This window comes from Apodemus sylvaticus, chromosome 12, assembly GCF_947179515.1.
Source record: "Apodemus sylvaticus chromosome 12, mApoSyl1.1, whole genome shotgun sequence".
In the NCBI taxonomy this organism is placed as follows: domain Eukaryota; kingdom Metazoa; phylum Chordata; class Mammalia; order Rodentia; family Muridae; genus Apodemus; species Apodemus sylvaticus.
Genome location: NC_067483.1, coordinates 60,239,634 through 60,784,555, shown reverse-complemented (window position 1 = coordinate 60,784,555; position 544,922 = coordinate 60,239,634). Strand labels below are relative to the sequence as shown.

General features: G+C 44.8%; 6 protein-coding genes, 1 long non-coding RNA gene and 2 pseudogenes across 8 annotated transcripts; 7 read left to right on the top strand and 2 right to left on the bottom strand.

Annotated features, from left to right (window-relative positions):
* The first annotated feature begins 19,064 nt into the window (after positions 1-19,064).
* Dhx9 (DExH-box helicase 9) lies at positions 19,065-51,432 on the top strand. Its single transcript, XM_052200121.1, has 28 exons — positions 19,065-19,219; positions 22,418-22,550; positions 23,404-23,544; positions 26,928-27,042; positions 29,068-29,183; positions 29,668-29,816; positions 32,163-32,209; positions 33,735-33,871; positions 34,227-34,316; positions 34,418-34,579; positions 34,675-34,752; positions 35,000-35,191; positions 36,927-37,068; positions 37,497-37,579; positions 39,363-39,519; positions 40,796-40,896; positions 42,271-42,484; positions 42,592-42,686; positions 43,100-43,173; positions 44,306-44,458; positions 46,190-46,350; positions 46,943-47,054; positions 47,285-47,446; positions 47,560-47,687; positions 48,571-48,800; positions 48,902-49,017; positions 49,331-49,531; positions 50,453-51,432. Exons 2-28 carry the CDS (start codon positions 22,440-22,442, stop codon positions 51,129-51,131), a joined length of 4,146 nt encoding a protein of 1,381 aa, XP_052056081.1. The 5' UTR covers positions 19,065-19,219; positions 22,418-22,439; the 3' UTR covers positions 51,132-51,432.
* Positions 51,433-54,334: 2,902 nt separating this feature from the next.
* On the bottom strand, positions 54,335-81,178 carry Shcbp1l (SHC binding and spindle associated 1 like). Its single transcript, XM_052200997.1, has 10 exons — positions 80,748-81,178; positions 77,556-77,705; positions 74,226-74,440; positions 71,395-71,481; positions 71,107-71,325; positions 69,771-69,876; positions 60,939-61,092; positions 58,631-58,881; positions 57,122-57,244; positions 54,335-54,650 (listed from the first exon to the last, which is right to left on the bottom strand). The coding sequence occupies exons 1-10, from the start codon at positions 81,108-81,110 to the stop codon at positions 54,399-54,401; spliced, it is 1,920 nt and encodes a 639-aa protein (XP_052056957.1). The 5' UTR covers positions 81,111-81,178; the 3' UTR covers positions 54,335-54,398.
* Positions 81,179-137,869: 56,691 nt separating this feature from the next.
* Lamc1 (laminin subunit gamma 1) lies at positions 137,870-256,521 on the top strand. The gene is made up of 28 exons (XM_052199952.1): positions 137,870-138,281; positions 213,616-213,920; positions 218,086-218,216; positions 220,707-220,873; positions 223,975-224,163; positions 224,923-225,040; positions 225,443-225,541; positions 225,634-225,770; positions 226,356-226,478; positions 226,569-226,758; positions 227,202-227,314; positions 228,892-229,113; positions 229,227-229,415; positions 232,814-233,059; positions 233,505-233,658; positions 234,122-234,264; positions 235,696-235,874; positions 236,734-236,890; positions 241,045-241,250; positions 241,932-242,011; positions 243,898-244,035; positions 245,093-245,237; positions 246,843-246,992; positions 247,187-247,301; positions 248,244-248,443; positions 249,472-249,630; positions 252,132-252,231; positions 253,676-256,521. Exons 1-28 carry the CDS (start codon positions 137,870-137,872, stop codon positions 253,930-253,932), a joined length of 4,824 nt encoding a protein of 1,607 aa, XP_052055912.1. The 3' UTR covers positions 253,933-256,521.
* A 15,360-nt stretch (positions 256,522-271,881) lies between these two features.
* On the top strand, positions 271,882-352,184 carry Lamc2 (laminin subunit gamma 2). 2 transcript variants are annotated; one of them, XM_052200731.1, is made up of 25 exons: positions 271,882-271,980; positions 287,932-288,041; positions 288,332-288,524; positions 305,716-305,904; positions 313,522-313,657; positions 318,663-318,761; positions 321,536-321,672; positions 323,229-323,351; positions 325,131-325,320; positions 328,677-328,789; positions 329,668-329,886; positions 330,493-330,675; positions 332,141-332,386; positions 334,471-334,616; positions 336,999-337,155; positions 337,437-337,642; positions 339,896-339,975; positions 341,009-341,158; positions 342,849-342,993; positions 344,018-344,167; positions 344,656-344,770; positions 345,655-345,854; positions 347,791-347,949; positions 348,040-348,139; positions 350,668-352,184. In XM_052200731.1, exons 3-25 carry the CDS (start codon positions 288,446-288,448, stop codon positions 350,919-350,921), a joined length of 3,576 nt encoding a protein of 1,191 aa, XP_052056691.1. In that variant the 5' UTR covers positions 271,882-271,980; positions 287,932-288,041; positions 288,332-288,445; the 3' UTR covers positions 350,922-352,184. The 2 variants fall into 2 exon arrangements, with proteins under 2 accessions (XP_052056691.1, XP_052056690.1); XM_052200730.1 differs by lacking the exon at positions 271,882-271,980 and adding an exon at positions 280,530-280,687.
* Positions 352,185-359,076: 6,892 nt separating this feature from the next.
* Positions 359,077-524,190, bottom strand: Nmnat2 (nicotinamide nucleotide adenylyltransferase 2). The gene is made up of 11 exons (XM_052201071.1): positions 524,009-524,190; positions 398,143-398,231; positions 397,215-397,282; positions 394,527-394,605; positions 390,286-390,412; positions 387,124-387,204; positions 385,645-385,689; positions 380,446-380,522; positions 361,107-361,208; positions 360,902-360,969; positions 359,077-359,401 (listed from the first exon to the last, which is right to left on the bottom strand). The coding sequence occupies exons 1-11, from the start codon at positions 524,091-524,093 to the stop codon at positions 359,299-359,301; spliced, it is 924 nt and encodes a 307-aa protein (XP_052057031.1). The 5' UTR covers positions 524,094-524,190; the 3' UTR covers positions 359,077-359,298.
* LOC127697803 (uncharacterized) lies at positions 384,254-392,510 on the top strand. Its single transcript, XR_007980532.1, has 3 exons — positions 384,254-384,512; positions 386,104-386,266; positions 391,977-392,510. It is a non-coding gene; the product is annotated as an uncharacterized LOC127697803 (long non-coding RNA).
* Positions 406,382-408,951, top strand: LOC127697719 (eukaryotic translation initiation factor 1-like). Its single transcript, XM_052201026.1, has 3 exons — positions 406,382-406,506; positions 407,051-407,270; positions 408,838-408,951. The coding sequence occupies exons 1-3, from the start codon at positions 406,382-406,384 to the stop codon at positions 408,949-408,951; spliced, it is 459 nt and encodes a 152-aa protein (XP_052056986.1).
* Positions 524,191-528,888: 4,698 nt separating the features above from the next.
* LOC127697423 (40S ribosomal protein S2-like) lies at positions 528,889-529,752 on the top strand (annotated as a pseudogene).
* Positions 529,753-538,797: 9,045 nt separating this feature from the next.
* On the top strand, positions 538,798-539,307 carry LOC127697273 (40S ribosomal protein S23-like; annotated as a pseudogene).
* Positions 539,308-544,922: the final 5,615 nt, after the last annotated feature.

Sequence of the window (544,922 nt, the reverse complement as noted above, 5' to 3'; positions counted from 1 at the left end):
TGTAGAAGTTGCTCGGGTAATGGTAGGTATTTTGTCACAGCAAAGTAATTAAGACAGTATTGGACTAGTGTCCTTCTAAGTCCTCTAAGATAGGACTCAGCCAGATTGAGAGGGACCCATTGATGGTGGAGTCCTGGACACTGTCTTTAAGCCTGGTGCTGAGTCAGATGTCTTCCTTTTAGAAACTTCCCTCTTTGCACACCGGGAGCCTCTTCTGGCCACACTAAGCCTTGCAGTCTGTGGGCTGAGCAGGTTTCCTCACACTCTAGAGACTCCCTAGTCTATACACCCTGGGATGGCTAATGTCTAGCCGGGGCGTGTGGTTGGGGGTGTCTTCTGGGAGTTAAGCACAGCTCTGAGATCTGTGCAGGAGGAACAGCCTCTGCTTGCAGACCCAGCTCAGCATTAACCCTGTGGAGGGGGGGAGGGGGGAGGGAAGACAGACATTCAAGAGTTATTTCGCCAGACAATGGCACACCTTTAATCCCAGCACATGGGAGGCAGAGGCAGGCAGATTTCTGAGTTCGAGGCCAGCCTGGTCTACAGAGTGAGTTCCAGGACAGCCAGGGCTACACAGAGAAACCCTGTCTCAAGAAAACCAAAAAAAAAAAAAAAAAAAAAAAAAAAGTTCTCATTTCGACATCAGTGATCTTTGCCCTGTCAAGGATTGGCGTCTCAGCTGGCTGACCTCAGGCTCTTACTGCAAAGCTGTTCTGCGTCACTGGCTCAGCTGCTGGCCACAAAGAGTGGACCTTGTAGTTAGCCTCCACTGCCAGAGCCAAGCGGTCCCCTGAGCTTCATGTGCCCACATCTGGTCTTTCCGTTCTGCCTCCTGCAGCTGCCTTCCACTGCAGGCCTGGCAGCTGGACCAGAGGCTCCTGTGCGTGTGCCTCGAGTCAGGCCCTAGGGCTGCTCAGTCCTCGCTCCTTCTCAAGATGCAATCTTGCCATGGCCCTCTGAATCCTGGTCTTTACCCCAAAATGAATTTCTCTGCTACAGCAGAGGCAAAGTCCCAATTAAACTTAATTTAAAAAAAGAAAAAAAAACTTACACTGCCAAAATAGAACTCTTCAACAGGGTAACTTTTCTTACTTTTTTTTTTTAAAGGTTTATTTATTGTTATATGTAAGTACACTGTAGCTATCTTCAGACACACCAGAAGAGGGTGTCAGATCTCATTGTGGATGGTTGTGAGCCACCATGTGGTTGCTGGGATTTGAACTCAGGACCTTCAGAAGAGCAGTCAAGTCAGTACTCTTAACCACTGAGCCATCTCTCCAGCAGCCCTCAATTTATTTATTTATTTATTTATTTATTTATTTATTTATTTACGTTTTTCAAGACAAGGTTTCTCTGTGTAGCCCTGGCTGTCCTGGAACTCACTCTGTAGACCAGGCTGGCCTCAAACTCAGAAATCCGCCTGCCTCTGCCTCCCAAGCGCTGGGATTAAAGGTGTGTGCCACCACTGCCCACTTGTCTTACTTTTTGTTTTAATTTTTAAATTCCATTTATTTGTTTGCTTAGTGTATGTGGGAATTGGAGAACAGCTTGGAGTAGTTGGTTCTGTCCTGCCATACAGGTTCTGGAAATCCAGCTTGGGTTGTCAGACTTTGTGGCAATCACTTCAAACCATGGGTCTTAGTTACTTTTATATGGTTGTGATAAGACACCATGGCCAAGGCAACTTATCAAAGTAATATTTTAATTCAGGGCTCATGGGTCTGGCGGGTCAGAATCCATGAACATCAAGGGAGGGAGCAGAACATGGTTGCAGGCAGGCAGACAAGTATGGCACAGGAACAGAGAGCTTACATCTGTTCCATAAACGTGAGACAGGCTTTGGACACTTCAAACTCACTCCTAGTGACATACTTCTTCCAGTATGGCCACTTCAAATACTTCCATCTTAGGGTTTTTTTCTATTACTGTGAAGAGACACCATAACCATGGCAACTTTTTAAAAAAGATTTTATTTATTTATTTTTGGTTTTTTGGATTTGGTTTTTTCTCTGTATAGCCCTGGCTGTCCTAGAACTCACTCTGTAGACCAGGCTGGCCATGAACTCAGAAATCTGCCTGCCTCTGCCTCCCAGAGTGCTGGGATTACAGGCGTGCGCCCCCACTGTCCGGCTTAAAGATTTATTTATTTATGTATATGATTACAGTATCGCTCTCTTCAGACACACCAGAAGAAGGCATCAGACCCCATTACAGATGGTTGTGAGCCACCATGTGGTTGCTGGGAATTGAACTCAGGACCTCTGGAAGAGCAGCCAGTGCTCTTAACCCCTGAGCCAGCTCTCCAGTCCACCACGACCACGCCTATCAAGGAAAGGATTTAATTGGGACTGGCTTAGCTTTAGTCCCTTATCATCATGGTGGGAAGCATGGCGGCATGCTGGCAGACATGGAGCTGGAGGAGAAGCTGAGAGTTGTACGCCTTGATCCATGGGCAGCAGAAGGGGACTGTGTACCACACCCAGTTCCACCAACAAGGCCACCCGGCCTAATAGCCCCACTATCTATAGGCCAAGCATTCAAAGACACAAGTCTATGGGGGCCAAATGTATTCAAACCACCTCAGCTTCCCAAACAGTTGCATCAACTGGGACCAAGCATTCAAATCTGGGCTTATGGGGCATTCTCATTCAAACCACCACAGGCTCCATACCTTGCCTTTTGTTGTTGTTATTGTTGTTGTTGTTGTTTTGGGGGGGGGGGGTTTGTTTGGTTGGTTGTTTGTTTGTTTGGTTGGTTGGTTTTTTGGATTTGGTTTTTCTGAGACAGGGTTTCTCTGTGTAGCTCTAGCTGTCCTGGAACTCATTCTGTAGACCAGGTTGGCTTCGAACTCAGAAATCTGCCTGCCTCTGCCTCCCAGGGTGCTGGGATTACAGGCATGCACCACCACCACCCAGCTCATGCCTTACCTTTCAGGTGAGGTTTTGCCTTTCCCTCAGCAGCTAGAACCTAGTGCTTGAACTGTGTGCTGCTTGCTTCTTTTGCGGTGTTGCTTCTCTGTGTCCCTGCGCACATCAGCTGGCCTTGTGGTTTCTGATCATCTTTCAATCTTTCTCTCATGATACAGTGTGCCTCTGCCTCCTGAGTGGTGGGATTAAAGGCACGTGCCACGATGTCCAGTCTTTTAACTAAAAAATATTCTGGGGCTGGTGAGATGGCTCAGCAATTAAGAGCACTGACTGCTCTTCTGAAGGTCCTGAGTTCAAATCCCAGCAACCACATGGTGGCTCACTACTCTAGTAGTAGTAGAGTGTTAGTTACTACTATCCGTAACACTCTCTGACGCCCTCTTCTGGAGTGTCTGAAGACAGCTACAGTGTACTTACATGTAATAATTAAATAAATCTTTTAAAACATTTTCTGTTTTATCTTGTTTTATGTATTTAGATGTTTTGCCTGAATGTGTGTCTATGTACTACTTGCTTGCCTGGTATCTGTAGAGGCCAGAAGAGGGTATGAGATCCTCTGGAGTTGAAATTATAGATAATTGTGAGTTGCCTGCCAGGCAGTGGTGGTGCACACCTTTAATCCCAGCACTTGGAAGGCAGAGGCAGGCAGATTTCTGAGTTGGAGGCCAGCCTGGTCTACAGAGTGAGTTCCATGACAGCCAGGGCTACACAGAGAAACCCTGTGGGGGGCAGGGGGAAGGTCCAGTTTTTAACCTCTCTCTCCCTTTCCACTCTATGTTCTTTGCTGGCCTCTTTTCCTCTTCCTCTTTTTCTCTCCTCTCTCTTTCTGTCCCCCTCCTTTCTTTGCCTCTACCTGCTTCTCCAGGTCCCTTCCCTTCCCTTCCTACCAATAAACTTTTTAATATTGGCTTGATCATTGAGGGGGACACATTGGCCTGGCCCGCTGAGGTGCACCCTCCCCACTACATCACACCACCTCCATTTTATAAACCACAACAGTCATTCTAGAAAGTTCCCTAAGAACAGGGAAACCCTATGCTTTTCGGATAATAATAATAAAAGGGGAATTTCTCTCAAATTGTGAGCTTTTCTAGAAAAGTGCATGCACTACTTCCAGCGCCTGGTTCCAGGATTTGCTCACAGCACTTTCCTATGTCTTTAACCCTTTAGTGCCACAAGAAGGCACTATCTATCAGTCTCTGAAACTGCTTCATACGGACAACTGTCCCAAGGAGCTTAATTTCAGACTTTTATCTTGAAACAGAGGTTACAGTACACATACATACAACGTTAATTTGTAAGCATTTGGAGGGTTAAAAAGATAAACCTTGCCCTGATAGTTTCAACTATCATATTTCTTTTTTTAAAGATTTATTTATTTTATGCATATGAGCACACTCTTGCTGTCTTCAGACACACACCAGAAGAGAGCATCAGATCCCATTACAGACAGTTGTGAGCCACCATGTGGTTGCTGGAATTTGAACTCAGGACCTCTGGAAATGCAGCTGGTGCTCTTAACCACTCATACACATAATATAACACATTTTTTAAAAAGAGGAAGAAGGAAAGGAAGGAAGAAAGGAAGGAAGGAAGGAAGGAAGGAAGGAAGGAAGGAAGAACAAAAAGAAAACAAAGCAGGGGCTGAGAAGTGGCCCAGCCAGCTAAGAGCATTGGCTGCCTGTTGTTGGGTGTTTATTGTAAGCCGCACCCTTGATCCCAGAAATAACGATTCTGAGGTTTTATTATATTTACGACCACCTTGGCTATAAGCTTTGGCTCATTCTCCAGCTAGCTATAACGTAATATCCCATTTATTCTAACCTAAGATTGATATGTGCCTGATATCTTCTGCACAGCTTTCATGTATCTGTCTTCCTTCATGTCCCAGGGCAAATCCTCTGGTACTCGGCGCTATCCCAGAATCCTTTCTGTCCACTGATGTCCCACCTTCTATTCTACCTTTCTTATAGGCCATAGGTTTTCAATTGATATATGTGAATTAGCCATACAGTACACAAGAGATTCTCTTCCAGCTGGTCTTCCTGAAAATCCTATTTTAATTCCCTACATCCACATGGCAACTCACAGTCAGCCTGGCTGACTTTTTTTTTTTTTTAAAGATTTATTCATTATATATACAGCATCCTGCCTGCATGTATGCCTGCAGGCCAGAAGAGGGCACCAGATCTCATTATAGATCTCATTGTGTGGAAGTTTTTCCATGTAGGAAGTTTTTTTGGTTTTTGTTTTTTGGTTTTTTTGGGGTTTTGTTCGTTTGTTTTTGATTTTTGGATTTGGTTTTTCGAGACAGGGTTTCTCTGTGTAGCCCCGGCTGTACTGGAACTCACTTTGTAGACCAGGCTGGCCTCGAACTCAGAGATCCGCCTGCCTCTGCCTCCCAAGTGCTGGGATTAAAGGTGTGCACCACCACCACCTGGCCAGGAATTTTTTTTAAAGATTTATTTATTTATTTATTTATTTATTTATTTATTTATTTACTGTATATGAGTACACTGTACTGATGGTTGTAAGCCATCATGTGGTTTCTGGGAACTTTTCCTTTTAAGATTAATTTATTATTATATGTGAGTACACTGTAGCTGTCTTTAGACACTCCAGAAGAGGGCATCAGATCTCTTTACAGATGATTGTGAGCCACCATGTGGTTGCTGGGAATTGAACTCAGAACCTCGGGAAGAGGTCTTAACCTCTGAGCCATCTCTCCAGCCCAGGACTGGTCTTTTTATGTGCCTGACTCTTGGCTTGTACCTGTGGGCAGACACAAGCTGTCAATATGTAACCATTGGGCAGAGCCTAGAGGAACTGCTCACAATGACTTCAGCCCAAACCTCCATGTCTACCTACCTCATACAGACCTCCTTCACATGGTGTGTGTGTGTGTGTGTGTGTGTGTGTGTGTACACATCACACTCATTGAGTCATCTCCCAACTTATTCAACCCCGAGTTTTCTTTTTCTTCAATGAAACTGAAAAGACTTCTGAACCAAGATTCGGCAAACGGCAGCTCCCAGGCCCAGCTAAAGGTGGAGCACCACTCCCTGTCACTACTCAAATGACTAGTGATATCTGCTACATTGTGGTTTCTCTGTCAATACGTTGGTGACATGAACCTATTTGAAACACGGGACACTTTTGCATTTTAAGTTAGACAACCAAGAAAAAGTTCGAAGGATTATCTGAAATCGTAAACGCACAACTAGTAAGCATAATGCCTGCTGAACCCCAGGATCCCAACAGGACTCGGTTTCTTTGACCATGAGAGTGCTCAGATCTGAGTAATGAACCACTAGGGAAAACATGGCTAATGTGCTTTTAGTGCAACAGCTGGACTATACCTCCTAAATTTCAGTGTCCTAAGCTGGAGCCAGACGTTGGGTATAAAAGTACAGAGGACCCTGTAAGACTTCTCAACCATCAGCAAGCACATTGTCTAAAGAAAAATACATCAGCATCTTAGGGGTTAAAGTCAAGTCTCCCATCTGCCCCATGCAAGGTTACCCTGAGTATTACTTTTCCTGTAGCTTTGATAAAGGCTCCAATGGGAAGCAAACAGAGGGGAAAGACTTATCCGAGGGCCCAGTCCACACCACACCAGGAAGTGGAAGATGCCTGAGGTAATGGGTCACATTGTGCCTATGGTCATGATCCTGAGAAAGAGTAATGCCTAAGTTCAGCTCACTTTCAGGGTTGTCTTATTTTGAGACAAGGTCTCACTATGCATCTCTAATTGGTCTGAAACTCCCTTTGTAGACCAGGTCTGTCTCCCTTTGCCTCTTGAGTGTTGAAATCAAAGGCATTCACCCCTCACACTTGGCTAGACCGACTTTCTTTGTGTTTTGTTTGTTTGTTTGTTTGTTTTTGTTTTGTCTTTTGAGGCATAGTTTTTCTGTGCATCCCTGGCTATCCTGGAACTCAATCTGTAGACCAGGCTGTCCTTGACTCAGAGATTGCCCTTGTCTCTGTCTCCTTAGTGCTGGGATTATAGGCGTGTGCCACCCTGACCCAGTTTAGACTCACTTTCTTAAACAGTCCAGGATCTCATTTCCAGGAAATAGTGCCACCCACAAAGGTTGGGCCTTACTGTCTCAATTAATATTAATTGGTTAATTAACTGGATCAACTTAAACAAGGCAAGCCAGTAAGATACAGAAGAGTAACAGAAGATACACCCCAGGATGAAGGATCTATAGATTTGAGAGTTATTGGCTTAAGACTCTGGAAGTCAAAGAAATGAATAGAAGCCAATAGACCAAAGCGCAGTCACCAGGGAAAGAGTTGAAAGAGACGGGCTCCGAGGGGCAGAGGGTTAGAGAGATAGCTCAGCAATAAAGAATAGCAGCACACTGAGGAGGTAAGGGAGAGATGATCTCTGAGAGGCCAGCTTAGTCCACATAGTGAGTTCCAGGAGAGCTAAAGCAACATAGCGGGACCCTATTTCAAAAGAAAAAAAAAAGAGGAGGAGGAGGAGGAGGAGGAGGAGGAGGAAGAGGAGGATCATACAACAGGGTGGAAGGGTGAGAGAGGGAAAAAAGAGAAACAGAAAGTGTAAATGAACCAGAACTCAGCTATGTTCTCTAAAATGTTATTTAATTAAAAATTGTTATTCTTTTGCTATGGGACTTGCTGTGTAGCCTAAGCTAGCCATGACCTGCAGTAGTCCCACCTTTTGCCTCTCAAGTCACCAGTATCCCACCACACCCAGTTTTATGCAGTCTGAGGATTAAACCTACTCTACCAGCTGCTTTGTGATTGAGACAATATCCTGTATCTCTTCTAGCCTCAAGATGTGCGTGCATGTGTTCGTGTGTGTGTGTGTGTGTGTGTGTGTGTGTGTGTGTGTGTGTGTGTGTGTGTGTGTGTTGGGGGTGGGGCAGGGTCCCATGGGAACGAGAAGCGGCTGGAGGAAGGGAAGGGAAGGCCCTGGGCTGCAGAAGCTTAGGGTAGGGTTGTGGTGAGAAGAGCTGAGAGATGCCTCAGGTACCGAGTCAGCGCGGAGGTCCGACTGTGTGCGCTTTGGTATCCTAAGAACACCACAGGTTTGTCCCAGTTTTCTTTGGGACCAAACACAAAGGAACTCCAATGATCCAAATCCCAAAAGATTACCAGAAAGAGCTCAACCTAGACTACAGGAGGATTTCTGGCAGCTAGATAAAATCGAGCACTGTTCGGGAATCTGTGAAGCCAGTTCCGCCCACCAAAAGAAGTTATTTCCCTTCCTTCTGGGAGACAGACACCTGGACACCTGTGGTGCCTGTGAGCCTATCAGACCTCATGCTGGCCTCCGGGTTCAGTATCACAAGTCCAAGTTCCACATTTCAGAGCCCATGCCTAGATCTCCTCCCCTCCTCCCTCCCTTCCCCTCCCTCCAGCAAGTAGGCTCCTTCCCGCCAGCTACCTCCTTAAAAGCCTGTTATTCTGACCAGGTCCAGTCTGCCAGCCACGTTCAGTCTGCTTCTTTCTCTGCTCTAGACTCTTGCAGATATCTCTGGCTGTTCTCTCTGTCTCATACCTATGATTAAAAACCTTCCCCTGGGTTATAGCTTTAGACCCTGTTTCAAAAAATGCATATCTATCTATCTATATATATATATGGATGGTGGTGGCATATGCCTTTAATCCCAGCATTAAGGAGTCAGAGGCAGGTGGATACCAGTGAGTTTAAGGCCAGCCTGGATTACAGAGAGAGTTACAGGACAGGCAGGGTTACATGGAGAAACCCTGTCTTGAAAAAACAAAACAAAACAAAGTCAATCTTCTGGTGAGAGATGGCTCTGTGGTTAAGAGCACTGGCTGCTCTTCCAGAGGACCAAGGTTATTGAACCTTGTAGCTCATCTCATGGTTGCCTGTAACTCCAAGATCAGACACACTCATAGAGACATACATATACATGACTAAATGCACATAAAGTAAAAATAATAAATTTATTTTTTTTTAATTTTTTTAAAATTTATTTTATTTCTATGAGTACAGTGTAACTGTCTTCAGACACACCAGAAGAGAGCATCAGATCTAATTACAGATGCTTATAAGCCTCCATGTGATTGCTGGGAATTGAACTCATGACCTTTGGAAGAACAGTCAGTGCGCTTAACTGCTGAGCCATCTCTCCAGACCCAAGACAAAACAAATTTTAAAACTTAACTAACTAAATAAAAATGTTCACAAAGAGCCGGGCAGTGGTGGCGCACGCCTTTAATCCAAGCACTTGGGAAGCAGAGGCAGGAGCATTTCTGAGTTTGAGGCCAGCCTGGTCTACAGAGAGAGTTCCAGAACAGCCAAGGGCTACAGAGAAACCCTGTGTGTGTGTGTGTGTGGGGGGGGGGGCGGGATGTTCACAAAGGTGTTTTTAGTAGAAAAGTTTTCAGGAATGGTATTATGGAGGGATACACATGTTTACAATATAAATCAGAAAATCAGATAGTTATAATATTGTAAGCATTTACTAGCATGATTCTGATTTCTGGGGTTTGATGTTTGTTTGTTTATTTATTTATTTTGGTTTTTCAAGATAGGGTTTCTCTGTGTAGCCCTGGCTGTCCTGGAACTCACTCTGTAGACTAGGCTGGCCTTGAAGAACTCAGAAATCCTCCTGCTTCTGCCTCCCAAATGCTGGGATTAAAGGCGCACCACCACTGCCCAGCTGAAGCCCAGCTTCTTTTTTTGTTCTTTTTGTTTGTTTGCTTGTTTTGAAACAGTGTCTCACTTAGCAGCTCCAGCTCACCTGGAACTCACAATAACCCTCTGATCCAGAGTCTACCTGCCATGATTGTTCTGTTTATTGCTTGTTTTCGTTTGGTTGGTTGGTTTGGTTGTTATGTTGGTTTTTTTTTTTTTTTTTTTTTTTTTTCAGTTTTGTGTTTGAGGCAAGCTCTCCTCTGACCAGGCTGGCCCCTGATCAACCGCCTCTGCTTCCGAGCACTGAGGTCAGATTACACACTAGCACAACAACCATTTTCTACTGCTTTGTAGTCTACAAAAAATAAAGGCCACGTGTGACAGCCAGTCCCAGTGCTTGTCAACCTGACTATATCTGGAATAAACTATAATCCAGAAATGGAGGGTATTCCTGTGACCGATCTTGAGGCTGGAAGATACACCTTTAATCCAGATCTTGAGGCACACCTTTGATCTGGGTGGTGGTACCTTCTGCTGGAGGCCTATATAAGGACAGTGGAAGAAGGAAGGCTCACTAGTCTTCACCTGCTTGCACTTACTCGCCAGCACACCTGCCGGAACCGACTTCTTCAGGATCCCAGCTTAGACAGAAGACCTGCTGAGACACCTAGCCTAGAGGGACTGAGCAACTCCATTTTTCGTCTTCCCATTCAGAGCTGTCCATTGCTGGGCTAGCTGGACTGCAGACTGTAAGTCATTCCAACATATTTCCTTCATATATATAGATTCATTCCATAAGTTCTGTGATGCTAGAAACTCTGATTAACGTACAACTTAAATGTCAAAATTATAATTAAATAAAAATAAGATTAAGTAACTGTGGTGCATGGTGTGGTGGCACATGCCCTTAATTCCAGCCCTTCAGAGATAGATAGCTCTCTGTGAGTTCTAGACCAGCCTGGTCTATATATTGAGTTTCAGTTTCAGATTAGCCATGGTTACACAATGAGGCCCTGTCTTTAAAAAGAAAGAAAGAAAGAAAGAAAGAAAGAAAGAAAGAAAGAAAGAAAGAAAGAAAGAAAGAAAGAAAGAAAGAAAGAAAGAAAAAAAAGAAAGAAAGAAAAAAGAAAGAACATAAGAAAAGAAAGAACAAACTGTGGTAAAGGGTGTTTAAGTATCTCAACCAAGATCACATGATTATGTACAGAGCCATAACGGGGTGTCATACCACTTGGTAGGAACATTGATCAAGGTGAACTTCTCCCAGCCTTTGGGGAGCAGGGATTCCTGTGCTATTCAGGATCCTGCTCCACCTAGGGTGGAGCGCTCAGACTGCAGGTGAAGTTCTTTGTTCCTCCTGGTCTACCAATTCCGGAATTAAGCAGGTGACCTGCCCAGCTGCCTGAGCAGTGGTGCCAAGAACCGCCAGACGATTTCCCCCCGGAACTCAGTCTGGGAGGAGGAACTCCGCCCAAACTGTTAAATGGTCTGACCTCCATTAAAGTGTGGGCCTCCATCGGTAAACTATTGTCCTGGCCCTCGTTTCTCTTTGCCACTTCCCCATCTATTCCTCAGCTTCAGTTCCAGGAACCTAGTTCGCAGCAGCTGCAGGCAGCAACAGAATGCAACATGATTATATGATTTGTGCCAGAGCCAGAGCCATATTCAAAATATGAATTTTAAGAGATTTTTTTTGTTTGTTCTTTATTATTTTTGCTTTTTAGAGATCATGTGATATAGTCCAGGCTAGCCTCAAACTGGAGCTAGTAACTTAGTAACCTTGAATTTCTAACTCTTTCCTTTACCTCCTGAGTGTTGGGATTATAGGCATACGCCACTGCCTTATGTGATACTGGAGATAGAACTCAGGGGTTCATAATGCTAGGGGGAAAAAAGAGTCTACCAAATGAACTACATCCCTAATCAGAAAGTGGATCTATTTGTTATTGACCTTTTAAAACAAGATCTTACTCTGTAGACCAGGCCGGCCTTGGACTCACAGAGATCTACCTCCTTCTGCTTCTCCAATGCACTACCACACATGATATATAACTTTAGTTTTAGTTTATGTGTATGGGTGTTTTGTCTGTTTGTATATCTGTGTGTTGCAAGCATACACTACCTGGGGGAACAGGAAGATGCCTGGAACTGGAGTCACAGCTGTTAGTTACCATGCAGTAGCTGGGAACTGAGTCTGTGTCCTCTGTAAAAACACCAGGTTCTCTTAACTGCGGGAGCATCTCTCCAAGCCCAGACAAGCGAAGCGTAAGTGAATGATACTACAGTGTACTGCTCACCAGCAGACTTAAAAGCCAACCGTCCACTTACAACCCTGTCTCTCAGCTAGTGTTGTTCCTAAGATTGGAGCACAGAGACCTCCTGAAATAGTGGAAAGTTGCATTCTGTGTGGTGTGGTATGGTGTGGTGTGGTGTGGTGTGGTGTGGTTGCTGTACCACGATCATGGCTTTACATGTGAGCTCTGTGGGTGCTGTGAACTGAAGTCTCCAGGGAAAAGCTACGCCTAGGTTAAACAGTCTCCAGAACTGATCGCCTATTTAGAACTTCAAAAGTTGTAGAGAGCAGGGAGCAAGTTATTTGGAGCTAACAGCGTCCCCGCTATACCTTGGCTATTTATTTCTTCTGTCTCTGATTGGCTTCATGTGGATTCCTCTTTGAGATGTACCAACCCTGGCTCCCACCGACCCGAAGGCTAAGAATGATCAGATTGTATCTGAGGCCTTGAAGAGATATTCCTTTGCTTTATTGTAACCCACCAAGATACTTGAAAACCTGTCTCGATTTATGATTTCCTTTATTTTATTACTATATAAGCTTCATGAGGTACTGTTATATTGAAACACAATGCTTGGGGTAACCTGAGTGAGGTCACGGTCACTTCTATTTGCCTCCATAACACTTATCCCCTTTAAAGTGAAAGCTGTCCTTTCTGCATCAGCCCCACCGCTTAGAGTGTGACCTACCGTAACCAGAATTTTAGGCAAAAACCTCAGCTCCAGTAGCTCCAACAAGCTTTGCCATGCATTCCAATACACCAATAAAAACAAGAGAGGTGGTAAAAAGAAAGGATGATTAACCATTGGGAAGAATGACAGAACAAGGGGCTCCAGTCACCCCTGTAAAGTTCATGTATAAGGAACTGACATCAGCTCTAGGTTGAAGTTGAGGAAGAATGGGGGAGGGACTGAGCAAAAGGTGTGGCAAAAGGTGTGGCAAAAGGTGTGCACAGTCCTGGTAAAGGAGTGGTTGGTTGTTGTCTCAGGTCTGGTTGTGCAAGGGCCTTGTTACTTGGGAGGACAAGTTGGTTCTCGGGAGATAATAACTGCTTTGTCAGAGGGCCGCCCCGCCGTTGTTGGAGGTAATTGCCCTCATCCGGGGGCTCGTTTGTTCCTAGAGGCTCTGCTTTTCCTGTAATTCAGCATCATTTCAGCTTCACAAAAGTTATCAGCTGCCGGGCAGTGATGGCTCACGCCTTTGATTCCCGCACTTGGGAGGCAGAGGCAGGTGCATCTTTGAGAGTTTGAGGCTAGCCTGGTCTAGAGAGGAAGTGTGGTCAACAGACAGGTCTGTTAAAACAAAAACTACCCTGTCTTTTTATTTTATTTTAATTTTTATTTAATTTTTTTTTTTTTGCTTTTTTTGGATTTTGTTTTTGTTTTTTTTTTTTAAAGATTTTTTTTTATTATTATATCTAAGTACACTGTAACTGTCTACATAAACACCAGAAGAGGGCATCAGATCCACCATGTGGTTGCTGGGATTTGAACTCAGGACCTTCGGAAGAGTAATCAGTGTTCTTACCCGCTGAGCCATCTCTCCAGCCCAGATTTTGTTTTTTTTTTTAGAGACAGGGTTTCTCTGTATAGCCCTGGCTGTCCTGGAACTCACTCTGTAGACCAGGCTGGCCTCGAACTCAGAAATCCTGCCTCTCCCTCCCAGAGTGCTGGGATTACAGGTGTGCGCCACCACTGACCGGCAAAACTACCCTGTCTTAAAATACAAAACAAAAAAACAAAAAAGAAGAGGAGGGTTTTGTTTTTGGTTTTTTGTTTGTTTGTTTTTTGAGACAGGGTTTCTCTGTGTAGCCCTGGATGTCCTGGAACTCACTCTGTAGACCAGGCTGGCCTCGAACTCATAAAGCTGCCTGCCTCTGCCTCCCAAGCGCTGGGATCAAAGGTGTGCACCACCACTGCCCAGCACTTATTTTATTATTATTATTATTTATTTATTTATTTGTTATACGCAAGTACACTGTAGCTGTCTTCAGACACACCAGAAGAGGGCATCAGATCTCATTACGGATGGTTGTGAGCCACCAGGTGGTTGCTGGGATTTGAACTCAGGAGGAGCAGTCAGTGCTCTTAACCAATGAACCATCTCTCCAGCCCCATCTCACTTACTTTTGAGACAGAATCTCAGGTCGTCTAGGTTGACCTTGAATTCCTGCTTCAGCATCTTCCTAAAGATCACAATGGCGGCGTTTACCTCCATGCCAATGCTCTTTTGAGACATAATCTCGTGACGTCCAGGCTGGCCTTGAGCACCCTATCTATCTGAGGATAATCTCAAACTTCTGATCTTCTGCTTCCTGAGGGCTGGGATTACAGGCATGTGTCAGCCACTATGCTAGGCTCACACTGTCAATCGAGCTACATCTCCTTTAGAAATTACTACAGGTTCATAGAAAGACATGAAATTCCCTTTCAGGCCAGGGGTGGAAGCACAGGCCTTTAATCCCAGCACTGAGGAGGCAGAGACCGGAGGAGCTCTCTGAACCTGAGTCTACAGAGTGAGTGAGTTCCAGGGTAACTATCACTACATGATCAACCCCTGGCTCAAAATTATATATATATAATATTATAAATATAATATTAAAGAATATATATATATTCTTTTGGGGGGGGGATTTTTTGGGTTTTTCCCGAGACAGGGTTTCTCTGCGTAGCCCTGGCTGTCCTGGAACTCACTCTATAGACCAGGCTGGCCTCGAACTCAGAAATCTGCCTGCCTCTGCCTCCCAGAGTGCTGGGATTACAGGCGTGCACCACCACTGCCCGGCTCAAAATTATATTTTACAACACACACACACACACACACACACACACACACACACACACACACGATCTTTGTGCTCACTCCACATTCTCTGTTTTCAGCATTGGCAGTCTGAGGCTTGTAGCAGAACTAAGCAGCCCTGAAGTGGGAGAGCTTTAGGAGAGAGCCTGAAAACTGCAGGCTACAATAGAGGGCCGGGCAAGGAGGGAGAATCTTCAAACCCTCTTCAAACCCGGAGGACAAAGGGTTCTCAGAGGTCTTCTGAAGGGGTGGGGTGGGGGAGAAAAAGTTCCTTGTGACCTAGCCTACATTCACCTGAAAGGGAGAAGGAAGGCCCTAGAGAGAAGAAAATTACATTCAGAGTTGTCCTCGGCCTTGCTATCAGCGGGAGGGCTGAGCTTGTTTGCAGCTGGCTGCAAGGGGGAGTGAGAAAATTCTCTGAGAGCCTCAAGGTTGCAGCACAAGGGGATAAGGGAAGAGACGGAGAAAATAAAAGAATTTACGGGTGTGTGGGTGTGTGTGGGGGGGAGCAGCCAGACTATCTATAACCTAACAGTACTCAATCTTGGCTCTCTCTCTCTCTCTCTCTCTCTCTCTCTCTCTCTCACACACACACACACACACACACACACACACACATCCATCTTTTAGACATGGAGGATTGAACACAGGGCTTCATACATACATGTTAACCAACTGCTCTCCCCCCTGGGCTGTATTCTCAACCTCCCCATCCCCCATCCCCCATTTTATTTTGAGATGGAGTCCCAGAACAAGTTGCCCTGGTTGGCTTTGAGCGCATTCCTTCTGTAGCCCAAGCAGGCCTTAACTTGTGGTGCTCCTGCCTTTGTCTCCCAAATAGCTGGGATTATAGGCTTGCAGTACTGGGCTTTGCTCTTTGGACAGTATGGATGTGCTGGAGGTTAAAGTCAGGGCCGTAGGCATGCTAAGCCCAATCCTTACCAGTGAGCTACAACTCTAGTCTCATGCTGTATCTACTTTCATATTTTATAGCTTGCATTTAGTTATATATTTACATGTAATGCATGTGTGTGTGTGTGTGATGTGTGTGTGTATGTGTATGCTCATAAACACAACCGCGGCATGTGTGGAAGTCAGAGGACAACTTGAGGGACTAGATTCTTTTATTTCACTGCGTGGCTCCCAAGGATCAAACTCAGGTCCCCAGGCTCGTTAGCGAAGACCATTTACTCACTTTTCTTAATTTTTTGGGTTTGTTTTGTGGAAGGGTCTTAAGTGTCTTAGGGGTTGTTGAAGGGTTCAGCAGAGAAGACTTCTCTGACATGGGTTTAAGCCAATAGAAAGTCTCTTTATTAGCCAGGTGGCGACTACTCTGGTGCTTGGGATCCCAGTGTAGCCCTTTTGCCTTTCTCAGGTGAGCTTTTTTGTTTTGTTTTTTGGATTTATTTATCATTATATGAGTACACTGTAGCTGTCTTCAGACACACCATAAGAGGACACCAGATCCCATTACAGATGGTTGTGAGCCACCATGTGGTTGCTGGGATTTGAACTCAGGACCTTCGGTGCTCTTAACCACTAAGCCATCTCCCCAGCCCCTCAGGTGAGCTTTTAAACACAAAAATCAAGTCCTGGGTTGAATACTTGAGTTAAAAGAGCAGTTCTCCAGAAGCACAGCCACAGAAGTTAGAACATTTAGTAACTTTTCCATAACTGTGGACTTTGATGAGTGGAGACTTTTAGTTTGGGCAGGCAGTGCTGTCGACATGCTGAGTTTTACAGCCTGAGTGGTACAAGGAGGGGTACTTCTATCATGGAGTCAATTGTGCTGCAAAGGTTTGGCACCCTGTTACGAGGATGGCCTCAAACATGTGTATTGAAGATGACGACCTTGAACTCTGTCCCTTTGGTTCTGTATCCTGAATGCAGAGATTGCAGTCCTGAGGCGCCATGCACAGTGTCTTGCAACATTACAGTTGGAGCTCAGGGTGTCAGGGGGCTCCAAGCAAGCGCTCTCTCCACTGAGCACGACCCCCAGCTATTTATTTATTTATTTATTTATTTATTTATTTATTTATCTATTTATTTATTTAGACAGGTTTTCTCTGTATAGCCCTGGCTGTCCTGAAACTCACTCTGTAGACCAGGCTGGCCTCGAACTCAGAAATCTGCCTGCCTCTGCCTCCCAAGTGCTGGGATTAAAGGCGTGTGCCACCACCGCCCGGGCCCCCCCCAGTTCTCAGGAATCAGGGGTTCCATACTGCTCTCCTTTCTACCAAATATCCCAAGAGACAGGAATTAGAGAGAGAAAATAGATTTATTTGAGACTGTCCCTGGGGATTTTTTTTTCCTCTTAATTCTCTTTCTTGGGGTAAATTCAAAAGCGGAAAGGGTTAGGGAAAGGTCACAGTGAGACAATAGGTAGGAAATCCTCTCAACGGGCCAAGTCTTTTTTCTGTGTGGGTTTTGTAAAGTTTGTAAGCTGCACCCAGGGTCAAGATCTGCATTTTTATCTTCTGACACAGTCACTTGAGCTGAGAGGAAGAAGCCACCTCCCCACCCCCACCCCCATTCTCCCCACCACCACCCCGGGAGGCCCTCACAGGATTTTGACCATCACAGGAAGGAGACAGGTCCTTAAATAGAAGAAGGGTGAGAGTGAGCAGAAGTGAAATTTCCACTTCTGTCTCTGTTCTGTGTTGAATCCCTCATTTCTGCACACCAGGCAAGCATACCAGCAGAGATCTGCACTCACCCTCTGGCCTGGAAAGTTTTAAACACATTTTTTCTTTGGAAGTTTTGATAGTTCTGTTTACTTGGGTAGAGATCAAATCAGGGCTTGGGGCATGCTAGTTTAGCACAAAATAATAAACAGACAAACATCCAGGCGGTGGTGGTGCACGCCTGTAATCCCAGCACTCTGGAAGGCAGAGGCAGGCAGATTTCTGAGTTTGAGGACAGCCTGGTCTACAGAGTGAGTTCCAGGACAGCCAGGGCTATACAGAGAAACCCTGTCTGGGGGGGGGGGGGGGGAAACAAAAAACAAAACCCAAATCCAATAAACAGACAAACAGGTTGGGGATGTTGGGTTTAAGGTGTGTAGCTTTTGTAGTAGGCTAACCTTGGACTACTCCTCAGCACCTCAAAAATAGAACACACCTCAAAACAAGTATTAAACACAAAAGAGCTTCCTTACTTGAAGCTAAAAAGGACAAGATTTTGAGATAATTGGGTGCAGGCCTTTAACCCCAGCCCCGGGGGTTGGGGATGGGGCAGAGGTAGACAGACCTCTGTTCCAGGACAGCCTGGTTTACATATCCAGAACAGTGAGGGCTACACAAAGAAACCCTGTCATAGAAAAGAGAAAAAGGCCAAAGAACCCCCTTCCCTCCAAGAGATAATTGGGAAGTGGAATGGAGGAGATGCATCTTGAGCAAGGGGTTTCTTTTTTGTGGGGTATCAGGGAGACTGGGTTTCACTACAATGGGATTAATGGTATATATCACCACCCCTGGAAATAAGCCAGGGTTCTCTTTCTTCTTTTAGATTCATTTTACTTTATGAATGTTTGTTGCCTGTATGTAAGTGCACTCTGTTTGTGCCCGTTGGATCCCCTGGATTTGAGGTTACGGTTGTGAGCCATTATGTAGGTGATTGAGAATTGAATCCGAGTCCATGCCCGGCAGTGGTGGCGCGCGCCTTTAATCCCAGCACTTGGGAGGCAGAGGCAGGTGGATTTCTGAGTTCGAGGCCAGCCTGGTCTACAGAGTGAGTTCCAGGACAGCCAGGGCTACACAGAGAAACCCACACCCTATTTCAAAAAACAAAAGAATCCAAGGCCTCGACCAGCGCAACAAGTGCTTCTAACCTCTAAGGTTTTTGTTTGTTGTTTAGAGTGGGTCTTACTATGTAGCCCTGGCTGTCCTGAAACTCGCCACATAGACCAGGCTGTTCTGAACTTAGGGGGGGAGGGGGTCTGCCAGTCTCTGCTTCCTGGGTGCTGTGATTGAAGCCAACTTCCACCACGCTGCACATGGCATGCAGCATTTTGGTGAAGCAGAAATATTTCAGACCTTGTATTTTAACTTACTCAAGGCACCCGGAAATACATTTCTTTGGCATACTTTAAAATGGCTATTCTGATAAACCTCTGAATAGATTAATCCTGCACCACTGCACCACTGTAAAACAAAACAAAAACTATCCGAATTTTGCCTTCTCAGGCTGAGGCAAGGGGACTGAGTTATGTTGTGGGATAGCCTTCTCTCCACAAAGACAAAGGCAAGGAATCAACTTCCTGAAATCAAGCGGTTTAGCGACTGAATTGTTCGCCTAGGCCAGCGGATCTCGCGCGACCTCAGGTTTGGCGCCCGGAAGTGGTTGTAGCCCCGCCCCCTCCGGGCGTGCGGACTTGGGCGTTCGCCTACTGCGCAGGCGTGAGTCTCTGACCCCGCCCCCCTCGGTCCTGCGGTCGGAGCCATTTCGCCGCTGCTTCCATGCGGGGTGAGGTGTGTTCTCTCGCCGTTTTCGTGGAAGGTTGACGCTGCGAACTTGTCTAAGAAGGTTGTGCTCTCGGGCACGGAAAAGCGGAGGAGGGTAAGGAAGCAGCATTGCGGTTCCCAACGCGGGCTCCTTGCCGCGGGCCGACGCCGGCCTCCGCGGCTCCGCCGTGGCTTTGTTGTGAGGCGCGGGCGAGCGGGTGGGGGAGGGGCGGCGCGGCGGGTACCCGGATTACGGGCCGTGGGCGCGCCGGCCGTGGCGTCCTCGCGTGGCGGGGCTGCGGATAGCCCTAGGCTGTGGGTTTCCTCACCCGGGCTAACCGCCCTGGGAGGCCTTTTCCTCCCTCGGCCTGTCAGGCGGCGGGTGTCTTTAACCAGTCTCCTGTAGCAGTGGCGGCTCGACGCCGCACGGCGCGTGGGGTCCTCGGTTCTCTCATCCGGGACACCTCGGCCCCGTGGGGGTGCCCGCTTTGGGGTGCGAGGCTTGGCCGCTGTTCCTCCTACACCGCACTGGTTACAGGGGATGGATGGATGGATGGGTGGGGCGGAGTGAGGAGCAGGTGGTAGGAAAATGTATGCATGATTTAGCAAGTGATGGCGGAATTACACCACGCAACGGGATCGCCCTGCTCTAGATAACGGTCGCCAGAGGCGGCGCCTCAGAGTCTGAGGGGTACTCGAGTCTGAGTCTGGCTTTTTGAGGTGCACAATGTGTCCTCTAAAGATGCCGCGAGAGATCAGTTTACCCCCGAAGGCCATACTGGCTTGGGGGAAAAGAGGGCTGGCCATGGGACCTCAGGGTGAGGAAAGAGTTTGTTGCAGGGTGGCCAGAAGGAAAACCCAAATTCGGAGCCGGGAGCCGTGGCTCATGCCTTTCATCCCAGCACTGGGGGCTTGGTGGTAGAAGGTAGTCGGATCTCTTGAGTTCCAGGGCTGCTACGCAGAGAAACCGTGTCTCGAGAAAAACAAGCAAAAAATGCCGAATTATTTCCATGTATGTACCACTTAGTGGTGGCAAGTGATAGAGGAAGTGAAGAAAACCGAGTAATATTGGAGACATTCTGGAGCCAAAACAGCAGGGCAGATGTGAGATGAAGTTACCATGACGGGAAATTTGTTTTATGTGTATAAGTACACTGTAAACACACCGGAAGAGGGTATCATCTCATTACAGACGATTGTGAGACACCATGTGGTTGCTGGGATTTGAATTCAGGACCTCTAGAAGAGTAGTGCTCTTAACCGCTGAGCCATCATCTCTCGGCCCCGAAATCGTGGGTATTTCTAGGGGGTTATTCACACAGTTCAAAGTATTCAAAGTAATAAAAGTAACAAGTTTTACAGTTGCAATTTAAGGATTAAATAGTTCCTAAGCCACTAAGGACGATATGAGCATGCATTTAAGGATACAAAAGATAGCTTTTTGGGGATCAGAGTATTGTGAAATTGGGTTGCATGGTGCCATTGTTGGGGATCTGAAATTATGGATAGGGGTTAGAATATACTTCTGGTTTGAGATGCCTAGTTTATAGATGGGAATGTTAGTATTTTCCTTGGATAAAATTTGGAGCTTCGTTCCAGGACAACCAGGGCTACACAGAGAAACCGTGTTTCGAAAAAACAAAAAAATGGAGCCTGAAGGGCTCTATGTATCTGTTTGGACCATCTAAATATTTATTAGCATGAATATTTAGAAATAAATGGTTTTTTTTTAGAGATAAAGGGATTTGATAGAACCTATTATTTTTACTTTGTGTACATTTACTTTTTGGGGGTTTTTGTTTTCAAGATAGGGTTTCTCTGTAGACCAGTTAGCCTCCAACTCAGAGATCTACCTGCCTCTGCTCTCCAAGTGCTGGGATTAAATGCCTCTGCCACAACACTCAGACTTGTGAAGGGACTCTTTATTGTCTTTAGCTTCTGAGTTTGTATTATCTGGCTTTGTCATTTGCTTTATCAAATGACTGGTCAAAGTTGACTGGCCACAAGATAAGGACTAATAAGTTTATATTTGGTGGGAGTAGATTTAAGTTTTGTATAAATGTCTTCTTACAGTCTACCGTAGTAATATAATCTCTTCCCCTGTTCTAAATGTGGTCTTAATTTTTTTAAGCATGAGTATTTTGTTGGCATGTATATGCACCATTTGTCAGAAGAGGGTGTTGGATCCCTTGGGACTAGAGTTATGAATGGTTGGGTCCTCTGTAAGAAATGCTCTAAAACCAACGAGCAATCTCCAGCCCCAGGAGGTGTTTGTTTTGAGATTGTCTTACTATGTGACCATAGGTGGCCTAGAACTGGTTATGTAAGTCAGAGTGGCCTTAAAGAACCGATGGCCTCTCTCTGGTTTTTGGTCTGTTTATGAAAGCTGAAGTCAGTATAGGTCAAAATAAAGGCTTTATTTAGATTTTAGATTGATTATATGGAGATTGATGGCCATTTCTGTAGCCCCAGGTACCCTTTTGTTCATAGCCATCTTCCAACTGAAGCTTACTGGGTGCTAAGGTTAAAGACACAAGCCCCACCCTACCTGGCTGCTTTGTGTTTGTGATGGTATTTCTTGATATAGTGAATTTGAGTTTGATTCCATCATGAGTCAGTCACATGGGACTTTTACCTAAATTTTCTTTTTTGTTTTGTTTTGTTTTTTCGAGACAGGGTTTCTCTGTGTACCCCTAGCTGCACTCACTCTGTAGACCAGGCTGGCCTCGAACTCAGAAATCCGCCTGCCGCTGCTTCCCAGAGTGCTGAGATTACAGGCGTGCGCCACCACCGCCCCTCTTAAATTTTCTTTTTAAAAATGCCTTTTATTTTTGTGTGTATGAGTGTTCTGCATGTTTATACCACTTGGATGCCAGGTGCTTTCAGGTCAGTACTGGAGCCATTGATTGCCAGTTGTAAGTGGCTGGATCTGTGTCAACTTCAAGATCAGCAAGTGATCCTAACTACTGAGCAATCTAATCATTTCTATTCCATTTTTTACTTAAAATTTCTCTGAAAAAGAAATTAATAGATTGTGACATGATTTTCATTGCTGGGAGGAATAACTTTGAAGAGTGTAAGATAGAATCATTGTAGAATGTAGGATACTGCATAAAATATTTGAAGTTCAAAATAGTCCACAGCAATAACCATTGCAGTAAGATGTGTATAATTCAAATTATACATCTTGTACCTTTTTTTACTACATGCCATAGGTGTCAGTCATATTTATTTCTAAATAGGTAAGTTCAATAGTGGTGTAATAGAATGTATGAGGTTTTGCTTTCATAATGTTTTTAACTTGTTTTCTTAGGTGTGAAGAAGACACCTGAATCATGGGTGACATTAAGAATTTTCTGTATGCCTGGTGTGGCAAAAGGAAGATGACACCAGCCTATGAAATTAGAGCAGTAGGAAACAAAAACAGACAGAAATTCATGTGTGAGGTACTAAAGAATACAGTTTATATACTTTGTGAAAGTTCATCTGGGGTTAAAGGAAAGGCTGAACTGTTGCAGATTGTAGAAGAATTTATTTTGACTTGGCTGCTTTTATTTTCAAAGGAGCATTATTTTAAAATACTCGGCTAGGAAAATAATTCTAATGTTTCCAAAACTTTCTTGGTGCTACTAAGTAAGTCAGAAGATAAATGCTTGTAATTTTACAATTTTGGTGGTAGGGGTGATTAGAGTCTCACTTAAGGCATGCATCATCACCCCTGGTTTCTCTAACTCTAATACTCTAATAATGTTTAGAGAAGCAAAGTATTTAAAAGAAAGGTAGAGTTTTCCCTTAATTTATGATAAAGTTATTAAATTGCATGGTTGTGTGTACACAGAAGCACGTGAAAGTCAGGACAGTTTGTGGGAATTAATTTCTCTTGCTGTACGAGTCCTAGGGGATTCAACTCCAATTTATCAGGTTGGAGGCAAAGTGCCCTTGATGAGTCCTCTTCTGTCCTGTCTCCCCTAAACCCCACGATTCAATGGTGGTGGGAATTGAACTTAGGGCTTGCCATTTGATAGGCAAGTACTGTCCAGAGAGAGCTTAGATAGCCAGTCCTAAAAAATTTGAAGTGTGGAAACCTGAGCCACTTAAATTGATATTGTTGAACCAGCATATTAATGAACAATTCAATTTTATGTTTTTAGTGTTTTTACATGTGTTAAAAGTGTATTTAGTTAAAATATAGTGTGTCTAATACAGTTGTTTTATCTTTAACTGGCCATTAATGATTTTTTTTTTAAATCCTAAAATTACCCAGCTTTAATTCAACTTTTTTTCCCTTGAATCTTAAAGGTTCGAGTAGAAGGGTTTAATTATGCTGGTATGGGCAATTCCACCAATAAAAAAGATGCACAGAGCAATGCTGCCAGAGACTTTGTTAACTATTTGGTTCGAATAAATGAAGTAAAGAGTGAAGAAGTTCCAGCTGTTGGAGTAAGTATTCATGACCAAGAACTTGATATTTTTGTTTGCTTTCAGCTTTCTTCCCTTGGCTTCAAGTTAACAGACAGATTTACAGGGTGTGTACACAAATATGTTGTGTGTAGGGGCATTATATAAAAGAATATAGTGACTATAGAAAAGTGCAGTGAGTTTTAGAAACACGATTGAGATTTTTTTCCTACCTGAAATGGTGAAGAACTGATTCTCCTAGAAACCGTACCTTGAGTTGTGAATTTGTCTTTCCTCAGGCTACCAATTTAAGCACTGAAAACACAGCCATTCAGACATGCCCCAAAAGAGTACGGGCAGCCAGCATTTATATTGTGTTGCTAAGCCATGATGCTCAGAAGGGATAAGTACAAGAAAGTAATTTTTGTCTCAAGTATTTTCAGATTATGTGTCTCTTTGGGAAGTAGCACCATTGTAAGTTCACCTTTTGTTTCTCGTGAGTGTTCATAACAATAGGTAATAGTGTCCTGGTGTTAACCTCAGCTTTTTCCCTCCCTCCCTCTCTTGACTGGATTTCACTCTTTAGCTCTGGCTGTCCTTGGACTATGTAGAATAGGTTAGCCTTGAACTCAGATCCACTTGCTGTCTTCCGAGCCTGGGATTAAAGGCAGGTGCTACTACACCCTGCCAACCTCCCATTTCTTATCATAGTGTCAACCTTTCATTTGTTATTCTAGGGTTTGCTATCTAGGGTATTGCTATCTGGTGGTAAGGTGGGGGGAGGGGCAAGTTTGTTTGGAAGAGGTAAGGGAAGGCTTCAAACCTTGTTTTGTCTGTTCCCTAAAACACCCTAGCCATGAACCACTATTTAGGTTGCAGTTACTGAAATTTAATTTTAAGACTGGGTATTCTCCTTCTCCCTTACAAAATACATGTTATGTATTCTAGGCTGCCTAAAATTTTTCATGAAGACTGAAGGGGTTTGTTTGTTTGTTTTTGATTTTTTTCTTTTTCCTCTAGACAGGACCTCCTTAGCTCTGGCTGTACTGGAAGTAGTTCATTGTAGAGAACTAAAGAGATCACCTGCTTCTGTTTACTGAGTACTGGAATTAAAGGCCTCTGCCACCACTGCCAGTGGCTAAGACCAAGACTGGGTCTCTGGATAGCTTAGGCTGGCTTTGATCTTGATCCCTTTGCTTGGATCTTCAATAGAGTGGCTGGGATAATTGGTTGGGCTACATTTTTTTTAAAAATGGTTTTTGGAGACAGGGTCTAGCCCTGGCTGTCCTGAAACTCACTCTGTAGATTAGGCTGGCCTCAAACTCAGAAATCCACCTGCCTTCTGCCTCCCAAGCCCTGGGATTAAAGGCATGGAACACCACTGCCCGGCTTACATTTATTTATTTATGTATTTATTTATTTACTTATTTATTTATATGAGTACACCATTGCTCTCTTCAGATGCACCAGAAGAGGGCATCAGATTCTATTACAGATGGTTGTGAGCCACCATGTGGTTGCTGGGAATTGAACTCAGGACCTCTGGAAGAACAGTTGGGTGCTCTTAACCGCTGAGCCATCTCCCAGCCGCCACCCCCCCATACATTTTTTTTTATTCGATATAATTTATTTACATTTCAAATGATTTCCCTTTTCTAGCCCCCCCACTCCCCGAAAGTCCCGTAAGCCCCCTTCTCTTCCCCTGTCCTCCCACCCACCCCTTCCCACTTCCCCGTTCTGGTTTTGCCGAATACTGTTTCACTGAGTCTTCCCCATACATTTTTTATTTAAAGATTTGTTTTACAACTTAAGTTAGAAACATTTGAAAACTCAACAGGTCTCAGACACCCAAATGCTTTAAATACAGTTGTGTGGCATGGTATCTAGTTTCCCCCCAAAAAATGCTTTAATGAAATATATAAATGAGTTATACTAAAGTAGAATTTGTATATCATTCTAGGTTTCAAAAATTCTGAGCCAGAGAAACTCCAAAAAACCAAATCCAAAAAACCAAAAATAAAAAAATAAAAAAGAAAAGAAAAAGAAACAAGGTCTCACTATATAGACCATAGCTCTGACTATCCTGGACCAGCCTGCCTCTGCTTTCTGTAGTGTTGACTGAAAGTGTATGTCACTATGCCCAGCACTTTTGCTTTTGAGCTAGTTTAACTAGACATTGATGTCATTTACCTTCTAAATTGGAATGGATTTAAATTTACAGCTATCCTGCTGACCATGTCTTCTAGTTGCTGGAATTAAAGAGATGCTTTACCATGCTTGGATCAAGATTTAATTTTTTTTAAAAAAAGACAAGAGTCTTGATACATAACCTGCAAGAACTTGTCTTTTTGTTATTACTGGAGTTAAACACATGCACTACTACTGTTCCCGGCTGCTTTCTTACTCTTTTAAGATGGTTCTTGCAACTTTAAGAAAGTTGACTTATAGTCTAGACTGATCTTGAATTCTTTGGTTATTGTCTTGCGTCCCAGGTATGTTAAAAGCTACTGTGCCGTGCAAAGAAAGCTTTCCAAGTGCACAGGTACCCTTGCAGCTCAAAACTGAAAAGGAATGAGGCAAGAAAAAATGAAGATAAAACCAGAAATTGTAGAATTAGCATAATTGAAGAGATGTCTCTGAGGTTGAGGACACTAAATGCTCTTCCAGAGGTTCTGAGTTCGATTTCCAGCAACCACATGGTGGCTCATAACCATCTAAGTTTTTATAAAGTTAAACTTATAAACCATGATTATTTGAGTTTCAGAATTTCAAGATTTCATTGGATCTAATAACCACTAGAGATAATGAGCACAGTGGTAGTGTTTGTCTAGTGTGCAAGACTAAGAAGTAATAAAAACAGCATGAAGATTTCTGTAAATTTGAGACATGTTGCCATACACACTCTTGAAGATAATAATATCTCCTGATTAGGATCTGTGTATGATAATTTGGATATCCTTTAAAAGATGTTTAGATATTAAGGAAACAAACCAATGTGAAAGCCAGGCTGTAGCATGCACTTAGGATGCCAGCAAGTGGGGGTGGGTTACAATATCATTCTTTTTTTTCTTTTTTTTCTTTTTTTTTCTTTTTTTTTCTTTTTTTTTTTTTAGCATTTTCTTTTCTTTTTTTTTTTAAGGTTTATTTATTATTATATCATTATAGATGGTTGTGAGCCACCATGTGGTTGCTGGGATTTGAACTCAGGACCTTCAGAAGAGCAGTCAGTGCTCTTAACCTCTGAGCTTTCTCTCCAGCCCCTACAATATCATTCTTAAGTTACTTGAAACTTTGTATTCAAACAAAGCTAGAAATGGGAAAAATACTGTGGGGGAAGATGTTTAATATGTGGGTATTTTTGAGTAGTCTTGAAAAAGTCTTCTAGTTTCTACATAAGAAAACTGACACCTTTTATTCTCTTGTAGATCGTACCACCCCCGCCCATACTTACTGACACCTCTGATAGCACAGCAAGTACTGGAGAAGGCGGACCAGCACCCATGGGAGGACCACTTCCTCCTCATCTGGCTCTCAAAGCAGGTAAGGGACTTGAATATGTGTACTTAACTGAGGATAATCATGCTTGGTCATCTCACCTTGTCATTTGTATAGAAAAATCAGTCAACATGGTTATTAGGTGATTCCATTCAAACAGCCACTGTTTTAGGGTTTGTTTTGTTTAATAGATTTAAATTTATAGGTTTTTGTTTTGTTTTTTACCTGCAATACTTAATGGGCCACCAAGTGGGTTAAATACTTATGAGTTGCCTTTTCCGTGTTTTATATGGCTCTGTGTATCAGGCTTAGGGCTTTGCACATATTAGATGACCCTGGGGCTGAATTTTATATTATGTCTACCTTTTGTTCTACCTGTAATAGGATTTGTGGATTCTAGCCCTGCTGAAGTTTTTATTTGGGTTATTAAGGGCAGAGTAAGATTTTTGACCAGGTATTCTAATGAATACTAAACACAATTTTCAGCATCTATCCTATTATCTAGTAAAAATTGAACAAGTAACTATCACTTTAGAGTTCATGCCTAGTGGTGTTTGCCTGCAGTACCCATGGAGGCCACCATTCCCCATAATTAACCTGAGCCTCCATGGGTACTGCCTATCAAACAAGTCTCTTGTTTGTTTGCTTGTAGATACAGGGTTTCTCTATATAGCCCTGGCTGTCCTGGAACTCACTCTGTAGACCAGGTAGGCCTCTAACTCAGATCAGCCTGTCTCTCTGCCTTCCAAGTGCTGGGATTAAAGGCGTGCGCTATCACTGCCTGGCCTCAAACATAAGTCTTTTGTAAGAGAAACAGGTGCTCTTAACTGCTGAACCATCTCTTTAGCATTCCACTCTGGTTCTAGGGATTTCCAGCATCTCTATAATGAATGTTTTACTTAAAAGATGTATTGCTTTTGGACCAAACATGGTGGCACAAGCATCTTTAATTCCAGTACTTGGGAGGCAGAGGCTAATAGATCCTCTTGAATTCAGAGGTGTTGTGGTCTACATAACAAGTTTTGGTACAGCCAGAGCTACATAATATAGAGACAGGCTGACTTCCCCTGTGTGTTTATATATTCTTGTGTTTGAGGGCGCCTTTTATAGTACAAATGTATAGAAGACAGAACAGAACACATTCAGCATCTAATATAAACTCAGATTATTAGGTTCATACCTTTACCAGCTAGACATTTCCTTTGCTACTTTGTATATAAAAACTGCAAAAATAAGTCTGCTTTAAAAGTACAGGTTAGAGGGCTGGAGAGATGGCTCAGAGGTTAAGAGCCCTGACTGCTTTTCCACATGTCCTGAGTTCAATTCCCAGCAATCACATGGTGGCTCATAACCACCTATAATAGGATCTGATGCACTCTTGTGTGTCTTAAGACAACTATAGTGTACTCATATAATAAATAAAGTAAAAAAAGAAAGTACAGGTTAGTTCAGAGGAGAAGGAGAAAGACAACCAAGTATGAGGACTTGTGTACTATACACATCAGCATCCACAGTGTTCAGACAGATGGGTCTGTGGGAAAGTTGGCCGGCTAAGTACCTTAATGTTCTTACTATTTCTGTGAAGAAAAGAAAACGTAGCCCAGTGAAAGCCAGTCAAATGAAAAAGGGTTTATTTAATCTGGTTCATAGTCCATGACAAGATTGAAAGTGGCAGAAGCTTGAAGCAGCTGATCACCTTATTAAAAGTTATTGTGCTGTGTTAATTTGTTTTCTGTTTTCACTATTCAAGCAATGTAACACTTAGAAGACAATCTCTAACAGATCATACTACCATGGGATTAGAGATGCCATTTAGCATTAACTATAAGACCTACTTGACTGTTTCCTGGAGGTTATATTATGGCCTCCACATGCATAGGCATAGAAAGAAATATGCGTTGGCATACCCATAAATATAATAGGCTGATCAATATAGTCCTGATTATTTTAAATGTCCTTCCAGATTATTGAAAACCTGTATCCAAACATGGAGTGTCAAATTGTCATTTGGGACATTTCCCCCCAACTTGGTTAATTAAAAGAGCAATTTTTGTTTGGTTGGTTTTTCAGAAAATAATTCTGGAGTTGAGTCTTCATCTGGCTATGGATCTCCTGGACCTACCTGGGACCGAGGAGCCAACTTAAAGGATTACTACTCAAGAAAGGAAGAACAAGAAGTGCAAGCGGTAAGGAATCTTACATAGTGTTAATTTACATTCTTGAAAATGGGGTTTGGGATTTATTTCACAGCAGAGTTCAGTACCTATACAAGCACAGTGAGTTGTTGATTTGTTTGTTTTGTTTTGAGAGAGTCTTGGATCTCAGGCTTGCCTTCATTCCAGTGGCCATAGCTTGAAAGCAAGCCTATTTTATTGTTGTTAGCGCTAGCCTGGTATACATGCTTGTGTAGTCTCAGCATTAGGGAGGGTCAGGAGAATGACTAGTTAGTTAAAGGCCAGCCTGGATTACAGGGTTCTAGGAACATAGTGATATCCTATCTCTAAAACAGACTCAGTTATAAAGTGGTTGGCTAGTCATGTTCAAACCCCTGGATCTCTGCATGACAAAAAATAAAATCTGGCTTTATGTTGAAAAAAAACTATACATTATTATTGTACCTTAAGTACGTATAAGTAGTGCAGCCAAATTTAATCATCATTGGTTCTACAGACTCTAGAGTCAGAAGAAGTGGATTTAAATGCTGGGCTTCATGGAAACTGGACATTGGAAAATGCTAAGGCTCGTCTGAACCAGTATTTCCAAAAAGAAAAGATCCAAGGAGAATATAAGTACACCCAAGTGGGTCCCGACCACAACAGGTTTGCTTGTTTCACTATTTTCCTTGTAAAAAGTTAAGGTGGTTTGACTTTATGCTTATTAATTAAATGTTACTCAGTTAATTGTGTGTATCAGTGTGAATTATAAAGTTAAATAAGAATTACTGACTTGTAGTTATAGTTCTATAATATTTGTTTAAGAATGTAATGCTATTCTATAAGAAGTCCTGCAATACCTGTTGCTGGACTTTTGACTGATGCCAGTTAATACCTATGTGGTGATTTGCTACTAGTTAGTTGACTTAATTGGCCAGAGGCTGTTTTGTTTGTTTTTCCCTCCCAGTGTAGTTATTGGCTATAGCTTTAAATACTTAAATGGTTCTGGTATGTTGTCTTAGAAGTAGACTGTATGTATTACCTATATATCCAAATTTGATTTCAGTTTAATGTTGGCGCTCTTTTAAGAATCCTGACACTTTGAGTACCATGAAGTTAAAGGATCGTGAAGTTCTTAAATATGGATTAAACTAGAATGCCTTTTTTTTTTTCTGTTAAGCTTTTAAAACAATGTAAGGGAAGATATGTGACCGTATGTTTCTCAGCCTGCTTGATGTTCTTCCTAAGAGCATTCCAGGGTGTAGTACTTATTACTCCCAGGAAGGCTCATACAGATTAGATTCTTCAGGGAGGCACTGGATTTTTATTGGAAGAGAAAAGGAAGTGGTTCTGGAAAATATCTTTCTTGATTCGATTTGCTGTCTTTAATTATACAAAATAAATTATCCAAAATAAATTTAAAACATTTTTCTGAAATTAAAGTGTTCTCCCTTGGGTGCAAGTAGCAACCCTAAAATTATTACCTAAAACAAAACAAATTGACCACATACTCAAAATGATGAGAGCATGGCTCCTCCTGCTTCCTACTGCTTTGTTCAGTCCTGAATTCTTAAATACTCTATATTTAGCGTTATATCTTTAAGAGTATTTATTCTCCGTTTTGGTGTCAAAATTTAAAAAACAAAACTCCCAGGCTATAAAAAGACATTTTCTTTAATACTTTGTCTACAAGTTATTGCCCTTGGCAGCTCCTGGTGGTTTTTCTTTTTTTAAAGAATAATTAGAAGGGCTGGTGATAGAGCTAAGGGTTGGAAGATTTGCATAGCATGCCTGAGGCCCTGAGCTCAAATTCCCAGCATCAATGTTATTTCTACTACTATTACTATTTACCTAAGTATTCCTAAAGCTCATTGAATTGCTACTCTCCCCATCCCCCAAAAAACCACCAACATTTGATGTCAGTATCTTACTGATTTCTCATGTAAAACAAAGAATTCAGGACAAGACAATGTAAGAGGCAGACAGTTGGAGCTGGGACACATTGCTCCTGTATGTCCTTTATTGAAAGGCATAACAGACAGCAACACCAGAGGTCTGTGTTCATATACACATGTGCTGATGCTTAGGCTGAACTAAGCAATCACATGGGAAACTATTGTAAACTGATTTCTGGTGTTGCTGTTCCCCCCTAGGTGGAGGAGAATGAGATTGAGTGCTGACTTTAAGCCTGGCTGAGAAACATACTGTCATCGGTGTCATTAATGAAAGGGTGGATGTTGTTCCCCTGAAAGCCAGTGGCCTTTGACCCCCTTGAAGCCCTTGTGCCTGAAGGTCAGTTGACAAAGAAGTTGAGGAAGGAAACTAACTTTTCCCCCCCTTAAGTTTCACCTAACCTTTTATTCACAGCACAAAGTCAAGTTTGAATGTGCCTGAGCAGTAAAGGACCTGCATAAAAATCTAAAACCTGTATTTACTTCTAGAGCCTGCTACCAGTTGTAGCTATTTATAATGTGGAAAATGACTTTTGTTCTCTAGGCCCTGGTTTTGTGTCTTAAAAAAGTAGGCTAAATTTTTTTGTAACCAAGGACTTCTTTCAGCTTGAGATAAATTGGAACTCTGCTGTAGGTGCTACTGGTATATAGTGGTTGCATGTATAAATTACCCTAACAGGTTGCAATTGTAAATTAGTGTGTATATATATATGTTTGTGAAGAATTTGATGTTTTTCTTAGCTCTCCAAGATAAACAATTTTCTTTCATTGAAAGCATTCTCTTATTCAGACTCTAACCTTGGAATAAAAATAAGTAAATCTATAATTTAAAACCATAACATTTTCTTTTCATGAAAGAAAGCTCATCAGCTGTTTTATAACTAATATTATATATTTGCAGTTTACATACTTTCTGTTCTAGGATTGGACAAAAATAAGTGGTCAAAATATTTTTGCTATGATTTTTGTCTAATGCAGTTGGAAAACCTCCCTGACTAGGGAGATAATGGAGTATTTTACAATGGTAAATTCCTAACCTTGTTTGTATATGTTGTTACAGGAGCTTTATTGCAGAAATGACCATTTATATCAAGCAGCTGGGCAGAAGTAAGTGTAATTGCTTTTTAAAAGTACTCTTAAACACTTGACAGAAATATTTCTACATTGAAGGCTTGGGCTACTATGATAAAACATGTATGTAACAATGTAAAGTTACAAAATTTTCCATGAAGACATTTTAGGCTGTTACATAAATTGAAAAAAATTACTAATGTGAAGGAACAATAGATTGAGTACACATAGGGTCCTAGGAGTTAGTAATACATAAATGAAGGAGGTGTTAGCAGGCTAAGAAAAGTTGAGCCAAGGAGGTGCACAGCTTTATCACCATACCACCTGTGGTACCTAACCGGTTTATGTCTTGAAATATGCCAAAGAAGTCTACTGATAGCAAGTTTTAGGTTTCAGTAGTACCCGCCCCAATATTAATTAGAATATTATTGATCTTTAACACAGGCTTTAGCTCTCCATCTGCATATGCAAAAGATGCTAATGTAATATTTTAGTGGTCAAATCATGAAGGATTTTTAAAAGTTCAGGGTTAAAATAGGGAAATGGAATTTAACAAGGGTTGGATTGGATAGTGGAATTAAATGCTGAAAGGTATTATTTGACTATATGAGAACCCAGTCAAAGCTAGGCATGGTGATAACTGCCAGTATGCCCTGTACTGATTGCTAAGGTATGAAGAGATAGCCATAAATTCCAGTCCAGTCTGGGTTTCAGAGTGAAAACTTGTTTTAAGAATGTGGCACATGCCTTTAATCCCAGCACTTGGGAGATAGAGGCAGACTGATTTCCAAGTTGAGGCCAGCCTGATCTACAGAGTGAGTTCTAAGATAGCCAGGGCTATCCTAGAACTTTACAGAGAAACCCAGTCTGGGGGGGGGGGACGACAAGCAAACATAAAAAGATGGTGGGTGTAGTGGTGGCACAAGCTTTTAATCCCAGTAGTTAGGAGGCAGAAGGTGCGTCCATCGCTAGAGGCCATAAGGCATACTGACATAGTTATGATAGGCTAATGGAGTTAGTTGTAAGGCGGTTTTTAATAAACATTGCTCTCATTGAGTTTTGGAATTCTGAGCTCACATAGTCTCAAACTTATTAAGTGGAAATATCTTAAGCCAGATCTAAGCAATGACTGGACTCTGTACTCAATTTTGTCTTATTCAATTTTTTAAATCTGATTTAATGACATGCAAGTAATGACAGTTTAGGGGCTGGAGAAGATGGCTCAGAGGTTAAGAGTACTGTATGTTCTTCAAGAGATCTGAAGTTAATTCCCAGCAACTACATGGTGGATCATAACCATTGTGATCTGGTGCCCTCTTCTTGGTCTTCATGCACACATGCAGGAAGAACACTGTATAGACAATGTTTTTTAAAAACTGACAATTTTGTGCCAATCTTTATCAAAATGATTATTAGGTTGTAGGATTGTATTTGGCTAGTGAATAGTAGAATGAGAAGGAAGGTCTATGCTATAATTTATCAATCGTTCTATCACATAAATACCTACTTGTTTCTGATGGTTCTTTACACAGCTCATTTCTGTTTTTGGTAATCTTTATAGGGATTTTTGCACGTGAACATGGCTCAAATAAGAAATTAGCAGCACAGTCATGTGCCCTCTCACTTGTCCGACAGCTCTATCATCTCGGAGTGATTGAAGCTTACTCTGGGCTTACAAAGAAGAAAGAAGGGGAGAGAGTAAGTTCTTAGGCATAAACATAGTGTTTGGCTAAAGGATTTGAATTTATATGAGGAATGAGTTGGAAGAGGGGGGCATTAGAATGGGGTGGAAATACGGGCTTTTAAATGCCAGACAAATAATGTTTTACTTCTGAGCTCACCACTTAGTAATGAAGAAATTAAAATGTTGTACTAGTCAGTATTCTGAAGAACTTGTGTTTATAGTGGCCTTTGAGTGAGTCATTGATGAATGTTACACTTAGAGTTGCTGGTTTCTAGCACTCAATAGCACTAATGTCAGCTATATATTAATTTAGGTGAAATCATAGTTTTAAATTATATTCATGGAATTTTTTTTTTAACTCCTTTGTAGGTGGAGCCTTACAAAGTTTTCCTTTCTCCAGATTTGGAGCTTCAGCTGCAAAATGTGGTTCAAGAGCTAGATCTTGAAATTGTGCCCCCAGTAAGCATATATACAGCTTTGTAGTTTACCTTGTTTTAAAGTCTTTCCATAGGAGCATATCTCCTTTTTTGTTCATTTGCTGTTTTTTTTTTTTTTAATAGCCTGTTGATCCTTCAATGCCAGTTATACTTAACATTGGGAAATTGGCTCATTTTGAACCATCTCAGAGGCAAAATGCAGTGGGAGTGGTTCCTTGGTCACCCCCACAGTCCAACTGGAATCCTTGGACAAGTAGCAACATTGATGAGGGGCCCCTAGCTTATGTAAGTATAATATGGGTTCTAAGATCAGTTGTATATTTTTCTTTGTATCTTTATGTCACAGTTAAGTAAATTGTTTCAATGTTTTCTTTTTACAGGCTTCTACAGAACAAATAAGCATGGACCTTAAGAATGAATTAACGTACCAGATGGAACAAGATCATAATTTACAAAGTGTGAGTTTTGAAGATCTTATACATAAATTGTACAACGTAGTTAGAAATTGCTAATTATAGTTAATTATGATAGTGGCTATTCAGGATGTATGAATGAAAAGTGTTTTGAATGCTTTTACAGCAAATGTAAAGTGATATTTTATTAGATAATGTTTTCCTTCTTTGAAATAATTCAAGTATTAAACCAGTCAGAAAGCAGCACTTTTTTATGGAAATGATTTAGATGACTTAATTTTTGCTGAACCAGGTATTACAAGAGAGAGAGTTGCTTCCTGTGAAGAAATTTGAAGCTGAAATTCTGGAAGCCATTAGTCAAAATTCAGTTGTGATTATCCGAGGGGCTACTGGTTGTGGTAAAACTACACAAGTTCCACAGTACATTTTGGATGACTTTATCCAGAATGACAGAGCAGCCGAGTGCAATATTGTGGTGACTCAGGTAAGTCATTGTATGAGTTTGTCTTGGGGTTTACAGATTTCTGAAAACTATGTGAGATGTGGTCAAGAAAGAGTATTACATGCAAGCACATACTCTCCTCCCAACCATCCCATGGGGATTGACTTAAAGCCTTAAACATGCTAGACATACATACCCTTAACCACTGAGCTGTAGAGTTCATTTTTAATTTTTTTAAAGTTTATGTATGTGAGTATACTTTCGCTGTCTTAGACACAGCCAAAGAGGGCATCAGATCCCTTGCTTGTGCTGCCACCATGTGGTTGCTGGGATTTGAACTCAGGGCCTCCAGAAGAGCCATCTCCAGCCTATTTTTTTTTTTAATTCCAAAGGAAGATTTCATAAAGTTGGCTATAGTGGCGTTGCATTTATTCAATAGCCCAGGCAGCCTTTGAACTTGAATCCCATGTATTTGGATTTATAGGCATTCGCCTACTTTAGGTTCCCTAAAATTGAAGCTCCTTAAGAACTTGTTAAGCTACTCAGAAATTGGGAGGGGAGCAATAGTTATTAGGGGTATTGATTATCAAGTTAAACTGTTGGTCGTAACCCTGGACAAACCCCATTTATGAATTAGGGCAATGAACCTTGTTTTGTGTGCACTTAAAATGGGTATTTCTGCGTTAGTATATATCATGTCCTAGTTGCTTTATTTTTAAAGTGCACAAATTTGGATTTATCAGGAAACTTTTAAGGCAGTGTTATTCTGCACTTTAAGTATAAAAATAGCTTTTACTTAAAGAGTATTTGATAGCTGCTTAAAGTGGTACCAAAATGGAAGGTGGGAATTATTTAGCAACATTCTGTTCATCCTAGGCTTAGAATATGAAATATAATTGTGGTCTTTCAGAAAGAAAATTAGCTAGACATGTTTTGCCAAAGACAAGTCTAAGGATGTAAAAGAACAATTTCTTTACAGTAAGATCACTGAATATTACTCCCACCATATTTATGCATGAACACTGGAAGCATGGGGCATTAGGAAACTTACTAGACATGTCTGGATGTGCAAGGTTGACATTCTTGACCATGCTCATTTATATTATTTAAATATACATTAAAAAATGTTGGGCTGGAACATCTTAGGGGAAAGAATTGACATACAATGATCAGAATTTTAAGTTGATAGAAGGAGCCGATCAAAACTATATAGTTATGTTTTCTATAGGGGGAAGCTATATGAAACAAAGAATTTTGCAGCGTAATTTAAAGTTTCTTAACATTCTCAAGGTGCATGTGGTTAAACCTATCGTTTTGTTCACAGCTAACTTTTTAAACAATTTATACATGTGAGTTCTTGAGGACAGTAAAATGAACCATCTTTTGGCTCACATTCAAGTATAGCATTTTAAAGAAACAGTTCCTTGTAGGTTGGCGCCTTTCTTCCTAATAATTTTTAAAGCTGTGAACTCGAAGTTAGAGGCAATTACTCTTTACTAAAAATAAAATGGCTATGTGTATAATGGAAGTAGTTATACCTTAGTTTATTAAAATTAAAATTTCAAACTTGATGAAGGTCATTTCTATTATTTTGCTGTTAACTTATAAGCTGCATGATACTTGAATATATAATGAGGCCCTTTTAAAAAAAACGACTGTGTATTAATTTGACGATAGCCTAGAATGTTATGTAGGTGTTATCCATATCGCATAGACACTATTAAATAGGTAAGTTATTATATAATTTTATAATTTCATATTGTATCTTGTGTTTTAGCCCAGAAGGATCAGTGCAGTTGCAGTGGCTGAGCGAGTTGCTTATGAGAGAGGAGAAGAGCCTGGAAAAAGCTGTGGCTACAGTGTCCGATTTGAGTCTATACTTCCACGCCCTCATGCCAGTATAATGTTTTGTACTGTAGGTCAGTGATGTATTTTCATTTGCAGTTTATTGTCAACATTTTTTTTAAAAGATAACTACAGAAAGCTGCTGTTTTGGTATATATTTCAATTCCAGGGCTTTGGAGGTAGAGGCAGGCCAACCTGGTATACAGACTGACTGCCTTCTAGCAGAGTTATAGCTGTGCAGAGAAGCTCCTCTCAAAAAATAAAAACCAAGATGTTTCTACTTGCATATTATTCAAGCAAGACCTTTTCTATACAATGCAAGGATTGTGCTAAAGCAGAGGCAGTTATGTAGGAGTTTGCTTCATTGGTTGAAGCTCAGTGTCTGATTTGAAGCCACTAACCCTCAGCTAAATGTTTGGTTTGTGGCTTCTTTGACTCTGTAGCAAAACAATCTATCTTAATTGTTTTTTCTTATTTTTGTTTTTGTTTTCTTTGTCTCAAGGTGTGCTTCTAAGAAAACTAGAAGCTGGCATTCGAGGAATCAGTCATGTTATTGTGGATGAAATTCATGAAAGAGATATTAATGTAAGTAACCTATGCATGATTTTCCCCCCCACTAACTGGAGAAATCAAATCCTTGCTTTCTTCCTTTCTCTCAAAGGTAAATGCTAACTTTTAGAGAACCATGGGTTAATAAGATTTTTTCAGATGAGAAAGAGCTTTCATAACTTAGTAGCTTATGGATTTATAATTTTGAATAGCTGGTGGGTGACGGACCCCCACACCACTGAGGCAGGGTTTCTCTGTATAACCCTGGCTGTCCTGGAACTCACTCTGTAGACCAGGCCAACCTCAAATTCAGAAATCTGCATGCCTCTGCCTCTTAAGTGCTGGGATTAAAAGGCAGGTACCCCCATTGCACAGCACTGGTGAGATTTTATTAGTTTTCCTTTGTGGTAAAATTTGCTTTTATCAAAAATTGTGATGGTTATTTCAGCTCATTTCAGATGCTTGTGATAGTCACGGAAAACGAAAGTAAAAATTATTTCCCATTCTTTATTACTTTATTACTGTCTTTTGCATTTACCCTTTTTTTAAAATAGATTTATTTTATTTATAAGAAATAACCATTTTTATTAGAACATATTAGATATACTTTGTTTCATTGTGGCATTTTTCTCTTTTAAGATTTAGTTTATGCATATGAATACACTGTAGCCACTTCAGACACACCATAAGAGGCCACCAAATCCAATGGTGCCACCACCATTTGGTTGCCTGGAATTGAACTCAGGACCTCCAGAAGAGCAATCAGTGTTCTTAACCCCTGAGCCATCTCTCCAGCCCTGCATTTGCTTTTTCTAGACTTAGGTTTTTCTATGTAGACCAGGCTGGCTTTAACTCAGATCCAACTGCCTCTGCCTCCTGGAGTGCTGTTATTAAACAAGCTTTGTGTATGTCCCTAGTTACAGATTAAAATCAGTTGAAAGATGAAGAATACAGTAAATAGTTTGGTCATCAAATCTGTCCCTAGGTTGCTATTACAATAATTATTTTGACAAATGCTTCTGTGTTTGTAGCACATACACATTGGTAGCACATTTTGCCTGACAAATAGGATTCACATGGTCGTAAGTAGTGCCATTGAATGTATGTGGCTTAATGCTGCAAGGTATCAAATCCTGGCCTTGAAATTAAGCAGATGCCCCACCATTTAGCTAAATAATCAATCTTAGCACTGGAATTTTCATTTAATAACTTCATTGTTTTGGAGAAGAGCTTCATTCATACCCTATCTCTAGGTAGTTGTGTTCAAATTCTTTACAAGTGTGACGATACCTTAAGTTTTTTCCCCCTCTTTTTTAAGACTTATTATATGTGAGTACACTGTAGCTGTCTTCAGGCACAATGGAAGAGGCATCCGATCTCATTACCATGTGGTTGCTGAGATTTGAATTCAGGACCTCTGGAAGAGCAGTCAGTGCCCTTAACCACTGAGTCATCTCTCCAACCCTGTTTTTTTTTTTTTCTCTCTTAAGAGTGCACATATACCGAGAAATTGATAGAGTGCTTATCATGGATACACAGAAGCCCTGAGTTTGATATCCCAGCAGCACATAAAACTAGAAATGGCAGTACATGCTTGTAATCCCAGCCCTTGGAATATATTGGAGATTCACAAGTTTAAGGTCAAGTGTGGCTGTAGTGATGAGGTCAAGAATATCCCGACTCAAAATGAAAATGCATTGTAATCTCTGTTGCACTTTTTATTGATCTTTGAAACAAGTTAAGTAGCACAAATCTAACTGATGTACTTTATAATCCCTCCTGTTAAATTTGTGTTTTTATTTGTGTTTTATTTCAATAGACTGACTTCCTTTTGGTAGTACTGCGTGATGTGGTTCTGGCTTATCCTGAAGTCCGCATTGTTCTTATGTCTGCAACTATTGATACCACCATGTTCTGTGAATATTTCTTCAATTGCCCCATCATTGAAGTTTATGGAAGGACTTTCCCAGTTCAAGGTAAATTTTGTGTGGGTGTGATAGGAAGGAAGCAGATTTGTGCAGGAGGAAGTTTCAATTGAAAAATACCTCATTCGGTGTATGCTCTCTAAGCTCAAGGTTCTGATTTTAAATTCCCAATCTAGCAATTGTGTATTATATGACATATGGCTTGTTGTCCTGGGACTGGAGTGCTGAGGTGAGGATTCTAGGGTTTGCTGCTTATGAATGAGCTCAGCTTGGTGAAAAGTAATTGGTGAAAAGCTTGGTGAAAAGTAAGACAAACATGAACATACAATACACAAAAAAATTAAATGTACCTCTGAAGTAGAAGGAAATGTATTTTTTTTTATGTATGGATTTTAAAATTCTAGTATTTGCTGTGCTTTTCTGCAGAAATTTATAAAGAGATTAATGGATGGTGGAGGTTCTTACAGATTAGTTGCAGATAGTATTACAGTTAACTTTTGTCTTGGCTATGAAGAGACACCATGATCAAGACATCACATCAAAAGTGTTTAATTGAAGGATTGCTTACAGTTTTGGGTTCATGATTATGGTGTGAGGAGCATGCAAGCAAGCCGACTTAGTAGCTGAGAACTCAGATCCCAATCTGCAGGCAGAAGACAGATGGGTGCAATTTGAATGGAAAGTTAATGATGGTACTAGATTAAAATAAAGTTTAAAATAATATATATTGAAAAGGAAGTTAGATAAGTGATAGAGATTTCTTGTGGAAGCATTTTAAGTAATATGTGTAGGTGTTTTTTCTTGTAGATGAAATTTGATTCCCCAAAATTTGAGTAAATTTGGTAGTAATTGGTCCAGAAGTATGTAGCTCCAATTGGCAAGGGAGCACAGCTTAACACTAAACAGAATTGGTGAACATTAATTTTGGTGGAGGTATATGTGTCTTTGGTTTTCAATCTTGGGAGGTCACTTTGTGGTGACGATATTGAAGATATAATGAGCTTATTAGAATCTCAGATATATTGATTGGTAACAGCCTTCCAGTCTATGCATTGAGATCCAGGTGGAGAGTATGACAGTGTATAGAGAAAATCCAAACTGGTTTTGTAAGAATATATTCATAAGTCACCTTAGTTTTATCCAGGACCCAAGGAAGAAATACTTTTTCTATTGTTGAAATTTAATTATGAAATTTCACTGCTGTAATTTCTTTGTGATGACTCAAGTTGGTAGGGATTAAAGGAGTTTGAATTGTATTAGCAAGTGAATTTACAGCTGTATCATTTGTAAATTATTGTGTATTAACTAACTCAATTGTTTCTGATAGAGTATTTTCTGGAAGACTGCATTCAGATGACCCAATTCATTCCTCCTCCAAAGGATAAGAAAAAGAAGGATAAAGAGGATGATGGTGGTGAAGATGATGATGTAAGTAGATTTCTCTTTACACCTACAGGACTGAAGAATTTTAACTATGAGGATATCTCATGGAGAACAGTGGTTTAAGTTGAAGCACAGCATGAATAATTCACATTGCAGGGTTCTTTAATATTATTTGTGATATCTTAGATTAGTGACTATTAGTTCAAATAATTCCAGGTCCAGTGATGATGTCGAGGTTATGTATTCTCTAGTATAAAACTTCATTGTGTTGTGTTTCTGTGTGTCAAATTATTAGTCTAATTTGAGTTTTATTCATCACGTTGACATGGGATCCTTGGATTCAGGACTCTTAATGTTGGGTATTTCATTTGAACTCTGGACTTGGTAAACATATTACTAACTTTTTAAACTGTTAACTTTTAAAATTTGTTCATTTAAAGGAAAGTTTCATATTCATATTTATTTGGGATATTTACAAGGGGGAGACATAAGACAGTTTGAAGGGAGTATGTTCTCTCCTTTGCCTCTGTTCTGGAGAACAAACAAAGTCAAGTTGTCAGGCTTGTGTGGCAAGTGCTTTTACCTGTCTACCGTTTACCCTCCTTGCTGTTTACTTCTTAGTTGAGAAAGGGTTTCAGTTCCAGGCTCTTTGAATTTTTGCTCCTCTTGCTTCCTACATAGCTGTTGGTACAAGGACTCTGTACCACCAGGGCTCCCATATCCACATCATGACAGCCAGATGGAGATTTGATTTTTTTTTTTTTTAAATGTGAAACTTCTTGATTGTTGGTGGTAGTTAAGTGGTTCTAGGTCATCCTCTCCTAACAACTGTTTGAAGACAACCAAATTTAATTTAATTTAATCCTTTCCAAAGGATTAAATACTTGAAGATCACCAAAGAGTTTTACATGTTCAAAGCCAGACTGGGTTATAAAAAGGGCAAAATCAGTAGATAGTTATGACTAGAAGGTCATAGTTTATTGTAATGAAAATTTCCAAAAAATATTTTGAATTTAATTTGTAGTAGCTTTACAGAATCAAATAAAAGTTTGAGGTTGAATTTTAGCTACATCCTCAGGAAAACAGGATATTTTTATCATAGGTTCTATCTATATATATTCATAGGTACCAATCTCTGTCTATAGACTTTCTTAGATATGTTCAGGTGCTTCCTTGGGCACAGAAACAGGTGTCAGTTCCTGTTTCTGATGTTACAGGCAGTTGTGAACCACCTGAAGTGGATGGAAGTTACTGAATGTGGGTTTTTCTGTGCTGACCTCTCTAGTTCAGAACTGAAGTGTTTATGACTATCTGCCGTAAAGTTAAACAGTAATGTTAGATGTCATTTGTGTAGAAAAAGTAAGAAATTTAAGAGCTGTAGTAAATACAGCAAATAAATCATGTTCCTTTATCTTGCAGGCAAATTGCAATCTAATATGTGGTGATGAATATGGGCCAGAAACAAAGTTGAGCATGTCTCAGTTGAATGAAAAGGAAACTCCTTTTGAACTCATTGAAGCACTCCTTAAATACATTGAAACCCTTAATGTTCCTGGAGCTGTGTTGGTATTTTTACCTGGCTGGAACTTGATTTATACTATGCAAAAACATTTAGAAAATAATTCGCATTTCGGTATGAGTATTTTTTGCTTTTGTCCTGGCTGATAATGTCTGTAATGTATTTGTAATGGAGAACATTTGTTTTAAACTTGCTTAGATTTTGTCCTTTGTATATCGTAGGAAGTCACCGGTATCAGATTTTACCTCTCCATTCTCAGATTCCTCGGGAGGAACAGCGCAAAGTGTTTGATCCAGTACCAGATGGAGTAACCAAGGTAAATACAACATCACAAGGAAATCAGATGGCGGGGGCTGGAGAGATGGCTTAGCAGTTAAGAGCACTGACTGCTTTTCTGGAGGTCCTGAGTTCAGATCCCAGCATCCACATGGTGGCTCACAACCATCTGTAATGAGATCTGACTTCCTCTTCTGGAGTGTCTGAAGAAAGCTACAGTGTATTTTAAAGAAATGAGATGTGATATAGGTGTTAACTATTAATAAATGTTCCAAGAGCTACTAGGAAAATGCTAAAGTATAAAAGATTAAATAGAAAAAAGTCTTCCATTCTGTATTTGATCATTTTTTTCTTTTATTCCTTTTGCTGTATTAAGTGGGTTGAATGATTATCTGGTGATTGTTCATGAGCAGAAAGTTTTTAGTGTAATTTTAAACTGATTTTTTTTTTCAGGTTATTTTATCCACAAACATAGCTGAAACAAGCATTACCATAAATGATGTTGTTTACGTCATTGACTCCTGCAAGTAAGTTCCCAACACTTTTGTTCCTTTATTTTTAGTAAGGTTATGTGTATCAGTGTTTTGCCTGCATGTATGTCTGTGCACTAATTTTGCTCATGGTGCTCATGTGGGTGCTGGGAACTGAACCTAGTTTGTATGTAAGACAGCAAGTACTTTTAACCACTAAGCTATCTTTTCAGCCCCTGATTGTATTTCTCTAAACTTCATTATCAAATTTTGCTTTTTACCCATAATCAAGTTTAGTAGACAACCAAAGTTATTTCTAGCTTCTGACTTCTCATTATTATAGGATCTTTTATTTGTTCATTTGTTTATTTTCATTGGTTGTTTGCTCACTGAACTTTTCATCCTGTTTTGTGTATAAATGTAATCATTATTTAGTATGAGACCGTTGACTTGAGGGCACTACTATCAGAAGATAAAAACCCTACAACTTAGTGTGAGATCTTCCAGCTTTGATTATGTAGTGCATGCAGCTCAGCCTCAGGAATTAATAAGCCTATGTGAGCTGAGCCTTGGCTTTGTCTATAGGTAAAATGAGTATACAGACATTTTGTAGAGGGGACAATAGTCTGATTATAGCTGTGTGTTGTACACATTTTCTGAATATTAGTAAGTTGTCTTGATGAAAATTGATTCACTAAAAACTTTGTCCAACAGTGAATAGTTCTGTTTTAATCTCAGTCACATTATAGTTTTTTAAGGTTATTTATGAATTATAAATGGCCATGGGGTTGATCACTTTTGATATCTGATTTGACCTGGGCTCCCTCTACCCCTAAAACCAGTCTACACATGCCAGTAAGGTTCTTAATTTTTGAAGTATAATCCCAACAGTGCTAAAGGAAAGATTTTGGCTTGGATATGTTTTGTTTTTAAGCTTACAGTTCTAAGTGGGACAGTACTTTCTGTAAATAACTTTTTTTTTGAGACAGTGTCAAGGTTTTACAGGCAGTTGTAGCTTGTGATCCTGCTGCCTCAGCCTACTCACTAATTAGCTTGGTCTATAAGCTTGCACCACTAGACTGGTCTTTTAAATTAGTTGTGAATGCACATAATATAGTGGCAGCTAAAAGAATATGAATTCATTACTGATTTATTACTTATACTGTTTTCAATAACTACTTTTTCTTAGACAAAAAGTGAAACTGTTTACTGCTCACAACAATATGACCAACTACGCTACTGTGTGGGCCTCAAAAACAAACCTTGAGCAGAGGAAAGGGCGAGCTGGCCGTGTACGACCTGGGTTCTGTTTCCACCTTTGTAGTCGAGCTCGTTTCGACAGGTAAAATTCTAAATAAATAAATTACATTGGTTTATTGAGATTGGTCATATATAGAGGTCAGTGAAAACTTAGGGAAAGCTGTCATTTGGGTTCTTCCCAGTAAGCCATCTTGATGGTTCAGTGAGGGCACAGGTTGGTTTTTAAGTAAGGATGGGATTTTTCTTCATCTCTCTTACATATCTTGCATGCATTTCCCACTCAACTCTTTCCCATGTACTACATACATATTTAAGCCCTTAGTTACTAAGGTCTATTTAATCGTGAATAATGAGATTCTTATCTGTCAAAATAAGAAATCAGAAATTGCCATTGTTAACTTAAGTAATAAAAGGATTTGTGGACATTAATTCTATTTTATCAGGATGGAATTATTGATGATACTGGACAGTAAACCTTTTGAGAGCTACAACTTTAAAATTTCCTATTCCTTTGCATTTATGAGTTTTGGTTGTGGGTTTTACTGGCTCTCACCATGAACCTCTGGCTGGCCTTAAATGTGGGCCTGCTTTTCCTTTTTAGTGCTGCGATTAAAGACCTGTTGCACATATCTAGCCAAGTATAGTTCCTAAACCACAGGGTTTCTTCCTAAGTCCAACAGCTCTCTGGCTGTCCTGGATCTCATTCTGTTGACTAGGTTGGCCTTGAACTTGAGATATCATCTGCCTCTAGTGTTGGAATTAAAGGCATGAGGATCTCTTGTTTTTATTTTTACTATGGAGACAGGCAGATCTCTTGTTTTTATCACCAGCCAGGACTACTGCACAGAAAAACTCCACCTCCAAAAAGAAAAAAGAACAAAACATTTGATTGTCCTTGGAATTGAAGCTGCCAGTTGTTAAGTTGCTTTTTACAGTAAAATCATCCACTTATTCTTGATGTTTTTAGTTGACCTTCAATGATGAGTGGTTTGTCCCTGGTATGGGAAGAAGTGTGTGTATATTGGTAAATTATTTTTGTAAACTTTAAGGTATTACTGTTAGAATCTCATCTGCCGACAGTTCTAATGAGTCCTCCTCATGATATTTTTATTAGAAACACTTCTGATTAGAGATGTCATTTTTTTAAGGTTTCTGTTTGTCCTATTGAGGTAATGTGAGACTTGTCAGATTGGTCTGAAAATTAAGTTAACATAAAATGCTCATAACAGCCCTTGTTCATAATAACTTTTCCAGTAAATCATATAACTTGTACAATTTTGTTGTTGTTCCATAAATGGTTGGCACTGGGACCTGTTTGGAATGGTGCCTTGCTTATTCTTGCCTTTTTCTGAACTTGGCAGCATCTTTTTTAGTCCATGCTTGTTAATAGGATAGGTAGTAGCCATAATTAGAAGTGATATAACAGCTGGGCAGTGGTGGCGCTCGCCTGTAATCCCAGAACTTGGGAGGCAGAGGCAGGCTGATTTCTGAGTTCACGGCCAGCCTGCTCTACAGAGTGCGTTCCAGGACAACCAGGGCTACACAGAGAAACCTCGGAAAAACCAAATCCAAAAAACCAAAACCAAAAAAAGTAATATAACATTAAATTTTTCCAACCTTCTTTACTTACCAGTTAAAAGGACATTCTGACTGTGAAAGTAATGTCAGGAGCCAGTTTTTAGTCAACTAGTCTAGTTTTATAGTAAGTAGGAAAAGTTGTGTGGTACAGACCAGGAAAGGGCTACTATATACCCAATTTCTCTATGCAAAGATTTGTGTTGTCATGTTTGACTTTTCTACTTCTAAATTTTAGACTGGAGACCCACATGACACCAGAGATGTTTAGAACACCATTGCATGAAATTGCTCTGAGTATAAAACTTCTGCGTCTAGGAGGAATTGGCCAATTCCTTGCAAAGGCAATTGAACCTCCACCTTTAGATGCTGTAATTGAAGCAGAGCATACTCTAAGAGGTAAGTGATAATTTCTTAGTCTTTACCTGTCAAATCCTATTTAACGAGTAAGTCTGATATAGACTTGGGGAAGACTGTGTTAGTGAGGCTTTATCACTGTTTCCATGATGAACTTGATGGACGAAGGGGCACAAATGGGTCTCATTTAGTAAACATTTAGGAAATAATAATAACCAGAACATGGAATACTCCTTGCCTGTGTTTTATATTTTAGATGTATGTGTCTTAGAGGTTTTTGGGTTTTTTGCTTGTTTGTTTTTTAAATCTCAAATTTGTTATACAAGTGATATAGTGTAGTGAATAAGAGCAGTTGAGTTCAGCTGGCTCTGCATTGAACTTGGAATCTGGTACTCCCCCACTTCTTTCTTACAGGATATGTGGGTATTCAATGCTAATGCTACTGCTGTATCAATGGCTATAGTCCCAATTTGCAGAGAACATACTTTTATAGCATGTTTTATGTTAGGTATTCCAGGGTTTGTTTTTGGTTTTTGACTGAATTGTTTGCTCCAGGCATCATATTTGACTTGACACAAAATTAAACACTAATACTTTTATTGACATCACTCACAAGTAAAGCATTTTCCCACAGAACTTGATGCTTTAGATGCCAATGATGAATTGACTCCTCTTGGACGAATCCTGGCTAAACTTCCCATTGAGCCTCGTTTTGGAAAAATGATGATTATGGGATGTATTTTCTAGTAAGTTCTCTTATTATCAGTTAAGATTTAGAATGGATTTAATAAAGGCAAGATGGGTTGGTGGTGAAAAAAATCTTAACTGTAAAGTCCTTTATAGTAAATATTGCTATTAGAGTTCTTCCCCGATGAGTTTGGGGATAGAAGCAGTATCCTAGTCAACAGAAGATTCAGTGCACATTTGAAGGTCTTCTATCAAAAAAGACTTAACTGTTGTTGTACTGTTGTTTCAGTGTGGGAGATGCTGTCTGTACCATCTCTGCTGCTACCTGCTTTCCAGAGCCCTTTATCAGTGAAGGAAAACGCCTGGGATACATACACCGGAATTTTGCTGGAAACAGATTTTCTGATCATGTGGCTCTTTTATCAGTATTCCAAGCCTGGGATGATGCTAGGTAGGGGCTTAAAGGCAATTCTGTGAAAATTTTAGTGAGCTGTTTGAGTTAGGGTTAGATGAATTCAGCTTGCTTAGCCTTTGAGAATGAATGCTTTTTCTCTTTTGTTTTAGGATGAGTGGAGAAGAAGCAGAAATACGTTTTTGTGAGCAGAAGAGACTTAATATGGCTACACTAAGAATGACTTGGGAGGCCAAAGTACAGCTTAAAGAGATTCTGATTAACTCTGGTTTCCCAGAAGGTATTTATAAATTGGTCATTGTGTCTCATGTTGATAATTTTAGATGTAGGAGAATAAATAAAGGCAGAATAAAATCAGTGAGAATTCAAGGAGAGCCTGAATTAGTTTGAAACATCCTTTCTCAATCATACAGAAAAAACCTTCTTCCCTAAAAAGATAATTTTGTGAACCCTGGTGATAAACTATATGTACACTGGCTGAAGCATATTTATTTATAATTCTCACCTATTTGAAAAGTATATTTTTATATGATGGATGAGACATTTATTCAACTTTGTATTTCTTAATAGTAAGTTGAGTTCTTTTCCAAATGAATTAAACTTTATGAACTGGCATGGACTTAACCAGAAACAGAATATATGTTAGTACCAGAAAGTAGGATTTTAAAAGGTTAAAAAGTGAAGTAGTTTGGTGTTTTGGGTTTTTTTGGTTGTTGTTCTTTTGTTTTTTTTTTTTTTTTTGTAAACTGACAAATTACTTTTAAAAAAATCTAAGGAAAGGGATAAAGAATTTTGTATATTCAGATGATTCTAATAATCTTAAGATGAAGCTATTACTCTGCTTTATTGCTTAAATTACTTAGATTCATTCACACAAACCTAGTGTCAAAGGCTGTCAAGTACATTGCTGTCATGTTTTCCATTTGGAAATGAAAATATCACTAAGTGTATCCTGACTGAAAACAGTCATCATTGCAGTGACTTCTTGGATTGTCATTTCATCTGCTCTGCTATTAATAAGAACAGATGATACCTTATATTGTAAAGTCTAATCAAAAGACTTTCTCAAACTTGATCTGTGCTGGGAAGGTTCTAAGAAAGTTGTCAGAGGGCTATTTTTCTTACCTAATTTTTACAAACCATTTTCCCAATTTTTTTAACAGATTGTTTATTGACACAAGTGTTTACTAACACTGGACCAGATAATAATTTAGATGTTGTTATTTCTCTGCTGGCCTTTGGTGTGTACCCCAATGTATGCTATCATAAGGAAAAGAGAAAGATTCTTACCACTGAAGGGCGTAATGCACTTATCCACAAGTCATCTGTGAACTGTCCTTTTAGCAGTCAAGACATGAAGTACCCATCTCCTTTCTTTGTTTTTGGTGAAAAGGTAAGAGGATTAAGGGACTGAAAGATTAAGGGTCTGAAAGATCAGAGTTGTGATATGACTAATTACTTATCAGTTTGTGACATTTTACATTTTCTCTACAGATTCGAACCCGAGCCATCTCTGCTAAAGGCATGACCTTAGTGACCCCCTTACAACTACTTCTCTTTGCCTCCAAGAAAGTCCAGTCTGATGGGCAGATCGTGTTTATAGATGACTGGTAGGGTCTTTCAGTTGTAATCTTCTGAATTTTTGAATAAAGATTTCTTAGAATAATGTGTTTAATAATAGTCCTTGGAGATGTTAGTCTAGTGTATCATAAACAGTTTCATACTAAGGACTGCTCATTTTTGAGATGTTTTTATGTTAATGCTGAATGTTACTATTACTTACATTCACTTAGGATTGAGCAAGTCTAATTCTAATAAAACAGTTATGCCATGACTGACACATGGGAGGGCAGTTTGACAAGTACTCATCCATCCCTTTCTGTATGTGTTCCCAGTTTTATGTCTTGTTTTCCTTCATTTTAGGATTAGACTGCAAATATCACATGAAGCTGCAGCATGCATCACAGCTCTCCGGGCAGCCATGGAAGCTCTGGTTGTTGAAGTATCCAAACAACCAAATATTATCAGCCAGTTGGACCCTGTAAATGAGCACATGCTGAACACCATCCGACAAATTTCCAGACCCTCAGCTGCTGGTATCAACCTTATGATTGGGAGTGTAAGGTTAGTACCTAATTTGTGTGTCTAGCCTTTTCAGTCCTAGAGTTATTAAAGCTAGTTGGTAGAGTCCTTGCTACTTAGGATTAAAAGTATTTAATATTAAATGTGGGAGTTTAATTTGACTCAGAACAAAAGATTTCCATTTTTTCCTGTTAATTGATGTAAAACACCGCCATATTAGAAATAAAGCCCTAAAAAAGTGGAACATTAAAGGTCTGAAAATGATGTGACCTAGATGAGGCCTTTTTTTCCCCACACTGGATTCTCAGATAACAGTGTTAATTATTCCTTCCTGAAATAGAAAGGTCAGTGTTTATTTTACTGTCTTTAAGAAATAAGTAATTTCTCTTCAAGTTCACCCACATGCATTCATAAGAAAGGAATGTTACAGTCTATACTTATGTTTCTTATTTATGCTTATTAGTTTTGAATATTTTAATCACTCCTGAAATTATAACCACACTGATTATGAAATCAGTTGCTTAGCATTCTTCTAAGAAGAGATCATCAGAGCCCTTAGAACTGAAGTTACAGATGGTTGTGAGCCACCTTGTGGTTGCTGGGAATTGAACTTGGGACCTCTGGAAGAGTAGTCAGTGCTCTTAACTGCTGAGCCATCTCTCCAGCCCATTCTTTGGATCTTTATCAAGTTACTTGCCTTGAATTTTAGTATAACTGAACTGTTGATAAACTTTTCTGACTTAACACGAATAAGCAAAGACAGGGAGCACAGTAGGGAGTCATGAGTGGGTATAGTTTCTGACAAGTTTCCAACAACATTTTTCAAATTTGCACAGGAAAATACTTGATTAAAAACACTGAATTAGAGGAACCCTGAGGTCTGTGCTGTTTATACCAAATTCATTCACTTTGATTATTTAGTTTGTGCAGAGTACAACTAAAGTGATTTGTTGTTTTTCCTAGGTATGGCGATGGTCCACGACCTCCCAAGATGGCCCGATACGATAATGGAAGTGGATATAGAAGGGGATATGGTGGAGGAGGATATGGTGGTGGAGGATATGGTGGTGGATACGGTAGTGGAGGCTTTGGAGGAGGCTTTGGAAGTGGTGGAGGCGGCTTTGGAGGAGGCTTTAACAGTGGTGGGGGGGGAGGCTTTGGTAGTGGGGGGGGAGGTTTTGGCAGTGGGGGAGGTGGCTTTGGTGGTGGAGGTGGCTTCAGTGGTGGAGGTGGTGGGTTTGGTGGCAGAGGTGGTGGTGGCTTTGGGGGTAGTGGAGGCTTTGGAAGTGGTGGAGGGGGATATGGTGTTGGAGGTGGGGGCTATGGAGGTGGTAGTGGTGGGGGCTATGGAGGAGGTAGTGGAGGATATGGAGGAGGAGGAGGGGGTTATGGTGGTGGGGAAGGTTATAGTATGAGCCCCAATTCTTACCGTGGAAATTATGGAGGTGGTGGGGGAGGGTATAGAGGAGGTTCCCAAGGAGGCTACAGAAACAACTTTGGTGGAGACTACAGAGGATCCAGTGGAGACTACCGGGGATCTGGTGGGGGCTATAGAGGATCTGGAGGATTCCAGAGAAGGGGTTATGGAGGTGGTTATTTTGGACAAGGAAGAGGAGGAGGGGGTGGTGGCGGTGGCTATTAAGGCTGGATTAAATCAAAACCTGTGCATACAGTTTAAAAATGCATGCTGTATGTTTTTCCAAGATGTTTATTTGCACCAAAAAAGTAAACCCATTTCCACTTAATCTGTAGTTCATGTGTAGTTTCAAGCAATGTAGACTAGTGATTTTGTTTATATTGTGTAATGTAAAATATGATCTGTTATACAAGTATCACACATACAGTTTGTATTTTTTTTCTTGAAGGGGTAAAGGTTTGCATTTTAACTTAACTTGACATTTTCTTGGTTTCATTTAATAGAAAATAAAGTATTATACTGAAAATTGGTTGTGTAATTGATGGTCTTTTTTACAGAATGAGTTGAGCCCATATTTCCAATGTTAGGGTCTCAGTATATCCAGGAACTAGCTGATTTGCCTCACCCTCAGAGACTCACCTGCCTGTCTCCCAAGTGGTGGGTTTAAGGTGTGTTACAACCATTTTATTAACTCTGGTGAAACATATGACCTTATCTGAAACATTTGCCTTTGATTAAAGGCCAGCATTTTCTATTAGTTTCCAGGGTTTGGGTGAGTGGGTCAGGGAAAGTAAGGCCACATAAGCTATAGAGGTCTTGAGGTAGGGTGAGCTCAGTATTTAGGTGTAGAGAAGAACTTGGCCAGTTCTTCCCATCAATGAGTATCACAAAGTATGTAAACTTACAGGTACTTTTGATATTTTTTGAAATCTTCTAGTAAATTACTGGAGTTCTTTTGGGAACAAGGAATCCTGGAAATCTAACCCAGGACCTGATGCATAATGCATGCTAGGCAAGCACTACTAGTAAGCAGTATTCCCATGTCTCCATTGTTTGAGATCACAAATCAATGAAGGCCATACTTAATGACACACTCTGCTACCTTTATATACTTAAGTTTTAACATTAGACATTTCCATGTTCATCATAGGGTTATTATTTGTTACATCTAGACTGATCTTCCGATGTTCTCTTCAAACTAATTCCCTATATATATTCTGGTTGGCCTTAGCTTGCTTATAAAACAATTGATCCTGTACCCAATGCATTCCCCATAATATAATGCCCCCATTTGCTTAGAGGATAATTTCTTTGTAACCACTCTTAAAGCTGTACTAATATTATCTGTGGGTTGTGGTGCTTTTGATCTTTACACAGTATGAAAACTAAATTAGAAAATCCCGCAATGAGCTGGGTCATGTTGGTGCACGCCTGTAATCCCAGCACTCTTGGGAGGCAAAGGCAGGCAGATTTCTGAGTTCGAGGCCAGCCTGAACTACAGGGCTACACAGAGAAACCCTGTCTCCAAAAAACCAATAAAAATTAAAAAAAAAAAAATCTTGCAATACACTATTTGGGGTCAAATTTTCTATAACTTTGAGAAATGAGAAGCTGAATTATCTGACCCTCCACACCCATAGGGTGTGTAGTTAGAGAACCATAGAGCCTAGTCTTGATTTTCAGTATTGTACTTGAAACCCAAGAGACCTCCATGGATCTGGAACTAGAACTTGCACTCCAGCTCTAGTTTCCCAGATTTGGATGTTAGTTGATGGCATTGCCACAGCAATGATCTCTCTTCACATGAGATGGAGGTCTAAGTACTAGTTAGATGGATGAGCTCTCTGCACTTAACATACTTTTCTTAATATGAGCTTTGTGTTGTAGCCACTACCCTACTGGGGGTGGAAATGGAAAGGGGATTGTCAAAAAAAAAAGTACCTCAGAAAACTGAAACACCAGTTTCTGAAAGCCATGTTCAGATTAGAATCTGGACCTCTGTGTCATGGGGACAGATCAAGAGACTGAATAGGGTTGTCTTCAGATCTGTCAAGACAGCAGGTATCCAAGCACAATTGTCACACAAATTGGGTTGGTGCTAATAAAGTTTTTGACTTCTGAAACAGTTACTGAAATTGAAGGCTTTAAGTTTAAATTACTGTTTGGAAGTGCAAGGATGGATTTATGCCTTTTAATTGTGGCTGGGACAAATGGAAACTTTTTCGTGATCCTTAAGGGTTTAGCTGTGTGAATGACAGGGAATCTTGGTAACTATCTCTTAGTGGCAAAGTCCTTTGTCCAGAACATCAAAAGTTTGTGGAGTTGCTAGAGTGGGTGGGAGTTTCAAACAACATGCTGGAGAAAAATAAGTCATCCTCTTCTGGTTAAATTAGAATCTTAAGTATATACAAAGAGGCTTGGCCGGTGCCTTGGTTTCTATTGCTATAGAAACTGGTCAAAATCATCTTGGGGTGGAATGGGTTTTTAAGGAAGTCAGGGCAGAAACTGAGGCAGAGGCCATGAATGCAAGCTTAGGAAACCTGTAAGAAAAGGATTGCCTTGCTCCATCCTTCCCTACATCCAGAAACACCTATCTGGGAGTGGCATCACCCACCTACATCAATCAAATTTTTTTCAGCTGGGTGTGGTGGAGCACACCATTGCATCACTCAAGGCAAAGAGGCTGGCTGATCTCGGAGTTCAAGGTCAATCTGGTCTACTGTGTTCTAGGATAGTCAGGGCTCTTACCTTTCTTGAAAAAACTCAATTGAGGTCCTCTCTTGGATGTTTATCAAGTTGACAAAAATGTTAGCCAGCAGAGGAAGTAGTAATATGACAAATGGGAGAGTGAGTGCTTAATACATGTAAGGCTCAGGGTTCTGTCCCTGGTTGGTATGCACACAAAGATACAAGTTGTTGTGTATTGGTCCTTATCAAGGAAACATCCCAATGAATGTAGATTCCCTTGGCTGAGGAAATATAGGTTGTAGGCAAAATAGTTGTCAAAGATGTTACTGGTCCTAGTTCTCAGGAACTGTCCGTACATTATTATGGCAAGGTTCAGTTTGCTTTTCGGTTAAGGTCCTGGAGATGTAGAGATATTTTGGATTATCCAGGTGAACCTAATTAGTAAAAATGCCTCAGGCTGGCCACTAACTGCATCTCCCTGGTACTGGGATTATAGGCTCTCCTTTTGGGTGGTGGATTTCTGTGGTGCTGGTGCTGGTGCTGAAACCCAGGGCAGGGCTTTGTTTTCATATGCCAGGCCAGTACTTTACCTAATGAGCCCAGCTACATTTTATTTAAAGAGTAAGTTCTATGGCATATGACTCATCTTAATAAAGCTAGAATGATATACAACACATAAAAACGAGTAATTGAAAGAAAACATTTAAACATTTTAATCTTTGAATTTAAAACTACAATTTCTGAGATACAAGAATCATTTATCACATTCCTGAACTATAAAATATGAACACCTAACCAGATGCTTTATCCGGTGACTATCCTAATATCCCCCTTTAAGTTTGCTTCTATCCTGTTGTTGTTCATTTCCACATTCAGAGTTTGCATGACTTTGGAGAGCATTTTGTCATCTTTCTTATCTCCTGAAGCAGCCCCTTTGTTGAGCGCTGCTTCTGCTACAATAAAAAACTGTTCCGATGGCTGAAGAATGCTCACTCCATAGCCATTGTTGTTGTAGATATGATTGTTAGTCATCTTCAGTTTGGGTGCTGGAAGAACCTGTTAAATTGTTTGAGGAAATCAGCTGTTCAGTGATTTGATAGAAAGACAACAAACTTAACAAAAGATGGCACTGAGACGTACTCTGGAGTCAACAGGGTTCAAAGCTACAACAGTCAGCTTCAACAAGTATGTGTTCCTCACACTCATCAACCTTATTACAAATGTGAATAAAAAAAGTAGGGTTTTTTCATGTTTTATCCTAAACTGATATAATTGTAGGTGGGAGATGCAGCCTGTTAACATCTGTAACATGATCAAACATGAAAAGTATTTCAGATAATATGGAAAAATACAATAGGCCAATGAAACAGCATGATTTGATAAGAATGTTGAACTAGAATGTTCATTACAGTAAGTAACTTTGAACAGTGGTGGGAGTACTCATTACTGACAGAGAAGTGTGTTTCAGGTGAAAAGTTGACATAAACATACTACACGGGGTCTTGGCAGGGATCTAGTTTAAATCATACTGTGGAGTAAGGCTCAAGGATTGGCAGGAGGTTTGTTGTTAGATTGTGCTTGCTATTTGCCTTGCCATCCTCCTGCCTCTGTTGGCTCTGTTCACGCTGGCCATCAGGATGCTGCAGTTCCACTCCCCCACCGGGTGGTGTCAGTGTTGTGCTGTTCTATGGTCATGGTGGTCAGTAGGTTTATGTTTTAGTGACATCACTTTGGAACCTGACAAGAACACATTCTCAGGCTTTACTCCAGACCTACTGAATTGTTAACTAGGTTGTACCTCTGCAAGAATGGTTAAAAGTGGTCCTGATGCAAGCTAACCCTTTTGAACAACTGAAAAATACTTAAGAACAGATAGAAAAGATAAATTGGGTATTTCAAAACCGACCTTTTAAGTGACAGTGCTCCCATGTACATTTCCCCCTTATCAACCAGATACCTGACTTTAGTGAAAACTCTGCAGGGTCACTGGTGGCATGGGTGGTCTACTGGTGCTGATTAAATATCCTTATAATCTGCAAATCCAAAATCTGATACTTTTGAGACCAAGTCTCACTATATGGCCATGGCTGATCTGGAACGCACCGGGATCAGGATGGCCCCCAACTACTAGAGACCCAGCTGCCTTTGCCTCCGGAGTAACTAATTGGATTAAAGGTGTGTGCCGCCAAGGCACCCAAGAATGGCTTTTATTCTTTTCCTTCCTCCCTTTGCTTTCCCTCCTATGCAAGCCCTATGCCCCCTTTTCTCTCTTTCTCTCTTCTTTATTTCCAAGACAGTCTTATAAACCTCTGGCTAGCCTGCTATTTGTTATATTACTTGGTAAGGCCTGGAATTCACACCAGCTTTCCCACCTCAGCCTTTTGAGTGTTAGGATTATAGGCATGTATACTACATTTTACCTCAAGTGTTTTAACATTCTCTTATTTGCTGCTTTGTGTCGGGGTATCGGACGTAGAATCTCTCATATAACCTAGGTTGGCCTCACTGTGTAGCTAAAGATCTTGAACTCCTGACTTCCTGACTCCTAAATGCTAGGAATGCCTACAATATCTATTTGGCTTTATTTACCTAAAAGTATTACACATCTAGTCAATGAAAAATCTATTACATAGGAGCAAAGCCCACCTATTTTCTCATTCAGAATTACTTTATGCTGGGCCTGGTAGCCTGTGACCCCAGTTACTCAGAAGGCTAATGCAGGAGGACTATAATTTGAGGACTGACTAGGCTATAGAATCCCAGGACAGCTCTGTCTCAGAAGATAGTGGGGACACTCAGTGGGAGGGCTGACTTGTGTGCATAACAGCCTCAGTTTAGTCTCCACCTTGGAGGGGTGGGAGTATGCAGGAATAGGCTTGTTCCCCATCAGCTATCACTTACTATGTTTTATGTGTAGGAATCCTTTTTAAATATAAATAGCATTTGAATAAGATTATTACTATTTTAGTATTTGTATAGTATTATTTTTCAACTGGACAGAATTACCAAGTCTCCAGGCACATCTATGAGGGATTATTTAGCCTCTGGCTCTGCTGGTGAGATTATACTGATTAGGTTAGTTGAGGTGGGAATACCCATCCTGAAGGAAGCACCATTCCCTGGGGCTAGGTCCTAGGCTTTTGTAAAAGGAGACATCATGCTAAACAATAAGCATTCACTTCTTCTTATGACAATGGGTACAATGTGACCAGCCACCTCAGGATCCTGTTGCTTTGACCCTGCTATGATGAACTTTATCCCTCAACTGTGAGCTAAATAAACCCTTTCTCTCATGTGGCTTTGGTCATAGTATTTTATTACAGCAACAGGAAAAAAACTAAGACCTGCCCTACCTAAAACTCGTAGAACATCTCTCCACTAGGAACTAAGACAAGCCATTCATGGTACACACCTTTAACCCCAGCACTTGGGAAGGAGAGGCAGGTAGATCTTAGTGGGTTTGAAGCCAGTCTGGTCTACACAGAGTTTCAGGCCAGGCAGGGTACAGTGAGATACTAAGACAATACCTTCATGTTAACACCACCTAAGGTGCTTTTTGAACTGTCACTGGTTCTGAGGTTATTACAGTGATGAATCTCGTTCCCTTCCAAAATGGCTATGCTCCCAGGATATAGTTCAACACCAGCACCCTGAAATTCAAAACAGACAACACAAGTTACAAAAAGTTTACACCTGTTGGGAGCAAGAATTATAAGTGTATGCCACCATGCCTGTCATAGCTCCCATTTTTTAAAAAGGGTTATCTTTAATTATGCATGTTTATGTGTGTCCAGAAATGTGTTTATGCTAACAGGTGCCTACAGAATACAGAAGAAGGTGTCAGGTCTCTTGGAGTGGTGTTACACTTGGGTATAAACTGCCTGAAGTGGGTTCTGCAGAGAAACTAAATTCAGATCCTCTGAGACCAGTGCATTCTCAACCATGAGGCATCTCTGTAGCCCTTTGTCTCTCTCTTTCTAAGCTGTGTTAGTCTAGTTTGTAGAATTCTAAGAAAACAGTCTTTTGGAGTTTTGGAAAAGCACTTGTAAGCGTGGGAACCTGAATCCACACCCTACGAACTGACGGCAAAGCCAAGCATGAAATCATGCTATCTGCAGCCCTGGTGCTTCTGTGGTGATAGGGAAGGCAGGGATAACAAACTGTAGACTAGTGTCTCTCTAATGCAGCAACCCTTTCACACAGTTACTCAGGGGATGGTGATCTCCAACCACAAAATTATTTTGTTGCTACTTCATAACTGTAACTAAGCTACTGTTATGAATCATAAACATAAGCTCTAGACAATTACAGGTCACCTCACCTGGTGAGTGTAACAGCAGTGAACAGTACTGCCTAGAGCCTATGGTGTCAAGGGAAATCAACTACTGAAAATTGATCTGTGCTTGTACTTGCACACAGAGCTCACAAATGTGTGCACATGTGCATGTACACACACACACACACACACAAATGAACACGCTCAGTAACAACAACAGAATAATTTTAGGCTTGGTGATTCACACCTTTAGTCCTAGCATTTGGGAGGCAGATCTTTGTGATTTTGAAGCCAGCCTGTTCTACAGAGCTAGCTCCAGGCTAGCAAGGGAAACCTTGTTTCAAAAAAACCAAATAAATAAACAGACATTTTAATTACAGATGTCCTGTTTCAAACAAGGGAGAAAGTAAGAACTCATCCCCAAGGTTGTCCCTGACTTCCACATATCATGTGTTCCACGAGATGTGCATACTTGCACTCCCATAACCAAACATGCACACAGTTATTTCTTTGGGGGATTTTTGTTGTTGTTGTTGTTGTTGTATTTTTTGTTTCTCAAGACAGGGTTTCTGTGGGTAGCCCTGGCTGTTGTGGAACTCACTCTGTAGACCAGGCTGGCTTCCAACTCAGAGATCTATCTCCCAAGTGCTGGGATTTAAGGCATGCACCACCACGGCCTAGCCCTAACCTTTTCAAGTTAGGATGACTCCAAATTGTTACTTACAGTCATATAAAGCTACACTGTTATAGAAGGAAGTACCTGGGCACCAGTTATTTCACTGTTTGTGATTGTCAGTGAAGCCCCTGTCAGAACGCACACTCCTGTCCCTTCACACTTTAGCAAGCAGTTTTCAAGAGTCAGGTGACCAGACTCTACCACCACAATGCCATCAACTGTCCCTTGTTGTATCAAAGAAAGCTGCATTAGTTTCACATTATCAGCTTTGGATACCACAAAACTGTCATGCGAAGGTTCAGAAGTAATCATAATTTCTTCTCTCTTTCCAACACCTGATGCATAGAGAAAAACAAATTAGTAGTCTAAAATTTCCAAGTTCTTTAAATTCAATATATTTCTGTTTATTTTCATGAAGGCATATATACATATAGATAGATAGATAGGTAGGTAGATAGATAGATAGATAGATAGATATTCACTTTCAACTAATTGGTTATTTATATCTAATGCAATCATGTATACTCACATATGCATGTAGGTGTGAAGTTGTGCTCACTTGTGTGTATAGAGTCCAGAGGTAAAGATCAGGTATCTTCTTCCACTACTTTCTATGCCATCTTTAGAGAAGGCTTCTTGTTATATGTGGAGTTCACTGTTTCAACTAGACTAACTGGCCAGTAAGTCCCAGGACCTGTCACCACCTGCCTAGCTCTGGGTTACAGATGTGCCCACTGCCACCCCTAGTCATATGGCACAGGGGAACCTCAGGAGCCTCATGTTGGACAGTAAACCCTTTATCCTCTGAGCCACCTCTCCACCCACGCCTATAAAATTATCTTTGGAATAAGTTGATGACTTGATGTTGGAACCTATGTTTATAATCAACCTACCTACACTTACAGTATTTATTCAACATACACATTCTACTAGTTATTACCAGTAATAATAATAACTAAAATTAACATAATTACAGTTACAAAATCTTACTCTTTTTTTTTTTTTGAGACAGAGTTTCTCTGTGTAGCCCTGGCTGTCCTGGAACTCACTCTGTAGACCAGGCTGGCCTCCAGCTCAGAAATCTGCCTGCCTCTGCCTCCCAGAGTGCTGGGATTACAGGCGTGTGCCACCTCCACCCAGCTACAACATCTTACTCTTAATTCAGGCTATTCTAACACTATGTAGCCTAGGCTGACTTTAAAGTCATGGCTCAACCTCCTACTGTTGGAATTATAGGCATGAGGCACCACACCCATCCAGCTTCTAAATCTCAGTTATTTTCATATAATCAACAGTTGTGGGGCTGGGGAGATGGCTCAGCGGTTAAGAGCACCCGACTGTTCTTCCAGAGGTCCTGAGTTCAATTCCCAGCAACCACATGGTGGCTCACAACCATCTGTAATGGAATCTGATGCCCTCTTCTGGTGTGTCTGAAGAAAGCAATGGTGTACTCATATAAATAAATAAATAAATAAATAAATAAATAAATAAATAAATAAATCTTAAAAAAAAAACAGTTGTGTATAAATGTCTAAGACAAAAACTGCAAGACGTCTTAACGTGCTTTCCAATCCACAATCAGTTACCATAGCAATGACTCAGTGAGTAAAGGTACTTGCTATACCACGCCTGAAGACCTTCATTCTATCCCTAGGAGTTACATGGTGGAGCGAGAGAATGCACTCCTTAGAGTTGTCTTCTGATCTCTGACTTCATGCGTGCACGCACACGCACGCGTGCACACACACACACACAGAATCTTACAATAATCATGCCAATAAATAATTTGCTCTAACTAAAGCAATTGTCCAAAATTTAACATCAAGAAGGCCACATCTGTTTTAAAGTATTTATACAATCATTATTACCCAGATTGTTTGATAAGATACAGTTATAGTAAAGATTTGCTTGAATTTTCAAAACTCATAGGTAGAATGCAAGTTCACTCTTCTTCCCCCTCCCCCCCCCACACTGGCCAATAGTAGGACTCTTCTTTCAAAGTTAACAACACAAGAATTTTTGGTAGAAATAAACATAAAAGTATAAAAAATTGTGAATATTGGTTGGGCTGTAGCACAGTGGTAGAGTGCTTATCTAAGCAGGTGCAAGGCCCTTTGTTCAACCCCAAGCACTACAAAAAAAGAAAAACAAGAAAGAAAATATGAGGAATCACTGGGCACAGTGTAGTTCCTACCACTCGCCAAGCCTATTTGGGGAAAGGTTAAAAGTTTGAGACCAGCATAAGCAACATGGCCTTTAGTATAGAAGGCACGTAGGGATTTTAAGATAGATAAAGCTGTCCTTGTTTCTGATTGCTCAATTAAATATGAACAATATGCTTCTAAGCACACAGGTTGGCTGTAGGAAATGCTGCACAGGTCTGCCTGCTCACCCTTTATCGTGATGTCATCAGTCAGCAAAGCAAGATTGGACGCTTGGTACTCTCCTGGGAAAATGACTACTATATCTCCACTGTAGCAGCTGTCCAAGGCCAGGTTCAGATCATCGTGCTGCTGGAGCAGTGTGTCTGAAGACAAGTTCTTTACCTGAAAAGAAAAAGCAAGCCATGCGCCTTCAACAGCGTGCCGCCTGAGCGCGCTTCTTGGACTTGCCCTTCTCTCCAGAAGGCGACCTAAAGAGTAAGCTATCATCTTGCCAACCATTAATCCTCCACCACATGCTGGGTATGATTACAGGCCAGAAGCCACTCTGAATATTACATATTACCTTAAGCAGTGAAATTAAACCAACAGCTCAAGGTTGTAGAGGAGTGCCAGGGTCTAGCCTTAAATATGAGGCAAGTGATGCTGGACACTGGACTCCTCTTTCTTGGAGGAGGTCACTGCCACCTCTTCCTCCTCCCTCCAATAGTCCCCTCCTTCCTGTTCTTCATCTTCATCATCAGTTTCTTCCTCTTCTCCTTCCCCTTCTTCTTCTTTCTCCTTAAATCAAAGTTCCCTTAAGTAGTACAGGTGATCCTGGAACTCACTATATAGTTCTAGCTGACCTGAAACTTGCTAGGTAGACTAAGATGGCCTTGAACTCACAGAGAAACTCCTGCTTTTGTTTCTTGAGTGCTGGGATTAAAGGTGTCCACCACACTTGGTACACAGCCCAAAAGTGCAGTCATGTGGATTCTGAATGCTTATAAGAAAACTCCCAGAAAACAGGTCAAGAGCCTTGTGATGTTTCTTAAACCCATGGTGTTGGTTCAGGAATGGCTTTTGTGCTCTCCTCAGGCATGGAGGATAGGAGGGAGTTTACTTCCGGTCACTCGCTCCAGCTGCCTAGGGTTTGGTCCTACGCCTCTCTGGGAAGCCATGCTTCGGCCATGTGCAGCTTGTCTGCCTGGTCCTCGGGATTACACACTTTACTCATGGGGCCTTTCTCAACTCTCAGGGTGTAAACTGTCCGAGGCTACTGCTTAAGACTTTAACCCACCCCATTTCTTGGTTCCATCCTCCTAGGTCACGCTACTAACTAGAGCAGTAAACACACCACCATGCCTAACTAAGACAGGGAGTGAGAAGGGTCTCTTACTGCGCTGGAATCTGTCAAATAAGCCAGGCTAGGCTAGCTGGCCAGCACACCTCAGGTGCCTGTCTTTACCTCCCCAGCACTGAGGGTGTCTGCACATGCCACCATGTTCACCTTAGGTTTATTTTGTTTTGTTTGTTTTCCTTGGAACTCACTTGAGACCAGGGCTGGTCTCAAACTCACAAAGATCTACCTGCCTCTGCCTCCGGAAGTGTGGGGATCAAAGGTATGCTCTACCACTGCCCAGGAGTAATGATGTTTGTTTTTTAATTAATTATTTTACTTATTTACATTCCAAATGTTGCCCCTCCCATCAGTCCCCACCTCCCAGAATTCTTCACGCCATCCAAGACAGTCCTCTGCTACATATGTGCTGGGGGCCTTGGACCAGCCTTTGGTTGCTCTTTGGTTGGTGACCCAGATGTCCCTCAACCGAAGAATGGATGCAGAAAATGTAGTTCATTTACACAATGGAATAATATTCAGCTATTCTAAAATGACATCATGAATTTTGCAGGCAAATGGATGGAACTAGAAAATATCATCCTGAGTGAGCTAACCCAGACACAAAAGAACATGCATGGTATATGCTCCCTGATAAGTGGATATTAGTCAAAAAGTACAGAATACCCATGACAAACCCACAACCCTAAGAGGTTTAACAAGAAGGAAGACCTAAGTGAGGATGCTTTGATCCCACTTACAAGGGGAAACAAAATAATCACGGGAGGCAGAGGTACAGAGAACCTGGGTGGGAGAAGGGAGGGAGAGGAGTAAAGGGGGGGCAGGATCAGGTATGGAGGGAGACAGGAGAAACACCTAGAGGGCCACAAGAATTAATAGAAATATGCAGCTACTGGAGGTAGAGGGTGGGGGAACCTCTGGAAAGTCCCAGAGACCTGGGAATTTGAGAGGCTCCCAGGACTCAGTGGGAGTGATCTTAGCCAAAATGCCCAACAGTGGGGAGATGGAACCTGAAGAGACCACCTCCAAGAGATAGACAGGGTCCCAGTGGAGGGATGGGGTCACCAACACACCTTCAATTTTTTTTTTGTTTTTTGTTTTTTGTTTTTTGGTTTTTGGGTTTTGGGTTTTGGGTTTTGGGTTTTTTTTTTTTTTTTCTGAGATAGGGTTTCTCTGTGTAGCCCTGACTGTCCTGGAACTCACTCTGTAGACCAGGCTGGCCTTGAACTCAGAAATTTGCCTGCCTCTGCCACCCAAGTGCTGGAATTAAAGGCGTGTGCCACCCAGCTTTTGTTTTCTCTTTCTTTCTCTCTCTCTCTCTCTGCTCCATTTTGTTCCAGCATTTCCTGTAGACAGGAACAATCCTGGGTCAAAAATTTTGAAGGTGGCGGGCGTTGGTGGAGCACGCCTTTAATCCCAGCACTTGGGAGGCAGAAGCAGGCAAATTTCTGAGTTTGAGGCCAGCCTGGTCTACAGAGTGAGTTCCAGGACAGCCAGGGCTACACAGAGATATCCTGTCTCGAAAAACCAAAAAAACAAAAACAAAAAAAACCAAAACAAACAAACAAACAAACAAACAAACAAAAGGAGCAGAGACTGAAGGAAAGGCAGTCCAGTGACCAGCCCAACTTGGGATCCATACCATCAGTGGGTACCAAACCTCGAAACTGTTACTGCTGATGCTATATTGAGTGTACAGAGAAAGCCTAACATGGCTGTCCTCTGAGAGGCTCTACCAGCATCTGACTGAGACAGATGCAGATGCTCACAGCCAAGCACTGGACTGAGGTCAGTGACCCCCTATGGAAGAGTTAGGGGGAGGACTGAAGAAGCTGAAGGGGAGGGCAGCCGCATAGGAAAAACAGTGTCAAGTAACCCGGACCCCTGGGAGCTCGCAAGACTGAGTCACCAACAAAAGAGCAAACAGGGGTAATGACAGTTTTAAAATCAAAATCTGTTCCTGTCTCTAAGATAAGCAAATGGTATGACACACACACACACACACACACACACACACACTCACACACACACCACATGCCCACTATGGTGGCCTCATCTATACTCCAGTACACAGATTTTTATTTTTTAACATAGGTTCTGTGGATAGAAACTCAGGGCCTCATGCTTGCCAGGAAAGTATTTTACTGACTAAGCCATTTCTTCGGCCCTTCTACTGGACTCTGCAGAAATGCAAGAAGTTATCTTCACCAACCAACCAACCAACCAACCAACCAACAAACAAACCTACAGAAAAAACATTTCTGATCTCAAAATATACTATGAAGCCATACTGACCAAACAGTGTGCTGTTGGGATAAGGAAGACATTAGTGGAATACACACAACAGGCTAGAAAAAGAACACCCTGTTAACAGTCAACAGGATGTCAAGACAATTCAAGTTGGAAAGAGAGGTCTCTTCAACAAATTGACGTTAGGACCCCCACACTAAATACAGAAGGAACTCAGCACGGATTGTGGCTTGCAGCAGAGCTATAGGCCGGGAAATGGCTCAGCCAGGAAATGCTTCCACACATGAGAGCCCGAGTGCCGCTCTCCAGTCACCATGCTAAAAAACGCCAAGTGTAGTGGTGCGCATCTGTGACATGTGGCATTATGTTGAAACTACTATTATGAAACTATCTCTTCCTTTCTTAGAGAATGGTTACTTAAGACCAGAATCCCACTGTAAACTCAGCTTATCTTTAATCTGTTTTAAAAAAAAAACATTGTAACAACCAAACTTACTTGTCTTGGATTTCAACTTTTACAACCTATACTAATGCAAAGCTGTAATCTTAAATTATGTACTCTTCTATGCTCCTGACTGAAGATAATGCATGTATGTGTGTATATGTGTTGTGGTCATTACTTGCTAAAACCAGCAAATATAGGTTGAGAGCAATTTTATAAAATAAATATCCACCACAAATGTGGAAGACAGCATCTGGATATGGCTTGACTGTGTGTGTAATTCGGGCCAGCTGGGGCCAGTGGGACTCGGTGGCTTCTACCTATGAATCCTGTGAATACATCTGCAGCAGCGCCCTGTTCTTCCCCCAGGTGATGCTTTCTATGCTGCCTAGTAAAAGAGAGAGCAATGCCTTTTGCCAGTGAAACACAGAGGACAGAAAAAAATGAAAGAGAGCAGGCAGGCGAGTGGGCAGGCAGGCGGGCGGGTGGGCAGGCGGGTGGGCAGGCAGGCAGGCAGGCAGGCAGGCATAGATTCAGACTCCTATAACAGACACACAGAAAAAACAGAAGACGCAGGGAGTCAGAAGTAGAGAACTCAAATCGGGTTTCACTCTAGTTTACACCATGGGGAAGTGCTTCCTAATTTATTTTCCAAAATGCAACACTGACACATTATTGGCGATGCTAAGTTTGGCACTAATGTGTTCAAACCAAAGCAGAAACCCCCACACTGCAGAGACAAAGAGGTCCTGGAGTCCTCTGGCCAGTCGGCCTTGCCAGTCAGAGAACTCCAAGTTCAGAGAGACACCCTATCTCAAAAACTAAGTGAAGGACTGTGTGCGCACCTCAGATGGCACAGTAGGTTCTTAGCATGCATTAAGCTATCCTTGATCCCCAATATCAATATACAGGCACTGTGATATATGCCTGTGATCCTAGCACTTCAGAGAGAGACAAAAGGACCAGAAGTTTAAGGTCATCTTGTACAACTTGATGAGTTTGACACCAGCCTGGTCTCAAACTACAAAAGACTATCTGAAGAAGAAGAAAAAAAATGAAGATTACTGAGGAAGACATGTTACTGACTTCTGGCCTCCTCACACGTGCATAGCACCTCATATACACATGCTTATACACGTGTACAAATGTGTGTACACACAAAAGAGAAAACCCACCAGTCTCTTAGAATAAAACAAGAAAAATAAATATCCATGGCCTTGACGTTGAGAATGGATTTTAGATATACCACCAAAAACCAAGTAACTAAAGAAAAATAGGTAAGTTCTACTTGATTCAAATTAAAACTTGCAGCCAAGCAGTGGTGGTGCACACCTGTAATCCCAGCACTCTGGGAGGCAGAGGCAAGCGGATTTCTGAGTTCGAGGCCAGCCTGGTCTACAGAGTGAGTTCCAGGACAGCCAGAGCTATACAGAGAAACTGTCTCAAAAAAGCCAAATCCAAAAAATCGAATTAAAACTTGCAGGCTGGAGAGATGGCTCAGTGGTTAAGAGCACTGACTGCTCTCCTGAAGGTCCTGAGTTCAAATCCCAGCAACCACATAGTAGCTCACAAACATCTGTAATGAGATCTGATGCCATCTTCTGAGGTGTCTGAAGACAGCTACAGTGTACTTAAATATAATAAATAAATCTTTAAAGAAAATTAAAACTTGTGGTGGAACTCTGGGAGGCAGAGGTAGGAAGATCTCTGAGTTCGAAGTTAACCTGGTCTACAAAGTGAGTTCCAGGACAGCCAGGGTTACACAGAGAAACCCTGTCCCCCCCAAAAAAATAATAATAATAAAAATTAAAATCTTAAGTATACTAGTAAACAATATCACAGTGGTGATGAACAGCCTATGGAATGAGAGAAAGTATTTGTAAGGCATAAAGGATATATAAACAACTCTCCTAATCAACGAGAAACATGCACTCACGTTTAAAAGCCATTTCTCCAAAGAAGACAGACGAATGGCCAACAAATAATGCATACAAACATGCTCAGCATCGCTGTTCATCTTGGAGATGAAAATGAAAACCACAGTGAGATACTTCATCCCTCCTGGGGTGACTGTGATAGAGAAGATGCTCATAGAGAAGATGCTGATAGCCACTGCAAACCTAGCTATGCGAGCCAGCCAACACTGTCCATTCAAACATCACATGTCCTCCCACAGGTCAGGCAAAACACCATGGGAGTCTGTCTTAATGAGTCTATATCAGCTGACACATCCAGAAACTTCCACTTCACTCTGCCAATCAGCCCAAGTCCGCAGAAGTAGCAAGAAGCTGCCAGAACACCATTCATTTATTTGCAGACTGGCGAGGTTGTTGAGAGTCAGACTGGCCCAAGGCTTTCCCAGAGGCTTGCTGGGATCTGAAGAAAGGACAAAAAGGAGGAGACTGAGCAAGGCCAGTTTGGGGCTGAGGCTAAGGCCTAAAGGGAGGTTCCTGCTTTTCCTCCCAAGAATGCAGTTTATCAGCTCCAAGGCCTCTGTGCTCAATCCATAATGCTCCTGAGATACCTGTGTTCTCTTTGTGCAACACTGCTTGATTAACCTCCTTCTGACTGTATCCTATTGTGGCAGTTTCTGCTGACTTTGTCCCATTTCTCCCTTGGAAAGAGTATATAAAATGCTGGACTTCTTAATAAGCTTACTTGGAATAATAAGGCATAGCTTGTGTAAGACCTCCTGGTCCCAAACTTATCTGTCCCCTTATCTTCTGATCCTCTGGTCTTCTGTCTCAAGACCTGTCACTGAAGAACAACCACCTGGTCCATCTTACAAGATAATTGATTTAATAAGAGTTGGAGCTGGTAACCTATGTATGGTGACCAGAGGTACTAGCGTGGGGAGAAGTGGTGGTCATATGTAGCTCATGTGAAAAATGCCAATGGCAATAGCTCTACCACATCTTTCCAACATTTTTTGCTACCAGCATAGGCAAAACACTAGAATTTTCTTCCCGGGGGGAAAAGGACACAGCTAAAGAGTGACAGAGGGCAGGGATCAAGAAGTGCGTGAAATGGATGCGTTGGAAGGACCACATCTTTGATAATATAGTACATTCAATTGCCAGAAAATGAAAAAAAAAAAAAACACCAAACCACTTTGTTACAAATAATAGAAGCAGGAGCTGTGAGATGGCTCAGGCTGGGGAAGCTCTTTATTGCTAAGCCATGGCAACCTGAGTTCAACATCCAGGACCCACTGGTGGAAGGAGAGAACTGACTCTCACAAGATATCCTCTGATCTCCACATGCACACTGTGACACACATGTCCCCTCCTCCACAAAGAAAATAAAGTTTAAAATGCAATAAAGCAGAGAGAACACTAGAAACAGATTCAATCGCAGGCAGCCCGAGCCTTCAGCTCGCCATGGTCCCCACACTCCCCTTAGGTGGTGCATCCCAGCTGGGCAGACTGCTCTGACTTTCCCATCTTACCTTATTTCCTGTCATACGCTAACTTATCAATTTCAACAAAAACTGCTGCTTGGGCTGGAGAGATGGCTCAGCGGGTAAGAGCACTGAATGCTCTTCCAGAGGTCCTGAGTTCAAAATCCCAGCAACCACATGGTGGCTCACAACCATCTGTAATGAGATCTGATGCCCTCTTCTAGTGTGTCTGAAGATGGCTACAGTGTACTTACATATAATAATAAGTTAAAAAAAAAAGCCAAAGTGTTGGCAATGGAGTAACTGCTCTTCCAGAAGCCTAGTTTCAATTCCCAGTACTCACTGGTAGCTTTTTAAAAAAAACAAAACAAAACAAAACAAACAAACAGGCACAGGAAGTACCATTACACTTATGAGAAAGGTGTAGGCGCTGTCACTGAATTTAGCAATGCAATGCAGTCTCCAAAGCGAAGAAGGTTCTCTCCTCTGCACAACCCCTGTAACAGGGTCACAGGATGAGGCCCAGGATACCCTTGAATTCACCATCTTCCTCTCCAGTCCCCCAGTACTGGATTTCAGGTAGAACCACAACATTCAATCCCAGATTTATTTATTTATTATATGTAAGTACACTGTAGCTGTCTTCAGATACTCCAGAAAAGGGCATCAGATCTTGTTACAGATAGTTGTGAGCCACTATGTGGTTGCTGGGATTTGAACTCAGGACCTTTGGAAGAGCAGCCAGTGCTCTTTAACCGCTGAGCCATCTCTCCAGTCCCACCAGAAGGACTTTTTCAGTGGAAATGTTACTGAACAATGGAGAGTTACTCATTACAAGGAAGAAGCAAGTCTGCAGGTCACTAGAAGCAATGCTACAGCGTGTGTGAAGGTATCGCGACTACTCACGGAACTCCTGGAAAATGATAATTAGCAACTAAATCCATGCTGGAACATGAGCAGGCCAGTGTATATGATCTTGAACTTAACTGCAGACAGGAGCAAATGTATATGTGCTTTGGATCATAAACACGTACAAGTGAAGTTACAAGAGACTGATAAATAGGGATAAGATTCTGCAGGGAAAAGGCAAACCCTGAGCACGGGGAGGGCAAAGGCACTTGGAGACAATGAAACCCAGGCTAGAACTGAGACCAGGGGAGGCAGAACAGTTCACAAAGAAATGCTATTAAGCATCAAGTTGGGGGCAGATATTATCATTTAGTCTCAGAATAACTTATATTTCTTCAGAGGCTAGCTAAATATATCCACCCAGGGCTTATTCATTTGATACAGAACCCAGGTTTCTGTTGGGTTAGTTTTCCCAGCCAGCATTGTCACAATGCTTTGACCTGTGGCTTGTCTACCCATACCCTGTACATAACCCTGTCACAGGATTCATTAGTCTACGCTGCAGGTGTGGCTGTCCCTTTACTTGGCTGTATTGCCATCTTGAAATCTATGCAATGTATGGAGAGCCAACACAACACGTCTGTCTCCCCTGACCACATCCTCTCTTGTGGGTACGTCTCTGGCTCACTGGCAACAAGGCCACAGTGCTGTGAAGAGCTGTCAGTGCTTATCTAGGTGGCACACACTGAGTGGACACTCAGGGGAGAGTGAGTCTTACTTACCATGTCAGTGGTCATCACTTTGGCTACAATGTGGGTTATAGTCTTCCCAAAGTCTCTCTTCCCTTTTCTACGTCTGAGAATCCTCGGAAAGAAAGGTCCGTGAACTCTATAGTAAAAAATATTCATGCATAAACTAACACGGAGAAACCTCAGCCTGTCTTCACTGTGTAAGCTACCATGGTTTATTAGCTATAAGCATGCTAGAGCAGTGAGCACCTTGACAGCAACCTAACAAGAGCTGTCTTAGTTATTTAAGCTCTTTTTGGTTTTTTTGGATTTGGTTGTTTTTGAGACAGGGTTTCTCTGTGTAGCCCTGGCTGTCCTGGAACTCACTCCGTAGACCAGGCTAGCCTCGAACTCAGAGATCCACCTGCCTCTGCCTCCCAGAGTGCTGGGATTACAGGCGTGCGCTACCACGACCCGGCCCATATTTCATTTTTTAAAGGTTTATTTTGTCTTTATGTGTGTCTGTGTGTCAGTACGTAGATTGTGTCTTTATATATGGATGTGTGCCTGTGTGTAGATGAGTCTTTATGTGTGGATGTGTGTCTGTGGAAGAGGGTGTGTGCCTCAGAGTGCAATGCCACAGAGACCAGAAGTGGGGGTCACTTTCCCCTTCACCCACTTCCTGAGCTGTAGTTACGGGCGGTTCTGAGCCACTTGACATGGGTGCTGGGAACTAAATCCCAGCCCTCTGCCAATGCAGTAAGCGTTCTCAACTGCTCAGCTGCCTCTTTAGCCCCGTGGTTTTAGAAATCATTAGTGAACAGGCAGTTTTGCTTCTATGGATGTAACCACAGCCTGCTTCCCTCTGGACAGAGTGATCTATCATCAGCTGCCACTTCTACTACATCTGGCCTCGCTCTTTTGACTTTTTTTTCTGTGTCCTCTTTCCCAGCAGGGGAGAGCTTCAATATAAGTACTGACTTTTATCATTCCTGTCAGCTGAAAGTGATACCTCCTTTCCTACAGATACACACCTACCCGTCACATCCTCAGATTCAGTCTTTTGGGGTTCACTGAATCAATTAATCAAGAGAAATAATAGCTAATATTTCAATAATTTTTCAATGTACTTAATTTATTAACATGGCGTTGTTATCACTGTCCTGATCACTGTTTTTTGTTGTTGGTGGTGGTGAAACAGCCTCTCCTGTAGCCCAGGCTTGCTTAGCTCCCGATCCTCCTGCCGTCATCATGGGCAGGGCTTATAGTGCCCCGTCTCACCCAGTATTCCTCAACTGTTATAATCAAGCTCAGCTATGGGCTGTCGCTGCCACCAGAGAGGACCCGTGCCCTGCTCCTCTGCGACTCTTTCGATAGACTCGTCCCTTACCTCAGCCGCAGGTCCTCCCACATCTTCAACAGCCCGCAGAGCATCACGATCTCATAGTACTTCTTCCAGCACTCGACGGCCTCGGCCGCAGACGGGTCTTCTTTAATGTTGCTCTGGTACTCGATGAGCTCAACACGCTTGTTTTTGTATTTCTCGAGTGTTTTCTTGAAGCGCTGCGCGATGGGGCCGGGGATTGTCCCATCCTGTATGTCACACCACCTGGAAAGTGACAATGACGTTTACACGCTCCCCCTCCCAAGCAGCTCAGCCTTTCTCCATTCTACTTACAGATTAATTCTTTCTTCAATAAGGGCAGTATAATTCTCACAATTTTCTTCATCATCCCAGTCTCGCCAAAGAAAATCATAAAAAAACCTACAATAAACCAAATTAGAATGACCGTGACTAACAACACGTAGACCATGCTCAGAAGCTTCTAAAAAAGTTCATGTCAAAACTTAGTAATTCTTAATTTTAAAGAGTTACATTTATTTACCTGGTGCACTCTCTGGTATTCACCACAATGTGCACCTGTAACTCAGGGAACAGCTTGTGGGCGTCTGGACCCTCCTTCCACAATAAGAGTCCTAGGCTACTGCCAGACTTAGACCCTGAGCCATCTCCATGACCTGCACTTTAATTGTTGTCTCCCCACACCTTAATTGTTGTCGGAGTAGGAGTTGAACCTAGGGCCTCACACACACCAGGCAAGCACTCTATCCGTGAGCTAGATTCCCAGCCCAAATCTTCGTCTTCTTAAAGAAAATATTTTTAAATAGTCTATGAATGAACAAATAATAAGAGATCAAACTTTAAATATTAAACAGCCTGGACTATATTTTAGGTCACCTAAAGGTAAGAAAATTGCTGGTTGGTGGAGGCCACACCTTTAGTCACAGCACAGGAGGCAGAGGCAGGAGAACCTCTGAGTTTGAGGCCAGCCTGGTCTACAAAGCAAATTCCAGGACAGCCAGGAATATACAGGAAAAATTCTGTCTCAAAACAAACAAACAAACAAACAAACCAGGGAGTGAGAGAGAGAGAGAGAGAGAGAGAGAGAGAGAGAGAGAGGAGGAGGAGGAGGAGGAGAAGGGAGGGAGGGGAGGGGAAGGGAGGGGAGAGAAGAGAAAAGAAGAGAAGAGAAGAGAAGAGAAGAGAAGAGAAGAGAAGAGAAGAGAAGAGAAGAGAAGAGAAGTGATGGTGATAGCACACACCCTTAGTTCCAGTACTCAGGAAGCCCAGGAAGGGAGGTCTCTGAGTTTGAGGACAGCCTGATCTACAAAGTGAGTTCCAAGATATCCAGGGGCTACACTGAGAAACCCTGTCTCTAAAAACAAACCAACAAAACAAAAAGAACAAAGAAAAGGAAGAAAATTATGTTTCTGAGGTAAGATTATAAATTTCAGGTTTTAAAATTTCATAGATTTGAGCTATGACTTTGTTCAACAAAAAAATAATTTGCAAGATTTAATGCAACTTGTATGAGAAAATAACATTAGAAAAACAAACATGTCATACTGTTTTGTTCACATATAGCTCTGCTCAAATGTTGTCATTTTATAACAACCAGTCACACCATGTACAATGTACAAACATCTAGTGTTTGTAATGTCCTCATATGCTAAAAAACCAAAATCAAACATACTTCAGATGCTTTCTTGGTCTTAATATTAACGTGACACAGCCTAGAGTCACTTGAGGAAGGAATATCAGGAGTGATGGCTCAGATCAGCCCGGCCTGTGGGCATGTGTGTGGGGAAGCGGCTCAAGTGGTAAGTACTGAGGGCCCAGCTCACCATGGGCTTCATAAGAACCCTAGTTAAGCCGAGCCTTCTGGAGCCACTGGCAGCGGTGTCTGCCTGCAACAAGCCTCGCTCCTGCATGGTGTCTGCCTGCAGCAAGCCTCGCTCCTGCATGGTATCTGCCTGCAGCAAGCCTCGCTCCTGCATGGTGTCTGCCTGCAGCAAGCCTCTCTCCTGCATGGTATCTGCTTGCAGCAAGCCTCGCTCCTGCATGGTGTCTGCCTGCAGCAAGCCTCGCTCCTGCATGGTGTCTGCCTGCAGCAAACCTTGCTCTTGCCTGGTGTCTGCCTGCAGCAAGCCTCGCTCCTGCCTGGTGTCTGCCTGCAGCAAGCCTCGATCCTGCATGGTGTCTGCCTGCAGCAAGCCTTGCTCCTGCCTGGTATCTGCCTGCAGCAAGCCTTGCTCCTGCCTGGTGTCTGCCTGCAGCAAGCCTCGCTTCTGCATGGTGTCTACCTGCAGCAAGCCTTGCTCCTGCCTGGTGTCTGCCTGCAGCAAGCCTTGCTCCTGCCTGGTGTCTGCCTGCAGCAAGCCTCGCTCCTGCATGGTGTCTGCCTGCAGCAAGCCTTGCTCCTGCCTGGTGTCTGCCTGCAGCAAGCCTTGCTCCTGCATGGTGTCTGCCTGCAGCAAGCCTTGCTCCTGCATGGTGTCCAGCCTTGCTCCTGCCTGGTGTCTGCCTGCAGGTTTCTGTCCAGTCCTCGCTTCCATGACAGGATGTCTCGGTCAAATAAACCCTTTCCTCCTCTAAGCTGCTTCTGCTTCTGTGTTTCATCACCACAATGGAAAGGACACCAAGACATATGGCCAACCAGAGACAGAATATCATTAGATGAGGCTGGCCTTGAGCCTCCTGCACAGCGGGTGAACCTTAAGACTCTGGATCCGCCTGCCTCAACCTCTCCAATGTTCCGACCACAGATGTCTATCACTGTACCTAGCTTCTAGAATTTGGGGGTTTGTTTTTTTGTTTTTGTTTTAATTTTTAGATTTTAGACATGGTCTCACTATGTAGCCCTGGATGGCCTGGAACACACTATATAGACCAAGCTGGTCTCACACTGATAGAAACCCACCTGTGTTTGCCTCCTGTTAGGATTAAAGGAATTCACCACCACATCTGGCTTTATAAAGTACAAAATAAAAACAGGGCAAAGCTTTTCTAATAGCTAATACTTGTGCAATTTGTAACCAGTCATGTATTGTGTTAATTTAATCCACCAGTCTCAAGTAAACCGATCAATATAAAGTGTTTATATGAGCACAGCTTAGGCATGGAATGAGCTACAAAGATAAGTTCCAGAAGCAAGAAAGCCTTGTTACCTTACAACTTCCAAGGCCAGAGCAATGTCCCGGACACCTGCATCTTGCCCTTCGACAGGGTACACTTCCAGGAGAGGCGCGCTGTGCCCCAGCTCCCCGAGGACCTCATCCACCAGGTCCCGCGGGATGTTTGCAATGTTAGAAGAAAAGGGCTCAGCCACAGACACTGTCACTTTGAAGCAAGACGACAAGTTCTGGCGTGTTTTACACGTTACCTAAGGAAAATGTCATACAGTAGGTAACTGCAAATTTGCAAAAGCCACCACGATCTTTCATGTATGAACTAGTCACAATGTGGATTCTTCTAAATTCTTAAGACTTTTCTTGCAACCAACATACTGACTAATTCTGGATAGACATGAAATACCAATAGTTTTTCAAGTACCTCCTTTTTAATATATATTTATTTGTTTATTATTATTTTTGAGTTTTTCTGGACAAGGTTTCTCTGTGTAGCCATGGCTGTTCTAGAACTCACTCTGTAGACCAGACTGGCCTTGGACTCAGGATTCCATCTATCTCTGCATCCAGAATGCTGGGACTAAAGTACGTGTCACAAGTACCTGGCTCCAAGCATCGCCTTAAAGGCATCAGGGTGAACTCTTCACAGAGTATGCTGTGATGGGTAGTGTCATGTCAATGTGACAGGAGCTGGAGTCACGGAGGGGAGGGAGCCTCAACTGAGAAAAGCCTCCCTAAGATCAGGCTGAGGCAAGCCCACGGGGCGTTTTCTCAATTAGGATTGGGGGGGGGGCCAAGTTTGTTGTGCGTAGGTCCATCCCTGGGCTGATGGTCACGGGTTCTATAAGAAAGCAGGCTGAGCAAATGATGGGGAGCAAGCCAGGAAGCAGAGCCCTCCAAGGCCTCTCTTCAGCTCCGCCTCCAGGTTCCTGCCCTGTGTGAGCTCCTACCCTGACTTTCTTCCAACTAAGATGTAGAAATGCAAACCAAATAAACCCTCTCCTCTCCAGTTGCCTTTGGTCAAGGTATGTTTAAAGAAATATTGTTTACATTATATCATTTGTAAATGAAAGACCATTCCAAGAGGACATTAAAAAGTCCATGGGCTGAAAAGATTTAGCTTCACAACTTTGTGGAATTGGTTCTCTCCTTCCAACTTTACTTGGGTTCCCAAGATTGAACAGTCTGTCAGGCTTGTTCACAACTGCCTTGTACTGCTGAGCCAGCTTGTACAGTTAGCTACCTCCTGAGCCAGCTTGCCAGCCACTCAATTTTTTGTTTGTTTATTTGTTTGTTTTTTGTTTTGTTTGTTGTTGTTGTTGTTGTTGTTGTTTTGGTTTTTTGGATTTGGTTTTTTTCGAGACAGGGTTTCTCTGTATAGCCCTGGCTGTCCTGAAACTTACTCGAAAGACCACGCTGGCCTTAAACTCAGAAATCCACCTGCCTCTGCCTCCCAGAGTGCTGGGATTACAGGCATGCGCCACCACCGCCCAGCTTGCCACTCAATTTTTTAAATTTCATAAATGTCACTGTGAACACCTGTATTAACTACATCTTGTTGCTGTGATAAAATTCCACGACCAAGACACCTTACAGGAGGAGGAGTTTATCTGAACTTAGAGTGCTTAGACTGTGCGAGAGGCGTGGCAGGGGGCTGGATGAGGACACTAAGGAGTCACATCTCCAACCGCATGTAGGAAGCTGGGGGACCTGGAACTCTAAACCCTCAAAGCCAATCTCCAGGCGTGTACTTCTGCCAGCAAGGCTCCCCCTGCTGGACAGTCCAGAACCTTCCAAACTGTGCCACCAACTGAGTCCAAGGGTCAAACATAGGAGCCCATGGGGCCAGTCTCCTTCAAAGCACCGCCACCTTGAAAAAAGACATTTTGTACTTTGAATTATGAGCATGGGTGTGTGCGTGTGAGTTTAGGTGCCCTCGGGGGTGCCCTAGGGTGGGGGGTGGATCCCCCCCTAAAGTTGGAGTTAGAGGTCGTTGTGAGCTGCCTGACATGGGTGCTGGGAATCAAACCTGAGTCCTCTGGAAGAAACACAAGTACTTTGTTTCCAAATTCTTTTCTTCAATGTCTGACTGGGGTGGATAAAATGATGGCCCCACAGGTGCTTGGGACCTAATCTTTGGAACCTGTGACTATGTTGCCATTAGAGCAAAACAGGCCTTGCAGATAGATTACACTGGAGGACAGACATGAAAGGTTCTAGATGACCCAGCAAGGTCCACGCCTGTCTATAAGTCCCTTAGGAGGGGACAACCCTTCCGTCCTGAAGAACTCCATGGTGCTGCAGTGTCAGCTTGAGGATGAGAAGAAGTGCCACAGGCCAGAGAATGCAGGGAGCTCCTAATGACTGGAAAAGGCACAGGAACAGAGCCCCATCCCTGCTTCTAGAAAAATCTGCAGTTCTGCCTGCACCTCACTATCAGCTCCGTCGGGTACACAGCACATTTCAGATCTATAGAGTTAGGAGATCTATAGCCTTGCTCTCTAAATACGCCAACCTTGTGGTCATTTGCTATAGCAGAAACACAAAAATAATGAGGATTGGGGTATAACTCAGTAGTAGAGAGCTTGCCTAAAATGTATGAAGCTCTGAAGTCAAGAGCTAGAGCTAGTCTGTCTGTCCTTCTGTCTATCTCCCTCCCTTCCTCTCTCTATCTCTCTCTCTCTCTCTCTCTCACACACACACACACACACACACACCCCACATGCATCTAGGGAAAGACAGATTGGGGTCCATGGGAATACATTCTTGTGACTTTAGAACAGAATGCACCACACAGCACCGTTGAGACTTGGCTACAGTAAGACTTAAGCAGCAGAAGGAGACAACAAACAGGTCTGAGCTCACTTTTCCACACAGCACACATGTTTAATTGCTTTCAAGTAGTGTGTGATATAAGTTTCAAGGTTTTTCTTGTGACCAAAACAACATACCTGAAACATCTAGGTCGTGGAGATGGCCCAGGGGCTGAGGGGCTTGCCAGTGACTAACTCTCTGACTTTGAGCCCAGAACCCACACAGTGGAAGGAGAGAAGCACTGAGAAGTTGTCTTTGGACCTCCACATGCACACTGCAGTGTACATGCATGTGTGAGTATGCCCATACAATTTTTTTTAATGTAAAAAAAATTTGAAAAACTCTCTTGGAGGAGAGAAGCACCAGTTATGAGTGTAATATTGATATTAATTTCTACACAAGGATAATTATCTGTTAAGGGATTGGAACTTAGGACACCAAGGTGCCACAGTCTCCAGCCTATGGACTAACGCATCTGAAGCTTCGGTGTGGCGGGTAGGGCAGTCATAACAGGGGCTGCCAATTCATTCAACAAACAAAGCGAGGGAAACGCACCTCGACCAGGATCCCAACAAAAGGGATGGAGGCCTCTTCATATTTCTCGAAGAAGAGCTCGGGGTTACTCTTCCAGACGCCCAGCCATCTGTCCTTCACTCTCAGCTTCTCCGACAGGTATCTGCTCATAGCTTCGTCTGCATCTTCTGCCTATGAGAGGAGACACAGCTGTGTAGGTGACCACGCCAGGCAGGAGTCCAGAGAGGCGGCTCCGAGGGCGAAGACTGCAGGGCAAGCCTGAGATCCGAGTTCAATTCCCAGAACGCCCATAAAGGTGCACGGAGACAAACACGTGACCCCTCTCAGCTTTCCAAGCCTTCACACGTGTGCTGTGACTCTCCTCCCTCCCTCCCTCCCTCCCCCCCTCTCTCTCTTATACACAGAGATTTTTTTTAGTTGGATGTCTTTTAAATAAATATATAGAAGTTTATATAACAAATATTTTTACCTGAAAATATAACCAATATTGCCTTAAACAGTGAAAAATCTGAAAAATTCATATATTTTACACTAAAACTGTGTTTAACAGTAACTCATAAACATGAAAAAAATAAAATGAAGAGATTTACGCTTGTACACGATGTCACCAGGTAGCTTATTAATCCACTGGGCTGAGGGAGTGTAATCTTGGAAATCACAACAGCAGTTTTAAAACCCATAGGACTGTTCGATGAACTTAAAAAATGGCATTGGCTCCGTAAAACATTTAGATCACACCTTCGATCCCAGCACGGAGGACGTCAGCGCGGAGGCCTGCGTGCGAGGCCAGCATCCATCATAAAGTGAATTCAAGGGCAGCCTGGACTGAAGGAGACTGGCTCAAAAACCAATGAAACAAAAAAGTCAGCGTATAAAAATTTTAAACTAGGGGGCTGGAGAGATGGCTCAGCGGTTAAGAGCACTGACTGCTCTTCTGAAGGTTCTGAGTTCAAATCCCAGCAACCACATGGTGGCTCACAACCATCCGTAGTGAGATCTGACGCCCTCGTCTGGTGTGTCTGAAGATAGCTGCAGTGTACTTACATATAACAATAAATAAATCTTTAAAAAATTTTTTAAACTGCATTCCATTTTGTAAAACAAGAAGTGTATTAAACATTCAGTAAATATTTACCCATTTGACTTTTAAATTTAAAGTCACTTAAAGGGTAAGTAATCTAAACTATTATGAAATTCATTAGACCATAATCAATGATGAAATAATACAAATATTTCTACTTATTTTTAGCAGACCTGGCCTCCGATCTTTAATATCTGACTAAAAATAGGTCACTTACACTGTCTGAGATAATATTTTTTAAATTAAAAATGTCTCAAAAAAAAGTGTCCTGTCATTAAGATAAGCAAACCTTATGAGAAACACAAGAAATACATGATTGTTATGGTGGGGAAGCCTTTTCATATTCCTCAAAGAAGAGCTCCGGGTTGCCTTTCCAGGGACAGAGGGTTCCCACTAGTTGAAGGCTAGACTGGACTATTAATGGGCTTAAGGCAGCCAGGACTTCATAGTGAGGGACTCTCAAAAATCAAGAGGGAAAAAGGAGGAGGAGAAGGAAGAAGAGGAGGAAGAAGAGGAGGAGGAGAAGGAGAAGGAGGAGGAGGGGGAGGAGGGGAACAACAAGAAGAAGAACAAGAGAGGGTGCGATGGTGCACACCTGTAATACCAGCACTTGGGAGGCAGAGGCAGGTGGATTTCTGAGTTTGAGGCCAGCCTGGTCTACAGAGTGAGTTCCAGGACAGCCAGGGCTACACAGAGAAACCCTGTCTCAAAAAACAAAAAACAAAAAACAAAACAAAACAAAAAAGAACAAGAAGAACAAAAAGGAGGAGAAGAAATAATAATAATAATAATAATAATATAGAAATTGCAAAAGCAACAATTTAAACTCCGCGCTCCTCTGGCCAGATGAGTACTGCTGACCTCACGCCATTTCCTTTCAGTAAGTTTTCTGTGTCTAGTCACCCACCTACCCATCATGTCCGCCTCCAGGCCTCTTGCTTTTTAACCTAATTATAAGCCTGAATGTACAACTGCATAGTTTCCCACTGTGTGAAGCCATGGAAGTTCTTTGTGGGTTAATTTTGTTTGAGATAGGATGTTGCTGGGTAGCCCACACTAGCCTCAAACTCAGGGCGATGCTCCTGCCTCAGCTTCCTAAGTGCTGGGATTGAAGGGGTGTGCCATGATGCCTTCCTCATTGCAGTTCCTTACAGCTCTGTCCTTCCTTCCTTCCTCCAGGAGTGCAGGAACTGTGTCAGTAAAAGCAAGGCGTGCGTCTGGTATTGGTAATCACACAGTACTTTAAGCACTCTGCCACTTGATCTAAAACTCCAGCTATTTCTTTACTGTTAAGACAAAAAACTCACTATTGAGATTTACCTAAGTTGACCTTAAATTCACAATTCTCAGGCTCCAGCCTTCTCCCAAGTACTGGGATGGGCAGGTAGATATTTGTGAGTTCTGGCCCACCCTGGTCTACATAGCAAATTCCAGGACAACACTGTCTTTAAAAAAAAAAAAAAAAGACAAACAAGGCATGAGTCACCACACTCCGCCAATTTTATAACCATCGCTGCAATGAATATACTTGTACACAAATTCTTCCGCTATTCTTTTAAAAAAGTAGTATTAAGATGTATGCTATTCGTTCTGTTTGGTGTTACCAGGTGTTTTCCATGCAAAACATCTGTTTACACTGTGACTTGCTGACTGGGAACCATTCACATTTGCTGTGCAAGCCTGGATTCACACCACCCTTGCACCTGATACCTGGGAAGGCTCAGGAGAGGATCTGGGATCCATCTTAGCTTTATGTTTGGGCCCAAATGGCTACTGCTACCTAATACCACATGAACTTTAAGATGTATTAAAAACCGGGGTGCGTTAACAAGTGAGACATGAAAGTGTGTGGACACGGAGCTATGTGTATTGAAGTGTGTGAGTGGACAGTAGGATGTATGCCCAGACTGTAATGGGCCCTCCATGGTCTCATCTTTTAGGAGGTGACATTTTAACTGACAATTTTGTATAACAGGCTAGTTAACTTCTCTAGGGCAGGGCAACGAATAAGGTGACCAAGGTGGCATTCTGTATCCCTTGAATGCGAGAGACTGTTTTGAAGAGACAGAGTTGCTTTCCCTGCTGTGGGAAGGACCCAAGCCTCCCGAGCTGTCCCCTTTGCGGCTTCGCACCTTCGAGCCCTGCAGCACCTGGTCGCAGTACAGTGCCACCTTCTCGCTGCGCCACATGCCCCTCATGGGGGATGCGCAGATCGGCGGCAGGGGCTGCGCCTCCTCCTGGTCCTCAAGCACCGCGGGCACGGGCTCCTCGTCACCTGTTTCGGCTTGAGTGACCGGCGGGAGCTGGAGCCGTCGCCGTGCCGCCTTGCCCTTCACCGGGCGCGGGGAGGCCACGACAGAGCGCACGGGGGACATGAGGCCCTTGGCGGGCGCGGCCGCCGAGTCCCGGAGGGTGGCTAGGACGGTCTGCTCCGCTGGCGAGCTGTCACTCCCGACCGCGGCCTCGGGCTCGGAGGTCGTGGGATCCGACTCCATGTCCGCGCCGCAGCCGTTGGCCACCTTCCCCTCGCGGGACCGCGCAGCCGGTGCGCGCTCTGCGGGAGGGCACGTGCGCAGGCGGGAAATGAACGCAGGTGCAGGGTTGGCCGGAGCATGCTGCGCGGGGCGGGGCTAGGGGCGGGGCCCTGACCCTGACCCCGCCCACTGCTCCTTGGAATCGCCTAAGGCCAGAAAGTTGGAGCTTGTCTTTTTTTCCTAAGGTCCTGAAACACTTTAGGGCCAGGCAAGCTTCAAAGTCCCTAGGTAGCCAAAGATGATCCTCCTGCCTCCCTCCACCTCTCAAGTGCTGGGTTCACAGGCCTGCCGCACTTAGTGGGGCGGTCATTGCGTGTTAGGCAAGCACTCTACCACTGAACCATATCCCCAGCTAATGGAAACGCATTTTTTTTCTAGGAAGCATTTGTAACTGGGACCAGCTGGTTATTACCAGAGAAAACTTCGGATAAATGTAGGCACCTGGGGTCACCTTTCCACATGGATCTCAGTTTAGGCGTTCCATCATATCTTAAACAAATTGCTCTTTTTTTTCTTTTTATTTTCTTTATTTCTTTTCTTTTCCTTTCTTTTCTTTTCCTTTCTTTTCCTTTCTTTCCTTTCCTTTCGTTTCCTTTCCTTTCCTTTCTTTTCCTTTTCTCTTTTTTCTTTTGTGAAAATGTGGTTAAGCCAACCGGACAAATTAGTCTGTGGAGCTGCTCAGAATTCTCAGCTGCTTCCCTTAACAACAACCCTTAACAACAGGGATTTCAGCGGAGGCAATGTGAGCTGCATTTTCCTAAAGGCTGCTCAAGAGCTTTGAAGAACACCAGGGCTCCAGTTTCTGGTGTCTGAGACTGGATGTGCATTGAGTCAGTTGGAATATCGTCTGTTTACTCCAGCTGATCTCTGTGCTGGGGCCCACAGCTCCTCAGCTGAGATGCCTTGGGAAAACACCTGCCTTCCCTCTCCTCACTTGGAAGGACACTGCGTTAAGTTGTGAGTTTATTTTGAAGAAAACATTCCCGTATTGTGTTACTGTAGTGCAGAGAATAATTATGACTTGAATTATTCTGTATTTATGTTTCAGTTCACTGTATTTGTCCAGAGTCTGTGACCTTCTTTAAAGTGATGCCATTATAACCGCCCAAGTTTACCCATTCAAAAAAAAATCTATTCTGGGCAGTCTTTTCTTGTCTTTTTAATTCATTATCTCGTGTGTGTGTGTGTGTGTGTGTGTGTGTGTGTGAGAGAGAGAGAGAGAGAGAGAGAGAGAGAGAGAGAGAGAGAGCGCTCACGCAGTCCAGCTTGCCTGGTATGCTGTGTAGGCTTGGCCTCAAGCTGGCAGGGCCCTGCATCAGCCTCCTAGGCACCCTGATTATTGGTACCCACTGCCACTCCCTGCTTACTCTTCCTGTTTTGTTTTAAATACTTTGTTCTTTCTTTCTTTAAAAATAATAATTATTATTTTAGCCCTTACATTTAGAGTAATAAACATCACATGAGCTAGTTCAAAGTGTTTAAAATTCAAACTCGGCACCAGTTTTTGTTTCTTCCAGAAACAAACAGATGTTTGTTAGGAGGAACATAGGAACTACTAAGTGCTAGGCAGGCACTGTGTAGATGTCAAAGGCACAGGGATAAAAAGACACAAGGCCTCCTAACCCTAGCAAAGTGTACGGATGGGCCAGTAGACAACACCATGTGTAAGGACTATCATTATTACATGCATATTTTAAAGCTATACTATGGCCTGGCGGTGGTGGCGCATGCCTGTAATCCCAGCACTCTGGGAGGCAGAGGCATGCGGATTTCCGAGTTTGAGGCCAGCCTGGTCTACAGAGTGAGTTCCAGGATAGCCAGGGCTACACAGAGAAACTCTGTCTTGAAAAACCAAAAAACCAAACCAAAAAAAAAAAAGAAAAAAATCCAAACTGTGGAAGAAAATAATCTCCTTCTTCCCAGAATAATCTACCTTTAACCCAGGTCTTTTTAAAAATAACTTTTAGATCTGGGCTGGATTAATTACAGCTCTTGAGAGGCAGAGGTAAGAGGATCTCTGAGTTCAAGGCCAGTCAGGGCCACAAAATGGGACCCTCTCTAAAAAATTTTTTTTAATTTAATTTATGAAAAGGACTACATTGGCAACTTCAGACTGTCAGATTGTTTATTTCCCCAGAAGTATTGATTTATATTTCCGTGACTAGATAAAATTCCCAGTGGAGCTGAATTTTGGAAGAGAAGTCGTAGGCAGCAAGGCAGGGGTGAAATAAAGGGGAGAACCGTGAAGAAAAGAATACGGAGACACTGTGAGGTAGAGGCAGGCAGATCTCGGAGTTCCAGGACAGCCTGGTCTACAGAGTGAGTTTCAGGACAGCTGGAATTACAAAACAAGACCCTAAGTCATCAGTTGCTCTTACAAAGGATTAAAAAACGGTCCTGGCTTATAAAGGACCATTGCAGAAGAGGGACAGAAAGGATGTAAAACCCGGAGGATGAGGAGGCGTGCTATGAAATCTGTCTCCAGGACATCACATGGTACCAGCTATGCATTCCCTGCTGTGTTGAAGCATTAAATATAACAGAAAAGCAGTTGGTTGCACCCAAAATAGTAGTGACACTATTAAACCCGTGGGAACTTCTGGCCTGATGTGTTGGTACTGTAGCACGCAGGGTTGATAGCCCAGCAAAATTGTTGGTAACAATTCTCTACCATCTGACATTAGGGAGGGAGTCAGGAGGGAGGGAGGATTCTAATTCAGTACAGGCTTGATTTCTTCATGTCCTTCAGACAAAACATCTGGTGTCTTCAGCCGAAGGGACTTACTCTAGTTGTGGCATAAGTGGCAGAAGCAGGAGCCTTGATGGTTCATGGTGCTTCAGAGACCCTTTGGCTGTCTTAGTGAGGGTTTCTATTTCTGTGATGAAACACATAACCGAAAGCAATTTGGGTTTATGATTCGGCCTGTGTCCTGAATCACAGTCCACTGAGGAAAGCCAAAGCAGGAGCTCAAACCAGGCAGGAACCTGGAGGCAGGAGCTGATGCAGAGGCCATGGAGGGTGCTGCCTACCGGCTTGCTTCTCATGCTTACTCAGCCTGCTTTCTCATAGAACCCTAAACCATCAGCCCAGGTGTGGTTCCACGCCCAATGGGCTGAGTCCTCCCCTATCCATCACTAATTAAGAAAATGCCCTATTGGCTTGCCTTATAGCCAGATCTTATGGAGACATTTTCTTAACTAAGGTTTCCTCCTCTCAGATGATATCCACTTGGGTTAAGTTGACATAAAAAACTAGCCAGGACACTAGCTCACAGATGAAAGGGGGGTAACCTACCTCATGACTCTAAGATTTTAGTTCAACAACCTTATAGCCTCTGGGAATGCCTCTTTCTACCCACACAGTATGTGACTTTAACTTTTTCAAACCTTATTTTAAAGATGGTTCTTAAATGTGTTAACCTCCCTTTTAGCCCATCACCCACCAGAGGTAGTGGAAAAGAAAGGATACGGGGAAATGAAACTGTTTTGAAAGGTTCTTTGGAGCTGTCTGTGTTGTTTGGAAATAGACAGTTCTGTTCACAGGTTAGCAGGCAGGGGCAGCTCTATCCACTCACAAGCACCTCACAGATACATCAGCAGCCCAGTTCAGTAGAGTCAGGTTAGCAATAGTGGTGGCATGACCTAGCAGAGACAGCCAGGCCACGGCTCGAGTCTGCAGGAGGGACCAACAGGATCACCAGGAGAAGTTCTCGACTGCACCTCTTTCAGGGAAGCAAAGATCAGCAAAGATCTAAGACCCACAAGCGTTTCACGGCTAGCTGTACCCGCAAGCCAACCTCTGTCCCTGTCACCCTGTGGAGTCCTATTTATACTCTCCAAACATCGCATGTCCTTCAGGTGCCTCGCCTCAGCAGGAGTGTTGCTTGAGCACATGTATCTAATTATCCCGAGTCCTCATACACAGCAAGAAACTGCAGCACACCACCAGAAGGTTTTTGGTGCATCTCTCTCTGTGGAGTCCTGACAAATGCAGCTCAATTATGCAACGTAAGGCAGATCAATACATGTGTGCTGTTAGCAAAGAATCCGTCATCACGTGTCCTTTCATGTGCTTGCTTTAGCAGAACATCCTCTCTCCTGTGTCTGCTTCAGCAAAACATTCCTTCCTGAGCCGGTCTTAGCCTTTCACACCTGTATCCACTTTAACAAAATGTTCCTTTACCTGTTTGCCCCAGCAAAACACCATCCAACACAACTGACTTTCCAAAGAACCTTTAGGAACACTTCAACAATGTCCCATTTTTAAACTCCTTAGCTACTGTTTTTACTATCCTGTGGGCATTCTTAGAGTCTGTACCATGCTCAAGGGTCAATATTGCAGAAATAAACATTATTAGCGAGGCTGGACAGAATCTCTGAAGGCTTGGCATCATGGATTTCAAGTAAGTGTCATTTGGTAGCTAACAGAAAAGAAACACTAGCAAAGCCCAATATACTAAGAAAAGATCCAATCACTTCTATCAATTGCTTCGTCAAAAGGGAAATATTAGGTTAGCGGTGTATGGGGGACATTCGCATCTGCTATGAAACGTTCAGCCTCCACATCCTAGGGTGCCACTGTTCCCTAAGCCACTGGGATCCCCTCACCCTGATGGGCTTGTTTCGCTCTGTTAGGCTCAAGTCTAGATCCAAGCACCAGGCTCTAGCCTACTATGCTAGCCTCTAAAGCCTGAGCTCCAATTCTCAAGGCTTCTGGTAAGCACCGTGGGCCTTGTCATTTTATTGGCCACATCCAGTTGAAGGGCTGGGTCAGTAATTTTGACCCTTAATATACCACCCCCCCAAGGAAGAAGTGTATACGGAATACTCTGGGGGTAGTAACTGCTCCACTACTAAGTCCAGCTTAATCTGTTTTTCTTTTAACCTGTACTGCTTTAGCATTCGTGTCTCTTAGGGCTGGCATAACCCAGTCCATCAAGGACCAACTTCCCTACATTCCCAATTTATGTGTTTTTGTCTTAAGGAGGAATAGGTAGTTATATTTCCCAGTTTCTCTGCCACCACAGCACTTAGACAGAGCCTACCCACTCCCACGTTCCACAGCTTCACGAGCTGGGCTCCTCCTTTCTTTGTTCAAAAGTGAATTCAAGAATACAGGTCCTGGCTCTTTCCTGAGTTAGTTTTCTGTACTGCGTCACCGTCAGGTCCCAGTCTGCTCCCTCGTGGGTTTTTCTTCTTCCAGTTGAAGCTTGAGCTTCAGGACAATAGTCTGTCACTTCTCCCTGGCTTTCTTTTTCCTCACCATCCAGTGATATTTTGTGTCTAACTGGTGAGAGTTGTAAGAATCCCGCAGCTGCAATGGGTATTTGTCCTTAGGACCAGGCCGTTCCTTTCTGACACTGCTCACTGAATGTTCGAGTAGGCCTTCCTCAGCTCAGGGCTGTCACGCTATGGACTTTCAGTCAAGGAGCGGTCTGTAGCTCAGTGAGTCTATTTTGTGCTATTGTTGTTTGGGGGTGTTAGAGCTTCTGCAGGGAGGGGGCCTCTGCATTGAATCTACAAGTTGTCTCATGATGAACAAATTTCTAAGATTTTATGTAACAGTTACGCTCCATTTTCTATCAGAAAAAGACTTCCGGTCAAAACTTCTTTCTGGCTCACCGTGAAGCCAAACCTAGGCTTGTAACCTTTCACACCTGAGGTCGCTGAGCACACGGCCCTTCTGGATCTTTTTTTTCCTTTAAAAGGACAAAACAGATGCTGACACCAAGCGACAGCTGGCTCAAGGTAAAACAGAAAATAGGTTATTGGTTCATGGGTCAGAGGTCAGGGATCCACTCAGAATGAGTGTCCTTAACACTTCCTTTTTATCTTCAGAGGAACTAGGGTTCAGGAACAAAGCAGAGTCACTTGACAAACACACCAAGGTACAGGACTGGCTCCTGGGTGACAGAACCAGGTCTGCAGTTAGAGGAAGGCCCCTGGGAGGATGCATAGACCTGGACGATTTGCTATGCTGTTATCCTAGTAGCGAATCCTGGGCTCCACATAGGGTCTCCCTACGTAGTGCAGCCGGCCAGGGGCATGATGTGCTCTGTACATCAGGCCTGCCTCTTGTCCTCCGTGTGCTGGGACCAAAAGTGAGCACTACCATGCAAGCCCTAGCTATGACTTTTAGCATGGCTTTAGGTAAAGCAGTGGGGCCAGAGTGAATGGGAACTAAAAGATCCCAGCCTGAGCAGGCTTGCTCTACAGAGAAGAGAAGCAGTTAGGGTGTTTACAGGTAAAGGTAAACACCTTACCTGCTCCGTTGACGAGCCACCGCTGGTAAGTTATCAAGGCGCACAAGAGTCTCTGAGCTGAGTTCTTGTTGCAGAGGCAGACACTAAACATACTATTTAAAAAAAAAAAAAAAGAGTTATCAAGCGAATGGGAATAGATATAGCCCATAGGCCTATACACGGCAGCTAGAGCTGTGGCCCAGTGGGTAAAGGCGCTTGTTAAGCAAATCTGAAAATCTGAGTTCTGTCCCTGTATTCCACATAAAAGGCACTCTGTTATATGCACACCACACACATACCAATAATAATTAATAAAAAGAAAAAATACAAATATGTCATGGCAACCTTATTAATATCTTAGGATTTTATATTGGTGTGATAAAACACCCTGACCAAAAGCAACTATGGAGAAAAGGATTTATTTTAGCTTATAACTCTCAAGTCACCGAGTGAAATCAGAGCAGGAACTCAAGGCAGGAACCTGGAGGCAGGAACCAAAGCCGAGGCCGAGAAGGAGTTTAATTAGGGGTACTTACAGGAGTAGGGTGAAAGTTTGTTGCCAGTGTCTGTACCATTGAACAAAACATCTCTTCCTCTGCCACCAAACATTGGGGCTCACGGAGGGAGGGCTAGGTCCCCTTCATGACAGGGTGGTGATGGTCCTCTCTGTCCTCTACACTCAAGACTGCAACAGCCCTGTGAGGCAGGGAGGCCTCTCCCAGGATTCCTGTGGCTCTTACATTCATCCTTCCCTTCCTTCAGGATGTTTCCTGCACCTCCGGAAGTTGACGTGTGTGTCCCACCTGTGACTGGGCCTTCAGCGGTCATTCTTCTTCTTCTTACCCCTCCGCATCCCCACCCCAGCCCCTCCCCAGACAATGTTTCCCCACGTAGTCCTCACTGTCCTGGAGCTCTCCTGAGTAATTGGGATTCAAAGGTGTGCATGTGCCACTCACTGCCCCTGGGCCAGACATTTATTCTTATACCAAGTCTTTGCAGTCACCACAGACTGCAAGTCAGAAGGTTCTCTGACCAAAGCTATGAACACAAATGTGGTTATTTAGAAGGTAATTTGACAGGCTATATAACGTATTGTTTCGATTCGTTTTTCGAGACAGGGTCTCTCTGTGTATCAGAGCCCTGGCTGTCCTGAACTCGCTTTGTAGACCAGGCTGGCCTCAAACTCACAGAGATCTGCCTCCCTCTGCCTCCCGAGTGCTAGGATTCAAGGAGTGCCCCACCATGCCCAGCTGCATAACTTTTTTATCAGCAAAATTTATAGTGTGAAGCATGGTAAGCACTCTGGAGACTGCACATCCTGGAGGGTGGTGGGGAACGCTGGATGGCAGATATCTGAGGGGAAGGCTCATCTGTAAGAAGACATTTGCATAAGGATTTGGAAAATGACAACAGGGAAGTCTTGGGATTTGGCTACTGTATATATATATAAGGAGATCATTTTTCCATCAGCAAATCATCCATCCATAGGCACAAAAACCATGAGGACATAAGGAACAACTCTGGCTTAGGGGCTTTAACATTAATATGTTATTTTAATCTCCACTATATGATAAAGATTTTTTTTTTTTTTGCAACAGGGTCTCTCATGTTACCCAGGCTAGCCCCAACCTACTATGTACCTGAGAATGACTTGGTATTTCTGAGCCTCCACCTCCAGAGTGCTGAGATTACAGACATGTGACATTCCCCCCCCCCCAAGCCATTTTATTTGATGCTGGCACTGAACCCAGGGCCTCCTGAATGCTAGACAACGTCCCCACCCCCCACGACTGAGCTAAACCCCAAGCCCCCTAAAGGCTTATATTTTCCAGAGAAGACATACCAAGTGCATCTGTCGGCACTTCAGTTTCTTTCTTGCTCTTAACTGTGCCCAAACTATAAACAGTTGGAGCAAGAAAGAAACTGAAGTGCCGACAGACTATATATATTTTTTTTTGAGACAGGGTTTCTCTGTGTAGCCCTGGCTGTCCTGGAACTCACTCTGTAGACCAGGCTGGCCTCGAACTCAGAAATCCACCTGCCTCTGCCTCCCAAGTGCTGGGATTAAAAGCGTGCGCCACCACCGCCCAGCCAACAAACTATTTAGAAATCCGTTGCTAATAAATCTTTAAAAAGAAAGAAAGAAAGAAAGAAAGAAAGAAAGGAAGAAAGGAAGGAAGGAAGGAAGGAAGGAAGAAAAGGAAGAAAGAAAGAAAGAAAGAAAGAAAGAAAGAAAGAAAGAAAGAAAGAAAGAAAGAAAGAAAAATCTGTTGATAACGTTGATAATTGGAAAGGTTTTTTGAAAGTTTTTTTTATCTGTTCAACTGAGAAAACCAAAAAATAAATCCAGTCACGTTTCCCAACCTTCTCTTGTGTACATCTCCAAAACAATGAAAAACAAGTTTCCACCAAACAAAACTTCAAAATTCCTTATTCTCCAGATGTGGGATGCTTCAGAACGGCTCTATGGTACGTGTAGCTCCTTCATCTGACCACAGGGAGGCACTGGAGAGCTGTGGGTAACTGACGCAAGCCCCAATCCCAAAGGGCTGGGCGCAGCCCGAAGCGTGCCTGCTCCAACTCTGACTCAGAAGTCTGCAGTGCAAGCTCAGACTTCTAAGCAACACCTCTTTAACCTCCGGCTTGCGGTTCTGCTGAGGCTGCGGCCTTCGGCGCCGTGTGCTGACCCCTCCATACTTGTATAGCTCCCTCTTTGAGTTCTTTCCGAGACAAACACAGGTTTTAAATCTCATTCTACATAAACTACATAAAGGGCTCGGCGTACTGTTTAAGGGTGCATGGCACTAGGGAGAGGCAAGAAAGGACACAAACTAAATCTCTGACATAAGCAGCGCCAGAGAAAAGCTAGCGGCCCACGCGGGTCTTCATAGTCGACAGGGTGCTTGCATTTCTGCTTGATGGAAAGGGTCACTAAGCACACCGGGTAATTAGTCTAGCATGGAAAAGAGCAGACATTCCTAATAACAAGGAAAACACTCAGATGAAGTGGAGAAGTCATGGAGGGAGCAATTCACACACACACACACACACACACACACACTCAAGCACGTGCGCTAAATATTTGGACACATTGGCAAACGTAAGGAAAGGACAGGAAAACATACGACGTTATTCAGCTGTAGCCTTTGCAGAGGAGCAGTTGTATCATAGACAACACCGTTGGGAAAAGGAACTTCCTATTTCACACTACACAATTCTATATTGTGGGAGGTGCTCCAGAGTAAAACTTCTATTCAGCTTGTTTTTGTTTTGTTTTTTCATTTTGAAGCAAGAACTTGCTAGATTACTCGGTTTTCCCTCAAAACCCAAATCCTCCTGCTTCAGTCCTCCGAGGGCTGGGATCTGGGGTGTGTGCCTCCATGCCTGCCCTCCCGGGAGTTTTCTCTTGTCTCATCTTCTTCTTAACTTGGTTAAAAATATCAGAAAACGAGTATTCATTACTCGATGGTGTGTATTTATGACATTTAAAGACATTTTGGACCAGCAGGAGACAGGCTTAGTGACCAAGAGCATCTTCTGATCATAGAGGATCCCAGTTCAATACCCAGCACCCACGAGGGGCAGCTAGCACCCGACTGTCTGCAACTCCAGACCCAGAGGATCTGCCCTCTTCTTGTCTCTGCATCAGTATTAACATGGACATACCTACACTCAGACACACACATACACACACACACACACACACACACCACAGACATAAACACACACAGAGACAGACAGACAGACAGATAGACACATACACACACATACAACACACACAGACATATACACATAGAGAGAGACAGACAGACAGATAGACACACACACACATACAACACACACAGACATATACACACACAGAGAGACAGACAGACAGACACACACATACAACATACAGACATATACACACACACAGAGACAGACAGACAGATACACACACACACACATATAAATTTATTCTTTTAAAAAATTCTAAAGAAACAAAAAAGCATTGGAAGGCTGGTACACTGGAATCCACTTGTAACCCTGACAATCCCTGGTAGAGGCAGGGCCATCAGGACAAGTTTGGCTTGGGCCACAGGCATACATGCAAGCAGAATGCTGTATACCCAATAAATAGATAATTCTATAAAAAAAAATGAAAGAAACAAAAAAGAGCTGGGATGTAAATCAGGATACAGACCTGCCTACCATGTTGAAATCCCCAGGTTCACTGCCATAGCACAGGGAAGGGCAGGGTATCAAATAGTAGCTCTTTGTCTCCGTTTTGAAGCCCACGGAATTGTATGGAAAAGGAAGAGGGTCATTACACTGGAGGCAGTGAAGTGTCTCCTGGAGGGAAAGGCTTAGGTAAGTCGGCTCTGTTCCTGAAGCAGAACCCTAAGCCTGGAATTCCCAGGAAAGAGGCTGCCCAGAGGCCAGTGATGGAGACAGATGTCTTTTGACGTGGAACCAGAGAACATCAGGGAACACCAGGATGCTTGTCAGTACAGACTCAAGGCTGACTGTGTGAACACAGCCCACTGCTAGCTATGTAACCTTGAGAAATGTATTTGTCTTTCTGAAGTCAATTGTTCCATCTGTCATGGGAAGTAATGGTAGAACCCACCTCATTGGCTGGCTGTGATAATAATTAAGTGACATAAAATGGTCAAGACCTTACTACTGGGATTGGTCCATAGGTGTGTTCAGACAATGCAGCCTGCTCGCCAGGTCAGCAGCAAAATGGAAATTCTTCACTGGCCTCTCCTCAGTTACATACATGGACCCACCAAACACCCAGGCTATGCCACAGAGAGAATGCCTCCATGCCACTTCAGGCCATAATGCAAATTAACTTATTAGACCAGAATAGAAAGAGTCTGCATTAAAATACAAGAATTTGAAAATGATGCATTAGAAACTGGAGAGATAGCTCAGCGGTTAAGAGGACTGCTCTCCCAGAGGTCCTGAGTTCAATTCCCACCAGTCATGTAGTAGCTCACAACCATCTGCAATGGGATTTGATGCCCTTCTCTGGTATGTCTGAAGACAGCGACAGTGTACTCATACATAAAATAAATAAATCTAGAAAGAAAGAAAGAAAGAAAGAAAGAAAGAAAGAAAGAAAGAAAGAAAGAAAGAAAGAAAGAAAGAAAGGAAGGAAGGAAGGAAGGAAGAAAGAAAGAAAGAAAGAAAATGATACATTAGAAATGCCCTTTTCAAGCTAGGTATATTAGCTACTTCTCTTTCCTTTGTGTGTGTGTATATAGTATATGTGAGTTAGTGTTTATGCGTGTGCACACATGCATGTGTGCTGCCTGTGCACACGGATGAGCCTGGTGTGGAAGTCAAAGTTTTCAGTATCAGGTGTCTTCCTCTGCCTTACTCCACCTTACATTTGAAGGCTCTGCTCTCTAAGCCTGGAGCTTGCTAACTTGCTAGACTCGTTAGCCAGCGCCCTCCAGGGATCAGCCGGGGGAGTATAAATTTGGTGGGCACATATTGTGGGGAGAGAGAGGAAGAGGATCTTCTGAGCAGGTGTAGGGCAGCTTGATCAAAAGCTCAGAGGTCAAAGGGTATGAGGCACGCCACAGGTGCATGTATGGGATACAGTTCATCAGGCACAATCTGTGCCAAGCTTTAAATGCTGGTGTGGGGAGATGCAGCCAACACTGCAAGCGGTGAAGGCTTCAATTTTCCGTGCCAGGGAAGGCCAGGCACCACCCCAAACCTGTCCATTCCAACCAGCCAATCATTAGTTAATGTTCAGATTTTAAGCTTCTCTCAAAACCTTAATGTTTCAAGGATGTGAGACAGAATGAAGGACATTTATAAGATAAATTGAAACCTGCCTTGAACTGGCCTTGACTGGAGTTTTCTAGTTCCCCATTACTACATTCTTGCCGGAGTTAACTAAAGGTGGCTGTCATGTTTTGCAGGCAAAAGCCCAGTGAAACTATCCAGAGGCAAGGTTTTCAACACAGTACTCACAAGGTAAAGACATGACCGCTCTTTCTTTCTGTTTTCCTCTCTACTTAGAATGTTCCTTTCCACTTACCCTCTGAGATCAAAGAGGCAGTGAGGAGAGATTATATTTATGTCAGACGGCTTCATATCTAAGACATAACTCATGTCCTGTTTCCTCACTGTTAGGTGCGTTCCCGCCAGAAGCAAGGCCTCAGGAGAAAAGGATGACTCCCCCGGAACAGCACTTGTTCAACCCCCCCCCCCCCACACACACACACACACACACACCCGGGCCTTTAGTCCTTTGGCCTGCCCAGAAGTTTCGGGAGTCCCAGTCAGGCCTGGGCTACCAGCCTCTCACCTGAAAAAAATTCCTTCTCTGGGTGAGCTTTCCAAATCTGCAGCTGGCAGGGTGATATATGTGTCCTTCTTTAAAATGCATGGCTTATTCCTCTGAGCATCTACAAAGGGTCTGCATCAAAGCATCCTGTAGCTGGGTGTGGTGGCCTGCATCTGTCATCCCAGCCCTGGGGAAGCAGAGACTGAAAGATCACACGTTGGAGGCTGACGGTGGCTACCCAGCGAGACTGTCTCAAACAAAGCAAAAGAGAACCATTGTTCTCTTATTGATTGATGTACATTCTGAGGAAGATAGAATTTCAAGGGAGAGAAAGCATACCTACTAATACTAAAACTTTGGCATTCCTCTAAATAGTTCTCCTTCCATGAAGTTGGTCCTATGACCCAAAATCAACACTAACCTCACTCACTTACCAGATACCTGGTTGCCTTACAGTATATGTGATAGAAATTGTGAGTGTGTGTGTGTGTTGTGATGAATGTTTATATACATGTGTTTGAACCTTTGTGAGTGCAAGGCTGTGGTTTTGCATGCACAGGTGTGCTCATGCACGCAGCAGCCAGGACTTATATCTGGGTGTCTGTCTAGCTCCCTCCCCCCCTTACATACTAAGACAGGATCTCTCACCTGAACCCAGAGCTGGCTGATTCAGCTAGTCTAGCTAGCTTGCTCCAGGGACTCTGTCCCTGCTTCTCAGATGCTAGGATTTCAGGTGGGCTGCCACACCCACCTGGAATGTATGTAATGATGTGGACCAAAGACAGCTGCTCACCTTTGTGTGGTGATGCATTTACTCTATGGACTCTCTCTCTCTCTCTCTCTCTCTCTCTATATATATATATATATATATATATATATATATACACACACACACACATATATATACACACACATATATATTTCACTTAAATATATATATTTAACATATATATTTCACTTAAAAAAGATTTATGAATTTGAGTACAATGTCGATATTTTCAGATATACCAGAAGAGGGCACTGGCTTCAGACATTCCAGAAGAGGGCATCAGATCTCATTATAGATGGTTGTGAGCCACCATGTGGTTGCTGGGAATTGAACTCAGGACCTTTGGAAGAGCAGTCAGGGCTCTTAACCACTGAGCCATCTCTCCAGCCCTCATCCCACACTTTTTAAGTACAGAAACTTACCAGCCTATGAGTCTTTGGGGAGGAGCTGTAGAGCTTAAGGCACACCTGGATATGGGTCCTGGCTTCTTGTCTGTGTACCTTTAGTCACGGTGGGTTTGCCTGAGCTGCCTTCCCAATCTATCGGTTGTCAGCCGACATTCAGCAGTAGAGCTCTAATTGAAAATTCAGTTTTCTGATTCCACTGTAGATTTAATGGATTGTTTCACTTTCTTCCAAATTCTTGTACTCAGAGCTCTGAAGCTTAAAGTTCAAGAATACTGGTACTGGTCAGAGAGAGAGGCAATACATCATCACGGAGCCCTGCTGGTCACATGACTGGGGAGCACTCACTCGCATTTAGGCCTTGCTGCTTCTTGAGATTAAGGATCAGGGCAATCTTCTCAATTTGCTACACAGAAAATTTCCTTCAGAAATTGGTAGATTATTTAAAGAGCTGTAAGCAAGGTGTGGTGGTAATTCCTGCAGTTGGGAGGTGGAGGCAGGAGGATTAGAAATTTGAGGCCAGTCTCAGCTACAGACCAAACAGTTGGAATGTTACAGGTGTGAGACAATTACTGTGTTAGTCAGCTGTCTTTGTATAGAGATCTCTAGTCTACAAAGATGGGTTTATTTTAGCTGCTTGTAAGTCATCAGTCAGCATGCTGTATATACTTAATTTGCAGGCTGCTGTAGTCCGATGGCTGCCACAGACCACCTGTGCTATTTCTGGGAAACCTCTGGTCTTAAGAGGTCTGCAGCTCCAACGTAAACAGGCCTCAGGTCCCTGAGGTCCTTTGCAGCCAAGGACATGTGAGGCCTTATTTCAGGAGGTGTGTTAGGAAATCTTCTCTGTTGAAGACATCCGTGTTGCAAACCTGGACAGAAACGAGAAGACAGATGTAATCCGAAGACGAGTCCTTATCTCTCTGGGAATCAGCTCTGAGGCTAGCAGGCAGCACGGACACAGTTTAGTCACCTCGCTGCTAGGCCGACATAGCTGAGGTTCCTCATCAGGCCAGCACTGGTTTTCAGTGTTGTCCCGAGTGTGACCTAAGGCCAGTCCTTACCGCAACTGTGTGACACTTCCTGCGCTCTGTGCTGTCTTTTATGGCTTATTGAGCTATACTTTATTGAGCTATAAGTTCATCTGTTCTCACCCAGTATCCTTCTAACAATTTGAATAAACTGCTTAAATTATGGTCAGTTCTATGGAGAGGTTTACAACCACAGAGAAAAATGGCATTTTTTCTTTGAGAAGTTTCACTGCACCTTTTATTATTGTCACTGTGAGACATTTGTCAGCTTCTCTTACTTTGTTTGAGGAGGACTTGGGTACCCTCTTTATATTTTTTTATTACTATTATTTTATTTTTAGAGCATGTTATTAGGTAGCCGAGGCTGGTCCATATTGTTGAGGTAGCCCAGGCTAGTCTTGAATTTTCTATATAGTTGAGGACAATCTTGAGCTCCTGTTCCTGCCTCCTGAGTTCTGAGGTTATAGGCACGTGTCACCACTGCTAGTTTTTTTTTTTTTTAAATTCGGTAATAGGGTTGTCAAGCCTAGGGCTCTGCATGTGCCTACCAACTAATTTATATCTCCAGGCCACTTAGTGTGTGTGTGTGTGTGTGTGTGTGTGTGTGTGTGTGTGTGTTATCATGCTGGCTATTAGGGGTACACACTTGTAAACTCAAAACTTGGGAGGTTGAGGCAGGAGGGATCACTGCAGTTTTAAGGCTAGCCTGGTCTACTCCAGAGAGTGGACACTAGCTCAAAAAAAAAAAAGTATCATAAAAATGGTTAAGGGCTGGAGAGATGGCTCAGCAGTTAAGAGCATTGACTGCTCTTCCAAAGGTCCTGAGTTCAAATCCCAGCAACCACATGAAGGCTCACAACCATTCACACAGCAACAGTGACCATATACATAAAATACAATAAATAAATCTTTAAAAAAATGCTTAAACTCAGCTGGGCAGTGGTAATGGACACCTTTAATTCCAGCACTTGGGAGGCAGAGGCAGGCGGATTTCTGAGTTGGAGGCCAGCCTGGTCTACAGAGTGAGTTCCAGGACAGCCAGGGCTACACAGAGAAACCCTGTCTTGAAAAAACCAAAAAAATAAATAAAATAAAATAAAATAAAAATAGAAAGGTTAAACTCAGCACTGAAGTGAATTTGCCTTTAAGGAGTCCCCACCCACACCTCAGTCCTCGGAGACCATTCCAGCCCTTGTCACTGTGATGTAACCTCTGAAGAGTGCTGGGGTAAAGGCCGTCTCTCTACCAGTGTTAGAATCCCAGGCGGTCAACAGATGTGTTCTGCTTATCACTAAGAGAGAAACTGAGGATCTACAGATGCTCAGAGCAATTCAGGCCTTTTATTAAAAATTGACCGACCAAACAAAGTGGCAGGAACCCTCCTCCAGTATCTAAGAGACAGCAAACTGAAGGAGAAAGGACACACCCAGGACTGCCAAGTTTTATGGTCTCTGTTTAATTTGCATCACAAGGGGTTTTAACTGGTGAGTAGGTTTGCCTAAGAATCTTCCTTAGGAATGGACTAGTTTGATTCAGTACCCAATAAGATAGGATAGGATTATTTTAGATAAATTTAATCAGGCTTTTACAAATTCAAAACCCACCCACATTCCCCGCTCCTTGTGATACCTCTCTGAACACAAGCCCAGGAAGCAGTGAACGCTTTTTGGAGATTCCTTCTAACCTTACTCTGAGAGTAAACACAGCGGGACAATGAGGGAGGGCAGGGGTTTACTGCACGGGCTAGCCTCTGCTGGAGCTCCGTATCTGCACGTTTACCTCAACCACTTGAATTTAAAGCGTGGGGGCGGGGAGGGGCAGAGCCTCCGTTTACCTTCTTTTGGAGGAAGAAAGAAATGTTACTTTTCTCACTTTAGAGTTTCTTTTGGATTTTAAGGACGCCCTGGCTTCTGAGGACACTAATGTCAGACACTGTTTTCACCATGCAGTTACAGTCACTAATTGGGTGGGGATGGGGTGGGGTTGAAAGATAGAATAGGAATCACTGCCCGGCCAGCTGTGAAAATACACTATCAGTTAAATCCTGCTCCACTGCTCTAGTGAACTGCTTCCTCCCCTCCCTTTCCATTCCCTCCCCTCCCCTCCCCTCCTCTCTCCTTCCTTTCTTCCTTTCTTAAACAAGTAGCTCAGGTTAGACTGTAATTTGTTTAGCTTCTGGAAGTCAGCATTTACAGACTATGGGAAGAGTCAATCAGTGCTTTTAACTGCTGAGCCATCTCACCAGCCCCCTTCATTTTCAAAAGCTTAAAGTGAAATCAACTTATGAATGTTCGTGATTTTCAAACTGTAAATTCATAATAATTTCATTGCTTACATTTTCCAAAACATGACCATGTCTTTTTTTTATTTTTAAATGAAAACATTCCCAAGGAAAACTGTGAGGGTTTGTTGTTTTGTTTTGTTTTTAAGAGCTTGGGAAATATTTTATTTAAGTCTGTTGTTAAAATTTTGCCCAACAGGGCTGGAGAGATGGCTCATCGATTAGAGCACCGACTGCTCTCTTGAAGGTCCTGAGTTCAAATCCCAGCAACCACATGGTGGCTCACAACCATCTGTAATGAGACCTGACGTCCTCTTCTGGGGTGTCTGAAGACACCTACAGTGTACTTACATATAATAATAAGTAAAGCTTTAAAAAAAATTGCCCAACAGTAGGAACTGAAACCTTCTGTTACTGTAGTTGACTGGCAGTAACTCCCCCAAGAAAGTCGTACCTCCCGATTTATTAATGACTGGCTCTACACTATTGTTTGCTGGCAAAGGAGTCATTCATTCACAGAACTGGACCCACCCAACCACACAGAGACCCTTGGTGGATGCTCAGTTAGATTCTAAACCAAGAAAAATAATTGCCTCATTTCCTCACTGAACTTTGATCAGTACTGTGTGCTGTGTGGCCAAGTTAGAGAGTAGATGGAATTTCAAACAAGGCTTTAATGACTTCTTGGGAGCTGCCACCAAATGTCCTTCAACCAAGGAGAAGCATACCAAGACGGGTTGCGTCAGACAGGGATTTATTAAAGGAAACCTACCCCATTACCACAGTGGTCATCTACTGACGACAGGTTGACCCATATTTTAACTGATGGTGAGTTATTCAAGGCATTGACATATCTGGGATATGATGTGGCTCAAATTCTTTTCTACCAGGCTTGTTTGTTTTATGAGAGAGGGGCTCCCTCTGCAGCCCAGGCTGGCCTCAATTCACAGCCTCAGCCTCAATTCACAGCCTCAGCCTCCCTATTGCTGGGATTACAGGAGTGAGCCACGGAGACCAAACTCTAGTAACTTCTTGAGTTTGCCAGGTGCTGGGATACAAAGATTAGCAAGAGCCTGCTCCCATGGGAGAGGAGGCAGACAGTGAATCCACGATTAAGGGCTGGTAAGATGGCTCAGAAGGTAAAGGCACTGACTGCCAAGCCTGAATGCCTGAGTTCGACCCACAGGATATAAATAGTACAAAGAGAGAACTGACTCCCACGGGGCCATTCACTGACCTCCATGTATGCATGCATGTGTGCATACACATACACACAATGAATAAATTAATTAAAATGAAATAAAGTATAATGAATACATTTTACTTAGAACCTAACCCTAGCAATTTATAATCTGAGACCAGAGGATCAATGAAGCTTGTGAGTTCAAGACCCGCCTGAGCAAGAGAGTAAGACCCTGTCTCAAAAAAATGGAGTAAAATATAATGTTTAAGATGTGGTTCTTAGCCTAAGGAGATAGAAAATAACAGAGGGGGAACTAATAAGACAGGAGAAAAATGCTTTGTGGATTAGAAACTTTTAACTTGAGATCTATTCCAAACCTGATCAGAGGACCATGGTGGCCAACACATATCCTACAAGGTGGTGTCTAAGAACAGGCAGAGGCCAGTGCGACTGAGTTTCTGGGCCAAAGGAGGCTAGAACTGTGAGAGTGTACAAACCATCTATCTAGGAAGTGGTTCTAAACCTGTGGTCATGACCGAGTGTGCTGGGGGTATTGATAGACCACTTTACAGGGGTTGCCCAAGACCGTCCTGCTTGTCAGATATTTACATTACAATTCCTAACAGCAGGAGACTATAGTTGTTAAGTAGTATTAAAATAATTCTATATTTGGAGATCACCCCAAAGTGCGGAACCACTGATTTAGGCATCTCTTCCCAGCAGTGTTTGACCATGGCCCCCAGTAGCAATGTATTTTATTTCTTAATTAGGTTCTCCAGACAACAAAATGCAGTTCAAGGCCATCTTCAGCCACCGAGCGGGCTTGAAGCCAGCCCACGTTACAGGAGACCCCCGTACATGGTCTTAAACAAGTATGTTACCCTAACGTTAACTTGCGTAACTTCTCCCTTTGGTCACACCAAGCTCTGACTTGTTACAAACCTGCTCCTGTTTTTCCTCCTCTGCTTCACCCTCCACTGGACTCTACTTCTGCTTTATATTTCATAATTTGAATTACTATGGCATCAAAGGGGGTCTTGATAGTTAGCTGGGCAAATAGAGAAGAAGGCTTTGTTTTTTTTACTGTGAAGTCAGAACACATCATTAGAAAAGAAAGGAATTAAGTAGAGGGGGGTGGGGGAAAGGCCACACAGTGAGGTAGCATAGGCCATCTTTAATAGCCACTGTCACTTCAGGTCTGCAGGAGAGAATTAGCAAGGCAGTTTTCATGAGCTACAATTTGCCCTTGAACAGACGGAGCATTTGTGTTGCAACTTGAAGTGGGCAGAGAATCTGTGCCAGGCGAGACACGCACTTGCCTTGTTGTGCCTGACGTGTCTATACAAGGGTTTAGCTTCCACTCACAAGCTCACCAGACACTGGAGAAGCTTGTGGGGGGAGTGAAAACACCTCTTGTGAATCACTCAAGTAAGCTAACTTTTTCTTTTTCTGTTTGCCTTTTGGACAGGATCTCACTATACAGCCCTGGTCAGCTTCAGAGTCACCATGGGAGTCTTTCTAAATCCGAAGTGCCTGGATGACTTGTCCTAATGAAGCATCTCCCAAACTTACAGTTACACCATTTAGAAAGATTTCTCAGCCAGCCCGTAACCAGGCTAGCCTAGAACTCACAACATAGCCCACGCTGGCTTCTTTTCTTAGCTGAGATTACAGACCAGCGTGCTACCATGTCGAGCTGGGACCATTTTTAAGTACAGTTCACTGACATTAGGTATAATACATACACATACCTTTAGGGTTTTTTTGTTTGTTTGTTTGTTTATCTTTTCTTTCTTTTTTGAAACAGGTCTCACAATGTACCCCAGGATAGCCCAGAATATGAAACTTTGGATTCTTCTGCCCCATCCTCCTGAATTCTGGGATAGTAGGATATACCACCACACATTCACATACTTTTGAAGGTAATTGTCACTGGATACAGTAGTGGACTGTGGTTTCCAGCGTTTGGAGGATCTCATTCTGCTATCTTATGGCTTCCGTTGTTTTTGTTATGTATCTGTTGTCAGTCTCGTCAAGGCTCCCCTGGGGCTGTGTGGGATTGTTTGATTTCCTCTCTTCCGCCTCCTACCTCTTTATTGAGAGAGTCTCTCTATTGAAGCCCGAACTGCCCCAGACCATACTGTGTAGACCAGCTTGGCTTTGAACTCTCAGAAATCTGCCTGCATCAACCTCTAGTGAGCTGGAATTAAAGGCATTTGCTACCATGCTTGGCTTGATTTTAGGGTGTTTTCTTTGTATCTGTTCCACCAATGGTTGACAGTACTTCTTGAATCAGTGTCTGAATTTTTTTTCCGACAGTTTTGAAAAATCCTTATACTTCCCATCTCTCTCTATATATATTTCTCTGTTTATAAATACAGTTTCACATGGTAGCCCTGACTGGTCTTGAGCTCACCGTGACTCTTCTGGTGATGCCTCAATGGTACTGGTATTATAGCTGTAAACTACACCCACCTTTCTATCTGGTTATGATACACTGTACTTCACTGCTAAGTGCTTAGGTGAATGGGAGTCACTGGTAAATGACAAGATGGCAGGAAAAAGGCAGAAGGGAAGAGATTTCTCACTTTTCAGGATCAGCTTGAGATGACACCTCCAGCCATCACTGCCTTGTCTGAAGCTGTGTCTTCTACAGGCTGTCTCTCTCCTGTGGGGTGCAACCCAGCTGAAGTACCAGGTGCCTACCTGTACTCTAGAAACTCCATCATCCTGGCCAGGCCAGTGCCTGTGTTGTCATGATATCCCCAGGGATGGTGAGGTTGCTCAGTCTCCCTGTCATTCAGAGAACCACTTGGTTGTTGTAAGTCTTAGCATCTTTCTATTTCTGAACTGGGCCTGTTGTTATGCACTTACCATGGAATTGTACTTCCTCACCAGGATAGGATTACAATGTTGCCTAATATTGAGAGGGGCTCTTAAGTTTGTATGCTCGCCCATGTCTCCCTCCTTTTCAACACAGGGTCTCATGTAGCTCAGGCTGGCCCCCTAACTTACTACATAGCCAAGGATGACCTTGAACTTCTGATCCACCTGCCTACACCCTCTGATTTCTGGGTTTACAGCGTGGGCCTATGTACCACTGAGCATGTTTGACAAGTATTCTCCCAACTGAGCTAACATCCCCAGCCCCATGAGTTCATTTCGATTCCTGGGTTTGGTGTGGATTGATTTAATTCCTACTGTAAGCCTTGGAAGTCTCAAGTCAGCGCTTGCCAAGGAAATAAGTACATTGGTGGGTAGGGGAAGGAAATGTCATTGTTGAAACTCTACGCTACATATTTAACACAATGGAATGCTTAAAAAAGAAAGCCTTAAGAATATATAAAAATAAGCTCATTTCCTCTGAAATTCTTCAAATCATTACTTCCTCTATAAAAAATTCAGCCAATGTATATTTAGAAAATAGGATTACTCAACCGTGCTTTAAAAAGAAACAAATTTAGGGAAAAACAAATATGACCAAAAGACAAAGTATGAAGACTCAGAGAATTAAATTAATATATTGTTATATTAAAGTTTTAATTTAACTTTTAAAATTAAATTTTTTTATTTTTTTATTTTTTTATTTTTTTGGTTTTTTGAGACAGGGTTTCTCTGTGTAGCTCTGGCTGTCCTGGAACCCATTCTGTAGACCAGGCTGGCCTTGAACTCAGAAATCCGCCTGCCTCTGCCTCCCAAGTGCTAGGATTAAAGGTGTGTGCCACCATTGCCCAGCTAAAATTAAAAATTTTAATTAAAACTGTGAAGTACCGGGGGCTGGAGAGATGGCTCAGGGGTTAAGAGTACTGACTGCTCTTCTGAAGGTCCTGAGTTCAAATCCCAGCAACCACATGGTGGCTCACAACCATCTGATGGAATCTGATGTCTTCTTCTGGGGTTTCTGATGAGAGCGACAGTGTATGCACATACATAAAATAAATCAATAAATCTTGAAAAAAATAGTTCTTTAAAAAAAAACTGTGAAGTACCTGCTATGTGTTATGATGCATATAAAATGATAAAGAGAGATGCGTGTAAGGGCACCTGTAATCCCAGCACTTGGGAAGTTCAGGCAGCCAGAAGACACAGTGGCAGCAGCAGCTTGGTAGCATGCTCTCTTAGACCCAGCAGCACTGGGAAGGATTCTTGAGGTTTGCTGAACAAATGAACCTGCTTGGAGAATTCTAGGCCAGTCTCTGGGCTTGTCTTAAATAAAAAGATGGACAGTGCCTGAAGATTATCTGAGATTGTCCTTTGGACTCCACATGAAGCACACACACACACACACACACACACACACACATTTACTGTACCTCCATCCCCCAAACAAAAACAAAACCCACATACATACATGGACACACAACAGAGAGATAAAACACTAGAATCTGGTGCATATCTAGAGAGAAGAAAGTCTAGAGATAAAGCCATCCATCATGTAAGTTAAATTTCACTGTTCTGTATATGATACCTATTGCATGCTAGGGTCAGAACAGAGGTTTACATTTCGGTTACTAGTGTATAATGCTGGGTTTGTTCTCTACCACGTCACTGTGGTGCCCCCAGCCTGTGCTGGCCTGGATTTATTGCTGTTTCTGGAATAAGCTAAACATGGAGCAAAAGCAATGGGAAGATGGCTAAACAACAACATCAAATAATTAAAAACCACTAATAATGATGGATGCCTCACAATCAAGGAAAGGAAGAAAATGGACCTAAGTGAACACTTTATTCTTAGAATGGAATTAGAAGTGTTGATGTGAGCCGGACATGGTGGTGCATGCCTGTAATTCCAGCACTTGGGAGGCAGAGGCAGGCAGATTTCTAAGTTCAAGACCAGCCTGGTCTATAGAGTGAGTTCCAGGACAGCCAGGACTACACAGAGAAACCCTGTCTTGGAAAAAAAAAAAAGAAGTGTTGATGTGAGCTTGTGAGCTCGTAGGTTTGATATATAGATAATATATACATAGATGATAGATAGATGGATAGATAGATAGATAGATGATACATGGATGAATGAATAGATGGATGGGTGGATGGGTAGATGAGTGGATAGGTAGATACATGGATGGATGGATAGATGGATGGATGGGTAGATGGGTAGATGGCTGGTTAAATAGATACATGGATGGACAGATGGATGGATGGATAAATGGATGGGTGGATGGGTGGATGGGTGGACAGGTAGATGGGTGGATAGATGGATGGATGGGTGGGTGGATGGGTGGATGGGTGGATGGATGGATGGATGGATGGATGGATGGGTGGATGGGTGGATGGGTGGACAGGTAGATGGGTGGATAGATGGATGGATGGGTGGGTGGATGGGTGGATGGGTGGATGGGTGGATGGATGGATGGATGGATGGATGGATGGATGGATGGGTGGGTGGGTGGATGGGTGGATGGGTGGATGGAGGTATAATTACATTTCCTAAGTCTGGGGCAGAACAGCATCTTCCCCAAACATTCAGTACACATCCAGACAATAGCTTCTAAACGTCACCTTCCACTAAGAGGAATTAGGACTTCTTATAAAACTGCCTGACTCCAGGCTTGCGGCTGGGAGGGAGCAAGATAAGCCTGGAATGTTTTATTGTGCTTAAAAGGAAGGAACTCCTCAAAGATGAGGTGGGCCGGAGTGGGAAGAAGGCTCTGTAGATAAAGAGTTTAACAAGCAGTTGGAAGAATGGAAGCCCAGCTCCCATACTGCAGCCTGTCTGTAATCCCAGTGCTGAGAAGCAGAGACAGGATCCCTAGAGCACGATGGCGAGCTCTGGATTCCGTGAGGGATTCTGTCTCAGTGGATAAAGTGGCGAAGGATGGAGCATGGTACCTAAAGCCACACTCTGGCCTCTACACACAAATTCACTCCCCATACACACGCAAACACAAGACCCCTCACAAACTTAAGAATAAATAAAGATGGAGACGTGTCAAAGAAACAACAGCAACAGCAACAACAACAACAACAACAAAAACAACAAACCCGTAGGTGTTGGTAAAGCTTTATACAGTGCTGAGCATCTTTTTACACAATACTTAATGACAGAGGGAGAAATCATGGCTGTCTAGTGGAGAAGGTTGCATAATATCTCCTAAGTCAATGATCAGAGTCACACCGATTAGATGAAAATTCTCTGCTGCTAAGGATGGATTGAGAGCAGAACACAACAGACACACACAAAAAAGAAGGAAAGGAAGGGAGGAAGGATAAAAGAAAGAAGGAAAAGAAAAAAGAGGGGAAAGGAAAGAAATAAATTATGTGGAAAAAAACAACAAAAAACTAGGTGCAGTGTCATGTGATTTTAATCTTGGGAGGCAAGGCAGACAGATCTTTGAGTTCAAGGCTAGCCTGGTCTACATAATGATTTCCAGAATAGCCAGGACTATGTATACATAGAGAGCTCTTGTCTCAGAAAACCAAAAACCAAACTAGTGTCTGCAAAGGAAAGATGCAAAGAGGGGGGCAAATAACTGCTTTTAATTTGGTCTCAAAAATCCAGGCTTAGCAGGCTTAGAAGGAAGTATTGGCAGCCAGCTGCCAAGAATGGATTTACATCCTTGTCCCTTTGAGAAGGGGTCAGCTAGTTCCCTTCTTTTCTTAAGTCTTCAGGGTTCTTCCACTTTCTGGCTTCAGGCTGGTTTTCTTTTGGTTGTAAAAAAGAATATTTTTTTCCTTATCAGGAACTCCTGGTGTGGGTAGAGGAAGCACCTGCTGTCTACATCAAAATTGTATTATCAACCACCCAAAAAGCCATTTGTTAGAGGGGACTATCAGCTATGCTATTTGTGCCAGAGAATGTCACCACATTGGTATTTATGTCTTAGGAGGTGGGCACCAGGCTGCCCACATCAGAGGATGTTTTTGACTTGGAGCATGCCACTTTACCAGACAAAGCTGACACAGACATGCATATGTCTCAAACGGTACACAGAATAGCCAGCTGCAAGAGTCCTTTCATACTTTCTATTCTTGCCTACCGTGTCCTTTAAAAAAATAATGTTTATTTTACTCCTTTTATAAGGCCCCCTGGATTGGAGTTACAAATGATTGCGAGTCACCGTGTAGGTGCTGGGAATCAAACCAGGTCCTCTGCAAGAGTAACGTGTTATAAATCACTAAGCCATCTCTCTAGACCCATAGCATCCTCAATATGACTTCTAGGGTGGCTGAAACAAGAGACTGGCTGCAAATGCAAAGCATGCTTTGACTACACAGTGAATTCCAGGCTAGCCTGGGCTGCGGAGTAAAACTCTTTCCCCAGAGTAAAACAAAACAACAACCACCACAAAGCAAGCACAGAGAAATCATAGGCTGGCAAGATGGGTCATTGGGTAGGGGCACTTTCAGATCAGATGGCCTGAATTTCATCCCTGGGACCCACATGGTAGAAGTTAAAACTGACTCCTGGAGCCATCCTCTGATCTTATGTGTGCTGTGTGCTGTGGCTGGCTTTGTCTGACATATATCAAATGATCGAATTGTCTGTCCTGGGAGATACCTATCTTGTCTCCATATCTCAGGACTCAAAGATCGTCAAGAAGCTAACATGAGGAAAAGAGAGGCATGCCAAGGTATCAGCAGTGTCTCCAGGGAACACTCTCCAGGGAACGCTGAGGAGGATAGCGTTGGCTTGCTCTCTTTGCCTGCTGTGAGAACAGACTGCTCCACACAGCCTCCGGGTTTGCATCCGGCCTGGGAGGAAGCTCCTTCACTGTCTGCCCCCAGGTAAGGACATTCCTAGGCCAGCTCTCAAAACCTTTCAACAAAGAGAGTCACAGAAGAAGCTTGGTCTGTGTAGCCAAAATACTTTTTAAAATGCTTTAGCAAAGCAAGTCCAATGGCCCCAAGCTACTCAGGAGGTTGAGGCAGGAGGATGGCAACTTTGAGGCCACCTTGAGCAATGTAGCAAGACCCTGGTCCAAGAACAAAGGACAAATGAACAATCAACAACTAACTCACAGGGGAGGTAGATGGTGACTGAATGAGCACCAAGTTATGAAAATTTAAATATGTGAATTAGCTCTTACGAATGTGAATGCTAGGGGCTGGTAGAAGTTGATAGATAAAAGGGTAAAGCTTGGAATACAGATACAAGTAATTTAATTTTTTTAAAGAAGTTGTTGGGCCGGCAAAGTGGGTCAGTGGGTAAAGGTGCTTGCTGCACGCACCTAAGCAACCTAAGTTCAACTCTCAGAACGCTTGTAAAAATGGAAGGGCAAAACCAAGTTCACAAAGTTGTCATCTACCTTCTATACTGTGTAAGCACAAGAGAGCGTGCCACATGTGCGAGAGCACACACACAAACACACACACAGATAATAGTAAGATAAAATAAAAAGAACAAATTGCTACTGCAGCTATGGTGACATGTATCTATAATACCAACATCTAAGAAGTTGGAAACAGGATTTGGGGTTCATAGCTGGTCTGAGCTATTTAATAACAGCATCCTGTGTCAAAAAACAAGCCCAAACTACCCCCGCTTCCAAAAATTCAGAAAAATAGCTGCTTATTGAGGATAAAAAGCTGCAGAGACAGAAGTCAAACTAGCAAAACATTTATAAAGAGGACCGTGGAAGTAGCTCCGGTGGTAGTCGTTGCTTGCCTGACGTGACTGAAGTCCTGGGTGTGATTCTCAGCATCCCCTAAACCAGGCATGATGGCTCAAGCCTGTGACATCAGTACTTAGAAAAGATGAAAGGAAGAGAATGCAAAACTCATCCTTAGCTATCTAGTAAGTTTAAGGCAAACCTGGGCTGAATGAGACCCCTGTCTCAAAATAACAACAGACTATAAACAGATATTGTAAGGTAATCAAGGAAAAGAAGGATTTATATATGGCTGTATTCTGACAAGATGATAAATTACAAAGATAATTTTATATGCCTCAGGGGTGATTTACAAAAGGAAGATTTTCATAGTAGCACTGGATCCTGTCAGTTATTTACAAAGATACACGGATGAACAAAATGGAATATCAGAAACAAATTATCTTTTGATGGTGTCAGCAGGATCTAGCTCCCACCTCCCCTTGGGGTCCAGTAAATCTGTACAAGACCCAAAGTATAGTGTAGAAGACAGAATTTATTATAGAATAATGAATTACTCTCACTGGCAAGAGTGGACAAAAATTACTGGGCCATGGAATCAGAGAATGCTTCCTGAATGCATGTGAGTAACGGCCAGAGGCCCACTGTGGAGGACAACACTCACTGAGTGAGAGTGGACAACGGCCAGAGGAACTGACTCTTTCCTGTTTCTAATGATGTTTAATGATTTCTATTCATTCTTTCCTTGGTCATTCTTGTCAAGGGTCTTTTTTATTTCATTGTTGTTTTCAATGAGACAGTTTTGTTTTTCAAAATTAACTTTTTAAAGTTAAGTACGGTGGCACATATTTCTTGGGACCAGTTTGATGTAGAGGAGCTTATGTGTTGCCCTGATGATCTGGATTAAATACTAGGATCTCACAGAGTGTCAGGAGAGAAACAAATTCATAGAGCTGTCCCCTGACTTTGACATTTGCATCTTGACACATGTGTCAGCATTTGTAAGCACCCAAACATACAGACATAGACACACACACACACACACACACACACACAGACACACACACACACTTTTTATAAAAAAAGAACCTAGGGATAGTGTGTGTATGTGTGTGTGTATGTGTGTGTATATGTTTGTGCATGTGTTTTAAAGAGTCATTCCTGAAGAACACTGAGGTTGCGGAGACTGATGCCTCCCACTTTCCCCTCCCCAACACAGCACCACATGGAACCCATGGAACCTACTAGAACCAGAGGACCTGATACTTTCACCTTCAATTCAGCACAGCTGTGTAATCAATGCATCCTTCCCACTCCTAATGTGATTAACTAAAGCCTTAGTATACATCACACCATCCATGGTTGTTTATTATTACCCATTGTTACTGGAGTCACAAGGATCACCGTTGTTGATCAGCTAGGATGACAATTGTACATTGGTAATATCAAACCCCTGTTGTTGTTCTCCCAGTTAATATCTCACTCAGAGTATAGCATGGAGCTTACACCTGGCACCATGAACTCCTGTTTGAGAAATTTTCTGAACTCTGTGGTCAATACTACCACCCCCAAGTTCTATTTAAAAATTACAAACACTTGAGTTGAAGGGCTATAACAAAAAAAGACACAAAACAAACCCAAAACTAAGCAAAGAGACATAATCAAAGGTATGTCTCAACTCAGTCCCATAACAAACACCAAACACCAAGGCAACATAACTTCTCTGACAGTTATTAACCCTACAGCAATGGTATCTTGTGAGAGTGAGTCAGATAAAAACTCCAGACAGAAAACTCAAAATAATGAGTATTCATAGGTTCAAAGACACAAAGGGCTGAATAAAATAATGAAGGTAATGAATACTAAGAAAGAGAATTCAGTAAAGAGGAGATACTGAAGGGAAGCCAACCTGAAATGCTGGAAAGAAAACATGGTAAGTTAAATAATAAACAGAGAAAAATCTCAGCATTGGAATGAATCAGGAGAGGCCAGAAGATCAGAGCTTAAAGACAGATTAGAGAGTCGAAATCATCCAATGAGGCCAGAGATAAAATAAAGCGTTGGTGAGAATTCCAAGACACATGCAGCACTATGAAAACAGGCACAGAAGAAAGCGAAGAATCCTGTTCTAAAGCACCCAAAATCATTTTTAAAAGGACCATCACAGAAAGTTTCCCAGAGCTGGGAAGAGAGATGCCAATACAGATAAAGGAGGCTTTAGGGTACCAAATAGACAAGATCAGAGGACCGTCCTTATCACTAAAACACTGACTATCTGAAATAGAGAGAGAAACACCAAGTCACATGTGCATGTGGGACCATCATTATTTGCCTCAAACTTTAAAAGCCAGAAGGGCTTGGAATGATATACTTCTGAAAGATAGCATCTGCCAACCCAGACTGCTATACCCCGGCAAGCTATCTGTCAGAGCTGAAGAACAAAACAGAAACTTCCCACGACAAAAATAGACAAAGGAATTTATAGCCACTAAGTCAGCTCTACATGATACTTGAAGGAATCCTTAATCTAAAGAGAAAGAAAAAATAAAACACATCAGAAGAGAATAAACCACACTAGAACTATAGTTATACAAAAGAGGTCCAAAACAACAAACAACCAAAAAACTCACTATAAAATCAACAAGATACACAACATTCAAGAATAACCCTGAATATTAATGATCTCAATTTCCCAATTAAAAGGCATAAACTAGTAGATTGGATCAAAAAGCAGGAACCATCTGTTTGCTGCCTCTAAGAAATGTACCTCACCACAAAAGACACCTCACCTCAGGGAACAACTATATAAGGCCCGGATAGACATATTGTCACACTGCCTTCTAAATATTTATGTTCAAACATGTACATAGATACTGCCTTCAACTCTATCCAGAGAAACATTTCCATGCAGTACTCACCTGTCAGTGCAGAGACTTAAAACTGGTCAATGTCCTGAGAGAAAGTGAGTGTTGAGTGCCCAGCCCTAAGTGGGTCCACTATGGCTCCACTCCCCAGCACCCGAACCCCGCACACCAGAGCTTTGGAAACATTCCTGAAGAAGAGGGTGGAAAGAGTGTAAGAACTGCAGATGGGAGGGGTGCTGTGGTCGTTGCACCTGTGAACCCATTGTTGCTATGGTTACAGGCAAGCCCCCCGCCCCCCCAGCAAGACTGAGCCAACAAGCTGTGTCAACATCTCAGCAGGCAACGCTAACTAGACTCAGTGGGTTGAAGACTGAGATACAGAACAAAAGGCTGGGAAGGGGATGTGTTGGAGACTGGGGAGTAATGGCAGAGGGGTGTGGGGATGAATATGATCCTAATATATTATTTAATGTATGAAAGTGTCGCCAAATAAATAAAGATAGTTTATTTAAAATTTTTGAAGATTAATTAAAACAAAGATTATTTGTTTTGTTTTTGGCTCCTGACACAGGGTTTGCTGTCCTAGAACTCACTCTGTAGAGTGGGCTGGCCTTGAACTCACAGAGACCCACTTCCTTCTGCCACCCAAGGCATTAAAGGCATGCCCCACCATTGCCCAGCAAGATTTTTTTTTTTAAGGCACGTGTCTGCACATGGATATGTGTACTTGAGTGCAGGTGCCTGCAGAGGCCAGAAGCATCAGATCCCCAGAGCTGGAAATACGTATGGCTGTGAGCATCTGCCTGGCCTGGGTGCTAGACACCAAACTCAGCTTCTCTGGAAGAACAGCAAGGAAGGACTCTTAAACGCCAAAGCATCTCCTCAGGCCCTAAAATAAAAATTGTAAAGGAACCAGGTGATCATAGTACATACCTTTAATCCCAGCACTTGATAGATAGAGACAGGCAGATAGCTACAAGCTGGAGGCCAGCCTAGTCTACAGAGAAAGTTCCAGGACAGCCAAAGGCACACAGAGAAACCCTGTCTTGAAAAGTCAAAAATCAAACAAACGACAATGTAAAGCTTATTCAATTTGTAAAAAAATGTATCTTATGTATATGGGTGTTTTGCATGTGTGCATGTCTGTGCAATAGTACCCAGGGAGGCTGGGGAAAGGTGTAGCATCCTCTGGAATTGGATGTACATAGATGGTTATAAGCCACCATGTGAGTGCTGGAAACGGATCGCAGATCCTCTGCAAGAGCAACAAGTGTTCTTGAGCCGTCTCTGCAGTCCACACTTTTTTTAAACTTTTTTTTTTTTTTAATGAGTGAGTACACTGTAACTGTCTTCAGACACACCAGAGGAAGGCATTGGACCCCATTACAGATGGTTGTGAGCCACCATGCGGTTGCTGGGAATTGAACTCAGGACTGCTGGAAGAACAGTCAGTGCTCTTAAGCACTGAGCCATCCCCCCAGCCCAAGTCTCCACTTTTTAACTTTTGAGAGCACTTTTGGTTGTTATCAGCTTGCTTTATTCTCCTTACACTTTTTTTCCCCACTTATTTGGAGGTTTCGTTACATCTCCCAATAATTAAAAAGAAATATTTCAAAAAAGTGTATCTCTTTTTGTGCGAGCCTGTATGTGGATATGCACATGCCTTGTGGAGATCAGAGGAGAGGTTCAGGAGTCAGTCCTCTCGTTCCATCAAGTGGGTCCTGGGATTTGAACTTTAGCCACAAATATTGGTGACAGCAACCTTTATCTGGTGATGGTAACTGCACTGGATCCATCCACCTGGGCTCAGCCCCGGCTGGTCAGGATGTGAGTTCTTGAGAGCATCTTTAGCATTTAACTAACTGTTGGTTGAAGGTACTAGGACCGTTTCCCCACACGTGAACCAGTGAGCCACCCTGACGGTCCCGTTTTCCCCTAATTTTTTGAACAAAATTCCTTGACTTTTTTCCCCTCAAAATACTAAATTTTAACTTTTTATTTATATAAAATCTATATGTACAACATTATAATAAAATAGCAGACAGTACTCACTAGGGATCAATCAACAGTGTGTCCTCTCTACATCAAATGTAGCTCTAGGAGTAGATACCATTTCCACTGATTTTAGCTGTAAGTTTTCCTATTCAGATACATCTCTTTTGATTGTTTGATAAAAAGTCTCACTCTGCAGCCTGGTCTGGTCTGGTAACTTTGTAGCCAAAATTGGGCTCGAACTGATGGTGATTATCCTGCCTCAGCCTCCTAAGTGCTGGTATTTTAAGTGTGAGTTACCATACCCAGGTCAGTTCCATATCTCTGAAATTATATATATATATAAAGGAAAACCACCAGTTTATAAGGCTCTTCCTTAAATTCAGATGGACAATTAGAACTCCTTCCAGTTCCACATAAGTATGGAATCCAGATCTGAAAAGTCACAGGCTCACTTTTCCATGCTGAGTTCAGTGGCTGATGAAGATCACACCCATGAGGCCATCCCCACCTTGAGGAAACCCAGGAGCTATTCAGACAGTATGTGTCTGCTAAGTGAGTCTCCCAACCGGCTTTCACTCCCAAGAGGCTCCGCCCCCCTTGACATAGGTAGTGCCTAGGTCTGTGATCCCAGACCTCAAGGAGGCTGAGGTAAGAGAGCTTGCAAATTCATCCCCACATATGAACTGATCCTTGGTGATGGAGAAGTTTTCCTCACAGGGGAAGAGGTAGAAATAGGTCTCCAAGTCCTCGTCATTTTGTCTAGCTGTGCCCAGACAGGGTAGGCCTAGCTTGGTGGCCCACCCCGGAGCAGGAGCAATCCTAAAATTGTAATTTTTTTTTTTAACTGCTGTTTCTTGATTTACCATTTTAAGATCTGTTCGTTATGCAGTATTGTTACTGGTGCTCAGAATATGGACCAGGTATATCCAGGCTTTTGGCATCTAATTAAAAGAACTGAAAAGAAAGGTTCGCACAGATTTGCACAAGAAGCAAGACAGGGGTCAGAGAAATGGCTCAGCAGTTAAGGGAGCACACTGCACTTACAGAGGACTTGAGTTCAGTTCCCAGCATCCGGGATGCGAGGCTCACAACCATCTAACTGCGCTCTCACCTAAGTGAGGGCAGAGAGCAGAGCTCCATTGTCATGTGAGGTCAGAAGGAGGCCTGGTTCCTAGGGATGTTGTCTGGGTGGTTGTCTGTTAGACTGATCATAGATTAGACCATGCCTTCATTTTTCCTACTTCTCGTGCCCCTTCCCATAATGCATCTGGTTTTAATCATCTGCATACGCAAAAGCTGGTAAGTAGAGGAATTCTTCCTAGAAGATTACTAGATAGAAGATACCATTTTTCAGGGGCAAGGAAACTTAGATTCTTGTTTAGAGATGAGAGTATGTTTAGCCTAATGCAGGTTGGGAGGGAGATCAAGGGGTTCGTGAGTTTTCTGGGTCATTGTTTGGAGGGAGGTGTGAGGAGCAGGTGAAGAACTAAGCTCTCAAGTGCATTAGTATAAGAGATGAATGCACATAGCGGAAACCAAATGGGGGCCCAAAGCAAAACTATCTCCCACACTCGCCTGCCCCGGCATAGGTTGAGAATTGACTTTCTTCCATTCCCAAATAATTATAAATAATAACCAGTGTAAGGCTGGGGGTGTAACACAGCAGAATGTTTGACTGGCATTCACCAGGCACCAGGTTCATCCCAAGCAGTATATAAACTGGGTATGCTTGTGGTGAATATTTACCCTTAGCATAGCAATTCAAACAGCTTGGACTGTATGAGATCTTGTCTCAATTTAAAAAAAAAAAATATATATATATAATCTATATATTTATCTATCTATCTATCTATCTATCTATCTATCTATCTATCTATCTATCTATAAATGTTCATGTAAATATTTGTTTGTTGTTGATCCAGAAAGTATATAATATGGATTGTGCATTCTTTCTTAAGTGTTTTCCTAATTAATTAATAATTGGATTCTCACTGTTTTTCATTTGTTTAAGTTTTCACTGTATTTGTTCTTTTCATCTTCAAGGTACTCCAACAGATCATTAAACACCTAAGCAATAACCTTTCCAAAGACTGGCTCATAATCAATGTGTTTGTGACTGGCTGACTCCCAGCATCCTCCTGATCGAGCAATGATTTCCATTTTTATCTTTCTGTAAATCTTTGTTCCCAAACCACACTTTCTGCAGCAGCCTTCAATACTGTAACAAAATACCTCAGGTAGGTAACGTACAAACAACAGGAACGTGCCGCTCACAGCACTGAAGGCTGAGACATCCTACCTGTAGTTGGAACATTAATGGAAGCTTGATTTTTCTCTTCTAGGCAACATCTCCTGACAACATCTTCTCACAGTCTTCTCTAAGAACCCTGATGATCTTATCATCTCTTGAAGACCAACTCTACTCTTAATATTATTGCATTGAGGATTAAGTTTCAGTGTATGAATTTTAAGAGGATATGAAAATTTAAAGCACTCACTATTTTTCTACCCCAAGTTGAGCTGCTTGCACCCTATATCTGGTAATAGCTGTTAAGACAGAGCATTACTTTTTGTTCACTTATCAAAGATCCTCATGTTCTGGATCCCCTATGTTGTGTGTGTGTGTGTGTGTGTGTGTGTGTGTGTTCTCAAAAGTATAGAGAACATATTCCAGCTACTTCAAATCCAAAGGAAGTTTTAAATCTACACACTATTGCAAGCATGTGTCATCTTTAGACTGAACCTCTAGCACCTCTCACTGTTACTGGACTGTCAGGGTAGCTACTGTCTCTGCCTGCCAGAGCAAAAGGCAGCGAGTCAGGAAGCTACTTCTACAATGGCTATCACCAGAACTAGCCATTTTGCTCTAACAGAAGTTGCTAAGCTGAACCGTTTCCTGCTCAGTCAGGAGGATGCTGGGGAATCAGTCTCCTACAGCCACAGCTGCTGTTGTAGAACTCATTGCTTCCAGGGGTAGCATGCCTCAAACCTTAGTGAATCCAATCCCAAGTCAGATGCTTTCAAATGTATCTTCATGGGTGTATAAAAATAAACTGATGGGCTGGAGAGATGGCTCAATGGTTAAAATCACTGGCTGCTCTTCCAAAGGTCCCAAGTTCAATTCCCTGCTAGTACATGGTGGCTCCCAACCATCTATAATGGGATCCAGCGTCCTCTTCTAGTGTGCAGGCACACATGTTGGCAGAACACTGTATACATAGGAAATAAATAATCTTAAGGAAAAAAACCCAGCTGATTCTGGAAGCACTGGCCCAAGAGATTCAGGCATGATTGACTTCTAGCTGGCTTTTATGTTACAGAGACAGTCTGGGGCAAGTTGAACTGGGTATGTGCAAGGCCCTGTTTTTACCCCATATTTACACACACACCCCACCTCGCTTCCTTTTCTTCATACTTAATCTTCCACCTCCAGGAAACATGACACACCTGATGTGATGGTTTGTACAAATAGAAATATCTTCATCATCTTCCCATAGGAAGAGACTCAAAATCTTGGGCTACGACATCCATTTGAGTGGTGTTCTTTCTTCCTCCCTCCTCCCTTCCTTCCAGGTTCAGTCATAACCCTTCTCCTTACTATCCTATGACCTGTGGATTAAATCAAATCACTCCCACGAATACACGCTGTATTAAAACTATATTACACAATAGGGGAAGAAATTTTTAAAAGACCGTTATTATATAATTTTGTTTGTTTGTTTGTTTATGGTTTTTGAGACAAGGGCTCACATATTCCAGGCTAGCTTCAAGCTCATTATGTAACTGAGATTGACACACACCACACACACACACACACACACACACACACACACACACACACGCATAGCTAGCACAGTCTAATTTCTACAACCCCGTCACGCTGCTCATGAAGAATCATTAGTCCTCATTAGCACTTTCTCCATTTCACATACTGTGCCCTGTAACCTTGTTGGTTCCACAGCTGCTGAGAGGTTTTTCCTAGAGTTGAAAGCAAACCTCCACTTTTAAAGTGTCTTGGTTTTTTTGTTTTGTTGTTTTGTTTCTCCTTTGCAGTCTGGTCTGCATTGAGGTGCATCCCATCAAGTTTTTGCACCAAGGGGAATAGCAGAAGACCCAGCAAAGAATGTCTTCCATTCTGGATACTCTCTCTCCTGACCCAGTGTGTGATGTTCAAAGCAATCTTGTCCATGAATACACTAGTCTCTTACTTGTGTAGGATTCTCTAGCAGGAAAAGGTAGAGGGAGCCAGGTGTGAGTCTCACATACCCACCCCTTTCTATAAACTTTTTAATGTGCTCTTCAATGGAATTACTTTCCTATTGGGCACTTCAAACCCAGGTGAGTCCAGAGCTACAGGGGTAAAAAGCAAAGGTTTTGCGAGTCGCTGAGTGTAGACATAAATGCCATTCTCACTCCCTTGGTCCCTAAGGTCAGGTTTACTGGCAATGGGAGAAATCACGTCAACTCTCAGCTTAGAGATCACTCTACTTCATTGTCTACCCCACTATCCTATAAGGCCAGCCTACACCGAGGGGCATTTACAGGAGGTGAGATAAAGAGATCTCAATATCAGCTCATTGTTCTTTTGAATAGAACAAATTATCTGCACAAAGTGGTGTGTGTGGCTATCTGGGCAAGGGGTAAGACATCCAGTAAACCCTGAGATAGTATTGTTGACAGGAATGTGCTAAGTGCTAACAAGAAATCTAGTTATTCTAACTATGACTTACCTCCATCCTTACCACAGTAGACAATGTTCCTGGTCACCCCATGAGCAGGAGCCCTTTCAGACCTAGTACTGGGGGTCATTCAGCACAGACCAAGCATTGATGGCCAGAGCTATTTTCAATCTATTCTTTATTGACTATACAATAATCACGAAATAGAAACAAAATTTCTCAGCTGCCCTTCCTTACATTTTGACGGCACAGCTAAGTTGCAGCAAATGGGCTATAGGCAGTAAACATTTTCCAGTTTATGCCATCAAAGGAAAGTTTCTGGCTTCCCCTTCCCCTTCCCCTTTCGGATGTCAGCTGGTGGACAAAGCACTCTGAGGGTGAGAGCCAGAGCAATCGCCTTGAACAACAAGATGAAATCCAGAAACATAAGCGACACAATGGCATCTTGAAAATGGCAAATGATGAGAAGCAGGCCTGGCTTCTTGATATTTGAAGCACTATATCACCCAGCGTTTCCTACCCGAGGAGTCACTCTCTCAGTGATTCATGTTTTAAAACAAGGTCTGATGCTGCCTAGACTAGTCTCAAACTTGCAATATAACTGAGGCTGACAGTAAACTCCAGCTGCCATGCCCTAGAGCTGGGATGACAGACACGTGCCACACCTCTTGCCTGCTGGTATTTCAATAGGCGAGAGATACTCTTTATCCCTGGGTTTGTGTGTGTGTGTGTGTGTGTGTGTGTGTTGCTCAAGTCACCATATTTTCAGCCTAAGCTACGAGTTAACTGGGATAGGCACCTAGCAACAGCAAACATACAGATCTCTGAGAAGGAAATGTCCGTTGTTGTGCTCATATAGGACCTCCACTATTATTATTGTAGCCAGGAAGCATTCATTAGCTTACCGAGGAAGGGGTTTGACTGACATTGGCAAACAGACCCATGCTCAATTGATTTTACAAGCGCTCTGCTGGGTGGGGTAGAGAACTGGACGAACTGTTTTCCACCCACTCCTAAGCTACATTCATGTATTCATTTGTTTGTTTACCTTGTGTGACATAGCACTTGTCAGAGGACAAAATTTGAGAGCTCCGTGATCAAACTCAGGTCACCAGACTTGTGGCAAGTGCTTTTACCTGCTGAACTCTCTTACCAGCGTTTGGTGGGAATACAAATATACTCATATTCTGAAGAAGTTTGTCTATCAGCAGCTTGCCCAAACCTTCTGGTATCTAAAGTTCCATGTTCGTGTTTCCCCAAGTTCCTGACCATTCAGCCAAACTGTTGGGTCATACCCACAAGTCTCTGATGGCTGTCAGGGGATCCCAAGGAAGTAGGCGACTATGCTTCTGAATAAAGTTCTCCCCAGCAGGAAGGGGAGTGTTTTCCAGGGCCACTTTGGGTGCATCTAATGCCTCAGCAGTGCCAGTATCTAGTCCAACATGATCTGTAACTTGGGTAGAGATTCCCCTGACAGCCATCAGAGACTTGTGGGTGTGACCCAACGGTTTGGCTGAATGGTCAGGAACTTGGGGAAACACGAACATGGAACTTTAGATACCAAAAGGTTTGGGCAAGCTGCCGATATGCGAACTTCTTCAGAATATATTTGTATTCCCACCAAACGCTGGTAAGAGAGTTCAGCAGGTAAAAGCACTTGCCACAAGTCTGATGACCTGAGTTTGATCACGGAACTCTCAAATTTTGTCCTCTGATTTGCTTTATCGTGCCTGTGGGTTTCATGGTGTATGTGGGATAAGAGAGGAGAACCAGTTTGTGGCTAATGAGAGGACCTCTGGTCTAAGGACCTACATCAGACCAAATTCTCAGTTGCTGCATCCCTCCGTGATGGAATGCTGCTGGCCGCTCCCCACTCCAGAACACTATCTTAGATTAGAGAGAAAAAGGAAAATCCCACCCAGGTGGTTATGAGCAACCTGATTAGCTAATCTCTGCCTGTCTACAGCAAATAGTCGTTATCAGGGTCTGATATCAAATTAAGAGCTATTTATCAAAAAGAGAATAGGTTTTTGTTGAAGAGAGAATGTCTTCAAGATAAAATTGGGTCCTTGATAGGATTTGCTGGTCTAGGCCTGCCGCAGGCTCTAGAGAATTCTAAATTAGCCACGGAGACACTAGAGACTGTCAAGGCAGTGGGGGCCACTGGCAGCCACCTTTCACCGTGGGCTTTAACACCTGAGGCTTTATAGGTTGCTTGAGACACATTTTAACCACCAAGCATGTTTTGTCTTTTCAAGGCAGTTTCTAGGCACAGCGAGATATCTTTTTATAGGAAATGTCTTGATATATCTCTGTCACTGGAGTCCAGAACTGGTGAGAGCAAAGTACGGTGCTTCTGCGTGGGCAAGCTTCTGCGTGGGCACGCTTCTGCTCACCAAGATAGGAATGGCACACTCACGTCTTGCTCAGGGAGAATACACTAGTTCTGGTATTCTCAGCTTGTTGCCATAGGAAACATGTATCCATCAAATACACAGGAGCTTGTGAGAAGCCTCCATCTTATTGATTTGACCTCTTAAAGAAACGACGGCTGGCAGGGCATGGTGTCGCATGACTGTAATCCCAGCACGTGGAAGGCAGAGGCAGGCGGATTTCTGAATTCCAGGTCAGCCTGGTCTATAGAGTGAGTTCCAGGACAGCCAGGGCTACACAGAGAAACCTGTCTCGAAAACAAACAAACAAACAAACAAATAAACAATAATAACAAAAAAATTAACAGCTGTGCATTATACCTGGAATCCCAGTTGAGACAGGAGAATCTTGAGTTTTGAGATCAGTCCGGATAGCAAGAACCTCTGTCTCAAACAAAAGAGGATCTCTCTCTCTCTCTCTCTCACACACACACACACACACACACTCACACACACACATGCACACAGAGACAGACAGACAGACAGACAGACAGACAGAGACAAAGAGAGAGATGATGATGAACAGATATAATGCCAAGACCTATTTATCTTCAGCCCAAGTCAACCTCAAGCTCAGTAAAGATGTGACAGAAATTTTTCCTTTTTTGACTCATGTTCCTCAGTAAGCTGCCAGTACCAACCATTTTCAATTTTTTTTATTTTAAATATTCTCTCTCTCATTCTCTCTCTCTCTCTCTCTCTCTCTCTCTCTCTCTCTCTCTCTCTCTCTCTCTGTGTGTGTGTGTGTGTGTGAATACAAGTACCCACAGAGGTCAGAGTGTTGGATCTTCCTCCCTGTAGCTGGCCTCACTGGCAGTTGCGAGTTGTCTGAAGTGGGTGCTGGGATTCCAACTCCAGTCTTCTAGAAGAACAGTAGCTGAGCTCCACTGCTGAGTCACGTCTCCAGCCCCCAAGGCACTTTTCTTATTTTAAATGAAGCACAGTTGGAGTTTATAGTGAAGAGATTTTAGCATAGACTTGAGTGTGGAAGTTAAGACAGAAAGAGAAGTTGAGAGAAAGACACAGCCTTGTGCGAGTATGACACAGCCTTGTGCAAGTGTGACACAGCCTTGTGTGAGTGTGCATTTGTCCTGGGCACATCAGCAGCGGCCACTTAGAAGTTTAGTTTTACATTTAGAAGTACGTTTAGAGCTTGTAGTTTTCAATCCTTCCGTAGAATGTTAGTACCGCTCCCATTTTACAGATGAAGAAGTCACATCAAGTGACTAAGGAGCTTGCCCAAGTCACATGTCAGTCATTAAATGTAAGTGGTTTAGAGCAGACCAGCTCTCTCAAACATCACTTCCCTGTGATAAATAAAATATTCAACAGGAAAACCATGTCTTTCCTAGCACAGCTTGCATGGAGGGAAAGCTGTCGAAATTATTCATTGAGAAAAGAGTCAGTGGAACCCCTGGATGTTTTGTAAAGCAGTTAATTCAGGTAACTGTGCTTCAGGCAGAGCCTAGACCCCAGGAAATGCTAGGCCCGTGGCTCCTCCAGCCATCAGGACAACTGAGATTTTTTTTTTCCCCTTTTTTTCCCCTTCTAGTATTTCCCTGGACATTTATGAAATTGCACTCCTTTATGTTCATTGTCTGTCTTCCTCCTAAGAGAGGGGATTCCTTGAAGGGAGCGATCATATTTCTTTTCCTTTTATCTTCTGCAATAATGTACAAAGGAGGATTGCTCACATAAAGACAGCAAATTATTCTATTCAAAAGAAATGGCACTAATTATTCAAACTCAGTGTTTGTGAATACCTTCTCCCCAAGGGCACAGGCTTATTTCAGAGCCTTTGATTGAACAAGTCCTGATACTATTCTTCTAAGAGTTAAACATTCTTTTCCTTGTTTCACAATCAAGGACCTCGCTGTCAAAAGGTCAAGTGACTTACCAAAAGTTATAAAGCCAGTTGCTGTTGGGGGAAAAAAAATCCCCAACCATCTAGGAATTGTCTTTTCTTATGACAGAACAACTCTCTACAAGCTGAATTAATTCACGAATATTTTAAAAAGTGTATTTGAGGATAATAAAGTCAATCTTGGATACAAAACAGTCACTTATGTTAAGTTTTTTTCCTTATGAATTATTTTGAAAATCGATCCCGAAGGGCCTCCAGAACCTTCTTTCTGTGCTATCTTTGTTTTCTGCACATTTTTTCAGTAAATAAGGGCTGCATCCTCCCAGGAGAGTTGCAGGGCGGAGGTGAGATAAAGTTGCACACCACTTAACTTGTTTTGGCCTCAGTAAGGAAACGTGGCCACTCCAGATGTTTCCATGGTCTGAGCGCATCGGATCCAGTGGGTAGGCGAGGCTGGGCTGAGTCTCAAAGAAGGGGACTTTCTTTTAGCCGAGAACAAAGTCCTGCTTCCGCTCACAAGGGCTTCTTTTTTAATAAAGGAATATTGCTGCTACTCAGTTATAGATTAGTTCTTCCTAATGACAACCCGGGAACTTGAACTTCTAAGTGTGGAAATAGTTATTTTTCTCCCTTATGTCTGCCCCAGAGACTGTCCTGTCCCTCAGACCTTGTTAATAGCATCAACATCCACGGAACCTCAAGCTCATTCCGGAAGCTCGTCTCCCTCACCTTCCTGCGTCTGTCGGTTCACTGTACCTCCTCCTCTCCTGTGTAATGGACCTGCTGTCAGGCGCTGCCTCTCTGCATCTCATTCTGGATGATGAAACTCTCCTAGGTGCCTTTCCTGCCTCCACTCTATGTCTGACCCTTTTCCTCATCAGTTTAACACAGTTATTTGTATACCTAAAAACAACCTATCTTTTCCTTTTTTTTAATTTTTTGAGCCAGCCTTGGCTGGCCTGGAACTCAATATGCAGATCAGCCTGGCCTTGAACACACAGAGATCTTCCTGCCTCTGCCTTCCTAATGCTGGGACTAAAGGCACGTGACACTACTCCTGATGTTTTATATTTTTATTAGTAAATATTAATTATACCTAATAGTGGATTTCATTATGACATTTTCAGACATGTCCATAATATGTTTCAACCATATTCACCCCATTACCCTCTCCTGTCCCTCCCTGTCATCCCACTAATCTCTTTTTCTTTATTCCTAGACCCCTCCCACATTGGAGTCTTTTTTTTTTCTCCCATTAGAGTTGCTCACAGGAGTATGGGTGAGAGGTTATTTACAGGAGCTTAGGTATTTTGCCATTAGTAACACTATTGAAGACAGTGTCTCCCTTCCCTAGCAACCACTGATGGTCTACACATCCTCATGGATGTGGGGGAGGGAGACTCAGGAATCTCCTCTGGCTACCACTAAATGTCTGTGTATCCTCAGAGAAGGGAGGCTTTTGTTGTTTTCCACACTCAATCTTAAGTATTTATTTCAAGTTTTCCCCCCACCCCCATTTGAAATAGAGTCTTACATAAAGCTGGCCTTGAACTTGCTGTATAGTAAAGGATAGATAGCCCTGAACTCCCTCTCCTCTTGCCTTTATCTTCTCAGTGCTGGGATTACCAGGGTGCCGCCACACCCAGTTTGTGGGGTACTGCTGACTGAGGCTCTGTGTTTGCCTGGCACTCTATCATGGCTTTAAAGGCAGGGTCAGACTCAGGAAGTGCTCAGCTGCCTTGAGGCTTTGAGATTGGGAACTGTTTTTTTAAACATGTCTCCCTATATAGCCCTGGTATGTAGACTGGGCTGTCTTCAGACTCACAGAGACCCACCTGCCTCTGCTTCCTGAGTACTGGAACAAAAGGCTGGCCACCACAGCCAGCTCAGGAACTGTTTTTGGAGCAGGGTCTTGCTAATAGATCAGGCTGACCTGAAACTTACTATGTAGCACAGGCTAGCCTCAAACTTGGATCTCAGCCTTCCAGGTAGATGCCCAATTGATAATATCCTTATTTTATTCCACTTCCTGGAAAACTGTCTCCTGTTCCTGTTAATTTCTTTTTTCTTTTCTTTTCTTTTCTTTTCTTTTTTTTCTTTTTTTTTTTTTTTTTTTTTTTTGCCATTCTCAGACATCTGCAGTCTCTCCAGGTTTTTATTTTCCAGTGTTTCTTCCCGTGACATTTCTCTAGAGGCTCTTGCAGTCTCACATCTGCCTTCTCCAATGGATAACTTCTAAGATACTTTCAAACTCCAGCACAAATATGGCTGCTTAGTGAAAGAAGTGCCCATATAATTAATTAATTACACCAATGGTGTCAAGGAACTCCCTGTGGTGGTTTGAATGAAGAAGATTCCCTGGTCTTGGCTAATTTTATGTCAACTTGATATAAGCTAGAGTTATCTGAAAGGAGGAAGCCTCAAGTGAGGAAAAGCTTCCATATGATTGGGCTGTAAGGCATTTTCGTAATTAGTGATCAATGTAGGGGAGCCCAGTCCATTGTGGGTAAGACTCTCTCTGGACTGGTGGCCCTGGGTTCTATAAAAACCAGACTGAGCAAGCCATGGGGAGCAAGCCAGTAAGCAGCACCCCTCCATGACTTCTGCATCAGCCCCTGCCTCCAAGTTCCTGCCCTGTCTGAACTCCTGTCCTGACTTCCTCTGATGATGAACTGTGACGTGGAATCAGAAGCTGAATAAACCCTTTCCTCCCCAAGCTGCTTTGGTCATGGTGTTTCATCACAGCGCTGGTAACCCTAACCAAGCTGTCCTCGTAGGATCAGGTATTTGAAGGCCAGTTTCAGGTTGACAGAGATGTTAGGGAGGTTTATGTGGCTCAGCCTTGCTGGGGGAAGTACATCACCTGGGGTGAGCTTTGAGATTCCTCGGCCTTTCCCCACTTCCTGTTCACTCTCTGTAGTAGATGAAGAGACGGGCTCTCAGCTTCCTAATCCTGAGAGCCTCTTGCTGGAATCTTCCCTTCCAGGAGGGGCTCTTTCTTCTCCCTCTGCAGCTGTAAGCCCAAGTAAACTCTCTGCTATAAGTTATCTCGGTCACGATCAGGGTAACAGAAAAGTAATTAATTCTTCTCTTCCCACACCTCTGGCCCAAGTTGTCCACAAACTCAAGATCCTCCTGCCTCAGTCTCTTGAACACTGCGATTTATAGGTTGAGTTGTTTCTTGGTGCACTATCTTTCCCAATCAGATAGAACCATGTGACTTCTGGTCAAAGAGCTAAGTCCAAACTCCTTGAGTCAGTGTATGACCCAACTCAGTCTTCTGCTGGCAACCAGGACTGACTTGTGATGAAATGGCCTGAACACACCACATTTCTGGAATGGCTTTGAAGAGTTCTCTGCACCTGCACTAGATGAACTTTTGTTGCTTCACTTTAGAGTTTTTCTGCTATAGGGGAATGCCCTTAATGCGTCCAACTCCATTCATTACATAGCTGTATTTAGCTTCTTGTTACACTGAATTCTAACGGATTATTTGTCTCCCACAAAATAAGAAGAAATTTCAAGTTTAGGCTCTATGTATTATTTTGCATCGAACACAATGTTATGATCAAGCTGGACTTGTGAAAAATCTAACTTAGATTTAGTTGCCAGCTGTTGTCCTTTCAGTGTTCCCTACTTCAGTGACTGTCACCCCCTAACTAGCCATTCCCATCAGAAGCTAGAAATACTTTTCTTATTGTTCTCTTACTTAATCCAAGAAGCACCTAGGAGGTACTTGTACCTCCCTATATCTTATATCTTGAGTTGTCATGGTTCTTATATTTGGATTCTCTCCCCTCAAAATCAATTTTTTTTAGAGGCTGGAGAGATGACTCAATGGCTATAAGCACTGGTTGCTCTTGCAGAGGACCCAGGTTCAAGTCCTAGCACCCACATGGCAGCTCAGAACTCTCTGTAACTTTAGCTCCAGGGGCATCTGGCACCCTCTTCTGGTCTCTGGAAATCAGGCATGTACGTGTTACTCAGATATACATGAAGGCAAAACACCCATACACATACAATAAAAATAAATGAATCTTTAAAACCACTTTTGTTTAGTAACGGGTATGAACACAGGACCTTGTGCATACTGGCAGGCACTGAGCTCCATCCCAGCCCTCTCGTTTTCAATAATTAAAAAAATTACACGTATTTATTTTGTATGTATGTAAGGGTACACAAGTGTTGTGGTGCTTGTGTGGAGGCATAAGACAGCTCTAAGGATCAGGTCTCCCCTTGTGGGCTCTGGAGACTGAACTTAGGTTGTCAGGCTTGACAGCATGTGCCTTTACCTACCCAGCACTTTCAAAAGTTATATAAGTCTGTGTGTGTGTATATGAATGTGTGTGTGTATGTATATATATGTATATACATACATATATACATATATATATGAATATGTGTATGAATGTGTTTGTGTATGTCTATCTGTATATGTATGAATGTATTGTGTGTGTATGAATGTATGTGTGTGTGTCTGGGTGTCTGTATAGTGTATGTATGAATATGTGTGTGCATGCATGAATGTTTGTGTGTGCTCATATGTGTGCATGTGTGTGTAAGTACCTGTGTAGTGGCTCGATGAATGTGCGTGTATGTGTGTGTGTGTGTGTGTGTGTGTGTGTGTGTATCTGGTATCTTTCACTACTGCTCTCTACCTTATTCTCTAAGTCCAGAATTCAGTGACTGAGTAGACAAGATGTCCCCTTGTCTCCACGTGCACTAGGGGTACAGATGATCACCATGCCTGCCTTTTGACATGGACACTAAGGATCTGGACTCAGGGTCTTATGTTGTGTGACAAATATTCTTGGGCAGAGATGCAGTGCACACGTCTATTTGCCCCAGATAGGGAGCCCACAAGAGGCCAAAGCACAGATACCACCGAAGTCCAACTTGGGGAACCAATGAGCTTTCCTGGGGTAACTTACAGGAATGCAGGTGAGGGTTTACTTACAGAGGCAGAAATGACTCAAAGACAACTGCATCACAAGGTTCATCCCAGCATGGGTGACAGACAGCTCACAGAGCTGGGAACCTGGAGCACGCTGCACAGCCTGAAGGCAGCTCAGCAGGCTGGAGAGTCTCCTTTCCAGGTGACTCAGTTGGTCTAAACCTCTGACAGACAGCTCTGCTGGTTCCTGCCTCTTCCAGACAGCTGGTCTGTCTCAGAGTCGCAGCTCAGCTCTCTCTTCTGTCTGAGAGGGACTCTCAGCTTTTATGATGTACTCTGGCAGTGAGGACCTAATGAATTTGGCCATTTTTCAGGGACTTTTTGAAGCTATATTGATTTGTTTAACCATTCTGTTTAAGGAGCTTCCTGCAGGATGCAGTGTTTCAGTCTCTGAGGAGACTGTTAATACCTCATCAATAGAGCAAGGCCTTATCACTGAGCCATCTCCCTAGACCAGACTTTTTTTTTTTAATAATTCTAAATTTTAATGGAACTTGCTGTCTTCCTGCTTCAGTTTCTTGGGTAGGTGGTATTACAGGCAGGTGCCACCATTTCCAGTTAGATATTCCATTTTCTTGATTGAATTGTACATTAAATTGAATTCCATAGGATGGAAAGCACGAGTTTTATTTTTGAAATCTTGCATCTTCTCAAATTTTTAACTTCCAGATGCCTAGCCTTATGTTCTTCAGAGAGCATTAGCAATGATGGGGGAAAGGCCCATGATGGCTGTTTGTTTGTTTTCTTGGTATGGTCTAACTTTGTAGCCCAGGCTAGTCAGGAAATCACTATGTAGCCCATGCCAGTCTTGAATTTGCAAGTTCTCTTACCTCAGCCTCCTTGAGGTCTGGGATCACAGACCTAGGCACTACCTATGTCAAGGGGGCAGAGCCTCTTGGGAGTGAAAGACAGTTGGGAGACTCACTTAGCAGACAGATACTGTCTGAATAGCTCCTGGGTTTCCTTAAGGTGGGGATGAACTTGCTCTTTAATTTTAGGCAATCTGGACTCCGAGGCATTCCCTAGGAGTGGACTTTGGGAAGTCCTAGACTTTACATTTTGTCTGTCACTGGCCGTTGACCTGCTGAGCATACACTAAGAGGAAGTCTCGCTTGGGCAGTCCTCCCATCCTCCCAGGACAGTGGGAAACTGCATTGTGTCTTTGGAACCTTGCAGCTGCAGTGTGATTTGTCCCCTAGGTGAGGCTGATAGGGACGCTTTATAACCAATGTCTTCAGAGGGAAGTTTCAGAATAAGAAACAATCTAATATAACCAAAATAGAATGGTCCTGTTGCTTTGTGACTTCATATTCAGGATACAGAAGTACTCTTTAAAGATTTATTTATTTATTATATGTAATTAAACTGTAGCTGTCTTCAGAGATTCCAGAAAAGAGCATCAGATCTTGTTACATATGGTTGTGAGGCACCATGTGGCTGCTGGGATTTGAACTTAGGACCTGCAGAAGAGCAGTCAATGCTCTTAATCGCTGAGCCATCTCTCCAGCTCCCAGAAGTACTTTTTTTAGTACTTCTTATGCTTAAACATCTTACCTCCACAAATATGTCCAAATGCTATTCGTGCTGAGCAAAGACAGCTGTTCTTAAACTTACTAATATTACTAGTTTTCCCCAGATTTCAGAGCTGAGACATAGCTTCAAGTTACAAGCACAGAGGAGCTGGCATTTTGAGATTTACTGAGTTAGTTACTAAAGAGCTATGTTGAGGTTTAGCCTGTTGCTATGTATTGTAATGCTAAATTCTGTACTCTCTAGGCCTAGGAGTGAACTCTTACCTTTACTAGCTTTTGCTGTGTAAAACTTGTACCTTAGTTTAAAAACATTTGTTGAATAAAGATGCCTACAGCCTATAGTTGGGCAGAAGAGAGGTTGGTGAAGTGTCAGCTCCCAGGCTTGACATCTGAGGTAGGATCTTGAGAGGGAGGAGAGAGGTGATGGGAAAGAAGACACCAATGGGTAGGTGAATCATGAAAACACGGCATGGGGGCTGGCCAATTGGAGTAATAGCCGTCCAGGCAGAATATGGCAAGTTATAACTTGCGGCTACTGATAGGGAAGGAGGCAAATGGCTCCGAAGGTTGATATCTCACCAGCTCCAGTGCTGTTAAGGTTTATTTTAAATGTAAAGACTTCATGTTTTTTTTTTTTTTTTAATCTGGGAACTGAAAGATCAAAGGCAGGGTAGATGCTCCCAATGAATATTAATTTTAAACCACAACAGAACATTTTTATTAGTGTGTGTATTTGATTATTTACTGAGTTATTAAAGAGCTACTTATATATACACACTAATAAAAGTACCTGTACACACACACACACACACACACACACACATATTTCTCTTTTGGGACAGAGTCTCCTTCTGCAGCCAAGGCTGACCTCAGCCTCCCAGTTGAGCCACCACACTGGTGTACTGGTGTATATTTGAGGACTGTGACTATTAGGTTGTGAAACACTTTAGCATATTGAGATGAATTACTCATATTTTTATGTTTGACAACTGATTAAGAAGCAAAACCAAGCTAATCTTTAACACACACAGTCACAGTTTCTGAGATGTAGCAGGATGATTTTGTGTCTCTGTAAAGATGGACAGTAGTGGGTTTTTGGTTTTGTTGTTTTTTTGTTTTTGCTTTTTAAATTTAAACACATATCACATATTGGTCTCTTTAGGCCGCTTTAACAAAACCATAGTGTAGGTAACTTAAACTACAACCCAAACGACCCAGCCAAAACAAAAACAAAAATCTACCCCACCACACAGTTCCATGGGTTAGAAGCTAAAACTTAGATGCTGGGCCATTTGACCCTGATGAAGATTCTCCTTCTTTCCCACATGGTTGGCACAGGGGAAACGAGATCTCTGGCGTCTCTTCTTAAAGAAGCATTAACCTCACCAGCCTAGAACCTACTCCCATGTTCTGACTTAATTATGACTCCTCAAAACCTTGTCTCTAAAAACCACCCGAGGGTGGGGCCACAAAAAATCTAGTCAGTCACCAGCAATAATTTAAAGAGGTGTTCATTTTGTCTTATTGAAGCACTTCTGGCCTTTACATTTACTGTTGTTGTTGCTGTTGTCGTCGTCAGGGGAGGGCACGGCACACACAAGCATGGTTACTGCAGAAGTTAGAGGATAACTCTGACAAGTGGCCCGGGTGAGTGGCTCTCTCTCACCTTAGAGCGGGCTCCAGGGATGAACTCTTTTAATAACATCAGACTTGCGTTTTTTACCTGCTGAGCCATCTTGTCAGCTCCGACTTCTGGCTTAAATATTTAAAAACAGTCTTTGACGATTTTATACACGTATATAATGTCTTTGGTCGTCTTCACACACATCCCCATTCCCCCCTTTCACCCCATTCCCCCTCGAACATCTTTCTCCCAGCATGTCGCGCTTGTACACTTCTTATTGTGTCTTTTTGTTTTCTGGGGTTTTTTTTTTTTGTTGTTGTTGCTTTTCTTGTTGCTTTTTTGCCTGTGACCCGCTGTGCGTGGGTAGGGGGTTATTTACTGGAGCATGAGCAATTTACCAGTGGCTGCACTCTGGAAAATATGACTTCCTCTCCCCCAGTAACCATTAACTGCCAGTGGCGCCGCAGGGAGAGGTGGACCCTTATGAATCCCTTCCCCATCCATACATGCGGCTTTTGGGAGTTACCAGGGTGCCAGTTCCCAGAGAGTAAGATGTATACATTCTCCTCTCAACAGACATTGCGGTGTCTTCTTCTTCGTGTTCTACTTGGGGAGTTGGGGTGGGGGGTTCAAACTCTACAAAAGTCCTTCTGTCTACCGGCGTCATGTAGCGATCATTGTATTCCTGCTTTACATGCCGCACGATCAGCTGTTGTAAACTTAGAGATGTCACAGAAGTTCTTTCTACTGGGCTGTCCTCTCTTACAGTGTAGTCCTGATCTAAGCAAGTGTTCTGGGTGAAAGGGAGCCTTTCCTGTTTGTGTGGAGGCAACACTGTATACTCCTCTTCTGTACAGCACACATGAAGTCCTTAAGTGTACAACATTAGAGTTTAACTCAACTTTAATAATCTAGGATGTCGCCACAAGAGAAATAATATATGTACACAATTTAAAGTAAATTTAAAAAATTAAGATAAATTGAATTTTTCTTTCCCTCAGCTGATCGTATCTGTATGGTCATTTCCTTTTTTCCAGAATACAAACTAAGTCAAAACATGTATTTTTAGGTGATGATATTTATCAATGTTACTGTATACAGATAAATTCTATTATGCCTAAAAGTATGTTTTAGAGTTTTTAAAAATTGAAAGAAAACTTGTGATCTTATTGATACACAAAATATTTATTCAGAGTCAACATGTCATCATCTTTGTCAGAGTTATCAAACCTTTGTAAAGATTCATGTACAGAATATATAGCATGGAACCGGGAAAGGGGAAATCATTTGGAATGTAAACAAAGAATATAGAAAAAAATAGCATGACTGACCATGCGTGGAACTGATGTGTGTGACCTTACTATTTGTTGAGGGTGAGGAAGGGATGCCTTCTGATGGAGACTAAGGCTCGGCAGGCCAGCTGTCCAGGTCAGTTTCCGCTCTGCCACTTCCTGGCTTCGTGATCTCCCTATGCCCCTGTCTTCTTCCCATCTGTAAAATGAGGTAATACTAAAAGGGCCCACACCCTAGGGTTGCTAGAGAGATGAAATGAAATCATTTATACTGAGCATTAAACCACTGCTAGGTAGAAAATTCACATAACCATTTGTTCCTGCTGTGTTGTGAGTAGAAGTCTGGGGGGTGGAGGGTGGGGGGGTGTCACCTTGGACAGTTTCCTTAGTATCATATGGCTTTAACTTCTTCATCTGGAAGTAGGACTAGTAACAAGATAAGAACCCACAGAGACAGTAGAGCAAAATGCTTAGAGGGGCCCTAGTCTGTAATAAAAAGACTTGAGAGGGCACCAGCTAAGGGCATATTCAGGCCTCCTGAGCACGGAATGGAGTGGGAAAGGACAGATATGGTATCAAGCGACCAGTGCTGTATCATGTTTCCCAGCTTGGAGGATAACTTAGGGTCATGTATATTTAGTAGTAATGCGACTCCCGGCGTCTATCTTGCTTATTATGAAAATGGTTTTCTTTTTTTGGGTCTCTATGTCAACCTAAGCCCAGAAACCCATGGGGTTATCATTCTGCCTCAAGAGGTCAGTTCTGGTGACTGGCCTCTGCTGTTGGAGCTCATTGTTGTTCCAGTGGTGGACACTTGTGTGGTGGTTGAGGCTGGGCCATCCCTTCCTTTGTACAAACCAGAGTCACCTGCCACCCCTCCACGATCCAAGTCAGAAGATCAAGGTGTTACTTACCCACTTTTCAATAGCAATGCAATGACTAACGGTGTAGTAAAGGGAACTGGAAAAAAAAATCTCCAAATATATATATATATATATATATATATATATATTCATAATGGAATTTTTCAGCCATAAGAAACAAAATTATAAATTTGGAGGAAAATATATGCAACTGGAGGTAATCATATTAAGCATATTAATCAAGTCTCAGGAAGTCAAATATGTACACTTCCCCCAGATTCCTAGATTTTCTTTTGATACATAACATCATATATGTACATATGACATAAAGTAGATGTGAACTGTCTAGGGCAAGAAAGTGGACAAATGGGAGGGTGAGAAAGGGGAGGACAAGCACATGGGGTTGGTCGTGTTCAACATACAAAACATGCTTGTATGAAAATGTCCTTACGGCACAGTACCATACGTGATAAATAGACACGCCAATTTTTTAACAGACTGAAAAAAATGAAATCTCGTTCAAAAAGGAAAATAATGCTTTGGAATTTTTTTTGAAGGCCAGTATTATGAATGGTGTTATTAAATCCTGGCCTGTATTGTCTGCTTTTTGTGTGTGTGTATGCCAGAGAACAACATTCAGGAGTCGGTTCTCTCTTTTGTCACGGGATCAAACTCAGGTCGCCAGGCTTTCTCTGCAAGCGGTTTTACCCAGTGATCCATCCTGCTAATTCTTTCTTTGAGTTTTTTTTATTTTTATTTATTTATTTATTTTTGCTTGTATATATGTTTGTTTCATATAGCTCAGGCTGGCCTTGAATTCCTTATGTAGCCAAAGATGATTTTGGATTCCTAATCCTTCTGATTCTCTCTTCCAAGTTTGGAGATTATAGGCGTACATCCCCACATCTTATAGTTATCTTTTTGTAAGATTTATTTATTTATTAATTATATGCAAGTACACTGTGGCTGTCTTCAGACATACCAGAAGAGGGAGTCAGATCTCCTTACAGATGGTTGTGAGCCATCATGTGGGTGCTGGGATTTGGACTCAGGACCTTCGGAAGAGCAGTTGGTGCTCTTTCCGGCAGAGCCATCTCTCCAGGCCCCTTATATTTCTTTGAAGCAGAGTCTCACTTTGGGTCAGATAGAGCTGGAATGCACTCAATAACCCAGGCTGGTTTAACTCAGAATACTCTTTCTGTCTTGGCTTCCCAAGTGCCGGGACTACAAGTGTATGTTACCACACCTGGCTTAGCGTGTTAGTAATCATAAAGCATCAAAGCTAACCGCATGTTTGAGATATTCCATATTTCCACTATGAAACCATGTTATCTGCAAAAAAAAAGATTATAAATTATGGGATGCAGTTCACATCAGATTAATATACTAATAAACTCCAGAGAGGTAAAATTATTATTATTATTTTGGGTGGTAAGTTTTTTGGGTTCGGGATGAGAATGTGTTTTGCTATTACGTTCTGCAATTTCTTCCTTTTCATTGCATTTATATATTGTAATAAAGGTTGTTTTGACTCTTGTGTTGATGTGTTTGCTTTTCTCCTTTGTAAAACTAGAATCCCAACTTAAGATAGCCAGAATTTGGTTGTACATAGGGCTGGATGGGATTGAAAAACTCTGCCTCACGGAAGAGGAACCTTGCTTTTCTTTACCTGAGACGCACAAGATTTCATCATGCTCCAATTTGTACTAAGGACGCAGGCAGACTCTCTAAGCCTAACTGTCCCCCTTCATGTGTAGTTACTGTAACTTTGAAGAGGGAAATTCTAATTATTTTTCAGTATCTCTTTGATTCTTCCCTAATTTTAAACCCCTATTTGATAACTTGAAAAACCTTAGCTGTGTGAAACAGCGCTTTGTTTACCCTTGTTCCTCTCAAGACCTTTACCCAACGGGAGGAGACCTTTGTGCACAGAGAGCCAGAAGGCGGCCTTTTGTCTTTGTTTGGCTTCCTACATGGGATCAGAGGCTACTTAATCTTATGGCTTAGTTCTTCCATGCTAAAGAGGCAACAGCATCCTGTGTTTCAGAGAAATATTTTAAAAAGAAAATAATATATAATACAGGCTAACATTGTCATATTATTAATTAATAATAGTTGTTATTTATGGATAACACTTCTAAATATGAGGAACAACACAGATAGTGTAATGTCTTTACACCTGGAGATAAATAGACTTGGAAATGAGATAAAAAAGACAAAAATAGAAAAATAAACACATTGGTAATTATGGAGGGGTAGCAACCTAACAAAGGTGCAACTTTGAAAGGCCAACACAAACTTTAAATTTCTTTCCAATTATATAACATGCTGTCTAGATCCTTAGGTAATGGACATCTGTTGATGACCAGGTTTACTTTGGTAGGGGTAGGCATGCCTACAGATTCACGGGTAGTGGCCAAGGCAGTGAACATCCTTCCTTGAAAGTTATTCAGATATATCCTGAAAGGACAAGTCTCTTAAGCTTTGGAAGGTTAACAGGGGATAAAGGGTCTTTGGGGAGGGGCATCATGCTCATATAGACAATTGACCTGATCTCTCCTGCCTTGCTACATGGAGGCACTGGTGACACTAAGAGAATCTTTTCAGGAAGCTGACCTCACATTTCCTTTCATGTCTGTTTAGTAGTTAATGGAGTTTCAAAGTAGTTAAGAATGTTTGAATAAAAGAATAGGGCTCTGGAATTTTTTTGACCAAAAACAAAGCAAAAGAGAAGAAGGAGGAGGAAAAGGAGAAGGTGGAGATGAGGAAGAAGGTGATGAGGAAGAGAAGGAAGGAAGGAAGGAAGAAGAAAGAAGAAAACTGTATAATGTACAGTAAATTTTTTATACTTTTTTGAGGGGACAGGTGCAAAAGATAGGGTCTCACTGACCTGGAACAGAAGGTCCTCTTGCCTTGAGTATAGACATTGGGATAACACCCCGGTGAGGCGTCACCACACTGATTTATTTTCTTTTTGTTAAATAGCAGGTTTATTTGGAACTGTGGTGCCTCCAGGAACTTCAAATACTTTGTTACCATCTAACAGCCAGTATTCAGATCTCCCCAACTGTTTTCGAAATTGTGTTACAACGTCTTTGGTGTGTTTAAATCAACACTGAGAAAATGATGACTAGTGTAGTGACTCCGGCCTACCATCTCAGCACTGCGAATGCTGAGGCAGGACCACTGGTGTGGCATCCAGGCCAGTCTGGACTACGGAGTGACACTGCTTCATCTCCTCTCTCTCCATTCCTCATTCATACTATGAAACAAGTTTTCATCATCAAACATATTGGCTGGATACAATTTATTGCTTAAAAAAAAAAACCTCTTACTTTGTTATTTTAACATATTCCAGGGAGTAAAAGGATTTAGTGGCTGATTCAAGGTTCCTTTCTGTGCTTTACAAAAGACACATGAAGGTCTTGTGATGAGATTACAGAGTAAATTACCATAAATAACAGCCTGGAGTCAACTTTGGACATCAGAAGCCAAAATAAAGCAATAAAAAGGACACACACTGGTTTGTTTAGCATGTTTGAACTGAGACATCATCCCCTTCTGGGTTATGTGAAAAGACTGATTTTGCTTCAACCACCTAAAAAAATGGTTCTCAGACTTCCTAACACTGACCCTTTAATACAGTTCTTCGTGTTGTGGAGACCCCCAGCAATGAAATCATCTTCAATGCTACTTCATAACTGTAATTTTGTTACTGATATGAATAGTATGTAAATATCTCTTTTCCAATGGTCTTGGGCAATACCTGTGAAAGCATCATTAGATCCCCTCTAAAAGAGTCACCACCTGCAGGTTGAGAAACACTGATTTAAAATGCTTTTATAGATCCCATGTTTCTTTCTCCAAAGAGTTACAGGAATAAAGAGTTAGAGACCCTTAGCATACCTAATCACCATCTCATGCAATAAGTCATGTGGATGTATTCCCAAGTAAGTCCAGTATTAAAAGCTCTCTGGACAGTAGCCTTCACCCATCACAAATAGTCCATTATCCTTAATTAAGCCCTCTTATTTAGGACTTGCTGCCCTAACTCTGACCCTAACTATCATCACCTACGTTTCATTGTTTTATATGTCCATTACTCCATCTTAAAAAATTACATTTATTTATGTGATCTCTCTCTCTCTCTCTCTCTCACACACACACACACACACACACACACGCCTACAAGTGTCATGGTGTGGGTGTGGAAATCACTATGTGGTTCTAGGGGACTGAACTCAGGACACCAGGCTTGGTGGCAGGTGCTTTTACCCAATGAGCCATCTTGTAGATATTAGTATCATTACCTTAAAAAAGACTACTGAACCCCAAATTTGGAGCTTCTACTTTGTGGGTCTGCTTTGCATCTTGGGTTGGGATTAGCGCAGTGTACGACCACGCCTGGCTCTCAGCTAGTTCATTTTTACAGCACCCTTCCTTCCCCTGTCTGCGGGTCCTATCAGCACTGCAGGTAGTTCTATCTGGGACTAAAACTCATGATCTTTTGGCTCGGGCTCTGGTAACTGAGTCATTCTGGCACTGACAATATTCTATGACTCAGCAGGTCCGAAGAGGAGGATGTCAGAATCCAGATAATTTCGAGTCTTTTAAAGGCAAGCTGGGAAACACAAACAACAGGGTGGAAGAATTTCAAAGCGGGTCTGCGTATCCAGGGGAAAATGTCATTCCATTCCCAGCCATCTCACTTCCTTCCGTGCCCGGTTAAATGACAGTCACACTTTAATTTAGAGCAAGGAAATCACAAAATTGACTTTGAAGCTGAGATCGAGCCCTGTGCTCTGCAGGGATCCAGTCCCTTGGACACCTCGGATCTCTCCCTCAGCGTGGGTAGGGCTTGGCGGGTGCGATACAGGAGGCTTGCCCGGGACAGCTGGGGAAGGAGGTCACGCAGGCCACCGCACCGTTTTGCAGTCGTTAGGTAGTGGCTGAGCTATACCGTAAGGACTGACATCTGGTTGGGCCAGGGTCCAAGTCCTCATGAAGTCAAAAAGACAGATTCGAGCCACCTCATCCACCTGCGTCGCCCTTTCAGAACCTCCTCTTAGTCTCACACCCTCCAGGACAAGATCCTCTAAGGAACACGTCCTGGATGAGGGTTCCCAACAGGGTGCTGGATTCCACCGAAGCCCCTGTCCTCCCAGCATGCACCGCCCCGCACCCCACGCCCCACGCCCCGCCCTTCTTCCTTCACTCACGCTCCCTCTCCGCCCACCTTGGGCCCCTCCCTCTTACCCCCTCGCCCAGCCCACCTCTAGTCACGCCCATCCAGAAGTCCTACTTGACCCCTTGCCTCTTCCATTTCGCGCCCCCCTCCCTTTTGCTGCGGGTCCCGTTCACCTCGCGCCCCGCCCTCCTACTCCACCGCCCCGCCCACCTCGCGCCCCGCCCTCGCGCTCCTGCCCCTCCCATCTCGCGTCTCTGGCCCACCGCCCTCCGGGCGGGAGAGCCAGTGGTTGTCCCTGCCGCCGCCGGGAGTCGGCGTAGGGCGGGGAGCAGCTCCTGGCCCGCGTGAGCTGCCGAGGAGGCCGGTCTTGGGTTTTCTCCACCGCCAGATCCCACCCAACCGGGCAGACCCCACCCCCTGCTCCTTCCTCCTGGGGCGCGCTCTCGAGTGCGCGCTCGGAAGTCCGGGGGTCGGCGCTGAGTGCAGGCTGCGCACCGGGAGGCAGCGGAGGCAGCGCGATCTTCACTTGTACGCCCACCCATCGGTTCTGCGTCCGGCTCTCGGCCTCCAGCCCGGTCCACAGCCCGGCCTCGGCCGGCAGCGGAGGATCGGCCTCGGGGCACGCCTCTAGGCGAGTGCAGCGCGGCACCCCTGCCTTTGCGGAGGGCCCGCGCGCAGCGGGATGACGGGCGGCGAGCGGGCCGCGTTGGCCCTGCAGCCCCGGGGGCGGCTGTGGCCGCTGCTGGCTGTGCTGGCGGCTGTGGCGGGCTGTGTCCGGGCGGCCATGGATGAGTGCGCGGATGAGGGCGGCCGACCGCAGCGCTGCATGCCGGAGTTTGTTAATGCCGCCTTCAATGTGACCGTGGTGGCTACCAACACGTGTGGGACTCCGCCCGAGGAGTACTGCGTGCAGACTGGGGTGACCGGAGTCACCAAGTCCTGTCACCTGTGCGACGCCGGCCAGCAACACCTGCAACACGGGGCAGCCTTCCTGACCGACTACAACAACCAGGCCGACACCACCTGGTGGCAAAGCCAGACTATGCTGGCCGGGGTGCAGTACCCCAACTCCATCAACCTCACGCTGCACCTGGGTAAGCGATGACAGCCCTGTCCCCACCACTCATTCGGTCACGGCCCAGCTCCGGTGCTTCCTCCATGGAGCCGCTGGCCCGGCCTGAGGGGCCTGTCCAGCCGCGTGCTGACGGTCTGTTCTCCAAGCGTGGGCCACACACAGAAATTCCTTTCTCCAACTTCTAAAATTCATCTCGCTTTGAACATCCGGTGAGGGCCACCATGTCCCACGCCAACATCTCTCTCTTTTCCTACTCTTTTCTAGCCCAACCGGATTCTCGTTCTGTTGATTCCTGGTTCTGTTCAGCAGTTAGGATTTTGGACCAACACCCCCACCCCCTTTTCCACCCTGAGGCGCTAATGAAACACTCAACCCGGCTGGCCGGGACTATCACATAGCATGCTTATGTTAGAGTCTTGAAGGTCCACCTTCAAACACTTGTCTTTAAAATGTTTAATTGTCTGTTTTCCAGAGTTGAGAGTGATTGCTCTTAGTTCTGACAAGGGAATTTGAGGGAAGCAAATGCCCTTACTGCCGGTATTTCTATGTGTAATTAAAGTAGAAGCTCACCTTTAAAGTTACTGTTCAGCCTTAATTAAGAGCTGTTTCACTGCTAATCCTGGTAGGGAGAAAACAAAAAGGTAATGAAGACACTCACTGTAATTGCGGGCAGTTTTGTTCCGGTGTAAAAAGCTCAAAGGCTCTCCTGGATAGTCTTCCCATTTGCTTTGATCCGAAGCAAGTGTGGAAACATGCGTGTTTAGAATTCGGGAGAGGGCTATGTCCTAGGAGACTTCACAGCAGAACCTTGGATGAGCAAGGCTATGATTATCTGAACGGATCAAAATTCCTGCTTTACCTAGGGATGTTTTCTTTGCTTTTGAGACAGATGAGAGAGCAGAAAATCTCATTGCTGTATTCAGTTGTGCAACATTAAGTGTGAAAAACTGATTGTCGTCATGTATAACCTCCCGTTCCATTCCATTGGAGCCCTGGATTTCATCAGTTCCTGGTACTCAAGAACTTCTGAAGAGAGCAAGCTGCCCCAGGCCTGTCCAAGGCAGCAGGGCAGTTCTAGATCGCTAATAACATCTGGGATGTTTGAGAGGGCCGTTCCGTAGGCAGATATCCCTCTGACCGTGATCTCTGTTTTCTTCCCATTGCTCCTCAGTACACCAAACATTATATTATCAGAGGAATTCTTTTCAGAGAAAAAATATGGCTTAGAGAAAGTGCCTTGAAAGTATAAATTATGTTGTGTGGAGTAAGTTTTAGGAAAGCAGTATTTACTGCTTTTGTAGTACTTTGTAGTATATACTGCCTTTTTATTTGTAGATGAGTCACCAGGCAGATGGAACTTTTTGAAGACAAGTTCATAAATGAAAGTGTGAGGCATCCGATTTTCAGTAATGAAAGAAACGAATGAGTTCGGTTTTGAAAAGGCATTGGAACTACATAGAAGTGGAAAAGTGATGTCTTGGCCAGATGCCTTCCTCAAGACTGTGGAGATACTCGGGGCTTCCCAAGATCTCTGGGAGTTCTTTTAAGTATCTTCAGAATTTTTAAGTTCTATAACTTATGTCCAGTTATTTTTAACTTTTTTTTTTTCCGTATTCAATTCTGAATCCCCTTGAAGTCTTGCTTAATCCGTTTTCAGATTTAAAAAAAGAAACAAAATTCAAAGGCAAGGCCTTGTTGTCTCTCCCAAGTGCCTGAGATGCAGTTGAAAAGTTCTGAACAATAGGCTGCCAATCTCTGCTTTCCTCCTTCTGTAGGCATAAGGAGCTGAGGTTTATTTCAGGTGATTGCAGAGGGAGATAGACTGTCCTCTGGTAAAGTCTCTGCTGCAGAGTCCTGCTAGGGTAAGAGAGCCGCCAGCTTGCTACTGTTGGGAGCCCAACACACTAGCTTTGGGCCTCAAGACCAAAGACTCTTCCACCTCCTTAGTATGGCAGCAGGACATTTTCTATGTGCTTGGACTTGATTTTGCTGAAAAATTCTACAGTTGGTTGCTAAATGACATTTATAGAACAGGGTCTCACTCTGGCTGTCCCGGAACTCACTGGAGGGAGACCAGGCTGGCTTTGGACTCTCATAGAGACCTGCCTGCTTCTGCTTCCTGAGAACTGGGATTCCAGGTGTGAGCAGCCACGCCCAGAGGGTTTACTATTAAGAAAAGGTTTAAAATAGTTTCACGGAAGCATAGTCATTGTAAACAAAACAAAACAAAACAAAAAAACCATGCTTTACACTTTTTAGACAATTTATGAAAACTAGACTGGACATACTGTGTGCTCGTTTTGGGTTGGAAGTGAAGTCCTGGAGGAAATGTGTGGTGGAGTAGGTGGGGGCAAGGGGGGGAGGGGAGTGGCCTCCGTCCTACCTCTTTTTTTTTTTTTTAATGACCCGGTATATATGCATGAGTGCTATGCTCAACAATTTAGGTCAGGTAGGCAAGGATTGAATGTTTTGATATTCAGCGTATTCACCCCTTGACTCCGGTTACTCTGTGGGCTGTAGCTAACTAATTATTTCCCATGGAGTCAAGTACCATGACTGTTTTGTGTATCCATTAAATCTCCCGTCCAGTTCACATTTCACATACCCTTAAACAAGTGATGCATATTGTGCCTTGCCCCTCCAGAGCATGTGAAACTGCGTGGAGCAGTGGGAGGGAGCGGCCCAGCCTCCGCTCCGCCAGCCTGCCTTTTGCTGTTGAACTTTACTCACTGCAAACCTTGAAAAGAAATCAAGTCCAGGGCTGGGTGTGTTGGAGCATTCTGGGAGGCTGACAAGGGTGGATTCTAGGAGTTCAGGGCCAACTTTGACTACATGGCAAGTTCCAAACTAGCCAGAGCTATATAGTGAGACCCTGTCTCAAAATTCAGAGAGAAAAAAAAATCAAATCAGATCATACTTAAGTAGTTAAAAAATTTATATACACACATACACACACATGCATGCATACATACATATATACATGAATGCATGCACGCACATACATGTTTTGTCAATTGTCACGAGTTGCTAAGCTCCACACCTAGAAGATCACAATGACGGGGTTTTATATAATCCTTCAGAAATGTTCATATATTGCATTGCATGATCATTTTAATTGGTACCTTTTGGGGAAGGTATTTTAATATTTGACAGGTATAAATTAGGTCTTTGTATACATCACCTGAGGTTAAAAAAGAATCCAGGGGGGCTGGAGAGATGGCTCAGTGGGTAAGAGCACCTACTGCTCTTCTGAAGGTCATGAGTTCAAATCCCAGTACCCACATGGTGGCTCACAACCATTCATAAAAGAGATCTGATGCCCTCTTCTGGTATCTGAAGACAGCTGCAGTGTACTTACATATAATAAATAAATCTAAAAAAAAAAAAATCCAGGGAAACAAGCTTGGATTCTGACAACTGTCATTCTTAAACTTTAATATGTAGTAATATAGTAGGGTTCAGGGCATGGCGCATCTTTGGGATATGAAGAGTTAATGTTGCTTTGGGATTGACAACTATATTGTGGAGAGACATCTCAGTCAGGCACTCCTTCCCTAAAAGTAAGTCTACCTTTGCTTTTAGCTTTCAATTCTCTCCTGAATAATCGGTATTGGTTACTTGGTTGCTATTTAAAAGTGTAGCATTTACATTTAATAGTAACACTATAAGTAAGTAACAATATCCTGGGACTCGTTGAAAGTACTCTAGCTGAGGATTTGATTTTTTTTAAAACAGTCCCTTTAATTAATTTAGTAATCACTGTGGATAGAAACTTGGCAGGTAGGATTTTGATCTTACACAAAGGTAACCTTTTCTCATTCTTAAAACAATTAGGTTAAGAAACTGTTTATAGAAGCAACTCAAAGTTTATGGAATTTCCAAAGTTAGCATTGCAACCCAGTTCCCAAGCACTTCATCAGCTTCAGGGATGGATGGTGTAATCCACATGAAGTGGTGTGTGTGTGTTGTGTGTGTGTGTGTGTGTCTGTCTGTCTGTGAATCAGAATTAACACAGAAAGTGATTTGGTACTCCTGTGAGTGTGTATTAATATTTAACATGAAACAAACAGCAAAGTTTCCTTTTCTCCTGGAAAAATCTTTGTAATATGGGCTCTGACTACGGTCAGGGAGTAGCTCTGCTGGGTGACTTCACTGTGGTATTTGTGCACCCTGAGGGGACACTATTTTCGTTTGTCTCTCAAAGGCCTGATTTACATTTTACAGGTTTCAACTTGAGAAGTCAGGGAGCAGTTCTTTAATGGCCAGTAGTTGCTGAATGGTTTTTATAAAAGTTGCTGTTGGCTATGTCCCTCTTCTACAGTTCATTGCTTTCTCTGCAGATTCCTTCTTCCCCTTTTCTAAGATACCCAGAAGACAGCCAGACACATTGGAGGAAAAGCTAGAGCTCTGAGACTCCCGCTCCATCAGTTTATCCTTGGTCACATTGGTGTCGGAGGCGTAACATTGGGTTATTTTAGTCCTAAATCCTTTTAGGAAGCTGGGTATGTTTTTTTTCATGTACCCCCCCCCCCCCACTGTGTGCATACATTCTCATATTACTGCCAGATATTCTGTAAACATTTTTAAAATACCTAAGAAATGCATACCACAGAGCTTGATAGGAAGGTGTGGAAGATTGAACGCCCTTTTCTAAGAACTTACGTGTTTCTGAGTGGAATTTAAAGTTGTAATGCTTTTGCCATATGATAGCAAGAGGATCTTTATAATAATACTTTACATTGTTTTAAAGTCTCCAGATTGTCAGTGGTTAGATGTCTTGTAACCCCATGAAGAAGACCCTGGAGATCCTGTAGTTGGTGGTCTTAGGAGGCCTGGACTCCGTAGTAGATTGTTCTCTGCAGCTAATAGTTTCGCTATCAAATCTTTTAAAAGATTGTCTGGTTTATTCCTTTAAAATAAAAGCTCATAGGGGCCAGAGAGCTGGCTCAGAGGTTAAAAGCATTGACTACTCTTCCAGCGGTTCTGAGTTCAATTCCCAGCAACCACAGGGTAGCCCACAACCATCTGTAATGGGATCTGATGCCCTCTTCTGGTGAGTATGAAGAGTGACAGTGTATGCACATCCATAAAATAAAATAAAATAAATAAAATAAAATAAAATAAAATGAAATGAAAAAGCTTACATGCAGATTGATTCAGAGATACTGACTGCTTTGGTTGTTTCCCTTGATTTCCCATAGGCTGTTGTTCCTTTTTTACTTACATCCCCAAATTCTTCTTCACACACTGTCCCTGAGGGAACAACTCCTAGCCTTCATTTACCATATGCAAATGTTTTTGTTTTGTTTTGTTTTTTTCTGTGACAGGGTTTCTCTGTATAGCCCTGGCTATCCTGGAACTCACTCTGTAGACCAGAAATCTGTCTGCCTCTGCCTCCCAAGTGCTGGGATTAAAGGTATGCGCCACCACTGCCCAGCACCATATGCAAATGTAAAGTGGTGTTTCAGGTTAGCTCTTCCTTTGATTCCGGTCCAGAGACCTGGATCGCTATGGGGTGGCTGGGAGGAGCCATGTTTAAAATTAATTTACCCCTGTTTTTCTTTTTAAAGGAATTATTTATTTTATTTATATGATTACACTGTAGCTATCTTCAGACACACCAGAAGAGGGTATCAGATTCCATTACAGATGGTTATGAGCCACCATGTGTATGCTGGGAATTGAACTCATGACCTCTGGAAGAGCAGTCAGTGCTCTTGACGGCTGAGCCATCTCTCCAGCTCCTCATCTACTTACCGATTTGTCCAACCCAAACCCAGTGTGGACTCCTTTGACTTTCGCCTGATCATTTCCACGTCTTGACAAACTAGTGATCTTTCAGCTTCACATATTGGTTCTTATGCAGCAGTTCTCTCTCAGTTTTCAAAGGGGTAAAGGGGTTGTGCCCTTCACAAAGCCAGGGCAGCCTGAAAGTATAACTTGAAAGTGCTGGTAGTGCACCCAGCTTACTGGACATCATGCAGTGCCCTCCAGAGTAGTTGGTAATGCTTGTATTAGGAGCTAATGTGGAGCTGCCGCTCTTTGTTCCCTCCCACTGCATTCGATGTAGCCCAGGAAATCAGAATCCAGGCTGGCGTCTCCCAAGTGCTCAGTGTTTATTCTTCACTGTAAACTCCAGAATCCAACCAAGCCAACCCATCAAAGGTTGGGGACTACCAGTTGTTGAGTGGCCATATTTCATATTTCAGAATGACCAGTGGACCTAAAATGCCTCTCTTTTCTATAATTTCAGAGTGTAAAGTTCCTAGGTGGCTCCTCAGGTTTTCTGGCAAGATGTGCAAAACCTTTATCCTGTTGGGTAGGTGCTGGAGACTCGGAATATTTTCTTTTTTTTTTTTTTTTTCTTTCTTTTTTTTTTTTTTCGAGACAGGGTTTCTCTGTGTAGCCCTGGCTGTGTCCTAGAACTCACTTTGTAGACCAGGCTGGCCTTGAACTCAGAAATCCGCCTGCCTCTGCCTCCCAGATTGCTGGGATTACAGGCGTGTGCCACCACCACCCTGTAATTTTTAACAACTAGGTGTCTTTTTTTTACCACTTCTGTGCAGTCAGGGCTGTCCTTTGGTGTGGAACACTTCTCCTGGGTGTCAGCAACTGAGGCAGGCAGGATTCCTTCCAAGTTTCTTTCTCCCTCCTTCTGTCCCCACTTCCTGGCCTGGGTTATGCCTTCTGTTAAACCTCCCTGTCAGTATCTGTCATCATATACTGTTAACTCTGTCCTGACTTGCCTGTTTTTGCCTAGAAGTCATATTGAAAGTCTTAGTGATTTCGTTTTGATGTAGTTTACGGCAGCGTCTGGCTACACTGCTCAGGCCATCCTGAAGTGCCTGGCCTTCGGCTGTCTTCCTGCCTCAGCCTCCGAAGGTGAGCTCACAAGCATGTACCACTTTTCCCAGACAGTCATAGGTAGATCTGGTACTGTACCACCATTTAGTTAAATACAAGCAACCCTTGCTAATTGCTTGCTGTGCCTGAGTACCTCTGATGGATGTGATGGATGTGATTGCATTCCTAGGACCTGCTTCCTGCCAATCTGAGCTCTAGATGAAGGAATCTGTGTTCCTAGATTTGGGGGTAAGAAAACCACACCCCCATTACTCAAATCTATCTCAGCCTGGCTATATAGTTTTGTCTGAACAGCTAGCTATGAGGAGCTTATGCCTTTTAAATTGGTTCCCTGCCCCCCCCCCAAAAAAAACTTAAGGAATAATAATATTTTGTACTTGAAAATTACATGAAATTCAAATTGTAGCATACATAGATAAACTAATAAAGTTTTATTGGAACAAAATTAAGCTCATCCAATGACACTGTTAATGGCTGAACTGGGACAGACTATGTTCCTACTTATAGAAGTTGAAGTATTCGTTGTCTGGCCCTCACTGCACAGTTCTGGTGACCTGTTATGTTACAATAAATCTTAATTGAGAAATGTAGTTCAGAAAGGGGCGCTTCACCATTTGGACGGAAGCGGGAGCTTTCTCGCCTTTGGTCTTTAGCAGTGTGCCGGCAGAATGTCGATAGGTGTTGGGGGCGGCTGAGTAAAAGATGGGCTGACTTACACGTGCCTGAGAGGATTACCCATGATTCCCCTCTTCAGAGTGGTGCTGTGGGTGCAGCTCCTCTGTGTCATCGGTGCCATCTCTGTTTTTCTAAGGCATGTGCCAGTGTCGTAACTAATCTGAAATGTGGGACATAGGAATTCTATTTCCGTAACTTTAGAAACACTAATGCAGAGTTTTGAAAGAACTATGTCATTTTATTTTGTCTTGTGTTTTGAGGCAGGATTTCACTATGTAGCCCAGGCTGACCTGAACTCACTGTGTAGCCTAGGTTAGTCTGAAACTATATAGATGTGAACTGCCCCCCCCCATCTGTCTTTTTTTTTTTTTAATTATTTGTTTTATGTTTACAAGTGCACTGTATCTATCTTGAAGATCAGAAGGCACACCAGGAGAGGGCATCAGATCCCATTACAGATAGTTGTGAGCCAACATGTGGTTGGTGGGAATTGAACTTGGGACTTCTGGGAAAGCAGTTAGTGCTTTTAACTGCTGAGCCATCTCTCCAGCCCTCATGTATATCTGCCTCTCTTTTTTTTTTTCTTTTTAAGTAAAAACTAAGACTAATGTGACTAGAAGTCAGCCTATGTGAAAATTCTTATGTATTTTTTATTTTATGTTAAGAGTATTTTGCTTGCACGTATGTACCTTATACACATATGCAGGAACCCAGGAAGGTCAGAAGATGACAGTGGATCCCCTAGACCTGGAGTTACAAACAATTTGGGGCTATCAGGTGGGTGCTGGGAATCATACCTGACTCTAGAAGAACAGCAACGGCTCTTAACTGCTCAGCCATCTCTGAGACTTGCTGGAGAGCTCCCTGCAGTGGACCATGAGATCATCGGAGGGAAAGTGTGCTTCTCACGGATGGCTGCGTTGGTAGTTTGTTGAGTTGTGGATGGACACAGGAGCTTGGTGGAAGAGGAAGATGCAAAGCGACTGGGCCATTGCTGCGGTAGTGAGCAGCTGTAGATCGGAGCGGACCGCAGTTCTGTGTTGAGGTGATCAGGCAGCCGGATGGCCATCTATAGAAGCCCGAGAGCTAACAGGAAGTGCAACAGAACCCGGCTTTGCTGGGGGCTCATCTCCAGCCCGACTTGATTGGCAGCCCTGCTGCTGTTCTCTGGGTTTTAGGGAGACATGTCAAAGTTTAGAGCAGAGCTGTTTGTTTATTTTCACTACTCCAAATTCCCGAAACTTCAAGATAAGGGATGTGCCTCTCTTACCTTAAATGGTTAATATCAGCGTAAGGTTTCAAGATGGCAGTGCACCAGGGTTCTGTTGCGCTGTCTTAGATTTGTAAGCAGGCCCTTCTGGGATTTGCAAGCTCCTTTCTTGTAAGATGATAAAGTTAGATGCTTGTTCATTTGGGCTTAAAATTGACAGCTTGCTTAATAGAAGCCTCCAGAAAGCTTATTGAAGTCCCATCGGCATCTCTTCCCGTGCAGTCTTCCAGGGGCCAGCCTAAAATAACTGGACCCAGTCAGTCTGGTGCCCTCTGCAGCTACATATTCATGAAATAAAATAGAGCCACTATCTCTTTCTTGGACAATGCTCGCTCAGATCTCTCGTGGGAGGAGCACCTCTCTGGAGGCCGGGAGGTGAACCAGGGAGGTGCTTTGTTTTCTTCTCAGACTTGAGGGTTTCTGTCCCCCAGCTCCCATCCTTTCTTCTTTGTTGTCCAGCTGTGGAGGGCCTTCCTGTTGTACTGGAGGCAACAGTGGGGTATTGTTTTATTTCTCTCATTTTTATCTCATCTTTTTGTTTTGAAAAATTGGTGGAAAACTTGATTCAGAATAGGTCTTCATGTTTTTCATTCCTTCTCTCTCCCTTCCTCCCTCCCTCCTTCCCTCCTTCACTTCCTCCTTTCCTCCCCCCTCCTTGCATCCCTCTTCTCCTCCTTTCCTCCCTTTCTCTGTTCCTGTTTGCTTTTTTGAGATAGGATCTTGCTATATGTAGTCCAGGCTAGCCTCAAAATCATTATGTAGCTATGTAGCACATCCTGGCCTTGACCTTGAAGCAGTCTTCCTGCCCCAAGTTTCCAACCGCTGAGATTACAGATTCGCTTTTAACTAATTATAGTGCATAATATATAGGTGATTTATTTATGGAATTAGTTTTGGCTTAAAATAGGCAAGCACAGGATTTGGTAGAGCAAAAGAGCTATTTCTTAATTTTCGTTTTCTTTGTCTGGAAGCTGTTGGCTTTAATTACCAACCAATATCTGTTGAGAACAAGTGAGCTAGCCCATTCCAGTTGACTACCAGCCTGTGTGAGTTCTGGATTGGTGGGGTGTGGGGAAGGAGCTGTTCTGAAGGCCAGCCTCAGACGCAGAGCACAGGAGACTGGAGTGTGCAGGGTGAGCGTCCTCTGAAGCAGGCTGTGGTTTGGGTTGATGGTCCAGGGAGATGTAACATTGTAAGCTCGTGGTTGCTGTCCCAGGTTTACAGACTGACGATGTGTGTGTTTGGTGGTTAGGTCAAGGATTTATTCTATTTAATTATTTTTTTCTAAATAATGTGCTTTCTGATCCCCAGGGTAAAAAGGAATTGTTCTGCAAGCGTTCTTTGCCATGACGACCCACTACTCAAAATGCCTTGAACTTGTTGCATTAGGATTCTATTTGTTGAACAAAGACATTATTTAAATGGCAGCCTGGGAGAAAAAATTTCCTTTAAGGGTTTTGTGATACATAATGGATACTGAAGACACTTGCTGTACCCTGAGGGAATGTAATGTGTTTGAGGGTTAAGACAGGAACATTCATCCTATGGCAAAAGGATTCGGTGGAGATTTTCAAAGTGCTAGGAGTGCCTGCAGAGCACCTTAGGAGGCAAGAGAAGTTAGCCAGGAAAAGCTTCTTGGGTTTTGAAAAAGGCTAATGGACATGAAGGCAGAACCTTCCAGAAAGGCTGGGTTGTTTGAGCGTAAATATTCGAAAGACAAATTAGAACAAAAAATTCTAAAGATAACCAGGCCATTGTGAAGGCAGGGCTTGACTTTGGGGGAGTGATGCAGATCTCTTCAACTCAGTCAGCCCAAGTGAGGATTGCTTCTTAGTCATTCTAGCTAAGAGCAAATGAAGAAGGCAGATTAGTGAACCCCTTGCTGGGTGCCTCTGAGTTCTTAGGTCTCAAGAGCTGATACCTCCATGAAGAATGAGGTGAGATGATTTGTGATTTTCCTGTGGTCACACAGGTGGGTGTTGGTGGAATCACGCCCCTGCCACTCTGCCACCTGAGAGCAGACTTGGCACATGAGGGAGCGAACTGTAGAGACCTTAAAGTGGGCAAAGGACCCGGTAACCCTGTCAGAGAGCTAAGCCTCATGTCTCTGACTTTGCTTAAACAATCTGGATTTGGAATTTTCAGGTTTATTTATTTATTTATTTATTTATTTAATTTTTTAAAAGAGGGCATTTTACTGATTTGTAAATGAAACTCTCTTAGAAGGACAACTTTTAGGTTCAGAGTCCTCTAACTAGTTGTGTAATATTTAGTCTTATGCCTCTTGGAATGTTGAAGGAATTTATTGAATTTCAGAATGAGGCCCTGGGTTTTGTCAGTGTCTCCTAATAGGAGGGGGGCAAGTATACCATCTACTGTTGTGAAGGGTGCTCAGTAAACTTAGATCATGTGGGGGCATGCCACCTTATCGCATTTCCTACCTTGGCCTCCATTCCTTTGTGGCTGCTGAATTGCTGAGCTTGGTTCAACTGTTCCTTTTTCTGACATCGCTAGAGATAAGGCCTAAAGGCGGCCTGGTTGATCTCCAGTTCTAGTCTGTTTCTCCTCTGCTCCCAGTAAATTCTGACCCTTCCGTGGTGGCTCTTTGTGTGTGTGTGTGTGTGTGTTCCTCTAGTTTGCTTTGCAGGTCTAATGCAAATTTTTATTGACTGATTAGAAAGATAGCCGCTGCACCCCCCAGGAACTTTCCTTTGTCACCGTTTCCATCTTTCAGGCTCCAGAGCCTGGCCATTCACCTTGATTTCTGTTAATGCAAATTTGCCAAGCTATCAACCTCACTTGCTAATCTTTGGAGAGCATCACAGAGCTAAGGTTCATTTGGAGGTCACCGTTTTTTTTTTTTTTTTTTTTTGGCTTTATTTCTGAGAACTGGGTCATAATTGCCCTTGGAAGACTTGTGTTTGTGGTGGGGTTTGTGCCTCTCACAAACAAACAAACAAACAAACAAACTCTACCCAGACCCAAATGCTTCCAACCAGAGCATCTGGGCTTGATCTGCCTAATGAATTTCTGTGTTTCTGTCCACCCTTTCTGTTTTCCTTACAGACAGACCTACTCAGCTCCTAACTTCTTTCTGTCATTTTGTGGAGAATGTGGTTACACCACCACAGAAGAAGCGCTGAGGACTTTTAAATGCTTTGATGAGTTTCCTTTCTTGTGAGATGGGGTGACACTCCTTGCTGCACTGTGGTGGGCTGAGATGGGGGAGTTAACGTTGGTTCTGAAAGCATCCACCCCTGCTTCTCTCCCTCCCGTAAAATACAGAGACATTAAATATGTTCTTAGGCATGTTCCATTAATTTATTTCTTTTCTTTTTTTTTTTTTTAAGATTTATTTTTATTTTATGTCAGTATAGAGTACAGTGTCACTGTCTTCAGACACACCAGAAGAGGGCATCATATCCTATTACAGATGGTTGTAAGCTACCATGTGGTTGCTGGGATTTGAACTCAGGACCTGTGGGAGAGCAGTCAGTGCTCTTAACCACTGAGCCATCTCTCCAGCCCCCCATTACTTTGTTTCAAAGAGAGTGAAAATGTCCTGCCTTTTCCAAGAGACGAGCGTAAGGGCGTAGGGAGAATGAGTTGGCAGGAACTAGGAAGTAATAGTTTCCCGCCTTCAGCTCACACTATGATTGAAGACAGGAATAGTGTGCAGATTGTCAAAATGTATGACCATCTTAGGAATAAGAGATAGTACCTTAGCAATGTAAAATTATTGATTGATATGGAATTAAAGTTTTGTGGCCTTAACCTACAACATTGAGATCCTTGGCTTCTGAGAGGTGAACACATTTAGAGTAGGTAGCTGTTGTGGTTTAAATGTGTCTACCAAGTACATGAGTTGGGCACTGATCCAGTCTTCTCGTGTTGACAAGACAGGTGGTTAGTTATGAAGATCTGCTCTAAGTGCCTTTGGCATGGTAGTGGGTTTATTGTGAACGTGAGTTCGGATCTTTCTGGTTTATTTATGCTCTTGCAGTGGGATGCTTCCATTGTGTTACAATCCTCAAGGTCCCCTTAGCAGGGAGGTGCCAGCAGGCTTTGGGATGTCTCAGCCTCCAGAAGCCTGAGCCAAGTCAATTTCTGTTTATTATAAATTACTCAGTCTGAGGTATCCCTCCCCCCTGTCAGACAGGGTTTCTCTGTATAGCCTGGAACTCACTCTGTAGACCAGGCTGGCCTTGAACTCAGAAATCTGCCTGCCTCTGCCTCCCAAGTGCTGGGATTAAAGGCATGCGCCACCACTGCCTGCCTTTTTTTTTTTTTTAAATAAATACACTAGCTGTCTTTAGACACACCAGAAGAAGGCGTCAGATCTCATTACAGATGGTTGTGAGCTACCATGTGGTTGCTGGGAATTGAACTCAGGACCTCTGGAAGAGTAGTCAGTGCTCTTAACCGCTGAGCCATCTCTCCAGCCCTGAGGTATTCTTATAGCAGCAGAAAATGGATCAAGTAGCTAACTAGAATAGTAATAATGAAATTATGGAGTTCGTAGAGGATATAGGTAAATCCTAAATATAGTAGTACATGCCTGTGATCCGTGGAATGCCTGGGAGATGGAACGGAGCTCAGAAGCTCAGAGTTACCTTTGGCAGCCTTGGGAGCCCAAGACCCAAACTGCAGTCCTCTGGGAAGTTTAAGCTGTTAGAAATGTTTAGACAAAAGGATTCTAGTTTAATTTATTTTAATCTCGTACCAAGGACTTTGGGGCTGGTGAGATGGCTCAGCGGATAAAGGGACTTTATCGAGTCTAGAGACCTGAGCCTGATTCTTGGAATCTGTATAAGAGTAGGAAAAGAGCACTGACGCCAAAGCTGTTCTCTGACCTACGGACATGCACATGTGTACATACACACATCATGGAGGCATACACAGTAACAAATAAAAATGAAGGCAGTTAATGGTGGCGTGTTTGCCTCAGGCTTGTAGGTAACCTGTGGAGTTGTGTCCCTCAAGCGTTCCTGCTTGTCACATCTATAGTCTGAGAGGTCTAGGGACTTCACCTGTGGCTTGTGTGCCTGCTGCTTTTAGGGGTTAGGTCAGAAGACAGTGTTAAATCCCCTGGGACTGGGGTCACAGACAGTAAGTAATAAGATGCCTGATGTGGGTGCTAGGAACTGGACCCGAGTCCACGGGCTCCTAACTGCGCAACTGTCTCTTCGGCCCCGAGGTTCTGTGTTTGTTTTTAAAGACAGGGATACACCATGTAACTGGCTGGCCTGGAACTCACTGGGAAGACCAGGCTGGCCTTGAACCTCTGCCTCCCAAGTGCTGGGATTAAAGGTGTGCATCGCCATGCTCAGCTAATTTTTTTGGCTTTCTTTTTACTGTGAGATGATAATTTGATACAAGTGAACATCCTGAAATTGACCTTGCAATTGTTCACTTTACATGTGAGGAGAAGCTGGGGCTGAGGGTTATGGGGTGCGCACTGATTCTGTCTGATAGTTGCTTTGAGGCCTCTTTATGGGAAAAGTGTCACGTTCGAGAGACCGCATATCCCAGATTGACTTTGTAGATCAGTTCTATACAGAGTTTGAATTTATAGTGAGTATTTTAGATAAATGCACGTGATAGAAAATTCTCAAGAGACCAGAATTTTACAGATTATGAAAGTTTGTGGGAACATCTGTAATGCAGCTGTGATAAAATTTGTTTACTTTATCAGCTTTAGAAGTTTAAGTGTGGTCACTGCTGTTGTCAGGGTTTTTACCCCAAGCCAAGAAATAAGATAGCGCTGACCTGTGGCGGACATGGGAACCACTCGGTTTGGTAGTCATCTCCAGAAGGCTTTGGTTTTAGATGGCATCCCCAGTAAAGCTGGGACGTTCTGGCCCAGACCGCAGCAGTGGGTATAGACTGTGACTCGGGGAGACTGGAAACCGACAAACCTTCCAGATGTCTAGAGAATGTGGACTCGCTGCTGCCTCTGCTTTTGTTTTTGCGTCTGTATCTGTCTTGCTTTTACTTTCATGGCTGCTTTAGGGAAGGGCCTGAGAACCTGTTTTTTAGATTGGGAAATAAAATGGAAGTTAAGTTTCTGGAAGCCTTTTAGTTGGCATTGGCTCTTCTGTGAGAGAAAGAGACAAGAGAGGCGGTTTCGGTCCCTCGAGGCCGACCGTGGGTGGGGGTGGTGTTGAGGATGTGGCTGGAAGTAACTGAAAGCAGATTCATTCATGGCGCTGGTGATCTTCGGTTATGAAATGGGCCTCCATTGCCCCAGTCAGCAGCCTGTGAACTATGCCTGACTAAAGAGGTCTTGTTTTTGAAATTCACAGATTCGCTGGCTCCCCACTGCCTTCTGGCCTTCTGCTCAGATGCAGCTGTTTTTGTTCATACATCGTTTTGTGTTTTAACTGGATGGTTGCTTCCCCAGTCCCTTTTATGGTGAATAATGGATACATGGAGTTTGAACCCCCAAGTGTGTGGTTAATCAAACAGGAAGTCTCAGGGAAGCACAGAGAAACAAAAGACACGACAGGAAAGGTCAATCTTGGGCCTAGGCCTTAGACATCTGCAGGGAAACAGCCGACAGCTCCGGGACGGATGGGCACTCGGAAACCCAACACGTGGAATGTTTTATGTGGGACTTGTTTGCTCCATTTTTCTTACGTTTGGAAACATTAAGCCTAGTAAATTAGAATGAAATGAAGGTGAAGGGGGGAAAGGATGTGGCATTCTTGCCTTTCAAACAGGAAGGCAGCTCTGGCCACTGGGAGACTTGGATCCAAGTCCGATTTATCCTGCCTGAAGCAGCAGCGAGGCTCGTGTGGGATGGATGAGTGACTGGAGGTGACGGCTGGGTTAAAAGATGGCTTTGGGCAGTGCCTTGAATATCGAGTCCTTGAGGAATAGGAGGTGGAAAAAAATTAGGCGGAAATTGAGGAGTCTCTAACAGTGGGGCATGGCTGTCATCCTAGCGGGAGGGGAGGGTGTAGACTTCCGGGGCAGCCTGGGCTGCTTAGCTAGTCAATAGCTCAAAGAACCAAAGAGAAGAAGAAAGAAAAATGTGGTCTGGTGGGAGAACATACATCAACAGATCCTGATCCTAATCCTGGGACACTCCGTGACAGGAACAGCAGAAACCGCAGTTACCCACAGACACGTCGTCCACAGGCCACATAAACACTACAAAGACAGTCCATGCGACCTTCACGATTCCTACCGGTATTGAGATTCTTGCATCTTCTGATCAGAGACTTGTCAGGAGCAGCCATTTAAAAGCTAGTCTTCTTCATAACAATGGAATTAAGTCGGTTGCCCTCTGTGGTTCCCTTTAAGCACTGAGCGTGATGCAGATGTGAAGGGAAGGAGCTTTGGGTCTCAGCCTGGCACTGCTCTGCATATGGGGCATGCGCACACTACAGAGATGCTCTGTCTTCCCTGACTCTTCCCTGACTCCTTTACACTTTGCTCCTCTGCCCCCTGAATGCAGCCGCTAAAGGTCTAGTGAAGTTTAAGCTCTCCGTGGAAGACCGCTGATTTCAAATTCTCCATCATATTTGTTTTTTCTTTTTATAAGTATGCTTTTTTTTTTTTAAAGATTTATTTATTTATATGAGTACATTGTAGCAGTCTTCAGATACACCAGAAGAGGGCATCAGATCCCATTACAGATGGTTGTGAGTCACCATGTGGTTGCTGGGATGTGAACTCAGGACCTCTAGGAGAGCAGTCAGTGCTCTTAACTGCTGAGCCATCTCTCCAGCCCCTTTCATCATCTTTGTATTTATCTTTATGCTGTGCCGGGTCCATGGTTCATCTGATTCTGAAGTTCACTGGAAAGGCTACAGGCCTGTGAGGTGAGGGGTGTGGTACTGTTGCCGGGATTTACCCCATTAGATGAATTCTCCAAAGCTAACCTAAACTCAGTGATTTCTTAGCCCTTCTAACAAATATTTAGAACGTCTATTATGCAGGAGATGCTTTAAAATGCTGGGGACTAGGGAGAGAAAATCTGAGCCTAAAATCTGAGTGAAAAGATGTGGCACGGAGGGGCTGTTAACTGTCTCCTCCACTGAGATACATCTCTGGTGTGTACACAGCATGGTGTCCTCTGTCTGGCAGTCTGTACTCAGAAAAGCTTGTTGGATGAATGAATTCAGTGGATTCTTCTGGGACACCGTGGCCACAGCATACAGATGACTGTAAGAAGCAGCAGTTTGTTTACGTTTTCCCAAGATGGAGTTTCCCTTTAGATAGGGTTGACTTGGATGTCTGGATAGGGTGGAGTATGTGGTGTAGCTTCTACAATAGCCTAGCACTGCTGGTTATACACTAAGCCCCTGTACCAAAGAACCCCAACAATAACGTCCTTTTCCAAACATTGATAGGTCTGGTGGTAGGTCTGTGGTGAGTGGTTCAGGGTGATCTGGGAGGTGTGGATTCTGGTCATGATCTGCCATTCTTTGGAGTGCCTTCCTGTGTATGGCTGATTTTGAGGGATAAGCACTTCTGTCTTCCTGATACATTCACGCTGTTGAGAACTGTGTTAAGACTAAGACCTGGATGTGGCACGCGTCCTTTGCACTGTTAGGACAAGGACAATGAGAACAGATTTTGACGGACAGCAGTGCATGCCAACCTTTCTCCTGGAATTGTGCCTGCCAACCTCCATGTGGCAGCACCTCCTTTCCCCACGTGGTTGTCTTTTTGTGGAGTCTTCCTCAGAGATCTCTTCTCATTTGAGGACAGTAGCCAGCATATCATCAGGGAGCCCCAACGATCCTAGATCTTCCGAGAACCTCCTAAGGAAGGCCTGCCTCCTTCTCCTCAGCGTGACCACCACTCCCTGCCTTAACTTTATTATTATTATTATTTAATTTAAAACTTATTATTAACCCAGATGTGGTGGCGCACTCCTTTAATCCTAGCACTCTGGGAGGCAGAGGCAGGTGGATTTCTGAGTTGGAGGTCAGCCTGCTCTACAGAGTGAGTTCCAGAACAGCGAGGGCTACACAGAGAAACCCTTTCTCGAAAAATCAAAAAACCAACCAACTAAACAAACAACAAAACAAAACAACCACGAACAAACAGAAAAGCCATCAACAACAACAAGGAAGGAAGGAAGGAAGCCTGTTAACCCCCCCTCTAATTTCTTTATTTTTGAGAATTTCATATATGAGTTTTTCTTCATTCCGATCCCTCTCAAATTTATGGTTTCTTGTTTTTAAAGTATCTTATATATACACATTTATAAATACAAGCTGCTGAGCTTTTTCAGTGTACCCACATGTCTGTGTTTAGCACTGACCACTTTGAATTGAGTGACCCATTAGGAGGCTTGTCTTTGAAGAAGGCTGGGCCTGCTCTCAGCACCCGGTATTTGCCTTTAGTTCTTCGTCTGGATCTGGGGTCTTGGGAGTTCCTCCATCCATGTTGACCTATTAGCTGCTACTGCTTTCTTTGCATGTCTTCTTTAGATAACCCCATCATCGGGATTTTGTGGGTAGAAGATGAGATCTCCCAGGAGGCCCTGCGTCTCCTACAGTCTGGCAGCCTCAGAATCTACCTTTTACTGTGATGGTTTCACACTTTGTTCTCAGCCCCTGCCTTGACCCTGAGATCTTTCTTACTGGGTTAGTGCACACCTAAATCGCCAGGCTCTCCCTCCATGTCAGATCCATCTTGGGGGAGCACATCTGTCCACATGTTGACAGGATACATCTGCACAGGATGAGTCCTGGTGTAGCCAACAGTTCTGATTCTGTTTACCTTCAGCAATGGTAGATGAATCACACCTGTTTAAAAATCCAGATGTGTTTTAGAAACACCACTCATTATGTCATCCACTGGTCACATGATCACACAGTCTCCCTTCTGGTATCTTAGCGTTAGGAACATATGAAATCACAGAGTTAGGAAAGTGGTTGTATATATATTGTATATGCAATACTAATGTTTTGGCTGCAACGTATGGTCATGTGAAACAGGGCGATTAAAGACCAAGATAGCCTCACACAAGGACATATTCTGTTAAACAAAACATCTCTGTTGGGCTGGAGAGGTGGCTCAGCGGTTAAGAGCACTGACTGCTCTTCCAGAGGTCCTGAGTTCAATTCCCAGCAACCACATGGTGGCTCACAACCATCTGTAATGGGATCTGATGCCCTCATCTGGTGTGTCTGAAAACAGCTACAGTGAACTCATATACATAAAATAAATAAATCATTCAAAGAAAATCTCTGTTTTAAAACTTTAAAATTTAGAGTCATAGATAAAAGATCGTGGCTGCATTCCACATTGATTACACTTGTAAGTTGTTCCACTTCTACAGTTAGTGGTGTGTAAACGTTTGACATAAAACCAATGTCAATGAATTGGTTTATTTGTTAAATAATTTGATGAATTTGTTATTATCCAAGCAAATGGATAAAGCTCTGTAATACACAATCTGCAGGGCTGGGGAAGTGGCTCAGCAGTTAAGAGCACTTGCTGCTCTTGGAGAGGACCTGGGTTCAGTTCTCAGCACCCATGTGGTGACTAGCAACCATCTAAACTAGTTCCAGGGGATTCCAATGCCCTCTCCTGACCTCTAAGGCACCAGGTATGCATACAAACATGCAGGCAAAACATTTATACACAAAATAAGTGAGAGCCAAACTTCTGTTATATTGAAAGGATGAATTTCTGTCTTTCTCTGTCTCTGTCTGTCTGTCTGTCTGTCTCTCTCTCTCTCTCTCTGTCTTTCTCTGTCTGTCTCTGTCTTTCTGTCTCTGTCTCTCTCAAGACAGAGTATCAGTATCCAGCCCTGGCTAGAACTGTTTGTACTAAGTAGACTAAGATGGCTTTTAATTCAGCGAAATGCCTGCCTTTGCCTCCAAGGACTGGGATTAAAGATGCGTCCAGCTGAAAGGATGGATTTTAATAGATTTATTCTTCATTTGGGTGGATGGGTTACTAAATATAAAAGTTATACTTTAGAGGAAATATATTTTTATTTCTATCAGTCTTTTTTTTTTTTAAGTTGTATTGACTTTTGAAAACTAGTTTACTTGTATTTTTTTGAGCTAGAGTCTCATGTAACTCAGTCTGGCTTCAAACTGGAGCTCAGTACATATCTGAGGATGGCTTTGAACTCCTGATCCTCCTGCCTCAGCTCCCCAGGTGTGTGATTAGAGGCTTTATGTGCTCCTGGGGAATCAAACTCCAGGCTTTCTGCTCGGTAGGCAAGCACCCTTGGCACGTGCACACAGACCTGCATTCAGGTTTGTGTGGAGGGCCAGTTTCACCTCTAAAGTTCCCTGTAGTTTAGCTGGGAGCCTGGCGTGTTGAAGCTGCTTCATTCGAGCTACCTTCTGAGTTGGAAGTAAGCTCTGTCTGTCTGCAGAAGCTGATGTGGGTGGCGCCTGTGCTCGCTGCTTTTTCTTTTCTTTAGAAAGTGAGTATTTCTAGGAACTCTTAAGTTACCATCCAAGGAGTGGCCCTAAATGCTCACCAAGAGGTTTCTTTCATCTTCTCTTTCCTCTCTAAAGGATTGTGATCTCTTTGAATTGACTTCTTTTAATTCTGTTTCTTGGGGCTTTCTTGGTCTGATTTTCTTCATTTGCTCAGAAACCTAACCCCTTTGCTCGGACGGACTGTGTCATCTTCTGGGCTTTGCTGTCCCAGCTTCTTTGGGAATGATATCTCTTCCTCGGTAAACCCTTCTCCACTTGCTGCCAGTGTAATAAACACTGTTTATCGTGCCTCTCATCCGCCCTCTCATCGGTTCCTTAGCATCCTCTTTGGGAGTCTCCTCAGTGAGTCTAGAGTTTATTGGTCTTATTTCCAGTGTTTCTAATACTGACCATGTTGGGGACTGGAGCTGGCTTCGACTCAACTGTTGGGTCAGTGGTTCAGAGCTTAGGTAAGACTTGTGAAATGGGAGGTATCTGCTGTCCTTCCATTGTCATGATGAATCACAAGTTTTTATTCTAAACGTGATGGGGAAGCCCCTGGCTTTCCCTGGAGGGAAAGAGCTGCATTGGTTCAGTGTTGGAGACAGGCCACAGAATTATTTTCTCACACTCTGTGGCATCTCTGTGCACAACGGGGAGACCTGCCTAGGCGCTTGTCCTGTTGAACTTCCGCTCGGACCAAGAAAAGAGCTGGAACCAACTGGAGACTTGTTTCCTTTAAGAAGTCTCTCTCTCTCTCTCTCTCTCTCTCTCTCTCTCTCTCTCTCTCTTTTCCTTTTCCCCAGGACCCATAATATCAAGTTTCTTTTTTTAGGATAGCAAAATTTCTCAGGCAAAGGCTTTCTGTTTCTGTTTCATTAACTATAAAGTCCTAGACACTGGGAATGTTACTAACTTAGTGGTAGAGTTTGTGTTTAGCGTGTATCATCAGTTCCCAGCACTGCTGTATCTCCCATGAGTTCACACAGACTAGCAAGCATGTACACACATCCATATATTCTAAATTCTGTGTGTGTGTGTGTGTGTGTTTTGAGACAAAGTCTTACTTAAGGCTCCGCCAGGGTTTTGAACTTGATCAAGCTTGGAACTTGATATGTAGATCAGATTGGCCTCTGCCTTCTCAGTGCTGTGTGTGTGTGTGTGTGTGTGTGTGTGTGTGTGTGTGTGTGTGTGTGTATTTTATTGAGACAGGGTTTGTCTGTGCAATCCTGGCTGTCCCAGAACTCACTCTGTAGAGCAAGCAGGCTGGCCCAGAACTCACAGAGACCCATCTGCTTCTGCCTCCTGAGTGCTAGGATCCAGGGTGTGAGCCACCACCAATGGCATCTGTTTATTTTTGAAGTAAGAATCACTAAAGCTTTTCCCTATCCTTTAAAGGTTATCGCACTATAGTATTCATTCTTAATCCTGATCACTAGTGACCCTGGGGATTATTCTTCACAGTGGAAATTCTAGTTACCCACAATGCTTCTCTAATATTTACCACCAACAAATCAACTCAGCTCTGAGTTTCCTTGTCTTTAAATATGTGATTTACAGTTGATCAGTATGATATTTCTGTTTGTACTTAGAAATAAATACAAGGTAAAATAACCATTTGCTTGTTCAGCAATACAATTTCAGTACAGAGGAATGTTTAATAGTTTGTGGAATAAAAAACTTCCCTAGAAAGATGGCAGGAAAAAAAAAAAAAAGAAAGAAAGATGGCAGGAGCTTCAGGAGTGGCCCTAATCTCCACTGGAATTTTATGTTTCTTTCTTGCTTTTGAAAGAAGTTGGTTTTGTCATCTCTTCCTAAAGAGCGATGTTACTGCTTGGCTTTGAGCCTTACAAAAATGCTGGTATGTACCTAGTCATGGGTAATTTGAAGCCTTTACAGTTTCCACTTTCTACAGCTTTCCTAAAGGCCTTCTAATCTTTCTCCTGCCTGTGCAGTAAAGGTTACAGTGTAGCTAGATCATCCTGCTGACCGAGTTTGTTGAATGAGTGATGGCCCTGTGGATGCCTCTTGGTACTCTGTGACTTTGTGGTGCAGTCACAACAATGTATGTCTTCAATTTTATGAGATAATACTGATTTTTTTTCTCTTGGGATGGTACCAGTTAGGATGCCCACCAGCAGTGCTGGCAAACCAGCTGGTCTACCTCTGACACTGAAAATTCTTAACTGTACCCACTTTTTAGTATAAATTGTGTTAAAGTGTTTTGCATCTTTTCTTTCCATGTGTTTCTGAATCTTCCCTATTCTTTTCCTATAGAATGTCATGGTTTTTACCTTTATTGACTTGTAGTATTTTTCAGGTATGCTGCTACTGATCCATCATTAGTTTTGCACTGTGTCTGAATGTGGTTTGCCTTTTTATTTTTTCTACATTTGTTTTTGATAGTTTCATTTTAAACATGTTTTTTTTGTTTTTGTTTTTTTGTTTTTTTTTTTTACTATATGTATGAGTGTATTGCTGGATTCACATCTCTGTACCACCTGTGCATCTGGCGCTCTTGGAGGTCAGAAGAGGACATCAGATTCCTTGAAATTAGAATTAAAATTGGTTATGAATCACCGTGTGGGTGCTGAAAATCGAACGCAGGTCTTTTACAAGAGCAGCAAGTGCTCTTAACCACCAAGCCATCTGTCCAGCTCAGTTGGGCCATGTTTCATAATTTCAATATGACCATATTCATTAGTACATTCTTTGGCAGTCAGCCCTTCTGTGTCTTATGTAAGATTTCTTTTTAAGATCTAAGGTTTGGATTTTCATTGTGTGCATTTTACTTATTGGCGAGTGCAAGTCCTTTTCAGATGTATTCTATTTTAGAAAGAGCTTAGCTATATTTAGGACTCTTTCTTCCCTGTAAATTCTAGAATGAGGTTCCTCAGAAACCTCTTTGCATCTTGATTTAATCCATACTGACTTTATGCCCATTTGGCTTGTGTTAACATTCAGATATTATTGAGTTTGTCAATAAACTTGTCATAATTTGCATGTTCTCGAGTAATTCCAATAATGTTTTATAATTTCATCCTCAAGAGTCTTATTTTTCTGTTGGATTTATTCCTAGGCATTTTTTTTTTTTTTTTTTTTTTTTTTGGCTTTTTGAGACAGGGTTTCTCTGTATAGCCCTGGCTATCTTGGAACTCACTCTGTAGACCAGGCTGACCTCAGAAATCCACCTGCCTCTGCCTTGCAAATGCTAGGATTAAAAGTGTGCGCCACCACTGCCCAGCCCTAGGTACTTTTTAATTGCTGACTTAATTTCAAAGTAAATCATAGTCCTTTGTAGCAGCAAAGTGTAACTTTTAAATATGGATCTTCAAGTAATTTGTTTAATTCTCTTATTTTGATATTTATCTTTAGATTCTTTCAGGTTTTATATGTAGGCAGCCATCCATAAAAATAATAGTTTTATGTCTTCTTGCTAATCATATTCAGAACTCTGAATTCTGAAGCCTTATTTACAATCTGAGAAGCAATCGAATGTTAATGGCTTTGGTACAAATGGTGATGAGTCTTGCTGGGTGTTAATAATGGTAGACTCTGATCAGGCAGGAGCATCAAGACTTCAAGGTCACCCTCAGCTATATTTAAAGATGGAGGACTGTCTGCAGACAGGAACAATAGAAAAAGAAAAAGTGACAGGGCGGGACGGTGATGGCACACGCCTGAAATCCCAGCACTCTGGGAAGCAGAGGCAGGCGGATTTCTGAGTTCGAGGCCAGCCTGGTCTACAGAGTGAGCTCCAGGACAGCCAGGGCTATACAGAGAAACCCTGTCTCGGGAAAAAAAGAAAAAAGAAAAAGAAAGAAAGAAAGAAAGAAAGAAAGAAAGAAAGAAAGAAAGAAAGAAAGAAAGAAAGAAAGAAAGAAAGAAAGAAAGAAAGAGTGATAGAATTGTTGGGGCTGGGTACAGGCTTTCAGTTGGCATAGCATATGGTGTCTTTGAGTCGGATTTTAAGTTTTGGGCATAGGAGGGCCCGTGAGTCATTCACCTGTAGGTCCTGAGATGTGCCAGAGGGTATGCTACTGTCCTCTTCGGAATTGTTAGGGGATAGGAGGTGGGTATGGAAGGAGAGAAAGCAGTCCCATATAGCAAAGATTGCCCAAATTCCATTCAACTTCAAGTTCTCACAAGATATTGTGCCATTAAAAACCAGATTATAACTACCTGAGTCTAGGACATAACTTAGATTTTTATTATACATAATTTCCCATAAATTCACTACTCTGTGTGAGTGTGTGTGTGTGTGTGTGTGTGAACTGAGGACTGAGTTACCAATGGGAACAGCTTCCTCTTCCTGCAGTGCTGCTGTTGTTGCTACAGCTGCACTCAGCATGTGCCAATCCATCTGTTTTTCTGGGATTCCCATGGAGACTGAATCTGTATAATTTGCATGTTCTTTTTTTTTTTTAAATTTGCATGTTCTTATTCTCTCTTTTTCCTGTTTTTTTTTTTTTACTGGCATTTTTAAGGCGAGGTATGTGTCTTCCAGAATGGTGTTGGGGAACTCATTACATTTCACAGAGTGGCCTCGAACTTGAGGCAATCCTCCTGCCTGTGCTATGAGAGCATCTGCTGCTCTGAAAATTCTCGTTCATTTTCTTTTCAATGTGTGGTAGTCAAATGAGCGTTTCTTCATCCATGCTTATACGTTCCAGTATTTGGTAGCTAGCAGGTCACATTCTCCAGGACTGCATCTCTGAGGTAGCCTGTTAGGATGGCTGCAATGTTTGTCATCATCATGCAGTCCCTTTTGTGCATGTATTGGTCCAAAGCTGCCTTCACAGTCCAGAGGTAGCACATGCAGTTGCTATCGGCTGACCCACAGAGAGGATTGTCAGCCTGCACCTTGATCCCCCAGGGCCTGAGCTGCTGCAGACCAAACGAAAGTGTGGCTTCCGTGTGCCTGCCAAGCTTCGGAGGCCATGGCTGTGCGCTCTGAGCGTCCCTAACTGTGCCCTAGCCTTCCTCTGTCCTCACGAAAGCTTCAGGGATGCACAGCCCAGCTGCCAGCTGCTAGGCGGATTCAGTCAGTGCCACAGGAAGCAGAATCAGCTAGCTAATCCCTTTCTGACTTCCTGACTCTAGATGTTGTAAGGTGCAGAAATGGCGGTTACTGGGAGTCTGTGCACGTTAACTTGTGGTGCTGTGAGAGGTAGAAACAGTAAGTCTCTGGAGTCCCTGGACTGGAGAATCTGCCTTCATGCCTTTCAGGAAGGGTTCCTTTCTGAACTTGTGCATTCCCTGGAGAAGTTGTGCTTCTCTTTGGCTTCAGCTGGAGCGCTCCGGGAGAGGAGCCAGAGATGTCCCGAGGCTATGCATTTTTTTTTGTGTGAGAACTGTAGCTTGGCAGACATTTTAAAATGAGTTACCAGCCCAGGAATCTTGTGCCTGGGAGCTCAGGCTCTTTGCAGCTGGTCTCCTCTACTGGCTACTGAGTGGTAGACAGGTGCAGTGGGAGTTTTAGAAGGGCTGTCTCTGGGGACTGTAAGAGAACAAACTGTCCTCCTGTTCCTGGTATCTGTAGGTTCCTAGTGAAAACCCCTGCTGTCAGAGCGGACCCTGGCTTCCTGGTTGCTGCCCAGTAATTCTGCATTGAGACCGCGCCATCTTTCAGCACGCTTGTGTCCTTTGGCCTCTTCCTCGCCCTCTTCTCCTTCACAGGCATGCCAGGGCTAGCCTCTGCCACACAGCACTCTTACCCAGGGCTAGCCTCTGCCACACAGCACTCTTACCCAGGGCTAGCCTCTGCGACACAGCACTCTTACTTGTACTAAAAGTGCTAATTTCAGTTGCCTTACCTCCTCATACGGGGTGCACACCACCTGGCTCCTTTGGTGGGTGTCTTGGATTAATCCTTGAGCTGATGATAAGCAGCCTGTGAGCCGAGAAGGCCTATGCATTTGGAATACACAGTGGTGTTCATTAACTTATTTAGATTTCATGGCCTTTGCTGTGTTTACATTTTCTCCTCCAGACAGAGCCTGTGTGTTTGGAGGGGTGATGCGCACAGAGGCTGGAACTCAAGGAATGATTGTCTGGGTCGTGTGGGTTCGCTAATACAAACACAGGTGAAGTCTCGGAGGCCCACGCAGTGATCGCTCTGTGGTTCCAGGGCTTGGCTCGAGTTGTCGGGGATTCTGCTTCCTGGCCGGAAGCGTGAACACCAGCCCTTTCCAGATTTGTGCGTTTGTATTTGTAGGATGAGAATGCTGAAATCCAGTTTCTCATCAGGGCTTCTCAGCACATTAAGTGAAAAAGCTTGGGAAACTTAGTTGTTATTTTGTTTGTTTGTTTTATGTAGCCCAGGCAAGTCTGGATATGTCTCCTCTTGCGAAGAGTTTTCATACATACTCAAGAGCTTACAAACGTCATATCCGGTCCATACTCAACACATGTCATTTCCATTATGTACACAACAGCTTTCACAAAATGATTATGTGTTGTTTTTTAAGAATTATTCTTTAACTTTAATTGTATGTGCGTCTCTGTACACTTGAGGGTAGGTGCCTTTGGAGGCCAAAAGAGGTCATCAGATCCCCTGGAGCCAGAGCTACAGAGAGTTATGAGAGATGGGTGTTGAGAACAAAACTTGGGTCCCCTGCAAGAACAATACTTAGAAGAACCTTACAGTGATTTAATCTAAAACGCAATCTCCTGGAGCTGGTGGGATGGCTCAGTGGTTGGGGTGCTAACAGCTTTTGCACAAGAGCCAGGATTGCTTCTCAGCTGTCCCTTCCCCCCACAGCATTTAGCCGCTGGCGGCAACACTCAGCGTCCACATGACAGCTCACAGCCACACGTGACTCTATGTCCAGGGGTCTGAAGTCTGCTTCTGATGTCTGCACACATGGTATACATACATACTCACGTACGAACACGCATACATAAAAATGTTTAAAAACAAATGAACAAACATAATCTACTACTTATTCTTCAAGTTTTCTGGATAAGTATGAATAAAATATTGCCCCAGATATTCAAAATGCCAGGGACTGGGGAAATAGATCAGCGGTTGTACTGGCTGGTTTTGTGTGTCAACTCGACACAGGCTGGAGTTATCACAGAGAAAGGAGCTTCAGTTGGGGAAGTGCCTCCATGAGATCCAGCTGAGGGCCATTTTCTCAATTAGTGATCAAGGGAGGAGGGCCCCTTGTGGGTGGTTCCACCTTTGGGCTGGTGCTCTTGGGTGCTATAAGAGAGCAGGCTGAGCAAGCCAGGGGAAGCAAGCCAGTAAATAACATCACTCCATGGCCTCTGCATCTGCTCCTGCTTCCTGACCTGCTTGAGTTCCAGTCCTGACTTCCTTTGGTAATGAACAGCAGTGTGGAAGTGTAAGCTGAATAAACCCTTTCCTCCCCAACTTGCTTCTTGGTCATCATGTTTGTGCAGGAATAAAAACCCTGACTAAGACAGTGGTTAAAGAATCTGCTGTGTAGACTTGAGTGCCAGCATTCAGATCCCCAGAGCCCATGGGAATGCCAGGTGGGTATGGTGGCACATCTATAATCCCAGCACTGGGAAGGAGGAGGCAGAGGAGCCTGGGAACGAGTTGGTTATCCAGGGTAGCAATCATGGTGAGCTCAGGTTCAGGGGAGAAGTCAGATCTCAAAGAATGCTGGAGAGAGCGATGGAGGAGGAGCCCTGACATCAGCCCCAGGCCTCAGGACACTCCCACTCCACACAGGTCAGTGCACACGCATGCACGCATGTGCCCCACGTACAGAAACGAGGTGAGAGATACCTGACTTCAGATCCCCTGTCTAACTTTTTATGCATATTCTGACAACAAATGTTGATGGGAAATGAAAACTATTAGAGTTTTTATAGTCATGTAATGTCAACTTTCTAGTTTGCAAATAATGCACACAATTTCAAGATGAAACAAACTAAAGATTGAAACAGAGCTCCGGGTCTGAATTTCAGTGCACAGGTATTGACATGAACACTGTCTGCATGTAGTATGTCTCCCTGCATGCCTGCTGCATGTGCTGAAGGATCTTCTTGACAGTGAGAACTGCTGTATACAATGTATACAGTGAACACTGTTCACAGATGGGTGGTTGAGGGACCCATCAGAACAGAGACCCAGCTTTCCTTTCCTGTGTGTTCCCAGTGAGGCACAGCAAGAATTAATTTCCCGAAGCCTTAATTTCCCCACTAGAGTAGCTATTACTATTTACCAGGTGCTATGTCTATGCAGTACAAATGTCAGTATGTCAGGAAGAGCAGCTCATTCAGTACAAAATACGTCAGGGAGAACAGCCACCCACACCTTCCCCTTCCCTTCTCGGAGGCCTGTATTTACCACAACAAGAGGACAACAGAGACTGCATTTACTATAGTTTATTTTTATTTTTTTAAAGATTTATTTATTTTATATATGTGAGTACACTGTTGCTGTTGCTGTTGCTGTCTTCAGACACACCAGAAGATGTTACCGTATCCTGTTACAGACGGTTGTGGGCCACCATGTCACTGTTGGGGATTAAGCTCAGGACCTCTGGAAGAGCAGTCAGTGCTCTTAACCGCTGAGCCATCTCTCCAGGCCCCAAAATAATTTATTTTTATTTTACTCACATTGGTATGTTTTACCTGCACATATGTCTTTTAAGAGGTTGTCAGATCTTAGAGTTACAGACAGTTGTGAGCCACCATGTGGGTGCTGGGAATTGAATCAGCATCCTCTGGAAGAGCAGCCAGTGCTCTTAACCACTGAGCCATCTCTCCAGCCCCCATCACTTATGTTTCAATGTGGAAACTCACACAGAAAGGGGTAATTTCTGAAGAGTGCAACTTGAGACATTTTTCGTAGGTAGGCCAAGGAAATGAGACCGTCAGGAATATCTCAGACAAAACTGAAGAGACACGGCCACTAAAAGATAAATTTCATTTTCTTTAATCTGTGGAAATTAGAAACTTTCCATTATATTGGTTTCTAGTTTTATTACGTTGTGGTTTGCACAAGTTCAGACTGACGACTTGCTGAACTGTTTTGTAGACGCAGTATAACTTGTCATGGCACATATTTCTTTTGATCAAGAAGTGACTCTTCTACATTGTATTAAGTTGTATAGAATATTTTGAATAGTAATTGGATAGTTGATAATAATTTGAAAATTGTATTCTTTCAGGTTTTTTTTTTGAGCACTTATTGATTGTTGAAAGATAAGTTGGCATGTCACCTTTGTTAATGGAGTTCTTGTTTTCTTTCAGATGTACCATTTTTAATCATGTATTAACAACACAGTCTTAGGTGCATACACAGATAGGATTGTTTTGTTTGTTATTGTTTGTTGATCATTAAAGTCACTTCATTATTAAATAATAAGAAAAAAGATAAAATTTAAAAAGGAAAGAAGGAAAAAGCCATAAGTACTCTTTTCCAATAATCACTGTAAACCACAGTGAAATGCATGGAATTGCTGTAAGCACACTATGTAGCCACATCCTTTTTGTTTGTTTGTTTCTCATTATGGATGGTTGTGAGCCACCATGTCGTTGCTGGGATTTGAATTCATGAAACGAGCCCATCAGGAGTATCTCAGACAAAACTGAAGAGATATAGTCATCAAAAGATAAATTTTAAAAAGAAAAGAAGAAAAAAACCCATAAGTACCCTTCCCCAATAATCATTGTAAACCACAGCAAAATGCCGGGAAGCTGTACTATAAGGACACTATATAGGAACAACATCTTGTAAATGTTCCTCACAGAGGCACTCACAAATTCTTTTTTGACTTGCCTTCTGGGCTCGGGTCCAGTAGGAATGTATGTCCTCTTGCCAAGTTTTGTCCTGGATTGTGTCTGCTCTTGCCGAGTGTTGTGGTGGCTGTCCGGAGTGTGTCTCCTCTTGCCTCTCTAAGTCCAAGTCCCAGCCCTCATGAGTCCACTTCTGCTTTTATAACACTCGACTGAGTATCCTGTAGCCAGATCAGTCACGTGATAGCAGTGATAGTTATGTTTTTGTTCGTACAACACTTTTCACACCCTTACACCCTCATACCGTTTTCTTTTGTAACATGTCATTTCCAGTAAGTACATACTGAAACCTTATAAGGGTAAGACCACTGTGATGACTAAGGCTTAGTCCTGTTCCCAGGACGCGTCATTTCCGGTGTACTCAAAAACCTAGCACATTTCTGTGATTGACAACAGGTCTAATACTCAGACCACTATGATGACTTAGTCCTGTTCCCAGGACGCGTCATTTCCGGTATACTCAAAAACCTAGCTTTTCATTTCTATTACTTAACACTCTCATTATTCATCAGAGTCTGTCCATGCTTTTACAGCCTCCTAGCAAACCTCCCTGGAGATAAGGAAGGTTCTGGAGCAGGGATGAGTTCTTGAGAGAGATTTTTTTGTTTTTTAGGTTTTTTTTTTTTTTGGATTTGGTTTTTTTGAGACAGGGTTTCTCTGCATAGCCCTGGTTGTCCTGGAACTCACTCTGTAGACCAGGCTGGCCTCAAACTCAGAAATCTGCCTGCCTCTGCCTCCCAGAGTGCTAGGATTACAGGTGTGCGCCACCACCGCCGGGCTTGAGAGACATATTTTAAAAAACAAAAAAAATTTATTTATTTATTTTGACACAGGGTCTGTTTACATAGCCCTGGCTGTTTTGGAACTTACTATGTAGTCCAGGCTGTCCTTGAATTCAGAGATCTGCCTGTTTCTGCCTCCAAAGTGATAGGATTAAAGGTGTGTCCCACTATGCCTGGCCTAAAATAATTCCATTCATTTGGACCTTACAGGTGTCATTTCCAGTATATATTCAAGAACCTAACACATTTCTGTGATTGACATCGGTCTAATACTCAGACCACTATGATGATTAAGGCTTCGTCGAGTTCCCAGGAAATGTAATAACTGAGTCAGTGAGTGTAAACAGTTTCTTAGGTTACTGCTTAGCCAGTGCTGTGATGCAAGGTCCAGGGTGCTATAAGAACACAATAGGAATTGTGATTGACCATCAGGGAATTAAGAGATAGGGAAACCCCAGTCCAAAGAATTTATAGAAAAAGCATGAAAACAGAACTGCTGTCTAATCCTCTATTCAGTGCCAGTCACCCACCACACGATCCCATCCCATTCTTACACACCCCTCAGGTAAAGCCCCTTACAGTCTTGCTCCAATGTACGCTGTCTGAATGTGTGGTCCCCATTCAGACCTGACCGCAGATTCAGTTATCTCCTAGGATACTGACACATCCTGAGAGAAGCAAGCTCCACAAGTTATCCTGTGACCTTTATCCACAATCCATGACACAGGAAAGCACAGAGGTACATAGAAATAAATGTTTTTATTTTTAAAAGGGCCAAGGAGAGGTAGGGAAATGGTTGTAATGTCACAGCCTGTTCTACAGAGTGGAGTTCCAGGACATCCAGGGCTACACAGAGAAACTACAATAGATAGGTAGGTAGGTAGATAGATAGATAGACAGACAGACAGACAGACAGACGTGTAGCTAAGAGGCTTTGAGAAACATAAATGTAAACATGATGATACTCTTGTTGGTGGCTTTTCATGGGCTTCTTTCTTCCCTTACCCAATCACCTACTCTCACCCTCCAGGGAAACCAAGTAGGTGGGCAAAAATTCCTGGATGCTTTCTGGAAGGTTACTTATACCACCCACACCCTCAGACACAAGAAACACGTCAAGTCTATGTAAACAGTCTTCAGAAACAATTTGGTTAACAAGATGACTTGGAATGAATTAAGATTTAAGAAAAAGAAAAGCATCCCCAGACATAAGAAATGCCATGAAAAGAGGAAAAAATACAGCAACTAGAGAAACCTCATCCTGAATCCGCACATCTTTCTAGACTCTAAAGTCACCAAGTTCTTGACTTCAGTGACTGTCTTGGAGGTAGAAAACAATATGGATCTCTGATGAAGCTGCAAGAACAATCCAGAGCAGACTTAAGGGGGTAGGGGGGTTGTGCAATGGCTCAATGGTTAAAAGCAGTGGCTGTTCTTCTAAAGGATCTGGGTTCGATTCCCACCACCTATGTGGTGGCTCACACCTGTCTATAACTGCAGTCCTAGGGGATCAGGCATCTCCTCCTGGCTTCCTCAGGTTCCAGGCATACATGGTGCACAGACACTCATACAGGCAAAACACCATACACATACACACACTCATACAGGCAAAACATCATACACATACACACACTCATACAGGCAAAACACCATACACATACACAGACACTCATACAGGCAAAACACCATACACAGACACTCATACAGGCAAAACACCATACACATACACAGACACTCATACAGGCAAAACACCATACACATACACAGACACTCATACAGGCAAAACACCATACACATACACAGACAATCATACAGGCAAAACACCATACACATACACAGACACTCATACAGGCAAAAATCACCATACACATATACAGACACTCATACAGGCAAAACACAATACACATAAGATAGAAAAGTACAAAGTAAAAGACCATACTTAAATGTACATCTGCCAAGAAAAAAAAGAAAAACATTGGAGTCTTTATCACAAAAAGCAGTGTAGGAGCAAGCTATGTAAAGACTTAGAAAAATCATAAAGCTCTGTAAAACTCTGAGTCACCCTCCCCCTAACTACCACACCTCAAGCCCAGGCACAAATGAGCTAAACTCTCACCCACCAACATCACACACAAGTAAGCTTGAGGTAGAATTCTTAAAACTTCCTCTTTGCCGGGCAGTGGTGGCACACGCCTGTAATCCCAGCACTCTGGGAGGCAGAGGCAGGCAGATTTCTGAGTTTGAGGCCAGCCTGGTCTACAGAGTGAGTTCCAGGACAGCCAGGGCTATGCAGAGAAACCCTGTCTCCACAAAACCAAATCCAAAAAATCAAAAAAAAAAAAAAAAAAAAAAACAAAACCTGCCTCTTTAAAGGGCCGCTTCCCAGAACTCCCTGCATTGGGAAATAAAACAGCTAAGAGCTAAACTTCTGGAAAACAACTTCACAGACCAAAAAATAAAATAAAAAAATTAAAAGTCTTCCCATGTTAAGAGCAAAATTTATCAGTGACAGAAACGGAGTTATTTTTAGACAGTAATGTGGTCAGGTATTATTTCCAAACAAGCATGAATCTTTCTAAAGGTGACTTTAGCTTACTACTTGGTAACTTAGGTATTGATTTGCATGTGAAAATACATGGGGTGCTTGGCACATATTTATAAAACAAGAGAAAGATGTCAATGGAGAGGAAAACTGTCTGTATCATGGGGGGAGGGGGGAGGTAGGACCATTGAGATAGCCCAGGTGGTAAAGGCACTTGCCACACCCAGCAAGAGGTCCTGCTTGTGATCTTTGATTGTCAGGTAGTAAAAAGGGAACTGAAAATAATCCTCTGACAGACACTTGTGTGCCATGGCCAGCCTATGCACACATACACAAAATGAATGGAATTATTTTAGGCCAGGCATAGTGGACACCACGCCTTTAATCCTATCACTTTGGAAGAAGAAGCAGGCAGATCTCTGAATTCAAGGCCAGCCTGGACTACATAGTAAGTTCCAGAACAGCCAGGGCTATGTAAACAGACCCTGTGTCAAAATAAATAAATAAATGTTTTTTTGTTTTTTAAAATATGTCTCTCAAGCCGGGCGATGGTGGCGCACACCTGTAATCCCAGCACTCTGGGAGGCAGAGGCAGGCAGATTTCTGAGTTTGAGGCCAGCCTGGTCTACAGAGTGAGTTTCAGGACAGCCAGGGCTATACAGAGAAACCCCGTCTCCAAAAAGCCAAATCCAAAAAACCAAACCAAACCAAAACAAAACAAAACAAAAAAAACAAACCAAAAACCAAAAAAAAATCTCTCTTTCTCAAGAACTCAACCCTGCTCTAGAACCTTCCCTATCTCTAGGGAGGTTTACTAGGAGGCTGTAAAAGCATGGACAGACTCTGATGAATAATGAGAGTGTTGAATAATGGAAATGAAATGTTAGGTTTTTGAGTACACCGGAAATGACGCGTCCTGGGAACAGGACTAAGTCATCATGGTGGTCTGAGTATTAGACCTGTTGTCAATCACAGAAATGTGCTAGGTTTTTGAGTACACCGGAAATGACGCGTCCTGGGAACAGGACTAAGCCTTAGTCATCACAGTGGTCTTACCCTTATAAGGTTTCAGTATGTACTTACTGGAAATGACATGTTACAAAAGAAAACGGTATGAGGGTGTAAGGGTGTGAAAAGTGTTGTACGAGCAAAAACATAACTTTCACTGCTGTCACGTGACTGATCTGGCTACAGGATACTCAGTCGAGTGTTATAAAAGCAGAAGTGGACTCATGAGGGCTGGGACTTGGACTTAGAGAGGCAAGAGGAGACACACTCCGGACAGCCACCACAACACTCGGCAAGAGCAGACACAATCCAGGACAAAACTTGGCAAGAGGACATACATTCCTACTGGACCCGAGCCCAGAAGGCAAGTCAGAAAAGAATTTGTGAGTGCCTCTGTGAGGAACATTTACAAGATGTTGTTCCTATATAGTGTCCTTATAGTACAGCTTCCCGGCATTTTGCTGTGGTTTACAATGATTATTGGGGAAGGGTACTTATGGGTTTTTTCTTCTTTTCTTTTTAAAATTTATCTTTTAATGACTGTATCTCTTGAGTTTTGTCTGAGATACTCCTGATGGGCTCGTTTCATGAATTCAAATCCCAGCAACGACATGGTGGCTCACAACCATCCATAATGAGAAACAAACAAACAAAAAGGATGTGGCTACATAGTGTCCTTACAGCAGTTCCATGCATTTCACTGTGGTTTACAGTGATTATTGGAAAAGAGTACTTATGGCTTTTTCCTTCTTTCCTTTTTAAATTTATCTTTTTTCTTATTATTTAATAATGAAGTGACTTTAATGATCAACAAACAATAACAAACAAAACAATCCTATCTGTGTACGCACCTAAGACTGTGTTGTTAATACATGATTAAAAATGGTACATCTGAAAGAAAACAAGAACTCCATTAACAAAGGTGACATGCCAACTTATCTTTCAACAATCAATAAGTGCACAAAAAAAACCTGAAAGAATACAATTTTCAAATTATTATCAACTATCCAATTACTATTCAAAATATTCTATACAACTTAATACAATATAGAAGAGTCACTTCTTGATCAAAAGAAGAATGTGCCATGACAAGTTATACTGCGTCTACAAAACAGTTCAGCAAGTCGTCAGTCTGAACTTGTGCAAACCACAACGTAATAAAACTAGAAACCAATATAATGGAAAGTTTCTAATTTCCACAGATTAAAGAAAATGAAATTTATCTTTTAGTGGCCGTGTCTCTTCAGTTTTGTCTGAGATATTCCTGACGGTCTCATTTCCTTGGCCTACCTACGAAAAATGTCTCAAGTTGCACTCTTCAGAAATTACCCCTTTCTGTGTGAGTTTCCACATTGAAACATAAGTGATGGGGGCTGGAGAGATGGCTCAGTGGTTAAGAGCACTGGCTGCTCTTCCAGAGGATGCTGATTCAATTCCCAGCACCCACATGGTGGCTCACAACTGTCTGTAACTCTAAGATCTGACAACCTCTTAAAAGACATATGTGCAGGTAAAACATACCAATGTGAGTAAAATAAAAATAAATTATTTTGGGGCCTGGAGAGATGGCTCAGCGGTTAAGAGCACTGACTGCTCTTCCAGAGGTCCTGAGCTTAATTCCCAACAGTGACATGGTGGCCCACAACCGTCTGTAACAGGATACGGTAACATCTTCTGGTGTGTCTGAAGACAGCAACAGCAACAGTGTACTCACATATATAAAATAAATAAATCTTTAAAAAAATAAAAATAAACTATAGTAAATGCAGTCTCTGTTGTCCTCTTGTTGTGGTAAATACAGGCCTCCGAGAAGGGAAGGGGAAGGTGTGGGTGGCTGTTCTCCCTGACGTATTTTGTACTGACTGAGCTGCTCTTCCTGACATACTGACATTTGTACTGCATAGCCATAGCACCTGGTAAATAGTAATAGCTACTCTAGTGGGGAAATTAAGGCTTCAGGAAATTAATTCTTGCTGTGCCTCATTGGGAACACACAGGAAAGGAAAGCTGGGTCTCTGTTCTGATGGGTCCCTCAACCACCCATCTGTGAACAGTACTCACTGTATACATTGTATACAGCAGTTCTCACTGTCAAGAAGATTCTTCAGCACATACAGCAGGCATGCAGGGAGACATACTACATGCAGACAGTGTTCATGTCAATACATGTGCACTGAAATTCAGATCTGGAGCTCTGTTTCAATCTTTAGTTTGTTTCATCTTGAAATGTGTGCATTATTTGCAAACTTGAAAGTTGAAATTACATGACTATAAAAACTCTAATACTTTTCATTTCCCATCAACATTTGTTGTCAGAATATGCTTAAAAAGTTAGACAGGGGATCTGAAGTCAGGTATCTCTCACCTCGTTTCTGTACATGGTGTACACACGCGTGCATGCGTGTGCACTGGCCTGTGTGGAGTGGGAGTGTCCTGAGTCCTGGGGCTGATGTCAGGGCTCCTCCTCCATCGCTCTCTCCAGCATTCTTTGAGATCTGACTTCTCCCCTGAACCTGAGCTCACCATGATGGCTACCCTGGATAAGCAACTGGTTCCCAGGCTCCTCTGCCTCCTCCTTCCCAGTGCTGGGATTATAGATGTGCCACCATACCCACCTGGCATTCCCATGGGCTCTGGGGATCTGAATGCTGGCACTCAAGTCTACACAGCAGATTCTTTAACTGCCGATCTGTTTCCCCAGCCCCTTTGATTTTGAATATCTGCTAACAATATTTTATTCATATTACCCAGAAAACTTGAAGAAGTAGTAGGTTTTGTTTGTTCATTTGTTTTTAAACATTTCTTTTTCTTTAGATGATGAAAGTTATTTTTTATAATTTTTATTTTTAATTGTATTCAATACAATATATATATATTCATACTAATCATAAAAATAATGGACATGTTATGAAATGAACATAAAAAAATAAAGTCTTTTTGTTTGTATTGTTTTTAGTAGACCTTAAAGTCTTGTCTCTTACTGTGGTACAACCACAAAATAAGCACAATTTTTAGACATTGGAGTCCATTGTAATTGTACTTCAATACCCCTCACATCACCAAAGGATTTTATCTCCATAGTAGCTAAGCTAAGAGTTGACAGTTCTGCTGCACCGAGGAATGAATTGTAGGCAGAATTCTATGGATACAGATTTCCTTCTATGGTCAAAGCTATTTGACTTGAGTGACTGTCATCATTCTCAGCCCACAGGGAACATGTTACATTCATTTCAGAAATGGTGTGTGTATTAAGATGGTCTATTCATGAAGTCATTCATCAGCTGTTTCAATGAACAATGGTTCTGCTTGGAGGGTGGCACAGACATTAGGTGAGGGTAAGATTCTGGTTCACTGGCTGTGATGATTTTGAAAAGCATTCATCATAGTAAAAGAGTAACTTATAAGATCATCTTCTTCAAAATTGATACAATAATTATAAATATCAAGTAAAACATTCAGTCTGACTCTTTGTTGTTCTCTTATAAGCCACCTCCCAAATTAATTGTATAAGTTTCTTTTTGTTGTTGTTGTTTTGGTTTTTTTGGAATTTTTTTTTTTCTCGAGACAGGGTTTCTCTGTGTTTAGCCCTGGCTGTCCTGGATCTCACTCTGTAGACCTCGAACTCAGAACGCCTGCCTCTGCCTCCCAAGTGCTGGGATTAAAGGCCTGTGCCACCACCTCTCGGCTTGTATATGTTTCTTTTGTCTATATGAATAATTTTCAAATATGTAAACTGTTCTGAAAACCATAGTATAGTGTTAAAAACTTCAAATAAACAATCCTACTTATAGAGAGGCTGGGATAGGAGAAGCATGATTTCAAGACCATCATGTGGTACACAGCAAGACACTGTCACATACAAACAAGCAGAAAGTCATATGGATTGTATAATATTAGACATATTTCTCCAGTTACCAAATTAGAGAGACCACTGAGTGACAGACAACAAATTTCTAATTCCTCATATTTTTGAATTTCAATCAATTAGGATATGTTGGTAATATTAATTTTTATATTAAGAGATAGTAAGGAAAAGTGATTACTTCCTGTTATTTTTGTTAGAGGTCAAATTATGTGTGGGTTTTCTGAAAGATTACTTTCTTGCTTTTTCTAGGCTGTAGTTTCCCTCCTTGTGTTGTTGTTTTCCATTTGTTATCCTTTGTAGGGCTGGATTTGCGGAAAGATATTGTATAAATTTGGTTTTGTCATGGAATATCTTGTTTCTTCATCTATGGTAAATGAAAGTTTTGCTGGGTATAGTAGCCTGGGCTGGCTTTTTTTTTTTTTTCCACTTAGAGTCTGTATGATATCTGCCCAGGATCTTTTAGCTTTCATAGTATCCGGTGAAAAGTTTGGTATAATTCTGATAGGTTTGCCTTTATAAGTTACTTGATCTTTTTCCCTTTCTGCTTCTAATACTTTTTCTTTGTTTAGTGCATTTGGTGTTTTGATTATTATGTGATAGGAGGACCTTCTGTTTTGGTCCAGTCTATTTGGAGTTCTGTAGGCTTCTTGTATGTTCATGGGCATCTCTTTTTTTTTTTTTTTTTTTAGGTTAGGGAAGTTTTCTTCTATAATTTTGTTGAAGATATTTACTGGCCCTTTAAGTTGGGAGTCTTCACTCTCCTCTATACCAATTATCCATAGGTTTGGTCTTCTAGTTGTGTCCTGTATATCCTGGATGGTTTGTGTTAGGAGCTTTTTGATTTTGCATTTTCTTTGTTGTGTCAATGTTTTCTATGGTATCTTCTGCCCCTGAGATTCTCTCTTCTATCTCTTGTCTTCTGTTGCTGATGCTTGAGTGTGTGACTCCTGACCTCTGCCCTAGGTTTTCTAGCTCCAGTCTTGTCTCACTTTATGATTTATTGTTTCTAGTTCTATTTTTAGATCCTGGATGGTTTTGCTCATTTCCTTCTCCTGTTTGATTGTGTTTTCCTGTAATTCTTTAAGGGATTTTTGTGTTTCCTCTTTAAGGGCTTCTAGCTGTTTACCTGTGTTCTCCTGTATTTCTTTAAGGGAGTTATTTATGTCCTTCATAAAGTCCCCTGTCATCCTCATGAGAAGTGATTTCAGATCTGAATCTTGCTTTTCTGGAGTGATGGTGTATCCAGGACTTGCTATGGTGGGAGAATTGGGTTCTGTTGATGCCAAACAACCTTGGTTTCTGTTGCTTGTGTTCTTTCCCTTGCCTCCCGCCATCTGGTTATCTCTAGTGCTACCTGCCCTTGCTATATCTGACTGGAGCCTGTCCTTCCTGTGATCCTGGTCGTGTCAGAACTCCTCAGAATCAAGCTCTGTGATCTTTTGATTCTGTGATCCTGTGATCCTGAGATCCTGGGTGTGTCTGAGCTCCTGGGAGTCAAGCTGCCTCTGGGACCCTGAGATCTTGCTGTGACCAAGCTCCTGGGATCCTGGGATCCTGGGTGTGTTAAAGTGCTTGCGAGTGGAGCTTCCTTTGGGTGTTGTGGGACTGACTGTGGAGTTTGTGCCCAAGGTCTGCTCAGGGCACCGGTCCAGAGAGATCAGAAGGAACCTGTGCCACTGGTCTGGCGGAGTTCCTGCCTGTCTGGGTCCTGCTGGTCCCACTTACTCCTGGTTTTGGGACAGATGTGTCCTCCTCACCTCTGATCCTATGATCCTGAGAGGTTAGAGTACCTGGCAGTGGAGCTTCCTCTGGACTGACTCTGGAGTTTGCACCCAAGGTCTGCTCAGGGAACTGGCCCAGACAGACCGGAAGGAACCCATGCCACTGGTCTGGTGAAGTTCTGTTTTTAAACATTTTAAAAGATGTATTTTATGTGTGTGTGTACATACATGAGTGAGTATGTATGTATGCCATGTGTGCAGACATCAGAATTGGAGTTCAGACCCCTGGACATAGAGTCACGTGTGGCTGTGAGCTGTCATGTGGATGCTGAGAAGCAAACCCGCCTCTTGTGCAAGAGCCGTAAGCACCCCAACCACTGAGCCATCCCACCAGCTCCAGGAGATTGCCTTTTAGATTAAGTCACCGTAGGGCTCTTGTCTTCACATTTGGTAATATAGGCAAAGAATTAGTTAGTGTCTTTCTCCCACTCCAATATTTGTTGTATGGCAAATAGTGTTTTAGTGCGCCTAGCTGTTTAAAAAAATGGTTTTGGTCATTAAAAAAGAAAACAAGCTACCAAACTTTCACTGAGTTTCAGAAGTGTCGACTCAGGTTTTGCTCAAAGACTTTTCTCCAGTCCTTAGCACCGTAAGACTGGGGCTTGTTTGGCAAGTAGGCAAGTTCCTGCGTATATTTCATTTCAGAGACAGCTAATTCATAGACTTTAGCAACCAAAGTGGCTTAAAAACCCAATCCTCATCCGAAACATCCACATCAGCACATTTCCACAGAGCAAATAACAAACTCTTAAGCATGAGGGACAGCAGGAGGTCTTTTGTCTTAGTAGAGACTCCCAGGAAGGCGAGCACTTTGAAGAGGGCTTTGAGGTTCAGGGTCTATGTGGAATTGTGAAATTCTGCTCAAAAGATGCTGATATCTGGTGTTTATCAGCGTTCGGCCCCGTGTCAGCAGTTGTTTTTAGTAGGGGCTGTGCCATTCCACGGCTTTCCTCGCATTGCTTTAGACAGTACATCGCAGTATCTTGGAAATCTTCTGTATATTGTTTCTGCAGAAGCACATTATAAAAACAAGCAAGGTAGAAACTGGCACGTCTGTTTCATCAAGGCGACTGAATCACTATAAAGAGTTTGGTCAATTTTCGACATCAAATGAATTCATCAAAGCATACTGCTCCTGCTTGGACTCTTCCCTGGGTGGTGATGTGAGATAATGCTATTAATTTTATTTCCATAATAGCTTTGCTTACTTGTTATGCTTGATGCAGGTTCTCCCTCCTACCCCACCCCCACTACACCGTGGGTCTTCCTTTCCACAATATAGAAATCTATTTTGAATGACGAGTACTTAAAATTTTATTGTCAGGTTTCAAGTATGAAGACATGGCCTGAAAATTAAAATTAGTGTTAAGGTATCATAAAACTAAGTGGACAGTCTTTGTTCTTATAGAGTTGAGCCTTTAACGTGTGGGTTTTAGGCAAGCAGGTGTGTCTTGGCTTTCCCTGGCAGTTGACTGTGGCACACTCGGCAGTTAATAGTCTCTGTGCTTACAGATTTTTACACATCTGGACATATCTCAAACTTAATTCTGATGAAGACAAAGCAGAAAATAGCCTCCCCAATTAAATGCACAAGTTCAAATACACCACAGCCGTGAAACAGGTTTTTTCAAGGTCTACAAAAAACAGATCAGCTTGTCTGTGCAAGTTAGTGCATTGATGCTAAGTTTTATATGTAATGCATTAAGTATAGGTATTAGAGTCTCCAGGGCAACAGGAGCAAGGGAGGAAAGAAGAGAGGGAGAGAGGGAGGAGCAATTTTCAAGAATAGAATTGGTGGCTTGCAAGCCTGTAATTGTAGGGCAGGCCAGGCAGATAGAAAATTACCTGAAGAGCTGATTTTGTAATCTCCAGTCTAAAGACTAGAAAGCTGGTCAGAATTTCTGGGTTGCATCTGGAGGCATTAATCAGTTTTCCATTATCTTAACAAGTAGCTCAGGTAAAGGACTTAGGAAGAGAGACATTTTGCTTTGGCTCACGCTCCACTGAGTTAGGCCTGAAGCAGAGCATCATGGTAGAGTTCATGCTGACCTTTTGCTAGGGAAGTAAAAGAAAGGAAAAGACCAGGATCCCACAGTCTCCTTCAACAACGGTCCCTACCCTCATGACACCATGATGGCCTCTACAGAAATACCCATCCACTTTCTATAGCACAAAGCAAGTGACTAAACATTCCACGTGCTTCAAGGAATACTCAAAATCCAGGCTACATCAGGGAGCCAGAACTACCAGAAGGTAAAATGCCTTCTGGAGCTTCCAAGACCTTGTGTGATTATGTGAGGCTCACCTGTACCTGTTACAGAGGTTAATCTGCCTTATTCAGTCAACTGAGGTCAGGAACTGTATCAGAAAATACATCACATCAATATGGAGACTGGTGTTTTACTTAAAGATCTGGACATCATAACCTAGCCAGGATGACGTGGGAATAACCACTCATCCCACAGATATTGATAGGTTTCAGTTACAGGTTTGAGGCTTTGCAATATGCTGAAAATTAAATTTGGTTCAATGTCTATGGGAGCTCAGAGCTCCAGGGAGAGTGCAGCGTGCAGTTTATTCTGAAACATCAGATGGTCTTGAAAGGCTGAGGACTTGAAGCTAGGGCGATTTGTGTTCAAATGTCATCTCTGCAACTTGGCAGCATTATGTTCTGAGTCTGTTTCCGCATTCATGAGCTGTTATCAGACTACTTTGGTAATTAAATGAGAGAATGCTTTTACAACTCTGGAATACAGTGGCAGTCACCATAGTGATTGTAATCTCATTTTTATATCATGTTTCAATTTTTAACTTCCTTTTTTCTGTCTTTCATGTTGTGAGTGCTATTGAAGACTCTTGGTATTGTTTATGGGGAAAATGGAACAAAAACCCAGTATTTAATTTAACATTTTTGTTTAAAGAATACTTGGAAAATGAAAGTCATACATGGCTTTACATGTTTTATAGAACATTATTACCTGGAGGGTTCAGTGAAGGTTAGTGTAGACCATCGGCCACACAGGTTAGGACAGGGAGGTTGGATTATTGTGTTTTAGTTGTTGATATGTAAGTTTCTGAAGTTGGGGATCATGGTTACATACATTTAAGGGCATAAGCTTTCTTTCTTGTTTTGTTATTTGTGTTTGCATTTTGAGTGTTTAATGGTGACTGGCTCTAATAGTTTACTTAGAAATAGAAAAAATAATCATTGATTAGTAAGAGTTTAAAATTCTGTTGGATTTTTGTTTTTTTTTGTTGTTGGTTTTTTTTTTTTTTTTTTTTTTGGATAGTGTGTTTTATTTCTTTGATGAGATAAATCATCTTGGCAGAGGCGCTGGTGGAGAGATGCTTCAGCAGTTAAGAGCACTGGTATTTCTTCCAGAGGAACCTGGTTCTATTCCCAGTACCCATGGCATCTCTCTGGCCTTGACAGACACTGCATATAGGAGGTACATGCAGGCAAAACACTCATACATGTTCAAAATAATTAAAGAATGTTTTTTGAGATCCGGTCTCCTCAGAGTGCCGTGCAGCTGTGGCTGCTGTTGAGTGCTGAACCTCCCGCTTCTATCTTCTAGGTAGACCGTGTGCTTGTGCCGCCATGCCTGGTTGCTGGTACACATTGAAGCATTCATGTAATGAAGAATACGTCTCCTGCGGTTGGCCCCACTGCCGCAGCATGCATGTCATGCACTTGTTACTATAGTTTTCTGAGAAGCTGCTGCATGTTAGTATTAGGCCTGAGTCTTGGGAGCATCATCATAAGGAGGACCTTGGAAAACCCATTATGAGAAAGTCATATGGGCATTGCTGTGATCGACTGCTTCATGGCTGTTGCCATAGGGAGAGATAAATCTCCCTGCAAGTGGGGTCATTGCTTCCGTGTGTCCGAGCCTCCCCTCCATGGTGGGCTTAGGGTTTACTTAGGAATCGCTGATACAAAATATTGGATAATACTCAGTATCACACTGAAAAGGAATCTTCTTTTAGAAAGAGCTTTGCTGCAACCTTGTTGCCCAAGGTGATGCTACATTTATGTGCATGCCTCTGTGTGTGTGTGTATGTGTGTGTGTGTTTACTGTAAGGACAAAAGCGACATTTAATACCATTGTCCCAGTCTCAGCATTTTAAATGGGTTTAAGTACCAGCGTATTATTTTATTATTTTCAAGGCAGTGGAAGCAGTGCCTGGGATATTACAGTCACAACTGGAAATGGTGCTCATGTATAATGTACAAAGAAAAGTAGATACGTACATTGAGGAGGACACGGAGAAAATGGACCAGAAAGGTGGAAAAGGCAGAACTCACCAGCGTTTCTGGGAGGGTTGATGGCAGCTACTCACTTCTGAGAAGATCTAACTGTCCCTTGTCCTCACGGCCAGTCTGAAGTAGAAATTATTAAGTTATGGCATGTCTACAGATCAGTAACCCACATTCTTGACACTGACTGTGCTTCAGAGTCATGATTTTAAAAAGGCGTTGCACGGGTTTCTCCTTCCTCCTCCTGCGCAGCGCTGGGACCGGCGCCCCATAATTGAGCGCATGACTAATTCTGCCGTGAGGTGCAGAAAATCCCATACTTTTGTGGGATGACTATAAATAGCCTTGTGTCAACTCAGGTCAGGTTTTGCTGCAGATGAGCTTTCTCCTGCCCAAGGCCTTCGCTCCTAACTTAAAACTGTAAGACAGAAAAACCTCACCTGACATACAGGGCTCTTAACTTCAGATTTGGGGATAAGAAGTTACAGACTAGCCTTCTATTTTTACAGATAAAGTACCTGCATAGAACAGTAATTTCTCCAGTTTTCTGAGTCTTATGAACTCTTTTTAATTTTATTTTTTCTGACATGTATGTGATAGGTCTATGCACTTGAGTGTTGGTGTGCTGGAGTCCACTTGTGTCACTGTGGATTGGAACTCCAGGCAGCCGTGAGTCCCCCAACCCCGGTGCTGGAAACTCAGCTCTTGGCCAGGGGCAGCATGTGCTCTTAACCACTAAGCTAGCCCTCCCTCCGCCCTCCCGCTTTCTAGTTTTACCTGGGCCTGTAGAAGTGAACTGTGTGTCACCTGCTGCTCTTCTGTGAGGGGGGATCTGGTGTTTCTGGGATAAGAAGAGATACCTATGAATGGCCGTTCAAATCTCCCTTACCTTCTGTGCTTACCTTCAGGTCTGATTTATTAATCCTCCTCCTGCCCCCGCCCCCACCCCCTCCCCCACCCAGGTGTTTTGAATTAAATGTACGGCCTCCAGTGTCCCCAGCCTTCACCTTCTAGTCTCCCACCTGAATCCATTGACATTTTCAATTAGTATTAGTGTCATGCGAAATGTCAGCATTGTGAATGAAATTAGATCTGTACTTACTGTTTTTACAACACTTCCCGTGTATTGTCCACATACACTCCCAGATGTTCTCTGTCATTTACATACAGTTTCAGCCTACAAGAGTATTTCATTAGTTTTATTATATATATATAAATTTATAATATATATATATACTTCTTTCTTTTCTTTTTTGGCTTTTTTCAAGGCAGAGTTCCTGGCTGTCCTCGAACTCACTCTGTAGACCAGACTGGCCTCAAACTCAGAAATCTGCCTGCCTCTGCCTCCTAAGTGTATTATATTATTTTTAATACAGTACACTAATTTATATTTTTAGTACTTTTAATACTAATTAGCATAATGAATATATACTAATAATACTAATAAATATTAGTATTATTTTTTCCCTGCTAATGATTTCTTAATTTTTTTCTCTGTCATAAAAGGCAAAAATAGTTTGACAGTATACCAGAACCAGATTTACTGGTTTATAATATATAAACAACACTGTGCATTTTATCCCTGTTTTCAGGGTTCAGAACATAGCTGTTACCATTTTTTTCTTGGGTAGTAACTGGAATATAGTTAACTATGACTAGTGTTTAAAGGGGCAAATTGAGAAAACTCAGGAAAGGCTCTTGGTGCCAGTCTAGAGATGCTGAGAGCCTTACAGCCCAGCTGCCTGTCACATTCCTCTGTTCACTATGTACCAGAGGGTGATCTTGAATATCTGATTGCCAGTCTCTACCTGGGCTTATAGGTATGGGGCATCATACCTGGTTTATGGTGTGCTGAGGATTGAACCCAGGATCTTGTGCCTGCTGGGCATGCGCTCTGCCTCCTGAACTATAATATCCTCGTGAAGCCTTGGCTGCCCTTTAACTCACAATATACCCACGGTCGGTTTTGAACTACCGATCCTCTACTTCTGCTCTGCATAATAGGCATGTGTCACCACTCTTGGCTTGGAATGATATTTTTAAGCATGTGTCAATTTGTAGCATAAATTCTAAATGGGCAATTCTATAATTGGCGATGTGAGATGGCTTTAACTTTAGCAGTGGAGAGAAGAGTCCCCTACAGGATGTTGAACAAGGACACTTAATAAGCCCACGTTTGAAAGACTGAGTATAGGGAATGACCGGGAGGTTAAGCAGGCAGTGGTGGTGCATGCCTGCCTTTAATCCCAGTACTCAGAGCTCTATGAGTTTGAGGCCAGCCTGGTCTACAGAGAAAGTTTCAGGACAGAGAAACTCCATCCCAAAAACCAAAGACCAAACCAAATCAACCCAAAATTCAGCTGGTTGTAGGGACTCATGAGTTTAATCAGAGTAGAGACAGGTAGCCTTCTGGGAGTTTAAGGCTAACCTTGTTTATACACTGAATTCCAGGATAGCCTGGGCTATATAGAGAGAACTTACACCAACCCCTCCCTTCTAAATTTAAATCAAAGCTGAACATTGTGTGGTCCATATATAGTTTAAAATTTAATAACAGAGTTTCACATTACAAACTGTACTGTTACAAGATTTCATGTTGTGTCAGCTTCTGAAGAACTCTGGTTTTAAGCTTACTGCCATGATTTATTTATTTATTATTTTATTTATTTATTTATTTATTTTTGAGACTGAGTTTCTCTGTCCGGCTGGTCTTGAATTCATGGAGAGTTCCACCTGCCCAGGAAGTGCTAGGATTACAGGCATGTGCCACTACCATCCAACTAGGACTCTATTTGTTTTGTCTCTAAACTGTCCATCTAAGCATTTTAACTTGTATTTTTTGCTGCCTTCACAGGAAAGCCTAGTCACAAACGATACATTCTGGGATGTAGCTTGGTTGGGAGCTTGTTTCTCATGCACCAAGTCCTGGGATTCAATCCCTAGAACCGCATAAACTAGTGTCCTAGTTACTTTTCTGTGTGTGATAAAATGCTATGACAAAGACAACTTACCAAAGAAAGCAGACTAGTTGTGAGTTTCAGAGGAGAACCGAGAGGCCCTGGCTGTACCGTGGTCCAGGGAAGGTCTCTTTTGCCAATCTTGGTCTCATTCCTGGAGATCCTGATTTTGCTTTCAGAAGAATTTTCTAGGTGCCATAATCAGTGGTCATAGAAGAAGTTGGAGTAAAATGAGGTAGGGAAGTTGTTCAGTTAGACAGCACAGACCTGGTACTGATCCCAGAAGAGAATGGCTCGTTTGAGTAAGCCCAAGCAGTTTGGGATGGCCCATGCCACCAGCACGTGGTAGAAGCTTCTGTTGAGTTCATATTGAAGAGTGATTGAGTGAGCGGGTGGGAGAATGAATAGTCTGGATTACAGAGTTAGGGACGAGACTTGGTCAAGTGTTTATGCCATGTGTTAGGGAGTCTGTCTCCCCTTCCATGAATCCTTTGGAAAACCGAAGGATTCTGAATAAGGGAATGGAATGAGCAGACTTTTGTTTCTAATTGCTGTAGGTAGGTAGAGTATTAATTAGGAATAAAAATTTACTCACCTGACGTGTGAGGAGAAAGGAGCTGTTTTTTGTTTTGTTTTGTTTTTTGAAATAGTAATTTGACATTGTTTATAATGTAGCATTTTATAAACAACAAAGGTTGAAGGATTTTTTTTTTCCTCCTTGAATTCTGTGGGGTCTTTTTCAAAATCCTCAGTGGGAGTTTTCAGTGCCCCCTGGCTTGGCATCTGTGGCAGATTCCATTAGTATGTAAAGAATTGTAGGACAGGTGTGAGAGTTACTGAGCAGGGGGCGGGGTAAACTGAAAGGAAAGAAACCCTACAGATGCTGGCCTGCTGGAAGGTGAGTGTGGGATCTGCTGTATTGCCTGAGGTGGTCTGTGAGCGTGTGGGAGACACTTGTTCTCACTTCCTCTTTCACCCCAGCCTATCTCCTGCTGTGGTGCTATACAAAGTAATAGCAGGTTAAAGACAGTCTAGTTAGGCTATCTGTTTTGTAGGTCAGGAAGCTGGTACTGTTGGTTTTGTTTTTTGTTTTTGTTTTCTTTTGATTTGTCACAAGAGGCTGCTCCCAAGCCTTTTTGAAAATTGGTGTGTGTGTGTGTGTGTGTGTGTGTGTGTGTTTATGTGTTTGTGTCTGTGAATATGGGCATATGTGTGGAGGTCAGAGGGCATCCTCCAGGTTGGTCCCCCCCACCACCTTCTACCTTGTGTGAGACATAGTCTCCTAGTTTGTAGCAGTGTATACCAGGAGAGCTGGCCCACACGCTCTTGGGGATGCTCCTGTCTCTCCATCTTCTTGCAAGAGTGCTGAGACTACAGACTGCAGCTCTCATGCCTGCTTTATGTGGGCCCTGGGGAACCAGACTCCAGTCCTCCCTCTACTCACTGAACCATCCCGCCAGGTCCCTATGCTCGGCACTTTGAACAATGACATTCCTACTCTTCCACTAGTCTGATGAGTGTTGCATCAACATTGACTTCTAGGCTGCTTCTTTCAAAGGGTGACACTCATAAGTGGACCACCTTTCCCTGGTGAACATTCATTGCACATTTGTACTTTTTGCTATTGAGTTGGTACCTTAGGTGTCCCCTCCCCAGTGTATTATGAAATCGTTAACTAGGCTCCTAAGGACAGGAGGGATGTGATCCCTCAGAAGGGAATGCACTTGGTAAGGAAGCTTTGTCAGATGTGAGTTTTAGTGTGAGTGATGAATTCACGTATTCAATATGGCATCCCTAACTGGAAACACACATAAAACAAGGGTGCACATTGACCAGTTGCCGACAGTGGTGTGACCGAAGGCTTACAGGCACCTACCTACTTGTGTGTTGTTCCTAGGAACAATGGTGCTGAATTCTTCAACTCATTGTTGTGCTGTAGAAAATAAATAAATGAGTGGGAGGCCTATTGGTCTTAGTTGGGATGGTTGGGATGCCAGTGATTGTGGGGAAAAGTTTTTTTTTTTTCTTTTCTTTTTTGTGAGGCTGGGTCTCACTGGAGCCTAGACTGGCCTTGAGTTCCTGGCAATTCTGCGACTCCAACTTCCAAGATTCAGGGATATAGACATTAGCTCTTAGATCAAGTTGATGTTTAAGAAAACCAAAAAGGATTTCTTTTTAAGCTCTGTGCAGTATGTCTGTGAAGATGCTCTTCTCAGAGGCCAGCGGAGGCCAATGGTCCTCCTGGAGTGGGGGTTCTGGGAGGTTCTTAGATGCTCAGCATGGGTGCTGGGACTGACTGTGTTCTCTCCGAGAGCAGTGTGCACTCCTAACCACTGAGCCATCTCTCCAGCCCCCAGGTTATGCTTTTTAAAAATGCAGAAAAATATTTTGAAAACAGACACGTTTATCTTGTAATAAGAATAAATCGCAATGCACAAGCAGTTTAACTTTCTGAACTCCTTGTGTATGAGTGCGGTGTGTGCACACATATGTACAAGAATGCATGTGCATATGTGCATATGTGGGGGTTAGAGAAGGATGTCAGAGACTGCACCATTACTCTCTCCTAAGACAGGCTTTCCCACTGAAGCTGGAACTAGTAGGCTAGAGGCCGGCAAGCTCCTGTCTGTGTCCTCCCGCCCCGCCCCCGACAGTACTTTTGTTACAGGCACCAGTGTGACCACGCCTGGATTTTGACTATGTGCTGGGGTCAGGACTCACGTCCTCATCTTTGTGGAGCAAGAGCTCTTCTTACCCGATGAGCCAAGAGTTTAGCCCCTGAACTCTTGTAGCTCTGCCGTTGATTGGTGATGTCTGTGATGGTGTGACCACGTGAGCTGCTGAGTGTAGATGAAATCTTGTTGCAGCTTGTTGCATAGACTGAGGTGAGGTATGAGACATTTAATCCCAGCGGTCCTTTCAGAGTCTGGAAAGAGTGCTTTGAGGGAGTCTACTTTCTTAGAAGCCCTGAGTTTCCGGTGAGGAGTCCCTCCTTGCAGAGGCTTTCAACATGATGTTCCTTTTGCAAAGACACTAGAAGGATGGGTGTCTCCAGAGGGAAGCCTCACATGGAGCTGGGAGATGTGGAATGTTTCCATAGGACTTCTAAACTGAGGGCTGTGTAAGAGCATCTTTGGGTAAATGAATATCTTCTGAGTGGCGCAGATTAGAAGGCATCCTTTTCAACACCATCACCTAGGGGTTTCTTATAATAGAGTCAAAATAGAAGTTTTCCTTTTTAAATTCACTTTTACCCTTGACATTCCTGTATCTCCTTTATATGAGGACACATTTCCATTCAAGTCTCTAAGAATCAAATATATTTGAGAACTTAATGCCGGATCAAAAGGACTAGTTGTGTAGTTTAATCCAGAAGATGTCCGTTGTTAGGAAGACACAGAGGATATGCACCTGTTTCATTTGTGTCTAGCTCTTGGGGTTTTCCACGAACTGGGTGTGACATGGGTCTAACTGTGACTTTGTCCAACTGTGACTTGCTTTGTGGGCCTTTCTTCCGCAGGCATTACTGAATGTAAATCATCTTCCAAAGTCATTTTAATCTGTGCCGTATACAAACTGTAGTGCTGAGGGTGACCTCAATACTGCATGTACTGAGAAATAGTTATCTCACCTTAATCTTCAGTTACTGCCACAGAGTTTCAAGTCCTAGGGAATTTTCTGGTAGGAGTACATTTATTACCTAAGAGAACAGACTCATTATGGGATCCTGCATAGCTTTAGTGTGGGGCCTGTGCACCAGAGAGGCTCCACTGTGTGACTGAGGTGGTCTTGGGCTAGCTTGACCTTGGAGGACCATTTAGTCAAGGGTACTTAATGAAACCCTGATAAAAACCAGCAATTGAGGCCAGATTACAATTCCCAGTTGCTAGGAGACATTGATATCATGGGAGGGAGATACCTCTGGTTTCATGAAAAGATGGCACAGAGTTGCATAACTTTAACTCTGTCACACTTCGTTCTGCGTCTCTTCATTTGGCTGTTGTGGTCTGTGCGTGTCCTGTATGACAACACCATAATCAAAAATTGGAACCATCCGAGTTATTCTAGGGAGAAGTCAGAAGTGTGGGTGGCCTGGGGACACCTGAAGAAAAGCCAGCCTTGTGCAAGACTAGGACTAAGGCTGTGGAGCCTCGTGCTCACCGTGGGATGCCCAGCTGCGACCTCCCAAGGGCTGCGGATCATGGGCACCAGCCACCACCCTCAGCTCAACTCCTATTTCCTTACTTTGTTTTTCTGCACTGGCTGGATCTTCAGTGTAACAACAAAATGTTAGCTGTCAGCCCCCATCATAACACACACCTTATATCCCAGCATTCAGGAGGCTGAGATAAACAGTTCTCTGCGAAAGACCGGTCTAGGAACTACATAATGTGCTCTAGGATAGCCTGTGCTACATGGATCCTATCTCAAAAAACAAACAAACAAAAAATTAGGTGTCCAAAACATTTTTTCATTTTAAAGGGAATTTCACCTTGCTATTATATATGTATGATCTAATTAAAGATTTGTTTTTATTGTTACTGCTTTTGATAAATACATTTTGTTAAATTTAGACTGTTTTCTTTGAAATCTTTGCTTTAATAAAGTAGGATTTTTATTATTAAGTAATACTGAATTTGATTAAAAATTGTTTTTTCTTTCGAGACAGGTTTCTCTGTATAGCTCTGGCTGTCCTGGAACTCACTCTGTAGACCAGGCTGGCCTCGAACTCAGAAATCCGTCTGCCTCTGCCTCCCAGAGTGCTGGGATTACAGGCGTGCGCCACCACTGCCTGGCTATAAATTAAGGTTTTAAAAAAAAGGAAGAAAAATTATGAAAATTGCTTGTGGAATGGAAAGCAACCAAAGAATTACATAGATTAGAATAAACAAGCACGCAGTTCCAGAACTGAAAATAAACTACTGTGGTGTTTAATTTGCAAGGGTTTTATTTTTTCTATTCACAAGCTACGTTGGCCTGTAATTTTCTTATACTTCTCTCCTTATCTGATTTGGGTCAAAGTTGTGCTGGTGTTACTTAGAGCATTGGAAAGGACTCTTTGTTTTCCTGTTTTAATGAGAAATTTAATTAAAATTAGTTGTGTAGTTATTAAAAGCAGACACACGTAGTATGAGTCATATGCACTGCTGACTCTTCCTGAGTGTGCACACAGTTCTGCTCAGAAGGCACTGTTACTGTGGCTCTGAAGGCAGAGAGCTAGTCCAACACTTCCAAGGCTCTGAACTTCCATGATCCTGCGGCTCAGGAAAGGCTGGGGTCTTCCGAGTCTGGAACGACCTTTGTGTAGGGGAAGCAAGCAGTTTTGTGGTTTCCAGAGAGCATCGTTGAAGTTTATCGTGCAGCCTGTGCTCCATGCTGGGCTCGTTGATAGACAACAGGATGAGGAGAGAGAGCCACGAGGCGTGTGTTTTGCTCAAGCTTTCGCAGTCTTGAGTGGAGCTGTTGAGGCAAGAAGACTGTGGTCCTGGACCTGGAAGGGAGAAGGGATGCTTTCTGTATGAATGCAGTTGAACAGAAACCCTGAGCCTGAGGCATGGCCTTCCTCAAGGAGAGAGGGCCAGCCCTCCCTATACAGCCCCCTTTGTTCCGAAGTTGTCGATCTTTAAGAGGAGACACTATGTCCAGTCCTTGTTTCTTCAAACCCTGCTTCAAAACAGTCAGTCACTTATTTGTCTTCTATTGTCCTCGGCCATCTCCCAGGGTTTATCATGCAAATGTGTTTTCCGGTGTTGTGGGCTCAGTCATTAGTATAGTATGGAGGCTTTGTTAAAATTGTACAGAAAATAACTCGACATTTGTAAAAATCACTTGTGTAAATGCCAAAACAAAAAACAAAACAAAACAAATTTCCCTTCTCTCTCACACCTGTTAGCTTATTTGTCCTACAGTAGAATTCCTGACAGAAGAAAGTTCAGGGGTGAAGGACATTTTCTGGCTCGTGGTTCAGAGGGTCTTTGTGCAGTGTCGTGGAAGGCAAGGGGTCAGGGGTAAGAGTCAGTGGCGGCGGCAGCAGAATCGGGGACTGGAACTGGCAGCTCTGTGTAATCTTCAAAGGCTCACCCAGTGATCTACTTCTGCAAGCTGGGCCCCATAGCCTCCTAAAATATCACCACCCACTGGGGAACAAGTATTCAGAACATGAGACTGTGGGGGGCATTACAGGTTCCAGCTATGACAGTATCCCAGCATGTCCGCGTTGCCGTTAATACCTCACCTGAAATATTTAAACAGAAAACTAGTTTTCTTCTTTGTCCAGCAAGTTAAGGAAGGGTATGGTGATTTTAGTTGTTACCAGGTAACTAATCTTTTCCTTTAAAGTCAAGGCAGTGCTTTGAGAGAAAGCACCAACTGTAATTAAGAATGTCTGTACTTAATGTAATTCAGACTAGGGGAACAGGGTGGCTTGCCGTTGTCTAGAGTAGAAGAAAGGACTTTAACAATGAAAACAATCTCCAACCTAATTAGCCCTGCCTGTCTCTCATTACTGACGTCTCGGGGAGCTGGGATGCTTTTGAAGTAGTTGGCAGAATCATTATGTAGTATTTTCCTTTTACAGGGTGTTTGGGGGTAGTCGGGTAGTCAGAGTCCTTTTGGCCAGAGGAGGCTTGAGTAGGTGTTGTTTGGCTTCGCTAGAAGCCGCCTTTGTGTTCCCCACCTAAGTGCCCAGTTCCTTCAGTGATGCCTGCTCTCGGCAACTCTGTCTCTGGAACTGTCTAGTTCAGGGCAGTCAAGTTCTCAAGAATGTCTAATTGTAGTATTGTTTTTTTTTTTAAACTTTAAAAGCTGTGCTATGCTTTTTTTCCTTGTGTGAGCTTGCATCCTTTTTTGATGGATTATAAATTATAAATATGGTTACAAATTACGAGATGTTCAGTAAGAATACTCATACCAAGGAGTGTGTTGTGTTTTTTGTTCTTGACTACTTACAGAACCTATGAATTTCAGTCTTGTGGTGACGTGCTAATTAAAGAAAAGCTGGTTCTTTTTAACCTTTAAAGGTTGATTTATTTATATTTTATGTGTATGAGTGTTTTGTGTGCATGTATGTCTGAGCACCACGTGTGTGCCTGGTCCCTGCAGAGGCCAGAAAGAGGTTGTTGGATCTCCTGGAACTTTTTGGTGCTAGGAATCAAACCCCAGTCCTTTGAAAGATCAGCAAATACTCTTAACCACTAGGCCATTTCTCTAGTTTCTTAAAATACACTGAAGCCTAAAAGCTAAATTAATACGACAGAGTCCTCAGATTCCCAAATCTGGAGCCAAGGTAAGAAACTTAAACCTCTAATGGATGAAGTAATTGCAACTTACTTTTTTTTTCATCATGGTTTAAATGCAACATGAGATGGAGGGGATTGGTATAGCACACATATGTAGGAATAATCATACGCTTGCTTTCATAGCGTAGACTGACTGCTGACCGAGGAGCAGTGGGGAGCAGAACGCTAATCTCTGGCTCACTCTGGGAGAGAGGGTGCTCTAATTTTAGACTAGTATTCTGATTATTTTTAGAGGACCATTGCTGGGAGGGCACTTTGCCACTGTCTGGAAGCACTGTGGCTTAAGAATGCCCACCTTCCCTTGCCTGCTTTTCTCTGCAGATGAACCAGCTCTTTGGTCGCTGAGTTGGTTTTCTGTGAGGACTTGCACTGTGCACATCCCTGCTGCTGTCTTCTTGACAAAAATAAACTCCATCAAAAATTACCTGTCTCCCGTCCTCTGCAAATATGCTATGACTTCCAGTTGAGTGTTTTTATGAAACGTGGGTTTGTGAATGAGCGGGTCTCTGCTTCTTGCGCCTTTTCCTGGGCTTTTCTCCTTCTGTTTGTTTTAGCCAGGCCCCGTGTGTTGGTTTTTGTTTTATCTTTTTATTTTTTATTATTATCCCTTAGCAGCCTGTTTGTTTTCTAATGGGAGACAGAAAGGGAGTGGATGCGGATGGGGGGGGGGCGGAATTGGGAGGAGTGGAGGGAGGGGAAACTGTCATCAGGTAGAGCGTGTGAGGAAAAAAAAATATTTTCAATTAAAAAAAAATTATATAGAAGAAAAAGGTCACCTGTCCCTGTTTCATGGCCTCTGAGTCTGTTTGGTTGACTTTGGTTTGTACACTGAGTTCTCTAGACTCTAATCAGCTCCTGGCAGTCTGATAACAAGCCAGTCTCTAAATTTGAAAAGCTGTGCAACAGGTGATTTCATTTAAAATGACTGACCAGCACCACTGGTCTTTACAGGAGATTAGGCGAAATTCTGCAAATAGAGAACTGTTATTTTTGAACTAAGATGTTTGTGGCAGGCTTTCTCACGTGGATATCTCAGTGAGAAATGTAGTCCCCTGAAAATGTGGGCATTTTTAAGGTTGTTTGTTTGCTTTTTTTTTTTTAAGATTTATTTTCTGTATACGAGTACGTTGTAGCTGTCTTCAGACACACCAGCATAGGGCATCAGATGGTTGTGAGTCACCATGGGGTTGCTGGGAGTTGAACTCAGGACCTCTTGAAGAGCAACCAGTGCTCTTAAACACTTAGCCATCTCTCCCCTCCATTGGTTTTTGTTTTTTTTTGTTCTCCCTATTATTCCCCACCAGGGACATGTAAGATACTAAGGTCCATCTTGTAGACCCATCATCAGTTGGAACTGCAGTTGCGATACACACACATGAGAAATGGAGGCACAGATGTTTGTTTGGTTTGTAACGAGTGAGGCAAGATGGCTCCGGGTGGAGTGGGTTAGGGTAAGGTAGTTCACCTGGGCTTATGGAGGTAGATTGATGTCTGCATTCACTCCACTGCCTGGCCCTATGGAAACAAAACTTTCTCTGTCCATCCTCTTCTCCCATGACTAAGGCTTTGGGGCACTTGGGGCGTAGGGCCCACTGAACTCATCAGGTAGTGGGTTTAGTGAAATCTTCTGAGATTAGAAATGTTGCTCTGTTCTAGATTCGATAGTTAGTTACAGCAGACCTGTTACAGTTTGTTGGTAATGGTTTGGCATTTTGAAGCTGGAGATGGAAGTCAGGGCTTGTGCTTGCTAAACCTCTGTCCCTGTCCTACCTACACCCTGGCCTGGGTGCTATACTGTTTTCTCTATCTATCTATCTATCTATCTATCTATCTTTGGTTTTTTGGATTTGTTTTTTTTTTTTTTTTTTTTCCCGAGACAGGGTTTCTCTGTATAGCCCTGGCTGTCCTGGAACTCACTCTGTAGACCAGGCTGGCCTCAAACTCAGAAATCCACCTGCCTCTGCCTCCAAGAGTTCTGGGATCACAGGCGTGCGTCTTGTACTGTTTTAAATAGAGGAACTTCCATTGCTTGGTAGACTTAATGGTAAGGTTTGGTTTTGTTTTGTTTTTTGTTTCTCCCCGAGACGGTTTCTCTGTGTAGCCCTGGCTGTCCTGGAACTCACTTTGTAGACCAGGCTGACCTTGAACTCAGAAATCTGCCTGCCTCTGCCTCCCAAGTGCTGGGATTAAAGGCATGTGCCACTACTGCCCGGCTTGGTTATGTTTCAATACAGTTGTTTGTCTTACATTTATTTATCTTTAGGAGGTTTTAAATAAAGATTTTTGGCTAACTTGAATAAATAAAATTTTAGGGATATAGATGAAATAATCATGTCTGTTTAAAATATTAGTCTTATATGTTTTAAATCACATATGAAAATTAGAATTTTTTACATTCTTAGGTTTTATGGAAATTTCTGTGTATTTCAGTTCTTTATATATCTCAATATATAAAGTAATCAGTATAGATAAGCCAGATCATAGCACACATATTTCTATGAATACACTTTATCATGATACCTCTTAAATATTTGCATTAAATTTTTATTAATAAAAACCTGTCTCCGGATGCATAGCTGATTCATAGAACAGAACAGGGAAGTTTTTTTGTGTTTTTGAGAGAGTCTCACTGTGTAGCCTTGGCTAGCCTGGAACTTGCTCTAAAGACCAGGCTAAGATCATAGGTGTGGAGGTCACCACATCTGGCCCCAGAGCAATGCTTCCATTTTCCCCTTGTCTTCATTCAGTCTGTTCTTCCCCGCCGCCCGGTTTCCTTTCTCACGCGCTTCTGTCCTGCATAATCCTGTTTTCCTCTTTAACTTCTCACTGAATACTTAAGAACTTGGGAGTGTTTGACTCTTAACACATTCTTAGAAAGGTCGAGTAAGGCACTAAATTTAAGTGGGCCAGGAAAACATGGCATGCCTGTATGTAAGCTTAAAACTCTGTTTCTGTGGGAAGGAATCAGGGATGTCAGGGAGGGAGGGAGGCTGGCCGCTCCTGAGAAGGCTGCCTTGACTTATCTGGGTGGAATCACTGTGCAGCAATGCCTGCATGGCAGTCCTGCAATTCTAATCCTCCTACATGCTCAAGTCAATAGGGGCTTTGTTCCTCACTCAGGGAAGAATGCGTGAGCCAAGTAGTAGTGGGAGTTCAGTTCAACTCCACTGTTTGGTAGATGGGTGAATTTCAAAACGATCCAGACATTTACTTTTTCAAGCGAGAGACATGAGAGCAGAAAACACATTCTTTTGTCTTTCTGCTCTGTGTGTGTGTGTGTGTGTGTGTGTGTGTGTGTGTGTGTGTGTGTGTGGCTGACCAGAGTGTTAACTTTGAATATTGTTCCTCAGGAGGTATCTACCTCGTTTGTTTTTTTTTTTTTTTTCGTGTGTGTGTGTGTGTGTGTGTGTGTGTGTGTGTGTGTGTGTGGTCCATACATGTGTGCATGTGTGTGCAGGCACATGCAGAGGCCCGAGGTGATACCTTCCTCAGTCACTTCACCCCTTTAGCTTTTGAGACAAGGACTCTCGGCAAACCTGTTGTTCACTGTTTCTGCTAGTCTAGACGGCCAATAGGCCCTTGGATCTACCTGCCTCGACCTCCCAGTGCTGGGGTTGCAGGCGCAGTATAATCACTCCTGACTCAGTTTTATACGGGCTCTAGGGATCTGAGCCCAGGTCCTCCTGCTTGCTAGCAAGCACTTTCCCCACGAAGCCATCTCTCTACCTTGTTTTGTGGGACCTGAGGCTGCTGACTGCTCTAGGCTGGCTGGACTGCAGGCGAGCATCACCACGATGGTTTGTGTGGGCGCCGGAGCTCTAGCTCAGATCTCCATGCAGAGCTATTCCCCAGCCCATAAGAACTTGTTCTAGAACACGGCCTGTGACTTGTCCCTCGTGGCCATATGAAGATGGAGATAGTGCTCTGTTTTGGAGGCTGTGGGTATAGAAACCAAAGATTATATTTTCCTTATGCAGACACCTAGAAGCTTCTGTTTGAAGACCTTGTGATTAGTTATTGGGCAAATTATAGCCTTTAAAGTGGAATTTCTGTTGTCTTTTGCAAATCACTCACTACAAGATTATCTGTAGTTGGGTTCACAGAGCTTGGCTGAACAGAAAATATAGGTGAGACTGTTGTAGAGGTTTAGTTAAATCTACAGAATGGAGATTCATTTAAGAATTTTACTTGTTATTTTATGTTGCAGATATCATTAACTTTCATTTCCTCTCTCTCTCTCTCTCTCTCTCTCACACACACACACACACACACACACACACACACGCAGCAGGCCCCCATTGAACCCGGAACTCACCATTTTGTCTAGATTGGCTAGCTAGTAAGCTCCAAGGATCGTCTTGTCCCCACCTTGAGATAGTGGGCATGCACCACCACACTTGGCTTTTTATACAAGAGCACTGGAGAATGAACTTGGGTCTTCAGAGCTGTGTACCAAGCATTTTACAATGTGACTGAACTACCTCCCTGGCCCCAAGCTTTTTAGAATTGATATAGCTTCATCAAAATTCATCCTCCTTCTTCCCTCCCTCCCTCTCTCCCTCCCTCCTTCCCTTCTTCCCTCCCTCCCTTCCTTCCTTTTTTTCTTTTTTTTCTCTTTTTCTTCTTTTGTCCTGTAATCGGTATCAAACACGAGTCCTTTCACACGCTAGGCAAGTACTCCGTGACTGAACAGCATCCGCAGCCATTCCAGACCATTCCAAAGCTCAAGAGCGTGTGGCACGGATGTGCTGCCCGGGGCACGGAGGCCCCTAGGTGAGAAAGGGCGTGGGCTTAAAGTAGCTCCTTGCCAATGTGGGGAGCTTTCTTTCTCCTCACTCTGTGGTTTACTTCCCTGTATTTTCTCTCACCAGGTAGGACATCTTAGTGCAGAGACGCATGTTTTTACTTCATTTTAATGTCATCTTTAGTATCACAACCAATTGCCTGGTACATGTTAAGTTTCAAACTATATTTATAAAATGAATCTGTCATTGAATTAACCAGGCACAAAATGCGTTCATCAAAATTTATTGTTTTCTTCCTATTAAAAAACAACAGATATGTGACTCAAAGGAGTGGCAGGCAGGGGCAAGACAAAATTCCTGATCCCATATCCTTTCATACCCCATATCCTTCAGTGTCCATGTGTCAAAGCTTAAAAAATGCAACATGTAAATACATCTCAGGTCTTTAAAAATTTCCAGGAAAGAGTCCCATGCTCACGATCCGTGTAAAATGGACCGCTGTAGTAAAATCATCCAGTCTTTACTGTAGCAGGAATCTAACCCCAAGTACTGGGCGTCAGTCCTCCATGACAGTAGAGAAGCTACTGTCCCGTGCTACCCACCCTGAAGGCTTGTCACGGTCATTGCTGAGGGGATCTGGAACCAGAGTCACAGGATGTAAACGATTGATTTATGTGGGGCTAGAATACAGGGTGTCATGCTCATGAATGGAATCTTTGCAGTCTAGCTTTGGGAGAGAGAATATTTTCTTTGATACTGTTTTAAAGACTGTCATACACAGAGGATTTAGGAGCTTTTGTTTTGTTTTTTGTTTGTTTAATGTGGTCTTGTTTTTTTAAATCTTTTAAAGAGGAGCTTTGGAAAGATGGTACTAAGCCTTATGTCTATATACAGGCAATATTTCACTGTAGAGTTCTGCCCTGACCAATGTGAAAGATCAGTCAACTCAGCAAGAGCACCTGGTCTGTGCCAAGGACAGTTCCCTAGGGATTGCCAAGTAACGTTTTTAAGTCATGGGTTTCAGTTCATTAATGTGACCTGTAGGCCAGCATTTCCTAACAAATGGTGCAGGAATAGAATAATAGTAGATTGTATCATAAGACAGCATTTTTTAGAGCTAAGCTTGAGTTCTCTCTCTCTCTCTCTCTCTCTCTCTCTCTCTCTCTCTCTGTGTGTGTGTGTGTGTGTGTGTAAAGGTTAAGGCTGTAATATGAAGTGTCTTTTCTAATATGCATTATGGTCAGAGAAATTTTTTAAAAATGTTATGATAAAAACTACCAAAGAGCTTCAATTTCTTGCTTTTTAATTAACTTTTCTGGAGCAAGAAAACTTGCACAGAGGGGTAAGTACTCAAGTAGCCACTTCCACGATTTGGCCAGTAAGGGACAGTTCAGACGGAAAGTGGCTTTACGTGACCTGAACCTAGCAGGACAGGGAGTATTTGAAGAGAGTGCTTTATGGGTAATAATGAAGGGAGACTGCAGAAGGAGTCAGTGTACCTTGGAGAGTCGTAGGATATGGTTTGGGGGCAGACAATGAAACACAATTAATCAGACTTTGGGATGTTCGCAGTGCCTTGCCTGGAGAGTCTGCGCGGTGCGTCTGCGCGGTGAGTCTGCGGGGACCTGCGTGGATGGATATGTGGGCTCTGGAATGCTTTCCATCCCCACCTCCAGCTCTAGACAGCTTGGAGCTCCTAGGAGAATTTTTCTAGGTGGCTTTTGGATACCAAGTCTCTGGCGTCAGATCAAAGAGAGCCGGCAAAGGGCGTTGGCAGTTCTCCAGGATGTAAATAGAAAAGGTAGAAAAGGTCCCATTGTGGGTGCGTGTGAATCACCCTGTGCGGGAGACCCGAGGTGCTGTCTGCTTGAAGTATGTCAGGGGGTGGATTGGAAGCATTTCTTATCATGCTGAATGTTTGCTCTCACTAGAGAGGGGAAAGCAGATAAAAGGGCTCAACCACCTAAAATATGCTGTGTGCCTTATCTGTCAAGTGGCCTCTTTCCCCACATCACTGAAGCTGGTGTACATGTAATTTATAAATCTGGGGATTTATTAGGGAACATTTCTTATCTCTGGGAAGGGACATTTATTATTTAACCTCCAAGTCTTTTCTACTTTTTAATCGAAGAGAATTTTCATATGATACTATTCATTAAGGAAAAGATAAGATGATTGCTGTAATTAGAAAAAAACTCATCTCTAAATTACTGTAGCAGTAGATAGACACACTGGTCATTTTGATGAACTTCCACTTAGAAGTCTTTTTTTAAAATCAATTTACTTTTTCATTAATTCATTTATTTATTTATTTTTATTTCACATGCACTGATATCTTGCTTGCATGTGCATTTGCTTGAAGGTGTCTGATTCTCTGAAACTGGAGTTACAGACAGTTGTGAGCCACCATGTGCTTGCTGGGAATCGAACCCTGATCCTCTGGAAGAGCAGCCAGTGCTCTTAATTGCTGAGCCATCGTTCCATCGTTCCAGCTGCCTACTCAGAAGTCTTGATTCTTTGTTGTAGCAGATTCTCAAGAGTTGTAGATTGAGTCTATCCTAGGAATTACTGCTTTCACTCACAGTCACTGGAAAAATCAAACACGCCGGTGTCCGTGTCCGGGTGTGCGAGGTTACTTAATCTGGTTTAGGGAGACCAAACACAGTTAGCTATGTGCTGGGAGCTCGAAGTTTAAACACAAATAGGACAACAAGTCTAAATGCAGGCTGGGAGGGATGGAGGGATGAGAGACCACGGGGAACTTGTAATGGCTTCCGTGGAGAGCCACGCCCCTGCAGGGAGGGCACATAGATGAGAAGTGGGGACTGTTATGCTTGTCTTCTAAGGCATCTGCTCACAATCACTCACTTGTAGAGGGGATGCCAGCTGGCTGGATATGCTCATGATGTAAATTGTCCATCCGCTCAGAAGAACAGAAGGACAAGGAAGCCTTGTCAAAGGCTGAATTCCTACCCAAAAGCCAAGGGCGAGAGGTTCTCATGGAGATCTAAATGAGATCTGTTCGCCTTTTCCATTTGCAGTTTTCAACACGTCGTCTCTCCCGTCCTCCCACCCGTGATTCCCGTTTGACGTAATGAATTCGTTTCTCTGCTTTCACTGTTGGAGCACAGAGGACCGCATTGGAAAATGGCGCCTCTTTTCCAGAAGTCTTGTGTCTCTTGTCTGTCTGCTTGTCTGCTTCATTTTCATGAGTTGTATGAGTAAAAGAATATCATTCAGATTTGAGTTTTAAAATGAAAAGTTCTGTTTACTGCTTTTGTGCATGCTTATTTGCAGGAAATAAAGTGATTTTCCCTCTGTAAAATAGTATGTACTTCTAGGTATCAAACTCGTTTAAGTTGTCACTAATTTTGGAAAATTGTAGATAAACGTCTGTCTTTTGTTATTTTGGTGGTACTACAAGAAAAGATCAGATGTAGTGAATCAGATTTCAGAACCGTGCGCCCTGTAGAAAGAATGGTAGAAGGCTTCGTAGAAACTTTTTTCTTCAAACTTTCATGTATTAAAAAGTTATTATTTTATTTTTAACATTTTCACATATTTTGATCATATTTTTTGCCTTTCTCTAACTCCTCCCGATTCCCCCCACCCACCTAACTTCATTTTCTTTTTCTTAAAACCAAAACCAAAATGGCAAAAATGTATGTGCATGATTTTCCCTCTCCCTACAGCAGCTATCAACCACTTACAGCTTCTTGGCTGGGGGTGGGGGTGGGGCGGTGCAGACTCTGCTTCCCTCTCGCTGCTGGGCCTGTACAGTTTTTGTCTCCCCTGTCACAGGCTATCTGTGTTCATACATGTAGCAGCCTTGTATCTGGAAAATGTTTCCTTGGAGTCATCCACCACCCCTGGCTCTTAGCAGGCTTTCTGCCTCTTTGGTATAGATCCCTGGGCATCGAGAGGGGCAGGAGATCCCATCCAGGACTGAGGGCTCCAAAGTCCTTCACTTTCTGCTCGTTCTTGAGGGGCTCTGTGTTAAGTACCATCTACTGCAATAAGAGGCTTCTCCAATGAGGATTAAGCAATGCATTGATCTATAGGTATAGATAGATCATTAGGACTCACTTTATCACCATGTTCATTTAGCAGAGTGATAGTGGTAGGTTTCCCCCTGGGGCCCATGACATCTTTGTTTTTATATTTTTGGATTTCTTAGACTGTCTGACAGTCACGTAGTAGATATCTTGTTGTTGTTGTTGGCCATGCAATGCTGTCCATACATCTCTGCTCTGGGAGCCAGTAAGCAGCCAGGGAGGGTTTATGTGTGAGTAGGCATGGCTCCATTCTAAGGAAATTTTACAGAAATAGACAAACTCCAGAGAGTCCCCAGGATATATAGAATATGAGCCCTGACTTAGACGGTGCGTCCTCATGCAGAGCTGGACAGGAGGTGAGGTTAGTGATGCACCCCCACCCCCAAAAAAGATCCTGCATCCGGTGTGTGAGGCTGGGGGATACCTGGAAACTGGAGCATGAGGTCTGGAATCCAGCATGCTATAATTCTTCTGTGTCCTTTCCCCTCCCACCGCCTCTTCTTCCCTCTCTTCCCCTCCCCCTCCCTGTTCCATGTCTCTTCCCCCTCCTCTCCTTCCTTCTCAGCTATCTAAGCATCACGCACTTTGTTCTCAAACTTCTCTGGTATCCATTTTTTTTTCTTCTTAAAAATAAACATCTGAAATTTCTTCTCTGAAAAGTCAATATTTCCACACTGATCTAAACCAGCGGAGTGTAACAAACACTCTGCCTGAAAATACCAGCACTGCAGCAGAGACCTGGCTTGAACAAGCCTAGGCGTTCAAACAAAGGAACAAACTGCTTTCTTACCTGTTCTGGAGCGCACTGAAACAGCAGTTCACTCCGCTTCTGTGTCTGTTCCTCCCGATGAGAATTGCTGGTGGTCTTAGTGTCGTAGCAGTTTGTGGGAAGACAAAGAGCCTGAAGGGATGAGGAATTTGACCCATGTTTGCATGTAAAGGATAACATCATGACATTTTAGACATGTAGTTTTTACACATCAAATGTGTGTTTTCATTGGCCTAAGAAGTACAGTCCTGAGGAAACTGACTTGGGAAAGAGATGTGATGGAGGTGGGACTCAGTTGGTCTAGTCACTCTAAGCCTGTAGATACTGATTAGCCAGTCTCCATTGCATTTAAGGTGGTCAGTATTTGTCTGCAGTAGATGCTTGGTACACGTTTTGCCTTGAAATCTATCACCTGTGAAAGTGAAGCGACCTGCTTGGGTTTGCCCCGTTCATTCTACAGTGTAACACCCACAATTTAGGTGTTTTCTCCCTGACTCATTTAAAGCCGGAGACCTGAGATGAAAGTGCTTATAGCACATGTGTTAGCCATGTTTCTGTTAAAAGATAAAATGTCCTGCAAGCAACTTAAGAGGGTTCGGTTAACAGTCGCAGGCTGTAGTCACTGCATCATCACCAGGAAGTCAAGTGGCAAGACCTGAAGCCTTTAGCTCTATCTGCAGTCTAGAGCAGAGGCTGGTTGGTTAGTGAGCGCATGCGCGCACATGCTCAGCCCGCTCTCTCCCTTGCCTTCAGCTCATGAGATGGCGCTGCCCATATTCGGGATGGGTCTTCCAACTTCAGTTAACTAAGTTAGGAAAATCCCTCACAGCCACACTGTTAGCCTGTGTAATATAGACAGTTCCTCACGGGGACTTCCTTCAAAGATGATTCTACACTGTGTCTGCTTGACAGTTAAAACTAGCCATCACAGCAGGGACGTGGTTCTTCAACGTAATTACATAAAAAAAAGTTACTGGTTTTGGATTTAAAGTGACCTTTTAGAACTGAGACTTAAGATTTCTTTGCCATTTTCAAAAGTTTTCTAGGTGATGCTTACAGCCAGTTTGGTGCCTAACTCGGGGCCAGGATCTGGAGAGCGCTATAGCCCGAAAGCCTAGGTACAGGCTGTGTAGACTGGGAGAGGGCTCTCTGGAACTCCTGTCGGGTAGGAACTGTTTGGCTCAGCATTAATAAGTACCTTCTGAGCCCCGCGGTGGTGGCGCACGCCTGTAATCCCAGCACTCTGGGAGGCAGAGGCTGGCGGATTTCTGAGTTCGAGGCCAGCCTGGTCTACAGAGTGAATTCCAGGACAGCCAGGGCTACACAGAGAAACCCTGTCTCGAAAAAAAAACCCAAAAAGAAAAAGAAAAAAAAAGTACCTTCTTCTCTTGCAGAGAACCCAGATTTTTCCCAGCGCTTGAATATTGGTTCACAACTATCTTCTGACACCTGAGGGCTTCTGCATATACCTGGTGCACATACATATGCAAAAAATTAAATATTTTTCAAGTGACAGTGACCCTGAAATGTCTGTTATTCCTTCTTTCTCTCTTGGGAATCCTTAGTAATGCTGTCCCTCTGGGTTTCACGCTAGCCAAGGTGAGCATGCTGAAATCACTCTGGTCCATGTGTGCCATCAGGGAAACAGTTCTCTCAAACTCCAGGCATATTGAGTCATTCCGCCAGCACAAGATATGTTATCTTCTAGCTTTACTAAAGATGGTTTTGGGACCAAGGAGATGGCTCAGATGGTAAAAGGTGCTCCACACATAGTGGAAGGTCCGAAAGACAGACAGTATAACAAAATTGCTTGGAAATGATCTTTATTAGCTGGCTCCAGTACACACCTCACCCTGCTCTGCCCTACCCAACCCAGCCCAACATTCTTCCTTGTTTTTAACTAGCATTCTACCAAGCTACTTGTCAAGATAGTAGAGACTTCCAGGTTGTGAAATGTAGTGGCCAGAGCACAATCTCCATCTTTCTTGTTCTTTAAGAAATAATTGACTCAGCTGGTTTCTCTTACTGAAAAACAGACCAATTGGTTATCCAGATGGTCAGCCCTGAAACCATTTATATACAAGTAACATTATAGAGACTGAACAGGGTGTATTTATAAATTTATATGTATTTAGGAACGAACACACACATACCCCGATACAATAACAATTAATGGAAAAAGAGCCCATAAATTTGAAAGAGAGCAGGGAGGGCTTGGAAGGAGGAAAGGGAAGAGGGGAAATGAAATAATATAATCTCAAAAAATAAAAGTCTTTCTCTTTAGTAGCTGTTTCTCATGAGTCCCAGTGTCTATCTGTCCTCGCGCCTGAATCTAGCTAAGGGACATTTTTGTCTAACTCCATGGCTTTGAACACTGATTCTTGAGGACTTCCAGATTTTTCTCTCCTACCTATATATACCTCCTCACCTTCAGAGTCTGTCTGCCTGTTTCTGTGGTAGCGGAGTTTGAACCTAGGGCCTCATTCCTGTCAGGGAAGTGGAGCCACATCTCCAGCTCCAGACTCGTGTTAGTTGCTCACTTGACCCTCTCACGTGGTGTCTCCTAGGCACACCCAACACATACCCATTGCAAGTTCCGGCTTCCTCAGTCTACCCCTGCAGCTGTTTCAGTAACTGCCAGCTTTGCCTTTCTCATGGCTGAAGCCAAAGCTTTTGCCTCATAGCCAGTCAGTCACTAAAACGCATCTACTAACCTCTCATAATACATCTCCAGTTGTCTCCAGTCTGACCACTGCTTATTAACTGCCACCTCAGACCAAACCATTGTCATCTCTTGCCTGGGTTATTGCAGCCACTTCCCCACCAGCTTTGTTTATTTTCTGTCCCGGCTAGAGAGTGTTTTGCCAGTACAGTAGCCCAAGTGAGTCTTACGGGGGCTTGGTGAGGTGGCTCGGTGGCTGGATTCACTTGCACACAAGCCCATCAACTTAAATGTGAGCCCAGGCCTCACGAGGTGTCCTCTGACCTCTACGTGTACATGGTCTGCGTAAAGCTGCATTCTCACACACAAGCACAAAATAGAAAAGTAGCAGAGCATGGGCCTTTGCCTGCAGAATTCTCCAGTAGGTTTTCATCTAGTAAGAACCAGGTCTTGTCAATGGCCTGCGGAGTCCTGTGCTCTTGGCCCCATCCCCTAATGGTTTCCACCTTATTCATGCTGACCTCCTGACCACTCCCTAAAGCTGCTGGCAGGCTCGGGGTATTTGCATTTGTCCTGAGAAGGCTTCTCTCTCACCCACGTGTTCTAGTGTTCCACTGTGCTCAGATACCACCATATCCACGTTCATGAGGTCACCTCTGATAATGCAGTGTTAGGTAGCGTTCCTCCCTTCTATACTTTCCATCATCTGACATGTATAACGTGTGTGTGTGTGTGTGTGTGTGTATTCATGCTTATGATGAGTAATCATGTTTGTGCAAGTGTGTACGTGTGGAGGCTGGAATTCACCATCAGATACCATTCCATGAGGAGCTATACACTTTGTTTTGTTTTAAAGATTTATTTATTTTATGCATGTGAGTACACAGTTGCTGTCTTTAGACACACCAGAAGAGTGCATCGGATCTTATTGCAGATGGTTGTGAGCCACCATGTGGTTGCTGGGAATTGAACTCAGGACCTCTGGAAAAGCAGATGGTGCTCTTAACCACTGAGCCATCTCTCCAGCCCCACACTTTGTTTTCTGAGACACGGTCTTTATTGTGATCTGGGACTCGCTGATTATGCTTGGCTGGCTAGCCAGTAAGTCCCAGGGATCAGTCCGTCTCTGTCTTGACAGCATTGGGTCTTTGTATGCACATGCTTATTTGGCCTTTTGTGTGTGTTCTGTAGATCAAACTCAAGTCCTTGAAGTTCCCGAGGCAAGCAGTGACTGAGCCTCTCCCCAAGTTCACATCATTAATGTTTGTCCAACCCTAGCCCCCCTCTGACACCTACTAGACTGCGAATTCCGCCTTCTTGGCACCATATGTCTCTTCTTCCCTGCTGTGGCCTCATGCTTAGGATATTGACTAGCTGACACATATTAACGTTGGGTAAATATTTGTTGAGTGAACGGAAGAATTTGGATCTATACGATTCTCAGGACCAATGAGGACTGTTAACTCTGACCTAGTGGGTAGCTGTGGTAAGAAATGGGTGTGCAACCATGAAAACCGAGAAGGCCATTTTGTACTTAGCCATAAATGGTTTTATAGGAATTATCGTACGGACGAAAGATTCAAGCAGGATGTGGTTGTGGGGGCGTGGAAAGGGGACGCGTTCATTGGAAGCTACAGAAACAACCAGTAAAAAGTATTCTTACAAAATGAAGTTTGTCATAGTGAGCTTTGGGGTAATTCACTGACTAAATAGTTAATGAAGAGACGAAGTTGCACTCTAGCTTTCCGTGGCTCTGTGGATTGGGGGTGGGGGTGGGGTCATTGGAGTTGGTCTTGGTTTGTACTACACTGCTATCCTTAGATGCTGGAAGGTTTTTACAATCAGACTATCTTCTCGAGACTCCTTTACTGATGCTCACCCTTCTGTGCAGATAAGAGCACAGAGCAATACACACCTTCCCGGAAAATTCTGATGTCTTCTTTCCCACACTTCCCCGTGATTGAAGGTTCGCTACTGCTGCCTCTGTATCACTGCCTTTTTGCTTACCTTATTCGCTCAATAAATTCAATATCTGCCTTCTCTGTCTGCCTCCCTCTTGTCGGTCGGTTCCCACAGCGAGAGCTTGGCTTAGCAGAGTGAGCAGATTTTTTTTCCCTGACTGTGGATGAGTGGGAGGAAAGTCCGGCCTCATTCCTTTAGCTCGGCTCGAGGATCTCAGGCATGTTGTGACCCACTAGCCTGAATCAGGGCTTGAATTAAGTCTTGTAAGCGTGGGGCTTGGGTTAATCAGCTGTGTTCCCAGCCAGCGCTTGGCTTGGGCTTTCTCTTGGTAATCTAATCTCTTTTGCTGAAGCTATAACATGAAGTGGCAGAGGAGATACCCAGATTAGGGTAAATATATCTGATGTTTTGTAATGGAAAATGTCAGTCTCTAATGGTCATTTGCACCTATTTTAAATGACCTTCCAGGCATGCTTGACATTTTAGTATTGGTTAAGTCTCTCTGTCTGTGCAGTGGCTGCCTGACGAAATGGCTATGTTTAATAGCCAGGTTGAATCACAATAGCTTGGCCTTTCAGTTTACTGAAGGATATGTAGCCCTTGGAGAGTCTGTTCTTGACAGTACAGGTGGATAGTACCAAGTGTTTTGGGGGAGGGGGGATAGTAGGGAGAGGGCAGAATTGTGTCCTTCACCATAACTTCAGGTTTGGTATTTTATGGAAAAAAAATCTGATTTTCTTAGAAATTGGGATGCTTTCATCTCCAAAACTGCATCGTCTACTTCAAAAGTGTTCTTAGCTCCGTACTGACCCATACCTTGTTCTTATAAAGAGCCTTTGATGTGTAGACTAACTTTTACAAAAGAAATCTAAATACTTTGTCTCTTCGCATTCTGTCTTCTGATTTAGCAGGTCTGTGTTATAACATGGCACACATATGAAGGACCGTGCTCATTACACACACTTGGGACATCAGACTGTTGAAGGCCTGGGTCATGCATTTGAGATGAGACTTTCTTGAATTGAAAGCTCCGTTGTATTTGTTATAATACGTTTAGTGGAAAATTACCATTTGCTAGAAAAGTGTCAAGGTTGTCCCGTTTATAAATTGTAGTAATTCAAATGCGCCTTCTGTGGGTCTGTGCTCTTCTTCTGATAGTATTTGGCTACTTGACAAAGGGCCAGACCGTGAACGGTAGCTGAAATGTAAGGGAAAGAAATGAGTTGTTTCCCATTTTTCCTCTTCCCCTCCTCCCTCTGTTCCAACATTCTATTTGAAAGGTGATGCTTAAGGCAACAGACAACCCAGCTCCTCACTCGGGCCCTCAGGACTGAGCTCTCGGTGGTAGGAATGACTCTGCCTAACTCGCTGGGGTCACCTCAGCACACTCTGGATGTGCTTAACTGTTCTAGTGCTTTCTATTGGTTTGCCCTGAAGATCCCAGACCCAGCCCAGGCTTGGCTCTGGACTGCGTGGATTGGCGGGGCTGTGTTTGTCTGCAGTCCTCTCTGAGGTGCAGCAGTGACAGCTGGTCTGCAGCTGGACAGGCTGTCCTGGGAACTCCGCTCACAACCCTGAGAACGGTTTCAAACAGTTGCTGTCTGCGTCTGCTGTTTGTGTTAACTGTTTGGAGAGTCCTAGTTAGTAGTCTAAACATGCACCATCTCTAATCAACTGTTCTACAGCTATCTTAGTGTTCCACTCCCAAGTCTTGACTTCAGAGAGACTGATGAGTTAGCCTGTAGGTTCAGCAGTGAACCCCGCAGCACCTAATTTGGCTCTTTAGAAGGAACTTCTTTTGTTCTGATTCAGCCCTTGGAAGGCATGTTGGAATCCTGGAAAGTTCTGTATGGCCGTTATCATTCATCAGTAAACTGTAAAGGCAGTTGTTTCACAAGGTCCTCCTGGAATTCCTCTGAACTGCACATAACAGAGAGACGTTTATGTTCCCCGGCAGTCAGTGTTTGCATCCAACTCTGAGACAGGAAGAGCTTCTCCCCACTCCGGGAGATTAGAAATACTTTACCACGTAGGAGGCTGGAGCAGAATTCCTTGGCTTGGCCCTACTGGAAGCATGGCTGCATTCCCTGATTCAGGCCCCCCTCCCCCCTCCATCTCTGTCAGCCAGCATGGACTGTAGCATTCAGAGCAGAAAATAGGAATTAATTTTGAGTGTTCCATTCTAACATCTGCACTTGAGGTTTTTGTTTGTTTGTTTAAAGGGAAAATGGTGGTGGTGGCAGGGGAGAGGGGACAGCAGAACTCTCAGAAGCTAAGTATTTTTCTGTAGGGTGTGTGTACCCGTGGCTTGTCTTCTGATGCCTGAACAGGAGGTGATGCATCCAGAATTGAGGATTTCCTCAGTCATTTGATCTGGCTTCTGTTCCTTAAAGCCATAGGGTCTAGTTTTGCTTGATCCCGTGATGAAATGGTCGTGTGGCAGACTCACTGGATTGGAAATCAGAACCTGGACTTATTTTCTATCTGCCTACCAATGACTTAGTTTTCACTTTGCCAATGTGGAATTATAAGACGGGCCAATAAGAGGTAGGGAATCTGGTAAGATAGAAGGAGGGCAGGCATGGGAGCTCTCAAGTGTAGCACGAAAGCTTTTGTTTTCCAGGTCTCAATCATTCACGGTCATCATAATCTCAGTAACACAGACGATCCCATGCCCCAGCCTCCATTCCATTTCTTGATCTTGTTTGCTCTGTGTGTGTGTGTGTTGCGTGTTGCTGGGGTTTGGACCCAGAGCCTGTGCACAATAAGTGGGTGTTACACCACAGAGCTTCACTCTTTAGTTTGGGCACTGGGTCTTCCTGTGTAGCTCAGGCTGATTCCAAAGTCAGGATCTTCGTGCCTTATCCTGAGTTGGGATTATAGGGTCACAGCACCACACTGGGTCCGTTTCTTTGCTGTTAGAAAGTAGATCCAAATTCCTTGAAGCAACTTCCACGTCTCTCTGTCCTTCAGTAAAGAGGATGCTCTAGGCTGCTGGAGGAAATGATGCTTCTACAGAAATATCTGTGCAGAGCTGTGATTGTCGCCCTCAGTGGCCAGTCTTTGCCCAATAAGGCTACCGTGTGTGTGTGTGTGTGTGTGTGTGTGTGTGTGTGTGTGTGTGGTGGGGGGGACTGTTTTGCAAGTGCCTGTTAGAGCATGTGGGCCAGCAAAATGGTTCCGTGTGCAAAAAGTTCTCTCTTCACAAGCCGGATAACCTGAGTTCAATCCCTGGAACCCAGGATGGGAGGAGGGAACTGACTCCCAGAAGGGAGTCCTCTGACCTTCACGGGCATTCCCGCACACACTGTCTCATGCACAACTATGATAAATTCAATAAACTCTAAAAAGTAAAGCTCTATTCCTCACTCAGCTTCCCCAACTGTCTGCCTCTTAGCCCAAGAGCGGGGACGCATTATCAGAACTCTCTCAGTTTCATGCCTGAAGAAGCCAGAAGAAAGCTTTGAGTCTCTTGATACAGGTTCAGGGAACCAAAGTCTCGGTCCTTGGGAAGAACAGGAAATGCTATGATTAGCTGGGCTATTTCTCCAGCCTCTCCACCTTCTATGTTGAGACTGTGTCTTTTCACTGAACCTGGAGCTTGCTGATAGGCCAGACTGAGTGGGCAGCACCCTTAGGTGTCCTCCTGTTCCCACTTCTCCTGGGAGTACAGGGGCACTAGTCACACCCAGTCTTTTGTGTGGGTCCTGGGGCTCTGAACTCGGCTCCTCATGTTTGAGCTGCAGGCCCTTGCACTGACTTAGCCATCACCCCAGCCCAGCTCTTAGCCATGGTAACACTATTGATGGTCCCTTCTCAGCGTTTTTTGCCTGGCTCCTCCTCTCCCTGCTTACGCCTGCGTTTCGTGCTCTGTCATCTCTTCCGGCTGTGCTTTAAGCCTTGTTCCTCAGAGTGATCATGGATATTGGTTCTTAGTGTAACACACTTACTTTTTGGACTCTACCAGTGCCTTAAAGCTTTGATATCTACATCCTAAGGGCTCCTGTCTTTATGTCTAACCTACAGTCTTCTGGTCCATCAGACCACTCGCCTCCTGTCCCCTTAGAGAGCTTTCCTCTTATTTAGATGGCTCGCAGGTACTTCAGGTCTACTGTATCTGGGATGAACTTATCAGCCACGTTTATAACACTGGTTTTCTTCTGTAGTTCCAGTGAGTGGCATCACTTTCCGTTTGGTGGCTTTTAATCCAGAAATTTAAGGGTTGTTCCTAATCTTCTGCTTAACGGGACGGGCTGTTCTGATGAGGATGTGGAGCAGGGTTTTTAAGCAGCGCCTGATCCAGTCTGTCTACCGCTGTGCCTCTCGATGTCGCCTCCCTGCACGCCACTCCAGGTCCATTCATCTCTCTGTCGTTAACTGGCCCTGGCTCATGGTTAGCATGCCATTGCTCCTGGAATGTTGCCACATCTTAAGGTGTTCTTCAGTCAGGGCGTGGTGGTGCATGCCTTTCATCTCCTCCCTCCCCACAGTCACACATGTCATTTCTTTAGCGCAGCCGCTCGCTAGTTCTAAGCATTTCTTGGTCTTGGAAGTAGACATCGCTTTCCTCAGGAAACACTCCACAAACCTGGGCTTAGGTGGCTTTCCTCCATGCTGCACCCTTGTGATAGGATCCCACAAGGAAACTGCATTCTTGTACGCTCAGAGCTTAGACTGTGATTCCAGCGGCAGTGTGTGGCTGTCTGAGAAAGTTGCCACAGAGCTCTTTCCCTCTTCTTCGTGAACAGAGGTGAGAGAGAAAATCTGCTCTTAAGTGAGCCCGAGAGCTCAGCCGGGAAGCCAGCAAGCCTCAGAGCTCACTGACAGCCGTGTGCCTCTCTGGGTGTTTTGCTGCTGTGGGCACCTGAGGGGCCTTGTATGCAGACTTCTTTCAGAAGGGGTCCGCCATAGGTCAGGGTGCTATAAAGCACTGAGATAGATGTCAGGAAGGTAGGGAAAGAAGAAAAGCAAGGTAATATGGAAGCCCATGGCAATCCTAAGCCACCTACTCCTGTGTAGAATCAACTGTTTGTCTTGTTGGAATGCCTTAGATAGTAAGTTTCTGGAATACCATGCATACTCTACAATAGTCTCATCCTTGATTTAGCGGAGACAATGGTTCTTTCAACAAAGCTGTAGAAATGTTGTGTGTGACCTGTTTGGAAAAGTGCTGTGTGGGTACCTGAGGGAGATCTGTATTTGTGGAATGTTCTTCAGTGAATGTAATTACTAAGTAGCCCCTGGGTCAGTGAGGTCCTTGTCTGAATAGGCCCAAACCCTTGGTTCAAGAGCTGTCTTCATAAACTAAGCACTTCCTAGAACTTTATAATAGTCCAGGATGTGTAAGAGTGGATGGGCAGGATTGTCCTTATTGTTATAAAAGAGACACTGCTACAGAGAATCAGACAGCTTCTAAATACAGGAGGCAGGCCTGCGCACAGGCTCCTCAGGCCCTGTCCTGTGTTCTTCTTATATGCCTGAGCTTTGAGTTTTAGTTCAGCCATGTGTGTGTGTGTGTGTGTGTGTGTCTACCTGTCCTATCTGTCCTGTCTGTCTGTCCGTCCATCCTGTCTGGTTGGCCTGTCTGTCTGTTGGGGGCAGTTATTAAATCTCTTCTATGATCTGGACCAGTTGAGAAAATCAGTCTTACCTTAGATAGAGCTGGGTAGGAGGATCTGGCCTGGGTGCACACTCGAGGACATCTCAGAGGGCAGGAGTCTGTGTTCTGCACAGGAGAAGGTCAGGGTGTCTTTTTTCTAAGAGATGATTCACTTGGGGGGAGTACCAAGCACCATCTTCTTGAGAGCAGGGCTGGTCTCTCCTCATTCGTGCCCTGTGTACCTTACAGGACTGAATGGAGCTGCACTAAACAAATACTTGTTGAGCCAGCTGTGGTCGCCGTGTGTCTCTGGTATAGCAGAGATGTAGCAGAGCAAATGCCTTGTAAGACCTCACAAGAACTTGGGTGGGGATTAAATAGCTGCATATTGTCTGGGGTCTTGCCACCCTAGCCTTTGGCCTTGCCGTGGCTGTGCAGGGACTCCTGACCCACTGGCTCTTCTAGAGGGCTGGCAGCCATGACTCCTCCTCCTGCCCTTGGTCATCCAGAGCTTGCGTCTCACGTGCTCTCTTGTGAACATCTTCAGATACAGCCTTTCTCTTTCTTTTGTCTCTTTGTTGAGCTTTTGAATGAGGAATTTTCTGTTCATGTCCCAAACATTCTCCTTCTCACTAGGGTAGATAGCACTTCTGAGGACAGTGCACCAAGAGAAACACTCTAGCTAATAAAGGGTAAGGCTTCGAATGTATTGAAAGCCCCCAGAGGACCCATTCTAAAAGTTTTCAGATATTTTAAGAAAATATATTTTAAGTATACAACGAAGCCCCAGCAGTAAGAATAGGGGAGCTCATTATTTAGTTTTATTTTAAAATCTAGTGGTACTGCACTTATGCCACAAGTTTTCATGGCCTATGTCAGGAAGCATGGTACTTTGTATTTTGTGGGGAAATGTACAGTTCCCAGGTTTAGAGGAGCCTACTGGGCTGATAGTGTGTCCGGTGTCCTGAGGTTTTCCCAGGGCTGGGCCTTCATCAAGCCTCAAACCTAGTTAGGAATGGGGGCCTTTCTTGTCTTCATCCACGCGACTTAAGGACTTTGATGTGTTTGTTCCATAGGGAAGGCTTTTGACATCACATACGTGCGTCTCAAGTTCCACACCAGCCGCCCAGAGAGTTTCGCCATTTATAAGCGCACTCGGGAAGACGGGCCCTGGATTCCTTACCAGTACTACAGCGGGTCCTGTGAGAACACGTACTCAAAGGCTAACCGTGGCTTCATCAGGACAGGAGGGGACGAGCAGCAGGCCTTGTGTACAGATGAATTCAGTGACATTTCCCCCCTCACCGGCGGTAACGTGGCCTTTTCAACTCTGGAAGGAAGACCGAGTGCCTACAACTTCGACAACAGCCCCGTGCTACAGGTAGGCGCTCACAGGGTGGTGTGGGAGCCAGCTATAACCTTGACCATAATCGAATGAAAATTACCCAAGTGAGTACTTACCAAGTCACGTGGGCAGCTAGATTTTATGCCATTTGTCTGTGTGTTATTTGTAAGTGGGAAAAAAAAGGCATTTTCTTCCCATTGCCTAGGGAACATATGTTCTTATATATATATTTTTTCCTCTTAAAAAATATATTCCAGGGTGTAACCTTTACACAACACGTTAATTTAAGGGGATATTTTTTTTTGGAGACAAAGTCTGAAGGTATGCAGTTGAGGATGGCCTTGAACCCCTGACCCTCCAGTCTCCACCTCCCCAGTGTTAAGATTATAGGTGTACACCACCATACTCTTGCAAATCTTATTAAAGCTGAACAGTTCTCACTTTAATCTGTGCTCTTGAAGAGGGAACATTTCGCTTTAGACTTTTTCCAAGAAGATACTTGGCGTAGGGCTGGGATGTATAGCCCGTTGGTAGACTGCTCGGTCACCAGCGCCTCTAGGTAGCTGGTTCAAGGCCAACCTGAAATACATGAGATCCTGTCTCAAAAAGATTCTAATTCTTTTAATTTTGAAACTTATTTGGTGTCTATGTGTGTATAAACACAATAGCATGTGTGTAGATCAGAAGGACAATGTGTGAGTTGGTTCTCTCTTACCTGGTGGGTACTAGAGATGGATCTGAGGTCATAGACTTGACGGAGGTGCCTCTGCCTGTTGAAACTTCTCACTGTCTGCCCATCCCCCAAGTAAATAAAATAAGGTATTTGAAATAACCTCTCATTTTTCTTGCATCCTTTCATAACTGTTCCTTGATTTGACAAACTAAAAGGCACATTTTTAAAACAGAGAACAGCTGACGCAAGATATTTAAGTATTTGAGATCCCCTTCTTCCTCCCTTATGACACACTGACACTTGTCTGTGCTGTTGATAGCCACTGTGATTTCTTCATCACCTGAGAAGCTGAGTTCTAGAGACAGGAAAACCGTCAGGGCGCCTTGGCACTGTGCATACACATCACGCTAAAAACCTTTCCCCATCTAACGGTAGGACGGATCAAGGATTCCTTTCATGTGTTCCGTGTGCACATCCCTGTACTCTCATGCAGAGTCTGTGTATGTCTCAGGTTCTATAAACCTCTCACACATCCTAGCTATGTGCTCATGGAAGAGTAAGGATTCCATGTCCTTCTTAGTATGTTGATACAGACACGGATGTCACTTTGCAAACATCTGTTTGCATGGTGATGTTAGTATCTAAATGGGGGCAATAAATAGTCTATATTTGCTGACCAAGGCAAGAAGGAAGGACTAACTGTGACTTTGCAAACTGCTCCCGTTTTGTGAAAACGAATTCTTCCTGGCTTTCTACTTCTGGATTCTCAGTCTGTCTCTGGAGTTTATTATAATTACTGTTGTCTTCCATGTATTTATTTTGTATGTGTATGTGAGAGCACAGGTGTACACTGTACCACCCACATGTAGATCAGAGGACAACATGCAAGACCTTCTACCATGTTGGTCCCGGGGATTGAACTCAGGTCATTAGCCTTGGCTGGAGACATCCTTACCCACTGAGACATCTCACCAGCCCTGTAATTTACTAGTACATTCAAAGACACCTTCTGATGTGGTTGTATAGTTGTAGGTAGAGTCAAAAGACGAGAATACAGTTTTCTGTGTGTCCAGTTCCCCACCTCTTGTACTCTTTTAGGCTGTTGAAGATGGTAAATGTGAAAGTAAATCCATTAGCCAACACCTTTCTGAAAAGGATTCTTGTGATGCAGATGAGATAACAGCTGATTTAAATAGATGGAATAGCAGAAGACAAAAAGAAAGACCCGGGAGAGGCGATAGGCACTTCTGCCACACACATTTCTTTGTCTGGTTGGTTGTGTTTCCTGACCTGTAGAGTCTACAGTGGGACCAGTGTTTGAGGTTGTAGCTGGTTTTCTGGTTCCTTGACTGCCTGCATGCCCACTAGCCTGTCCAGAGCAGCTCCTTGGTAGGGATTCTACAGTCTGCTGCTCTTAGAAACTAGCGAGACTCTGTGTTAAGAACGCTTTGAGTATTTGTTTCATTGTGTGGTAGCTTTAATTATGTGTGTGTAGATATGAGAGCCCTGCCTCTCAGAGTCCGGGGCCAAATCGGGTGAGCAGATTTGACATCGAGCTGATCAGAGTAAACTGCCTTCTCTCTGATGGAGGAGACAGAGGAGACGGAGGAGAAGGAAGGTCTCTGGTTTCACTGACTATCGGTGTGTATTGGTTTGTGCACTTGTGTGTTAGCACTTAGCTGTGCTGTAGTGCAGTGTGTTCTCAGCCATAGAGGCTCTAGCAGCATTGTGATGGCTAGGTGTATTAGGTATTTTTTTAAAAGATTTATTTATTTATCTTATGTATATGACCACACTGTCCTTGACACACCAGAAGAGGGCATTAGACCCAATTACAGATAGTTGTGAGCCACCATGTGGCTGCAGGGATTTGAACTCAGGATCTTTGGGAGAGCAGTCAGTGCTCTTAACCACTGAGCCATCTAGCCCATATTAAGTCTTTTAACCCTCGTAACTCTGTAAGTTGGGTGTTTTTTCTTATTACCTTCATTTTTACAGGTGAGACATTGGAGCTCAGAAAGTCATAAATTGCCCCAGCTTACAGTTTTTAGCGGCAGAGCTGACACTGAGACTCTGTTCAGTCGAGCCCCAGATTCTCTGTTAAGATATTCATATTGGGGCGGTTGACTCAGTGGCACTCTGAGCTTTCCCTCTCCTTGGTAAAGGGGAGCTGCGATAGAGATGAAGCTGGGGGTATTATTAGCATTAAGCAGAGGTGTGCTTAGCTATTTACGTTATGGACAACTAACAGATTCCTGCCATTATGGCCCCGAGTGGGAGTTGTTATTGAGTTCCACGATTGGATACAGTGAAATCATCTTTTCCATTCTAATTATACTTGAAGCTTCCCGAAGATTAGTTTTTATGAGCTCTTCTTATTGCCAGGTGGTTGGCTTAGCCTGAGGCAGTGGTTCTTTATCAGGAGTGCGCTTGCTGGTCTCATAGAACCTTCTGGAATGCCTAAGTTAGTACCCTTGCTTGTACATATGTGAGAGCGAGTCTGACACACAGTGGCCAAGGGTTTCCTGGACTTGAGTTGAAGTGCCATCTTTGGGTCTGGGCTCACTCACCAGGCAGGTCAGCTGATGACTGAGCCTTTCTCTTCCCCTGTGATCTTCCATGTTCAGGAGACCAGAGCAGGCTTTTCCATAGTGAGGACAAGTTCCTTGGCATCACGAATAGTCCCCATTGAGCCTCTGCTTGTGTCATATCGACTGATGTTCCCCTCTGCCAAAACCAGCTGTACATCCAGGCCTAGAGCTGGCACGGAAGGAGACTGCCCAGGATGTAGCTCTGGCAGACTGAGTCATTAGGATCGTTTTTATAGCAGTGTGCCACTCATGTGAGTGTCTGATAAAGTTAGCTCAATGAAAACACGGTTATTATAAGGGTTTAGATATCATAAAAACCAGGGGAATAGCACGGCTTTTATCCTTGTCTGCTGCTGTTCCAGTACACCTTTCAACTTGATCAGACATAGATTCATTGACTTTGTACCAAGCATGAGGGACCCTACACTGAATAAAATGGACACATATTCCTTCCCTCTAATACATTTGATTGGGTGGTGTAGGCACTGTGGAAATGGGTGACATCAGCAAAGTAATGAAGCGGTGATAATTTTATGATAGAATGGCCATGGAAGACCTAATGGATGTGACATCATGACAAACACAGACTGCATTCAGTCCGCGGGTCAGGATGCTCACACATCACCTTGTGCTTAGGAATCTGTCTGCCTAAGTGCTTTGCTCAGCTCTCTGTTACCTCAGGAAGAAACAGCAGTGTCCTCTCCCTTTGGAAACTCAAAGTTGTGAAGTGTTGGTGTTGACTGCAGAGGAGTCAAGGAGGAAAAGATCAGGGCATTAAAGATGGTAGTTCAGTAGTTCACTGATCTCGCAGAAGACGATCTTGAATGACATGGGAACTGTTTAGAAGAGTTTGTTAAGTGTGTTTCTCGTCTTCAGCGCCTCTGCCTCCTTCTCTTCACCTGTCTGCTTACCTTTTTTTTTTTTTTCTTCCTGGCAGGAATGGGTGACTGCCACTGACATCAGAGTGACGCTCAATCGCCTGAACACCTTTGGAGATGAAGTGTTTAATGACCCCAAAGTTCTCAAGTCCTATTATTATGCAATCTCAGACTTTGCTGTGGGCGGCAGGTGAGTGGACTGTTAAATCTGCCTTGAAGGTGGGGCTACTTTGATGAAGAGCTTGTTTATAACTTTATTAGAACTTAAGACCACGTGGATTATCTGGAAAGACAAGCCATTACCTAGAAGACTTTTCTTATCAGATCAGTTTTCTTATCAGGAACTCAAGCAACTGGGTTTTCTGAAACCTTGTTAAATCCACACTGCCATTTAAGTGCAGAATCCAGTAATAGGTTCTGCAGAGCTCTTGCCCAAGGGAGAAGCCTTGACCTTCTAGGATTTTAGGAGGGAGTTAAGGATAATTCTTAAATAGCTAAAAATTGAAATATAGGTTGGGTATCCCTAATCCACTGCCTCAAGGGGTTCTGGTTTGCTTTCTGTTGTTGTGATAAACACCCTGATCCAAAGCTACTTAGGGAAGGAAAAGATTTGTCTTAAAACTCCCAGATCACAGTCCATCACTGAGGCAAGTCAGGGCAGAAGCTGAGCCGTAGGCCGTGGAAGGATGCTTGCTTACTGGCTTGTTCTCCATGGCTTGCTCAGCCCGCTTTCTTGTACAATCATTCATCAAGAAAATGCCCACAGACTTACCTAGAGGTCAGTCTGATAGAGGCATCGCTATCAGGTGAGGGTCCTCCCAGATTCCCCACATTTATGCCAAGTTGCTAGAAAAACTATCACACAATAGAAAAACCAGCACACAATACTTGAAATGTTACAAAATAAAATATTTTCTGGTGTTCATATGATGTCACAAGTGGACAGTCAACATGCTGGTCCCTGAGTGTTGTGTAAAATTACCTTCAGGTCATGAAATTCATGCTATGACTTGGTCCCACTCCCAAGATACAGCAGTCTGCTTTTGAAGAAGTTCGAGAATCCAGAAACTCCCGTTCTCAAGCACTTGGGGAGGTTGTTGGGCACTCAGCTGGCACTAATGCACCAGTATATTCAAAACAAAACATGTCATGAATCAAGATACAGCTGCAAAACTAGAGGGGCAGGTGGGATCTGGGTGGGTCTTAAAGGGCAGCTAGGATTTGGGTCGAGGATATCTGGATTGAGTGCAGGAGGATGGTTGTGTTTTAGCAGAAGTTCAGGGTGTAATTTGCTTGATGGAAAGAAGTCATCTTTGCACAACTGTAAACCAGAAAGATTGCTTTATGAACAAGAGACAACAGTCTAAGAATCATAGACTTTCTTTTCTTGTGTTAGCCCATGAGGTCTCAAGAGCGGGGAACAAATGCTTTTGTATATGGTTTTCCTTGCATGCTCAGTGAGGCGGGTTTGAAATGTAACCACTGAGAAATTGGACAGTGTTTGGAGTAAGGCTGTAATATGAAAACTGGGTTAGGAAGATGAGTATTCATTGAGAGTAGAGTGGACCATAGATAGCTAGGAAGATGCTGCGAAGCCCATTACTTTATATCCTAACCTGCAGAACCAGTTCAAAAGAAGACATTAAGTTTATATAATCACCAAAGACAGGAGCCTTAGAGAAGGATTGGAATAGAATTATTGCGGCGGAGAGATGGCTCAGCAGTTAAGAGCACTGACTGTTCTTCTAAAGGTCCTGAGTTCAAGTCCTAGCAACCACATGGTGGCTCACAACCATCTGTAATGAGATCTGATGCCCTCTTCTGGTGTGTCTGAAGACAGCTGCAGTGTACTCACATATAATAAATTAATAATTCTTTAAAAAAAGGAATAGAATTATTAAGGCAGGATTCATCTCTGCACAATGAAGATGCTTCTAGTGTACACACATATTTTTAGGTGGTAGGTAAAGCTGTAGAACTGCTGTGTTTAAGGAAGCAAGCAAGAGAAATGTCTGTTCCAGCCACATTCATGTCTCCAAGTTCCCTCCGGCCCTCAGTTCATCGCTATACTTGCATCTAGGGGATCCTCCAGCCATCATGCTCACAGAGTGCCCGAGGGCACCATCTCACCACTGGGCATCTGTGGGGAATGAGGCATCAAAATCAGTGGCCCTCCTCCTACAGTCGGAAGCACACTCATTAGGGTGAATTACTGATCTGCGTATTAACTTGTATTCTGTGCAGCCCTGTGTGCAGAAGTAGAGTAATTCCCAGTGACTCTGAAAGAGGCTTTGTCATTGTCTCTGGTTTACAGGTGAGGTTCAGGCACACTGTCAGTGACAGGGACACCCAGGCTTTATGCTATTCTAAGCCATTGCTTCCTGACAGCCTGGACGTCAGGGAATATCTTGCTGGTGTTCTTAGAGACTGTTAGGGACTTTCTCCTGTCTAGTTAATGTCCCATCTTGGGAGTGTGTGTGTGTGTGTGTGTGTGTGTGTGTGGTGTGTGTGTGTGTGTTTCAGCTTGTCCTTGCCAAGTTCCTGAGTTTATACTTTTGAATGGTAAAATTCAACGAATTCGCCCGTTGCTTTTGGTTTGCTATATACACATTTCTTCTGCGTCATTTGTAGGATCTCACAGCAGTCCATTCTTAGCTATTCCTGTCTCTCTTCTTTCCAGGTGTAAATGTAACGGACATGCCAGCGAGTGTGTAAAGAACGAGTTTGACAAACTCGTGTGCAACTGCAAACATAACACATATGGAGTTGATTGTGAAAAGTGCCTGCCTTTCTTCAATGACCGGCCGTGGAGGAGGGCAACTGCCGAGAGCGCCAGCGAGTGCCTTCGTGAGTGCTGCGGTGCAGGCTGCCCATTGTCTTAAGGACTATAGCTGGAAGGAGGAAGGGTGACCTCCTCATCGAGGGAAAACTGTGACAGGCACTGCTCCTGTAGAGTAGGGTACTGAGCTAAGTGCCTGTCAGAGGGAAAGGATTGATAAGGAAGTTGGTTGTGTATAAGCCCCGCTGGTTTTGTTCTCTTCATGAACGCCAGCTAGGTGGCCGAATCTCCAAGGTTCAGGAGTTTAATTAGACTCAAATCTGGGCCAATGTAGTGCCTCTAAAATGTGACCTCTGAAGTCACTGTGGCCCTTTAAAATCAACCATTCCTCAGTATCTGTATGCGAGGGATTCCAGAACCTTCCTCGCATACCACATTCAAGCTCTCTGTGTAAAATGGCGAAGTATTGTCATGTGACTGTGCACTCTTCCACGCTTGTCATCTGTTGATTACAGTGCAGGCGCCCTGTAAATAGTTGTCCTACATTGTTTGGGGAATAAGGACAATAGAGAAAAGTCTGTACATCCATACAGACATAAGTCCAGACATTATTCGCCCCCCTACATAGTTTCTCTTGATGGTTGATGGGATCTGTGGGCGTGCCTAGGTACGATTGTTCTGACTCCTTCACTCAAGCAGGCAGCTGGGTTAACATGTGCCAGCTACACTGACTTGACTCATCTTTCCTTTGACCAATGGGAATAGACGGGAGAGCTTGCCCTGCCATTGCCCAGCAAGTCTGGGTGGCTTTGGGAGAAGGGGTAAGTCCTGTGCCCTAGGGAAAGGTCAAGATGAATCTAGAACATGTTAACACATGTTTATCTTTCAGAATGTCTTGGCTGATTCTGCATAGCCTCCGAGTTCTGAGAGGGGAACTCCGGAGAGGAAACATAGAGTCATGATTTGTGAAAGGCTTAGTAGGAACAAACTTTAAAGCACCCACAATGTTCTTGAGTCCTTCGTCAGTGTGGGAAACAGGAACACTGAGAAAAAAAAGGACACTTGGAATGTAGAGCAATCACCACAGCACCTTGAGAAGGAACTACCTCCTGACTTATGACTGTTTTCATTGAGCGGTCTTGAGCAGATTGTATTATACATCTTACATCTTTAGTTTCTCTCAGCAAACCTCAGAGTTGCTGATAAACTTTCTAGCCTCCTCTAGCGCTTCTAAGCAATCCAGGGAGCTCCTTTAATCCCATTACCACACTAATATAATTGGATGTTGTAAGGTGAGGTCCAGTGAGAGAGATACACATACAAGAAGCACTCCTAAAACATGTCACCAAAGCACATGTGCGTTTGAAAAGTATTGTGCATGCGTTTGCCGTGTTTCTAGTCTATCAAGGAAATAGGAACAAACAAAATACTGTTAGCTCGCTGCTAACGGGCTTTGATAAGGAGCTCACTGGGTTCGCCTTCCTCCATAGTCTCTTTAGGTCCAACCCTTCAGAGTAAAGTTTCTAGATGACGTGACTGTAACAGGACAGTCAGGATACTGGGGCTAGGCAAGACAAGAACACAGCTGTCTTCTCTCATCCTAGCCGTTAATGAGAGAGGCGCAGCATGGCTGTAGCTTTGGGGCGGAGCAGAGTGGACATGGGAACTGATCTGCCTCATGATCCCAGCACCAGACCACTACTCCGGAAGGCTGGGTTGGCTGCAGGGTGACATAGAGCAGCTTGGGGTAGCAAGCGAAGGGGAAAGCACAGCACACAGCTACTGAAAAGGAGGGAGCGCCAGCCTAGCAAACTCGGTGCCAGCAACTCAAGTTTCTAAAAATGCTTTTAGTTGTAATTCTGTAATAGAATATATTGTACAGAGAAATAAAATACGTATTCAAATATCTTTTAAAATAGTTTGAAAAGTATTTGTCGTAAATCAAGCAAAATTTTGTGTTTATGTGATGGCCAAGAGCTTATATGTGCTTTGGACAGATTAAGTCTGGGAAAATGATCTGACGAAAAGCAGCACTAAAGACTCAAATATTTATTTGTTTGTTTATTTTAGAGACTAGATCTCAGTATGTAGCCCTGGTCTGGAACTCACTGTAGAGACCAGGCTAGCCCCAGACACATAGAAAATTGCCCCCTGAGTGTTCACTGCCAAGGCCAGCCAGTTTCTTAGTTTTAAAGTACAGCTGTGTTTAACAGATGACCTAGTTAGAACTGTGGTTCCCTGGTAGACAGATCTGAAGTGTCTAGATTTCCCTGTAATTCTGCTTGCGTCATCAGACATGCTAATTTAAACCTACAAGTCTCAAGTTCCCTGGTCTGGAGAGAGTAATCTGGCCCCTTGGAAGCTGGTGTCTTAATGTGTTTGAATTGTTGAGGCTGAATGCTTAAAGAAAACATTCATGACTGATACCTTGTTTTTGCTGTTAGTGCTAGTAGGAGAGGATGAAGAGTTAGGAAAATGTGTGTGGTGATGCATGCTGTTACCCCTGGGGTGCACTGGGAGGCAGAGGCAGGCAGGTGTATGATTCAAGGCCAGGTCTACAGAGTGAGATCTAGGCCAGCCAACGGTGCACAGTGAAATCCTGGCTCAAAGCACAGTTAGAAAACAATCACCTGACTGGCCCTTCTGCATGAACAGCCACTGGGAGACAGATTCTTTTTTCAGTATAGGAGTCTTATTGCATCATTTTTCTATAAAGATGGATACTTCTTAGGAAAGTGATGGATGATCAGGCTTTCAGACTACTGGGTTGTTGACATACTAGGTTTTTAAATAAACAATGTACTCATCAGTCATTTTTATTCTATACCACCTGTTACAGAGATGTAGGAAATTGTGGTTTGGTTTTCTTGGGAGTCCTTTAAAATGCTTTCTTAAATGTATTTAGGTCTTGGATGCTACAGTGATGACTCAGAGGTTAAGAATTCTTACTCCTCTTCCTTAGTTTACTTCCCAATAAAGCACCTATGCTGGGCGGCTCTCCACTGCCCCTAACTCCAGCTCCAGGGCATCTGACACCCTCAGCAGGCATCCCCCCCCCCCCCCCCCCCCCCCCCCCCCCGCCAACACACACATGGCATTCACTCACACAGATACACACATACATTTCCTTTTTAAAGGTATACTTATCTGGCATAACTTCTATATTTAGCTTGTGACTGCAATGGCCGATCCCAAGAATGCTACTTTGACCCTGAACTATACCGTTCCACTGGACATGGTGGCCACTGTACCAACTGCCGGGATAACACAGATGGTGCCAAGTGCGAGAGGTGCCGGGAGAACTTCTTCCGCCTGGGGACCACTGAAGCCTGCTCTCCGTGCCACTGCAGCCCCGTCGGTGAGTACGTGCATCCCACTGGGAGGAGAAAGATGTAACAGGAGTCTCCTGAAGTCCCAGGAAAGAAAGCTTTGCCTTCTGAGCATGTGCACAGTTAAGTGGGGCAATCCGTGTGCTGTTCTAGATTATAAATGCCTCATTCTGCCTCCTTTACGCTAACCAAGTTGAACTTTCAGATAACTTTCTAGTGTGTATAGAAGAAGTAGCGGCTCTGTAAATAATTGGCAGCTGGGTCATAGGCCATTTGAACTTGGACTGTGAAAGGCTTTTCCTCGTTAATGATTTTGTTTAGTCTGATGTCCGTAGAGTGCTGAATTGTGTACAGCATGTTAGTGTGTGTCTAGAGATACGTAGCATTTAGTCTCTTTTAGTCTTTTTTTTTTTTTTGAGAGTTGGGCTAATAGTTCGTTGTTTGTGTCCTTGTATACTAAAATTCTAGGAAGGAGCCTTAAGGAACATTTGATTGCCAGAGAGGTGACTGGTCTGTGTGTACTGTATCACTGGGTACAGTTTTATTCAAGAGTGGTGGGTAGGTTTACTTCGGGGTGTGCCTGGAACACTAAACTGTTATGACTTATAAAGCCATGATTTACAAAGAGTTGTCATTTGGAATTAGGTCCGTATTTTCTCTGATCATCCAGTGATGACATACTGGTCATCGGGCATTGCTTTCCGCTCCCGCTGTGTTGGCTTTGACGTTGGTTTTTACTCACTTGTCTGTCCAGGTTTGGGATTGAACGTAAACTCATTGCATTTTAGGTTCTCTGAGCACACAGTGTGACAGTTACGGCAGATGCAGCTGTAAGCCCGGAGTGATGGGTGACAAGTGTGACCGTTGCCAACCTGGGTTCCATTCCCTCACTGAGGCAGGATGCAGGTAAATGTTTTTGAAACCAGAGACTGGGCCTGGATCTGCGCTGGGAAGCAGTAACTATAGTGGGAACGCTCTCCCAGCAGTAATGGCCAGCAAGCTCCCAGACTAGACGCCGTGCTGCCCCTGGGGTTTTGGAGAACACAGAAAATGGCTTTTTGTTTTTGTTTTTGTTTTGTTTTGTTTTTTTACTAGTTTTAAGTTATTGTGCACAGTATTGGGTTTCATCCTGGGTGATGAGTATTCTTGACTGAACCCAAAACCAAATATAAAAATAACATGAGTTCACCCTGTCCTTTAGAGATGCTTCATGTGTAGAATCTGCTGTGCTGTAAAACAGGCCGGCTTTAAGAGTGGGGCTTCTTCTTTCCTGTCTGTTCTTTTTATTTAATTCCATCCCTCAAACAGGCCGTGCTCCTGCGACCCTTCTGGCAGCACAGACGAATGTAATGTTGAAACAGGAAGATGCGTTTGCAAAGACAACGTTGAAGGCTTCAACTGTGAGAGGTAGAAAACCCCAGCTTTCTCCAGCTCTGTGTCTTCCTCTGCGTCAGATTTCCCGAGAAAGCCATGGCTGATTGCGCCTCCATCTCTTTCAGATGCAAACCTGGATTTTTTAACCTGGAGTCATCTAATCCTAAGGGTTGCACACCCTGCTTCTGCTTTGGGCATTCATCTGTGTGCACGAATGCTGTTGGCTACAGTGTTTATGACATCTCCTCAACCTTTCAGATTGGTAATTCAGCCCTCGTTCACCACCTCATAGGCCTCCAGAACTCCCGAAACCATTGCTATATGGGTAGTTTTTCAATCAGTAACTTGGAAGGGTTTTTGATACCAGGAACATTTTCTTTCCTTTTTTTTTTTTTTTTTTTTTTTTTGAGACAGGGTTTCTCTGTGTAGCCCTGGCTGTCCTGGAACTCATTCTGTAGACCAGGCTGGCTTTGAACTCAGAAATCCGCCTGCCTCTGCCTCCCAAGTGCTAGGAATAAAGGCATGCGCTACCTCTGCCTGACCGGTACCAGGAACATTTGATGTTACTTAATACACATGGTTTTTCTCTTGTGTGGCCCTTTAATGAGAACATGTGTATGGTTTTAAGGAATGTACTGTAGGAAGAAGTGGCTATAAATGTTTTATTAAAAAAAATACACCATAATGCATCTTTCAGGGGACAGTATATATAGGTTCTGTTGTAGGGTCAAATTTTTTGTTGGTGATTCTCTCTAATGAAGGTGCAGTTTCATACATGTTGTGGGGCCTGGATGGATATAGGATGATTGTCATCTGAATGTGCTTGTGTCTTCCTCCCTGCCCGCAGATGAGGATGGGTGGCATGTGGAACAGAGAGATGGCTCGGAGGCGTCCCTCGAGTGGTCCTCAGACAGGCAGGATATTGCCGTGATCTCAGACAGTTACTTTCCTAGATACTTCATCGCCCCTGGTAAGTGAGGCTGCGAAGCCACACAGCTTGCTGGATGCTTCACTTGGTCACATCCTCACACTCTGACCCAGCCTAATGTCTGCCTTCCAGCAAAGTTCCTGGGCAACCAGGTCCTGAGTTACGGGCAGAACCTTTCCTTCTCCTTCCGAGTGGACAGACGGGACACTCGCCTCTCTGCAGAAGACCTTGTGCTTGAAGGAGCTGGTTTAAGAGTATCTGTGCCCTTGATCGCCCAGGGCAACTCCTATCCTAGCGAGACCACTGTGAAGTACATCTTCAGGTGAGACTAGTCTCTCTGTCAACTTAGGCCTGACCAGCCTGAGAAAGAGAAAGTGGTTTTCTGTTGTTTTGTTTTATCTGAGTTGATCTGACCTCAAGATGTGTGTTAAAGAGAAACTTCTGGGCTAGATATGGTGGCTCATGCTTATTGTCCTAGACCAGTGGAGGCCGAGGCAGGAGGATTGCCAGGAGTTCAAGGCCAGCTTGGATTATACAGCGAAATTCTCTATAAAAAACAAAAAACTAAAACAAAACAACAACCAAAAAAACCCTTATAGATTATTGAGAATAAACCCTTTTCCATCTTTCTTTTTCTAATTGTACTGAGAAACTGGCAGTGCTCTCTTCTATTTGGTTAGCTTGTCAGTATTGCCTGTGGTGGCAAGAAAGAGCCTCCTTGTAGACTATCCTTACAGAGGTTCTGTGCCCTTTCTTTGTCTCCAGGCTCCATGAAGCGACAGATTACCCTTGGAGGCCCGCTCTCTCCCCGTTTGAATTCCAGAAGCTCCTAAACAACCTGACCTCTATCAAGATCCGCGGTACATACAGTGAGAGGAGTAAGTTGTGACGTCATGTAGGAGTTGATTAAGCACGTGACTGGGTAGAAAGGTCATGATAAAGAAAAGGTCCTGGTCTGATGTGTTCACACCGATCCAAAATATTATCAATTATATATTAAAATGTTCTTTGAAACTCTCTTCAAGGATCTGGAGAACATTCAGATGGCAGTTTTATTTTATAATTAATAAACCAATTGAAATGCTATTTGATATAGCTTTTTCTTAGTCTTATGATTAACTACTGGTTCAACTTGCTTGACCTTCAACCTTCATTTCTTCTCGTTTACTGTCATATAATTATCAAGTGATTTGAACTATTAGCTAAATTATCACAAACCATGTATTATGCTGTGAACATTGGCTTTAATTTTGTATAAACAAGGGTTTAAAAATATGCCTTCAAGAACTTAGTAATGAGGGCCTTTTTTCCCCTCCAGAAAGGTAAAATCTGTAACTTGGATGTGTTGGGGAGTTTGTTTGCTTATTTTTGAAGTCCTTGCATGAGTATCCAGATGGAAATGTTTTATAAGTAATGATTAATATGGATCTGGGCCCTTGGAAGAGGTTTGGATTACAAATGTAGGTTAGAAGTTTTAGTCATTTACTTTTAAACTTGGGAAAATGGCAGAAAACAGAACAAGGGGATAGGATCTTAGAAACAGAGTTTAGGTCTGTGCCCTGAGGCCCACGGAGGGGAATTTGGAGAAGAAAGAGCAGTTGTAGGTTTGGGACAGGAACAGCACTGGGTTTCAGATGGGCACCGGGAGGTGACTGGGAACGAGCTTAACTTTGGCTTAGTGTGGAAACTGAGCAAGGTCCCAGGACTCTCTGAACAGTGATTTTGAATGTGAGAAAGTAAAATAAAGAATATTCTCTTCATGAAGTTTGAAAGAGAGGACAAGAGATGAATTATCATTGGGGAGTAGGAGCAAGATTAAAGGGAGAATATTTTTAGGCCAGGGAGACAGAAGAATGTTTAGGGATTAGAAGTACATCATAACTCATGGTCTGACTGGAAAAAAGCCGTGCACCTATTAAAGTTAAGTTTAAGCCAGCAGTAGAAGCTCCTTCGGCCTAGGTGGTCAGTTTCCACGTGAATTATATAAACAGCAAGTCATGTTCCACAGCCTGGGAGGATTGTACATTACCCACTTTACAGCCTTAACACATAGCAGTTGGTCCTCTTAGATTGGATGGACCATTGGTCTAACTCAGCATAGATTTCTTTTTCCTCATGGAACTGCAGGAGCATGACCTGTTACATAATGGCTTTGGGCGGACTCACACTTGACAGAGATATACTACAGTCGTGTGTGTGTGTGTGTGTGTGTGTGTGTGTGTGTGTGTGTGTGATGTTTCTATAACTTTGCCATACCTCGACTCCACAAGTACTCTCTGCACCACGTGGTTGTCTTGGATGCTATTTTCTGGTTGCTGTTCCCAATGAATAACTTAAGCTGGTGGTTAGTTTTGTCTGCACGCTTGGGTCTGGCTTCTTGCGAGCTGCTCGGTCTTGATGAGCTTCTGAGAACTGGAAGGCACCTCAGTGCTTCTCTCTTCCATACCACAAACAGGCGCTGGATACTTGGATGATGTCACCTTGCAAAGTGCTCGTCCTGGGCCCGGAGTCCCTGCAACGTGGGTGGAGTCCTGCACCTGCCCGGTGGGATACGGAGGGCAGTTCTGTGAGACGTGCCTCCCAGGCTACAGAAGAGAAACTCCAAGTCTTGGACCTTACAGCCCATGCGTGCTCTGTACCTGTAATGGGCACAGTGAGACCTGTGACCCTGAGACAGGTAAGACGGCCTGAGGCTGCCGCTGGGCCCGTGCGTGGGTCCTTTGGCCATTAGCGGTGGCATCATTGTCTTCTCGTTACTGACCTGATGGTATATCTCTGCTCTCGCAATAGGTGTCTGTGACTGCAGAGACAATACAGCCGGCCCCCACTGTGAGAAATGTAGCGATGGGTACTATGGAGATTCAACCCTGGGCACCTCCTCCGACTGCCAGCCTTGTCCCTGCCCTGGTGGCTCAAGTTGTGCCATTGTCCCAAAGACAAAGGAAGTAGTGTGCACACACTGTCCGACTGGCACTGCCGGTGAGTCCGCCTTGCTCCCATCCTCTCAGAGTTCTCTGTGGTTGTCAGCATTTACACAGCCTTCCTCGGGCGGCCTCACAACCCCAAGACAGAACCGCTGCTGCTGTTTTACTGTGACTAAGTAAGAGAGGTGCAGAAACAATTGAATGTCGTGTCCAGGGCTGTGTGACAAGGCACTGGTGAGCCGGGGCTGCAACACTGCTAGGTGACTCCAAATAGAACTGTCACTATGATGTAATCTCTTGTAAAGTGAGAACCCACACTGGCTTGTCTGGAATTGTTCATGTGAATTAGCAATTTTAAAATTATTTCTCTGAATCACCCTTCCAACATCTCAGATTTGGTCACATGTCGGGAACATACGCCTTATTTATTTATTTATTTATTTATTTATTTATTTATTTATCTTAAAATATTTATTTATTTATTTATTTATTTATTTATTTATTTATTTATTTAATATATATGACAAGTACACTGTAGCTGTCCTCAGACACAGCAGAAGAGGGCATCAGATCCCATTACAGATGGTTGTGAGCCACCATGTGGTTGCTGGGAATTGAACTCAAGACCTCTAGAAGAGCAGTCAGTGCTCTTAACCGCTGAACCATCTCTCCAGCCCTATTTATTTATTTTTTAAGAGCTTTGGGTAGACCTCTGTCCCCATTGTAGCCACTCCATTCATTTTCCAAAGAACATTAAGCTTATGCCTGTCTTAAGTGTTCATAGTTATTCTGGCCACGGAGGGGTCGGGTTTACTAGCAGACTTGTTGGCTTACTTCGCCATCACTGTGAAGGGTAGGAAGACAGAACCAGGGCTAAACAGCATGCTACTTGTTCAATGCATGTGAGGAGTGTGGGCTTTGAACCTTGACCTGAGATTTTAAAAGCAAATTGCATTTTGGAATGAGTTTGATACGGGCTACCTGGTATCTCCGTTTGAAGCTTTTGAAGTGTAGATTGCATGTGGACTAGCTCCACTATCAGAGGAGACATCCTAGCTGGAATGCCACCTCTGTACCCTGTGACGATGGCTGTGCGGGAGCTGGTGGCTGCCCATAGCCCGGTCAGGAGGGTCCCCCATTCCCCTTTGGTCCCCTGCGTTCTCATTTCTTCTCTCTGCCCCACCTCCAGCCATACTTCGTGCTCAGCTTCTTGACCTGTGTGCTTGCTTGTCAGGTCTAGTGATCAGTACAGTGGCCATGCTGGACAGTGGCTGACTGTCCCCTCATCTGTAGTCCAACCCTCTACTCTCCTTGGTTTTCTCCTCTTTCCTCTTGGGTACCTGGCGATCACATCTTTATTTCAGCTGGAGGTTTTCATATGAATTTGATGACCCAATCTCTTCAGGCTACCAAGTCTGCTCTCCCTTTTCCTACCTCATGAGATATATGCACTGCATCAGATCCAGTCTCCTTCAGAGTTAGGGTAGCCAGGAGCATATGCCCTAGATCAAAGAGGGCAGAGTATTTATTCCAAGGCCTGTTTTGATGAGATCCTCAGGCTTGGTGACTTAGAGTTAAAAGTTCTAAGCTTCTGGTCCCTGCTCTGTCCATGCAGGCCCTAGAGCACACGTAGAGCACGTAGGCCCTACAGGGTCCATCCTGGTCTCCACCTTTGTCCTTGATTCGGAGAGGCTCCTCGGGCCATGCTAATTGAATGTGCTGATCACTCTACTGCATTCTACATTCCCAGAGCTACAATCTCAAACTTAAATAAATCTCTTCTTTACTTCTTCTCTCCTTTTCCTCTAATTCTAACTCTCTCCCTTCCCAGCAGTCTATAGACTACCACAACCTGCCTGTTCAAGCTAGAATCCTTGGGTTTGCACTTGATTCGTCTTCCTTTCCTTTCTTAGAGACGGCCCCTCCTGTCTCACTTACTGCTGCCGCCATCTCCAGCCTCCTCTGCCTCTCAGCTGAAGTCCCCCCCACCTCTCTCTGGTCTCCCTGTTTCACTTGCTTCCCTAAGAGCTGTTCTTCACATGGGAACCAGAATAATACATTTAAAATGTCATTGGATTATGTCACTATATTAGTTTTTTTTTTCCTTTTGAGCTATTTTACCATGTAGTCCAGGCTGGCCTAAAACTCCAGTGTATCCCAGGCTGACCTCATATTTATGATCTTCCTGGCCCAGCCTCTGAAGTGCCGAGATTGTGTGTGTTTCCACCCTCTGTGATCATACTGCTTAAAAACTCTGCAGGGGCTGAGGTGGTTCAGCAGGTAAAGCACTTGCTGTCAAGCATCAAGACCTGAGTTTAGACCCTGGATGACGTAGTTGAGAGAGAGAACCAGCTCTCATAAATTGAACTCTGACGTCAACAGGCGTACTGTGGTATGGTGCACACAAACAAACAAACGAAAATGAAAACTAAGGGCTCTCTAGTAGTTTGTCACTGTACTGGAGTCTAAGTGTTCCTGTCACCATGGTCCGGCCTGGGTTAGTTGGTTCTGTTTCTGTGTGCAGCCTTGTTCAGAGGTGTTCCCACAGGTCTTTTCCTGACAGACTTCTTTGAATTCTAATCCTAATGCCTCTTCTCCCAACGTGACGTGGCCTTCACCCTCACTGTCATTTTAGCCACTGGGTTGGGTTTAATGCTCTTGTGCATGTCTGCATCTGAGGTCTCGTGCGCAGGTCTGTGCTGGGCCCCCTAACTGCTGTAGCAGTTTCAGGGGAGGCCACTCCACCTGCTCACACCCCGGAAGAGTGCGGTGTGGATGGGAGATGCTCACGAGCAGTTGTTTAGTGAGTTAGCAAACAAACCTAATTCATGAGAAACCTCAGGCTCTCTTAGGCCCTGTTGGCCACACGGATGAAGGAGCCCATCTCGAGCCGAGGGTGGCAGGGGTGTGGGGAAGGATGGATCAGAGCGGTGAGCATGGCGGAGAGAGAGCCTGAAGCTGAGTTTCTAACTCCAAAGCAGACGAGGGTGGTACCTGGTTCTCTCAGAGTTCAGCACGAGCTGACGGTGCTCGAGTAGGGAGTGAAGGTCTTTTATAAATTAAGAGACCTGGCTTGCCCTGTTATTTGGAAAACTTAGCACATCAGAAGTAGTGCTTCGTCTTTTTTTAAGTTCAGCTAGAGGCTGTGTGGATGTGCTATTCCTTGGGGATGCAGAGGCTGGTAAACCTTGGGCCTGTCTCACTTACCATGAATGTTATTAGCATATCATCTTGGTTAATTGTTGGGGAATTTGAAACAAGGTAAGCACAGCACAGACTGTCCTACTGAGGAAATCCGTCCAGGCCACTCCACTGCTTTGGCCCAGTCCTGCTCACGCCATACCACAAGACCGAGTATATGCTGGTCGGACTGGACAGTTTGCACCCGTTGGTAATCTACAACAGGAGTGCCTCAGGTCTTTCCTCTTTAACCCAGGATCCTCTCATCCCCAGGCAAGAGATGTGAGCTCTGTGATGACGGCTACTTTGGAGACCCTCTGGGCAGCAATGGGCCCGTGAGACTGTGCCGCCCGTGTCAGTGTAACGACAACATAGACCCCAACGCCGTTGGCAACTGCAACCGCCTGACAGGCGAATGCCTGAAGTGCATCTACAACACTGCTGGCTTCTACTGTGACCGGTGCAAGGAAGGGTTTTTCGGGAATCCCCTGGCTCCCAATCCAGCAGACAAATGCAAAGGTTAGCCTCTGGGCAGACTCAGTCACACACACACCGAGATGTGCAGACCATTCGTGGGGTCTCTTTCAGTACTTTCAGAAGTTTGCAGAAATGCAGTGTGAGCCACTTGCATAACTTAAAATTGCTACACTCAAAAAAGTAAAACAGGAGAATTAATTCATTATATTTAACAATATAGCCGACATTTTATTGCTTATTATTATGAAGGTAATAATCTATTAAAAACTGTTAATAAGATGTTTCTTTTTTTTCACCCTACGTTTACAGAGTCAGTGTGTTTTAATTGATAGCACATCTCTGTTTAGATTGCCAAGGCAAGACTCGCTGTGCCTGGGCAGCTTCTGCATGAGACAACACAGGCCTAAAGAACCCATTCAAGTGTCTTATGCTTTAGCCCCCACCCTGGTGATTTACATCTGTAGCTTTCTCTGTCTTCGCACTCTAGCCTGCGCCTGCAATCCCTATGGGACAGTACAGCAGCAGAGCAGCTGTAACCCGGTGACCGGACAGTGCCAGTGCCTGCCTCATGTGTCTGGCCGGGACTGTGGCGCTTGTGACCCTGGCTTCTACAACCTGCAGAGTGGGCAAGGCTGTGAGAGGTGAGACTTGAGTCTGTGTAAAGTGATCCTTGCTGTCTGTGTCATAAGAAGTCCATCTTTCCAAGTTACTCTAAACAGCTGGCTTGATGTTGCTTTGGAATGTTTTCAGTGTCTTATGCAGGAAAGGCACCATGTTAGAGGATTTAAGTAGGGGACAGGAGGGATAGCACAATGGTAGTCCTGGTGTCTCAGACACTTCAAAATGCAGATTGCAAAGTTTCTTCTGAGACAGACTCATCAAGGCCACAGCCTGGGGATCTGTCTAGTTCTCGGTCAGTAGGGTTTAGTGAGGAAGTTGCTGGTATTGTCAACGAGCCCCGACTAGCACTCACAGAAAGTGCCTGGATGTCAGGGAACAACCCTTAACATTCCGATGAGGAATCCTGAACATGCTGCCTTTCGGTAGAGAATGTCGCTTGCACTCTGCTCCTCTTACCCGTAAACGCCTCGTGTTTCTTGTCAGGTGTGACTGCCATGCTTTGGGATCCACCAATGGGCAGTGTGACATCCGCACGGGGCAGTGTGAGTGCCAGCCTGGCATCACCGGTCAGCACTGTGAGCGCTGTGAGACCAATCACTTCGGGTTTGGCCCTGAAGGCTGCAAACGTAAGACATGGGGACTTGCAGTGCTGTGTCTCCCAACTCCAGTTAGTGTGTTACAGGCCTGACAACCTCTGTGGCCATGGAAGAGACCTCCTGTGACTATTATAAAACTCTGGAAATCAAGGGCCTTTTGGTTCCTCTGTAACCACCTTGCTGGTGTCTCCTTTTCTAGTTTTTTATACTTATTCCTCCTTGTAATCTTGCTTTCTAAAGAAAAAAAATCTCCCCTTAAGTACTGAGCTTGTCTGCTCTGCTTACGAAGGCTTGTTTATTGGTTACATCGTCTCTGCAGATAGGAAGCAGCCCTGGGTTCTGCTCTTGGCTTACTCTGGCTACTTTACCCCCTTGGAGCCTATTTGGTTTGGTTGCGTATAAACATCTGCTTCTCCTTGGGATAAACACTTGCCTGGAAATCAGAACAGTTTGGATTTTTTTTTCTTTCTGAATTCCTTCATTTCTCCCATGGAACGTAGAATAAGTCATTGACTCAGTTCAGAGAGCAGAGTGAGAAAAACAAACTAAAGAAATGCAAGAAGCATTGGGGTTTTATTTCTTAGAGAAATTTAAAGATGAAAGAAAGTAGAGAAGAATTCCTGAAGCATATGAAAAAGAGTACTACATCATTTAATGTGCTGTGTGTGTGTGTGTGTGAGTGTGTGAGTGTGTGTGTGTGAGAGAGTGTGTGTGAGTGTCTGTGTGTGTGTGTGTGTGTGTGTGTGTGTGTGTGTGTGTGTGTGTTCTTCTTCTCTGTGTAGCTCAGGATGACCTCACTTCCCCTTCCTCTACCTCCCAGAGACATATTCTGCACCATGCCTGACATTCATGTAATAATTATACATGAAATGTGCCCCAAGGGGATGGAGAGGTGACTCAGTTGATAAAGTGCTTGCCATTCAACCAAGAGACCCTGAGTTCAGGTCCCCAGTGCCCACTTAAAAAGGCAGGTGTGTACCTGTAACTCCGGTGCCAAAGCAGGCAGATCTCTGCAGTTCATTGGCCAGCAGGTTGTGGTGAGATACAAATCTCAAAACACAAGGGAGATCTGGGCACCGTGGCACACACCTTTAATGCTGGTGCAGCGTCTCTACCTTAAGTCAAGCTGCGTAATGGGTCCCTGTCTCAAAAACACACACAAAAATAAACAGCAGAAATTAGGTAAAAAGTAGTGGAGGAGGATAGATACCCAGTGTTGCCCTCTGACCTTTGTAGACATATGCATGCACATCTGTGCACATGTGTGTGCACACATGCCACACACAAAATGTGCCCCAATGGATGCTCAGTTTACTTCACAACTTCCCTTGTGAAAGGTCTGTCTTGTCTGCTGCATGGACTTAGCCATTTAAAAATCTCATAAGTGAATTTTTCGTAAGTACTCAGAATGATGGTCCAGTCAGTCTGAGTTCAAATGAGAATTTTCTCCTCATTCCATAGCTTGTGACTGTCACCATGAAGGGTCCCTCTCCCTCCAATGTAAAGATGATGGCCGTTGCGAATGCAGGGAAGGCTTTGTGGGCAATCGCTGTGACCAGTGTGAAGAGAACTATTTCTACAATCGGTCTTGGCCTGGCTGCCAGGAGTGTCCAGCTTGTTACCGGCTGGTGAAGGATAAGGTAAGCTGTCAGTGGGGCATTCATTCATTCATTCATTCAGCAAATATGAAGTAGAAATTTATCCTACTCTAAGCTCCAGAGAAAAAAATGGTGGACACGTTGAACTTGGTCTCTTAGAGGCTTATGTTCTAGTGAGCGAGAAGGACCAGAACTACACACATAGGAGAACTACTGAGAAAAGTGCCTGAAGGAAAGGAATAGGTAATAACCATGGAAACCGTGCAAGGCCTCTGCCAGGAAACTCTTGTGATGTGAGACCCCAAGGCTAGAGAGGTGGGAGCCCCGTGAAGGAGGAATGTGGTGGGCAAGGGCCTGGGACCTGGGAGCTGCCTGGATCCTGCCCTGGGAGGAACTTTGTCGGTGGCAAGTTAGATAGGACTGCATTGTCTGTAAGCAAGGAGTTTGGCGAATGATTTCCAAATCCAGTGGGGGTGTACAGAAGTCCAGTACAAGGAGTGTCATGACTGCTGTGTGAATAATGATTATTAGGGTGGGATGAAGGGGAAGCCCTGGCATGGACAAGATAAATACGTGTGTTGAGAGACCAGGGCAGGGAAAAAGAAGAATCCAGAATGAGCCTTGCTTGGGGCTGTTGCTTAATGTTGCTGGAGATGGTTTTAAGTACCCAGGAAGAACGCATTCTAGAGTTCAGTTTGAGATGTCTAACAGAGATCTAAATGATGCTCCAGGGAGAGGTCAGAACTGGAGAACTGTCAGGGGACTGTGGGTACAGGAAGAATGGTACCAAAGCTTGCTGTGGAAGCCGGAGAAATCTCCTCTGCTGTCTGTAAGTGGAACAGACCCCCACTTCACAGAGCAGTGTGCACAGCCAACCTCTCCTTCCCTCCCCCCCCCCTAGGTTGCTGAGCATCGAGTGAAACTTCAGGAGTTAGAGAGCCTCATAGCCAGCCTGGGGACTGGGGATGAGATGGTGACAGATCAAGCCTTTGAGGACCGACTGAAGGAAGCAGAGAGGGAGGTGACGGACCTCCTCCGTGAAGCTCAGGAAGTCAAAGGTATTGTGATCAAACTGCGTGTCCTGGTGATCTCATCTCTAATCTGTACAGTTTTATAAACTTCTCAGGGCTTTGGTTGGTTTGTTGTTTTTTTTTTTCCTAGTCAGGGTTTCTCTGTGTAGCCCTGGCTGTCCTAGAACTCACTCTGTAGACGAGGCTGGCCACAAACTCAGATTCTCCTGCCTCTGCCTCCCGAGTGCTGTCCTTACTCTAAACAAGGCTTTTTTTTCTGACCCTTAGGCAAACTCCTTTGTACAGTTATTAAGTGCCTGTAGTAAGCCTGGTCCTGAGCTCAGTGCCAGTGATGAGAAGGTGGATGAAGTCTCCTCCTGTTCGCAGGGCACTCATCAAAGCTCGGCCACTTGGTGTGGGGCTGTGCATCCATCACGGGACAAGTGTGCTCCCAGATGCACATAATAGATATAAATGTTTATTAATTTAGCAAGCATGGGACAGCAGTAACCAACTTCTCTTTGAGTGTATATATATATATATATATATATATATATATATATATATATATATATATACACACACACACATACATATACACACACGCATACATACATACAAATATAATAATATCCATTTGGAGTTACATGGAGAAGTCAGCTTGTCCAAGAATATAGGTCAGAAACTAAGTATGTTGCCTTTTCTATCCATATAAATATCACTAATGTATAGAATTTTGATTTTTTTATGATTATTGAAATAGGAAAGGAAGTAACTGGACATATCTGGTTATGGCAAGTTAATTTGGTTTATTATTTTTTTAAATGAGAGTCCACGTGAGACCTTTTTAGATATTGAGAAGCATAAGATGTCAGTGACTTATTTTAATGTTAGATGCTTCTCTGTGTTTATTTGGGGTTGCTTGTGTGTATCACTTTAAATGGTAAACACTGCAAGGGTCACACTGCCCATTTACGAGGTCCGTTTCGTCAGCCGCTGTGGTGTGTGGTTTTCCATTAACGTGCTTTATTAAAACAACAAATCCGCATGCTGTTTGCTGTATACACAATGCCATGAGGTTGGTTATATTCTGACGTGCCAGTTGGGGTAACCAGGATGTGGTAGAAAGCCCTGGCCAATACCACCCGTGCACAGGAGTAAGCCTGGGGCTAGAGGAGGGCAGCACGTCTGGGCACCATCCTCCCACGCGACTTGGTATAGCGAGCTACTGGCCGCTCCTCTGGCCGCAGAACCCACCTGTTTCCTGTGCCACACAGATGGGTCTGCTGGCTGTGGCTCCACACACTTCTTGCACTGCCTGCAGGCTGGAAGCATGGTGGGTTGTTGCTTCTCCTAGAGCTGGGAGCCTCTCAGAGGCTGGGGTTAAAGTTCCTTCCCCAGGTTCCTCATTCACGCGAGTTCCCAGCAGACCTTTCCTGCTTGGGTTCCAAGCAGCCGAGAATGAAATGCCTTCCTAAGGCTTTTGAGGCTGTAAAACTCACATGTAGGTGAGATGTGCTTATACTGCAGAGTGGGGAGAAGATTCTATGGCGTGGGTTAGGGCGGACAGGCAGACGTTGGAGTTGAAGGGCAGTTGACCTGAGCCTCCCAGCGGGTGTCTCTGTTGCCTCTTCTCTGCCACCCTGGAGAGCCGTAGGTCGTAGCAGTCAGGGTCTAAAGCAAATACGCTGCTTTAACAACATTGATTGATTTTTTTTTTCCTGTTCTAAACTTGTTTTCATTTTCATAGTTTCTTTTAAAAAATCTCTATATTTTCAAAGAATTGTGCCAGGCATCCTCTAAGCAGGACCCAGTGTTCAGTTAGGCACGGGTTTGTTCGTGAGGTCGCTTTGCCACGTGTTTTAGAACCTTACTGTCAAGTTACTGTTTTCCACATTTCATTTTTTCATATTCCTTACAAAATTTAGATGTCAACACAGCATCATACTGAAATTAAAAATGCTCAATTTTAAAAATTAAGTTCATTTTAAGTACTATATTGAACATAAAATTATTACATATATATTCATAGAATGATAACATCTTCATAGTGTGCATATATGCATTGCACAAATTTTAAGTCAGGGTAAACGTTTAGCTCCTCAAACATTTCTTATTTTTTTTATGGTGAAAACTGTCAAAACCCTTTCTCCTGACTTTCTAAAATGCAGAGTGTTTATTATTACAGTTGCCCCAGTCATGATTCAGTAGCATGTCAGAACTTCGTAGACTTTCCTAACTTACTGTCTGCTGTCCATCTCCCACATTCCCCCCACCATTCCCCCACTATTCTCCCACCAACTCCCACCATCCCCCACCATCACCCCCACCATTCCCTACCATCCCCCACCTTCCTCCACCATTCCTGCCTTCATCTGCCATAATCACACTGTAACATTGATAGCAGCTTTATCACTGTATTGTTGATCTCAGTTCCCACATGTGGGTGAGGTCACAAGGCACTTTTTGACCCGTGTGACTTATTTCACCTGCTCCATCTGTGTAGTTGCAAACGACAGGATTTCGTTCCCTTTTGTGGTTGAAGTATCTCTTTGTGTTTCTGCGCTGCTTCTTTAATCACTGAGTGGTGGGCCCGTTCATTGCTTTTACTGCTTGGCTATTGAGAATAGCGTCTCCATAATGGGACTGCAGGTGTCCCTTTGACGTTTCCCTGGAATATGTCTGTAGCATTGGGATTACCGGACCATGCTCTACTTTGGGGAATCCCCATCGTGTTCTCGGTCGTGACAGCAAGCAGTGTGCAGGATTTGCTGTTCTCCACCCTCACTAGAGCTTGTTCTAGTCCGTCTCTTTGACAGTAGCCATGCTGACTGAGGTCAGGGCGTCTCTCATTGAGCTTTTTGACTTGAATTTTCTGGTGATGGATGCTGTTAAGACATTTTTCATGTACCTGTTTTCTGTTGTGTGTTTTCTTTTGAGGAATGTCTGCTTCTGTGTGTTGCCCGTTGACTTTGCCCCTTTGGATAGTGGGCGATAAGGTTCTTGGTGTTGCCGGCCGCCGGGTTTGCCTCTCTCCCATCTGTGGTCAGCTCTGCACGCTCTGGATGCTACCTTGGCTGTACCGCCCTCCAGTTTGTCTAGTTTCGTTTTTATTTCCTGTGTTTTTGGGGTTTTGTCCAAAAGAATCCTTGCCAATTCCAGTGTCCTAAAGCATTTTTGTTTTCTTTCAGTGATTTCATTATTTCAGGCCTTCTGTTCTAGTGTTTAGCTCATTTGAGTTGAGTTTTTTCTCACTGATGGAGGTAAAGGCACAGCCTCATCTTCGCGTGGTCTGTTTCCATTCCTGTTTCCCGGCTGTCCTTTTACTGGTGTGTGTTTTTAGCAACTCTTGAAAGCTGGCTGGCTGCAGATGTGTGGATTTATTTCTAGGCTCTTTTTCTCTTCCCAGAACTAGTCATTTTGAATAGAACTTGAATCTTTCTATATTAATAAAACCTCATGACATGTGAGAATTTAAAACTGGCAGGCTTTATATTTGCACAGGTTTATATTTATCGTTTGATTTATTAGGACCCAAGCATGAGGCTTAAGAAGAATGGAATAGTAAAGTCTGCCGTGAGGGTCTGTGTAGAAGCAGAGATCCGATTGAAAACTGCATACACGTGCTGGGGTGGCGGGGGGGGGGGGGGGGCGCAAAAAGGATCCTTAGTACAGAGATGTTGAGTTTGCCACAATGCCTGAGCTTGTTGGTGGGCTGTTTTGTTTGTTTGCTTGTCTGTTTTGTTTCATTTTCAGCACACACACACACAAACACACACACACACACAGAGAGAGAGACCTGCCTCAGCCTCCTGAGTGCTGGGATTAAAGGCGTGCACCATTCTTGGTGTCTGCTTCAAATGTCCTTTTTAATAGTTATGTGTTAGGTTTTTAGTTGTGGTTAAATATGGCAGGTGTCATAGTATAATCATCAATTTTACTTTTCTTCATCAAACATCTGGTTGTCTGTGCTGACTGTTGTCTAAGATTGCGGAACCAGCGATGGGTAGGAAAGGGACTCAGAGTCCCCCAAGACAGTCAGGGCAGTGAATCTGGCAGCAGAGAAAGCATGATGTGGTACAATAGAGGCTAGGGAAAATGTGTCTATTGGGGATATTAAAGGAACAGTGCCACAGCTTGCTTCACACAGATGGCGACTCCTTCCAGATCATTTACGGACTGTCTCTGCAATGCTCTTTCAGATGTAGATCAAAATCTGATGGATCGCCTCCAGAGAGTGAACAGCAGCCTGCACAGCCAAATTAGTCGACTGCAGAATATCCGGAATAACATCGAAGAGACCGGGATCCTGGCCGATCGAGCACGGTCCCGAGTAGAGAGTACAGAGCGGCTGATCGAGATCGCCTCCCGAGAGCTCGAGAAAGCAAAAATGGCTGCTGCCAATGTGGTGAGTGGGGCTGAAGTTCTGGTGGGCGGGGTGGGTCCTTGGGTAATTTGTAGCTGTCGGTGGATTAGAGTGTGCGCATTTCCATCCTCTGACCTGGCACTCTGGAGCAGGGAAGCCATGCTGCTCATGGTCATTGGGGCTGCTGCTTTTCTCCTCGCTGTGGTAAAGTAAACAGAAACAGGGTAAGACAGGAGAGGTTCGTTTGGTTCCTCAGTGGGCAAAGCACTGAGGTGGCTGTTGGTAGGGGCAGAAGTATGGTGGCTTCTCATATAGCAGGCAGCTCTAGAAGCCAAGAATGAGACAGAAGTGGAACAGACTATACTCCTAAAGACCTGACCCAGTGACCCACATTCCAAGGTTCCCTAGATCTCCTAAATGAGCACCAGGTGTTCAAAGACTGAGGGGGTCCCCTCAGGATCAAACTTCAGCAGTTGTCCCAAAACAGAAGGAACTGGATAAAAATGGAGAGATGTCTAGGTTCTTTCTCTCACTCGCCTCTTCTGCAGCATTCAAAATAAAAATAATTTCCAACCTAAGGTGTCAATCAGAGGTAAAGATCTCTGAAAATAAGAAAAAGCATTGTTTTGCCTAAAAGTTTAATAAAAATTTAGTGTTAATACTTGTCTCGTGGAACTTAAATAATCTAGTCTTTTGAAAATAAGTGTTTTATTTCCTCTTCAGTCAATCACTCAGCCAGAGTCGACAGGGGAGCCGAACAACATGACCCTCTTGGCAGAAGAAGCCCGAAGGCTTGCAGAGCGGTAAGCTGCAGCGTGCTCCGTGGTTCAGGCACCGTGGGTCAGTCCCCGTGGGTCAGGCTCCATGGTTCAGGCTCCGTGGTTCAGGCACCGTGGGTCAGTCCCCGTGGGTCAGGCATAGCACCCCAGCTGACATGTGCATGTTGCCCTGTCCCCCCCACGGATACTTTCCATTGAGGAAATGTTACCCCCTCTGAAATGTTACCAGATATGCATACTCTTTGACTTTCACTTCAAAATTAGGATATCTACCATAAGTATTAGAATATAATAGTTTAGAACAAAATTATATTTATATATTTCACAGATCGTATTTTTATATTTTTAACTTTAAAGCCTTAAAAATTTATATATTTCTAAGAAACTCAATAGAAGTTATTAATTTAAAATTTTCCATTAGTTTTTCAACAGATATTCAGCTTTGAAAACACTAACTCATTACACATTTGAATGTAAGCCAAAGGACACCAACCATTTCATTCCCGATTTGTTTGGATTTTACACTTTTAAATTAATTATAAGATAACTTCTTTGGAAGAAGAAGGAAGGCTTTAAAATTGCAGGAGGAATCAAATTTTTATAAATATTTTCTAAAATGGTGCTGATGTAGGCATTGTTGAGAGTGAGCATCTGCGTATGACGTTCCAGTGAGGACGCTCAGTCGACATCAGTAGTATGGAGAACAGAAAGAAGGAAGCCGTATGCAGATGTGAGAACTGTAGACCCTGCCCAGAGCTGTAACGTCTTACAGCTTCTCCGTTACGTTGATCTTAGCAGGGTCTTTTCTATTGTGATGAGGGTGAATGTGAGAGCCATGTGATTGGCTTTGCAGAACATTCATGGTTTTCCTAGCTGGATTTTCTTACTAAAGGAAATTAGCTGAAAACATGGAGTCTCCCAAGAAAGCTAGGTCTTGAAGTTTTACTGATCTGGTGGGTGTAATACAAGGCCTTAGGATGAAAGTTTCATATGCCAAGGAGAATGGCTGCATACTGGGTGTGCACAATTCAACTTGAAATGTTAGAAGCGGAAAATCCATTAGCATTGCTACCCAGCTAAGATGCATTGCATGGCTGGAGTCCCGTTGATGTGTTCATTGCTATTTGGTGTTGCTTTTTCTGCCAGTAATTAGGGAGCCTAACAAAAGTCCAAACAGAGGCTGTGTAGAGATTATGTAGTAACTGTGAAGAGACTGTGCAATAACTGTAGAGACCCTGTAGGAAGTGTAGAGACTGTAGTAACTGGAGAGAGAGACTCTGTAATAAGACTATATAGTAACCATGTAGAGACTGTGTAGTAACAGAAGAGACTGTGCAGTAATAGTGGAGACTCTGTAGGAAGTTAGAGTAACTGTGTAGTATAGTAACTGTGTAGACCTGTAGACCAGAAGACTTTATGATAAAGATCAGGCCCAGGGTTTAGTTGCTGACTAGATACATGGTTTCCGGTTAGCACTGGCAAATGTAAATTACTTATTCCAAAGTTAGTTGACTGCTTCCTTCTCTCTCCTCCCTGTGCTCTGAGACATTTTCACTTCACAACTCATCTGGCCTGGAACTCCAATCCTCCTGCCTCAGTGCTAGGGTTACGGGCAGAAGCTACCACAGCACACCCAACAAAAAAGCAGTTTTTCTAAGAGAATACAAATTTGTCCCTGTAGAGTTTTGTGCCACTGATTTTCTTAGCAAATACTCTTTTCTCAGCTTTTTGTAAATGTAGCTGCCCGAAATGACAGTGAAGCCCCAGATGGGGCTTTGCAGTATTCCTAGGTCTCTGTCCTTATTAGCATATGTAAATATTACAGAGTACGTGTTGCTTAAATGTTACTTCTTTCCCTATTGAACAGTCTGCTTCATGTCCATTTTTTATTTTTCTTCCTACACGTATAGTCATAAACAGGAAGCCGATGACATTGTACGAGTGGCAAAGACAGCCAATGAGACTTCAGCTGAGGCATATAATCTGCTTTTGAAGACCCTGGCAGGAGAAAATCAAACTGCATTGGAGATTGAAGAGCTGAACCGGAAGTGAGTATAATTGGAAAGTGGCTCCCAGTCCTGTTCTGCAAAGTGTGGAGAGCTGTGGCTTTGGGGGTTATCCTCATGTGTGTGAGGGTCATCGAGTGCTGTGAATTTGGGGTTGCACTTGTGTGCATGAGGTTCATCATGCTTTCAGAGTGGTAGTGTGGTTGGGGGAGGAGTTGTGCAGCCACACCAAGCTCTGTAACTGCACAAGAAGGTAACTAGACTAGCCATTGTACTGAAGAATCTTCATATGGAAACTGGAGAGGGGAAATTCCAGAGTAAGTGGAGAAAGTGCACTGAGCTGCCAACCTTTACTCGAACCTGAAGGGAGACTGTGCAGATTGAATAACCCTAAGCTGAAAGGTTAGGGACCGGAAGTGCTTGAGACTTAAGAGATATATATTTTGAACATTTGAATACATAATGAGATTATGAATTGATTCTAGTCTAAGCACAAAGTTCATTTATGTTCCCTAACACATAACCTAAAATATTACATAGTATTTGTAGTGTATCTTCAGTTTGAAAGCAGCTGTCACATGGGATCAGGTGTGAAATTCTCTTCCTGTGGTATTACATTAATGCTAAAAACATTACAGGATCGGTATTTGGGGTTAGGGTTGGCCAATCTATATACAGAAAGCTAAATAGAAATGAAAAAATGAAATGTAACTTTTAGCTAAGTGTTGCTATCAGAATAAGAGCTTTGGTACATTTCCTTTGAGGTGTTTGAAGATGTTGTCTCAGTCATAGTAATTAGATTGTTTCTGGTTAATATTAAGATGTTTAAAAAAAAAAACAACAACAAACAAACCACCGGGCGGTGGTGGCACACGCGTATAATCCCAGCACTTGGGAGGCAGAGGCAGGCGGATTTCTGAGTTTGAAGCCAGCCTGGTCTACAGAGTGAGTTCCAGGACAGCCAGGGCTATACAGAGAAACCCTGTCTCAAAAAAACCAAAACAAAACAAAAAAATAAAATAAACCAAACCAAACCAAACCAAAAAGCCAGCTTCTTTTTTTTTTTTTTCTAAATTGAATTCCATCATCTGTTTCTTAGGTATGAACAGGCAAAGAACATCTCTCAGGACCTGGAGAAGCAGGCTGCCAGAGTCCATGAGGAAGCCAAGCGAGCAGGTGACAAGGCCGTAGAGATCTATGCCAGTGTGGCCCAGCTGACCCCTGTGGACTCTGAAGCTCTGGAGGTATGCACAGAGGCTCTGGTCACTGGAACCCATCACACCCTGTTCCTCTAGTCTGAGTCAGAGCCATTTGACAGTGCCTGCCTCTCCCTTGTACACCTACACCTGACACACTGGTAAAGGTGAGCTCTACTTTTAATTATGCAAATAGGACTTGATGAGATGAAGAAGTATAGATGTGAAGGAGCAAAGATTACTTGGCGATACAAATACTTGTCTGGATGTCCCATGTAAATCCAAACTGTGATATAGTTGAGTTACTTGAAGCACAATATGGCTAGAGCCTTCCTCCTAGGCATTGTGTAGCAGATACCTAGAGAGCAAGAAGAACCACACCAGCCTGCAAGAACTATACCAGCATTCTCAGGAGCAGGTAGAATATTTGTGAATTGGTAATGTGTTATTTCATTCTGTAGGCATAAATGTTTGCAACCTACTGTTTATTTATTTATTTATTATTTTATTTTATTTTTTATTTTTTGGTTTTTCAAGACAGGGTTTCTCCGTGTAGCCTGGCTTTCCTGGAACTCACTCTGTAGACCAGGCTGGCCTCGAACTCAGAAATCTGCCTGCCTCTGCCTCCCAAGTACTGGAATTAAAGGCATGTGCCACCACTGCCCTGTATAGCCTTTTAATAAGGGTTCACCCTCTCCTCTAGTCCCCCACCCACCAGAGGCAGTGGTAGAGAACAGTTAGTAGGATGTGGGGGAAGTGGACCTGTTTAGCAATAGTTCCTTGAGGGTGAGCTCCATCTTCTTTCTCAGCATTGCAGTCCCATAGCAAACACTAAATACAATTCAGCAGCTCCAGTCCAGTCCTCTCAGTGGGCAGACACCAAGCAGCTGTAGTTCAAATCCTGAAGAAACTACCAGGCTCACCAACCGGCCTAAGGCAAGGCCACAGAAGCAGCTCGCTGCTGCAGGGACCGCATGAGCAGTTCCTGAGCAAGTTTCTCTCCAGAGTGGTGTTCTCACAAGTTGAGCTCGGCAACACCATGTGAGGCGAACCAATACATGCTTGTCATTAGCAAAGAGTAGGGATGCAGAGCAAACCAAGCCAGTCTCCCAGTGTGTGGGGCCATATTACACCCTTTCATCTCGCGTCCTCTCACGTGTCTGCTTCAGGAAAACAACATCCTGTCACCTGTGTGCCCCAGCAAACCGTCTTTTGACATAACTACCTTCCCAAAGAAACTAGAAGTTTCCGCTTCATCGTTCTAACCATGGTCCCTCAAACAAAGCCTCCATAGCAATATTTTTAATACTAAACTTGAAATGTACTGTCTTATTTCCTGTATCTGAGATGTCAGCTAGTATCAGAAGGGGGCAGCTGCAGGAGGGAGAGGGTCTCCTGACCCAAAGGAGATAGAGTATTCTGCATCTTGACTGGGGTATGGACTGGCCAAAGCTGTGTATTCATCAAAGTACAGGAAACACTGGAAAACCACTAAAGTATACTTGGTTAAAAAAAAAAGTCCACAGATTTTTTTTGCTCCCTGCTATCTTTTAAAACTGTGAGTGGCGCCTTAAATCTTAGAGTTCCTACGCTACCCTGGCATTCACTGTCCTCAGTTTGTTTAAAACTAATGGCCTTCCACATTCATCACAGAATGAAGCAAATAAAATCAAGAAAGAAGCCGCAGATCTGGACCGTCTGATTGACCAGAAGCTAAAGGACTATGAAGACCTCAGGGAGGACATGCGAGGAAAGGAACATGAAGTGAAGAACCTTCTAGAGAAGGGAAAGGCCGAACAGCAGGTCAGTTTGATTGGCTGCTGGCTGCCGTTCTTGAGGCGACCATTTGAACTGCTCAGGTGCCCAGCGTGCCCAGCGCGTGGCTTGGTGGTGTCACTGTGCGCTTCAGTCTCTGGGCTGGGGTTGTGAGGGCCTTGTCTGTTGGTGGGAAAGGCTGACGGGGAAGGTTTGTCCTCTGACCTGCCGTGCATTTGCAGACTGCAGACCAACTCCTAGCTCGAGCTGATGCCGCCAAGGCTCTTGCTGAAGAAGCTGCTAAAAAGGGACGTGATACCTTACAGGAAGCCAATGACATTCTCAACAACCTGAAAGGTATGCAGCTTCTGCACGCCCCCAGAGGTGCTCACGCGTTCACTTTTCCCGTTTGTTTTAGCACGATTATCTCAGAACAAAATAGTGTGGTAATTCCTGCAGTCTATTTAGATGCAGTAGTTAGCCATATGCATATGTACATATGTTTGTATGTGTGGGTATGTGCACGTGTGTGTAAACCTGAAATCAGACTTCAGGTATTTTCTTTGCTGGCTCTCCGTTTATTTATGGAGGCAGGGTCTCTCACCAACCCGGGAGCTGATGTATTTGAAAGAACAATCAGGGTGCCTCTGTCTTCTCCATCCATGGCTCATCACTGAAGACCAGAAGCCACGTGTGGAGGGGGGTGGCCTGCCATTAGACTAACATGTCACCATAGTCTGCCTGCTTAGCGTGGAGATTATCTTTGGTTTTTCTCTGACTCTGATACCTAATTCTTTGTTTTAAAGAAGTATGCCTGGTCCACTGAGGGGCTGGTTCATGTCTGATAAAAATAATCACAGGCTCTATAAATGCGGAGGATTGGCCGGCCCACGAGCTACGCGTGGGAGCTTTGGTGTCAGCGGGTCTGTTTGTATTCCCACTCCAGAGTTAGCCTCTTCAGTAGCTGATTTTCTCATTTATAAGAAGAATGCCTGACACACATTTGACACTAAAGACACCGGCTACAGGGCTCTGTGTGGCAGTGGCTTCTCAAATAGGACCCTTCTCAGAAACAGATGTGCATTCGTGTGACATGAGACCTGGAAAACCTTCTGCGAGGGGCTGTTTTCCTCCTCTTCTGAGATTTCACTCCTATGGTCATTCTTTTTCTTTTTTTAAACACTGGTTTTTTATCTATTATAAAACAAAATCCAATTGCAGTTTTGTGGAAGGTTTTTTTTTCTTTTGTTTTTTTTCTCAGCAGTTTAATTCAAATGCATTATTTTGCACTCCTTTTAGATTTTGATCGACGCGTGAACGATAACAAGACAGCTGCGGAGGAAGCTCTAAGGAGAATTCCCGCCATCAACCGGACCATAGCTGAAGCCAATGAGAAGACAAGGGAGGCACAGCTGGCGCTGGGCAATGCGGCAGCTGATGCCACCGAGGCCAAGAACAAAGCCCATGAGGCGGAAAGGATCGCCAGCGCCGTGCAGAAGGTGAGCGCTTCCGGCTTCTCCAGCCCCTGCGCGCATCGCACACAGAACTCTCTGGAACCATCCTTGTCTGTTTCTTTTCTTTCCAATACTAATGAGAATATGTAAGTACACTGAATGAAGAAAGAGAATCAGGAAGAGGGCTTTCTACTGTCTTGGTGTCAGATTGCCGTGTGAAGGGGGTGGTCTTTACGTCACAGTCCCCGCCCACCAAGGTTCCTGCCTTCTCCTAAACCAGCCTCTCCAGCCCCTCTGAAGAGCTGCTGTGGCCTGCACTGCAGAGGCTCTCTCTTCACTCTCTGTAAAGAGGCATTTCTTCAAGCCGGCTCTTTTTTGTTTTGTTTTGTTTGAGACAGGGTTTCTCTGTATAGTCCTGGCTGTCCTGAAACTCACTCTGTAGACAGGCTGGCCTCTGCCTCCGCCTCCGCCTCCGCCTCTGCCCCCCGCCCCCGCCTCCCAAGTGCTGGGATTAAAGGCGTGTGCCACCACTACCCAGCTGGCCTGCTCTTTTTATTTAAAGATTCATCTTATTTTAAGGAAAGATTGGAACTTGTTTTAAAATTAAGTGTCTTGAGAATCACAGAAAAGTTGAATTCCTTTAAAAGGGTTGGTTTTTAAATAGATTCTGTTTCATGAGATGCTCATGTTTCAGGATACAGTCTTTGTACACGATGCTAAACTCACATGAACGCTCCCGCGTAATCACTACAGTGCGGTGGGAAGTGTCCACAGTTGTATCTGTTCAGTGTGTGACCTCAGCTAGACACGGTTATAATAGGACAGGAAATTCTAAAGATTAAAGAAGAGAACACAACGAAAAAGCTGCTTAAAATGCTGTTGTGTTTGACAATGATTTTTTTTTAATGAGATCCTAATAAATGATGAGAGTTGAGTCATGTGACGCTCTTGCCAGCCGGCACCCTGAGCTACATTGCAGATGACAGCAGGGAGGAGGAGTGCGCTCTGGAAAGGGGAGGTGGCTCCGGGAGCTTGGCCTTGCCTCTGTCAACAGCTGCTTCTCCTGTACCTAGAATGCCACCAGTACCAAGGCGGACGCGGAAAGAACCTTCGCGGAAGTTACAGACCTAGACAATGAGGTGAATGGCATGCTGAGGCAGCTGGAGGAAGCCGAGAATGAGCTAAAGAGGAAGCAAGACGACGCCGACCAGGACATGATGATGGCGGGGATGGTAAGAGGCGGGGCGGAGGGGCTCTCACTGGGAAAGACACCCCCCCCCCCAAGACACCTTTTTCAAGTGAGCTTCAGTTTGTATTGCGTTTTCTTGTCAAGAATTGGGTCAGTAGCTTGCGTAGAAGACAAAAAATTTGGCTCCTCTGCCAGGTACTGATGTTGCACAATTGCCCCGTCCCAAGGCCTCTCGCACAGCTGCAGTTCCAGAACACTTAAAACAAAAACAAAACACGATTGTGGGTGTGGGTGTGTTGTTGTTTTTTAGTGTAGTTTGAATGGATAATTCATACATGGGATAAAATTAAAAGAAAGACATTGCAACGAAAAGCCATCTTCGTCCTTAGTTTTCCCAGCTGCTTGCTCATTAGCAGTAGAGGCCGGTTTCTTCTGTGAGGACTGCACGGAAGCGCACTGCCTTATGCCTGCCTCCATTGTGCACCGTCTGTGGTAGCATACATGTGTCATGCCACATGGAAGAGAGCTGGAGTCTATGGTACAGGGGAGACTGAGGCCAGCTCTGTCCCTGTGGTGCTGTAGTTTGCATTCAGAAGAACCTGGAGTGGTAGTGTGACTATCCCTGTCCCGTTCAGTGTTGCAGTCACAGGGACAGTATATATCAGCTTGTTTATTCATACCCTTGCAATGTCAGGAAGAAGCCCAAGTTTCCAAGGCCCCCAAACAGGGCCTGTGAGTTGTGTTTACTTTGGGACAGAAAAGAGAAATGCAAGGTCTATGGAAGTGATACCAATTTTTTACACCTCTGTACAAACAGGTTTGTTTTTGTTTGTTTGAGACAGGGTGGTTTTACTTTGTAGTTTTGACTGACCTGGAGCTCTCTCTATGTACACTATGATGGCCTTGAACTCATAGAAATCCTCCTGTCTCAGCTCAAATATTGGGATTAAAGGTGTGCACCATCACACCTGGTTAAAAAGCTGAGATCTTAAACTTTGTGTTGGATTGTTCTGTGATTTTTTTTTTTAATGCAAAGCAAGACTCACATGAAAATTACCAGAACCAAAATCAGTCTTTAATATGCATAGTCTCTGAACTTCATTTTTTAAATTACATTTATTTATAGCATGTGTTTTGGATGCACGCGTGCCATAAGGAGGTCTCGGGAGCTGGCGGGAGTTGGCTCTTTCCTTCTACCATGTGGATGTTAGCTCTAGAACTCGGGTCCCCTTGCCTGTTCAGCCATCTTGCCAGCCCTGTGGATGTCACTCTGACAGAAGCATTGTATGTAAAGCACTGAAAACAGTGAAGGAGACATATTTATGAGTTCCAAAAAGGGATACGGGGTTAATTCAGTGAATTAAAACCAAGTTTCTCTTTTGTTATTTTTGGTCCATAACTCTTTAGGAGCAGGAAGCCACCCCTCTCTATATTCTCTCTTTTGTAACTATTATCAGTTTTGAAAGTTCGCCACCAGCTAGTATTGCCTGAATCTAACATTTTCTTTGACCAGAAGGGTTGTGGTTCTTTCTGGAAGATGCCAAACTCAGGTTAAACACAGCCCAGTCCTATATCCCAATCCCAGAAGCTCCCCGGAAGCCTGTATGGGTTCTGAGAACAGCTGCAGTTTGAGCTGGGTTAATTTTTTTTTTCTGTTTTTAAAATTTCTACAATGTTTTGATCCCCAAATGTCTGCTTTGTCCAGATCCCAAAACTAGGAAAAATAATTAGTGGTCCAGAGTACAAAGCTCCTCCTTTCTCTCCTGGTTGGGGTTTGTCGGGAGAACATCTGCTTTCTGATGTGTGGATGCCTCCTCTTCCTCCGCTGCTCCCTGTGACTCACGCTCTGGGTGTTTGTTCAGGTTTCATGGAATGTTCCCAAACACGGTGGACTTTGGTTGACTTTGAAAATATCCATTGTGGTGTGTGTGTGTGTGTGTGTGTGTGTGTGTTTATAGGATGGCAGAGAATTTTCAGAAAAGCCTCACTTTCTGGAGAAAACTCTCCAAGAATAGGACATCTCTGATAATCAGGGCCCTGAGAATATCCACATGTTAGAATAGTACTTCAACTCGTACTTAAAACAAAATAACCTGTTTCTACTTAATGCATTTTATCACGTGTTTTTGGCCCCAGGTATTCTCTAGTGAGGGAAGGGAAAAAATGGGATAGTATTGGTTTTCTGACTGCATACGTCATTAAGGGTACCCAGGCACAGTAGTATAGTCCCAGCACTTGGAAGGCTGAGACAGGAGGATCTTATGTTTGAGACCAGCTTAGGTTTCATAGTAAGTCTGTCTCAAAAAACAAACACACACAAAAAAGCCCAAAACACCAAGAAAACCATATACTGTTCTATGCAGTAGAAATAACATCCTCCACCTGAAGATACCTAAAACCCCTGCAGTGAGAGAGACTGATTCATCTCTTCAAAACGGGGAACACATCTGAAAATAGCCCTGCTGGCTCGCTGGAGGGAAATATTTAGAGAAGAAGAAAACACGGAGTCAGACGTATTCATGCTGTTTATCTCTCCCTCCGCAGGCTTCGCAGGCTGCCCAGGAGGCTGAGCTCAACGCCAGAAAAGCCAAGAACTCTGTCAGCAGCCTCCTCAGCCAGCTGACCGACCTCTTGGGGCAGCTGGGTAAGTAACAGAAGAGTTGGGGCTCGCAGGGCGGAGTCCACTGCTTCAGAGGCACACTGGTGCGAAGTCTCTGAAAGCGTTCGTTAACACATCCATATTAATGTTTCGTTTAGCTCTTGGCTTATTTTAAAGATGCCTTGTACACCGCGTCTTGTTAGGCAGAACCTTGTAAGGGCAGCTTGCATCATCGCTACACTGGTAGGCTGTAGATTCTAGAGTGAAAGTCAGTGAGACTCTATTAAGTTCAAGGACTTGAGGTGCCTTCCCTGGACTCAGCCCCGAGAAGGGCACCATGGTCTTCTCCTTTGCAGAGGAGCTGCTAGCTAGGGGTGCCGCCATGGCCAAGGGCCAGCGTCCAATCGAACAGCCATTTAAAGGGGAGAGGAATAATATTTTATATGTTTCAGAGACGAGTAATAATAATTTATGTGCCTGCAGACAAGCCTAGAAGAAAGGCGAGCTGAGGCGAGGGCCTCACACCTTACTTTCTCCATTAGGTCGTATAAATGTGTGCAAATAACTCTTGACCATGTGAGAATCAGTAAGGCAGACTAGGCTCAAGAAACCGTTCCTCTTTCTGTCTGATTTTATTTTCTGTAGAGCATCTTCTTCCAAAAGAAACTTTTATTTTTTTTTTTCTTGCTGCATTTAGAACAAAACCTTGCTTACAAATCACGGCATTTCAACCTTAGCCATTTTTCCATCAGAAGGTTCCCAGTGGTGTCTAACTCTTACAAGCAGGAAGTGACCCCCAAACTGTCCCATCTGAATCCTAGGAGTTGAGGATGTATGCTTCTATCTTAGAGACTTTTACATTTTTTGACGATACTGAAATGGTCCACAGATTACACCTAGATTACATATAGAAACCCGCACAGGATTGAGTGTTACCAAATCACCTTCTTCAGCATAAATGAGGTCTAAGACATGGCACCTGTGCATTTAGAAACACATCCTCCGAGGGCTGGCGAGATGACTCAGTGGTTAAAAGCACTAGCTGCCGAGCTGGGCAACCTGAGTTCAATCCCTGGAACCCTCATAGTGGAAAGAGAGGATAAGTCCTGCAAGTTGTCCTCCAACATCCACATACATGCTATGGCATTCGTGCAGACACACATGCACACATACACAGACATGCATGTACATACATGTGCACAGTAATAAATAATAAATATGAAATTAAAATATTCTGTGAAAAAACACTTTCTCAAAAACAGAAATCTGTTCTAGCATTAATGATGCACTCAGCCCACCTCTGCTAGGTAGATCAGTACTGCTCAGGCCCTTGAACAGGGCAGCACCTGCGTGTCCCATCTGTGTGCCGGGCCACCTTTGCGTCAGGGAGCTGCTGGCCTTAGTCTGTGACGAAGCACAGGAACTTAGGAGCCAAACTCTGGTTCTCACGGAATGAACTCATTTTCTTTCGTGCACTTCCTGTCTACAGGACATCTGGAGACAGTGGACCTGAACAAGCTCAATGAGATCGAAGGCTCCCTGAACAAAGCCAAAGACGAAATGAGAGTCAGCGACCTGGACCGGAAGGTGTCTGACCTGGAGAATGAGGCTCGGAAGCAGGAGGCGGCCATCATGGACTATAACCGAGACATAGAAGAGATCATAAAGGACATTCACAACCTAGAGGACATCAAGAAGACCCTACCGACTGGCTGCTTCAATACCCCGTCCATCGAGAAGCCTTAGTGGCCGGAGGGCTGTAAGGCAGTGTCCCTGACAGGGGGCCCTGTGAGGCCTCGGTGCCTTTGACACAAAAATTACACTTTTCAGACCCCCACTTCTCTGCTGCTCTCCGTCACTGTCCTTTTGACCCAAGAAAAGTCAGAGTTTAAAGAGAAGCAAGTTACATCCTTAACCAAGAGCAAAGGGTTTTGCCTAATAAAGTCTCTCCTCCACTCCTGTGAGTACCCTACCGGAACTGTCCCTTGTTTGCCTGAAGTCACAGCATCTTCCAGTGGCATGCCCACATCATGTGAACCTTTTTATGCCAGAGCAGACCCCACCCCCTCCCCTCTCTCAACACCAGCAGGACCTATCTCAGTATTTCTATGAAGGAAATGTTTGGCTCCTCATCAGAGCATTGAGATGGCCAGTATGTCCGGTCTGCATCTTCTGCCTCCTTTTTGAAGCAAAAGGAAATAAACATCCTGTGCCAAAGGTATTGGTCATTTAGATGGTCATCCCTCAGACGTGCTGGCTGTTTCAGCTTAGGACACTGAGCCATTGTGGGTAACAGTGTAGTTACGTGTGGGTCTCCAAGAGAACGTGGCTCAAAGATGCTTAGGATTGTCTCCTTTAATTGACTAGGAAGATAAACATTTTCCAAATCCTCAGGCAGCTGATAAAAAGTGTGGCTGGCAGCTTGCACACCACTACACCAGGTAGTTTTTGATATTTTTATAAGCAGAACTTAATGCAGAAGAAACAGAGATGTGATAACCACTCCTTTTTTTTTTGTTTTTGTTTTTTTTTCTCCCACTTCTTACTAATTCTTGGAGCTTTGGTAGTGTGTTAGTCTTGGAACTATTGTTAAGATATCTATCAAAACAGTTGTCCTCTAAGGTCTTGACCAATGAAAGAAAAGCAAATCTCCTTTTCCCCATATTTTCTGGGAAGTGGCTGAAATTGGGATATAACGGTATCCTTGGGATCCCATCCGTGCATTTCTTTTTCTCTGTTGGAGGGAGGGAGATGTGACATTTGGTCCTTACCTCCAGTTCTCTTCTGATGTTTCCGGTCTTTCTAGAACTCTTCAAAACACGTCATTGTTTGCCAGATCCTGGTGGCTGGCGAACGCTGCTCTCCCTCAGTTTCTCAAGGCTGCCAACCCCATCTAGTTCCTGCACCTTGTGGCTCCGCCCACTCTACGCCTTTCCTCTGTGTGGAGAGGGAAGATCCTTGCATGGCATTTCCTAGTGGGCTTCTCAACCTCTGATCCTCAGCTCTGTGGTTTCTTTGCGACCACACTGTGACAGTTCCCTGCCACACGACGTCCCTTCCTCCTAGCTACCTGCCTCTGAGATTCATATTTAGCTTTTAACACTATGCAATTTTGTACTTTGCGTAGCGGGGGAAAGAAACTATTATCTGACACACTGGTGCTATTAATTATTTGAAATTTATATTTTTTGTGTGAATGGATTTTGTTTATCATGATTATAGAGTAAGGAATTTATGTAAATACTCCCGGCCCTCCTAGAATGGCACTGTCTGCTCGTGTCTGCTCAGTACAGGAGCCTGCACACCTCCCTCCATCCCTCTCCATGCCTGGAGTCATGCTCGGTCCCCAGTGTTTTGCTCCGCCTCTGCCTTGTGTGTGCGGCAACTTCATCGTCTGACCTGATGGGAAGCCTGCTGACCTCCACAGCCTGACCGAAGAGGGCCCTCTTCCCCGGAGCTCTGACCATCTGAGCTGCCGCTCCTTGTGGTTCTTATGCCTGCCCGGAGCAGTAGCCAAGCTGACAGGGTAAAGGGATTAGGAAAGTTTGCTGATGGAACCTTCCCACACGGGTCAGTTTTGTAAGGGAGCTTGTGATGACTGAACACTCGAGGGCATCAGCACAGTGCTACTGATGACAGAGAGGAGGCTCTGCCCAGCCTGTCTCCGGTTCTGTTGGGCATACGGAGATTACCACAGATCCTTGGCTTGGCATCCCTGAGGTTCTGCTCTGAGACCTTTCCTGCTATTGCAGTCTCACCAAGTTCAGTGCTGATTGGCTAGTTTCTCTATTCAGAGCTTACCACCTTAACATTTTGGTTCCAGTTGCAAGAAAATGGCTGAAACAGACCACCAGCATCCTTTGGGTCAACTTCAGTCCAGCAGCTCCTTCTTAGGCGCTGGTGGGAGGGTGTTTTGGTTTGTCTTTTCCATCTTTGTGGTATATTTTTTAACAGAATTTTATTTTTAAAAATGAAAGTTATTTACAAGATGATACCTTATTACACTCCTGCGACACAGCCATTGGTTTATTGTATAGTTCCAATAATCTGTATTTTGTGTAATAAAATGGACAGAATGGCTGCTGTAGAATGCCGAGTGGGTGTCACACGGAACAGGTTCTATCCCCGCCCCCACCCCGCCCCCATGGAATTTCCCTTTGATTCCAACTGTGGCCCTTTTAAATGTGCCTTCACTTTAGCTGTTTGCCTTAATCTCTACAGTCTTCCCCCCCCCCCCCCAGGGAGGTTAATAAAGCGCAACACTTGGCATTTTTTATGTTTAAAAAGAAAACAGTATTTTATTTATAATAAAATCTGAATATTTGTAACCCTTTATATCTTGTGTGGCCTAAATGTGGTGCTAGGACATAAAATGTTTTAAAGATTTAATGAACAGACGTCTATAGTACCTTTGTCTGACTTGTTTCCTTGAGAACCACCCAATGCTGTGTGTCACTTGTACTGGGGCTTGAATTTAGGTCCTCTTCCGGCATGCTAGGCAGATACTCTTCCAACTGATCTACATCCCTGGGTATTATTATTAATTATTATTATTATTATTATTATTATTTGCTATTTTACATTATTCAAATTGTGGTCTTCATTGTCATCCAGAAGTTGGCAAACTTTCTCTTAACAGAACTAGATTGTAAGTGCTGACTCAGCTCTTAGCACGAAAGTGGCCCAGGAGCAAAGAGAATCAAATGAGGAGCCCCGACGTATAAAACTGCTTATGAGAATCTAGGTATGGTGGTCCATGCCTGCAGTCCCAGCACTTGAGCCGAGCACCTGCTGTATAGACATGAGTTGAATCTCCAGAACCTTCATAAAGCGGGACTTGGTGACATACATGTGGCTCTTTGAGCTCCTATGTAAAGAGGAGAAACAGGAGCATCTGCAGAAGCTTGTGGCCTGGTAGCCTGCCCTGTGAGTTGTGCACAGGGGACCCTGTATCAAAGTAGGAGGCAGGGAACACACCCCGGGTCATCCTCTGATCTCCACATGTGCACGCATACACTTGCACTTGCACACCGGAATGCAGGCACACAGCATACACACAAAAATAAGGCAAATAAAATAATAAAATACACCAGGAGCCCACCAGCTGGAGCTTACAGACCCCCCCCCCTCAAATGTGGTCGCAGTATCTTAACCATTACAACAGAGCTGTGTTTAAATGATTGGGCGCCCTGAGTGGCAGTGCGTGTGAAAAGCTGCCTTTCAGTGTGTAAATGCTGTTAGCTACTGATGAAAATCTCAGACATAAAATAGGCCAAAAGGCAGACATAAGCAAGCTGTGTTTGTTGTGTTTGATTGGCGGCTCGTACAGACTGATTGCACCAGACCAGCTCAGTTCCGTGGGAGAGAGGTTTATTAGGAGGGAAAGACAAAGGGGGGCAACGAAAGAGGTCAGGAGGGGTCTACCTTTTATTTGCACTGTGACGTAACCACGTGCACCACTGGCGCAGGTAAAGGTGGGCAGGTGGACACTGGGAATGTGTGGCTATTGCCATGGCAACAGATACATGGGTCCTTTCGCGGTCGCCGTCATCGCTGGATTTGGAGGTGACCTGCAACTGTAAAGCGGGTTCCTGATGCCAACAACGTTAACAGGGCAGATGTGATGCTCCATCCAGTGCAGAGGGTGGGATGGCTGGAGACTTCCAGGCGAGACATTTTGGAGCTAAAAGTGGCAGGAAGGTTTGGAGCCTGCAAATACCTCCCTGGTTCCCTGCTTATCTCCCAAGTCCCGTGAATCCCGTGCCTCCTTTCCTAATGTCATAAATTGTTAGACCGGTGGGACCTGTGAAGAGCTTCTAGCCAAACCTCAGAGAAAGCTTTGAAGCCGCTGGTTAACTTTTACTGGGAGTTGCAACCCTCCTCCCCCCCCCCCCCCCATCTTGCAGGGTCTGATTAAGAAAAGGAGGGTAATCCTTTAGCTACCTTGTAGGAGTGGTAGGTCAAGTGGTTAAAAGTTGTTGCCATCATTTCCCCTGAGTTTACACCTTAAATAAACACACAAGCCTCTTGGCACCAGCTTCACTTCTAGGAAGTCCCAAATGGGACACCTGGCAGCCAAGAGGATTCTGAGGTAGGAAGCAAGGACGCCTGCCTGAGACACAGAGGAACCCAGCCTGCAGGAAGAGCCACTCTCCCAGTTTGTGAAGATAGAAACTGGGCCATTTTAAATGTTATGGGAATATGTCTATTCGCCCTAAGCAGGTTTAAATGAAGTGAGTATTAACAAGTTCGGGGTGGGGGATGGGGACAGAGAGATGGCTCCAAAGTCTTCCTGAGGACCAGGCTGCAGGAGGAGTCGTGAACACCTTCATTGGGCAGCTCTCAAATGCCTATAACTCCAGCTCCGAAGGGTCCAACACCGTCTTCTGACAACGAGCAATTGCACTGACAGGCACAGTTGCACAGGCACATACACTCGCATATAAACACGATATTTTAAAATCTGTAAGGGTCAAAGGCCGGGCGTGGTGGCGCATGCCTGTAATCCCAGCACTTGGGAGGCAGAGGCAGGTGGATTTCTGAATTCAAGGCCAGCCTGGTCTACAGAGTGAGTTCCAGGACAGCCAGGACTACACAGAGAAACCCTGTATCGAAAAACCAAAAAACAAAAAAAAAAAAAAACAAAAAACTGTAATCTTTTTAATCAACAAGAAGGGTTGGGGGGGTGCAGTTCTGCTAAGTATCTCTGTAGTACAATCAATTTAAACTTATCCCCGACTATCTTACACATAAATGAGACTCAAGCTATGGTTATTTTATTTGGCTTTGACAGTTACTTGGAGGGTGGAGGTGGTAACCCTTAATCTCTCCTAACTGCTGGCCTGGCCACCACCCCAACGGTTTACCCCAGGTACTTGGGCCACATGCTCATGGTCCATCTCCCTCACTCCCACCCCCCACCCTGTGGCAGCTTCCTCTCCTCTCATTTTTCCTCTTCCTGGTCTCACTTATCCAACTGGTAGCTCCAAACCCACCTGCCTTAATCCCTCCAGGAACTGGGGCTGTAGCTAGTTTGATTTAACCTGTAGTTTTAAATCAAAGAACAAGGTTTGCACAACAAAGGCTTGTAAAGAATTCACTGGCAGGCCTAGACCTTCTGGTACAGAATTTAGCATTACAATACATAGCAACAGACCAAACCTCAACTTATCTCAGAGGCGGCCCTGGCTCTGGACAAGGAAGCGTCCACATTGAGGCTTGATGTCACCGAAGCAGAAGTGAAATGCATTCTTCCCTAAGGAAAGTCAATGGTAAGAGTGCTGCTGCCAGCCAAAAGATAGAGGACCGGAAGTTCAAACCCGAGAAACTTGACCCTTGCTCTGTCTTTACTTCCTCCCTGTCAGAAGTTCCTTCTTCCCTGATGTCAAGGAGTCACCTACTCTGTTGGAACTGTCTGGTCCATCGAGTCTAACATCATGGGCCTGCCAGACTGTTAGCATGGTCCTCAGCATGCGTTCCTCCTTCAAGCATCCCTTGATTGTCCTTCAGGTCATTTCTACCTGCAGTGACACCCTTAGGCTGGAAGGCAGAGGCAGTAGCTACTGAGGTTTTCTGAGTCCCAGGGAAGGAACTTTGCCTCCTCCTACACCTGCTAGCTTTCCTCTCCTCCTTCCACCCACGTTCTGTACCCTCAGCTCCTACCTGAGTGAGCATAGACTGGCTCTTATTTGAAAGGAGATAGACAAGATCACAGGTGTCAAATGGCGTAGCCGCAGACTGCAATTAGCTCGTGAGATCTGGTTGGTAAGGCCTGGCTTCCCGGCTTCCGACTTCATACCACCCCCTCCCATCCGTCCCTTTGCACCCGTGGATTGTAGCCAGAGCCCCTCCTGCAGCCTGGTCCAACCTCCTAACTCTTGGGAATGATTTTCAGTACAACTTTAACTGATTAGTTGTGTTCTCCTAAGCCTTAGAATGAATACAGGCCATAAAGCTGTGAGTCAGGGTCGTTTGTATCAGTTAAAAGTTTAGCAGCAGGCCCATGATTATGGCTGTAACCTTGCCAGGTACATGCCTTTAACCCTAGAATTTGGAAGGCAGGCAAGCAGATCACTGTGAGTCCTAAGTCACTCTAGTCTATCTATATAGGGAGTTCTAGACTGGCCAGGGATACACAGTGAGACCCTGTATCAAAGAAGAAAAATTAAATAAAAAGGAAAGTTAGTTGGGGCTGGTGTGAGGCTTAGCAGGTAAAGGCACTTGCTGTTGAGCCTGGCATCCTGAGGACCCGGGACCCACATGGTATCAGGAGAGAACGGACTCTTGAAAATTGTTTTCTACCTCTGTACACATGCTGTGCATGTCATAAATATGCCCCCACACACGCAGACACATACATAAATAAATGTAATTTTAATTTTAAAAAATGTAACCTATTGTATCCCTTCCCATAAATGTAAAGGGTGATCGTGAAGATGCCTGGTTCTACCTTTGATGACCACCTTTCTGTCTTCCCACAAATGCAAGCAACAAAAAACAGTTTTGTACTTGAATTTCAGATGGTGCTACTGGGACCCAGCCTATGCTGTCTACCACCACACCGAGATCCTCAACCATGTCAGTAACTCAACGCAACTATCCGATTTATTTTGTTATTTCTGGTAGTGTTAAAGCTTTCCAGAGCAATCCGGAGGACTCAGTCTCTTCTAAGATGGCTGTCTAGCTCTCCTTAACCTCTTCTCTGCCATTGCCCTCAGACTCTGTCCATGGATGCCTCTCTCCCTCTGACAATGGTCTCTGTGTGAGGTTAGTGCTGAGTAAGCCCAGGCTGAGCTTGAACAGGACTGTCTGGGAGATGTGCTCTCCGATGGTGGATTACAAGCTTCTGAGGTGCTGAGCCAGCACTGAAGACAGAAGCTAAGAGGCTGTGATTTCCATGATTACATGTTCAGTGCGGTCAGAGTGTGTACGAAGACCTGATGCCCTCCTTGCTACAGTCTGTACAGTGCTGTCTCAGCGGGCTGTGCTAGACCATCAGGCCTGACCCAAAGGATGAACCATTGTCACCAGGTATCAGATGGGAGCTCTAAGCACCTGCAGGAGGACCCTGGGAGGGGTGGCACTGCCAGGATAGCTTGATATTTTAGAAAGGGCCTTCATGGGGCTGGAGGGACAGTGCCCTGTGGTTAAGAGCATGTGTTGCACTTGCAGAGAACTTTCCAGCACCCACATGGTAGGTAGCTCACAGTCCACTATAATTCCCATCCCAAAGGATCTGACTCCTTCTGACCTCTGCTGCCACCAGGCATGCACATGGTACACATACACAAACATACGTGCAGGCAAAACATTCTAAGCATGAAGTAAAAATAAATAAGTAAGTAAAAATCCTGTCTGGGAGGTCATTTTCTCGATGCCTCTCACGCACAAGGTGAGCTGGAGAAGGGAGTGTGGAGAGCGCCCACCGTTCTGCACGGCTTCTGACTGATAATCCCTGTCCAAGCTCCTGTCACATCCATGTGAACGATCCTAAGTCACATGGATTCCTCTTGTGGAGGTAGCAAGGCGAGATTATTACTCGGAACCCGCGCACCCTCCAGCCCGTGCTGCCTCCACCCCTCTCCCGGGGTTGTCTCTCGGCCCCCTCTCTTTCCTCGTCTCAGACCAGTTCCACCCGGTTTAATCCTCCCTAGAGGACTTCGTCTGCGGTGTATCTCACATCAGAAGGTCTCACCCTTTTCCAGTGATAGTCAGTCTGTTTGGAGCAAGTTCCACTCACTGTTTTATGAGGGCGGCAATGCTTCGCACTTGACTCTTTTTCCTGCTCTCTAAACCTTTTTATTTTGAGATATTTAAGGTGTGCAGAGCCTACTTCTTTGTGGGTCTTGGGGTGTTTGTTTGTTTGTTTGAAATAGGGTCTCGTTGTGTAGTTCTGACTGTACTGGAACTTGCTTTGTAGACCCGGCTGGCTGGAAACTCAAAGAGATCTATCTGCCTGCCTCTGCCTCCTGGGATTAAAGATAAGTGCCACCACACCTGGCTCTGTTTTTAAATCTGTTTTTTAATACTAATTTTTCTCTTCAAGGCCCATTTTTAAAGAACAGAGTTTGAAACAGAAAGCAAGAATATATAACCTTAATATTTCAATTTATAGGCCAATAAGTATATACAGTTTCAAGATAACTGATTTTCTTTTTACTTCCCAATGTATAGTTTGTTGTTTAATCACAAATAATATCCATTTTATGATTTGTTGAAATACCCTTAAACTTCCAAATGAGATTTTAAAACTATTTGCCCAAATAGACATGTCAGTCACAATATGCATGGATTTGTTGAGTATTCATTAGATATAGAAAGTTTACTTAGGAAGGATACATTTTTAAAGTTTTCTATTATGGATTCAGACATGGAGGAAAATGATAAATGAGGTTATCAGCCCAAAATTCTTTCTTTCTTTCTTTCTTTCTTTCTTTCTTTCTTTCTTTCTTTCTTTCTTTCTTTCTTTCTTTAATTTTTTTATTTATTATTATTATTTTTTTTTTTTTTTGGTTTTTTCGAGACAGGGTTTCTCTGTGTAGCCCTGGCTGTCCTAGAACTCACTCTGTAGAACAGGCTGGCCTCTAACTCAGAAATCCACCTGCCTCTGCCTCCCAAGTGCTGGGATTAAAGGCATGCACCACCACTGCTGGGTTCAGCCCAAAATTCTCATCTTTTTTTCCCAGAATCCCCAGTGTCAAGGCGGTTTAACTTTGATTTAACTTTCCCTCACTCTTGCTTTCAATTTCTCAGCCATTCTTTGAGAAAGAAAAAGCAGAGAGAACCATTTTAAGTGCACGAGATCCAACACTTCCCTGAGTGGCCCCAATGACAAAACTTCTCACATAAATCCAGTCAAATTGCTAAATTGGGGAGACTGGATACCAGAACACTTAATCCACACCCATCCTTGCGATGCTACCAGCTTTAATAGGCACAAAGATGCCCCCCAAAATGCCCTCATCTTAATCCCTAGGATCTGTGAGTGTCTGGGGTTACATGGCAGAAAGGAGTCGAAATTACTAAAGTATTGAATTGTTCACCAGCTCATCCTTAAACTAGGAGGAGATTACATTGGATTATTCGGGTCGGCTCTGCAGTCACACCAGTTCCTATTGTGGAGGAAGGAGAGGGAGCTCTGAGGCAGTATGAGAGGGACTCTGCCCAGCACTGCAGCCTGGATGGTGGGGGTGGGGAAGGTGAGCCTCAGCAGGGAGCCTGGAAATCCCAGGGGCAGCCAGAGGCAATCAACAGGAAGACTGATGAATCATGGGAAAACCAACTTGTGTTTCTAGAAACTACTACAGAGTCACCGTGGTCATCTCCATGTAGGCAAGAGCCTGTGAGTCCTCTGTCTGGAGAGGTTTCTGGCTTGTCTGTATCTCACAGACATTCCAGAAGAGTGCAGCAGTTATGGTGAGGAACCCTCCTGGTTTGCTTTGTCTGTCTTCCCTGGACTGGATTCGGGTTACAGACTTTTAGCAGGGATCACAGGAGCAAGAAGACCCTGTCCTTTTCAGTCATATGTCATTGGGAACCACAGGGGTGACAACAGCCATTGCAGCCACCTGTCACCTTCTGTAATTAGTGTCTTGTGAGGAACGTTTTGGTGTGTGTGTGTGTGTGTGTGTGTGTGTGTGTGTGTGTGTGTGTGAGCATATGCATGCCGTTACTCCTCATACCATGTCCTACCAACTTTGGTACCATCGATGATTGCCAAATGAAGACTTTTCTAACTCATCACTTTTTCTACACTTACTAACTTGTAGTTTATTGTAACATAAAGACTTTCCTTTTTCCTCATTTATTTACATTATTTTAGCTCTGTGGAGTCCAATTTAGTCAGACTACTAACTGCTGTGCTTGATATTTATTTTGATTCTTTTTTTAAAAAAATATTTATTTTATGTATATGAGTACACTGTAAGCTGTCTACAAACACACCAGAAGAGAGCATCGGAACCCATTACAGATGGTTGTGGTTGCTGGGAATTAAACTCAGAACCTCTAGAAGAGCAGTCCGTGCTCTTAACCACTGAGCCATCTCTCTAGCCCTTAGTTTGATTCTTAATTGGCCTGATTTGACTACAGGATTACCCTATAGCTAGCTACTGTAAATTCTCTATAAGCACTCAACATTCTGTGGATATTCTTACTTTTGGGGAAAATAGAGATATCACAGATAAATCTTGTATTTTCCCTCACCTAGTCATGGTCTTGGTTATTTCTATAGTGAGAAACACTTGTTTGGGGGTTATTTATTTATTTATTTACTTACTCATTTATTTAAAAGAGCCAATGGGAATTGAATTAACAAAAGGTATTTTTCTCAAATGAATGCAAAAACTCAGCAATGAGAGGTCTGGATGAGATGAGATGGCCCCGTGGTTAAGAGCCCTGGCTGCTCCTGCAGAGAGCCCCAGTTCTCCCCGGCCTCCACACTGGGCGGCTCATAGCCCCCAGGGGCTCTCATGCCCTCTTCTGTACTGAGGGTTTCTGCGCTCACATGCACACACCTACACACAGGCACACATATAAACGCAGCTTTTAAAAGCTCACCAATGATCCTACATTTCAAAACAAATTGTTCAGTAGATGTGTTGCCTTTCGGAAACATAGCTCAGTCTCTCCCCATTGATGATTCTGTTTTATGATTTATTGACAAATATTTTGCTCTTAGAGATGAGTGGATTTTTACACTCTTACAGAGGCGACTGGAAATTTTCCTTACGTAAGAATGACAGTTAAAAAGAGAACATAAAAAGAAACAGTATAAACAAAAATAAAGATGCATTCCCCATAAAACAGAAGGACACGCACATGCTGGTAAGCAGATGCTTGGGGTGTGTGTGTGTGTGTATGTATATATGTATGTATGTGTGTGTGTATGTATGCATGTATGTATGTATGTGTGTACATATCCATAAAGATGTTTATAAAGCAAATGCTCAGATACTAATTATATGTTGAGTGCAGCTGAGAAAGACCGCCAAGGTTTCCTCCAACTCCTTCCTTTCTGCGTACTGAAGGTTCACGGGAGCCCTAGCTCACAGCGTCCACTCCTAGCAGTGCCTGTGCCTTGTTCAGTTCAGGCTGTGGCGTCTACTCCCAGCAGACTCCACTCCCTCTGCTCTCTTTCCATCTTCCAGGTTTTGATCATCTGTTGCTCCCCTCACGGTATTGTGCTGCCATCTCATGAGACCGATGGTAACAGGGCAGGCTGGGAGATTGGCAGTTTTCACAACTCATGTGAGGCTCTAAGGAAGTGCTCACAGAAGCGTCAACTACCTAGAGCACAACTTGCAATGTTGGGAAAGACAAAGAGTAGTCAGCACACTATGGGTGACCTACTGGTGCAGCCACAGCTGTGGCTGTCCTTTGCCAGAACAAGTCTGTGCTTCCTATGCACTAGGTAGGAAGTACCTGTTTATCACTAAAATTAGTGAATTTGCCTGAGACTTCCCTAATCTCTCTCTTCCTTCTTTAAGACTGGTATCCACACATTGAATCCTAGCTACTGTCTTAAGATGGGGTTTCGTCTAGCCCAGGCTGGCCTCAGACTCCGTATGTATAGACAGTGAGAGCCGTGAACTAATTCCTGAACCTCCTGCCTCTTCTAGAGAGCTAGGATTAGAAGCAGATACAACTGTGTCCAGTTCTGTACTAGAGACTGAACCCAAGGCTTTGGCATGCTAGGCGAACACTCTAGCAACTGAGCTAGCCCAGATATCAGGATTGCCTAGCCTTTAATCTCAGCACTCTGGAGGCAGAGGCAGATAAATATTTGAGTTCAAGGACAGCCTGGTGTACAGAGTGAATTCTAGGACAGCCAGGGATACACAGTGACAATCTGCTGAAGAAGGAGGAGGAGGAGGAAAAAGAAGAGGAAGGAGAGAGAGAGAGAGAGAGAGAGAGAGAGATTATTTTCTCCTGAAGAGTTGATCAAAATCTGTGTCAAGTAAAAATGGCCCCAGGACATATTAGAATTTTGCGCTTCATCCTCACCTTATGAGACCAAGGCTTGGCCAATTGGTCCTGGTTAGTTCTCAGAGCATAAGAGAAAAGGGAGCACACACTTGAAACAGGGGAAACTGATAAGTACACTAAGCACACCCAAAGAAGTTCTGCTGTCTGCGTCTCCCCTAGCTAAGCGGGCACAGCCTTAGAGAGCAGTTCATCTGCCGGGTAAGAATGCGTATTCGATACAGCTAGGAGGGCACAGGCTCAGAGGAGCTCACCTGATGGGCAGGCATGGGAAACAGCACACAGAACATCACCGGTAAGACACACTGGCTTGTGGGGCCTAAGGTTTGTAGAGTATTGGGTCTGGCACACAATCTGACAACCTGAGTTCAGATCCCCGGAGCCCACGTAGAAAGCTGCCCAGGGAAATGCATGCCTGTGTGTCCCAGCACTTGTTTGGGAGATGGGCAACAGATCATCCAGAAGCTCTAACTATCTAGCCTTCAGGGTGGCCGGAAACAGCGACAGAACTAGCCAGCCTGACAGACTGCAGGGAGCACGGAAGAGCAAGAGAGGCCACGTTACGAAGAAAGAAGTCAAAAACTGATGCCCAAAAGTTGTTCTCTAACCTCCACATGCACATGGGGTGAACCCATGGGCTTCTCTCCTCTCTCTACACACACACACACACACACACACACACACACACACACACACACACACTATGGACTTACAGAAGCTCAAGTGCAGGACTGGAAAGGGGCCCATGCACTGTGTTTTACCCTCACAAGGAAACAGCTCTTGACAAAGCTACCTTGGGTATTCTAAGCCACAGGGAAGCTGGGTCCTTGTTTCCTTCATGTTCCAGCATCTGGCGGGCTTCCGTTACTGGGTGTGTACATGACTGGACTTCCCTTCCACTGCAGACACCTCAGCCACTGTCTAGCCAGGCTAACCTGTTTGGTGTGCTCATAGGATGACACCGAGGGTGTGGCTTGGAGTTGAAGGTGGCCGGAGGCTATAGAATCAGCCGATTGCCAGGGAAGAGCAGGCGCCCGGAGGTGCGCTCACTAGTACTGTGGTGCACTGGGTAATCTTCAGTGGTTTCATGAAACTAGTCCATGTCAAGAATGCAAGAGGCAACACTGCGGTTCTGAGAAAGAGTACTTCCTCCACAGGAAATCACCTCATCGCAGACCAGAACCAGTACTTTGGGTTGTGTATTGGTACAAGCCCCAGCCAGCTTTGAAGAGTCCCTGCACAGCAGAACTGGACAAGAGTCACACCTGAACTGGACGTGGTGCTGGGTACATTTTTTTTAAATTATTATTAAAACAAAACAACCACAACTACAAAACAAAGCTATTCCAAACAATTGTGAGGTCTGAACTCTTATCTGAACTGTTCTGGGCTCTTTTGTTTTGTTTGTTTGTTTCTAGAGCTGGTAGGGCATTCAGAATGAATTCAGAATGATTCTCAAGTTTATAAACCCCATTTCACCAGAGGTTCTGAGTTACCCATAGGATATTTATTCTTCCTAGTAATGGTGGAGAGAATATTTTAGTCAGAAATCACTAAGAGAGAACACTATATATATGTATATATAGGTATTTTTTTTTCATTGACAGAGAGAAGATGTTATACAGTAGTCAGTAGAAGTGAGAGCAATCTGTCATATTCTCCTGAGTGACGGATTTACCATCGTGGGCCACCATGCTCAGATGAAAACACTGCTTTAAGACTAGGGAACTTGCTGGGCAGTGGTGATACACGCCTTTACTCCCAGCACTTAGGAGGCAGAGGTAGGCAGATTTCTGAGTTCAAGGCCAGTCTGGTCTACAGAGTGAGTTCCAGGACAGCTAGGGCTATACAGAGAAACCCTGTCTTGAAAAAAACAAAAAGACAAATTAAATAATTAATTAATTAATTAGTTAGTTAGTTAATAAAAAGACTAGGGAACTTGATTTTCTTTTCTCAAAGAAAATGTATTTTATAGTTGTTGATCTAGCATTATAATAGGATAAAGCATGCTTACCCAGCATGCCAAGAGTCTTTCTATGACTTTCTGAAATCAAACAGGAGAGCCTGGCTGTCTGTGAGCAATAAACGTGATTTTATCTAGGCCCCCACCAATGCCTGAGCTTGGGGAACTCTAGCGAGTCCATGTGCTAAGTGAGTCCAGCATCGAGCTTTCCTTACTGGCTCCTCAGGACAGCCCTCTCTGAAAAGGCACAGTGGGAGACACCGGCTCACATGAGGGGTTTGTTGCAGGGTACAGAACAGACCAGAATCCCACCCCCGTGGACCTGACATTCCAGTGAATAGTACATATGAGATGAAGTGTTTCAGGAAATATTAAAATCGAACCAGCATGTTCCCGTACTTGTGCAGGCAACGCTCTGCCTCGTCAACCTGGCCAACGAAGCACTGGCGGGCAATGACCGACCTGTTTTTATCTCACAGAGACTCTCTGGGCTGGAGCTCCCAAAATATCTCCATCCAGCTCACTAAGTTCCCACTGGCAGGTCACTGGGACCTTGGTGGTGCACATCAGGCAATCCCACGCTTTGCCACCATACCTTTCTCTCTTGAACCCAGTCGAGCCACCACGTGAAGGAAAACACAATACAAACTTAGTTCAGAAACAATGATAATTCAGTCGCTGGCACAACAACTAAAATCCTAATCTTGTAAGCCTTATTAAATCTAACTCCTCTGGTGGCAAATCCTGATGGATCTGCCATTGAAACTGGGAGACACTAATAATTACATCTTGTCCTCATGCTAGCCCCGTCCAAAAATAGGGCCCAACTCTCTCCTGCCTCCTCTCTTCCTTTGTCCAACCCGGAAGTCCCACCTACTCACCCCGTGATTGGCTCCTTTGTTCATTAGGGGATTGGTTCACAAGAACAGCAGGCCCATCTACAACAATGAAGGATAGATAAAACAGTAGAAAATGTTGTTTCCCCAGAAAGATACACATCGCATGAAACAGTGAAAAACCACTGTTCTATACAATACAGAGTCAATTAGGATAGGGCACAGCCTGATGTCAATATAGGGGCTACTATTATTCCCATGATGTTTATGAGAAAAGTAAAGACAGAGAGGCACCACTGTGTGCCAATTCTTAAAGAGGAAGTTCTGTCAATGTGGCTGGGACCTGCGGGTGGGGCTCAGTCAGGTAAATGGAGCAGGGCACAAGGTGTAGGATCCTGGGTCTATCATAAGAACCTTGGCTTACCTTCAAAGTGAGATGAATGGCATGGGAAGCCGGTGACAAGTGAAGACATGACCTGAGTTATATCTAATAAGAGTAGGCTTGCAGCTGTGTTAGCAGAAACCAGAGGCGGAGGCAGACAGAGGTGGGGAGGTGAGATCAAAGCTACTCAAGGTGGCTACAATGGGGACGGAGGAAGCGGGCCCTTATCATTCGTGTGAAGGACCAAGAATGATTTTTCAGGGCTGGGGTATAGCTTAATGTGTGTGTGTGTGTGTGTGTGTGTATACACATACATAACATATATGCATACATACTAATGACTTTCTTTTGGGGGGGTTGGTTTTTTTCGAGACAGGGTTTCTCTGTGTAGACCTGGCTGTCCTGGAGCTCACTCTGTAGACCAGGCTGGCCTCGAACTCAGAAATCTGCCTGCCTCTGCCTCCCAGAGTGCTGGGATTACAGGCGTGCACCACCACCGCCCGGCACTAATGACTTTCAGAAGATTAGATTGAACAGCCAATAGGATGAAGAAAATGAGGCAGGCTTCTAGGAGCAGAGAAAGGAGGAGCTCAGCCTGGCATGTTAAAGTAAGATGTTGGTTACCCATCCAGGTGGAAACGGCAAGCAGGTGGCTGGATAGAAGAGCCCAGAGACCATGAGAGCGATCGAGGGCGATGCAATGGATTTCACACACAGTCCTGGAAAATCTTCAGGTGACACGTTGAAAGTCACGAAACTAGTAGAGAAAACCAACGGTGTGTTGTTGACAGACAGAAAAAGAGTGAAGGCCTAAGGCCCGAGCCTTGGGCAACTTCTTCATTCTACACTCAGAAGTCAGAAACAAAGAGGGGAAGGGTTGAAAGGAGTGACCTGTGACTGGGGAGGAAGGGCCCTATGAGCTGGAAACCAAGAAGGCATTTTAAGGAGAACAAATGACCAGTGACATCAATTGGTGCTGATCAATGGGAGGTGAGAGGCTTTGAAGTGGCTCTCAGGTTTGCACAGAGGTCCTCCATACTTCAGCAAATGCAGTTTGGGTGTTGGAAAGACGAGGCTTTAACTGCAGTGGCCGGGAGGATTTGGTTTTGTTGTTTGTTTGTTTTTGAGATAGAGTCTCACTGTGTAGCTCCGGCTGGCCTGAAACTCTACCTCTAGAATGCTGGGATTAAATATGGAAGCCATTAGAAGAGAATTCTTGAAGTCTATTTGGTTTCAAGAATGGTAAGATGTCAGATGTAGTGGCATCTGCATATGATCCCAGCACTTGGGAGGGCAAGGCAGGGAGACTTGTTCAAGGTCAGCCTGAGCATCACAGTGTGATGCTATCAAGGGGTTGGTGAGCAGAAAGAAGAAAGAAATTGGTTCCCCTGGTGGAGGAACAGAGATGAAGGGATTGCATGGATTGTAGGCCTCAGTAGCTTGAGGTATCATTAAAGTCTGGTGCCCAGAATAGGTTTCAAACATTGGAGGTGGTGATTGAAGCTGAGGCTTTGAAGAGATATAGGTACTTGGAACGGTACCATCTGGGTATGAACATAGAAAGGAGTGGCCCAGGGAGGGTGTGCCTGCAACTCTAGGGAATTTACTCTCTTAAACAGGCACACTTTTCTTTCTCTTAGTTTTGGAGGTACTTTAGTAACTCAGCGTGAAGCTTTGCCTCTCAAATGAAGCCTAATGAAATCTTTGCCTCCTGGAAGCCCATAAGTCATGGATGACACACCGTGACGCATGGTGGCTCTTAGCATCCTGTTCACAGAGACAGTGGGAATGCTTGGTGGAGCTGATGTAGAAAGGATGGAATTGAGCCTCAAAGGAACACCAGTGTACATTCTTGGGGTTGGTGAAGTTACTTGAGTAACTTCTGCAAAGCCAGTGGTCTGGAGAGGGTAGTTAATTACCAGATTACCAGATTACCAGATTTCCTTTTGTGATTGCCCCATGAACTTGACTGTACCTCTTGAGAGAGTTGAAAACCATGTGCCTATGAAATCTCAATTTGACTGGCTTTTTCTTAATAGTTAAGCCAATCAAGAAGGAGAATATCTCAGGAATAAAGTCTTATTGATAATCTTTTTTTTTTTTTTTTTTTTTAGAAAAAAAGAGCTAGCGTGAATTTCCAAGAGAGGCCCAAGAATAAGCAGAAATGCAGTCAACACTGTGTTAACTATGCTGTTGAAAAGCAAACTTAAAAGTTAAGAAGGAACCAGATCTAAAATCCCCTGAAAGATTCTAGGCAGCAGGCATTCGTTACGTGTAGTGAGAACTTTGTTTCTTTAAGAAACACAGAGATATTCTAAGAGTATGTTTTTGTTATGTCCCAGGTGTGGGATATGGGGCTGCTGCGTATTGTTCACAGCGGCTGACTATGATTTATCTTGTGCTCTAACAGGGGTGTGACTATGCCAGTGGCAGATAGTTTGGAATTCTGGGGACTTTTCCGAGGGTATATAAATTTTAAAGCTCCTGAGAGACAAACGTGGGTTGTTGGTTGTTGGTTGTTTGCTGTTGGTTGCTGCCAGTCTCCGCGTGCAAAGAAACAGCAGAAGAGATTAGAAAGCCTGATGGTGAAGATCAAACTTACCTCAAGGAACTGGGCGCCCCTAGTCAGGGTGAGGTGGTCTAATAATGATCTTGTCCCTTTCCCCCTCTATCCTTCTCTCTCTCTCTTATCTAGTGTTGGGGGGTTGAAAGAGTAAAAAGGGGTGGAGAAGTGTGGAAGACAGAAGACCCACAAGGTAGCAACGACAAGCTACAGTTAGGTGTTACAGGGACACAGAGAAAGCATCCTATCTGTTTGTGAAAGTGAAGAGACACGCTTTAGAAAAACTATTCACGGGGGTTCAGTTTACCTGACGCAGTGTCTTTCTCCTTGAACCTTTCTTCTGTTGAATCAAGCTAGATGCTGCTCACCGCACCCCAGGCAGTTAGAATCCGATGCAGCTCTGAACCCGGCATGAGCGTTCTAAGAGTCATTCAGCTACCTTTGGGATTGTCTCAAGAGTTCTTTGTTTTGTTTTGTTTTTCCTTTTCTTCCCACCTCCTTCTTTCCCCCACTTCTGTTCATTTTATTTTTATTTGTTTTTATGTGCATTGGCATTTCATCTGCATTTATGCCCCAGTGAGGGTGTCAAATCCCCCGGTGTTACAGACAATTGTGTGCTACCACACGAGTGATGGGAATTGAACCCAGTTATTCAGAGGAGCAGCCAGAGCTCTTACCAGCTGAGCCGTCTCTCCGGCCCCACTCCTTACATTTTAATGGTGTGAGCTCATAGGTCAAAATGAAGGCCTGTCTCCCTCCAGTGAGTGTGAAAGCCGGGTAGAACAGGACAGGACAGGAGCCATGGCTGGCAAAGCTGGGGGATGTACTTGCTATAGACAAAGAATGGGTGGGTTTCCGAGAGATGTGTCACAGTTCCTGGAATGCTGTTCCCAGGCAGTGCAGGACTGGAGGGACTCTAGGCACAGCACATGCCACTCTGCTTTGGAGAAGTCTGCAAACACCAGTCTACTTCCATAAGCCTAAGCTTTGCAAGAGGTTTCTGTTTTTTAGTTTTTTTTTTTTTTTTTTTTTAAGGTTGGTGGGTGTTTTGGATGCATGAATCTCTGTGCCACAATCACACCTGGAAGAGGGCACTGAATTTCCTGGGACTGAAGTTATAGACAGTTGGGAGATAGCATTTGGATGCTAGCAATAAAACCCAGGTCCTCTGGAAGAGCAGATGTGCTCTTAATTGTTGAGTCATCTCTCCAGCCCCTTTTGGGAGGAAAATTTGAATCACTTTCACAGACAAAAAGAAAGAAAGAAAGAAAGAAAGAAAGAAAGAAAGAAAGAAAGAAAGAAAGAAAGAAAGAAAGAAAGAAAGAAAGAAAGAAAGAGAGAAAGAGAGAGAGAAAGGAAAAAAGAAAGAGGGGAGGGAGGGAGGGAGGAAGGAAGGAAGGAAGGAAGGAAGGAAGGAAGGAAGGAAGGAAGGAAGGAAGGAAGGAAGGAAGGAAGGAAGAATCCTGGTAGAGATGGTGGTACCTGCAGTTTGATCTGGCCAGACAAATGTAGAAAGAGAGTTTACAGGCAGATGCCCACCCATCCGGGCTTTTACCCTTCCTCCCCCTGTTTACTTTTTATGTATTTTCCATCCCACCGCACGCACAGCCCAGCAAGGCCGGGACTTCCCTTCTGACTTCAGCGTCCCGAGTGCTGGGATTGCAGGAAGCGTGTGCTGTCATGCTCGGCCCCGCATTTTCTTATAAATGAACAAACACAAACAGATTCTTTCTAATTTTAAGCAGATTCTAAGGAAAAGTTCAAGCAGATTTTTAGCTATTTGGCAAATTACAGTGATGCCGAGTGTGTGCTCAGGCGTGCGATTTTACAGGGCTAATGCTAGGCCCGTGTGTGTTTTAAGAGCAGCGTGAAGATAGTCTCGGCCCTGAGTCGACACAGCATTCCTGCCAAAAAGGGTGCCTGACGATGGCCGGAAACACTGAAAGCACACTTTCAGACAGGCAGCAGCACCAGTTCAAACTCGCCAGAGATGCTTTTCCACCTGGCTCATAGCTATTCATTCGTATTGGTTTTGACCATCCTACCCGTTCAGTTGTTTTAAATCCTTATTCATTTTTCAGGCCCTTCCATATAAGGTTAGCAAAGGAATCACAGACTCTGAAGCTGTCATTTGGGACATTCAACTAAAGGATTAATTCAGGTTTTAGAAATCTCATTTTTTTTTATTAGTTTCCCCTCCCCCCTTTTCCCACACCCGCCCAGCTTAAGGGTACAGCAAATGCTAATGCTTAATTATGGAAAATTCCATCAATTTAGAAGGTGTTGGCTTTGGATCCGTTTCCAGTGGTGTTCAGTAAAACTAAAATCAAATTTTCTACTGGAAGATGAGAACAGAAAGGTGACCCGAGAGGAAAAACAGATATGTGTCTACTGCAAAAGAATCACAAACGATTTTGTGTTGATATTCTGCCCTCAAGGAGGTGGGGGGATGGGTCCCACTCTCAGGTGTAGGATCTCAGCAGAGAGCATCTTGGGACGGATGGGAGAGGAAAGGTCCCATGACTCAGAGGAGCCCATAGGAAGCCACACTGCCTGCCTGCTCTTACCGGTGAGGTGACAGACAGGTGAGGCCCTTAACCTCTAAGGCAGTAAGGACAGACTTGGAGCTGCCCTAACTGAGAGAGCTCTGAGATGTGACAGCTGAATGTGTTGTAGTTCCCTGTATGGGGTCCAGGAGCAGAGAAAGAACTGAGGAGGTCTGAGGGGTGTAGCTCACTGGTGGACATACGCCTTGAGTGGTGGAGCCCCTAGGTCCACACTCCAGCAAACGAGCACGAGATACATGGGGTTTTTAAAAATTGAGAAAATTTGAACATAGTGTGAATTTTAGTTCTGCAATAGTGGTTTTGTTAACTGTAATATAAGGCATTTTAATGCAAAATGGAACAGGGGACTGAGTATGGGTTATATGATAACTTTGCCTTATATCCTTGGGTTTTGTTTTTTTGTGTGTGTGTGGTTTTGTTGTTGTTATTGTTGTTTTGTTTTGTTTTGCTTTTTTTTTTAAGTCTACAGCTGCTCTATAAGTAATAATAATAAAGTCTACACTGGACTTGTTGTTGGCAAAGCCCTTTAATTCCAGCTGCTCCAGAGACTGAGGGAGGAATAAAAATTCAAGATGTAGGCTGCTGTAAAGCAAATTAATGCCAGTCTGGAAAACATAGCCAATCCATAACACAAAATTTAAAGCAGTTTTTAAAAAGGTCATGGGAAGCACCTGGGACTATAGCTCAGTGATAGAGCATTTTCCTGATATTCAAGGAGGCCCGGGTTTGATTCCCAGTGTGATAACTAAATCAATACATTTTTGAATTTTTGAATTCTATTTAAGGGAAACACTACTCAGGTCAATGACAAAGCCCACGGCTCTCACTAAGTGACTCAGAAAGTCTGATCATAGATGGGACAGTTCTGGGTAGTTGAAATCCTTTTACTGTAGATCAGTGACCCACATTGTGGTGACCCCAACCATAAAATTATGTCATTGCTACTTCACCTCTGTAATCTTGCTACTGTTACGAATCGTACTGTATCTGACATGTGACCTCCAAGGAGTCTCGACCCACAGGTTGAGAACAGATGCTGTAGAGCCGGGCAGTGGTGGAGCACGCCTGTAATCCCAGCACTCTGGGAGGCAGAGGCAGGCGGATTTCTGAGTTCGAGGCCAGCCTGGTCTACAGAGTGAGCTCCAGGACAGTCAGGTCTATATAGGGAAACCCTGTCTTGAAAAAAACAAATCCAAAAGAGAGAGAGAGAGAGAGAGAGAGAGAGAGAGAGAGAGAGAGAGAGAGAGAGAGAGAACAGATGCCGTAGACTGTGTAAACTAGCTGTACTGTGAAAAGTTTGAATTTAAGCTCCCACTTGCCAGCGCTGTGCGGCTTCTCCTCATGCAGACCCCAGCTAACACTTCACGTGTTGTACTGTAGTTGTGGACCGTGTATTTCCTTTCACCGTCATGATAGCCAACACTATGAAGTAGGCAATGGTTTTATCAGTGCCATTTTATCCACCGAGAAAATGAAAACTAGAGAGGTGGAGGACTGAGCTCAGGCTCACCTTTTAGAATGGGACTGGAACTATTCTTCCTAGGACTGGACCCACAACCCTCCGCATCTCTTATGCAAATCCCTTCCCCACCTCTGCTCTTCTCACAGTCTGGGTAAGGGAGGGCAGGTCTTCCTTTCCCTAACAGGAATTGCCCTCAGGATATGAATAACAGTGTTCCTCTGACCCTTGCTGTTAACTCTGCTGCATAGACGCCACTTTGGAACAATGGAGGTGGGCGGAGACAGCAAAACTTAATTAGAGCGGTGGGACTCAATGCCAGTCCATAGTCAGTTTTAACCTGAAACCTAACTGCCTCTGAGGGCAGTGTCAGTAAGAACAAAAGTAATCCCACAGGTGTGTGTAAATGAGGCTTCCAGTAGCTGAGAAGATGTCCCCAGTCCTGTATTTCAGGAAGGTTGGCCCCCTTTTATTTACAAAATAAAGCAGAATTTTGTTTCAGTCCCCTTTCATGTCAGCAAGAGTAGAGACTTCCACATACTGAACTATTTAGGACAGCAACTTCACGCTCTGCCTTCCTCACAGGTTTCCTTAGGTAGAAAGTTCACAGTTTAATAAAGAGTTTTAGAAAGGATAGCTCAAGGAAAAGGCCCACTCGATAACGCCACAAGTATATGGGCTAAAAAAATCCATTATGACCTCCTGCTGGAAAAGCCAAGGTGAGTTTACACAAACTTGCGGGGAGGGTACTCCTTACTGAGCATGGTGGCTGGAAGATTCCAGGGTATGGCGTGTGACAGACAGGGTCAGGCTGTATTCTCTTCCACCCACCTCCCTCTCCATCTCCTTTTCCCTCTCTCCCCTTCTCTCTCTCTCCCTCCCTCCTCCTCCTCTTCCTCCTCCTCCTCCTTCTTCTTCTCTCTGTCTCTGTCTCTCTGTCTCTCTCTGTCTCTCCCCCCCCACCTTGTGTGTGTGTGGGGTTCTTGCTTTCTCCATAGCATCTCCCTGTACAACTCAGGTTGTCTTTAAGATCACAGCACGCCTCCTGCTTCTGCCACCTGAACTCTGGGATTATCACCATATGCCATACCCAGCTCTTTTTCCTCTCTTAGATTGTCTCTATTTCTAATGGTTCCACGATGAGAACATATTGCATATTGCTTTTCTTGTAATGAAAATAAGCAAGAAAGGCCAGGACAACAAACAGCACTGGCTACTATTTGGGCCGGGAATTTATCTTCTGGAAAATCATTGTGGGAACATGTGGGGAGTGGGGTGCGGGTACGGGGGTGGGGGTGGGGGGACAGCATGATGCCTGGACAGAATGGGCATTGCCCCGCCCTGATTCTAGAGACCACTCCCCCAGAGACAGACCTGATGCTGCCAAGCAGTAGAGCTGTGGTATTAGGTTCATTTCTTCTGTGACTGCTGTAGGATTCTGAGACATGCCACCTAACACCTGACAATCCAGCAGCCAGTTTCAGTAGTTTGGTTGCAGGGAACAATAAAACCAGACTACACCAAACAACAACAACCAAAGACAAATCTACAGAGAATGAAGGGCCACAGCTGGAATGGAGGACAATACAGGAGCTGAGTCCTCTTGAGCTTCAAAATCAAGAGCCATTGTTCCAAAGCATTTATTGTTTCTTTTTAGATTCTGCTTAGAAAAGGACAAGAGAAAGAACTGTCTTAGAGGCTTCTGTCAGTCCCACACTACATCCTTCCCTTGTTGAATAGCAACTTTAATATCTCGGGAATTAAGCAGTTCAGTGAGGGTCCAGGTTAACCAAGGCAAGGGTTAGGCAGTCTTCAATGGCAACAGGCCTGGGCCTTATGGTCTCTGCTGGAAGTTCTGAGTTCTTGAATACATTTCGAATGTAGCCAAACCCCCACATGAACTGGACAAAGATTGCTATGTTCTGACACAAGTTTCCCAGAACATCTGGCAGGCAGGATGTGGCCATGGGCAGAGGGTTTCTGGCCTCAGCTAATCATAACTGTTCCATCCTCCTAGCCCAGTGATCTGGCGAGCCAAGTTGGCATTCTCTAATGGGATTACTGGTCCTGAACTGCGCATAGATTGTTGACCCATTGAGAAAGAGGAAACATGTTTGCTTGATGTTTGTAGACAATGCTTGGTGTTTCCCACCTACATGAATAAGGAAGTAGGGGGTTTTGATGGCTATTGGCAAGCAGTCCACAGCTAAGAGTGTAAACAGCTTTTCTTTAAGATTCCTGTTAGTTAAATACATGTATTGCATCTGATGTAAGACTTTAAAATGAGTTTATGACTCTCAAAATTTGCAAATACTAAGATGAATATGTATATACCACATACTACTATTAAATTCTCTCTTTGTCCTGAAAAATAATAAATAATAATCAACATGACTCAGCAGGGTATGAAGGTTCATACTGTAATCCCAGCAGGATGATCACAAGTTCAGGCCCAGCCTGGGGTACATAGGGAGACCTTGTCTTAAAACAAACGCAGTATAACTGACTGACTAACTAAATTTATGCTAACCAGCTGTGACAATGGCCATTCTTGTGGTCAGTTTGCCTGCCCCACCCACCTCACCTCCACCCCTCACCCCTGAGTCAACTACAATACAAGCTGCTGGCCGCTCTGGTGAGGGGGTTTCTTGATCAAATGATTTGAAGCAGGAAGAGAACCACTTTAAATGTGGGTAGCACCGTCTGCGACAGGCCAGGTAAAGGGCCGTGGAAGAAACAAACTGCTTTTGCCTGATCGCCCCCCTCACCCTCTCTGGCAAGTTCACCTCTTGCTTTGTTGCACCATTTGCTCACCAAGATTAGAACGAGCTTCTCTGAGCTCGCCAGGAATTCTCTAGGCATTTGGTGCAATTGGGACTGCAGAGCTGCCCAGCCTCATGAACTGAACAACTACCAGCTTCTAGGACTCTCTGGTGTAAGACAGCCAATGTTGGGCTACCCAGATACATCCCATTAATGGTTTAATAACACACACACACACACACACACACACACACACGTTTTATCAGCTCTGTACCTTTAGAGGACTCATCTAACGCACCCCACTAACTAACTATACTAGTGTATTTCTTTTACTAACCTGCAGTAACGGGTGTGAGTTTTCCGGGGGATGGAGACACTTTCATAAATGACCTTCAGGAAACCAGGGGAAGAAGCACTGGGTACTTACACTTCCTTTGTCCCCTCTCCTTGTCTCTTCTCCCCTCTCCCTGTCCCCTCTCTCTGAGTCTTCAGGGAAGGTCTCAGGTCTCATCCCTTGCAGTTGTATTTATTTATTTGTCTATCTTTGTAGCATAGGCTGTCCTTGAACTCACTACACATCAGGGGTTGGCTTTGACCCGATCCCTGCTCCCATCTCCCGAAGGCTGGCTTCCCTTGCTAATCTTTATTTTACACTCTAAGACAGTATTTTCTCTAAGCATCATCTCATTTTGAAGAATACTTTTTTCCACACCATTCTTATTTTAGTTCCACACCATCCTTTCATATTTATTTATATCTCCCTTCACTATAAAAACACATGTGTTCATTTTATTTTTTTAGTTCAATTTTTTACTTACATTTTAGTTTACTTAAAGTAGGAAAACTATTAGTTTTTCCTCGAATAAGGTCAAGTCTGTATAGTATTAACTCAGTTCTGTTCCTAACATTCTTAAAGAGTAATTTAGATAAAATATAATTCCCCTCACCCCATTAATGTTTAACCTGACCTAAAGAAACGAGAGTGATTTCAGCTTTGTAAAATAAACACTAAACTATTTATAGTCCATTCATTCCAACAGATGATCCTGAAGGCTTGCTTGGAAGAAGGCTTTGTGGTAGAGGCGCAGGGCTTACATGTATGCAAACAAAACACTCACATACACATAAAATAATAAAATAAAACTAAAAAAAATCAATTAAGTAACTTCTTGTTTTTGTTTGTTTTTTTGTTTTTTCGAGACAGGGTTTCTCTGTATAGCCTTGGCTGTCCTGGAACTCACTCTATAGACCAGGCTGGCCTTGAACTCAGAAATCTGCCTGCCTCTGCCTCCCAAGTGCTGGGGTCAAAGGCGTGTGCCACCATGCCCGGCTAGAGTAACTTCTAGGGTTCTGTTAACAGAGGGTTCTAAGCAGAGATATCCGGAGCTTTGATAAAGCAAGGGCAAACCGTGTTTACTGTCTTCATTCAGCAAACATCAAACCATTAAACAGTTGTCCAATCATTCAAGTCTACAATGTATTTACCTAAAATCACCAAGTCCTCCAGGCAAATGTATCCCTTTGGTTTAAGTCATTGGAATCCCTGAATTAGTTACATTTCTTAAGAATTCATCTAGACACATTGAAGCTGGGAGAAAATTTTAAAGTAGAAAAGTGTCTCTAGATTGTCTGATTGTAGCTCTCTGCAGTGCAGTTGAACCCAAATCCAATCCAATCTTCTGTCAGGCTTCCTGGAAAAGATCCACCCGGGAATGTTTGGGGATTTCTGTGCAGCCTAGCCCCAGAAAAATTGTACCCCATGGTGTAGCTACCAAATCCTTGGGCTCTTTCAGTCTGCTCGGCTCTTTCCAGCTATGCTAAAAATAGCTTCCCGTTATCCTAAGGAGTTAAACGGAGTTATCTAAATACAGGGCTCTTACATCTAGATTAAGATATCAGACTTGGAGAGAACCATTCGAGACCTGACTGGATGAACTAAAAGGGCCTTGTGTAAGATCTGACATCGTTGTACATAGTGACCAGAGGTAATATGGGAAAGAAAATGTTCCCTCAATTGATAAATCTTGCTTATTTTTGATTTTTGGGAGAAGAGTCGCTGTAGAATATCATGTATGTAATAAAGATTAGGCATTTCTTGTTTTACTTGCTACGTAATTTAATTTTTGTTGTTATGGAAAGATAGGTTTACCCAGTGAAAGACTGAATTGCTTTAATAATGTAACATAATAATAACTCTAGAACAGTCCTCCTCGACCTTCCTAACGCTGCAGCCCTTTAGAACAGTTCCTCACATTGTGGTGACCCCACAATCATACAATTATTTTCATTTCTACTTCATAACTATTATTTTGTTACTTTTATGGATCGTAATGTAAATATGTGTGTTTTCCAATAGTCTCAGGCAACCCCTGTGCAAGGGTTGTTCTACCTCCAAAGTGGTTGCGACCCACAGGCTGAGAGGCGATGCTTCTGAGTGTGCTGTTGTGTGGATTTGTGAGGGAGGCTAACAACCTGCCCTGAGAATATTAATGGCACATGCTTTGTGGGAATGGTGACAAGGAGCCCACTCCTTCCCTCGTGGGCAGGTGCTGGGCACATCAGCGTCCAGTCCAGTCTGTCTGTCCTAATCACGTCTGCCAGCATCACTGCTGTGAATTTAAAATGTATGCAGTATTTTCTATTTAAGACAGAAGATTGGGGTCTAACGGTGACAGAGTGTTTCAGGCTTAGCCGTTCAAGCTAGGGAAGGGGAAGTGCTGTCTGTTTACATTTACAAGGATGTTTAGAAACATCCTTTCCACCTTCCTTGAGCAAGAGTAGGGGCTCTGATAAGGGGGTGACCTAGCTTGCTGGGGATCCATCCTGACCCCCCTCCACACACACCCCATAGCAGCACAGGAAGAGTGTTACCCAAATGGGGTCTTTGCCTCTCATTCAAATCTGTGTCTGAGGCACAGATAGAAAGATATTAGAGGAAGTATATCAACTTCTGCTGGGTGATGTCTACTCTCGTCTCTCCAGGACTTTGTTCACCTTCTGGTTTGGTTTTCTTTGTTTTGTCTTTTCCTAGGTGAGTCTTTCCATGTCTCCTCATTAGGTGTACCAAAAATGAATGTGTGTGTGTGTGTGAATGTGTGTGCAGTATGGTGTGTAAGTGTGTGTGGTATATGTATGGTGTGTTTGAGTGTGTGTGTGGTGCATATGTTTGGTGTGTGTGTATTGTGTATGTGTATGGTTATGTGTGGTGCGTATGTATGTATTGTGTATATGTGTATGGTGTATGTGTGGTGTGTATGTGTGTGATGTGTGTGTGGTGTGTGTGTGGTGTATGGTGTGTGTATGTATATAGTGTATTGTGGCATGAGTGTATGTGGTGTGTGATATATATGTGTATATGATGTGTGTGTTGTATATGTGAGGTGTATGCATGCTATGTGTTGTGTGTGTATATGTATATGTGTGTGGGGTGTATGTGTGTGTGTGTATGTGTGGTGTGGTGTGTGCAGTATGGTCTGTGAGTGTGTGTGCTATATGTGTGTGTCGTGTGTGGTATATATGTGTGGTGAGTGTATGGTATATGTAATGTGTGGTGTGTGTGATATGTGTATGTATGTGGTGTGTGTGTGTGTGTGTATGTGTGTGTGTATGTGTGTTGTGTGTGTGTATATGTGTGTGTATGTGTGTTGTATGTGTGTATGTGTGTGTGTATATGTGTGTGTATGTGTGTTGTGTGTGTGTGTATGTGTGTGTGTATGTGTGTTGTGTGTGTGTGTATGTGTGTGTGTGTATGTATGTGTGGTGTGTGTGTGTGTGTGTGTGTGTGTGTGTGTGTGTTGATTTCCCACCACTTCCCCTGACTAAATGTACCACTAGCCACCAGGCTCTGCTCTGGCTTCTCAGGAGCTCTGAAAGCCTGCTGAGGGCACTTTGTAAGTGTTGTCACACAAAGTGGAATTGTGCGGCTTCAGCTCGGGTTCTGCTTGAGGGAATATGGTTTCCTGGAGTGCAGCCAACCTGGGAGGATTTATGCAGCCAATCCAGGAAACCCTGAACCATCTCCATGTAAGGGCACTTTCTTTACCCATTAAGAACAAAGCCAGAATTAGTTTGGTTTTCTTTTTTTTTTTTTCTCCTAACCTTTGTGTTTTTACATTTGAAATTTTAATTTGAATGGCGACATAATTAGAACTTCCTAGGGGGGGATGGTTTTTGGAGGGCAGGGAATTGGGGTCCACAAGTCTGTCTCTTATAGTTGGCATGCTAATAGCCAGTGCTTCAGTGTTTTATCATAAGTGAGTCTAAAAGCCGGGGACATGCCAGGCATTCCTCCGGAAAGTGAACTAAGGTAATAATGAAACCGGAGGCAAAAATCAACATGTCACTTGTAAGTCTATTTGGGGCTCTGGTGAGAGGTGACAGTTCTGTAAAAAGAACATTTTACAGCATTGTAAAAAGAAAATTTCCTTGGGTGATGGCTGAGTTGAAAAAACGCAAAAATAACAGACAAAGGGGACTTCCAGGGCTCAGCTGTACAGGCCACGCCCAACGGGAATGCCCCAGAACCTTCCGGTATTGGGGCTGGACAGACCCAAGTGAAGGTGGCAGCTTTGGGAACACGAAAATCGAAAAGGCAACTTCCAGAGCGGAGAGTCCAAGCTGGATTTGAAACATGTTAAGCAAATATTCTCGTGAGGCACGGCTACCTTTTGAGGTCACCAAAATGAACCGGAAGAGGGGTCCTCCTGAAATTCCCAGATGTCGGTTCTGCAAGGACTAAGGTGGCTCCTTCGAGCCCCTCAGAGCAGCGGAGCTGGCTTCACCACGTCTCATGAATTTGCTGATCTGTTTCCTACGATGGCTTTGCTCTTGCACATTTGACAGCAATCTCATCTTAACTTGGGTCCTCTGCAGAATCAGGGCGTTATCTCTCTAGCTCCACCCCCTTAATATCACTTTACTGACACATAATTCACACACTATCAAGTTTACCAGTTTTTGAAGCACAGGCTATATAGTTACTGGGGAGAACATTTGCCTAACATGTTCCACACTCAGTACATCGATAATTAATTAATTAATTAATTAATAATTAAGCAAGCCAATCTTACTGACATTAGGTATGCAGTTAAATTACCGGTATGTATGTGCTTAAATGTTTATGTGTGCTTGGATCCTTGTGTGGTGTGTGTCAGTGTGTTCAAATGTAGAGGCCAGGGGATAAGCTTGGACATCAGCTCTCAGGGGCCAATTATTTTGGTTTTTGAGATAGGATCTCTAATTTACCTAGAGCTCGCCCATTTACTCTGGCTGGCAGGACACAGAGTCCCAGGGATCTGCCTGCTCCCACCTTCCATCCCTGGGATTGCAAGTGTGTGTCACCAGGCCCAGTTGTAAGGTCTGGAGGCCTTAAATTACCTTGGACTATAATTGTCTTTCAAAATATTTCTCTCACCCCCCAAACAACACTCAAGAAAGCTATAATCTGCTTTCTTGTCTTGCAAAATTTACATTTCTACAATTTCCTATAAATAGAATGGCATAGGCTCCTTCCTTTTGTCTGCTTTCGCTTGGCACAGTGCATTTGGAGTCATCTGTGATATACTGTGGATTGAAAGTTTATTCTTTTCAATAGCAGAGGGGAATTAGCAGTTTGACTTTTTTTCTAGATTTGACAAAAATAATACAGATTTGTGCCAAACAGAAAATCAAGTACATTTTGCTACCTTTTTGAAAAGTTACATATTGGGGGGCTGGAGAGATGGCTCAGCGGTTAAGAGCTCTGACTGCTCTTCCAAAGGTCCTGAGTTCAAATCCCAGCAACCACATGGTGTCTTGCAGCCATCCGTAATGAGATCTGATACCCTCTTCTGGTGTGTTTGAAGACAGCAACAGTGTATTTACATATAATAATAAATATATCTTTTAAAAAAAGAAAAAAAAGGAAGTCACATATTAGGCTTAATCATAAAAATACAGTGTAATCTATCATCTCTTTATATTTTGTTTGAAATCTAAGATCTCAGGCTACCTCAAATGAAGCTCTAAATGGAAACACCAAACCTTATGCAAGCAAATCTTTGTATGGAATTTCCAACTTCAGGAGTGGTGGACCACACCTATAATCCTAGGAGAAGGTGGAGGCAGGACATAGGAATTGAAGGGTATCCTTCCTTATACAGTGAGTTTGAGGCCAGCCAGGGCTAGGGGGGAGGGCAGAGAGCTGCCTATATGGGAAAAATGCAAGTTACTTAATAACTATGAATGTGGGTGATTTAGACATGAGGCTCCCTGGAGTTCAAAACTAAAATTAAAATCAGCAAAAATGTTGAAGCAAGGCCATTTACTCCTAAGTGTTTGTTAGTGGCAAAAATAGTCTGGTGCTAGGACAGCAACAGTAGCTTCGCGCCGCCACTACTAAGGTGCAACAGTGTATATGTATATATATATATATTTTTTTTTTTTTTTCTTTCTGAGACAGGGTTTCTCTGTGTATCTCTGACTGTCCTGGAACTCACTCTGTAGACCAGGCTGGCCTAGACCTGCCTGCCTCTGCCTCCCAAGTGCTGGGATCAAAGGCATGTGACACCACTGTCCAGCTTTGAATATATTATTATAGTGCACAGAATATAGTGTGTGCCTGGGGCTGCTCCTAGCTCTGTCCTTAACTTAGCTACATTTCTCAACAACCCTACTAGATGCGTGTTTTTGGTTTTGTTTTGTTTTGTTTTGTTTTGCTAAACAAACACAATGCGTGTATATTTTAATCACTTATAAATTTCTCTCTCTTTTTTTGGGGGGGGGTTTCAAGACAGGGTCTCTCTGCATAGCCCTAGCTGTCCTGGAACTCACTCTGTAGACTAGGCTGGCACTTATAAATCTCTTAATTCCAAAAGAATGTTAGGAAATAAAATGATTGGTTACAAGCTAGTTATCTGAAAACAGAAATGTATCCATAATGTGCATAACCAAGTATTTTTAAAAAGTCATGATTACAAACTTTTAATGGCAGAGTAACAGCATCCTGAGATGGTGTGTGTGTGTGTGTGTGTGTGTGTGTGTATGCGGATGGTGTGCAGATATCAATCTTGGCTGTCATTCCTCAGGAGCCGTCATTATTCTTATTTTATAGTAGAAGAAACCTAAGCTCAGAGAAAACCAAATAACTTGCCTTGATAACGACAAGGGTAGGATTTGGAATGGGGACCCAGGGCCTGGACTTTGACCACTGGAGTCCTTTCAGATCCAGTGATGCACTGGGAAGACTTCTGAATAAAAGGCATGAGGCTGAGCAGAGGACCCAAGCCCGAGATGAGGGGTCATTTACATGGGTGACGAGTGAGAAATGGAGTTGACAGGAGGGTGCCTGCTGATGGTGTAGAATCCTGTGCTGTCCACAGAAATGAGGTGTTGGCTGATCTGGGCCTGAGATGCCTGCTGCCCTTTGGCTCCCTCTGTCTAACTGACTGGAGGGTCTTTTCCAAGCTATCATCTTAGGGGAAAAAATCACAAGTCCTTTTCAGCTCGGCTTCCTGGATGAATGCCAAGAGTCCACAATTTTGGCCATGCCATGATGGCTGGTGGTAACTAACCTCAGATTGCACTCCGCTCATTCAGTACTGAGAACTTATCTTTCTCTACGGTACTTTTTAATCTGACTTTCAAAGCTCTCTGAACTGTGGAGCCAGATTGCCTGGCTTTGCATCTTGGCTTTGCCATTCTTAGCGTGTGGCCTAACCTTTCCTGGCCTGTGGCATGGGGACACTGGTAGTAGAGCTCATTCACAGGGTTCTGTGGAATGTTAAAAAGGGGCTACTGTGTATACCAGACTCACGGCAGCAAATGACAGATAGATCTCTCTGTTTCTGTTATTATCACTATAACGATGGTAGGGGACGAAAATGAAAGCATTTGAGATGACAGACAATGGAGATCTATGCTAAGAAGCAAATTTGTCTTTGAGGTTTTACTTTGCAGGGCCCTGCACCCCGCTCCTCCAACACTGTGGACTTGGACTTTTCTGAAACAAGAAGTCTTAATATTTCCAGTTAGTGGGAGGTAGACATGCAAGGATCACAGCACTCAGAAACAAGCTCTCTCTCTGTCTCTCTTCCTCTCCCTCTCTCCCACATAGCAGCTACAGGAAGAAAAAAAAATATAGATGCTTGACTTCAAGGAACTCAAGTGTTAGTGGCTGGCCACTGATATTGAGTGAGAAGACTCTTCATGTTATTTGGACAGAGTAGAGAGTCTAGGTTAAGAAAATTAGAATGTCCATTCTGTTGCTCATTTTGCACTGGATTTTAGAGATGTCAGCTTGTCTGCTGTACCCTGTCTTGCCTTTCATTGTTCTTCAATGTTTTTCTACTTCCTGGTTAGAACTAGGCATCTAGTTCTGATTTCGTGTTCTATACAAGGCCAGCCACATCTCTTCCGCCTACACTGAGAAATAGGAATTCTCACATCCTTTGACAATATCTATGGATTGTTAGTTATCTTAGAGTGTTAGCTATAGAACTATCTATAGTACAGTCATTCATTTAGTCAGTGACTGGGTATTTATTGAGGGCCTTTGCTGTCCTTACCATGGAAAAGGGAGTGGTTGTTGGTTGTAATGGATACATTGTGTCTATATAAATACTAGTAAATCTTAAATCTCTAGCAGGATTTAAAAGCCTTCTCTGACAGTCACTTCTGCAGTATCCACCTTAGGAGAAGTTCCCAGGACAGTGTAGGATGTGTCAAGATTTGCATGTCCTCCCCTACTTGGTGTCACTCACTTCAACTAGCAGGTGGACTTGGCTGGCACTATCTCTCTTAAAAATTTTTTTTTCCAAGTGGGGCCAGAGAGAATGGTGTGAAAAATAGGCTGTAAGGTGTTAAAAGACTAAGAAATCATGTCCTTTTTTTCTTATGAACAGAAGGCTTGTGGACTATCAACTGTGAACTAGTTCGTGAGACGCTGACCTGCCAAGTTAGTGGCTTAATGAGTTTGCTAGCTCAAGGTTAAGGGGGTAGATAGACCCAGGAGAGGAATCTTTGGGTCACCCTGGTTGTTGTTGTTGTTGTTGTTGGTGGTGGTGGTGGTGGTGGTGGTGTGTGTGTGTGTGTGTGAGAGAGAGAGAGAGAGAGAGAGAGAGAGTGTGTGTTTAGGAGTGAATAAAATAGTAGGTATGTACACCTGCTGTATCTCAGAATAAAAGTTGCCCTGAGAGTGAAGAAGATCCGGTTAGGCCCCTCAGTCTGGTTAATTTGCCTCTCTGTATCTTAGACTAGACCCGAAGGGGCTCCTGACTGTGACCCGGATGGATCCGCATCTATGCCCTTGAGACTCCCTCGCCCCACCCGGATTTGAGAGAGGGGTGACTGATATCTATCACCGTGAGTTCTGCCCAGGACCACCCCGGGAGAGAAAGGCTGTATGTAGCGGGGTGTGGGGAGAAGAAGGGGATGTGGCACATTCCAGAAGGCTCTCTGGACCGCTGCCTCTGCACCACGCCCTTGGCGGGGCCAGGTGTGCGCCCCAGTTGGGGGGGGGGAAGGGGGGGGACCCGGGCCGCAGCGAGGGTTTACTGTTCGGCGTGCGCTGAGTGTTTGTCTGCCTCGGAGGGTTGGGTCCTCCTTGTTCACAGGTGAGTCACGCCCCGAAACACCGGCTCTCTTCCTGTCAGGACTGAGTCAGGTAGAAGAGTCGATAAAACACCTGATCGAGGGAAAAGGAAGGCACAGCGGGGCGAAGACTCGGCGCCCAGCAGGCACCCGCAGCGGGGGAGCGCGGCCCGGCCATGCCTGCGCTCTGGCTCAGCTGCTGCCTCGGTGTCGCGCTCCTGCTGCCCGCAGCCCAGGCCACCTCCAGGAGGGAAGGTGAGTGCTCCCACCGCGCCGCCGACTTACCCTTCCCTGCAGATGGCGATGGCTGGCTGAATTCAAGGATCACTGCAGAGAGCCCATCTCCCCACCTGGGGCTCCTGCAGAGTTGGGCTCTAAAGTGTCAGAAGTTTTCCCATAAAGCCCTTGGAGTTAAAAACACGAAGCTGATGGGTTGTGCCAGCCGAGGGTTTCCTTGCCCTAAAGCCAGTCCTCTTTCAGTTCCCTCCCTTTCTTTTCTTTGGCACCAGGGACCCCTCCACACCCGTTCAATCAGTAGCATGCTAGTCTTTAAACTGTCCTGTCCCTGTAATTTACCAGTGGGGGTTAGGTGGGATTTTTCAGTGCCCAGCAGCACTACACAGACTTTTAAAAACAGAACTTCCATAACTTCCTTGTTATCCGAGTTGTACTTTTGAGATGGAGCGTGAACTATAGTTTTAGTAATACCCAAAACTGCAAGTGTTACTACTTCTACGAACAGTTTCATCGACCAGGTATTTTTTGGCCTCAACCGTCAAGTATCATTTACTCTTGCGGAGAGCACACGGTGGCTGTCGTGTTCTGAGGAGTTAAATCCGTGTAAACAAAACTCTGTGAGAACCTAGGGACTGTTTTTCCGCGTGCGTGTGCCCTGTCAACTATGAAGGCACATAGTGCGGGGGTTTCCCTGTCACCTAGCAGAGGCGCTGTCCTCTGATCACCGACCTTTCACATTCATGTTTACTGTTGCTTCCTGCCCTCCGTGGCATCCCAGTCACCACTGCTATGGATCCGAGGCCACAGTGCCGATCATGTATAATTGTCACCAATAAGGGGGTAACTGTGAGATGATATACAAGTTCATTTTCTTGACGATGGTAACCATTTCACTAGTCCTATCAAAACCTGTTGTGTGCCTTAGATGTGTAAAAGGAACTTTTTAAAAAATGTATGAAAGTGGTCGTGTAGAGTAGGCTCCCTCTGAGTCAGGATAAACTAGTCGAAACCGAGTTGAAAACATTCTGAGAGTGAAAACAGTCTCTGAATATTAGAATTAAAAGTAACTGCGTATGGATCAGCAACTAAGAATCCTTTGATTGTAAAGATGAGCAGTTGGCAGTGTATTTGCACAAGGCCACCCAGGCAGGCAGCAATTGGCAGTGGCAGAACCTTTGATCCAGGTGTTCTTAGCTTTTTTTGACCTCATTATAAAAGTGTGTGTGTGTATATCTATATCTATAGATATATATAAATCAGTACAGCAGTTTCCCTCTTGGCTATAATTAAATACATATGTGTGTGTTGGTATTAGATAACAGAAACGATTCTATAGGATGCCACCAATTGTTTAGTGAAGTCAGATTCAACAGCAGACTTTGTATCCAAACAGTCCATCCAGACACAAAGTCAGAAGTGCTGTAGAGGCTCATTTTTTCACTTTCCCCTTCCTTAGAGACAGAGGGCTTGAGATGCCAGGTTCTCTCCTCAAATGGCTTTATTTGGGAGTCAAGTGAGACTATGTCATTATGGTAGATAATATTTTTCCATTCATGCCACACTGGGATATATAAGGAGTTGGGCTAATGCTACCTGTCCTAATCCAAAGTGACCTGTATCCAGGGAGCCTGTGGACTGCACCTGTGGGCTTTGAAAGTCTGAAGTTGTGATGTTGCTTCCTGGTTGTTTCTTACAGATGAAATTATGGTTAAGATATAATTACCGAGACTTACAGGGTTGGTCTCAGCTAAAACACTGGCTTTAGAGTCAGCCTGACCTGGCAAAAATTTTTGGTTTATTCACTTGTTAATGCCTGTCTTAGTCACTGTTCTATTGCTGTAACGAGACCCCATGGCCAAGGCAGCTTATAAAAGAAAACATTTAATTGAGGCTTGCGTATAGTTTCAGAGGGTGAGTCCATTATCATCAGGGCAGGGTGCAGTAGTTGAGAGCTGACATCCTGATCAGTAGGCAACATGCAGAGAAAGAGAGTGGGCCTGGCTGGCGGTTTTTGAAACCTCAAAGTCACCCCCAGTGACACACCTCCTCCAACAAGGCCACACCCCCTGTTCCTTCCCAAATGGTCCACCATCCCAGAACCAAACATTCAAATACATGAACCTATGGAGGTCATCCTTGTTCAAACCATCACAGTAATGTTCTGGGCTCTTTAACTGCTCGGAGTCTAATTCTTCATCTGCTGAATGAAAACAAGCTTGTAGACTGTTATCGTGAGCTGCCTTGCACAGCTGTCTCCATCCACACATCTTCAGAGAGTCTGGAGTACAGGTGCCGTGAATTCAGATGCACAGTAATGAGTAGGGGACACATGCCACAGTCTCTCTCCACGGTATGGTATGTGTTTATACCTTGGCGAGAGACTGTGGCATGTGTCCCCAGTCACATCTCTGGGGGAGGTATGGCTAGAGATGATCAAGATACAGAGAGGAGTGTGGTAGAAAAGTAGCTGTGAATCTGGCTATGACGAGCTGTCTGCTGTAGGCTTGTAAGCCAAGAAATGTTGCAGAGAGTTAGTGGGCAGGAATGGTTGAGTGTGCTCACATTTTAGAGGGGCCCCTGCGGAGCTCAGAGGATGGAGTCAAGTAAAGAGAGCCAAATAAAAGGCCACTGCAACAATTCAAGGGCGAGATGATGATAAGAAAACACCCAAGGGGAGAGAGACTACGGAAACTCACAAGGTACAATGTAACTAACTTGGTGACCCACCAAGTACCTGATAAACCTGTGAGGCCCTGTTACATTGTATCTCTAGGGCCTTCTAGAGCTTCTCTTTCATCTCTTCTCAACAGCCTAGGAAATGTGCTAAGCATCCGTCCGGTCAGGCCATCCTGCTCCACGATTTACCCAACAACAAAGGTAAAACATTAGACAAAAACCGGAACCAGATTAGAATTTCAATCCTGGCTCTCATGTCGGCCCTCCTTGCTTATGTTCACCAGAACATATCACATAGAGACTTATCAAACCTGTTGTTCCCTAGAACATGCACGAAACATGTAAGGTGGCCTTGAACTTTCGAATGAAAGTTGAATCTCTCCTCTCTTACCCCCACCCCAAATGTTCTGGCCAGCTTGATTTTGAGAACATTTAGTGGTGAATATGTAGTAAACATCTGTCTCTTTGTGTTTAACTTAGTGAGTCATACAAATATATTTAACATCATATAATATACAAAGTGACATACTTAGGACTTGTTTGTCTTTCATAAAACAATTGCATTCATGAGGTAACTCCCACTCAGACTCAGAATCCAGATGCTTGCCTTCTTAAAGCCACTTCTATACAGTTTCTTACTTCAAATACCTTGAGATGTGATTCTGTTGAACCTTTCTGTGAGGAGGCGGGGCTAGGGTTTCCCTGTGTGGTCCAGGGAGCTCATGACTTGTTGCTTCTATCTTCTGAGCGCTGAGGATCTAGGTCTGAGCTACTGAATCTGGAGCCTGGCTTTGAATCTCTTTCTATTGTCAGTTGAAAGTACTGGGTTTTTAATACAGTTAAAGGGTTTAAGAATTTCTGGAGCACGTTGTGATCTTCAGAGTACAGTCACCTTGAACTTATCTGTGACAGCTTCCAACACTCATGATTGTAAGATAAGAGACAAGGTGTTAGACGACTTGGCATTTTTCTTAGTGGTAAGTATCCAGTATATTGAGTGAGGATATTTTAGCTTAATGTCTTCCCCCAAATAACACTTAAGTCATTGAAAAAATAGCATGTAATATTTTTTTTAAAGGACTTAAATGTGACATTGTCCCTAGGAATCATTTTTGGTAAATTGAAAAGTCCATAAATATACAGTAAACAGGGGTAGAAACTTGGTATGCAGTGTGAGCTGGTGAGTCCCCTGGGGACATTCATTTTGACATCCTAAACTAGGGCAGTTGATTTAGCTCTAGCGGTAGATGAAACTGTTGACCTGTGATTGTATTTATGGGAAAGTCAGGGTATGAAATTACCCCACTGAGACAATTCCGGGAATATGTTTCCCATTTAAGTCCTCAGTAGTTCAACCATACTGACATTTGTTCTTTTCCTGGGGAAATCTGCAAGGTAAGGGGCCAGACTGGAATCACCCCTCTCGGAGCAGTCCAGGAGCCTCAGGATTCTGGAATTCTCTAATTTAGTCACAAATGGAGCTTAGCAGATTACTGAGGCATTCCTGGGGCTATGTTGTAACATAAGCCCCAGATAGATGATGTAATGTTTGAATCACCTCCAAAGCCAAAAGCTGTCTTTTTCGGTGCCTGTGGGTGACTATGCGTCTGCAGACACCCCTCCCTACTGAGCAAACATGTGCTTCTTCACAGCACATCTGTAAAAGAAGAGTGTGGTGGCTGTTCCTCCAGCAGCCGATACATGGCTGGAGTCTTCCCCTTCTGCTGTAGGTGTTCATTTAAGTTGATTTCCGTGGCTAAAGAGATGGTGCAGAGGTTAAGAGCAGAAGTTGTTTGTTCTTCCAGAAGACCTGAGTTCAGTTCTGAGCACCTATGTCAGATGCTTACTACTGCCCATGATTCTAGCTCCAAGGGATCTGATGCCCAGTTCTGGTCTTTGAGGATACCTGCACACACATGTGCACATAAATACATACATAACACTTTTATTTTATGAGTGTGGGTGCTTCATCTGCATGTATGTCTGTGCACTATGTGAGTACCTGGTGTCCTGTGTTCACCACCGACTTTGGTTTTGGTAAAAGTGGATTCCCAACGTTCGAAGACCCTTTCTCGTCTTGGTTTCATCTTCTCTCCCATAACAATGGATCCGTGTTGATCCTATCCTGTGCTCCTGCCTCATCCAGGACGTGGTAGGAATCTTTGCCTTCTGAGCTCTGTGGAGACCTAAGGCAAGGCTACAGCTCGTGTGACTAAGAAGCAGAAGTGGAGAAGCAGTGTGCTCACCCCACTGACAAATAGGACTTGTCGCTTCTACTGCCTGGTGGAGTATCTATGGTCCATTCTCTTTGGCTATTTGTTACTTCCCTTGATGGCTGTACACATGTAGCTGAGCCTCCAAGACCCTATTAATTGATTCTTCTGACTTCAAGCAATACAAGTTTAGATTTTTCAAGTAGGATTCTTACAAGTGCACTTTATGCACATTTTCCAGACCTCATAAAGGTACAATAATTACAACTGTTCTTTTGATAAAACTGAGACGTATCACAGTTCATAGTAGACACATACTTACTTAAGCATATATGTATAGGGATGTAGTGATAGCCAGAAACTGATATTTATCTATGAAAACTTACTGCTCATAAAAATAAATCAGTAAGGGATTTAGGGGAAAATTTTGTCTGCTGGGGCTCTGGTGTCCTTATGAGGTGTTATGGGAGGCACCCCAGGTGAGAACTCCAGGTCACCAGGCTGAGTCACCTGCAAGCTACACACGATTCCAAGCCTAAGTTGTGACAATATGTGTAATGCACTGATAGTGAAGGTGGGGACCTTCCTTAGTGCATAATTATTCAAAAGCAGAGTGTGGCGACGGTCATCTCCTCGTCTCTTGGTCACTGTGGACTGTTTACAGTTGAAGAGACTTACTCATGTTCTATCATTCAGGAGTGCTGGAGTGAGAAGACGTCAAGCCATGTATATCCTCTGTGTCCTACTGTGGCCTTAACCACACCGTACGGACAGCACATGGCTCAAGCAAGGGACATCTCAGAAGTCCAGGTTATGCTGGCCTAAAATGCAAGTGGAAAAAAAAGTGGAGGAGAGAGAGAAAAATGGAATTCCGTTAAAGATCTCTTGGTGAGGGAAATACCCATATTCTAATTATAAACTAAATTGTATCATTCTTTAAAGGGATTAAATTGGAAGCAGACATTCGAACACTAAGCCATAAAGTTCAAGACAAGTTTGAAGGATGATCTAGTCATACTTTGTTTTATTTACTTAGATTGAATATTTATTCAGATTTCAGAAAGAGATTTCTCATAGAGGAGATTTTAAAACTAGGAAATCTTTATGAACATCTCATTATCACACATAAGCATGGCAGAAGGTCATGTTTTCATCTTAAGTAGCTCTGATCTGAAGTCTGAGTTCAGACAGGATCAAAGAGTCTGATGCAGTTGATACCAAATGACAACTGACAGGTGTATTTTGTTTCAGAATTTCCTAAGGATTGTGTGATTTGAATATTTGTAAAAATGCATTTAAGAGCACATTAGGACAGGGCCCCACTGAAAGGATGCCTCTGATCTTTGCTCTTGCACTTCGCCAGCCTGTGGCAGGTGTTTTAAAAAGAAGTAAGTGTTCCCAGCCTAATCCCTATTTTCCAATTCAGCCCAAGTAAGTTTCTTCCACTGATAGAATTCTTGGAAATGGGGATGACAGTCGATACATCCATCCATCTGTCCATCCATCCACCTATCCTATCCATCCATCCATCCATATGTATATACATGCATGCATGCAGACATACATTTAACTGAATTCTATTCTTTCTCTCCCTCCCTCTCTCTGTCCCTGTCTCCCTCCCTTTTCTTTCAGTTGCATTTTACACCAGCATAGTCAGAACTATTGGGAGAGGACCCTTGCTTGACAGTATTATAAAAGGGTTGCAAAAAAGTGGGGGAGGGTTTGCTATAGGGGACCAGTCCTTTGATTCTGAAGTAGGGGAGGTGTCCAAGAGGATAAATTAACATCAAATGTTTAGTGTAATTTCTTTGAACAAAAGAAAGAGCTATTTGAGATTTTCTTGCCTTAACTCAGTGCTCTTCCCCATGATGGTTTTCCTTTACAAAGCAAGAGTTGTGAGAAGCATAGGAAAGAAGGATATCAACTAAACAGGATAAGTCAGACTGCTAGAAGTCCTTCAAACCCAGCTCCTTGGGAAAGTGAGGCAGAAGGACTACAATTTCAAGGCCTGTTTGGGCTCTTAGAGCAAATACAAAACAAACGGGTAATGCGCACGAAGCTGTCAAAATAAAAAAAAAAAAAATGAATGGAAGGACTGAGATTAGCTCTGTGGTAGACCAGTAGGCTGAGTCTTCGCTGTAATAGATAGATAGATAGATAGATAGATAGATAGATAGATAGATAGATAGATGGATAAATGCGCACCTACATATATAAATAGAAGATATATGATAGAAAGATATATACATACACATATACACAGAAGATAGATGGTAAGTAGATAGAAAGACAGACAGACAGATAGATAGATAGATAGATAGATAGATAGATAGATAGATAGATAGATAGATATAGATAGTCACTTCTCAGATGAGAATTTTGCAAAACTAGGCTGAAAAAAAAAATAGGACCAGATCATGTTTTCCCTTGTAGGCAATGTGAAGGAATTCTAATTTATAATCTTAGAGAAAAATGTTGGCATTAGAGAGCTTTAAATAGAGGAGTCAAGAAAATTTATATTTTGGCAGGACGTTCTGGCTGCCAAGTTAGTGGAAGGAAGCAAGAAGGGCTTCTTGAAGTCATTAAAATCGGTCAGCCTTGACTTGCTCAGGGTTGGATTGAGAATGTTCATAGCGGAGACAGACTTGGGTGCACTTGAGCTCTCTGGTGGGTTAAACACTGGTGTGGGACAGATTAGTGGCAGCTAAGAAGGTTGTCTCTGGGGTTCTAAGGTTGGCTTCAAGCCACCTAACTTGAAGCAAAGGGGTTTTATTGTTGACATTTGTTTGCCTATCTGCTGTTTTGAGATGGGGTGTCTCTGTGTAGCTCAGGTTGGCTCCTCAGACTCTTATTCTACCTGCTTCAGCCTCCCTGGTATGGGGCTTCTAAGTGTCTGCCACCATGGTTAGCTTCTGACTTTAGCTTTTAAATGGGTTTTGTCCAACGATATAACCAGCTCAGAAGTGGAGTGGATGGCTAAAGTTGGGGATGAGGTTTGGCCTGGGGAACTGTGCTGGGAAGGTGACACCTACAGTGGTTGTGGAAACCTTGTCTTGACTGCGATCAGGAAAGTGTTATGGAGGGAGCAGTCAGGAAAGCTCAGGACTGAGTCTTGAGAACCCAGCAGCTGGAGTTGGGGAAAGGTAAGCTCCAACAAGACTTGGTTGTGGAGATCAAGGGCCAGGAGGACACCTGATAGCGTGATAGGACACATGCTGCCTAAGAGAAGAGGGTTTGAGAAAAGCAGAGGAAGGATTTGATGTCTCAGAAAGGGAACCCAGGAGGCAGGAAAGGAGGTAGAAGGCAGACACCTTTCCCAAAATCAAGAAGACAACTCAGTGTCAACCTTAAATGTTCCTACTTGGATTCAGTCACAGGAGATCACTGTAAGTTATTGTGCAGACCTGTACCCAGCAGCTGAACCGGCAGCAGGAGCGAGGCTCTCGGGAACATTGGCCAGCACAGGCTGTCAGGTTCAAACTTGCCGCTCGCTCAGATGCCTAGCTTCTGAGGTAGTACGGCTTACAGGGCCGGCTGCCCCATCAGGGCCTGCTGAGCTCATGCCATCCGTCAGCCTGCTGCACACCCCTGCCTGCCCCCTCCTTCACAAAGCCCTTGGCTTGCTGCCCATCTGTGGCTGCTGCCTCACAGGCCATGGAGAGATGGTAAGCCTGGGACAGAGATAGTTCCTCTGGTGTTGGAGGCAACCCGTCTGAAAATTCCAGACCTCCCTTTAATTGAAAATACCTTCCTATCTAGATTCTTTTCTCGTCTCACTGTGGATGTTTTTTGGGTTGAAATATTAGCCATTTTCACAGTGAATGTCAAACAGAAACAACAACAAATGTGTATTCTATTGGGGGAATGTCTGTGAAGTTCCTGGGGTGAAACCTAGGAGTCTTCATGACCTATCCCTGAGTGACACCCCCAGCCCTACACTTCGGGAAATGTCAAAGCGCATTCCTGGACTTGTGATTTCTCTGTAGGTCTCTGTAGGTTCAGGTTTTTTATTTGACTTTTCTGTTTTTATATAACTTGCCTATTCTTTTTATTAGTGTGTGTGCCTTATGTGTACATGTGTATCTGTGCTGTGTACACTCTACATGTGAGCATGTAGAGAGGTCAGAGGGCAACTTGTAGGAGGTATTTTTCTCTTTCCACCATGTGGGTTCTGTGAATGGAACTCACGTCTTCAGACTTGGCAGCAGTCTTCGCTACCCAGTGAGCCATCCCGCCAGCTCCTGAATGGTGTTCTTACAGTCAGCCTGCCTGTATCACACCCACACTCCCCTTCCTTCCGCTTCCTGTTCTGCCCTCTCTCTTGCTTCTCTCTGTCCATCTATCCCATCTATCAACGATAGTGCCAAGCCCTGGAGCAGGAAGAGACAAGAGAGAAACTCTAGACGCGAACTGGATAATGCCCACAGATGTGCTATATATGGAAGTGGCGGGCTCTGTGGTCATGTGGTGAGGATTGCTTCCAGCAGGGAGAGAGAAGCCACTGCAGGTCGTGAGCAGTGTATAGTCTGATTTATGTTTCTTAGGGCACCCAGCCAGTTCTGTGGAAATGGCAAATCTGAAGGCCAGAGGCAGCGAAGAGCTCAGGGTTCCGGAATTTGTGCAAGGATCTAGGTGTTGAGACCCAGGGAACAAGAGAAAGGGAGTCACAGGAAGAGCTGACATGAGCCAAATATACAGGTTTTTCTTTTTTCTTTTTTACAGGAGTGTGTATATTTTCATTTTGGTATTCCCTTTAAGCCACTAACAAGCACAGTGACTTCACACACTGTACCCTGGTGAAAAGCTGAGTGTATATATTATTCATTTTTGTGCGGTTTTGTTGTGTCTTGTGTGTCTGGGGCAGATTCTATTATGTAGCCCAGGCTCACCTCTAACTCACAACAGTCCTCCTGCTTCAGTGTCCTGATTATTGGAATTATAGGCCTAAGCCCCACACCTGACTCAGAGCTGGCTTTTAAGTTTTGCACAATAGAGAGGCTCTTTTTGGCACTGCCAATCAGATGTTTGCCAAATTGGTACACTCTCTGGTAGCTGCTTGCTCCAAACGGTGATATTTTCTCATGGGGAGTTTAAAATGAGTACTGGATGAACCTGAGCCCACCAGTGGTGATTATTCCTTGCCCCAAGTACAGCCTTAGGAAACATTTTCTGTTTCCTTTCATTCTCCTAAGTCTAAGGCTTGGAAACAGCCTTTGCCCCTTAGCTTCCTGTCCTGACTTGTCAGAGGCCTTGTTTAGTGAGGGGTGGGAGTGCTAGGAAGAGCCCAGAGGGATTCCAGGCTTCAGGCTCCAATGTTAAGGAGGGGTTCGAGCTCCTTTGATCTGCTCTCCTGAAGAGCGTGGGTGGTAGTGAGCAGACTACCCTGCTGTCTGGCTGCCTGGCGGTCTCTCCTAAGGAGCACTTTGAGGGTCAGTGACCAAGCTATTACAGTTATCACTATAATACGCACGTAAGCAGCTGAGAAGCAGCGTGCAGCACACAGACCCAGGTACCACCCACGCTTTACCAGACCTACAGAAATACGTGAAAATCTTTGTAAACCGATTCCAGTTCAGAAGTGTTTGTTTAGGGCTGGAGGTGAACTTGATGAATTGCATTCCTTTATCTGTGGGGGGAACCTGGCTGGCTGAGGGGACAGAGACGCTAATGAAACCTGAAGAGATGTTTGCGGCTTGGAAAGGGTGTGGTGTGAATGAATAGGCGAAGAAATAATGACTGGGATGTAGCGTAGTGACAGTTTGGTTTTGAATCCTATGTCCCAGGGTCACGTGTGCTTTTCATTTTGTGAGGGTTTTTTCCTCCTCATTGAGTTCTCTAACTCTCTCTCTGTCTCTCTGTCTCTGTCTTTCTATCTCTCTCACTTTGTGTGTGGCAGGGGGTGCTGCACATGCCACAGCCCATATGTGCAAGTCAGAGGACAATTTATGGAAGTCACTTCTCTCCTCCCACAATGTAAGGTCCAAGGACTGTGCTCGAGTTGTCATGTCTGGTGGCAAAGTGTCTTTACTTGCTGAGCCAGTTTTCTAACTCTGATTTTGTGTTTTCTCATGCAGTGTTTCACATCTATATCTATCTATCACCTATCTATCTATCTATCTATCTATCTATCTATCTATCTATCTATCTATCTATCATATATATATCCATTCAACTATCATCTATTAATCTATCATCTATCAATCCATCTATCATCTATTAATCTATCTATCATCTATCAATCTATCATCTATTAATCTATTATTTATCTACCCACCTATCTGTATGTATGCATATATATATATATATTATATATTTAAGTTGGGTGTATGTGTTTGTATGCATGTGTACTTGCATGCATGTAGAGATCAGAGGATAATATTGTTCCTCAGGAGATGGTTTGGTTTTTTTATGTTGTTTTTGTTGTTTGTTTGGTTTTTTTTTTTTTTTTTTGAGACAATCTCTCATTAACCAAAGACTCGCTGATTAGGCTAGTCTACCTGGCTAGCAAGCCCCAGGAACCCAGCTCTGCCTCCACAGTGCTGGGATTCCAACTGTGTGCCAGCACACCCATATTTTTAATGTGGGTTCTGGGGATAAAACTCAAGTCTTCATGCTTGCATAACAAGCACTTTTCTGATGGAACGACGGTTCCATCCCCTTAATGATATCTTAACGCTGACTCCTGACCCAGGCCCGCTCATGGGGAAATTGGAAAACATGGGTGATGTGATAGGGTTTAGTGAGTATATACAATATTATATATATCCATGCCCGCTGGCTTTTATATGCCTCCTTAATAAATGTCACTATCCTAATATGCTTTGTGTGTTACTCCTTTATCTTGGTGACCTGCCATGCAGACTCCTTGAGAGCTAGACATATGTAGTGTTGTTGGCTGCTACTGCATCTCGGAGCCTGGAATAGCCTGGCGCATGTTAGATGCTCCGTGTGTATTTGTCCAGAGTGGACTAAACGGGACTGAAAGGACTGTGGGTAGGCCTGCTGGGTGTCCGAGATGTGTCTCACTTGCACTGCCACTGTTTGTGTGTGTGTGTGTGTGTGTGTGTGTGTGTGTCGGGGACTCCCAGAGAAAGATGGAAGGTATATGGGCAATGTTTGAAGCTGGGTCGGAGTTGGGAGAACAGCAACAAGTTTGAAAACTAAAAGTGAAAAAAAAATTCCAGGCATAAAATTTAAACACGCCTAATCATAAGGGAAGGAACGTATAATAATAAAAAAGACATTTTTAGAATTTCCTCTTATTTCCGACTGTATTGTAGGCTTCCATTTAGGTCTATTTCTCTAAGACTGAGCTAAGTTGGATGCCCATGGAGAAGAATAGGAAATAATGATGATAGCTTGTGTTCTCAATGTGTGTGCAGATCCGTGGGGATGGAGAGAGCTCTTTAAATGGTAGAAACGCAGGCTTCTGTCTGCAGGAGCGGTGTTGGGGTCAGGCGCTTATTGTTCAGAATTGATTTGGAGTTTCCTTTTGGAGTTCAAGAGAAGAGGGACATTGGAGATTTAGCATAGGCAGTTTTCTATTTAGATTGATACAGTCATATAACCACTTTTCTATTGTGTATGTCCCTTCCTATAATGCTTCTGAGTTTAGTCATATGTATGCACAGTATGCTGGCATAATATGGTAAGTATAGGAATTTTTCCCTGAAAATTCACTTACAGACAAAGTTTGCCTTTCTGTGCATGCACCAAAACACAGCTCCGGCTGGAGCAGTCTTTCCGTTCCTCACACCTAGATGCATTGAGAACAGATAATATATTTGACTAGAAGCTGACTTAGCTTGATGGCTGTGTAGGGAAAGAGAAGCATCTTACTGTTCGGAGAAGGGTGTGCATGTAGTCTGATGCAGGGGTAGGGCAGGGTATCTGGTACATTGTTTGGAGAGGGTTGTGGCTATACAGTGTGCACAGGTAAAGGAGCTAGGCTGCCACGTACATCACTGGGGAGAGGATGTCCATATCCGATCCAACCAGAGTCCTAGGTTACTAAGCTTTTATATATATCTACTTTACATCTACTTCTAGCTTGCCTGCCTTCCTTCCTTCCTTCCTTCCTTCCTTCCTTCCTTCCTTCCTTCCTTCCTTCCTTCCTCCCTTCCTTCCTTCCTTAAAACAGAACCTTATTCTGTAGCTCAGGCTGCCCTGGAACTATATAGCGCAGGTTGGCCAAGAACTCCCATTGATCCTCCTTCAGCTCCTCAATTACAGGTGTGAACCTCCGCACGCTGCAGTAGGATTCCTAAAATTCAAAAGAGCATCCACTTCTTAGTTCTGTTCCAAATACTAAACAGCTGCTGTGGACCAGCTTCTAGCCCTACATGATTACCCCAGGGCTTTAATTTTCCTATTTCCTGTCTGTTCATAGTAAGACACACACACAGTACAGCCCTTTACCCTTAATGTAGCTTTGTTTAAAAAAAAAATTAAATTTGGGCAAACATTTAAAATGCAATAGATTTCCTACACAAATCCAGATTTCTATTTTATTTGAAATGCCTAAGTGGAAACCCTGACTACAGTAGCCCTTCGCCCTGGCTGGCTGCTTGCCACTGTCCCTGGAAGGTGAATGCCACTTTGCCTTTGGTCCTCAGTCAGCCTGGTGGGTGCCCTGTGGCCACCGTGAGCTCATGGTGCTATTCAGTAGGAAATGGTCTCCGAGCTGCATCATGTTCATTTTATTAATCCCAGTTGTAAGAATATTCTAGAACTTAAAATATGATTTCATTTCCCTCCTGGTTGAGAGAGTGAGTAGTTATTAGTTTTAGGGACACAGTCTAAATTTGAAGGAAGCCATGGTTTTAGCAAAGACCAGAGCAGAAAGAAGAAGCTGTAAGCAGAAGACGCAACAGGATGACTTTCCCTCTCATTGTCTGGCTTAAAGCCTCAATGTAGCGCAGGTTGTGTAACCGCAACCCAGCCTGGCAACTGAAGAGTCCTGCAGGCAAGGCTCCTGGGACTATTGTCACCAGGTTCTCAGGCCACGCAGACCCTCAAAGCCAATGTGACCCTTGGGTGAAGTGTGTCCTTGGGATGTGGTGGCAAATACCTATTGTCCTAACAATTGGAAGACAAGAGCAGAAGGCTCAGAGGTGCGCAGTCATTTTCCGCTCATATTGAGTTCCAGGCCAGCCTGGGCTATCTGGGACCCCGTCTCAAAAACAAAATGACAGTATGCTCTGAATTAGAGAAGCAGAGTGGCGTGTGTAGTTGCTTAGAGACAGCTCCTGGGAGCATGGGGCGGGAAGGATGCTGGCTCATAGGATGGCACAGCGGAAGAGCCTTGCAGGGACAGCTGCCTGGTGTGCAGAACACATATGATGGGCGTACCCGTTCCTCGGTAGAAATTTCACGGCACGTGACAGCTGTGTGGCACATCTGTTGGAGATTTAAAAAATCAGTTTCACCAGTAGTAGTTGGGAAAGACTCAACTTGGCAGTGGTTCTGTGGGAAAAAACAAAAAGCAAACACCTCAGGCAGTTTGAATTGGGAACAAATTCAGTACACTGTAAACTCAATGAAAATGTTGGTTTTTGTCCTTGGAATAAAGGTGTCCCGTCTCAGAGCAGGACTCTGTTACAAGCTGAGCTGTTCAGTCCCTGAAGTACTATAGGCAATTTTTTGCCTTTTTTTTTTTTGTTTTGTTTTGGGTTTTTTTTGTTTGTTTGTTTAAAATTTTTTTATTCGATATATTTTTTATTTACATTTCAAATGATTTCCCCTTTTCTAGCCCCCCCACTCCCTGAAAATCCCGTAAGCCCCCTTCTCTCCCCCTGTCCTCCCACCCACCCCTTCCCACTTCCCCGTTCTGGTTTTGCCGAATACTGCTTCACTGAGTCTTTCCAGAACAAGGGGCCACTCTTCCTTTCTTCTTGTACCTCATTTGATGTGTAGATTATGTTTTTGCCTTTTAAATAGAGATTGAAAAGTGGGTTTTGGGATAGTTGTGGTGGTGCACACCTTTAATCCCAGCACTCAGGAGGCAGAGGCAATGGATCTCTGAGTCTGAGGCATATAGGGTAGCTGGCTACACTGCTTTGGCTCCCGGTGGGTTGCACATGCACACCTGCCCAGGAGCTCTTTGGATTCATGCATGCAAGACACACACGCACACGCACACATATACACACACACAGAAAGTTCATTTTTGACATGCTGTGATTTGCTCAAAGGCTGGGAACTCCTAAACCTTCCCCTGCTGGCAAATGCTCCCCTCCAGTGCTCCTGAGACTCCTAAACCTTCTCTTGCTACCCCAGGCCCAATAGGAGAAGTGGCCAGTGGCCCCTTATCTGAACCCTTACATGGCTGGTTGGGTTTCTCTCGGGCAGCTCTTTCGTCCATCCTTCTCACCTGAGTCATGGTGATTCTCTTTCGTCCTTTCTCCCAGTTCCTAACCTGCACACATCTTAAGGTCCCAGCTCAGTCTACCTGCCCAGTCATTGGCAGTTGTCTCTTTATTGATCAATCAAAAACCAACTGGGGGCCGGGAGGTGGTGGTGCACACCTGTAATCCCAGCACTCTGGGAGGCAGAGGCAGGCAGATTTCTGAGTTTGAGGCCAGCCTGGTCTACAGAGTGAGTTCTAGGACAGCCAGGGCTACACAGAGAAACCCTGTCTCAAAAAAACCAAATCCAAAAAACAAAACAAACAAACAAACAAAAAACCAACCAATTGGGGACAAGGACCTTTAGCATTGGGATACAGAGCTTCCCGATTTTGGGGGCCGGAATAATTCAAAGCATTGAAACCAATCCCCAACAAAGGCAAGATGCACACCTGCTCTGAGCATTCACTTTTCCATGCCCTAAACAGAAGGGTTAAAACTGGGAAGATCAGTGGAGCTCATGGGTGTAAAGTCCCAGAAACCCTTGATCATGGATCAAGGTACCAGTAGGTAAAGGCACTTGGTGCCAAGCATGAGGACCTGAGTTTGATCCTTGGGTCCCATATGGAAGAAGGAGGGAGAACTGACTGTCCTCTGTGCTCTAAATGCATGCAGTATCATGCACACATAAAAGCATGAACACATATATAATAAAACTTAAAAGACACAGAGTAGCTCTGGGCTGGTGTCACATATTGAGGAAGCCAATGAGATTCATGGCAGAACTTTTGTGGCTTCAGAGATGGACACGGGGCCTGCACAGGATAGTGCTCAGCACATGCGGAACCTTTGCAGGCTTTATGGTTAGCACTCTGGATAAATCATAGTTCTCAACATTCCAAAAACAGCTTCACACACACCAAGGCTTTGCGTCATACACCAAGGTTATATGACCAATGAAAGGAGCATGGAAAGGTTTGGCTTCAGACCCCAGCTCTTTATTGGGTCAAGTTTCTTAACCTTTCAGTGCTGTTTCTAACCTGTTTCTTCTGAAGAAGGAAAAAGAGCCCATGCAAGGGCACTGGCTGGTCCTTATTCAGATGGATCCTCTTAAGGGAGCCAGGAGGCTGACCTGTTCCACAGTTATAGAAGAGGAAACAGGATGAAAATGTCAAAGCATTTGCCCAAAGCGCTGAGGACGCAGCCCACTGGTAGGATGCTTACCTAGCGTATACAGAGCCCAGGGGTTGAGTCGAAGCCACAAACCCAAGACGGAGAGGTAGTTTGTTCAAAGAAATGTTTCAGTTCTTGGGATTTTAAGGCTCATCACCTTTTCTAATAAACCAGGATTAAAATGTTTTGAGTGTCTACTGTGTTTCAGATACTATACTATGTCAAGTATTGCCATGTATGACTTTTATTTAGAACCACACAGAGCTGGCCAACACTGGATGCCGGTTTTCTTTGACAAGGCTTTAGAAGGGACATACAAGACACAAGTGAGGATGAGAAGAACCAATCCAGAGGGTCGTGTCAGCCACTCAGCGTTGACACTGTACAAAGACAAATGTTGTATAGCTTCAATGGTGGACATCATGAGCTTCTAGAGAGTTGGATGAGAGTCCAACTTGTTCTGTTGGCTTATACAATGCCTACAGTGAATTCTCTGCAGCTCTTCCAACCATGAAGTTTCATATAAAAATATCACCTACACTTATTGGCTTCTCTTATGCAATTAGACAGTTTAGTTACCCTGAATCCACATTTCCCAAGCAACGATCACCCCAGCACTATCTAACAGCTGCTTCCTTTAGGCAGAACAAGAGTCCTCATTATTCTCCCAATAGCCCACATCACTCTCTTTTTGTGAAGTCAATGAGCAGTAGCCCATGCATCCTCAATGATGATAACCACCTGGGAGAAGGTTCTGATCTTTGATTGTTTCTGACAGTGTCTCTCTTTCCTCTTCCCTAGTCTGTGATTGCAATGGGAAGTCCCGGCAGTGCATCTTTGATCAGGAGCTCGATCGACAGACAGGCAATGGGTTCCGTTGTCTCAACTGCAATGACAATACAGCCGGGGTTCACTGCGAGAGGTGCAGGGAGGGGTTTTACCGGCAGCGAGACAGAGATCGCTGCCTACCCTGCAACTGCCACTCAAAAGGTAGGTGGGAAGAAGGTGAAGGAAGGAGAGGGGAGACTGAGGGAAGGAAGAAGGAAGGACGGAGGGAAGGGGAAAGGAGGGATTAGGGAACAAGCAAGTGGAGAGAGATGTTGCACAGCCCATCCCCTCTCCAGACATTGGTCATTTTAGCAATTACCCCTGGGGGTAATGGAAGGAGCCAGGGTCATCAGAGCCAGCTGGTTTGAGTTCTACTGCAGAGTCATATATTTTGTTTTTGGTACTGAGAGTTTAACACAGAGCCCTGTATGTACTAGACCAGCATTCTACCACTGAACTATACCCCCTTTAAATGTTTATAATATTGAGATAAGCCCTAAATTCTCTAGGCTGGCCTTACATTCCTGATCTTCCTGCTCAAGGAGTAGCTGGAATTACAGATAAACGTTACCACGCCTGAGAGTCAGGTTGTCGACTTTTGTAGGTAGGGAGGTAGGTTAACTTCTCTACGATCCAGGGACAAAGGAAGGTGCTCTCACCCAGTGACAGTTCTTCACATCCACCTTTGCTTTGACCAGGCTGTTGAAAAGAGTCATTGGCTGGGTGTGAGGACATCTGCCTATAATTCTAGCCCTTGGGAGGAAGAAGCAGGAGGATCAGGAGGAGTTCATGGTCATCCTCAGACACATAGAGGGTTGCCTGGGTGTTGCAGGAAATGTTAATGAGTGGCACCAGCCCGTGCTATACCCTGCTACTCTCTTGCCGCCTCTAAGGCTAGCCCCATTTTTGTTTTTTGTTTTATTAATCAGTCAGATTTATATACCAATAAATTCTCAATTCACAAGACGTCCACACAATTTACTCAGAGCCAATTGATACTGATATAAATTGCCCACCTAGATAAGACATTGTCCTGTAGTTGTCCATCCCTTATAAGATATTCCTAGCTACCTGAGACTCTTTAAAACCACCTGGAGGGAATCTGAATCGTTCTCCTCTTCCTCCATCTTCCTTCCTTCTCCCTCTGTCTGCTCTCTCTGTCTCCTTCTCCCTGAAACGTTTCAGCTCCACCTGCCCTTCTCTGCCCAATCGCTGGCTCTAGCCTTTATTTTACAAGTTAAGGTGGAGAGAAGGTTCACAAGAAACCACCTGAGTATGTGATCCACAGCCCCTTCTGGGAAAGTGGAATTAGCATCAAAATACAAATAGCACCAGGACTATCCACAACACCTAGGTTACATGAGACCCGGTCTCAGAAACCAAAAAACAAAAAGGAAGAAAAAGACTTGTAAAGGATTGTAAGGACATGTTTCTGCAGTTGTTCTGGGGGCTAGCCATTCACAGCACAGACAGAAGAGCCACAGAAAAGGACTAGAGCTGCCAAAGGTGCTGCTTACAAGGAACAAGCACCAGATAGGCAGCTCCTAACTGGGAGGTGGGCTCACAGAACAGCTAGCTATTATGGGATTTAAGCTCTCTCTCTCTCTCTCTCTCTCTCTCTCTCTCTCTCTCTCTCTCTCTCTCTCTCTCTCTCTCTCTCACTGGTTTTCAGCATCTTCTCCAGTGTGCTTGTTGCACACATTGGGCTGTGTTTATCATGGGTAGACAATGTACACATGTTAGTAAGTAAACACACCGGGAGAAGCAGAGGTTTGTTATACTGAGGGGTTTTTTTTGGTACCTCACTGGTCTATTATCTTTCCTGGATTCAGTGCTTCTCCTTGAGGGAAAGCATTTATGAACATATAACACGATGCACACTTACAGGGTAAAGCCGTAGCTTTGTGGAACCAAGTCACAGCTACAGCTGGAAGAATCTGAAACGGAACAGGCTTTTGGGTATCCAAGGTGAGTTGTTAGTGGAGTGATGTCAGGAACCTTCTGGCAAACTGGAATGACCAGGGGTGATGAAGATCTGGGGTCAGTCCCAGCTTCACCTAGGTTTGCTGTTAGGATGCAGTCTGAAACCAATCTCTTTAGTTCTGTGTTTAGTTAACCCGACGTCCAGAACCTCTTAGAGTTCTCAGTTCTTATCATGAACCAAAGGACTTTGTAAAGAAAGAACCAGAAAAAAAATGATTCAGTTTTAATGGGTATTTGAGATTCTTGGGGGAGCCGAGATCCCCATAAAACATGCCGCTTCATTGTACAACTCAGAGGAGCTGAGTTGTCCCCACAAAATGGTCTGTGAGCATGCAACCAGAGACTCAATGGGCAGAACACAAAGTTCTAATTCCAGAGACAAGGAATGAGCTGCTGAACAGAAAAGGCAAGGAAAGGTTTCTCATTTGTCTCTCTGTGTGGTTCCCATTTGCCCAGTACCAGAAAGCATGTCTCTTTTTCTCTGGAGACATCTGAAACTTCACGAGAGCACAGTGGGAGGTGCAGAGACACACAGTGATTGAAATCTAGCATCTGTTTCTGCAGTAATCAGATAACCTTCTGAACAGGGTTTCCATCTCAGAAATAAGGGTAGGAGACAGGAAGATGCCTGTGTAAGGTTGCAGAGCTAGGGGCCAGAGCAAAGACTTTAGCCTAGGTTTGCTGACAGCGTAGCACACAGTGGTGAGTTTGGGACCAGACAGCTTGTCAATGTGGCTCCCTCTGAGTCACTCGAGACATATGATGTCACCTCTACACTGCTCCCTCTCATTAGTTCAAAAGTCATCTGGGTATTTGTGTCACACTATAGTGTAAGAATAATTAAACACAAGTTAGTAAAGTGTAAGTCAAAGAAAGATACTCTTATAAAGATGGAGGTTGACCTGACCTTTTAAAAACTGACCTTTTAGAAAATTATATCATAACTAGCTGTGATAGTACAAGCTTATAATCCTTTGGAGGGAGAGGAAAGAGGGTCAGGAATTCAAGACCAGCTTTAGCATGGTCAAGGCTAGCCTGGGCTACATGAAATTCTGTCAAGGGGGGAGAGGAGACAAAGACAGAAACAGAGAAAATAAAATAAAATATCCAGGCATGACTGAAGTCTCATAGTGACCATATATATGATCTAAAATGATTTGATAACATTTTACTTATTATTAAAAACTCCAGTTTAGCTCCAAGATATCTGAAAGTATCTTCTTTTGTTGTTGTTGTTTTGTTTTGTTTTTGTTTTTGTTTTTTTTGGGGGGGGGTTTCGAGACAGGGTTTCTCTGTGTAGCCCTGGCTGTCCTGGAACTCACTCTGTAGACAGGGCTGGCCTCGAACTCAGAAATCCACCTGCCTCTGCCTCCCAAGTGCTGAGATTAAAGGCATGCGCCACCACTGCCTGGCGTTGAAAGTATCTTTTAAGAGCAGAGAAGTTGGTCTAGAAAGTTAATAAGCAGCCTGAGACCTCCCAGCAAGGCACTGTAAGAGCTGCAAATACAACCCAGGTCTTCTGGCCCCAGAACAGGCCCTTCCTGTGCCTTCCATAAGAATGAAAAAAAGAAATCAAAATACTGTGTTTATCTCCAAGGCAGACAGGTGCCCTCAGAAAACCTGGATTTCCTAAGGGCTGACTAATGCTTTGTACTTTCCAAAACATTTTCATAGCCTCGACAGGCCATGCCTGTCACACACCCACGTTCCCTGTGGAGAGATGAAGAAACTAAGGGTTTAAGGTCCGACTGCCTAGGCTGAGGGACACATTGGTGGGGCTAACTGTTTCTCCTACTTATTGTTCCTAACGATACCTGGGCTCTGCCACTCACTAACCAGTAGTCAGATTTGAGGAAGGGGTGTTAGGACTGACCCTAGCGCCTCGTGCATGCCGGGCAAGTGCCCTGTCACTGAACTGTATCCCAGCATCCCTTTATATTGTTTTACTTTGAGACAGGGTCTCATTAAGCTTCCTAGACTGTCAGTAAACTTGCTCTGCAACCCAGCAGGCCTAGGGATGGCAATCCTCCTGCCTCAGTCTCCCAAGTAGGTGGAATTATGGGTCTGCTTTAAAGTTAACTTACTGAGTAATTTAAGTCCCCCAATTAACTGCAAAATCATTTCCATTTTCAAGGGATTGCTTGAAAGAATTTGGAAGAGCAGTTTCAAATTCAAAAAATAAAATAAAATTAAATGTTAAAGTCTTAAAAAGAAAAAAAAAAGTCATGCCATTACGTCACGCGCAGTAAATGAAGCCAATAGTTGACTGATACTTATGGCTGGGCCTTCATACAGATTTCTCCTAAGTATAGAAATAAGCTTATGATTTTGCATGTGTAGTGTACATGTGTGTGCAGATGTGGTATGTATATGTGTGGGGTATGTATGTCTGCATGTATGTAGGCATGGGTGTGTGAGGGTATGTATATGTGTGGGTACTTATGTATGTAGGCATGGGTATGTGAGGGTTGGTGCATGAGGTGTGGAGGCCAGAACTTGCTGGGTATCCTCCTTGATTGCGCTCCTCTTTATTTACTGAGGCAGGGTCTCTGATGAACAGGAGAGCCAGCGTGCTCTCAGGATCACCTGTGAACAGAGTTAGTCCGAGGGCAGCCTGTGCAGTGTAATGAGACCTTGTCTCCAAGTACCTCAGTATGAGGAGGGCTTGAGATAGGGAAGGTTCAGCCTCCTGGGCACTGAGACCCAGTGAGGAGCTGGAGACTCAAGCCTTGGTCCCCACAGGTGAGTGCTTTATCCCCTGAAATCTCCCCAGCCAGAAGCAAGCTTATTTTTTAGGGGATGACTTTGTGGTCCCAGTTACAGTGCTGAGTGCTAGTCACATGTTTAAGTCCTGCTAGCCTTCCACGGGTCCTTCAAAACACACTGTGGATGTGCGAGCTTGCCTTTCCTCCATGACACCCAAGTTCTTGGGGTGCGTGGCCATCAGTATCACCAGGCTTCTTCTCTGCCTTCATTACTTTTTTTTTTTTACATATCTATAACAGTATTACTCAGATTAGCATATTTCAGTTATTATTTAAAACATCTTTAAATGTAAGTGTATATGCATGTATGAATGTATGTGTAAATACAATGTTGAGGCTTGAATCCAGAGCCTTGCACATGCTGAGCAAATACTGTACTATGAACTATATCTATCCCCAACATGCATGTGCGCATGCTCTCTCATGTGTGTATGTGTGTGTGTGTGTGTGTGTGTGCACATACACGCTCACGCATCCCCAGATGCACATGTGTGTGTGTGTGTGTGCACATACACGCTCACGCATCCCCAGATGCACATAGAGATTATCTACCTGAGCCCTGCGAACACTCCCTGAGACACAACCCTGAACTAGTGAGGGACTTTTAAAGCCCAGGGCTGTTGTTTTAGAACGTGAATTAAATTAGTCATGTTTTCATTTAGAGACATCAAACAGTCCCATGCCAACCTTGAAGGCCTGAAGGATGCCTTAGGGTAAATCACTACTATACTGTTAACACTGTAATGGTCTATTAGTGTAGTGCTTACATTCTCAAGCGCCCACTATATGTGAGACACTGGCTTAGGCACCTCTTCCATATTAGCGCTTAGTCTTACAACCGCCTCTCGAGGCGTGTTTTCATTCTCCCTTAAAAGAACTCATGTGTAAGCAGTTTTCCCAGAGGCACGGAGCTAGAAGAACTGAGATCCGTTGAACTCAAAGCAGGGGTTGTTTTCTTGTCTTCCAGCTTCTAACCCAGTGCTTCTCAACCTTCCTAACCCTGCAACCCTTTACATGTTCCTCAGGTTGTGGTGACCCCGACCATGAAATTATTTTGTTACCGCTTCATAACTATCATTTTGCTACTGTTATGGGTCGTAATGTAAATATCCAATATATAGGATATCTGATACACCACCCCTGAATAGTCCTCTGCAAATGTTCTCTGTCTTCCTCTGCATGGAGGCTGGAGTGTGCGGAGGCAGAGAGGGGAGGTGCGCATATGGTTTAGGTGAGGGAAGATGGAGCAGAGACTGGGGTGGTAAGCAGGCCTATGCTGGAAGTGGTGAAATGTTTGCTACCCCATCCTGAGCCTTTCTTTCCTGCTGTCTCCATGCAACCTCAGAGGTCCCATTTACGGGTAAGAGCACGCCCATGGGAAACTGAGTCATTAGGATGCTACACACAGAAGTTAATCTTTGAGATAAGCCTGAGTGTCTGTCCACAGAAAAATGTGGTATATATACATGGTGGAGTTTTATTTAGCACAGATAAGAATGAGCTTAGGTTATTTACAGGAAGAAAGATGGGTGGAACTGGAGTTTATATGAGAAGGACGCAGAAAGATGAAAATTATATTTTTCTCGCATATGTGGAACCTAGGTCATATATGCATGTAGACATGCAGATGACATGAGAATAGGAGGAGGACTATCTGGGAGGAGGGGGAGTAGCGTGCTAGAAGGGGGAACTGGGGGGGGCGGCAGGTGGGTGTAGTAGGGGAGTTAATATAGTCAAAGGCATGGTGTTCCTGAACCAAATGTCATATGAGGGGAGGTTGTAGCTTAGATGGCGATCGCCCAGCATGCTTGAAGTCCTTGGTTCAATCCCTAGCACTGCATAATCCAGGAGTGGTGGAGCACGCCTGCAATCCCAGCACTTGGGAGGTGCAGGGGGATCTGGTGTCCAGGGCCATCACTGGTTACATAATGAATCATAGGCAAGCCTCATATACACGAGATCCTATCTCGAAAACATCATTATTAAACCCATCAATGTAATATAGTGAATGTACATTGTTGGAAAAACACGAACAAGACACCATAAGGCAGTGACCAAGCCACCAGGAGATGTTCCATAAATGAAGTTTTCTGCTTCCCCTGGTTAGTGAACACCTTCTTGGTTAAGGGGTTCTTGTGTGTACTTTAAAAAAAAATTATGGCATCAGGGCTGGGGAGATAGCTCAGTGAGTACACTGCTGGCAGGTCCTCCATTTGATCTTTAGACGCCATGGGAAAAAGAGCTGGGAGTGGTGCCGCATGCCTGTAAACATGGTGCTGGGGAGGAGGAAGGGGCACACGGATCCTGACCAGCCTTGTCTACTTGTTGAGTTCCTGGCCAATTAAAGACCTGGCCTTGGCAAGAGAAATGGTGATGGTCCTCTGGCCTCCACACGTGTGCCTAAATACACACAAGTCAAGTACAGGCCCCTAAAAGATGGCCTTTGGTTGCTAGATCCAAGGGAGAAAGCCATTCATTCTAATATGCGAATATGCTGTCATTGGGTTTTCTCCTTGAGTTTTCAAAGGCTTGAGCCAGTTTTGAACTCAGTGTGTAGACCAGGCTAACTGAACTTGCTGTGGTCAGTCATTCCACTGCAGCCTCCAGGGGGCTTATAGGCATGCATTTCCATGCATTTCCATGCATGCCTATAAATGGTATTTAAAAGAGAGAGAGAGAGACAGAGAGAGAGAGAGAGAGAGAGAGAGAGAGAGAGAGAGAGAGAGAGAGAGAGAGAGAGAGAGAGAGAGAGGCACTGTGTATTCCCTATTGTCAAGCCAGAGCAAATGTGTAAATAAAATTGTTTCTTCAAGTCATCCCCTTCTTTCTGTGAAGCAGGCATCTTCACTTGTCAAAATGTCCCACACAGTGTAGAGATTTAAATGCTACAGGCTCCTTGTTAAAAGCCGTGGATTTGCACATCTTTCAGTGTGTCTGCAGCTCCCGTGAGGAGACGCTCTTTTTTTTTTTTTTTAATGCCTTACTAATACTTATTTTTCTTCTCTTCTTCTCCCCACCTTGTGGGCTACAGGTTCCCTCGGTGCTGGATGTGACAACTCTGGACAATGCAGGTGTAAGCCAGGTGTGACAGGACACAGATGTGACCGATGTCAGTCAGGGTTCCATATGCTCACTGATGCTGGATGTACCCGAGACCAGAGGCAACTGTAAGCATCTGCCTTAGTTTAACAACTGGGGGGGGGAGGGGGATTGTTATATCTTCCACTTTCCAAGTGACAGTCCATTACTGGGGGAAGTCAGAGCGGGAACTCTGAAAGAGACAGGAACATGAAACAGAGACCATGGAGGAACACTGCTTCTTGGCTTTCTTTCCAAATCATGTTCAGCTACCTTTCTTTCTTTTTTAAAAAAGATTTATTTATGTATGTGAGGACACTGTCACTGTCTTCAGACACACCAGAAGAGGACATCAGATCCCATTACAGATGGTTGTGAGCCACCATGTGGTTGCTGGGAATTAAACTCAGGACCTTCAGAAGAACAGTCAGTGCTCTTAACCACTAAACCATCTCTCCAGCCCCAGCTACCTTTCTTATACAGCTCAGACCCTCAAGCTCAGACCCACCTACCTAGGAATGGTATTGCCTACTGTGGGCCAGGCTCTCCTATACCAATTAGGTCTTAAGAAAACACCCCGTAGATTTCGCCCACAAGCCATTCTGATGGAGGTAATTCTTCAACTGAGATTCCTTCTTCCCCGGGTGTAAGTTGACAACCAAGATTAGTTGTCAAAGCATCCTTACTCCACCATTGCTGTTACCAAGGGATTACTGGCACCCATGGCCACAAGTACTTTTGTGACTTCTTCACATGGGGTTCTCTAATTTTATCATTATACAAACACTAAGCAACGGGGATCATCATTCCACTCATCTTAATAAGAAGATTTTTTTTTTTTTTGGTTTTTGGTTTTTTGTTTGTTTTATTTTTTTATTTTTATTTTTATTTTTTTTTTGTTTTTTTGTTTTTTTAAGACAGGGTTTCTCTATGTAGCCCTGGCTGTCCTGGAACTCACTCTGTAGACCAGACTGGCCTTGAACTCAGAAATCCACCTGCCTCTGCCTCCCAAGTGCTAGGATTAAAGGCGTGCGCCACTACCGCCCTGCATAAGAAGATATTTAAATCATGAAAAATTTAAATACCCAGTGCTACTGGTGATGATGGACCTGATTTGGAAACCCAGAGATTTGTCACCTGGATGCATGTATTTGGCTTTCCTTGGTGAGCTAGGAGGAACACAGAGCCTTGTACATTCCAACCAGGGACCCATTGAACCTCAGCAAACTTTGTGTAGAGGATTTTTTTTTTCTGCTTGACTGCCAGTTCCTTTTGGTTGAAACATCTGCTTTCCATCCTCAGATTCTCTTTTGAAGGAAGACCTAGATTGTCTTCCTTTAATGTACACTGTATATCACACAGCAGTCGCAGAGATAGAGCTGAGGGTTTGCAGGGGGAGCCTGGTGGTGAATAATTCACCAGGGAGGTATTGGCAGAGGAATTTCTGAGACCAAGGGAAAAGCTAGCTAAATGCTCTGGCCTTAACCTGCCTCATCTGCCAGCATCTGCACCCGGCCTGATGTCACCCTAGACTTAACCTGTTCTTGTCACTTGTCCTGACTTAGCAAGCCCTTGGTTGTTGCTTTTTAGACTTAACCTGCTTAGTTAACCAGCTTTTATTAATTTTCTAACTTTAACTTGCTCTTAATTATTGCTTTTCTAGACTTCACTGTTCTTTCTTACTTGCCTAAGTTGCTTCTAAGCATCATCTGTCTTGGAGGAATAGATAACACTTCTCACGTGAGGGTAACAGTTGCAAATATTCTGACCACTGACTGACTTCCAACCACCTGTCCCCATACCTCAGCCCATAAATCTCTCCAAACTCATTTCCACATGTGGCGAGGTCCAGAATAAACTCTTCTGCAAGATTTGTCTTTCCAACAATTGTCATACTGCATGTCGGACAAAACAAGCTTGATTTGGTAATAACTTGGCATGCTAGCCAGGAGCAAAGTCCAGATAGAATTCATTGGCTGTTTGCTGGTATTGAAATATTGTTAATGAGTCTAGGCAGCTGTCTGGGCCACTTGTCTCAAGAACTGTCCCTAAGACCTTTCCTGGTTTGGCACTGTTAATGTTTTTTGCATTGCTTTGCTTTTGCAGTAGAGAAACTGTGTGCTAGGAATGTGTATGGTTTGGTGAATGACATCAGTACAGATTCCTCCTCCTCCTCTTCCTTCTTTCTCCCTGTTTTTTTTTTTTTCCTTTGTTGTTGTTAGTTTTGGGTTTGTTTTTTTTTTTTTTTTTTTTTTGTACTTTTTTGTTTTGCTTTTTGTTTGTTTGGGGTTGTTGTTATTGTTGTGTGTTTTATTAGGTTTTTTTTTTTATTTTTTTATTTTTTTATTTTTTTTTTGAGACAAGGTCTTGTGGTGTAGCTCAGGCTGGCTTCAAGTAATCCCCTTGCCTCAGCCTCCGAAGAACTGGGTTTATAGGTATGAGTGTTAACACCCATTTTAAAATTTCCTATTTCTCCTTCCCTCTGGTTTGGCCTTCACCGTGAGGATCCTGGTTTGGGGACACAGATAGTAGAAAAAAGATGGTGCACGTCTATCCACAGCTCCACTTGGTTCTGTTTGGTTCCTGAAGTCTGATTCTAGGTTCAGCACTAAGAATGAGAAATGCATGCCCCTGGCCGGCTGTTTACAGCAGTGAAAAATGTTAATTCTGACTCCAAATACAGACCATCAGATTGTAGCCTTCAAACCTAGATGACCTTAAGCTGGAGATTCATGGAAAGCAAAACTATGCTAATTATCTAATACCTTACAGCTACAAAATTCTTTAAACTCCAGAGAAAATTATATGAAATTAGACCAGGCTTGATAACATCACTTCCCTGACACCCCTATTTACAGTCCCTTGCCCAGACAGGTATGGCCTCCTGGCCTTCCTGGCACCCCCTCCCCTGGCCCTTTATATCAGTTTCCTGGTTCCCACACCCTAGCCACAATCCCAGCTTTGAAGGACTGGTGTGAAGGAAGCGCTCCAGGGGGCTCCATGCCTCACATCATCTCTTCCAGGACCCGCCCTTCTTCCCCCCAACGAGCACATATGAACCTACTTTTATTTTGGCGGTCTTGTTTGCCGTCTGTATTTGGTTTTTCCTCTCGCTAGAGCTTTATCTTGTTCATGGCTGGGTTCAGCGCCTGTAGTTGAGCGGGAAGAGGCACTGTGGCGTGTTTCAGCATGGCTGCCATTATACACCACTGCTGTTGCTGTGGCTGTTCCTGGATCTGCCCCACCTTGAACCTCAAGAATCAGGGATGGTTCCTATTCCTCGTGGAGTCCCTGGTCCTTAGAGCAGTGGATGCTGAGAACATGTTTGCTGGTTAATCTGGATAAGTACTATGGAGGAACGGAAAGACAGAGACTGGGAAGGGATTCTGGATGTGAGCCTGGCTAGATCTAGCATTGACCGGATGGGGAATGCGAAGGTGAAGGAGTCCAGCAAGCTTCAGGTTTGGGCAGGATTTGACGGGGTCCTAGGACAGCCAGAGGGAACAGTGTTCACTCTTTCTCCATTTTAAGGTCTTTGAGCAGAGTTTTATTACTAGGGAAGACAAGCAGCTTTGGTTTTAGACTGATGAGGTAGATACGTGAGCATATGCCAAAAAGAGTGATGGGACCCAGAGGGAGTCCTGAGACAGAGAGGCGGTGTCAGGATCAGATGACAGCTCTGGTGCCTGCAGTAGGAGTCTCACCACCAAGGCAAACAAAAACTAGCGAAATCAGAAATTCCACTCCTAGACAGACATGCGCCGTAGATGAAAATGGATAAAATGCACAGAAGTTCATGCAAACATTCCTCATCATCGCTAAGAACTGGGAACACACCAAATATCTACCAGCTAATGAACAGATAAGCAAATTATGGTAAATCCGTATGAGGGATTATATTCAGCCATCAGGGGGATAATATACTTTGTGATATGGCATGTGATAATATACTCTGTGATATGGCACGTGATAATATACTCTGTGATATGGCATGTGATAATATACTCTGTGATATGACACGTGATAATATACTCTTTGATATGGCATGTGATAATATACTCTGTGATATAGCATGTGATACTATACTCTGATACGGCATGTGATAATATACTCTGTGATATGGCATGTGATAATATACTCTGATATGGCATGTGATAATATACTCTGTGATATGGCATGTGATAATATACTCTGTGATATGGCATGCACAGAGCTTGGAAACTTACGGTATGTGAAATAAGTCAGTCACAAAATGGCCACATATGGTTTGATTTCAATGATAAGAAATATCCAGAGTAGGCAAATCTACTGAGACAGAAAGTACATTAGTGGCCTTATCCGGCTAGGGGTGGGAGTTAAGAGGGTGTGGCTTGGTTCTTTTAGGAACAGAGAAAATGTCTGAGATCTGTTCTTTGTGATAATGATCATATGACTTCCGAGAACTGATTACAAAGCAGTGAGACTGTTCACAGTATGTGGGTGAATTCCGTGGTAATGAATTATATCTCAGGAGAGGCCTTATCAAATGGAAGACCCTGAACATACTGCAGTAGGAGTACACAGACTCTGACATCCTAAAAGACATTATTGAGTTAGACTATCTAGAAATAAATTATGGGGCTGGGGAGCTGGCTCAGCAGTTAAGAGTGCCGACTGTTCTTCCGAAGGTCGTGAGTTCAAATCCCAGCAACCACATGATGGCTCACAACCATCTGTAATGAGATCTGATGCCCTTTTCTGGGATATCTGAAGACAGTTATAGGGAGCAAGCAGGGCCGGAGCGAGAAGCTACCGTGTACTTACATATAATAAATTAAAAATAAGAGAAATAAATTATGTATTTATTTTTAAAAAGACTAAACCGTCTAGTAATGACCTTGGGCTGCACTTTAGTGCACTCTTCTCTTTTCAGGTAGGTAGCCAAGGGTTCACTGGCCACTGCCCCATTGGCTTAAATAAATGTGTCCTTAAAGGCGAGTAGAGTTCAGCATGGATGTGAACAGCCGTGTGATGCTGCTGGCTCGGGCAGTTTTGCATGGACGACTGTGAAGCACTGGAAACTAGTCCCTAACTTTCTTCTTTTTGTTTGCTCAGAGATTCCAAGTGTGACTGTGACCCAGCTGGCATCTCTGGACCCTGTGATTCTGGGCAATGTGTCTGCAAACCAGCCGTCACTGGAGAACGCTGTGATAGGTCCGTGCGAACCGGGCTTTGCCCCACCCCACCCACCCCACCCACACCCAAGGCTTGAGGAACAGAGCTCTGGCACCTGGTGTTTAAGAATGAATCCACCTAGAACAATTATGGGAAGTGGATTCTTAACAAATGTTGAGGACTTCTTTCTCCCTGTCCTCAAAGGCCGATCTTAAAAAACAATCACCTGGCGGTGGTGGCGCACGCCTTTAATCCTAGCACTTGGGAGGCAGAGGCAGGCAAATTTCTGAGTTTGAGGCCAGCCTGGTCTACAGAGTGAGTTCCAGGACAGCCAGGGCTATACAGAGAAACAAACAAACAAAAACAAAAACAAAAACAAAACAAAACAATCAAAAAACAACAAACAAACAAACAAATAAAACAAAAGCAAGAAACCATTCATTGCAGTCCATCCTCTGCTTTGGGTCCCTTCTGTTTGTTTTTCCTGTGACAGAGGCAGAGAGCCCCAGAGAGTCCCCTTGGCAGCTGGCTGGGACTCCCAGGTGCTTAGATGCTAGGTAGTATGCAATAATGAGATCATGTGACTGAAGTGGATCTTGGGAAACGCCTGGCCTAATTAAACACGTTGAGGAAAATCCTTGTAACAGGGACCATGGCAGTCTGTGGCCATATATAACTACTGTATACCGAAAAGGAACCGCCCCAGGGAGGGGACGGTAGTTACACGCACGCACATGAACGGGGCAGCGCGTCAGAGCCCTGTGGGCCCGAGCCCTGTTGGGGCAGGTGGAGCGGTGAGGAGCCATTGGCCCTCAGATGTTGCCTCAGGACATCCCTTGAGTCCAAACTGCCTTCCCACTAAAGTCTCCTCTCCCCGAGAGGGCTGTGAGCAGAGGGGCTGCGAGGGTGGCCTGGCAGCTCAAAGCCTCCCCCTCAGTTCCTTAAAAGCAAGCAAGCGTTTTCCTGGCACCCTGCCAAACGCTTCTACCTGGTGACGGAACGTCAGAGCGCATTCCTAGCCTGTGTTCTCAGGGGTTCCCCCCCCCCCTTCCTTGCTAAAGAAAGAGAAATAAATAGCTTGAATGTTAAGAAAGCAGTCACGTTTTTAAAAGCTTTGTGTGCATTGTCTGGGGAGGCACACTGGAGCGATGGCTCACCAGTTAAGAGTACTTGATGCTCCGTCAGAGGGTCCCACCTGGGAGTCCTGCATCCAGTGGTTCACAACCGCCTGAATCTCAGACACACACACACACACACACACACACACACACACACACACACACACACGATTTGAGACAGTCTTACTCTTTAACAGAGGCTGGGCCTACACCTCATTATGTTGCCAGGATAGCCTTGAAGTCATAGCAATCCTCCTGCCTCATCCTTCCAAATGCTAGTATTATACTACTTCCGGCTGGAAAGCCATTTATTTATTTATTTACTTAGTTACTTATTTTTTTTTGATTTATTTATTATTATTTGTGAGTACACTGTAGTTATCTTCAGACAGATCAGATCTCATTATGGATGGTTGTGAGCCACCATGTGGTTGCTGGGAATTGAACTTAGGACCTTTGGAAGAACAGTCAGTGCTCTTAACCGCTGAGCCATCTCCCCAGCCCCACTTACTTACTTATTTTTACTGCTTTAAGACACGGTTTAGAACTCGCTACAATAGCAGAGGGGTGACCTAGAACATCTGATCCTCCTGCTTCTATTTCCCAGGTACTGGGATTACAGGCATGTGCCACGAAACCTGTCTTTGGAAGCCTTTCTAATTCTAGAATATGATACAAAATAGGCAGCTACATAAAGCGACAATTGCCATCATCACACTTATTGTGATGTGTGTGTGGATCTCTGCTAACAATATTCTATCCCTGCGACATCAGTGGAGTGGCCATCGCTGGGCGGTATGCCGGTCCTCCTTGCTTTTCTTCATCACTGGTCACCCCTCAGCATCCTAAAGTCTTTCAGTTGCACACGGCTGTTCCCTCCCTCATCCTCCCCTTGCTGTGGGTTTGAATCCTGCCTCAGGCCTTTTATCCTCCTCACCCCAAAATATCAGAAATAATTCCTAGCTCAGAAACTATCTTCAGGGGGGAATAAATGAAGGAGTCGACTTAAGGTGCCTACGGGCTGGTCCTGTCTCCTGTGGAGAACTCGGGAGCCTTCCTTCCTGAAGCCTCAGAGCTCAGCCTTGCCTGGCAGCCGTCCAAAGGGAAGCTGCCCGAGGGCTTGGGCTGGGAGCAGGGCTGGAATGCCAGTCAGCACTTGGCAGCTTTAGGGAGTCTCCAGATTTATCTTTGTTACTGGCTCTTTCCACTACGGGCCAGGACTAGGTTATGACGAACATGGCGCTAGCAAATACTCCAAGGTCTTGGGGATTGGGACAGTTGAGTAGGTGCTGAGGTAAGAGCCTTGTCTTTCTGGTCCCCACTTCCCCTCCATTAAACTCTAGCTCCAGGGCAGGTCTGCTCTGCACGAGCTGTCACATCCCTCCTATACTACCCACCCACCTCCATCCCTCACCAAGGAACGTCAGTAATCAGTTCTCCAGACTACCAAGGTTCTAGCGGAGGCAGATAGTGAACACTCTGGTTTGTTGTGTATGTGTTTGGGTGAGGGCGGGGGCTGGGATTCCCTCTCTGGTGGTCTGGAGCAGAGGTTGGATATAAACCTTGCCATTTTCCTCTCTCTGGCTATAATTAATAGTGCCAAGTGGGAGAGAAAGTAGGAGAGGCCGAGTCAGCCATGACATTCCCTGCGAAATAAGAAATACTGTTGTCCTGACTTCTACAATTCTGCTACAGGTGCCGACCTGGCTACTACCATCTGGACCGGGCAAACCCCGAGGGCTGCACCCAGTGCTTCTGCTATGGGCATTCAGCTAGCTGCCACACCTCTGCCGACTTTAGTGTCCACAAAATCACCTCAACTTTCAATCAGGGTAAAGTATCTCAGTAAAGGGTTTTGCTTTCCTTTTCTTTTCTTTTTTCTTTTCTTTTCTTTTCTTTTTTTAATTTAGCATTGTACAAAGCTCTGTAACTTGTCTTTAGGACAGTGGCTTCCCAGTCACAGGATGGCTTCTCAAGGCATGGCTAATCCACTTCCCAGGTCTTGGAATCACAAAGCTGTCCCATCACTCCCGGCTCAATTTTGTGACAGGGATAGAACCCAGGGCCCCATGTATGCTAGGCAGACACCTTCCCAACTGAGGGCTACATCTCTAGCCCTCTTCTATTATTTTTTTAATATACATTATTTTGTTGGGATAAGACAAACCATATGCCTTAAAAAAAATTACAGCTGGCTGGGCGGTAGTATCGCATGCCTTTAATCCCAGCACTTGGGAGGTAGAAGCAGGCAGATTTCTGAGTTCGAGGCCAGCCTGGTCTACAGAGTGAATTCCAGGACAGCCAAGGCTACACAGAGAAACCCTGTCTCAAAAAAAAAAAAAATTATAGCTAAACAGCATATGGATAACTTAAAAATAACTAAAAAAGAGACAAGCTATTAATATCCCTCTACTTCCCACCCATATCTATTTCAAAACTGCAAAGAATTATTCATATGGAAGAGGGGTTTATGAGAACATCTCAGAATCCACACTTACTAATAACATTGTATTGCATTGAGTTAATATATCTCCTTAGTCAGCTTGCTTCAGAATACAACAAAAATATTGGAAATTGATATTATTTTAGCTAGTTTCAATTTTTGCCTCACTCCATTAAGGCCAGACCTTGTTTTAGTAAGCATGATAAAAACCACAAATTACAGGCAGGTGAGAACAAGCCTTGAATCATAAGCCTGAATCACAGGAGTCCAAAGATAAGAGCCAGACAGAGATAAGGCAAAGGGCCATCGAGAGGGCTGGGGGCGAGTGTGCTTGCCACCAAGCCTGAGGACCTGAGTTCGACTCCCAGGACCCTCATAGTGGTGGAAGAGACCTGACTGGGGCAAGTTGTACACACACACACAGGCAGAGGCACCCACACTGTGGCATGCGCACACATACATACACACACACACACATAAACATGTACCTACACTGTGGCATGCACACACATACATATACACACACACACACACACATTGTGGCATGCATATACACACACATACATACACCTACACTGTAGCATGCACACACATATACACACTTGTGACATGCATACACACATTTACTCACACTGTGGCATGCACACACGCATATACACACTCTGGCATGTGCACACACATACACATGAAATATTTTTACTATATATATATATATATATATATATATATTTTTTTTTTTTTTTTTTTTTTTTTACAAAGACAAAGCTGCTGAGGACAAGGACTGGTGGAGAGGAGTGACTGGGAATTCTGAAAACTGTAAAAGCCGGCAGAAATGCTAAACAAACCCCCTTCGTACTCCTGGGGTTTTTTGGCCAGTGAGAGCCTTGCCTTGCCTAATTCAAGGGACAATGGGAGTGGTCTCAGAGCGGTGTCCTTGTCTTGCAGATGCCGATGGTTGGAAGGCGGTTCAGAGAAACGGGGCGCCTGCAAAACTCCACTGGTCACAGCGCCATCGGGACCTGTTTAGTTCCGCCCGAAGCCCAGACCCCGTCTACTTTGTGGCACCTGGTATGTGAGGGGAGATTTCTGCAGAAGCCAATTGGTAGGACTGCAGAGTCGGGAGAGAAAAGCTGCGTTGGAAAATGTGATGTGGGACTCGTCCCTGTCACTGGGGCTGCAGCAGCTCCAGTAGACAACTGGAGCTTACACCCAGTCTGATAAGTCATGATGCCCCGACACTGTTGAGCCATCCAGGCATCCTGGAGCTCAGCCCCGCTGGGATTCCCTCCTTACTCCCCCATCCCCATTAGCCAAAGGAGCAGGTTTTAGATTTCCTATCAGAGCATGAAGCCAAACTTAATGGGTCAATTAAGAAGCAGACACAAGCCGGCAGTGGTGGCGCACACCTTTAATCCTAGCACTTGGGAGGCAGAGGCAGGTGGATTTCTGAGTTTGAGGCCAGCCTGGTCTACAGAGTGAGTTCCAGGACAGCCAGGGCTACACAGAGAAACCCTGTTTTGAAAAAACAAAACCAAAACAAAGAAGCAGACACAAAGCATGTGGTTTTGAAAAGCTAAACCGTTTAATTAATGTTCATGCATGTCTGTGCGTAGGAATGCGCACATGTGTGCAGGGTCCCTCAGAGGCCAGAAGAGGGTGTTGGGTCCCCTGGAGCTGTAGCTATAGGAGGTTTTGAGCCATACAATATGTGTGCTAGGAAACTGAATTCAGGTCCTCTGGAAGAGCAGAAAGAACTCTTTAACTACTGAACCATCTCTCCAGCCCCAAGGCATGTGTTAAAACTTTAAAATATTATTTGTGATCTGAGTGGCAAAGGTCTGGCTGGAATTTGAATCCTAGTTCATAACCTTCGCAACTGAGCACTTCCCAAGCAAGTGTTTCCTTTTTAAGGTCTCTGAGCTTCAGTTCTCTCCGCTATTGAATGAGAGCGGACGTGCCAGGGGTCAAGAATTACCGTCATCAGATATGGGCAGAGCTGGGGAGGTGGCTTAGCCTGTATGTGCAGTGCAGTGCATGACGACCTGCATCTGGGTGCAAAGAACTCATGGGAAAAGCTGGCAATTGTGGCACAAGCCTGTAACCCCAGCCCTACAACAGCAGGGACGTGAGAATCGCTGGGGCTTGCTAGCCAGAGACACTTGCCAGACCCAGGTTCAGTGAGAGACTATGTTTCTGGTTTTTTGTTTTTGTTTGTTTTTTTTTCCCCAGACAGGGTTTCTCTGTGTAGCCCTGGCTGCCCTGGAACTCACTCTGTAGACCAGGCTGGCCTTGAACTGAGAAATTTGCCTGCCTCTGCCTCCCAGAGTGCTTAAAGCACGTGCCACCACTGCCCGGCAGAGACCGTCTTTCAAAAAACAAAGGTAAAAAGTGATTGAGGACATTCAATATGATATCCAGCCTCCACATGCCTGTTCACATGCATGCACATACATTCATGTTCACCTGTACACATGTGAGTACACACACATAAACACATGCACACAAATACGATGTCTGCTAAGTGTTTGCTAAAATGAAAAACAATATAACAAACGTCACTCTGGCTGTGTCGCCTTGGATCTTTGTCCATCAGACTGTCTATAATGATCATGCCATGAGCCATCTAATAGGTAGAATTATCTTATGTGAAGGCTCCTTCGGAGCTACTTACTCAGCCAAAATACCACATCCGTATCCCATGACATGACTGGCCCTTCTATCAGGGTGGTTTGGAGTGGAAGGTTGGGTGGATTGCATAGGACTCCAACAGAAACTGACAGTATTAATTTGTTCATGCACTTGCCTTCCCAGTGGTGCCACTGATCTTTTCAAAAATCTATTCCACAGCCAAATTTCTCGGGAATCAGCAAGTGAGTTACGGGCAGAGCCTGTCGTTTGACTACCGCGTGGACAGAGGAGGCAGACACCCTTCTGCCTCCGATGTGATCCTGGAGGGGGCTGGGCTACAGGTCAGAGCACCTCTGATGCCGCCGGGCAAGACACTTCCCTGTGGGCTCACAAGGACTTACACATTCAGGTAAGGAGAGGCCACAAGCACACCAGCCAGCTCAAGTCAGGTTGCTGGTTCATGCATTCATCCCAGCTCCCAGCCAGCCAGAAGGCTCTCCTGAGCCAGGTGGGTTCCTAGGCATGGCGTTACATGCAGAGACAGGACGCTGTTCCTTCTTCCCTCCAGTAGCTGGTAGGTTCAAGGCTGTGGGAGGAGAGTGATGTGCAGCCAGTTGGGTGACTGAGATAACGGTGGACACAGGTATTCTGAAGACACATAAAACGTACAGCTGCACTGGGGTGACGGAGAGCCTTGTCCCAAGAAGGTGAGGCAAGTGTGGAAGGCAGTCTTGATGGGGAGGAAGAGGGCAAGGTCAGCAGGCAGAGGAAGTGCACTTGGAATCACCGGAAGTTGAATTCCAGTGGAACAAGAAGTTGGGGGGAGGAGTGAGGTCAGAGAAAGTGCTACAAGTGACATTGGCTTCATCCTATAGAAAGTGACTTTGGAATGATGAGTTCAGAGAGGCAGGGGAAGGAAGCTGTGCCCACTCGGTGCTTTGTACTGTTAGAGGCTAAGAAAGATGGAATAGGATCTTGGTCCTCCAAGAGCATGTGACCTGGTGAGATATAGAACACACCTAAAAGCACGCACGACACAGTCCAGTAGCTGCCTCAGTGCCGGGAAACATTTGTTTTGAAATGAGCTTACTTCTGCCTGGAGCTGTCAAGGAAAGCTTCGTGAAGGCATCCAGTGTGTGGGCTGAGACTGGAAAGATGCACAAGGCTATTCCAGAAAGAAAAATTACAGGGAGACAACCTCTACATGTGAATTTCCGTGAGGATGTGTAGGGTCATTACATGGGGCAAATTTTATAAAAATAAATGAATGCGTGTGTGTGCTAGAGAAGTTTTGAATCCTCCCCTAGAACTGATGTTAGATGGTTGTGAACTACCATGTGGGTGCTGAGAACCACAGTACTCTTAAGTACTAAGCCATCTCCTGAGCCCCATGATAATATCTTTGTAGCTAGAACATAGCATGGATAAGGGAAATGGATAATAAGATTGATGAGTCTAGAAAGGACTTATGAGGCTGTACCTTATGTGCCTTATCTATGCTGGCAGGATGATGGGAAGCCACTGAGAGGCTATGCATCAAGATATGTCACTGGGCACAGTGGCTCATGCCTTCAATCCCAGCATTTAGGAGGCAGAAGCAGGCAGATCTCTGACTTTGAGGCCAGCCTGGTCTACATAATGAGTTCTAGGTCAGCCAGAGATACACAGTGAGACTTTGTCTCAAAACAAAAAACAAAAAACAAACAAACAAAAAACCAGTGTCATGGGTTGGTGAGATGGCTCTGCTGATAAAGGCACTTGCTGCTCAGATCCGGTGACTTGAGTTTGATCTCTGGAATCTACAAGGAGGTGAAAAGAGACCATGAGGTTGTCCTCTGATCTCTGCATGTGTGACACGAGACACCTGCCATGCCAAATGCACACAATAATTCTTAAAATTTTTCAATTTCTGTGTGTGTGTGTGTGTGTGTGTGAGGGTGTGTGCACATGTGAGTCTAAAAGAGGATGTTGGAACCTCTGGAGTTGGAGTTAGGGCAATTGTGAGCTACCTGATGTGTGTGTGGTGTGTGTGTGTGAGGAACTGAACTCTGGTCATATGCAAGTGCAGTAGTTACTGAGCCATCTCTCCAACCCAAATTATATACATATATGGTGTCACCTGCCTGTGGATGTCCTGGAACTCAGAGATCTGCCTGCCTCTGCCTTCTAAATGTCCAGAGTAATTCAAATAAAAAAAAAAAAACCCAAAAAACAAACCCTTTGTGTATGTGTGTGAGTCTGTATATGACATGTATGTATTTGTGTGTGTATATCTGTGAAGGTGTATGATGTGTGTGCATGTTTGTGTGAGTATGTATAGGTATATGCTATGTATGTATACTTGTGTGTGTGTGTGTGTGTGTGAGTGTGCATGTGCAGTTCAAAGACAACCCTCCTCAGATGCCAGCCCCACCTTCCCCCTCATCTGAGACACGCTCTCTGTGCTGCTTGAGGTAACTTATGCTTAGCCTGCCTGCAAGCTCCCAGGAATCCTCCTGTCTCCACCTCCCATCCGGCCATAAGAGCCCTGTCATTACAGGCATGTGCTACTGCACACAACTTGACAAGCAAGTAGGTCTCTGTGCCTGCGCAGCAAGCACTTTACCTACAGAGCCATTTCCCCAGCCCTGGGTAAAGCTCTTAGCTGGACCAGCAGAAGAATTCACAGTGGATGAGTGAAGGAGTTTGGGGGCCAATAGGAACAGAGAGGCAGACTCAGAGCGCCCGCCCACGGGAGCTAAGTGCTTAATTAACTGAGTGCTACTTGGACACCCTTCCCGACTATGACAGCGCTCTCACATCCTTGGCTTAGTGAGCTTATTCTTTGGGGTTCAGCTTACACGCTTTGTCTGAGCTTTCTCTGAACCCCAGGCAAAGTTACAGACCTCATGTGTTCCCACGGTGTTCTGTTTGTGAATCACTAACAGCGCTCGCTGTATTGAATTATTCTGGCTCCAATGGCTGAATCTTAATCATCTCTGCCTGGTTTCCTTTTTCCCCAATCCCATAATTTCCAGGTCAAGGACACACGTCAACTTTGATTTTTTTTTTTTTATTTCTTTCACTAATTTATTCATTCATTGCAGGGCTGGGATTAAATGCAGGGCTGCATCTATGTGGGGCAAGTGCTGTACCTCTGACCTGCATCTCCACCCTCACAACCACATTTACTCAACCAGTCAGTGAAAGAAATGAAAAGGCCTTTCTTATAGTCAATATTCTAGGAAAAGAAACCTGAAGGTTAGCACAGAGGTACAGGCACCATGGTGTTCATTCCGAAGGCAGCTGCAGCTCATGATGGGCACTTGCCTGGTGTGTGTGAGGCCTGGGTTTGATCTCCTGCACTTACAAGAGGATTCCAGGGAGGGCACGGTATGGACAGATGGAAGGAATCAGTGAAGCGTGCCCAGGTCACAAGTAAATCCCTTAAGAACAAAGCTTAGATTGAACAGTAACTTTCCAGGGCCAGACCTCGGGAAGTGAAATGTGTCTAGTATTGGGTTATGCAACAGTAAAGAATACCGTGTGTCTGAGGGCTTGGGACCAGCTTTTGCAGTGGTCCCTGGGAATATATACACTAACACACCCTCCACTGCCTCCTGTGGGATTCACCCTTCCACGGAGAGAGAAAACTCCAAGCTTCTGTCTCCTAGAAAACTCAAAGCTAAAGCTTAACTGTTCTTGCTTACTTGGACATAATTTGTATCTGATAGCAGTGTCGCATGACTTGAATTTGTAAGCTTCGAAAAATGTTCGATTCTGCAGATTGAATGAGCATCCAAGCAGTCACTGGAGCCCCCAGCTGAGTTATTTCGAGTATCGAAGGTTACTGCGGAACCTCACAGGCCTCTTCATCCGAGCTACGTACGGAGAATACAGTAAGTGACCAGGAAGGAGCAAAAGACCTCATCCCTGGTTTTAGCTTCATCTGCTTCGGAGGTCTATGGTTAGGCTCCGGTCAGGAAGATAAGCTCACTTGATTGGTTTTACTCAGAAATCCTGAGTCTGTGTTTTATATTCTTTTTCCCTAAAGGGAATGTTTTCTCTAGCGAGAGGTCAGCTCTTATGAAAAGTGGATGATACTCCTTTGCTAAGAGACTCTTCAGTTCGGTTATGTGGAGGGAACAATCTACAGCTAATGGACATACCCTCTGTTAATTCCCTTTTGTGAACTTTCTATGCTGGGCCTTCTAATCCTACCTACAATTATTTAAAGGGTCGGGGGAGTGCTCCACACTTCTAAACACTGACTAAAGAAGGGTGACTGCCTGCAGTGCCCATGTTCCCAGTGCCACAGATACAGCAGAGCGTAGGGAGGATGACATCCAGTAGTTTGCTGAACTGTTACTATTTCCCAGGTTCGTTATGCCAGGTGGTGTCTCATGTAATTCTCACAACAAACCAGGAGGGATAGACAATACTATCACCTCTCCTGAAAACTGAGAACAAGGAATTTGCCAAGTTCACACAGCTAATATGGGTTCAGCCACAATCTAGACCCCAATTTTTCCGATTCCAGAGTACAGACACCAGCTGCTATAGCTGTCCATGTACCATGATGTGTGATCACCACCTGGTAAAGAAAATAAAACCCTGGATGCTCTTGAATGGCAATGGTAAACCAGGTTGGCCCTGAGTTGGCCAAGATCCTCCTGCCTCTGCTTCCCCAAGTGCTGGGACTACAGGCCTGAGGAAGCCACCACGCTCAATTGTGATTTCAGACCTTGTCACTTCTAATGTCTTCTTTCTATTGCAGGTACAGGGTACATTGACAATGTGACCCTGATTTCAGCCCGCCCTGTCTCTGGAGCCCCAGCACCCTGGGTTGAACGTTGTGAATGCCCTGTTGGGTACAAGGGACAATTCTGCCAGGAATGTGCTTCTGGGTACAAAAGAGATTCGGCAAGACTAGGCCCTTTTGGCGCCTGTGTTCCCTGTAACTGCCAAGGGGGAGGAGCCTGTGATCCAGACACAGGTGAGTGAAATGACATCTGGACCAGGTGCCTCCGGGTACAGGTGGTGGAGTGGATCTCCCGTAGAAGCAAGGGCAGATGGGGAAGAAATATCACACCTGAATTCACTTAGGGGATGGCGAAAGAATAGGGAGCGTGGGACTGAGGTCAAGGGAGACGGACGTGGTGACAGTACCCTTGACCTCTTTCATTACAGAAATGCCATAGGATTGTGAGCAAAGGTGCCAGGTTACAGGAAATGACTGTCATGCCCCGTACAAGATGTGTGTGTGTGTGGAGGGGGGGGTTGGTGTTGAGTTGCAGGAATTGTGTGTGGAGATCAATTGTGGAGGCAATTTAGGCTCTAAATGAGGGTGGTGACCAAATGGCGTGACCATGAAGGACAGGGGAACAGTGCTATGCTACAGACAGTGAGGATGCGTGTGTCTAACTAAATGGGACAGGTGAGGCTGAGACCCAAGGTGGTGGCCAGGTTTCTATTTGCGTGAGGATGAGATGCTGGGGGAGGCTCTGGGAAGGCTGGGGCCTCTATGTCTGATCCCCACATTCCGTCTACACTGACAGAAATATGTCGTCTGACTCTGCCGTGTCTTCCTTCTACACTCCAGGAGATTGCTACTCAGGGGACGAGAATCCTGACATTGAGTGTGCTGACTGTCCCATCGGTTTCTACAATGACCCACATGACCCCCGCAGCTGCAAGCCATGTCCCTGTCACAATGGGTTCAGCTGTTCTGTGATGCCGGAGACGGAGGAGGTGGTGTGTAACAACTGTCCCCCTGGGGTCACAGGTATGACCAGCACTCTGTTCTTCCCTGGCTTCCTGTCCTGATGCTGCGGGCATGTGTAAATAGCTCCCATTCTGGAGAATTTCTGGGGAGTCCTAGTGCAGGTTAATGTAAATATGCACATTCTAGAGATAGGGATATGTCTGAGCTGTGACTCAGATCAGGGCCCGGTGTGGTTATGGAGGAAAAAGCACAGTGCTGGTTTGTTGACTGTCTTGTGCATTTATTTAGGGAATGAAAGTTTCAGACTAAGTGTGTGGTCAAAGTCCCCCTGCCCTTCCAGGATCTTCCGTAGCCCAAGCTGGTCTTGAACTTAGTATTTGAGGATGACCTTAAACTCCTTTTGAAATAAAAATATTTATTTGTTTTTCTTTATGTGTATGGGAGTAGTCCGTGTACACGAGTGCAGGTGTCCACTGGGTGTACAGAAGCTGTTGGATGCATTCCCCGAAGCTGCTCATAAGTAGTTGTGAACAATCTCATGTGGATGCTGGGAACCCGAACTTAGGTCCTCTATGGGAGCTGGAAGTGCTGTTAGCCACTGAACCAACTCTCCAACCCTGACCTTGAACTCTTCGTCTCTTGACTCCACCACCCAAGTGCTGGGAGTATAGGTGTTTGTCACCATGTCTGCTTTTCTGCAATCCTGGGGGAATCAAACCTGAAGTTTTGTGCATGCTGGGCTAGTAATCTACCCTCTGAGTTACATTCCTAGCCCTAGTTTATGCTATTTCCAAATGAGCTAGGATAAGAAGGAAAACAGTTACCTCTGAGTCTCTTCAATCTGAAAACTAAGCGTTCTGCAGCAGCCTTGGTGTCACTGAAATGTCACTGCCTCTGCATTCCTGCTGGCTTTTACCCACCAGCTAATTAAGCCTCTTTGCGGTGCTGCAATATTCCAGTCTGTGGTGACCATGACCATAAAGTGGCAGTCTCCACTCTGGCCACGTTCATCTGTTCCTGAGGGTACTGTCCCAGGAGCCTGGAAATAATGCAGGTCTTAGTTAGGGCTTCAGTTCTGTGAAGAGACGCCATGACCACAGTAACTCTTACAAAGGAAAACATTTAATTGGGGCTGGCTTATAGTTCCAGAGGTTTAGTCCATTACCGTCAAGGCGGGGAGCATGGCAGCATGGTGGCAGAACTGGTGCTGGAGAGGTAGCGAGAGTTCCACATCTGGATCTGCAGGCAGCAGGAAGAGACAGTGACACATTGAGCTTGGTTTGAGCCTCTGAAACCTCAAAGCCCACCCCCCAGTAACACTTCCTCCAACAAAGCTACACCCACTCCAACAAGGCCACGCCTCCTAATAGCACCACTCACTATGAGCCTATGGGGAATTTTCATTCAAACTACCACAGGGCATCAGCCTGCTTCTCCTACCAGGCCTTAGGCCCCTTTCTCGTCCTGCTGCCCGCGGGGATCCATCTGGTCTGGGCTGACCACACGTTCCTTTCCTCCTTCCCAGGTGCCCGCTGTGAGCTCTGTGCCGATGGCTTCTTCGGGGATCCCTTCGGGGAACGTGGCCCAGTGAGGCCTTGTCAGCGCTGCCAATGCAACAACAACGTGGACCCCAGTGCCTCAGGGAACTGTGACCGGTTGACAGGCAGATGTTTGAAATGTATCTACAACACAGCTGGGATCTCCTGTGACCAGTGCAAGGCCGGTTACTTTGGAGACCCATTGGCTCCCAACCCAGCAGACAAGTGTCGAGGTAGACAAATCATTCACCCTATCTCTTTCTCTGGGTATATGTATGTGTGTGCACGTGCTTGCATGTGCAAGAGGTAGGACTATACCCTAGACAAATCATTCACCCTATCTCTTTCTCTCTCTGTGTGTGTGTGTGTGTGTATGTGTGTGTACATGCACATGTCTAAAGACATATGACCTTGCTTGAGTCTATACATGGGAGCAAAGGCAAGGACAGCTAATATCATGAGGCAGCTGTTTCCATGGCCAGACTGCCTCCTGAAGAACCTGCACCATTCGTTCACCTGCCAAAAGCCTTAAGACCCGTCTCCCCACACCAGCTTCTAAAAGCGGCATTCAAGGCTCTCAATGGTTAAACCTGGGTGGGAAAAGTAAAAAAAAAAAAAAAAAAAAAAAAAAAGTCAGGTTTACATTCCTGAGTGAAAGAGCAGATAAAGTGGGCCCACATCCTATGCCCAACCCCAAGGCAGGTAGGCAGAAAAGAAGCTGCCAGACCTGTCACCAGAGTGCAATAAATGACTCACCGCTGAGCCGGAACAAACCCAAGCGGGGAGGGGAGGGAGGGGTCCGGTTGTAAAGCAGTTTAAGAGACCCTCTCAGGAAGTCAGCGTGATTATGTAGGGAAGGTGCAGCTTTTGTAGGGGGCTGCTGAGGGCTGCTTCAGATCAAAGCGCGACCTGTGTGCAGGTGCGGTCCTCAGTTCAGCACTCAAGCCTCAGAGTGCGCAGCCACGTTCAGCCCCTAAACACGGTCACACAAAGGCTCCACTTAGACTTGTGCCTGTTATCAGGTCCTGACACCGGAATGTCTACCTAGCGGTGCTTGAGGCCCCCTGTGACCGGGTGGGGTGGTTCAGGTTTATAATCCCAGCACTCAAGAGGTAAAGGCAGGATGATCCTGAGCCAGAGGGTAGCCTGAGTGTCTTAGTCAGAGTTTGTATTCTTGCACAAACATCGTGACCAAGAAGCAGGTTGGGGAGGAAAAGGTTTATTCAGTTTACATTTCCACACAGCTGTTCATCACTAAAGGAAGTCAGGACTGGAACTCAAGCAGGTCAGGAAGCAGGAGCTGATGCAGAGGCCATGGAGGGATGTTCCTTACTGGCTTGCTTCCCCTGGCTTGCTCAGCCTGCTCTCTTATAGATCCCAAAACTACCAGCCCAGAGGTGGTACCACCCACAAGGGGCCCTGCCCCCTTGATCACTTATTGAGAAAATGCCCCACAGCTAGATCTCATGGAGGCACTTCCTTAACTGAAGCTCCTTTCTCTGTGATAACACCAGCCTGTACACCTGAGCTACTGAGCTAGATCCTTTTTAAAAGTAAACAAACACATAAATAGTGCATAAATTAAAACTCTTCCATTGTTCTAGATTTCATTAAAATTAGACAATATCCTTTACTGTGCTATCGAGTGCCTGCCGTGTGCCTGCGGTTTGCACCTCAGTACTAAAGTAGCAGCGCCAAATAAGTGCGAGCTCCTGGGGAATTCATATACTAAAAAGGAAGAGGTATGGGAACTATGCATAAGTGACGGCAGAACGCTTAGCTCCGAGAGCAGTGAGTGACCTGGAGAGTCACTGGTACATCCTTGTCTTGGAAACAGAGCCTATGGGGCTGCTGCCTCCCCTCCCCTTCCCTGCAGTGGGAAGAATAGAACACTGGCTCTTCTGAGCTCTCATGGCAGTTTCCTGTTATTTGGTCTAGGATCTGAGCAATCCTTCTGAGCTTACATTCCTCGTCTATAAAACAGAAGACACTGTTTACAGCTGGCTTAAAATAGGCCGTAAAAAAAAAAGTACTTTATAAGCAAAATCAGGGTGCCAGCAAAGTACCCGGTAGGTTTTTGGCACAAATGAGAGGAGGAGGATGAATGATCAGCTTCCTGGCATCTCTTCATTCTCGCGCACACACATGGATCACGCTTGTGTGATTCCCTGGGCTTGCTTCTATGGGAATGTGCTTGAGGCCACAGCCCAGGGAAGATGGATCTGGACGCAGTATCAGTGTTTTTTTTCCCTTGCTGCACCTCCCATCCTGGGACAAGTTGGGTGGGAAGACACATTTATCGACTTCTTATTTCTAGCTTGCAACTGCAGCCCCATGGGCTCGGAACCTGGGGAGTGTCGAAGTGATGGCAGCTGTGTTTGCAAGCCTGGCTTTGGAGGCCTCAACTGTGAGCACGCGGCCCTCACCAGTTGTCCTGCTTGCTACGATCAAGTGAAGATTCAGGTATGCCACCTTCTCCAGCCCCCAGCCCCAGGCAGTCAGACTCTGAGTGGTTCTGTCACAGATCTGGAAACCCCAGATATCCTGGGGATGGGCCTGGAGATGGGTATTGACATAGACATAGAGATAGTGTGTATGTATGTATAAATGTGTGTGTGTGTGTGTGTGTGTGTAAAGAGAGAGAGAGAGAAAGAGAGAGACTGTAGGAGTGAACCAACTCCCTGATGTCCTCTGACATCCACAAGTATACCCTGCCATGTGTACACATGCACACATGTATGTGCATGTACATGCGCTCACACACAATAAATACAATAAAAAACTTTAAAGTATACTAAAACATTGTGCATAATAATTTTATGGTAAGTTTACATTCTCATCTGCACTATTTTTAGTATCTTCTGGCAGATCCAGTCTTACTTGGGCTTGTGACAACTTAGTGACTCTGGAGGGAAAAAGCATTCTAGATTCAGTTTTCAAGGGTTAATGTCTGAAAGTACTCGTGATTTTTCTAAGTGGCCTGGACACATGGAACTGGGACTGCTGCTCATGTCCCCCAGAGTCTGAGTCCTCTTTCATTTGCCCTGGTTAGTTTTGTTTTCTTTTGTTTTTTTTTTTTGTTTGTTTGTTTGTTTGCTTTTTGTCAACCTGACACAAACTAGTCATCTGGAATATGCACCCTCACCTAAGAAAATGCCTCCACCAGACTTAACTGTAGGCAAGTCTGTGGGACATTTTCTTAATTAATGACTGATGTGGGAGGGCTCAGCCCGCTGTGGGTCAAACTCCTGAGCAGGCAGTCCTGGGCTGTGCAGACAGCAGACTGAGGATGCAGACTGTAGAGCAAGCCTATGGTAAGCCAACAGTGATCTTCCATGCCGTCTGCTTCAGTTCCAGCCTGGAGTCACCGCTCTGACTTCTCTTTATTATTATGGGCTTTAAGCAGTTAGTTGCAATAGACACTTTTCTCTCCAAGTGGCTTTTGGTTATGCTGTTCATCACAGCGACAGAGAGCAAATTAGGACAGCAATGCAGTGTGCCTCTTCCCAGCGGGATCCCCTCCTGCTCCAAGAGATGTCCTTATACACCAAGTCCCAGAGCAGATCTCAGTGAGTTGGGTATAATCCCAGCATGCAGAAGACTGAGACTCAAAAAATAAAATGATAAAACTAAACTTTGAACTTTAGAGATGAATATACTTGATATTAATTACTAATCATTCTTTTCTAGAAGGTACAATAAGGGGAAATTGAACTTCATATATAGAACACACTCAATCTGGTTTTTAAATTTTTTAAAATTATTTTTTTAAATGTGTATGGGTGTTTTGCTGGCATGTCCGTCTGTCTGTGAACTTCATGTGTGCCTGGTGCCCACAGAGATCTAAAGAAGGAATCGGATCCTTTAGAAATGGAGTTACAGCTGGACAGTGGTGGTGCATGTCTTTAATCCCAGCACTTGGGAGGCAGAGGCAGGCAGATTTCTGAGTTCGAGGCCAGCCTGGTCTACAGAGTGAGTTCTAGGACAGCAAGGTCTATACAGAGAAACCCTGTCTTGAAAAAACAAACAAAAGAAAGAAAGAAAGAAAGAAAGAAAGAAAGAAAAGAAAAGAAAAGAAAAGAAAAGAAAAGAAAAGAAAAGAAAAGAAAAGAAAAGAAAAGAAAAGAAAAGAACCTGGAGTTACAAATGGTTGTGAGGCACCGTGTGGGTCAAGGAACTGAACCCAGGTCCTCTACAGGAACAATGAGTGCTCTGAACCACTGAGTCACCTCGTCAGTCCCTCAATTTTGTTTTTATTTTTTTAACCTACTTAATAGCCTTTAGAAGGCTAATTTGAGACAGGGTCTCATGTAACTTAAACTTCTCTCAAGCTTACCATATAACCCGAGGATGACTTTGAACCCATGATCCTCGTGCCTCTGTCCCCCAAATGCCAGGACTATAAATGTTTCCCATCACAGATCTTGCTAAATATCATACATTGTATTTTCATTTTATGTGGTAGTAAGAACTAAACCTCCTGTCTGCTGGGCAAGTACTTTTACACCGGGCTATATCTCAGGCCCCCAGGATCCCTTCTAGAAATTTCTTGGTGCTAGGCTCTCTTCTTAGCACTTAAAAATATCAACTTACTCAGCACAAAGAATAACCATATGAACAGTATTGTTTTTATTACCCCTGTTTAAGATTAGAAGATGACTTGCCAAGGTCACTGGCTAGAGCAGTGGACCAGGATCCTCACTCCTCGGTCTAGCTCTAGAATCTAGATATCAACCACCACAACAAATCAACCATGTCTAGCTATTGTCCCCTATACCTGCTGCAGTCCTGGAACTGAACTGTGGTCTTCCCCTCTCTTCTGATTCCTTTCCTGTGTGCTTTCAGATGGACCTGTTTACCCAGCAGCTCCAGAGCCTGGAGGCCCTGGTTTCAAAGGCTCAGGGTGGTGGTGGTGCAGTCCCCAGTGGGGAGCTGGAAGGCAGGATGCAGCAGGCTGAGCAGGCCCTTCGAGACATTCTAAGAGAAGCTCAGATGTCAGAAGGTGAGGAGGCCAACTGCTTATCAGCTAGGAGATTCATGCTCTAGAAAGAACTGTGATTCCGGGTCATAGACTCTGTGGCTGTCAGCTCTGTGGTGCCTGCAGCCAGCCCTTGCCTGGGTGGAGGTGTTGTCTATGACATTCTCCTGGCTCCTGAATGACAGGGTGAAAACGGTCACGAATATTTGTCGCTGACAGTTTTTCCTCATTTATCTCTAAGTCATTCAGCTTTGTGGGTTAACTGGGTCATTCTGCCTCAGCCTTGTTTTTCTCCTTGTGTGCAGGTGCTATGAGAGGCCTTGGCCTCCAGCTGGCCAAGGCAAGGAGCCAAGAAAACAACTACAAGAACCGCCTGGATGACCTCAAGATGACTGTGGAAAGGATCCGGGCCCTGGGCAGTCAGTATCAGAACCGAGTTCAGGATGCAAGCAGACTCATCTCTCAGATGCGCCTGAGCCTGGCAGAAAGCGAAGCATCCCTGAAAAACACTGTATGTTGCCCTGGTTAGCCTGTGCATTCATTGCGGCCATGTTGGGTCTCACGACTGCCCCACAGGTCTCACCGGCTGACTCTCTGTCCCTGGGTTTCTTGGTCTACCTGGCAGCTAGCTGGGCTTTTCTTCCTTGTCACAGACCCATCTATGACTTGTGCCCTTGGCCACCTGCAGTTTCCCAAGAAACTGCATTAGACACCCCTCCATAGCCACATTCTCACAATAGACAGAATCCTGCCTTTCCTCTTTTCTTTTCTGTAGAATTTAACCTAGTTTATATTTGTATGTGGCTGTTGTATTTGTCTGTTGCAGAAGCAAAAAAGAGAGAGGGGGTGAATTAATGAATGAATAAAATGGAAGAAAGGAAGAAAGCAGAGAGATGGAAAGAAAGGGGTCTGATGAGGACGTGAGACTGAAAATGAGAGAGTGAGCTTGTGCCTGTATAATTGGCACTCAAGCCTTGTGTAGGTCAGGGTGTGACAGGAGACATGATTGAGCCCCTTGTATTTATGAGTTTGAAAGCTATAGAGTCGCTGGGATGAGTGGCAAGAATGCCTAAGATCCCAGCACTCAGGAGGCCCAGGCAGGAGCACATCAAGTTCAAGGTCAGTCTCCCCAATACGGTGAGCTCCTGGCCCAAACCAACCCAAACAAACAGCAAGGGCAATAGGAAGATTAAACAGAGAGGATTGGAGGAATCCGACTGAGTTTGGTAGAGGCAGGAGGGCCATTCAGAGGCCAGCCTAGGTTATAAGAAACCCTGATTCAGAAACAACAGCGATGAATTAAAATAAAAAGGAAATTGAAAGATAATCAGCTAGTATAGTAAAGAAATAACATTATAATTGTTTTTATTCCCCCCGTTTGAAAAGTGTTTACTATAGAAAATTTTTAAAAATCTCCCATGATCCAGTTACTACTATGACTATTATCAAAACTTGCTACATCGGTCTGGGAAGATGGCTCAGTGAGCACTTCACTTGCTGACTGTTGTGATCATAAAAAGAGAAAGAGGTTTAGAGAATGTGGTATATGGCGGTGTGGGGAAGGGGGTGCCCCAGCAGGCCCATGCCGAGGCATCCCTTCCCCCGAGGGACCAGACACACACAGACATGGTATAGCGTTTATTCAGGGCAGAAGATGGGAGTTAAGTGGGGTAGTGGAGGCAGAGAAAGGCAGAGAGAGAGAGAGAGCAGAGAAGTGGAGGCCGGCCATGACCATGTGGAGAGAGGGGGAGGGGAGGAGAGCCCAAGAGAGGCAAGAGAGAGTCTGAGAGGGAGAGAGGTAGTAAGAGAGAGTGAGAGAAAGAGAGAGAGAGAGAGGGAGGGGCTGAACAGCCCTTTTAATTGTGGGCCAGGCCTACCTGACTGTTGCCAGGTAAGTGTGGGGTGGAGCTTAGACAGAATCCTAACAGTGACTGCTTGGAGACCTGAGTTCAAATCTCCAGAGCCTAGTAAAAGCCAGCTGTGGTGGTACATGCCCATAGCGCCAGTGCTGGGAACAGAGGCAGAGATAGGAGGCCCTAGGGTCTCACTGGCCAGCCCTCCAACCCAAACGGCAAGTTCCAAGTATCTCAAAAAGTAAGAAAGAGAGTAAAAAAGAAAGGCAGCCAAGATCAACCTCTGGCCTTAACGTACATATATACAGACAAATATGCAAGCATACTCACCCTTACACACACATACGTGCACGTGCACCCTCACACACACACACACACACCCCTTGATATATATACACATACATATATATGTGTGTGTATGTGTGTGTACATATACATATACATACATACACACACACATATATATATACACATATATATGTGTATATATATATAAAATTGTATTTTTTGAGGCAGAATTTCACTATTGCCTCAAAATTGAGGCCCAGGCTAGCCTCAATATCAACATCTTCCTGCTTCTGCCTCCAAAGTATTACAAGTGTGCACCACCAAGTCAGAGAAATATATATATTACATATTATATATTACATATTATATATAATATATAATGGATGAATCTAAAAGTATATGTATATATGCTTTTAGATTCATCTGTTTCACAGAGACTTCTCTTGAAATTGAATATCTACTTTGTTCTTGTCAGCGCACACTTTTTCTGGGCAATCTTGGTGACTAGGGACCTTCGGCAGGCTGGGGTCTGGACTCCCGGGGTGGCTAGTGAGAATCCTTTGTGCACTTCTGCTTAGGCTCCAGCGAATGCAAATGTTAACCGACTCCCCTTGTTCCCGCAGAACATCCATTCCTCCGAGCACTATGAGGGGCCAAATGGATTTAGGAGTCTGGCTCAGGAGGCCACAAGATTGGCAGACAGGTAAACAGCAGTGTTTGACACCCCTGCTCCAGGCAAGACTGCAACATTCAGGACTCAAGCGCTGGATTTGCCCCCTCCCCGCTCCTCTGCAGCCCTCCCCTGCCTCGAAGCCCCGTTTTGAACCACTTAGCTTTCAGGGTATGGCTGTTTGGCAGGCGCTGGTGAAAGTGTTCCTTCGTGGCTTTCTCTATGACTCAGAGATGGCTTTAAAAGTACTTGTTAGATGTGAGTCTCCGGGCCTCATGAAATGAATCAGCCTCTGGAAACGGCTGTTTGCAGCTTTCTGGGACTCCTCAACTCCCACACCAGGCCTGAGAACAAGTAGCAACAGGTTGTTTGCTTGCTTGTGGGGGCTGAGTGTACAAAAGGACCTTCCCCCGGGAAACCGGCTCTGCAGGACCCCACAGATGACAGCGCTCCCTCGGTCCGGCTTCTCACTATAAATCCTACCATGTTCAAAAGCTGAGCCTGGCAGGCAGGGCGGCAGGCTCTGCTAATCTCAGTGGAATTCAGTTTGCTGAGGGGCTGCCTGCTGATTTTGTAGCAGGAGCTGCCTCCTGTGGCCCTGGCTTTTGTTGTTTTAAGGCCACTTCCTAGAACCAGGAGGTCAGAAGGTTACAGGAGATTTTTATCGACAGATTTTTGCCTCCATAGTTGCAGGCTCTCTCTAAAGCTTTATCCAGAGTACTGAGTAAGGAGGTGGACTCTGGATGTGAGACCTCAGGGCGTCTGCTTGCGGGAAGTTTATAGGCACAGTGTTCTGTCACTTTAAACTGACTGCCACCTACTGTCCCATTCCTTCTCTGAGAATGGCTTAAATGGAAATGACCACAGAAGGGCAGCAACATGAGGCGCGTTCTCCAGAGCATCTACTTCTTGATAGCTCCTCCAACCCCATGCTTTCAAGTCAGTTCTGTTTGGCTTTTACAAATCAAACTGGTTCCTTTATTCTTTCCTGCAAGAAAGATTTATGTTACTAACCCGTGCTGATTTTTCTACAAAAACCCTAATTCTTTATCTTTAATGTCTTCAGCCATGTTGAGTCAGCTAACGAAATGAAGCGACTAACAAGGGAAACCGAGGACTATTCCAAACAAGCACTTTCTTTGGCCCGCAAGGCTCTGAGTGGAGGAAGCGGAAGTGGTGTCCCGGACAGCTCCTTGGTACAAGGTCTTATGGGAAAGTATGTTCAACCTGTCCTCATCTGGTTAGCCATAAAAGCTGAGCCCTCCCAGTGTATAATGCAAACCACACTTGAGAGGCACGTGAAACTATACATTAGTAACGAGAAGGAGCCAGGCGGTGGTGGCGCACGCCTGTAATCCCAGCACTTGGGAGGCAGAGGCAGGCGGATTTCTGAGTTCGAGGCCAGCCTAACCTACAGAGTAAGTTCCAGGACAACCAGGGCTATACAGAGAAACCCTGTCTCGAAAAAACAAAACAGCAACAACAACAACAAACAAAAAACAAAAAAAAGAAAACACACACACAAAACAAACAAAAGTAATAAGAAGGAGGTAATTAATAATAGAGTTGCTATTGTGGTTTTCTACTCTTCAGGACAAGGTCAGGATGAAAGCTACCAAAAACAAGACCTTTTTTTAAGAGACACCAAGTGAGATTTAGAAGGCAGTAAGAAGGTACAACTGACTACTGTGCCAGGAAATATATGACTTGTAACCCAGGACAGAAATAAGTACCACACACCCAACTACCGGGTGGTGGTTCATATACCTCACAGACTTCATCTCTCGGGTCCTGTGTGCCCGCTGAGAGGGGCTGTGGTAGTCTGCACAGCAGATGCACATGAACTACCAAAGCACAGTGTAGACGTTAGCCTGCCAAATCAGGTTGCAGCCTATTGTACTAGTCTGCTGCTGGTCTACAGGCTTCTCAGTAGGATTGGCCTGGAGAAGATCTAGAAGGCCAAGTGGAGGTGACAGGAGAGGAACACAATGTGGAAAGCACCGATGGCCACCCTGGTGCTGCCGCCATTTGCTATTTGGATGCAGGTCTTGCTCGAACTATAACTGGCCATAAAATTCTGAGGATCATGAAGGGAGCTGTGGATGGAGGCTTGTCTATCCTTATAGTGCCTAACGATTCCCTGGTTATGACTCTGAAAGCAAAGTCAATGCAGAAGTGCATTGGAAGCACAGCGTGGGTCAGAGTGTCACAGACAACATGCATTGCCTAATGGGGGAAGGTCAGGATGCTCACGAGAAACAGTTCTCTCAGTACACGGAGAACTCTGGAGCTCCAGACATGACAGATGTGATGTATAATAACGCTCATGCTGCAACCCGAGAGGATCCAGCCTATGAGACGACGCCTAAGAGAGAAGTGGATGACCCTGTGGATGCCCCTTGTCCAGAAGAAAGATCGGGTTGCTCAGAAGGCAAGCTCCCTCAGAGCTCGGGAACAGACTGCTGAGAACTAAAGCAATTATTGACAGGAGAAGGAGGAGGAGGAGGAGGAGAAGAGGAGAGACAAGAGAATGAGTATTACTTTGGGGAAAGTGTTTTTAAGACTAGGAAAAGAAAGGTTTTGGTATCTAAGTAAAACTTACATTCTGACTGAGACATGACAATACAGGAAAAGATGGTTACTCTCCGGCTTATGAAGGCATATATAAACCCATCTGACAGGGCCAGCGACAGAAAAATAACATTTATATTATCAGCAGTTGGGAAGCTTGAGTTGAATTTTTTCTGGCCAAGCCTATACAAGCTATAAGGTTATATTTAGATTATAGAGTCACTTTGCAAGCATATAACCTAGCTTGTTTATCCTGCTTATTTTATTTACATGGTATGTGCATATTATTATTATTATTATTATTATTAACAACCATCCACTTTTCCTCCCCACAGATTAGAGAAAACCAAGTCCCTGACTCAGCAGTTGTCAAGGGAGGGCACCCAAGCCGGCATTGAAGCTGATAGGTCTTATCAGCATAGTCTCCGCCTCCTGGATTCAGCGTCTCAGCTTCAGGGAATTGGTGATTTGTCCTTTCAGGTGAGGCCACTGGTCCTGTGTGCACGTTGCATGGACAAACGGCCACAGAAACTTTCTTCTCTAGAAGTTCCGTAAGACTATTCAACCTTCCAGCTTCTCCATGCTGGCTGTGTCAGTTACATCACTCTGTGCGCTGACTGAGGCAGCTGACTTAGGAGAAAGGGTTTCTTTAGCTTAGTGCTTCAGACAGTTAAAGGCACAGTGCCTGCATTGGCTCTGTTGTGCCAAGGGTGGCAGAGTCTCCGGGGGAACGGAGGAAAAGATTGGCAAGTGTGCACAATCCCTTGAGAGCTCACATGGCCTAGAGGCCTCCTCCACCCCACAAAGGCTTCCCATCACCCGACCAGCACCCTTGTCAACCAGAAGCTTAGCATGTGGCTGATAGCCCGTATTTTAATACGTAGCATGGACTTTGTGGTAGGAAGAGCCAGGTGCTTCCTGTCATCTGTTTTCTTGTTCTTGACCCCAGTCCTAGATTCTGGAAGGGAAAGCAACTTGGATGTTTAATCTTGAGCCCCTTAGTAAAGTTTTATGTCTCCTCCCCAGTTCTGGAGACCCTTAAATTGAAATCAGTGGAGAATTTTAACGGAGTTTGATACATCCCTCTATACTGCTAACAAGACTTTTAAAGTCAAAGCTGTCAAAAGGCTTCCTTTTTTTCCCCTGCCATCAATCTCCTTGCTATTGCAACCTTGTTGGATCAAATTCACCTGCATACCCAACAGCTAAAGACACTCACAATGATCTCCATAGAGATATGTTCCATGAATAGATAAAGCAATTGTTTTTAACACTTGTCTTTAAAGAGCAGAGACAAAGTTTACTGTATTCTTGGGAGATGTGCTCCCTGACTTTCCTTGGTACCCTGTCTCATTTCTGGTAGGCTTTGGGCCTTTAGGGCCAGTGTCTGCTTTCTTGGCTTCTTAAGGCTGCTGATGTTTTCAAATGGTGACAGCGGGTCCTGCAACTGGTGTGGTGGCCTGTGAGCAGACAGTCACACTCATTCTTCTCTTTGTGCCCATAGGTAGAAGCAAAGAGGATCAGACAGAAGGCTGATTCTCTCTCAAACCTGGTGACCAGACAAACGGACACATTCACGCGTGTGCGAAACAATCTGGGGAACTGGGAAAAAGAAACACGGCAGCTCTTACAGACCGGAAAGGATAGGAGACAGGTACCTTCTGTCAGTCAGTTTGCTCAGCCAATAACCATGCTGACTGTATGGGTGGACCTGGCTAGAGCCACAACCAGAAACCCTCCGAAGGTCATGATGCCACTGGCTACAGAGGGAGTAACCAAGATTGGAGTTTTGATGGAATTAGCCCCACCCACTGAGTCAGCATTTGAACCTAGGAAGAGGACCCAGGTCTCATTTTTGGTCCAAGTCTGTCTATCTTGGATTCAGGAAGTAGCTGGTGGTTTGCACAGTTTGCAAATTGTGATTTGCAAAACTATTCCTACCCCTGAGGGTGGAAAGAGTTGGAGGCTCTGCTCTAAAAGGTACACATAACAAAGTTTGTTCCTGATCAGATACTAGAGGGCTTTGCTCCAGCGCCCCTAGACTGGTGAGTCACGGCACAGCGCTTTGGTGTCACGGAAAAGTTGTGTCAGGGTGATTGTGCTAGCAGGAATGCACTTATTCTGATCTTGTTCTATTTACAGACTTCAGATCAGCTGCTCTCCCGTGCCAACCTTGCTAAGAGCAGAGCCCAAGAAGCACTAAGTATGGGCAATGCCACCTTTTATGAAGTTGAGAGCATCCTAAAAAACCTTAGAGGTTAGTGCTGTGTGGTCTGGTTTTAAAGGTACATTTGTGATTCATTTAAGTCTTCCTTTGCCTCCTGAAGTGGTGGGCGTGCTGGGTTATTAATAGATGCTTAGTCACTGCTTCTCTAAGGTAATGATGATCTCATTAATACTTGAAGTGGGTGGTGGAAGTCATTCACCTTAGTGCCATGAGTCTTGGGTTCTGACCCTCGCTGGGCCCTGTGACCAGATCAAGCTCTCTGCGTGACCTTTCTAGATCCCTTTGTCCTCCTTATGGGGAACAGGAGACCTCTAAGGTCCTTCATATCCAGTATGTCACAACTGGGTTGATATTCTCCTTTCCTTGGGTGACTTGGTTGGTTCCAATATATCTGCTCTGAGGTAATGACTCTGAGGTGACTCCCAGGGAATTTGAGGAGTGTCTTGAAGATATTTGGTTAAAAATTCAGCATTATTCACTAGCAAACAAAAGGGACTCATCCCTAAAGACTCATAGAAAGTCCCTCTATACCCACTCCAACCACACCCAACTCTGCAACCGCACCCAACTCTCTATGACTACACCCCAACTCTGTGACTATACCTCAACTCTGCTCTTTGGCTTCAGATGTTGACTTAGATCTTCAGTCTTGGAGAATTACTTGTTCTTTGTCTACTTTGGATGTTGCTATCCTTGCAGTGGTGGGGACCCAGGGCAATCAGACAGCTCCCTCAGTGGCCACTTTGAGATTCTTTCTCTTGAGAAATAAAGGGTAATCACAGCCACATCTCACTTCTTCACCCCTAGCTAGTAACTGTTCCCGTTCAGGAATTTTTCCTCAAAATGTCAGGCTCTCTCATTTAGTTGTCTCTGTGGCAAGCTTTTTTTTTTTCTTTTCTTTTTCTTCACCCAAGAGTTTGATCTGCAGGTTGAAGACAGAAAAGCAGAGGCTGAAGAGGCCATGAAGAGACTGTCCTATATTAGCCAGAAGGTTGCAGATGCCAGTGACAAGACCCAGCAAGCAGAAACAGCCCTGGGGAGCGCCGCTGCTGACACCCAACGGGCAAAGAACGCAGCTGGGGAGGCCCTGGAGATCAGCAGCGAGATAGAGCAGGTAAAGAAAAGCAGATATACGGATATACGGATAGGATATACGGGCTGCCACAGGCAGTGCCCAACACAGCATTGTTCCAGGGAGAGAGAGCCTCAGCTCAGTTCAGCTCCTGCAGCTCGGAGTCCTGGAGAGTGCATAGCAGTCCGCCTCCACGCGCCCACCCTTGGCTGGCCAGATTCTTCACCCGTATTCCCTGCCCCTTGGAGCAGCACTGTGGGGAGCATCCACACTTGTTTACCATGGAGACTTCTAAGGCTGCTATCAGAAAAGACTTGGAAAAAACAAATTACTTTTGCATCATTCGGGGAGGTTACGGTGGAAAATTAGTCAGCAGGGTTCTACTTCTGACCGCTCCAGGGGGGATTCCTGTCCTCTACCCAGATTCTGAGGGGGCAGTCAATCCGGGTCTTCCTTGGTTCCCAACTTTATCGGTACGCTCCCTGCTTGTGTGCTCCTCAGAGTCCTCTGTCATCTCTTCCCTTCTCCCCCCTCCTTCTTCTTTCTTCTTCCCCTTCACTTCTTCCCATCTTCCTCTCCTCCTCTCCATCTTCTTCAAGACATAGTCTCACTGTGTAGCCCAGTATTCATATCTCATTCCCATCTCATAAGATATCAAGGATGGTGGTGGCGCACGCCTTTAATCCCAGCACGTGGGAGGCAGAGGCAGGTGGATTTCTGAGTTCGAGGCCAGCCTGGTCTACAGAGTGAGTTCCAGGACAGCCAGGGATATCCAGAGAAACCCTGTCTAGAAAACACACACACACAAAAAAAAAACAAAAAAACAAAACAAGAAGATATCAATTTCACTGAATTAAGGGCCTACCAGTATACTCCAGTGTAACTTCACTATAGCTAATTACATCCGCAGGAGTCAGATTTTCAAGTCAGGTCATCTTCTGAGTTGAGAGAGGTGTGTAAGAAAACAAAGGCTCCACCATGTCTTTATTCATGCTGGTAAGCTATCTCCCACCGAGAAACATCCCTAGTCCTTAGGACTTCAACCTGTGTTTCAGGGTTTAAATTGAACTTGTAACAATTTGCCATCATCACCATTTTGATTCTTGATATGAAATCCCAGAGCTCTAGAGCCTTCAATAACCTATGTCTCAGCTCGGCCGCTTTTAGACTGTCCTCCACTGTGAGTGCTGGTGCTAGGGATGGAGATAAGGACTATCTAGTCCCTTGCTTGAAGAGCACTCAAGAGAACTGAGATAGCCAGTATGCTGTGCTTAGAGCTACAGTGGAGGAATGCTTCATGGCTGAAAGGGAGCTCCTTCGTGCTTACTTAAGAACTTGGGAGCTGGTGACAGGCCAGAAAGTCAAGAGGTCTTGGGCATCTAGACTATTTGACCTCACTTGGTAACCTACAAAAATAATTTCTAATAATTCCCCTTGAGGACAGTTTCATAAACCTTCCTTTATATGGCATCTAGCATAAAGACACATGCAATTGTTTAATTATAGCTTATTGATAAAGGTATTGATAAGCTTTTCCCCTGCAAGACAAAAAAACCCACCTCTACAGCTAACTCAAGACCTGTATTCCAAGTATCACTGTCTTGGGGAAATCCTTGTAAAGTGGTTCCAAAGACCAGGGCAATAAAGACCACAAGTGTCAGAGAATGATGCTTCTCACCCTCTGGATTTGCTCAAATGCTTTCTTGATTGCATTAGAAATTTTCTAGGCACTGAACTGAAAGAGATCCAGTGGTTTTGCAATGACCCTCCTAGTCTCTAGAGAGCTAACCTAGAACTAACTTGCTTGAGGGCCAGCCTGGGAAAGGGTGTGTCCCCAAGTCTGGCTTTCTTATTGTTCATCTGTCTTACTCCATCAGAGCCAGGCACAGCTGTATCTTTTTTTCTACAATTGTCCTTGAGATGTTTTGAGCCTCACCCTCCTTCTCCTTCCGTCCCTGGCTCTTTTTAATTCTCCCAGGAGATAGGAAGTCTGAACTTGGAAGCCAATGCGACAGCAGATGGGGCCTTAGCCATGGAGAAGGGACTGGCCACTCTGAAGAGCGAGATGAGAGAGATGGAGGGGGAGCTGGCCAGGAAGGAGCTGGAGTTTGACACGGATAAGAACGCGGTGCAGCTGGTGAGTGCCGGCGTCTTCCCCCGTGAGCTCTCTTCAATTGCCAAGATAAAAATAACCTCTCAGAACACCTCTGTCCTCGCTTGTCCTCAGGTGATTACTGAAGCCCAGCAAGCTGATGCCAGAGCCAAGAGTGCTGGAGTTACAATCCAAGACACGCTCAATACACTGGACAGCATTCTACACCTGATAGGTCTGTGGAGCATCCTCAGCTTTCCAGCCCAGGGCCAGCCCAGTCCCCAGAGGCCTCGGTATTCTTAGTCTACATGGATGGGGGATCTCAACTTTCCCTAAGACCATCTGGAAATCTGCTTTCAGGGCCCAGACACTTGGGTCGGGTTGCTTTACGCTTCCTCTGTGTTGCCATCTCTAAGATGAGTCACCAAGCACTTGTATCTGGAAGTGAAGATCTGTGAGTCAGAGCACTGGGTGTGTTCCAGGAAATTCCCAGAACACTGGTCAGCCCTGGGGTCCTGCTGAGGAGTCTGGTCTTGAGTCTGAGGGGCCCCCCTGGGCAGTCTTAAGGAAGAGAGTAACCGCATCACTGCACTAGAGAGGAGAAGTTAAGGGGGACTTAGAGGCAGAGAAGGCCATGTGGGAACTGTCGAAAGCAGACAGGAGCCAGTTATGAAGCCAAAGAAGTGGGGAGGGAAAGGCGTGGCGCAGTGGGCTGCCTTAGTCTGAAGGACTGTATGCTGGATCTCATGTTGTTCCTCCCTAAACAAACCTATGCCTGTATGACCAACTGGGAAAGAGGAGCCTCCTGAATAAATAACATGGAGGAAATATGCAAAGAGCAGGAGATATGTGGATTTAGGATAGAAAAGATTTACTAGCATAGTACGGGAGGGAATTGGGTTTCCCTATAGTTATTACCCAGAGAAAACTCCTGTTAACTGAAAGTTTAAATCTGGGGGCTGTAGAAATGGCTCATTGTCTAGCAACATTTGTTCTTTCTTTGAGAGGATCCCGTCATTGCCAGTACTCATGTTGGGCATCTGCAACTCCACTCCAGGGGCCTCTGAGACCCTCTCTGGCTTCCACGGGCACCTCTACACATGTAGGAGATGAACACACACACACACACACACACACACACATGTATATGCACACATAAATACTTTTTTAAAAAATTGAAGTCTAAATCTAATAGTTAATGGGGGCCCTCATCAACGGAGCCGCAGGTGGCTAGGGAGTAGGAGCTGGGTGAGTGTGACATCCAGGGAAGCATTAGCTGTGCCTCACTGGCTCCGAAGAACAACTCCAACACCTGACTGCCCCATGGAGGATTACTATCACATTGACAGGCTAGTATTGTCTGTGCTGTTACACTAATGGGTCTGTTTGTGATCCAGTAAGCCCCAGATTGTAAAATGTCCTCTAAAGATACGATCTCCCCAGTTGAGATTTTAGCAGCATGGCTTGGCATTTTGAAAAATGGTAATGAAATTAATTGGGCCTTTAAAAGGAACATGAGCAGGAGGGAGGGTAGTGGGAAGTCCTAACCACTTACCACCTGTCAGGTGCTGTGCCAGGAACTCTCCGGGCATGACCATTTAAGTCTCGTTAGCACCCTGGGAGATGAGTTTTACTATTGTGCTTCACATGGGGGATAAACAGAGGATGCACAGTACACAGTGAACTGTGGGGCGGGGTTTCCACTGAGATCTGCGTCTCTGTGTTCCTGTCCCGTTCTTTTCCTGAATGTGACTTCCCGTCCATGTTATTTCACTCCCAAGTTTACTAATTCATTGCGCTGTCACTGAACCCCTAAATCTTGAAGTTTTCCCTGAAGCGTCTATGGGGTCAGTATTTTCACTGTGGTATAATTTCTACTTTAGGCAGTCTCTTGAGTTTTGGGATAATAACTCATTAAGTCCTCTAAGTATAATAAACTCATGCATTCAAATCCTAGCACTGGGCTTAAGAGAATTGACTTCTACAACTTTTCCTCTGACCTTCGTGCATGTTCTGTGGCATATATGTACACACACACACACACAAATCAGGAGGAAACAAATCAATGAGGCTCAGATACATGAGGCAGCCTGATCTTGAGTGTGAACTCACTAGAAGCTACTTAAATCTACTTGAACTAAATGTATGTGGCCAACGACTCGCATGCTGACATCGGCTTTATATAGTGTACAGGTAGACTATACCTGAACAAATGCCCTGCCGTGTGTTAGAAATGAAATGGACACCTGGCCAGAATGAAGTCTTGCATCTTTCCCCAGCAGCTGGAATCCATCCTTCCAAGAGCTAGAGCATACCTTGGCCTCTGTAAACCCTGTGGCTCAGCCCATTTCTAAAGGTCTCCTAATATAAAACAGCAAGATACTTCCTCGGGGTGATACAGAAAGTCTGTTTGGAGTTAGTTTGGATCCCAGGGCTGAGCTGTGTTACACAGTGACCTCGGTCAGTGCTCAGCCCCTTGGAACCTTCAGCCTTCTCAGATCACGATCCGTCATCACAACCAGATAGAACTCCGAACTTCATTGGCTACGTAATGGAGCTCGGTCTTGATCTAGGCTGTTCATAACACAGACACAGGCCTCGAGTTCTACTTTATTCTTAATTTAAAGTACGGCCATCTCGGTACATGGCAAGCTGTTTTCTCTTGGCAGGATTTGTTAGGCTCTCGGGAGGGAGGGTGTGTGTGTTCCTCAAGGTCTCGCTACAGCTTTTCTCTAGTCACATCTTTCTTGTTCCCTAAACTAGATCAGCCTGGCAGCGTGGATGAAGAGGGGCTGAGGCAATTAGAACAAGAGCTTTTCCAAGCCAAGACCCAGATCAACAGTCGGCTTCGGCCCTTGATGTCTGACCTGGAGGAGAGGGCGCGTCGTCAGAGGAACCACCTACATCTGCTGGAGAGCAGCATTGATGGAATTCTAGCTGATGTGAAGAACCTGGAGAACATTCGAGACAACCTGCCCCCAGGCTGCTACAATACCCAAGCTCTTGAGCAACAGTGAAGTTACCATAGAGATTTTTCCACTGTAGTGAGGGACACAGACCTCAGGGGTCAGGAGCCATCTCGTGTGGATGGGCTGGGCTCAGGATATTTGAACACGTTTAATGGGTTTGTTCAGGTCCGTTGGCCCCGACTGCATCCCCGACATGGATGGTAGATGGCTGGCTTCCTGTACCAATATAATACTGTTTGCTTCCTGATGCTGGCAGCGAGGCAGATAGCATTGAGTATGAGAATGACCAGGGACCAACAAATGCTGAGCTCAGAACAGGCATAAACTGAATTCTGGGATATAGAAAGTCCTGCTGCTGTGTCAGGACAAGAGATCTAATACCACTGTGGCCAGTAAAGTGCTCTTACTTCACCCACTATTAATGTTTTTGTTGACCAGATTTCCTCCTCTGCCCACCCAATACCTGAGTATGTCCTCTACTTCATGCTGAGTACAGAGAGCAGTAATGGGCGTAGACCTGGAAACCTGACCCATTTGGAACAATGGTGCCCCACCCCCCACCTTTATGCTCTCGACCTGAGTGTTGCCAGAACAACTTAAAGACTGTGTTTTTTATGAAAACATTTTTTTAACCAGACAAACAATCATTGGGAAAGTATTTCCTTTGAGTTTCAAAGTGATATACTTCCTTTAGTGTCTTGGGCACTAAAGGAAGTAGAGTTATCTAAAAGATATATTAATCTTAATCTAATCTTCCTTTGGAAACACTAAAACTCATATACATCTGTGTATTGTATCTTATTTTTTTCTATCTCCCCAAATCAGGGATAATCCAACCTCTGACGTGTATTTATTGAGTCACTACTATGTGCCAGGGGTGAGTGGAACAGTACGGACACTCTCTTCTCTCGTGGACTTGAGTGTCTAGTGAGGAGGACAACTATTAGAATAAATAAATAGAAACACCCATGCCTTGTTCATCTCATGTGTTATTTATTGCAGTCACCCACCCTTTTTCTTAAACCTCTTTTCTTAATAGAACATGTGTTGCAAGACAGTCCCATGAGGGCACTTGAGTTAGGGCAAAGTTGAGATCGCTCTGAGTTGTACACATTTCTCTGCGTTCCAGCTTTCCCTCCACCCCTTCCCACAACAGACTATTGCCACAGACGGTTGCATCAGGGCAATACCAGTGGGAATCGCTGAAGGACCCGAGGCACTGGTACCTCAGTTTGGAAGCCCTGTACTGTCTCACTCCTGTATTTCCTTGTTTTTTCATGGATGTGTATTAAATAAAGAAGGAGTGTTAGATGCTGGGTATGAGTTTCTGATTTTATTGAACTCTTAGTCGGGGTGGGAGGATTGGGAGTGAAGATCCCACCCTGAGGTTGAGAGCTCTAGACTTAACATCTGCAATTCCTCAGAGCCCTACTCTGCCCTTTCCAACTATGAGAACATCTCTTAAGATTTAGATGCTGCTGCGTCTAAAGCATGAGTCATTTCTAGAATAAAACAAAGTGGGTGGAGGCTATAGTTAATATTCTTGCCTTTTCGCTTATTATAAAACAAAGGTAAAATCAGCAGTTCATGGTATATATGCAAAGTCTCCCAATAAATTACAATTCAGTAAGTTAAGGCCTCAATTGTCTTTTAACCCAGGAGCAAAGGAAAGGAAGGATTCTTTTTTGTCCTCAGTGACCCTAAGTTCTGGGAGGTCTGACAACTTGGTCCTTTGTGGAAGTAGTCTGATAAATCTATCTTGGCATTCTCAGTTCCATGGCCTACAAAGTTCCTGCAGTAATCTAAGCCCTGCCATTTATAATATACAACTTCTAGGGCTGCCTTGAAAGGAAGCCATTTTTCTGTGGCAAATCTATACCATGAAAGGGGTACACACTGGGTTAGCTATGCCTCTGCAATCATAAAGATTCTCCACTGGAAGGATAATGTTCCGGATCTGGTCCCCAGCACCAAATAAAACAACAGGCTATGGTCATAGAGCTGAAATCCCAGGGCTTTGAGGGTGGAGGCAGGAAGACCAATAATTATCATCCTTGGCCTCATAGTGAGTTTGAGGCTAGCCTGGGATACATGAGACCACATCTCAAAAAAAAAAAAAAAAGTATAAAGACGTCCTTCTTGGTGAATGAATGGCAGAGATCTCAATAGAGACGGACAGTGAGAAGTGACTGGGGACAACTGGGATAGAGATGACATCCTCATTTTCTGAGGACCTGGAAAACTGGCCCTAAGGAGAAGAGAGGCTGTGGCTGAGAGGTAGCCTACCCCAGTCTAGGGCTAGCCCTGGGCTAGCCCTGATCTGACCCTGACAAAGGGAAGGATGTTTTGTTTTGTTTTGTTTTCTGAGTTCTTGTCATTCATTACTCATTTCTTCTATGCCTCCCCTGGGGGTTTCTGGTGACTGTGTTCTTGGTAGCTGGTCCCACCCAACCTTATCTATACAGCTCAAGGCTGGTGAGAGAAGGGCAGAGCCCACAGAGGCTGACTCCTCAGCCATGCAGTTCTGATGCTCTTCCAGGATGTGGTTTCTTTCTAGGACTCTAAGGAGGCCAGAGAAAAGGGTCAAAAGGTACTCAGTCCTGCCCGCTGTTTGGAACAAATCTCAAGGACCACGACTGTGTTTATTGGTCTTCTTTTGAATGTTTTGCACACTCATGGGAATGTTATGCATTTGTACTGTGTTTTAATTTTCCCACTTGGAAACAAGTAGAGAGAAGAGTTTCTCTCTACCTTCTTTCTACTGTTGGCCACATAGAACTTCTTGTGAAATTCCAAAATGTAAAGCTTCAAGATGGGTTGTAAGGAGAGAAATTCATATGACTCACACACACACACACACTGTTGGTGTTTGTATTTAATTTTAAACACACTTGTCCTTCTGCACTCAGGACAGAGGAGGTTCTATAGTTAGCTTTGTGAGGAAAACAGCAACATAAACACAAGTAACCAATTTACAGGGTACGTTAAGCTTCTTTAAGATATGACGTGAAGCTCCACGTGGGTACATAAAGCTTGCTATTCTAAGTTTAAAGAAGCAAGAGGAAGAAGAGGAATAGAGAAGGAGGAGGGTGGGGAGGAGGAGGTGCAAGAGGAGGAGGAAGTGCAGGAGGAGGAGGACCTAAGAATCCTAAAGCCAAAATGATCACAGAATAGAACAGAATGGCTCTGACAAGTATCTAAACCCTTAACTTGGAACAGTGAGATGCTGTTTCATCTCCTGAGTCAGAGCCGAGGTTTGGGAAGCCATAACTGATGACCACACCTCAAACACAGCCAAGTTGGGTTATCAATGAACAAATCCATCTGTCTTGCTTATTTATGCTGCCAAAGGAAATCGTGAGCTTGACCGTTCCTCAGTGAAGCGCTTTCATACCAAAAATCTAAGCAAGTTTTTACTTTTCGCAAATAAATTTTTACTTCCTAAAGTACCAACTTTTTGTTTTGTTTTGTCTGTTTTTTTTGAGACAGAGTTTCTCTGTGTAGCCCTGGCTGTCCTGGAACTCACTCTGTAGACCAGGCTGGCCTTGAACTCAGAAATCTGCCTGCCTCTGCCTCCCAAGTGCTGGGATTACAGGCGTGCACCACCACTGCCTAGCAAGTACTAACTTTGTTAAAGAACCAAAATTGCCAGTCTTGGTAGCACACCAACTGGAATTCGGGCACTAGGGAGGATGGGTCAGGAGAATCAAGAATTCAAGGTTACCCTTAGCAACAAAGGAAACTGGAGGCTAGCCTGGGGCACATAAGACTGCCTCAAGAAATTGATCAAACAAACAACTGAAATTAACCAAGAACAGACTATGTGAGTTGGTCAGGACCTTAAGATTAATTTTTTAAATCATTTTTTACAATGTGTTTATGTTGTATATAGATGAATTCATGTGTACCATGTGAATACAGTGCTCATAGAGGTCAGAATAAGGTCAGATACCTGGAACTGGAGTTGCAGAAAATTGTGAACCACCATAGGTATGGGGAATTGAACCCTGGTCCTCTGTGAGAGCAGCATTGCTCTTAACTGATGATACATCTCTCTACTCTGCAAGGGTTGCTTTTCTTAAACTGAGAAAACTTAGGCACAAACTACAAATTTACAAGTTATGCTCCTCTGTAGAGTGTAGAGATGATGTGTTGCTTGCAACCCTGACCAAGACCCTTGGGGTGGAATGGGGTGGGGTGGGGTAGGGGGTGGCAAGAAGGTGTGGGGTCAACAACACAGACTCATGGAGTCAGGCAAGTAGCAAAAGCAGACTGGTTTATTGCAGGAACTAAGCAAACCCCTTCTAGCATCTCATGGACTCTCAAGTAGCCAAATGTGGCCCGGTGTCTTTCTCATTGGCTGGATCCACGCCCTGATCCAGAGTCAGTGGTCTCTAGTTATGCTGACAGATTCTAGGTTGGCTCAGGGAGGAAGTATCAGAGGTGCATGATAAGTTCCTCCTACTACAATCATGGTGTGTGTGTGTGTGTGTGTAACAGAGAACAACTTACTGGGGTTGGTTCTCTTCCTTAATCATGAACATTCTAGGGATTAAACTCATGCTGTCAGGGGTGACAGCAAGTTCTTACTTACTGAGCCCTCTGGTTTCTGTCACACATGGCATCAGCTGGACTATACAGGACATCACTTACTCTGGGCATATTTTTACAACTGTATTCTCCCACCAAGTAACAGTAAGCAGAAAACGTGATTACTTTTCAGAGTGACTCACAGGGAAGGTTCTAGACACAGACACAAGACTCTAGTAGCATTGTCTGATTTATTAACATAATTGAAACATTTTGCTGATAAAACTCTTGCCCTCGACTATCCTAGCAACAAAACTCTACTCAAAAATATTTCACTGTGAAATGGTATTGCAACTCCAATGCAGTTTTTATTGAGTTGACTTCCATAAAGTAAAATCTCACTCTTAAATTAGCAGATACGATTAAAAAAAAAAAAGTTTCCTGTTCCCCATTCCAACCCCATGAGGATCAAGGTGAGCCGTGTGCCCTGGGACTCCACTGAAGGTGGTGGGAAAGGGGAGCGAGTCTGTCTAACTAACTGGAACAGGCCACTAGGACACTTCCAAACACACAACTACACAGAAACCACATAAGGAGTGGAATTCACCAGTCAGCTCTCAGGACGGTTCAGGTTGAATCAGCATGACAGAGCGCACCGTCGTAGGCTATCTCCAAGGTGTCTTCCTTACTTGAGCTATAAAATCATCCCATCTCCATTCTTTGTACCCCTCTTGCTGTAACATGGGGAGAGGTCCTAAGCTTTTCCTATTCTGGTTTTACATTTCTGTTCTTGTTTTGAGACAAGGTCTTATGTGCCCAGAGGTTGGGCTTGAATCCCTGATCCTTCTGCCTCTCGGTGCTGGGATCACAGGCATGTGCCACTACACCTGGCACTGCATGACTTTTAAAAATAGAAACAAAAATATATGGACATGTTTCTCTTAGTCCCCTACAAGAGCGTATGAGAACATCAGGGGGAGGGGAGCTCCCTGGAATCCTCTGGCTTTTGATACAGTTTGATTATCAAGTTTTACTTCCTACTTATTTGAATAGAGTGTTCATGAATCCTTTCAGAGATCCTGAAACTGGAGGCTAGATCATGTGGTCAAGCCAAAACAGGAAGACCAGTGTCTCTAAAACTTCAGCTGTGATTTCAGGCACTTCAGTAAGAGACTTCCTTTGCTGGTCCAATGTACATTCAAGGAAAGCGAAAGCCAGAGGCCCAGAGGCTACTGGGGATAGGGAGTTGTGGCTCAGACTAGTAACCTAGGGAGACCCAGCCTCATTCCTTAAGGAGAGGGTTATTAAAGTTTCCTCCCTGTCTGTTCTATCAGCCGCTTTTTTTTTTCCTGGCAGCAGTAAATGACAAGATCATTACCATCTCTGTGCCATGCCAGTAATAGGCTAGCTTTCACAGTGAGTCCCCAAAGACAAACCCAAAGGTCACCCTGATGATACCTGAGGCACCACTTATAAACTGTCTTTCTGGTGTTGGCCAGGGCAGGTCACAGTCACACTGTGCTTTGGGGGGTAGCGGGGAGTCCCCTACCCTTGCTCCAACAAAGGGAGAAACAGACAGAGAAGTGAATGGGTATTTTACACCCAGATGGAGACTCACTTTGTTAAGGGAAAACCATTTTAATGCCCCTTACAATCTGCCCACCCACTTCCCAGAACTGCACTTCTGCCCCTTTTCCCTTGGCTCACCTCCCCGACGTCCTTCCCTGTTCTGAGCTGCCTATCGCCCTCTGAGGCTGCTGGGCTAGCCTGGTTCCTCATCCCAGGCTAATGAATGAACTGAATGAAGCTCTCTTAGCGTTCAGAAGAGAAACAGTGAACCAAAGGAACCAAATGAAAGTAACCTTCTGGGGTCTGCTCTAGTGGACCCAGTCAGCTCCAGAGCCTTCCATGTTTCCCGCCAGGCAATCCAGCTCCTGGTTTCTTTGGTCTAGGGAAACAATATCCTCTCACCATGCTTCCCAGGATGCACTGAGTGATCCTGGACCAGACACTGGCTCCCCGGGGTCTCCGTTCCCTTGTTTTCAAAGCAGAACCTAGGAGAAAATGGGTCCTGCAGGTTTTCTCTATTTTTCCACGGCTTTTAGCCAAATACTGGACCCCTCAAGTATAGAAATGATGTCTTCCCTCTGGAGATCACTTCTGCAGTCTAAAGGACAGCCACAGCTCTGGAGATGCCCTGTGTGCTTCTGTTGACCCAGCGTCTGCCTCCTGAAGTCAGTGGAGGAGGTCGGAGGGAAAACCGAGGCAAAGAGCGTCATCCCTGATTCGATCCCACCCGGGCCATGTTCGTGTTAGAAATTAAAATGTAGCCTGATACTCGGGAACTTTTCCCATGAGCCACCAGAAACCCAAGAACCAGAGGTTGAACGAAAAACACAAAACACAAAAGTCATTTCCTACAAGCTCTCCAGGCAGGACATGAATACCCTGTCCAGTCTTGAACTGTCTTCAGAGGTAGAGAGAAGGGGAGGACACTGAGGAGAAATTGGAAGAAACAGGGGAGACGGCTCTCTTGTGTCAGGCAGATCTCCTAGGGCATTGACTGCTGGGCTCTGCAGGAGACAGATAGGGCCAGCTCAGACAAGGCTGACTGCTTTGCAAAGAAGGAAAGGGCTTTGGGAGAAGCTTGGCACCCTCAGGTGGAGTGGGGAGGGATCATGAATTCTCCTCAAGCTAACAAACTGCATTCTCCCAGACCATCCTGGACTTGCAATCCCTAGCCAAATGGGCAATAAATAATGCCAATTAGCAAAGCATCTTTCCGGTCAAATGGATTCTTAACATGTTTTTTTTTTTCTTTTGAAGAAAAAAAAAAAGAATGGATTATCAGGACGTGGTCTCGCCTTGTGTGATTCCTCTCACCAGCAGGAACATGCCTTACTATGGCCTCCAAGGGCTTTTGGTCTCTGGAAAAGCCTGGTTGATGAGCCAGACACAGGACATCAAGACCACTATCATCTGAAACCAGGGACGCAACTTCTGAGAAACCCGACTCTTCCCAAACTTGTGTACCAGGTTTCAGAACCTGAAAGTCTTATTCCAAATGGGTCTGGGGATGCTGCTGCTGGTATGGTGTGTATGTGGTGTGTGGGGTGTGTGTGTGTTTGGAGTGTGTGTGTTTGGGGTGTGTGTGTATGTGTGTGTGTGTGTGTGTGGTGTATATACATGTGGTGTGTATGTATGTGTGTGTGTGTGTGTTGTGTATGTATGTGTGTGTGTGTTGTATATATGTGTGGTGTGTGTGTGTGTTTGCATTTATGTGTTGGAAAAGCAGAGAGGCTCTGCCTTCTTTCCTGGATGTGGCCCTCACACACTTATGAGTGCTGAGACTGGCTATAGTGTCCTATCAGAAGGGAAATAAACCACAGGAGAGCATCAAGACTACAAACAAACAAACACACTCACACCCACACACTGATTTCATCCAAGTTCTACAAGAAGTGGACAAAGAAAAAGAAAAGAAAAATAGCCCTTTGTGGTAAAGGGCATGCTGGGAAAGCGAGGGCCTGAGCCGCGTCCCCAGAGCATGCTGGGAGGATGGGCCCCAGAGCTGCCTCTCTAGAGCATGCTGGGATACGGACACCAGTACATCTCCAAGGGCTGCACTTTCCCCAACTCCCACCCTGTTCCCTTACCCACCCCCAACCCAGAGACTAGAGGAAAGTTTGTCCAAAGAAGACTGCGGAATGGGGTACGCCGTGGTTCTTCCGCACGCCCTCCACACTGTGGGGGTTAAGTCAGCCAGTGGGGAGAACAGTCAAGATGAAGACAGAAACAGAGAGGCAGGAGAGAAACCGGGGTCTGACAGTGACTGGAGGGGGCCAGTGTGTTGGCAGAGGACACGGGGAGAGCAGGGTAGAGAGCTGGGTATCCGCTAGCCCGAGGCGTTGATGTACAGCTGACTCTTGAGGATGTAGTCGATGACCGGCTGGGACAGGTAATCCACGACATGGCCGTCGCCATGCTGCAGGGCCAGCCTATATACGAAGAAACAAGAATCAAGTGAACATGCATGTCCCCAAAAGACCAGAGCCCTGGTTTGTCCTCTGCCTCTGAGGAAAGGGTCTACAAATGGCCCCCCAGCGCCCTACCAGCAGCCTTTGCCTGGGTTGAGTGAACAGTATTGATGGGATCCTCATCCCCTGGCAAACTGTCCCTCCAACCCCCCACCCCCCACCCAGTGACACCTTCATTTTGGCCTGCCACTGGGTAGCTGAGACACCTTACACCAATTATTATCATCACCAAAAAAATATTTTTTTTAATATTTATTTACTTCATGTGTGTGTGATGTGTGTCCCTGGCATTTGTGTGGAGACCAGAGGGCAATTTGTGGAACTCAGTTTGGCCCTTTACCAGGGGGGGCCTGGGGACTGAACTCAGGTAGTCAGCCTTTGGGACAAGCTTCTTTGCCTACAGAGTCATTTCATTGGCCCGTTGGGCAACTAAGTTGAGCTCTTTTCTTTCGTGTTTCCTTCTGTACAATTAAGGTAACATTTAAGCCAGTTACATCCAATTATTTAAAGGATTAGATGAGTCACTGTCCAAGTACAGGATTGACATTTTGGCTTCCCGTTGGGTTGCTCTGCGCACGGGTCTCATGAAAATTGGCCTCCTTGAGAATTCTTACACTTCAGTTCGCTTTTCACTTGGCTGTGAGCTACGGAGAGACCGCAACAGGTGGAAGATCCCAGGGGCAGATCGATTCCTGCACATGTCTATCTCTGGCCTTCTGCTCTCTGCTCATGTCTTATACAACAGTCTGGAGATGTCACTGAGCCCGGCATGGTGACTAGCTCTCTACCTTTAATGCAAGCCCTGCTTTTACTGTCCAGAGTACCTCCTGAAGGGTCTTCCTCAATAACAAAGCTTTCTGAAAAGTGGTCTCTGTTGCCGGAAATATTAAAAAGAATGAGACTATTTTGCACTATGCCAGGCACCACATGGCACCAGTGGGGTGTTTCTACTGTAGACTCTCTGGCCCAGAGCCCCTGAAAGGTCTCCACCCAGCTTGCTAAATTCCCACTGGTGGGTTGCTACCACACCAGCCCCTGCTTCAAACCCCCCACCGCATGGCCTTTGTGGTGCACACCAGGCAAAACTGCTTTGCCACTGTACCTTTCTCTCTTGAACCCCGCCGAACCACCGCTTCGAGGAAAACTCCACACAAACTTAGTTCAGAAACAATGGTAACTCAGTCGCTAGATGCAACAACTAATCCTAATCTTGTAAACCATATTAAATCTAAATCCTCCGGTGGCGACCCTAAGCCGGGAGACACTACTCTTGGCCTCTTGCTACCCCAGTCTGAAACTAGAAGCTCAAGGGAACGTTTTCTTCTATTAGTTGCTTTGGTCATGGCGTCTTATCAGAGCAATACAAACATAGCTAAGACAGGTTGCCACTGTCTGGGGAAAGCTACGGAAAAATTTTACACTAGTTTGGCCAAAGGGTCCATGACCATTTGCCAACCATACCTGCTCTTGGTGGAGCTGACTACAGACATGGGATGGTTAATGTCATCCTTCACGACCATGATGTTGTTCTGGAAACAGAGTGGAAAGAACAGGTCATCAATACCTGTAGGGACTACTCTTGCTTTCTCACACTTCCAGTCCCCCCCAGAACTTTCAGAAAAGGGCAGTATCACAGGGGTGTACCCGCAGGGGACGGAGGACTCACTTTGTATTTGCGGAGTATGGAGGAATGATTCATGATTCGGTCTGTGTCCGCTGCATCCCGGGGCACCACCACGATCCCAAAGTCCCCAACAATCACTTCCATCTGAAGAGAGGGAGGGAGAGGGAGAGGGAAAGGGGAAGAGAGAGAAACAACTTTGGTGAAAGCTGTCACCCCGACTTCCACCCAAGTGTCCACGACAGAGAAGAGTAGCATTCTGTTGCTTTGCATGGAACATCAAACATCAGTTTCCAATTTACCTTCTCTGCTCCATCAGTCAACAACCTGAACTACTGACCGGGGTCTTGGTAGAATGAGTGAGAACTGTGTCTGGCACAGAGGACGCTTAAGAAATTCTTCTAGAATGAATGAACACCCTTTTGCGTGTCGGAACAAGGCCTTTCTAGTCCTCAAAACTCTTGAGATTACAATGTTGCAGAAGAGCAGGGGTGGCCAGAAAATACACTCACGGGTGAAAGTGATTCCACAGCCCAGCACGGTTACCTCAGCCCTCACAGGACAGCGTGAGGGAGACTGGTTTTCTCCCTTTTTTCATATGGCTTACGCTGTGGGACTCTGGGGCAGCCGCAAGCACAGACACACACACAGAATGAATCCCTTTGTGTGCAGGTAGTGATAGGAGTTCTGGCTAATTTACACGGGGGTCACTTCTGAGGCCAGCCTCTGGTAGATTGATTCATTATGAGAAATAAAATCCCTTAATTAAAAACAAAATAAACATTTGGGGGAGTGTTGTTGAGAAAGGATATTGATATATAGCCTAGGCTAGCCTCAAACTCAACCATCTCCTTGTCTTAGCTTTCCAGGTGCTGAAGTGACACATATGAGATGCCACATCAACTCTTTGGTTTTTGTTTTTGTTTTTTGTTTTTTTTTCTAGTTACAAATATAATACAAGCTCAGGAAATATAGAAAAAAAATAGAAATCAGTCTCAACCACACTATCCAGCATCCACAGTTGGCCCTTCAGATATCCCAGTGCTTTGGGGTCTGTGGATAACTGTGTAGATCCAATTATCACTCAACTGCAAAGTAGGCACGAGGTTGTAGTTCAGTGGAGGGGTGCTTCCCTAGCATGCATGAGGCCCTGGCTCCTGCCCCAGACACTGCAAACAATAAGAATTAAAATCAATTGCTTAGGTAGTAATTACCTGCATTCTCTTCTTGTTTGGGGTAAGATTTATTCTGATTTTAAATTCTGTGTGTGTTGTGTGTATGTGTTTCTGTTTCTCTGTATGTGTCTCCCCTGCTTTGTGTGTGTGTGTGTGTTTCTCTGTTTCTCTGTATGTGTCTCCCCTGCTTTGTGTGTGTGTGTGTGTTTCTCTCTGTCTGCACACATGCACATACTTGAACACAGTGCCCCTTAGGTCAGAAGCAATGCCCCTGGACCTGGCCTTGCAGACAGTTGTGAGCAGCCTGATATGAGTGCTGGGAATCAAACTCAGGTCCTCTGTAAAAGCCGTGTACACTCTTAACTACGGAGTCATCTCCAGCCCCAACTGGCATTATTTTCATTGATTCATATTTCATATTTTGAGCATTCTGCCACATCATGAAGATGATTTGGGAGCTAGCCTCATGGCTTAGCAGGTAAAAACCCTCTCGGTCAGGCGTGATGACCTGAACTTAGTGCCTGGCACCCACATGGTGGAGGAAGAACCAGTTCCTGCAGCTTGACCTCCATGCTATGCTCTCCCACACTAAATAGATAAATAAAAATCACGAAGAAACATGGGCTTTTAACCTTTTCTATATTTCCTCCTAGTCATATAGTACGGAACATTTATAGTTGCTTCTGTGTTTTTGCAACCTAATTTTTGTACATAACACTTTGATGACTATATACATAAATCTTTTATCACATCTCTAATTATTTCCTCAGGATAAGAAGTAACATAATTGGACAAAAGGATGTGAAGTGGAAGTATTTCAAGCTCTTGAGACATATTACCAAATCGCCTTCTAGAAAAGTGCTGATACTCATTTCCAGGAGTTTGGCTTTTACAGCATTTGGTAGCAGGGTTGGATCCTGCCCGTTCTGAATCTCACAGGAGGAGGAAGGGTGTTGCTTGTAAGATCATTGAGCAAGATCTGCTTTAGGGGTAAAGGACTCAGAATTTCCACCCATAATTCTTAAAACTAGTTTCACAAAAGCAGAAATGCTGATGAACTATGGTCCATTCTTCTCTACCAGAAAGTTTTACAGTGTTAGAATGCCATTGTTAACCAAATTCTGTGTGTGTGTGTGCCTCTGTGTATGTTTGTGTGTGCCTGTGTGTGTTGCGGGTGCTTGTGTGTATATGTGTGCACCTCTGTGTGTTTATGTGTGTGTGTTGTATGTATGTCTCTGTGTGTGAGCCTGTGTGTGTGTGTGTGCTTTCCCTATTGCTTAACAAGTGCTTAACATAAAATTGCAACTAGGGCTGGGTGTGGTGGCACATGCTTTTGGTCCCAGCCCTTGGATGGATTTCTGTGAGTTCAAGGCCAGCCTGGTCTACAAATTGAATTGCAGGTCAGTCAGGGCTGTTACACAGAGAAACCCTGTCTCCAAAAACAAAGAACCTAAACCAAACCAAAACAAAACAAAACAAAAATGCCATTAGAACTCTGATGTGGCTAAAATAAAAGGTCAGCCTTGAGCACCCACGGGGGAGGAGACTCAGGCTAAACACAGGGTCAGAGCCTCCACCTGTCCACGCCATCGGAGATGGAGCAGCATACAGCATGTTTTATGTAGGTGGGGTTCACATTAAGTTCGCATCAAGGCTTCTGTCCTATAGGCCTGGAAATGTTGAGGAGAGGCAAGGCAGGAATCTGCAGGGAGACCCAGCTCCTCTTGTCAGCTGTTAGACCATGCGCTGGGTTCACTGTTCAGTAACGGATTCTCACACTTTCCCACACACTAGAGTTGCCTGATGAGGAGGGACATCGAGACGGCTCCGTGGGCAAGGCACTTGCCACCAAGCCTGGAAATCTGAGTCCAGTTCCCTGGACCCACCTGGTAGGAGATTGCAATGACTGCAAGTTGCTCTCAGTCCTCCACACATGAACTGTGGTACATGCATGCATGCACACATATACACACACACAGAAAACAAACAAGTCAAAACAAACAAACAAACAAACAAACACATAAATGCAACTTTAAAATTTAAAACAACCACCACAAAGAATTACCCAGGGAACTTTGAAAATTCCAACCATGTACTCATACCCAAGATCAACTAAACTAGAATGTCTCAGGACAGGACCCAGACAACGGTACTTAAAAAAAAACAATCCCCCAGGTGATTCCAGTGTGCAACTGAGTTCATGCGTCAGTCAAATATAGAATTAGAACTGGGAAAATGGGCATGCCAGGGAAGACGAGGGAAGGAGAAAGTGAGAATTCACCGAAGCAGGAGCACATAGAGATCTCTTATCTGCCTGTTCCTGTAGATGCTCAGGGATAATCTGGGGAGTTAAGCAATGGCGGGCCTGTTTCCCACTGCTTGACTCTAACAGCTGGATAATGCACGTTTGATGAGCGCTCTCTGTGCGGGTGTGTGGTGTAAGGGAGCCATTCAGAGAAAATGTTCTAGTTAAAGCCTGAGCAGAATGGCAGAATGGCGGCAGGCGCCCATGAGAGAATTGCTCTTTGGGTGACATCAGTGCATCTGTTTGCTGCTTCCCACTCAGGATCAAACGATCTGACACCCACTCAGGAGCGATGCCAAGGCTTGGTGGGGGGTAGGCAGATGGAGCCCTTGCTGCTGGAGACACGGCTCCTTTCTAATAACGGGTGATGGATTGGCTCCTGGGGAGCACCAATGGGTGGAGGAGAGCCCATGAGACCTACAGATTAGCAGCCACTCTTCCCGGCTTCAGGAGAATCTCTGCTGTTCGAGGTGGTGGGTTTTCATGCCAGAGAGTGTGTGGGTGGACAGAGGTGTCAGGTAGAGGGTCGTCCACCCTGTGGAGTTCATCTGTGAGTTCTACTGCTACCTCTCTGGCTCAGGCCCCCCAGCGAGACCTCAGGTCTCCTGGTTCTCCTTCCTTTGTAGATGTTCCCTTTTGGTCTCTATGATGATTCTCAGTCCTCTCTGACCTTGACACACCGGACTCCACCCAGCTTCCCAGTCCTTTGTTCTAAATTCACACCCTTAATGTTTCCTTCCATTTCAAAGCTAATATAAAGACACTAGAGGCTCTTGAATCAGTGTTTCCAGCATCGGGCATATATTTCCATGAGTCTCTGGATCTGCTATTGTAAAAAGGCTCTTTGGGATTTTGAATGAGACTACACCTCAGAGGCTCAGGTGTCAGCCCCCAGATGGTGGAGATGCTTGGATAGGTTTAGGAGGTGTGGCCTTGCTAGAGGAAGTATGTCACTGGGGGTGGGCTCTGAGGTTTTAAAGGCCTCCTATCATTTCCAGGACACACTCTCTGCTTCCTGTTGAAGATGTGAGCTTGCTGTTCCTCCTACCATGCCTGCTGCCCTCTTCTTCAATGATGGATTCTAACCCTCTAGAACTGCAAGCCCATATAAACTCTTTCCTCTGTAACTTGTCTTGGTCATGGTGTTTTATCACAGCAATAGAAAAGTATGTAATACAGACTTCCTCTGCCTCTGAAGTGTCTTTTCCTATGGCCCCTTTCTCTTATAATTGTACCCTGCAAAAGTCTTGGCATTTTTCCTTGTTTTTTTCCCCCCCCTTTCTTTAATATCTTATATTCAGCCTACAAGGGAATCCAATTAATTCTGTTTTCAAAACAAATGTATGAGCGAGGTTGGGTGGAGTATGCCTGGGATCCCTGCACTGAGGAGTAGAGGTAGGAAGGGCAGTAGATAGTTCAAAGCCTGCCTGGGTTACATGAGACCCAGTCTAAAACCAATAAAACAAAACCAAACCACATATGACTCTGCTTAGATCTCATTTATACTCGGGTCCAAGTCTCCAGTGGTGCAATGACTTCCCCCGCCCCAAATACCCAAGTCCAAATTCCTGGAACTTGTGACTGTTATCTTATATGATTAAACTAAGGGAATTAATCTTGAGATCATTCTGGTTAGTCTGATAACATCAGAAACACGTGTCCTTCTAAGAGAGAGGTAGAGGGGGATTGGCTAGAAGAGAGAAGTGAGGAATGGTCTGGTGGAGGAGAAAGAAGGGCAGGAGCTAGGAACACGGCACACACAGCTCCCAGTCTAGAAAAGTTGGCTATCTGATGCCCTACAACCTCGGGGAGGATAAACAGTCAATGTTTATAACTGTGTTCAGAACACAGTTCTGAACTGAGAATGGCCTATGTTTACAACTACCAGGTTTGCTGTATCGGGGGAGTCCTTAGCCCCGATCCCTCTCACCTGGATTGTCCTGGCCTTCCTGTTAATTTCTTGCCATTTTCAATCTGTTCCCAACATTGAGATCTTTACTTTTGGATGATGCCGTCTCCACCTGGGGTGGGGGTACAGCTCACTGATAGCGCTTGCCAGGCATGCGTAAAGCCCTGGGCTGGAGCCCCCGCTCTGCCTGAACCAGGCGTGGTGGTACATACCTCTACCCCAGCACTTGAGAGATGGAGGCAGGAGGATTAGAAGCTTTGGTCATTTTTACCTATACAGAGGGTTTGAGGCAGGCCCAGGATACGTGAAACCATCCAGTAAACAAACAAACAAACAAACAAAATAAATAAACAGAAAGAAGTGAGAAGTTCCTACCCCTGTGCACGGGTGCTACAAGCCTGACTTAGAGAGTTGCTTTTTAGCCTCTTTGGATCTGAGCAGCCACAAGAACAAGTGAATTATGAAGGACACGGAGTGGAGCGTCAAGGAGAAGGTACACAGTCCATTCCCTAGAAAGAAGTGGCACAGTGTGACAGCTCAGTGATGCTCCACAGGGGAACTCTGGGAAAGTTCTAGTCATAAGGACTCTGAGATCCAGTCACATCCCATGACCTCGGAGTCGGGTGCGTGAAGTGTAGTGAGCCCCACCAATCTGCAGAAAGATGAAAGCTGCACTTAGAAAATTACAGCTGGCCGGGCAGTGGTGGCGCACGCCTGTAATTCCAGCACTCTGGAGGCAGAGGCAGGCAGATTTCTGAGTTTGAGACCAGCCTGGTCTACAGAGTGAGTTCCGGGACAGCCAGGGCTACACAGAGAAACCCTGTCTCGAAAAAACCAAATCCAAAAAACTAACCCCCGCCCCCAAAAAAAGAAAAAGAAAATTACAGCTAATTATTGGTGGTGGTTACAGCAAAAATTGCTTAGCTAAATTAACTTCCACAGCCTACCACGCGCGTGATTGCGAGGGTGGGGGAGGATGGACGGACAGACGGACGGACGGATGGACAGACATTGTAGCTGAAGTTCCTGCTGGTGTCAATTTTACAACAGTAAGCTGTAAAAGTGACCATTATAATGACTATTTGGTCATTGTAATATTAACCACATTCAGTTTGTAAATACAGAAAGCCTCTAATGAGCGGTACCAACGAGTCTGCCAAATCCACAAGATTTTGAGAATAAAGACCAGAGGGACACAGCCAAATGTAGGAGATACACTCATGGAAAAACTGGCCAAACCCGATCCCACACACACATCACAGGAAAGAATAGAGGGGAGGCCTGCCAGTGTACTAAAGCCTTCGGATCTTCTTTAGGATCTCTTTGTTGGGAAAGAAAACTGCCTGGGAAGCCACATTTGACTTGGAAAACTCAGCTTCGTGGTGAGAGTACCAGTCCTGGAGAGGCCACTGAGGACAAGCCGGGTGCCGAGGCTGAGCCAACTGAGCCGGTGGCACAAGCGTCTATTTAATGAGACGTTACATCCTGACAAAAGTCTTTTTGTGAAAAGTAAGCAGATAAAGTAAAACAAACAAGAAAACAGATCCCCCAGACCTTGCCTGGCGGGTGCTGATAACGCACGCATCAAAACCAGTCCCTGGGGTTGGCAAGATGGCGCCGCAGTGGGTGAAAGCGCTTGCTATACGAGCCTGGTGGCTGGAGATCACTCTCTGAAACCCATAGTGGAGGGAGAGGTAACCCCTAAAAATTAACCTCTGACTTTCACATGTCACCTGGGCACCCCCACCATCTCTCCCTTGCCCTCTCTCTTCCTCTCTCTCCCCCTCCCCCTCACATACACACACAATGGTGGTGACAGTGGTGGTGATGATGGTGATCCTCGGATTTTCTGACATGCTTGTCTCTAGGAGTTAGGAGTGGCCACTTTACATTACAGGGCACTATGCTGAGCCCTCTGGTGGATGAGGACAGGCACCTCAGCACCTCCAGAGATTCCAGGGAGAATAGGACCTTCCTGTGTGGTGAGGAATGGTTGGGGCACACACACACATCGAGTGCAACTGGTTCTAGGATCCTGAGGATGCTGAACTCTGGGACTGAGCGTTTGTTTGTCTGTCCGTCCCAGCTCTTCCTATGGGTCTTGCTCTTGGGGGTGTGGAGTGGGAGGGAGGGAGCAGGTGAACAGAGCAGAGACGATTGGTCAGTCTCACTCCTTACATGGGCAGTGTACCTTCATACTGCCAGAGCTTAGGAGACAGGATCACACTGGCTATTCACTGACCAGGCCTGTGTGTCAGGCCTCAGAGGCGGGGGTCCATGACATACACCCTGCCTCAGCATCCTGCCCAGCCTAGTTATGATCCTATCTTTTCATCTTACAGTTAAAGATATCCAGGGGAGCGGAAGAGAGGAAGCAGGTGGAGGTGGACTCTGTGTCCCAAGTACAGGGACTCTGAGAGGAGGATATGAGGCATGACAAAGCAGGAAGCACCTTGGCCTTGGGGGACAGAACACTTATGACCCAGGAGGCAAAGCTCTTGGAAGGGAATGTGGAATCATCATCGTCCCTCCAAGAGGCTGAATTCTAAGACTTGCCCTGCTGACTTTCAGGGATAGATGCTCTGAGGACTTAGCCAGACCCCTTCCTGCATGCTGAGGGTGTACAGGTGAGAAGGCAGATGTGAATTCATCATTTGGATAGATTACCTAATGGATGACATCAAGCAAAATATTAGTAGCTACCACATGGGATGCAGAACCAGCAGAGACCATCACAGAAAGCCACAACTAAGCCGGGCAGTGGTGCTACATGTCTTTAGTCCCAGCACTTGGGAGGCAGAGTTAGGTGGATTTCTGAGTTTGAGAACAGCCTGGTCTACTAGATGAGTTCCAGGACAGTCAAGGCTACATAAAGAAACCCTATTTTGAAGAAGAAAAGAAAGAAGGACTGGAGAGCTGGCTCAGCCGTTAAGAGCACCAACTGCTCTTCCGAAGGTCCTGAGTTCAAATCCCAGCAACCACATGGTGGCTCACAACCATCCATAACAAGATCTGACGCCTTCTTCTGGAGTGTCTGAAGACAGCTACAATGTACTTACATATAATAAATAAATAAATCTTTTAAAAAAAGAAAAGAAAAGAAAAGAAAGCCTCAACTATCCAGACTGCACAGAACTTACCATGAAATGTCCAACCCCAATCCACACATCTATACAACCCCTACACCCAAGGCTCAGGTAGCACCTAGGAAGAGGGGTGGGAGACTGTAAGTTCGTGTCTTATATATAGGCCAGAAAAGCTGCACTCTTGAAATTGCAACAATATAGCTGCCTAAACAAGACCTGAACAGAGACAACCTCAGTTGACACGCCAGTGTGGATAAGGAAATCCCAAGGTTCCCATCTGTGGGTGATGACCTGCAGGCAATTAATGACTGCCCCGTGGAGACGCGATCTTTCCTTTGCGAGCGATGTAGTTTGTTATTTAATACCATAGATTGGAGCCCGGCGGTGGTGGCGCATGCCTATAATCCCAGCACTTGGGAGGCAGAGGCAGGCGGATTTCTGAGTTCAAGGCCAGCCTGGTCTACAGAGTGAGCTCCAGGACACCCAGGACTACACAGAGAAACCCTGTCTCGAAAAAACCAAAATAAATAAATAAATAAATAAATAAATAATAATAATAAAACACACCACTTGGTCAGCACTAAATGCACTCAGTAGGCTGTATCATATGTGACAACATTAAAGAAAAAAAGAAAACATCGTTTTAAAATAATTTAAAAATACAAACTGAAGCTGGGCAGTGGTGGTGCACACCTTTAATCCCAGTACTTGGGAGGTAGAGGCAGGTGGATTTCTGAGTTCGAGGCCAACCTGGTCTACCGAGTGAGTTCCAGGACAGCCTGGGCTACACAGAGAAACCCTGTCTGGGGTGGGAGGGGAGGAGGAAAAAAAGAAAAAGGAAATTACAAACTGAGAGGTCTAACAAAAGATTCTTTTTGACTGTACTGAAGGATATGAACGAGTTAATGTTCAGTGACTCACACCTTGTAGTGACTAACACAACTGACAAAAACAGCCAAATAAAACAAGCAAAGTTAGGATTATAAAGATGGTGTATCTCATCCCAACAGAGAGGTCATTCGGGTGTTCTAGTCAAAGGCCTCAACTTCATTAGCGATAAGATCCTTCAAGATGCACTGACGGCCCGGAAGGCTTCACTAGTGCGATGCAGTGTGATCACGCTCGACCAGGGCTCGGAAGCCTGCTCATTTTCTCCTCACGGTACAGAACCTCAGCGGCTCCAGCCTCCTTCTGTGTCCTTTGTAGATGACAGTCAGGGATGCACGGGGCCACCAGTAAGCATTCCCAAGGGCTCTGCCACGCGCCAGGAACTCTTCTCAGAGCTTAATTACCACATCTCATCCTTACAACGGTCTTCAGGGATGCGCGACTCCGTTCTCATTTCTTAGATGGAGAAACCAACTTGATGGGATTCAGGAACCTGTCCTATCTTCACAGCTAGTGATCGGATCTGATCCCTCTTGGGGTTGCTCTTGAAGACTCTTTCCATTGCTTCACATTGCTTCTAGATCCATCGGTAGACTCATATTCTAGTGACTTGAAACTTCTTCAGTTTAAAAATATCACAACTCGGGCCAGGCGTGGTGGCATGCCTTTAATCCCAGTACTCGGGAGGCAGAGGCAGGCAAATCTCTATGAGTTCGGAGCCAGACTGCCTATAGAACGAGTTCCAGGATAGCCAGGACACAGAGAAACCTTGGCTTATAAAAAAAATAAAAACAAAACAACAAAAATTGAAAATATACTTGGTGGTAGATGATGGCGTATACCTATAGTCCCAGAATTCAGGGACTGAGGCAGGAGAATAATGAGTTTGAGGCCAACTTGGGGTACATAGCAAGATCCTATCTTTTTTAAAAAAATGAAAAAAAAAAAGACATAAAGGAAAACACCCACGACTACCACCACCTTGCTCTTTAAAAATTAAAAAAAATCAATCCCCTTATCCTCGGATCGTTGCTCTCTATCGCCCCCTAGAGCATACAGCTGTAAGCACTACTGGGTGGGTAAAGAAAGCGGAGAGCCGCGTAAATCCCCATCTGTGAAAATGACTAAAGCGCTCTCCAGCAGAGCATCCTCTGTACTACTGTGGCTTCTGTCTGGAGGAAAGGCTGGGCCGGAGCTAGTGTGAGGCAGCCACTTCCAGGACGGCCCTCAACGCAAACAAACGAAAGCTCCTCCAGCGGGGCTTCCCAGAGGAAACCGACCCCACAGCGCTGCCTGCTTGACCCGGAGTGTGGGAAGGTCCAGAGTTCCGGCCTCGTGTCAAAAGCCTGAAAACCAAATCAACAGCACCTTCTACACGAGATCTGTGAGCAGAAATCAGGCCCCAAATTTCGCATCACTGGGCCTGGGGGTCCTTCTCTTGTGAATTATTCAGCTTGGGTTTTAGCAATGTGGGGACCTAATCCCCCGGGGCTGCAAGAGTCCCGCAGGCTTCCTGCTTCCGGACTGGAGTTAAGCAGTTTGATAAAAAGTCATCTGAGCCTGAATAACCACATGTTTGTCTTTGCTCCATTTATCCTGGGGCCCTGGGATTTCTTCTGGAGTGGTTAATGCCCCCGGCTCTTCCTCTGTTTATTTTCTTTGGTTATGTTCCCATAGCTGATGGACGTAGGAAGCCGGTTAGTCCCTAACTGGTTGGTTGGAGGCATGTAGGGCACAACCAATGAAAAGATTGTGAGGCTTTGAGAAGTTCAGGAAGAAAAGAGTGTCTTCATTGGTGGACTTCCGGCGTCTGAAATCACCTTCAGGCATTTAATCCTTTGAGTTAAACTAATGTTTGAGTTTAATCCTTTGAGTTAAACTCTTGCTTGTTTAAAATGGCGATATGCTGAGAATGGCCCGGACAGGCGATTACACTCAGTGACTCGGGTACACTCCATCAAAAGCCGTTTTCCAAAAGAAGAGGACCAACTCACTCCTCTGCCATCTCCTCCCAGAGGCTCGTGCCCACTCCCGGGACTTTGATAGCCTCCTCCTTAGGTGAAAACCTTTTCTCTTTGTAACTGCTTAGCCGGGGCCAGGCGGTGATGCAATGCCCAGCTTGTGCCTTCTCTGCGCCTGCGTTGAGGGCTGTCTGTCATTCCTCCATGGATGAGTTCATGTTAACTGGACGAAGGATCTGAAGAATCACGTGAGACCCTGTTCTGCCATTCAGAACCATCTAGAACAAGTCCCAATCTGCTTAAGTCCCCCTTTTGTAGATATTTTTAAATTGTTACGTTTAGTTGGTCGGGGCGGGGCAGGAAGTGCAAGTACACATGTGTGGTTGTGTGTGTGTGCACATGTTATGTTGTGTATGTGGGAACCAGAGGACAACCCACCCAAACCAATTCTCTCCTTGTCCCATGTGAGCTGAGGATTGAACTCGAGTCATCAGTCTTGACAGTAAGAGCTTTACCCACTGAGCCAGTTCCCTTTCCCTATTGTTAAGGTGAGAATAGAGATTCCATCTCAAAGGGGTTGACTCGGATAATCTGTGAGATACAGCCAGACATGATTCATTTATTGTCTGTCTTTCCCATTAGAAAGCAAGATGACTAGCCAAATATTTCATTTCTATCTGTAGAAATGAAATGTCCTAGCTATAGACCAGTGATTGCTGCCACATAGTAGGTGCTCAATAAATATTTCAACATGAAAGAAAGAACCCAGGTTGGTAAGGCATCCTTTAATCTTAGCTGCTCACAAGGCAGGAGGATCACTAGTTAAAAAAAATTAGGAAAAATCTGTCTTTAAAATGGAAAACATAGGGTGGCAAGCCGGCTCGTTACACAAGTCTGACAGCCTGAGTTCGATCCCTGGCACCCACACAAAGGTGGAAAGCAAGAACCAACTCCACACAGTTGTCTTCTGACTTCCACTTGTGTGCTCTGGCACATACATGCCATATAACAATAAATAAAACAAAATAATTTTAAGAGGAAAAATACAAAAAGACAGGGCTAGTATGTAGACAACCATAAACTTAAATTCCCAGAACTTAACAGCGACGGAAGAATAATGAACAACAGTGGCTGAGAACTTACCAGCTGGGTTCAAAAACTCTTCCACACTTCCTATATGCTTAACTTCCTGTTGGACAACGACGTAAGCTTTAATAACTAGGGTATTTTTAGCCTGCAAGAAGCACGTGGGCTTACATTCACAAGGGCACTGCCGAAAGATGGATTGAAAGGAGGAAGGTTTGAATCAGAATTAATTTGCCTGCCTTCCGCCGGATGACGGACAAAGCATCTGGCATCTCGGAGCTCTGCACCACAGACTGGGTTTTGTTGAAGGGAGGAGAGAAGAAAAAGTTTCAACCCTGGCTGATCCAGGAGCCTCCCGCCTTAATTAATTTAACTCAGTTCCTGACCCTCCGTCTGGAGGACAGAAGCACAGGTGTTTCTGTCAGAGGCAGAACAGCCTAGGGTACTGGAGGGAAGCCATCAACTTGATGGAATTTAGAAACACCATGGAGACACATCTCTGGGCCTGCCTGGGAGGGTGTTTACCTGAGGGGGAAAGTGCCACCCTGAATGTGGCGTCCCATGGGCTGGGGACCCTGACTGAATAAAACAGAGAAGGTAAGTAGAGTGCCAGCATTCATTCACTTCTTCAGCTTCCTGACTGTGGAGTTAGAGGGACCAGCTGCCTCAGGCCCCTGTGCAGTGACAAACTCCACCTTCATCCATGAGCAGAAAGAAGCCCTTCCTTCCTTACACTCAGAGCGGCGAGAATACAAAGTAACAAAGGAAACTAGCCTGTGAATGAAAGTGAGCCGGGCATGGTGCTCACTCCTGGGCTCTGAGGCTGGTCCACGAGCCTGGGTCTTGATCCTCACACACCCCCACCACCACCGGAAAACAAGAAGAACAAAAATGCCAACCAGGAGGCCACACAGCAGCTCTTTTGTGCGCCACTTGAGAGAAACTTGATGAATATGTACGGAATTTTCTCTCCCTGGAATGTAAGGGGATGGGGTGTGTCACTGGTCACAGGAGGTCAGATTTCACTGTGGACTGATAAATCTTTGTGCCTAGCGGACACTGCTGCAGGGAAACTGTGGGGCTGGGTGTGGAGTCATGGTGGAGAGTTTTGGTTCTGGACTTTGGAGCAAGTGATGCTGACCATGGATGGACCAGGATGGACCAGGAGAGGCTGTGGCTGTGCTGCTGTGTGTGGGGTAGGCCCACTCAGGCAGTGTCCAGATGTTAACAGTTTCATTTGACACAGCAAGGCCGCCCTTTTTGAACAAGCTCCTGTTTTCTTCCCAATCCATTTGAACGGGGACTCTTTTACATCATTACATATTGTATCTTTACATACTACCTTTACCTCTGAGCAATGATTCTAAGTGTTGGTACCCAGACCTGCGAGGCCTGTGACTTCATATAGGCGACAATTAGGACAGTGTAACTATAGGCCTGTTGCCAAGGCAACAGTCGCCATATACCCAGAATTCAATGGCGCCAACCTTTACCCCTCCGATTACACGTTCTAAGGCTACAGCCAAACCCCCAAGTTCTTCTCCTCTGAGGACACCTGACCCAGCGCCAGTCCTTCCTCTGAGGGAAGTGGCTGGAATTGATGGTCTGGTTAGAGTACATGTTCCTTTCTCGTTGAGCGACCTTTCTCAAATAGAAAGTACACTGGGAGCTGGGCGGTGGTAGCGCACGCCTGTAATCCCAGCACTCTGGGAGTCAGAGGCAGGCGGATTTCTGAGTTTGAGGCCAGCCTGGTCTACAGAGTGAGTTCCAGGACAGCCAGAGCTATACAGAGAAACCCTGTCTTGAAAAAAAACAAAATCCAAAAAACCAAAAAAAAAAAAAAAAAGTAGGCTGGGTTCTTATATTTCTAACTCCTCTAACTTTATTAAAGAGTTTCAGTACATTACTCAATCTTAGAGCTTGACTTTCCATGATATTCATATGATTCTTAGTAACAATTTACTTCCTGATGAACGCAGGCGAGTTTGGGAAGAGGCAAGAACGCATGCAGACGAAATTCACCAGACAGACAGACCCTATCCAATTGGATCTGAGACAGTGCCTGACCAGGACCCTCAGTGGAATTACAATTCCACAGGTGGTATTTTAGCCAGAGACAGGTTTGTTACATGCCTTCTGGCTGGTCTCAGAAAGGCAGCCTTAAAGCCAGTAAATTTTGAAAAACTCCAAGAGGTTGTCCAGGACAGAAAAAACCAGCACTAAGAACTTCACAGACTAGGCAGAGTTGGGAAAGAGCTATAGGCTGGGTGGCATCGGGATGCAGGTCTGCTCTAGGCCTAGGCAGCCTGGTCTGATTAACTCCAATCCCACGGTTTCTGCAGGGAGCCGGGATTCTTATCACTGCCTCAGACAGGACAGATAGATGCAGGCGGTAACTAGGATGGATGTCCTAGATCTCCAGGATGACCTGACATCCACGTAGCCTGTCAACCTGAGGCAGGAAGTTCTAAGAATGTGGGACTCTAAGGTTTTGGACTTTAAAAAAAAAAGTCTTTGTTTTTTTGGTTTTTTTTTTTTGTTGTTGTTGTTGTTTTTGTTTTGTTTTGTTTTGAGACAGGGTTTCTCTGTGTAGCCCTGGCTGTCCTGGAACTCACTCTGTAGACCAGGCTGAACCTCTTTGTTTTGAGACAGGGCCTCCTGCATCGCAGGCTGGCCTTGAACTCGCTACACAGTAGAGAATGACTCTGAACTTCCGATCTTCTTGCTTCGTCTCTCAATCCTGGGGTTGGCTTATGTGGTGCTGGGGTCTAAGCCCATGGTTTGGAGCATGTGAGGCAAACGCTATCAATGGAGCTACTTCTCTAGCCTCAGTCCTTGGATGTTGTTGTTGTTAGTTTTCATTTGTTTTACAATGCTGGGGTTTCTACCCAGGGCCTCCTGGGGTAAGGGAAACTCTCTATCACCACACTATCTCCTTAGCCTTGGGATTTTGCACTAAATCCACCTAAGTCCTAGAAGAGTGAGGCTATGTGGTGCCCCTCCTTGGTGCCGGTTTATCCCTGGCTGCCCCACAAGATGTTCCAAAAGTCACCCATCTCAGACTGGCCATCGCTTTGTTTTTTACACAAGCAACCCTAAGAGACTGGAATCCTCTGGCCACTCTCAGGAATCCAGGAAGTCAAACTGGTCAGGACTGTGGCATGTCCCTCCCCAACATCATCAGGGGGATGGACAAAGACTTCATTGTGACATTTATTTGTTATTCGTGGATGTGTCTGTCTCTGTGTGTTTCACAAGAGTGCTGGTGTTAGGATTCTGTCTAAGCTCCACCCCACAGTCACCTGGCAACAGCCAGGTAGGTCTGGCCCACTATAAAAGGGGCTGCTCAGCCCCTCCTCTCTTACTCTCTTGTCTCCCTCTCTTGCCTCTTTCCCCCTTGGGCTCCCCTCTCTCCCCATTCCCTTCCCCCCTCTCTTCCCGTGGTCATGGCCGGCCTCTACTTCTCTACTCTCTCCCTCTCTCTGCCTTTCTCTGCATCTGCTACCCTCTTAACTCCCCTCCCCATGCCCTAAACAAACCCTATTCTATACTACACTGCTGTGTGTGTGGTCTCTCAGGGAGAAGGGACGCCCCAGCATGGGCCCCCTTCCCCCACACCTCACCACACACCCCGTACCTCCCTCACACCCATTTCTCATTTTATAATCACAACAGCAGCTGCCCTAGGAGGCCAAAAGAGGGCATCGGATGCCCTGTGTTAGAAACCACCCACATTCTAGGACAAGGTTCTCAGGCCTTCAACGACTCAACACCAAATGTGACATGTTTTGTCACCAGAGTCTCTTATGCACATGCTCCATATCCCCTTAAAGCCTGTGCCGTCACAGTCTTTCTATCACCCTCTCTCCCCCTTCTTCCCTCTCTCCCACCCCCACCAGAATTACGGGCGATTGTAAGCGACCAGACCATGGGTGCTGGGGACCAAACTGAGGTCCTTTGCAAGAACACCAAGAGCTTTTAACTGCCGAGCCATTTCTCCAGCCCCTTAAATTTTTGTTTCTTACTCAGTCCATGCTCTAAATGGATTAAATGCTTTAAAAAGCTCAACACCAACGACTGCGGAGACCCAGAAAGACCCGAGGTGGGTTAGAGACCCAAAGCATCAGGTAGGAAAGGAGATCTACCCTGTAGATCTAACCGGGAGAGACTGGCATGGGGCACGGGTGCTGTGGTTCAGGTTCCCAGTAGCCTGCTTCAGGCTACGGAAGGCTCCCCACAGGTCCCACTTAGAAAACAGCCCCAGGGATTTCCTGCTCACACAAGTGGCTCTTCAGACTACTGCACCAGCTGCCAACCTCCACCTTCTAAATTCCCAGACTGCTCCGGCCTCCCTGGAGGGGCCCCAGACAACTGCTCAGCTTTTGCTGAAATCTCTGCCAGTGACTTTTTATTTTCTGGGCACCTAGTAAGGGGGGAAGGTGAAAGTTGATTAAGCCACTTAATCCAACGCAGAAAGGAAGCTTAAAATTTCACCTGCAGGAAATTGCTCAGGGTCACAGATGAAAGGATTACTCCCTCAGAGCGGTGCTCCTCTGCCGCCACCCCCCCACACACACACAGCGCACAGCGTGCCGCCCCTCCCCCACAGCGTGCTTAGCTTGCGATCCCTGCCCCAGGAATAGCTACAAGGTGCACCCGGGTGCTTGGTTCACATCTGTTGAATTTTCTTTTCTTTCTTTCTTTTTTTTGTTTTTTAAGATTTTATTTATCATTATATCTAAGTACACTGTAGCAGTCTTCAGACACACCAGAAGAGGGTGTCAGATCTCTTTATGGATGGTTGTGAGCCACCATGTGGTTGCTGGGATTTGAACTCAGGACCTTCGGAAGAGCAGTCAGTGCTCTTAACCACTGAGCCATCTCTCCAGCCCCCTGTTGACTTTTCTTAATGGCATTTGTTACAAGCCAGGTATCATGGGGCAAAGCTAGTCCCAGGCCTTGAGAGATAGAGGCAAAAGGATCAGGAGTCCAAGGCTACACAGCAAGTCTGAGGCCAGCCTGGGCAAAGACAATCCTGTCTCAAAAACAACAAGCAAAAACCACGTGGTATGGGAATACCAGGACAGGGAAGCAGGAAGGGGTGGATTGGGGAACAAGGGGAGGGAAGAGGGCTTATGGGACTTTTGGGGAGGGGGGATCCAGGAAAGGGGAAATCATTTGAAATGTAAATAAAGAATATACCGAATAAAACAAAAACCATGTGGTGTTTCCTGTTAATTATGTGATAGGCGCTGTCACATACACTTAAAGAGTGTCATTTGAGTCTTCAAAGATCTATGTGAGGTAAACACGCTTATTATGCCCATTTTAAAGATGGGAAAAATGGAAACTCAGACAATGTGTTGGGGGTAAAACTGGAGTCTAAATTCTGATTCTAAATGTCCCTTTTCTCTGATGAAAGATTTCATGTTACATCATGTCTGCTAATGCTTATCATTAGGGGCCCTACCAGGAAGTTCTTTAAAATACCAGACCACTGTCAATAACATACCAGACTTTAGAAACCTGAGGTCCAGAGGGATGCTAAGGGAAAGCCCAAATCAATCCTCTTGCTTCTTGTTTCTGGCTTGCTTTGCATTTGGAAGGGTCCTATTTACCTCTGCCACTGGCCATTTGCACCCCTCCCCCACACCCCTATTCTCTTGCTAAGGGGAGCCTAGGGCAGTGGTTGTTACCTCTTCAAAGGTGGCAGAGCCTAACAAAGCACACCTTTAATCTCCAAAGGTCAAAGTTTCCTCCTGAACCCTCCCTGGAAGCTGGTGGCGCTCTCCCAGGAGTGTCACTGTAGACAATACCAGATAACCGGGTCACCATGGCAGCGTCTGCCCAAGTGGTGTGGGAATTGGAGGTTGCAGAAAGTGGCCGGCACTACTGACCTATGTAAGTGTCCAATGGGTGACCTTTGACGCCAGATGGCTAACGTTCCACCCTTAGAGTCACTAATGTCACTGTTTTGGGAACATAGCCCAGGTGACGCTCTGATGGCCTGCCTACAGGCTACGCCACTTTCTTCAGGGCAATCATCCTTTGCAAGCTTCAGACCCTGCTTATTTCAGAAACGTGCCTTACCTCCTGGAGACCTTGGGCGCCCGCCTTTTCATGACTGGCTCCTTGTCAATAATATTTTTTTTTAAGAATGTTTGCAATTGTTTCCTCAACTGTCAGACTGGCATGCCAAACAATGGGCAGGGTGAGTTTCCTTGGGTAACTAGAGGAGTTGAACGATTGACATGGTTACCCAGCACGTTCATTTTCTTAAAAAAGCATAAAGTCTGGCATTGCTGCCAGCAATGCGCCAAGGCAGGAGGATTGCCGGGGCTACACAGCAAGCCCCTCTCTCAAAAACAAACAGAAAAGCAATATGCATGGGACCATGAGGTTGCAGCTGGTGTTAGTTCAGGCTATCTCTCCCATGAGAGAATTAATAAACAAGCAAGAGAGAACAGCATGTGTGGAAGTAGTGGACTTGGCCATCCAGAGTCAGAACTGACGGCGGGAACTTCTAAGTGGCTTGAGTTTAACTGGCTCTTTCCCTTATGCCAAATCGGTCTTCTAAAGGATCCTATTACCTTTGCCAGAGTCTCCCCACCCCCCTGAACCCCTATTCTTTTGCTATGGGGAGCCTAGGATACCAGTTACTATCCCTTCGAAAGCCACAAAGGAAAACAAACCACACCTTTAATCTCCAAAGGGCAGAATTTCTTCTTGACCCCTCCCTCCATGTCTCCATGGCCCCAGCATGAACACCCCAGGCAGCCCTTGGAACAAGACATTCTATAACACAGAGTGCTTTCTTCCCAGGCTTTCCCAGGGTGAGGATGGGGAGGAGTATGAAGAAATATGCAGCAGGAGACAAAGCCTGGGATAGGTGAGAACCCTCCTTCACAGTCATGTGAATGAATTGCCCTCTTGGGAACTTTGGGGAGGCGAGAGATTCCAGTCTGGCTACTCACATCTGCCTCATTCCAGAGTCCTGGGATGCAGAAGGACTCCAGCAGGTCACTACCACACAGCAGCAAGATGCGCAGCTCTGGGGAGAGAGCAGAGGTCGCAAACATCAGAGAGGGATCTGGGCGGCAGCCTTCTGCCCTCAAGAGCACATAAGTCTGCACCCTCGGAACTGTGTGACTCAGGTCTCCTTGACAACCCCACACCGGGGTATCCGTAGTTCAACATCCCCACTGTTAGGATTTGGGGTATGCTTCACCCACAGTTACCTGGCAACAGGCAGGTAGGCCTGGCCTACCATAAAGGGGGCTGCACACCCCCTCCTCTCTCTCTCTTACATTTTACTCCTCTTACTCTCTCTTATCTCTCTCTCTCTGTCACCTCTCTCACTCTCAGCTTCTCTCTTGCCCCTCCTGGGCTCTCCTCCCTCCCTCTCCACATGGTCATGGCCAGCCTCTGCTTCTCTGCCTTTCTCTCCCTCCTCTACTACCCCTTAACTCCCATCCCATGCCCTGAATAAACTCTATCCTACACTATGCCAGAGTGTGTCTGGTCCCTCAGGGGGAAGGGATGCCTGGGCATGGGCCCGCTGGGGCACCGCCTTCCCCACACCGCGGTATACCACATTCTCACGCCTTATTTTTTTTTTTAATGATCACAACACCCACCCCTACTTTCCCCATTTCCCCTCCCCATCTCCATCGGGATTTCCACGTGCAGAGAGAGCAGTGCAGGGATGGTGGCTGAGACCCAGACACACCCCTTCAGGGCCAGAGCAGGATGACTGGGCTCTCTAGCAGTGGCAGCCAGCTACATACGTGGCTTAAAGACTCAGTGCCTCTTTCTTACTTTCTTTTTCCCTTCTTTCCTTTCTTCTATCCTTCCTTCCTTCCTTCCTTTTGTTCTTTCTTTCTGAGGCTGTAGCCTAGGCTAGCCTCAAACTTGCTATATAGCTGAGGCTTGAACTCTGGCCCCTCCTGTCTCAGCCTCCCTAGGGCTGGATAACAGGCGCTTATTTCTGTGTTCTCTCCATCGAGAGTGGGCCTCCTTCGACAAGGGCCGACATGGCCGGATTGGGATGGGATGGGGGAATATCCGAATTGATCAACTGTGCCTCCTCTTTCTGTGGCCATAGCCCTCAGCAAAGGGATCAGGAAGCCGGGCTGGAGTCACCTCCCCTTTACCCATGGTTCTCCCTGCCTGTCAGCGGATTTTCTCCCCTCATTAAGTCAAATTTGAATTATCCCAGGGAGGCCCATTGTCATTTAAAACTGGCAGCAAGCAGTTCAACTGAGGGACGGGGAAAGAATCTATAGATTCTTGACATTCCTCAGAGTGTCCTACATCTAGTGCGGACCTTAGGCTGCCCAGGTTCCTGCCTTATCCAGCGTGTTGTGTCTGAGACAATGAGACCACTTGTACAGAGCTGACCACCAGTCTTCCGGACCCTGCTACTACCATGGTCCCTAAGAGCCCAGGGCTTTGCCCGACTCACACCCCAGGGCTTTCAGATGTTAAGCTTGCCCCTTATGAGAGTCTCCACATGGGACTGAGGCCTGTGGAGAAAGTAGCCAGCATCTCCTTGTCTCCGGGGCTTCACAGCCACACCCTCAGGGAACCCAGTGGAGATGGAGAGCTTATGTTATCTCTTTGGCGCAGAACCTTAATTTGTCTTTCTATCCCCAGGGCCCGGCAGTGACTGGCACCCAGTGGGTATTCATGGTGAGTAGTTAAAAGTCAGCAAATGATGTGACTACAGAACTACACAGGCTGCCTGAGAGCCCCTGGACAGTTTAGGGACAATTTCACAATGCCTGGTCATCATGCCAGGGGAGATGAGAAGGATGTCACTGGTGTCGGGTGGAAGGGACACTGCTAAGTGGGCATCCCACTGTGCCCAGGGCAGCCCCACGACACAGAATGGCTGCCCCTAAATGCTGGCAATGCCAAGGCTGAAAACCCTGAACTGGGTTTTTCATTCTTATGCTAGGACTCACGGTCTTGTCCAAGAATAATATGGGACTTTTAAAAATGAGCTAAAGTCCAGAAAGGCAGAGTGAAAACTCTGACTCACTCCACCCCCTGGGGACCAGTGCAGATGTGCTTTTTGGTCATGGCCCGGGTAGAGTCTGTAGTCCCGCATGAAGCCACTGGAGGGCAGCAGTGATTTCCACACTTCCCGTCCACAAGTCCTTGAACTGGGAGGAGCAAGGGAAGCAACCATGCTGTAAACAGAATGGGCTCACTGATGCTAAAAAAGGTGGATTTTCCCTGCGATGTGCAAGGAGCCTGTGACTACCGGGGCCCCGCAGGACACGAGGGGCCGTGTGCAGGCTAGTGCCCCTTGCCCTCCTCTGGCTTCTGCCTCCCTCCCTGGTCATCTTGACCCAGGGCCAGCAGCCTGGGTCAGTACTCTCCCTCCACACTCCCTGTTCAGGAATTCCAGCTATGTGTAGCCCGGTGGCCCACCCCAGCTCCCACGGTACACCCGAAGCAGCTGCCACCTGTATCACTGCAAACCTGGAGTCTGTCAGCACAGCTCTCCTTTTCAAACGCCAAGAATTCTTCATCAGCCTTCCCTGTCAGATCTGGGGGGATCCTTTCCCTTTCCAGAATAGGCAAAAGCAGTCAGAGGAAGCTAGCCAGATTTGGGAGCCAGAGGGGATTTCCCCCAGCAGAGACTGCATAGCCTAATTCAAGCTTTGAGGGCTGGGAAAAGACAAATGCACATTGACAAAAATCCCAGGACTGTTTCGAGCACTGCTGGGCTGAGACAGGCAGCAGGGTGACAGTCCTTACAGGGGGCTGCAGGGATTTAGAGCTTTGAGCTCAGTCCTGGCTGCTTTGCCCAGTCCTCTGCCTCTGGATCCCCTGGGCCCACAGAATTTGCTTGCTTTGTGGCGATCGGCTAAAAAGCCAGGCGCCCACTCTCCTGCAGACCTCAGAGCTGACAAGCTGATGTGTAAAGGATGCTAAAGTCTAAAAGATAATTAAGACAGGAGACTCTTGAGTTGCTTTGGTTCACCACAGTTGAACTGTGCGCTGCCTGCACTCCGTTCTTACTAATAGCTCTGCTCTGCCTAGTAACCAGTTGTCAACATTTTACCATCGGTTCTGGCAAAGCAACCGGAATAGCCCAGACATGACTACATCTCAGACCAGAGGTGTACCTTGAAACGTTATCACACCTGCTGGGTATCAAGGTCCTCAGACACACCAGCAACTTAGGATCACAGCAGGAGCCCCAACCCGGGTGCTCCCTCAGAGGAGTGTCTGCGAGGCATCTAACACATCTTTAGAAGTTAAATCTGATGGCTTAGACACCAGTGGCCTCTCCTTCTAGAGAGCCGCCGACCTGACCCTCCTCACCACCTGTGCCAGCTCCAGCTCCTTCCCTGCCTGCCTCTGCATCCTTTCCAGTGAAAGAATAAAAAATAATACAGCCTAACTCTAATGACCCCAAGAAGTCAGAAATTTAAAATGCTATCTCGCTTTGTTAGAAACTAGGTAAAAGGTCACATTCCAGAGCTCGCCCTTTGTTTAGAGCTAGCAGAAATAGGTGATCCTGGCCCCATAAGGTAACTGGAAATGGCCTAAGCTTATCTTGCTTCTGTAAACTTACGCCATTACCCCTAAGCAGGAGTTCACGCAGCTGTAGACATTATAGGAAACTAATTGGTCCACTGAGCGCAAGCTCCGATAATTTAAACTGATTGGCCTAAAAACTATGGAGTGGTACAAATCAATTGGCTCCCATTTCGCGGGCTCTCCATGCTAAGAAATGATTGGTTTGTAATTCGCGGGCTTTGTCGTAAACTTATAAAAGCTGTCGCAATTCGGCACTCGGGGTCCATAGTCCTCTAACCCTGCGTGGTGCACGGCTATGGAACCCAGAATTCTGGAATAAAGAAATCCTCATGCTATTGCATCGAGACCATTTCTCTCGAGTGATTTGGGTGTCGCCTTCCGGTGTGTGGGGTGCTGGGGCACCCTTGGTTTTTGGGGTCTTACATTTCTTGGTGCGTTGGCCGGGAAGTGCGATTTCCCTTCACACACGAGAACCAACTCGGAGGTAAAGGGGATCCCCTCTGCAGGCACTTGGGTCTCCCACCCATCTTCTGGGAAGACGGTGTAACCTTGGAAAGGCTTCGGCTTGCCGCTCTGCTTCCAGTATTTATACAGCTGTCGGCTCCTTCCCCAGCCCCCAAAGATGTTTGTAACCACTTTCTACCTACTCGGAACTTGGGTTGGGCACCAGGGTCTCACACAGACAGTGGGATGGATTCCTTAGCTTCAGCCAAAGCTGCGGGCAAACCACCGGTGGCTCTCAGCCAAACCTCGCCTCCTTCTCTCCCTTAAAGCATTGGAAAACCTGGCACTGCCTTGGTTGTGTGCAGTCTCAGTGGACAAAAACAATGGTATTTCTCACTGAAGCTCGACTTTCATTCTTTTAGATGACGGACTGGAGACTGTGAAGGGAAGATTGACGGTTGATCTACTACTGGGGAGTGGGTCTAATGGGGGTGATGTTCAATAGGCTCTAGGTGTTGATATTCTGTCTAAGCTCCACCCCACACCTACCTGGCAATAGCTAGGTATGCCCTGCCCCATAGACCTGGCCCGCTATAAAAGGGGCTGCTTGCCCCTCCTCTGGCTCTCTCCGTGCTCTCTCTCTTCCTCTCTTCCTACTCTCACCTCTCTGCCCCTTGGGCTCTCCTCCCCTCCCCCTCTCTCCACATGGTCATGTGGTCATGGCTGGCCTCCACTACTCTTCTCTCTCTCTCTCTCTCTCTCTCTCTCTCTCTCTCTCCTTCCACTATACCACTAACTCCCAACCTCTACCCTGAATAAACTCTATTCTATACCATGTCTGTGAGGGGATTCTCTCCCTCTGCTGCTCTCCAGGCAGGACACAGGCCCCACACCTGGAGGTCTTCCCTCAAGGGGAAGAGGTGCTTGGCGCTTCGTGACACCGCCGTGCCACACTCCCTTAACCCCCATTCTCTCTTCTTGAGCCCCCTTCATTGGTGCATTGGCCTTTCACTAGGTAAGATTATGATCTGACTTTCCAGAAGGAACATTCTGACCGTAGACCTGGCTGTAGACCCACTCCAGGTCTTAAGCCTCCACCCTCCCGACCTGCTGCTCCCAGGTGACTGTAGGCAAGAGGCTCTAAATGTCCCTGCTGTCATGGTCCAACTCACCGATCTCCTCATACCGCATCACTGTGCCCAGGTTGGCGTTCTCATCTGTGGAGATAGAGGGGAAGTGGAAAGTTGGAGGGAGAGGGGAATAGACAGATGGGTGGGTGAGAGAGAGAGAGAGAGAGAGAGAGAGAGAGAGGAGCATCAGGGAGTTGAGAGCCTCCTCAGTGGTAGGGGCTGGAGTACGATGGGGAGAGGTGTATCAGATGGCAGGAAGCATTCTCACCCCTCACTGGGCAGATCCTTGTATTTCTGGGATTTTCATAATTAGACCATCTTACCAAGGAAACCATTGACAGACACACTCATGTTAAGTGCCTTCTGTTTCTGCATCCCAGGAAGGCTGTCCTCAAGAACTGTGCCCTCAGAACCTGGGGCACAGAATTTGGGGTCACGGGACGTGACCTAGAAGAATCTTTGCAGTGGCTCTCAGTCTTCCTAATGTTCCTCCCCCTTCAGTTGCTTCCTGGCTTAAAGAACCAGTAAAATTGGCATGTCGAGTCATTTCCTTGGTGGGATGTCACAAAATCTGGAAGGATCATGCCTCTGGAATCTGTTCCTGGTGTGTACTGTCTGCGTGGATGTGCCCAAGGTACACACGTGTGCACACACAAATCTACAGGTGAGCTAGCTGCCTTGTCTCCACCTCTGCCTCTTCAGCTGTCTCTTTGTTCCCTCTCAATATGCCCCAAACTGGAAACTTCCAAAATGGCAGAAAGCAGCTGGAGTTAGAGGGGAGGGAAGGTTGAGGGGAAAGTTCTTACCCAAGCTGAGTCTTTGGGGAGTACCCAAAAGACAGAGGGAACTCAGGGAAAAGATCCTGTGTCCACTGGAGGAACAGACACTGCCTGGACTGATCTGCAGGATCCAGGACTCATGGGAAACAGCCAGTGTGTAGACACATTATGGAGTGCAGGGTGAGGGAGGAGCACAGGCTGGAGGAGGGAGAGCCTCACAAAGGCCTCCGAGGAGCACCACACCCTGTAGCCCCCATCAGCTCTTGACACTGTAGACCTGGCACTCCTGTTTGCCTCTGGTCTCCTTCAACTACAGCTCTGCAAATGACCACTCCGAGAAAGGATGTCCAAGTCCACTCAAGCCATTACAACAAATAGCATGGGAGGGGTGACCTCTAAACAACTGAAATTTATACTCCTGAAAGTTGTTGTTGTTGGAAGCCCAAGATAAAGGAGCCAGCGTGGATACGGTCATCTCCTTATGTCCTTGGATGGTTGGAGGAGTGAGCTAGCTCTGCAGGGCCTTTTCTTTAAAAACAATTTTAATTACATTTTATTTACTTGCTTATTTATTGGTGTGTGTGTGAGAGAGTAATCCTCTCTCAAAAACCCTGGTTCCTAATACTGTCTCTGGGGGAATTAACAATTCAATTTGTGAATTTCTGGGGGTGGGGCTACTTGCATGAAGGGAAGTAAGAAAGAAGAAAGATGGAGCCCGGAAAGGAAGCCTTTGCTACCTTACCTACAAAAGTGAAGCGCTCCACGGGTGGGCGGACACAGCAGATCCGGCTGAGGCTTTCTCCCACCTTTCCCAAGATCTTGGCTATGGGAGAGAATAAGACAGACAGAGACAGAGGGAAAGAACCACTCACACCTGACGCTCATGTCAGCCCGGCTTTGGGGCCACGGTAAACAACAGGGGTGTACTGGAGAGGGTGGGGCTGGAAAGCGGAAGGCAAGAGGAAGGAAGGAAGGAAGGAAGGAAGGAAGGAAGGAAGGAAGGAAGAGAGAAGGACAGAACAGTGATTGCCAGTTCTTTCTTCTCATTCAGAGTTTAAGGTACGAGCACTGTGAGCCACACAGGGCAGTCTACTTTCTGGTCATGTTTACTGCATTGTTGAAAAGTGGAAAATAGAGAAAAGGAAGATAATATAGAGAGAAAAAGAAGCAGCCCCCACAGTCCCCCCTCTAGAGTTAGCTACTACTTCACATCTTGGTGTATCATTTGTTTTCTTCCATCTTAAAGAGTATAATGTGCGTACGCTGGGTTCAACTGCAACTTTAAGGGGTATTCATGCTGCTCTGCTCTTCCAAGTCTTAACGTTATGGTTTGAATCTTAAATGTCCCCCAAAGGCCAAGTGTTGAAGGCTTAGGCTGATATCACCGTGGAAAGTGGTAGACATCTTAGGAGGCGGAGTCTGATGGAAGGAAATTATGTCGCTAGGGGGTGTGTCCTCTCTCCTCCCTTCCTCTCCTTTGCTTCTGGCTATCACAAAGTGAGTCACCTCATCTGCCACCCACTCCCATGATGCTCCATGCTTCCAGAGCATCAAAACAATATGACTGAGTAACCCTGGACTAAAATCTCTGGAACTTGAGCCACGTACATCTTTGTTAATTAAGGTTGATTATTCTCGGGCATTTTGTCACAGCAATGGAGAGCCATTGTGACGAATACATCTCTCATGAGCTCCTCAATTGGTTTGTCCCAAGCCAATCAGTCCCACTGGACAGCAGCACCTAAATTAAAAAAACCTCAGCCTGTGGCAGACTCTACCCTGGAAACATCTCTGCTGTGCGAAGGAGGGCATGCCTGCCCACGCAGATGGTCTTCATAGTAATCAGGCATCCTGTGTGGCCGTGAAGTGTTCTACATGGCCATTCAGTGATCTTTCACTTCAGGACCTCCTCCCAAAACTTTCTATTTACGATTTAATTATTTATTTTATGTATAGGAGTACACTGTAGCTGTCTTCAGACACATACACCATTTCAGACACACATTTGATCTCATTACAGATGGTTGTGAGCCACTATGTTATGGCTGGGAATTGAACTTAGGACCTCTGGAAGAGTAGCCAGTGCTCTTAACCACTGAGCCATCTCTCCAGCCCAAAACTTTCTTAGTAGCCAGTATAACTGCATGCAAACTAAGGAATCCTAGCTCTTTTTTATAAATTACTATGTTTATAAAAGACCAGTTGGGCCGGGCAGTGGTGGTGCACCCCTTTAATCCCAGCACTTGGGAGGCAGAGGCAGGTGGATTTCTGAGTTTGAGGCCAGCCTGGTCTACAGAGTGAGTTCCAGGACAGCCAGGGCTACACAGAGAAACCCTGTCTCGAAAAACCAAAAAAAAAAAAAAAAAAAAAAAAAGACCAGTTGTGCCCTCCCCCGAGCTTTTGAACATTCAAACCTGGATGCTAGCCCTATTTCCCACCTAGGGTGTAGCTCTAGCCCATTGTTCTTCAAGGACCAGCAGTTTCCTGAGAGGCACTAGCTACCTGCTGAGCAATGGCCAGTTTCCAGCCTTTGGGAGAAGGGTCTCCCCAAACACCACCCCGCCTATACATTTGGAGACCCCCCCCCCATTAAACTTTGAGCTTTGATCAGAAATCTTGTCTTAGCTCATTAATTCTCTTGCTTGCCTGTCCTTTTATTTCAGCCCCAGCTCTTTTTTCCTGATGACCTTGGTTCCCTTAGCTGCAGGCTGCTAAACCAGTAATAGCATGTGGTATCTGGGCTTGAAAGAAGTGGGCGTCTGTCTCTTAGAACTTACATTTGGTTATGTTTTGTTTGAAACAACTCAGGCAGCCCAAGCTGGTCATAAACTCCTGATCCCCCTGTTTCCACTTCTCAAGTTCTAGGATGTAGGTGTCTGCCACCACACCCAGCTTCGTCTCTGGGAATTTACCTAGGAGAATCCTTGCAGTGGCTCTCAGCCTTCCTAATGCTGCGACTCCTTCATGGTGTGGTGACCCCCGACCACTAAGTTATTTCCTTGCTACTTCATAACTGTAATTTTGCCACCGTTATGAATCACAATGTAAATATCTGATATGCAGGCTGTCTGACATGCAACTCCTGTGGCGGTTACAACCCACAGGTTGAGAACCACTGCTTTAGGGCATGTGCTTTGGACCTGATTCTACTTTTGAGCTGTGCAACTTAAGCTGATCTTTGACTATTGACTGTCTCTGAATCTTTGTTTTTCTGTTTGGTTGGTTGGTTGGTTGGTTGGTTGGGGTTTTTTTGTTGTTGTTGTTGCTTTTTTGTTTGTTTGTATGTTTGGTTAGTTGGTTGGGTTTTTTGTTGTTGTTGTTGTTGTTGCTTTTTTGTTTGTTTGTTTGTTTGTTTAGTTGGTTGGCTGATTGGTTGGCTGGGTTTTTTTGGTCCAAGGAAAGACAACATCTATGTCACAGAATTAGTGCATTCAGTGAGAACACAAGACTCAAGCACACAGCATGGGAGGTGCACAAAGCTAGTGGAAGAACGTGTTGGTGGCTTTGTTCTTTGTTGTCGAGGAGGTGGGCTAAGAATGGGGACATTATGTGTGTAATGTGACTCAAGGCTCTGGTACTTCCCCACTGTGACCCTGGGTGAGACCTCAAGCTCTCTGGAAGAGGCAAAGAAAATGTTCCCTTTCATATATTAAATCTCTGCTTAAGGCTATTGTATTTATATTTAAATACTTGAGAAGGCACATTTCTTTCCTTTCCTCTCTTCTCTCCTTCTTCCCCTCTCTCTGCTCTTCTTCTTCCTTCTCTTCCCCTCTGTCCTCCATTCTCTCTTCTCTTTCCTAACCTTAAGCCTCCTCCTCTTCCTCCTTCCAGCCTAACCAACTCAGAACCTAGGTGGGCCCTCTGGGCGACTCTGAAGACTACGGGTTTACCCAGCGTCCCTTACCTGCAGTGGGCTTGTTGGGCACATTGCTGTTCTGATAAATGGGCTGGGTGTTCTCATGTTGTGGCTGTCCAATCACAGGTGTCATGGAGGGCGTGTTGACGTTGGAGAGGATGCAGCCGGTCACCCTCTAGGGAGAGGAGAAGCATTGAGTCAGTATCCTTAGCCCAGGGCCGCGGAGCAGAGAATCATGGCCCAATTGCCCTGTGGACATCCATCTCAGGCAGAGGGAGTCAGCCTCAAGCTAAGGGAGGGTCCTGGGGTCGGCTGAACCATGTGGTCTACACTGGCAGGAAACAGGTAGCTCCTCAAGAAAAGCTTGGGAGCAGCAGCATCGCTCTGGACCCCAGGACCCCAGCGCAGGCTCTCCTCCTCGACATGTGACCTTAAACAGTTAATTGCTCCTGAACCTTCATTTTAATTCAAGTCTGACATTATATTTACTTCCCCCCCCCCTTTTTTAAAGAAACAGGGTCAGCCGGGCGGTGGTGGTGCACTCCTGTAATCCCAGCACTCGGGGAGGCAGAGGCAGGCGGATTTCTGAGTTCAAGGCCAGCCTGGTCTACAGAGTGAGTTCTAGGACAGCCAGGGCTACACAGAGAAACCCTGTCTCGAAAAAAACCAAAAATCAAAAAAAAAAAAAAAAAAAAAAAGAAACAGGGTCTCGGGCTGGCTTCCAACTATATAGTTGAGGAAGACATTTAACTTTCCTTCCTTCCTCCTTCCTCCCTCCCTCCCTTCCTTCCTCCCTCCCTCCCTCCCTCCCTCCCTCCCTCTCTCCCTCCCTTCCTTCCTTCCTTCCTTCCTTCCTTCCTTCCTTCCTTCCTTCCTTCCTTCCTTTTGAGATGGGTTTTTCAGTATAGCCCTGGCTGTTTTGGAACCCACTCTATAGACCAAGCTGGCCTCAAACTCAGAGATTCACCTATCTCTGCCTCCTGAGTCCTGGGATTACAATCTTCATGCATCCTTTGCAGATAAAACAAAACAAAAAAAAAAAACAAAACAAAACAAAAAACCAAACCAAACAAAAACAAAAAAGGAATCTACATGTAGGTGGAAATCAGCCATAGTCTCCTGTCTTAGGAATTAGGCCAGTTAGGCAGGTCGACCCCCTGGCCAAACGACTGCCCCTCAGGAAGGTAGGCCCACCTTAATCCATTTTGTCTGTGGCAGAATTACTTGAGCCATGTATATGTGTAAAGTCTGTGATACCTGGTAGGACTTGATGAACCTTCTGTGTGTAGTGACTCAAATGCAATCATATCTGTAAGGGTGCTCTGCAGGCCTGGGAAAGATCGGGCCGACCACAGACCTCATCGCCCCCTCAGCCTCCGCTGGCGGGACATGTCAGTAACCTGGCCAGCTAGAGACCAGCACCATAGACAGCAGGATGTATCTGTGTCACAGGAAGTATAGGGTGCATTCCAAGGCCCCTTGGGCCTGCTCATCACATAGGAACCTCACGGTGACTTGAGATACATTATCCCTCAGCCTGAGTTATCAGGCCCACTGCTCCCTCCGTGATATAGAAACTGCAGGGCTGAGAAAGTAGCCTTCTCCACAGCGGAAACAGAAGCAACTGTCCTTTACCCAGAGTCAGAGGGCGACAGAGACTCATGAGGCTGAGTGCATATTTAAGATACCTTCCCTGAAAGTCTGCATCTCCCAAGTGATGGTACCCATTGCCTTTTCAGAATTGGAGTCCTACTGTGAGAGGACCCTCAAGTCCCAGGGATGGCCACGAAGACACTCTGAGCACAGCCTCTACGGGAGATCCTGCAGACAGAATGCCTGGAGTCCCGAGCTCTAGAAGAGCAGGCATTAGTTTTGTGGGCTAACCCTTCACTTCTGTCTGCTCCTAACACGAGGAGGTCACAGAGACATCCAGTCTGCGTCTTCCCAGCCTGCTTTGTGGGTTTTTCTGCCTAGTTGTGGCTGATGGAATGCAGGGGTAATCTATAGTCTCTTATTATTATTTTATCACCAGAAAAGACTGCCACATTGGCTCTTAGCAACTGCTTTGTGGCCAAGGACATTTCTTCCCTTTCTGCATCTTTAGTCTCATTTGACGTGCTCTGCTAGGAAGAAAATGATTGGCCACACTCTCCACCATTGCCTGTGCCTTGCCTGGCCCTCTATGGCTTTCCTGTCCTCAGAAGTTTTTACAACTCAGCCTCGAGTGGCCACTTCCCTGGCCAGTTTACCCTCCATGCCAGGACCAGCAGCTTTATCCCATAAAGCTGGGAAGCATGGAGTTCTCAGGAGGCGGCACTGAGCTCTGGCTGCAAAGTCATGGACCATCTGGAAGCTGCATTACCAGGCAGGCTCTGCGGGCTGCTGCAGCTGGAGCTTCTCTGGCGCAGACACAGGCTCTGAGCATAAGTAACAGAGGAAGTGCCCAGAAAGCCTGGGCGTTTGGACAACCCAACAACAGCCCGGCCCTCCAGCCATCGTGGCCAGGCCAGAGCTTGAGATATCAGAAGGGTTTTCAGCTCTCCATTTCTGAAGCTCCTTTAAGGCCTCTGTGTAACTAAAAAAAACATGGGTTCCCAGAGGACACTCCCCTCCCCCAACTCGAGTGGCAAGCATGAGAAATAAACTGATGTAAGTCACTGATAATTTTATTTGTTGCCATGGTACATTTTCACCTATCCTGACTGACACAGGAAATTAGATATCTTTTTTTAAAAAAGTTGTATTGTTTGTTCTATGTATGTGTGTGTCTGTGAGTGGTAGGTAGGTGCATAGGAGAACAGTGTTCACAGACAACAGAGGCATCAGATGCCCTGAGCACGGGTCCTCTCTGAGAGCAGTACACACTCTAACTGTTGAGTCATCTCTTCAGCTCTGAGGGGTCTTTTATCGCTCCGTTGTAGATACTCACCAGAAGACTAACTGAGGCTGACCTGTCTCACAGTCTTTCCAAGATGACCAAAACCCAAATCAGGACAGGTAGGAAGGGTTCTGAAGGTAGAGGTTCTGTCTGCTTCCACAGACGAACGTAATAGGTTGAGCAGCAGTCTGCTGGTCCTCCATGTTCCTTCTGCTCCTGGTGTACTAGGGTGTTCTGGGACCCTAATCTCATGTAGTAACATGAAGCCCAGCTGTGGGGTGGATGCAGTGTAGGCCTTCCAACGACAAGGAGAGGGGTGGGATACAGGTCTCCTCGGATCAGAATGACCCCTTTTAGGTAACACAGGGCCAGGCACGCTCCACACACAGTGTGGGAAGATGACCACAATGGGCAGTTTGCTGTGCCTGTCAGCCTGTCAGCCAGGTTTGGGGCATGGACAGCATCTTGTCACTGTTGAGTCCATGGGCTGATATTGATCTGTGAAGGGCACTGTGTCCACATTGCAGCTGGGACTGCTGGTACCTGGCCTCCAGCGCTAGGTCACTGGAGGTTCTAGACTGCAGTGGGGTTCCCAGATGGAACCCAGGAGCCCTCCTCTATCCTTGGTCAATAAATGTCCACTGTGTGTCCTTGGGTACAGACGCTCATCTCTCTGCCTTCCGTTACCTGATAACAAAGCAGGGATCTGACACTCATCCATGAGGTTCTCAGACGGAGGAGTGCGTGGGAGGGAATGAAGGAGCGTTGTTCCTGAGGTATGGTACCTTTCTCATCCCAGACTGGGAACCTGTGTGTCCCTAGTACATGGGAGGGTACCCGACAACGTGTACCAAGTATAGAGGACATCGTTTCGTAGCCCAGGCTAATGACACTGGGTGTATGATCCTCCACCCTCTACCTCCATATATGGGGGTGCTCATCCCCACTTCCAGATTTTATCAGGTACTGAGGATCAAACCCAGGGCTTCCCACATGCTAAGCTAGCATTCTCTAGTAACTGGGGTACATCCTCAGCCTGAATGGTACCTCTCTTCCCCTTCCCAGCCCTTTCTTCTCATCACTGCCGCCTTACAACCCCAGTCTTCTTCACCCCACCTGGAGTTTGCTTCTCCAGCCGATGATAGCCACCCATGTCAAATCCGGCCCCAACATCATCCTGTCATACACAAACAGGAGGGCGACGTGTCAGAGAGTAGAGGGTAGGGAACGAGGCCGGTGCTGCCCCAGGATCCTAATTCACTGTCTTCTTTAGTGCCATACACAGGCTGTCTACCTCACCATTGGGAGTAGAGGGGGGAGAAGATGGCGGATTCCAGGCAGCAAGTCACCAGGCCAGCACCCTGTCCCGCACCCTGCGCATCCACACACCGTCAGCCACGGCCCACCTTACCTTCATGAGGTCTCGATGGTGCTCCAACACACTGCAGGTTGTCTGCCAGGTGTCCTGGTAGCACTCCCAGGGGTCCACCCTGCCGTGACAAGATGGGCTGCTCTCAGTCTCCGTGCATGAACTCTCTCCACATTGCTTCCTCCCAAGGATCAGGGAATTTAGCAAGCCTGGTCATGCTGTGTGCTTAGCTCTCAAAGCAGGTTAAACCAGGAGGCTGTAGCATATGGTCCTGAGCCTCTGTTTCCCCTCTCTGTAAACTGATAGGAATCTTGCGAAGGCAGGTCAGGAAGACATTGGTATGAGTCTCCCTGAGTTTAACCGGAGCTCAGCACTCTTTCTAGTGTGAGGGCTTGGGGAATTTTATACCCATAGTGCTTAGCAGGATATTTTGTAACTTGTTCTCATATGGAACAAGGAAATCTGCAGGCTCTTACGGGATTGTGAGAAGGATTAAGTGAGTCAGGGGCTTGTCAGGCAAGGACTGAGGATTGCCTCGACGGGCTGCACGGCCTGGTGGAGAAGCGCCTCATCGGTGGGTCGTGCAGTGCCTAGAGGCTGGAAGTGAGGCATGGCAGCTAGACTGCAGGGTGCAGGCCCACAGAACGACTAATTCCTCCAGAACAGGAGGCTGGGAAGTGAGCGGGGATCCTGCCCTAGACTGATGCCTCACATGGCCTCAATTGCCAACTTAATGAGCTGCTAAATTGAGATATTTAGGAAGCACTCTCTTAGCGGTAGAGCATCCCTGTCCACCCCCTGTCATGAGCAGGCACATCAGGTTTCCTGAGTTGAGATCTTACTAAGTAAAAATGAAGGGGTCTGTCTGCCCTTGCCTGGTTCCTCCTTGCCTGGCTCCTCCTGCCCTGTGCACACAGGTATGGGAGGTGAGCAAGCCCCGCCCACCTGGCCTGACCAATCAGGTGCCCTTCCCTCCCAAGGACTCACTCTCAGACTCCCTTGACCCAGTTCTGGTTGTCCAGTTGAGGCAGGTGGTAGGTGGTCAGTAATCACTGACTGGATCAATGAAGGAAAATTCCAGAATTTTCTTTCTTTCTCTTTTTTCTTTTTTTTATTTATATTTTTTATATGTTTTTTTATTATATGGAAGTACACTGTAGCTGTCTTCAGACTCATGCATCAGATCTCATTACAGATGGCTGTGAGCCATCATGTGGTTGCTGGGATTTGAACTGAGAACCTTCAGAAGAGCAGTCAGTGCTCTTAATCACTGAGCCATCTCTCCAGCCCCTAAAAAGGTGGCTGGAGGGGGCTGGAGGAATGGCTCAGCGGTTAAGAGCACCATCTGCTCTTCCAGAGGTCCTGAGTTCAATTCCCAGCAGCCACATGGTGGCTTACAACCATCTGTAATGAGATCTGATTCCCTCTTCTGGGGTGTCTGAAGACAGCAACAGTGTGCTCACCTACATAAATAAATAAATCTTTAAAAAAAAAAAAAGTGGCTGAACAGACAGCCATGGGTGCTGGGAACCGAACTCTTATGTTTTTGGTTGAGTGCCTAGCCTTTAACAGCTAAGCCATCTCTCCAACCCCAGAACTTTCTAAGAATGCCAAAGCAGGAACAGCCTTCTGGCCAGCATTTTCCCCCACTGGGTGTCTTTTTTTTTTAAAGCTGTATTTTTATTTATCTATGTGAGATCACCAGGATTTAGAGTCACAGGCAGTAATAAGCTGCCCAAGGTGGGTGCTGGGATCCGAACTCGTGACCTCTGGAACAACAGCAAGTACTCTTAACCTCTGAGCCATCTTTCCAGTCCTCAACCCAAAAGAAAGTCCCTCAAGGGTCCGGCTTCTCTTACAAATCACTGTGCAGGCCCACACAGACCATAATTATTACTGTGGCTTCTGTTCACTGCCTTCAGTTCTGCCTGCCCATCCCTCCTGGGCTAACTGCATCCCTCATGCACCCTGAGGTCCATGCCCCTCTCCTCATGGAAACTTCTAGGTGCTGCTTATTTTTCCAGCGCAGGAAATTAAAGAGCAAATGATGTGCCGTTATTTTTTTAAACACCATCTTCTCATGCAAATTATAACGGTAGGAACTTGGGGGACGTAATTAGCATAATTAGTGGAAGCTTGCTTTAATTACAGTGCTGGCTCAGAGCATGAGGAGTGCTGCCATCTTAGTGGCACTGTGAGTCTAATGGGGGGGGGTGCAGGGTGGAGAATCAAGACGACAGCTTCAGGACCCAGTTGTAGGGATGCCCTAGAAAGTCCTGCTCACAGGCCCCACACTTTGTCCGGGGGTCAGTGTGACCCCAGAGGGACCCTGAGTTCAGAAGTGGATAGCAATCAAGGCCACCCACTTTCTCTGAGAAGAAGCGAGTTATGGAGAGTCAGTGGAATTTGGTGGGGATATGAATGAGAGGCATTTGGGATTTGGGGACCAGGCTCCCCCCTCAGCGATGTTCTGGGAAACTCTTAAGAACCACACAGGGATCCACAAACAGAAACTCCCTAGGCTAACTCTTTAATTTTGTGAGCCTGATTGTTTGGTTCAAAAATAAACAAAGTTATCAATTGGGCCACCAGTGGAGATCTACCTAATTAGGGCCAGTACAGGGCTAATATCGCTCCTACTTCCTCGCCCCGCCCCTGTGGGTCCCAAATTCCTTTTCCATCCCAGTGAGCCCAGGCCTCCTGCCTCTGGCACAAGCATCCCAGCCCTACCTGATCCAGTCGGAATTCTGGACAGCCAGCTGACACATGATGAGACGGTGCCGACTCGACACAAGGCCCTGGGAAGCAACAAAGCCATGAATAGGAGGTGTCCTCAATCTTCCACGGTGCCCAGAAACACCAGCCCAAACCACCGACTACAAAGTGTGGCCATAACCAGGCAGTGGTGGCGCACGCCTGTAATCCCAGCACTTGGGAGGGAGAGGCAGGCAGATTTCTGAGTTTGAGGCCAGCCTGGTCTGCAGAGTGAGTTCCAGGACAGTAAGGGCTATACAGAGAAACCCTGTCTTGAAAAATAACCAAAAAATAAAAAAATAAAAAATAAATTAACTGAAAAAACCCAAAGTGCAGCCATGTTTGATGATGAGAGCAAATGAGGATTGTGACCCCTGACTTGTTCCTCTGCCACATACACAGACACTCTGTGTGTGTGTGTGTGTGTGTGTGTGTGTGTGTGTGTGTGAATATGTGGTATATCCTATTGCATTAGGGTTTGAACCAGCCAATGCCTACTCTATTCAGCCACTCTGCACAGGTACAGGTTAGACCTAGGTTAAGCTCAGTTAGCCTGGTTTGGTGATTACATTTACCATGGGAGAAACAGGAATGACCGGGAGAGTTCCCACGTAAGAGGCAATGGGATGCTTTTTTTCCAAAATAAAAATCTTGGGAAATATTCATTCAATGCAGCTCAACCCCTAAACTGCTGCCCATCTGGAGCCCAGCCCAGCTACGCAGAGCAGGCTTACTCCTCTTTGTGAGCAGCGGGCTGGCTGTGGTGGGCAGCTGGCCCTCTGGTTGTAGCCAGATAGCCAGGTCTGACGGGGGTCCTGGGGGGGAGACCAAATGCTGTTAGGCAGGCATGTATCCAGGGGAGCTAGCAGGTGAGGAGGAAGAGCAGCCAAAGGAAGGGACCCACCTGTTTTCCATAGGAGTCGTGGACCGGAGAGACAATACCACCAATCACAATAAACCTTCCAGTCTTGTGCAGATAATCCCTGGCTCTTTCTAATTAAGAGAAGAAAACCCACACATTACAAGAGAAGAGAGGAAAGGTGTGAATTAAAGGTGATAATTAAAATCAATCTTTTTGGCACTGAACCTGCTAAGGTTTGGTGCTTGCTATTTAAATAGGAGGTGTCAACTTCAAAGCAAATATCAGCGACTCAAAGGTTAGGGAGTGGACCTTAACCCCAGAAATGAAAGGATTTAGAACTCAAGGGGCTTAACCCGGTGGGGAGGGGTCTGTGTTGGAGGATCCACGTAGCTGGAGGGTTTAAAACAGTCACCTCATTAAGAGGTATTCAAGTTTCCAAGGAGTGGAATTTGCTCCTGTTGTCTCTTGTAGAAATTCCAGTGAGGAGCTGTCCCTTAACAGAAAAGGTAATCCTCCTTAGAATATGAAAGATGCGCTGATTGCCTCTTCTAATTACCGAGAAGGAAGAAACGGGAAAACAAATTTAAAGGGCCTTGTACCTAACCGCGGAGAATTTACAATCAGTCTGGCAGTCAGCATCATTACAGTTGCTTGAGAAAAAAGCCTGCTCAAACAAAATCTCCAAATGGCCCCGGCGAGGCCAGGTTCACTTTCAGGAAAACAAACAAACAAACAAAAAAAACCCTAATGAGCTAGAAGAGCATTAAAAGTCTAGTCCAGGGTTATTTCCAAGGGAGCCCGTTGAACAAACTCTATCAGGTTGTTTATTTTCCATTCTTTTATTTTTGTGGATGTGTGTATGTATTCTTGTGGAGGCCAAAATTGATTTCCTAAATCGCTTTCTGCCCTACTTTTACAAAATATTTGCTTTATGATTGTGTGCATGCATCCTCACACACACACACACGTGCACATACATGTCTGTGTGCGATCACATACAGAGGTATGTGCCCACGGGTGTGCAGATGTCTGAGAAGTCCAGAAGAGGGTATTGGACCCCTTGGGGCTGGAGTAATAGGTGCTTGTGAGTCATATGTAGATGTTGGGGAGTGAATGTAGGTGAGGCTCTGGAAGTACTGTACAAGATCTCTCCTGAACCTGGAGGTCAGTAACTGTCCAAACTAGCCTGGCCAGTGAACCCCTACCCTCATCCTTCTGCCTCTGCTCCCCGAAGTACGGGGATGGGGGGGTACAGATACTTGCTGCCATGCTTTTGTTTGTTTTGTTTTGTTTTTCAAGGCAGGGTTTCTCTGCATACAGCCCTATCTGTTCTGGAACTCGCTTTGTAGACCAGATTGGCCTCGAACTCACAGAGATCTGCCTGCCTCTGCTTCCTGAGAGCTTAGATTAAGGTATGTGTCACCATGTGTGACTTCCTGCCATGGTTTTTATGAGAGCTTTGCATGCATGGATGGATGCACACTGAGTGTGTGCCTGGTGCCCTCAGGCCAGAAGAGGGCTTCAACCCCCCTGGAACTGTTTGTTAGCTGCCATTTGTGTGCTGGGACCTTTGCAGGGATGGGGGGGCTGGAGAGGTGGGGGGGTTGCTAAGGATCAAAGTCAGGTCCTCCAGCCAGAGGCAAACACTTCGCCCAATGAGCCTTCGCTGGTGCCCTGAGATGGGAACTGGGTGGTGGGAGAATCCCAGAGTGAAGGAACAGTTGGGCAGCAAGACTGGTTGGAGACTTCATAATCACTGTTTTCCTGATGTCAGCGGCTCTGTGCATTTAAATTATTCCCACCACCATTGTTTCTTTCCTCCCTTCAATGAAAAAGCTTGTAAAAACGAATTCACTACTTTTAATATCATTTAAAAAATTTTTTTTCAGAGTAAATGGAAATATTTTGCCTATAATTCAACACATTTAGCTCAGCTCCTTCTCTCCCACACCGGTTCCCCAATGACGGACGACCTTGCACCTTGTACAACACGTTTGTTCCCCTTAGTAGCTGTTGTGCTTGGCCTACATTAAGAGTCATCCTGTGCTGTAGGATTCTATAGGTTCTGATGAGTACGGGACACAGTTAGCGTGAAGCACCACACAGAGTGTTTCACTGCCTCAAGCCTATGGTTGTCAGACCGGGACCGGAAATGGGGATAAAGCAGAGCGGGAGACAGAGACTCCGGAGACTTCCACGGACTCCGGAGAGCAGCATCGGAGTGCAAATTTAACTTTTATTGTTCGGTACAAAAACTAACATATTTTTTAGCCAACGGGAGTGAGGTTACATAATCAAGGGGCAAAGGTGGGAGTGGGGGGATTACACCCCAAGTCCAGTTGGATCTAATTTGCTCTGTAAGGGACTCTGTAGGGGAGGGGGTGGATCGCCCAGGAGGGATTTCCATGAAGACAGGAGGTGGCCACACCATTCCCGAGGGCATTTGTACAGTGTGCTCTCTGCTCTTCTAGGTAAACATGTAGGAACCAGATCACGGGATCATATGGTGAGAATATATTTAGTGTTGGAAGCAACTGTCATTGTCTTCCGAGCTTGCTTTACCATTTTACATCACCACCACCCGCAGTCAATGAGAATGACTGTTGCTCCACGGTCTTGCTAACTTTTTTTTTTCCTTTTTTTGGATTTTTTTTTTTTTTCTTCGAGACAGGGTTTCTCTGTGTAGCCCTGGCTGTCCTGGAACTCACTCTGTAGACCAGGCTGGCCTTGAACTCAGACATCTGCCTGTCTCTGCCTCCCAGAGTGCTGGGATTACAGGCATGAGCCACCACCGCCCGGCTCTTGCTAACTTTTGATACTATTAGGTTTGTACATTTAGTCATTCTAATGGGTACATCACTATGGTATCTATTACTTAAGGTTGATTTTACTTTTTAGAAAATGATTTATTTTTATTTCACGTGCATTGGTGTTTTGCCTGTATGTGTATCTGTGTGGGGGTACTGGATCCCAAGGAACTGAAGTTACAGTTGTGAGCTGCCATGTGGGTCCTGGAAATTGAACCCAGGTATTCTGGAAGACCAGTCAGTGCTTTCCTAATTACGATGATGAAAACTTTGCCATAACTAAAGCTAACCTATAAAAGAAGGAGTTTGTTTAGGTTTATAATTTCAGTCCACAATGGCAGAGAGGGCGTGGCAGTCTATGCATAGTAGCAAGGGCAGGAAGCTTAGCGTTCACATCTCAAACCTACACAGGAATCAGAGAGTGAATTGGAAGTGGGGTAAAGCTATAAATACTCAATGCCAGTCCCCTGTGACATGCTTTCTCCAGCAGGGCTCCATGTCTTACAGGTTCCTTAGCCTCCCCAAACAGTGCTACCGAACAGGTACCAATTGTTCAAATATCCACCACTACTGGGAACAGTTCTCATTTAAACTACTACAGTGTGTGTATGTGTGTGTGTGTATGTGTGTGTGTGTGTGTTTATGTATATGTCTGTGCATGTGTTGATGTGCACACGGGTGCAGTTACCCCCAAAAGAGGGCATCAGATCCCTCTGAATCTGAAGTTACAGGTATTTGAGAATGGCCTGTCCTAGATGCTAGGAACTCAGCAAGAACGACCAGCTCTTAACCGTTGTTAACCTACTCTCCACCCCTAACTTTGCTTTCTAAAGAAACACTATTACTTGAGTGAATTCCACAGCCCTCCTCCTGTCTCCTGGCCCTTCCCTCCTGCTTCTCTCAGAATCAGATCCATCTGGTCCTTGGCTGTCACAGACCATCAGCTGCTACGAGCCAACTCCTTACTCTACCCTTTATCCCACAAGTGTTTATTCTTTTCTTATTTATGTATTTCACTAGGAGCCAAGCTCTTTCTGATGTCCAGCATGTCTGGTCTGTCCAGCACCCTCCTTCCCCTTTGGACTCGCTTTCGTAACACTTCACTATGTGTTCAGTTCAAAGCTGGGAATCCTCTCAGCAACTTTCCTGTTTTATGGATTTCTCAACGTGCACAGCCAGAGTGGGTGTGAGGTCAGCATATCATGTGAGAGGCAAACTGGTCCAAAGATGTGTCACACTGAGCTGCACGGAGACCAAAAGATGTGGACACATCACCGTGTGGTCCCCAGTGTGCTATCATCTGACATCCATGCCAAAGACACCCGGTGGAGTGACTTGCCTCTTGAGCAATAAGTACTCAGTAAATTCTCACACAGAAAGCTCACGAAGCTCCCAGTGCCCACTTTTGCTCCCATAGAGTGTCCTCTCTAAGAGACCTTGAGCTGCCCACACTGGTCACTGGAGCACATTCATAGTACCCACTGTAGCCGTGAATTGCCTCAGCAGTTGTCAGTCTTTCCTCTCAGCCAAGATCAATGACCCCTTCCCCGTGCAATGCGTTAGAGTCTGGTACCTTCAAGAGAGGAGATTTTGGAAAGGAATATCCCGACATGAACTGAGTCAAAGCAGCTCAGCCAGAATCGTTACTGTGGTCTTGCAGCTTGGCCCAAGTTAGGAAATGCTTATGAAACATTAAAGCCCACAATGGGCACTAGAGAGCTGTGAGGATGGAGACAACTCTAACTATTCTCTTTATCAGTTATGTGTGCATGGGGCTTGTGTGTCTAGAAAACAGTTTCACAGCAGTCTTTCCGACCCGTAGGTCTTATATGCTTTCTAGTCCCGCTTCTGAAATGGTCCCAGAGACTTTTCAGGAAGGAAGTATGATATAGACATCTTATTAAGGGCCGAGGTATCCACAGTTCTCTGTGGTTTGACTAGCTGTGGGGCTCTATATTAAGTGCCATCTACTACAAAAAGAATATTGGATCTGACATTGAACCATTTCTCTCTGCACCTTGTTTTCCCCTAACTTGAATGGAATGTCTGGCAAGGAGGAGTTTGGCAACCTCCTAGACAGGTGGATTCATTCTCTTCTCTATTTCTAAGGAGATTCCAAATGTCAAGGGAAGTCTGCCTAGGATGACACAGGAGCTATGGGATGTAGGGGCCATACCAAACCTGGGACAGGAAGATGTGTACATCACAACTCCTCTGTGAATTTCAAATCAATTTCTTGGAGACTTAACCTGTTTATTTGTAAAATGCCTTCTGTGTGTGATTCATACAAGGATCAAGTCAAATTACAATTATTAACACTCAGCCCTGGGGAACCAGGCATGGTGGCACATGCTATTAGTCCTGGCACGCAGGAGGCAGAGACAGGCAGATCCCTCTGAGTTCAAAGCCAACCTGGTCTACAGATTGAGTTCCAGGATAGCTACAGAGAAACCCTGTTAAGAAAAACCAAAAAATATAAAAAGTTGAATAATTTAAAAAATTAAAAAAAAAAAACAAATACTAAGATGCACAGAACTATCCATAATAAGTCATGCCTGTAATCTCAGAACTTGGTAGGTATAGACAGCAGGATCAGGTGATCAAGATTAGCCTCTCCTATAGAAGCTTGTCTAGAAAATGAAAATGAAAACGAAAAGTTTCCAATTAACCCTAGTAATATCCTGATACCCAAACTAGAAAAAAAATAGTATATAAAAGCAACTGCAGACCCATATAATTAGGAATAGATGTGCAAAAATCATTAACAAGATATTAGTAAACAGGACCCAGCTATATATGCCTAGAAAGAGTTATATACAATGACCAAGTGGCAAGTACCCCAGGGAAGCCTCCATATTTGAAAGATATTTGAAAGACCTTTCAATGTAATTCACCATTGTTCTAGTTTACTCTTTGTTGCTGTGATAAACCAAAGCAACCTGGGGAAGAAAGGTTTGTATGACTTATATGCCCTGGTTACAGGCGTCACTGAGGCTAGTTTTGTTGTGTCTGGGCTGTGGTGAAGCATTATGACAGAGTATATGAAAGGTCACCTCTTGGAGATCAGGAAGCAGGGGCAGGTTCGGGCACACAGATGCTACTCTTAAAGACACATCCTCGTACTCCATGGTACTGATATACCACAGTTTATTTAACCATTTCCCTATTGTAGGACATTTGTTTGTTTCTGTATTTTATCCTCTGTTTGGAAGTTCCTATTACCTATCAATAATGTCTTTAAGTTATAAGCACCTATGGATTAATCCACTGATGAATCAGGTCCCTCATGATCTGCCCACTTTCCAAAGCCCCACTGCTGAACTCTGCTTGCACAGGGGGACCAAGGTTTTAGTATCCAAAGACTTCATATCCAAACCGCAAAAGGAGCTTAGAGGAACAATTTTGAGCGTACTGAAGAAAAGACAACCTCTAACGGCTGTAGCTGCAGATACAGGATTCAATGTCTATTACATTGTTGAAATGAGTAGTAGTTGCAAGAATGTAGGACCGGCAGGAGGAAAGATGTGATTACAGTTCTAGGGAGTTCTTTGTATAATGAACCTGGCTTTGTTTGCATTGTTTTTTTTTTTAAAGACTATTTTATTTTAAATTATGCATATGTTGGGGAGGGGTTGTGTGTGTGTGAGTATAGGTGTTCACAGAGGGCAGAGACAACCAATCCCCTGGAGCTGAAGATACAGGTGTCTGTTAAGGCCTGCCCCCCACCCCCCTCCAGCATAGCTCCAGTCATTTTGTTCCATGCCTACTAGCTATTTCATATTGTTACTGTAACAGGCCTGCCAGTCATTGACTTAGAAAAAATATCTTGACTCAGAGCAGGGTCATGCTGACCACATACTCTGATATTTTCTGTATGCTATGAGGTTTGTTAGTCTTAAGAAATTCCACAACTATAAGCTTTATGTAGGACCCATCAAGTTAAAGGTCAATATAAACTGCTATGTCTAAAATGGCTTGAGCCAGGGCTGACCACTGGGCAGCACTTCCAGCACCTGCTTATGAACTCATTGTGGTTTTTGTGGTTTTAGTCTTTATAAGCTGGCCCCAAGAAATATTCAGAGCACAGCTTTAAGTTGTTGCCCTCATCAATCTGTCCTGGGGTGTGCATTCAATAAACCATCCCTGTTTGTGGGGTGACTCCTGGACCCCAACATGAGCCACTTGACATGATGGAGGCTAAGAATCAGACTTGGGTCAGACCCTGTTCTGAGTCAAGTGGGATGTAAGAACAGTACACTCTTTGTTTATAAAGATTTGTTTATTTATTTTATGTTTATGAGTACACTATTTCTGTCTTCAGACACACCAGAAGAGGACATTGGATCCCATGACAGATGGTTGTGAGCCACCATGTGGTTGCTGGGAATTGAACTCAGGACCTCTGGAAGAGTAGTCAGTACTCTTAACCACTGAGCTACCTACCTCTCCAGACTCAACAGTGCAGTGTTAACCACTAAGCTGTCTCACCAACACCATGAACAGTTCTTGTTCTTAATTGTGGCGGTTGTCTAAATCCATACAAGCGGTAAAGGGGCATATGCTTGAAGGCCACAGGAATGGGATGTCTGTCTTATCCTTGCATCTTCCTACAGATTAGGAATTATTTCAAAACAAACAATAAATTTAAGGCTCATAGTAAACCTACCAGATGTTACACTTTTAGGAGAGTACTGAGCAAATCGAGGCAAATAGCCAACAAGCTGGCTCCATTTGGTTACTTCTGGAACTTTCTTTTTTTGTTGTTTTTTAATTTTTAATTTTTTTTTTAGTGCTGTTTGGATTCCAACATTTAGAGCTATGATGGGGCAGCACTGTGCTTCTCAAATTTCCATGTGCACATCTTGAATCAGGCTCCTCCTATGTAGCCCCTTCTGGAAATGCTCACACAGTGGGAGAGCAACCGAGGCGCCAACGGCTCTCTTGAGCACAGAACTCCTGAGGGTCCCCACTTTCACAACTAGTTAGTTCTCCAAACCTCACCTCCCAACACCAAGACAGTGGAGATTAGGAATCAGAGTGAGAATTTTGGAAAGGGATTTGGCTCACAGCGGTCCCATCCTGTGGACCTATATATAATACAGTAGCCCTTGGCCAGGTTTGTTAGGATTAGATTCTGACTCTAGGCTGTGTGGAGTTGGGCTCACAGTTGAAGTGACAATGAGGTGCTGGGGACAGGCTTGTCCAGGTCCAAGGTCAGCTCCTGCCATTATGTAAAACATTGTAAACAAACATTGCTCTTTTGTTCCTCTGAATGTAAATGCTCTGTTACTTTTGATGTTTACCAACATTGCTTATCGCCCCAGTCACTGAGTTAGCTGCCTCCCCCTCGAGCCCCCTCGAGCCCCCTCGCTTCCGACGCTCCATGTCCCCCACCTTCCCTCCCGCCTTCTCCTGCAGCCGCCTTCCGGAGGCTGTTTCCACCTGTTTCTACCAAGGAAAAGGAATCGTATCCTATGTCAGCTATCCAGAACCTCCACTCTCTCCACCCCTTTACTGATGCAAGAAAGGGTGATGGCCTGCTTCCTGCTGGCACAGAGGAGGACATCCATATGAGAATTCAACAGAGAAACGGCAGGAAGTGTTGGTATTCTGTCTAAGCTCCACCCTACACTTACCTGGCAACAGCCAGGTATGACCCGCCCCATAGACCTGGCCCACTATAAAAGGGTCTCACCTCTCTGCCCCTTGGGCTCTCCTCCCCTTCCCCTCTCTCCACGTGGTCATGGCCGGCCTCCACTACTCTCTCTCTCTCTCTTTCTCTCTTTCTGTATACACACACACAGATATACTCATGCACACACACAATAAATGAATGGAAAAATATTGTTTATCTTAATATCTCTCTCCCCCTCCCTCCCTCCCTCCCTCCTCTCTCTCTCTCTCTCTCCCCCCCCACCTCACTAACCCCAACCCCTCTCTCTCTCTGCCTCACTAATTCCCAACCTCTACCTTGAATAAACTCAATTCTATACCATGCCTGTGTGTGTGTGGTCCCTCAGGGGGAAGAGGTGCTTGGGCAAGGGCCCGCCTGGGCACCCCCTTCCCCCACACCGCCATGCCACACTCCCTTAACCCCCATTCTCTCTCTTTAAGCCCCCTTCATTGGTGCATTGGCCTTTCAGGAAGACCCTGACAACTGTCCAAGAGATCGCTGATGATGACGATGAAAAGAAACTAGTGAAGGCGTTTAAGAAGAAATCTGCCTGCAATGGGACTGTAAGTGAGCATTCAGAATATGGAGAAGAAATTCAGCTCCAGGGTGACCAGCGCAAGAACACGTGCCGGTTCCTGATGGAGATCGGACTGGCTAAGGACGATCATCTGACGGCTCATGGGTTTTCAGTGCTTGTGGCTCTCTGAAGCTTCAGTGAGGATTTCCTTGCAGTGAGTAGAATTTCCCTTCTGTCCCTTGTCACAAGTTTAAAAACCGCGCAACTTGCATAATAACTATTGGGCTTTGCTTTTAACTTGGACCAATGTAACTCCTTCATGCATTAAACTGAAAAGAGCAACATACACACACACACACACACACACACACACACACACACACACAAACATATTATTTATCTGCTGAGGAGATGGCTCAGCAGGTAAAGGTGTTTGCTGCCAAGCCTGATGACCTGAATTTGTTCCCAGGACCCACATGATGGAAGAAGAGAATCAGTCCTCAAAAGTTATCCTCTGAGCTGGGCACGCCTTTGGTCCCAGCGCTTAGGAGGCAGAGGCAGATGGATCTCTGTAGCTGGAAGCCATCCCGGTCCATACAGTGAATTCCAGAACAGCTAGGACTACATAGCAAGGCACTATCTTGATTTAAAAATAAAAATAAGGTTGTTCTCTAATCTGTACACACACATACACACACACACAGAGATATACTCATGCACACACATAATAAATAAATGGAAAATATTGTTTATCTTAATAGTTAAGTATGAGTGACCCTTAGTCCCAACTAGTTTAGTATGTATAACAAGCTCCCAAGGAGACCAAAATCACTGGCCTACAGCTACACACTTGTGGTGTGTGTGTGTATGTGTGTATGGTTGAGCAGACTGGCCTCTGTAAGGTTCAGATACCCCAACACATGTAACACACACACACATACACACACACACACACACAAAGCTGTCCACTTTCTTCTACTCTCCCAGTACATTACATAACAAGGGCCTTTCTGGGCCTTGGTAGGAAGCCAGCCCATTGGCAAAGATGTAGCTAGGGCCCTGGAATTTAATTTCATGCCAGGCTTCCCTAAATGCATTCTATTTTCATCCATATACCCCAGGGAAGGAGCCAAATGGCTCTAAAGTTTACACTCTGGTCTGATGGCTCTCCTGCTCTTACGGAGGAAGAGACACGACTCAGCGTCCATTGGCCTTCCTGTCCCCAGGACCTGAAGACCCACCGAGCCCCTGGCTTATTCCAGGCCCCTGGACGCAGCTCTGTCATGACAGCTGTCACTAGGCTGACCAGAGGACAAACAGCACAGGTGATCTGTCTAGTTTTAAACCTCAAGGCAGATCTGCCTGCTGGCTTCTCAGGGGACCTGGCTGACATTTATAATGTGCTCTCCTGTTCCAGGCAGGGGGTCATGGAGAGGAACACTGCATTCGGGGCATCCATACTAACTCAACTTTCCCTTTTGGGTTGCAATCAGAAATGACCCCAGCTTGTGTTCACGGCTGGAGCTGTCTGGGCTTTCCTTGTTTGTGAAATTGCACAGAGGCTGTGTGGACTTGTAAACTTTCTAAACGGCAGACAGATCAAAAATTGGGTAATAAAGGAAGGACTGGTGCTATGAGTCCCTCCAGGCAGGGTTATTTCTGTTTAGGGATCATGAAGAAATAACTCTTAAAGGAGCCATTCCTGTGACCTTCCAAACTGAACCTTGTGTATTCTCCAGCAAAATGAGATGAGACCTCACTCTGCCCGAGGCTCTGTGCCAGCCGCTGTGAGGAAGCCGAAGAAACACCATGTGATCGCCATCTCCGAGGAGTTTGAAGGTTTGGATGAATAATCCACAATGATAATTGCAGAAGACGCAGGTTACTGAAGTGACTGAGGCCTTCGTGGGGAGTCATCCCTGTGGATGGGGTACGGAGGCCAATGAAGCCTCCTGAGACGACATGACCTCGGGCAGGGACCTGACAGCAGAGAGGTTAAACGGAGCTGGAGAGATGGCTCAGTGGTTAAATGTACTTTATGCAGTCCCCATGTCAGATAGCTGTCAACTGCCTGTAACTCAAGCTCCGGGGAATCTGGTGCCCTCCTCTGGCCTCTGTATTTGCATACACATGCATGCATGTGTGCAAACACACACGCACACACACACACACACACAAGTGGTAAGTCTTTATAAAAAAAAAAGAAACTTTAAAATAATGACCAGAAAGGAAAAAAAGAGAATGATGTGACTGTTAGTCACTGTCACTCCCGGGGTGTCTCGCCCTCTCTCATATCACTTGGGGTATCTTTTATTTTTATTTCTATTTTTTTGGATTTGGGTTTTTGGAGACAGGGTTTCTCTGTATAGCCCTGGCTGTCCTGGAACTCACTCTGTAGACCAGGCTGGCCTCGAACTCAGAAATCCGCCTGCCTCTGCCTCCCAGAGTGCTGAGATTATAGGCGTGTGCCACCACCGCTCAACAAAGATTTATTTATTTTATGTAAATACATTAGACACACCAGAAGAGGGCGTCAGATCTCATCACAGATGGTTGTGAGCCACCATGTGGTTGCTGGGATTTGAACTTAGGACCTTCGGAAGAACAGTCAGTGTTCTTAACCACTGAGCCATCTCTTCAGCATACTTGGGGTGTCTTGACAGTTGTTTATCATTTGGACAGCCTGGAGAAGCAGGGGGCTGACAGATCACGTTCTCCCAGCAGATGAACTAGATGTTCATACCGGACAGGCCCTCCCTCACAAACTTATCCATCCCGATAAGTTCCAAGTGACATTGCCACTCAAATCTGAAATAACCCCTGGGCAGGGCAGGGGTCTAGGGACACACAGTTGACTGGGAACACGCTGTCTAGCATATAAAAGGTCCGAGGTTCATTCCAAGCTGGTTATGGGTGTAAGCTTCCCAGGGAGGCATTGGCTTCACTCTTCCTCTCCTGGCTCGTCACAGACAGCTGCTTGTCATCAAGTTCGATGCACAAGCACAGCTCTTGATGCCTACTCTGTGGCCTTCAGCATCACTATAGACACAGTAATGGAATATTGAGCCCCTGAAGGAAAAGGCTTTTGTTGTCGTTGTTGTTGTTTTGTTTGGTTTTGCTTTAGACCCAGGTCCTTGAGCATGCCAGACAAGAGCTCTGTGACTGCACTATACCTTGCCACCCGCCCCCCCCCCCCAGTCCTCTTTTTACTTTTTATTTGACATAGGATCTCACTGAGTGGCCCCAGTCTGATTGTGATGTAACTCTGTAGTCCAGGTAGGGCTTGTGCTTGCAGTTCTCCTGCCTTGGCCTCCTGAGTGTGGGGGATTACAGGCATGCGTTACCCTGCACAGCTGAACGGGTTCTTGATCTTATTTCTTTGCCTCAGGAAGGCAGAGGATTTTGGAAGCTAGTTTTCCGAGGGCACAGTGGGATACCCAGATCGCGTATTGTTTTCTCTTGCTAGTCTCTGCAGCCAGCGTGGAGCCATGGGGGTGGTGCAGGCATTTCTGGATGGAGATGACTACCGGGCTCAGGTGCCTGGTTAGCGGGCAGCCTGCAGGAAGTACTCTGTGATCTGAAGACAGAACCTTTCTCCAGTCATTTCTGCCTCCCTCCAACTCCCCGCCCAACACATGCAACTCAGGCTGTCCAAACTCACGAGAGAGAATAAGAAATGCTTCCAGAAGCCTCCGCTGCTTAGATGTGGTCGACTTCCCTCTTCGTGTTTATTCGTTGGCATCGGCAGCTGTTCTCCGCAGCCCTGTGCTGACTCTGGGGTAACACAGAGGGCACTGCAGTCCCCTGGCTGCTGCTAACCTTTGTTTGCTCCACTGACTCTAGCCGAGGAGCTGAGCCCTTTGTCGGCACAGCTGGGAAATGATTTAGGACTCTCACTTCCAGAGTTGTCATTTTCCACAGACCCCCAAGGAGAGAACTCCTCACAGGTCCCCAGCCTACAGGAGCCATCCTAGAAGTCTGGCCCCATTTTAAACGGTTCCCGGAGGCCACTCCCCCGAAACCCTTTTGGGCCAGTCAGGCCACAGTGTGAGGCCCTGTAGCAAACACACATACACACAAATATTAAAATAGAAGAAATGAATAAACCAACAAACAAATAAAGAAACCTGGCACTTAGCTGGAAATCAATCACTTGATGAATTAATTTGGGGGCAGGGTCTCTCTGTCGGTCTGGCTAGTCTCAAACTCACGATTCTCCTGCCTCAGCCTCCTGAGTGTTGGGATTACAGGTGATTATCACCATACCCAGCCTTAAAATTTATCATTTCAAAAAAGACTTAAAAATGTTTTTTCTTCAGAGGTTGAAAGCTAAATGTGTACATATGTGTATATATATGTGTTTCTTTACATAAATATATATGTGTGCATATGTGTCATATATAGCACAAACTAAATACAAACACAAAAATAGGGCAAAATGTAAAAGGTTCTCTTTTCAGTGAAACCTCAAGACGTGTAAGAGAATTACTTTAGAATCCCACAGACTATAATAAACATAGTTTGGTGAGTGGCTTGGTGCAGGAGACAGAATACAAGGTGAGGGGACTGAAGAAGGAAGGCACGTGATACAGAAAAGCCACCGGGGTTCCACATTAGGAGCGAAGGCCACATCCTTTGCTGGAATCAGGTGCTGACACACACACACACATATCACACACATCATACATACACATATGTCACACACACACACACACTAATAATAAAAAAGTTTTTTAAAGAATGTTACTGGGAAAACAACATTCCCTTCATTGATTTATTACTTGCATGAATATTTCCTCTACTTACCCAGGTAGAACTGTCTTCCCTCTCAGGAGCTCCTTCTAGAGTGACCAATAAGAAACTGACCAGGACAGCTGGGCAGTTTCTTGATTTTCACACTAAAAGCCCCATGTTCCAGGAGAGTTTTTGTTTTGTTTGTTTTGTTTTGTTTTGTTTTGTTTTCGAGACAGGGTTTCTCTGTCTAGCCCTGGCTATCCTGGACCTCACTCTGTAGACCAGGCTGGCCTTGAACTCAGAAATTCGCCTGCCTTTGCCTCCCAGAGCGCTGGGATTACAGGCGTGCGTCACCACTGCCTGGCCTCCAGGAGAGTTTTATTTCCAACAAATGGAATGGTCAACCACCAACATATGGTAAGTGGAATAATAGTCCTCTAAGAACATGCACTAGGAACCTATGACTTTGCTGATGTCACTTAAAGATCTTGAGATGAGGAAAGGTCCTGTTTTTAATCTGGGTGAACCCCGTGTAATTTTCAAGGGCTGGGGGGCAGGGAAGGATCTGAGGAAAGTGACAGTTGATGCTCCACAAGGCTAAAGGCTGATGTACACTGAGGGGCCAAAGATGAAGAATGCAGATAGGTTCTGGACTCTAAAAGAAACAGATTCTGCCCCAGGGCTTCCCAGAACGAACACACCTTGATTTTAAGATTTTGTGCACTGCAGGACCCCAAAAAATGCCGGGCATGTGACACAGAACAGCTAAAGAATTTACCAAGAGCTACAAGATGAGAAATCTGTGCCGTAAGCAAGCACATTTCTGTCTATCTATCTATCTATCTATCTATCTATCTATCTATCTATCTATCTATCTATCTATCTATCTATTTCCAGAGACAGGTTTCACTGGCGGCCCTGGAACCTGCTCTGTAGATCAGGCTGGCCTCAGGTTTCAATGTGTAGCCCTGGTGGTCCTGGAACTTGCTCTGTAGATCAGGCTGGCCTCAAACTCACAGAGATCCACCTGCTTCTGTTTGTCTAGTGTTGGGACTAAAGGTGTGTGCAGCCACCATCTGGCATTACTCTTGGCAACTTATAATAACAACAGTAGGACTCGAACACGTTCAGTTGGTTACCCCCTCTCTCCCCAGATCAGAGTGTCCTGTGACCAATGAACCAGCTATCTCTGTGCTCAGCACAGAACAAGTATTAACCACAGCAGTTGTGGAGAAAGGAAGTCAGCTCACAGGAAGTGTACCATGTGTGGGATCTTGCAAGGACACAAAGAACACAATTTTAGGATCATTCCATTGTTATTTTTATGTTCCTCTGGGGCGGGGGAGGAAGAAAAGAAGACAACCAGAACTAAAACTTCAAGGTAACTGAGCAAAACCAAAAAAAAAACCTTTGCAATTCTTTCAGAGTAACTGCCTCCTGCAGGTGCACATAATCATTAATAGACATGGGTTCAAATCCTGCTTGGGCATTACTAACTAGGTAACCATGGGTAACCCTCCAGCTACTCTGACTGGCACACATCTCTAAGCTGGAAATCATATATGGGACTTGGTGGAGGTTGTGAAATTTTTTCTTCTTGTTTTCTGAGGCAGGGTTTGTCTTTGCAGCCCTGGCTGTCCTGGAATTCACTCGAAAGACCAGGCTGGCCTCAAACTTACAGAGATCCACCTGTTTCTGACTCCCCAGTGCTGGGATTAAAGGTGTATGCTACCACTGCCCAGTTTGAGGGTTTTGATGTTAATAGAAAGAGCTCAGCAGGTGCTGGGGTACTGGGGCTCAGCAGGTGCTGGGGTACTGGGGCTCAGCAGGTGCTGGGGTACTGGGACTCAGCAGGTGCTGGTGTACTGGGACTCAGCAGGTGTTGGGGTACTGGGGCTCAGCAGGTGCTGGGGTACTGGGGCTCAGCAGGTGCTGGGGTACTGGGACTCAGCAGGTGCTGGGGTACTGGGACTCAGCAGGTGCTGGAGTACTGGGACTCAGCAGGTGCTGGGGTGCTGGGACTCAGCAGGTGCTGGGGTACTGGGGCTCAGTTGGATAGTGCTTACCTGGCATTGCAGGGCTCTGCCTGAGTGTAGTCTTAGCACTGCGTGCCAAAGCCAACCCAAACCCTTTAACGGTGTGCCAGCCCTCAGAGGATGTTGTCCCTATCTTTAGTTTCTGGAGCAGTCCAGTAACATCTCAGGGGAGGAAGGTAGAATAATGGGACAAGGAAAACTAAAACAAACAAACAAACAAACAAACAAAAAACAACAAAAAATCCCCAGCTTCCTTTCACATATATTATAGCAGAGCATGGTGGTTTAACCCAAGGCAGCACAAACAGAGCTCTGAGAGTTTGAGGGCAGCCTGAACTACTCAGTAAGACTCTGTCTCAGTAAATAAACAAGCCAACAACAACAGTTGATAAACTCTATGCAGATTGTAAGTGGAAAGGGATCACATCCCAGAAGTCTCCCTCTGGGCCAGCAAAGCTTGCTGGTGGCCTCAAAGAGATGCTTGTCCCAGAGTTCATTTGTCTCCTCTGTCAGCCTGCCCACCACATCACAGAAAGAGTTGTTCCCAGGTGGAACTGGGAAGCCACCTGCAGGGGCAGAGGCCAGAGTTTTTACCAGACCTGTTCTTGGCTGCTCTTTAATTGAAATGAAACACAGGGTTCTGAGGAACAGTGCTGCAGAGACCCTTGGGGATGGTGCCAGGCTGGACTTGAGGAGACGGAGGGGCCTGAGAGTCTCAGTTCACAGCTGAGCTACCAAGTGTGTTTGGATGATGGATGGGAGAGGGAGCGGCACTCGGACATGTCACGCTGTACCACGCTGGCCAGGTTATTGATTGAGTTCTGTTGGTGGGGCACAGAAGAAGTTTCTGCTTCGGTGGGTGAGATGACTTTGGAAGGTTTGATTTGTCTGCTGAAGGCATCACAGAGTCTTTCTTACTTCTCCCCAGCAGACCTGAGGCAGACCCAGGAGATCCCATCAAGAAACAGCATTCGATGGCTGGCCTTGTGGTGTGGATTTTGTGTGTGGAGCTGGTTGTTGTTCTGTAGAATTACTTAAGGCAAATCTTTAAAATGATGCTAATGAATGTCAGTGAGGACGAGGGCGTGGCTCACCTACCACCCCAGAGCTGGTGGGAGGACAAACTGATGAAGCCTTTTAGGAAAGTAATAGGGCACACGGCATCTGTCAAAATGAGAAATCCTTTGACTTGGCTATTCCATTTCCAGGAATCTATACAACGGGACAAACTGGCACATGTGCAGAGATGTGCTCAAAAGGATATATATATATATATTTTTTTTTTTGGATTTTTTTTTTCTGAGACCAGGTTTCTATGTTTAACCCTGTCCTGGGACTCACTCTGTAGACCAGGCTAGCCTCAAACTCAGAAATCTGCCTGCCCCTGCCTCCCAGTGTGCTGGGATTAAAGGTGTGCACCGCCACGCTTGGTGTCAAGAGGATATTTTATTTCAAGTATGATTTGTGTTAATTAAAAGTCAGAACAACAATAACAGCAGCAAAACAAAAACAAAACCCAAAATAAAACTCAAGAGCAAATAAAAAAGCAGTTAGAAAATTATGTTATGTACATTCAAAGGAATATTATATATCCATTAAAAAGCATAAGGTAGAGCTATCTGGTCTGACATGGGAAGGTCTCCAAATCTCATTGTTAGGTGGGGGGACAAAAACTAAGTCACAAAATAATGCCAGTAGAACAGGATGCTTAGATAAAACCGCATGACTGTAAAGTAGCTTCAGATGGTGATAATGTGGGCAGAGAAGAAAATCAGAGATAGGAGAAGGACCGGGGAGGTGGGGACCAACTTCTGACTCACACCTTGAACAGACAGGAAACCATGTGGAGCCTAGGGGTATCTGACGCAGAGTTCCCTGGGACAGAGCCAGGCCAGGTGGCTGTAGCCTAGTGAGGAATAGTCCGTGTTGACGTCAAGAGGACATAAGGGACAGACAGACAGGAAGGAAGAAGCTTGGGATGGTTGGTTAAGCCTTTAGAGCATTCTGATGAGCAAGGGTTTTAAGGAGAGTGCTCTGAGGGACCCGCTGAAAACCAGTTGTTAGAAAGAGGGTCAGAGGCACTGAAAGAGCAGCCAATTAAGAGAGGAGTCCGGGGAGCAGCAGAGAAATAGCAGAGGCAAGCCTCACGAATCTCCAAGCCTCCTGCCACTCACTCCTAAATTAGAGATGCTGATATGTAAAGTAGCCGATAAGCTAATTTTGTTTCTTAAAGAAAAAAGGCTACAGCCCTGTTTTAAGTGGTAAGGTTGAATGGTGCAGAGCCGCTATAGAACTATAGTGTATATATACTATAATCCCAACACTCAGGAGACAGAGGCAGGGGGATCCACCTGAATTCAGGGCTAGCTTGATCTACATACAGAGTTCCAGCCTACTTAGGGCTACATAGTAATAACCTGTCTCAAAAGAGAATGAATACATCCAATCAGTATCATATTATTATACAACCAATATTGTATAGCATGGCGCTGCTTCAGCAGTGTTAGTTTCTATAAGTATACTCTGATGTTTGCACAGCCACAGAATTGCTTAACGATGCATTTCCTAGACTGTGTGCCCATTAAGTGACGTAAGACTACACTGCAATAGAGTCCAATTTTGGTCTAGCTCATTATTTCTGCGGGTCTGTTTTGTTATGATTATGTATGACCTGGGTAAATTGTGTTTGCAAAACAGGGTAGTTTGCTCCACAGTGTGACAGTGGCACACTGTGTGTGTGTGTGTGTGTGTCTATGTGTGTGAAATAAGTGGCCACACTATCTCCCCAACCTCGGAAGGCAGGAGGAGACCCCAGAGAGCACAGGCATCTGTACGTAGTCCAGCAGAAAGTGTGCTTCCAGAAAGTAAAGTTGCAGCAGGCCAGATCTTTTTTCCAACTAATTTAAAGCACTGCAAAGGTCATCTCTCAAGTGAACCATCCCAGCACTTTCTTAAGATAAAGTGGACACCTTTGACCTGGAAGTCTGGGGCATTCGCCCCATGCTCCATTCTTCAAATGTAGAAGATGGACGCTCTGACTTTTTGCCTAAAGGGGGTTTTAATGAAGAAAGAGAGATAGAGGGACTTGGTAAATCTGGAGAGTCAACCTAGGTGGGGCTCAGACGGATGTTCCAAACAACATTTTTAGGATGCCAGATTCTTCCTTCTAACTGACTAAAGTCAGCCTGGCAAGCCAGGTCTTCCTATCTGTAGCTTAGCTTCCGGTACTTCGGGATCCTAGCTCTGCTTTCAAAAACTCCACAAAGCTGGGCCTGGAATTCTAGCACTCAGGACATGGGTGTGGGTTTGAGACCTAACTGGACTGACCGTATATTGAGTTGGAGACCAGTCTACACATGTAGACCATGTGTCGGAAGTTAACAAACAGGCCAGTGTATGGTGCACACCTTTAGTACCATCACTCGGAAGGCAGAGACAAGCCGATCTCTGAGTGTTTGAGGCCAGCCTGATCTACAGAGTGAGTTCCAGGACAGCTAGGGCTACATAGAGAAGCCCTGTCTCAAGAAAAGAAAAACGAAAAAAAGAGTGAGGGGGAAAGCAAAGGGAAAGGAAAGGAAAGGGAGGGGAGGGAAGGGGAGGGGAGAGGAGGGGAGGGTAGGGGAGGGTAGGGTAGGGTAGGGGAGGGGAGGGGAGGGGAGGGGAGGGGAGGGGAGGGAAGGGTAGGGTAGGGGAGGGGAGGGGAGGGGAGGGGAGGGAAGGAAGCTAACAGAACAAAAATAAGAGCTCTTGAAGATCCAGTGTGGCATCCCTCTAGTTCCTACACTCTGAATGCTAAACTGTCATCTAGCAAACTGTGTCTTCAGAATGCCTCAGATATGAAATCTTAACTACTTCTCCCTGCATGAGGCCAGTTCGAATCAGGCGCATCAGTCTTCTCTGGTCTCCTCCAACCTCCAGTATTTTCCTAAGAAGACTGGAAAGACCGTCCCTAGGAGGTCTCAGACTCAACATCCTCTACCAGGGTTGGCTGAGCCGGAAGCACATTTGGCAACATCTGCAGACGTCGGGGTTGTGGCAAGATGAGTAAGTCCTGGCACCTACCAGGTGGAGGCCACGGGTGCTGTTGGACATCCTGGAATAAACTGGATAGCACCCAGAGTAAAGAATTATCTGTTTCAGCGTGGGCCTGGTGTCAGAGGCTTGCAATCCCAGCTACTCTGAGGGCTGAGCTGGAAAGATCTCAAGTTTAAGGCCAACCCGAACCACTTACAGAAACCCTTCTCAAAATTTAACTTTTTTAGAAAAAGGAGAGGCTGGCAATAGCTTGTCTGAGGCTCTGAGTACAATCCTGATTACCTTCGTCCCCTTCCCCAAAAGTCCCAGTTTGTCCATAGTGTTTAGTTTAGGATAAGGCTTCCGTGTCAGGCCCCATTGACTAGACTTTAAGTTACAGCAAAGTGGCTAGAAAAGGGGAAATCATTTGAAATGTAAATAAATTATATCGAATAAAAAAAAAGTTACAGCAAAGTTCTTCCATGTTGCAAGCAGGTTGTTTCTATGGCTGAGAAAGCAGGGGCAGGGGATCAAGTACACTCCCAAGAGGTGGGTTTGCAGGCACGCTGATGTCCCTTTGCTCCAATCCCCTTACAGAAAAGGAAGTCCCTAATGCCTGCCAGTTTTGGTTTTGACTCTTTCTCAGTCTCCCTGCATCTGTGCTACATTGAAACAACCTACCCATCATATTCTCTCTCTCTCTCTCTCTCTCTCTCTCTCTCTCTCTCCCCCCCCCCCCCTGGTTTTTCAAGACAGGGTTTCTCTGTATAGCCCTGGCTGTCCTGGAACTCACTCTGTAGACCAGGCTGGCCTTGAACTCAGAAATCTACCTGCCTCTGCCTCTGCCTCCCAAGTGCTGGGATTAAAGGCATGTGCCACCACTACCCATCTCTCTCTCTCTCCTTATTTTACCTTCTTCCGGCTTTTTTTTTTTTCTGTCTATAATCCAACCTCATCCACTTGGCTCATCATAATACTTCTATTTTATGGACCAGGATGTTTCTGGGTTCTGGAACTGAAAATGAGACCAGTTAATGAGGCAAATTGGAGCCAGCAAGATGGCTCAGCTGATAAAGGCTCCTGCAGTCAGGTCTAAGGACCCAAGTTCCATCCCCAGGACCCACGTGGTGGAAGGAGAGAGCCAACCCCACAGGCAAATTGTCCTCTGTCCACCAATGAACTGTATGTAGCCTGTGCGCATTCCCCCATCCCAAGCACACAATAAATAAATAAAATAGTGGTGGCATTTTGAAAAAGATTCTTAAATTGTTATAATTCTGTTCTTTGATGGATCCAAGGTTGATGAAGCCTGTCCTGGATTCACGAAGCAAAGGTTCAGCAGTAACTAACGATGTTATTGCAGGTGAAAGAATTATGGCTCCAGTGGATGGGAAGCAAGGGGCCAGTATTTCATACCGCCCTGGTTTTAGCACAAAAGAATACTACTGGAAAAAGTGACCAAGCCAAGAACCAGTATGGCAAAGACTCTGCCTGGTAGAGGTGTTTCCTTCACGGGAGACTGCAGCGGCTCGGCTCGGTGCTAAGGTCCCCGGTTAGCCTTCCAGCCTGCAGGAAGGACCGTGAGCCCAGGCACCTGTCCCCCGCTCTGCTGGCCTCTTCACTGTTTAACTAGGCAAAGATGGGTCTTCCATCAGTCCCCGTGCTTCGGAAATCCTCCTGCTCCAACAGAGGAATGGTTTCTGTGGCTACCAGTCAGAGTAGCCGGCTTTTAGAATGAACAGCCTGGGCCATGGCGGGAATTCCTGGCTGAGGATCAGGAGAGACCCTTTCTTCTCACAAGTCCTAATTAATTAATTGGTTCTTTATGAAGCGCTCTAAAGGGATGATTAGGACCACCAGCAGTGAAAGGATTTTCCAAGCAGACTTGTATTTTCTCCATCCAGAATTATGTTACATAATAACCAGGCGAAACTTATTGCTCTGGCTTCTTGCCGGCCTGGCTGGTAAGGATTTTATTTTTTTCTCCTGGAAGTTCAAACAGCAAGGACCTCTTTGTACTTCTCGGCAGGTGGACAAAGAGGCTTGTCCCCAGCCAAACTCCTGACAGGACCTCCTCTTCCTTCTCTGTGGGTTCCGCTTTATAGCCCGGATGATTGACAGCCATGAAATCTAGTTTTGTCCCCCGAGCCTGAGAAATGAGCCTCATCTAAGGCCCCCTCTCCATGCACGCACACATCTCTCCTCACGGTCTGTCAAATTTAGCCATGATAAATTTAGAAATTTATAAACACCAAGAAATAGAAAAAGCAACCAAAAAAAAAAAAAACTGTCTAGGCACAGCAGTCATGGGCTTGGATTGCTTTTTGTTTGTTTTTAGACCGAAAATCAGACTTATTAAGAGGAAATAAGAATGACTCTCAAGATTGGGAGGACTCAAGGGAGAGACTCCAGGAGCTTCTTTTATTTATTTGTTTGTTTGTTTGTTTGTTTGAATTTCCACACTTGGCGGAGGGAGGAGGCTCTACAGATACAGAGCACTTGCTCTTAAGCCTGTAACCTTAGCTGACTCCTTGAGAACCACAGGGTGGGAAGGGAAAACAGACTCTTACAAGCCCTCTTACTACACACATGGACACACGCGCCATATATGAAATAAAACTATAAAACTAAAAATGTTTTCCCTTACAATCGAGTTACAGAAAGCATATTTTGTTTTGTTTGGTTTGGTTTGGTTTATTCATTTATTTATTTATTGGGGGGGGGGGGGTTGAGACAGGGTTTCTCTGTGTAGCCCTGGCTGTCCTGGAACTCACTCTGTAGACCAGGCTGGCCTCGAACTCAGAAATCCGCCTGCCTCTGCCTCCCAGAGTGCTGGGATTACAGGCATGTGCCACCACGCCCGGCTAAGCATAGTTTTCATAGTCTGTCCTGCCCCTCTGCCGACTAGCCTTATTTGTTTATTTATTTATTTATTTTGTTTGTTTGTTTGCATGCGGGTTGGAGGCACTCATGCACATCACAGGATTAGTGGTCAGAGGATGGCCTGCCTTGTGGGGATTGCTTCTTGGCTTTCCCCTTGTGTATCCTAGGGATGGAATTCAGGGCACCAGGCTTGGCTTCAAGAGTCCTTACCCCTGGGAGCCATCCAGTCAGCCCAGTGCTGCCCACCTGCTGATCTCTTACCAAACTGACTTTACTGGTTTCTGCTCCCCTGTCTTCATGTTATACTATTTGGGAGTGAAATACTCTTTTCTTTTTCAATATTGCAATGTCCATTTCCTGAGGAAAAAGACACATTCCTAATAGGATTTATCTAATCCTGTTTCTCCCTAAAGAAAGGGAGAAACATTTGACAAGTGGATTAAAATCTGGGCCCACAGAATGCGATTCTGCCAAGGTTCTCCTGATACGACTGGGTTCAAATCTTGACTCTGCTGACTTCTGGCAATGTGACCCTGGGCACTTCACGGAGATGATGCCGGTAGTGGCTTTCTCAAGGGTCATTATGAGGACAAGATGAGCTAAGCTGTGTATGACAGAGCGCTCAGGACCAAGTTTTTATTATTATTATTGTTGTTGTTGTTGTTATTTTTGCATGGCCTCAGTAGCAAAGGCTGGCCTGGAACTCCTGGTACTCAGTTTTCACTTTCTGGGCACTGGGATTATGGGTAGGTGTGGGCAGCCACACCTGGCTTCCGTTCCATTCTTTTTCAGGCTTTATTAACTTTCAGCATTCTTCCAACCAGTGTTCTTTCCGAGGAGGCCAGGTCTGTTCTCATTGTCAGATTTGTCACTGAATACAATCTCCCTAACTTCTTCCCGCCGCCGTCAACTTCTCTGCCTCCCCCTCCTCTAACACACAGGCATCTGGGTCTTCAGGGCAGTTATGAACTCGTGGAGCAGGGAAGGATGCGGTATAAAGTGTAAAGACACGGCAAAGCACAATGCTTTGAAGCACAAAGCCACAGAAAGACCTGCATGCCTGACACCCCACAATTCCGAGCTGGAATCAGAGTCCACCCCCTCCAAGAGAAGGGAGACCCTGCTTTCCGGTAGCCAACCAGCTAAACTCTCTTCCCAGGCATAAGTGGGTGTTTGATTTGTAAGGAACAGGGAATAATAGCAACTTGTTTAATAGCAACTTGTCAATATTCCTGGCACAGGAGTGTTTAGAAGTTTTCTCTTTCAAACATTTCTTTCTTGATGAATAGACATCTTTGAATCTGACATCAATGGCGGGTAATAATTAATCACTAATTATTACTACAGGGGGGGCCCCCTCCGGGGAAGGCTGGCATAAAAGACCAAAGCAGGAGCTCTGATGTCAGGGGCCCCGGCTCCCGAGGGTTTTTGTCTCCAGGGACCTGCTAAGTGTGCAGCTGTGGGGGCTTTTGACGTGTAACAGCTTCATGCCGCACACTTGTGAAGCAGGCTCAGCTAACAGTAGTCCCAGCTGGGAGGACCAGGCAATCTTCCACATGGATCCTGTGGCCCAGTTACCTGCTCGCAACCCCGTCACAATTACTTGCCAAGCTCCATGTATACCATACGTGGAGGGTTCTGCACATGACTTTCGCCTCTCGCCTCTGGCCCTATCTCCCATAGACTCGTGCCTTTATTCACTAATTTCTTCTGCTCAAACTGTGCTTCACCACCTTGGCAATACCCACTAGCCATTCGAAGTCCACCCACTAGGCCATCTTCCCTGACCTTGAAGGGTAGAATCCTGTCCTTCCACATCTCTGCATGGACCAACAGAATAGGTTCCCACAAGGGAAACAGCATGGTCTGCTTTGTATCTTCAGACCAGGGCCTGGACCTATCCAACACTCAGCCAGGCTCGACAGGGTTAAACTGAAGGACAGGATGGGGCCCACGCAGGGCAGGGGTGGACCTGTGCCAGCCCTGGGCAGGGGTGGACCTGTGCCAGCCATTCCTTTTAGGCAATTGTTAGTCATTACAATGTATGTATCACTGTGCTGAGCATGTATGTGTGCAAAGGTATGGGCACCTTAAAACCTGAATTCCCGGGACAAATGGGAACTCTTCTCTGAGAACTGCAGTCACTCGTAGGGAAAGGTAGAACATGGTATATGTGCTGCTTTTAAGAATTTCAATTCCTGCCAGGTGGTGGTGGCACACACTGTTAATCCTGGAGCCCAGGAGGCAGAGGCTGACAAGGCTGTTGAGTTTGAGGGCAGCTTGGGCTACAGAGTGAGTTTTAGGAGAAACCCTCTCTCACAAAAACAAAAACACAGGGCTGGAGAAATGGCTCAGAGGTTAGGAATACTGCTCTCCCAAAGGACCTGGGTTCGATTCCCAGCACCCACATGTCAGCTCACAACTGTCTGTAACTCCAGTTCCAGGGAACATGGCAACCTCACACAGACATACATGCAGGCAGAACACCAACCACATAAAAATAAATCATTTAAAAATAAACAAACGAATGCATGAGTGAATGAATTCCTAATACCACCTCATGCTGACTTTAAGAGAATGAAATAATTAAAATAAAAATTTTAATTTTAATTCCCAGCACTTGGGAAGCAGAAGCAGGTAGATCTCTATGAGTTCCAGGCTAGCCTGGTCTACATAGTGAATACCAGGCCACCTAGAGCTACATACTGAGAGCCTGCCTCAAAATAAATGAACAAATGAGAAACAAACAATAATAATATTTTAATATTATATTTTGATAATAATAATTTGGCTGAGTTTGGGGTTGAAAACCTAAAATCTCGGCCACTGGGGAAACTGAGGCAGCAGAATGGCAGGCTCAGGGTCAGCTGAGTCAACAACTCAGTAAGGCCTCTCTCTCAAAACATTTCTTTTAATTTGGAAAAAGATGTTTATATTGCACTTCATTTTCCTTATTGTGGGTATTGCGGTGGGGGGACACAGTGGGGTACTACATGTGTGGAGGTCAGAAGGTAACCGTGAACCTGCTTTTCTCCTTCCACTATGTGGGTTCTGAGGACTGAACATAGGCCACTGGCTTGTCAGCCACCAGGCTTTACCCACCAAGCCTGCTCTGCGCCCTGCACAATATTTTTTTTAAAAAGCACTCAGAGTATTTGAGTGCTTCCTCAGCCCATGAGAATTTCTGAGTTTAGAAAGGGATTAAAAAAAATTAGCAAGTTTAGAAAACCAGGTGTGGGGGTGCACTCTTGTGATCCCAATACTTAGGAGACTGAGGCAAAAAGATTGGTGTGAGTTCAAGGTCAACCTGGGTTACACAGTGTGAAGCCCTGTCTTAAAACAACCAAGATCTTCAACTGATACTCAGTCTAAGTATTTTAACCAATTATACTTTTTCTCATATGTAGATCATTTTACTTTCTTTTAAAATTTTTTACCCTTTTTACAATTCTGCAGTTCATCCCTGCAAAATTATGCTGCTGGCCATTCAGAAACAATAAAAGCAGAGTCCCTGGGCCGTCCAGGACACTGGTGGCCGTGTGTGCCACACTCCAAAGTCAATGGCGGCACGCAGAACACGGTTCTTTTGGACAGCTCTCGGTTGTTTCAACAAGATGGAAAACAAGGACAAAAGCCTCTCCACACTCTGAACTCTCAACATGTTCAGCAATTAGTTCTAAATCCTTCACAGGGCGCCATCCAGAGAACACACAGAGATATTTAATTCAACCCAGTTAGAAGTGTCGCATCCAAAATGTTTTTAAGATATCACAGTAGCCCTGAGCTGAGTATCACTGAGCAAACCAGCAAACTCAGAGGTCCTCTTCCTAACAGCTCTGGAAATGCTTTGCCACCCCAGGGGTTGGGCGAGCTTGCCTCCTCTTCCTGGGATGGTCCTGACGTACACACAGCACATGCACATTGGACCATCTCTCAGAGCAGTAGTGACGTCAATGGAATCCCCTCCAACCCCACAGGTTTTGGTTCCCAGAAACTTTCTTTCCTGGAATCTGGTATTCATTTTGGCACGGGTCACAGGAGTCATGTGAACTATGAAGAGGGAGTGGGTGGCAGGCCACGCGTCTGTGTCATTGAGTGGGGAGGGGTCTGTGGCTGCGACTCCCTACTGAGATCAGTGGCCGCTCTGAGTGTATTGTGAGCAGGAGGAGAGGGATGGCCCCTTCCTCCCCTCCAGACCTCCCAGCCTGAAGGAGCAGATTCACCCCACAAACCACACATAGGCATGTGCGCATGCGTGCACGCGCTTCTCTCCCCCCCCCACCCCCCCGCAGTCTCATTCCTGTCTATGGAGATCATAGGCTTAGCTGAACAACACCCCCTGTTACTTCCAAAGGCTGATGCAGCACCAGGCATCCTAGGTTTCAGAGCTGGCCAGGCGTGGGTGTATGAAGGACTGTCCGGGGTGTGGGGTACTGCTAGTTTTCTGGGGGACAGAAACTGCACCTGCTCCAGTTTATTGCCTTACAGACTGTCCCCAAAGCCCACCCCACGCCCTTATCGGGGCACCTCAGATAGGTTTGACGCTCAGCAAACACTGATGAACTGAGTCCAAGCAGTTTCTCACACAAATCATTCAAGATCTGCTGGAAATTGCCCTCAGCTGATTCTGATTCTCTCTTTCCACATTTGGGCAGGGGGCGGGGCTTTCTCCAGCAGCTCAGAATCCTGCAGCCTGTTTCCGGCCTTCAATCTTGGAACTCAGATTCGGCATCTTTGCAGTACAGTCTCTGGGCCCCAGTCTTTAATTCCTGCTGCTGAGTAGGCCAACAGTGACCACAAGCAGACTTGTATGATGTCTTACCTGAAAAACACATGCTTTTTTTTTTTTTTTAAAGAGTCTTGGGTAGCCCAGGCTGGCCTCAAACTTGCTCTGTAGTGTAACTCCTAATCTTGCTTCCCAAGTGCTGGGGATTATAACAAACCATCACGGCCAGCTTTGTGCAAGCCTTAGGAAGTGAAGAAACCGAGGAAAGTTGACTCCATTTTCCTCTTTCTTTATTAAAAGATTAGTGAAGGCTCAGAGACAAGAGAATGCAGTGGCTAGGAAAAGAGCCAGAAGGATTCCTGGAGCTCCGTCCAGGTTCAGTGAGAGACCTCACCTTTAGAAAAAAAAAAGATAGCTGGGCGGTGGTGGCGCACGCCTGTAATCCCAGCACTCTGGGAGGCAGAGGCAGGCGGATTTCTGAGTTCGAGGCCAGCCTGGTCTACCGAGTGAGTTCCAGGACAGCCAGGGCTACACAGAGAAACCCTGTCTCGAAAAAACCAAATCCAAAAAAAACCAAAAAAAAGCCAAAAAAACCCAGAAAAAAAAAAGATGTATATATATATATGTGTGTGTGTGTATATATATTATATATTAATATAAATATACATATTTATATATTTATATAAGTTTGTGTATTTTTATATATATCTAAAATTATATATAAATATATATCTACTTATGCACACATATATATTAATTCGCACACACTGATGAAATCCACTGAGAAGACACCAGACCTCAGGCACTTGCATATACATGCACCTGTACATGTATATTTATATATATAATAATAATAATAATAATAATATATATTTATATATATTTATATTTATATTATATAATATTATATAATATATATTTATATATTATATATAATTTATATAATTTATATATAATAATCTCCATGTATATTTATATAAATATACATATTTATATATTTATATAAGTTTGTGTATTTTTATATATATCTAAAATTATATATAAATATATATATATCTACTTATGCACACATATATTAATTCACGCACACACACACATGAAATCCACTGAGAAGACACCAGACCTCAGGCACTTGCATATACATGCACCTGTACATGTACATGTGTGTGCGCATGCCTTCACTAATTAGAACTGGCCTAAGAACAACAAGAATGTGATGTGCCAGCCGTTGTTCCCGGGCCTTAAGGTAACTGGTTGTTCTGTGGCCTAGCTATGTATGCACCTGTGTTCTGGAAACTCTCAGTTCTGCTGGCAGAGCGGGGAAACTGAGTTCCCCATGCTAATCTCTGGCCTGAGACCACCTCTGCCTTCCTTTCCCACCAAGCCAGGGACTCTGACAGATCTGAACTGGAACCCCTCTGGGCTCCCAGGGGCAGTCTGAGTGTCCTGCCTGACACTCTTTCTTGTTAACAGACCCCAGTCATGTTGGAGGGGAAAACATCCGGGTTAGAGGATAGCCTTGGCCTCTGTGGGTAGGGGTGGAAGAGGGCGCAGGGGCAAGGCTCACAGAAAAGAAGGACTGCGCTAAGAGTCAGGTCAGCTTTGGGAGACTTGTTCCCAGGCAATTTTTGAAAAAAACCAAAGAGAGGTCATTTTGTTCTTCCTGAGAAAGGAAATCCCCTAAAGAGAGCAGCGGGCGGAATTTCTGAGGGCACGGAGTCTCCAGAAGCCAAAGGCAGGGTCAGGGAGGCAGTGGAATCATTACACAACCCCCTCTCCCTGGGAAAAGCCCAACATCCTTCCCGCCTGGAGTGAGTCAGAGGCCACGGGCTCCATCTGCTGTGCCTTGATGAGACACACACCAAAGAAACCAGATTACTCTCCATCTATTCTTTCCAGTGATAGATGCCCAGCAGAGGGTGTCTGAGGCCCAGATACACAGCCTTGTGGAGTGTGGGAGGGAGCCTGGGAGGGCAGAGGGGAAAAGAAATACAAGCAAAGGGTTTTATTTTTACTCACCTCCTGCCACTGTTACTGAAGCAATCAATAGCTTGACACCATTGTCACATCAGCATGGGACTCGGTGGCAGAAAGCATAACTCCCAGGACATGGTTAGGGCTTGTTCTTTCTTCCTCCCCTCTCCCTCCTCCCCTCTTCCTCCTCCTCCCCCTCCCCCTCGTCTCCCTCCTCTCCTCACCTCTTCCTTCTCCCCTCTCCCTTCTTCCCTCTCCCTCTTCCCTCCTTCCATCTTCCTTTTATTCTTCTAAAAATTATGGCTAGCCAGACATGGTGGTACATGCCTTTGGACCCAACACACAGAGCAGAGGCAGGCAGATCTCTGTGAGTTTCAGGCCAGCCAGAGTCATATGGAATCTCAAATAACAAAAACAAACAAGGCTGGGCTGGTGGTCCTGGGTTCTATAAGCCTGCAGACTGGGTAAGTCATGGGGAGCAAGCCAGTAAGCAGTACCCCTCCGTGACCTCTGCATCAGCTCCTGCCTCCAGGTTCCTGTCTTGTCTGAGTTCCTGTCCTGACTTCCTTCAGTGATGAACTGTGATATGAAAGTGTAAATGAAATAAACCCTTTCCTCCCCAACTTGGTTTTTGGTCATGGTGTTTTCATCACAACAATAGAAACCCTGACTAAGATACCACAGAGGCCAGACAAGGGTTCAGATCCTCTGGAACTGGAGTTAAAGGCAGTTGTGAGCCCTCTGAGAATCAGTACTGGAACTGAACCTGGATCTTCCACAAGAACAGTAAGCATTTTTAACCACGGAGCCATCTCTCCAGCCCTTGGGGCTTGTGTCTAAGGGCGTAGCAGGGGTGACACTGAACCTACACAGCCCGTTACTGCCCTCGCTGCCAGGCAATTTCTGTGGGGATAGGTTGTGTGTGCCCCTGTCCTTCATGGGACTGTCACTGTGGGAATTATGCTAACTGGAAGTCAAGGTTAGAGTCCAGTGTGTTTCCACTGGAAAGTAGCCCTGGCTTTGGACTTCTGAAGGCCCGCCTATAAAAAAAAAAAAATCACCTTGCATCAATTAGATTGCATCAGCATTGAGCACCTACTATGCGCCAGTGTGGGAAAGCAAGTACAGGAAACTCTAGGATTTATACAATGAAAGCTCAACCTGGAGGAGCGTACTTTATAAACAGCATGTTCCAGGACAATGCCTTCCGCTCGAGTGGCTGTCGGACTGAACCAACATGGTACATACTGTGTCTACCGGATCCAAGGACTACCAGGATTTTCCAGGGGCCCAAGGAAAACCAGGAGTGAGGTGGGGCACTGAGAATATCTCAGGCAAGGCCTCCCCTCTCTGCAGGGCCTCCAGCACAGAGGCTGGGGTGGGGATGGGGCCTGGGGATGGGGCCTGTCTGCCTCCCACTGCCTCCCACGTCCACCTGCACCAGCTCTCCTTTCTTCCCTCCTCCTTTCTCCCCTCCTCCCTTCATCTCTCTTTTCTTTCATTTATCTTTTTTTTTCTTTTGCTCCCACTATTCTAAGAGGGAGTCCTCTGCAGGGGAACCAATGGAACCTTTCTGCCCCATCAGACAAGAGTTGTTGGGGATTCCTACAGGACTGGGGATGGGATGTAATCTCTGGAGGTCCTATGAGGGAGGTCCCCATCTTTCTGCCTTCCAGCTGTGCTGCTGGGAAACTCCTTTGCTCTTCCTCCTCCCTCTGGCTTCCCCCCATTTGCTACCTTTTCCTTCTCTGTCCATCATGGGCGTGCTGGGATGACTTCCTTCTGGCCAAATGAGTGAAAGAAGGGAGAGAAAGAGACCCCAGAGTAGCAGCGCTAATGTTCTCCAAGAGCAACTCTCTGAGTTACTAGAGGAGGAGAAGGAAACAGACTCCAAGAGTGAAACAGGAGAAGAAAGATGGGAACCTTCTGAGACCAGGGGAAGGAGAGGGGCGGGGCTAAGCCTTATCCTGGTTTGAATAGAGCATCCCTTTGGTGTTTGTCAGTCAGATCAGCAAAGAATACCGAGGGGAACAGTGGACCCTGCAATGGGAAGAGGTGTTACTTGAGGAGCAGGCAGGGGAAGTGTTCAAAGGGGGAAATGGGGAGGCTAACATAAGATATTTTGAAACAATAATGCACAGCTACAGGATGAATTACAAGGATGTCATGAACCTGGGGTTGAAGAGAGGGATCCTAGGCGGATGTTCTTGTAAATGTATTCTTTTTTTTCTTTTCTTTTCCTTTATTGATATATTTTTTATTTACATTTCAAATGATTTCCCCTTTTCTGGGTCCCCACTCCCTGAAAGTCCCATAAGCCCTCTTCCCTCCCCCTGTTCCTCCATCTACCCCTTCCCACTTCCCTGTTCTGGAATTCCCTTATCCTGTTGCATTGAGTCTTTCCAAAACCAGGGGACACTCCTCTATTCTTTTTGGACATCATTTAATATATGGATTATGTCTTGGGTATTCAAAGTTTCTAGGCTAATATTCACTTATCGGTGAGTGCATATCATGATTGATCTTTTGAGACTGTGTGTAAATGTATTCTTTGGGAAGGTTATGGCTTTAGCAATCTGCATTTCTTGTTACCACACATATATTCACGAGAACTCCTTTTTCATAACCCCTCCCTTCCTTCTCTCTCTTCCTCTTTCTTTTTTTTTTCTTTCTTTCATTACCACATTTCTCTATAGCCCTGGCTTACCCCAAAAGGGGGCAACCCTGCCTCAGCTATAGACATGAGCCACCAGATCTAGCTTCTTTCTCCTTCTTCTTCTCCTCCTGTCTTCACCCTCCCCTCTCCTTCTTTATGTTCCTCTTCTTCCTTTATCCACTCTCCCTCTCTCCACCCCTCCTTCCTTTCTCCTTTCTTTCTCTCATTCATCTTAGTTAGGGCTTGACTATCCCTGAATTACCACAGTTCTACTTGGTTCCATGCCATTTCTGGTGACTTCTACATGTTCTTTCCCAGAGTTCAGCAGAGACTAAATCTAAGTTACTTTGGGGATATCTGGCAGTGTTTCTCTACACACGTGGCCCCGTCAGCACTAGGTCAGGAGGCAGCTGGGTTTTCCGTGGATTATGCCAACACTCACAGAATCTGATCTAATGCCATCTGTTCTAGCCTCTTTGTTTTACAGAAGGAGACAGGGAGTCAGAACAGCCCTCCTTCTTTGTTCATTCCCTAGTTTCCTGACTAAAGGGTGAGATGGCCTCTGTCCTACTGAGGAAAGGGAAGACAGGTGAAAAGGGAGAAGAGGTTGCATCCTACATCTCTCCTACCTTCATGCTGGGAAGAAGTGCTGCTCTCCTCTCTTTTTGAAATCTTTAGCTTTAGCTACATCACCTTCTTCGGGAACCTTAGGTTCCATCCACTTCAAACTGGATTCATAAGAATGTACTGTGGAACTGGGAATGCCCTACAGGGTAAAGAAGTCCCTGCACAAGCGTGAGAACTTGGGTTTGGATTCCCCACCCCCCTTTAAGCCAGGCGTTGGGATCTCTACAATCCCAGCCCTTCCAGGGGAGGCAGAGACAGGAAAAGTCCCAGAAGCTTGTGGTCCAGTTAGTCCAGCTTATGCAGCAGCAAACAGCAAGAGACCTGGGCTCTCAACCAAGGTAAGGAAAAGGAGCATCCCCTACAGTTGTCCTCTGACCTCCGTAAATGCATCTGCACTCACACACACTTACACACATGCACACACACACATATGCATACACACATACACACAAACATGCACACATACATGCACACAAAAATTTAAAAAAAGAACACACTGTAGATGTTGAAGAAGTTCAAATGAGATCACAGAAGCTTGCTTTGAATCAACAGTGGGAGCTGCTGTTAAAATACCTATCACTTCATCTTACCTAATTCCATTAACCTTTCTCCCACATACACAGCAGGACATTGTTCCCCCTAAAATCCCTTCTTATATACAGACTGTCCCTGAATTACCACAATTCTACTGGGTATTTCTTAACTTCACGGTGATGCAAAAGCTGTAAACTCTCAGCACAAACCAAATCGAACCATGATCTGGTCTGCGGCCAGCAGTATGTCGTGCAGACTATATACATCTTCCAGCCCTGTGATAACAAAGGCTGCAAAGGATAATCTATAATGTACTGTGTTGCTAAGCAACCACAGTAGTAGGTTAAGGGTATTAAATGCATTTTAAAACGTATCATGTTTTCTAGTTAAAATGCTCTCATCAGGATATAACCTGGAAGTAAACCAAGAAAATCTATACAAAGATGCCAAATCCATAACCGTAATAAAGGGAGCAAGAATATGGGGAAGGAGAGGGGGGAAGGAGGAGTGGGGAGCAAGGCGGGGAGGAGGTGAAGGCAGCAGACATGGAGTAGTAGTCATGTAGCTAAAGGAGAAGGAGCTGGCATTATTTAGGTAGGTGGTGGGTTTGAGGATGGTGAGACCAGAGCAGGTATAGTTCATAAGGTATGTGGACAAAAGAGAAATACAATTTTTATTACTGTCACTTGGGTTATACATTTGAATGCCTTTAATGCCCTTGAGAAAATTTCTTTAAACGTTAAGGGAGGACTGAACTGCCTTTCCTAAATGTGACTGATGTCTTCTGAGATGGAGGCCTATGGCTTTCTGCATTTATAAGGAGCACACATGTGTGGGATACTACCACAGGCTCAGAGATCCTCCAGGGGAGAACATGTCGAGGTGTGTGGTCCCAGGTCTCCTTGGCCCATGAAACAGTGGGCTTGGGGAACCTCAGAGCTTCAAGAATGATTAACACCACCAGGTCTCAGCCCCGAGTTCGCACCTGGAAACACCTCCTCACCCACCCCGTGCAGCTCCTCAAAAGCTTGAGCCTGTCCTGACTGCTATGCCCAGTTGGGAACTGCCACATACCACCAAGTTAATCAAGTCTATAGGCTGAGCCGCAGCAGCGGTCAGGGGACGTATATACATAGTTTATCTGCCTGCTGTGTCCTCTGAGGTACTGGGACAGCCAGCTGGAGCCAGGCCTCTCTTCTCCTTCCAGTTCATGGGGTGGAGTAGTTGCAGGACCACCCAGCAACGCTTGAGCCCCACCCAAATCCTTGAGACCACACGAGGTTCATCTCCATCATTTAGCACCATCTGTCCTCTGACATCTTCCAAATTGATATCACCTTGTAGATCTCTCCTCTGAGAACTAATCTCAGAAATCTAATTATCTGCCTGGCATCCCTCCCTAGGAAGTCTCTCAAAAACATCACAGACTTAATGTGCACAAAAAGCCAAGTCTTGATATTCATCCCTGAGTCTGTACCACACGGTCACAGTCCACAATTATTATACTATGTCGTATTCAGCTGCCAGAGCCAGAAGCCAGGGTGTTATTACTTGGCTTCTCTGTCTCCCGTAGCCCTAGATCCCATCCACCCAAAGTCTAAGGTCCACTTCATCTCCACCATTACTATGCTACTTGGCATACCCTATGTCTTGTCTCCACAATGAGTGGGCACCGTTAATGAGCAGGGAATGGGTTATAAATGTGAGTTTTGCTTACTGCTGCCCCAGCCCTCATTCCTGAGGCATGAGAATCAAACTTAAAATGTTTAGAACTTGAGAATGGAAAGATCTTGGCCTACTTGTCTCTAAAGCTCTGCAGACATCCCATTAATGCAGATAAGCATCTTTTGATAGAAAAGGAGCCACGGGTGCCATCTTCTCGTCCACCAGCCCTGCCTTGCTGGAGGGAAGGCATCCTTGCTTGCTAAGACATGGAGACTATATAAACTATAAAACAGTAGATATAAAACCTCTGTCTTCACTTACAAAAAGGAAACATTTCTTTTATCCTAAGAGACCAAACTGTTAATTATAAAGGGGAAGGGTACAAGGCAGGGCCAAAGGGACGGGGACAGGAGAGTTTACTTAGAGAAAAGGCCAGAGGACGAGTCAAGGTGGGACAGATTAACCAAGACTGAGGGCTACTGAAGTAGCCACAAAATAAGGGGGTGGGGCAGGCACACAGTGTCAGAGTAGGTGACTCCCAGCTGAGGACCTGGCCTGAGAGAGGTGTGGCCGTGAGAGCCGAGACACCCACGAAGCCCAGAAGGAAGCCTCTCTCAGCTTCCTTGGGTTCATGTTCAAGGCAGGGGAACAAAGACCAAACAAGGCACAAGAGCACAGCAGATGTCCAAGAACACTGACAGGAGAGGGGACCTCTCCCTCAGCACCAGGAAGACTTCTGAACCAGGAGTGCGCAAAGGCAGAAAAGGAGACGAGGAGAGATGGAGTTCTGAAATTCCTCAGAGGGTAGCAGAAATGCCCACCCTGAAAGCCTTGTCAAGGGGGGAGCTAACCACCATGAGCTAACCGGAGTTTGGGCATAAGAAAGTGAAATTAAATGTTCACACGGTGAACTATGAAATGGCACTTGTCACATGGAAACACATTTAGATTTTGTTTCTCTTACTTTATTTCCAGATCCCTAATCTTGACCCAGAAGGCCCTGCTCTGTCCTGGATCCCCAGCCAGGGTGCAGATGTTTCAGAGGTGAACCAAACAAACACGGTCCCTGCTCCATGGAACCTATAACCTTCCCATATTTGCTTATCAGTGCTGGTGTTTATTTTTAAAAGACATGTGTGCTTGTGCACACATGTGCATATACATACACATGCACATGCATGCACAAGCACAAGCACACATGCATGGAAATAAGACTAGTTTGAAAGCAGTGAGCAGAATTCTGTAATCTAGCACATTTGAGGGACCTGTGCTGCAGTGTCTGTCAGGGAAGACATATTAGAAGAGAAATTCTTTTGACTTGGAGACGTGATTGAAAGGGATGATTCAGGGGCTGGAGGCTTGGAGTTTGTGCTTCTCAAGTACAGACAGTGAAATGAAGTAAGACTCTAAGGTGCTAGAGCTCAGCTCTAGGACAGGAAGAGTTCAGTGTCATTGGAATAGTAACAGGCATCATTTGTGTTGGATGATCTGTGTGTGTGCGCATGCGTGTGTGCGTGCATATGTATGTGAGTGTATGTTTCTGTGTGATGTTTTTAAGGAATAAAGAGAAAGTGAGCGGTACAATCTTACATATGTCTTTGTTTTGGTTTGGTTTTCGAGACATGGTCTCACTATGTAGCCCTGGCTGTCCTGGAACTCACACTGTAGACCAGGCTGGATTCAAACTCAGAGGTCCCTCTGCCTTGCCTCCCAAGTGCTGGGATTAAAGGGATGCACCACCACCACCCGGCTACTTACATCCTAAAAAAAAGCACATGGGCTGTGAGAAGAATCGATCGAGAAACAAGATCATCACGGCCAAGATGAGACTCACTCGGAGGGAGGAGAAAGGATGTAGCTCTGATGTAGAGCAGCCGGATAACCGGTGTCAAGACGGGTGCTGGGAGAGACCAGTATGGACCCAGTGGGACCAGTCTCCACCCACACAGGATGGAGGGAGAGCGGGATAGCAGGTACCACACCCTTTCCCAACATGCACAGAGCTCTTTTTTTTTTTAATGGAAAAGTGGAGATGGAATTATGAAAGAGACTTCTTCCGGTTCACATGATACGTTATGGAATGTATTGACTTAGCACTACTGAGCACTAGATGGCCCGTGGGCCATGTTGGAGTGCATCCCTTCTCATGGGACAGCCTTCGACAGCCTTCTTACTCCAGCGCTTCCCGCTGTTGGAGGTCCAACGAGATTCTTCTAAACTTCAAATAACTTTGGACCATGCCAGAACCAGTAGTTTTCAGATCATTCATTTGCCAGGGACAAAGTGGAAGGAGTGGGAGGCTGAGGAGAGGGGAAATGTTCGTCTGACAGCATGGAGTTCTCTGCCCACCCACACGCGGGGTCACTTCTCATTGTCATGAGGACGTTTCTGAGTGGCTCAGGCAGCTCTCTTGGGAGCAGTGCCTGGAGGTTTAGAAATATAAATAGTCTTTGGATGCTGGTCTTTTCCATGTGCCCGGGCAGCTCCTTGTTGTCCTGCTCCTCGGCTCCCCGCTCCCCCATTTTAGAGGTGCCGGCCGTCAGTGCCACATATTCTCCCTGACATTCTCTGTAACTCCACAAGCAGCTTTCCTGCAAAACCTCTTACTAAATGTTGGAGCTCATCATATCAGCTGCCCCTGCAACTCCCAGGCAGGCAGGGGGAGTGGCTACAGCCAACACTCCAGCCAGAAGGAAGAGAGAGAGAGGAGAGTGTTCTTGGGGAAGAACATCACCTGGCCTGGGAATTTCAGACCACACAGAGCTTCATCTGGACTCCAGCTCTGAGAGCACACAGTGTAGACAGGTCATCTAGAGGTCACAGGTCACGACCTCACTCCCTATCACCCTGTTCTACTCTTTCTCACTTCAGAGGTCCTGAAGGTCTAGTCTGAAGCTGAGATCAGCAGACTCTGAATGTTCAAAGAGCTTTCTCAAGAGGGAACCCTTGGCGCTCTCAGAAAGGTTAACCAGTCTTACTGAGGAGAGCCCTCTGGTGGAATTCACCATCTCTGCCTCCTTGGGCAATGCCCTTAGACAATAGGCTGTTGTTCTCTAGATCCATTGAAGCCCCCCTCCCCCCAAAGCAGAGCAAATCTCCCGGCGAGCCTCAGGCTGAGTCAGCATGGGTACTGTTGACCGACCAGCTCCTCTGGCACGATGGCCTCAAGAACTGGTGACTCTCCTGGCTCCGGTCCAGGACACTTGTTCTCTCTGTCCTGTCCACTGGCCTCCCAATGCAGTGCTAATGCTGTGTGGCTTAAAATCTTTTCATCCCATGGAAGAGATCTTGAGAAACATCTGCTTGGTCTACAGTGTTTTTCTGTACTGGCTCGGGGGTCCACAGTGATAGGAAACTGACATCCAGTTGGTAAGCTAGGACCCTTTCCCTCCCCATCCTAGGCTGAAGGGACTAGAAGAGCCGATAGAAATCTTGCCTTGGATGTCTGGAAGAGAAGATGGCATGCAAGGGAAATGAGCAGACAGCTCTGCGGAGGCCTGAGGGGCTACAGGGACCATTTTTGAGCTGTCCGTGCAGAGGAAACAATTCTGCAGAAAAAACAATTAATTAGTTAGATAGCAAGAGGAAAAAGGAGAGGGCACATTCTCTAGTGGCCCCCACTGCTTTCTAGGTTTGGGGTTCCGGCTTCCCTGAAGTTCATTTCCACCTGTTGGGGTTCGTGAGTTTTTTCTTTTCTTTTCTTTTCTTTTCTTTCTTTCTTTTTTTTTTTTTTTTTGGATTTTTTTTTTTTCTGAGTCAGGGTTTCTCTGTGTAGCCCTGGCTGTCCTAGAACTCACTCTGTAGACCAGGCTGGCCTTGAACTCAGAGATCCGCCTGCCTCTGCCTCCCAGAGTGCTGGGATTACAGGCGTGCGCCACCACTGCCTGGCATGTTTTGTTTCAGTAACATACTTCTTGCTAAAATGATTTTTTTCTCTAACACTCCACAGATAAGAACAGCAGCAATGATACCATCATCAATTCTCCTAAGAAACAGTGCTAATTTTAACACACTCTTTTTGTCTGTCTCTGTCTGTCTGTCTGTCTGTCTGTCTGTCTCTCTCTCTCTCTGTGTGTGTGTGTGTGTGTGTGTGTGTGTAAGGATATTAAACACATAGCCAAGTTGGTGGTATACACTCATAATCCCAGCATTCAGTGGCAGAGGCAAGTCAGGGCTGTGCAGAGAGATCGTGTCTCACAACAAAGCACAGAAAGCTGCTTCTAAGACTCAGTCCAACCTCGGAAGTGATGAACATAAAAGGCTGAGTCACAGCATTAAGTGGCTCAGATTGGTAGGAGTTTCAGGGGCTATCTTTGCCTCTGCATTCCGACTTGCTAGGAGTCCAGGTGTGTCTTACCATCATGCCTGGCTACTCCTGACTCTTAAATTAAGTAAAATGGAGCATTTTAGCCCATTAATTTGGTTGTGTAGGACTCCCAGTTATTCAGAGGGAGCTGGAATCTGTTCTCACACGAATTGGAGGAGGCTTAACTTGGGTGGCCTTCTTCCTGGCAAGAACAGCCCTTAGCAGTCTATCATAGAACCTATCATGTAGATGACTCTGCTGTCTATTGTCCAAAGCCTGCGGTCTCCCCGTGGTGGTTTGAATAGGTATGGCCCTCATAGACTTGAGTGTGTGCGCGCGCGTGCGCCTGTGCCTGTGTGTGTGTGTGTGTAAAGATAGTGCGTCACTATGAGGGTGGGCTTTGAGGTCTCATATGCTCAAGTTGTTATGGTTTTGGCACCAATGTTGTGACCACAAAAAAGAGAAAGAGGTTTAGAAAATGTGGTATACGGCAGTGTAGGGGAAGGGAGTGCCCAGTGGACCCGTGCCGAGGCACCCCTTCCCCTGAGGGACCAGACACACACAGACATGGTATAGAATAGAGTTTATTCAGGCAGAGGATGGGAGTTAAGAGGGCACTGGAGGCAGAGAAAGGCAGAGAAAGGGAGAGAGTAGAGAAGGAGAGGCCGGCCATGACCACTTGGAGGGAGGGGGAGGGGAGGAGAGCCCAAGAGGGGCCACAGAGACAAGAGAGGAGTAGGAGAGAGGTGAGAGAGAGAGGAGGGGCTAAGCAGCAGGCCTACCTGCCTGTTGCCAGGTAACTGTGAGGAGGGGCACACCTGGCTCTTGCCAGTTAATTGTCTGTGGAGCTTAGACAGAATCCTAACACAAGCTATGTATGGAACATAGCCTTTTTCTGCTGCCTGCGGATCAAGATGTAGAACTCTCGGTTCTTTCTCCAGCACCATGTCTGCCTGCATGCTGCCATGCTCCACCATAGCGATAAAGGACCAAACCTCTGCAACCATAAGGCAGCCCCAATTAAACATTTTCCTTTATAGGAGTTGCAGTGGCCATAGTGTCTCTTCACAGCAAGAAATCCCTAATTAAGACATTCTCTCACGCAGGGACACGACCAAAGCCAATCGAGCTCTGCTCCTTCCCACAGGCCTTCACGGTCACCTTTCTGCCAAGTGTCTGCCTTCCTCCCTCCTCCCTCTCACACGGGAATCCTCAGGGTGGGACGCAGGCAGCTACAGTGGCAGCTGGGCCCACGCCTGGCTGAGAAAGCTATGGCGCATCCCAAGCAGGCATTGCTGCAGAAAGGTAGCCCCATCTATCTAGCCCGCTCTGAAAGATGTAGACGGGATCTGTGGGTGACAGCAACCCCAGAACAGAGACCATCCTTATCTACCCCCAACCTGTGCTCCCTGACCACCAGATATCAGAGGATTTCAGGGTTCAAAAGACACAGGCCTTCCAGGAACAAGGAATTGAGTGGGTGACACACAGTTGGAACACTTTGTTAGGAGACAGTCATCTCCAAGTGGCCTGAGCAAAGATGACAACTCAGTGCAAAGCCCCCATGTTTGGGGATTTCATGTCACTGTACAGAGACTTTGGGGGTCATTTGCTTCCCTGGATCTGCTCCATCAGTTACATGTAGGTCTACATACAACTTCATGCATCACACAACCGTATTCATAATACATCTCCACTCAGGAGGGGTCCTATTGGTATTATAATGAGCCACACGTACTAGCTCTACCTCACGCCTGAGTGCTGCAGGACCTGAGTCAGCCTTCGTTGTCTTCGACAACTGATTTCTTTCATATGTTAATTTCAAAGCCTTTGCTTAAGGATCTCACTCTCTGCCCTACACTCTGGCCTCAACACCAACCCCATGAAGGGGTGACTGGTTGTCTGGCAAGGAAATTAGGAGATAAAGGGTGTCCTGGTGAGATGTAGCAGGACTGTGATGGAGAACCTGTGTCTGGAGCCACCGCTGGTTCAATTTCAGATCTACCATTCTCCAGCTGCGTGGACATAGGCCGGTACTTAACCCTTTGATGTCTCTCTTGCCTGCCTGTAAAACAGTGTCTGCCTCACAGGATCAGTATAAGCATTGCCTTAAGGGACACCAGGAAAACATTTTGAATTCCGTCCAGCACACAGCATAAACAAACCCAGCAAACCAGCAGAGCCAGCTTGGTGGCATGTGCCTGTAGAGTCAGCTACTCTGGGGCTGAGACCGAAGGATGGGAAAGTCAAAGAAAGCAAACTGAAGCAAAGTCAAAGAAACCCAAACTGAAGTTGTGGGTTAGTGCTAATGTGCATGCCTAGCATGCGGATTGTCCAACACCACTACTGAATAGGAAGGGAGGCAGGGAGAGAGGGATGGAGAGAGGGATGGAGGGAGGGATGGAGGGAAGGAGGGGAGGGAGAAGAAAAGGCCAACGTTCTCTGAAGCTCTCTGTCATGGTTTGCATATGCTTGGTTCAGGAAGTGGCACTATTTGGAGGTGTGGCCCTGTTGGGGTAGGTGTGTCACTGTGGGTATGGGCTTTAAGAGCCCCATCCTGGGCTGGAGAGATGGCTCAGCTGTTAAGAGCACTGGCTGCTTGCTCTTCCAGAGGTCCTGAGTTCAATTCCCAGCAACCACATGGTGGCTCACAACCATCTGTAATGGGGTCTGATGCTCGATGCCCTCTTCTGCTGTGTCTGAAGACAGTGACAGTGGACTCACATAAATGAAATGAATAAATTAAAAAAAAAAAACGCCGGGCATGGTGGTGCATTCCTGTAGTCCCAGCACTCTGGGAGGCAGAGGCAGGCGGATTTCTGAGTTCGAGGCCAGCCTGATCTACAGAGTGAGCTCCAGGACAGCCAGGGCTATACAGAGAAACCCTGTCTTGAAAAAAAAACAAATGCAAAAAAGCAAAAAAAAAAAAAAAAAAAAAAAGAAAAAATCCTATTGTAGTTGTTGCCTGGAAGCCAGTATTCTGTTAGCAGCCTTCAGGTGAAGATGTAAAACTCTCAGCTCCTCCTGCACCATGGCTGCCTGGATGCTGCCATACTCCTGCCTTGATGATACTGGACTGAACCTCTGAAGCTATAAGCCAACCCCAAGTAAATGTCCTGATAAGAGTTGCCTTGTTCCTGGTGTCTGTTCACAGCAGTAAAAACGTAACTAAGACACTCAGAATGTGTTGAGGAGTGTTTGGTCATCCTGGAACATCAGCCGGAACCGGGCGGTAGGGCACTTTACAAAAGGCAGATGATGGACCGAAGAAGGGAGGGTGGGGCTGGCTTGGGACTTGGGCTACTCCAGGACCCCTACCCACCATGGTCCCGCCCCAGGAATCGTCCTTATTCCGCCTCAGCTTGGCTTCATTCAGCTAGGGGACCCTTGAAAAACACAGTAGTTGGCCGGACGGCCATATACCTGGACATATGTGTCAGTAGCCACATAGCTGGACAGTTACGCCGTTCCCACCGCGGGGTCTGGTTGGGAGAAGCGGGGACTCCTGCAGGGAGAGGCAGCCAGAAGCCCCAGGCAAAGCGCTAAACGCCGAGCTGCATTCCAAAGGCAACATGATGGACACGCTTAAGCAACTGAGGCATTTCTTACTTTCTTTTCCCCACCTGCATCTCTAAGGGTTAACTCAAATAGGGTCTGTAAAGAAGTCAGTCCCAGTCTACAGTTCCTCCCCTTTCCTGGGCTCTCAGACAGAGTGCAAGAAGGGTTTCCCGTCTTTCAGGGCTCAGAACGCCCAACCCCCCGCCTAATGTCTCCGGTGCTTCACGCAACCTCTCCCTGTCGCTTCTTTCTCTCCTCCCACTCCCCTGGGTTTATTCAAGGTCCAGGCTAGATTTCCAGCCTCCATCTCTGCTGGGATCCCCCTTGCCTGCACAGTCCTTGCAGGAAAAGCACAGAGGCGTGCAAGACCGTGAGGGCCGCGAGGGTGGGCTGGGTGGGGGTGCAGAGATACACCTCCCCAGCGGATGGGGGTGCGGATACTGGAACTGGAGAGAGGGCAGTCATCAATCACAGCTGCCAGCATAAAACATGCATGAGAGCTGGGGCAGAGGGATTGGCGAGGACGCCAAAGCCTATTTTTCAGCACACAGCTGGGGACTTGAGGAGGAGGAAGAGGAGGAGGAGGAGGAACAGGAGGAAAGGAGGAGGAGGAGGAAGAGGAGGAGGAGGAAGAGGAGGAACAGGAGGGAGGGAGAGAAGGAGGAGGAAGAGGAGGAGGAGGAGGGAGGGAGAGAAGGAGGAGGAAGAGGAGGAGGAGGAGGAGGAGGAGGAGGAGGAGGAGGAGGAGGAGGAGGAGGAGGAGGAGGAGGGATGATAGAGAGGCTTGAAGGGGAAGAGAAACTGGAGGCGGAGGAGCAGGCAGTGCCCCAAGAAGCAGCCAGACGAAAGGGGACCCGGAGCTGCTGAACTGCAGAGGCAGGCAGACCCTGGTTTGGCCTCTAGGGGCAGCCAAGAGAGACAGAGAGCCTGGAATGTAAACGCCCTTTTCTCCACGAGAAAGCCCCAAGGTTTTCTTTGTGAACTACCTTGCTTCCAGGCTCTCGGTCAGTGGGCAGTGCCAGGCTCCCTAGGGCCAGCTTCAGGCCTCAGGCCTTCGAGAGAGAATAACAGCCCCCCTGCTGGTAACTCAGAGCACTCCCCCACTTACCACAGGTTACCCCTTGGCCAGCAGCACCACCTACCGCTGTGTATCATCCCTAACTCAAGCCTGCATCCTTAGATAAAGGTTCTGCCAAAGCCTCCTGCATGCTTCTAATGCTTCTTAGTTCTGCTTGAGAACTATTTAGTCTGCCACAAAAAACAAAACAAAACAAAAACAAAAAACAAACAAACAAACAAACAAAAACCGGTGGTCCTTTTCTATTTTTAAAAGCTTTATTTTAATTTGGTCTGACTTAAGTGTGTGCACAGATGTGTTTTGGGTATGGAGGAGGGGTGGCATACATGATGTGTGTGAACATGTATATATATGTACCCTGGCATCTGTGTCAGCTCACAGCTTCTACCTTGTGAGGGGCAGGGATTCTATTGTTTCTGACAATGCATGGTTTTATATCCTCCTGTCTAGCAAGCCTGAGACTTTCCTGGGGAGTCTCCCGACTCCGCCTCCAACTCCCTATAGAAACACTAGAAATATAGATGTGTACTACATGCAGAAAGTAAGAGAGACATAAAAAGGAGGCCATGACTGTTCCTAAAGTATGGAGAACGTTTATTATAGATACGTGAGATAGCCCAAGAGGACTAGATGGAAGAGTCTAGCCTGGACCTTGCAGGCAGACTGAGCCTGTGAGCCAGGATAGCAGGTGGAGAGAGGAAAAGGGGCCAAAAGAAACAGTATAGTCAAAATGGCTGAGTTATCTAGGGAGAGCACTGGGGAAGGGCAGCCCGACTCAGGCCCTGGGCTGGAGAAGTTCAGGGTAAGGAGAGAGGTGCCAGGTAGGTACCCGGGGATGCTGGGAGAACGGGGTAGCTAGGGTCAGCACTGACAGGTTCATAGGCACCTTAGGTAGCCATTTGTCCCAGGTTTGAGCCCTAACACATGCAGCTAGGTTTTCTATGGGTTCTGGGGATCCAAACTCATCTCCAGGCTTCTGCAGCAAGCACTTTTGTCCACTAAACCATCTCCCTGGCCCGCTTTCTAGAATGTGTATCCAGGGTTCGAACTCTCAAAGTGGAACCCGCTTCTCTCTGTAGTCTCTGATCTCACTGTACAGAGCCCTAGTGCGGAACTTTTTTTTTTCTTTTTTAATTGACAGCCTTATCTTATCTAACTGTCTCTTGGGGGAAATGACAGCCCAGGATGCATGGTAAAATTAAATTATAAGAAGCAGGATGTAATATTAATCACTGAGCGCACTAAATTTAAAGAGCACCTAATGATGGATGAACTAGAGTACTCAGTCATGCAGAGAGGACCCAACGGGAGGGAGAACTGAGAGTAAAAAACAAGGGGGGAGAGATGTAACAAGATAAGGTCTGGGATCTTCAGGGCATGTGGGCTCAAAGTGACATTCAGTCAGAGACTGTCACCAGCCAGCCCGGCACTAGAAAGGGCCGAGGGGTTCTTAAAACATAAAATTGCCATCAGTCCGAAGGCATGCTAGCCATCCCAGTGTAGATGTGAACTGTCTCCCACAGGCTTAGGGGCCCACACACTCAGCTCCCAGTTGGAGGTCATGGAGGGAGTAGGGCCTAGCTGGAGAGACTGGGTAGCTGGGATGGGGGTGGGGAGGAAGGGGTGGGCTTCCCAGTTACCACCCAGCTTGACCTCTCTGCTTCCGGGTTGCTGCTCTGCTGTTACAAGCCCCTCCCTGCCATATTAGCTAGCGGAGGAGAGTCACTTCTACTGCCGTGACCTCCCCATAGGCAGAACTCCTTAAATTATAAGCCAAAATAAATCGTTCCTTCCGTAATTTCTTTCTGTCAGGTGTCCTGTCACAAGAAAAATAGTGAACGTGTTATCCAAGGCCAGGAACATCACCCCAGAATTGCTTTCAAACTACTCAGGATCAGAAAAAAATTCCACAGCTTCCTTGGATAAAGAAGGCTTATCATGGAAAGTGCCCGGGCTCGCCCAGGTCTGGCTGTCTGCCCTTCTGTCCCTCTGCTGCTTTCCTGTCTCTCCTAGTCTACCTTGCTACCGCCATGTGTGTTCTCGAGACCTCCAGGGGACTCGGGGACGATGGTGGGAGCCCAGGTTGCAGTGTCCATTGATCGTACACGGGTACGCTCGCTGGCACAGAACCAGGACACATCTGGCTCCAGAGAAATCCTTTGTGGAGAGAAACAAGACCCGGGAGGAAGCCAGTGCCCTACGAGCCCTGCAGTGGCTATGCAGAGCACCGAGCAAGCGCACGGGGCTAACCCAGCCCGTGGTGGGAAGAAAGGTTTATCCGGACATTTCACACCGCCGCGCGCTATCTCTGGGGGTTGGGACGAGAAGAGCAAAATGGCCGGGGAAACCTTGGCAGTTTTCAGGAGACAGGTTTGCAGTGGGGGCAAGCATGTAAGCTACAACAGCCTGGGAACCGGCATGGGATCGTTGAGTTGTTTCAAGTTTATGTGTGCTAAAGAGATGCCCATGCCAGGGCTGTAGTGGGGCGGGGCTTAAAGGACGAATGTCTTTTCTCGACAAAAAAAACCCACTTCACAAAGTTTCTGAAGAATGCTGTTTTCAGACTTTCGTTTATCCGCTAGCAAGCAATATGGTTACCAGTCAGACTCTAACCTGGGCTAAGCCCAGAGTGTCATTTGCAACATTATCAATAATACTCCCATTTTGGAGACCTGTTTTGGACCTAACATTGGGCATCTTTAGATGGAACCATACATACATGTGTAGATTAAAAATAAATCTGGTCAGACATGGGTCGAGAGGGTCACTGTACTGACAGAATAACACCCTCTCCCTGGGTGTCCAAAGAGATGTCATAGTCTGTGCATACACAGCGACATGGCTAAAGGGGTCACATCTGACAGGCTGGTCCTTTCCAGACAAGAGGGAGGCAGGAGTGGGTTTTTTGTTTGTTTGTTTTGTTTTGTTGTTGATGTTTTGGATTTGGTTTTTTTGAGACAGGGTTTCTCTGGGTAGCCCTGGCTATCCTGGAACTCACTCTGTAGACCAGGCTGACCTCAAACTCAGAAATCCACCTGTCTCTGCCTCCCAGAGTTCTGGGATTACAGGTGTGCACCACCACCACCTGGCGGGAGGCAGGAGTGTTAATCAGAAAAGATGGGGTAAGAGAGCGGAGGTCAGAATCAGCTGGGTCTAGAGCAGGTGTGCCCAACCTGCAGCCTGTGGGTTCCATGCATCCCAGGCTAGCAATGAATGTGGCCCAACACATTTGTAGATGACCACATCCCACGTGTCATAAGGCCAAAAGTGTGGACATCCCTGCAGCCCTTAAGACAGAATGGGCAAGGAAATACTCCCCCCTCTCTCCCTCCACTCTTTCTCACTCTCGCCCTCCCTCCTTTCCTCCTTCCCTCTCCCTTCATCTCTCTCTCTCTCTCTCTCTCTCTCTCTCTCTCTCTCTCTCTCTCTCTCTCAGCTCTGAAAAGAAGAGCAGTCAGTCCACCGAACTCATGTTACATTTCTTCTGACACTGCTCCCCCCAAACTACAAGATGACAAATTTATGTTGATTTGCGTTTGCAGCAATTTGTTAAAGTGGCAACAGGAAACACCCACACTCAATGATGGCCTGACTTCCCCACCGCTTGAGCTGTTTCTGGGTAAGCCTGCAGCATAGCACCTTTCATGGGCTTTATCATCCATCCCTGCGGCTCCCTCCCGATGTAAATGCTGCTATTAGTGCTGTCGCAGTGAACTGGATCTTTGGAGCCATCAAGGGGACCCTCTGGTTCAATTAAATGGTTTCAATAAGCATGAAAGTTGAAAGACGGAAATGAAACAGACACAGAGGCTTTGAAGTATGCACAGCGCCTGAAGCACGCACAGTGCCTTTTCCCTCACAGAACAAAGAGGGTGTCAGGGAAGGAGCTCCGCTGGTGGAACAGCATCTCCTCCTAGTACAGCTTCTCTACTGCCCACCTAGTCACCCCCAGGAAAAAGTGTGTGCAAGAGAGCTTATGGAGACTGTCCTTGTGGATGGGCGTGGCCTGGGCTGCCCTCTGCTGCAAGGTCAAGCAGGTTATGTGACTCTAGCTGTCCAATTGCCAGCTGTCACCTGAGCTCTGTGATTGAACAAACTTCAAAGGAGACCTTTGTGAGTCTACAGAGCCACCTGGAGGGAACCAGGCTCAGGCCTATTCAAAGGTCCCTGAGCTTACCCGGGTGTGGTGGTTTGAATATGCTTGTCCCAGGGAGTGGTGCTATTTGGAGGTGTGGCCTTGTTGGAGGAAGTGGGGCTGTGGAGGTGGGCTTTGAGACCCTCCTCCCAGCTCCCCATGAGACATTCTTCTCCTGTTTGCCTTCTCTATAGGATGGAGAACTCTCAGCTCCTTCTCCAGTACCATGACTGCCTGACGCTGCCATGCTTCCTGCTATGTTGATAATGATGGACTGAGCTTCTGAACCCCCAAGCCAGCCTCAGTGAAATGTTGTCCATTATTACAGGAGTTGCTTTGGTCATGGTGCTTTTTCACAGCAATGGAAACCTAAAGACCCCTGGTGAAAGCCACCCCCTACAACACCCGCATCCCTCACCACCGGCAGCGCTCTCCACCCCGAGGGCCCCACTAACCGTTGCTCCTGCTGCAGAGAAGCCACCACACTCTCTAAGAAACCTTGTTGAAAGGTCAGAGGAAGTGGCTCAGGACATCAAGGCCTTGCCTTTGCAAACATGGGGGCCTGACTTTAATAGCTAGAACCCATGTAATAAGCCTGGTGTGACATGCATTTTGTCATCTGGTGTGGTGACATGCATTTGTCCTTCCAATACACGGGAGGCAGAAGTAAATAAACCCAGGGAATCCCAGGGCTTGCTGCTGACTCCTCTTATCTACTTGATGAATCAGATTGAATCTATCTCAAAACAAAACAAAACAAAATAGTGGATGACACCTGAGGAATGCTGCTACTTGAAGTTAACTTCTCTCTATATGTCCATGTATGTGCACATGCATGTGTGCTTACACACACACATACATACACACACACACACACACACACACACACACACACACACACAAACCTATTGAGGTTGAAAAGCCAAATTCACCTGAATTCATTTCAAGACTCAAGTGCATCATGTCTGCTCTGTTATAGACCACCCACTCTTCAGACCCAAACCGGGTCACCCAGGGACAACTGCACCCTGATATTTCAGCAGTTGTAGGGTGCCCCATTAAGGAAGTTCTAGGCTCACCTCCTCTCTGTTCTGGTCAGCAGGTCGAGAGCAAGTCACAAGATGTTGTCCTCATGAAGACGGTGACAGGACTAAGGCACTGCTTGGAAGGAGGTTATCAAACATATCTGATTCAGGCATTCCTATTCCTCCTGTGCAGATTGATCATGATTGTGAAGTATAATGTACCAGGCACTTTACAAATGTCTTCTTAAGCCGGGCGGTGGTGGAGTACTCCTGTAATCCCAGCACTCTGGGAGGCAGAGGCAGGCAGATTTCTGAGTTCGAGGCCAGCCTGGTCTATAGAGTGAGTTCCAGGACAGCCAGGGCTATACAGAGAAACCCTGTCTCGAAAAAACCAAATCCAACAAACAAACAAACAAAAACAAATGTCTTCTTAATCTTTTCACCTATTTTATTACTCCTATTTTTCTGGGTTTCTGTAGAAAGTCACTGAACAACTACAATCAAAACTAACTCCAAGTCAACTTGGTGCTGACTACCTGTAAGAATTCAACATTCTAGAGGCTAATGCTAGTGGAACTTGAGTCCTGCCTGAGCTTCATAGCTGGTTTTAAGCCAGCCTGAGCAACATAACAAGACCCTGTCTGAAAACAAAAGTCCCCAAATGTCAGGTTTCCCGTTCTTTATTAGGCTCCATATCTGTTAATGGCTGCCTGCTCTACTCAAATGCACAGCTTAGAAATGTGGGCTAGAAACTGTGTGGTCTGACCTAAGCTGACATCTCCATATTCCATTCCCAGGCTGGAAAACTGACAGCTGGGTTGTGTGCGAGTAAAAAGATGGCCGTTTAGCCCTTAGTATAAAACGTAAAGGAATAACCAAAATGGCTACCGTCTGGGTCTATATGTGTTATGATTTGAAACTGAAATGACTCCCATAGTAAGCTCATGTATTTAGCAAACTTGGTCCCAGCTGGTGGTGCCACTGGGAGGAACTGTTAGGACACGAGGTCTAGCTGGCAGGGGCGTACTGGAAGGTTCTCTTAGTTTGCTTTGTTTCCTGGTCAGCTTCCCGGCCAGACAGGACAAGAGGCCTTGCTGTCCTGACAACATGAACTTCCTCAGAGAGATGGACTAAAACTCCTTGAAACCAGGAGCCAAAATAAATGCATCTTCTCTTAAGTTGCTTCTGCAAGTATTTTTGTCTCAGTGATGGGGAAAGTAGCTAATATGATATTATTATCTTCTTTTTTAACTCAACATAATATTTTTATGAATTATTTGGGAATTTTACATGCTGCACCCCAATCACTCTCACCTCCGGTTTCTCCCAGGTCCACCCTCCCACCTTTGCACTCTTCCCACAAAAAGAAAAAAACCATACACTACATTCAACTCGTGTTGTGTACATGCTCCTTGGTTTTCCTATGGTTTGAAATGCTGGGTTTCAAGGTCAGGGCCCTGGGAAAGCGGTCACCCACTCTGCTACTGCCCTGGCTCTGAAGTTATTTTCAAAATATTTGTTTTACCAACTCAATTATAAGTATCTCAGAAGTCAGGATCATTGCTAACTTATTTTTTAGCCCCCAGCCTTACCAGTGGCTTGCACATTATAGATATTCATCAGACTGCATTGAGTAAATGATACAGGTATCTGAGATAGCCTGTTCTTTAGGCACAGGACAACTTGAAGGGGGACAAGGAGGGGAGAGGGAGACTTTTTTCCACAAGTTTGAACTCAGTGAAACTCCCTTTTGGGAATGACTAAAGTAGGATATTGCACTTTAAATTCATGTAATTACTTATCATAGCATCTTTATCCCCCGGAACAGACATCGATGGCTTCCTAAGTCAGCACCATGAACTTGGTTAGGTTTAAGCAATGCTGTCATTGTAGTTCTCCCGTAATGGGCTCTAGAGCAGATCAGCGTAGGAATGATGCGAGGTTAGCTGAGTTACACACAGTACCCGGCAACCCTGTCAGTCACCGACTCCTTTGACTTCCACTTAATCCTCGATCTAGATTTCTGTTACTTGTCTGTCATTTCTGATCCATTGAATGGCCACTAAAGATGGCAGGGGCATTGTTCTGAACAAGGAAAGAAGTCAAGGACACACAACGAAGGACGATAATTCTAGACAAAAGATGCCTGCACAGGTTTGGAATGTGGACAACTGCTACAGGAGTGATAACTGACTTGGCAGGATGGGGAAAGTCAACAAGTAAGTGCTAAAGACTGGGAAGCTGATGATAAACGGGCTAATTTGCACCACGGAGCCCCAGAAGGCTTGCAGTTTGATGTAGAGAGTGAATATTGTGATGTATACATCGGGACTATTACACCCCATTCTTCTTTATGCACAGTGGGCTTGGTGCTCCTTCTTGATTCTTCCAGGAGATGACAATGTCATTGTTCAGAGCAAATCATCTCAAGAGGTTCCAGACCCAAAGAAACCAAGTGAGAGGAAACACTCAGTGGAATGAACGTGATGGAATTAAATAAAATCTCTCACAGCGAGATCCTTTTCCACGAAGCCCCAAGACTCAAGCAGCCTGGTTTATGTTCCCCAGTCAGAAAGCTGAGAGTGTCTCTTTAAGGAAATGGAAATGCTCAAGAGAAAGCACAGGTGGATATTTATGGAAACACCTTTACATATTTATAACGCTCCCTAGTCTTCAAGTCCATCTATGGCCCGACCGTGAACTCACAGCAGAGGATCACCAGTCATTCAAGGAAAGCCACCACCATGAAAGGGAAAAACCCAAGTAAGCAGAGGAGAGGGGCCTCTCAGAACAAAGGAAATGCAGAAAACCGAAATTCTTTTTTAAAAATCCTTGTATTCTTAGAGATATCAAAAGATCCCCCGGAGGAGCTGGAGAGATGGTTCCGTGGATAGAGCTTTCTGGACAGAGAGAGCTCGGGTCTAGGTCTCCGGCATCACAGCAGCAGATGCCTACAGTGAGGGGAGAGACAAGCAGATCTCAGGGTGTCGCTGGCCAGACAGTCTAGCCAACTGGTGAGCTTCCAGATCAGGAAGAGACTGCTTCATACAAAGAAGGATAAAGTGGGCGGCATTACAGAATACACAGGGGAATAAACACCCCCCTGTGCAGGGACACACACACACACACACACACGTCTTATGCCCATTTTGCTGTAAAGAAAAAACAATTATTTGTTAACTCATTCATTAGACATTTACTATGCCTCTTTGTACAAGGCACACACCATTCCAGGTAACAGAAACACAGCAGTTAATACTAGTGTACAAAACACTTAAACATCCTGCGTCCATGAAGCAGTTCTGGTGTGTACCACTAGACAACACATACAGAGATAAATTAGATACGGTATGGGAGGTTATGATAAATGCTAAGGAAAGGCTGGGGGGCCAAGGAATGGGGTCAGGGAGAGCTCGCAGGAGAGATTTTATAAATTTATCGCTGTGATCAAAGAAGGTCTCACTGCAACTTAACCTCAAGCATAGACACAATGGAGCCCGGGGGGGGGGGGTAAGTAGAAGAAGAACTTGCCAGCTAGAGTTATTACAGCCAGACTCAAACACTCTAAGAACATCTGGGAACCAGGCTGAGGAAATCATATAAAGTCAACCAGGAAGACAAAGAACAGGAGAAGAAGAAAACTTGGAAGCTTACTGAGGATGGTAAGACTTTACAGAGCTCCCAACACAGCACACACACACACACACAGGCATCAGCATACTGAGGTCTAACCTTTGTGTGTGTGGGGGTGAATATGTATTAGTGGTTTGGATGTGGGGTATATATGTGTGTGATTTGGATGTGAGGTATGTGTGTGTGTATATGACATGTGTGTGTGTGTCTGTATGACATGTGTGCATGTGCATATATGTGAGTATGTATGAAATGTGTGTGTATTTCTCAAGACCTATCTAAAATATTTAACAAACTCCTACAATTAGACAGTAAAAACATAAACAGCCTAATGGAAAGACCGTATATGAAAATGGGACAGCTATTTCAGAGGAAGATAAACAAGAAGCTAAAAACTATAGGGAAATGCAAAATAAAGCAGTAACAAAATGTTCTTCGCTTCAAGTTTTTCAAAAGCATTATCATCTGGGTATGGTGACACAGAGCCTTTAATCCCAGCACTCCTGAGGCAGAAGCAGGCAGAAGTTCAAGGCCACACTGGTCTACACAGAGAGTTTCAGGGTAGCCTAGGGAAACATAAAGAGATCCTGTCTCAAGCAACCAAAAACAAAACCCCAATATCTTTTAAAAACTTCCAAGTTTTTATTGACTTGGGTGGAGTCTGTGCCACACATGTGTGGAGGGCAGAAGTCAACACGATGAGTCCGTTCTGACCTTTTCCCACCTGGGCCCCAGGGATTGAACTCAGGTTGGCAGGGTTGGCTGTTGGTACTTTTACCCACTGGGCTGTCTCATCAGCCCTGAAAAATATCTTAAGTTGTAAATAAATTGTAAATTTACCGGAAGTTGCAAAGAGAACAGATAGTACTCTTCGCTGCTTCCCCTTCTGATTACATCAGTTTGGTGTTTGTGTTGAGACGGGATCTTCTGTGCTCTCTGAGTCAGATCCCCGAGCCAGCTGGTGTCTCAGTGTTTCAAACCAACATAACGACATAGCACTAAAGACCCTGACAGTACTGCTGTTAATGCAGAGGGCGTGGGACACCCATGGTGCTCATGGGACTGTAGATACCGGATAACTCGGTGATTCTATTTCTAGATGCCAACAAACGAAAGAGAAATGAAAGCATCTCCATAAAAATGCTTACACAAAACTGCTTCTACTCCTGTATTCACACTAGTCCCAAACCAGAAACAATCAAATTCCCATGGAAACACGGAGAAACAACTAATAGTGGGTCCATGGGGTGAAATACAGCTTGGTGATAGAAAAGGACACACTGTGGGGTGCCTTGAAATGTCTTAGGTGAATATTTAAGGCCTGTGCTTGCCTTTGTGTCTGTGTGTGTGTGTGTGTGTGTGTGTGTGTGTATTTTGTAATGCTGATAAGCACCAGATTCCAGTCAGTAATGTTTATCTAACAGGCTTGAAGCTCTGGATTCTATCTACAACACCACATAAAACCAGGCATGGTAGCAGTAGCACATGTCTGTAATCCCATGTTGGGCATGTGGAGACAGGAGAACCAAAAGTTCAAGATCATCCTTAGCTACGTAGTGAATTCAAGGCCAGTGTGGACTTAACTGGAGACCCAGTCTCACCAAACTAAACAAACCAAAATTAAAATAACCACAAAGACTGACGAATCTCAAAAACGTTATGCTAGTCCGGGAAGCCGGTAGGAAACAGTCTGTCCTGTGTAGTTTCATTCATCTGAGTTCTTGAATGCAAAATGAATCTGAGTGACAATAACCAGAACAATGGCTGCCCGTCAGGGACAAAGACTGCTGGGACGAGGCCCCCAAGGCCCTTCAAAGTCTTGGCAGTGGTCGGAACTCCACTGTCTGGAGCTGATTATGTGGGAGGATTTATTTATCAAAACATCTTAGATGTATATTGCCATTCTTTGTGTATTTTCCCATCATTTAAAAATATAAAATGTCAGGCTGGAGAGATAGCTCAGCGGTTAAGAGCACTGACTGCTCTTCCAAAGGTCCTGAGTTCAAATCCCAGCAACCACATGGTGGCTCATAACCATCAGTAATGAGATCTGATGCCCTCTTCTGGATTGTCTGAAGACAGCGACAGTGTGCATATAATAAATACATAAATCCTTAAAAAAATACATAAAATGTTTTTCATAATGCAAGAGATAATGTGATAATGTGGGGAAATTTGAGAGAGAAAGAGAGGGAGAGAGGGAGAGGGGGAGAGAGAGAGATGCTTCTTACTTGCCAATGATGATACACTTTTAAAACAGTAAATGTTTTACTTGGATAAAAACACAAACTTAATTCTAAAGTCTTTATTGCTGTTACTTGACACATTATTATTATTATTATTACAATATTGATTTTTTAATAAATAAAAAGCCTGTGACATAAAGTTGCAAAAGAAGGTCATTTACTGAAAAATAAGATCTTGAGTGCAGGTCTTCTTCCTGCCAGTGATCTTGACCAGCTGCTCTGCGAGCAGACACACCACACAGTTGAGAAACACTGGTGAAAACGGCCCTCAATCAAGGGGCTTTTACGATTATGGACCGGGAAGTCGGGGAAGCTTCCTTTGCCAGCAATAGTCATTTCCTGCCTCGCACTTAAATTCTTAATCACTTGATACCTTGTGCTGCCAATATTCTCCAACCATTTGCATTATTACTGCCATTTTCTAAGATTTTTTTCTGATGATGTGGACGAGGCTGGAAGATGGCACAAGCTTGGCTCTTTTTGTAGGGAAGTTGTCGCTTCAATATTTACTGTTCTGACAGTGGGGGTGTTGGAGATGTACATGCTTGTAGAGCCGGCCCTTTATTTGCTAGAAGAACCTAAATAATAAACCAGTCTTTCCCCATCTCCTCCCTCTCTCTCTCTCTCTCTCTCTCTCTCTCTCTCTCTCTCTCTCTCTCTCTCTCTCTCTCTCTCTGACAGTTTCACGTAGCACAGGCTAGCCCTTTGTAGTTGAGGGTGAGTTTCAGCTTCGGATCCACACCCCTAGTACCAGGTCTGCACTCATAGGTCTCCCTGCTTGACGTGTGTTTACTGGGACTGAACCCAGGGCTTCGTGCTTGCTGGACAAGCACTCTCCCAACTGAGCTACATCCCCAGCCAAATGAGAAGTTCTCATTATGGGTGTCAGATAGGTCTTCTGTATTGGCAGGTTTTGTGTGCCAACTTGACACAGGCTGGAGTTATCACAGAGAAAGGAGCTTCAGGTGAGGAAATGCCTCCATGAGATCCAGCTGTGGGGCATTTTCTCAATTAGTGATCAAGGGTGGGGGAGGGCCCCTTGTGGGTGGTACCATCCCTGGGCTGGCATTCTTGGGTTCTATAGGAGAGCAGGCTGAGCAAGCCAGGAGAAGCAAGTCAGTAAGAAACATCCCTCCATGGCCTCTGCATCAACTCCTGCTTCCTGACCTGCTTGAGTTCCAGTCCTGACTTCCTTTGGTGATAAACAGCAATTTGGAAGTGTAAGCTCAATAAACCCTTTTCTCCCCAACTTGCATCTTGGTCATGATGTTTGTGCAGGAATAGAAACCCTGACTAAGACATCTCCTATCTTCCTTAGAAATGTATGCTAAGGACTATCAAAATGGGAATGTCTCAAAATTAAGATGGAAAATGGAAATGACCCTAGAGATCACAGTCCTAGTGCAGGTGTCATAAGTGAGAGTTCTTGAAGGAAAAGTCGACTTATACTCTACCTGGGAGCTTCAAGGGACCACAATGACCTCTTGTTCCAAACACTTTCACATTTTTATGAAAGTGGGAGGGGTCAATAGTGTGAACGTAACATTCGAATTTCTATTTTAAAAACCTTCGTCTCTATCCTGTCCTAGTTTTTACATATTAGAGGGACAACCTTGATCAGAGGCTTAATTTAAGCTTCTTTTTAATAAATTGGAAATAGAAAAACAATCTCTGTCACCTCCAATGAAATAAAGGTTTGAGAAGCTATTTTGTTAACTCTCTATCAATGCTGGCTTTTTCTGTTTTCCAAGCTGGTAAACAAAAAGGCTTTAAAGCAGAAGTCAGGTCTCCCAAGGCAGCTCCATCGGTCCAGAAAGTGCTTCGGGCCGCACAGGCAGAAATCTATTATCACCAAGGACGACACAGTGACTACAGCGTCTTAGCTTCCAGGAGAGCCTGAAGCATTTAGAAAGCAGTCCGTGTTGAGAGGTTTAGCCAGGACTTAGATGTGTTAGACTGGATTCCCAGCACTCAGGAGGCTGAGGCAGGAAGGTAGTGAGTTCAAGGCCAATCTGAGCTCCGGGATAAAATGAGAGGCAGTGGAGAAGAGGAGGAGGAGAAAGAGGGAGAAAGGGAGGTGAGGAGAGGGAAGGAGGGGAGGCAGAGAGGAAGAAGGGAGAGGAGAGGGGAGGAGACAGATGGGAGGGCAGGAGAGGGGAGGGGAGGGGAGGAGAGGAAAGGAGAGGAGACAAGAAAGGAGGAGGAAGAAGAAAGGAGAGAGGGGAAGGAGAAGCTGGAGAAGCTGGAGAAGCTGGAGAAGCTGGAGAGTGCCCATTCGGTCCAGGTTAGAACTGGAATGGGAGGGGAGGGAAAGCAGGATTAGAGGATCAGCAGAAGGCAGTGGAGGAGCAAGCCCCTCCATCCACCACTGACTATATTCACATGACCTGCAGTTGGCTTTCTTAATGGCTCTCTGGGACAATTGTTCCATCATGGTTAGGCATGGCAGCTGCAGTCCTCTGGGAGGACAGCCTGCTCAGAGCTGGGAAAGCACTTTTGCAGTCCCTTCAGTATTTTGGAAGACAACATACAGTACAGCTGTTACAGGTGAATAGCCCCTGGGGGAGGAGAAATCCAGCTGTGCGGAATCTGGAGCATCCACAAGTTCAAGGTCCTTGGGCTGGGGCTATCTCTTGACTACGCTCCACAGGAAGAAATTATTTTAACTGAGATAATACTATCTGCTTTATAGATGCATCAAGAGAAGGGTAAGAGCAACGGTTGGTGCTAACTGAACACTGTCTGCTGGGTACTGTTCAAAGCTCTTGGCCCACTTTATCTTGCTTATTCATCACACAAGGCATTTGTGGTTGTTAACTGTCTTGGTGGACAGGAGGGCGCATGTGTATGTAAGCTTCCAATTACGTTCCTTTTGAACAGACTCTCTTATCTCTGCCTTCGGGGCGGCCTAGCCAGAGGTTTTGAAAGAGGCATGTCTGTGCACAGGTGTTAGGAGCATCACTGATGCCTAAACAACACAGGCATGTTCTAGAGTCAGGACGGTGCTTATTAAAGACCAAAGCCCTGAGTTAACAATGGCATGAATGGGGGGCCTGAGAGATGGCTCAGAGGTTAAGAGCCCTGACTGCTCTTCCAAAGGTCCTGAGTTCAATTCCCAGCAACCACATGGTGGCTCACAACCATCTGTAATGAGATCTGACGCTCTCTTCTGGTGTGTCTGGATCCAGCTACAGTGTAACGCATATAAATAAAATAAATCTTAAAAAAAAACAATGGCATGAATGGCTGTTCCTACCCTTGAACGCATAGCCCTTGTGTCTGGTTACCGTAACTAATGTGAACAGAGAGCTTGGTCTCATCACATTCTTAGGTCAACTGACAACCGTCCTTGCAAGGAAGGGAGGGGCTCAGGCTATGAAACACGTCCCTCTGCAGAAGACCAAAGCACCCGAGAGCAAACACTCGTCCTGGTTCACCCAGACTGCCATACTGCCTTCCACTAGGAGCTCAAAAACAGCTGGTACCTGGGTGATAAAATGGGGGTGCTGCATTTTGTTTTGGGGTGCCACATGGTCCAGGCTGGCCATTGAATCATTGTGTAGCCAATGATGACCTTGAGCTTCTTTTTAAAGAAAACTTATTTGTGGGGCTAAAGAGATGACTCAGTGCTTAAAGAAGAAGGTCTTGAGAGGACCCAAGTTTGGGTCCCAGTATACATACACGTCAGGTAGCTTACCACCACATGTAACTCCAGCTCCAGGGGACCCAACATCCTTTTCTGGCCTTCAAGGACACCTGTACCCACATGTGCATATACGAACAAAGAAAGGTACACATTAAAACGTATTTAATGTGTGTGGAGCTACGGAGTAAGGAAGACAACTCCAGCTGCCACCCTTAGCTATGTAATCCATCTTTTCTGAGACTTATCACTGGTCTAAAGGTCACCGCTTAGAATAGGTTGGCTTAGCAGAGAGGTCCAGGGATGTTCCTGTCTCTGCATTTCCAGTGCTGGCATTCATAAGTGTAGAGAAGCACTTTACAAACTGAGCTATCTCAGCAACCCAGCCAGGAATGTCTTAACCTTATGCATCCACCTTTCCTGTGCTGAGGTTACAGGTGTGTACTTCACACACACACACACACCACACACACACACACACACGCTTATGTAACGCCAGGGAATGAACTCAAGTCTTAGTGCATGCCAGCCAAACTCTGTACTATCTGGGCTGCGTCCTCAGCCTCTCCCGGTCCCTTCGGATGCTGACAACCGTTTCTTCCGATTGGCTGCTGCTTCTCATTGGCAGCCAGACTGGGAACCTGTTTGTCTCCAGTGTGAACCTACCTGGCTGGATGCTGAGAGGTACCTGTCCTCCCGGGTCTGCCAAGCTGGGCTGGAGGCACAGGCCAAAGGCAGGTTGCCAAGCTGCCGGTTTATTTAATTACAATATCCAGCAAGTGGCCAGATGCTGGGAGTGTTCTTGACCCACGGCTCCTCCTAGCAACCTGGATTTATATCAGGGCGGGGTGGTGACTACCACACAAATAGCCTTTACTTAAAGGCAGGCTATGGTGAACACAGGCGTGAAATAATTAGAGCCAATGACAAGCTAGGAGCTAAGGCAAGACGTGTCCTCATTTCTACCAAGCAGATCACGGTTCTGACAGGCTCCATGACTGCTCCATGTCTGCTGACACCTGGCACTCGGCTCTCAGATGGCTGTGAACTGTAGGTGGGCGCTCTCCTGAGGCTCGAGGAAAAGATTCGGGGAATCTTGGGTCTGTATCATGAAAGTTTTGAAATGTCAGTCATGAGGTTACAAAAGAATGGAACCGGACAGCCAGCGCTATACAGAGAAACCCTGTCTCGAAAAAAAACAAATCCAAAAAAAAAAAAAAGAATGAAACCAAGGGCTTTGGAACAGCTGGCTATGTATAACTGGTGCCCGATAAATGCTGCTTGTCCTTAACGCTGCGAAACTGTTTCCTTCAGTTTTCAGTCTCTGTGCTTTAGACTCCTTTAATTCCATTGAATATTCCCACTCTAAGAAGCATACAGAAAAGCATCAAAATATGTAGGCCCTCTCTGCTCTGTTCATGTGTTTTAGTTTAGACACACACACAGTGACCCAATTCTTGCTGAAACCTGGTTTCCATTCCTTTCCAGTGGTATTTACTTTAGGGTAAGATCTCATATACATATATGTTTCTTTTGGGTAGGGGCCTCAACGATGAAACTAATGATGTGACTGTCCTACCGTCCATCCTCACTGCCCCCCTCCTATTGCCTAGGGGCCCCTGCCCACTGCTCCTACTGCAGGCCACACCCATGTGGTTAAAGTCCCCCATGGCAAAAAACCCTCAGCAGTGGCTCCTTCCCCTTAGGCTGGCACTTCACAAGCCCTAGGAGCCACAAAACACCCTCTCTAAATGGACTAGAGAGACGCTGGACCTATCAGGGAGAAGCCACAGCATATACTTCGTTTTTTGCATGAGAGATGGGGATGAAGGCTTCCTTTAGAAGGGCTCTGGTTCTTTTTCCAGACCCTCCAGAGCTGTGCCCCTCCCCCTTTGCATATATATTCTTTCACGGTGGAGGGAGAGAGCCAACGCCCCAAGTTGTCTCTGACTTACACACACGATGTGACAGATACACACGTGCACAAGTGTGTCTCTGTGAGCACAAACCCACAACAAGCACAATTAAAAAAAACACTGTTAGAGGCACTTCGACGGCCTCATCCTCCTACCAACCCTCTTTTCTGTCTTGCTAGTCACTAATTCTCCCCCCCAGGGCAACATCCTTACTTTGTTGAAGTTTTTATTGTAGCGTGCAGCTGTAGCTCTTCAAAGAAGTCATGCCGAGCTCTTTATTTTATTTTATTTTATTTTGTTTTGTTTGGATTTTTGGATTTGGTTTTTTCAAGACAGAGTTTCTCTGTATAGCCCTGGCTGTCCTGGAACTCACTCTGTAGACCAGGCTGGCCTCGAACTCAGAAATCTGCCTGCCTCTGCCTCCCAGAGTGCTGGGATTACAGGCGTGCGCCACCACTGCCCAGCTATGCCATGCCCTTTCTTGGTGTCGTTGCCCAGGCTGCTCTTTGTGGTTTGACAGATATTCCTTTGTTCCTTACACACAGCACAGGTCTACTCGTCCTACAAGCCCTAGGTGAAGTTGTTTCTGTAAAGCTTTCCCAAATTCCAGAGGCAAGCAGACATCACTGGCATCGTCAGAGGCAGCCTCGTCATGATAACCTTCGTGTTACTGCAGTGGTGGTAGGGGTGCTACCTGTTGTGACGTGTGTGTTAGTGCTGTTGTGGGATGTGTGTTGTGGATCGTGTTAGTGTTATTGTGGTACATGTTTTAGTACTGTTGTGGTTCATGTGTTAGTGTCATTGTGGTACGTGTGTTAGTGCTGCTGTGGTATGTGTGTTAGTGTGTTGTGGTATGTTTATTTATGCCTCACACGTTATCACACAATGAAACAAATATAGCAATGTATGTGTTAGATAAGACACTGAACTTCACAGGGGTTGAGTAGCTGATCCCAGACCCCAGACAATACTATAAGGAACACACCAGGGTTTCAAATCCAGGGCCACCTACCTCCAAACAGGCTACTTTCAACCCACAGCCCTGGAAACTTCCAGGCTACCCAGTGTCTGTTTTGAGAGCACCAAACTGGAGGATTACGAGAGGTTGCCATGTCTTTATCTCAGCCTATCAGCCTAGACCAACTGTTCTCAACCTGTGGGTCGAGACCCCTTTGGGAGTCGTTTATCAGATATCCTGCATAACGGATATTTATGTTACGATTCATAACAGCAGCAAAATTACAGTCATGGAGTAGCAGTGGCCGGGAGTCACCACCACACGAGGAACTGTATTCAAGGGTCGCAGTATCAGGAAGGCTGAGAACCAGCGTCCGAGACACACATCTCTGTTCTGCCTGTTGCAAATCTCTCTGGAGGGTTTGCTGTCACCTCAGCTCACTCTGTCAACACACGGTCTCGTCTTTTCTCCCACACTGCTCCTGGCTGACTTGCTTCTATTAAAGACATCCGTCCTTTTTTAAGCTACTAGCCCTTCCTGCTTCTGCTGTGCTTTGAATGTGAAATGTCTGTTACATTTCAAGGTTCAGTGTGGTGAGCACTTGGTCTTGAGCAGGTGATGCTGCTGAGGAGGTTTTATGATTCCTTTGAGCATGCACATCACCCGGCCCAAGGGTGACATGAGATCCAGGAGAGCCTTGTGGCCCAACACAGAATTATAAACTTATTTAAAACGTGGGGCAGAAGCACTGTGCTAAAGATTCAGTAACATCCATGTACCATATAACAGGCCCCACGACTACATTTTAACTTGTTTTTTTTTTTTTGTTTATTTGTTTTGTTTTGTTTTTCTGAGACAGGGTTTCTCTGTGTAGCCCAGGCTGTCCTGGAACTCACTCTGTAGACCAGGCTCTAGAAATCTACCTGCCTCTGCCTGCCAAGTGCTGGGATTAAAGGCATCCACCACCACCGCCCGGCAACATGTTTTATCTAAGTATGAGAAGTATAAAGAGAAACCAGGCCTGTCTTTGAAGAAGCCTTTCTGTGTGCGCATCATTGTTCATGTATGAGTATGTAAATGCTTATGCTGGACTTAGTGAGGATGGAAATCATTTATTTGGGGAATGCTGCGAGAGTTTCTGGTAGAGTACACACGTAAAACTCACCTCTACATCAGCGCCTATCCAGAGTTTCCCTGTGCACAGGGAAACTGCATCATCCACAATTATTTTAGAGCCCCTGGGTACTTGTGTCTCCTCCACTAAGACCTTCATACTGATATCAATATCCTGGCAACAGACTGGGGGTGGGGTAGGCGTGGAGGGCTGCAGGGAAGAAGTGAGGAAAGAGATGCTTTCGTGTGATGGAGAAGGCCGGCCTACGAGTCTGACATACTGGAATGAACTGCATGCTAAGACGCATTTTAGGTGGGGTCTTCGCTTAGCAAGACAGAACTCCAGATCTCTCCATCGCTCTTTCCCCCTCCCCCCTCCACTGCAGATGTGAAGAAGGGATCACACTTGCTAGGGTCTTGGCTTTGGATGATATCCTGACATGTGCTTTATGGATATAGTATTTCAGTTTGGATCCTGCTAGTAGCTAGTGAGGATAAATAACTCCCTGACATCACAGAAGTCTTTACTGCAAGTCACCAGAGCTTTCCCTCATAGTGCTTAGGGAAGAGAGAACTCTACAGTAGGCCACTGACTGGGGAAAGGACACCAAAGCAAATCCAGGGTGCACTCAGTACACTAGGCTACCTCTATTTTGTCTGTCACAAAGATAGAACATCGTCTATGAAATCCAGCCCAGGTGCAGGATTTAGCTGGCTCACAGGACCTGGTCACCTGTCTGCTGTCTATCCTATGAATCGCCTGTGCTGAAATGGCCCGAGTGAAAGCTGCCACACAGATTGTGTTTCCCCAAAGGACAGAGCTGCGCTAGTCTGCCCTGTCGAGTAACCGATTTAATAGCTGCATTCTGCATGGCAGGAAGGCAAGCAGACTTGGAAATGTTCACGGCCAAACTTAAAAGCCTCCACTCCTTCCGGTTGCCTAGGAGGAGCATTCCACATTCACAGCCAACACCAGGAAGCCTTCGCCTGCTCACAAAAGAACCAGTCAGTCATCCTTAAACGGTCACACCACACCGGCTGAGAAAAGGCTGAACAACTCCCAGGCAGCTTGGGTACTGAAGGCAAGGGGAGAAACTGAACCGATAAGACGTTAAAAGCCTCGTTCAGCCCACTGAGAATTTAAATACCCTTTCCTCTGGCATATTTGAAGTCTGCGTGTTATCGACTGTTTAACTTACCCCCGCAAGCCTCGGGAGGCAGGCTCTGGGTCAGGAGAGCTGAGTCTTTGCATGATTGTGTGTAATGCTGAGTGTGTTGTTGGCACGCACAACAGCAGGAAATAGCATGGCTAAAATCAGCTGCAGCCAAGGTGGCATTCATCCAGAAGGCGTAAGCCAATGGAGAACTGTCCCCTTGAGTTAGTAGGAAAGGGCATACCGTCTCCAGAGCTGGAAAGCACCGCCGGAGGAGGAAGGGAACATCAACGACAGATCTCTTTCTAGAAAGGAGCACTGGCCATGCTCTGGGAGAGTCTGGGAGGCAGAGCTGCGAGGCTCAGCCTGTGGAGCCACCCTGCTGCGGACCCAGGTCTCAGGACCAGGAGGAAGGTTCCCTTGCCACCACTGGAGGAGAAGGAACTCCACAGCTGGGCTTGTGTCTGAAGCCCAGATGGGGCTCAGTTCCACAGGATATGTATATATACATATGTACATACACATATGCACACATGTATATATTTGTATATATATATATATATATATATATATATATATATATATATACATGCATATTTTGAGACACTCTCTCACACATGCACACACATATATATATATGAGAGAGAGAGAGAGAGAGAGAGAGAGAGACAGAGAGAGAGAGAGAGAGAGAGAGAGAGAGAGAGTTTATGCAATGCTAGGGTTTTGGATTCAGGAGTTCCTGCGTGTTGTGCAAGCACTTGAGCAACCGAGCCACGCCCCCAGCATCTCCCACACATTTCTGTCGTCTACACACACTGAGTCCAGCTGTGTTCCCAGCACCAGGAAGCACAGCGGGACATTTAAAGATGTGGGTGATATATTCCCCACCCAGTTAATAGAACAGGACAGGAAGAGTTACGAGTTAATCAATTAAGGGACCTCACAGGGTCCTTCCCTCCCACTTCTGATACACATCAAATGAGTGATTTAGAGTGTCCAGGAGGATAAACAAGTCTCTGGACCTAATCACTCACCAAGATCAGGAAACTGTCTTGCTGAGTTTTGGAAGAAAGAAAAAAAAAATGAGAGAAACTCATTCAAAGATATCCTGCTCAGTGATACCAGAAAAAAAAATACAGTTGGAGGCAAAGAGGTCAAAGGAAAAGAAAAGGTCTTCGTTTAGAAAGAAGACAGCATTATTAGCACATGCTTACCGCCCAGATATATGAGCTAGGTATCCTAAGCGATAGGGAGGGCGGCTCTGTTTATTAGAGTCTGGAAAGGGGGTGGGGCAGCTGCCTGGGAGAGAGACGGACGCATGCCTGTTGGGTCAGTGTCCAAAAGAGCAGACTATGCTCAGCAATGGATGCCCACAGGCAGCTGCATGGTGGGGGGGAGAGGAATGGGGGAGGGGAGTCCTCTTTAGAGGGAGTGAGGTTGTTCTCAGTGTTAGCATGCTTAGGATTCTGGCCATTGCCAGAGGAGGTAGGGGGAGGGGAGAGGAAGTTCCATGCTTTTAGTTAGAACCTGGAAAAGTGACCTGGCTTCTCAGTGAGCTCTGTAAACACTGCAAGTCTGACTTGTAAAGGCCAAAACTCACTGTCAACACCCAAGCCTCTCAATAGTCAACTCTGAGGTCAGGCCTGAAATCCCAGCAGAGGGGAGATGGAGGTAGGAGTATTAGTACCAATTCAAGGCCAACCTAAGGTACATGGTGAGGTCCAGGACAGCCTGGGCTACGGCGTGAGGCCGTGCTTCCACAAACGCAGAATCAGCTCTGGGAATCCATTTTATATCTCAACCAGTCCCTTGAGAGTGGAAGGAATTCTTCACGGACAGGGTTAAAGGATGCTGTTGCAGACACAAAAGGACAAGCAGTAACTGACACTCCATGTCTGTCACATACTACATTTTACTCGGCCGTTCAGTCTATGCCACAACCCTGCTGGGTAGGCAGGTATAGTTCCTCCTTTTACAGTTACGGAAACTAAGGCTCAGAGAAACAAGGTGCGGTCCTCTGAGACCACAATAAGTGGCTGAGATGGAATTCCAGTCATCAGCCAGTTAGTTTGTGGAGAGGGACTGAGGGAGATCTCTCCAGTTCCAGGTAAAATGGCAGGAAAACCTCACCATGGAAACTGTCCTTGGGGATTGGGGCAACTTTTGTAGCTATGTCTTATCACAACCTCCAGCCAGCCCACCTTGGCTCCCAATGTCCCTTCCTCTCACACTCCAGATCAAGAGTCAGCACCTATTTTCCTAATGCTGTTCTTTTTGCTCAGCCATCTATATCTTCTGTTACTAATTTAATGGAAAACGATCTGCCTTCTAGGTTTACATGGCAACCAGCAACGTATCACAAGCCTGCTTGTTATAAAGCAGCCTCTGAGACTAGATCCAGCGGCGCTATGACCATCCCAACACTCTTCCTGCAGGAAGGCCATGACACAATGAAGGTGTTGGTAGCCTCAGGTAGCTCTGCCTCCTCCCCTCTCTGTAGTGATGTAGTTTCTAGTTCGGAGATGTGAAGTCTCCAGAAAGGAGCATTAGGGTGTCTAAGAGGCCTGGGTCCCACGTAAGATGAGTGATGGGGATCGTCAGAAAGGGGCGGGGCAGGAGGCTCTGTCCTTTTCTGACTGCATCCTAAGGAGGAAGAAGAGCCAGTGCAAATACTCCCAGAGGTGGTTGGGAACCAGAAGAATATCCCCATTCATCTTGTCATCGACATATGTAAAAGATGGGAGGTTTTGAAATACTCTGAGTGAATTTCAAGCCAGTAGGAAATCTCATGTCATCAGAGCCTCACACAGGGGACCAGGGGAAGGACAGTGAGCTGGTACTGCCTTGCCTTTTGTCCTAGACCAACTCAGTCTGTGGAAGACCTTTGGAAACTCCATCAAATGCCAAGTACCCAGTCATCGCAGAGACTTTCACTCTTAGTAACTGAGGAACTGCTAGAGATTTTCAAATCCTGTAGCTGACTTGCCTCCATATTGCTGGTCTCAAAAAAAAAAAATTCTCATTGCCATGGGAACGCCTTCTTTGACTCACCAGCATTCAGACCTCCAGCTGGGAACATCCTGTTCCTGGCCTGGTTGCAGCTCCTGACCTACTTCTTGTTTGAGCAAGAGACCCAGTGAGACACCTGGGAGGTGAGGAGCCTCAACCGCACTGCCTACACTCTGGAACCAGCTCTCTCCCTCTCTAAGATGGAGCAAAATTGCCCCATCTATTGTTGCCATGGTTAAGCCAGATGGTAACCCTGAACTCTCTGTGGTGAATATAGTATGAATTCAGCAGTTAGGAGGCTGGCTGTGCGGCTCCGTTGGTAGAGTACTTGTCTACCACGTACAAAGGCCTGGACTGATTCCCTGATGCTGAGTAAACCCGGCATGGTTGAGCATGCCTGTAATTCCACCATTTGGAACGTAGACACAGGAGGATCAGGAATTTCAGACTGGGGAGGACTGAGACACATGAGGCCCTGTTGTGAAGAAAAAAAAAAGGTTGAGCAGACTAGGAAAGATCCAGAGCCTGGACAATCCTGCTTCCACTGTTTCTCAGGTTGGGAGAACAAGGCCTTCCTCAGACTTGCCAGACTGAGCTCTGCTCTTGTCTCTGAAAGCTTCTTGCCCCAGCAAACAGCAATTAGCCCAAAGATAAGTGACAGAGCAAACAGGCTGGTTTGAAGACAGAGATAAAAAAGGGAGGAAAATGAGGGTGACAGCTGATTGACATCTAGGGTGGGCAGGGCATTCCCTCCCCCTCTTCCTCACATCTGCTCTGCTGTTGCTATAATTCTACCATATTTCCCAAGAACCATCTTTAACTTGCTTTTCACCTTTCTTCCCATTATCCGATCCACTGCTAAATTCTACCAGTTTTCTCTCAGTCGCCACAGGAATCACTCTGCTCTTTTCTTTTCCTCCCCACATCTTTCCATTCTTTTCCCAGTTCTTTTCCCAGTTGCACCACCTCAGAGATTAGTTTAGATGCGGTTTCCTCAGAGAGACCTCTGAGACTCTGCCCCTATGACTTAGGGTCCACCTAGCTCTTGCAGAGCCTTTATCCCCCATCCCTAGAGCCTACCACCGCCCAGAACTAGTCACTGGCTTGGTTCTTGGAGCAGCAACCTCAGCATCAGTGGAGACCCAGCAATGCAAATGACGAGGCCCCGTTTCAGATCCATTGTATCAGAAACGAAGTGTTGGGCCATCATCTGAGCTCCAGATGATCTTCTGGATTGATTTGATATCCACAAAGATTAAGAACCACTGCCATCATCTGTGGCAGATCAATCAGCATCTGATTCTCAAACTTGAAAAGTACTCAGTTTCATAAATCCTCAAAATAATGTCATAAGTAGGCTCTCTCTCCATTTTGTAGATGTATGTGTATATGTATATAATGTAAAATTTGAGGGGCTGGTGAGATGGCTCAGCGGTTAAGAGCACTGACTGCTTTTCTGAACGTCCTGAGTTCAAATCCTAACAACCACATGGTGGCTCATAACCATCTGTAATGAGATCTGATGTTCTCTTCTAGTGTGTCTGAAGACAGCTATAGTGTACTTACATATAATAATAAATAACATTTGAGACAGCATTTCACTGTACAGCTTGTGTTGGCCTTACATTCTTGATCTCTCTACCCTATCTCCCTGAGTGCTGGGATTGCAGGCATGTGTCACCACATCCAGCTAGATTTAGATTTGTGTGTGTGTGTGTGTGTGTGTTTTGAGACAGGGTTTCTCTGTATAGCCCTGGCTGTCCTGGAACTCACTCGGTAGACCAGGCTGGCCTCTAACTCAGAAATCTGCCTGCCTCTGCCTCCCAGAGTGCTGGGATTACAGGCATGCACCACCACCACCCAGCTCCAGCTAGATTTTAAAATTATATTTATCAATATTTTGTAACTGAGGATAAAGTTGAACTTCTGATCATCTGGTCTCAACTGCTCCAGATTTTTTTTCTCAATGAGCCGTAAAGAGTGTTTTGTCTTACAATAACTCCTTCAGTAGTGGCAAAGCCAAAAATTTTAACCTAGTTCTGTCCAAAAAGATTCTTCATTGTAGCCTCAAAGCTACATACTGTTCCACCTGAATTAGAAAGATCCACAGAGTCCAGAACCACTTCTGGTGTGCTGCCAGTGTGGGAATGACCCAGGTTACTTTGTATCACCCATCCGGATACAGGCTAGCATCTATCTGCTGAATCTCAGAGCATGAAAATGTCATCATTAGCATGCACATCTGTTCTGGTTCTCCGATGGTTGTGTTTGAACTTGACCTTACATCTGGCTTCCAATAGATCCCGGATCTCTGGTGATCCCACAAACATCATGCCAGATACAAGACCAACTAGATAAAATGTAGGTTCTACATGACTGGGTTTGACAGTATGTTCGTGGTTTATTAAATGAGCTGAGTTAACTAGCAAGGAGGTAGGTTGGGAGCCTCTATTTCCTTTGCTCCCCCGACACTCGCCAAACTCTGTCCTGCCTTCACCAACAGCTGAGCCCTGTCTTCTTTCGTTAAGACCCACCTACAGCCTATTCCTGAGGACTTAAGTTTTTTAAAATCTCTCACTGCTTCTTGTAAAATCTGTCAGATGTCAGACTCCAACTCGAGATATCGTAACACCCCTTTCCCTACCCATCAGGCTAGAAGTTTCCTTCCTGGAACTGACTGGCAACTTGACTTAACCAACATGCCCACTGTTTGCTGACCACCATCTGCCGCAGCCACAGACTGTCTCCTGTCCACTGCCTGTCAACATTGGAGACCATGTCCTTCTATCCACTCCAGATCATTGTCCCCTCTCCCAAATGGCAGGGACCTTTTAAGGTGATTCTCATGATCCCTACAGCTGGATTGGATCCACTGTCACTCATTGGGTCCACCTGTCTCACCTCAAACCTTTCATCCCGCCACTTAAAATTGACTCTTCTTCATACATGTCGACCCTAACAGGGTTTATTAAATGAGCTGAGTTAACTAGCAAGGAGGTAGGTTGGGAGCCTCTATTTCCTAACAGGACCGTGCTCTGTTAAGCTCTGGAGGACATCGAGACCACCCACCTTGTCCCCAATCCCAGAAAAAGAGACTCCACTCCAGCAGCTGAGCTCAATCTCACTGGATTAGACATGGGTTTCTTGTCCTACCTCTGCTGTTCTTCATTTCCATCCAGGGCAGGCCCTGCATCTGGAGATTTGAGGTTCAAGAAACCCCCACAGATAGCAAACAGTCTTTCCAAAAAGGGTCAGGAAACTGCTCCATAGCTGGATGCCAGGAACCAATCCAAATCGCTATCATCCCTTGTATCTGTTACCCCATCTAAATATTGTGATTTCTATACTTGCTTTGTAGATATGATAGCTGCCCAACATAAGAGGGCAGTTCAGGTCGTGCCACTCTTGGCTGCTGTGGGAATAGCCATAGGTGTTGGCACTGGAGTTGCAGGGCTAACGACTTCCATGACCCAATATGATACATTCACTTCCCAGCTTAAAAGCAATCTTCAAGAAATGACTGAAACTGTGCTTACGTTCCAGAAACATCGATTCTTTGGCAGCCGTGGTGCTTCAGAACCAATGGGGCCTAGATGTCATGACAGCTTAAGAAGGTGGACTTTGCCTGTTCCTTCAAGAAGAATGCTGTTTCTACATCACCCAATCTGGGATAGTGAGAAATAAAATCCAGGAGCTACTGTCAGACATAGAGAATTTCAGGGATTGTGCATGAGACCTCCAGTTCTGGGATTCTCGAAAACCCTATATGGAAGGTGTTACTCCCTTTTGTAACGCCTTTTCTAGTCATCTTCCTGTGTTATTGTTTAACCAAACTATTAATCAGTTCCTGTTGCAGGATTACCAGCCGCTGCCCACAGAAGAGCTGCTGTCCACAGAGGTACCATGCGAATGTTTACCAAGTGGATCCCGACGGTGAAAGTCAGCTACACCCCAAAGTTGACAACGCCCCTAGACAGCAGGAAGTAGTTTAAGAGACACAGCACCCTCATTCCCTTTACACCACGGCTTGCCCCTCCTCTTTTCCTTCTCTTTATAATAATAATAAGGGAGGAATGTACCAGGTACCAGGACCTCCGAAACAGATACCATATTCCGAGAATCCATCAGGCTCACCTTTACCTGTGACCATATCACCATCAGTATATATAAGAGGAACACCCCTCTTCCCCTCTTTTCTGCCACCACCTTTGCCCTTTCCCCCTTTCAATAAATCCCTCGTGGAACTGTTTAGCCTGATGTGGTCTTTCTGGAGCTGCTGCCGCCCTCCAATCCCAACAAGTACACTCTCACTGTCTTCAGATATATCGGAAGAGGGCATCAGATCCCTTTACAGATGGTTGTGAGCCACCATGTGGTTTCTGGGAATTGAACTTAGGACCCCTGGAAGAGCAGTCATTGCTCTTAACTGCGGAACCATCTCTCCAGCCCCATCCCTCACCCCCCAAATTTAATTTTTAGTCTTGGCAGTGATTTGAGTTTGTACTGTGGTCTACGAAACATAAAAATGAGGACTGGGAACGCTGCTCAGGGGGAGAGTGCTCGCCTGGCATGCATTAAGTCTTGAGTTTACTTAATAAAGTAGGTGTGGCAATATTCACCTGTAATCCCAGCACTCAATGGGGGAAGAAGGGTGTGTTCTAGCAGTCTTCAGATGAAGATATAGAACTCTTAGCTCCTCTGGCTGACTGCCTGGATGTTGCCAGGTTCCTGCCTTGATGATAATGGGCTGAATCTCTGAACTTGTAAGCCAGCCCTAATAAGGGTTGCCTTGGTCATGGTGTCTGTTCACAGCAGTAAAACCCTAACTAAGACAGATATTGGTACATGCCCTCCCCCCCCCCCCCACAACCCAAGATGCCTTCTCTGTTCCTTTACCAGATGGCAGTAAGCAGAGAGGTCAGGGTGCACCCTTGAGCTGTACACAGACGCTTGCTGCAAAGCTACTCCCGACAGCCTGGCCTCGCTGCAGCAGCCACCCCAACACCAGTAGCATTCTTAAAACGCAGAGCTAAGACAGTGAATTGACCTTCCTTGGTAAATTGTTTGAACACACTTGATAAGATTCCCTTTGTATTATATATTTTTATTATCGCTTTGACCAAAATCCCAACAAGAAGCTTGAGCGAGGAAAGATTTACTTTGGCTCACAAATTGAAGGCTCAGTCCACCATGGTGGGAAAGGCCAGGCAGGGCTCATGGTAGGGGAACATAAGTTTGGGATCACTTACATCTCAGGGGACCTAGAAACAGGGAGCAAGCCTGGAGCCCACAATTCCCACTGCATCCCTTGGCCCATTTCCTTTGGCCACCCACTTTCCTGAAGAATCTACAGGTTCTCCAAGCAGCCCCATCAGTGAGCTGAGGACCATATGTGAGCCTGTGGGGGACACTTCACATGGACATGATAACCTTCTACCTCAAAACAACGCTCAAACTTAATATCAATTGCGGACATACGGAGTGCTTATTATCATATAGATAGATGATTTCATTGTCTTTTTAATGATTTATCACATAAAAAAAAATACTCCCCTCTTTCTGGAAATATGGGCTAGGATTTACCCTGAGGCCCCTCAGGCTTCCCCAGTGCAGCATTTACTAAGTGAGAGCCTCTTCAGAACCCACGTCCTGTGCTGCTATTTGGGGTGGGAGTGGGGGGAAACAAGAAAGGGAAATCCCCTTTTTCTGTGCTTGGACAGCAGGAGTGAGGCTGCAGCCCACCTGGCTGGCTGCTTGGTTGTGGAAGGAGAGCAGGAATCCAGATAGTCCAGCTCTCTGGACTTTCAGGATTATTTCATAACTTGAGTCACGCGACCTCTGAATCTACCTCCCTTCTGGCTGTAGCCGCCTTGCCTTGGGTACAGCACAAGGAGGAGGTATCTGGTCATCTTATGGGATGTAAGAGATGGGTACAGGTCAGGCTCTGGAAGCACAGCCCTCTGGGATACTTCCATTCTGCTGCTGTACCAAGGCCAGGCTCAGCAGGAAGCAGGGAGAGGCAGGCGTTTATTCTTACAGCTGTAACTGGATATAGAATGTTCTAGTTCTTCTTGTAGAGAGTCCCACAAGATGATGTGGTTTGTTTCTTTACTGGTCACAACATTCTAGAATAAAAAAAAATCATTGTGTGCCCTCGATACCTGCTCCTAGCATACCTTTTATAAAACTAAATATGAAACATTTTCATGTTGTTGCTATTGTTGTTGTTGTTTTGTTGTTGTTGGCTTTGGTCAGTACTCAGGACTCTGCTGGGTCATTGTTCAAGGTTGGAGATTTCACCCACCCTTGAGTTCTTCCACAACCAGTTACTAGGCTCTGCTTTTACTCCTTCTTCATCAAAAAAGGCCCACATTTGCTCCCTGGGAGCTTAGATTAAGTCCCAGGCCAAAGCTAACCAGATTTTCCTAAAACCTCTGAGCAAGGAAATCTGAAGCCCAATCCATGGATAAGAAAACTGTGTCTCAGCCAATTCTGTAGTTGTGGGTCTGGATGAGACAGACCTGCACAGCTTCACTGAGCTGAGAAAACTCCTTCCATCCCTGGTTGAAATTCTCAGGCTCCCACTCCCCAGGTCCCTACCAACAAGACTCCTAGAGGAAGCACCTGCTAGGAGATTCCTCCAGATGCCAGCTATCTGAGAAGCACCAGCAGGAAAGCCTCTGAGAGGGACCCTGCGCAGAGCCGAGGGTTTGAGCATCTGCCAGGCCATCGATCAGCATCAAACGACAGCAGATTTGCCCACAATGGAAAAACAGGCTGAAGAAGCAAAACGCAAGTCTACAAAACTGGCATCATGCCTTCTCTGTAAAGACTGCTCTGGGGTTTACAGAGAGAAGACCAATCTCTGAGGGTCCCTAAAACCTAAATAAACCCTGGGTTGGCTTTTCCCAAGTGTTCTTTAATTGGTGGAAGCATTTTAATCAGCTGTGTCTTAGGACATAATGGATGGTTATAAACATTTTCATGCCTTATAAGGGAAAGAGAGACTGAGAGTTGGGGATTTATTTCAATGGCACGGTGCTTGCCTAGCACACACGAGACCTTGGGTTCACTCCCCAGGGCCAGAAGAGAAAAAAAGGGTGGGGGTGAAGCCATTCTTTATTTCTCTGACCCCTCTCTCAGGCCTACACTCCAGAGCCCCAGCAGTACATCAGAGAGGCCTTTCCACTGAGTGATAGTCCCTATCCTCAAAGCCAGGATCGTGAGCACGTGTAGAGTGTCTATTATAGGCCACATGCAGTGGCGAGCTTTCTTGCATGTCCATGCTTGTTAAATGGGGGAGGACATCCCTGTGAGGTCACAGGAGCAAGGTTCAAACCCAGGCATGTGATCTCAGAGTCTGGGTGGGCGACCACTCTCCTCCCTCCCAGGCCTTGCTGATTCCTGGCCTGTCCACCCCTGACCAGGCATCTCTCACTCCTGAGTCTCCGTCCAGCCTTCAGACCTTACCTTTGGGTCAGGGAAATCCTGTCTCTATCACTCACCAGCTTTGAACAATGTTTCAACCTCTAAGAGCCTTGGCCGGCTCATCTAGGAGACTAAGACTTGATGAAGCATTTGTGAGGGAATAAATGGAAAATTACCCCAGTTAGTCAAGAACCCTGTAGATGTCCCATAATATTTTATGATAATTCTTACAATTATTTATTTGTTTGTGTGTGCATGTATGTCCCATAATATTTTATGATAATTCTTACAATTATTTATTTGTTTGTGTGTGCATGTGTGCATGTGTGCATGCATGTGTGCGTGTGTGTGTGTGTGTGTGTGTGTGTGTGTGTGTGTACATGCCATGACACACCTGGGAAGGTCACAGGACAACCTGATGGAGTCAGTTCTTTCCTTCCACTAGAGGGTTCTGGAATGTGAACTCAGGTTGTCAGACCTGACCACAAGCGCCCCTACCTGCTGAGCCATCTTGGCAGTCCCATACATAACTTTAAATTATTACTATACTTTTATTTCTATATGTATGCGTGTCTTGCTTGCATGTATGTCTGTGTACCATGTGCATGCAGTGCCCTTGGAGGCCAGAGGAAGGCATCGGATCTCCTGAGACTGGAGCCACAGATGGTTGAAGGCTGCCATGTGTGTGCTGAGAATGAAACCCAGGACGTTTGGAAGAGAAGCTAGATCTTAAATTCTGAGACATCTCACCATTGACCATGAATATTTCTGAATAAGTAAATAAATGTTTTTTTAGATTTATTTATTGTTATATGTAAGTATACTGTAGCTATCTTCAGACACTCCAGAAGAGGGAGTCAGATCTCATTATTGATGGTTGTGTGAGCCACCATGTGGTTGCTGGGATTTGAACTCAGGACCTTTGGAAGAGCAGTCAGTGCTCTTAACTCCTGAGCCATCTCTCCAGCCTCTGAATGAGTGAATATATCAAAGTGGCAATAGCTGATGGTAGAACTAACATTACATTATTATACTGTAAAGCATGCCCCGATAGCTACATGTCCCCAGCACCTTAATCTCAATGACATTCCTTAGCACCACTAATACTGAGTGAAGCATTTCCCAGAAAAACCAAATGAAGCCTTCTTTCTCTTTCTGATGTCTATCTAGAACTGCACTTCCAATCCTTTTACATACCTGGTAAGCATCTACCTCCCTTTGATCAATGTGAACTTTATTTACTATCAGTTTCAAGTATTCAGTTTGGTGGGTGGGGTTGGTTTGGGTTTTGTGTGATACAGAGTCTCATTAGCTTTGGCTGGCCTGGAACTTGCCATGTAGATCACGCTAGCCCTGAACTCTCCGAGATCAGAGTGCCTCTGCCTCCTGACTGTCAGGATTAAAGGCATGTGAATTTGCTTCTGAACCATCATTCTGATGGTTCAAGTCTAGGAGGTCATCTGTATGTAGCACCCAGCATTTTTCCCAAGTAGGCATGGCTACACCTACTTAAGCCAGCCCTCTGGCCTCAAACATTATAGAGCAGAGCATTAATTCTGAGGTGTGCAGTACAGTGGGTCTTGATACATTCACACAGCTGTGTACCAATCACCACTAATCAACTCTACAACACTTCATCACCCCGAAGAGACACACCAAACTCCAGCAGCCTCTTGCCATTCCCCACCCTCTTGTCCCCTGCGGCCATGAATTTTTATATCTATATATTTGCCTGTTCTGGGAAATTTGTATTAATAGAATTATATAATAGAAGGAGTTTTGGAATTGGCCTCTTTCATTTAACATAATACTTTTAAAGTCTATTCACATTGTAGCATGCTTTAATTCTGCATTTATTCTTATGGCTGACTGATACTCCACTTTTACAGATAGATCACAATTTGTTTCTATTGGCTTCTGAGATGTGGTCTTTTCCTCTTTTGTCTATTATAGATAGAGTGAATAAAACTGCTATAACTATCCATGAACAGATTTCGTGTGAACACGTCATTAGTTTTCTTAGCTATATAACTTGGAAGAGCTCTTTTGGGGGGCCTATGGCAACTCAGTGTTTAACTTTTTCAGAAAGCACCTGTACCATTTTGCATTCCATACTAACAAGGTGGGGTTCAAATCCCCCCACATCCTTTCCATCGTGTCTGTTGTCTATTCTAGTGGGTATAAAATGGTTTTTATTTGCCTAATGAGCAATGGTATCAAATATCTTTTCATGATCTTACTGACCAGTTGTATATTTTCTTTGAAGACACATCTGTCCAAATCCCTTGCCTGTTTTAAAACTATGTTATTTATTGACACCAGATATTTTTATGACCGTGGACAGATATGTGGCATGTTAGAGGGATTACGAGATCACCAATATTTGATTGTGGCTCTATCACTTACCCATGTGACCTCAAGAAAGATAAATTAATTTCTCTCAACTTCAGATTTATTACCTGAAATGGGGAGAAAAAACATCGTATCTCTCCACCAAGGTTGTTATGAAGAACCAATGAGACTCAGAAGCATCAAGCTCACTTTGGGAGCCCCTAACACGTACTCGATGGTTTAGACATGCATTTCCTTCGGAAGCCAACCATGACCTTAGTGGGCCAGTTTCAGTGTGACCAGTGAGGCAGACTAAAGTCTAACACACAGCGTCTCTAAATGGAAGAAGTCTGTGAGATTATTTCTGTACCCGTCTACACACACAATGTCTCCACTTTGAAGCTAGGGGTGATATGGCAGGCTGACCTCAGCATGACACTATATTATATATACCCTCTCAGCAGCTCGAAAATGAGGCGGAAAATGGTGGTTAGAAAAGAGGAATTCTGACCCTTAGGCAGCCCTGTACCCTGTGCAATTTCTGTGCAGCAAGACTATAAGGGCAGGCCGGCTTGAGAGGGCTGAGCGACATGACATTTGGTCTGGATTTCTGTAACAGCCAGTCTAGCTCTTGCTTATTAACAGTCTAGCAATGCCCAGGCCTATCATTTGTTCTCTCCCTAATGAATGGCTAGGCTGTTTAATTTCCTGATAGGCAACCTAGTAATTTTAGTCTCCCACTCTGAGCCTTTGTCTGGCCCTTTCCACGTGTATAAAAACAACTTTCTTCCTCCTGTTATGCTGTGCTGACTTTCTTTCCATTACAGCTTAGCTCTGCGGCCGATTCCCTCCAAGGCTTAAGTAGTCTCCCTTGTTAGCCCCAGGTAAGCCCCAGTGAATGGTCACACTGATAGCTGCACTCGGGCCTGGGGTCATTATCAAGCTTGGGTGAGCTTAATAATTCAGGCAAGCCATTGCACTGTGCATCAGGAGCATAAAAAAGATTATGACACAGTCTTGGGTTTTGAAAGAGCTCATAACGTGTTGGGTAAGATCTCTGGGATCTTGGAAAAGAGATGCAAATAAAATCATAGTTTGACGATTGTTCTAGTCACTGGAGATCACGGAGAAGAATTTGCTAGAATAGCAGACACTGAGGTCTTGCCTTTCTTTGGGTATCCGTGGATGAACCCCCGTGTGTGTGTGTGTGTGTGTGTGTGTGTGTGTGTGTGTGTGTGTGTGTGTGTGTGCAATCAATACTGGGAGGGGTGAGACAGATAAGATAACTCCTTTATCACACATTGGGGAAAGAAACCAAGGAAGGAGGAAGAAAAGGAAAGTCTGGGGACTCTGCTCAGTGGCAGAGGCCCTGAGGTTCATCTCTGGCACTGGAAAAGAGAGGAAGGAAGAAAGAGGTATGAAGGTAAAGGAGGAGAAATGAAAAGAACAGATTTTTATTTTACTAAACAGTAACATAGACACAATCACAGGCATTAAAATCAGTTTACGGGAACTTGAGAGATGACTCAGTGGTTAAGAGTTCTTCCTGGTTAGTTTTTTTTTTGTCCGTTTGACGCTATCTCAGGCCATCTGGAAAGACGACACCTCAACTGGAAAAATGCCTCCTTAATATTGGCCTGTCTATCGGGCATTTTCTTAATGCTTGATATGGGAGACCCTAGACCACTGTGGGTGATGGCAACTCTGGGCCGGTGGTCCTGGGTTGTGTAAGAACGGTAGCCGAGCAAAACAGGGAGAGCAAGCCAGGAGGCAGCATTTTCCTATGGTCACTGCTTCAGTCCCTGCCCTGACTTCCCTTTATGATGGAGAGTAAACTGAAAGATGAATTCCAGAAAGCCTTCCCTACCCATGTTGCTTTGGGTCATGGTGTTTATCACAATAGAAAGGGAACTAAGACACTGGAAAAAAAAACGTTCAAATTCCAACACCCAGCAGAGCAGGCATCCCGCGCATCCATCCTTAACCCTCCTCTGCGGGAGGCTGAAGCAGGAAACATCTTGTTGGCGTCCAGCTTAGCTGAGAAAACCTGAGTGCCAGGACTCAGGGAGAGACCCTGCATCAGGGAGCGGTGTAAGGGTAAGGGGACATCTCCTTCTGGCCTTCCTATGACAGCAAGGCTCCCATACCTAAGTATATACACACATGAACACACGTGCACATGCACCCACGCACACACACAAATGCACACACATAAATAATAAATGTGTCTTTTAAGAAATCAGTGCACGGCTGGGCGGTGGTAGCGCATGTCTTTGATCCCAGCACTTGGGAGGCAGAGGCAGGTGGATTTCTGAGGCCAGCCTGATCTACAGAGTGAGTTCCAGGATTTCCAGGGCTACACAGAGAAACCCTGTCTCGAAAACAAAACAAAACAAAACAAAAAACAAACAAGCAAAAAAGAAATCAGTCCACGGTTCCATTTTCCCAGGAGAAATTTAGGCAGGGGGAGAATAAATCCCATTTCCCATTCCACAGAACATGGCAAGGGATTCCATTTGACCCGTGTCCCACACGCAGACTCCTCGGCCTTCTTTTGCTCATGTTTGAAATGAAGACATCGGACCGGCATGTTCTGAAGACCCTTAGAGTTCTCCCAACCTGTGAGTGAGGATGGGTTGTTTGCGTATTTCCTTTCAGTCAGGAGAAAGGAAAGAGAAGCTGTCTTAGGGATAGCCTTGGCCGTGGCGGTCAGGGGGCGTGAGATGGAAGGACCCGGCTCTCACTGTGCTTCCTTGTCAATGGTGAGGGTAGAGCCAGTGGACTGCGGCCGGAGCCCTCCAGCACTGGAAGCTGGGAGGACCAGCACCAGGAAGACAGCAAACAGGCTGAGGCGGTTCTCCTTAGGATCACCCGGCATGACGGGACAAAAATACCAAGAACGGACTTTTTTCATTGTTTTGTTTTGTTTCTGGAGTTCAAGTCTGGCTCTACAGCCGGACTGGCCTTGAACCCTTGATCTGCCCCACTGCGATGCCCATGCGCTGAGAGTACAGGTGTGTCCCTCTATGCCATCTCAAGAATAGAGTTTTAAAGTAAGGAACATAACAGGTGGCATAGCGCAGCACAAACCCCAGGTATGTGGTTTCCTGGGGACACTTGCCACAACGCTTTTGTAACTAGGGCTGCAGCGGCAAGATGCCAGCATCCCTCTGCAGGGACCGACTGCAGAGAAGCCATCCTGACTCATGCCTCCAACCAAAATAGTACCTTGAGCCCGCCAGCCAGCTTTCTTTCCTTCTCCATCACGAACGCTTTAACCCTTTCTTTGAAAAAAATTGTTTTAAATCACATTTAGTGTGTGTGTGTGTGTGTGTGTGTGTGTATGTCAGTTTGTCAGTCAGTCTGTTTATCTGCTGTTATATGGGCTAATTTTAAGTGTATGTAACACAGGCTACCCACTAAGCTCCTAGGAATTCTAAGAGAGCGCATAGCAGTCAAAAACAAAGATATAGTTAGACGGCAGAATCAAACAGATAGTAACAGAATGCACGGCAGGGTGAGGGAGGGGAGGAGGAGGACGAGGCGGGGCCATTGATACACTGAGGTGACTGAGTGACACCTGAGAAGCTGGCAGCCGCATGGGCAGCATGGGGTGAGCGGTCTGGACTAGCGATGCCACCACAGAAGGTTAAGGCTCAGCAAAGGAAGGAGACGCCCAAAGAGGCCCAGCAAACCCTTTCCTTATTTTAAATCATTTCATTTTTTTTTTGTTCAGGACCAGAACAGTGGGTAAGGGCACAGGCTGCTCCTGCAGAGGACCTGGGTTCAGTCTCAGCACTGACACGGCAGCTCACAACCATCTGTAATGCCACTTCCAAGTGATCTGATTCTCTCTTGACCTCAGTGGTACTAGATGGGCATGACACGCGTGTATACATGCAGGCAAAACACTCATCACATCAAAAATGAATCTTCAAACTGATTTTTCTGATCACTGTGTAGATATTTCACTATGATTTTTGCCCACATATTCCCCCTGCACATTGCTTATGTTGGAGCTCCCCACTGAAGCAATAACGTTTCTATGAGTGGCTGAGGGCAGCCAGTTTTTCATATAATTTACTGCAGAACTTCTGATAGAAAGATGGAGTCCAGCTCACCATATATAATTTATCTGTGTATAAATTATGTACAAGTATTAAGTTACTATTGAAAACATACACAAAACTAAAAGCAACAAATATAAATAAAAGTGTCTTAGTTTAAGAACATTGGTCTAGGGGCTGAAGAGTTGGCTCAGCTTTAAAGCACTGGACGCTTTTCCAGAGGACCCAGGTTCGATTCCCAGCACCCACAGGGCAGCTCACAACTGTCTATAACTACAGTTCCAGTGGATCCTATTCCCTCACACAGGCATACATGTAGGCCAAATACCAAATGTACATTTAAAAAACAAACAAACAGCCGGGCGGTGGTGGCACACACCTGTAATCCCAGCACTCTGGGAGGCAGAGGAAGGAGGATTTCTCAGTTTGAGGCCAGCCTGGTCTACAGAGTGAGTTCCAGGACAACCAGGGCTACACAGAGAAACCCTGCCTCAAAAAAAACCAAATCCAAAAAAAAAAAAAAAAAAAAAAAAAAAAAGCCAAACAAAGAAAACAAACAGTAGTCTAGAATAAAGCCATTCAGAATTTGGTCCAGCAACCAAGCCCATATCATCTTGTTATTGATCTATGATCTATTGCGTGCATACATACAAGCACAACAATGAGAAGAAACCACCTAGAGACTTCAGGCAGTGTAGCCAAGGGGTGCATATCTGCTGAATGCCATAACTTTTTTTTAAGGTCTTGAGTTGGCATGGGAGCTCACACTTGCCATCCCAGCATTTAGGAGGCTGAGGATAGAGGATAACCACGTTTGAGGCCAGCCTGAGCTATATAGTAAGTTCCAGGGCAGCCTGAATTATAGCGTGAGATCTTATCTCGAAAACAAACTGAAAGCAAACAAACAAGCAAGCAAACACACAAACAAGAACCAAGGGTGCTGGGGAGATGGGTCAGTGGTAATTAGCTTGCTGTAGAAACATGAGTGCTGAGGGCGTGGTGGCACACCCCTGTAATCCCAGCACTTGGGAGGCAGAGGCAGGTGGATTTCTGAGTTCAAGGTCAGCCTGGTCTACAGAGTGAGTTCCAGGACAGCCAGGGCTACACAGAGAAACCCTGTCTCGAAAAACCAAAAAGAAAGAAAGAAGGAAACAGGAGTGTCCACGTTCACTCCCCGGTAGTCATGTAAAAGCAGTGTGTGCCAATGCTAGGGAACTGGAGATCCCAGGATCCCTGGAATTTGGTGGCAGCTAATTTAACCAAATCAGTACATCCAGAGTTTAATAGGAGACTTCTTAAATGAGAATGATCAAGGAAGAGAATGGGTTTTGACCTCTGGCATACCAGCTCACACAAGTGCACGCACACACACATAGGCACGTATACACACACACACACACACACACACTTCTTGCACTCTAGACTTGTTCCTTATTTCATTTTGTCCTAACTTAATTTTGTTAATTTTTTAATGAAGGAATTTAGTAATTTGTGTCTATTATATATAATTATATCCATCTCTGCACGGATTGGAAATAAAATAAAACAAAATGAAAATAAGAAGCTCTTTAGCCTCTTGGGCTCAAGAAGCCCCTGAAATAGTGCGCAAGCCTTCATTTCCCTACCCAGAGGAAGGTCAACAGAGACGAAGTTATACAGAAGGCCAGATCCTCAGGCTCCAGCCATGGAGACTACAGCACACAAAATTTCCCAAGGGCCTCAATAGGGAGAGGGACATCTCTCCTCCCTGCTCTGCCTCTGGTGGGGCTGTCTGCTCTCCCCTGAGCTCCAGGGGCCTTTGACACAGAAAGTGCCTAAGTGAACCATGTTTAGAAGGCTTTCCTGCAGACAGTTTGAAGATCAAGAGGCCAGCTCCCTTCTGGGCTGTGATGGCCAATTGCTGTTCCTTCCTGTCTCGGCGCCACACTCTGGCAGCTGTATAGTTCCTGATCTAACCTCGAGGCATGTCTTTCCTTCTCTCCACCCCTGCTGACCCTCCATAAGTGGTTAGCAAGGCCACTGAAAACATTCATACTCCCCTCTCTTCTCAGACATACTGTGCTGAGACCACTTAATGGGATGCCTTCCGCATTAGGTCTGTAATTCTCTTATTCGAGCATTAACCACCAACTTCAGCTGCTCCTCAGAAGAGGCAGCTCATAGAGGGAGTCTGTACAAAAAAAAGGGGGGGGAGGAAATTAATAAATAGAGTTCCATTATAAGCTTAATGCTTGCCGAGGCAGTGGACTCTACTCCATTAAAATGTACAGTCACCAGCTCCTGTCCTGACAGCTGTCTTGTCACAGGGATGGGGAGCTGTTTTAGATGTGGTTGTGAAACCCCTTATGAAGGTAGAATAACCTCAGCCAAGTGGCAGGCAAGTGCTACAAACTCCTGCCAACTTGTGGGCCTTTTTGTGAGTAGGGTCCAGACAGGGGCCTGCGTGAGCTCAAGTTCACAGAGCACTTACTGTGGCCCAGGCTCCTCTCTAAGAGCCTAACTCACAGTAGACCAGTATGGCCTCTCTTGAGACCTACTATGGTTGTCTGGTTTCTTAAATTGCTAAGTATAAAGAATACAAAATTCAACTTTTAGGATACATAAGTGTGCACACTAGGTAGCACTGGACTTGGGTTCCTCCCACCACTGGCTCTCAAGGGCTGGGTTTGAGGTATGTGCTTCCATGCCTGCAAAACTCAGCATCTTAAACAATTGAAAGCCGTGGCTCGGTGGTATTGGGGACATGCTCACCATTGGTCTGCCATCTCCGCTGTCCATCACTGCAACAATTTTATCTTTTCAGACTGAACCTCTATGCCCAGGAAATGTAAGTCCTGGTTTTCCCTGCCTCTACTTTTGGTTTCTATGGTCTGGTTATTTCAGAACGAGTGGAGAGTTCTCATTACAGAAGAGGAAGCTGGGGCAGTATCTATAACTTGTCCAAGGTAAGACCACTGTCAAAGAAAGCTAAGATTAGAACTCAGGAACTCTGGCTCTGGAGTCTGTAGGACATGCTAACAGGAGGAACTAGCAGCTTGTTCCCTTAGGATATTACATGAACGCACAAGATGCAGCAGCCTGAGCAGAGCAGAAGTGCAACCAGGTGCTGGGACCTACTTAGTATCTGTCCTTGGCGAGCATGGCTGTGCCTTTCTGGACTTTTTTTTTTTTCCTTCATCTGTATGAGAATGAAATGATCTACTTCCCATGTGAGCTGAGAATATAGTCAGGGTGGGCACACAGAGCAGACCACCTCAGTGTGAGCTCCCGCTCCTGTCCACCTTCCACACCCCTGCTTCCCCGGGGAGGAAAACTTAAAACCTCCCATGACACACAGGAGCCCATGCAGCCTGTAAGCTGCTCTCCTATAAGTCAGCGTGCTGGGAAGCGAGGAGTGAGGAAGAGGAGGAGAAGGAAGAGACGATGCTGTGGGAAGAATCGGTGGGGAAGGGAGCAAAATTCTGGAATATCACATGGAGCCTTGATGTGTCAAGTATTGGCAAGAGAATTACAAGCGAAGCCTGGTGGGCTCCTAGCAATGCTGATGGCGCGAAGAACCAACCCTCTGCAGGCAGGCAGTGCCCACCTCTCCGTAGACTCTGTGTCCCCTGTGGCAGGGCAGAAATACTTAGGAAGTAAACTACCCAGGCGTCCACTCAGCCGTGTTTCTCCACACCCTCCACAAGAAAACAGAAAGCATTGGGACTGATTATGACTGAGCCATTTGGCCATCAAGAGCATGAGGTAAACTTCCACATTGCAAATCTGAGGAGTTTAGATCCAGTGCTAGAAGCCAACTGCAGAAAGCTGTTCCAGTGATCTGAAGATGGTTTGTCCTTCTGAGACTGAGGGTGACGTCCAGCCCCCACTGAGGTATTGGGAAGGTGAAAACGTAATAGAGCTATGCTGTGAGGCCTTTGGGTAGTGACTAGAAGTATGTTATTAGTGGAGAGGGTCTGCAGCTGAATCCAGGAGGAGTTATCAAAAGAGGGAAGGACGAGAGCACACACACACACACACACACACACACACACACACACACGCTCCCTTGTTGCCCTGGGTGATGCCGTGTGTCACCATGAGACTCTGTCTATAAGAAGTCTACACCACCAAAGGCAGTCCCTTGACCGTGAACCTCAAGAGCCAAACTAAACCTCTTTTCTAAAACCTAAGTCTACAATGAAGTGATTTTGTTCTGTTGTTGTGGCCTTGTTTTCACCACACTGAGGGGTGGAACTGCAAACCTCAGTAATGGCAGGCAACTGCCCTGGCACTGAGCCGCATCCCCAGCCAATACTGTGTTATTAATAAATCAACTTAGTGACATACTATGTGTACCTCCTGTACGATTCAAACTCTCGGACATCGTGGAACAGACCACACAGTGGCGACACTAAAAAGATGAGTAGTTGCCAGGGCTTGAGGGAGGGACAGATGACAGAGAGGGACAGCACCGTGTCACACTATAATCGTGCCACATGTCATTGCCATTACATCGCCCAAGAGTGTGCCTGAATATACAGACTGGTGTGGTTTCCAGGTTGTGATTATGTATGGATGTCGGCTCAGCAAGTGTAACAGGTATACCATTTTTATGGGGGACATTGCTATGAGAAGACTGCAGGAGGAAGGGCAGGGGTATAAAATAAATCTCTGTACCTTCCTCAGTTTCCCTGTGGGCTCTAAACTGCTATAAGGAAGAAAACAAATTCATTTCTTTTTAAAACGGAGTGTGATGGGATCCAGCATGATAGCACCTGTCAGTAATCCCAATGTTTAGGAAGTAGAGGTTACAGAAGCAGGAGTTCAAGGTCATCTTCAGCTCTACAGTGAGTTTGAGGCCAGCCTGGGTTATATGAAAGCCTGTCTCTAGATAGATAGATAGATAGATAGATAGATAGATAGATAGATAGATAGATAGATAGACAGATACATACATACATACATACATACATACATACATACATACATACATACATTGACAGACAGACAGAGAGGCAGACAGACAGAGAAGCAGGCAGACAGATGGATGTATAGATAGAAAAGATGGGATGAAAGAAGAGAGGAGAGGAGAGGAGAGGAGAGGAGAGGAGAGGAGAGGAGAGGAGAGGAGAGGAGAGGAGAGGAGAGGAGAGGAGAGGAGAGGAGAGGAGATAGGACCTGGACCTGAGGTGCTCTAAGCTCTACTGGTAGCTGGAGGGTGAGGGGAGGAGCACTGACACACTTTGTAAACCGCTTCCCTCCTTTGCAAGGAGCAGGTTAAAGGTGAGTTGTAACTACTTCTGGGGGAACAAGGGGGCCAAGGGCAGCTTTCAAGCTAGAACACTTAAAACATTTAGGAAGTTCTTTAAGGAAAATATGCCCACAGGGAACCGGCCCACTAGACACTGGTGAGTGAAACAACATCATGGCAATCACATCAAGAGAGAAGGGCGCCGCCCCAAAAGAGCATAGTTACAGAACAGCCAATTCAGAGGACAGCTCCGCAGAGGAGGGAGGGAAGACAAAGAAGAGAACAGCTGAGCCAGCAGAGACCCAGGGGGAAGCAAGGGGACCAAGAGCCAGTCTTGGCCTTAAGTGACAAATGATCTGTCATCTGCATGGGGCCACCTGTGCAGAAGAGCAGATGGAGCCCCAGGTCCTAGCTGTTCCTCAAAATAAAATAGATTCACATTTGCATGAAATTAATGTTTAGACCCACTGAAGAATTGCATCCTTTACTGTCTGCTACTTCTGCAAGCAAGCAAGCAAACAAAGAAAATGCCTTTCTCTTTTTCGTTTCATTTTTACGGTAGATCCTTTCCAAGAGGCTTTGGCAAATCAAAATCCAAAAGTGGGCTTGGAGAGTGACCAGACTGAGCAGCTAAGCTTAGAGAGATGTTGTTAGAGAGTTAAGAGACTTTGCCACACTAAAAAGAACCTGGCTTTGGAGTTGTGTGTGTGGTTCAGCACGGAAGCCAAAATTGGCAGAGGAATGAATATGGAAGGTTAATACCCAAAGCCTACAGGTGGGAAACACTCTCCGTGGAGACCCCCTGAGCCAGAAGGCCTGGGTGTCTTTCATTTTAGTATTCCACACGCCTCGGCCCAACTCCCCCAGAGAGACATGAAGTCAGCCATGCTCTACCCCTGGGCAGGAAGACTCTCCAGTTACTTGCTACCTAGTTGTATGTCAACTTGACACAAGCAAAAGTCATCTGAGAGGGGGGCAACCTCAAGTGAGAAAAAAGACCACCTCATTGTGGGCCCACCCCTGGGCTGGCGGTTCTGGGTCCTGTATGAAAGCAGGCTGAGTAAGTCATGAGGAGTAAGCCGGCGGGCAGCATCCCTCCACCTCTGCATCAACTCCCACCTCCAGACTCTGGCTCAGTCTGAGTTCTTGTCTTGGCTTCTCTCAGTGGGCTGTGACTCAGGATAGGAAGGCAGGTAAACCCTTTCCCTCCCTAGTCAGTCTGGCCATGGTGTTCATCACAGCAACAGGGACCACAACTAAGAGCCATTAGCCAGAGTGCCTGGAATGGTACTGGGCAGCACTGCCGACGGTCTGCTTTAGGTTTCACAGAACAAGCTCCATTGCTCCTTCCTGCTGGGACTGAGTAGCCTCTCTGTTCACGACTCTGCTCTTCCGGGTGTCATTTACTGGCCATTTTAAACAGGAGAAAGGTAAGACGACAGCGGAAATTAACCATCTGCGTCTCTCTGAAAGGCTAGCCTTTTACTGGCTCTGGTCCCAAACTTAGGTTCTTCTTGATCTAGCCTCCAGAGTGCTGGGATTGCAGGCATGGACCACCATCCCTGCTCAAGAATACTGACTTTTAAGTCAGGTGTGGTGTGCAGGCTTTCATTCCCAGCTCTGGAGCCTTAGTTCCAGGACAGCTTAGGTACATAGTGAGACCCAGTCACCAAATAAAGGCAGTATTTCCTAGGTAACTCAAGGACTGGGTTAATGCCCTCTCTGTGGGGCCTGATTGTAAAAGGGTGGTTTACATAAGTGCTATCACTAAGCACAGGTACTACACAATCTGACTGTCATGGACAGCGCCTGTTCTCTGTGGCTCCTGCTGTGATAACCTCTGCTAGAAAAGCTTCAGGACATCCCCCAGATTCCACAGTCATTAGGGAAGGAACAGGCGTCCAGAGCAAGGGTCTGCACCCTCCGTAAATAGGGTTGAGCTTCATTCTTTATTAACAATGAAGATGAATGGGGCTAGAGAGTTGGCTCGGGGGTTAAGAGCACTTGTTGAAAAGGAGCCAGATTCAATTCCCAGCACCCAATTAGAGGCTCACTACCTCCTCAGACACCAGCACAAGTGTGGCTCACAGACACACATGAAGGCAAAACAGTCACGCACATAAAATAACAAATCTAAATTTAAAGAAATGAAGAGGAATGACTTTGTAAAGAGCTCTCATATATATGTGTGCATGGCTATATGTATGTATGTATGTATGTATGTATGTATGTATGTATAAGAAGTTGGGCTCTATTGTCAGTGGTTCTCAACCTGTGGGTTGAGACACCCCCCCCCACTGCATATCAGATGTCCTGCATATCAGATATTTACATTATGATTCATAACAGTATCAAAATTACAGTTATGAAGCAGTAATAAAAATAATTTTATAGCTGGGGTCACCACAACATGAGGAACTATAATAAAGGGTCACAGCAGTAGGAAGGCTGAGGAACACTGATGTACGTGAATTAATAGCAGAGTCACCTTAACTGTCCCCAAGGTCAGAGCTCTAGGGAGGAGGGCTGGAACCCGTTCTTTCTAAGCCCGCATTTGGCCTGTACACTAGCATGTCATTTAAGAACTTTAAGAAGCATAAATAAGTGTTAAAGGCACAGAGGATAATTCACAAAATGGAAAGACGGACTCCAGAGAGCTGTTCTCTTCTCCCCGGCTTTGGGCAATCTCACCTGGGTGATTCCAGTCTAGGCCATGTGTTCCAAAAGAGAATGTTCACCACTGTATCTCCTACCCTATAGAGAACAGCCTTTCCCTCCCCACTGTGGGGAGATCAGTTTCCTAAACTAGGACAGTGTTGTCATCAGTCACTCCAGAAGGGGCTGTGATTCACATCTGAGCTTCAAAAAACAGTGTTCGTTTCTTTTAAAGGGGAGACAAAACAAGGCAAGTGCTTGGATGCTGACAGATTTCTCCAGATCTTAATTTGCATTCGTTTTGCTTCCCAAGCATTTGATTTGTTTTTATTTCCAAACTGTGTTGTACCACATGCTAGGAAGATGGATTCACTTAATCTGGATCCTGTGATTTCGTTGTTTATCGATGTCAATACCAAGAAGACAGGCATGTTAGGGAGGCATCAAACGGCTTTCCATCTTCCCTCGGAAGCAAGCATGAGAGGATAAGCCAAGTCCAGACTTTCGGAGGCTCGGACAGCCATCATGGCCAACAGCCACACCAAATGTCAGCTCTCAAGATCTTCCCATGCAGCCAGGCTGACCTTGGCAGAAATGCCACCAAGAGACCTCAGTTCCTTCCCTAAAAATAGGATGAGTGTTGATGTTCCCAGCGTGTCTAAACTTGCCCTGTGTTTAGCTTGAGGGCTGACCCATAAACATTTCAGAAGAGGGAAGAATTTCAGCCTGGCTTTCATGGAGGCAGAGAATCTGGAACTGCAGGACTGGGCCGCAGCGGTCTTTGTTGTTTCTAATCACTGTGAGCAAATGCCTGAACTTTAAGGGATGAAGGAGTCTGGGTTCGGGGTTTGAGGACACAGTCCACAGTGCTGAGGAAGCCTTAGCAGCAGAGGCATAAGTGGCTGGTTAGGTTCCTCAACAGGGAGCTGAAGCTCAAGCCAGGCTCCCTCCCCTCCCCTCCCCTCTTCTCCCCTCCCCTCCCCTCCTCTCCTCTCCCCTCCCTTCCCCTTTCCCCTCTCCTCCTCTCCTCCTCCCCTACCCATCCTGCCCCCTTCCCTTCCTTTTTCCTCCCCTCTCCTCCCCTTCCTCTTCCCCCTTCCCTCCCGTTCTCTTCTCATCCCTTCATACAGTCTAGACTCCCAGCCCTAGAACTGGTGCTGTCTACCTCAGGGTGGGGTCTTCTCTCCTTAGCTAAACCTCTTAGGAAACACCCTCGCTGACCAGCCCAGAGGTGAGTCTCCAAGGTGTCTGCAGTTCTAATTCGCAATGGAGAATAAGCACTACAGAGGCTATTTGGAACATCTGCACAGCTTCTTCCCTTGTGAGCCTGCACCTACTGAACCTTACTTCTCTGCTCTTCACAAAGCTCCACCATAATATAGTTACACAACCCCCTTACTCAAAATTGTTCACCACTGGCTACCAAAGCAAGATACAACAGTCTATGTGGAAGACCTTCGTTTATCTATCCAGGCATCGGAGTCTGAGCTGCTTTGTGCTGTCTCATTGGATTCTGACCACTCTCCCTGACTCCTGTGTTCCCATCCCCTCTCCCTCTCTCTCCCCTCCCCCTCCCCCTCTCCCCTCTGCCCACATCTCCCCTGTCCCTGAGACTTCACTAATTTCCATTCCTTCATTTATTTTTGAAACAGCCTTTTATTGTGTGGCCCTGGCTGGCCTGGAACTAGCTATGTAGACTACAGTGGCCTCGAACTCATGGAGATCCACCTGTCCCTGTCTTTTGGTTGCTTAGCCTAAAGCTAAGTGCCTTTGCCTAAGCTGTCTCCTCCCCCCCCCCCCACCCCCTGTGGCTGTTTCTCTTTCTCCACATCTCTATATTAGAGTTCTGCTCAGTCACAGGCATAATTCAACCACTTCTTTCACTATAAAATGTTCTCATATTTCTTCAGGTCTGTGTTAATCATGTCTTAGTCCACCTGCCACTGCCCTGCACTCTAGAAGGAGTTCTCTAGAAGGAGTTCTTCCCGTCTTTGACCTCCTGACACTGTCCCAAAAGCTTCTGTTACTTCCTACGCTTCAGTCGTATTATTTTGTTACCCACAGTCCATCTTCTCCTCTCTCTACTTAAGCACAGAAAACAACAGCCACTCACATTTATGAGAAAACAGGCATAGGAAACCTCTCTTCTCTTCTCATAACCTTCTGTGCTGTGTTCATTGATGCTACCCCACTTCATGTTTTAAACATAATCAATATAAACTACTCAGAAGAAAAAATTTTGTTTTTATATTTGTCTTAAGAATCTTAAAAAAAAACTTCAACAGTATCCAACAGTGGGCATACACTCAATAGTGTTAAAATCGAAGATAATAAAACTATATTCTTTTTTTTTTTCAGGTAAACCTTGGGAAAGACTCAGTGGAAAGCTGGACATGGGGTCATGCTGGTCAGTGCCTGTTTAATCTGGATAACATCAGTAGGGAAACTTATTACTAAGTTAGTTAAACCTATTAAAAGTAATGCTAATAACAAACTGAAGATTTATACATTATTTGCTGAGTGTCCATTAACGACACACATTTGAGAGATAAACTAAAGATGACAAGATAAATGCAGCCTGATCTGGATTTCCATAAAGTCACTGCAAGACTACCGAAGACAGACTCACTTGAAAAGTCACTCATGAGGATGGGCATAAGGACCCGGCACTTGTGAGGCTGTGAGAGGATTGCCCTTCATGCCAGCCTGGGCTACATAGTGAATTCCAGGCCGTCCAGGGCTATGTATGTCAAGATCCTATCGTTAAAGAAAAGAAAAGGAAGAAACTGTGTCTACTATAGATGCAGTTCAAGACTTGACATAATCCATATCTATGATGAGAGGAAACAGTAAACGGAGATTAATTTAAAAAAAATTAAATATGCTAAATTTCCCCATAGCTAAATTTATGCCAAGTAAAGGACTGTTGACTATTCTAACAGTGTGTCCTGTCCTTGGGTGGCTGTGGGTGGCGGTGTGGGTGAGTATATCCAATGTCCCTTTATATGGGAACAGTGTGAGAGCAGGTGGGTAGTTTTAGCCTGATAATAAAGGCTTGAGAAAGTAATGTAGATCTTCTCAGTTCAAAGGACATTGGGTTTTTTGTTTGTTTTTGTTTTTTTTTTTTTTCTTAGAGAGGCTCATATAACCCAGACTTGTCTCAGACTTGCTATGAACCGAAGTTGGCCTTTCTGCCTCATTTCCCAATGCTAGGATTGCTAGCATGAACTGTGTGCCCAGCTCCCAATTAACTTTTAAGTCTATTACTTTCCCAAACCTAGAGTCCACTATTCCTTTATGTAGAACTTTAATTTGAACTTAAGGATGTACTGCTTTGTGTGGTAGAGTGAAAACATTTGCCAAGAAATACAATCTACAGGAGCTACAGCAGCACCCCCAGCCCACCCCCAACACACACACACACACACACATACACACGCGCGCACGCACATGCATACACACACACTCCAGAAACAGAGTGGCAGTCTCTCCAGGCCTGAGAACTGTTGAGGAGCCTCAACTTTTATGAGAGGAGCCAACCCCACCCAGTGAGCTGTGAGCACCCCATACTGAGGCTACTTTTTGACGGTTTTTCCTTTAGGTGTGACATCAGTGGCTTCTAGGGGAGATGGTTCTTGTAGCTCTGGCTAGAATAGCTCCTGATAGAAATCCACCTGTCTTCTCTAAGGACGGAAACAGTCCTCAGGATGGGCAGCACAGCTACATAGGAACAGTGATAAGAATTCCCACAGGCCAGTGGCCGGTAAGCAAGACAATGGCGGGAGGCCTTGCTGTGATGTGTTCTGCTTTGGGGCTCCTTTTGGTCCTGGCATCCTGGGGAATGAGCGCGGGACTCTGGTGACACAGTCACCTGTGTTACCCAGGCTGTTGTGTACTTGCGTGCTAGAGAGAGTCTCTTCATTCGGCCTCCCAAGTAGCTAGGGTTGCAAGAATGTACCACTGTGCTCAAGCTTAGAGTGCTGTTCTTAAAGGAAAGAGGAAGAAGAAAAGGAGAAAAATAAGGAAGGAAAGAAAGGAAAGGAGGGAGAGAGGAAGGGAGGGAGGGAGGGAGGAAGGAAGGAAGGAAGGAAGGAAGGAAGGAAGGAAGGAAGGAAGGAAGGAAGGAAGGAAGGAAAGAAGGAAAGAAGGAAAGATGGGGAAGGTATGAATGGACGGAGAAAAGGTGAAGGGGGTAAGGAATGCAGGGGAGAAGGAAAGAAGGAAATATTGCTTAATTCAGAGTTTTAAATCCAGAAGCAGTAGCTATCAAAGTGAGGGAGAAGTAGACTTCCTCTGACAAACAAAACAAGGTTACTCGAGGTGGTGTTTGAATGAGCAAGGCCCCCCGTAGGCTCATAGATTTGAATGTGTGGTCACTAGGGAGTGGCGCTATTTGAGAAAGATTAGGAGATATGGCCTTGTTTGCAGGAAATGTGTCACTGGGGATAGACTTTGAGGATTCAAAATTCCAAGCCAGGCCCAGAGACGTCTCTGTCTTCCTGCTGCCTTCACATCTGTCTGAATGAAGAACACTTAGCTCCTCTCCAGCACCACATCTGCCTGCATCCCGCCATGAAGACCAGTAAGCCAGCCCCAGTTAAATGCTTCCCTTTATAAGAGTGGCCGTGGCCACAGTGTCTATTCAGAGCAAAACAACAGTGACTCAGACACATTACCAACAGATCTATGCCATAGGACACACTAAAGGAAGGTCTTCAAGGAGAAGAACTATAACATAAAAATGTGAACAGAGAAAGGAATAATTTTTCTTAGTTTTAATTATTCTAAAGCACAGCTGTTTAAAGCAGAGAGGATAACAATATATTGTATGTTCATAGCATATGTAAAAGTGAACTATATCATAATAATCCCAAAGGAGGTGGGAAAGATGGATGAGAATACACAATCGTAAAGTTCTTATGTTCCACTCCAAGGGATATTGTATGCAGAAAACTCAAGTTACTTAAATTAAGTATTATAGGCCCTAGAATCATTCAATGAAGAAGATAAAGATAAAACCATAAATATTTCTCAAGCTGGCCATTGTGGTGGGTGTCTGTAACCCCAACACTCAGGAGGTAGTAGCAGAAAGGTTGGGAGTTCAAGGTCAGGCTCAACTATACAAAGAGTTTGAAATGAACATGTACTACATGAGATCTTGTCCCTGTCCCCAACACACACACACACACACACCACATGCATACACACATACATACATGCACACCATAGATACATACAGACATAGATGCATGCACACAAACACACAAATATATGCGTACACATAGACATGTATATCCACACACACAGAATCATACAGACATAGATTAGACATAGAGAACACACACACACTAAAAATCAGTAATGTCAGGTTAGATTTTTAAAAGGATCCAATTCTATGCAATCTTCAAGAACCTCTTTTATTTATAATTTTTTATTGTCGTCATTGTCATCATCATCATCACTGTGTGCAGGTGTGTACATGCCACTGTGCACATGTGGAGGAGGTCAGAAGAGAACATTTGGAGTTGGTCCTCTCCTTCCATGTTGGGATTTAACTCAGGTTGTCAGACTTATCATTGAGCCATCTCACCAGGCCAAAATCCCTGCTCTGAACGTAAGACATAGCTAGGTTAACAGTAAACAAATGGCAAATGATAAAGAGGGGAACACTAACTAAAAGGAAGCTGAAGTATCTATGCTGATTTTAGACAAAGTGGACTTCAATCCAAGGGATGTAGCAGGAATAAGGAGAGACACCTATGTAATGGTCAAGGAGTCGACTGGAAAACTCAACGGTCTCAAACATGTAGGCAGCTAACAATAGAGCTTCAAAACCAAATGTCTGCACTGGCTTGGAACAGCAGAACGTACACTAAGAAGGCTTGCCCACAGACTTAAGCTTTCTCAAATAGTCACACCAACTGTATTTCCACAGTCAGTAATTTGAAGGATTACTTGGAAGACAAACTGTCTACTGATTTTAAATTGCATTTCCTAATCTAGTCAGGCTGTTAGAAAACCGTCCGTGTGAACTGTACTAGTTTAGAATGTCACAGGACTGTTTTCCGGATTGCACTTAGATGGCGTGCCAATGGCTGGAGCAGAGAGACGCTGTAAGAAGAGCCCATGTGACTCTTTATTGGTTTAACACAGGCTTATAGTCGGGAAAGCCAATAGATTACATGATGTTCTCTTGCTAAGAACCTTGTGAGAGAGATTTTGCTCAGGTTTCAAAACCTTGGGACATCTCATTTCCTCTGGTCATAATTCTCCATTTCCTTTGGCAGATGGGGAAATCGGAGGGAAGTGTTTAGTCCATTGAAATTATGTGATGCGTTTTCTAATTCTAACCCTGACTTCCTTTTACTGTCCCATATTTTTTTCTTTTTATCCTAATTTCCTGTTTATTTTCATCTTGTTGATCTTCTGCCATGTCTTTTTGTTCTGAACGCAATTTTAAGATGGTATAATTTGCATGAAATAAATGAACCCATCTTCCATGCATAGCATAATGTGTTTTGGCAAATATTACCACATCAAACTTGTTAAACATCTAAAAAGCAGTTGGCAAGAAATAAGAGTAAATATAAATGCCATAAGGCAGACAGAACTAAGCGCTGTCAGAGAGAAACAGATCCCATGGGAGTTATAAAAGGACAGAAAATCCTGACTAGAAAGGTAGTTGGCTCAGAAAAAACACTGAGGCAGAAGCTTCCTATTAAAAAATAGTATCTCGGGGCTAGAGAAATGCCTCAGTGGCTAAGACCACTTGTTGCTCTTTCAGAGGACCCACGTCCAGCTCTGGACCCAGCTGTAACTCCAGCTCCGGAGTATTCAATGCTCACTTCTGGCCTCCAAGGTCCCCATACAAACGTGGCATACACAGACACATAAATACATGGGTGAGTCAGGACTTCAAGGCCAGCCTGGTCTACATAGCAAACTCTGGACCAGCCAGAGCAGCATAGTGAGGTGCTGTCTTAAGCACTACGAAAATAGGAATAAATAAATCTTTAAAATATATTATCGGCCAGGTGTGATGGCACATGCCTTTTCACCCCAGTACTCAGGAGGCGGAGGCAGAGGCGGAGGCGGAGGCGGAGGCAGAGGCAGAGGCAGGTGATTCCTATGAGTTCAAGGCAAGCCACAGAGTGAGACCCTGTCTCAAAAAAAACCAAGCAATAACAACAAAAGAAAGAAACAAACAAATCTCAGCTAGGCATGACACATATCTCTATAATCAAACAAACAAACAAACAAAACCATTAAAAAAAAAACCTGAATACTAATAAAGATGGTGATGATTGGTCCTTAAAACTTAAAGTCAGAAATTCTTCTTATTAAAATGTCCGAAAAGGGTAGTTTGGAAAAAGAAAGGCAGCAAGTTGGGCTGTGGAAAAGTGTGGTCTTATCGTAGAGTAGGAGGTTCTCAAAGCCAAAAGCTATGCCCAGTCAACATGAAGAACTGGGACACAGACAGAATGGGCGTATTGCTCTAGATCGTACGGATGCTAGAGAGCAGAAATAAGGTCCAGAGTCATGCTCCCCCACAGTCTGCTCTAATGCTAATTACCCTGGACCTGCTAACTACTTCTCAACTCGGTCTTCAGTCGAACACAGATCAGAGAGAAGTCACTGAAGATGGCTACACATGGTATTATTTATCTTGTTCCCTGATGGTCACCAAGCAGAGTCCCAGGCCAGATGTGTATTCACAGTGAACCAGGTCATCATTGCAGAATACAGACTAGCTGCTACAAAACACTGCGGGGAGTCAAGAGTCGGGGTGGGGGCACTCAAGGCTCACATATGTGCTTGGAAAATGTCGATGGTTGTCAGCGGCTAAGCGAGGCTGGAAGAAGCTTGGCCTAAAATCCACAGTTGCCAGAAATTCCTGGAAAATAAAAATCACCAGCTATCTAACAATCCAAAAATACATCGGGAGAGACAGGAAGAAGTCAGGCTTGGACCCTGTGAAGACAAAAGAAAACGCAAGCGGGTTTCTGTCTCCACACACTGAGCTTGCACTTCGTCCGTGAAGACGTGAGGCCTGGCACTCTAACAGAACCAAAGCCTTGCATGGAAAAAAACCAGACAGATCCTGGAGCCTTTTCAGAAAAGCCCCGACAGCCATGCAGCAGGCCTCCAGAGTGAGGCTTGGCCGCCCATACGTTTAGGTAACAGATGGCGACTATCGGAATGTGTATGGAGTTGGAATCAACAAATGTTGAAGTCTTCGTACGGCATCCATTTGAAATCTGTACCAACTCTCTAAGATACTGGAACGATTCCTTATCATGGGATGAGGTGTGGCGTATTCTTTACATTCCTGACTCCGGATTCATGCCAGGGTCTGAGGTAAAATCGAGACACAGTGTCTGCCCTTGGCACACCTATAACCTCTCCAGTCGTTCAGAACCTTCCTAATGCTGCAGCCCTTTAATGCAGTTCCTCGTGTGGTGGTGACCCCAACCATAAAATTATTTTCATTACATCTTCATAACTGTGATTTTGCTACTGTTATGAATTGTAATATAAATGTCTGACATTGCAGGATATCTGATATGTGACCCCCGTGGAAAGATTACTCAACCCCCAGCTGGGTTGTGACCCGCAGGCTGAGAACAACTGCTCTAGTCAGAGATTTGCCTAAATTGCTAAACGTTGCCTAAATTGGGATATAGGAGGTCAGCTGCAAAGAGGCCCCAGGGGACAGGTCCTAGGTACTGAGAGTACAGGACAGCACTCAGCTACATGCCAGGGAACATGGAGAAGAGACTTTAAAAGATGGAGATCTGATGTCCAAGTTTTGTGTGTTCATTTTTGTTTGCTTTTTAAATTCTAACATTTTGTTGACTGACCTTTGGAACAAAATTATCCCCACTTAGGTCTGGGAGTGCATTCCAGGAACAGAGCACTTGCCTAGGGTGAGCAAAACCTTGTGTTTAATTCTAGCACGTCACCCACACACTAACCCGTACCCACACCTACACCCTCTGAAGTACACACACATTAAACCCACTTTGAGATGATTGAGGCCATATGTATGCATGCATGTATGTATAGAAAATGTAAATTATTCATTGTCTATAAGAGAAAGGAGACCATCTATGTCCAAACACAATTTGAGGCTTTCCAAAATATTTGTCAGGAAAAGTTGTCTCATATAAAAATCTTTATATAACTGTGGCCAGTAAAATGGCTCCGTGTGTAAAGGTGCTTGCCACCAAGCCAGAGGACTGGCACTTGACCTCCACTGGCGGAGCCCCGCCACAAACTGCCCTTTGACCTCCACTGGCACATACATGCACTTGGGCTCACACTATAAATATATAGTTTAAAAAATTTAAATCCTTACAAAATCTATATTTTGAAGTGTTCTTCAGTTATAGCTACATACCAATGGCAGACCTAATATTGACTTCAGACACCTCTCTTTCCATGTAGGCATCTAAGAAAAGGTTTATGATCTTAATAAAAAAAAAAAATCAGGCCGGACAGTGATGGTGCATGCCTTTAATCCCAGAACTTGGGAGGCAGACGCAGGCAGATTTCTGAGTTCAAGGCCAGCCTGGTCTATAGAGTAAGTTCAGGACAGCCAGGGCTACACAGAGAAACCCTGTCTTGAAAAACCAAAAAATTAAAAAATAAAAATGAATAAAAAATATATGAGTTTTGTTTTTTTTAATTAAGAGTAACTGTGTGGGATGTTGTTTTTCCATAATTAAAGTTATGTGATCTTTCTATAATTACATCTTACAGAACTATAGAACTGACTTTTCCACTTGAAGTCGCAGGACCAGTATTTTGCACAAATGAAAGTTTGTTTTTTTTTTTTTTTTTTAGTAATTAAAAAATGTAATGTAGTATATAGTTATATGGTAAACATCAATTATATAATAAAAATTTTACCCTTAACTACAAATATTCACTTGTGTAAGATAAGAACAAAACTGTATTTTTATTTGTGCTACAGCTAACTTTTTCTTTTTTGAGACTATGTAGCCCAGATAGTTCTCTAATTTATGATGATCCTTCTGGCTTATCTTCCCAAGCCTGGCATTATAGGCCTGCACCACCAACGCCCTGCAAAAACCACCTTAAGTTAGACAACTCAAATATGAATGTAACTACTTGTATAGACTTGTGCTCTGAAGTACTATTCAAAACTCTTTTGATGATTCAAAACTCCACTTTGTGGATGACAAAGATGCTGATTTTGAGAATGTCTCTGATGAGTTGGAATAGAACTGTCTTATCAGACGCGGACGAGGAGCAACGGTTAAGGCTGGCTGTGCAGTTTGGTGTTACAGTGCTTCCAGAGTTTGTCTGAAGCCCTGGCTCATTCCCCCAGCACTTCAAAGGGGAACGGGCAATATTTACAAATCAATACATTATTGCATAGAACATGCAATTTCCTAAATCCATGTGAATAGCTATACTCATAGAATGATTTATTTTAAATGTCATTTGTTTGCCCTGACAATTTATGTGTATGATGAAAAAAAAATCCTTATCTGTTTTTTATATCTTTTCAAAAATGTGGAGTAGCTTGATTTGGAATATATAGTTAATTCATTTGTTTTCTTGGCAAATTCCTGAAGAAAATCTAATAGACAGACAAAGCTAGCTAAATAACAAGTTAGGAAAGTTTTTAAAAATTCTATGGCTTTGAGTCATTTAGCTTTGGGGTAATCAGCCCTCAGCCCTATATACCTACTTTATGACAGGGATCAAGTCAGCATCCTCTTCCCCAATCCGTAGTAGTTCCTCATCTTCCTATACAGTCTAAGACAAGCATCCTTAACAAGCACTGGCTTCCACAGGGTGTGAATCAGCTTCCAGTGCTTATCTCGTAGTCTTGACTTTGTGCAGTGTTTCAGTGCCACCCTCCTTCAGGACTTCAGTTCTGCTCTCTGAGTTCCCTCTCTTGTTAGAATGGTTTTTTTCTGCCCCTCCCCCCAAGGGTCTGTCTGCATCTTCTCCTTCCCAAGGTCCACCTCAAATCCACTTCATTCCGTTTCATTGCCTCAAAGAGAAGCACATCTCAGTTTCATAATCCTAACTAACACTGATCCTTCTGAATGAGGGAGAGAGGTTCTCATGAAGGGGAATCTTGATGAGACTGGCTAACACCAGAACAGAAACAGCTAACTGCTGTTTCTAACTCTAACACTGCTTGTGCCAGGTAATCAATCCACTACTCACTTTAGGTAGGTTAGTGAATTTGGTCTTCACAAGAACCTCAGGAAGGGGCTGGAGAGATGGGTCAGTGGTTAAGAGCACCAACTGTTCTCCCAGAGGTCCTGAGTTCAAATCTAAGCAACCGCATGATGGCTCACAACCATCTGTAATGGGATCTGATGCACTCTTCTGGTGTGTGTCTGAAGACAGCTACAGTGTACTCATATAAATAAAATAAATAAATCTTTAAAAAAAAAGAATCTCATGAAGTTGGCCTAACATTAGAGTCTACAGATAAAGAAGCTATGGCAAGGGATGGAATGCGCCCAAGGTGGCTCAGGTGTAAGGGACTCAAGCTGAGAAACTGGACGCAGCCGTTATGCTGACTACCTACCTTGGAGAAGACCAACAAAAATGACCAGCTGTGAGTAGGGAGACAGATGTGAAGGCGTACATGTCTAGTTGGGGGTGGTAGTGATGGAGAAGCAGTAAGCAGATAAAGACTGAACCAAGAGAGAACGCAGATTGGGGTGAAGGTGGGGTCTGAAGACTCTTCTCTCCCTTGGGTCAATTTCAAGGTTCTAAAGAAATGTACATTGGCCAAATACAATATAAAGTTTATTCATTATGGGTACTTAATCTCTTCTTAAAGAATAATAGCAGGCCTGTCACATCTTCACTATTGACCAGGTACACTCTGAAGAATAGCCAATTCACTTACTGCTCTGTCAGAACTGAACTTTGCACATGATTGATAAAGCTCTATTAAACAACTATCCACAAACCATTAGTCCTCTAATAAGTAGATAGTTGTCAAAAATATTTAGGAAGATATTTATCCAACATTTAAAAATTAATTCTGGCCGGGCATTGGTGGTGCACACCTTTAATGCCAGCACTTGGGAGGCAGAGGCAGGCAGATTTCTGAGTTCAAGGCCTGCCTGGTCTACAGAGTGAGTTCCAGGACAGTAGGACAGAGAGGGCTACACAGAGAAACCCTGTCTTTCAAAAAAACCTAAAAAAACAAAAAACAAAGAAACAAAACAAAAAACAAATAAAAATTCTGCACTATCATTTCCTTTGTAATACTTTGATGAATAGTTTGTTTTTAAGTTACCCATCTCCCTCAATGAGGAGATAACAAATACTAAGGGAAGAAACTTTATTCTTGTTTTAACATAGTATTTCTGGCAACTTAAATAACGCCGAGCACATAGACATAACCAAGTAAATATTCATGAAGTGAATATTTGAAAAATAATCTGCTTTGAGTTTGTTCTCCAGACCATTGTGGGTAGCCTTCCTTCTTGCCAGGGCCCAGTCCCAGTTAGCCAATGGACACGGTTTCATTTCCTTCCTTCATAGCTCAAAGCATTCATGTTTCGAGAACACAAAGAAAAGGAAGAGCTTTGCTGGACATCTTGGAAGGCAGGTGGATGATGGAGGAAGATTAATTAAAAAAAAAGAAAGAAGAGAAGACATGACTGCTCCTTGGTACGGTGGAAGAGGAGGTTTGCAGTAGACAAAAGGCAGAGCATAGCCAGAGGCATCTAGTGGAGTCCAGAGCGGACACGGCCGGCCGGACTGAGCCAGGCCATGTGAGGAGAGATGGAAAGGGAAAGCTGTAGATTAGCTGATGACCCAGAACGGCAGCCTGGGCCAAGACACAGGCTTAGCCAAAATGACTGAGTTATATAGGGGTCAGAGAAACTGGGGGAAAGGAAAGTCATGCCTAGTCCCAGGGCTGGAGAAATTTAGGATAGGAGTAGGGTGTGCCAGGCAGGAAGCCCCTGTAACAGGGAGCTGCTGGGAGAACCTGGAGCCAGCGTCCGCTTTGGTACATTACTAGGCATCTGTTAGCCACCTGTCCCATGATTGAGCTCTCCGATAGGCACAGCGGTTCATTCCTCCGCAGATCTCTATTGCGTCTCTGTCCTCAGCAACTTGCCCTCCCTGCCAACTGGTGTCCCTTTATTGCAGGTCACCATCTCCCTCAGTCCCTCCCACATCTCTACATTTCTCTTGTGCAGAGTTCGGTGGAGTATCATTACGGATATCATTATATTCCCCATCACATACAAACACCTGAATCTAAACCCAAGAGCTACGTCTTGATCCACTGGAGAGGGAGAGGGAGAGGGAGAGGGAGAGGGAGAGGGAGAGGGAGAGGGAGAGGGAGAGGGAGAGGGAGAGGGAGAGGGAGAGGGAGAGGGAGAGGGAGAGGGAGAGGGAGAGGGAGAGGGAGAGGGAGAGGGAGAGGGGGAGAGGGGGAGAGAGGGAGAGGGAGAGAGGGAGAGAGGGAGAGAGGGAGAGGGAGAGAGACTGGGGTTTGTCATGGGCCTTTGAAACCTCAAAGACCACTCCCAGTAACCCACTTCCTCCAACAAGGCCACACCCCCTAATGCTTCTAATCCTTTCAAATAATGCCACTGCTTGGTGACTAAGTATTCAAACACACAAGCCTACCGGACTATTTCTTATTCAAACCACCATTCTACCCACCTTAATCTTGTCACCGCCCCTCTGCCCTCAGTTTCCTTATGAGCAGCTGGGTCTTTGAAAGCATCCTTCTCTTCTCCTCTCACAGTGCCTACCGACAGTGGGAACGCCGCACACAGATTCCCAGCCAGCTGCAGTCTAATTGCCTCAAAAACACCGACTGACCGACTAATCCTAATGCTAGTTATACAAGCTACGCTTAAAACCCTAATTGAAGATTCTTGCCTTCTACATAGAAGGTTGTGATTCGGTAAACAAGAATAATTAAAAAAAAAAAAAACAGGGCCTGAAAGACGGCTCTGTGGGTGAAGGTGCTTGCCACCAAACCTGATGATCTGGGTTCCATCCCCGGGACCCACGTGGAAAAATGAGAGAACTGACTTCTACAAACTGTCCTCCAACGCTAACTCTTGCATCATGGCAGAAATACACACACACACACACACACACACACATACACACACACATACATGTATACACTAAAAAGTAAATTTAATGAAAAACTTTAAATACATAAAATAACTCAGGCTAGGAATCTCAACCCAGATAATCCAAAGTTATTATGTAAAAAATAAAAATAAATAAATAAAAAATAAATAAAGTTATTGTGTACTAAATTTAAAGGGAAGCAAATCTGTTCAAAACAGAAAGGGGGAAAAAACCTCCCTCTCCAAGACAAAGATGGACACTCCAGTTATATGAGGGCAAAATTCAACTATGTAACTAACGCTCAGACATTTGAACATTTGGGAGGTCATCTAGGACAGCAGGTAACGTGCCTCTCTTCTTATGTTTTCATGAAGTCTTATTTATGTACTTGTTTTTATTTATTTATTTACATTTATTTATTTATATCTACATTTATTTATTTGTCTTTCCTTCCTTCTTTCTTTCTTTCTTTCTTCATTTATTTATTTATGTATATTTTTGAGACAGAATCTCACTGTCTAGCCCTGGCTGACCTGTAGCACTCTAGTAGACCAGCCTGTCCTCAAAGTCACCAGAGCTCTGCCTGCCTCTGCTTCCTGAGACTTGTGATTAAAGGAATGTGCCACCGCACCTGGCTACAAAGTCGGTATTGCCAGGATTAAAGGTGTGTCCCACCACACCTACATCATTCCTCTCTTTTAAAAACTCATTCCCAGCTATAAATGATGTGAGTGCATGGTAACTGCGGAGGGAAAGAACAGAGATTGGTGATGAGCACAGCAGAAGTCATGTCAGACACGCAGCCTCTGTCCAATAAAGACGGACACTGGCTGGGATTGCCACTCAATATGTTAGTACACACTGAGGTCTCAAAATGCTTAAGGGTCCCAGTATAGATGCTAAGGTCTGGGCTATGTCAAAGCTAAAACAGCCTGGCGGGCGTGCCCAGAGGCAACACAGAGACCAGCATTCAGGAGCACAGACTTTCTCATGACTTCAGCTGAGCTTTCTAACAACGAAGCTGCCCAGCGATGGACGTGGACGGGGGGTGAGGTCAGGTTGTGGAACGTATCCAATAAGCGAACGCATGATCTCCGGACTCTCTTCCAACTGCAGATCGTATTATTTTCTGTTTCTGCAGAGCCTCTCTCTGTCCTTCTATCATCCGTTCCGATGAGAGACTCCAGAAAAGAGAGGAGAGGCCACGGACTGAGGACAGGCTTAGAGAGCTGGGCCAAGGCATAGTTTTCTTGCCAGCACTCAGGAAGGATGGCTTGTCATGTGACACTGTCTCCAGATCCTTCCAGTCAGTAACAGGACCTGCCTCTGCTGCAAGAAACCGACACTGCAGGGACCTGCAAGGCCCAACAAGAGTTTGAAGTTAATCCAGGTCCTCTGTCCACAGGGCACAGTACATTTCTTTTCATATCTCTTTGTTCTGACAGTTAATCATCCCACAGTGATGTCAAAAAGAAGAGCCAACTGCCCTACACATGAAAACGCTTCTCTGTGACTCCAGGAGGCTCGGTGACTGCGTAGACAGGTCTGCAGACCTTCTGAGGTTCTGGCCGGCTTGCAGCACACTGGAAGGCAATCCCCAATCCATCTTTGCCTTTGAGGCCTCCGCTCTGTCTAGTCACCTGGGCAATTAGGCTTCAGCCGTGACAGTGTGACAGCCCAGGCATGGCGTCCGACCACAGACACTGGCTAATATTACCTCTATCTATCAAGCACTTAGTAGGAACCAGTCACTAACGCAGTGTACTTAGGATTGCCAGAAGTGAAATTATAAGCTATAACCCTAATATGTGGTGGTGGGGACATGGCTGCCAAAGTACAGCTAGTGAGAGTTTCATGGGCACAATGGCTTCTGATTACTGTAATGAAAGAGGCTAGCTAAGGGACTTAAGAGAGAGATAGCAAAGATGACAGGGACAGATGGGCTGGGGAAGAAGGAGGTGGGTGTGGGGAAAGCAGGGTGATGCGGGGGGGGGGTGGGGGGGGGGATGAACTGGGTCCATAAAGGGAAGTACCAACTTTCCTGTCCCTGGAGTTGATGAGGACATCATGGACATGTTGATGATGTATGCTGAACCCCGCCCCCCCCCCCCACCAGTCCTACACTGCTCTGTGATTTTACAGGGATCACACTAAAACACTGGGGACAGCCAAAGCTGAAGAGGCACACATTATTTCATTAGCTCCTTACATCGGCCAATGAGGTAGGTGTTATACTCAGCTTACAGGGTATGTGGGGAAACAGGTTATCGAGTGAGTCTCTGTGGCTTCTCTTGCATTTAATGCATGAAGGAGGTCGCTCAGTGAACATTTTGCCAGGCACATACTCATTTCTTTTCTCTTTTTCCACCTTCCAGCTTTGTCAGGACTGAAGAAATATGTTCTTTTTTTTTTTTTAAACAAAAGGTTCACAAATCACGATAGACTGAGGTAAACCAATCCACATCTAAAAGAAATCATGTGTAAGTGCAGGTACGCACCCGATTGGGGTAGGGCAAGTGCAGGGTCCTAGTTAAAGCGGCCAGCAGGGCTCTGATCTACCAGCCATCATTCCCTCCCCATCCTGTCAGAGTTCAGATCCCAAAGGAATCCGCAAAGGGCCAATCAAGAGGGGCAAACCTCAAGGCTCCAGAGCAGGTCTTTTCAATGAATATTCATAGTCATATGACTTACTGAGAAACTGGGGTAGGGAGCTCTGGAGAGTTCTTCCTCCACTACATTTAAATGCAAATGTTAACAAAGATGACGACACACAGAAAAGTTGATCTAAAGCAGCAGGAAGGGAGGATTAAGGGACAGACAAAAGGATTTTATTTTAATTTCACAGAGTTTAAAGTCAAGTCAAAAAAGCCAAGAATTCAAATGCTTCTACAGGACCCAATTTTGCCACCAAACAGGATTTGTTTAATTATTTTTCCCACTCTTGGGAGAAAATGGGGAGGAGAAAACGATGCCTTTGTTTATTGAGGGCACCTATGGTGGGGCAGGGATGTAACTCAGTCGCTAAAGTGTTTGCCTAAGCTTCAAGAAGCCTTGAGTTGGATCTCCAGTACCACATACCTACTGCGCATGCTGTGATCCCAGCCCTCAGTTGTTAGAAGCAGGAGGGTCAAAAGTTTAAGCTCATCCTCAGCTACACTAACAAGTTTGAAGCCAGACTGTGTTTCATGATAGCCCATCATTAAAGCAAAGCAATAGAGCAAAATAAAACAAACAAGCAAACAGGGGTAGACTGAAGGTTAGTGGAATCGGTCAGGTCCTAGACTGGACCCTTATTCTGAATGTGTGAGAATGTGCGGTTGTTTCAGCCCGCAAGTTGGAAATCACTGATGCGGGAGAGTCTCACTAGTGGTAACATAATGACAATGGGAAACGCTTTGTGTCAAGAAAGAATGGTCTCTTGTGTCTGGTGGGAGCTGCCCTGGACGGATGCCTCAGAGATGGGAATGATGAAAGCAGGGAAGGGCTATAAATCCTGGGCTCCGGAGGCCAGGCCCAGGCTAGCGTGTCACCCCTGCTAACAAGGGGAAGCATTATGCTGTCAGTGCAGAGAGTGTCCCCATAGCAGCCCCTGCTGCAACTCAAAGCATCTAGCAAGCAAATAAAACAGCAAGAGGGAAGACCTGCCTGGGAGAAAGGGGAAGACAGACAGAATCAGATCTGTGGCTGCTGAAAAGGTCTCCCCTTGAAATAACAGAAGGCAAGGCTGAGGGTAATAAATCAAGATAAGTGGCAAACTGCTCATTACCAACGCCCGGCAAGGCCCATAGCTACTCTACAGTTCCCTAAGAGCATTCTGTTCACTTTCGTATCTGTTTTGAAGTTTACAAAATGGCTTTTTTTTTTTTTGTTTGGACAGGGACTGAATGTACCAGGCCGGCCTTAAACTCATAAAGATCCACCTGCCTCTGCATCCCTAAAGCTGTCTTTATTATTATTTTATTATCTTTTTTTAAATTCTGTTTCTCTTTGTAAGAGCTCAACTTCCATACTTAAATGAAACAGAGAATACATATATTGGAAACAACCAGCCCTGGCAGAGAGCAAGAGCATTTTTTCCCCATTGCCTTTAAAGACTTGAGAGTTGGACAGTGTTCTGGGTGTGGCCAGGAGGGGTGTGGCTAGGTCAGTAAAGGTGTTTCAACCTGGACAAGAGTTAGTTGACTTGGAATCTCAGCAAAGCACATTTAAAGATAATCACCTTTTTGGTGAAATACCAGGAACGTTGATACTTCTAAGCCAGCCCCTGGTAGTGCATGCCTGCAATCTCAGCACTGGGGAGACTGAGGAAGGAAAATCAAGAATGCAAGATCATCTTCAGCTACATGTAGCTACCCTGACTACAAAAAGAAAAAAAACAACAAAAGAATAGAAAAGAAAATTGAGAATTTTAGAATTTAGGAAGCTCCCCCCTTGATGCTAGTAGACTTGGCTCAGAGACAGTCAAAATAAAACCAAGGGACCAACAAGATGGCTCAGCAACCTGCCACCAAACCTGATGACCCGATTTTACTACCAAGGACCCACATGACAGAAGGAGAGAAAAGGCTTCTGAAAGTTGTTTTCTGACCTTCACAGGCACACAGTATTGAGGGGAAGAGAAACCAGGCCTGTTTATGGGGTTGCTGGGTTGGAAAAAGTTTGGTAATTTCCCAACAGTCATGACTCTAGTTTTTATTTTTAAAAGATTGTTTTTGTATGAGGTGGAGATTGGTAGTCAGTGTGTCTTTAGAGCCACCCTGGTCATTATAGTGCATCTGGTCCCCCTGGTCCCTGAAATGGGAGTAGGAAGGCTGGGAAATGCACGTACTTTACACAGTTGAAAGTAAGAAAGGGGGAAGGTATAGATTAAGGTCTCAGAATTTATCAGCAATTTGTCCCTGAGGTCTCTGAATAGTCTCAGCTCTGAGACTCTGCAAAACATCTTTTTTACTGAATGCCTTTCCCAGAGTATGGCTGGCAAACTCTTAGCGCTAAGCATATGAACTCTGCCCTGCAGAGTTCCAAAGTCAGCATGTTTTAGCAACACACCAGTTAGACGGTTTTAATAAATGGAGAGTTGTTTAGCAGTTTAATTCACCAAACTGGCTGAATAGTCAAGATGATGTCAGGATATTTTAGCATGTAGGCAACATGGTATCAGTGAGAGCTAACCACAGCATCACAAATAAAGGAAGCCATCACCTACTAAGCCAAGCTCAGTAGTAGGTCATCCGGAACACATCAAGCCCTGTCAGAATGCTGGGCATGAACTGGGCGTATCATTTCAAAGAGATACAGACAATGAGAAGAGGTTAAAAGATGACCCAGGGCACCATGAAAGCTTGAAGTGCTGTGGCTACCAGAGAAAGGAAGCATATAGAGAAGGCTGGGGATAGACGGAGCCGCTGGCTTGAGCTGTCTGCGTGTCTCACAAGTAGAAGACAAACCAGACCAGCTCTTTGGATGTCAAGAGAAAGAACTAAGGGAGTTCCAGAGTACCAGCATCAACCCTGAAGGAACCTTTCTAAAAAAAAAAAAAAAAGAAAGAAAGAAAAAAAGTACAATTCTGCCAAGCACTGTTTGGTGTTATGTAATAGTTTTTTTTTTTTTCTGAGATTGAAACATTCTACCCCTTCAAGGAAGCTCCTTAAGCAGAAAGGTAAACAATTCAAAAGCTCCAGGAAGTCCCTTAAACTGACCAGATTCACTAGGACACCCCTCCCCCCCACATGCCAGACTAAGCAATAAAAGTTGAGCATCTCTCTCAGATGTAGGAAGCCAAGCTGCAAGGAACACTAAACCATGTGCTGGAATGGAGCAGAGTCCAGTGGTGCTGCCTAGAAGAACTTGAGACCAACTGAGGCACCTGGAAAGGACATGCTCCAACCACAGAGCTACCTACAGGCTGTACAGTGTGTTCCAGGTTCCCAACTTTGTGAACCATTATGCTGAGGTAAGCTTTGGAATGCAGCTGTCTTTGAGTCATTTCTGCTCTTATAACTAATCCCTCCCCCACATTCCTGTAGCCTGTCATAGTTAGGGTTTTACTGCTGTGAACAGACACCATGACCAAGGCAAGTCTTATAAAGGACAACATTTAATTGGGGCTGGCTTACAGGTTCAGAGATTCAGTCCATCACCATCAAGGCGGGAGCAGGGCAGCATCTAGGTAGGCATGGTGCAGGCAGAGCTGAGAGTTCTCTATCTTCATCTGAAGGCTGCTAGTGGAAGATTCACTTCCAGGCAGCTAGCATGAGGGTTTTATGCCCACACCCACAGTGACACACCTACTCCAACAAGGCCACACCTCCTAATAGTACTGTTCCCTTGGCCAAGCATATAAAAACCATCACAAACTCCAACAAAACCCCATTAAAAAGCCAATTGTTTCAATAAGTTGGACTTTGGTGGTTTCTGTACTTTATAGTCAGTCGCAGGCTCCCTGTCTCTGAGATGAGTAGACATGGTGTGTTGCATCTCCCCAGGAAAAGTTTTGTCATACATTTGGCTCCTTGGGAAAACAGTGCTTTCCCTGGAACTGTCCAGCCTTGAGCAGAGAGTGGATAGACCCTTGGGAAGCCATTTTACAGAGGACTCCGGGATTAGATGCATAGGCACGTGGCTTTTGCCATCTTCTAAGAGAGACCTCTGTGATTTCTAAAGATGAAAACTGACAGGCCGCCGGGCATTTCTGTTACCCGTGTTTGTCTCGATCATTTGTCTGAAGCTGAGTACATAATTTACAAAGCTTGCCTTTGCCTGATGCCGTGCACATAAAAGCTTTTTCAAACTGTGAATAAATCATCTCCACTCCTTTCTCCTCAAACCCACGATCGCCCCCCCTGAGCACCCAGGGCCAGGGTGGAGGCCACATCTGCTTATGGCATCTGGTGGGCAGCACCAGCGCTCAGCTCCACCCTCACACATCGCCACTCAGTTACCCACTGAGCTCCCAGGCATGACCCTCCCGCCCTGTCCATCCTCCACACTCGGAAAGACTGTGTTCTGTGCAGTGGCTCCTCTTCCTGGAAGCTGTTTTGTCTTTTGTTTGTTTGCAATTACATTTATTTGGGGCACACATCTATAAGGAGGCTAGAGGCTAACTGTTCTTTCCTATCTTGAGGGTCCTGGGGTTTGGATTCAGGTTGATGGTTGGCAGCAAGAGCCTTTACAAGCAGGGTCTTTTCCTCCGGTCTTGTTTTTGTTTGTCTGTTGATAGTTTCTCTCTGTACCTCAAGGTTACCTAGCCTCATATTCAGTATGTAGCCCGGGCTGGCATCTAATGCATAGCACCCCTCCCACCTCAGACTCCTGAGTGCTGGGATTACAGCCACAAGTCACCAGACTAACCTGAGCATTCTCATGTTGTAGCAAGAATGATCTAATCTTTGAAGTCCTTGAATCACTGGCACCTTGTATTGGCTAAGCGTCTTGAATATCTGCTCCCCTGTATTTCTTTGCTGCCAAAGGATTGTCTTTTCTCTCACTACTTGTTGTACTTAAATACTGAGATTCTGAATATCATTCATTTGCAAAATATTCATTGTACCTTCCATGTGCCTCAGAGCGCTGCGCGAGGTACGCAGAAAGTCAGATGACCCTGGCAAGGTCCCAAGTCTGAGAGGGAGAATGAAGTAGAGGCATAAATAGCTACAACCAACGGCAAGATGTGCTAAGTGTTATAAGAGAGGTACAAGCCAAGTGCTACGAAGGCTCAGAGGGAGGTGAGAGGCTGCAGAGCCGCAGTTGCCTGCCAGAGGAACTTGCAGACTCATGATGCAAAGGATGCTGTGCTTTAGACCTTCCAGGGTGAGGGACGGGAGTTCTGAACTTAAAAAGGGAGAGCCGAGAGCCGGGGGAGGACTGAGTTCCGAGAATGTGCATCCACATTCGATAGCACATGGATGCCTGACCAGGACCAGAGCTAATCAGGGTCCAGCACAAGCCACACGCCAGAAAACTGTCCCCCTGTACTCGTGATCATTGGACCAGTTGGCCAGAAAAATTACAGCTGTGACATTGGAACCACTTTTGGCTGCTTAAGTGCGTCTTTTTAGCGACTCAGACAGACTGGAAATTGTTCATTAAATGGATTCTGTAGGTAATGGCCTTGAACAGCACTTCCCACTCAAGGACCATTCATATTTCCATTCCAACCACCACAGGTAGACAACCTATCTCTGTAAAGGTCCATTTTAGATTTCTGTGTTTCTCAGGTTACAAACTGTTGGTTATCACTGTCCAATTCCACTGTTTTAATGCAAACACATTTACAAAGTAATGTGCATGTGAGTGAACTGGCTTTCTGCTGTTCATGCCATTAATGAATACTAAAATATTAATTCCAAAAAACATTCACTCATCACAAAATAATACCCTCAATTTATATTTTTTCAACCATTCAAAAAAAAAAAAGAGCTTAAGACTTTCTCACACCTTACAAAAAGCAGGTGGAGGGCCGCTGTGTGCCAACCACAGAGTTACATGGGTCACCAGGTATTACAAAAGAGAAAGTTAGGGCTCGGAGAAAGTAAGTGTATTTGCAAACCAATCATCAGATGGGTTGTTATGTTAAAGAGAGAAAATGCCTCTGGGAAGAAGCTCAGTGCTCGAAGTGCTCAACTTGCAATCAGGAAGGTTCAGTTCCTAGAACTCTTATTAATAAGCAAGGCAAAGTAGGAAGGCGAGCAGATGTTTACTAGCCAGGTGGTTCATCTAGTCTACTCTGTGAGCTCCAAACCAAGGAGGGATACATTTCCACAAACTAGGCCACTGACAACGCCCGACTTCTACACTTAAGCACACCCATGCATATGAACACACATAAACACACATGTGTAACACATACATATTATACATGTATATACATATATACATTAATATATACATATACACACACACATAGAGAGGCATATACACTCACAAAGAGAATTTTAATAAAAAAGAGAAAAAATAATATATTTACCCACTTTTTACCAACATTGTTTCCAGCAGGGAAAAGTCATATTTTATACATCAACGCTGGCTCCCTGGAGCAAAACGAGTAAATAACTTTTTAATGATGCTTAGCAAGATTGGCTCATAGTATAAATAAAGTAATTGTGACTTGAATTTATATGAACACGATTTTATTGTCTTGGTTTTAGTTTATAATGAATGACATTATCTAAACTTTTAAAACACTGCTTTATTCTGAAGAACTTGCAGTTTGTCTGATGAGTCATGTGCTACTAAATATTTATCAGCACATAAATACTTTAAAAAACAGCATGGATAGTTATTGATGCGGCTCAATCTCAGCACACCCTGGAATGAATATTCCACTTCTCTGTGGGTACCAAGATGAAGTGTTGGGGAAAATGTTGAAATATAAAGTATTGTGAAGTCCAGCCCCACCCTGGAGTGTCATTTAGTTGAGTCTTTAAAAGGGTATAATAATAAGTTTTACAGCGATAGAAAACAAGTTTTATACCAAGAATGGGAATATATTATTTGTTTAAGGCCTCCAGGACAAATTAACAAGCGCCAAAGGAAAGGTCTTCAAACTATTTGCCTTTCAGTTAAGTGGAGAAGGCAGAAGGCATGTCTAGATTCTTCTAAATCAGATATAACCAGGGTCACGTGAACTCTGGGAACAGGCGAATAGCAGACACATCGGCCGAGGCTCAGCCAAGCAGCAGGGACTGAGGACGAGGTGAGCAGGCCTTTTCTCCAAGGAAGTGGGAGTTCTGTTGTTAATATTTTAGAAGTTTGTATAGCAGTATATTTCATCGCTAGAGGTGGTTCGCACAAGGCACCGTGATTTCATTTCAGAAAAATCAATCAATAAAATCATGATAAAAAGAAAAAGAAACTCCTTTGTGCAAAAGTGACAAAGGAAAAAAACATTTAAATATTTATAATGTCACAGGCGCATATCTCAATTGGGGGTGGCTAGTAGGAGAAATGCTTACATCTGGGGTGCAGGTCCAGCATCTCCCCTCTAGGGTTCAATTAAAGCACTGGATTCAGAGTAATTGTTCTTGCTGCCAAGATTGACAGCTTGAGTTTGATCCCTGGAGTCCACAGGGTGGAGAGAGAGATAGCATGCATAAGCTGTCCTCTGACCTCCCAGGCATCTGTTATTCATACACTTGTATACACACACACACACACACACACACACACACACACGCACGCACGCACGCGCGCGCACACGCACGCACGCGCGCGCACACACACACACACACACACACACGCACGCACGCGCGCGCGCGCGCGCGCGCGCACACGCACATGCACACGCACACACACACATACTCCAATTCCCAAACTCAGATGTCCATAGCTACTCTTACCCAGGCCCACAGGCTAAGGTTGAACATCCCTGGCTGACCGATCTTCTCTGGCAGCCAGCCCCAGTTCTCTCCAAACCTGCCTGTTGTTCCTTTAGAGCAGAGAAAACCAAGATCCAGAGGTGAGATGACTAGTGATCATGTGACCTGCTGTGTTCGCTTGGCTTCTCTCTAGAGACCATCCACAAGGGGATCCTCTGGAGGCACAGTGCGGCGTGTCATGAATTTCCATATTTCTAAAGTCTCGTGCAGTGTCTGGGGCATATTCAGTACTCAGTAAATACACTTGGAGTGACTGGTGAGTGCGGAGCTTTCTAGTGACTCCACCCTTCCTGACTGCAAGCCTCCTAAAGACTTGAGAGCGAGGATGGAGAGCTGACTCAGTAATTAAGAACACCTGTTGCTCTAGCTCAATCCTGGCACCCACACAGTGCCTCACAACCATCAGTAACTCTAATCCCAGGGTCTCTGATGCTTCTGGTCTCTGAGGGCACCAGGCACACTTACGGTGCTCAGATATGTATGCAAGCAAAACACTCATATGAATGATACCACTATCTCATTGGCTCATTCAACAGATGTTGGCTCAACACACACTGGGCCAGACATGGTGCTAGGGCCCATACATTGGAAACTGACATGAGTGCGGACTGATCTCAGGTCTCCCAGAGCTCTGGTCTCTGACAACCTCCTCCTTTGAACTTCACTTTTCCAAAAATTATAAGAATTGGGGGTGTTTTTCATTTTTATTTCCATTGTATGGGTGTTTTGCCTGCATGTATGTCAGTGCACCACATGCATGCAGTGCCCATGGAGGCCAGAAGAGGGCGGTAGATTCCTCTGCAACTGGAGTCATTATTGGTTGTTATGCACCACACAGGGGCTGGGAATCAAACGGAGGACCTCTGGAAAAGAAGTCAGTGCTTTAACCTTCTGAGCCATCTCTCCAGCCCCCAAATTATTGGCTGGCCCCTTATTCAAGACCAAGAACACTGAGCAGGTTTAATGAGAAGCAATTGACTGGCGGTAGGTTTTTCAAAGCCCACATAAGGTAGCCCCACAGTGAGGATGAGCGTGGTGATGTGGCAGTGTGAACTGCGCTTGCCTTGACTGTAAAATGCACAGGTCTTAGAGAAATTGTGACGTGCAAAAGGGAGAGAGAGCCAGTATCAAGACGGTAGCCTTGGTCACACCATGGAAGCACTGAAACATCATTTAAAGCTAAAATACTTCTGGAGCCAGCTGCCAAAAAGTATCAAAAGGAAAAAAAATTCTGATCTGCAGCCATGAATGCTTATAATTAGAAGATCTCCCGCAGTGGAAACCTTCCTTTGTTATGAATTGGTGCTGCTTTTTACATATTCTGAGACATGACAAGATTCTCTAGCAAAAAAGCTCCTATGTCCTGGGTCTGTAGCATCAAATCCAAAAGAATTATTCCAAATGTCTCTGGTGAAGCAAAATTGTGTGTGTTGAAAATTGCAAAACAACACTCACATTGAAAGGGTATTTAGTGTGTTTGTGCCTGTTCTTTGGTTTTGTTATCTTCATTTTTTTCTTTTTGTGTGTGTGATTTTCTAGGTTTTTACTTTGTCTGTCTGTCTGCCTGCTTGCCTGCCCTTACCCCTTTGTTTTATTTGGGACACAGTTTTTCTGTGAGGTCCCGGCTGTCCTAGAACTCACCCTGTAGACCAGGCTGGCCTCAAACTTGGAAATCTGCCTCTACTTTCCAGGTGGTGGGAAGAAAGGCCTGTATCACCCCTGCTGGCTTTTTCTCTCTCCTTTTTAAATACATTTCTTTGAATATTTGGGATTTTTTTTTTCAGCAGTTTGGACCGTTTGAAACTCTAAAGTCAAAAAGAACTTCTCTAGGGCTGGAGAAATGGCTCTAGGAGCAGTTAAGAGCACTGACTGCTCTTCCGGAGGACCTGAATTCAAATCCCAGCAACCACATGGTGGCTCACAACCATCTGTAATGGGATCCGATGCCCTCTTCTCGTGTGTCTAAAGACAGCTACAGTGTACTCATATATATTAAATTTAAAAAAAGAACTGCATTAGAAAGTATATTTTGCAGTGCCACAGATATTCATTAAGCTATTACTACCAAACAGGACACTACATTGATAGTTGGGAGGAAAATGATATAAATATATATTTATATATAAATATATGATTAGACTTGAACCTCAGGACTGAGGGTGGAGCTCATGGTACAACAATTATCTATTTAAAAAAAGAAAAAGGCTTTCTGAGTTCGAGGCCAGCCTGGTCTACAGAGTGAGTTCCAGAACAGCCAGGGCTATACAGAGAAACCCTGTCTCAAAAAACAAAACAAAACAAAAACAAAAACAAAAAACAAAACAAAAACAAAAAAAGAAAGAAAAGGGCTTGAGCCCAGCATGGGGTGCACAGCTATAATCCTCGCACCGAGGAGGTCCAGGCTGCAGGACTGTGAGGCCAGGTTGGGCTACATAGGGAGTTCTGGGTGAGTAAGGTTGTGTCATTACATCCTGTCTCAAGCTAAAACAAAGATGAATAAATGAGAGTGGGAGGGAGACAGACAGACAGACAGACAGACAGAGACAGAGACAGAGAGAGAAGGGCTGAGAGAAACAGAGGGAGACAGAACAAACAAATATTTCCAAAGGAGCTGCTGTTGTTCGTTTTCAGTTTTGTTTGGGGACTTTGGAGCTTTGCTCTGGAGACAAGATCTCACTCCATGGTGACATCTGACTTAGAAGTCACTATGTAGCCAGGGCTGGCTCACATGTGTAGCATCCTTCTGTTTCACCCTTCCATGTACTGGGATGGCAGGCATAAGCCACCACATCTAGTTCAAAGAAACATTTGAAAAAAAATTGAGTTTTCATTCTTTGCTCCAGTCTACAACTATTGGTTGCCAATAGAAACGTAACTTCATGTATCTATACATGTCTCTATCAGCATGAAACACACACGTGCATGCACGCACACATGAACACACATGGAGAGAATCTTAAGAATGGAGGTTCAAACTTTAGTGATATTTTGTTGCATTTTTTCACCTGTTCCTTTGAGATAGTCTAACATTAGATTTGTGCATAAATGTTTCTATGTGGTTCATAACATTTCAATTCATACTAAATAAGAATTTACACAATTTTTGACCAATAAAGACTATACCTACTTATAGTCTTATAGGGTATAGTGTAAGGATTCAATACTTGTATTCAATGTATAATGGAAAAACAAATCAAAAATCGAACATCTCCCTTTCCTTAAACGTGTGTGTCAGGAAGCGTCAGACTGGTTTTGTTAAGATAGGCTTACATACTCCGGCTGTCCTTGAACCCTTGATCCTCCTGCCTCTAACTCCCAAGTGCTGATACTATAAGTAGATACTAAAACAGTCAATTCTCAAACTGTTTTTAAAAAGGATAGTGAGCCTCTTAATTATGAGGGGAGTTGGTATATGTGGTGTGTGCACTTGTGTGTGTGTGTGTGTGTGTGTGTGTGTGTGCTTGTGCTGGTACACTAGCACTCTTGTGTGTGATGAGACACTACTCAGCCAGGAGCTCATGAATTCAACTTGGATGGTTAGCTAATGAGCTTCTGGAATTCACCTGTTTTCACTCACCAGACATAAGGCACCACAGCTACCTCACTTTTGAACAAATTCTGAAAGTTATAAGCAAAAAAACCCAAACAACCAACCCAGGCTTAGATACATAGACTATGATATCAAGTAAAGCAAAAAGAAATAGTTCTTTGTTTCAAAACTCTAAGAAAATCAGCCTTCTGGGTCACAGCCTGTAGATGTTTAAACTATAAAACGCAACCCCAAATGGGACCCTATGACTGAATGTGAGAAATATTTGGCTACAGGAAAAGGTTCTGATGCATAAAGGCCAAGGATTAATTCAAAACTAAACGTGGTGAATCCAAGGTGTTTCTAGTAGTTCTCAGTCATGATGCATCTGGGGACTTCTCTAGAGAACACACAGTAGTCACACTTTGCATTGTGCAGGTCATTAAGCCCTGTCACACAGATACACACTGTCTGAAACACCTGGGGCAGATCAAGACAGTCGCATGCTGTGCGGCTGCACACAGGTCTTCTGCTCACAGAAACATAATGATTTAATTACAGAAAGCAAAGGCTTTCCGGGTCTCATTGTCATGCCTCTCTGCATGTAAGTGTCCAAATCATGTTTATTTGTATTGTATTGTGTTAGAATTTTTTTTTAATAAATTGCTGTTTTGGGTTGCTAGCTTGAGTTTCGTAAAATACAGTTGAATGAATTCTGGCTTGTGCTTATGTTCTAGTTTGCCTTCTGTTGCCATGATGACCCCATAGCCAAGGTGAAGAAATAAAGAGTTTATTTAAGCTTACAAGTTACAGTCTGTCGTGGAGGGAAGGCAGGGCCGGAGCTCAAAGCTGAAACTGAATCAGCAGTATGACAAGGAGACACCGTTCACAAGCTTGCTTCCGCTGCCTGGTTCAGCACGCTTTCTTGTACAACCAGGGCCACCTGCCCAGGATGGTACTGTCCACTAGGGTGTTCCCATGCCAATCAGCACCCAAGAAAACACCCCACAGACACAAACACAGGCTAACATGATGGTGCCAATTTCTCCGTTGAAACTCTCTCTTCAGGTATGTCAAGTCGACAAGCAAGCCCGACCAACACAGATTAGGGCAGGACTTCCAACCATTTCTCAAAGGGCCTAAACATACTTCTTGTGTGTGCATGTGAAGCAGGATTCTGAGTACTGCTCACTGTAAAATTAAAATAGCAGTAACTCTCAGAAACATGAAGATGGCCGGGCAGTGGTGGCGCACGCCTTTAATCCCAGCACTTGGGAGGCAGAGGCAGGCGGATTTCTGAGTTCAAGGCAAGCCTGGTCTACAGAGTGAATTCCAGGACAGCCAGGGCTACACAGAGAAACACTGTCTCAAAAAAATACAAAAAACAAAAAACAAAAAACAAAAAAAACCAACAACAACAAAAAAAAAAACCATGAAGAAAATGTTCCACACCTCATGGTTTCAAATATTAATTAGGATTTAACTACTTGTTTTTTTGTTTTTGTGTGTTTGTTTGGTTGGTTGCTTTTGTCATTGTTGTTGTTGTTTGGGGGTTTGGTTTTATTGTATGTGTGTGTGTCTGTGTGTTTGTGTGTTTTAGATAGCTTCTCATGTAGCCTAGATTGGTTTCAAGCTCATTTTGTACCTGAGGATGGCCTTGAACTTCTGGTTTTTTCCCCATGTGATCTTTGAGTGCACCATTGAACCAGGTTTATTTGGTGCTGGAGATCAAACCCAAAGCCTCCTGAATGGTATGCAGACACTCTACCAGCTGAAAGGCAGCCCCAGCCTCAAGCCTTAATTCTTTATGTAAAAACAAAAAAAATTAACATGCAAATTCTCTTTCACCTATGTAATAATAATAAAATATTTATAATTATTTTTATATTTATTATATAAATAAATTACTATTACATTTATATTTAAATATATTTATACATTTGTTATATTTATATGCATTATAGTTATAACAAATACAATTTGTCATAATAAAATGACAAAAGTACATGTATATTAAAGTGTTGTTTTAGAATAATTTTCTCTGATTTATTATCAGTAAATGTTTGGTTTGTATATATATATAATATTATTATGATAGGGGTTGGGTAAAAGGAAAGTCTTTAGGTAAAAAACAGCTGCAAATAGAAGACTCTTCAGGAGCCCTGTTCTAGACTGTCTCTGGCTTAGGATGAACTCTGCATGGGAGATTTGCTTCTTACAGTCAGCTCCTGGCCTCATGGTGGCCACCAGTCAACTCAGCAAGAGAAGCACGCCAGGCTCCCTGACTGTACGTGCCCAGGTTTCCTGTACCGAGAGCACTCAGCTCCCGCCCAAGAAGCAGCCATGGGAGCCCCAAGTGTAAGCCTTCATAGACCTTCAGCTTGGCCTGCGTTTGCTGGGACTCCCTGGGACTGTGCGCTGGTGTTACTGCAACCACCATCTTGGGGACGGGCATGTTTTTGAGAAGTTTGTGACCTATATATCAGCTGCTCCCATTTCACAGCCTTCACTTTAAAAAAAAAAAAATCAATTTAAGATCTTGGTTATCTTCCAATTTCATACTAAAAAAAAAAAAACCTTTTGATCTTGTTTAATTTCCTTAATGCTGATGAACTTGAGCATTGTTCGTGTGTGAAGCACTTTGAAGAATGTGTCTGGAGCCTCCTGGGAGCGGTCCACAGCCAGCAGACATACCAGGCCACAGAGACTTTGAACTTAACTATTTATGTTTGCTGTGTTAATGCTTCGTAAGAATTTGCATTTCCTAAGGTTTTGAAGTCAAATCCACTCATATTCACTCTGTCTACAAGCTAAAACCTGCTTCTCCTCTGGTGGTTTTTTATTATTATTATTATTATTATTTTATTTTATTTTATTTTATTTTATTTTATTTTATTTTATTTTATTCAGCTGGAGAGGCACATACAAACCAGCGAACACGAACTTCTGGTGACTCCTCCCCCAGTGACTTTCCGATGCACTCCGTGTCCTTCCCCGAACAGCAGCAGCCAGGCCAGATGCCTGTCTGCTGTCTTGATTCTCTATTGCTGAATTGTGTGCCTAAGAAATCACCACATTCTCTCTCTCCACCAGTCACCTATGTTCAACATTCAGTTACAAGGGTTAGAGAGAGACGGCTTGGAGGTCCAGAGTGCTTGTTGCTCTTCCAGAAGACCTGGGTTTGATTCCCATGTCAGGCAGCTCACAACCACCCAAAACATGACGTCTAGGATAACCTGTGACTTCTCTGCCCTCTGAGGCACTTACATACATACAAATCAAAAATATAAACTCTTAAAAATACAATTGAGAATTGATTTAAAAGATATATCTATTTTCCTTACTTATAAGCAATACAGTGTCCCTTCGCTGCCATTGGGATAAAGTCTGGATTCTTTAAAGGAGCCACAAGCTTTCCCAGCTGACTAGACCTTACCTACTCCTCTGCTAGCATCTCTCCCCCCTGCACCCTTTTTCTTGTGACATCTTGAGCTTTTCTCGATTCTGAGACCTGATGACTCTGGTTCATCATCTCGGTCCATGAGCATGCTCAGTCCCTCTGTCTGGCACAGACTTTATACGGCCCTTTATTTCCTATTTATTCAGCAACTGTGGTGGGACACCTACTCTGTGCTAGGTATTGGGAAATAGTGATGAAATCACACACAGTTTCTCTCCTGATAGAAATCCAATTATATCGTGCAGTTTACTGTGAAATGGGAGCTATGTCACAGAGACAGCATCAGGTGGTAAGAAAGCGAATGTCAGGGAAGCCAGACTTACTTAGGAGTCGGCAGGGGGAGGGGGGTCTCTCGAGAAAGTACTGTTGAAATGAGAATCTAAATAAAGGTATCAGTTGAAGTAAAGAGTGGGAAAGTGGGGGAGGTGGCAGCAACATTCCAAGAGTACAGAAAAATTGGAAAAGCAAGGCCTTTTCTTGATGCAGGCCCCTCTTAGTATACTTTGTTGGCCGGCGTTCCCGAAGACTAGCTATAAGATTCTCCTCATCCTTGTTGCCAGCTAAGCGCCAATGGCTCCCTCTTTGAGAGATGGTTCTCAGTATCATTCTTGCAATCACAAGCATGGGTAAGAAAGGGTACTGTGGACTCAAGTCTGGACATCTGAAAACTGGTTCCTTCCGGATTTCCACAGATGCCCTTGTTCAAATGACACACCTGTACTTCCGCTTTGTCATTTGTCATAAACTAGAGAGATGAACCCTGAAAGTCGAGTCTTCTGCTTTGCCACTCGTAAAGTGCGTTCTGCTGTGTTCTAGTTCAGCCAGACATGGTGGAACAAAGCGGTTAATCCCAGCACTCAAAATGCTAAGACAGAGGATGGTAAGTTCAAGACTAGCCTGGGCTACATATCAATGTGTAGCACAGCCTATGCTACATAGTGAGAACCTGACTCAAACTTTCCCACTTCTGCCCTCTCCCTTATCCCAAATCCGTATTGTCTCATAGGAGAGCAAGCAAATCCATAGCATGGAGCACTGTGTGGGTTTTAGTGACCATTTAATGACGTAAGCACTTCAAGCACATTAAATTCTCCCCCACCCCCAGGACAAGGTCTTGTTGTGTAGCTCTAGCTGATTGGAATGCTCTATGTTGACAAAGCTAGCCTCTTAAAAGCTTTTTTACTTTCTGGTCGTTACCATTGGCCCTCAAGTTCATTTCAGCTGAGATGACAGAGGTAACATTCCATCTGCACCCACAGAGAGCAGAATCAGACTGCTCATTTAAAATGATTACTCAAAGAAAACCGTGTTGAAATAGAAACACTGGAAAATCTATCTTACAGTCATCAAAAGTAGCATATTATTTCTGCTCTGATTGAACCATCATGTTCTTTTATGCCCAAACTAATTGATCAACCTTTTTCTTTTCTACTAATACTTGCTGCTTGACTACCCAATGGTAGACTTACCAACAAATATATAAATATAAATACCTATTAGTATTCATTTTTAAATAGAGATTTAAATCAGTGTGCTAGAAATGGTATTTCAGTATAACTTTCTTTAAAGTTATGAAAACTAAAAATTTACAAAAAGGCCCTTCAAGCTTCACATTGCTTCCCTATGCAGCAAAGTCAGCGCATGAACAGTGACCTCCTTAGTTCATGCTTTTACTTTGCTAAAAACTTTGTATCCACCCCTGAGAACAGTTTAGCTGTGAATGAGAGGCTGTCAATTATCTTAGTCACCAATACTATGTTTTCCGTAGTCTACAAATTGGATAAATAAACTCAACTCCCTTTTTAGAGTAAGAGAAAGATTCATTCTAAAATGATTTACAAATATCCAAAATTGTACAAGGTATAATTTATACAAATGAAGAACAAGGCTTGGGGAATAGCTTAATCAAAAGTTCTTTCTTTGCAAGGACCTGAGAATCCATATTTAAAAAAAAAAAAAGTGTTGGTGACACATACTTGTGATGCCAGCATTGGGGATGCAGAGACAAGCAGATCCCTGGGGATCTGAGAGGCCAGCGAGAGGCCCTGTCTTTTTTATGTTTTTTATTTTATTTATTTATTTATTTTTTATTTATGTGACTGGAGAGACAACTGTGAGTGCTGGGAACCGAACTCTTATATTTTTGGTTGTGAGCGTAGCCTTTCATGGCTGAGCCATCGCTCCAGTCTGAGAGGCCCTGTCTTAAAAGAGGTGGGTGGCTCCTAAGGATGACACCCAAGGTTGTCAAATGGCCTTCATGCACATCTGTTCACACACGTGCCCCTGTACACATACATGTTCCTAAACACATAGGAACAATACACAAATGTATTTCCAAAAAAGAAAGAATGTGAGTTCCTTAGTTCTAAATGTTGATTTTGTTTGTCTATTTGTTTATATTTTGTCTTTCCCCCCCTTTGGAAAGCAACTCGAGTTTAAAAATACAGGTGCTCTACTAAAGCCATTTAAGGGTAGTTTTTGTTTGTTTGTTTTTGTTTTTAGTTTTGGGGTTTTTGTTGTTGTTGGATTTTTGTTTGTTTTTATTTTGTTTTTGTTCTGTTTTGTTTTTGAGATAGAGTCTCATGGAGCTGGCCTTATGTAGCAGGCTGACTTGAATTCTTGATTCTCCTGCTTCTGTATCTCAAACTCTGGGTTACAAGTATGTAACCACCAGATTTCACATACCTAAAGAAAGTTTGATAATATAATTAGGTAAAATAGTTATGTATTCTTGGGAAGAAAAACCTTAAAGTTATTTTAAAAAGGAAATAGTATGTGGCTAGCTTGTCTAGTGGTATCCACATTATTTTCTTTCTTTCTTTCTTTCTTTCTTTCTTTCTTTCTTTTTTTCTTTCTTTCTTTCTTTCTTTCTTTCTTTCTTTCTTTCTTTCTTTTTTAGTTTTTGAGAAAGAGCTCCTGAGGAAACATACCACCAAGAGTTCAGTAAACTGAGGGCCAATTTCATTCTAATTAGGATACATTTGAAGGGAACAGTGCTCATAAGATGGCCCAACCATTAGCTGAGCATGTCTTCCTAGTTCATGCAGTGCAGTGGTATTTGTAAGAGGGATCTAAGATGTGAGGCTCAGGGTGGCTCAGGGCTGGGTGTCCTTGTGTAATCCCAGCATTCAGGAGGCAGAAACTGGAGGGTGTGGGAGTTTAAGTCATCCCTGACAGCACAGCCATGCACAACACCTGGTCCAGTACTTGCAAAGGCTGAGGCAAGAGAATTAACATGGCTTTGAGACCAGCTTGGGCTGAGAGTGAGATCCAATATCAAGACAAAACCAGTTCACAAGGAAGAGGCAAGAAGATCTCTGTGAGTTCAGGACTGGTCAGATCCACTTCTAGGCCATCCAGGGCAGTAAAACTGAGGCAGGGTCTCAAAAAAAAAAAAATTATTGGGCCGCTAAAATGGCTCTGAAAGCAAAGATGCTTGTCACCAAAGCTGGTAACCTGAGTTCAGTACCCGGTACACACACAGTAGAAGAAGGGCAACAATTCTCACAAGTTGTCCTCTGACCACCATATGAAAACAGTAGCACATGCATGAACACATATACATGCATACTCACACGCATGCATACACACACATGAACACACACATGCATACACACATGCACACACATGCATACACACATGCACACTCACAAATAATAATGAAATAAATGTCGTAAAAATAATTTTCAAATGTAGCCGAATCTCAAAGCTACCAATATGAGATCCCACAATGAATGGTGTCATAGCTATTTTGTCTTCCAGTCTTACTTGCTTTTCCCGTGTTTACGTGCTTTGGAGATGCCTCCATTAGGTGGTAAGCCCCTTCAACCCAGAGCAAACCGACATCCCAGCCTTTTTCCTGTGTTTCTTTATGTTACGCTTAATGGACACTTAAAAGGGCTTTCTTGACAGCTGTTCTTGATTGGTCCTCAGTGCCCGTGGGAAGTGACTAATGCCCACTGCCGAGTGTCTCCTGTCACTTATTCTAAATGTAAAATCTTCTGCTACAACCCGTGCCTGCTTTCACATTTTATCCCCCAAGCTCCCGGAGAACTGACTGGTCAGCATCTCCTTGGTAACTAACCATCTTTATCACTGCTACCAAACTCCCCAGCCGCAGTACCCATGCCCTTGCTCTCAACCAAAATCTGACCCTCTTCTGAGCAAGTGGGATTTTTTTCCACATCCTTAGCCCCCAAAAGAAAGGAGGAGCACCCACTGTCCCACTAAAGATGCCTACAGCTAAAGAGTTCTCAAGGAAGTTCGATCCTGCCTGGCCCAGGGAGAGGAAAACAGTATCAGCGTAAGACTGCCAGTGGAAAAGAGATGGATGGGGAGGAAGAGTAAAAGAGAAGACACTGGACTCACAAGAAGATAGAGTGGTGGTTGCCCGGTTACTGCTACTTCAGAAGACTGAGGAGGTGGCCTGCCTTTCTGCTGGTTTACCTTGCTGCTGGAACAAAGCACCCTATTTAACAGGCAAGTTGGCGTCATATCTGAATAAGTACTTTTCAAAGCTTACAGAATAAAGCGGAAAGGATGGCTGCCTCTTAGGTGTCCTTTTTCCATTCCGTAAGGTGGCTACCGGACCTGCCCTGTGTGCAGGGTAGTTTTATAACCTTGTCCTGAGTTTTTAACCGTCAGGCCTAGTGCAGATTCATCTTTTAGGTTTAGAGGCGAGTATTTTTAGCTTGAGCATTTGGGGTGGTCTTCGCGGATATGCTGTGCCTTTCATTAAACAACCTAGGAACGCTCTGGCAATCCTCCAGACCTGGGCAAACACGTGTGCCCGCAGCCAGGAGCAGCGCGCTGCGTTTCAGCACCGCCGCCTGTGGAGAGCGCCTCACCGCAGGGCAGGGTCAGGGACTCTCACCCTGCTCTCTCCCTGCTCCCATCCCCAGAGCCCAGGCTCTCCCTTACTCATTTTCTTAAGGCCCAGAGGGAAAAAAAAAATCACCCCAACTTCTAACTTCTCAATTTATGATTTTAAAGTGACCCCGCGTCCCTCTCTCTGGGGTCTAAACGCGCACACACCCTGCGCCTTTGGGTCCTACACAGCAGCTTCCGAGCCGCGTGGCTTCCACACCGGTGGCGAGCAATTTCTAACCTGCGTGGATAATCACCTTTCTCCTGCCTCTCTGTTGGACCATATGCACGCCCCCAGAGGCCGGGGCTTTCTCCCTCTTGCTGAATATCCCAAACCTCAAAAAACAAAAAACAAAAAACCAAACTCGTGAAGACGCGTCCCTACCCCACACACGAGCTCTCACGCACATTCAAACATCCATCTTCACACTCACACCGCAAGGATGCCGGGTGGCATCGCCGCCCTGGGCAGAAGCTTGGCCAACTTGGGCCCGGATCCATCACGCCGGCTCGTGGACCACCTCCCGAAGCAGCCGCCTCGCCCCCTCCCCTTTCCAAGGCAGCCGGAGCCAAACCTTGGCAGGGCAGTGATACCCCTCCCTCGCCATCAGCCAACATCCACTGCTCTGGGCCACCAAAGCTACAATCCCCAAACACTGTCCGTTGAGCCTCCCGGAACCGCCAGCCCAGCCCAGTAGTAGTCTCCTTGAAGCCCCAGTCCCTGCCACTGGTGTGTCGTGTGCGAGTGTTTGTGTCTCCGAGGTACATTTAACTCCTTCGAGCTTTCTGCCCATCCTAAACAAACAGCACGTTATCTCCAGCCCCTCACCTCCCTTCTTCGCACCCCAACCTCTGCCCCTATCCCCACCCTTGCCCGCCAAGTACTCAAACCACTGCACTCCGGGGCTCTAACCTGGAGCCCCCCAACGCCCCAGAGGACATTCACACTACCACCACCCCAGCCTCGCACCTCCCCCATCCCTGGCCCTCGGCGAGGAGATCTGGCCCCAGGCTAGAGAAGCCTGGGGAGGAAAAAAAAACACACAAACAAAACGCAGTTTGCGTCGGCTCGTGCTGGCGGGGAGAGCTGGGGCTGACCTGGCACGAGCCGGATCACGGGGCGCACCTCTCCGGAGGGGCGCACGCCTTCCTGCTCAATCGCCCTGGAAAACCGATACTGGCGAGAGTAGAGCAGCGGAAGCAGCCTCCGGGGTGGGCGGGAGGACTCACCGAACATCTGAATGTGCCCTTTAGTGATGGGATTGAAGCTGCCGCAGGCCAGCAGGATAACGTGGGTCTTTGTGGTCTCGGTCATGATGGGAATAGGTCCCTCGCACTGATCCAGGGGTTGCCTCTTTTTGTGTCTCGATGTGTCTGCAGACGGAGAAAGGAAGGCGAGGCTCCGGCGGTGGATGCTGTGGACTCCAAGGAGCCGCTCTAGACGCAAACCGCGTCACTCCCCGCCTCCCTTTAACGCTTGCCACTCCGGCGAGATCCGAGGCTGCTTTTGTATTGCTCTCCCCTTGGCTCTGCTCAGTCCTACTTCCTCTCTAGCTTCTTCTGCGTCACTGGTCCTGGTGCCTGACACTGTCATTTCTCCCCTCCCCATTCCATCTCACTGCATCCTAGTTTATCTACAAGGCAAGAAGTGGTCCCAACCCAGAACCTTGCATCCTGGCAGCTTGGCTGCTGGCTATGTCCTCTCCGTGTCAGATTTCTTTTTCCTGCCTCACCTTTTTCTCTCCCTGTCTATATTCTCTAACATATCCGACTTCAAAAATGTTTGATTTTATGAAATTTTTTCCTCAGGAGCTTTCATATTTTAAGTGACAAATGATAATTTTTCTTTTCAGTAGTGTTCATTTCGGAGTTTTGTCTTGTTTTGTTTTCCTCCCTTATTTAGTGATTCTAAACTATTGACTGGAATCCAGATCTGGACTGTGGTTACTAAGAAAGCCCTTTTGGTCCTTTGTGGGGGTTGAATTATGGGATTGAGAGCATATGAATGGGAAATTAGTAAATCTAGGTATTAGGAAATTCCTAAATTGAGACAGTCACCGCTCAGTGCTTATTTCTGGATGCTCACTTTCTATTGGATGCTGTTATGGACCCCGCATGATAACTGAAATAATTCACTCTCTGACAGAGCAGATTGGACAGAGTCTGAGAAAGCCTCTCTGGCTTAAACGGCATATATAAGGCAGGCCCATTTAGACAAGGAGCTGTTAGTGCAGAGCCCTAGGGACAGGGTAGGGCCTTCCTGTGCTTGAGAATGTGAAAGGAGGGCCATATAGCCACAAGTCCCAGACAGGCAGGCAAACAATAGTAGAGAAGTGTGCCCCCACCATCACACAGGGCAAGGCTAATGGACCAGAAGGTTTTTTTTTTTTTTTTGTTGTTGTTGTTGTTTTCTTTTTTTCGAGACAGGGTTTCTCTGTGTAGCCCTGGCTGTCCTGGAACTCACTCTGTAGAACAGGCTGGCCTCAACTCAGAAATCCGCCTGCCTCTGCCCCCCCAAATGCTGGGATTAAAGTTGCCACTGCCCGGCGGACCGGAAGTTTTTATGAGTTGCTAACTTACAGTGGAATATTGAAAGGAAGTCACTGAAAGCTTTAAAGGGAGAGCACCGTGTAATTGACATTCTTATGAGATCTCTGACTGTTGGGAAGAAAAGAGCAAAAGGGAAGATGAGAATGTGATTGGAAACTGGCAGCCTTGGACAGGTGGTCCTGTCCTGGGACTTAAGGGCTTGGAGAGGCAGCAAAGAAGGAGATAAGGCAGCAACAGGATAGACAGCGTAGATTTTGTAGCTTTTGGTCTCCGATGGATGGGATATAGAGACAATCAGAAAAACGCCTTAAAATTTGAGTTTAGTAAATGAATGGGCTAAGACTCAGAAAAATGAATAGGCGGAAAGGAAAGGTTTGAAGACTGGTCAGCTGTTTGGATGCATTACAGAACCAATAATTAGCTTAGTGATTCAGGAGCACAAGCATTGCTTTCGCGGGCTTTGAGTCACTAACAGTTCCTTGCAAGAGTCAGCTCTCTCCTTCTGCACTGTGTGTCCCAGGTGTTGAACCCAGGCCATTGGCCTTGGTAGCGAGTAACTTTGCCTGTTCAGCCACTACACTAGCACCACTCCTAACTTCTTATCTAAGAGTTTGTGCCAGGCATGCAGTACGTCGTCCATAATTTCTGCTGAATAGTAAATCAACTGCTACTGTGGAGAAATTTTCTAGCTTATTACTATATATGTGTGCAAGTGTACACACACACACACACACACACACCAGCAATACCACAGAGCTCAGAAGACAACCTGCAGCTGTCTTTCCTCTCCTTTCTAAGTGTGGGTCCCTGGGATAGAACTCAGGTCATCAGCCTTGGTGACATCTGCTCTACCTAATAAGCCAAAGCACTGACCCCAGAGTTTCATAAGAGTCTTAAGAACCAGTGTAATTCATCCAGAAGTTTGTGTCTTCTCCAACACAAGATGCAAATGAGTGGGTGGGAAGAGCAAGAGCTGTTAGAAGCTGGGCAATTAACATAATTATAATTAAGCAATAAATATTTATTGAATGCTTGCCGTATACCAAGCACTGACTTAGGAGTTGTGAACAAGATGAGGTTGTTGATTTAATTCAGTTCACACTCTAGGCATAAAACAACAGACCATTAAAAAAAAATTGAATAGATTGCATTAGCAATTGGAACATACAGAAACATAAAGCAGGGAAAGAAACCGCAAAGGAATGAATCCTCTTCCGAGGGGGTCAGGGGTAGGCAGGCTCCTTCTGAGACAGTGTCTGAGCAGGAACTTTGGTCACACAAAGGGTCACATTGCATGAACCTTTGGGGATGAGCAAGCAAGACAGACAGGAAGTAGAAATGGTCTGATGAGCAAGACCCTCTAGGGGCATTCAACATACAATTGCAGCATGGCTGAAAAAGAAGGAACACAGAAAGAGTTGAGGAATGGCCCTCAAAGTATAACAGGGCGTGCAGAGCCTCTTGGTGGGGCGAGGGAGATGGGAAACCTTAGCAGAGATTTTTGAAGAGAAAAGTGACATGATCCGGCTCGCTTTTGCAGAGATGGGTTTGGCAGGAGACATATTTTGGAGTCACTAGTACAGATTATTTTTAAAGTCATGGGATCGAATGAGGTCACCTAGGGAGAAGCAGATACAGAGAACAGACAGGAGGCCCTCAAAATCAGCCCAGAGCACAGCAAATTAATAGCAGTGGCTACGTTCGTTATATATCCAGACATCCTGGGACTGTGCACTTCACATAAGTCTCCAAGTGCATCCCATTTTAGGAAGCTGCGTGGAGAGGCACAGAGACTTGACTGGTCTGAGTTCAGAGAGCTGGTGTGTTCTGAGCCAGCTGTACCCACTGGTCATTTTGGTCAAAGTCTTGGCGCTTCGTCAAGCTCGCGGTCTCCTTTGGTTTGTTTCTGTGCAAGAGCAATCACATTTGGATGTTTGGTTTATCTCAATTTCTGTTTGTCTCTCTCTTTTCTTTTGTCCTTTCTTTCTTATTGATTTTGGAGGAGGAGAGCAGGGGGCCAGGGTCTTGTTAATTCAGGCTTGCCTTGACCTGTGGTGGATCTGAGGATGGATGATCTTGATCTCCTGATTCTACTGCCTCCAGGTTCCGAGTGCTAGGACTGCAGGCATGAGCTGCTATATCCAGCTACCAGCTTCATTTCATTATAGAAGATGATGATGATGACGACGACGATGACAACGACGACGACGGTGGTGGGGTGGTGGCAGCTGCAGTGCAACGCCGGCAGCGGTGGCAATGGTGGTGGTGGTGGTATGTGGTTAAAAGTGCTTCCCTCCTTCTAGCTTTCTGTGGGTTCAAGGATCAAATTCAAGTTCCCAGGCTTGTATGGCGAGCACCTTTTCCAACTGAGCCATCTATTGGTCCTCGACCACATTTCAAAAATAAAAATAATAGTACCTACCAAGACACAAAGGTGAGCTAATCATTGGTGTTGTAGGTAGAACCTGAGTGGATACTGACTGTTTGGCAGAGACTGGAGGTAAGTGTTTTGTTCTGGTTTGTTTTTTTGAGACGGGGTTTCTCTGTGTAGCCCTGGCTGTCCTAGAACTCACTCTGTAGACCAGGCTGGACTTGACCTCACAGAGATGTCTGCTTTTGCCTTGCATGTATGTCTGTTCATCGCATGTGTACCTTGTCCCTGTGGGGATCACAAGAGGGTTTCAGATGCCCTGGAACAGGTGTTACAGTCTACTGTGAGCCACTGTGCAGAGGCTGGGAATCGAACCTGGTTCTGCTGCAAAGAGTGCAATGCTTTAAACTGCTGAGCCAACTCTCTAGGCCCCCCAGAAAGCAAGTTTGTAGTTGTAGTTCAATAAATACATTTTCAGTCTTGTAGGCTGTGCCTTAAGTAACAGTTTAGATTCTAAACTTAGAGTGTGAACCTAATAATGTCTCTTTTCAATTTAAAGTTTCCTTTATAAATAATTAACAGTCTGCATTTATTTATTATTGGGGAGGGGCAAGGTGTGCATGTAAGTTCCAAGGAGCATCGTATTGGGCTGAGTTCTCTTTTGTCTACCGTACGGGTTCTGAGGGTGGAACTCGGCTCACCAGCTTGTCACCCTTGTCATCTCACTGGCTCTGTAGTCTTTTCACTCTTCATATTCTTGCACATATTCATATATACCTAATAAGGTCTCTGAGCTGGAACGTGAAGACGTGGAGGCTGGGGATAAGGATGGAACTTGTTTGGTAAGGTTCGCGTGCTGGTTGCATAAATGCTGGCTTTCCTCCTGAGCATGGTGTAAACGGAGTGTGGTAGACATACTGGGTACAGAGCTTCGGCCAGCTTGGGATGTATGAAACTCTGCCTGGAAAAGAAGGAAAGGGAAAATATAGAGGGTAGGATGTGGCTGGCTGGCTCGTTATATGCTAATTATATGGCTTTGGGCAAATCCTTCACCGCTAACCCTTTATTTGGAATGGTACCTATTTCTAGATTGTTGAAATAACTACGATAACTTGTAGTGAGATTGTCTAGATCCCGTCAGATAAAAACATTAAAAATAATTTTGCACACTTCTTGAGGAGAACACCAAATGGTGGATGATGCAGGTGCAGCGGGTGGCCTGGAGGAGCCCGGGCCCAGGATTAGGAGGCCTCAATGGCTAACTTGGAGGATTCCCACAATGACCGAATCACCACCGTGACCATGGTTGAGGCCACGGGGCTCGTGGAGGTAAAGCTGAAGACAGGAGTGGATCCTCATCACCAAGCTGGGCCGCCTGGTGAAGGGCATGAAGATCAAGTCCTGGTGGAGATCTACCTGTTCTCCCTGCACATTAAGGAGTCTGAGATTATTGACTTTTTCCTGGGTGCATCTCTAAAGGATGAGGTTCTGAAACTCATGGCAGTGCAGAAGCAGACTCGGGCTGGTCAGCGGACCAGGTTCAAAACATTCGTCACTATTGGGAATTCCAGTGGTCATGTTGGTCTTGGTATTAAGTGCTCCAAAGAGGTCGCCACTGCCATCCGAGGGGCCATCATCTTGGCCAAGCTCTCCATCGTCCCTGTGCGGAGAGGCTACTGGAGGAGCAAGGCTGGCGAGCCCCACACTGTTCCATGCAAGGTGACAGACCGCCGTGGCTCTGTGCTGGTGCGTCTCATCCCTGCCCCTAGAGACACTGGCATCGTCTCTGCACCTGTGCCCAAGAAACTCCTGATGGTGGCCCATGTAGATGACTGCTATACTTCAGCCAGGGGCTGCACTGCCACCCTGGGCAATTTTGCCAAGGCCACCTTTGATGCCATCTTCAAGATCTACAAGTTACCTGAACCCTGACCTCTGGAAAGAGACTGTGTTCACCAGGTCTCCTTATCAGGAATTCACCGATCATCTTGTGAAAATCCACACCAGAGTCTCTGTTCAGAGAACCTAGGCTCCAGCTGTGTCTACCACATAAGGGTTTTCATACAAGGAAAATAATGAATTAAGTCTGTTAAAGTATTTTTTTCATGCTCTGAGCTATAAGATGGACCCCGTACTCACTGCATGTTCTATGAATCGCGATGTGGGTCAGAAAAGTGAGTAAAGAGTAGTTTGCTTTCTGTTTGTTGATTTGGGTTTGTGTGAGGCATATTGTCAGTGTTACACCAGATCACAAAATTCTTAGTTATAAAACACTTGTAGTTTTTAAGTGTTTATTTTTTTTCTATTGATAGCTATAAAGGATGCTTCTGGAAGAAACAATCAGAAGGGAATGGCTTTGAGGATGTGCCAATAATTTGTGTCACAACCAGTGGAAGTAAACAGCTGAAGACATTAACGGTAATGGTGATTTCAACACTGGTTATTAAGATACAGAAATGGGGAAAATATAGAATTAGGGATGCAGCTTCTTGCATAATGAATGCATCTTAATATTTACAGTGCCCTATTCCTGGGGTGTTTATTTTAACTTCGGTGGTATAATTTGCTCTAATATTTCAACTTTCTGGCGGCAGCTGGGAATTGCTTTAGGCTGAAAAGGAGTCATTCAGTCACTCTCCCATTGCCTGCACCTTGCGGTCCATCCCAGCCAGGTGAGCCTCCCAATGGCTCCAGGAAGCTCATTCGCCCAGCACTTTTCTACTATAAACCCCAACTCTGGTGGGCAAGTTTATATGTCCGTTAAGTTTGGCATGAAATGTGCACGAGTAAAGTCAGCTCACACATGCTTATTTCTCTCCTTATTTATCGATTGAAAATTATTATATATTTTCTTAATTAAATTGTTTCACTGGGCAGTGGTGGCACATGCCTCTAATCGCAGCACTTGGGAGGCAGAGGCAGGTGGATTTCTGAAAAAACCTAGTCACCCAGAGCTATACAGAGAAACCCTGTCTCAAAAAAAAAAGTTTCTTAAAGCTTATTTTATTCTTAATTATAAATGCGTGTATGTGAGTTTTGGTGCCCATGGAGGCCAGAAGGCCTCAGATGCTCTGGAGTTGGAGTTCAGGTTGCTATGGGCCGACTGACCTGGGGGCTGGGAACTGCATTCTGTGCCTCTGAGAGAGCAGCATGTGCCATCTCTCCAGTCTTACTGCACATTCTCAGGACAAATAATTCCATGTTTATGGAGCCGACTGCCAAAATAACCCTAGGGCCCATCTCTTGCAATGAGAGCAAAAAGGTATACTCAAAATGGGGCTCGCTCAGTTCCCAGGATCAGGTCATATACTGAACATGTATGCTTTTCCGGTAGAAAGGAAAATATGATTCTGAGAAGGCCATGACAGTTTAGGGCCTCTGGAGTTGCACCCTTTCCTTTATGGGACTTCTCTGCACCAGGAAGGCTAACAGGATTGTCACCGTCCCCTCTCCCAGTCACTCACTCTCCAAGCAAACACTATCATTCCATCCATATGCTACAGCAAGATTCTCCAGCTTCGAACTCCACCTCAGGGCTCCCTCAGGCTTGTCAATTTTTCTAATGGTTCAAACCCCATTTAACAAATGAACTATGTCCCTAAATTTAAAACCTGGTCATCAGTTTTAAACATGCCGCTATTGCTGGTCCTACAGTGAAAGGGGAAAGGCTATATAATAATCACTGTCTGCTGCTAGTACATTTCTTCAACAAACTGAGGTATTTGCCAGTCTTTTCTCTCCTGCTTTTCTCAGCTATCTGGGATAATACAAACATCACTTCACCAGGAGGCTGAAGATACTGATATTTCTATTTTCCCCAGAGCAGGAATGGAGCTAAAGTAATCAGTTCCAAGAGACTTGGAAAGAAGTATCATTGATTAAGGAGTAAAATTATTCCCTGAAATGTCATCCGAGAATATCTCTGACTCCTGCCTTTAAGTTACCATAATGCAAAACATAGACTCAAGGGAGTAGTAAATAAAGGACAGAGAACTTAAAAACACAAAGTATTTTTTCCCATTAAGTCAATATTTGTGATGTAGTTAAGTCAGACCTAACCTATAACTTCACCCAGTGACTCCAAGCATATTGTAACACTACCAAGGCCACTGAGCCACAGTGGTAGCTTGTCATAGTCACGAAATTTACTGCCAAGGAAATGGAGTAGTCAGAGAATTGCATCACTCCTCAATCTACCAGTCTCGGACTTCAGAATGTATCTGCTTCCTATGGCTGGAACGAGGCAGAACAAACTTAGTGACTGCACATTTCCAGATTTTTATCTCCTTGTATTATGCAGAACAATTTCAGAAGCAAGTGGCAGAAACTCAAAGTTTAAACCAAAGAGGGAATTTGGGTCTTTGGGACTGGGCAATCTAAAGGGTCTTTCTAGCTTTAGGCACAAGAGTTCAAATAGCTCTCTCTCTCTCTCTCTCTCTCTCTCTCTCTCTCTCTCTGTGAGTGTGTGTGTGTGTGTATGTGAGAGATTTTACTTAAGGTAAGATTTAACTCTGTAGCCCAGATTAACCTGAAGCTCCTTACATGTAGAGTAGCCTTGTGCTTCTGCATCCCAAGTACTGGTGTCTGCTTCCATACCTAGCTTGAGACACATAATCTCAAGACTCTTTTTCTATCTCTCAGCATCTCTAGCTTGCTTTCTTCTAAGACTGTTCTATTCTCAGATGTAAGACCTTCATATCAGAGCAAGATGACTACTGACAGCCTTGCATAGCATTATCTTTGTCTGATCATGATCTCATGGGCACTGACAGCATCTCTCCCAAGAACAAGAGCAAAATTCTCCAGGAAGGGGCTGGAGACATGACTTGGTGGTTAAGAACATTTGTGGCTCTTCCAGAGGACCCTGAGTACAGTTTCCAGCATCCATATTTGGTGACTAACAACAGTTTATAACTCCAGCTTCATGAGGAGCTGATACCTTCTCTGGACTCTACAGGAACTTGTGCTCATGTACACACACACACACACACACACACACAGAGAGAGAGAGAGAGAGAGAGAGAGAGAGAGAGAGAGAGAGAGAGAGAGAGATACACATGTTCGTAAACAAAAGTAATAAGTCTAAAAGGGTCTCTAGAGACACTGCTTAGTGTTGGCTGAATGTGTGCTGTCCCCAGTCAGACCCTCTGAGTATAAAGAAGAAATATCCTAATTGATCAACCTTATCAGGAAGGCAGAACAACATCCAAAGAATTTAGACTGAGCAGTCCTGAAAGAGCAGAAGAGCTTGGCAAAATTATGTCTTCAGTGTCACAATAAGAAGAAAGCATACCACAATTATCACAGCATAACCAAACCAGAAAGTGTCCTGATGATATTAAGAAATTTTAGTACCAAGCTAAAGAGATGGCCCAGCCTCAGTAGGTAAGAGCACTGACTGTTCTTCCAAAGGTCATGAGTTCAAATCCCAGCAACCACATAGTGGCTTTCAACTATCCCCAAAGAGATCTGACGTCCTCTTCTGGTGTGTGTGAAGACAGCTACAGTGTACTTACATATAATAAATAAATAAATCTTTTAAAGAGAGAGAGAGAGAGAGAGAGAGAGAGAGAGAGAGAGAGAGAGATGGCTCAGCAACTGCAGCCATGTTGCACTCTTCCAGGGAACCTACATTCAACTTACATTAAGCAGCTCACTATAATTCCAGCTCTGTGAGACCTGATTCTATTTTCTAGCCTCTCTAGACACCTACATTTATATGTGTAGGTGTGTGCATGTGCTCTCTCTCTTACACACACACACACACACACACACCTGAAAATAAATTTAAAAAAACAATTGCGTTATTTTCTACAAAAATAAAATCTAAAATTTAAAACAATTGAGTTATTTGTAAATGTATCCTATGTGTGTGGTGTTTCACCTGCATATATGTCTGTGCACCACATGTGGTGCCTGGTTCTCTAGGAAGCCAGAAGATGGCATCAGATTCCCTGGGACTTGAGTTCCAGATGGTTGTGAGTTGCACGTGGGTGCTGGAATTGAGTCCAAGTCCTCTGGAACAGCAAACAGTGTTCTTAACTGCTGAGCTGTCTCTCCAGCCCCAGAATATGTGTTTCAAAGGGAACTCTGGTACCCTGTGGAGAAAAAACAATCCCTAAGACCTACTGGTTTGGAAGGAGGACAGAAGTTGATGGAAAAGGAGCAGCCCTAGGTAAATGCAGCTATGGACTAGTGAAGGATGCTTTATCATAGCTTTCCAGTATTGGAAACACACAAAGATGCAAGTGTGCTTATCTAGAACATTTGAACATGTCATCTGTGTCACGTACTAGTCTGATTGTATGTGCTTGGCCCAGGGAGTGACACTATTTGGAGGCTTGGCCTTGTTGGAGTAGGTGTGGGCCTTGTTGAAGAAAGTATGTCACTGTGGGCATGAACTTTAAGAGCCTCATCTTGGCTGCCTGGAAGCCAGTCTTCTCCTACCTGACTTTCTAACAAGATGTAGAACTTTCATCTCCTTCTGTACCATGCTTGCCTGGATGCTGCCATGTTCCAGCCTTGATGATAATGGACTGAACCTCTGAAACTGTGAGCCAGCCCCAATTAAATGTTGTCCTTAGTGATGGTGTCTGTTTGCAGCAGTATAACCCTAACCAGGACAGCTAGTGTCTGCTTCTCATCTCTGCAAGCTTCCTTGTCTTGCTGCTCCATAAGAATGCTTTGGCTTTTTTTATGGCCCAGACTGAGGGTGACCTCTGGCTTCCTCATCCTGGACGTCTCTGTAGAGGCAATCCTTTCAGCTCAGCTCATATCCCACAACCATTCGGCAGCACTCCTGCCTCCTCATATCTCTTGTGTGGGGGTCATAAGGGATTCATTTCCATCTCTGCTGCTCCAAAACCACCAGATTAAACTCTACAATGAAGAGTAGTTCAGGAACCCAAAGAAAAATGGTAAGGATTTGTGCCACATGCTCCTTGTGGCCCTTTGAGATGGCTACCTAGAAAAGCTTGGATGGAGGATTGTCCTAAAAGAGAATCAACGGCATATTTATGAGAAGCATTTTATCTTTAATTATGTGTGTGTGTGTGTATGTGCATTTGTTTGTGTGTGTGTGTGTTTGTGTATGTATGTATGTAGTATGTATGTATGTATGTATGTATGTATGTGTCAAATCCCCCTGGAGCTGGGGTTATAGATCGCTCTGACCTCCTGACATGGGTGCTGGAATCTGAAACTTGGATGTTCTGCAGAAGCAGTACATACCCTAAACTCCTGAGGCACTTGAGCCCTGGGCACTGTCTCTAAACAACACTGCAGACTTAGAGGGCCACCAAAGCAAATGCACCTTCTTTTTCCCCACCCAAAGCCTGAAATTGGAATAATGTTAAATAATTATGTGAGCATGTGCTCTCAAACACAAGCAGACAACACAGCACTGTTGTCCTAAGAAAACAGCTTATTCAAGGATTTTTGGTTTTCTAAACAAATTGAATAAATTAAAATAAAAGCAGATGGATTGAGGCCGAAGTTGGAGGATTGTGATTCCAAGTCTTGGATATACACTGAAACTTTGTCTTAAAAAATCAATACACTAAGATTAGATGAACAATTTGTAACAAAGGGAATAAGGAAAGAGAGAAGGGGAATATATAGATCACCACTGAGAGCTTACTTTGCTTCCTAACCAATCACCTGATGAATGCCTCCAGAATGATACCCTCCACAAGTCCTCTTCACTAAAGTCTTCTTTACTCTCAGCTATTGTCAATATTCAGCCAAGGGGGTGTCTTCAAAGATATGAGTTAGATTATCCCAGTCTTTAAATCTTCCAGTAGTTCATAAGTCCCCTCAGAGTCTAAGTTAAACTCTTTAAAAAACCTACAAATCAGCTGGGCAGTGGTGGCGCACGCCTGTAATCCCAGCACTTTGGGAGGCAGAGGCAGGCAGATTTCTGAGTTCAAGGCCAGCCTGGTCTACAGAGTGAGTTCCAGGACAGCCAGAGCAGCACAGAGAGACCCTGTCTCGGAAAAACAAAACAAAACAAAACAAAACAAAACAAAAAAAATCAAAAAACCTTACAACCCACCCCTACAGCCTGGTTCTCCATGGTCTCCCACCTCACCTGTACCCCCCTTAACTTTATCTGTACCCCTTTACTTCAGTCATACAGGGAGCTGCTTTCAGTCCTCAGGACTGATGCAAAGGAGCCAAGATGTGGCACACATCTCTAACCCCATCTGGTGCCTCTGAACAACTTGTTCAAGCAATACAGTAAATGGCAGAGGTTGGCCTTGAACCCTGAGGACATTTAAGATTCTACTTTCCCAAACCCTCTGGCAATTTTTTTTTTCTTTTTTGGCCACTATTATCTCCCTAGTGCCTATCACAGTCTGGTACACAGCAACAGTTCAAAACATACTTGTTTAATAAATGTGGATCATCATCATCATCACTACCACCACCACCATCATCATCTTGCTTGATCCAACCTCCTTGCACATTTTTTAAAAATTCTTTCTCTGAGTTAGATGTTTTAAAACTTAAGAAAAACACAAGAATAATCTAACCGTCAATTATAACTATACAATCTGGGAACCCACTTCCTTCTGGCCTCAAGTTCTCTATTGGACCATGGTTTTGGTGCCCCCAACCTGTAAGGAATTAGATTTCCTTAAATTACACTGGTTAACATCTCTTCCCAGAGCCTCCTATATATATTCTTGAACTTTAGATGGCTAGAAACTGTATTTCTCAGCCTCCCTTGCAGCTAGATTTCTGGACACTAACTAGATCATTTCATTGAGTTGCCTTTGCATGAGACTTAGAACATATTATGGGTGGAAATAATTTTTCTATTACTGTTTTAGATATGTGTTTGAGGCCAACACCTGTGTGTCAGTAGCTGCCTAAGTCATGGGCATTGAGGGGCAATTTTGACAACTGACTTCTGTAGCTTATGGTGTGCCCTTCAAACATAATTTCAGTTTCTTTATCCCTTTTATTGGCATTTAGTTCATTGTTTTTAATCCCTTTCTTTCAGATGCCTAGTTGTGTCTTTTTCTTGAACCAACACACCCCCTCGATGGCTGTGTCTACTAGATCTACTTTTTATACAAGTAAGATACATATGAAAAAAATTAGTTCTTTTGGAAATATAAATGTATGGTGAATAAAAAAAATCAATCAATAGGAACTAGGATAATGGATGAAAGGATTATAGTGTTTGTGTGTGTGTGACTGCATTGTGTGTGCATGCATGCAATTACGTGTATGCTTCAGAGTCAGGGAATGGAGATATTTGAAAGGGTAGATCAAGCAGATGATAGAAAAGACTGGAAAGATAATGAGAAGATGATCAGAACACCCTAGGGTTCCGCATGAGAAAGCAGAGCTGATTTGGAATTAGTAATAAGTTACTATTATTAACAATATGGGGGCAGGTGAGATGGCTCAGTGGATAAAAATGATTGCCGCACAAGCCTATGCCTGCATAGAAGCACATCATACATATACACAATCTTAAAAAGAATGAAGTGCAGCCCTATTGACATGAGTAGCGATACTTTGGCTCACAGTGCTCAGGCACAGTCGCTGTCTCAGTATCTTTACGATAACTGGGTCTGTGAGCTGCATCAGCAGACTCTGTGTGGATGCGCATATGAGGGTAGATGAAGGCTCATTTAAGGTTTCACCCTCGTCAGACCCAAGTTCCAGAGTCCTGTTGTAAGTGACTGGCAACAGTATGTACTGTGAGTTTTTAACTGAGTGAGGTTGGGTGTGGTAATGCATACCTGCAATCTCAGTGCTCCGGTTGAGGAAGGAAAATTGAGAATTTGAAGCCAGCCTCAGCTACATAGTGAGACTCTGCTTTTGACAAAATAAAGCAGCAATAAAAAGAATGTGGAAAAACTGAGGAATTTCGTCAAAACAAGGGGCATGCTGGCTATATATCCTGAATACAAAAGCTGCTGTGTCCTGGTGCAAAGAGCCTCACTTTTCAAGGGACTAGAAGTGTCTGTCTTTGCCCTTTTTCTGTGATTAATCCCAAAGAGGAAGCCTTAGAACCCAGCCACAGAACTAAGGAGCAAAATGGAGACGGTCTTTGTATTGGATGAATACAAAATTTAGCATCATGCAAATGGTCTAGGAGGGCAAGTGACTTGATACCCAATACTTTCTGCTTGAAAATCTGTCTGAATACTTCTTGACTTCTCAAAGAAGAAATTATGATAAAGTGAGACTAAACCAGGTCCTAGTTCTCTTCTCTCCTTCTCTGTGTCCTGGAGAGGTTTGGAGGGACTGCCATCACATTTCCAACTGAGCAAAGACTCCAAGAGTTCCGACAGATTGCCTAAGATCATCCAACCGCCCTACACGGCCAAGGCAGGACCTTAGCTAGGTCCTCCTGAGCCCAGGTCTTGTTCCTGTCAGGAGGCCCCAGGCTGCCTTTGGGAAGGGAAGAATTGCCTCCAAGTCTGCCTCTCTAGGCCCCAGGACTAGAATTCCAGTAAGGGTCTCCAATTGTTTGTTATCTTTGAGCACTCCTGACACTCAAGCATGAAAACTTGTCTAAAGGGGGATTAAAAATACTGTGCCACCCTGATTGACATCCTAGGGACTTCAGTTGGAGATCCACCATGAACCCCAGGGCCACAGGGAAAGGTATCACAGCACTGGCTGTGGATAGTCGGCAGTGCCTCCCTCTTCAGTCCTCTGTCCCCTCATCCACTTCTACTGAGGCCTCTGCTGTCCACTCAGCCATGGAACTTTAGAAGGTAGACAGTAGAGAGACTTCCTTACAGAGTTAAGGGCAGACCATTGTGCTGATGATTCTTTAAGATCTTCCTTTAGGCCTGTAAAGTGGCTTCCAGAATGATCTGAGCACATTAGGGTTAGGGTTAGGGTTAGGTGCTAGGGTTAGGGTTAGGTGCTAGGGTTAGGGTTATGGTTAGGGATTGGGGGCTAGGGTTAGGGGTTAGGGGTTAGGGTTAGGGTTACCTTTAGCTTTAGGGTTAGGGTTTTGGAGGCATCATTAATACATAGTAGAGAGTCCATTTCCTCATATAAATGCACCAAAAGGTTACTCTGATGTAATCAAACTTGGGATACTTAAAAATGATGGGTCCTCTTTTTCTCTTGGGCCCGTGGCGCTGGCAAGATGGGCAAGTGTTGTGGTCTCCGTACTGCCCGGAAGCTCCGCAGTCACCGACGGGTCTAGAAGTGGCATGATAAACAGTACAAGAAAGCCCACTTGGGCACAGCCCTGAAGGCCAATCCGTTTGGGGGTGCCTCTCATGCAAAGGGAATTGTGCTGGAAAAAGAAGGGGTTGAGGCCAAGCAGCCTAATTCTGCCATCAGGAAATGTGTCCGGGTGCAGCTCATTAAGAACGGCAAGAAGATCACAGCATTCATGCCCAACGACGGCTGTTTGAACTTCATTGAGGAAAACGATGAAGGTCTGGTTGCTGGATTTGGTCGGAAAGGTCATGCTGTAGGTGATATCCCCGGAGTTCGTTTTAAGGTGGTGAAAGTGGCCAATGTGTCTCTTTTGGCTCTATACAAAGGCAAGAAGGAAAGACCAAGATCATAAAATTGACAATGGAAACACAGTAATAAATTTTCATATTCTGAAAAAAAAAAAGATGGGTCTTTTGCTTTGTTAGCCTCTCAGGAAAAAGTGCAGGGGCCACAATGTGGATCCAAGTTAAGTATGCTGCCAAAAGGAGGCGATGTCACAGTGCTGTGGCTACAACTCTGACACACAGCTCCTTGGGTGCTTACCACCCTGCTTTTTGGCACTTCCAGAACATGAGGTAAAAACAAGTACTTTCCTCATGAGTATGGCCCAGTGCAGGCTCTGTTTATCATCTAGGAAACGGAGCTGGGTGGAGATGTGTGTGTGTGTGTGTGTGTGTGTGTGTGTGTGTGTGTACACGCTCATACCTGGTCCTGAAAGCTCCCCAAGGAAGGAGGCAAGCTTGGACAAGATGGACATAGAGGTTTGGTGTGCGCATGTGTGTGCTTGTTGGGAACAGAGGGAAACAGGGAGGGAGGGAGGAAAGAAGGAGGATGAGGATGAACAGAGCAGCAGGAGGGGGCCACTATCTCAGGGGTTAAGAGTTCAGCAAAGGAAGGTCGGAGAAATAGTTCAACAGTTTAAAGTTCTTTCTGCTCTAGCAGAGTGCCTGGGTTCAGTTTCCAGCACCCACATATATCTCACAACCATCTGTAACCACTACCCCAGGAGATGCAACTCTTCAGACATCCATGGACTCCTGCATGCACGCTGTGCACATATATACACTCAGGCACACATACACATAAATTCAACACAGGAATTTTGGAGGCACGCATTCATATCACACCAATAAACGTCAGGGATGTATTTGCTCTTTGAATGAACAGTATGGTGACAGAAAGATTTCAGGCTGACAATTAGCACAATGTCATGCTCACAATCCAGGCTTCATTGTGCTGTCAGCGGACTCTGGTTTCCACAGTTGGATGGATCTGCACAGGCTCCTGACTTTACTGTGTAGGCTCTCGATTCCCCATCGCAGCTTTCTGAGCCTGTGTTTTCAGACTGTACATAGTCAGAAAACAAGCAGGTGTAAACATGAGGCTGGCAGACACGGACCTTCCCAGGGTTAGCCACATCTCTGACTTCAACAGTGATCAGTATAGCAAGGACCTGGGCAGTCTTGAGAGTCAGCTGTGGGTGTGGCTGTCCCGCCCGCTGTTTGCTTTCTTACCTGTTCTCCATTCTAAGTTTAAAGATATCCAAGGTTTCCCTCTCTTTAGAAAATGCTTTGTCGTTTTATCCGGCTGACTTCTTTCTTGCTCGGTGGCCTTTGGAAAGCCTCTTTGCTTGTCATTTATACCTCTACCTCTACCTCCTTGCAAATTGCGCCTGAGATGCTGGTCCTGCCGTTAACTGTGCTAACCACAGCCCTCCATTCTTTTCCAGACCATCTGTTTCTCTTCACCATGAAGCCACACTAAATTTGTGACAGCACAATCATCTCCATGGCAACGGGATATGGTCCTCACCATTGGATCCTGATTTCATTCTGACCCCAAACCAAGCAACAATAGGATGCGTTACTCTTCCTGTTGTTGGGATGGAATACATCACAAGCAGCAACTAAAGAGAAGGTTGGTTGTTTCTGCCTGTAGCTTGAGGGGCTTCAGTCCACATGGCTGGAGAAGGTGTGACACCACCACCTGCTCCATGGTGTCAGGAACACAAGATAGGTGGTTACGCTATGTCCCTAGTCAAGAAGTGAATCTTGAACAGGAGATAAGACTGAGCTGTAAACTTCTGGTAGCCCTCAACTGCCTGCTCCCCTCCAGCCAGGGTTCCACATTTAAAACAGCACAGCTAGCTGGAGAACAAGTTTTCAAATATTTGAATCAGTGGGGAAATAGTTTACATTTAAACCACAGCTGAAACTATACTGTAGTGTTTCTCATTACTATTTTGTGTTTTGGTTGGCTTTTTTTTTTTTTTTTTTTTTTTTTTTTTTGAGTCAGGGTCTCAAGGAGCCAAGGTTGGTCTTGAACTCGTGATCCTCCTGTGTCAGCCTCGAGTGTACTAGGATTCCAGGTGTGTCCCATTAGCCCCGGTTCTTGTTTGTTTTCTCTTTGAAAAAAAAAACCTACTTTGGACTCTGTAATCTTGGACTCGGCCTGAATATATATTTAAATAATTTATATATGGAAGATTTGTTCAGCAAACAATTTGATATGCAGGACAAAAATAATTGTAATTTGGAAAAAGCACATGGACCTACCCCCTCCCTCCACAGTGTACTATAAGACTTGATTGACTGTAGCTCACAGCCTTCTGGCTTGGAGAGAAGAGAATGCAGAATCCATTTAATAGACATGAAGCTTCTAAGGCGAAGAAATAGGCTTTGATGACCGATAAGCAGCGGAAGGCAGCCGACCTGGCTTTCTTATCATGCTCAGCCCAAGAAAGACACAAAGGATCTTTTCATCTGAGTTCAGATTATCTAACCAGAGGAAGATAAATGGGAAGCCGTATCCTCGTAATTGCCCAATACCTGGACATTTCATTCATTTGCTTTAATCTTGTACGGCTTAATTACTGTTTGGGAGGAAACTCTGAATATCTTGCTATACTGGGGTATTGAATAGCTGTATGAATTTTTTTTTAAATGAACTAGTTGCAGGAGGATCAATAAAATGTCTTATCAGTCCATTCATGTGTCAGTCTTTTAAACAAATGACAAGGTCTGGATACTGGCACTGTGCTGGACATACAGCATAATGCACACAATACACATAATGAACACAGTGCACATAATGAACACAATGCACATAATGCACAAGTAATAGACATAGAAGGGACCGTGTTGTATTGTAAGGATACACGTATAAATACTTTGTATAGCATTTGTAGCTCAGAGACAAGTGGATTTATAAGAATTGGCCATCTTCTCCCTTCTATTTTTTCCAGTTTCCTCAAGAATGGACTGGCTGAGGGTAAGGTAATAATATAACAAAGGTTAGAAGAGACTCTAAAGTAAATTTTAAAGAGAAAGAGAAAGGGGAGGAAAAGAGGAAGAAAAGGAAGAAGTAGCAAATAAAGCTAGGTGGGAACTCCTGTTATCCCAGGATTAGAACCCCAGGTGAGGCCCTGCAACCATGTCTCCAAAAAGGGGGGAAATTACAATGGAACAGATCCAGAAGGAAGAAGGTACAGAAAAATGTAGGAAACTGTGAGCTGAACCGAGTGGCTACAAAGCCGAGCCGGGATATGAGAGGCAGCTTCGCTCTCAGGGCCTTCAGGGAGTGAACAGGAGAGAAAGACTTAGTCCTAATGCTTGCTCCGAGCTACGAGTCAGCAGCTTGCTGCTTTTGCCAGAAACTGAAGAAAACAAATTATTGTTCAAGCTCTTTAAATTAAAAAAAGAAAGAAAAAAAGAAAGAAAGAAAGAACAAAATAGTCAGATAAGCCTGGAGGAAGCCCATCTTCATATTCTGTTGCTCCTCCCCCATTCCCCCGCCCCCCTCCCCCCCCCCCCCCCCCCCCGGCCAGTCACACCTGTGCGCATGCGTGCTTGCACCCTGTGCAGGTAAAGGGTTTCTTGGGTTGTTTCTTTGTTTTGGTTTGGGTTTTTTTTGGGGGGGGGGAAGGGTACTGTGATGGGGGTAAGGTTTGGTCAATTTGACACACGCTAGAGCTATCTAAAAAGAGAAGCCTCAATTGAGAAAAACGACGCCCTCAGACGGTAGGCAGGCAACTTTGTGGGAGTATTGTCTTCATGACTGACGTGGGAAGGCCCAGCTCACTGTGGGCTGTGCCAACCCTGGAAAGGTGGAGCTGGAATAGGTTGTCTAAGAAAGCATCCCGAGCAGTCTCACCAGGGAGGAGCAAGCCAGTGGGCAGGGTTCCTGCACAGCCTCTGCCTCAGCTTCTGCTTCCGGATTCTCTCCTTGAGTTCCTGCCCTGACTTCCCTTCACCATCAACTCTAAGTTGTGAGATGAAATAAACTTTAACGTCTCCAGGTTGCTGTCTGTCACAGTGTGTCATCACAGCAACAGAAAGCAAACTGACACATCCACATCCCACCCCGCCCCCAAACCCCAAACCCCTCCCCCACCGAGATCCATCTCCTACCATTAGAGACTGTTGGCCGGAGATTTTGTTGTTGTTGTTGTTGTTTTTTGTTGTTGTTGTTTTTGGTTTTTTGGATTTGGTTTTTTTCAAGACAGGGTTTCTCTGTATAGCCCTGGCTGTCCTGGAACTCACTCTGTAGACCAGGCTGGCCTCGAACTCCGAAATCTGCCTGCCTCTGCCTCCCAGAGTGCTGGGATTACAGGCGTGACGCCCGGCTGGTCGGAGATGTTTTACACTTACACCAGTCTTCTAGGGTTGGGAACTTCTAACTCTACTGAAACTTAATTTTAACCTCAACAGATTTAAAACAAAATTAGGTGAATCAAAGAAACAGGAGTGAGAAAAACAGAAAAACAGCACAATTTCCTCAGAGACCCCTAAGGCCCAATTTGAGGCCTAAGAAAGGCAGAATAGCATTCCAGAGAGCACCATGGTGCCCAAAACAGGTTTTATTGAGATACAGCATGCAGACTTGCTCCTGACGCTGTTCTTGAATATTGTCATACATTGCTATTACTTCAGAAGACACAGGACTTAGCCAGGCTCAAGGCCAGTCTGGAACATGCTGGGGGGGGGGACTCTGCCCCCCCAAATCCTTAAACAAACAAACAAACAAACAAACCAAAGGGTTTCCTGTTTGAACCCAAGCATTGAAATGTGGTTGTTAATGCTGCAAGTGACCTCCTCATCATTTAACATCATCAATATCTTCAAGGCATCTCCAGGGTATGCTGTCATTCAGGGGTTGGGGGGAGAACCACAAGACAAGGTAAAAGGAACTACCCGACAATCTGCAGAGAAATGGGAGGTAAGGGACCAAGTATGTCGTCACCGTAAATCCAGTGTCCCAAACGACAGTCTGACCTATGTTGTCATGACAAAGAGCTCTTTGGGAAGACACTTTCTGGTACACTGCATAGTTCTCCCACTGGGGAAGCACAAACTTCTGTGTTAGAATTTCTGTGAAACACCGTCAAGGGGGTAATGTACTGAACTGCTATAATGAATTGCCCCTGGGAACACATGCTGTGTTTGGACATTACTAATGCTACAAAACACCAGTATTTTCAGAATATGCATCAATGGATTTGGAGTACATGATATGTATAAAAGTTTTATAATTGGCATACTGTTATGACATCATTCCTGCCACCCACACATGTGAAATACCCAGGGCCCCTAGGATTCAGTCACTGTGAGTTCTGACCTTCTAATGTTTCAGTGTAGCCGGTGACCCTGCTGTATGTTGGGGTGTGCTTCATTAATTTGTATCTGACACCAGTATAACTTTTAGCCTTTCCTCAATTTCTCCTAAATGTTTAGTATCCTCACGGTGGCTCCTACTACCCAGGACTTTCTGTGACAAGCATCTAAATGTCACCTTCTTTATAGAGCTATGCGAGCTTTTCATCTTCCTCCCAAAAAATCTAGCTTTGTCTCTCTAGAAACTGATTTCTTCCAGAGACCCTGCAAGCAAACCTACATTCATGTTACCAGATGAACCACGTCGAATATCTGCAGCAGAACAGAGGCTTCCTGAAGATGGCATGTTTTCATAAAAATAAATAAAATAAGATGCAACTTTCGAGGGGCATGGGGGATGGGAAAC

Bases quoted from the DNA above. Each gene is read 5' to 3' on its own strand.
- LOC127697719 (XM_052201026.1), top strand. From the start codon at position 406,382: ATGTCAGCTATCCAGAACCTCCACTCTCTCCACCCCTTTACTGATGCA. The intron at 406,507-407,050 runs GTGTTGGTATTC...TTGGCCTTTCAG, and splicing joins CAACAGAGAAACGGCAGGAA to GAAGACCCTGACAACTGTCC. The intron at 407,271-408,837 runs GTGCTTGTGGCT...TGTATTCTCCAG, and splicing joins TGACGGCTCATGGGTTTTCA to CAAAATGAGATGAGACCTCA.
- Lamc1 (XM_052199952.1), top strand. From the start codon at position 137,870: ATGACGGGCGGCGAGCGGGCCGCGTTGGCCCTGCAGCCCCGGGGGCGG. The intron at 233,060-233,504 runs GTTAGCCTCTGG...TTCGCACTCTAG, and splicing joins TCCAGCAGACAAATGCAAAG to CCTGCGCCTGCAATCCCTAT. The intron at 234,265-235,695 runs GTAAGACATGGG...CTCATTCCATAG, and splicing joins TGGCCCTGAAGGCTGCAAAC to CTTGTGACTGTCACCATGAA.
- Dhx9 (XM_052200121.1), top strand. From the start codon at position 22,440: ATGGGTGACATTAAGAATTTTCTGTATGCCTGGTGTGGCAAAAGGAAG. The intron at 22,551-23,403 runs GTACTAAAGAAT...TGAATCTTAAAG, and splicing joins GACAGAAATTCATGTGTGAG to GTTCGAGTAGAAGGGTTTAA. The intron at 35,192-36,926 runs GTAAGTCATTGT...CTTGTGTTTTAG, and splicing joins GCAATATTGTGGTGACTCAG to CCCAGAAGGATCAGTGCAGT.
- Lamc2 (XM_052200731.1), top strand. From the start codon at position 288,446: ATGCCTGCGCTCTGGCTCAGCTGCTGCCTCGGTGTCGCGCTCCTGCTG. The intron at 337,643-339,895 runs GTATGTTGCCCT...TTGTTCCCGCAG, and splicing joins AAGCATCCCTGAAAAACACT to AACATCCATTCCTCCGAGCA. The intron at 348,140-350,667 runs GTCTGTGGAGCA...TCCCTAAACTAG, and splicing joins CAGCATTCTACACCTGATAG to ATCAGCCTGGCAGCGTGGAT.
- Nmnat2 (XM_052201071.1), bottom strand. From the start codon at position 524,093: ATGACCGAGACCACAAAGACCCACGTTATCCTGCTGGCCTGCGGCAGC. The intron at 394,606-397,214 runs GTAGGGCTGGGA...TTGTCACGGCAG, and splicing joins CAGAATTCCGACTGGATCAG to GGTGGACCCCTGGGAGTGCT. The intron at 359,402-360,901 runs GTATGGTTGGCA...CTTCGTATATAG, and splicing joins GTCAGCTCCACCAAGAGCAG to GCTGGCCCTGCAGCATGGCG.
- Shcbp1l (XM_052200997.1), bottom strand. From the start codon at position 81,110: ATGGAGTCGGATCCCACGACCTCCGAGCCCGAGGCCGCGGTCGGGAGT. The intron at 69,877-71,106 runs GTAAGGGACGAG...TTTTTACTATAG, and splicing joins TGGGAGGACCTGCGGCTGAG to AGTTCACGGACCTTTCTTTC. The intron at 58,882-60,938 runs GTGAGCAGGCAG...TCTATGCATCAG, and splicing joins TGATGACATCACGATAAAGG to GTGTTGGAAAGAGAGAAGAA.